The sequence below is a fragment of the Amblyomma mixtum genome, chromosome 1, assembly GCF_055824585.1.
Source record: "Amblyomma mixtum isolate Tamu chromosome 1, ASM5582458v1, whole genome shotgun sequence".
Lineage (NCBI taxonomy): Eukaryota > Metazoa > Arthropoda > Arachnida > Ixodida > Ixodidae > Amblyomma > Amblyomma mixtum.
The window spans coordinates 317,955,044-318,531,759 of NC_143012.1; the positions used below are offsets into that span (position 1 = coordinate 317,955,044).

The window sequence follows — 576,716 nt, forward strand, 5'->3', positions numbered from 1 at the left end:
AGGAGAAGTGAATGTGATGGTCAACTTTGAATGCCTTTTTGTCAATGTTGTTTTTCTCACTCGGTTAGTGTATCCGGTTTCTTTGCGAATGTTTTGTTTGTTTATTTTGTGGCACTTCTAAAAGTGTAATGCACGTATGCTTTCATTTCTTTGTTTTCAATTTTATGAATTTTACATTTTGTATCATTTTCTTTTCCATCTAAACTTCTATACGGGCACCATATTGCAAAAATTTAAAACTGAAGATGCGTGTTCTGCAAAAAAAAAAATTTTTAAGCATGTCTTGATCTATGTAGCATGCTTCCAGAAACTCAGTAAACATTAAACCAGCCTTCTGCCACATTTTGTTAACTCTCCAGACTTTTCAGATGATTCAGGGAAAAAATAAATAATAAAAAAGAGTGTTCTTGAGATACAACAATAAAATTTTGAGAGATTAGAGCAGTAGTCATAACATTATTTCTAATAAGGTGAAAAATTTTTGTGTAAATCCATAAAGATATAATTTCCTTTCCTATGATCCATGTCCCCCCTTTAGATCATTTCAAAGAATTTTTGCTTGCTAGTACAAAACTATAACCCCACTAAACTGATTTGCCTAACTTAATGTGTGCTCAGTACCAATGTTACAATGATGGTAACTTTATGATACATGCTTGTTTCTAATGAAAATTATTTAGTGCTTCTCATTACACAATTGAGCAAATATGCTTTCTATTACATAACAGTCCTTGTAGAGGTCTCTGAATTTTTTCTAAGTTACAATTAGTACATATATTTTAGCAATATTGACAGTACTAATAAGAAAGGCAAGTATGCTTTATTTTGTCTTTTCAGCATGTCCACTTTGGGTTCTGTATGGCTACAGAGTCGTGAAAAGAAGCTCTAGACCGTAATACATGCAAAAAAAAATTTCACTCTTTGTCTATACTAAGTAAATAAGCACTCCGAACAATCTACTAGAGCAAGCTGGCGTAACAAAACACGTCTTAAGTAAATGCTAGAAAACCTAAGTGATCCTATATGCACTCAGAAAAATAATAATGGCGTTGCTAGAAAAAAACTTCAAACACAGCAGTAAAGATCCAGATTACGAAGGAAGTTTTGTGCAGCTCACATGACACCATGAAACATTAATAATGTATTCATAACAAACAGTAGTTCTTCAATACAAAATAAGCATGAACAGGTGGTTCCTACTCTCAGACATGTTCACACAATGAATATACACAAATAAGGAAAAATTTTAAAAACGCACTAGTACAAGATTCGGATTCACTACCGCTTCATTACATTCAAACTGCAGCATTCAAGTTTAAAAAGTTAAAATAGCATTCCCAACTTGTGTCTTTCACTCACACTAATGAAACAAGAAAACAATGAACCAACACAATGATGATGATTTGTATGCCGCTTTATTTCAGGTAAAGGTCGTGAACTCTATTCTCTGCAAGAAAGTTGTGCACGACAATCTGCTCATCACAATGCAGCATAAAATACCGTAGTTAATCGATTCTAACACGCACCCGATTATCAGATTCACAAAAATAGGTTGGTTTATGGCTAATGGGGTTTAACGTCCTGAAGTGATTCAGGATATGAGGGGCGCCGTAGTGGAGGTCTCCAGATAATTTCGACCACCTGGGGTTCTTTTTTGAGCACTGACATCGCACAGTACACAGTCCGCTAGCATTTAGCCTCCACCAAAATTCTATCGCCACGGCCGGGATCGAATCCGCGTCTTTCAGGCCAGCAGCTGAGCGCACTACTGAGCCACCACAGATTGCGGCCGCTCAGAAAAAGCCCGGCTCAAAGCAACTGACGCATAAGGATGCAATTTCAAGGCTAACTGTAGATGGCAAATGGAGATCAACGGACCTTCCACACCTTCCACACTCGTATATGGCCGGAACTGCCAACGATACTGCATTTTCGGATTCCGGTGAGCCACTTCCATCGAAGGTTACAGGTTACAGCATCCCCAGAACAGGAAAAAGCCACTAACCGGAAGTACAGCCACTACCCAGTGGCTCTAATATGGTTTCCTCTTACGCTGCCTACTGCTCGTCTGGGCAGTCTAGGAAAGCGACCGCCACCGAAAGCGAGTCGGGTAAACAAGTTGGAATTGTAATGGTGATGTCATCCGGTTCCATCCGGTTTATGACTCAGGGCGGGCTCATGCCTATCCTCCTTTTTCGCGTTCACTGGACCCGCCTCCACTACTCTGCCACTTTAATCCCATTCACATGCCAAGCGCCGCCGAGATGATCCTTTCAAAGGAGGCAATAACAGCTCTGTGCATTCCTCTCATCAACGTTCAGTTAGTCCCATTCTCCATGATAATCGCAGCATACACACAGAACAGGGCAAAAAATATAAAAACAAAAAGTACCACGTTGTGGTGGCATTGCTGTTTTGTATCCGATTGTAACACGCATGCCGTTTTGAGGCTCCATTGTTGCGAAAAAAAAGTGCGCATTGGAATCGAGTAAATACGATACCTGTGGTCCCACACCTCAAAGCATTTAGATATCACAGGATAAACAGTGAACTGGATGTCTTGCCGTCATTTTCTCTAAGTATGACACAGGGATAGATTTATGGGTCACTCTTGGTGGGAGGCAGTTGGTGGGGGTGGTCCCATCTGAACCATGCATTTCTCAGAAATTTTTGTCAACATTTTGGCGCAAAGTGGTTGTCCCAATTTTTTTTTTTTTGGTCTGGGGGCATTACGATAACGTAAATCTAAGCCGACATTATAAACAGACATTTATGCATTTTAACCCCTCAAAATGCAGCTCCTGCCGACAGAACATGGACGGTGTGATAGAATGATTCCTTCCCGAATCAATGCCACATTTTAAGTTCCCACACTTCACCACTGTCTGAAGGGACACCACGCCCTAGGCTTCAGTCAGTGACCAAGAGCGAACGTGGAGCGTGGCGTCACTTTAGCCAATGAGGAAGGGCAGGAAATTCAAACCTGACATGGAATCGGTTCGGGAATTGTTATATTATACCACCCCATATTTCCTACTTCTAGATTTGAACCTCAACACCTTGGCCACCTTAATATTACAGCAAGCAGCACAGTAATAGTAACTCCACTACCAAATTCAATTACCTGCAAAATGGAGGGGGTGATTTCAAATGGCATCTCACCTATGCCCCTACTACATACAGTAGATCCTGACACAATGACGTAACTACTCTGACACACAAAAGCACACAAATCTTTCAGGTTTTCACCTGCTTGACAGCATAACAGGCACAAGATGAAAAATGCAACACGGCAGGCATAGCCCTGGCAATATATCTAAAGCATGCCGAAGTTACACTCCAGATTGCTTTGGAGACACATGCCAATAACAAGCACAGAAAGACCGTACTGAACCAAGCACACATCAGCAAATGCCGCCATTGTGCTCTGCATCAAGCTGTTTTTCAGTTCTGGACAAGTATACTAGGGGCTGAGGCCAACATTATTCATCAGATCTTACCTTCACACCCTCGATCTCAACCAAATAACTGAGGCCTGAGCAAAAACATTTGAACGAACATCCCTCCTCTCTTTGAGGTTTTCAGCAGTTTGGTCAGCAGAGCAGAGCAACCTAGAACATATTCATTTTCACACAACACAACAGCTCGCTGCTCAACGTATATTACAAAGAAAAAACTCTCAGACTCCTGGTCCTCCCTTTGGGAAGAAAAAGTGACAATAATGGTAAGTATGTGGACTTCAAAACCCAAAACTGCAGGTGGGCTGTGACGGATGCCACAGTGGAAAGCTCTGGACTATTTTTGACCACCTAGGGTCATTTAGCATACACTGACAGTGCACAGCACAAACATTTTGCTCCCAGTGAAATGTGGCCGCTGCAGCAGGGATTCAACTCCGCAACCTTGGGCAAAGCAGCTGAAAACAAAAGCCACTGAACAAGCATATCAGTGATCTCTTTGCTGCAAGATAATTTGGTCCACTCCCCAAGTGACATGGCTGGGACGTAGTTGAATTGCATTACAGTAAAACCTCATTCATTTGGGCTTTAGGCGACCAGCAGAAACGTCCAGATTACTCAGAGACAGAATTATCGAATGGCCTCTTCAAAACCTCCCAAGGAAACTGCCGCATCAGTGTTACGTAGCAGCATTTCTAGTGCAGCAGTTTATTCTCATAGCTACCAATAAAGACAAACCAGCTTCTGGAGAACTAGCTTCCACAACTGTGGCATCTTTCAGTGGTGTTCCTACTTAGCTTGTCAAAGGCATGGGTAGAAATCCCAGAGCCTCAGTTTAGTACTCCAGAAAACTGTTTGCTTACGTAATATGTCCAAGTGAACTTACAGTTACGCTCTGAAATTTTTCTGAGCACTTGGTCAATCAGTTTCGTCCATATACATTAAAACATCTGTTAATCACTGAAGCCTACTATACCAAGTGCACGAAGAACATTTAATTTCAGATGCACTTCTAATTACTGGTAGGCGTGATGCATATGTGACCTGTAGAGGAAAAGCCCCCTAAGCAACAAGCAAGATGATGGCAGCATTAATGCCATCTTCCTTGAACACAATTAAAAATATGGTAACAATCTGGCTTAGCCAGGTGGTCATGGTTAAAACATAGTGGCAACTTCCAAGAGAGTATCGCATGAGCTACCAGCAACCTGGCCTGCTGTCCTTCAAGTGCCCACATCAATCTTCAGCTATAAAGACATGACTCATTTCTTTTCAGTAATTCTTATGAGAGACTTGTCCCTCACTACCTTGTACCGTAGCAGTTTCGCATAGCTTTTAAGGAGTCTTTCCCAATAGCATTGGACATCTTCCATCCTGAGGTGTTTTGAGATGAAATCATAGCCTCGCTCTGCAATTTCACGGACCACCTCATCGTTTTCCCTGGCAAATTCCAGCAGGTCTTCAACCTCATCAAGGTCCACACTGACAGGGACATAGTGGACCCAAGGCTTGAGTTGCGGATAGAAGAACTCAAGCCACTCATCGCCCACATGAAGGACAAGCGACTTGCAGAGGAAGAGGTGTTTGAGCCGGAAACTAGCGGCAACACCACGGAAATTGAAGAGATACTTGTATTTGCAGTGGTCCTCGAAGCGAACCTCCTGGGCAGCAGGACGTCCTAATGTGTCCTGGTCTGACTTCCAGGCCTGGTTCTTGGTGTACTGTGCATCGACAACGTTTGGCTTGCTCCTGGACAGGAGGATCAATGGGTCTCGCTCCGCGCTCGTACGTGAGCCGCGGAAAAAGCCTACAGGCTCCTTTCTGCACAGAAAGAAAGAGTGTAATGCAGCAAATTTAAGAAATATGAGATGTATGGTCAAAAGACAATGACCCACATGGAAGTATGATCATCATCATCAGCCTGGCCCCACCCACTGCAGGACAAAGGACTCTCCCAGATTTCTCCAACTGACCCTGTCCTGTGCTGCCCGCGCTGCGCTAGCCTTCCCTTGGAATCTAGTCTGTTATCGTTAACAACTATTGGTTATCTTGCCTTTGCATTATATGCTCTGCCCAAGCCAATTTCTTGATTTTAACTAGGATATCATTAACCTGCGTTTGCTCCCTGACTCACTCTGCTCTCTTCAGGTCTCTTAACGCAACATCAATCATTTTACGTTGAAAGAACAATGACGCTTCGCAAAAAAAAAAAAAGAAAATTACAGAATGCTATAATAAACCTGCATCGAAGTAGCAACGCTCCCCCCCCCCCCCCCCCTCCAAAAATAAAGTCGACAAAAAAAGACAGTTCTCTGTCAGCTAGTCTTTTGCCTTGATATACAGCATGGTTTCATGAAAATGAAAACTGGTTCTTAAGGAAAGGAAATGGCGCAGTGATTGTCTCACATCTCGCTGGACACGCGAACTACCCCGCGCACGGGCGCCTTTTGCGTCTCGCCTCCATCGAACCGCGGCCGCCGCGGCCGGGTTCGAACCCGGAAACTACGGCTAAGTAGTCGAGCGCGGGTTCCATGCAGTGACAAGATTATGCACATATGCCAGCGTTCAACGATGAGAAAGACCCTACTTTTCCCATGTCCAGGTCCGTTCCGCTGTTTTGGTGATGATGTCACGTTGCAAATCCCATCGACCGATGCCCGTCGGGTAGAGACTAATAGCTGGACCACCAGCCCAAAATGTCCACGCCGGATACATGATGTCCGAGTAGTCACGCGTCTTGCTGAACGAGAAGACCGGCAGCGATTCGAGGCGCTTGTGAGCCTGTGGCCAGTCCCGTGTGTTGAGCACAAACTCGACATCGGGCAACTCGTCCACGATTTTGAGGATAAAGTGCTCGACGCCAAGGCAGCGAAATGGAAACATGCACTCTTTGCTTCTGTACAGCCTGTGATTCACCACTTGGTAGAGGACCCCTCTGGACTTGGAGCGATCGATGAGTTCCTCAGTGATGCCGGTCTGAGACCACGGCTTGAGGTCTTCGTCGATCACAGACATGTGACAAGAGCATGTCACGTCATCATCGTCCGCGCAAGGGACGTAGCTCTCGAGGCTTTTGTTGATAGCCTGCAGGTAAGCTGACCAGCGACCACTAAATGCTTCGTGGTACTTGTACTTTTCGTGGTAGCTGTCGGTGGCTGGACAGATCCCGTCACTGTCGGTACTCTGCCTTGGGCAGTCACATGCCACGAAGAAGTTACTCGCGTATGCCAGAAGAATAAACACAAACTGAAAGACGAAGGAAGACCTCATTGTTCCGAGGCGTGAAACATAAAAGACAACTGCCAGAATTCGTAGCAATGCACCACCTGCCATCTACCTGTCCTTTGTCGTCTGTATTTGTCGTCTGTATTTTAACCTAACGGCCATCATGTACCCGACATAGTTTCGCACATCGAAACGTCGAGTGTTTTTTTTTATTTCAGCGTTATATTTTGGTATTACTACTGAGGGCGGTAATTTCGCAGTTTTATAGTATTTGCGGTTAATTGAACGCAAATTAATAGCATAAAATGCGAGTAACGCTAGTGGCTCCGTTCTGTGTCGTAAACGGGAACAAATCTTGCCGACTCCTCTTTCGCAGCACGTTGCCTTCCTGCGTGTGTCGGCAGCCGGTGGGTGTTGAATTTTTGTCTTCTGTAATGTGACAATAAGCGCCGGATTCCGAGAAGGGTCTTCGTTACACACTGTGGGACAGCTGTCCATCCATTGTGAAACAGTCGTGGTGCTTGCATTTCCTTTCGGTGCCTGTGATGTTCCGGAACGAGCAACTGATTTGGCAGTCCGTGACAAAGATGTCGTCACTCGATACCGTCAGCGCTTATTTTTGGCGTTTTTGCTATTTATTACTCGGCCTACCACGTGTAGATCGCGGCGCCTGAACTGCACGTGCAATTTGCGGCGTCCTTCAAAACCGTAGCGGCCCCTGCGGACGTGTTTAACCTTGTGGGCCGCATCTCGTATTGCAGAGTTCAACGACATGGCACATCCACTCACCCTCGATTCGGTCTGGCTTGACAAGGCAAAGTATGACGATGCTGAGAAGCAGTACCTCTGCTACTTGAACCGGGATCAACTTGCCAAGGTAACGCTGCGGACCGCTTCTCACCCGCGGGAGTATTCGCTGCTCACCTTGTTCGCTGATTAATCAACGCACCGAGAGGAGGGGCATGCGGGCACTTTTGCTGCCTACTGAGCGTTCGCCTGTTTAACGTCCAAAGCAAGAAAGAACTTGGTTTCGAGGTGACCGCTTAATCACTGGCTTTTGCTGTCTTGTCCAATGTTTGCTGACAGCGCTAGAACAGATGTAAGCTTTCGCTTTGGAGCTGCTCATGTGCTACTGAAGAGTAAAAGGGAAAAACGTCAGGGTGCTGCTGGGAGACTAAGCTTTTCGCGTGACCGTGTTAATCGAGACGTGCCTTGTTCTTGTCTCTCTTTCTCTCTCCCTCCAGGCTAAGGCGTCATCCCAAAGCTCCCAAAGTTCCTCTCTAGTCGATAAGATAGCCCAGGCTCGGCAGCAAATTAAAAACTCTCTTCAGTCAGTGAGTAGCACCCTCCTTGCCTCCTAGCCCGCCCATGTGCCTCGTCTGGGCGGCGAGGTATTGACGTGTGGAGGTTGTACGTAGTTAGTCTGTTTTTCACAAGCCTGAGGCATGAGACCATCCCCAATTTTTATGCTTTGTTCCTTCTGCGCAACCTCTGCCCTTCCTGTAGGTCAGTGTGCTGTGCAAGCTTCAGCTCCAATAAGTTCCCCCATGTGCTCACATACTCGTTTTTTTTATTTCCTTAACATTGGTAGCAAACACTGAAAGTGTCGTGCGTCACTAGGGGTACTCAAAATCCTCAGAGTACCATGAGCTCTGATTGGTGATAAATGACAAAAGCATGTGTCCCAAAGTTAGCTTTATCTTTTTCACCGACAACTGAAAATCTAGTTAGTCAAGTGCCTGTCTGCTAATGGGTTTCTGTATCTAGGCAGTTATATAGTTACTCTCCTCTCTGCTATGTGCTTTCTGCTCCAGCACTACTTTATCACTGCCCTTGCATGTCACCTTTGCATTGCTTTTTACTGCTTCACTTTTTTTGTTTCGCTGCAGCAAATCTTTTCTGAAGTAATAATGGTACAGTCTTTGTCACAGAATTGAAGACAGCGGTGTAAGCAACAGGGGCAGCTACCAGGTATTGATGTAGCATTCACTTTAGTCTCATAGACTGTATAGACTGTTTCTCCCAAGATCAGAAGCTAGGTAAGGGTTGCATATTTGTTATATGAGGGTAGCATATATCAGTGGGCTGTTAATGACTAGCAATGGTATTTTGCTTGATGCAAAAAAAAAACATGAATTGTTGATGTGGTCCTATCAACTCCCTAGATGGTAATTGTTCAAGGCCAGACCATAGTTGCCTTCTCCTATAGTGATCACTAAGGGTGTGCGAATATTCGAAATTCTCGAATATAATTCGAATAGTATATTTTTAGTATTCGTATTCGATTCGAAATCTAAGTATTCGTGATGTTTCGAATATTTGATTCGACGCGAATATTCGTACCCAGCCGAATATTCTATTGCGAGCACCGGCGTTCATTTCGGTCCGCAAGTCCTATCAAAAGAGACATAACAATATAGCGGCGCCCAGAGCAATGCGTAACGTTGGGCCATGCAGTAGCTGACTACGCTGGTGAGCTTCTTTGTGGCTATGCGTGGGAAGCTGGTATAGTCAGAGCTCTGCACGAAATATCTCGCAATACGTGCCAGTTCAGTGCCAAGTGAGAGGGCATTTTTGTGGCTGGAGAAGTCGCTTCAGCTAGAAGGGAACTAACTACTTCTGCCTGACCGTGTGTAGCAGCCGGTTTTCCTTCACGACAACCTTATATGTTCATCCCAGCAACGCGCTTTTTGTACTTATGGCAAGCTAGCCTTAATCAATGCTGTGTACTAGCTATCTTCTCTGATATTTCCACACTTCTATGATTAATGTTCGAGACTTTGATACTTTTTGTGCAGCCACACATATCTTTTGTGTTCATTTCATCACTGATAGTTGAACTGTGATGTTCTTGGGTGCTCAAATGTTTTGTAGTGGTTAAATTCATCTGACCTTGATTATTCGATTCGATATTCGGAACCAAGTATTCATATTCGATTCGTGTTCGAAAAATTTGATATTCGCACACCCCTAGTGATCACTTTTGGTAGGTCGTAACGTTGTCACCCTGCAGTGCTGGCAGTTGCCGTGTACTTTTTCCTTTTTTGGTGCCTTTTGGAAACTTTCCCCTGCACCACTGTTTTTTTTTTTCATCCCCAAGTTTCTTCGTAGGTGATACAGTCACTTAGGGCGCAGCTTTGTTTACCAAGACTAATTGTTAACCCCCTAAAAATTGCTGTGGTTGGCTGTGCTGGTTTTTGTAGAGGGCACTTCATGCTAGTTACACAGATTGAGCCTGCAAGACCAACTTTACAGAAATTTTAAAGTTGAAGAAAGGCAGAGAGCTAAGCACAACTTCATAAGTCTAATATTTTGCAAATACTTGGTGCTGTCGTGCTGCAACACCAGACAACTAGTTGTTTCTTTGCAAAGGCTGTACCTCCCTGTTATATCAATCATGCTTCTAGGAAACAACTGGGAGTTGTTCCTTTCTATAGCTGCTTGCCAAAAGCTTACATTTCTTTGGCTGTCTGATATGCCATTCCTATTTCCACCCCTTCATCATTTGTTTTTCTCAGCCTGTTTGTTGTTTTTGTATTGTCCATGTCCTGAGCCCTCCACAGGTCAAAATGTGTCTGCAAGCTGTCTGTTACCTATGGTGTCAATGTAGAACCAAGGCATAATGCTCACAGGGGGCCTGTTTTTTGAAGAAGTTCATAAGCAGCAGATTGTTCCTGTTGCACAAGAAATTTGAAATGCTAATCTTCTGGCATCGAGTTAGATGCAGTCATGTTTATAGGTACTGTCGTGAGCAAATTAAAGGGCCCCTGCCATCGCGTGCCAATCCATGCCAAACTGCATGCGGGTGCCACCTGACGAAGCAATCCTGTTGTCGCCTATCTCGACACCAGGAATGCTTCATCGGGCGGCACTCACATGCAGTTTGGCATAGATTGGCATGCGCTGGCAGGGTTCTCTTCATTTTGCTTGCGATTATGCCTTCTTTTATTAAAGATTGAAGTCTGTGTTCTTAGATAGTCTATATAAAGGCATTGTGCTTCATTGAGCCAGTTTCGTACTGTTTTTATTGGCCACCTTTTGATTACGTTGCAGGTTGCTATTAGTACTATAGGCTCATCTCTACAGATGCTGTAAGTCACTGTTAGATGAGTCTGCTTACTGAAAAGTTGTGAAATGAACTTATTGGCTTAAAACCTAACTTCTTATGCTACAGTTTTCTGCTGCATGTTAGTTTATGGATGGCACAACCTAATTCACATACAATTTCTTGACGAAATGTCCACAGGTTGTCTTGCTTGTGGTTTCATTTCATTTGTTAATCCAGAGTGTGGTAATTCCACTGTTTTCTAGTTGCCTTGTTTCTGCATTTGATGGCCATCTGCTGTGACCTGTGTTCTGTGTGTTGTGTCCTGATAATTTAATGTCGCAAAGAAGTCCGAGAGAAAATTGAGCACGTCTCATGCACAGTTTTGGTCATCATGCTCATGCACATTGTACTGATGTGCCACCTCTTGGATTTATGTGCCTCAAAAGTGTCGAAAATGCTGTGCGCTTAAGGAAGGTAATCGCCATCATCTCTATGTCCAATGAAGAGATAGAGAGATAATAAAGGCCTTGGCTGCTACTGGCGAATATTGATGAACCAAAGATTTTTGTGGCCCCTGTGGCTTTCTTAACACAAATAAACGACAAAGTGAAGCGCATCTGCATGCTTTTTCTCATTGGAAGAAGGATGGCACAGCTAAAGAGAGCAGGTGCAAGGTGCATGAGACTCGGTGTGCACTGTCCACTGATCAGGATGACCAGTGAAATGACACGCTGGGGCCCTTTCGTAGCTTTTGGTCTTTTTTTGTCACTTTTGAAAGAGGGTGAGAATGAGGAGGTTGCCTGTGTTTAAAGCAAGTGCATGTAGGCTTCGGTCAGAGTTTTTGGTCTTTCATGGCATGCATGGTGCTAATATTTTGCAAAGGTAATCAAAACCACCTATTACACACTCTGTGTGTATGTCCGGAATGTGCAAACCTTTTCAGGAACTCTTTAACTGGAGACAGACATGAAGAGCATTTGTGACAGCAGCTAACATTTGTCAATGTCGAACGCTATAGCGTGGGCTCTCCAAAATGTGCTACTACATACAACTGACACTCGTGTAAAGCCCCACACACATGGACCGTTATTGATAGACCCTGGTGGTTAGGTTTTATTTTGTGTAGTTTGGTGGCGTCTGAGCTGGATGTCTTGTGATAGGGGAGCTGCAGTCCAAATGGACGGCAGGGTGGTTCGAACAGTTCCCTAGCTTTTGACCACCACTAGTACTGCTTACCAGTTCGATTGCAAGTGCTCATTACAAATGGGATTTCAGGTCACCTTGACATTGGAACCCTGTTCGTGCTGATGCAAACACTTCGGAAATTTCTGGCACAGGCTAGCAAGGTGATGGGTTGTAGTACTCACTAGCAGTTAAGCTCCAACATGTTAGTATGAGAATAATGTCGCTTTTTATTTCTTTTTTTTTTTAGCTTGATAGTGCATTAACCCAAATGAGTGAACTAACTAAAAGCACATTACCTTTTTCTGCTTGGTACTACATTAACGTAAATGAATAAACTAACTAGGAGCACATTACCTTTGCCGATTACTTTGCACCCTATCGATGCCACGAGGGCACCAAGCAAGCCTTCACAGTTTTACACCACCAACTTGCTTTCTGGGAGTCTTGTTAGCTCTGACATATTAGCTTGGTTGCATTGCACTACTTCTGCGGGTTTCAACTTCACGCATGTTTGGATATGTTTCCATGGCACTTGGTCTTGAGATTCGGGTAGTGATGGGTGACTTGTTTGTAGCCAGTTTTTCACTCACAAGAATTGCACTTGGTGCTGCACTTGTGGTGCTGTCTTGCTCATGTGTTCTTTGTATTTCCCCCTTTTGAGATTGCTGCTGGTGTAGGGGGTCTAGGCAGGTGGAGGTGACACTGTTTTGTGTGTGCATCATGCTCTCATGCAGGGTGATGCTGTTGTCAAGTCTGGCAGTACCTCTCATGATGATGCTTTCCAGAAAAAGATTCTGCAGGAGCACAATGAAATGAAGAACAGTGAGTAATCAGCATTTTTATGCACTGGCTTGTTACTGCCTTGTCGTGTGGCCAATAATATTGCAGTCATTGACCGGGCTGGTTTATGGTTATAGTTAGCATTTTTAATGCAGGTTAAGCGCTTGGAAATTTGTCACATATTTACACAGCCTTCAAAGCAGGGCTTTCAAAGAACGTGTGCACCGTCGAATTTTGAAGGAGTGTGTGAAACTGACTATTGAACATCTATCTCTAGTAGGCCAACTGGCGCCATTTTATTAGTAAAATTCCTTCAAATAAAACTTCTCCGCGGCGGTTGAATTTCTTGAAGGCAAAATTCTAGAGGCCCGTGTGCTGTGCGATGTCAGTGCACGTTAAAGAACCCCAGGTGGTCGAAATTTCCGGAGCCCTTCACTACGGCGTCTCTCATAGCCTGTCGCTTTGGGACGTTAAACCCCAATAAACCAAACCAATCAAATAAAATTTCTGAGGTAGTGCCATCCAAGACCCATTTGGTGGAAGAAATCCACTTAGAAAGTCTGCTGTGCTTTCGTTAACAATTTACAGCTAGCAAACAAAAGCGAATTTTGTTGTTAAGTGAGGAGGAGTTTCTTACGGGCTCTGAAACGCTTTTTGGAGGGAGTACATGAACTCACTTAATCACTACATTCTCTCATCATGAACACCTGAGCCAAATAATACTTCTACATGCAGCAGAGTACCCACAATCGCACATAAAAGTTGGTGAGTCCTTTCTAGTGGCTCTTTCGTATTCACGCTCTCCTCCGTCGTATGCTTCTGCGTAATTGTGTTCAGATATGGCTGTTTGTTAGATTCTTTCAAGCACCACGGAAGATTGCTCCGGTGGGTCAAGAAGACAAATGCTAAGCAGCTGACCTTTTTCTAATTTTGGCGTGTTGCTTGGTTCCATAAAGTCCAGTTGAAACAGAGATGGATGTGCGGTGAAATATGAACACAGACTGTGTTGGTGCATCATACCTCTGGATTACATCAATTACCCCGTGTCTGACATTGCATTACATGGCATCAGCTGAACTGACCCGACTTGGCATCAATGCACACTGTTTTATTGAGCATTGGGAGTTGTTGTTCATGTGGAAACAAGAGCTATGCCAGTTGCCACCCACACACTTATGCATATTGGTACAGTTGAGGCATGTTGTACAACTGCCTGGCTCTTCTATCTGCAAGGGAATGTGGCATCTTATAAAGCTACCTCTGCACTTAGTGGTGCTCGAGAATAGTAATGGCTTCCCTCCACGTGTGCAGCACTGCAGGAGGTCCTGTCTGCAGTGCGCAAGTTGGAGGCACGCCTTAGTGAACTGGAGAAACGGTGCACAGTTGCAGACAAGGCACCAGTCAAGGCAGCAGCACCACCACCACCTCAGGTGAGCGTGTTGTTCCGGCTGCTGTGTCAGCACACCCATGAGTCATTAGCGATGCAGTTTGTTTCGCAGTTTGTTTCACGGTTCCGAAATTCTCGCCACAGTAGAATATTTCAGTGTTCCTCCACTTAGTTGCGAGTTTCGGTGCTGCTCACACCTCTCAACAGTGAAGCATCTTCAGGTGGTGGTGGGATCTGCTTCTGTGAAAACTTCCAAAGTAGCCGGCAGGCTTCTGTAATTCGTGAGCCTAACCAGCTGAGCAATCAAAACCGAAAGCAGTATGCCATTGATGTATTTAGTATGGATTTTGTTCGACCCGTAAACGAAGCTTTTCACGAACATGCATGAAACCTTGTGCCGAAGCGTTGGCTGAATGAAGACCTCAATTTGTTCGACCTGGAATTTCTGACTAGTTATCGTTTTGTGAACACGACTGTGGCTAGCCTCCTCATGTGCGTGCTTGCCGCTGACATCGAGCACGGATAATTGTGGTCACTTGTTTGTTGCCTCCAACATCTAACAGCTCTAACGGCTGTTCATCACAAAAGGGTTATACAACACGGGCATATTACAAGTCATCAGCAGCAACCTGAGCAATGTTTCACAGCCCACCATGTGCAGAGCAGCAGAGCGTGCTGCTCACCACCCGCGTTGTGAAATTCTTGTTGACAGTGATTTGCTTGTAGGGAACAGTGTATTGCATAGCGGGAGCTGAAGGCTCTGGAGGCACTGTTGTGGAGTGCAAACATCTGTGCTGTACCCATCAATGGTTTGACCATTGCCAAGGAAGTGGGCGGTTTTGCTCATGCTGCCGAAGGGATAATCGCACGGAAGGGCACGGCTTTTCAAATGTGCTTACAACTACTGCTCCCGGCTGGCTTCCAACCAGCAAGCAGTGTTCACTTCTGGGGAGTCCATTTCGCTACCCCGGGGTCATGCATTGCAACATGATACTTAGGAGCAGGTGTCTTTTCATTGCTTGTCTTTGTGGGCGAGAGAAATTTCACACAAATTCCCTGTAGCAGTTTTTTCACACTATTTCCAAATGCCGTGCGCTTTACAAAAAAATGTGCCGGAGCTCACTTGCTTTTGCAAGGACTACTGGGAGTCTTTGGCCAATATGCAGCCAACAGTCTGCTACATTGTCTGCATGCTCAAGTGCGCTGACACAGCAGCCAACTAGCAAGGGGGAGCCGTCACATCTGGCTTCAAAAATGTGATGTGACGGCCTTTCCCAAGTTCTTTCCTTCTTCCATGCCATATGCAAACGCTTTGTCACTGGTAGCGAAGGGCGCCAGACACGCAAGCATTTGCAGCTATTTTTCACTGGTCCTTTGGTCATGCAGCTCGCGCAAGATGTTTTACTAGGCAGTAAATGCCAGAGTTCTTTGTGAAGGTTCTTCAGATGGCACAGTGTGACAAAATGGACATGCAGTTGGCAGTGACATGCCATTGTCCAGCCAACTTTTCGACTTAATCTTGTCCCTGTAGGCCGTTCAACGCTTCCGGAAAAGGGGTGGGGGGGTTTGAAGGGAGGTTTCTCGAACTCCTCGTCGTAGGAAACACTGAGTGGCATTCTTGAATCCCAACCGTCCCTCGAGTGGAAGCGCAGCTGTTACCTAGACTTCGCGTAGTCGTGGCGGAGAGGCAAGTTGAGACACGTTTGGGAATTCGGTCAGGCTAACCATAGTTTGGCAGCTTGGTGCTGCTTGAATATGCCCTCACTCGAGGGGAAAAATGCTTCAAATGCAGCTTGGCTTACTCGGGGTGCCCATCAACAATGAACAAGCCTAGGTTAATTAAAACTGATGTTTTTTTCCCCAACTACTCCTTTGGTTTGCCGTTTGTTCATCAAGAGTTATGGTGACGTGGATGAAACGTCTTGCTGGTAGGAACTGCATTTTGTGCTGTATGAAACAAAAAAACTTCATTCACAGAGAAATAAGCTTTGCTGCTGATGATAGCAACTAAACTGGCAGCACTATGTCATGATTAGAGACCGGATTTTAGGCAAATGCCTATTTTTTTCAACGCTTCGTAGGCGCACCATTTTTACATATGAGCACGAATTAGGTGTTGAAAATATGTTTAATACTCTTTTTATTGTGCCTATAAATGCCTATTTCCGATGTCAGTGCCAAAAAATGCCCTATTTTACAGAAAAGGGGCCTGAAATACGCTGTGGTTTTGCTTTCAGATACAGTTTGCTTTCGAATCCATTTCGGTTTTGAGTAGAACACACACGTGGCAACATTAGATGACCTCGTCAGTTGGCTGTGGTGAACACTGCACCTACGCCGGCTGTGTACACAATATCAACCACGTCAGCCGAAAATATCGAAGCAAGCTTTTTCCTAATTTCTGCCATTTTATCGTGGCAGCTTGTTCATGACTTTGGCTGTTAAAGTGGTAAGATGGCGCTACAAATGACAACATATTTATTACTGTTGAAGCATCGTGTATGCCTGCAATAAATAAGTTCAATTCCTGTGTGAGCGATGACTGAACTCATTTGTCAGGTGCTTTGAATTGACAATGTTTCTATCAATTTCTAAATACATGGCCTCCTGTTAAGGTGTTCATTGCTTCTGCTTTTGTACACGACAAGCGAATTGTTTGTTCCGAGGTATACCAAATGTTTTAAAAGGGTTGGTAACCGTCCCTTTTGCTCTGCTGAAGCATGTGTATTGTACGAAAGGTTGCGCGACAGCCTTAAAGGTGCACTGAAGAGGATTCTGAACTTGTCTTTTTGCCGCGGGAACTCGATCTACACGTTCCTAGCATTCTTAGAAACTGCAACTTGTTGCCCTGTATGGCCGATTTCCCTAATTAAATCGAATTAACGTCCGGCTCCCGCCCTTTTTTTTTTTTATTCTGCCTCGTACGATGGGCGGAGTCGACCAACGCGTGAAGTTCCTTTCAGCCAGCTCCGTGGAGGCTTTGCTTTCGCTTTATTTTGTTTTTTAGGTTTCCATGAATAAATAGTTTCATTCGCAGATAATATAACCGCAAAATAAGCCCGCAGAAATAACAATACGCGCGGACCATTTGCTGCTACGGACTACTACGTATTACTCCGCCGATGGCAGAGCGGCAAGCCGCCACGGGACTGGGTGAAAGGGACTCCACGCATTGGTCGACTCCGCCCACCGTACGAGGCAGAATTAAAAAAAAAGGGCGGGAGCCGGACGTTAATTCGATTTAATTTGGGAAATCGGCCATAGAGGGCAATAAGTCGCAGTTTCTAAGAATGCTAGGAAAGTGTAGATCGAGTTCCCGCGGCAAAAAGACAATTTCAGATTCCTCTTCAGTGCACCTTTAAAAAAAAACGGTTTCTAATGTTTGCATCTTGCTTAAGGTCCCAAATCATTCTTGCTGTGTTTTTGTTTTATTTTACGGCAGATATTGCGCGCTGAAGTTCGGAACTTTGTGCACTTTTGATAAAGCTTATAGTGCCTATTTTTCTCCGTTAGGTACCTAAAATGCAGTTTTAACCGCCTATTTATGGCGCCTAAAACGTGCTTTTTAGTGCCTAAAAATCCGGCCTCTAGTCATGATAATGAGGCAGGCATGCAGGTCACTTTTCATTCCGCCGCGTGAATGGAATGTGGCAGGGTCCACTGAACCCTCCCTGTCACGCAGTTTGGCATCTGCAGTTTGTCATTCACTGCCATAGTAGGCACCACCTATTAGATACTTGCCAAGAAATACTGTCGTATAGCATCATTGCGTATTATCTTATCCCAGTACCATTAAAATACTTGAAATTTTAAGTGTGCCGTATCCACTTTGTTCTCTGAGACAAAGGTGCAGATTTTCAGTTTGTTATTCAAAATCTTTTAATATTTGTGCATTCTTGCACACAATTTTCTGCACTAGTATGTTGATTTCTGCCCAGGAACACATATCTGCTGGCAGCAGTAAGAATGTTATTCTTGTGATTGACAGTTGTCTCATCGTCAAGATATTGATGCTAACTACTGTTCAGCAGTTTTCCTTTTCAAATAACGAGCTGACCATTCGTATTTGCTTTCAGGCTAAGGTTGCAAACCATGCACCTGCCAAAAAGGAGGCAAATGATGATGACGACGACATCGACCTCTTTGGTTCAGAGGAGGTGAGTTTCACTTCTTGCATAGAGTTGAAGGAAGTCATTTGGGTCAGTCAGGAAAATGATTTGCCGATGCTTTTATGTTCGTGCATTTTTGTTGCTCTTTGTAGGACGAGGAAGCAAACAAGGCGAGGGATGAACGTCTCAAAGCGTACCAGGAGAAGAAGTCCAAAAGTGAGTGCCCTTCATTTGGTTTGTGTTACTACTCTGGCTTGATTGGATGCACGAACTGGTTTTCTTGTAAGGAGTGGGCAAGTGCAGCTTGACCCTTCTGGGGGTAGTGATCCAGAGTGAACCCAAGTGAGCCCCCAAGTCTCACTCACATGCACATAGTGTGCTGCTGGGAAGAGTAGACTGCAAGCCAAGAAAAAGAATGTGAGGTTTTCTAGACCATCTTTCAAAGCTTGCAGTTCTTTCACTTTCTTTTTATACCCTGCTTCTGTATGAGGCTTTCTCTCATGTTTAGCCTAGGGGACACAGTGGGAACACGCTGCGCTCACTGGGCACCAAGACACGTATTTTGTATTTTTGTTTTTTAGCAACATGTTCACAAAATTCCTTTACCGAAAAGGAGTTGATCAGTGCTGCACTTCATTTTAACAGCATGCTGATGCCACAAAAGGTGGCGAATGTTGACAGAAAGGGGTGTCGGGAGTGGTTCAGGGCAGAATCGGGTTGCTGTGAGCGGTTTTATGGGCACTTGTAGCCACCCTTTTTCTATGCTTAGTTCATCATATTAATCACAATGTTGTCCTTTCACTGCAGTCGCTGACTGATTTTACAGATGCCAAATATTCGGGGATCTTTATTCAGGCTGGAGGTGGAATGTTCCCCCATGAATGACATTGTCATGTGTATGCGTACGTGCAGAGCCTCAGGTGGTGGCCAAATCGAACATCGTGCTGGACGTGAAGCCCTGGGATGATGAGACCGACATGAAGGCCATGGAGGAAAACGTGCGGCGCATCGAAATGGACGGCCTGCTCTGGGGAGCCTGTGAGTAATTAGTTGCCCCTTTCCCACTTTGCTCCTTTGCGCTCGCAGTTCACAGCCACAGCGTTTGCCTGTCTGTGAGTGGTAGCACTCACAGTGCAAAAGTATGCAGGCAATTTTAGGTTGAGTTGGCTACTGCAAGCAGGTTGAAAGCATGGGGCTGCCTGTACAGAAATTTTTGAGCATCACCGAGAAAGTGTGACCCACGGAGGTCTGGGTACTGAATACACAGACCTCCTTGGGTTGAGTTTTCTTGGCGACGGTTAATTTTGAATAGCAAAAACTAAAGAGGTATTGCGTGCTGCTCAGAGAAGCTTTGCGCACTTAACATGCACAGTTTGCAAATGTGCCAGATATGCTTGCATTTTGTCAATTAAACCAGAAGCTACAGGGGCCTCTAATATTCACATTTTTGACATTCTTATCTTTATTTTTTTAGGGTGCTCATGCGAATTAACTAAAATGTCAGCGCTTAAATAACTATCCACAGGAGCTAGAAACTGCACGTGAGGTCATGAGATTATAGCCGCTTTTTTTAAATGCTGCAGAAGCAGGTTGTTTTTTGATTGTCTTTTTTTTTTACATTAATCTGTTTTGTCAATGATTACTGTTGAAAAATCAATACATCGCTCTTTCACTGAGCTGCATTGCAAGCGGGAGGGATACAGCAATCGCACAAACATCGTGAAGGACGGCGAGTGGCCGCCGCTTGCACGGCACCCCATTCTTAATGGGAGAGGCTAACCAAGTGCCCAGAAAATGTTTTTTTATTCCCAAAAGTCTCTTATGAAGAGGTGGAATATGTAGGTGCTACAAGTGGTGCTTGTGCTCTAGCATCAGCATTTGAGCCTCCACACAGTGCATAATAACTGTCCACCGTGATTTCCTCATGCAGAAAGAGGACTGCTTGGAGAGCTGATAAAGCTGCCTAGTTGAGGCATGGAATGCATTTGTTTCAAGCAGCAGAATGAATTGACTACAGTAAAATACTGTTAATTCCGAAATCCACATGATTTGAACTGCCGGCGTGGTCCCAGCTAGCGACCATGTTTGTCTGCGGCGTCAGATGCGGTTCTAACACCAGTTAATTCGAGCAGGCTGGAGGTCGGGCCTAGGAGTGGTCGGCGTGGCAAATGGTCGTCAAATTAGCCCTACTCAAACCTGAATTGGGCCCCTGCCACGGTGGCTCAGTGGTTACGGCACTCGGCTCCTGGCCCGTAAGGCGCGGGTTCGATCCTGGCCGCGGCGGCTGAATTTCGATGGAGGCAAAATTCTAGAGGCCAGTGGCCTGTGTGATGTAGGTGCACAATAAGGAACCCCAGGTGGTCGAAATTTCCGGAGCCCTCCACTACGGCGTCCCTCATAGCCTGAGTCGCTTTGGGATGTTAAACCCCAGGAGACCAATAGACCAAACCTGAGTTGCATGCTGTAGAGTCACCCGCGCACCTATGACATGAACACAACGGCAGACTTCACAAAGAACAGAGGACTCCATCTCAGAGAATTGATTGGCTGCATAGATTTGGTCTTGTTTTCTAAGTTTCGCGCCAGCCCGCAGCGACAGTGGCTACCAGTCGCAGATCAGCCAGCCAACCGAGCCCAGCTGCGCACCATTTTGGACGTTGATTGGCTCCGCTGCACGTTTCCCCAGCTTCTGTATGTGTGGTTCTTCCATTGCGCTGAAAACTGCGTGCTTGTCATGTGCGGTTCACTTTTTGTACTGTGTGCATGCAATAAGGCGTTGATTTAAATGTGAAAAAATCATTGTTGCGCTGTTCACATCTAAGAAGCAGGTGACCGTTGCCCAGTCTTTCACTAAGTAAATTTGCCATGGTGGAAGCGGTTCTTGACAGTTTTTTTTTTTTCGACGTCATTCGGTGATGCGAGCATTGTTTCTAGTCCCGTGAAATTTGAATTGATGAGTTTTTACTAGATTTCCGCTCAGGTGGTCATTGGTCATGCCGGTCGAAAGTCATGTTGGAAGAACGGAAGTGGCATATCATGGAATCTAGCATAGCTTAACCTGCCTGCAGAAGGAGACAGCCGCGTGCACTTGTGCACGTGTTCGGCATATGCTGTGAGCGGCAGCTGTTCTGGCCAGTCATGATGCGTGCCTGACACTACCTAACTGGCCTGATCTTGGTCAGGGAGACCTTTTGGTACCTTTTTAGAAATGCTGTCATCCTTTGGGAGTCCTGCATATTATTCCTTTGCTCTTTCAAGATCAAGGGGCTGACGCATGAAATACTTAATAGGTTGGGGAGCTTTGGAATGATGTAGAGATGTCCACTTCCATGATGCGAAGCATGGAAAGCTGTGCCACAAACTTTGCAGCTCCCTCGTGGTTTTGAGCAGTCCTGGTCAGCCAAAAACATATTTTTTGAGGGCAGCTTAGCATGTTTCCAGCAAAGATAGCTTGATGCTGGCATAGAACAGCTGTGAATGTCAAAGCTTTTTTTTTTTTTTTTTGAAAAGGGAAAAGGTGTGACTTCCAGGCTTCTTTCTGCAAGGGCGAAGAAGCAACTACAGTTTCTCTCCCGTCCTCTTTGTTAGAGAGCACACTCCCAGGCTGATATGGGCCACATTCATTGAGCTGGTGAATACTGCAGTGCTCCATTCTCATTGGTTAAATGGTGCCTTAGATTAAAGCTGTTACCGTTAAGCATGATTTTTGCTTGTTCAGCCAGGAGTGTGCAAGTTTGAGGTTATCGCATTGGATTTTGCTCTTGGTGTTCATAGAAACCCCCTTCTCCTGTGCTTCATTGATTGTTCCAACAAAGCGCGCCCACTTCATTCCATTGCAGCCAAGCTTGTGCCCCTGGCTTACGGAATCAACAAGCTACAGATCGTTTGCGTTGTAGAGGATGACAAGGTCAGCATTGACGAGCTCCAGGAGAAAATTGAGAGCATCGAGGATCTGGTCAGTATGAATGCCTTGGCCTCACAGCACTGATGGTGGTCACCTGGTTTAAACTTTGCATTAGAGCCTGTTTGGTGTCCGAAATGTTCTGTGCATAGAACTTCATTTTAGTTGCAGCAGCACTAATACGACCTCCCAGGCCGTGAAAGAATGGCCAATTCACACCGATGGCTTAAAGCAGCTCAAACAAGCTTGCTGAACTGCTTCTTTCAGAATTTGCGGAGCCCTTGTACGTTTCAGAAAGCATGTATAAAATCAAGTTTTGCTGCTTGATGACCACAATTGTTTTGAGCAGATGTTAGCGTCAGTGTTAGCCGGTAATGCTGTGCTGGTATCGTTGATACCTTAGCACTTGGTACTGTCAAATTCCAAGGGTTTGTGGGAAAGGTGCGGATAGGTGAGAAGGTGCTTTACGATTGAGGGCTACTTTTGAGAGATGAAGTAGACTGGCATTCTGCATTAGTACTTGTCTGAATGACAGGTTAATTGGCTATGGGGCCATTCATAGAGAAAAATCAGAGAATAAGGTGCAGTAGCACTAGAGCGCAATCATGAGAGGGGAGGAGAAACACAGCAACTGTAATGCTTAGCATTGTGAGTAAGTTTGAAGAAAGGAAAGGCGTGGGCATGCAAAAGCACCTTTCAGGAGCATATGTCAGGGCACAGCTGCTGCTGGCGTTCACAACCTGCTTGGGCGCGAGTCTGAAAATTTTAATTTCTGTTTCTGAGTTCGGTTGTGGCACCATGTTGCTGACAGCAGACAAGTGTAAAAATAGTGGGAGGCAGAATCTACCATTTAGGATTACAAGGATGTCTAGCAAGCTAATTGCGCCCATTGGCAGCTTTCAGTCGTATAACAGTGCAATGAATGTCGGGTGCAACATACGTGCATCTTTTCGTGCAGCTCCTCAGTAGTGTGTGCCATGCCTTTGAGCCACGTTATGTGTTGTACGTATTCAAGTTTCACCCTCCTTTGCTCCACCCCCCCTCCCTCCCTCCCTTTTTTTTTGTTTTGTTTGTTAACAAGTGCTTGGTTGAACTCTTCTCTAGCTGCATTCTCAAATTACTATTTTTAGGTATGTCAGCTCGGCCGACCGTTGTTTGTTGTTTGTGCAAGTATAGCCGATTAAATAAGCCGCTGCGGTGGCTCAGTGGTTATGGTGCTAAGCTGCTGACCCGAAAGACGCGGGTTATCATCAATACGTATTTCATCACTGGTTGTTTTCCCAAGTTTAATTGATTAGTCAGAGAACTGTAAGTAGCAGAATAAATTGAAGTGTCTAGTTAATGCTTAATTCGCATAGCCAGTTTCTATTGCAATGTCTTCTATGGCTGTGATTCTAGTTCAGAGCAACCAATTTGATCTCTGGTGCTACCCTGAGCATGGCAGAGATTTGGGCTTTATCACTGCTATGGTCAGATGCAACTTGAAGTCTGCTGAGAAGCTCCACCCACATTAAGGACCTCCTCGAGAATCCCTTGACAACAAAAATGTAATCCGTTATGAAAGTTTTTTGTTGTTGTTGTTGCCTAAACAAGTAGCTAATCACACGATGGAATTATAAAAGAGAGAATTCAGTGCCTCTGGCCTGTTTGATATAGTCCAAGAATAAAAAGGTGATTTCATTTACTGTTGCAATCGGTCAGCACAGTAATACAGGGTGTTACAGACCAGGGCTCATTATTACTAACAGCAGATTTTTAAGTTTCATAATATAGAAAGAGGCCTACAATCTAAACTCTGCTTCTTTGTGGCCTCAGCGGCAGCTTCCTTAGGCAATAGCAATGCTCCGTGTTTACTATTCTCCCTTATGTTGCAGGTACAAAGTGTGGACATTGCTGCATTCAACAAGATCTAAAGCTGACATGGGATTCACTTAATAAATTTTTGTGCCAATTTTTGCACAAAACGCATGGTGCCTTCCTTTTAGAGCATGCAGTGGTGGGAATGCCTCACCACCAGTTGCATCAACCTACACCATTGCACTGAACCTTCTACATGCTGCTACGGGTAGGTGGCTTTTGGTGAAATTGCACCAGCGCTACGCCAAAGATACTGCAAAAGGACTACAATGAAACCTCGTTGTAGTGAACAAGTAAAAAGTCTCAAGATAGCTCGTTGTAGCCGTAAATCGTAATATAAAATTGCGCGGTGCGATTTAGTCATTGAAGAGACGGCAATTCTCGTGATTCTTACTAGAGAAAGGGAGAGACGTTTTCGCTGGTCATAGCGGCGTTTCGAAGGCGCTCACGGCTGTTCGCAAGACCGCAAAAAAAAAAAGAGCGCCAGTTAGGTCGCCTTCCCCATGCAGCACCGCAAACTCGTGTTGAGCACCGGCTGCGGTGGCTTACCAGCATCACAGCAGTGTCGTGTGGAAAGCAGTACGTCAGAGCGAAAGCTAGCACCATTTTCACCACCTCCACGACAGCTGACATGACTGCAGGATTGTTACTGCTAGCTTACACCACCTGCACTTCTACTTCCAGGGTGCTGTCGACGGATGCCAGAGGCGTGAATGCGTGCTGACTGCAACCCTTGCACGCCGCTGTTGGCGTGTGCGAGATAAAAGTGCTAACATTGGCACGAACGCTTGTCTTATCACCACCAGTCGCTTGTGAAGCCTGTCATCTGAACGGCACAGATTGGCTCTGGGTAGTTGGATATATCCGTCTCATAGCCAACCGCGTTTCATATATAAAGTAGGAATTGCTTGCCTTTGCCAAAAAATTTACGAAGAGTTTAATACTATAGCCAATAGTGTGTAATATCCATGTTCATTATATTAAGGTTTGACTGTAATCTGGTGGGTAAACCCTGATCAAAATCTTGGGATGTTTGTGGGTTTGTGCCAAGTGAAAGGAATAAATAAAAAATCAAATAAGTATCGGCGACTGATTTTCGAACCTGAGGCATCGGGAACAGATCAGCTTCACTGGCCACTGCACGAGAGCACTAGGCTATTGCTACAACTGGACATGCCTCGTGTTAAACTGCAGCACTCTCGCGCTATGCATTGCACATCTTAGTCTTCAAGTTATACTGCTATCAAACTAGTAGTACTCTTGTTTGAGCTATGTGACTGTAGTGACAGAGATGTGCACTGCATGCTGTGGCAGAAACATGGCAGTAGAGCAATGCGCGTTTGCGTTGACAACACTGCTATACAAACGCGGCACTGGAGCATAGGCCGCCGGTGTACTTTGGGTAAATTGGCATTGAAGATGAAAAAGTTGACTCTTAACTGGCTCCCTGGGTCAGTACCTCAATCGCGCTTTCAGGTACATGGTGGAGGTGTCCACCTACAAAAAACTATGCTTTCATACAATATTTCATGCTAAACTGCCACCAATTTTTTATTTTAGCAACCAACGACCAGGGCAAATGCAAGGTGGTAGAAGGTACAGACTTGTGTGCATAGGCGTGACTGATTTGAAAGATGACTAATGGGAACCAACCCTGCCTCGTTTAGTTTATGGCAGCAAGTCCACCATTAGTATATGGCGTGAACTAGTTTGAACGCTCTGTCAGCATTATCCAAAACGGACTCTGCAAGTATTAGTATATGGCATGAACTAGTTTGAACGCTCTGTCAGCATTATCCAAAACGGACTCTGCAAGTGCTAAATACCGAACCTACTAGGCTTTCACAGCACCGTCGCACATCCCACGGGGTCAGCGTATTATTGTAAGTGCCATTTCAAATACGCCATTTGACAGCCCCATTTCGCGGACCTTCCAGTTGTGGTAGCGGCATGTTCAGTATCGGGGCTTTCAGAATAGGAAATTCATTCAATTATATCTGAGTTCTCACTAATCTGAGCCACTTTCAATGATGGGGTGGCATTCTCCGCAGGTTGGCATACAGTGACCACGCTGCGCAAGTGATCCCAAGCTTGTACTGATGCCAGATGTCTTTTGACATACTAGCATGATTTATAGTTACAGAGCAATAAACTCGTAGAACCGAACCCCTTCATCAGAAAAGCTTGAGGAAGCAGTGATGCGAGTGGGACGCACACGGCTATGCCGAGGTCACGACTGGAAGAAAATGGAGATATACATTGAGGAGAGGACCACTCATGCGAGACGAGTCTTCGCGAGATGCACAGCTACCTTGCAGATGAAAAATTATCTGTGCTGTGCCGTGAAATGGCGACGGAGAGTTCACACTCCTGCTGCGGCATCACAGTTGTAACAGAACAAAGCGCCCGCACCCATCCCAGAACAGCGATCACCAGTGGCCAGTTTCTTGGTTGCAGCTTTGCATTACCGAGTTCCTTCAATCGGTAGGTGTTTGAGGGTGCCAGTTTTGCCAATACAATTGGGCTAATTGTGGTGATGTCACGGGTTTCAATTGAATGGCAGGAAAAATTGGTTTCTCTTTTAATCTTAACAAGCTTTGACACAGCCACTAAGAGCCAAGCAAACCTTTTTTACTGAACTTTGCATGTAGCTGTCATCAGAGTCTCTTTAAGGATGCAGCTAGGCGGTGGATTGAAGCATATCTGGAATAAGGATAGTACACCCCATGTAGTCGTGCCACACCTTCTTGTTTTGTTCTTTTGTTTTGTGTTTTGTTTTTTTAGGCTGATGTAGTTGTGATGTGAAGGTAGCTCAACATAGTGTGTAGTCAACTGGAATGTATTCTATCATGTGCTGCGGTATTTGGAGATGACTCAAACAACCACATGCGAAAGAAGTGAGTTCATTTGGTACAAATGATATGTACAAAAGCTTTGGCAGTCATATTATTTACATTCACTTAAGCTCTTAGCCCGTAGAAAGCACTTTCTGCAGCATATTCATGGAAACACAAATGTGCAGGCAGCTGTCAACGAAATTGGACTACTACTAACAACAGACCTGAAAAAAATAACATGTTTAGTCATACCATCAGATGCTGTGCAAGGTGTCATGTTTATATTGGTCCGCACTGTTGGATATACAAAACATCCAAAAAGATTCTGTTGCCAGTTGTTGAAGTGCAAAAATGCTATCTGTGCAGTCTGACTCTCATTTCATGTAGAGGCAGCCTGTGTGTGCTGAAAAAGAACATATGTACATAAGCACAGCTCCGACACCTGCAAACTATATTAACGTACAAAAAATGCACGCTGACTTATCACGCTGCTTGCTGTCCTAAATAAACTGGCCCAAGTGCTAACAGTGCACATATGTTCACCCTGCCAGCTTGGTTGTCAATGAGCCCCATGCGAGCCATAGTATTTTAAATTCAATCACAAAAAAAAATCTGTCCAGGCCTCAACGCAACAAAGAAGGGATAAGCAAACCTCAACTAAAGACTTAGGCATATCCAATTTTTAAAAAAACATGGAAAAACAATGCACTACTACCAACGCAACCCAGAGTGAACTTTCACAGATCTCAAAACTGGCTTCCTGACATCAGGCATTTCAACAACCTTCGGTGGTATACAAATATACAAATACTTGTTGCAAATATGCAAAAAACACATTTTAAAAAGTCATCTCTACACTAACAGCAAAAACTAGAGTGCAGGATCTCAATCCATGCTGTATGCTTAGTTTGTGAAGCTATAGACTGCACACGTAGTACTCCAACAAGTAAAAAACCAACAAGTAATATGATTGGAAAGCACTGACTTTCAGCCACATAAAAACGCTAGGCTGCTTGTTGGTATTACACCATCACATCAGTCTCTTTACAGGGACACTATACAGTAAAACCTCGTTGATATGTTGGCGGTTTGTACAACTTCCCGATTCATAAGCTGAAAATCGCAAGCGATAAAAATGTTCCATAGAGAGAGCTTCTGGTTAATACATTCTCGGTAAAGCAGATTTTCCGGCTGCTACGTTCAGAATTTAGACAAATTGCACGTGTGCCAACATACAATAGCCAAACCTGACCTGGGTGGACACAAAATGAAAGCTGAAATGCAGCAGCAGTGCCTGGGTCCAAAGGGGTGAAACAAAAAAAAACTTTTCATGCGAATTGTCCGTTCTTGAGAGGATGCGACATGAAGAGAGAAGCAGCCGCTCCTTCGCAGTGGCTATGGGGCAAAGCATCTGAGATGGACAAGGACAACAATGCGCTTACATAAAAGCGGGCCGGGTCGGGGGAACAACATGAAGTGCAAAACGCTGCAACAATCATCCATCGTGGAGGCTTCCCCGCGGTCCACTAGTGCAAGGGGGTAAAGCATCCGTAAACAACATGAAAGAGACCCCAGCTACTTTCGCCATTGCCATTAATGGACCAGATGTTTCGCGAAGTTTCCTCCACGCTAAGGACAACGCAAATGCGGACTGCATTCTGCGAGCACTAGAAAAGGAGCTGCTGATACCTTGTACCGGGAAATGCAAATCACCATTTTTATGAAACAAAATTACAAATAAGTGTCTTTGTACCTCATTCAAGTTATATTTTTCAAAATTTGGTGGTTTAGATCAAACGTTTTCCCAGGTAATACGCTTTCTTTCCAAATTTTCTTTAAAGCATATCAACGAGGTCCTACTGCACATTAATGTGACAGTAACTTATCGATAGTCAGCCATACATTCTCACTCTGCTCAAGCCAGCTGTTCCAACTTTTTGCAGCATATTCAGCAAGTCTGTATTGTTTAAACATTACAGGTGTGATGGAACTTATACTAAAACCTCCACAGTGGTAATGCAAGAGCAAAAAGCTTTTAACACCCGGCAAGAGATTTGTTTTTGTGCCAGAGTTAACACCTGCTTGGTACATATCTTAGGTAACAGTTGACGTAATCCAATACAATAGCACGAGCAAGAGAACATCTAGATGCTCATTGAGCATGTCTAACAATACTGGCCAGAAAATCAAGCTCCTGAACCTTTCCAAGTTTGGAAATGATAGATTCTGTAGACTTGCAATCCACCATTAGCTTTTATTCTTCCCTTTAAAACTTGCCTTTTCAAATTCACTTTTACTTTCTTCACGCTCAACCTTGTCAATGTTTCTCGTGCTTCACATCAAACTACCAAAAGGAAAGCCAGAGAAAGAACCTGGCAGAACTAATTATGGCAAACCTTTACGGAAACATCTGCACATACAGAAACTATAATAAAGTGCCCAGGGCAGCGAACAGTACTGTGTATACTCAAGGACAGCAGGCGCTGAGCAAGCGTATACTCAATATATACAATACAAAACTACAACAACACGAATACAGGTGATGTATTTGCAGCAGTTCTGTAAAAAGCAATAGACATTTCAAAACACAAGCTACTTCACTTTCTCATCGCAACAATCAACAGCCATGGGGAGCATTTTTTTCACAAAAGAGGGAGGGGGACATAGTGCGTCAGGTATTGCACAAAGCTGCTCCTCCAGGCACTAGGCAACATTTGTACCAATGGCAATGTTGTATATAGCTTGGGGACAAAATGCTTAGCTGCTGCTGACAGAACGGCAACCTGTGGCAGCTTGTGGAACAGCAAGCAGAAAAGAAAAAAAAAAGATTCCCAGCACTACACACTGTGTCCATGATCATGTCACACGAAATTGCCACCATTTTTTTTTTCAGGAACAAGTTTGCGTCGGCAGCCAGAGTCCATTGTTGTGGTGCGCCTGTTTTACTTATAGACTGTCCGTTGACCGCCATCAGCCATCTTGCGTGTCACTAGTTGTGAGAACATAGAGGAGGAGGTCAGTTGGAGCACCCTGCTGTTCCTCCTGCTGCAGTATGGTGCCGTCATCGAGGACAATGGTGCCTGGGAAAGAGTGCGGAAACACAGGCAGTCAGTTACATGCATCATTTAGCAATTCTTTATCTTTCTCTGGTGAGCGAAATCAAGATGGGAACCAATTTTAACTCCGAAATTGCAAAAGTAAACTTTAAAAGTGTTGAGATGCGCAATGAAAGCTTTCCATTATTGATGCCATAATTCCTTTTCCACTATGACGATGCATGCTCTTCTCTTTTTCCCTTTTCTCGAAACACAAAGGTGCTGTCCTCAAAGTGGGACAGAGAGAGAGACCAAACTTTACAGAACTGAAGTCTCAAGTCTTTCTCATAGAATTAAGGAGGCAGATTGAGGTTACATAGGCAGGTTGCTCAATGCCAATGCAATGTGCCCTTTGCCTGAAAGCGCTTGTGTTCAGTAATGCACCTCATCACCCCACAGGCCATCGCTGTACCCATGGCCCAGCCATCAAAAACAACCTTCCCCTTTAACACAATTGCCACAGGCCAAGAATGGTGGAATGAACTTCTTCCCGACTGCAAGAGACCCACCACTGCAGTCGAGCTTTCTGGGTTGTTTGTCGCCTTCTGACCTGGATGCTTTGGAGTAAAGAAGACTTTAGGGAAACACAATATGTGACAGCCACCTATCATGGGACGCAGTATGTGACTGCTGCTTCCCTAATCATTAGAATGAAGCCTGTTGCATACGCATGCAGAGCTTATGTTTTAGTAGCTAATTTCAGAAGAATTTAACATGCAAGCCTCCAAAATCTGCCAAGAATAATTAGATCCTAAATTTGCCAGGAGCAAATTTCACAACCTTATGTCTTTGCAGTTTAACATACCACCCTTCTTACATTACATGGAGGATGTAAACTTGTCTACTCTATGCCCACAAGTGCTCTGCACCCATGTGCAAAAGTAAACAAAAGTGCTGTTTTGAACTGCGCTCGTGACCCAACTGATAATACTCTGGATGTTTTTGTCCTCTGCTCGGTAATTCACAACATTTTAAAATGCATCTTTGAGGACAAATGGTAACAAGGGTTTCATGAAGCTGCACTACAGTCAGATACAACTTAAGTCTGCAGTGAAGATCCGCCCACTTTCAGGGCTGCTACACCGAATTTTTCCATGACAAAAAGTAGTTCGTTGTTGAAGCTTTTCTTGTTACCTAAACAAGAAGCTTGTCACCAGAAAAAAATTACGAACTCTAGAATTTTTATACTTGGCTTGTTTAATATAGTCAGACTTTAAAAGGCTGATTTCTTATACAGTTATGATTGGCCGTGGCAGGACGCCACAGACCATGGCCCAGAGTTAGCAAGTGCTGTTTTAGTACCCAAACAGTCAATTTGGGTGCCAATACAATTTTAGAAAATAAGGCTGTCTTTCAAGTTTGTTAACAGGCATACACGAAGCTATCTACCATACAGATGTCATATAGATGCAAGTTTACATGTTTCCTTGCTTTTATTTTAAGCCGCTGATGTGAGCCAATGGCTTCACCTACATACCGTGGGGAAACCTGTGAAAGGTACAGCCCCCGTCAAAAGTATACAGCCCAAGGGGTTTGCTTCTAAGCTGTTTAATGCAGCTCCCTAGCATATCTCGCAATCCAAAGCTTGGGAGAATTGAGGATGCGAAGCCATTCCTCTTTCTAGAGGTTACGGTCGCTGAGGATGCATTACGAGGCACACTGAAGGCCTCACAAGCAAACCCCTTGGGCCACATATTTTTGATGGGGGCTGCAATGTACCTTCTGCAATGCCTTGCTGCCTCTACTTACCCTGAGGCATGGCCGCCTGCTCCTGAAGCGTGCCAGCATTGTAGATGACGTGTGTGCCATCAGCTACTTCCTGCTCGGAGATCACGTACTGGGGCTCTTCATAGGGAAGGTCAGCGGTTAGGTCGGAAGATGCAGCCACTTCCACAGCTGTGACTGCCACACCATCGTTCACTGCCGCTTCAAGAGTCTGTTGCTGTTCCTCTGTCACTGCCGTCCCGTACGAGGGCAGAGTGATGTAATGCTGCTCTGCACTTGCACCAACCGCTTTCTGTACCACCTTGGACACCAGCAGATGAACACAAATGTGCCACTGTTATTTTCAATGCTCTTTGTTTGTGTTCAGTGGACTCATGAGCAACCAAGGTGAGCCGTACCAGAAGAGTATAAAAAGAGCACTAGTTTAGGCTACTGCTACTCTTGGAGATCAGGGTTGTGTGATGCAAACTGACTTTGAACGGCCAATGACGAGCTCTTCCCTTGTATAAATGTTATGCAACCATTATGCTCCACTCCTCTGTCATGTTTCGGGTGCTACGTTTTCGTGCGCCAGTCCCACGCAATACAAACTTGGTTATTAAATCGCAATTGTAGCAGTGTTCCCGTTTAGTACTCGCGAGTGTCCCCTCGCGCATCTAAGGTCAAAGGTCAAGGCTTCACACATAACCCAGGTTTTTCAGCTTTGCTAGTGAAGTAGTGCATTTTGCACTAAAAACCTTGAGGTCTGCCGCTGTACCAATTGAAGAACTGCTTACACGAGTAAAACAAAAGAAAACGCGCAGATAAGAAAGCCTGAAGTATACAGTGAATAATGAAGGCATTGCTGCAGAGTGAAGAGTGGTTAAGGGCTGCCGCACTGAGCTTTCACCCCAATTCTTTTCATTTCAGAGCACTGTGTGATCAAACTGGCAATTATGCAGATGAGTGTGCCATGATACTGACTTCTAAATTTCGAAGCTGAACGTCTTTCAAACTGCTTTTTTTTTATACCAAAGTAAAGACAGTCAACTCACTATTCTACCCAACTCATTTTCCGACTTAAAGGGTCATAAATATATATCTTGCACCACAGATTAGGTAAATAAATAGAAGTGCGTGTAATGTTCTGTCAATGAAAATGATGAAACTGCAGAGCTGCATAGAAGGCTACTCAAAGAAAGACTGATAGAAAGCTCCACAGAATTGCTCTGTAAAAGCCCAACAGCACAGAGGTGGACACTAATTATGATCTTAATGCAATCTATCCAGCTTGACAAACCGGCACTGTACTAACAAAACTGGAAATTAATGTGCAGGATGTAGGAACTTCGTGTCACAATTACTTCTGTGTCGCATATTTACAGCTTTCCAAATTCCATCAAGAATGTTACTTACACTTCCTTGAGCATTAAAGGCTTTCAGCCTCTTTCATGACCTTCAGAATAGAGTCAGCTCTTCAAAAGGATGCTGAACTGGGCGAGTTGGAGTAGCTTCATGGTTAAAATTCAGTACAGACAGACAACTAGTGTGTGCATTTCCTTTTATCCTCATCAGTCAGTTTGCCCTGAACTTCAACTATGGAGTCAGCGTTTGAATAGAGAGAGAGACAGTCTTATTTACTAAGGCAGAGAGGCCTGACACTCTGCATGGGAAAGCGGAGAGGGGAAGAATGAGTATTATGGTGGGTGACGATGAGAACAGATGAGAGGTGAAAATGTATGAGAGCACATCATCAATGTGGCTGATCACAGCCATGAGTCAAGGTTCAGGAAGCAAAGGAGTGCCCAATCTACCTGGAGAGCCTCCCAAGCCCAGTAGACTGGCTTACTTGGAAGGCAGTTCTTTAATACGTTTAGCAGTCATGGATGCAAAAAGCACTTTGAAAATGTTGCCCATTTACAAGGTTCAAAAATAATGGCACAGGAAGCAAGCATAATGGAAAAAGAAAGAATTACCATGCTCTGAATCTGTGAAGACGAGTCGTCTTGCAGCTTGTGGATTATGGCATGATCCTCTGCCATGGCACCAGCAGCCCCCACAGTTTCAGTCAATTCGGAGACATTGTCAGAGACAATGTACTGTCCGGACACCACTTGGTTCAGAGCCGGCTCTTCCTCAAGCACATCCTCGGTGATCACAGAAGTGTCGTCATTGACAACAACTTGGTCTGCAGGGTCCACCAAATTGGCCATGTATGTCACCTGTTGCACGGGTGACAAATATTGAGCTTCAAGCATTCGCATCGTTGTCACAGCAGTGCCATGTATACCGAAGCTATGGGTGGGCTCAACTCAACAGTTTATAGGGTGTTTTGATAACAGCAACCAGCAAGAAAATTCTACACAGTGATATTCCAAGTGTGCTATGGAAGCATTTAAATTGAATTAAAGGATGATTTCCCAGTTCATAAGTCACTGTGAAGACTTTCAGATGACATGTTGCACTAAATGATGCACTTTTCTTTTTAACTTCTTAGGTGACCCATAGATAATGTCAACCTCCTCTTACTACAGTTTTTTTTAATCATACATAGAGTAAAACCCCGATTATGCCTGCCCCATTCACGCAATGACCCGCATTTTACGGCAAATTGGCACAGGCCCGATGAATCCCCCATAGGGATAATGCATTAAAAGCCTCTATTATACGATGAAAAAATATGCACGCCTCGCTTCGTACAACGGCTGACGGGAACCGTCTGGAAAGGGAGATGTCGGCGGAGCACTTTGTTGTGGACATGACGTCAACCAAGTTGGTTCCAGATCAGAATCAAGATGGAGAAGTGCATGCAACGATGCAATCGAGCGCACGACGGCCTGTATAATGACGGTTCTGTTGACGGCTCGGACCCGGACTTCGCAGGTGCGACCCGACCCGTGGCCATTGGTAAGAGGTGGCTCACCTGGCCCGTTTCTTCGCTCGCTGACAAAGGCGTTAGGGAAGGGAACTGTACATTCATATCAGCATGAAGTTATTGTACAGGTATTAACAAGGTTAGGCATTTTTATGATCATCAGCGGCTAGTTCAAAAGGGCAGCCAAAGCCCAGCATCAGTCAACCACCAGGGTGGCTTCTCTACAGTGCAAGGTGCAATGGGACAAAGCATCTGAAAACTACGAAGGTGACAATGGAGACATCCCGGCTGCCTTCACCCTCAATGTCGCTGGACTGGATGTGATGCGAAATTTACTTTGTGCTAAGGATGATGTCAATGCAGACAGAAGTCTATAGGAATCTTAAAAGCTCTTCAGATCTTGCACCCACAAGCGCCAAACAGGCTTTAAAGGAAGTGAAAGTGTCAACAAATGTCTTCATACTTGTCAAGTCCCATTTTTGGAAATCTGGGTGATTTTGAAGTATAAGTTATCCCAGATATGGCTGTTACCTACAATTTGTCAGATATCACATCAATGAGGTTCTACTGTATTAAGGCCACTTTGTTAAATAGATACAAAGATGGAACAGAAGCTACCCGTCAAAGCTAGCAAAAAGCGTAGTACTAAAACCATACTGTAAGCTTGACTTTGTGGAAATCATAATCAGCCCTTCCTTGCAGTAATCTATCTCAGCTGCTTCTCCATTTTGTGTTCGTGAGCAGCAGTCGAAGTCAGTTGTTATAGATGCAGTAGCTTACCTGCCTGCCAGCCTCATCAGTCACATCAAAAGGCATGGAGATTTCAATGGTGTCTGGAGTGGGTCCCTGCTTTATCTGGGCCCGACCACTGGCAATGGCATTGTGAAGCTCCTCGCTGCTCAGGCCTTCAACTGCTAGGACAACCTCTGAGCTCCCTGAAATAGAAACCATGAGTGGAGGGGCCAGCTTTCACAAGGGAAAACACATAGGCGTATCAACAGACCACGGAGTAAGAATATATTTAGGTGCTGACACTGCGCCCAACGGTGCAACCAGATTCTGTTCACTCCTCCTTGCGCTTCTCTTGAATGCGGACAGATGGCGCCAGGCAATGGGGTCTTGTCTGGTCATCGAGCTGTGGCGGCCGTAATGCAGGTGTTGCGCGATCATTTGGTGCCGTGGCCTGTATGTGTGCTTTGTTAAGTTCGGCAAGGCACAGGAGGATTGAAATTGCTTCCGACAGTGAATAATTTTAGGCTACTTCATGTTTTACTTGATGGGACTGCATGAATGGGTGGAACAGCAGCGAGGACACGGCCCTGCGATCCTTCCAAGCTCATTATCGAAATGTGTTCATTGCAATTTTTTTTTCGTACATCCGAAAGAATGCTGACAGCATAGTTAATTATATTGACTCTTAAATATAAACGGTTGGCCACAATGCGCACGCTCCCACATTTGGGCCAAATAGCCTGGGTGTATATTGAGACATTGCTTGAGCAGTGTAATGAGCTGACACTGTGACATGATGCCCGCCATTTAGAGAACATGCTCAACTTCGCCCAACTGGGGTTTTTTAATGTGCAGAGAAACCTCAAGGGCGTTTCCGCATTCCAGCCTCCGATAGATTTCCTCCGCAGCCAGGAATAGAACCCGCGATCTTGTGGTGGGTTGTGGAAAGCCTCCAGTGTTAACGAATGAGCGCAGGGAACGAAAGGAAACCAAGTGCGCAATTACTCCGTTTTAATGGTAAGTGCTGTGCATGTTTAGCTATGCGACTCGAAAATTGTTAGTGGAAATTCCCCTGGCGTTACTCCTGCCAAGCTCATCTTTTACGCCGACACCGACGATGCTGAGCAGTGTTATCTCCCCCAAAGAAAGACCGGCACGCAGATGCAAAATATTTACACGAACCTAAACTGGAATGGGCGGGTGTCAGTTGAGATTAATTCCAGTGACTTGTTGACCTCAATAATATTGGGCCATGAAAATCTCCATCGAGCGTTCTAGGGTACTGCAAATTATGGAGCTGCATATTTGTTATAAATATTATCGGCATGTCTACATTACCAGCGTCTCTTCTGCCTTTCATACCACCATGTTTTGTGGCACCAAAATTTACAGCGGGTGAAAACTGGCCACGAGATTGCCGAAGGAAATTAAATACTCCGCTGCCACGGCATGTCGCATGTAGTGTGCCTCTGTAGATGCTTCTTCAAAAAATGGCTTCCTCCACATAGAAATAGAGAGCCCAGACCGCCATTAGTAGCTTCAATTATTTCATTCGCTTGCGTCGTGACCTCCAGAATTTTAAGTCCGAGGATACCTTAATGACCAGGAAGCTCGACTACTGAGCCGGAGAACTATAGGTTGAAACAACACGAATGGTGCCTGTGTGCTGTGTGATGTGAAGAATCCGATGTGGTCTAAATTTGGAGCCCTCCATTGCGGCATCCATTAATACACGTGTCGCTTCCGGAAGTTAAACGGCACATTTGACATTTTTTGTTCAATTGAAGCCTGAATAGCCATTCTGTGGAACAAATTTATTACTACAAGTATGCCCTTTCTGAGAGAGATGATTGTGTATTTGTACTAGATTATGCACAAAGCACAAATAATCACAACTCGCTGGGCTACTTTCGTGTAGTCTAGAGGCAAGACCGTGACAGCAATCTTGATCACTGAGACCGTCTATTTGGACGATGCATTCAGTAATGAAACCTTCACCATCTAGGTTGAACACAGCTTGGCCCGTTTCTTCTTTTCTTGAGACCGCTTCGTCATGACTGCGTTCGTGTGCTTGCAATGCTGCCTCATATGGATGCTGACATAATAGTGGAGATGTGCGATTACTTCTTCCTTGTCATCAGTACACGGCAAAGTCACCATGTATGTATCAATCACTGCGTCTATGGTGTCCCAGTACACCATGTGGCAGTCTGAATATTCAACAAAAAGCCGCTCCGTTTGCTTTAGAAGATAAAATATGTTAAAGTAGGAATGAGTAAGACTTCCTCTGGTCTTCACATTTGTGAGAGCTGCTTCAGCAGTTATTTTTTACGCTAAAGGCCGATAAGCAAGTAGAGCAACTGGTTACTTTTTGCATTTTTTGCACAAAAAAAACGGTGACATAGTAAAGAATGCAGTCCGTAACTTGCCCACCGTCTGATTTGGAACGGAAAAAAGTGAAAAACGCAGCCTAAAATGACACCGAAAGCGGGGCATGCCGCTCAGCCACGTCCGCCACTACGCAAGTGAATGGACCCTGCCCCACAGCGCCCCCGCGCCGCTGCGGTCGGTGCATGTACTAGAGGGCGAACAAGATCTGCGCGCGCTCTCCACCACGGCGGGCGGTCAGTATCAACACCTAGCAAGCAACATTGTCAGCAAGTACTACCACGAAATAAAAACAAGCAGAGGAACGCCATGGAAAGAGTTGGTGCCTGCTACCTAGCTCTGTATCGCTGGCTTACCCTCTATAGAGTCTATAAACTACTAGTACTATCAGGCAAGCTGCTTGCTTCAGAAGTGCCAATTTCAGTTCTAGTGGGCGTAGTCAAGCTGCTGATGGTGATGATGAAATTCTACTGGCTTAAATTCAACTCACTCAAATTCCAGTAAGAGCATGTAAGAATGGCGCAACTCGAATTAAGTCACCATCACCACCTCATTGCAGGGTATGTTACCACAAGTAATATCGCGGTAAACAAAGTAATGTCGACTAAGGAGACCTTGCTTGAGCACACATGTGTGATTGGCTCACCGTGTTCACCCATCACATTGGCCACAAGAGATTCTGTTGTGTCCCGCATGGTGTCACTGCCAACTCCAGACATGGCTGAAGCCATGTTTGCACTCTCAAGGGCCACCTCAAAGCTGGTTATTGTTGGATTAGTGGCCGTCTCTGCAGCATGTCGAAGGCTTTCAATGGCCGCATCTGGGTCCAAGCTCATGTCCGACTCAAGGCCTGTGTTATCAGCAGCCTGGAAATGTGTATAAATGACAGCTGTAAGCCATCTCATACGTTAGCCCTGTTATAAAATTCAGCTCAAGATAAGAGTCTCATATAACGAATGTTTGCAGTATGTACTCTTCCTTCATGATCCATCTCATATGCCATATTTTCTTATTGAAAATGCAAGTACGAAACAACACACCAATCGCACAATCATAATTTATGAACAGGTTTGCTGTTTTTTCTGTCCGTGTTCACACAATGAAATGGATGTTAAGAAACATTACATATAAAATTGAAAGCACTTGACAGGAAAGCTGCCAATGCAGGGAATACAAAGCTGAATACTTGAATATAAGGTTCCCAGAAACACTCATGGTATCAATGTGCTTGCTCTACTGGATAGTGCAACGGCACTAACACAATGAGTACCTGCTATGGCATGCACCAATGTGGCCACCACTGGCCACCAATGTTCTGGCGCAAGCCATTGAAGGTTTTCAATGTGCCGCGGTCGCTGGACCTGCAATCTTACAGCACAGTTGTAGTTGAGGTATTTCTGACTGGTCACCGAAGTAATGCTTTTGTTGGTGCAGCTAATGCAGCACTTCCTATACTCCTTCAGTGCGCATGGCAAAAGAAAAAAAATACACAGAGCACCACTGAAACGGTTCTCCATCACTCATCATACACTTGACCGTATTGGCTGCATTCAAAGCAGCATTTGTAACAGTAAAAGCTCACTAATTAGACCCCTGTTGATTCAGAAATCGGCATAAATCTAACTGCCAGTGCAGTCCCATCCAACAGCCATGTAAGTCTATGGCACCAGACACTTGCTAATTCAGAGCTACAGTCTCGCGCTAGTCAATTCAGGTGGAGGCCACACCAAGTACGACCAGCTTGGGAAGTGATCGTCAAAATAGCCCTACTCAAGCTCCTCTGATGTGCGCGGAGCAAGAGGCGTGAGGAAGAACGGACAGCCCTGTTACCGAGAATAGTCTGACCGCTTAATTTCAATATCGCACCGTAGTTTCGGTTGAGCTTTTCTGAGCCCGCAGTTACGGCAATGGCGGCTATCGGCCACGCATCAGCCAGCCAACCAAGCACAGCTGCGTGCCTTTTCGGGCACTGATTGGCATTGCTGCGTGTCTCTCTTGCTTCCATCCACATGATTCTTCCACTCCAGTGAGGGTGCCAAAACTGCACGTTCATCACGTGCTGTCTGCTGTTTGTGTGCCTTTTCACACACAAGCCTTTTCACACGCAGCACGATCGCTTGTGTAGGGGCTCCATCATTTCTGCGTTGCACCGCGGAGGATGCCGTGGGACCGTTATCATCTTGGAGCTGTTCTGCTTCGACGCTCCCAAAAGTGCACATGCAATAAAGTACTGATGAAAATGTGAAAAATAGTCACTGCCGTGCTATGCCCATCCCAAAAACAGACGACCATTATGCAGCCATTCACCAAAAAAATTTACCGCGATGAAAGCGATTCTTGTCTGTTTTTTCGGGCTCATTCAATAATTCAAACTTTGGATCATTCAAACATTTCTTCCGAACCCATGATGTTTGAGTTAACAAGCTTTTACTGCATACACCCTCTGCCTTAGACTGCACACTGCTTATCCCGGTACATCTTTTACCTTGGAGACAAGCATGGAGCTGAGTGCATCGGGATTGGACCAATGGAACTCCTTGTCTGGGTGCTTCTTGCGCAGGTGTCGCTTGAGAGAATGGCGCAGCTTGAGGCTGAGGCCGCAGTAGTGGCATGTGTACACCTGGTTGGAGTGAAACATGCGGTGGTGGTTGCGCAGCTGGTGCTCCTGAAAGGCAAGCAGAATGGCCGTGAAAAAAAAAAAAGAAACGCACAACTCTGCTGTTTGCTGTGACATTCGTAGTGCGTGCTCAGAGGGGGCCTCAGTGTGTATTGCCTCAATCACACCTGTTTAAGAGCAAAAGAAGTGATATCCAATGCCTGGTTTAATAATTTGTAATGAGTAAAGGAAAGGCGCAGCAACTGCCTCACTCTCAGTCGCACCATGGAGGAAGGGATGGAAGAGTGGAGGAAGGAACAGAGAAACAGACGCCATAATGATGGGCTCCAGGTTAATGTCAACCACCTGAGGATCTTCAACACGCATTGACATCTCAGAGCACGAGTGTCTTTTGCATTTCCCCTCCGACGAAACACGGCTACTGCAGCTGGGTATTGATCCCACATCCGCACGTTCAACAGCCCAACCACTGAGCCACCGGCAGGTCAATGTCTAATGCCAGTGCCTGCATGCCCTTTAACTAATCTAATGTCTAACAGTTGGCAATAATGTATGCTGTAAACACTGTGGGGGCAGTCGGAGGGGACGTGTAACAAAGGCCCCCAAGGGCAGCACACCTATATTCTGTTACCAGCCAAATGTCTTGGAATAGCCACAGCTGCCTGGACTGTTGTGTTAACCAAATGCAGCCTTGTAAATGTTTGCAAAAGAGAAAGACCCCACAGAGTAGCCACTGACCCATACCTTGACAAAAGCGCGTCCGCACACACCGCAGGTGAAGATCTTGCCTCGAGTGTGCTCTAGCATGTGGCGAGCCAGCGACTCGCGCGTGGTGAACACCTTCTGGCAGACAGTGCAACGATGCCGCCTCTCGCTCAGGTGCGTGTCTTCATGCTTCTGGAGGTTGCCTTTCTGGAAGAACTCCTGCTCTCCACCAGTGAGACCATGCAGAACGCACTGATTAGGCAAGATATGTGCAGCAAAGGCAGAAACAGTGATTGCAGCTATTTAATGTCTTTTTCAAACACCTAGCAATTCAGCACACTAAAACAAGATAAAACCTCTGTTACTAAGCCCATTTTACTACTACTACTACCACTACTTACAAGGACAGCACTAAACTCATTGAAAAGAAAAAAAATGACTGATCAATCATGATTATAATATGCTTAGGTTTTAGCACCAGTTTTTTCATAATTTTTTTTATTACTTCATTCATGCACGAAGTTCTTATTCACTGACGAATTGAACTTAGCTGAATTTAAAAGTTTCTAATCAAAGAATACAAGTACTAAGCATTATAAGAATGAAAAGCATCCATGCAGCAGTCAAAGAAAATGAAGTTGTGTGAGACAGCTCCACTGATAGCACAATGTGGAACCTCAGACGAACTGAACAGCAATAGCAAAGTGTACTTCCTTCACGAAGGGAAAACCATCTAAACAGGCTTATTATGCTTGAAGCTATGATGGCTTCAACAGTAATCTGCAAAAATGACAGCATAACTTCTGCCCATGAAAATTTTAGCATGCGAGGAGTCGTGCCATGCTCTTATTTTGGCCCATGCCAATAACTAAGGCACCCATGCCATAACACTGGCCTGCTCAATTCAAAGTAGCTCACTCTTGTTCTAGTAGATGGTGCAGAGGTGTGTGCCGCCAAGCCAAGCAGTTTTTGCAATCGCTTTCATTTTTATTTGGCTTCTCTGCCTTTGGAGCTCAGCCCTTCCTCACAGTTACTTGGACATAATAGACTGCTTAATTTTTCAATTTCTACTCCACCGCAGCTTCTCAAAGGAAACACTAACAGAGAAACAAATTAGCTGTCACGACAGAGACACCTAAGTGGTAAGAATATTTGTCCAGCCTGCACATCTAAGTCAATGTCACTACATGGCAGTGGCGCACAATCAACTTGTTTATCACTACGTATCCATTACACTCCACTAAGGCTACATGTCAGAGCTGCTGAGCACTGCAAAGAGCCCTAGAGCTAGCCTGCATTAACGCTGCCAGGAACTTCCTCACTGGGCAATTATTTGAACATCCTCTGCCACTGAGAGGAAACACTAAAATACACTTGCCTTGCCACAGACGCCACACTTGAACCGCTTGACACCGCTGTGGATCATCATGTGCACATCCAGGGACTTCTTAGTCTTGAACAGCTTGTGGCATGTTGGACATGGGAATGTGGGATCACCATGCACAGCATGATGCTCAATCAGAAGATCCTTGCGGTGGAAACGTTTTCCACAGATATCGCACTGGAACCGCTTTTCACCATGAAGATTCCTGAATGATAAGGAGGTTATGAGAAGCTTTCCAGGCAGTACTAGAATGCGATAATTTGTCTAAGGACGCAGCCATAACTTCAAATAAACCAACAAATAGTCTCTTTAACCAGACGCAATTTACAGATCTGTATTTCCAGTTATAACTGCCACCCAGCATCTGCTAAGAACTTCAGCTGCTGCATGGTGAAACCTGGGATGACTACAGTCAATTGTGCCATTTTTATTTGTTAAGTCTAATTGCAGGAGCAAACAGGGGCTGCAAATTCAATTTTTTCATTACAGTAAGGTGCATAGCTAAGTGGAGATGTGAAACAGGGACTTGTTGGTCTAAGCAGACAATTAGCCCATTCCCATGTAACACAAGCATCAGCAGCAGCAGCAGCAGCAGCAACAGCCTGACTATGCCCACTGCAGGGCAAAGGCCTCTCTCATATCTCTTCAATTAACCCTGCCCTGAACAAGCTGGAGCCACCCTATCTTTGCAAACTTCTTAATCTGATCCACTCACCTAACTTCTTGCGCTGCGTTTGCCTGCTCTTGGAACCCAGTCCGTTACCCTTACCGACCATCGGTTATCTTGCCTTCACATTATATGCCCTGTCCAAGCGGATTTCTTCCTATTAATTTCAACTACGATGTCATTAACTTGCATTTGTTCCTTGACCCATTCTACCCTCTTCCTGTCTCTTAACTCTTAGCTCGTTTCACTGTCTTTAACTTAAGTTGAGCCCTTTTTGTTAGCCTCCACATTTCTGCCTCCATAGGCGAGTACCAGTAAGATACAGCTGTTATGTACTTTTCTCTTGAGGGGTATTGGTAAACCATTCATGATCTGAGAAAACCAGCCAAATGCCCTCCGCAGCTTCTTATACTACTTAGTATTTTCCTCTTGTGATATGGATCTGCAGTTGCTGCCTGCCCTAAGTAGACATATTCCCTTACCATTTCAAGCACCTCGGTACCAACTGTAAACCGCTGCTCTCATCCGAGACATTACTTTGGTTTCCTGCATACTAATTTTTAGACCCACCATTTTGCTCTGCCTGTCTAAGTCATTGATCATGATTTGCAAATTCATCTACTTTGCGACTTTGAGAGGCAATGTCATCAGCGAATCGCAGATTACTAATGTATTCTTCATTAACTCTTATCCCCAACTGTTCCCAATCCACGCCTCCAAACACCTCCCATAGACAGGTGGTGAATAGCTTTGACAGCTCTGCCAGTTTTATTTTGTCTGTAGCATTAGATGCCTTAATGCTTTAGCACTTCTTTATCAGATCTTTCGTCTCCTGAGAAAGCATGATACTGCGCCCGGTATTGATTGCTGTGAGATTATCATTCACAGCTTGAATATTAAGGTCGTCGTCCTCAGTTACCTGTTCTGAATACCTGTTCTGCAGCGAGATCCTGAATTCATCTACTTTCCCTCCTCTCGCTAAACTGTTAATGGGCTTCTGTCTCACAAGTTTCTTCTGTTCCCTCTTCAAGTCTAAACTAATTCAAGAGCTTACCATCCTGTGGTAACTACAACGCACCTTTCTGAGGACCTCCACATCCTGCACGATGCCAAGGTGAGCGCATAGTATGAAGTCTATTTTATTTTTAATCTCACCATTGGGGCTCTTCCACGCACACTCCCTGTTCTTTCGTTTGTGGAAGCAAGTATTCATGATCCGTAAATGATTTCTCTCTACAAACTCTACTAATAACTCCACCTGCTATTCCCAGAGCCTGTGCCACACTCACCTACTACCTGGCCTCCTGCCTGCTTCTTCCCTACCTTGGCACTGAAGTCGCCCACCAATACAGTGTATGAGCTATTAAAAGCCAGCAGAAACTCACTGCTACTGGTGAGGAACAAGAGAATAAAGTGTAGCTCAATCAGCCACTTGCTTTCTCCAAATTGTGTACAACTGGCCTGGACCATATAGGCATTAAATCAGGTAATCCAACTTCCAATGCGACTAAGTACAGTACCAGTCAATGCTGCATGTGGCCTGAATATGAAGTATAACAGGATTAGACAATGGCTAGATAACGAAAACTACCGAGGGCACATTAATAATTCACTTTTTTTAGAGCTGTAGGATCCCGTAGAATATCAGCAAGAATGCACCAGCCACTTTTACCCAAACATCCCAAGGCTGCCGTCTTTGTCAGCATTGCTTTTCTGGCACTGGGGTCAACTCAATGTGTGTTTATTCTACAAAATTATATCTAAAAAATCTTAGCCAAGTGACTACTATTTATGTGCACGGAATACAGCACACATATATTAATCAACAGATTAATTTTAATGAAATTTTGCGTCTTTACCATATTCTTTTGAAGTAATGAAGAAAGCAATCGTTCTATCTCCAAATAGCAGTGTGAATTAATACATTGTGATTGTGCTTTGACCAGCGACTGGCGATGATTGGTTTAGATGACCAGTAACAGCAGTTTCAAAGCTCACTTGTGGACGTTGAGGCTGCTAGTCGATGAGAAGGTGGAGCCACATATCTCGCATACAAGGGGAGTCAGGCTCGTGTCCCGCTTGCGTGTACCTGACTCTGACCCAGTCGTGTCGAGCACATTAACGCATGGGTGCTTGCTCAATGTCTCCTCCTTAAAGAATGCCTTGCCGCATGCCTCACACTGCATTGAGATAAAGCAAACAGGCAAAACCACTCTCAAATCTTGCCACCATTACTTGACACACTGGAGATTTTTCACTGAAACAGTAAATTTAAAGTATAAATGGTCATGTTAACATGAAGGCATGAGAATGCACTCTGTTTCACAAATTACTGGCTGAAAAGTGGCAGCTACAGCTGGCATCAGCAAACAAGATGCTGGTGTGTGTTAGAATGGTCTGCAACTGGCCCGCACCTTAGATATCTTATTCTTGCCTGCAAACAGCTTGCAGAATTTCAAATCCTGATTTGGCGAAGCCAGTTGTAGCGTCTGATCCCTATCAAGTCCACAGTCTATGTAACAGTTATATGCCAAGTCTCTTTCCACGCAAGCTGCAAGAAAATGCCACTTCATCTCAAAATCAATGTTTGCAGCATAAAATTGCAAGATTCCTCTTTATTTTTTAATTTTTTTTTCAAAATAAATACGAGCCACCACTGGAATGTGAAATTTGCAGATGCTCCACCACACTCTTTTGAGCACGACCACTTTGCATATGCAGCGATGGCCACACTGTAGCTTTAAATCCTTTCAGAGGAACTCACTGTTCCAACAGCATGCGCACTTGACATATCCAGCAGCGACAGACGACAGTGAGTGCAAACATGTCACAATATTCTGCAGCAAATCAGCCACATCTCTGCTCTCTCAATCTCTCCCAATACATCCACACTAAAACCTGTTCAGCAAAGGTTGCTCCCAATCTGGATGCAGATAACAGGGAAATCCGAAGTGCTCAAAAAAGTGATGTTGTGTCTAGCGGGCGCAAAATCTCTGCTGCTGCGGAGCTGGTGAGCAATGTCGACAAGCAACTCTGACCAGCAAATGCAACCCTGTGATCATTAAAAAACAACTGAAGAGATTTTATAATTTGATGAAGGAACCGAATGTGTGAAACTTGCAAGGTAAAGCATGCATAGTATTCTTGTGCTAACGTTTGCAAAAGTGATGTAATCGCTGAATAAAGCCATGATGGTATTCAGGCTTCTCTGCAGCGTACAGTACCGGTTAGGGCCTGCAATGACATTGTGCATGATGGCACTCCAACGAAGAAATGTTTGTTTAAAGGAACAAAACTAACGACTGCGAAGGTAAAGGCCACAAAGCCTTGTTTGGCGGCGCCAATGGTGCACAATAGAATGTGGCCAAAAGCAGCAGAAATCTGAGGTATTGGCAACAATAACGTCATTACCAAGCTTCTCTGCACCCCTCAAATGCAGTGAGGAAAAGCTTGAACATCATAGTGGCTTAAATCGGTGATTGTGCCACCATTTTAAGTTTTAGCACAGAAATTCTTGGGCCGCCGCGGTGGCTCAGTGGCTATGGTGCTCGGCTGCTGGCCCGAAAGACGCGGGTTCGATCCCGGCCGCGGCGGCAGGAATTTCTTTGGAGGAGAAATTCGAGGCCCGTGTACTGTGCGATGTCAGTGCACGTTAAAGAACCCCAGGTGGTCGAAATTTCCGGAGCCCTCCACTACGGCGTCTCTCATAGCCTTAGTCGCTTTGGGACGTTAAACCCCATAAACCAACCAAACCAACCAGAAATTCTTGGCATGTTTTACATATAAGCTTCAGACATTTGAACATTGAATCTCATTGAATTCTAACCATTTCAGCTTCCCTCTAATTCATTTGAAGCAAACTACTTAGGTGAACTTAGGTGAACTTAGGTAATAAAACAGCATTCAACACATCTTGGGTCAGCTGCACAACAGAGCATCAGGAACTACTTTTATCAAGTTCAGCCACACTGCTGAAAATGCTGCACGTGCATAGAAAAGAGAGGAGTGTCTGACCTTGAACTGTGGGTCTCCGTGGGTGGCAGCCTGGTGCTGGTCGCGAGCAGCAACCGAGTCAAAAACCTGGGCACAGGCTTCGCACTCGACTGGCTTCCCCTGACATACATGCGCTGCCAGCAGCATGGGGTTGCGGAAACGGCCTCCACACACTGCACACTGGTGCACATGTGTGTGCTCATACTGGTGTCGGCGAAACTCGGCTGCATTGGTGAACACCTGCACAGACAGGAAGGCCGCGTTACAACACACCCGAGAAACACTTGGGTACTAAGACACAGAATAAAAGCCTTGGCAAATAGTGTCTTTTTGGGGAGGTTCAAAATGAATTCAAAGAGAACAGTAAATTTGTTTGTAAAGCTTCTAAGCGAATATTTCAACAATGCATTGAAGCTTTGTTGCATTCAATGAAGCTAGTCGACCTTTTGCAAAAATAGCCCATCGAAATTGGTGCATTCAACTTACGCACAGAGCCAACCTATTCACAGGGATCTGGGTTGGCGCAGCCCAACTGTGGGTGTTACGTGCCTCGTGCTCCTCCCCATTCGTGCCATATTTCATGGAGCTTCGTATGTAAACAAAATGTGCACCTTCTCCAAAACAGGCATTCGTAATTGGAGGATTCCACCTACACATGTATTTGCGAGGTCTAAGCAGGCTCGGCCAAGATGCGGACATTATGCACCTTGTGCCAGTGCCCATTCCCACCACAACCATGGTGTTCCATGAGTGAAAGGAAATCCTCAATTCATGTACAGATCAGTGCTGCTAACAAAAATTCAAAATGCGCATCACACACCCAGCCCGCTTGAGCTAGCGGTGTCCCAGACGAGAGGAAGGTAACATGAGAGCATTTTTGGTTCTTCTGGTAACCTCTGGAGCATGCATCATGCGGAAATCAGAAACAACAGGACCGTTGGCAGTTCAGCTTTCTGTGAAAGGCATGAAAGTTGTGCCATTTTTCGTCTTTGGACGCAACCTGCCTCCGACTGTTGGTCTTCATTGCAATTGCATCATTATGCGGCTGCTGCTTTTAGTTGTGCACCCACTGCAATGCCACCCCACAAGAAGTATACCAAAACACAAACTACATGAAGCAAGCGTCACGGAAACGTCATTCAAATGAGACAAATACTTATGAGATTTCGAATACCAAATGTTCGGACTGAATCGAATATCGAATAGTACTTCACTATTCGACAAATATTCAAAATTATCGAATATTTCCACAAGCCTACAAAATAGTACGAAATACAGTGGTAGCACGAAGGCAGCTAAGGCATGCGGGTGACAGAACACGTTTTGGAGGGTAGCATATGCTTACAAAACAAAGATGCGCAGTAGCAAAAGTGGCAAGTAGTCAACAGACATTGAATTTAATAGTGCAATTCATAGTAAGTCCCTGTTAGTTCTTGTCATTGCATATTTAAACTCATCTGGCGGATACCGTGACTATTAAAAAGAAAGACTGCAGCTGGTGTTGCGGCAAGTGAAAAACCTAATACTATAACCGCATCTGGCATCAAAATGGAAATGCTAATAGAAACTGCAGTGAGGCGGTAAAAAAACATTATGCATGTAGTTAGTGTGTGTACTTGAATCAGAACAATTATCAGAGTATAGTACCTTATATGATTCAAAGCCTGCGGCAGTGGGGGGAAAACAACTGGAACCAGTTAAAAACATGCCAGTTTGAAGTGGTTTAAACATGTTTTCAATATAATGCGTTTTTTAATCCCAATTGTTCTATTTTTCTACTAATTAGGCTGCTACTGGCTAGGAAAGTTTGAAAAAAGATAGTAGTAAAAAGCACATCCAGGAAAAACTTCTCCATGACTTCCGAGCAGCACATGCCAATCACAAAATGCTTGGAACAAGGCCTTAAATTCACAGTGGTTCTCAAAACCTAGGTGACTTCTGGATATCAGGCAAAAATTAAAAGGAAAAGGAAATGACATCCGATACAGTTCAAGTACATTGTCAAGGTTGCATGTGCTCTGGTCTTTACAACTGTTACTGTGCTATTGCCACTGTTCTAGATCAAGCATCATAAGGAACTGGTTCCACCAGCAAACCAAAGCAACATGAGTCAGAAATGTCAGTGGGACACAGTAGTAAGACAAAATCACAGGTCAGCACAGACATCTTTGCTCTGTTTTAATCAACACTATGTACATCTGACCAGCCGCAATGCTGCCGTGCTCCGCCAACACAGCACATCGAGGTTGTGCGGATGAAACAGTGCCAAATGCCCTCACATGACCGTCAGATGGTACCTGTATGAGATGTGACCAGGCAGTATTGGCCACTAGTCAGCACACTGTGTGGCACTGTCCGGCCCATGCATTTCACCAAGACCGAGTTTCTTCTGGCTCGCACCAGGACATCCCAAGACCGAAAAGCTACAGGCCGTAGACCCACCCAGATGGATAGTTCCTCTGGATGGAGAGATGGCTAGTTCCTCTGGTTGCAACCATGAGTTGCAACTGGAGGTCTATATCTAAGAAAGCCTTGCTTCCAGACCCTTCTTCCTTTTCCCTGTGCCCTTCCTTACACTTTTCCACTTCTCCACATAAGACATGTCAACTGACCAGAGTGGAGAAGGTTTCACAATAAACATCCCTATCTCGGCATACAGTGCGGGCAATGTGTAATACCTTGTGGCAGTGCGAGCACGCAGCCTGGCCATGCAGCTGGATCTCCTGCACCTGCGTGCACATGCGCATGTGGTTGGCCAGAGAGTCAACCGAGCGCAGCCACTTGCCGCACACGGGGCACGTGTGCTGCCCCGTGTGCACTGGCAGGTGTTTCAGCAGGTAGCCATGTCGCGTGAATGCCTTGCCGCACACGCCACAGCTGAATCGCTCCACTTTAGGTCGCTGTGGACACGCGTGGTTGGCCAGAATCTCCTGCGGAATGAGTATAGTGGGGCCCAGGTCACAGTGATGCCATATGAAATTCATTAGTGGTCACCGAACACTGCATGCGGCTGGCTTGTCAAGGTTCGCCTATATCTTTAAAGAGTCTGCTTAATGTGAGGAAAATTCAGAAATGACAATAAGCTGACTCAAGGCAGACGACACAACCCCTTCCATTGTTTATTCAAAGCTTAACATCAAGGCACATGCTCAACAACCACTGGAATAGACAATGTCACAAGAAGACAACACTTTCTCACATTCTGGCTGCTGCAAGCCCAGGCAACGTCCTCTTAGTAAAACCGATGGTACGATGTGGCTGGCCGTACCATGGTGCATTACAGGAAAATGTGTTCCACGCATAGCGACAGAAGGTACCACTGGTATGATTCAAAGGCTAGTTCAAAAATTAGCTTGTAATTTCTTAATGAAAATGTGCAATTAAACTATGTCAGCAACAAAAGTCTTGTGGCATCTGTAAAACATATCTGCTACTGCTATTCACTGCAAATGAAAAAGAACCTCATCTGCCAAAGAGCCACAACATCTGGCAAAGAGAGCAAACAAAAGCAATAATAGTAGAAAGAAGAAAAGAATAAAGTACGCTGTCCATCCGTCCACTGCCAGCAAGCTGCAAGTCTAACTGACTTATTACCAGCCAAGATGAGCATATGCACCCTGGTAGTGTAGCTCTTTCCACAGTCGGGGCACATGTGCTGCCCTGTGTGCTTGGCCATGTGGCGGCGAAGGAGTCGATCAGTGCTGAAGGTCTTGCCGCACACTGTGCATGGCAGCTCGGTTGCTTCTGAGCGGTCCGCTGACTGGCCGGAGCAGGCATGATTCAGCAGATTCTCCTTGCGGGCAAACACCTACAGCGAGAGTAGAAAATACCAATCTCACCTTCAGTCTAGCAAACACACCAATTGAGCGAGAGCAAAAAATACCAATCCCCCCTTCAGTTCAGATTTACATATTTTAGTGCAGCGCAGCCAAAATGAAGAAACTAGGACACATGTAGTATAATCCTTTCAGATGCCGCTTAGCGTTTCTATTAAACATTTTTGTTTTTGTTTCGTCTAAATAGTCTATGCAGTCTCAAAGGCAACTAGTTAGTTTGCCTGAAACAATTTTATTTATTCATTTATCAAATACTGCCGGCTACATTATGGTGGCCAAAGCAGGAGAGGATAAAAGCAAGAAACCAAACACAATTGGCATTCCAACGCAAATTACAAAATGAACACCCATTGAAAAGAAAAAGAGAAAAGAAAAATACCATCAAAGTGCCCCACATAGCAGTGTACAGGTGCAAGTTAGCATTTTGAAAAGAACTCTTTGAGCGATGCTTGAGTAAGCGAAATTATGAGTAATGTTAACCTGCATTAACTGCCACATAAAATACTCACGCTTACTTTTCTACAGGGACATATACAATTGGGTTAAAGCTGTCACAATAATTGTGGAATTATAATATTATTGTGATAGTTGAAGGAAATAGGCCCTCCAGGGACCAGGTCATTATTTGCTCTTTTTTTAGCAGCAGATAAAGTGAGACACCCAAAATTAAATTTTGTAGTTAAATTGCCAAGTTCCACTACACTGAAGCACTTCTTGCCCAGCTCACTCTTTCGAGGACAGTATTGGCTAGTTAGCACATAAATAGAAACCACTGAAGTTATGATATGAAGAGTGCTGCATTAGTCTAAAACAAAGAAATTGCTGCTAGTCATAGCACTCTCAGAAAAAGCAGCAAGCTCGCTGCATACACACTTGTCTACATAGCACCTAAAGGGTTGATGCATGGGCACACATGGTTTAACAGTTTCATGGTGATGAATTATGTTTGTTTAATGATAGCAAACATACCCGGTGGCACCGGTGGCAAGTGAACTCGCCCGTGTGTTTGCGGATGTGGCGGAAGAGGTACAGCGTCTGGTTGAAGCCCTTGCCACACAGGTCACATGAGTAGCGCCCTGGCCTCTTCGGTCGGTCAAGTCGAGCCTGCTCCACGCTTCGATAGAATTTCTCCACCACCTCGCCACCTTCCTGCATTCAATGCACCACTCCTTGATCTCATTGCACAATTTATTTGTCCAGAGATGGGAATTAGTGCTTTCGCACTATTCCTGCCCCTTGTTAAATAAACTGCAATGCACTCTCGCACTGTGCGTTGCACATCGTCGCCTTCATCAACTTCCATCTGTGGTGCGAAGACACAGACAGAGTATTTTGTCTTCAACTTCGTGGTTATCGTTCCATGCAATTCTGCTTTTGCATGTTTATAGAATTTAAGCGAAAATTCTCTGTCGTTTTTTATTCTGATTTTGATTGATGCATTCAGCCTAAAGAAATGCAATGTCTGTTACAGTAGAATCTTAATGATAAGGTCACGGTCGATACGAATTTCAGGAGGATATTAATTCACAAAATTTCCTGGCCAGAGTGCATAGTATACAGTGTGCAGAATTCTGGATATTCCAAATGCTCTTTCGTGCCACTAAAGGTGAGAATGCGCAAAATGAGACCGCACTCTTGAACACTAAGCATTGCCCGCACATTGCCAATGCGCGATCACCAGTCGACACACACTGTTCAAGAATAACGTTTGGGGCTATATGCAGAACAGATGACCGAAGGCCAACATGCTCTGAATTCACTGACCATGGCAAAGGATTGGATAAAACACACAAAATAGTCAACAGGGGTCCCTATGGGCTTGTTTGGTGAGTGCACAAACAAAAGTGATTGCATTTGTTTGTTCATTAACTACCGTAGGATATATAGGACACATTGAGTGAATGAAAAAGTGTACACTCACTTCATGGCCCTCTGTGTTTTCGCTTGCTGCAGATATGTCCATGGGCTCTGTTTCTAGTGCTTCTGACACAGTGCCAAGACTTTCAGCAACCACAGCTTGTAGGTCCTTGCCAATCGAGTTCTAATCAATAAAAAAAAAAGCAGAAATAACAGCAACCAACATTTAGCTATGGTCAGCAGATATTTGCATACCATTGCATACCAGCTTGCAATAGGAGGCAGCAGATTTCAACTGAAGGTTTCGCACAGTGTCATAAAACACTCAGTTAGGGCTCAGATACCCTATGGCCAAACGGGGTGATCACAGGACAACTAAGAAATTTCAGTAATAAATTCAGTAAGAAAGAATTCAGTAAGAAAGAAGAAATTTCAGTAAGAAATTTCAGTAATATTTACCTTCCTTTGGAATCCACTCCATTGCCTTAAGGGACCATCGGTTATCTTTCCCTGCACTACACTCCCTTCCCAGGTCCATTTAATCTCCTTGAATTCAACTTGCGTCCATTTCATAATGCCCCGAGCTCTCTTTCTGTCTTTTAATGTTGTCACTTTCATTTTCCTTCTCATAGCTCACTGCGTTGTCCTCAATTCGATTTCAAGCTTTTTCATTAGCCTTCAAGTAGTCTGTCCCACATGGGTAGGTACTGCCAAGATGCAAATGCGATATTACACTCAAGTAAGGGCCGAAGTTTTTGTTTTTTCATTCTGAAAGTGTGCAGTCCATTTGAAACACATGCTCTCACCATGGGCATGTCAGATTTCATATGTTTCGTGCAGAGAGCAGGAAACCCTCACAATGAAGATAACACTTTTAAAGTTATGCAATTTCTAGTTTCTTTTGACACTCCAGAACTTTCTACTGGAACCGTTTGCGTACCTCTAGTGGCCCAAAAGTTGATTATTTCATACAATTATATTTAAATCAGCATGGCTTAGAAACAGACCTACTGGCTTCAAAAAATTTCAGCACTACTGCACAAGTTTTGTTCATGCAAATGCAATAGTAAGTTTTAAACCCACAGCTTACATTATACCGGACACCCAGCAAGGAGGTCGCAAGTGTTAAAGGGACATTAAGGACAACTAACAAATTTTTGCTGAGTAAAAATCTATTTTGCGGCTCTCTCTAGCTATGCTCATGCTTGTCCAGCAACAGAAGGCGCAGCTATTGCCAACAAAACTAGCTTATAAAATTTCCTCGCCACTAGGTTCAAACTTGTGACGTCTACACTGAAAATGACTCTGTGATCACCGTTTCGAAGTGAATGTCTTAAAGGGACACTGAGGAGAAATTGAAGTTGGCTTGTATCGATAGTGTACCAGCTCCTGATTGCAAAAACGCCGCTCATATACTGACAACAAAGCTCTTGTAACATAGAAAAGAGCAAGAACCAAAATACAGGTATCACCACCACAGGCCAAACTCGCAAGTACAAGCGTGATGAGGTCATAGGACAAAACAGTGTTGCTAGAACCAATGGTTCTAGAAACACTAGAACATGAGAAGCCACAAATCACTGAGGTGCAGCCAATGCATGCGCAAATCTCCTTGACGGCAGCAGATGGCGCCACGTGCCGGCAGCTACGCGCGCGCCTGAAGCATCGGAGCCAATCAGCGCCTGCTCATACGCAGTAGGCTGGCTCCCGGTATTCCGCTAGCGGTAACAAGGTACACGGCCATGGTACACGGTATGCTAAAGCTGTCTATTTGCGAGAACTTCGTTGGTGACTTCGAGAACGATATCCATCGTAACGCTGGCAAAACGCCAGTGCAAACGTAAGCGAAGCGACTGTAGCGACGGCCGCAATAGATGCCTTCAACGTGCGGCCAGCGGTAGCTTTCTTTTCGGCTGCTGCTAGGCCGCACTGCTGGCCGCCAGAAATCGCGGAGTCTGCGTTACGTCATGCGCAGGCCATGTTTCACGTCACTTAGTCCTGTGTCGTCATAGGAGAATCCCAAGTTTGAATCAGAGCGGCGGGAAAAACTTTTTCAACTTCGAATCCAAGTTTCTTAGAAATAAATGCATCTTTCGCTGCCGGCCAAGTGGCAACAATGCCATGACATGCCGAACTATCGGATTTTGCTATTAAAAAAATATTGATAGTGCTCTCCTCACTGTCCCTTTAATGCACTACAGTTCGCTTTCGAAAACAGCTGGTGACAGCAATAGTACCAGTATTTAACTTTCTGGTTCCTTTTACATTGTAAAAGCCCCATTTTCAGCAAAAGTATCCCCGTTCGTCATTACAATAAGGTGGTCGACCAATACAGGCTAATTTTATCATCAGAATAAGGAAGTATAAAGGCCGATTTCAATGTATCCTCAATGTCCCCTTAAAGCAAGCATACTGGTACATTGTACTTTCTTTAACATAGCAAGGTTTTCCAGAAGGTACCCCTGATTAGGTTTCTCACATGGAAATCTGAGACAATGGATCAGAAAGTCATTGTGAAGAAGCTGTTTAAGAACGTGGGTGGCGCTGGTGAACACTCCCAAGGTTAGGTTATTTGTAAACATAAATACCCCCGAAAGCAGAAGGTTTGACAGCCATCGCCGTAGCTCAGCGGTAGAGCACCGGACGCGTAATTCGGAGGTCGTGGGTTCGGATCCCACCGGCGGCATGTGGTTGTTTTTTCTTCTGCTTTTCTAATCAATTAGCTTTAAGCGATAACATATTCAGTAATATAAATTGATCAACAGCACAAAATAAATAAATGAATTAAAAATCCCCTGTGCCCCTTGGTTTCTGTGGCTGTTGGCTCCTCTCATTCATACTTTGTCACTAAACTCACCATTTCGATTCTCACTATAGCCTTTTAACATGTGCAGGGACCTCAACCTTTTCACATACAGGCAAAAGGGGGCCATGACCTAAAAACAACTGCATAAGAACTATGATTCTGGAAACTGAATGCAACTATTGAAAGAGACTCTTACTTGAGTCGTAGCACATTAAAATCGCACCACATAATGTAAAATCGCACCACACAATGTAAACTGTTCCACAGCCAGTACATACACATGGTCCCTGTTCTGCTACTCACTCACTCACTCACACTCTCTCTCTCCACACGCACGCGCATGCACGCACACACACACACACACTAGAGAGAGAGAGAGAAAGAAATGTAAACGAACCTCTCAAGAATGAGCTGCAATAGAAGCTGCAAAGAAGCTACCCCTCGCCCCACTCAACCCAAGTGACCCCACACCCTGAATCATTGTCACTGCCCGGCTCACTCACTTCGCCTTCCCCCTGCCCTCTTCACCTGTTTCATCCATTTAAAGCTGAACACAGGACTGCCTGCTGTCACCCCAGGAGAAAAAACCAAGCTGGCTCCAAAACGCAGACTTTAAGTTAAAACGTTAGTTGGAGACAATGCCCCCTTTGTTCTGTAAACTGCGATCCCAACCGGAAAGTCAATTTTGCTGAGATGTTCAGTTTCCAGCTTTTCACTTGTGCTCTAACAATTCTGTCCAGTTATGAGAACCCACAAATCACAAGTTCCACAGGCTGCAAAGTGATGGCAAGGGCAGAATAAAATGCAAGCAGTCCGTGCCTGTGGCTGCTTCTCCTGGGCATCGTCAGAGGGCTGTGCTGGTTCCCCAGAGGTGTCTTCCACTGCTGTCAGTGGTTGCTCACTGGACTGACCAGGCAACAAAGTCAACATCTCGACAGCCACGTGGAGCTCCTTGGGGACGCCACCAGCCAACGCATCACCACCAGAAGCAGCGGGCTTCCCTTCAGCTTCCGCTGAAACAAAAGAGACTATGTTGGGAATAATGTAAACTCTTCAAAATTTCAGAAGTGCATTCCAGCTCACTCTTTTCGCTGTCACATTAATGCACCTCCAGCCAATAAACCGTTTATACCATGTTTATATTGCATTTCTACCTGTGTTTATCCCTGTGTTTATGCCTGTGTTTATGCCTGTAATATGTTCCATGTAAAGCAGCTTCCTGCTAAAACTGTCGCCTGCTGATGTATGCGAGGGCCCTCGGCACTCTCAAGCAGTGAGAAACTGCTTTTTTGCTGAGGTGCCCCCCAACCTAGAGTTGGAAAATAAACATTGAATTGAAAACTACCAGCTCAGAAAAACCAATGACTGAAATTCGATCATAGTTAGGTAACGTGAAACTCACTTACGCTAGGCTAAGCGTTGGTTAAGGGCATGTCAATTTAGAAGCAGTGAGCTTATTGGGCCAAGTTAGTCGATGTCTGACTAGTCTAGGCTTCGAACCAGCCTTCTTTTCATTTCTCAGTGTTACATTCCAGGAAAACTGTGAACGTACAGCTCTTACTGGTAATTTTTGCTTTATCCAGTGAGGGCAGCACAACGCATAAGCACAACATCTATGCTCATGCTTAAATTTCTGTCTGCAGTGTAACATAGTATAAATTTCATTCCACATGTTTAGTAACGAAAGGTCGTCATATATTGCTGCAGTACATGGCACATAGCATCTCAGTTATGAGTAACTAGACGTGGCAACAAGGATAGCAACAAAACATTAAAGGTGCACTGAAAAGGAATCTGAACTTGTCTTTTTGCCGCGGGAACTCGACCTACACGTTCCTAGCATTCTTAGAAACTGCGACTTATTGCCCTGTATGGCCGATTTCCCAAATTAAATTGAATTAACGGCCGGCTCCCGCCCTTTTTTTTTAATTCTGCCTCGTACGGTGGGCGGAGTCGACCAACGCGTGGAGTGCCTTTCACCCAGTCCCGTGGCGGCTTGCCGCTCTGCCATCGGCGGAGTAATACGTAGTAGTCCATAGTAGCAAATAGTCCGCGCGTATTTTTATTTCTGCAGGCTTATTTTGCGGCTATATTATCTGCGAATGAAACTATTTATTCATGGAAACCTAAAAAACAAAATAAAGCGAAAGCAAAGCCTCCACGGAGCTGGCTGAAAGGAACTTCACGCGTTGGTCGACTCCGCCCATCGTACGAGGCAGAATTTAAAAAAAAGGGCGGGAGCCGGACGTTAATTCGATTTAATTAGGGAAATCGGCCATACAGGGCAATAAGTTGCAGTTTCTAAGAATGCTAGGAACGTGTAGATCGAGTTCCCGCGGCAAAAAGACAAGTTCAGATTCCTCTTCAGTGCACCTTTAAAGATGGCAGGGAAAAAGAACATTTTCCTCTGAAACATGTTTAGTAGGGGTGCCCATCACTAGGGAGCAACACTATGCATCGCATACATCATTTCAATTAAACGACCTCTTAAATAGGCAGCGGAAATAATACAGATGACTTGTAAGAGAAAGCACCTTTGCTACCTTTATGCCTGAAAGCTGCTTTTGTCTGCTGCTTAGTGATATGTGCAAAGAAGCTTCTAAGTGAATTTTCTCATACACAGTATAACACTGATCGCAAGCCTTAAAGGAGTTTGACGACCTCACGGTTTTAAAAAGAACAAAAAACATCAAACCGAAACTATATTTTTTTGTGACCTGTTTAAGCATAAAAAAATGCAAAAACTATAAGACTCGAGTCAAACAAAGTACAGTGAAACCTCCTTAAAGTGCACATGTCATACTGGTTCATTTCTAATATGCGCTGTGTATTTTTCATCAGTTACCTCAAAAGATTTTCATGAAAATTTTGGATATATAGCTCAAAACCTAGGCTGCTAAAACCTGAAAGAAAGAGCATTTAGCCAGCTGTGTGTGCAGCTCACAGGTCATTGGTAGACCAATGAGCAAGTCTGTGCTGTCATGCTGCAATGTACTCCCCTCACCACCACTGTATACTAGCACTCTCGCATATTTTTCTTCATTCGACAAGGTCTTGCTACAATCTTAAATAAACCAAAAAACTTCTCCATAGCCATTAAAGGGACACTGAGGAGAAATTGAAGTTGGCTTGTATCGAGAGAATACCAGCTCCTGATTACAAAAACGCCACTCATATCGACAACAAAGCTCTTGTAATGCAGAAAAGAGCAAGAATCAATATAGAGGTATCGTCGCCACAGGCCAAACTCGCAAGTACAAGCGTGATGACGTCATAGGACAAAGCAGTGTTGCTAGAACCAATGGTTCTAGCAACTCTAGGACGCGAGAAGCCACAAATCACCGAGGCGCAGCCAATGCATGATCAAATCTCCTTGATGTCGCCAGATGGCGCCACGTGCCCGGCAGCTATGTGCGCGCCTGCAGCATCGCGACCAATCAGCGCCAGCTCACCGGCGTTAGGCGGGCTCCCGGTATTCTTACGAGAACTTCGTTGACGACTTCGAGAACGAGATTTATCGTAACGCTGGCAAAACGCCAGTGCAAACGTAAGCGAAGCGACCGTAGTGACGGCCGCAATAGCCGATAGGTGCCTTCAACGTGTGGCCGGCGGTAGCTTTCTTTTCGGCTGCTGCTGGGCCGCGCTGCTGGCCGCCAGAAATCACGGAGTCTGCGTTACGTCATGTTCACGTCATGTTTCACATCACTTAGTTCTGTGTCGTCATAGGAGAATCCCAAGTTTGAATCAGAGCGGCGGGAAAAACTTTTCAACTTCGAATCCAAATTTCTTAGAAATAAATGCATCTTTCGCTGCCGGCCAAGTGGCAACAAAGCCATGACATGCCGAACTATCGGACTTTGCTATAAAAAAAATATTAATAGTGCTCTCCTCACTGTCCCTTTAACTAAACTGTTATCAGCGATTAAACTCAGCAACTATTTAAACAAGCAATGCAAACAAAACGCTATGCTGATACTTGCCAGTGAGTTCACTTCCAGCAGTTTGGCCACTACTCAGCTGCGGGTCTGAATCGAAACTTGATGCATACTCGCCATCGTAGCCGCTCTCATAGTCCGAGTACTCTCCACCCTCATAATCAGAGTCTTCAAGGTTCCCCTGCATAGCACAATGCATGTGATAGACCGTAACACACTTTTCCCTTACAGTTTACCATTCTCATCGTCGGTTAACATTCTCACCTGCAACACAGAAAACGCAAGAAAGGCACCAGAGGACAAAAGCTGTAGGCACACACAGGCTAAAGTTGTTTGAACATTGAGTGAGATGACTCTCTCTGCACATGCAATTAAATTCACGATTTTATGAACCCATATGAATAAGTAGGCTGAAAGACTCCAGATAGTTGCACCTGTCAGTGGCACAACCCCGGCACTGTGCCACTGCCTAGTTTGATGTCAAACTAATAATTGCAGCTTCATCTCATTCCTTACTTTTGCAGTATATAAGACAGCTTCTGAATGCAGCAGATATGAATTCACCTCGCCATGCATGTGGCACGTGTAGTACTCAGCATACTTTTCATTGGTGACCTACTGACTTGTGCTTCTTCCTTAGCAGTACACTTCCAACCTGAACTAAACTCCGAACAGAAATCTATTTTGTTGCTTACATTTTCTAACTGCATCCTCGAATTACAACAAAACCTGGTGATACATTTCTATTGAACTCTAACATATGGATAATATAACAGCGTCCACAAATTTTGGTTATGATGTTAAGCTGACCTCTCTATAAGAAATGCAAATCCATTACTGTCCAATGAAAACTGCAAGAAGACTTGCACCACAGCACAAAAAGATGGCATCAGCCATAGCAACAGGCAGTCATCAATACGGAGAGCTGCAAATGCAGTACATTTGTTGACTTGGCTCCAGCTAACTTGGTACTGATGCATACAAAGATTGTGTCCAGCCTCAATGTGTTTTTACATCTAGGTTATGTTGAAGCATTTCATTTTTTAGTTCTATCTTTTCATATTTAGTTCAATGCAATTGAATGTTTAGTTTAATTTAATTCACTCTACCTGCTAAAAATTTAAATACAGACAGCTTAGAAGACAAACTGCCTTTGTTACCTTTATGCCTGAAAGCTGCTTTTTTCTGTTGTTTATCAATACATGAAAAAAAGCTTCTAAGTGAATTTTCTCGCCTACAATGCAGCATTGATCACAAGCCAGAGTCAAGTGGCATTAAGTGACGTGGCCAGTGATACACCGGTGCATCTGCCCAGAGTACAACGGGTCTCAATGGGCAGTGCAATGTCCTGTGCCGCTTGGACACAGGGGCACCACCATCAGTCTGATCTGAACTTCATTACATCGGCCAACCTGTACTCATTCATATAATCATTCCCTTTTATGCACTGAGACATTAAACACCGCTTAAAAAAAATACAGCTGCCCTCTGTTGAAGACATCAGTGATGTTCTTCCATGTTAGCCATAAACAGTAAATTTTGAATAAGTAACACCACCAGGCATGACGTCACACCCACTGGCTAGAAAATGTCAACCCTGAGCAAGATTTGAGCTAGCCATCATTCACTGGACAGCCTCAATGTAGGGAGCTATTTCTGCAGTCTTTTGTAGCCAGCCACTCCCAAGCCCATTTTTCACCTCACCTCATCGACGATGAGTGCCTTGCGCGTAGTCCTCAGGTTGTACTTGCCGGCCGACTGCCGCTCCACTTCCTCAAACCTTCGCGTTGGCGCCATGTCTGCGTCGCGGATCACCCCACTTGCCTTCGGCTTTCGGCCACGTCGTACGCCACCTCCCTGCTGCTGCTGGCGCTGCAGCTGCTGAAGGGCAGGCTCTCCAGCCACGGCTACCACAGCCTCCTGTGGGAACTGCTGAAGCGAAAGCTGGTCCAGCGATGTCACAGTCATGGTGGTGGCCTGTTCCACCGTGCAAGAGGAGCCATTTTCCACCAGACGAATGCCTCCACTTGGCTGCTGCTCCCCCAATACGGTTGTGGTACTCGGCAGGTCAATATCACCTTCATAGGACTGAAAAATGGCACCAGACAACAGAAGGGGAGGTAAGCAGAGGAGTTAGTGGGGATCCGTACTTGAGTTTCAAAGCAAAACGATGAGAGGGACAGAGGAAAATGACAACAAGAGCACTTACTCACAATAAAAATTTATTTCAAACAAACAGGCTTTCATGAGAAGAGAATATCAGCAACAAAACAAAACCATGCTTGCAGAAAGGATGACCAGAAGAACCTTTCCTTCTCAGAAATCCTTTTTTTCTCATAATCTCATAAAGTTCTCACCCTTAGCATAGAAAGCATTTTTAGCTTTCAACAATGCAACAAAAGCAATTGCAATGCAGCAGTGGCCATAAGGATGCAGAGGGCTTGGAAGACACACATAAAGGGATCGAAAAAGACTACTTCAGGTATACTTTAATGCTAAGTGCCAATGGTACCAAAGTTAAGCACATATTAAAAGATAAAGCATTTGTTAGGCAGATCAGCTGCAAGTTCGGTCCACCTGGCAAGTTGCAATGCAACAACTGCTGCATCAAGAAAGAAACAGAAAATGCTCCAAAGAATGCACAGTCTATGTGGCTTGGATGTGGGGCAGCTTGATACTAGATGCTATGTCATCTAAAAGCGCATTAAAACTTGCTTGATATGACAAAAACGTCTCCTTTAATTTTATGACTAAAATGGGACACTCACTTGCCATAAGATTAGTGTGATGTTAGCTGGCCGCCTCAGTCTAGATCATGAGAATAAGAGTGGAAGGATGATAAAGAACCAAAAAGACAAAATGATTATTGTCTCGTTCTCCCTTTTTGCACTGCTTTTCAATTACCGAGTGTTATCACCATCTGCTATTGACACACAGAATTGATCTGCACTATTAGACTTGGCAAAACATTTTTCATGTCATGAGCCTTGTAAATTCTACCTGCTAGTAAAAAATCTGCACAAAACACAAGGAGAAGATGACACAAGGTTAAAAGCGGCACTAAAGATTCTGCCCACATCCGTCTACATTTCATGCAATGCGCTTTCATTGCTTTTGGCTTCTCACCAATATTTCATGTATGGACCCATCCTGCAGCTGAATCAGCAGTTGTGTGTGGCCTCCATCTTCCATCATGGCCTTCATCTGAGGTTCCTTGCTGGCTGTGGCTTCAGCCTGGCTGTTATGCAGGCCTGCTGCATCATCCTGGCTTGGCTGCACACTGGTGGCTTCCTCAGAACTTGTTTCTGTATCACCAGCCATGAATTTTAAGAGACAAATGAAAGAAATAACAAAATTATGACCCTGATGCCAAAGTATGAAGCCACTGCCAGCATGCTTAAAATCCAAAACAAGCCAATTTAAAGCACGCCATAGAATCTCAGACTAACTTTTTCCTGATTGAAATGTTATGCAAATGCTGGTTAATATATGAGAGGCGTGTAGCCCACCATAAGTAATATTCATATCAGTTTTTAGAATTTCGCAAATACAGTTACCCTCGGCGCTGTGATCCAACAAACTTTGGCCATTTCGACGAGTTGCATGCACTGGAGATGTCGCTTTGCCTGTAAGCTTCTCGAAACGGCGTGTATCTTGGCGCGATGTAGCCAAAGTATTAACACCCTAACGAACATTTTCTAAATAAAATCTGCACCGAAATGGCCTTCTAGTAACCATACCGCCATCTGTCGGCCAAATAAAAACTCCCCGTTGGACAAGCCCTGCTCACTGTAAATTGGGCACACAGTGCCACAGAACACATGATAAGCTGGATGCTTCACTGCCTGTTAAGGGGGGACACAGCTTCCAAATCATAAAAATCTCTAAAAAAATAATCGAACATTATAAAACACCCGATTCCTTATCTGCAAGATCTTTCTAATTATATCTAAAAAAAATTTGCAATGTTTTTGTGACTATAGATAGCAATAAAATGATAGATGATTTGCGTAGTTCGGCCAAATGTGAATTAGGTGCACAAGCAGTTTGGTCATCCCTCCGGTTCTGGTGTACAGATCCAGTGTTCATGGATGGCAGTCGTTCGGATACCGATAATAGGTTAACGTCCATATATGCGGAAGTGGTCACTGCCTCCAGTCATAGATCCCTGGGAGTCGTCCTACCACTCCTGGTGCAGTGGTGCAGCAGTCAAGCGATGCACAACTCCACTTCTATGGCAGTTGCTGCCATTGGTGGTACTCGGGTTGCTTGGGTTGGGTTGCAACCCAGGTTGGCCTTCATGAGCAGCCTCTCATGATTGAATGAGCTGCTGCCTGACATGGTGGGCAGGTAGATAGCGCGCTCATTATGTGGGCGTTTCTCCGCATTTTGCTCTCCGATAAGGCCTTGCACACCCAGGCAAAGCGCTGCAGTTTCCTTATTGTGGGAACCTGAAACTGCGCGCAAAGCTGTCTTAGCTTGCGCGCCTTGCTAGTTTGGCCTGAAAGATGCCAATCTAACAAGATAGATGTTTTGAGCAGTGTAGTGCGCTTCCATGTTCACCCATACATGCCGAAATTTCAGGCAGCACATCACACTGCTCATAATATTTATTTTGTTAGATCGGCAGCCTTCGGGGCAAATTTACAAGGCATGTGAGCTGAGGCAGTTTAGCGCGCAATTTCAGGTTCCCACAATAAGAAAACTGCAATGTGTTGCCCGGGCATGCGAGGCCGGATCCGCAAACAAAAAGCCGAGAAATGCCCCTGTAACAAGTGCATTGTCTACGCAACGAACAGGCACAAGCACAAAATTTCATGATTTCTTATTATTTCACTATTTAATATATTACTACCGTAGTGTGCCAACTGTCACGGGTTCCACTACAGGCATGCACTGACACTACACTGCACTTGAAGACAAAGAAGTTGCCTCACTCTCTTGGTGCTGGCTACGCCTGAATATGCTGCAAGATTCGACACAGTGGCTCGGTTTCTCCGAGGACACTTAATAAACGCACCCCTAAACTACTTACATTTTACTACTATTTTTTACCATCTTTACTTTACTGTTCACTATTACTTATTACTATTACTTACTGCTCTAAAGCAAAACAACTACACATCTAAAATAGCCCAAGTATCGCACCACTATATAACCATTTCGTTAGCTACAGCAAAACAAAAGAGGTGAAAATGGCACTAGAAACTAGTGCCCCCTTTCTTCCCCCTCGACAGCAAAAAAGACAGGCCTGTAGCACTCTCTACCCACCCTGCTGCACTGTGTCTTGAACATTTTCAGAGCCTGCAGTTGTCGAAGCTTGGTGTGGTTGCAAGGCCAACGGTTGTGACCTTGGTCTGCCGCGACCACGCGCAGTGCTGGGCCGGCCGCCCCCACGCTGCCTTCCCATGAGTTCCCGTAGATATGCAGGCCGGTAATGGTCTTGTAGGTGCCGTGCAAATTGCACACTGTCCCTGTATGGGCGGCCACACTGAGAGCACGTCCACTGTTGACGGTCGTGCGAGGAGACCACACTCGAGGCCACCGCGCTGACTGCACAGTCTGTCGGGGAGTCGCCACTTGCGACCGTTTGCCCTGGGTCAGCCTGAAGGAGGTGGTTGGCCCATATAAAGAGACAGTGGGTAAAAAATACCAGTCAGAAACACTTGTAATAGGGCCATGTAGTCATGAATGGGCATGCTATCAATTATCACAAAAAGGTAGCATCAAAAACTGGAAAAGCACACCGAGAAAAGAAAAACCACTGTCAAGGAGCTTGTTTTATCTTATCTTTTATGGATTCTGTTACACCACCATAAGTTTTCTCCTATGAGAGGAATAGAAGAGTGTGCTCACAAGAATGTCGTCAGAAAAGTTAAGAAAGGAGCAGTACGTTAACTATGGTTAGCTATCCGGGGCACTGCATGTGTTGTACTGGGTAAGTCCTGCACCTTGCAGTGCACTATCAATGCCAAGAGAGAGAAATTGTTAGAGACTGCACAAGAAAATGATGCAATCAGCAAAAGGTGTTTCAGGGCCTCCTTGAAACTCCCTTTTCCTTATATGTGCCACCAAGGACACAGTAGTTCGCTGTGGCTACTGCGGCAATTTAAGAATTGCTCAATACACACCTGCGACATTTTAGATCTGCTTACCTGGGGAATGATGGTGACCTTTGTTGGAGGCCGGGTGAGTGACACATTTCTTGGCGGGCGCCCCCTTTTCCGTTTCACCGGTGGGCCACCCAGCTGAGCAGGCACCGATGGAGGAGGAGCCACAGGCGGTTCTTCTGTGGGGCCGGCTGTATTATTGGAGAAAAAAATTATCAGCTTTGTATGTAAGCAGCAGTGCGCATAACGATCTTTAAGCCAAACTCCCATGGAGTTAAAAAGCTAAAAGGTATGGAATAGATGAACTTGGCCTCATGGCCAACACAACAACATATGGCCCCAAGAAACAAGGACAACACCAGCACACTACTGTGGGTACTATAATTGAGTCACAAGCCCCATTCCAAATAAAAAACACAAACGAGCATGAACAAGCTTATACCATTTAGCAATGGGCTAATTAAAAAAATTACTAGCACTGATCAGTAATTTTTACCAGTTTTCTTTTCACCAAGGTCATAGAGAGAGGAATTAAAAAATCGCTAGCATTGGTCAGTAATTTTCACCTATTTCCTTTTCACCAAGGACATAGGGAGAAGAAAGCATGCAAAGCTTGATACATCAGAATTTCCAAAGTTTGAGAGTAGCAACAATAATGTAATTAAAGTCAGGAGGAAGCTCCAAGAAGGGAACGGGTATGCCTACATTGACCCAGTCCTAGTCCCAAGAGAAAAACATTTTTGGTTTGGTTTGGTTTATGGGGTTTAACGTCCCAAACCGACTCAGGCTATGAGAGACGCCGTAGTGGAGGGCTCCGGAAATTTCGACCACCTGGGGTTCTTTAACGTGCACTGACATCGCACAGTACATGGGCCTCTAGAATTTCTCCTCCAAAGAAATTCAACCGCCGCGGCCGGGATCGAACCCGCGTCTTTCGGGTCAGCAGCCGAGCACCATAGCCACTGAGCCACCGCAGCATTTTATAGTGAACCAAGGTTAATAGCTCGGTACTACCGCATTTTGTTCTACGAAAAAAAAAAAATGCAGCTGCAGACCTGGGAACCAGAACCACAAAATAAGCAGCAGTAAGAGGCAGCATCCCTGTTTACACATAAGCTTGCTGGAGAGCCAGCTGGAGAGCCAGCTGCAGCCTTGACAAAGTACTTTCACAAATATTTCAGAAAATTTGAGCCTTTGCGTACAAACTGTGTGTCGAATGCACTGGCAGCCACTCAGAGACACCCTCTTATAGTAGTTAAAATATTTTATTGAAATTCTTTAGGAGGTTGCAGCGGCGGTTGGAGTCCTCAGTATGGAACCCGCTGCTGCCCGGGCTCTCTCAACAAGTTCTTTTTTACTCGTTTCGTCCAAGCTGGTCAGACCTGCCTCCCACCCATCCTGCATTGGCTGGTAATTAATATCAATAGCCCGATTTCGTTGGCAGGCACATAAGTGGCCAATGAAAACTAAAGGTTCCACTCCCCGAAACCCCAAAAGGCTTAAAAAGTGCCATAACAAAAATACAGCAGACTTCCGTTGAGACGAATTCAGTTAAGAGGAATTCTCGGATAAGATGAACAATATGAGACTGTTTGGTTTGCTTCCCGTAGAACTCTGTGTAAAAAAATTCTGCTTGAGACGAATTGTTTTGATCGCCTTTTAGTTAAGATGAACTTTCACAGGCCGTGAACCATGGTGACCCCATCCCCTCCCCCCTAATGGCACTCATGGGGCATCACGCGGCACTGTCAAAAAAGGAAGAAATATATAAAACGCCCCTACATATGAAAGTGAACCCCCACAGGATGGCTTCCATGCACCTTCACGTGAAAGTGCAAGAAAGCTGCTTTTTGGGAGCAGACATTCTTAGGAGAGGGGGGGGGGGGGGGGGGGGGGCAGCTTTCTTGCCGGTGCGGAAAAGGGAAAAGACAGGGCACCATCGCACTTGTCCTCTGGTTAAGATGGACGCGATGCCACAAACCATGGTGCACCCCCCCCCCAACATACACAAACACAAGGCATCGACGCGGCACTGTCAAAGAAAGAAAAAAATATATAAAAGCTCTCTACGCAAGAAAGCGCACCCCCACAAGGTGGCTTCTGTGCACCTTAGTGCAAAACTGTAGGAAAGCTGCCTTTCAGGAGTGTGTGTTCTTAGGAGGGTGGGGAGGCAGGCTTTCTTGCTGGTGCAAAAAAAAATGGGGCACCATCGTGTCTGCACTGGCACAGAGACATGATCTCGACATCATGAGCACATCACCTGTACCGTGTTGCCTCCCACAGACTAAAAGGCGCATATGTATGTGGCACAGTGGTTATGGCGCTTATCATGTTAATATGATAAAGTTTAGTTTAAACTTAATCTGTAAGCAGCTTTAGCTGTCTGAGGGGGTACTATAGGGAAAGGGCTAGCTGTAAATTGTTGCAGCAGCTTGTGGCACCTTGCTGTTTCCTTTAGACTAAATGCATTAAAGTTTGTTTTTTTTTCCTTACCACATTTAAATGCACTGCTATTGGTTTGGTTGGTTTATGGGGTTTAACGTCTCAAAGCAACTCAGGCTATGAGAGATGCCATAGTGAAGGGCTCCGGAAATTTCGACCACCTGCGGTTCTTTAACATGCACTGATATCGCACAGTACACCGGCCTCTAGAATTTCGCCTCCATCGGAATTCGACCACCGCGGCCGGGATCGATCCCGCGTCTTTCAGTTCAGCAGCCGAGCACCACAACCACTGCGCCACCGCGGCGGCAAATGCACTGCTGTGTCAGAATCAACCTTTCCGATTAAGCACATCCAGCCTTAGCCACTGTGATGCCTCGGTATATTTTGTTAATGTCATACAATCAATACAATTGCAGCCATGACTTTGTTCTTTCAAGCTCTTCTATGATCTTTCCATAGGCATGCACAGAAGGGGAGCAAAGGGGGAGGTGGCCTCCCTTGCATGCGGGAGGGGCGCAGATTTTGTCTCGTATTGTTCCCTGCTGCCCAGAAGACATGAACGGGTGTCACAGTGAACTTTGACTGCGCTTATGGAGAGACCTTTGCATGCCTATGGGCCTGTCCCATTCAGAACTTGGGAACAAAACGCTGCTGGTAAACAGTAGTAAAACACTACAGACATATTCCCAACTTTTTCAGGCTACTAAGCCAGGCCCTTGACTGATGCATGTGGTAGGTAAGCATGGTCTAATTTTCACGTTTCCACAAGGAACACAGTGCACACATTAAACCAAACGTTAGCACCTCCCAGGCATGCTCTCAGTCTTGTGTGCAGATTAAGAACTCAGGGGCAAGCACGAGACAGCCAAAGCCATGTCAATAGCGACAGATTGCACTATCCAAACCTCTGGAAGAAAGTTACTCACCCATCTTACGTCCGTACGGTGGTGCATAGCCAACATAGAGCGTATCACCGCAGTTGACTGGCTTCTGCACACTGAAGTAGATATCCTGGCCAAGCTGGTAGGCAATGAGGTTCTGCATCGAAGGCTCTGGTGTTGGCTCCACAAAGCACATCCAGTTGCACTGGTACTCGTCAGAGGTGTCAAGGCAGGTGGCACGGCCCTTGGTTGGAAACACCTGTGCATGGAACCTCCATGGAAATTTTTTCCTTCCATCCCGCAGAAGAGTTGTAAAATTACTGCTTGTGCGTTCAACAGTGGCACAGCAGAGGAAGTAAGATCATACGGCAAAGTGCTAATAGATCTTTACAGCAACAAAAATTCTGTGCAATGCCTTTTGCCTCCTCACATGCACTAACTAAATATTTGACCTTTCTTATCAAGCACAGTGCAAGCCAATATAAAAAGTCATCTCATTCTAGTAGCAACACCTCAAAGATCAAAAGTGACTTAGGATTGGTTATGACAGCTTGCACATCTTTAAGCCTGAAAACAGTTAGCAGACAACATTAACATTATGGGAACTCTCCTATCTGGCATGATCAGAGGGATCTGTGTGGCTACTGCTATGAACGTAGAAAGAAGCCCATGAACACTATCAAATTTGCACTATACTCACTTGCATGACAGATGCACCTACACGATAAATATATCTTCTATTCTGGTTATCAAAATATTAAATTTTTCTAATATATTACCCTAAGTAAACACCACTAGATTTTCATAATTTTTTCAGAAAAAAAATGTGCTTTCACTAAGTGACCAAATGCTGTACTTTCTAAAACTTGTGATCGAAACATAAAGGTACAAGCAAAAGTAAAAAGAAAACCTTAGCCAGAAATCACCAGATTACTCAATAACTGTAAGTAAAAAGCATCATGTTCATTTTTTTCAGGCAGTTATCCTCGGAAAAAATTACAACTGTTGAGCTTTTTCAAGTTTAATGCAAAACTAAAAATTTGGTTTTAGGTAAAAACAAATATGGTTCTTGATTGATAGCTAAGCATTTCTTTTCATGCTGTTGTACCTCAAATTTTATAAAATTCATGACTGACAAGACAGTTCAAATGTATTCCAAAAACACACAATGCCATGTTCAGTCGAGCCCACTTACAACGGCCGCAGATACAGTAGAACCTCACTACAGTAAACTCAGTTGAGGTAAAACCTCGGATATAGTTAAGTGAAGCTGCAGTCCCATCTCGCCTTTCATAGACGACTGTACATTTTTTTTTCAGTTATAGTAAAAATTTTTTTCAAAGAAACGACATAGTAAAGAGCGTCTGGCCATGGCGATGTACTGCCCGCGGAATGATGACATAGGGGCACGCACTAAGTCTAGGATCGTGAAGCAAATAAATACTGAATGTGATCGTTAAGGTGGCTTCACCACCGAGCTGAAAGCTGCTAGAAGAAGCCCACTTTTGGAAGACATTGAGGCCGTGAGGCAAAGTGCGTGCCGCGCACATAAAAAGTAAAGCCGGCTGTGGACGTAGAAAGAAATAAGGGAGTAATTACTCATTGACGTCCACCCGAGCGCAGCCATACGGCCACAAAGGAAAGCTATACAGCTTTCCTTTATAATGAGTAATTACTCCCTTATTAGAAATCTACTCCACCTTGGGGGATTCCCCTAAATATTTGGTACAACACTGTTCCCACTTCGAGTTATAGATCAATTCGCTCTCGCCCTACCATAAGCTTGCCGTCCCGGTTAGCTCAATTGGTAGAGCGACTGCTCCGGTGTAGCGGTGGTCCCGGGTTCGAACCCCGGACCAGGACGAATTTTTCTTTAACTACGAAGTTTCTGTGAAAGCTGTATAGCTTTCCTTTGTGGCCGTATGGCTGCGCTCGGGTGGACGTCAATGAGTAATTACTCCCTTATTAGAAATCTACTCCACCTTGGGGGGATTCCCCTAAATATTTGGTCACCACGTAGAAAGAAACCGGCACGGGTCGCTGAAAATGGAAAGCCAGTAAAAGTGCAGGGATGTGTAGAGAAGGGAAGAAAAGGGTGAGTGTTCGTAACACGGCAGCGCGAAGCATGGGGAAGCAGCGGCAAGAAGCAGTCTTATCTGACGTCACCACAGTGTAGTGCTTGTGGAAACGGCAGCTGGTGACAACGCCTGCCTCTCAGTTTTTCCGCCTTTCAATCTTCTAAATGGTCCATTTTCAACTAAAGTAGTCCCCTTGTCAATAGAAAGCAGTAATTCATCGACATAGCCCAGATGAAAAAGTTCAATATTGGGTTTTCCAATTGGGTTTTCAGACTTTTCCAACTGATTCCAAATGATTCCTGTTAATACCAGTTGGATTTAAAGAAAAATTTTAGTTTAATCCACATGGAATTTTTCAACTGTAACCAGTTAGGTTTTTGGACTGTTCCAAATGGTCAATGTTAACACCGTTTGGTATTTCAGTTATTCCATGTTTTCGAGGTATTCCAGTTGTATTCCAGGTATTCCAGTTGGTATTACAGGTATGGGATTTTCAGCTGGATGTAATTTGTCCTCAGGGCTCCTTTAAATGCTCATGGATTGCATGACATGTGCAGCCTACTGTCACTCAACTAACTGCCACTGCAAAATGCTGCCCCGGGAGCTTCGGCTGAGAAGTTTGCACCTTGAGCTTGAAACGTGGTGTGCCCTTGAAAGCTCGATACCGGGGGGCCTCGACTGGTCCGAACTGGGTCCCCACAGGAATGTCCTCACGTGCTGTGACACGGGGGCCACACTCGTTCTCGACCAATGACAGCGTGGGCGGAAGGGAGAGGCGTGCCCGCGATGGCACCGACTTGTCGTCCACCTTCTGGGCGAGACCCAGGAGGGGGCAAGCTGCTGTCGCATGGCCCTCCCCACAGACATTGCACTCTGAAAGATTGCAAAGAGAACAAGCGGATGCCTGGTAATTAAGGCTGAAAAAATAACCTAGAAGTAGTTGTAGAATAGAAAAATGCTTCTCCAACTGCAGAAACTGAACACTGCATGATGAAACTGAAAAGCTTATCAGAACTGATTGCTCATTTGCTTTTGAATCTGCAAGAAGGCATTTTACCCTTTATTTGGCATAGCACAACATTTTAGTGCCAACTATTTGGAATAAGAAACACAGTTGGTAGTTCTATTCAGCTACAAGGGGCACAGCAAAGAGCTGTGTAAATATTGCATATATGCCTCATAGCACATCAGTTATGCCTCAGTAAATCTTACTGTTTCACAAAAAAAAATCTGTATTGATAGTATACAATTTACCAAAGAGATCTAAAAAACTTAAAATTTCAAATTTTGTGTCAGCTTTCCTTCGCACAATTGTCTTTCAGTTATGACAAGAAAAAAATTAATTTTTCTGTACAGTCTTAAGAAAGACAGCACATTTAGATATCAGTGAACCACACAGCCAACTGCCAAGAAAAGGGGTGGCTGGGGAAGGGGAGATGGATGCATGCACACCACAAAGGGAGATTGGGGGTGAGGATTCTGTTCATGTGCAAGAAAAAGAAAAGAGAGCACTGCCATAAAGTATGACTTGTTACCTCAGTCTTACCTCCTGTTTGTCAGCACAAAAGCTACATTTTTTAAGTGAACATTGATTAAGGGCAAGGAATAGGCCTTCATATGCATTGATTGGGCCAGTAAGTTTTGTGGGTTAACAAGCAGTTCATGTGTATTAATTTGAAAAAAAAGGAAAAGTACTTCACATGACTTGGTGTCCTCCCTTGCAGAACACGGAGTCATTGAGTCTGAAAATAAATGCTTTCTCTCTCTCCATTGAAAAGAAGTGAAAGCGTTAGATGCACTGCAACTCACTCCTCCCCCATAACTGTCCACTCCCTTGCCTAAGTGTGCAGGTCCACCTCAAATACATTACCACAAGTGGCACATACCTTTTAGCCAGTATTTTCAGTAGACAAACTGTGTATTTTGATCACAGTAGTTTTATCGGGGGTGACCAATGGAGAACCTGTTACCTATTGTTGCTCACAGCATGTTTTATGTACAAATAACGACCAGTCCCACAAAGACACAATGCTTATCTCGCAAAGCTGCAGGCCCTAAGAAGTCCTCCTCTTACAGACGTCATATATATTTAAGTTACTTGTGCCAGACCAATAGTTTGAACAAACGTGCTGCATAAAGCGAAGAGGCCAAATTTAACCCTGAAATTTTAATTTCGGTCAGAGAAAGAGAGAAACATAACTTTTATACACGTCCACCAAAAATGATGGGGGAGAAAACTTCAGCCTAAACCCCCATTCATTCTCCTAACCGTCAATGCAAAGAAAGATGGTGCAAAACAGTGCTCACAACAAAGCTTAGTATGAAAAAATGAGTATAATTGCAAATGAGAAAGATGACTTTGACAAGTGTTCCTGTACTCATACTTTTTCTCTCTCTCTTCCATCCAAACTCTATCTCTTTTCACTCCCTGCCCTCCTTGTGGTAGACTCCCCCGGTGTTGCTCTCTTGTGTGCTTTTCGTTTGCCTTTAGTATGTACAGGTGAATAGCAACCTCTGCCTCCCGATTCTTTGCCGATCCCCCAGTGTGGGTATGTGCCATCTTCTCAAATGCTAACAACAACTACTACTTGTCCTTGTGCCATCCTTCCTGCGCTGTTCATTGCTCGACGCCAGTGATATGTAGCATTTTTTATTTAATCAGGCAATGCATCTATAAGCTGCACTTGTTAATTATGTGCAGGTATCTCAGTAGAGAAATTCTCAGCAGAGAACTTGAAGGGTTTGGGCAGCATGTCGGGCCATAACCTGTTTACGTGCTGCACATAACGCTACATGCACTGCTCCAGAGATGTGGCAGTGCACTGAACGTGCGCTACTCGGAAATGTTGAGTGCTGCCACGAATGTACGACTTCTCTGCGCGAGCCGTCATCCAGTGGTCGTTGCTACTGTGAACATGTGAATTGAGAAACGGCTGAACCAAATACATGCGCAATCGACAAACAAAAGAGGTCTTTAGTTCTCGGAGCTCGAAGCGATTCTTGTGATCGACCGATCAACTCATCCGAGCGGTAACATTCGGCATTTGGTTCGTGCCGAATGTGATGCAACCTGCGGTTCATTTAGCAGTTGTTGCCCTTCGGGATAGCCAGACAGAAACGTTTTACTTGGATGGCGAAGAACTCTTTCATTATCTTTATTGGAAGACAAATTCGAAAGCGCGAGACGATTCACTCACAACCAAAACCTACTAAACGGTCGCGGTACAGCAGAAGGGTTCTTGCAATGAGGTCGAAGGCTGTCACAGTGTCACGCCCAGCGCGCCGTAACGAAATGCTCAGCTTAAGGTGCCGTCAACAGCCTAGAATTAACAGAGACTATGAACACACTCCATTCCACAAACCACGAAAGCGCGCACAGCCGGCCCCAAAACGCGCAGCTCAAGGCAGACCACAATAAAATGTGAAAAGTATCTCCGGTGAACGGCATGAAGTGTCCAAAAATATTTTGTACTCGCAAATTCTCCTTTACTTGCAGCCGCACATTTGCCGCGATTAGTGGGATAAAATTTTTATTTTAAACCTCTCTCAAACGGTCCAAAGACTACAGGGAAATTGAAATATCGAATAACCTGCGCTAACGCAACCACATTTTTACTCAAGGCAGGCACCAAAAAGCAATATGGCGACCCTTTGATGCGTGTGAGTGTATGCGGCGGGTTTTTCAGCGGGACTTACCTTCTTGCGACTGTTGTGCAGGCGCGGAAGTTTCAGCAGCATAGTCTGTGACGTTGGTATAAATGTTTACATACATTATATCATAAAATTACCGTATCAAACTTTGCCATCAATCCAATGTTATGCCGCGCATAGTATTTTTCAGAGCTGCTAGTACGGCACTAAGTAATGCCGTCAGCTTGTTATACTAGTAATTGCGTTTGGTTGTGCGACATATTTGTAATTGAAATCAAATTCATACGTAGCGTGCGACGTTAGTAGCTGATGCTCAAAAACCTGGTAATGGCAGCCATTGTGTTGTAAGCTTTGCGCATGCGCCTCTGGCGGCGCGCAACAGTTCCGATTTAAAAGTATCGCGGGAACTCGTGTGCGTGCATACCATGGTGCATACCTTGTAATGAGGTACAGCTTGGAGTACTACAAGTTTGCACCCTGCGTTTCTTATAATTAATCAGCATGATGCTCACGAGCTAGGTTATTGGGTAGTGGTAATGACCTCAGCTGTGCATCGAGAAAGGGGAGGTGAAAAGGAGAAAAGAAACATTCGGAAAACCTTTAAGGCCGGTTCACATGCAAGCGACTGAGCGATTGAGCGGCGCGTCGCTGCGAAAATTTCCAACTTGTTGAAACCTAGCCGCTCGTCGCAGCGACGACTCAAAACAGGTTTTTCCGTCGCGGCGACAGATTTCGCTAGCATATTCGCTTCCATGTGAAACAGGCTTTAAACAGCATATCGCATCGAGTAAGTAAAGCAGCCGTTGAGCGCCCTAACCAGAGGCGGCACCAAGGAATTCCTAGTGGGGCGAATGAAGGCATAAGAACTGCTGTAATCGCATATTACTTCGCAAGTGTGTGAGTGAGGAGCTTAAATGGAGGACTGGGGACTCTAGCTGCCGGTAGGGTACCGCATTCTAATAATAAAAGAAACCACTCTCGCCGAAAACGGAGCTTTAATAAGCTAGTAAAGAACAAAAACGAAATGTTCCGTGTCGCCATCAGCGGGTGATTTCGCAGGTAATGTATGCATATATCGACACCAATTTTTTGCGCTGATAACGCACGCTTTACCGCCATTCACAACAAAACGGTGGCAATCCGTCCTTTTCGGCAAGGTCGTCATGAGTTTGAATCGACTGACGTGCTGAGTTTTAAATCCAGCCTTCTCGGCGATAAATCAGGGCAAAGGTAAACATATATTCAGAAAGAACAAATTTTTACCGATAATAGGGACTTAAGAATAATAATAATAATAAATACTTTATTCACACCAAAGAAACAATACAAGACGCGGACGCGCCAAAGCCTCAATTGGGCTTGTAGGGCGCCGTCCGGCAGCAGCAACAACCTGTGTTACCAAATCAATTCATTGTTTTGTGTACTACATTAAAACATATGCACTAGAGCTGTTCAAGCTCGGCAATAGCATCACGTAACTGTCTGCGAGTGTTCAAGTTGAAAACATTATCAGGCATCTCATTGAATATACATGGGATATAATATGACCTCATAGACATACCAAAATGAGTTCGCACTGCAGGGACAATATATCGAGAAACTTTTCTTAATGGGATTGGTTTAACGTTGTGGAACCGAAATTCAGAGTTCCAGAAATATCTGAGTACAGTGACTTGTTTGAACACAATGTCAAAGGAAGGCAGACCTGAAGAAAGGAATACACTTTGCTGTTTATGGGGTATTGAATAGATGACACTCTTAGCCATATTCTTGAGAATACGGTTTATCCTATTTTTCCATGTTGCAGAACAGTTGAAGAAACAGCACATGCCATATCTCAGCAGAGAATACCCCAAAGACTGTGCAATTAAACGTCTTATGGCAAATGGCAGGTAGGCCCTTAGAGCATAGAGCAAGCATGCGACGCCTCTAAGCTTCTTACTGAGGTGTGCCATGTGCGTGTTCCAGGATAAATCACTGTCAAAGTAAATGCCAAGGTATTTCACGGACGGAACACATGTAATGGGGTAGCAAGAACATGCAGTGCAACTGGAGCTGTGCAAAAAAACCGCAGCGTTTTTCGGGATTGGCTTGTGTGCATTTTTAAAGCACACTAGATGAGTTTTTTGGGGGTTTATATCAATCAGGTTACATTGAAACCAATCATATAGATTAGTAGCGTCCTGTTGAAGTTGACGGAGTGCGCAAGAAAAATCTGTATTAGATGAGATGAGGAGGGTGTCATCTGCATATTGATAAATCTGTGATGAAGTTATAATGCTGGGGAGGTCATTAACATAGAGATTAAATAAGAGGGGTGATAAGATGGATCCCTGGGGAACACCACTATATAAGTCTATAGTTCTGCTTTGCACAGGTCCAAGTTCCACCATTTGAGATCGCTGAGACACATAATTTCTTAGTAACATTTGAAAAGGACCACGAAAACCATAGCAAAACAACTTTTCACAGAGAATATCATGGTGAACAGTATTAAATGCCTTCCTGACATCAAGAAAGAGACCAAATGCCACTTCATTTTGATCAAAACTAGAATGAACGGAATCCGACATCTTTTCTAATAACGTTTGGGTACCAGAACCAGCAACAAATCCGTATTGATGTGGGCTAAGCACGTTATGCCTCAGCAAAAATGCTGACATTGTACATAAGACGTGTTTTTCTAAAATTTGTGATATACACGACACGATAGATATTGGGCGATAATTCGTGATATCATTTCTTTTGCCACCCTTGTAAAGTGGTATAACACGCGCTTGTTTAAGAGAGCATGGTAAGAAGCCACTTTCAATCATATCATTTAGCATAAAAAGAAGGACACACTTCAAGCTTTGGAAGTTTCTGGAAAGGTCGCTGATAAATATTCCATCAATTCCAGCCGATTTGTTATGCCGTAGACTGGAGATTATGCTGAAAAGATCTGGCTCTGTTATGTGTGGAAGAAATGCTGAGTCAATCACAGAAGAAGGAAGTAACGGCGAACGTGATGTGGCACGGGCAATGCGCTGTTCTTTAGAAAAAAAGTTATTAAAATCATTTGCCAAAGAGGATGTCAAGTGACCAAAACTATGCTCTATTGCGTCCTTGACCGGTCTACGCTGACGCCCGCGCAGTTCGTTCACGATAGCCCAAGTTTTGGCCACGTCATGGTGGCAATTGCGAAACTGGCTAGCATAGTAACGCCTTTTAGAGGACCGAAGAAGAGCGGTTACTTTGTTCCTAGCAGCCCGAAATTCATTTCGTAAGTTTGCATTTTTTGGTGAAGCGCGACATTTTGACCACAGCGCTTCTTTGCATCTAATGGCTGCGAGAATGTCAGCTGTAAGCCAGAAACAATTATTATTTCGTTTTTTGGCAATGATACTTTTTTTGCAGGATTCTTTTAAATTTTTAAGAACCAAAACAAAGTTATCGTAGGCGGTATCTTTGTTATTTCGTGATATAAATGAGTTCCAGTCGAAGGATGACACCTTACTGTCAAATAGTTTTCGATCTAGTATAGTCATAACACACCTGCTATCATTAGGTTTCTGTGCAGAATCGACCTTAGCAAAGTGGCATAGCGTAAAGTAATGATCCGCTAATTTCTTTCGAATGACAGCTGCCATAACATAAGACAAGTCCGACGCGCGTACGTTAACGTGGTCTATGCAAGTTTTACACAAACTGTTGTTTACGATCTCTTCTCTAGTAGGATCTGAAAGTAGTGTTTCTATACCATGATCCGCAAGGGCATTTAGGTAGCTTTGTGCAGATGCTCTCTCAGGCTTTAACAGATCAATATTCAAGTCACCCATTATGCATAGGTTACCTTGGCTAAACCTTTGCTTACAAACGTCATGCAATGCTGTGATAAAATTAGCCACGTTTCCAGACGGTGGTCGGTATATGATAAGGAGATGACTCGAAATGTTGCTGTACGAAATTTCAAATCCCATTGCCTCTGCAGCGTTGATGGAGATGTTGATATTGGAAACCGATAATGAATCCTTGAAGAAAACAGCAATTCCTCCACCCTTACCCATTTGGCGGGTAAGGAAATGCTCCGTATAACCCGGAAGCTTGAACATGCAGGTAATATTGTCAGCAATATTTACCTCTGTGAAAGCAAATACGTCTACTACTTGGTAAAGGTCTTGTGCGATTACCAGAAATTGATTCCAATGTTTTCGAATGCTTCTAATGTTAATGTGAAGAATAGTAAGAGAACTCAAAGAAACTGGATGGAATGATTGGAAACAGACGTCAAAACTTGAAAAAGAAGCCATAGCAGTAATAGTGAATTTCCCTACGTCATTTTGTCAATGTCTGAAAGAGACGCGATTTTGATAACGGAAGCCCCCACTTCTTTTCTGGCGAAAACTTTGCCATTCTTGACCCAGACAAATTTGAAAGATTTTTCCTTTCCTCGGATTCGAGCTTTCCAGAACAGCTCACTGTTCATACGGGTCAAGTTTTCATTGAAGAAAACGGAGGAGAGCTTGTGGGACTCATTTAGCGTCCTAAGTTTGCTTTTTACCTGCAGCCATTTCTCCCGTAAGCTCGGGGACGAAAACCTGACCATTACGACCGGAATCTTCCCTTGTCTCGATGATAGACGGTGCAAGGAGGCTATCTCAGATTGGTTGAAGTCACGTACTTCAAGTGTTTCAGCCATCTGCGCAACTTCAGCCCGCAGGTCTTCCTGTGGCTGAACTGGCAGTCCGCTTATCTCTAGATTGGACAGACGGCTGTACTGTTCACTTTCATTGAGTTCCCACTGAATTCGGTGAATCATCGAAGCCTGTTCGTCAATAGTCCCTTCTAGAAATGCAACCTTTTGCTCAAGCGTCTTTGTTGCCTGCACGGCATCGTTGCAAGTCGCAAGGAGCGTGTCGTATTTGGATGCCAAGAATTCTACTGATGTTTGAACCTCAGTAACTGTCGTTTGCAGGCCTTGAATTGTCATGACAAGCTTCTCGAGTTGCGCCGGCAGAGCCAGGAGGCTATCTATGCTTATCTTCAGTTCAGAAACAACCATCAATTTTTCTTCCAACGCAGCCACTTTTTTAAAAACGTCCGATGGTTCTTCAGTTGGCTTATCATTGGATTTCACGGGAAGTGACTCCCCGCGACACACGCGACATCGCCATTTTTCACGTTTTCCTGGTCCCATGGATGAAAATGTATTCTCGGAAAGACCGGAGCAGTCACCGAGATGGTGCCCAATGCTACATTCGCAGCAAACAGTTCGTTTTCCATCTGTAGGTAGAGCCTCATTACAAACCCCACAACGTGCCATTGTGAACAGCCGAGAGTAATATTAGCAGGTGTAGCAAAGCACACGGTATGACAAGGTACAAATTGCACAGATTGCAGTCGGCGGTACAGGTACAGATTGCAGGTACAGATTGCACAGATAGGGAGACCTGTCCGATAGAGTCCCTCTATTAATAAATTCTAACAGCCTCATAATTGGACGCAGCTGTGCTCAGAGACCCTTTAATTCTCAGCAAAGCATCTCGATGTGCTCCGTGCTCTGAGCAGTCAGCGCGAAAGTTTGTTTACTTTTAAGCTCTTCGAACGTTCAGCTTCCCTTTTAGCTTTCTGGGTGTTCAAACGCAGTTCAGAGAAACGCTGACTTCTGTCAGTTGCAGCGGCAGTAAAAAAGACGCAAATCTGGATCACTGTTGCCACCGCGTCGGCCTTGACATGCCATTTATGGGCCTCATATCGCCGCTTTCGCTGCGTTTTTTCCATTACGCGGCGTGCGGAGTCATACATACGGCGCTGTACTCAAGAAGCTCATAGAGTTTCTGAACGTAGTAAGAAACTATGCCAAGGAGAAGCGATGGGCCCATCTCGAACTCGAACAGTCGGATTACACAGGGGCAGATTTCTCGTCAAGAAAATAGAGCCCAACAATAGCCCACGACACCAGGAAACGCATTCACAAACAGCGCGAATAACTACCCAACAGTCACGAGTAGAATTTCTGGCAGTTGTACCCCCTCTTTAATTCGTATTTTACTGCGATAGGAGTGCCGTTGGCACTTGAGGTAAATGCCGCCGTCGTCGGTGTGAAGTCTGAGTTAGGGAATACCTCCGGAAGCGCCACCTACCTCCACCCTCTACAAATGCCCATGCACGCAGCAGCGGAAGGAAAAAGCGACAGCGAAATCGAATTCTGGGAGCGCAGCGGGAAATTGATGAGCCAACTGCCCTCAAGAAGCACCCCACTCCCCACCCCACTTCCACCCTCTTGAAGAAGAATATAGAAGCAATAGCATTCTTCTTTCACTCACCCCCGCCACGGTGGCTCAGTCGTTAAGGCGCTCGGCTGCTGAACCGAAAGACGCAGGTTCAATCCCGGCCGCGGCGATCGAATTTCGATGGAGGCGAAGTTCTAGAGGCCCGTGTACTGTGCGATGTCAGTGCACGTTAAAGAACCCCAAGTGGTCGAAATCTCCGGAGCCCTTCACTACGGCGTCCCTCATAGCCTGAGTCGCTTTGGGACGTTAAACCTCAATAAACCAAGCAAACCTTTCACTCACCATTCAATTCATATCCCGAGTCCATTTCGCTCCCCAGTGTATTCATGCAGTTGTGATTATGTGTCACATTAAAAAATTTGGAGGCCGCTTCAGCTTGGTCTTTAAGAGTGGAACGCGACAGCATCTTGCAGGGTTTGCAGCCTTCGGGCTACAGCCGCTTATATCTGTTTTTTCAGCCAGCGTCCGTTCCGTTCCGGCGGACGCGGTTGTTGCGACGCGCGTCTTTGCTCTCTCTTTTTCTCTTTCCTCATATCCTTCAACTCTCTTCTATCTGCACGTGGCAGCGGTGGTGGCTCGGCTTGAGCCAGTCGGCAGGCCCGTGCACTTTTCCTTTTCATCCTTCTCTCAGTCGCAACCACCACTCATCTTACTGATCAATTCGCGCTAAAAGGAACATACACACGAAAACACAAACGGACGAAGCACGAAAACACAAACGGACGAAGCGCGCTTCGTCCGTTTGTGTTTTCGTGTGTATGTTCCTTTTAGCGCGAAATGATCAGTATGAAGCACCAACTAGCCCCCGCTCTTGCATTGACCACCCATCTTGCAGCGCTGCCGAGGAAGGAAGGTTAAAGATCCCCATGTGGTCGAAATTATTCCGGAGACTTCCACTACGGCACCTATTTCTCTCTTCTTTCACTCCCACCTTCCTCCCTTCCCTTATGGCGCGGTTCAGGTGTCCACAGAGATATGTGAGAGAGATACTGCGCCATTTCCTTCCTCAAAACCGATTTTCATTTGAAGGTGTGTGTTTTTTTTAGGCAGTTTAATCTGGCCATCCAAGCGCATGTGGTGGTGGTGGTGAAAACTTTATCTACAACTGGGGAGTTTGGGACACACAGGTCCGCGGGCCCCCGCACGGCCCCACTGCACTCAAACGTTCATGTCCCGGAGGCTCATGACGCTGGCAGCCCGGCCGGTGGCGATGGCTTGCTTGGCCGGGTCCTCAGAACGCAGTAGGGTCTCCCAAGCCTCCCAAGTGGTAAGGTGCTCCAGGCCCCGCGGGGGAGGATCCGCCGGGCAGAGGAAAAGGATATGGTCTAGAGTGGCTTTGGGGTGGTGGCAGAGGGTACAGGAGAGGTTTGTGTGGACTTGGTGATAGCGCGAGCGTATATAAGGGGAGGGTAAGGTGCATGTTTGAAGCCGCCTCCAAAGTGTCTGATGATAATGGTTGAGGGAGGGATGGAATGGAGGTTAGAGCCGACGCTCGGCTTTGCAGGCCTGCGTCATTTCACTGAATGAGTGCATGCGCTCCCGCGAGAACCCCAGGTCGGAGGCCGCCGGTGCCCCGTTGAGAGAACCTCGGGCTAAAGCGTTGGCGGCCTCGTTTCCGGGATTCCCGGAGTGGGCAGGCACCCATATCAACTCCATGTAGCGGGGTGGGTGTGCGGCGAGGGAGTTCAGTATGCTAAATGCAGGGACGTGAACTCTCCCGCGAGCAAAATTTAGTATGGCAGTATTAGAGTCGGATAGAATATATCGGGCCTCCGTGCGTGTGATGGCCAGGGCAATGGCGGCCTCTTCGGCCTCCTCTAGGGTGCCTCGATGCCAGCGCCGTACGGCGCAGCGCTGGCATCGAGGCACCCTAGCCTCCTCCGAAGTGGCAGTAGGGGTTATGTGAAGGGTGGCAATCGGTTGGAGGGAGGAGTTCGTGATGGCTACAACCGCGTTCTCGCCCGTGCATGCGGCATCCACCCAAACGGCATACGGTTCCGTGCCATAGTGTTTGTGGAGTGCCCGTGCGCGAGCTTTGCGGCGAGGTTCGTGGTAGGTGGATGCATGTTTTTGGGGAGAGGTTTAATAAATAATTCGCGGTGAATGTGGCGGGGGACCTGGAGCTGTGTGGGATCCATGGCTGGTAGGTGCACCGAGGGTGTGTAGGATGTGTTTGCCGGTGGTGGTTTTCGCGAGACGTATGTATTGTGCCTGTCGGTGGGCCTCGATAAGCTCCCCTACCGTATTGTGCAGGCCTAGTTGGAGGAGTTTTTCGGTTGAGGTATTTGGGGGTAGGTGTAGTGCTGTCTTAAATGCTGTTCGGATCATGGCATCCAGGGTGGAGATTTCCCCGGCCTGGAGTTTCAGGTCAATTTTTCTTTAACTCCCTTCTTCATTCCTTTCCTCGCTGCCCTGCTCGGGTGTCGGTAGAGAAATGAAAATGTTGTTGATGATGATGTCCTGCTTAATGGCACATACTCACGGCGGGGGATTGGCCAGAGTGCATAGCGGATACAAACGCACGAAAGTTACCGCGCCCTTCCTTTCCTCAAAACCATTTTTATTTATTTATTTTTATGACAGGAGGTAGAGAAAGAGGCCATATAGTGAACTGGAGGGCTCCAGAATAATTTCGGCCACGCGGAGTTCTTTGTGCAAATTGACATCGCACAGCACGTCTTATTCACTTCCATTGAACCATATATATCATGAATTTTGATGGAGGCGAAATTCGGGTAGTTCGGGTGCCACCGAGATGTGAGACAATTACTGCGCCATTTCCTTCCCTCAAAGACAATTTTCGTTTTACGCACGGCGCGGCCGCAAGGGGCAGCACCAGTGCTGGGGGCATTTTTTGTCAGTTTTGCTGGCGCTTTCATTTCATTTACCTTGAAGACCCCCGGCGGGGTATTACATAAGGGGTGGGATGAGCAGGAATAAGGTACAAGACAATGCAATTTGTGATCATGTACAAAAAAATGTTGTTTAGAGCAAATGATTAAGGACAGCTGATGTCGTCGATATGGGAAGGCCGTTCCAATCTTTAGCTGCACGTGGGAAGAAGGAAGCTGAAGAAGTCAGGCACGTGGGTGAAAAACTTGAAGCGTGTGGCTAGTGCTGTGAGAAATGTGCGATGCTGGCGTGATGTTCACAGGCGCGTAGGCGCTTAATTTCGGTGCATATATAGCGGTCACCTGCTATAAACTAATATTATTGGTTGGAAGAATTAATGTCTCTTTATATTTCTTCCTCACATTCCGGGGATTTGTATAATTCGACTCGCAACCGCATGAGTGGTGATGCTAGCAAACACGTTGCCGTTGGCGCCTGTCCGTTGTCTCCTCGTCTTTTTTTTTTTTTGTTCTTGTGAAATTATTTGCGCCTAGGTGGTTTTTTTTTTTTCCCCCAAGTTTCAAGATGCTTGCTACCGTTGCCAGGCTTGCCTATTCACATTTGCTGTGCGGTAGCACATACGGTGGGGCCAGAAGTACTACGTAGCGGGACTATCTATCCGTTCGAGACTAGGGCGCGCCTTTCCTTCAGCGCATTTCATGATTACATCTACTGCCGACGACGAGATTGTCTGAAACTTTTAATGCATTGTCTTGCAGTAGCCAAATGCACTAAAAAAAAATGAAAGGCAGTGGTTCAAAGCACGTCAGTCGCAGTCGAAGGGAACGCGTCCTGCTCGTCGTATACACAAGTAAGCTGAGCTGAACAATCTCTGCGCGCGCCTGCGATGCCCTCTTCGAGGTGTCGAGACAGCGAGCGCCGCGTTTCGTCTGCTCAGCAGACGACACGTCTCTTCGCGAACAGAAATGGAAGTATTTGGACAGTGGTCGAGTCCTATGAAAGCTTCTACCTGCTCATGATTAGGCGGTTAAATAAAGAAAATAGGCATATATAAGGGCTGGAGTTTTTGGATGCTGACTGAGGTCATAAATCTTCCGCGTGTATGCCGCTGCCCCGCAGCAACACCAGCAAAATCCCTCCCCTTCCCGCTCTTCCCCTCACAGTACACCCTTCAACAAATGGCCGCGCCGCGCCGTCGGAGCCACCGTTCTTAAATATACATTATATCCCTGCGCTTCTACCATTCAACACCAACTACTCATCCGACTGTAGCGCCACAAGGTAACTTTCTGATGCCTTCCTGACTCCTTTAAAAATCTTTAGAATCTTTTGAAAAAAAAAAAAAAACGGTTGGCAACACTGTACTTTTAACAAGCTTTTAGTAAGGTGGCGCCTGCTGTGCCTGTAGCAGGGTACTTTCGGTTTCCGTTAGTTGCTGTTCTTCAAGGTTACACGTCGCGTTGTTCGAAAGCACGCCGGCGTGCTGGCAGCCATTGTTTATCAGCTCTTTACAGACACGAACGCTTACGCAACGATAGACGAAAGAAGACGACAACCGAAAGCGCACAAGCGCGGCGTCGGAGGGTGCCGAACGTCTCGATTGTTTTCACGTTTGATATAAGCCTACAAGCGGCCCTAACGGTGCAGCATGCTCCACTTCTCGTACTCTGACACAAGGCGGGAATAGGACATATCGGTGAGTAGTGGTGCTCTTCGAAGATCTAATCCGGCGCTAGCGCCGCGCTGTCAAAGTGGCGTTGACCTCGCATCACGCGACGAACTATTGTCGTATGCTTCCGCGTTCCTTCAACATTTCTTAACTTGAGTGCTCCGCCCGAAAGCTCACTCTCTAACAAAGCCTTCGAACAGAGTTTATAATTTAGCGTTTCACGCTCATTCATTTCGTGTGGACGCACGGCACGCGTTTTGAAGCTGGCATTCCCATTGGTTGCGAGCACAACCAACAAGAATTCCTTAATTGCTTTCTTCTGGGCTTGAAGTGGGCCTCGGCGGCGGCGGTTGTAGCGGTTAAAGCAGACGGCACTTGTCCTTCCACCCTGCCGTCGAAGGTTGGAACGCGAATTCGTCACTTGCGCGCGGAAGTACTCCGGAAGTGATGCTAATGGAGCAACCGCATTCGATTGATACGGAATGCGGCTGTAGCGATTGTTTTGGAATGAATGGCGTTCGAACTGAGTTGTTTGACAGCTGTCCTGTTTTAGTCATGCGTTCATTTTGTCTGGTCTATTTTTAGGTCGAGATGGAGACTCAGCAAGAGGTCGAAACATTTCTCCACTCTGTTCTCAGCTGCGAGAAAGGTGGAATTCCACTGTCTAAGCTGGAAGGTAAAATGGAAGCAGTACGCGCGCACGCTGTGACTTCTTGCCGCTCTGTTCTTGCCGCTCTTGGCTTGTTTTCGATGGTCTGCATGTTATTTTATGCGAAAGTTCTCTGAGGTTCTGCTGTTAGCTGGTACCGCTTGTTTTTTTTTGCGGGGTTTTCATTAATCATTTGTCAAAGGACAAGAAATAGGGACTTCATATGTGAGCCTTGCATATCACTGCTTTAGAAGTGCATGTTCAGACTGTAATACTGCATTCTAGTAATTGGATGTCATGCTGCAGCCGATGTTTGCTTTGTTTGACAGAAAATTATATTAATATGCAAAGTCTTGCCACAACACTGTCGCTGTGGCAGGCAATGTTTTATTTTTGTTAATTTGAATATTGTAGTAAGAGCGCTCATGCATATGATCGCGAAAATTAGTGATTTTCTCGCTGGGTCTGCATTGTTTCACAAGAGAAACAGAAATGCCACTTGAGTTTGATTATGTTGTGTCTGGTACTGACAAAGGTCAACTGCTTTTGCAGAAGAGTATGCAGTGTTGATTGGCAGCCCTATACCCTACCAAAAGTTTGGCTTCAGCTCTCTAATCGACTACATAAAGAGCATTCCTAACACAGCTGCCATTCGAAAGTGAGTCATGCATTTTGTTTCTTTGCAAGCAGCATGCATTATTGGGTTTCTTATATGGTTTATTTTCTGCCCTTGGCTTTTGCATGTTTTTATGTTGAGTGCTTTCTGTGTGGCAAAAAGTTGTAGAAATTGTGTGATCGAGGTTTCTTTATTCACACAGTCAGTACACAGTTAATGCATCAGTTGTTAGTGCACGTTAAAGAACCCCAGGTGGTCGAAATTTCCGGAGCCCTCCACTATGGGGTCTCTCATAGCCTTAGTTGCTTTGGGACGTTAAACCCCATAAACCAAACCAAAGTTGTTTGAACTTGATAGGAACCGAAAATTTGTTTGAATTGTGAGATACAATTTAGAGGAATCGTTTTATTAAACACTTGATGATCTGGGTACCAATGCATCAGTTTGAATGAACTAGAAGCTTGGATTAAACAATTTTGAAGTAATGAGATTTTATTGCGTTTTTTTTTATTTCTTGAGAGGTGTCAGGGGGTTATATTAAAATGTTGAGTGGCAGTCAACAAAGGAAGAAAACCAACATATGGTTATGTCACGACCGGCTTTATTACTTCGAAGTAATAAAGCCGGTCGTGGTCGTCGGTTACGTATATGTTTGCACATTGTTGCCATGATAAAGAATTAAAATGAACATACGAATGAAATGCTTTATAATAAAAAGTATTAGTGTTGAATTTATTAAATTGCCCAAGTAGCTGCTTGTGATTCTTTAATTTTTACTTATTGACTTATGTCTGGCAGTTTCTTCTATTTTTCATTGATAGCAGATAAATGGGATTGAAAGAATTAGTTAAACTCTCGAGGGGGTACTGGACACTGAGTTAAGGGGATGTTAATTTGTTTGGTTGGTGGAATGCATGTTTCAATCTGGTTTTTAGAATAGAGTTGCAGTGTTGCTGAAAGCCGGCTGCAGTGTTTATTTATTTATTTTTTTTTTCAGTTTAATCCACCTTGCAGTTATTGCTTTCACATTACACAGGCAGTAAAGTTATTTAGCTTGTCTTTTTTGCGACATCAGAACAAAGAAGTTGATGAGCAATGTTGGTAGGCTATCACGTCGCTTTATTTCTAGTGCCCCTGACCACTCTTCATTGAGGATGTTATATTCGCTAGCTGCGATGCATCATCTAAGGAATGACCGCTTACAAATTTTTCTGTGAAGGCTCGTTGATAGCAAAGTTAGTTACAGCTTTTGCAATCAAGCAGCTTTGCCACTGTTCTCTTAGGTGCGCCCTTTCCTAAGCCGGTTTTCCTTGCATGCCGGGATCACTAGCCTCTACAAGTGATATTTCCCTTTTCCCCCACTTCTTGTGGGGAGGTGTAAAGCAACATCACAGGTCTGTCATGCAACACTTTTGCAATATGACACTTGTGTGTCGGCACCTGTCTCCTTGACTTGATGGATGACATTAGTGCCCAGTGCTGAACTAAGACATGGTTATCAAAGTAGAGCTGTAGGACATGGTATTGTGTGAGCATTGGATTAAAATGAATTCTTTAGAAGGAGGCCTTCTGCAGGCAAACAGAAGGAAGCTGCTAATGGAGTTGAAGAGTTGGTGTAGAGTTGATAAAGCTGCCATTGCAGAAAATGAGTGGCAGAGGGGAAGAATGCGGTTGTAAAATGCAAATGACTAGAGACCTGGGAAGTCTCTCAGCCATCAGTCAAGATGTTTGAGCCATGCATTTCATGGGGCTTAGACGAGTGTGCTTGGTTTTGGTCCTGATACTTTGTAAAGATGATATCTGAATCTCAGTGTTCAGGGGCTCTTTAAAAGACCTGAATGTTTTTTTTTTTTCCTTGCAAACTTTTTGTATGCTGCAAGGTCTTGACTTTTAGCCGTTATATGCTCTCGTTGGAAGGGGCCAGGGGTAGTGCTGTATCATATTTAGCTGCACTAGTAATGTAGGTTGTAGTGACATGGTGTTTTTTTTTGAAAATGTGCTGAAAATATTTTTTGTTGTGACAATTTTGATAGATGTAGCCATGTGTATACTTTATGTATGTTTTAATGACCATATGCCCCTTTTGATCACTAGGTCACGTGAGAATGGGTCAACAATTATTGAAGCTGTTCTCAAACCTACAACAGCTCATGTCTCCCAGCTTGTGGCTGGTCAAAGGGTGGCATCCAAAACAAAACCAATCATGGTGAGTCTGTGCAAATGCCTATTAACATTGTGGCTTTGTGTTCCCAACGGTAGTCATTGAAAGATCTTGTGTGCGCTAGCATCTCTGAGACTTGTTAAGATGATACACACACTTTTGTAACAAACAATATGTTGATTTATTTTTTTATCATACTGTTGTACTCCTGTTACTCAGGCAGTTTCAGCTACCTTTAAAGGGACACTGAGGAGAAATTGAAGTTGACTTGCATCGGCAGAATACCAGCTCCTGATTACAAAAACGCCATTCATACTGACAACAAAGCTCTTGTAACGTAGAAAAGAGCAAGAACCAAAATACAGGTATCGCCGCCACAGGCCAAACTCGCAAGTACAAGCGTGATGAGGTCATAGGACAAAACAGTGTTGCTAGAACCAATAGTTCTAGCAACACTAGGACACGAGGAGCCATGAATCACTGAGGCGCAGCAAATGCATGCCCAAATCTCCTTGACGTCGCCAGATGGCGCCACGTACCCGACAGCCACGCGCGCTCCTGCCGCGCCGGGACCAATCAGCGCCTGCATGCTCACAGCGGTATGCGGGCTCCCGGTATTCCGCTTACGGTAACAAGGTACATGGTATGCTAAAGGTGTCTATTTGCGAGAACTTCGTTGACGACTTCGAGAACGGGATCCATTGTAACGCTGGCAAAACGCCGGTGCAAACGCAAACGAAGCGACGGCCGCAATAGCCGATAGATGACTTCAACGTGCGGCCGGCGGTAGCTTTCTTTTCGGCCGCTGCTTGGCCGCACTGCTGGCCGCCAGAAATCACGGAGTCTGCGTTATGTCATGTGCACGTCATGTTTCACGTCACTTAGTCCTGTATTGTCATAGGAGAATCCCAAGTTTGAATCAGAGCGGCGGGAAAAACTTTTTCAACTTCGAATCCAGATTTCTTAGAAATAAATGCATCTTTCACTGCCGGCCAAGTGGCAACAAAGCCAAGAAATTCTGAACTATCGGATTTTGCTATAAAAAAAATATTAATAGAGCTCTCCTCAGTGTCCCTTTAAACTGAACAGCAGCTCGGGCTTACGACTGCTGTTGAACTGAATGGCTGCATTTGCTGCAGTTGGCTGAGGAGCCAAAGGAAAGAATGGAATCGGAGTGTGAACTTCTCGATGGCTCTCTGCTCAATAGCCTGAAAACTAAGCTATGATGCTTTAGACAGTAGTTAACCTCTGTAACACCCAGCATATCAGGTTTGATGCAGAGCTTAGAAATGCGCATAAGATTCATATCTGCTCACATCACTGTATAAATTGCTAGCATACGTGAAGTAAATGTCTTCTCTTATACATTTATCAGTGCAAGGCAAGCTGCCACAGATATGCAGGAGGCTTGTTAAAAGATAACTTTGTCCAAAACTAACCCTAGCAGCAGAACTGCCTAAAATTTTTCCACTCTCTCAGATGGTGGTGAAGTTTTGAATTTTTCACTTCATCTGCTGCATGCACCTCCATATTTTCACTTGGTGTTTTGGCCCTTAGATATTCCGAAATAAAATTTGTCTCTATTCAATTATTGTGCAATAATATTTTTCTTAATCTGCGAGCTTTATATACTTCTGCCTTCAACGGGTTATGAGTGATGAAGTCCTGGAAGTTCTCAACTTTCATCCGACACTTTCAATGTCTGGGCGTTACAGTGTTAAAGCAGCACTTTTATGGTCTTGTTTTTGTCACGTCTTCTATTATTCAGTGTGCTAAAACTCATACTGATGGCCCTTGTATCCTGCTAGTTATGCCTGAACATATTCAAATTTGTGCAGTCCTTGTGTATACCTTGAGGGCTGTGCCAGTTTGCTTTTGTTAAAACGGCATTGTATTTCAAATGATTGGCTCAAAACATAATTTGTCAAGTACTTTGCAGAACTGTGTACCATGAAGTGGTGATATGTTCATTGAGACCTTGGGTGACAGGATAGCCTCTAGCTGTAATGAGGTGCATTGGTTGTGTGCTTGCATGCGTACTCGCAGCTGCTGTCTTTTAATACTGGTGTAAATCTTGTTGCAGCGCCCAAGCCGCCACCCCGCACCCAGAACTGGTCCCAGTGTGAGGTTTGCAGGCTTCCAGGGCAAGCTGGACAGCCAAAAGGGCGTAGCACCAACCGTAGCAGCGTCCATCAGTCCGGCTTCTCTGCCACCCAGGAGGGCCTATCGTGGTCAGGGCAGGGGTCTGTCACAGCTGGTGAGCATGGATACTTCCTCTCCAGTGCTGGTCATTTCACTTTTCTAAGAGCAGTGTTCAAGTCTGCAGCAATTTCCTAGTGGCAGAACACTTGCCTCACTTTTGGAAGGAACTGGGTTAGAATCTAGGTACTGCGAGGAGCATGCTGGCATTTTAATGAATACAAGTGGCCTCCGGTTCTTGGCTGCCCGTGGGTGAATGGGAGATTTTCTCAATCAAGTTCGTGTCTCCACAATACGCTGTGCCCAAAAAATGGCAGGGCAAGCATTTTTCCAAGCATGAAATATAAACGCAGTTCCTGCATTTGTTTTGACTCAAAATATGCTGATGTGTTCTCACTGAGGATGTATGGACACTTTTCAAGCACTAGAAGCGCAATCAGCATTTCATCTTTGTCCGATTTTGTTAGTTGGGCGAAGTGTGCGCTGCAGAGAAACCAGCTTAACAGTTAGGCAAATCTCCTGTGGGCCATAGAAGGTGCCACCCAGTCTCTCATCAAAAACTTGACTATCAAATGCATTTCCTGGGGACTTTGCCTGTGTGGGCCGGTCAGTCTACCAACTAAACTGTGCATGTGTTTGCAGAAGCAGCCCAATGCGAGACCTGGTCCTAGGCACGAGGTCCCTCCCAGGTTGCAGCGACCGAGTAATGGGGTGCCCTCCACTGCTGCTGCCAACAGCTTGCCGGCCAGCAATGGCACGGCAGAGCCTCCGTTGAGAGCTCCCTTGAGCATGCCTCGCACGGCTGACAACCCATTGCGGCCTGTTGCCATGCCCGCACCTTCTATGCCACCGCGGTTGCCCACTCCGCCAGCCAGTCCGCCTGGTGAGTGCATGGGCTCTGAGTAATGCGCAAAGTTCAACCTCATCAACCCTTAAGAGTGCACAAGACTGAGCATCGAAGGAGACGAGACATGTCGCTGCACTGCTTGGCCTCTTTTAATATCCTTTGGCTTGCTCTTTTGTTTAAACTCACTGATGTCAAGCCCATATCCCCATTGGATAGTGGTTAAAGTGAACACGGCTTTCAAGCTTTGAGAAAAAGCTAAAAAAAAATTTGTTTTGAAAATCAATCATTTTATCTGCTCATACGCCTCGTTTTCTTTACTATCCCAAAATTTAATTTCTGAAATCCACCTGGAAGTACTGTATTTACTTGCATAATTTCTACACCCATAATTTATTGCCGGGTTTATATATAAAAAAAATGTTTGCTGCCGTAGTGAAGGACTCCGGAAATTTTGACCACCTGGGGTTCTTTGATGTGCACTGACATCGCACAGTACACGGGCTAGAATTTCGCCTCCGTCGAAATTCGGCTGCCGCGGCCAGGATCGAACCCTCGTCTTTCGAGTCAGCAGCCGAGTGCCATAACCACTATCCACCATGGTGGGTTAAATAGCCATGAATGAGATGATGACATAATGGAAAGAAGTGGAAAATAATAGAAAGTGCATCCTTCTGTTAGGAGTTCAAAGGTCATGATGCACAATACACTGTATATTGCTGCATACAAGGCAACCGTTATATTACAAAAACAACTATTTTAAATTGGAGGGGTCAATGCATATTTGGTGCCAACCTATATATGGGGCCTAACATAGTTTTGCCTGAGCTGAAGCCCCTTCTTGGCAGATAGAGCTCCATGTGTAAAAAAAAAAAGTTAATCTTTTGTAAACTGGTTACGGTAAACAATTTGAATTGCATGTTATTTACCTGGCTTGCTCATGCTGCTGTTCGCTTTCACGGATGAACAGTTGTGAGAGCAACTTCCTGTAACCTTCGGCACGTGCTTTAATGTGAAACTACTGAGCTGTTTGCTGATTGGTCAACCATGTCATATGCAAGGGTACCATTTTATTGCCATTTATCTTCATTTGCCTCTGACTGCTGTCTTCTGGTGGGAAACTACATAACGTATAGTGTGGTGGGAGATGGCAGGGGTATGCGTCAACTTATATTTGTAGTCAACTTTATATATGTTATATATTGCACGTTATGACCTTTGTTGAGTTTTAAGACGTGTTCGCGAAATCTCCACATAATTTGCAGTCCCCCTTTTTGCAACGCAATTTTAAGGGAAAAAAAAAAAAAATGCAGAAATTTACGAAAATAAATACGGTACTCTAAAATGATTGTTTCATGAACTATGGTGGTGCTGCATATCGGCGAAACTCGAAATGTCGACATTTTTCTTGGTTTCAGTTTCCTGACTAGATGCTCACCTTGTGGAGCAGATTTCTTCACCACTATTTTTGTCTATTTTGATCCTGATTGTTTTGCTGCACTATACTTTGTGACAATCTTGATTTTGAATTTTGTTCAATAAGAGACACAAGGCAGTAAATCGCCATCATGTGCGGCCCAGCTGACTGGCGGCAAACCTAACAGCCAGTGGTTCGGTAAGTTTCAGATTCTGGCGTGACACACGCTCTGGGCGTTACTGGAAGTTTGCTCTCGCAGCCGTTCATTCGGGAAAGCAACCACTGGCGTGAGTGAGCCGGGTAAATGGTGCGCAGTTGTGTTTCCTTTTGTGGCTAATTTACAAAAAAACTAATGACTTTTTTTGACACATGCAGCACCTGCTAGGAATGGGCACTGGGACAGGGCCCACTATCCACGGGTCGGGAAATACTATCTCCAATTTTGAACGGTTGTTTTTGTTAAAAGAGGCCCACTTACGTACGGTTTATTGCGCATTATAACCTGTGAACTCCTGAGATAGGGTATAGCTAGCAGCCGCTAGGTTTCATTTTTTTTTTTTTTTTCTATTATATCGTCATCTCCTTTATGTCTCATTAGCTGGTGTCGACTTGTTTCCACTTGTGTGCTGGTGTGTCTCGGGAAAGGGTGGTTCTTTTTCAAGCGATCGAGGCACACTGGTTCTCTCACCCAAATCTGGCACTCCCGCCCAAAAAAGCCAGTCGTGCTTGTTCCTTACGCTATGCATTGCAGGTATGACTTTGCTTTGGCTTGGCCTTCGCAGTCTCATCTTTGTTACAGCAGCCTCCCTTGGTCACTTGCACTCCTTTTGCAGCCGTACGCAGTGACGCGGCTGCGCTGATCTTCCCAAGTCTGCCCTGTGCTTGCGTGCACAGCAGGGAATTCAAAGTATGCTAGTAAAAGGCTATAAATCCAGCTAATAAGCATGGTGTGCATAATTTACTCGAGTAAATGTGGTAATATTCAAATCTCGTTATAACCCGCCGCGGTGGCTTAGTGGTTACGGCGCTCGGCTGCTGACCCGAAAGATGCGGGTTTGATCCTGGCCGCTGCGGTCGAATTTCAGTGGAAGCGAAATTCTGGAGGCCCATGTACTGTGCAATGTCAGTGCACGTTAAAGAACCCCAGGTGGTCGAAATTTCCGGAGCTCTTCACTACGGTGTCCCTCATAGCTTGAGTTGCTTTGGGACGTTAACCCCCAGAAACCAAACCAAACCAATAAGCCAATAAAACCTTGTTATAACAAAACTGTTTATAATCAAATAATGGATATAACAAAGAAATAGTTATTCCTCTTGGAAACTCCCATAGAAGCCCTTGTATTTGTCTCGTGTTCACCTTTAAGCTTCACCTTTAAGAGTGGAACGCGACAATGTGTTGCAGCGCTGCCAGGGAGTTCATGGGGTTGGAATGCCATCTTTGCCCCGTGGACAAATTGAAAATTGTTTTTTTGAGGAAACGAAATGACTCAGTAACAGTCTCACTTATCTAGATGGACATCCAAACCGTGCATATGTTTTTACGCTGCCCCCAATTATAAGTCGCCAGTTCCCCTGATTATAGGTTGCCCGTACGAATTCCTGCAGGGAGCGAGGCTCTAACTTAACTTGTGCTGCACAAAACGCTGAATCATATGGTGCTATCCGACATTCTGAGGCAATTTTTACGCAGCCCCTGATTATATCCGACACGTGGTGCCAACTACAACTACTGCACTGACAGCTTTCGACCGAACGAGCTGTATATGCTGTCACGTAAAATACAGAACGGCTGTGTGCTGTGTGATGTCAGTGCATTTAAAGAATCCCAGGTGGTTTAAATTAATTTGGACCCCTTCAGTACAGTGCCCCTCAAAGCCCATATGTCACTTCGGGGCATTAAGCCCCACAATTTACAGTTTAAATCAGTTTTAATGCCAGATCACCCAAATAAGTGGTGGTGGTGGTAGTGGTTTATTTAAAAAATAAAAAGTGAAGCAAAAGAGTGTTGCCGGCCGCGGCAATTGCTATCTAATATCTTAAGCACCCGAGCTGCAGCCGGCGGAAACGAAAGGGAAAGGGAGAGGATAGTGAGGAGAAGTATAGAGGGGAGCGACAGCGAGAAAGGACAGGGGAGAGCTTTGTACACTATTTACAAAATACAAAAGTAATCAAGTTCGCGCCGCTCGCGCGCTAATGTCCAAGCATTGTCCGAAAATAAGTGCGCGCGAGCGGCCACTGCGCACAATCACTTACACAAGAAGGAAACTGTATGTACATAGCCGCGCGCACGTAGCGTCCTGTCTCGGATTAATCGCGCGCGCGGCACACTGCACTAGCGGCCGGGGTGGGGCGCCCGGCCGCGTATACCGTCCGAGGTAGCACCCACGGAGCGTTCGTGTCACGCGTGCACTACCTGGCGTAGAGCAAGCGGGGAGTCAAGTCCGCCTGCTCGATGAACGCACAGAGGCTCACCATTGTCAAATAAGTTGCCCATATTTTGTTATTTTTCTTAAGGAAGCTCAGTGCTCCTTGATTTTGTGTGAGGCACTGCTTCACTAAGGCTTGCTTCTTCAAGGCTTGAGTAACAAGTCTTAATTCCTTGAGAGTTCCACACTTGGGGAATCTGTGTGTTGTTCTTTGCACTGCTCCAAAGCTTGCTTTTTTCTTTCCGGTGGAACCAGCGCCCAAGACGTGCCGTCAACTGGTGGAGGACTATGCCCGCGAGAAGGGCTGGTCGGTGTCGTTCAGTGCGATAACCAGCCGCAGCTCGAAGAAAGGCCCCCTGGTGTGGCTGGCCACCCTGAAAGTGGACAAGCAGTCCTTCTACTCGTACCCCGATGAGAAGGAGTCGCGAGAGGAGGCCGAGGAAGAGGCTGCACGCAAGGCCATCTCCTTCCTTGGCCTGCACCAGGGTGAGCCGGCCCCGTTTATCATTACTGTGTGGTGTGGAACGCAAGCTTCCACGGGGCATTAACAGATGGAGTCACCGGGCATGCATCGAAGTGTCCTAGCGGAATGTCTATGGCTATGTCTCGAAGATGGTGCAGCTGTTCTTTGTATTCTTCGCTTGTTTGCTGGCGGCGTGGGGCTTTTTTCATTTATTTGGCGACTCGCGAAGGTACCAACACGCGTGATTGTGCACATTTTTAGCAGCGTATATTATGCCTGCAGCGCAACATTGGCTGTTACAACCAAAATCTTCTAGTTCACCTTTAGACCGTAAGTGCAGAAACCGCAGTAAAGAAAATGGATTCGTTGATTCCAGAGGTGTCTTAGGTAAGATTGATAAGATATTTCGTGCATATTGAGAAGGCTCTCCTAACCAACTTGCAGGCCACGTTGGAAGATTTTTTCCCATCATTCATCTTTTTTCGTATGTTTCTCCTCTGGTGTAATTTGCATACATTTTTTTCTTTAAATTAAGGCTTTAAAAAGGAGGTGCGCAAGTTATGCCTAGATTTTGCGAGCACATCCTAAAAAACTCGTAATTACACACAATATGTTCTGTATATTGCTGTCTACATGTCGACCCTGCAACTCAATCCTCGCTGCCCCCCCCCCCCCCCCCCCCCCCCCCCTCTCAATAATAAAAAAAAAGACTCCGAATATGACTCTTACCCCCTCCCACCCTGCCCCACGTCATGTACAGTCGGGGACAAAAGTCTCCAGACCACGTGTTCCTGTTACGAAGCCGATAGCTCTGGTATTAGTTGGCAGCTGGGGACCACACTTGTGCAGGTAAAAGTTAAATTTTTGTTCTTTCATCTCCACAAGTGCGGTCTCCAGCCGCTGTCTGGTAGTAACGCTACAGGCTTCGTTTGAGGAACACGGGGTCCGGAGACTTTTGTCCCCGACTGTACCATATTTACTTGCATAATTTGTGCATTTTTCCTAAAATTAAGGGTTGAAAAAGGGGAAACACAAATTACGTGGTTATTTTGGGAACACATCCTAGAAAACTACAGAGGTCATAACATGAAATGTATAGATATATTACCGCATGTAAGTCAACCCCGCAAAACTCGAGCCCTTTGCTGCCCCCCCCCCTAAAAACAGACAAACAAACAAAAAAGCTTTGCTCTAAGTCAAGCCCGTGCCTGCCCTTCCCCAGTGCGACGTTATGTAATTTCCCACATGGCATGACTGTACACGCACAGCTCAAAACAATAAACGCAGAATGATGGAATCGCGAAGCCAGCAGTCAGAGGGGCAAATGGAGATGAAAAGGCGGAAAAACAGCGCCCTTGATTGCGGCCAGGCTGATTAGAGCTGCAAACAGAATAAAGAATGGTTTGGTGGCTTCTGATTCCGGAGTGTGTTGGAGGTTAACAGAAGTTTGCTCTCGCAACTGCTCATCTGGACAAGCGACGCGAGCGTGAGTGAGCCTAGTAAACGGCGCGCAGTTCGGCCACTTGCCACCCACAGCTTTTGCAGCCTCACACGGCGATGCGGCTGCGCTGATCTTTCCAAGCTTGCCTTGCATGCACTCACGCGCATGCTGGTGGTTTGGCACAGCATGGAGCAAAATATGTGAGTGAAAGTTTTTTTTTTTTATATAAACTCTGGTAATAAATTAGGGGTGCACAAATCACGCGAGTAAATACAATGTGTGGCGGCCATCTGCGTACACGCAACACTTACTGTATTTTTTTGCGCTTTTGTTTTTGTTGTTCGTTCTGCAGGTTCCCAAAGCCAGCTGCCTGAGACGGTTGTGTCAACCTCTAAGCAGATTGAAGACTTTGTGAACCGGATTAAAGAGGTTAGAATTGAATCGAGTTAATTTTATTTGTCAGAAAAAAAAGGTGCTAAAAAGTAAGCCCATGCTTCTGTATTGGATAGACTCTTTAAATTGACATGCCAAAATGCCCACATACAAGAATGATGTTTTGGCATGTGGCTGTTGCCATTGAGAGATGCTGGGCTCTCACGTTGATTACGGGTATGGTATGCACATGTGCTGTTTGTGCCTTGGAGCCAGAGTGGTATTTTTCGCTCTCGGCACTTGGCGTGGTGCGGAATGAAGAGAGAAAAAAAAGGAAAAAATCTGTTTCCTTCTCTTTTAAACAATGAAGGTTAGTCACTCTTAATCCAGAATTTAATTTGTGTCCGTGGCAAGCAAGACGTCCACCCTGTTCACTTGACAGTGTGCACTAGGAATGTGAAAATGAAATGCAAATAAACAAGGTCTACTCAGATGCTGCTCTCTGATGGGGCAACTTAAGATTTTGTGCGAGGTGAATTTTCCTCCCCTCAGAAATAACAGATGCCATTGTGTGCATTATGAATGTTAAGCTTTTTTGTGCAGTCCTCACTTAAAAGGGGATTTTTGGAATTCTTTGTCTCCTGCTTCCGTTCTTATTCCTTCTTGGTGCTGCTTAGGTGCCTCCAGCGTGTACCTAAGTGACACCTAATTGTCTTGTATGTATACTGCTTTGTCTTCAACGTCAGTACCGTGTGCTTTCTTTGTCTCGATTCTCAGCTGGTGGGACAGAAGGATAATGGCCTTTGGAGCACTGTTGTCCCGGAGATTTACCAAGAGCAGTACCGGGAGTCCGTGCCAAAGAGCTGGCTGGAGCTTGTGAAGATTAAGAAAGCTGTGTACATTACCGAGTAAGTAGTTACCAATTGTTTCCCATGCTTTAAAGGGACAGTGAGGAGAGCTCTATTAATATTTTTTTATAGCAAAATCCGATAGTTCGGCATTTCATGACTTTTGGCTGGCAGCGAAAGATGCATTTATTTCTAAGAAATTTGGATTCGAAGTTGAAAAGGCTTTTCCCGCTGCTGATTCAAACTTGGGACTCTCTTATGACGACACAGGACTAAGTGATGTAAAACATGACGTGCTGCAACGTGACGTGCACATGACGTAACGCAGACTCCATGATTTCTGGCGGCTAGCGGTGCGGCCTAGCAGCAGCCAAAATGAAAGTGACCGCCGGCCGCACGTTGAAGGCATCTATCGGCTATTGTGGCTGTCGCTATCGCCGCTTCGTTTACGTTTGCACCGGTGTTTTACCAGCGTTACGATGGATTCCGTTCTCGTAAATACATATAGCATACCGCATACCTTGTTACTGTTAGCGGAATACCGGGAGCCTGCCTACCGTTGGTGAGCAGGCGCTGATTGGTCCTGATGCTGCAGGCGCGCGCGTAGCTGCCGGGTATGTGGCGCCATCTGGCGACGTCAAGGAGATTTGCGCATGCATTGGCTGTGCACGGGCTCACGGAACTCAGTTACCGGTAACGGGAACACGGTATACGGTATGCTAAAAGTGTCTAATAACTTTGGCCTGCACTTCAGCGACCTCAGCCCCACAGAGCGTCAAGTAGTTGGAAGTTGACTGGCACAACCGGGAACGTTTCGCCGGGCGAGCGTACGAAGACTCAAGGTGCTCTTTACACTGCAAACTGCCTTGTACGATCACCAAAAATCGTGCCATCATAGTTTTTCATCGACCGTGGCGATCATCTGACCAGCCCTAACAGGCTCCTTCAAAAGTTAACTAGCATTTGGAGCGGCACTTAGAGTTCCTCTGCTGTTCCGCGCTTGTAAATCGAGGCGCTTAAAAAACGAAACCACGCGGGCATGCAGAGCGCATAGTCGCGAAGCGCCATGATATGCTGAAACTCATCTGGCCGCCTGTGGCGCCGCTAAGTATTGATTTTCTTCGCTCACAACATTCAGGTTGTCTTTTGTCGGTCTTCCTTGTGTGATAAAAGCGTACTATTGGTTTCAAAACAAAACTTACTTCAGTATTCAACCGCGCAACCTTCGTTTGTCAGCCTCAGTGATTCGTGGCTCTCGTGTCCCAGTGCTGCTAGAACCCACTGTCTTGTCCTATGATGCCATCACGCTTGTACTTGCGAGTTTGGCCTGTGGCAGCGATACCTGCATTTTTTTCTTGCTCTTTTCTATGTTACAAGAGCTTTGTTGTCAGTATGAGTGGCGTTTTTGTAATCAGAAGCAGGTAATTTATCGATACAAGCCAACTTCAATTTCTCCTCAGTGTCCCTGTAAGAAGTAGGCAGTTATTTCATGGCTGCCGGTGCTGAAAGTGCTCATGGTATTGAGCCACATTTTAGAGTAGTAGCTGCACAGCAGGGGACTTATTCCACAGTAAGTGGCGCCATCATCACAGCATTGTGTAATTGAAATCCCCCACCTTGTTCACTTGGTGGTCTAGTAAGAGCTCGTTAATTTGACTCCCATTAATTCGGCAATGCAGAGAATGAGAACTACTGGCATGGTCCTTGCCAATGCCCATGCAAGTCTGTGGTATCGGATGCTGGCTAATTCATGCTCTACAGGTCTTGCGTGGGTTAATTCCACCGAGCTCCCAAAAAGAGGCTGTATCCAGGTATGACTGCCATGGCAAGCAGTTGTCCAAATAGAGCTACTCAAACCTGAATTGCATGCCGCAGGGTTTTTCGTGCACCTCTGACACGCACACAACAGCAGACACGACGGCGGTCCCAGTTCTGAGATAGTCCAATCACTTAATTTCAGTTTCGCTTTTCTGAGCTTCTTCAGCCAGCATTGTGGATGCTAATCGGCACATCTGTGGCTTGTTCCCCCCCCCCTTTTTTTTTTGCCACTTCGGTGTCACTGCTTGTTTTCCTCAATTTCGTACGCGTGGTTCTTCTGTTCTTCCAGTGCTTCGAAACTGCGTGCCTGTCTTGGGCCATTAGATGTTTGTGCTTTGAAGCGTCACGATTCGCAAATGCAAACAAAGAAAGCATGGAGGACGACGACGTCCCATAGCGTTCATAGGCTACCAGGCTGCCTTCTTCTCCCGAAACCAGCGTGATAGGTCTGGAGCTGCTCACGTGTGATAGGCGGCTGCCGAATAGGAGTGTGGCAAAAGTGAGACTGGCCTACGGAATGGATTTTAAAGGGCTGCTCCCACTCCTCCTGCATTTCATTAGTTTCACTGAAGCACGGCTGGGCAGCGTGGTTGCCTTGAAGCTACCCGGAGCCGGCACTGCAGCGCCGCATTGGCGGGCGTTTGGTGACCGATCGAAGGAACTCGGGGTTTGACATATCCAGTGCGTGGTTCGTTCTAAAAAATACATTTTACATGCATAAATTTACTCTGAGTTTGTTATATTCGGGCTTGATTGTAACGAGAGATGAGCTACAGCTGCCTCCAGCACGAGGGAGGATGGGAAAGTCTGGATGCTGCCTTGTGTAGAAGGGCACGTGTGGTCATGTGTGTGTGTGAAAAATCATGTGTGTGAAGCTAACTTGTGTGGTCTCACTTTTTTTTTCCTCTCTGATCCAGTATGAAGGACAATCGGTGCATTCTGTACCCCCAGTCAAGTGCACCAAAACCTCTGCAGGTAAACGCTTTGAACTACCGTCCAAATTAGTGTCTTCAGGGGCCCACAGGAGTTTTCAGAACGCTGAAGCCATGATAAAGAAAAAAAAAGGATGGCTTAGTTTCTTCGTGGCATTGAGGCATGGCCTGACATTGGTGGTTAATTTCACGTGTCGATTTAGAGAGAAGTGATGAATCTGTGCCTGAGTGATTGAATCTGCCGCAAGGCGATGCAGTTCTGATCGACCTTGGCAGAGAGCTCCAGATCAGCCAGTGGAACACACATTCGCCGCCACTGAGCAAGAAAAGCTGCTCTGGATTGACCAGTGAAATTTGCCACGAGGATTGTACTGTTGTAGGGCACACAAGGCAGTGCAGAGCACATCCTTCAGTCCATGACTGCTTGCTTAAACAACCAAAAAATTAAGCTCTTTCATGGCTTCCGTGCTCTGAAATGTTTTGTGGGCACGTCTGCAGTGGACTTCTTTTAAGGTGAACACTAGCAAGCTGAATTCCTGAAGTTGAATAGCCTGGAGAGCTTTGTTTAGTTTCCAATACACATCACTCAAAAAAAACCGATTCACACAAAGGCACTACACTTGCACACATTTACTAACATTACCTTTTAGCATTATTCTACCAATTCAAAGTGCCAATTAATCAATTTGTATGTGCCACTCTATCGTATTGTGTAAACGCAGATACAGCAACCAAGAGAGGAACGATGTAAAAGAAGCTGAAAGCGTTACTCAATGAGGTTGTACAGATTGTACATTTTTATAGCTGGCAGGAGATTTTGCTAATTGTTGGTTGCCTTGCATGCATGTGATTAGAGCCTTGCTGCTGTTTAAAACTCATAAATAGTTCAAGAAGCATGTGGTTTGTAAGCAATTTTGGCAAGCATTTGGCAAATCTGCTTGAGACAGAAGGGCAGTAGTTGCAATGAAGGAAAAAAAACCGTTCAGCTGAATGGTTTATGGTTTATGGGGTTTAGCGTCCTGACGCAACTCGGGCTATGAGGGATAACTTGGCTAATCGAATGGATAACTGCATTGCGAAGTGTGATTTCTGAAAATAATTTTATTTCTGTGTGCCGGGCATTTACTTGCGAACTCCTCCTCATTGATGCTTGTCTTATTCCTGGTTTACTAACTGCGCCTGTGCACTCTTACATGGCGTGATAATTTGACGTCTGTTTAGCTGAAGTTGTGGTAACCTGAGAGATTCGTTGAGTTCCAGTGTATTCCCATTAAAGGGAGCCTACAGTACTACCCTCAGAATTTCATGCTGACGCAAATTGTTCAGGTAGCTTAGTTTTGGTCTCAAACATGCTTGGTACTTTTGCTTCTCTGAAGGTTTTTCTAAAGTCGAGGTGTTTAAATATTCAGTGAGCACATCATCATCCTACGTCCACTGCAGTTACTTCCTAAGGACCTCCAATTAATACCCGTGCCACACGGACAGATTTAATGACATTAAGTGCTTAGTGCCTTAAGTTTTAATGGCATTCGTGCGGTGCCACACGCACAAATTTAATGGCATTAGCCTTACTGCCATTCGCGACCTACTGAGTTCACCACAAGTCATTCGCCCGTGCAATGCCTACTCTCGTTCCCATTCCACACGCAGAAAAGCATGCAGCTTTGTTAGTAGCAACTTCCTAACCAGTAGGAAATAGTTAATTCTTAACTTTCAGTCAGATGAGGCAACTATACTGCATTTTCGATGCGAAGAGCGCCATTTTTATCAGCCTTATTGACAGGTACTCTCGACTTGGGTGCTGACATGCGAGTCTATGGCTACTTTTTCTACTTGTAAAGAAGGAACAGCCGTATTTTTTGAAAAATCGATTTTATATTACGTTTGAACAACATTTCCCATATATTGTGCTCATTAGCAATGTTTATATTCAGATGAAGCTTTTAACTACCTTGCAAGCGTTATCGTCATCGTCACTTTCGATAATGGCATTAAATGTGGACGTGTAGCACCAACTCCGAAAATAATGGCATTAACAAACTTAAGGCCTTAAGCATTTACTGCCATTTCTTGTGAGCGTGTGGCATGGGTATAACTCTATCTTGTGCCAGCTGCCAGCACGCTATTCCCACAAATTTTCTAATCTCATGTGCACACCTGACTTCTGCCATACCCTCTTACACTTGCCTTCTACCCCAGAGGACCATTTGTTATCTATTCTTCACACTGTACCCGCTGCAGTGGCTCAGTGGCCTTGGCATTCAATTGCGGATGCAAGGGTCACGGGTTCGATAGCAGCTGCGGTGGCCATGTGCGCTGGCAAAACACCCGTGTGCAGTGTGATTGCCAGTGCACGCTAAAGAACCCCAGGTGGTCTAAATTAATCTTGGAGCCCTGCACTACGACAACCCTCATAACCCATGTGTCGCTTGGGACGTTAAACCCCGCAGTTTATTCATTCATTATTTCAGTTTATTTTTTACAACATTACGGGGTGCTCGTGGAGAGAGGCTAAGGGAGACCCGGATGTTTCCTGATGATGCCTTATCCTGCATTACGCGTTGGAACAGATGGCATGAAGCAATTCGTCATCAGTGGCAACATAAACAAGGCCTGAATACCGTTCAGGCAGCAAAATTCAAAGGCAGAAAAAAAAAAAAAAGATATTCGCCAGCAACAGTGAACAACAGTAGGTGATACAGTAAGCAAGACCCAGCTTTCAATCAGTGGCAAAATATAGGGAAAAGACATATTCGTGCAGAAGAAAAGAAGGCACTATGGCACAGTTAGTGATGACATTGTGGCCGATGATGCTACTGTAAAATTCATGATACAGTAGACTCTCGATAATTTAAACTTGTATAATTCGCACTTGCGGTTTAATCAGACATTAAAATTTAATTTTTTTGGCTATGTTTTTAATGCCTCTCAAAGGCCCTTAATTCATGCCGTAATTTCTCTCAAATTTGGTCAATTCAATCTTTGTCTTCCTCCTATGCGCACGGCGTGTGGAAGAGTGGCAGCGGAGGTCGGATATGTCAGATTTCCAGCACCATACGAGTTGAAAATCTGGCCCCCTCAACCGGTTAACTCGTACGGGGTTCGAAGGGGGCCCACATCGCCATGTAGTTTCGTTTTCTGAGCGTCGCTACCTTCCCACGACGATTGCAGCTTTCGGCCGCACTTCAGTGAGGCAAGCTCAACTGCTTGCCTGTTCGGAAGCTAACCGACACAGCACAGCATCTTTTTTTTTTTTATTTCTCGAAAGCATCTCGCTATTTGGAGGCAAATGTTTTTTCCCTTTGCTTTCATCCGCATGATGCGTTGATAATGCGCACTCACCACGAGCTGCTTGTTGCGTGGTGAGACCTCCTTAAATGTACACTGCCACTTGAGGGTCCACCGCCATTGTGTAGTCGTTGTGAAGGAGTCCGCGGAAGGCCTTGCTATTTTTGAGCAGTTCCTCTTTGGTATCCCTGACAGTGGGCATGCGATACACCATGACGGAATTGCGAAAAATCATCATTGCCGCACAGTTTTCTCTTAAAAGCAGACAACAATAACCTATTTTTTTTATCAATTAAATTTCTTGCAGTGCAAAACTGTTTCTAAAAGTTTTTTTCTGTAGCCATATGACTATTCGACCTTCGGGCAACTCGGACCATTTTTCCGGTCTCGCGAGGTCATAACTACAGTGGTTTTACTCTATTGAGAAACAGCACATTATTGATCTTTTTTTTAATCACACTTGAGTAAACTTCGTTGTCTTTCACCCATATTTCATGTGGTGCTAAAGCTTTCAGCTACATTTGTATAGAGAAATAGATCCAAAATACTGCTTGCATGCATAGAAATCCGTAAAGCAAATCACATTCATTTTTTGGCACTTCTCATATTCCAACAAAACTCTGTGGTCCATTGAAGCTTGAATTAATGAGTCTTCGATGTATGCTGATGACTGTACTATTCTTATTACAGTTTAGGATGCAAATAACTTGGTGATTAGATGCTGATAATGTTGTTCATTGGTCATAATCGAATCGGCTTAGAAATAATCCCAAAAAGACGATGGTCATGCTTTTCCAGGTTCATAATAAAGTATTTACCATAGAGTACTCAATTACCGTATAAACTCGTGTAAGGGTCGCACTTTGTTTTTTTAACTTTGGGTGTAAATTTTGAGGGTGAGGCCCATGCATGAATTAAAAAAAAAAAAAGAATGTATAGCTATTTTTTTCTCAATTGTCTGGTCCAAAATGGGATGTGGCCCTTGCACGGGATTGTACGGTAGACGCAATGAAAAGGAAGTCGTAAATTGTTGAGCCTCACACCATTCTTGTCATTGAATTGTCCTGATATTTAACATAGGATTTGAATTGTCCTGATATTTAACATAGGATTTACCTTTCGAGAAAATATCTAAAAAAATTTAATCGGCAACTGGAGCAGTATCACAAACCTGCACGACTCTCCCGCTGAAAATAAAATCTGTTCACCTCACAGATTAATTACAGTCACCGTCTGATTGTTCAGACTCACAAAGAACTGCGAAAGTGTTTGAAAAATCGGGCAGTGTGAGCAGTCTAATTTCACGAACAAGAATAACTTCAGCTTCTGAAAGCCAGTGTAGTGGAGAAAGGGGTCGGTAGTTATGGGCGCATTCTGAAGCTTCACCTGTCGTTGAATCTCTTCAAGGATTGTGTGCACAGACGACTGGTGGAGTCCGCTTTCGTGAGCATGGCATTTTATGGCTGTATTGTCGCGGACGAACCCTTGCGTTGGAATGGAACCAAGTCTAGACGTGAAAGCAAAATCACAGCTGCGAGAATTGCGTTCTGCCTTCTATACGGATGCCCAGAAACAAAATGGCAGAGGTGGTGATAAAGATACGAAAGAACTGACAAACAGCTAAAGCAAGCACACCGTCGGCGCTGGCTTTCGTAATTAGGCCTAGTGCATGCAGCCCAAAACCAATTTCAGAACCGGCAGTATGTGTATTGTATGTGCTCTGCGGTGGCTTGCGTTTAATGTGAGGCGCTTTTGTCTGTCATCTAACTGCCAGATTTGACTGGTTTCAATAGAAAAATCAGGACTACGATAGATTTTAACATAGGATACAAGCTCTGTGCTTTGAAAGTCTCATTTTCTTGCACTCGCTGTCTCCATGGAGCAGCACGCTTACACTGTTGCTTTTGTGCATATTTGATGCAAAAAGACTGTAGAGATAAGTTCTGCCAAGTGTGACTACAGTTGAAGTTTGTGGAGTGGGCAACATCCGAGAATGGTATGAGCCTGCGACAATGCATGCACAGCGTGCCAGCCCACAGGGGATATCAGTTCTGCCATTTAAGAGGCTTCCTTTCAACTTGAATTCTGTTTTATTCGGTAAAGTTCTCGACCCCTCTTGAAGTCTGAAGTAACGAGGTTCCACAGAACACAATGCATGGCACATTGTTGGTGGCGGTGGTGGGGTGAGTGTGAATGATGTCCAAAAAAATTGGGCAGTCAGTTGGGATGCGTTCAAAATTTCAGGCAATCTTATACACTGGCTCTACAAGGCACGTTGTGGTGCTGTGAAAGAGTCGCGAAAAATCGGGCCATCTTTGGGTACTGTGGCTAGCCTCCACAGTGTATGCGGGAACCGGTTTGCGATGGGCGGGTTAACAAAACGCCGAGGCTTTCGCTGCGCTTTCGGTACCCAGAGATGGCGGCCGCTGTGACGTCGGTGAAAACTGTGTAATACAGAAAAAGGCTATTGTATCTTGACTACTTGACCACGAGTACCAACACATTAAATGCCCAACGTCTGTTCAACTGCTACAGCTTTTTTCGAATTTGTAATCAAATTTTTGCTCCCAGCTGTATTTTCTTGTTCTGGATTTTTTTTTTGTTTGCATTCGCTTATGAAGATTTCATTGTGTTATGCAATTTGCATTCCCAACTTTCCCAACATTTTGCTCATCTTCCATTGTGCTTTTATGATTTTTGTCGTTCTTGTAAAGCAACTCATTTCCACGTTTATTTTTTATTCAGAGATCTGTGCGCCGCTTTTTAAGCGTTGCTTGGGCCTCGTCAAGCTGTTTGACTGCAGCTTTTAGCCCATGTGACCCACCAGGATTTCTGGTAAATAAATGTTCAGTGTGTTCAGTGTTCAGTGGGACGTAGGACAAAGAGCTGAGCTCGGATCTGAGGTAAACTTAATATTCGTATTGAATGAAACCAGTCACGTAGATACTTGTAGCCGGTTGGGCAGACACTTTTGTCATTTTGGTTTTAAACTGGCAAAAAGTGACACTTGCCTGGGTTCAAGCAGTTAGTGCTGGATATATGTTGCATATTGCTGTTGTTTGATGGTCAGTAGTATGGTGCCGCAATCGGTGCGACTTCTAGAACTAAAAAAAACTGCATGCAAGTTATGTGAGATGTTGCTGTTTAGATGTAAGAATGAGCTAAGGAATCATTCATAGAACTGACTAAAGAAATTTCATGCAAGTTATATGAAATGTTGCTGTTTAGATATAAGAATGAGCTAAGGAATCAGTCATGTCTTATTTTTTGGTACTCCAGGAGAGCCAAGTAACGTTTATAGCATAGAAAAAAAAAAAAAAAGAAGGTAGGACATAACATGCAGACATGTTATTATCAGTGGCCAGATTGCTACCCAATGTATGCAAGGCTCTTTTTTTTTTTTTGTCGAGAGAACAAACTATCTGAGTCAAACCTTATTACATCTGCCTCGCACTAAGTGGCAGCTAGACAAACTGAGAATGAACAAAAGAACAATGTAACCGTCTGTTGATATGGAATGGAATGCGATGATGTAGCTATTGAATTAACCCCAGCGATCTCAATATATTCTTATCCACACACCATTGATGTGATCGGACCAGCCCAAGTCAGTGTGAAAACAAATTCCTCGAAATTTATGAGAACTTACTTTCACATTTTATTATTGTTAAAATAACATCATGATTCAGAAACTTATTTTTAGCACGAAAAAGCGTAAATTCTGTAATGGTTAATTCAAGCCCATTGGCATCAGGCCAAGCATTAGAACGCTGTAGAAGATTCACAGTTTAAAGCTTACTCGCCACATTACTCTGCTCTGGCGATTTCTATTTCCTCCTCTTGATTTCAGGTGGGATAAAGTTTTTTTCTCTCACTCAGCCGAGGTATCATTAAATTGTGCCTGTTTACTAACACTGTGGTCCTGTCTTCTAATCTAGTTCCTGTCATTTTCTCTGAGCTTCTATATCTGCACATTTCGAAAGCTTGGCTTTTTGAGTGAGAGGTGCGAATAGCAAAATTTTGTGTGTGAAGCGAACTCTGATATTAAAAATTGAATTCAATTCGAATTGAATATTGCTTGAGTGCTGCCTAGTTAAATCACAGATGAAATGGTCTTCGAAACATGGCCAGAAAAAAAAGCAAATTTATTAGAGGTGTATAAATGTGGGAATATCGAATTTCTGGGTGCGAAGCAAATAAGAATAATAAAAAATTGGTTGCAAATCGAATCGGATAATTTCTATTACCAGTACAGATAGCTCAAAATAAGAGAAACACTCTTCCATAAAACACAGCTTGGGAAAAAGAAGAGACATTGGAAACAAATTTTGTTTTTACCCATCATCGGCATAATTTGTTATACATATAAGGCCTTCCAGGCATCACATGAAGAAGCTGCAGTTATGTAGTAGTAATAGAAATAAACTTTATTTTCTAGACTGTAGCCTTGTTTACAGTCTAATATCACAGTTTACAGTCTAATATCAACAGTTTGGCTTATTGCCAACATGGCAGAGGATTTTACTGAACGCTGTCATGAAGCATTGTGAGGCGGCCAGATACCATCTTACTGGCAGAGTGACATTAGTGGTCAATTAAAGGCAAGGCACTTGTGGCAAAATGCAGCAAGACTGCTCGCAAAGTGGACAGAAGGGCAGCAACCTGAGCTGGAACGCGAGTGGGATGATCCCATGCTTCCTTGCGACGCCCAAAGACTAAGTGAATGCCTCCTGAAATGCAGCAGTCACGACAACACGTAACCTGCTTAGCCCTCGCTTGTTGGTTTTGCTGGTGTGCAAGCCTCGTGATGGGCTGCAACCACCACTTGTTGTCTCAAACAGGGAAGGTGGGAAAACAGTTAAGTGCCCTGCCGTGCGTGCTGTGCTGTACGGGGTGCTGTGCGTGCTGTGCTGTACGGTTGTGCGGACTGGCTTTGAGCCCGACGTTTCTGTCGCGCATTTTTTTAGAGCGCAGCTCTTTGGCGTCCGTTCCTGGGTTTCGCGTCGTCGTCGGCGTCGGCCTCGTAACCAGCTCCGCCCCCCTTTCATCCCCCCAGCGCTATCGGCGTCAGCGGCATCAGTCAGTCGCTGCTATCTCTTCCCTCCTCCCTTTATCGTGTTGTCCGCTTGCTGCGCGCGCTTCTGCCCCCATCGTTTGCCGCTGGGTGTACACGCCGCCCCCCTCTTCCTGCGAGTCTCCGGTTGTCAAAGCGCCGGCTCGAACTTAATTCCTTTCTTCGCTCCTCCTCCAATGCAACCCCTGTGCGGTGGCAATCAGAGAGCCAGATCGGTGGCGGCGGATCTGTATATGTGCACCGCCCGAGCCGAAATTGCGAATACGTGTGAAAAATAAAAAAAAAATTCTGTGATAGCGCATACATGTGTTGCTCGATTTCTTTGCCTCAATCTATCGAAAAGGTGAAACAGCTTATTTGCTGCGCTCAAATTTCGCATTAGGAAGTAACGTAATCGTCGGTAATTTTTTTTCTTGTCCTCTGTGGTCTAAGGTACTTGGTTTTCAGATTCTAACTAATGAAACTTTGGAACGATCAAAGCGGTCGCCGCGAGACAACTGCACACAACTTCGTCCCTTCCGCTATCCTCCACAAGCTGGGATGCTTCTGTATGTGCGTGCATCTTATCGTAGTGATCTAAAACGAGCGGACTGCTGCCAGTCAATCTCGCAGCCAGCTGTTGACTGCATCGTGGCTAGATCTACTGATGTTGACTGACGTTGCCACATGGCACTGCTCTTTGTTTTCTGACCCGTGAGTGCGTGGCGGTCCCTGTTGATGCGGTCAGCACATTGATTTTATGAGAAGCCTAACGTTACCACGCGTGGGCTTTTGCCACGTACTGACAGTTGATTCTATGAAGAAAGGGCAGGTTAACTCGTGTGATAGGTGCAAGATACTGCCGTTTGGGAATGTCAGTGTTTTGCCACAAGTTTAGATGACCAAGAAATTTTCAATTCCTGAACGTTTAGGAGGTTCGAATTGATCTTGTAGGAAGTACTACCAGTAAGTAGCTAATAGCAAATACTACTCGAAAACTATTCGAAGTTTGGATTATTCGCAAATTCCTGCTCTTTGAGTGACTGAGAGTGTGGTCTGGGTAGAATGTGAGCGAGTAGATGGCAGCGATTTGAATTCTCTTTTTCATGGGGAGGGCCTACTCTTACGCAGATGTCAAAAGAAATTAACCTCCCCTGTATCGTAGGCAGGCTAGAAGTTTTGTCCAAAAAAGCATTTGTGCTTGTCTTCATTTGAGGTTGTCTTTGTGATTGTCTTCATTTGTGACTGTCTTTGTCTGTGGTTTAACACCCCACGTGCCCACAAAAAGTAGGGGCAATAATTGAAAACCTGCACTGTCTGTGTCTCCAAGCGGGAGGCTCGCAGCCCGGATGCGGATGCAGGCTCACCGCCGTGCCCTGTTCCTGACAAGCTGCCTCTGCCCGAGGGCAACCACTGGGATGTGTACGTCACATATGTTGCGAGCACAACCGAAGTCTACTTCCGCTTGGTGGACTTCAATGTAAGTTTTTTTTGTGATGCATGCATGTCTTTACATTTGTGTGCTTGCCTTGTTCAGGAAACTGCTTTGCGTCCCCTATACCTGGCCCGCTCATATGTAAGCACACCGCTGTAGTTCATAGATGCTTCACCCCCTTGCCCATACATTGCGTTCTTGCAAAAACGGCCATTTTGAATGCTAGCACGCTGTTTTTATTTTTGTTGTTGTTGGGGGTGGTGGTAATAATGATGGTGGTGGTAGTGGTGGTGCTGCTTCACCTTTTTTCATCTAGACACTGCAGAGAAGCCACCACGGCGGGTGACTGCTGCTGCATTCCAGCTCCATGTTCAGCCCACTTCTGTGTTTACACACGTGCATTTGATCAATAAACATATTGTCACGTTTTAGTGACGGCAGTCCAGCGGTCAGGAAGACACCAGAAATACTTGCAAACGAAGCTCTCTATTTGGGCTGACTTGCGCCCGCAAAAGAACTGAATCACTCGGTGGCGGTGTAAGCAACAAGCGTGCGCGTCAATCTTCGATCTACGAATGTCCGCTGCACGCGGCATCGCTAAATTTAAAGCCGGCAAGGAAACTTCCAGATAGCAGGACAAGATCATCTACAGTAATCTGGAAAAACCTAGATGCAGCCTTTCATGGCTGCGATCAATCGAGATTAGACTGGTCGCTTCTCGCGTCACGAACAAAAATGATAACAGCCCTTTCCTGCAGCCTTGAGCGTGAACGAACAAACACTACAGTGATACGTGGCAATATCATACAACTACAGTGTGTCTAAATTCTAAACGTAATAGCCGGGAAATCGCGTCATCCAGGAACTTATTAACTGATCTAAACTTGGCGGAACTCTTTAGACAATTTTAATGTCCTAGGTTTTGAACATTTGAACCGGGAATTAGTGTGAACTGGGAACGTATCAGCAAGGTTTTACTGTAATGACTGCACCTCCAGCTCCTGGACTAAAACGCTCCTCAGTGTTTGGCATACTTGCATTATATTTGAGCTGGCAGTCTGGGACTAGATATGCTGACTCCAGGATTGAATGCTTGCCACCTCTGTTAAACAGTGTGGCATCCGGGTTTAAATGACCTGTGGATCAGAATTATTGGCTAGCAGTTGCAGGCCCATTCCAAGTATAAACTTGAAACTTGAGGCCCGATGTTGCTTATGCAGTCATGAATTTTACCTAGGCACTGTTGTTTTACTGCTAAATGCTCGTTTGTTTGCATTTGCAGAAAGTGTTACTTTGAATTTGCAATGCTTCCCTGTTTATTTGTACAAATGCGAATTTTTTTGTTGCACTGTTCCTTCATGCTATGGGCAACGTGAAAGCTGATCTTGTGAATGCCTTTGGAATTTTTGACATTTTTTTTTTTCTTCCAAAGGACCAGTACTGGGAACTCAGAGACAGCATGGACAATTTTTACTCGGCGAACTCTCTGCCCGTTTCTGAAATCGACGACACTGCAGTTTATGCAGTAAATGTAGATGGCAGTTGGTTGCGAATGCAAGTGCTCGACGTTCAAGATGGAAAGGTGTGTGCGCACTTTGCTATGTCCTTTCTTCCTGTTATTTTATTGCATACAGTTACAGTTGCAGTTACAGTGAAGATTTCTCACAGCTGTGCAGTCTCGTGCAGAAAGAGGGGAAAAACATCTGCTTGTGATGATTGCTAGCACTGTTTGAAAGGCACACATAGTTGCTACATACTTCTTGTCCATTTTATGGATGGAGAATGGCTGTGCCACATTGTTGACAAGCGCAGAAAAGGCGCACTTCATTTTTTTGGTCTAAGGCCAGAACAGAACACTGTGTTTGTTCTCTGATGCATTATACTTTCTTATTTCTTGCAGGCTGAGTGCGTTTCCATTGACCATGGAGATGCAATCATTGTGCCACTCAAAAATGTTCACAAGCTGGATCAAAAGTTCCTAAGTCTTCCATTTCAGGTTTGTGTTTTCTACTGGAGATGGAGCTGGATTTTTAAAAGTGGCTTCAGTTGGTTTGTGCACAGGTGCCTACAGAAGTTACCGAAACACAGAAAAAGGCAAAAAAAATTTGTTCTAAGCACATAGCCACTAACTGCACAGTGTATTCCTTATTATCATGCCACGCTTCGAGGCAGCAAGGAAATTTAACTTTCTCATGGTTTTCGTGTTCTTAAAACTTATGTGGGCACCTGTATACATTGAACAAGACAATAAATTAGCTTTGAACTTCTCTCTTTTCGTTTATTTAAGTGGGTACACTGTTCTTTGGGATCAGAAAATGACCCAAAATTTCTTTTATAAAAAGATGCTTTTGAATATTACTTTCAAACTGTGTGGATATTTTCCTTGCAGAAATCAGTATTTTGACCACAATAATAAATCTGCGCAGGAGCAGACAATTTAATGGCACGAAAATTTTGGACACCTGGCTGTCTTATTATGTTGATATCTTGGCATCTGGGACAAGTAGAGATGTCATTTTATTTGTTAATGGAAGCTGAAGACGCAATGTTTACAATAATCAAAGCATAATTCTTCAGTCTTGCTTCAAAAATTTTTTGCAAAGTTTATTGTTCATGATATTCGCACCTTGAATGTTGCCATTCCATGTTGGTGTAGAATTACTAATAATGGTTAAGTGGAGAAATGATAGGCATGTGTGAATAGTAAATAATTATATCGTTTAAATAGTTTCGAATCGAAGTGAACAATTTGCGACTCGAAATGCAGTAGTAAAAGAAAGGAGGCAGTTGATTAGAGCTCAGTAGCGTACGCCGAAAGACAGTTGGCACAGTTCACTAAGGCAACCGAAAAAAAAAAAAAAATGGAGCAAAATAAAAATACCTGCTTTAAAAGTTGCATAGGCAAAGTTCAAACAGCAGCAAGCCAGAGTGCACTAAGAACTGTAATCTTAAGAATGGTATCATGGGATTCTTTACGTGCTGCTGATTTTATAAAAATATTAAAGTTTCTGACAGATTTTTCAGACACTGAAATTTTTGATGCTTCGTGTTGATGCCACAATTTCTCTAACCTCATTCGGGCAGCATACAGTCAGGTGACTGTGCTGTGCACACGTGATTGTGCGTTTGTACCACTCTGGTTTGTACCACTACCAGAGGAGGCTGTGACCAAATGTGTGTTTGTACCGCTCTGGTTTGTACCACTACCAGAGGAGGCTGTGACCAAATGTGTGTTTGTACCACTCTGGTTTGTACCACTACCAGAGGAGGCTGTGGCCAAAATTGTCCGTGACAAAAGATGTCAGCGTAAGCACCACGCACGCGCTGGAAGTGGCACGCGACGCGCTGCTCCAGACGAAGGCACTTTGTCAGCACAGGCGATCATGAGGCACAAGGAGTTGTGAGCACACCCTCTTGCACCGGCAGATGCGCTGCTGCAGAAAGGTGCGGGGTGTACCTAGTCTTGGTGAACAGGTTTAAGTGGAACTGCGTCTGAGGTGAGTACTTTCATTTAAGCACTTGAAAAGGTTGCTGAGAAGCGTAGTGAAGCGGTACCCCTATGCCAGGATATTGAGTGCCTTCGTGGTGGCAGCTTTCTCATCGCGGTACCTACAATAACTGCGTTTCACCTCTCATCTAATTTCACCTGCCGAAGGGTGCAGGCAACAAGGTATCGCCTGCTTTGAAATTAGTTTCCAGCAACGCCTCAACTACGAACGCCAGTGCCGATGGAGTGCTTACCTCGGTCGTGTTGGTAGTCCCGCGTTATTTTTTTCTTTGTCTTTTGGGCCTTCCATGCTGCGAGCATGGCACAGTTCTTGTGTGTTTGCTTTCACATCTAGACTATGTGGGCTTTCTCCCATCTGGCGTGCTTGTTGGCAATGTGCCGAACCGTGCAGCCATCGAAGGGAGAGCTTGTAGATGCTGCCACCATGTTGTGTGCACAACACGTGCAGACATCCTGTGCAGTGCATTTGCTTGGAACTATTACAGCGTACGTAAGATCATCTACCGCATCATCCAGCAGCTTATTTTCCTGGATTCTCAAACTTAGAACTACTGTAAAGATATTTGAGGTTTCTGAATATTGCTGTCCGCTTCGAAGCTGGATTGAGTACCGCATTATTTGCTTCGATATTCGAAATGTTTGAATATTCACACAGCCCTAAAAATTGGCCTTGATTATTGCACTCTAATTGCTAGTCAATGTGGCTATGCATTAAAGGTTATTTTGATTGCTCCATTCTTTTTGCAGCAAGATACTAATCAATGGCAAATTAAAACTGGTTATCTTAAAAAGTAATCAGTATGTGGAAAATGCAATTTCAGTATTGAAATTGGCATAAAAACTGAGCAAGGCTTTCGCCTTAAAAAAGCTATGTGGGGTTTGTCTGTCCTCTGTGTAGGTTTTGTGTGGCCGGATGTGGATGTGCTTAATAACTTGTGTCTTTGTCAGCGATGTTAGCTGCACTTGTTCAAGTGAAAACTGCATCTGTTTCAGGCTGTGCATTGCCAGCTGGATGAACTGCTCGAATTCGCAGACGACGAGCAAGCGAACAAACTTCTGAATGACCTCTCTGTGGAGAAATGCCTTATTGCCGAGGTTACTGCAAGGTGATTGGCTACTTTTTCTGCAGCCATCTTGGCTTTCTTTTGCTTGCTTCGTGGTCAGCCTAGCACAAGTGCATGCAACTGTAACTTATGAGGCACATGCAGTCTTATTGTTATATCCAAGACATATTCTGATTGGCGAGTGAAAATGAAGCTTCTACCGTATTTACCCTCACAGTTCGCGTGCTTTTTTTCTTTAAATTAAGGCTTCAAAAAGGGGTGTGCAAATTGCGCAGAGATTTTGTGAACGTGTCCGAAAAACCTGTACAAAGGTCTTAACGCGCAATGTCTACCGCTTACTGCCGCATATATGTCAACCCCCCAAACTTGCACCTCTCGCTGACCAGAAATTAAAATATGTTGACTCCAAGTATGTGTCAACCCATACCCGCTTTTCCACCCCGCCTTATGTTAGTTTCCCATGGGATGGCATGACGATGCGTGCGCAGCTCTAAGCAATAAATGTGCTGTGATACGGTCGCAAAGCTGCCAGTGAGTGGAAAATGTAGATAAAATACAATAAAACTCCGCTGCCGTGTGCAACGTGGCTAGCTAGCAGCAAAACAAAGTGGATAAGGCTCAGCAGTTTCGGATTTCCATGCGCACTGGAGGTTACCAGAAGTTTGCTCTAGCAAATGTTCGTCTGGAAAAGCAACCCCCCGTGCAAGTTAGCTGGGTAAACGGTACTCCATTCAATTTTTTTTTTTTACACATGGATCTTCATGCATGTATCCTGCCAGGAGTGGGCATTAACACAGAGTGCGTACTACACAAGGCATGCCAGGAATTGTTAGACCCTGCATATAGGTTGGCGTCGTGTATACGTCAACCCCCAATTTTGAATGGTCGTTTTTGTCAAGAAAGGCCGACTTATATGCAGCAATATACAGTATATTGCTGCATATAAGTACACCTTTCTTTAGGTTTGTCACCAGTTGAGTCTTGTGGGAAAGTTTTAGAGCGCAGTTCTCATTTCACGTGTGCGCTTAGTATGATTTATTTTGTGCCATTGGAGTTACCTTTGTTAATGCCGAGACTGAATGAAAAGGGCCTGCATTTTTGTTCTTGTCGTTCGGATGGTTCCCTTTGCATTAATCCACACTTTGTGCTTTATTCCTGTGTGTGGCACGGGTTGCTTGATGAAGCCATACTGTTGCCGAGTGCCTAAGGAGTACTGTAGCTGCTTGGTGTCAACTACAGTAGGTGAAAAACGATTGGAGTGACAGTTCATTGCTGTTGGTGCATGTTTGTGTGCCTACCCCCCTGAAGTACTGCTGGCATTTTTCTTCAGTGAGTGGCCTTGTGTGTACTCGCAGGGAGCCAGTACTGACTGTGATCCTGTATGACACAAGCACCGACGAGGATGTGAATCTCAACGAGCTTCTGCTGAAGCGCCTTGAGACTCCCACACTGCCCGGCCCCGATCAAATCGCACGAGTCAAGCTCAGCCACATTGACGCACAGGGGAACCTTTCCGTCCAACTCAGTGGACCTGGGCTGCGCAGCATGACGCGCTTCATGGATGGCGTGAGCAACCACATCAAGGTGAGGAATGGGTGCACCAGCCCAGCTAAGGGGCTGACGTGCCGCAGGTGCCGGAAGGCAACGACACAAGACAGCCGGGAGGCATTGCAGCCTAATGCATTCTGTGTACTCCTAGCTGATTAGAATAAATAGTCGCTGTGGGGAATTCGTTGTGCGGGGAAAAAAAAGAAATGGAAAGGTGCAGTAATTGTTACCCGGGCCACGTCACGAGGGAAAAGGATGTAGAATGGGAGTGAAAGGAGGAGAGGAAGATAGTTGCTGATTTGGTGGGCTCCAGGATAAAATGGGCCACCCTGGGATGCACAAAACATTGTGCAGCATCTTGGCATTTTGCCTCCTTCAAAATGGAGCTGCTATGGCTGTTGTCTGATCCTGTGACCCTCATGCTCAGTTGCTCAATGCACTAGCCACTGAGAGCCCTCATGGAAGGTTTGTTGCGAATGCATTATGGGCCTCAAGAGCAAAGATATGTGATGATGCTGAAAACCTTTATCATTGATTGCTTAGTACCTTTGTATTGGGATGTGCTTTTAGGGCGGCAGTGCATGGAATGTTTGATTACATGCAAGCGCGTATGAAAAGGAAGAAAGAAAAGAATACATTGCGATAAACAGCGAGGCTTAAGGGAAGGCATTATGCCACCCATGTTTCCTGCTTCGGCCATGAATGGCGCAGTTTTTTGTTAGTGTATTTTTCTTGTACTTGCAGAATGCAACATTGGCGTAGTTGTGACACTTGCTATAATTGAAAGCACATTGCTGCTAGTGCTTGACTGCTGATGTAGAAATTGTTTGCTGTCTCTTCTTCTTCTTCTTTCCACCTTGTAGCAGAACAATCCTGCTCCTGCATTGTCGCTTTGCGAGTCAAAGCTGTACGCCTGCAGGATGCCGGGCTCGGGCACTTTTTGCCGAGCTCTTCTTCTGTCCATTGCACGGTTAAAAGAAGGAAAGGTGGGTAGCACGGCTCCCAGTCACTGCTTCTCAGGTCTTTTGTTAGACGCCAAAAATATCAGGAAGACTTGCATGTGTTGGAAGACTATATGACAAAATGTCAGATGGAAGTGGCACAGGTGGGCCTTCATCTGGCTAACACATTTTGCGGATGGCAAGTCACACCCACCCGCAAGCGGCCATTTTTCTGAAAAATTTTATGAGGAGATTCTCATCCAAATCTGAGTCTTCTCGCATGACCAGGTTATGGCAGTTTGTGATTCTACAAGGAGTGTTGCCCATGGTGCCATTGTGTTAATCTTTTCTCCGTGCAGCATATGTGCGTGTGTTTGCACTGCGATAAGCACAACTGCAGATTTTTTGTTCCTTAATTGATCTGCAGCTCTGCCTTTTCAAGACAACTAAGCATTGAAACCAGTACTCGAGGGAAATCTCAGGATCTTTATGTGCAATAAAATAAGGGCAAAAACTGGTTAGTGAACCATCTGCTTTAAGCCACAGGTCGAAACGTCATTCCATGACTTTTATTTGGGATATTGTGTGGGCATCTAATGCTTTTGAATTAATGAATGACAGTGAGAAAAGCTCTTGCTGAGACAGCTTCTACTATTTCTGCAAATGCATGCATAACTAGCTGTCCACGAGACGTGAGCAGCTCTAGGAGGAGACATCACTGCATGAGGCACCATCATATGGCCCACAAGGCACTTCAAATTGTTTTTTTTTTTTTTAAGATAGCAGCCAGGAGAATGCACTCCTAGTTTCCACATTTGTCTAATTTGGACTTCGCTGCATACTACAATGTGAAAAAGTGGAACTTTAATCACTGTTCTTTTTTTCTTTTGGCAGCTATTTTTGTGCTTCCTCCTGACTGGTTGTAATGGGCTGTTCTTCCTTGGGAACAAAAGTACCCCTATTGAAGGGTCATGGCAACACTGTGAATTGCTTGTTTAGTGGCTGTATGTGTATGTACTGGGACTTTTATGCTTCAGACAGCAGCATTAAACAAAGTTATTTCTCTTATTGTTCTGACTTGTTAGTGTTAAAGTGTACTGTGCATTTCAGATGAGTAGTTTTATGTTTAATCCATCAGAAGGGACTCATGGCTCCCAGTGAACATGGGCCTGGATGTGCCAGACAGGTGCTGATACAGTTTATGCATGGAATGGGCCTCAGAAAGCTAGACTTTGGCCCTGTTAAGCAAATGGTAAAAATGACAGCACTTTAATGTTGCTGTCGAGATAACTTCAGTCCCAGTAAAAGTGTCTCCCGAGTATAATTTAGAGTGTAAGTAATCTTACCACTCATGCGCAGGTACTCGTGAGGTTTGTGGACATGGGCGCGGTGACACTGGTGCCTACATCCGACCTCTATGACCTTGATGTCTTTGGGAAGGACATTGCAAGCTTTCCTCACCAGGTGTCGTTCGTTCCCCCTTAGCGCCCTAGTGCGCAGACTGCAAATACAACATGCAGTATATAATGCCAGTATATTTTGTTCTGGTCTCTCATGTTGTTTTGATAAAACACTACCTTGACATGGGCAGATTTTTGCAGGGCTTAGCGTACTGGCATATATATATTCTCATTCTTTCTTTTTGTGTGTGTGTATGCATGTGTGCTACTTTTTGTGCCTTGCAAAACTATGCCATGCTTTCTTGCATGCTGCTGTGTTAAAATCACAAACCTGAGATGCTTTTTCTTTTTTCTTTTGCTGTGCCTTGAGCCTTGCATAAGTTATATTTGGAAGGCTTATATATTTGCTTTCTTTTTGTGATGCTTGACATTCTAAATAGCTGTCTCTCGATAATTTTAGCTCAAAAGCAACTTAAAATTTGTTTAAATTATTCAGAATTTAAATTAACAGGATCCTTTTTTAAATACACTCGATGCTAACGGTACAGAAGCATCAGTTTGAAATAAACCAATATTTTTAATTATGTTTACTTAGGGGCAAAGTGGCTCATGATTTAAGATGGACTGCAGCATAGCGTAACACAAAGCACACATCGCATAATTGTAGACGAGACAAGCGCTAACTGCCAGCTCATGTTTGTGTGCTCTGTGTGAACGATGGGGCACACGCACGTGAGCTGCTGTTAGTGCTTGTCCCGTCTATCTTTATGTGATGTGTGCTGTATGTTGCGCTACGCAGCACTCCATCTTAAACAAGAAGATTGAGCTCGGTTTAACGAGAGTCCTCTGTTATTGATGAATGCTGAGCATGAAATTTTTTCCTCAGTTGTCCATGGATTTGTGGTCTGTAGCAGCTACTCGATTTGTAAGACGTTGTCCTTTCTGAGCTCTTCAGGGTCAGTTCATTGGAGTGTTGGTGACATGAAGTGATGTGGCGTGCAGGCCATCGTCTGTCGCCTGGCAGACGTTGCACTTGGCACGTGGACTGAGAAAGCGACCACTTTGCTGAGAGAGATGGTCCCTTCGGACCTTGTGCTGTTGCTCAAGGTATGTTCTGGTTGCATGTTTCTCACACATCCAGCTTTGACATGTGCCAGCAGTGTTGAACACCTCATCACTGGAAGTGAGCTTGAGACATGTCTGGCGTGTGGCCTAGTGCCCTCTGCTGCCATGCATGAACATACCGTATTCATTCGAATGTAACAGGAGCTTTTTTACTGAAAATAAAAGTATATCATATGCATTAATACAAAGGTGCACTAATGTGTTTACCCGCAGGCCTGAATATATGTACTATTTTTGTTTGTCGTAATAAGATTATTATTATTAGGTTGGTCAGCTTTTTTTAGAATTGTCTCCCATATCATATGCATTAATACAAAGGTGCACTAATGTGTTTACCCGCAGGCCTGAATATATGTACTACTTTTGTTTGTCGTAATAAGATTATTATTATTATTATTAGGTTGGTCAGCTTTTATTTAGAATTGTCTCCTATATCATATGCATTAATACAAAGGTGGACTAATGTGTTTACCCGCAGGCCTGAATATATGTACTATTTTTGTTTGTCGTAATAAGATTATTATTATTATTATTATTAGGTTGGTCAGCTTTTTTTAGAATTGTCTCACCACTTGGACTGATAAGAAGGTTGTTTTATATATGTTTTTGTCTGCTCCAGTGCTACCACTGTCAGTGTTGTGCAAAAATGTGAACCTGTACATTTTGCTGCGTGCGGACAGCAACATTCACCCTTCACACTCCTGATGTGCAAACCTCTAATATTGTTGTTCTGGACGTTCTTTTTGGATCTTGCAGCCCTTTTTCGAACGCACTCTAACTTATCTTGAAGAACATTTGTGAATGGGAACAGGCCTTGTCAGCTTTGTTATTAAAGTTCAGCTGCCCACGTGTCGTTTACACTTATGCACTTTGTTCGCATTAGTAAGGAGTATTGCTAAAGGTTTTTGCTGGTTAGTTTGGTTCACTTTTGGTCAAATGTTTAGGGGAATCCCCCAAGGTGGAGTAGATTTGTAATAAGGGAGTAATTACTCATTGGCATCCACCCGAGCGCAGCCATACGGCTACAAAGGAAAGCTATACAGCTTTCTCAGAAACTTCGTAGTTAAAGAAAAATTCGTCCTGGTCCGGGGTTCGAACCCAGGACCACCGCTACACCGGAGCAGTCGCTCTACCAATTGAGCTAACCAGGACGGCAAGCTTATGGTAGGGCGAGATCGAATTGATCAATAACTCGAAGTGGGAACAGTGTTGGTCAAATGTTTAGGGGAATCCCCCAAGGTGGAGTAGATTTGTAATAAGGGAGTAATTACTCATTGGCAGCCACCCGAGCGCAGCCATACGGCTACAAAGGTTCACTTTATTGAGTGTGATGACGGTCTGGGAATTGAGTGACTTCTCATGTGTGGTTTGTGCACGTCTTGCTGTTGTGTTCAGGTTGTCACGTTAGCGAAAGGCAGCTCCCCACCCCTTGTGGCGATGTTCAAACGGATTGAGCCGAACAACGAACTTGTCTCCGTCAACACTTCGCTGGCAGTGGCCCTGGAGTCAAGGTGGGCTTGTCGCAGTAAAACTCAGCAAAGAAAACCATGAAAGCCAAGCTGTAAAGGAAGGAGATCAGCTAAAATATCTTTCAATGCTTTACAGGCAAGAAGAGAGACGACCCAAGCGAGCGCCTCTATTGACTCGCCTCTCGTCACAGACTTTGATTTCAGAGAAAAAAGCTGAGGCTGCCACTAATGGGTGAGCGAACTCATGCCTTCGCTTCTTCATTCTGTAACAGGATAATGTCTAGGCCCTTCTTTTTTTGCTTGAATTCCTCCCATCTCTTCCTTCCCATGTGGTGCAGATGGTGAAATTGTTTGGATTTGAAAATTTAAGACAATAAAATTCTTGATTTCTTAACATGTGCAAGGAGTGCTTTTAAGGTATGAGGTTACTTTGTAGGGAAATATTTTTGGTAGCAGATGCAGACTGCAAATTAGTGGTCTTCCTTGAAAATCATGTTGTTTTATCCCAGCAAAAATGTCAAAGCAGGTGAACAAAAGAATCTTTATTTATTGCTATCTTTAAAAAAACTGTGTGTCTTGGAATGGTTTAAATTAGAAACAGTATCTTTTTTTACAGTTGATTCAGAAATTAGTGGGCATTTTGATGAAACAAAATTTTTAAAATTGTTTCTTTTCAAAAATAGAGTTTTCAAAGTGGCGCGTTATATGAACAGGTATCTGAACATAATACAAATGGGGGTGATTAACTGAAGATAAATTGCGTATTGGAAAGTCCCTAATTATCATGTTTATTTCGGCATGCCTGTTTTCTGTTCACCAATTGTTTTTTTTTGTAGGTTTAGAAGAGATTACAGAGTAAGTCTAGTTTGAGGTTTACTTGCTGTCATGCAATCGCGGAGCTCCATGTTCATTTTTGTGGTGTATTTAGAGTTGTGTATTCCACTCTCATTTCTTGCACAACCTTGCACATGGAAATGTTTTAGCAGAGAGAGGACATCTGTTTCCTTTGCGTGCATTTGCTTTTAATAGGTGCAATGTTAGCTACTGCTTTGCAGAAAAGTGCTGCATTTCTCAGTATTTGTTGAGTCTTCTTTTGCTTGTGAGTGGTAGGCTGCTTCGACAAACTTGGAGGCGTCGTCTTTGCCATGGGGTAGAGGTGTACTCGCTCTGAAGTTTAAGTTGTGAGCGATGGTGGAAAGTATCTTTATTGGCTAGGTTGAGGGGAAATTTGGTCTGGGGGTGCAGCCCTTAGTTCAGGGCCCCAGTGGCCCTCGTTGCCGCTGCAGCCCGGGCGACCAGCTGGCGTTGATCAGCTGATAAACCAGGCCAGGTGACTGGAGGGCACGCTCCCAGCCATCTACATTTGGGACAGGCAGCCGGTCATCGCATGAAAGTCAGGTTTGGGAGGGTCTGTACACTTGAGCTGTGGAGCACAACAAAGAACTGCCTGCCATTTCGAATTAGTGAGACATTAGCAGCGTTTTGTTGTCACTCAGCCGTCGCTTCATGCCATGAAGCCATGTGCATTGTTTCTTTTTAACTTCTTTTTTCCTTTGCATGACAGTTTTTTGGGGCAGCGTTATGTTTTTGACTGCGTTGCACTGTTCTCCTTTGGCACCTTTGCAGAGCTTCTGGTGGCTGCACATCAAAAGCAGCCAGCGTGCCTGTGCCGGGACCCCAAGGTGATGCTCCGCGTTGCAGTAGCAGCAGCGGTGACGTCGGGGTTACTGTGCCGGCGACCGCAGTGTCTGAGCTGGTCTCTGCGGCCCTCAGCCTGGGGATACCACCCGAGCTTGAGGAAGAGGGCCTGCTTCAGGGCAAGCCCCTGGCTGCGCCCAAGCTTCCCGAAGTGGGCTCCTTCATTGACATCAACATTACGGAGGCAGCCAACCCGCTCAACTTCACCTGCCAGCTGTACGGACAGGGTGCTGCGCTGAATGACCTGATGGCAGAGATGCTGAGTTTCTACGAGGCAGAAGGATCCAGTGCCTTTCCCGAGGGCCTGCCTGAGGCACTGCTCCGCAAGGGGCACTACTATGCGGGCCGCCATGTGGACAGGGGCTGGTACCGTGTGCTGGTTCAGCAGGTGAGCACCCTCCTTTGCTCAGTCATTGACCCGGTACGTACCTAAACCTGCGTGTAGGCCTAGCTTCATTGAGTTGAACAATACAGAGTGACTCTGCATGCATCTGGGAGTGGCAACCGGGTTTTAGTGTCCAACGTCCTGCTACGGAAGGAATGTTCTTAATGTATGGGTGAAAAGACTCAAATAAGATGCATTGCTCAGGGCAGTAGCAGAGCTGTGGCTCTGTGATTTGTTCTTGCATAGTGGTGGTAAATAAGCTGGAGTTAAACAAACACCAGCTGTGGCACCACTCTGAGAATAGCCAGGACTTCTTTGGGACTGAAAGTAGCCGGTACTTCTTTGTCACTTATGTCGTATTTGAATGTTTCACCTCTTTCAAGCCACTTTCTCGCCGCGGCCTTGCATCTGTGCATCGCACTTGGCCTTGAAGGGTCATTGCCGCGGCTCTTCCTAGACGTGACGCCATCTGTCCGAACATGTGCCAGTCTTCGTGCACAACAAACCACGCAGAGAACCATCTTGCAGAGAGAACTTTCATTAAACTCGTCCACACAAAACCTGACTCTTTCACATTCCCACTCCTAAGCAGTATTAAGTGTCTGTACTGAATTTTTTTTCTTACACATTTCCCCATGTTATGTCACCAGCGTCTGCCTATAATGAATTTTTAGTGTTAGCACATTAGCAGTAGCTGTGGTCATTAAGTGGCATAGTGACGGAACTTTTTCCTTATAGTCCAGACTTCGCTGATGAAGTGAAACTATAGCAGTTGTTACTCCTCTTGCTAATGTTCACAACAGCTGTATTGGAATGTGCTCTTTCAAAATTACGATAGAATGGCATCATGCATATCTTTCATGGAAGCAATCCAGGCCACAGCAGCTGCATATCGATGGAGGCGAAATGTACCCATGTGCTGTGCAATTTCAGCGCACATTAATGAGCCCCAGGCTGTCTAATTTAGTTCAGAATTCTCCACTAATGGCACCTCTCAGTCATTCTGCATCGGAATGTTAAACCTCACAAACCGCATGTCACAAATTTGCTCTCCATCTTCATCAAATTGTAACTTTTCTTGTTAGACTCTTGCTTATGTATATACCACCAACCGTCTTTGCATGAATTTTTTTCTTTGGCCGCAGTATGAATCTGATTGCATCAGTCGTCACCTTAAAGCCGTAACCAAGTCATGCGGTGCAGTACCCTTCCATTTGTCAGTCTTACACATTCAGAGACTGGAACCAACTTTCCGTAGGGGCTTTGTTAATCGTAACACCTGCCACGGTGGCTCACTTGTTAGGGAGGTCGGCTAGTAAGCTGGAGGACCCGGGTTCAGACCCGGTCACAGCAGTTGTGTTTCAAAAGAGGTGAAACGCAAAAGGTGCCTGTGTGCGTGGGGTGATGTCTGCGTGCGTTAAAGAACCCCAGGTGTTCTAAAAAATCCACTGTGGCTCCCCTCATGGTCCGTGTGTCACTTAGACATCAAACCTTACAATTTACAATTTATTTTTTAATTGTAACATCATGGCATTTCACAGAATTTTACGTATTGATACATATTCAAAAGCTGTATCATGCATTTGTAGTCATTTTATTTTGTTGTGTTTGCCTTTGTACCCCTCAGCCCACTAGTGCCTTTGATTCCAGGTGTGTTATACGAATGAATAAATGCGCCCTTGTGTAAGGGTGTAATGTGTGCATGATTTACACATGCACTCATAACCCTTTCGTCCTCTCTCTAAATAACAGGTGCAGGGACCACTGATGGCGAGTGTGTACTTCGTGGACTACGGTGACTACAGCATGATGCAACCGTCAGAGCTGCAGCCTCTGTGGCAACGCTTCAGGCACTTGCCAGTGCAGGCCATTCAGGCCTCCCTTGCTGGTATGTTTTGTGTGCGTGCATGCATATGCGGATCGTGCATTTGTGTGTTCGCAGATATTTGTGTCACCCCTCCCTTTCCATTTCCACCTCCACCTCAGTCCGATTCGAATTTGTGCTGGTTTTGTCCACTCTTTACTGTGCCGATGCAAAATGGAAGGGAAGGCGGGGGATGATTGAAAGGTGAAAATTAGTCTTTTTTTTTTCTCTCTAATTGAATTAGTTGAATATTGAGGCATTATTGAGTTCAGAAAATTGTACATGGGTTGCTCAGAAAGAAAACAGAACAGAGAAAGCAATTTACACGTTACACAATTTACAAGAAATGGTTCCCACTCACTTCTTTCTCAGCAGCATAATGCTGAAATCAGGCACTTTCAGTGCATGGTGCTGAGTCAAGAAAGTTGAGGGCACAGAAAACAGCTGAAATCTAAGACATGCTACGAGAATAGCTTTTTTTCTTGAACCTTTTACTTGAACATAGTCCCTGTGCATCTTTCGCTTAAGGTGCTCTGTTCCTAGGACTTACTTTTGCATACTGCAGTAATTGATACGCTGCTTGGTGTCTGGTGCAGCAAGATTGGGGACTTCAAGTCTCTGACTTCATGTAGTGTTGAGCCGCAGTGGCAGACTCATCAGCTTACACGGGCTGGTTCATGATCCTCTTGAAGGAATTAAAGAGAAAGTTCGGCAGAAGATGCCAGTAGGTTTTGAATGTAAGGGACCCTGCCTGCACCACCTGTGCCTTGCAGCAGTGTATGATGGGCATTTCACTGTTCAGGAAGTAGAATTCATGAGCCATTTGCTTTGCTAGCTGTAAACCTTGTTTGACAGGGAGTGTTTCACCTCCTGTCCAGGATTTTAGGCAGTATCCTTCATTGTATACAGTTGGCTAAAAGTGGAACTTTGTGTCTGTTGTATAAGATTCACTGACAAAAAAAAACTGAAAAAAAAAAATGTGGCTTATGTATCATAAAACACTATAATGGTTCAGGAGTGTGGATCAGGTTGCTAGGAATATTTATCAGTGCGACAGGTGACCAGTACCATTTTATCATGAATACCTACTTTATCACTGAAAAGTCTTATTCTTGTGTTTTGTGTGCTCTTATGCTTTTAGTTGTGTCAGTATTGACTTGCCAAATTGCATTTTTAATGACTGACCTCTGTATAATAATACTTTCTTTTGCATAGTACTGCTCTTTTATTGACTAACCAACACATAATTTTTAACTCATTAAACTTGAGGTAGCAGAACTCTATGGAAGGTAGAGACCTTCTCAGCCAATCAGAAGAGTGCATTAAACATGTTCTTCCATGTTTTATCGTCTGTGTGTTGCGTCGTCTGCTCATGACATACACATATATGGTTGGAAAAGGAGTATAAATAAACTTATGTACAGTCCCCATCAAAAGTATACACCCCAAGAGGTTTGCTTCTAAGCTGTTTAGGGGTGCTCCCTAGTGCATCTAGCAGCTTGGGAGGATTGAGGATGCGAAGGCATTCCTCTTTCGAGAGATTAGGTTGCTGAGGATGCATAAGGAGAGACATATAGCAGGCCTTGCAAGCAGACCCCTTGGGTCATATGAAAATTGGTATTTGAAAATTGGTTTTTGAGGAAAGGAAATGGCGCTATATCTGTCTCACATATTGATAGACAAGGAAAGGGATAAAGGAGGGAGTGAAAGAAGAAAGGAAGGAAGAGCTGCCATAGTGGAGGCACTGCAGCATAATTTCGACCACCTGGGGATCTTTAATGTGGATGCACTTTTGAACTTTTTTCATAGGGTATTTGTGCATCCTCATTCAGAATTTCTCACGTGGGAGCATGGTCGCCTCCCTGCCTGTGCTTGTAAATCCACCTAGGATTTCAGCTATCTTTTGGGACTTTTTAGCTGTACATACCCCCTTCACCATTAAATTCCATCCATCATTGTCATCAGGCTTGTGCTTTTTTGCTCACCTTAGTGTGTTTTTCCTTTCTGCCCTGTGTGCAGTGTGAGCATGTCTTGTTGCTCTCGTCAGCTTCCTGCATCATTGCTCTAACCCCGTGCTCTAACCCCGTGCAGGTGTGACGCCCGTGCAGGAAGACTGGAATCCTGTTGATTGCATCAACTTCCGCAACATGGTGAAGGACAAGGCATTTGTGGCCAAAATTGTCGGCAAGTCACCTGACACCAAGACTGGTGTGGAAGGGTCCGAATGCGTGGTGCTGCGGCTCTACGACACCTCCACCAGCATTGATGTTTTGATCAACCAGTTGCTTGCCGAGCGCAAAATTGTGCGCTATGCCCCCTCCTCTGACTGATGTATCACCATGCAGCGCATGGCCGACCCCAACTGTACACTGCTAGGAGGCCTCAACACTCGTTGCCTATTGTTTGGCCTTTTCTTTCACCTTTTTTCTCTTTTGATTTTCTTCCTCTATTGCTGCCTTCGGACAGTGGGGAGGTTATTCTCCTCTGCGACAGTTACTTTCGTCTTTTGTTTCCTCCTGGAAAGCTGACTGATAATGACATTGATGAGCACGTGTGCCTTCTATGCTCCTTTTTTGTATTATTGCCACTGGCTAACCCTTGACCTGCTGGTTGCAGAGATATTGGGGCAAGAAAGTGGGAGCTCTCTCTCTTCTTTTTTCACTTTCTTACTCATCCTTATGTGATGCAGGGGAGTGGGGGGGGGGGCTTCTGGAAAAAGAGTTTTCTACCTCAGTGTTCCCTCTCCTCTCCTGCCCTCGTTGTAGCAGCCCACCACCACATCCTTGGTGTGTACTTGTGAGCAGTTGAATAGCATTTGAATCCTACTCATTTTTCATGTCAGTAGCTCGAGCCTTTTGTGAGTGGCAAGCTAGCTTGTGGGGGACTAACATTCCTGAAGCATTGCACGCATAGGTAATGCCATTCGGTGCATTTTATGTTTGAAGTGTTTTGTCGTTGGTTGCTGTTTTGGGCTGAACAGATTTTCTCCCAGTCTTTTCAGCTTACAGGTTAGCTCTTTTGGCAGCAGTTTCAGGCTTGTCATATTTTTAGCTTACATCCTTTGGAGATTGAGAAGGCCACGATTAGTGTTGGCCATCCATGCATTGGCAGCTATGCAGTAGACTTGTGTGTCCTACAACATATATGCAAGAAAGTGATATTCATCTTCATAATGCTGTTGGCACAGACTAGCACAATTTATGCCCCGTAGTAATGCTCAAAATTTGTTGACGTCGGTCAAAGCATTGTAATGCTGTAATGTGGCGCACTTCGACATAGTTGCGCTAAACACAATGGTTGGTGCCCTCTATTTCTGAATAAATGTAAGCCAAGGCAGGTTGTCACCACTCCAGCTAAAGTTCAACTTGGCACGCTTTGCACATGAGCGGGCAAGGTCACTGTGTCGGATGATGTGCCACTTCTTGCACTGTTTTTTTTTGGAGAACTGCGCTCAACTTTTTCATCTCTTAATGCAATAGCAACATAGTATCCAACAGTTGATCCAAGAACTGGTTCTCTGTTGCGGCACAGCCAGTCAAATATATGGCATAGTCTCTCATATAATTTTCCCTTTTTGTGACACAACAGGCTCATAAGAGTGTTGGTTTATAATATGAGCATCCTCTTTGGGTATCCTCTAAAAGTGTGCACTTTCACAGTGCGTTGTGGTGGTCTGTGCTTACGTGCAGTGCTGTTTTAGTTTTTGGCATCGGACTTGCAAGATAGCATATGAACAGCTTTGCTGGGGAATCATGAGTGTGTATACCCTATCCTTCTTTTGTTTATTTTTTTTTTCGTGTGTGCAATATATATTGGGTTAAGGAGTTTGTATTGGTGGTGATATTTCCATGCTACCGTCTACCTACTCTAGCCCAAAAGAAACCCCATATGCTTGTGCTCGCTATTATCCCTGCTTGGGTGTTGTGATCTCTTGAGCATTTTTTTTTTTTGTTGTGTTGCTTGTATTTGAAAATTTGGTATAGTACATTAGTTATATACCTATGTTGTTTGTGTGAGTTGTTTGTAGTGTCTCTGAACAGTTTTTCCTTTTGAGTCTTGTTTTGTGTGTTGCATTTCACCTTAATCTCACCTTGTTTGTATGGTGGGGTGCTGTAGTCAGATTTTATGGGCACAAATATTATCTCTGGCGTTTCACTAACTTATAAATTGACCTGGTTATAAATTAAATTTGTTGCTTTAGGACGGAATTAAGACTGTCTTGTTGAACATGCAATATTCTTTATGCTGTTTACTGCTGTTGCAGCAGACTTATTACAGGTTTGTATTCAAGAGAAAAGTTTTATTTGAAACTGAAGCCTGCAGCAGTAGCGTGGTACAAATCTTAAGGTAAAGAGCTAGTGCAGGACTGAGGATAAGTTTGTATCCTTTATAATAGAAAAATAGTTAGCTTCTTGGTACTAATTCTTGTTAGTAAACAAATAGTCTGTTTATAATGTATACTTTGTTTATCTGTAACAAGTGTGTTCCTAAGTCACTTAACACAAACTTTGTCAAATGTGTGTAAACTCAACCTTTTGCTACTCTTAGGTGCTTGGCATCAACATTTTGCTTCTGTCATTAAATTGGTTACTGCAAAACAATAGCAGATCAGCTGAAATTGGGGCAGGTATTGCTGCTTTGATACTCTTCTTTGCAAGATGTTGGTGCCATGCATTTCTTGCCAAACCGGTTGTTCCTATGTAATCTCTCCATAGCACCTATTTATAAACTTTTGCACGTTGACTTGCGTTTTGGTGCAGAAGAATGCCAAACAATGGGAGCAGGAATGTTACGAAGATCTGTACGTCCAGTTTGCTTACGCATTTTTCTACAATAAACCTGCATTCCAAATTTTAAGCATGTGTTTTGTGTTTGTATGGTAGGTTTCGAAGCTGTGCCTTATGACCTATTTTTATGGCGCAAAGGCATCTGTTGCCAAAGAGCGCCATGGCACAAGGTATTTTCTTCTACTCAAGGAGGGGTCAAAGACCCATTTCACAAGCATTTCGCCCTAAATAAGCCTGCACGATTATGCAGCTGCACAAACAGATCTAATGGACTGAGTATTGAATGTGCCGTCTCTCAAGAAGACTGGTATAAGTGGCCCTCGTGGATCAACTCCGGATAACTGGCTAAAAATTTATTAGCAGAAGGAGCTTTGGCTTCAATTGCCACTACAAACAGAGCTGTATGCACAATTGCCTGATGGTGCCCACTTTGAAGCTCTGCTTTTTTGGCTTGACATCACTGCAGGTGACATGTGCATACGACTGTTGTTTCTTTCAGACAAAAAAAAAAGTTCCACAGGCAAATGTGGAATTTCGAGCTTTGCTAACCGTGAACTAAATATAGCATACATTGCAACGCTAAATGCGCACCTTAATATACTTCTCTCGGTTGTACCGCTCAATTATTGGCGCTGGAATTTTATTCGGAGATGGTAATGGTAAAGGACAGTATTGCTTTTTTTATACCAAGTTTGGATTATGTACTTTCCCGATTTGATCAGAATTATATATACGCCTCGTCTGCAGCGCATAGTGCTCGTTTAGCGTTACAACAGTATGCATTCGATTAATGTGTGTGAGGAGCTATTACAAATGTTTTCAGCCTTCGTACTCGAGTTCACCTCTATCGTATTTGCGTTTTTGGTTAAATAATCGCGAAAGTGTTTCACTTCCCAGCAAACCAAAAACCTCTCAGAGACGTCTCAGAGACGTCTAACTAGGCGTCTCTGAGAGGTTTTTGGTTTGCTGGGTTGTGTATTGGCGACCTACAATGAACCAGCGTAAAATCCACCCGAATGACTGATCTAAGGGAACGCTGCCCATGACAGCCACAGAACCTTGAGCTATGGATTTCTAGGGACCATACTTCACTTTGCTCCAGTTCTACGCTGAGCGCTAAGCCCATCTGGCTCCAACCAGCTGACGGGAGAGCCGGAGGAACACTGGCTGAGCGAGCGCCGCCTCGCCGTCCGCATATATTTCCTGCCGTATTAGTTCCATGTCTTATTCTCACTTGTACTAGTAACTTTCGTATTGATTGTTCTGCTCGCTTAAAACAAACGAGAACCAGGTCTGTTTGTTTCTTTTTTTTCTTCGTCCAGAGAACTATTTCAATTAAACCGCGTACGAACACAACTCCTGTGGCGGAAGACTGCTATACGGACTTGTTGTTCGGTCCAGGGGGAATGGCCAGCCGGAGCATATGTAGCGAAAACATTGCTATTGTCACTTCTTCTCCTGTGCCCCATGTGCTTTGGTGAAGTCCAACTGCTTGCGTAACGATGCATTTTTCGATACCGGATACGCAAGAACTTAAAGACGAAAGCGGCTCTACTTATGTCGTGAGTAGATGCTTACGATCTGAGCAGCGTCGTGGAGGAAACCCCGCTGCGCCTGAGGTTCACGCTTTTTGGATGGCGTGGGCCGTTATCCACATAAGCTTGCGATAAATGTGTTGTCGGGAGACCGTTACTTTGAGGACTTGAAGTCGCATTAAACGACTCGCTAGCGGAAATACCTTTTTCGGAGGGTATCGAAAGTTCAGTCAACCCGCATGTGTTGTAGCTTACACTTGTGTATTTTTACTTTATGGAGCGGCATCAGTCACAAGAATTGTTTCAACAGCTGCATTTTAGCATCGTAGTCTTACCGTAGTGCTGATTAGACCGATAAATTTGTGATCGCTGTGAAAAACGTTATCTTATGCCTGTGCGCTGCCTGCTGAATCTTGAACGGGCTTGTATGCCGAACGATAGTTTCTTAAGTAGGGCGCTGTTCCCGTTCCTCATTAATGACGTGATGAGTTATGTGTAAGAATGACAGCAGACGCAGTGCCCTGGTCAGGAATGGTGGACCAAAGTTTAAAGCGGCATATGCTTGCGCAGGAGCTTAGGATCATCTTGACAGTTGCAAAGCGTTAGCTGAAGTCGTTGTGAAGCACCGGGCGCCAAAGGACTCCCCCCACTCCACCACTTGATTTGTTTTGTGCGTTGATCACTATAGGCACGCCCTGTTGCTGATGTTACTTTGAAGGCTTGAGACTGAATGGAATGTTACGTTCATCACTTACGTACACGCGTCGAGATACGGGTGTGCGGTCTCGGCGAGACAAGACGATTGAACTGTAATCAAACGTCGCTTTCTTGATATATCTGAGCACGCGAAACTTAATGACATGAAATTCATGTTATCTGGTGTTTAGGTTGCAAAAGAAGCATTCACTGAAACGCCTTAGCGCTGCGCAATTTGTAGCACAGTAAGGGGTCTTTTTTCTAGTCGCGCTATGTCTTAACATTGATCTGTAGTGTTTTTAACTTTTAATTGACTCTAGCTGTGTGAAAGGTTCGACAAATTTCCGAGTTATTGTGCGATTCCCGTTTTATTTTAATAGATCGTGGTGACTTGTCACTTACGTCATGAAGGAATAGCTGTGGTGAACATGTAAATTCCCGATAAACCATGCTGGCCTACAGTTTTGCAGAACCTACGTTCAGTATAAATTCAGCGTCGCATTCCAGTGTCATAGGGCGTTGTTCTTGCCAGCTAACTGAAGAAGTTTATCCAGCTGATATGTATTGGCGAACAGCTACTTGGTCGTTGTCTGTACAGATTTCTGACTTAGTTTCATATGTCATTGCATTCAACAATGACAGCTTCCCAGGTGGAAATTACCATCTGGAAACCTGCTGGTTTTCTAGCAGTGTTGGTTCCTACAGTGCTAGGTTATTAAATAAGCCCATTCCCAACAGCTGATGGGACCAAAGCTGTTTGAACCAGCAGCTGCTGGAACCAGTAAGTGCCCTGGTAGCATGGAAACATTAAAATAACTTTTCTTTGTGTAAATGAACAATTTGTATGGCCTTTTGTGTGCTACCCTTCTGAAATGTTACAATTAAGTGCTAAAGTAAGTTTCTAGATGCCAAGCATGTACAAAAAAAAAAGTTATGGAGGGCACTTAAGACTGTTTACATGATTAAATGCGGAAGCACTGTCTCCTCAATGGCTCTGTTGTGAGGTTTATTAAAGGTGCCTTCCTTTCTAATGGGACACCTGCTAATTAGCATGCAGTCTTAAGGAAACGCATACACTAGGTTCACCATTATTCACCACAAAAATAACTTCATTTTGCAGCCTATGGGTTACGTGCTCGTCTCGCAGTCTGATGGTCCGTGGTTCAAATCCTCGTACCTTCGAAAGAAATTTTATTTTTTTCATCTTTGCTGTAGATGTCAGTGTCTTATGGTCTGCTGCTGACATCATGCAAGAGCATGGTGACGTAACTGAGGAATTTCATGTCATGGACAGTGACGGACGCCGGCTTTTGGGCTAATGGAACAAATAATGCATTCGCATTAAAAGAATACGCTCGCGACCTATGCTAATATGTCACTCTGTAGGACCATGCTGGTCTGTCTATAGTGAGAGCTAGCTTGCAGATACAGCTTCAAACCCTACTCAGCAAGCAGCAAAAAGAGCAGCAACAAACTACAATACACACAATTTACATGTAGAATTCATACAGTCATATTGACACTAATACCATGGGCACATACTTATGCCCTCCATTAAGAGTGTACCAGAGGTGTCAGTGAGGAGTAGTTTTCGCAAAGTTTTCTCATCAAATTTTGCCACTCTGTGCAACTTATAGCAGGCAGTCCAGGAGCTGAACATTGCTGGTTGCTGATTTAGCTGAACATTGCTGACAGTTAAAGAACATCATTATATCCAAACAATGGAAAAAGTTCTCCAAATTGAACGGCCAAACGTTCTCAGCTGGAACCAGCAGATCCCAGTTCAGAACCAGCAAGCTTCTAGTCGGGGCCAGCAGAATCCAACAAGGTTCCTTCTGGAACCAGTTGGTCATGTGGAAAGCCAGCAAGGTTCTTGCTGGGACCAGCTGAAACTAGCAGATACCAGCACGTTCCCAGTTGGGAATTCTCACTTGGTTTGACAGGTCTGGTTGCCATACAAAGCAAAAAAGTTGAACTTAAAAATGGGACATAGCCTTCAGATTTGTTATTTGATCCCATTTCCATTTTTTCTGTCTCATCGTTGCTCTTAAATCTGTTTTATTTCAAATCGTCTTTTCTTTTTTTTGTCCTGCGGGGAGAAGTCTGTACAAAATAAATAAGTGAAGCTTATCTTTTATGCATCATGTTAATTACTTTTTGTTCGGTGCTTGAGCTGCTTTCGAGAACTGAGAAATTAAGCTATCTATTTAAAACAGTCACAGGGGTTCCTCACGCAACTTATTTCTATTGCAAAATCGACTGAATATGCAGCATTGGTACTTTGGGCCGCACTTGTTTCATTCAGTGACAAGTTTGTTCTGTTTTTTTTTTTTCAGGCATACAACATACACGTAAATGGAGCCTTCCACTGTGCTGTTCGCTACAAGCAGTTACACAGCCTGCATGATCAGGTGAATAGCTTGCTGTGGAAGTGGCATACTTCTCTTGTCAACCAGTGTCCTTGACAGGCAGTGCATTAGTATAGCTACTGATGGTGATTGTAGGTAGTACAGTTTCTGAGAACCTGCTCAGGGATTCTGTGGCATGATTTGCTCTGGCAAATTATTTTGTGCAAAGAAAATATTTGTCTGGCCTTGTGCTTACTGACGCTAAAGAAGCTCCAAAGTATTTGTGTGACTGGGTGCTTCTGTGAAGCGAAATTTGGCTTTAGTGATGAGTCTTCTGAATAATATTGAACATGTTTGCGTAAAATTCAGTGTCTGGTTTTGCACAGTGAATGAAACTTTTTCATAGCTAGTCTGAAATCTGCTCAGCCCAGTTTCAAGATCAGAATCATTTGGAGCACTCATTTTAAGACTCGGGAGCTAATTCTTTACCACTTTCCAGATCTTAGCATTGCATAGGCTTATGAGCTTTTTTATTCTTTTATTCACAGGACATTGATTTGTAACTTGATTTCAACTCGTATTGCTAAAGAAGCATTTTTATTCTAACAATGTGCTATCGTGTGCATTAGTTTTTGGGAAACTACTTTTGCCATGTTTAGCTGCTGCTGTTGCTTCCAGGGACTAGCCTGCTAAGTAAACCACAATGCTGAGCTAGTTGTTTCATTTTGACTGAAGACATTTCGTAGTGCAAAAAAAAATCAGACAAGAATGAGAAATGATGGAACACATACTGTCACCCTTTGAAGCCACACACTTGAAATGGAATTTTTCGTTTGGCAATTAAGTAATGTTCTCATGGAGGAAGATGATAAGACTGTTGGTATTTGCAAAGTGTAATGTGCTCATCAAGTTTAGTGCTGATGGAGCTGGAAAACTGACATTGTCTTTCTAAGGCCTGACTATACTAGTTAGGTGAAGAAGTATATCACTTAGATGGAAATAAAAAATGGCATGTCAAAGGGTTGAGCTTTCATTTTATTGTTCACACTTTACTTGTGCCAGAGTATGAGGTATAGCTGTCACCATTATTTGTAAAGTTTTAACAGTGGCCGTATGACTTAGCTGGTTTCATCCGGCCCAACTTCAGTTCTCGTAGTGTCACTACAGGTGCAAACTTGTATGCATTTTCTTTGTTTCTCTTCAGCTGAAGAAGGTGTTTGGACAAGCAGCGCTGCCTCATTTCCCACCAAAAAAGCTGCTTCCATTAACACCAACGCAAACTGAGGAACGACGTAGCTGCCTTGAAAAGTACATCCAACTTGGTAGGTGTGCAGTGTATAGTGCGAGCCCAAAGATTGCCATATGCACCTTGTGAAGATTGACATATTATTCATATTACCGTATTTTCCGGTGTATAAGACGCACCCTTGTATAAGACGCACCCGCCATATATGAAGGCTCTCATTGAAAAAGTTGGTATATAAGACGCACCGGTGTATAAGACGCACCCCAATTTACCCACTTAGTCTAGTGAGGGTTAATTAAACACGCTTGCTCGACCATCGCGAAATGAACCATGGATGGACTCATCTGATCGCATAAAAGCTCCGTAGCTCCGTAGGCCCGCAGCCCGATATTTCCGTTTTCGGTAGCATACTCGACCGCAGATAATTTGAACTTTGCGGTGTAGCTCTTGCTCAACTTTGGTGGCATACTGTAGTAAGACCGAGCACGACAGGTGTAGGTAGTGGAAAACACGCCGAAGTCACCAACACAGACGTAATACGTAAACGGTTGCGAAGTTGCAAAGAATGTCTAAAAAAGAATGCCGGCTTGGCTTGTTTCGACAATGGCGAGAAGCGCGACTGTCGCCATCTTTTGGAATTTCACATTACTTTTGCTTGCGCCTCCGAAACGACCGCGTGTTTGCGATTCTGGAAGTCGTCATCCCCGCCGTTTCATGATAAAGTTCACCTAAAAAAAGTTGCGCACGGCGGTCCCCGTATTGAAGTCTTAACCGTGTTACTACCGCATCATTGGTAGTGATATTTTTTCGGTGAAGAAAGCTTGAGCATGAACCTGAGTAATTTCTGAACTTGCAAAAAAAAAACGAAAAATTCGCATATAAGACGCACCCTTGTATAGGAGGTATGCACATGACGTCATCCGCAAGGGGCGCTAGCGGCCGGCGCGGCATTCGCCATGTTGGTGGTCGCGCGCGCGGCCGCCGCAGCCAGCCGCAGCGTTTGAATAGCTGGTGATGGGTGAAATGTGAGTGTATTTCGCGTCTCGCCGCACGTAATTTCTGTCCGACCCGTGCCGCCGCGTGACTGAGTGAATATTCCGTGAACTGTGCGAAGCAGAAAAGAGCGGGCACGCTCAGAAGGTTCTACTTTGTGAAAAGGTCGACCCCCCGTAGGAATGCGGAGGCACCGGAATGGTGTGCGACGTATACAAGACTGCTGCCGCGCGTTGAATTCACCGGTATCGAGGCCCACCTTGTGCACGGCTTAAGTTTGCTGGCAGGCCAAGGAATTAAAGGATATAAACTTATGAGAGGGTGCAATTACTTGACAAGCGGGTGAGTCCAAGAGCCGTGCTGTGGGTGCCGACGTCCGCGGTGCCGACGGCCGAAGTGCCGTTTTTGAAGAGGTGAGTAATTCGAAGGGTCTGTTCACTTAGCTGTAGCTTAACTTGTCATCTCTACCTGCTGAAAGTGACGTGTTACAACTGAATCTAGCGGAATGGCTACACACTGCGTTGCTGCGAAAACGGTCTTGTGCATACGAAGCAGCGCTACGTAGCTACAATCAAAACTGCAAAACATTCTCGCTGTGTCTGCCGTTCGTGCTGCGAGCGCATGGCAGTATTTGTTTGGCCGTTCTGTTGGGTAAATAAGGCAGCTATGGCGCTTTGCCTTTCTGCTGAAAGACCGTACGTCTGAGAAGCGTCAGCAGTTCGCGGACTACAGCTAGGTGCTTGAATTATCAATTTCTGCGGTGGCAGTTCTGGAATTTCGGTAATTAATCGTGCTGTTTATCCACGATGTGCCCTGCATGACTAGCTGACAGTTATCAACTGATATTAAAAGCTGCAAGTCGTGTACGTTCTTGCGTGCAGCGCAGCCAGCCAGTTTTGCTGCCGAGTTGAGGCAGCTCGGTTATATCACGGGGCAGAATTCTGCTGCAAACTTCATGCACAATACGCGCTCCACAAAGATAAGTGGTCGCTGACGTATTCAACAACGTACAAATATGTTACGGATCACTAACAGTTCAGGCCGGGTACCTCACGGGGCACCGTGACACTGCGCGAGCTGGCCTGAAACGACCGCAAACATGGCGCGCCTGCCGCGACGACACTCGCGCCGTCTGGTAGCGCGGCCTCAGTGAATACCTCCTATAGGACGCACCAGCAAGATTTTTGACAAAAAACCGCGTCTTATACACCGGAAAATACGGTAGTCATTTTAAAGCAGACATTCTTAATGGGCTTGTTCGGTGGTACTTGAGATATTTTTGTTTATTTGTTTCCTGATTGAAGAATGTAATGCATGGGGAAAAGGTGAAGGGTATTGCACTCAGCGCTTTCTGGCTGCCTGCCTGTAGAGCACCGGACGCGTAATTCGGAGGTCGTGGGTTCGGATCCCACCGGCGGCAGTGGTTGTTTTTTCTTCTGCTTTTCTAATCAATTAGCTTTAAGCGATAACATATTCACTAATATTCTGAATTGATCAACACCACAAAATAAATAAAATCAATTAAATATCCCCTGTGCCCCTTGGTGTCTGTGGCTGTTGGCTTCTTTCATGTTTATAACGAGCCCCTCATTCCCCTTCCCTTGTTTGCTTAATTGCTTAGTGAGGGCCTCGGTTCTGGCAGCCTTGACGCCATAGGAAGCATAAGAGGGTTCTCACGCAGCTTCCACCCTCTCTGTTCGATGACGTTCTACGTCACACCTGCGGTAACTCAGGACGTTCTACGTCCGCCGCTTATGAACATGGGTGGCGCTGATGAACACTCTCAAGGTTAGGTTACTTGTAAACATAAATACCCCCGAAAGCAGAAGATTTGACAGCCGTCGCCGTAGCTCAGAGGCAGAGCACCGGACGCGTAATTCGGAGGTCTTGGGTTCGGATCCCACCGGCGGCAGTGGTTGTTTTTTCTTCTGCTTTTCTAATCAATTAGCTTTAAGCGATAACATATTCACTAATATTCTGAATTGATCAACACCACAAAATAAATAAAATCAATTAAATATCCCCTGTGCCCCTTGGTGTCTGTGGCTGTTGGCTTCTTTCATGTTTATAACGAGCCCCTCATTCCCCTTCCCTTGTTTGCTTAATTGCTTAGTGAGGGCCTCGGTTCTGGCAGCCTTGACGCCATAGGAAGCATAAGAGGGTTCTCACGCAGCTTCCACCCTCTCCGTTCGATGACGTTCTACGTCACACCTGCGGTAACTCAGGACGTTCTACGTCCGCCGCTTATGAACATGGGTGGCGCTGATGAACACTCTCAAGGTTAGGTTACTTGTAAACATAAATACCCCCGAAAGCAGAAGATTTGACAGCCGTCGCCGTAGCTCAGAGGTAGAGCACCGGACGCGTAATTCGGAGGTCGTGGGTTCGGATCCCACCGGCGGCAGTGGTTGTTTTTTCTGCTTTTCTAATCAATTAGCTTTAAGCGATAACATATTCACTAATATTCTGAATTGATCAACACCACAAAATAAATAAAATCAATTAAATATCCCCTGTGCCCCTTGGTGTCTGTGGCTGTTGGCTTCTTTCATGCCTGTATTACTTGTTTGTCAGTCACTCAGCCGAGGCAGCTGGTTGAAACAGTGATGGATGGCCACTTAGTCACTGCGGGGGAGGGGCTGCTCACAGTGTGTGCCTTGTTCCGCAGCCAGTCAAGATGCCCGTGTGTCTTCTGACGAGGCTTTCACGGGCTTCCTGCTGTCTGCCCAGCAGGAAACCATGGGTGCACCTCCCAAGGATGTTCACTTTGATGTGTTCCTCATGAACTGGCAAAAGGTCACCGTCTCTGTGCTCTCAACAGATCCCACCGATGTGGTTATGGATGTGAGTTGCTTTTATTACTAAAAGGGGGTGGTGATTTAAATTTATTCACATCTGGATGCGAATCTCTCTTCTCACATGCAGATGATGGCAGTTAGAAAATGATGGTCAGGCAAGCCTAAGCTTGCCAATCAAAACTGTTTATCTGGCTCAAACTTAGTTGGAGGAGGACGAAAACATAATAACCTGTCCCTGCAAAACTGAGCAGAAATTTAATAGGGCTTTTGAAACACACGCGCAGTCAACAGTTGTTGAAAACAGAATCTCTGTGGCTTACAGCCAGCTCTGGTTCATAAACATTTCTGAGCATTCTGGCTTGTTCATTGGTTACTGCCACTGTCTGAGAAACTGCAGTTGTCACTGTGGCCTGAGGACAGGCTGGTACTGCCAGCATGCCTTTCATTGAAACAGAAATATGACAACACCACATGCGATCTAGAAGCAAACGTGGCAGCACCAAGTGGCACTGTGGAACAGTGCAGATTGGTGTACTTCTATAAGTGCCTTCAGTCATCGTGACTGCAATGTTCTCTCTTCTGGGAAATTCCACCGCGGTGGCTATGAGGTCATGGTGCTTGGCTGCTGACCTGAAAGACGCGAGTTTGATCCCAGCTGCAGCGGTCACATTTCGATGAAGGCGGAATGCTAGAGGCCTGCGTTCTGTACGATGTCAGTGCATGTTGAAGAACCTAGCTGGTCGAAATTATCCAGAGCCCTTCACTACGGTGTCCCTCATAGCCTGAGTCTTTTTAGGGTGTTAAATCTCATAAAACCATCTTTTCTGATGAATCGGTTTTTGTCTCATTTCTGTTGCTGTCTTGGTTAGCTGCCTACCAGGATTGTGCGTTTAATTGAGTCATAAATAGCTGTTCTGGTTCAGACCATCTAACTGGGGTTCAGTTGCAGCCGAGTCCTGGGCCAGCAATGTTCACAAGACTTGCAAATTATTTGGGTCAGCTGAGAATTTTACTAAGCCAAAAGGTATCCTGGTCATATGTCTACTGAGTAATCCTATTTACTTTTTTGTTTGTTGAACTGGATAATTGACAAAATTGGGCTTTCTTAGAAAAAAGTTTGTCCTCAAAATGCTTAAAGTTAGTGAGCTGTCAGCACTTGATCATGTATATTACAAAGTACGATCTGCGCAGTGTTTGTAACAAGAATAAATTGTGTAGGTGTTTGGTCATTGCAGCTTTGTTAGTCTTGTTTGGATCCACTGCTACATTCGTTGATACTCACTGACACTTGAAATTCTTTCTTCCATGCAGGCTGTAGCAAGGGAGATTGGATTGCCCACGGACCTTACTTGCTATTTTGCTTTATTCTTAGTAAAGAGGTCAGATGTGGATATGATCAGTGAGTACCTTCTTTATTTATGTACATGTAATGAATTTCACAATTTTGCTGCTGCACCTGTCATTTTCTTTTCCAAGGCTTGCATGTACAGAGAGACAGGCCTGAGAAAATAAAACATCAGACATTCTGGATTCAGCACAAATGAAAACCCTGCTTGTGTCTCAGCTTCCGATATTTAAGTTTACAAAGTGTAATTATTTGTTTTTCTGAGTGAATGTTAAATTTTTTTAATGGGGTTTAGTGTGTAGACAACTTGCTAGTGCTTTTTTGGGGGCAAGGACATAATTTTTTTTCTATCTTGTTGAAAACTGCAGTGTCCTTAACTATGTCCTGGCACATTTCTTCTCTCTCTCACAGTCAAAAAACGGCTAGAAAACTTTGAGGCACCTTATCTCTCCCAAACATCAGCTGGGCCCGGACATTGTGTAGTCATTAGGAAAAGGTAAGGTGGCACATGTATGCAGGCTTTCCCTTTCAGTGTGGACTCTGCGTGATAGTATAAGTATAGCACACATTTCATTGACCAGGTTTATAACTTATTTTGACCAAGGCCAACTGGCCTTGTAGTTCAAAATATTAAGGCAACTAGGATGCCAGAACGCAGTGCATAGTGTCCTAATGTTTACTTGATATGTATGGTTCTTAGCCAAGATGTTTGAATTTCGTGCTTTTATAAAGTTGAAATGGCTAGTGCAGTAAAAAAACTGGAAGAGACACTTAAGCTCTGCCTTAAGGGTATTACACTGTGGCATCAGTGGGTTAATGGCCACATTTTCATAATTGATCATTTCTACTTTTCATCATGCATCGCTGGAAGTCCTCAAGCCACTCCTGGCGCAGTGGTGCAGCGGTTAAGTGTTGCTCCGCGGCCCTGTGATGGCAGGTGCTGCCACTGTCGATGCTTGTGAGACTCGGGTTGCTCCCCCCCCCCCCCACAAACTCTCGCGTCTTGCAACCAGTCATTAATTTAACTGCCTCCTGCCACTGTGGGCGGTTTGCTCACAATCCGGTGGGCAGGTTATAATGGCATCACAAGATCATGTGACCCGGGGGGCCCACCTCTCATCTAGGTGGGATACGTAGGTTGCTTCTCTGGGAATTTTTCGCTCACTCTGCCGCTGTTGAGTTTTCCGCTGAATGGGGCCCCTAGCACTATTGCATTAGAACCAGGCTGCTTTCGTAATTGAGATGACTGTTATAGCAGCCAGTTGTGAACAATCAAGAGGCAGCTCACATTGGCGCCCTGAAATTTTGGGTGTTGAACTGGACAGTGTTTCTGGCCTCCTGGCCTGTTTCAAGGCCATGGAGTTTTTGTTCTTGAGGATGGCATAATTGTAATGTGCTTCAGAATGCCCTTTAATGGATAGGCTCCCCTTTTTTAACTTGTGCTTAGTTGCGCACTCTTCAAACGTGACAGGTTGTAGACAATCCTTGTGTAGTCATGTCCTCTGTACCTAGATGAATACTTTTCGCCATTTCTCTGTCTGTCATGTTCAGGCAGGGGCTTATTATTTTTATTTCTTTTTTGGTTGCCCCAACCTATTCTTTGTCTGTCCTGTTAAATGATGCAGCACTTAACTGCCCAACTGATTAGTGCCCACATGGTGTTGTCAAAAAACTGCAGGGCTGTATGTTTACCTTAGCTCCATACGTGGTGGTAATTTCACCTTTGTCGTGCCTCTTGTGACAGCTATTGGGACAGCAGCTGGGATGATGCCTTGATGGACGACCGCATAGCCCTGAACCTGGCCTATGTGCAGACACTGAGTGATGTGGAACGTGGCTGGGTTGTTGTACCAAAGGACACTCAACGACAGCTGGCGACTCTTCAAGCCAAGGGCTCCAAAAAGGAGGTTTGCACCCTCTCATCCCTTCTGACTTTTTAACTTCCAACTTCCTGCCATACTGCCTGCATGTGTCTTGACTTGCAGATACAGTGTAATCTCGTTACGGCAGATCCGGTTACATTTGATGCTCGGACATAACGTACTTGTTTGGTTAATCTTCCTATCATTGCCACTGAATGAACTTCGTTTACTGCGGTTTTGGTTGCAACATACATTCGGATAGAGCAGACTCAATTAGGTGACCAGTAAGCTAGTTTGGGCTTCGTTGCAACAGAATTTTCGGCAGCGAATGCTTAACTTCAAGTACTCTTCTGTGTGACTTGGCGACGCATGTGTCAACAGCAGCAGCTACGATAGCAGCAGAACTTCTGCGCATGAATGGTCTCTGAATAAAAGGAGACCACTTGCCCAACAAAGTGGCATGCTGGCAGAGTAGTTAGTTGGATGCCAGCAATGCTAGCTTATTGTGCCTGTGCTTGTTTTCTGCTCTTACATGCACAATATGTGGTGCTGCATCATAACAAGTGAATATGTCTTGAAGCGTATTTTGCCCTTCAATTCTGCAGTATCTGCAACTGGCACGCACCCTCAAGTATTACGGCTATCTCCAGTTTTCGCCCTGCTTCTGCGACTATCCACAGCCTGACACTCGAGTTCTCATCAGCGCTGGTGGTAGAGAGCTCAACTTTAGGCTTGCCTTAGCACAGGTAAATTAGCATTGTTAGTTATAGTAGTTTGCTGTTCTCAATTAGCCTTTTTATGCATGTCACCACAACAGAGAGTCATGAGCGGTTAATTCCAAGTATTATGCCTGATTTCTTTACGAGGCCCTTAACCCGAATTGCACTGGAAATGTTTTTGGATCGCATCAGGCAAAGGGGATTGTGGGAAAATTGCTCCTGGTGAAGCAGGTGGAGTTAAGGGTACTGAGTTGTTGCCAGCATTTAAAGTAGTTAACTCTGTACTTGGTGTGGTGAAGCTTACCTTGGCCCCATCGTGCCTAGCTTGTGCTCGCCACACGGTGGTATGTAAGCATGTGCCACTGTCTTGTGTTACAGAGGAACTCCGTTCCTTATCCTTTTTGACTCCAAAAGTCTCCTTTCTCAACTGCACCAGTTTCTTGCTCTCTTGTTTTCTGCTATTACCTGCTAACTAGCTGCAGTAACTAATTTGCCTGTGGCTAATGCAGAGCACATAAAAGTATGACACCTCAGTGCTTACCAGTGGAGCCACCAACAGAGGGGGACCAGGGGGTTAGTACAGCTGCTGGAGTGTGCACATAGTCCTTGGTTTGACATTTATGGACTTCCTGTGGTGCTGTGGTTATAAACACTTGTCCAAGGTAATCAAGTTTAGGGGCCCTTTAAAATAAATTGTGAGCGCTAGAAGTTAGCCAAATGCATAAACTTCTTGTTTGTCACACGCATTTCTTACTGGTAATTCTTTAGCACTTCAGACATTTCACTCTAGCAATTTTTTAGAACGAGTGAAGAATTATGTTTGAGAAAGCTGAAAAAAGGCATATGTATCCACCTGCTCACGTGACGTGCTGGTTTTCTGCAGGACCAGTACAAAGAAATCAGCTTCCGAGTCACAAGGATACGATGCTGGCGGATCACAACTGCTGTGAGTTGCTATATGTCATCTGTGTAAATTATAACCAATATACTGCCCTTCAAGTAAATAAAGGCGCTTGAATTTGACTTCTTAGCCATCAACCATCTGTGGCTCAGTCTCATGCTTGTGGGAAGAAATTTAAGTTTCATTTATTGTGAGAAAAAAATAATGAGAAAGCAACCAGCACTCTGTGGAAGCAAGAAATTATTTCAGTTTGCTAGTCATAAAGAGGCAGCCTTTACAGTTTCGTAGTGTGAAGGTAGTTTTTGTCTTCCACACTTCATAGTTTTTATGGCGCTTCAAAACTTCTGTGAACAGTGTTGTCCATATCTTGACCATCTTTTCAAAGTCTTGGTGCCTCTGTTGTTGTGGCCTACTTACATTTTTCTCACTTCACTAGGTGATGGACAGCGCAAATGGAGAGTGTTCCGGAGACTCGCAAAACTCGGATGGGAAGCGCCACAGGCTGGAGTTATCGTTTGAGTACCTGATGAGCAAGAACAAGCTCCAGTGGATCACAGTAGTTAGCAGCCAGGTATGTGGTGATTCACGTAATGGTGATGACTCACCTGTTTAATAGACCTTATGCAAAATTGCTGCCATCTATCGGAGAAAAGAAGAACCAGTGGAAAGCCGCCATGTTGGAGGATGACTGAAGCTCGATCCGCCTCTGCTCTCTGGATTTAGGCGTGCTCCTGCGTTAGCTTCCTTAGTGTTGTGCTGGCTCGAAAATCTTATTTCCTGTCACTTGAGCCTGTAAACATGACTGAATGGTCACTCGACCTTTTTCTGCTGCCCAAGTTTCCAAATGACTTCGCAGACACTTACTACGCGTCCAAAACACACTTTCCGAACGCCACCGGGTAGGAGCTACAAGTTTTTCACGGAGTCCTACGTCAGTTTGCCGACGCTGAACACCAAGAAATGTACGAAGCAAGTGTAATTTTTGTTTACGGCTAAAAATGTGCGCATTTCGGTCTCGTTGGAGTCAGTTTTTATTTGGTTCGATACTTTTTACAAACGGGCGTCCCGCTTGATTTGTTGTTGTTGGGGTAGCGTTTTCTGTGTGTTGCGTCGGCGCCGAAAGCAAGCGATAGTAAATCTCACGCTCATGTTGGTAGTGTCGAAAAAAGTGGCCTGTCAACTTGCAACGCTTTTCATATTCCTTGAAAAGTTCATACAGGATTTGTTTGTTTGCCCTAGTGCCCTAAAGCCCCTAGTTTGCCCTAGTGCCCTAGACAGAGAGAGAAAACACTTTATTATTATTACCGGGCACAGAGACACCTAGGTCCCCACACGACCCCACTACACAAGTGTTTAGCATTCTTGGACTATCGCCATTAAAAACAGGTAGCCCGTGAATGCAGCAGTGTCTATGGTTTTACCACGACGAGCAAGCAGTTGTGCACCGAGATTTTTGGAGGATTCTACACGCGTTTTGCATTCCCGCTACTAGTTAGAACTATGGTACCGCTTGAGCGGCTTCTCTTACGGTCCTTTTTTTTTTATTTGTTTACACTACACACGGCTTCGTGGAAACCGGCCGGTTAAGTGAAATTGCTACATTCATACAAGCCGTCACTCCACAAAATAGGCACCTTTCCCTGGTCTAACAGAAATGATTGACTGACTTGCAGAGCGCAAACGTTCTTTGCCACGGGCACTTGACCCTTGCTAGTGTTTCCGTAGAAACAAATATTCACACTAAAAACTAACGCGTATAACCGCTCCAGCGGATAACGCCGGGAGCGACGGTTCTCACAAAGCGCGACCCGTACCACTGAACAGCTGATCACGATTACTCTCTTGCGAGGCCGATAATCGCAGCACTTCACGGCCAATCGCAGGAGAAAACAGCTTTTGTGTGATATTTTCGTCGTACCTTCAAGGCTTATTTCTGATTTCATTGCTACATGGCGAAACCGAAATGTGTTGGGTGATGTCTCGACATGTAGCGACGGTTCTGCAACATTTGTGCCGCGGATGTCGGGGATCGCAGTCCAAAAATAAATATGCGCTCAAATCAAGCGCTCTTGCCTTTTTTCCCTGGGCGTCTTTGTGACCCTGCTGCATACAGCAAGGCACTAACCAATATGTGGGCATATTGAGGACGGTGAAACCCGAGCGCCCGCGACGAGCGTGCACCAGTACGTGCTGTGAATCCGGCGGCTATCCTCAAACATGGCGGATCGCGCGCGGCGGCCGCTAGATGGCAGTGCATTTCGCATAAGGTCTATAGGCATGGCAGCACAGTGAGTTAGGTTGGGAAGGATTTCTTGAATGTGCACGGCAGTGGACGTGTGAGGAAGTGTGGCATTCTTTTGTCTGAGAAATATGGTTGTTGTGAGTTGATTATCTTTAACCAAACCACTGGCTTCTGTTTATTATAATAATTTTTAAATTTATCTTTCTATACCTCAGATGTCGCTGTAGGGATATTAAATGAGGGATAGGTCGTTACAGCATGTCTGACTTTTAAATGTGACCTTTAAAATGACCTTTAAATGTGCTTTATAGGTGTGGTGCTCTATTGTGCTCTATTAGAGGCACCCCCTTGTTGTTTTGTGCATACTTCACCTTTTTTTTTTTCCATGGTGTGTACTTATTCAGAGTTTATAAAATAAACTCTCAGTTGTGAATCAGTGCTTGTGGTGTCTGTCCTTTCTATGTGTGTCATCTTTTTGTGCTGTTTTTCCCAAGATTCTATACCGTCTAGTTCATATGTCAATTCTACTGCTTTTAACACAGCTCGCCATGGCCAAAACTTTCACTTCCCTCACTGGCCAGAGGGAAGAATGATATATACGAGTACCGTGTGGCTGCCTTTGATTTTCACTGTGCCTTGGTTCAAGCGAAGTAGCCTTTGAGAGGGGTGAGCGCTGCAGCGGTTTGTGTTGCGCAGGCGATCCTGCTGAGCGTATGCCTTCAGGGCATGGTGGGTGAGCTGCTGCTCAAGAAGCAGGGAGCTGACCGGCCTCAGTGCACCAACCCTCGCCAGAGGCCAGGCAGTGGTCGCCGGGGCTCGTGGAGCTTCCTCAAGCGCGATGGCTCCAGCTACCAGATCTCCGTCAGCCGGTCTGCATCCAGCGACGGCATTGTCCACGAGACTGTGAGTGCCACCTTTCGCAGCTTCGGTTGTCGCACTGCTCAGGCAACGGGGAGGGAAGGGAAGACACTTGTGCCCCGTATATCCTGTAATGACCGTTACCTCAGTGCCACTAGGTTAGACGGTGCACCATTTATTTATTTATTTATTTATTATACCCTCAGGGCCATTACGGCATTACAGAGGGGAGTGGTTACAAAAAATGAAATTTAACAAACAGGAGTTAATTAAACAGGCAAAGTACAAACATGACTACTACACATACATTGTTAGCTAAGGCGTTCAGGGAAAGAAAAAAAAAACAATAACACAGTATAAATACATCCTAGTTAAACAATGTTAGCTATGACATTCTTGAATAAATGATGATTGGTGATGGTGGCCGTCGAAGAAGGAAGGTGAAGGAAGGTGATTCCACTCATTCGATTTGCGTGGTATGAATGACTGAAAAAAAGTTTTTGTTCTGCAGAAAGGGATGCCAACCTTATGAATGTGATCTAGTCTTGATGATACGTACTGAGGGGGTGAGATAAGTTCGGTATGAAACTGCGGGTGATAGAATAACTTGTGAAAAAGGGAAAGGCGAAAAATTTTGCGACGTGATGATAAGGATGGTAAGTTAAGGCTAGATTTCATGGCACTGATCTTTGCTGTTCTGGTATAGTTAGAAAGAATGAAGCGAGTAGAGTTATTCTGAACCGTTTCCAAAGCTTGTGTTAGGTTTGTTAGGCCGGGATCCCAAATTGACGCGGCGTATTCGAGTTTGGGCCGTATTAGAGTTTTGTAAAGGAGTAATTTTAAAGAGGATGGTGCTTTAGAAAAATTGCGTCGTAAGTAGCCAAGCATTCGATTAGCATTGGATATTATATGCGCGATGTGAACGGCCCACGTTAGATCAGAGGTGATGTGAAGGCCAAGATACTTGTAAGTAGTTACCGGATCTAAAGGTGCATTATTAACCATAAGAGACTGGGCAGGAGCATGGGAATGGCTGTCTCCCCTGCTGCCGGATGCTACCAGTGTTTGAATGGTTACAAGCCAATTGAAGCATCTTTGATGCTCCATTGCACGGCGTCTCACTGAGGAGCATATCCTTCCACCTGTAGTACAGGCTTTCTGTAATCATGTAAGATAGAGCACTTATGCACTTGACAAACTTGGGGGAACATACTACAGTATGCTCACGATAATTCGAACTCGAGTAATTTGTAGTTTTGGTTAATTCAAACAAATTTCAATATCTTGGTTGGCTGGCTCTATTTCAATGCATTTTAAAGCCACTTAACGTCTATTAAGGACACTTATTGCGATCTGTTAAATTCAGTTAATTCAAATCTTTTGTCTTGCGCCAATGCTCCCGATGCGTGAAAGAGTGGCAACAGAGGTTGGATGCGTCATGTTTGAGGCACCGCGCGAGTTGACGATACTGTCCGAATATTGCATATGGGATGTTGGAATAGATCCAAAATACTATTTGTATGTGTAGATATCCATAAAGCAAATCCATAAAGCAAATGGCATTTAGTTCTGGTTCATTTTAAGGTGCACTTCTGATAATTCAAACAAAAAAACTCTGGTCCTTTGAAGTTTGAATTATTGAGAGAGTACAGTGTCTGGATTTATTGTATCCTAGACAAAATCTTCCTTCTCATTCCCCAATATGTCTTGGGAGTTCAGGTACCCATTCTAGGTTAACTTTAATTTGGAAGGTGCTTGTTCATGTAACCGTTGAAAGCTGTGCAAACATGGTCTGCTAGCATGCTTGCTTAGTAGCTTCAGATTATCCCTTGGCTATCCGAGCACGTGGTGATCTCTGTTGTGTGCCGATGAAATGGGATGGCTTCTAGGATAGCTTGAGTCTCTGCTGCAAGGATAGATAGCATTCCTGAGAGTGCCATCGTTGTCATAGGATGTGGGCTCACAGCCATGGTTAAGCTGATGTCCTCCTAGTAGTGGGTATCATTGTACTAGGTGTCGTGGCCTGGAATTCCGAGGTAGAGATCTCTTTGTTAGAGGTCCTATCTTCTGCTTTTATCACTCTTGTGTGCGTCATATCTCTGGCACTTGACCACAACTTGCGGTGCAGAAGAAGTCTGAATATTGTGTTCCTGATTGGTGTGCTACGAGTAATTTTGCAATCGTGTGCCATTTTGGTGTAGTAACAGATGGACATGTGGGCATTTTTTCGTTTTCTCCAGTAGTACAGAAAGACAGGTGCAGATCAGTACAATGGCGCATTGTTCGCACATAGATAAAATTGCTTATCTTTGATTGTCGTCCTTATTTGTGGGTCAGCTCTCTTGAGTGGAAAGTGGGTGTCAGTGTTCTCATGCTCTCATCTTGATTGCACAGAAATTATAGCCGTTCGTACGGTTGTATATGGCCGCCTTGTCCATATTCTGTTGTGCAAGTGATGGTGACAGTCTTGCGTTACAGTTTAGAAAAATCTTTTCAGTTCCTAGCTTTGCTGTTGCGGTTGCAAGTGTTCATTGAGCATAAAGGAAGCCTTTTGCTGCTCCTCCGGTAGAGGAGGAGGTTAGGTTGGAGCATGTGTAAGAAGCTTTGTATGCTGATTGATCTATGTCCCTAGGGGGCGGTATTCACCACAGTAGTGGCTTACTGGAAGTGAGCTACTTTTAAGCAAGTTTCACTTTTGCAAAAATCCTCCTAAACATTAGTTTGGCAGTGTTGTTGCTCTAGCTGAGAAATTATATTTGGTCCTAAGCATCAATGTACATTGACGTATCTCTTGTGAATAAATTTCGAAAAGGTAGAAATGGCAGGTGCACTTTAACACTTTACTTCACCTGATTTAATGGTTGAAAAATGAAGCCTAACACTCTAGACTCATGATGTCCAAAAGTGCACAGGGGAGGCATGGGGAGCCTGGCCATTTAGCTGTTATTAAAGGAGTATGTACACCAAATTTTTTTATTGTCTTCTTTGTAATGATGCGCAAGACATTGTATACATAGGTCACCACGTGGTGTTCACCTACGACTGCTAAATAATTTATAATTGAATTTCTTCGCTCCCCTGTTTCGGTTTCGGTTTTAACAGCAGAGCAATGGCTATGGCAACAAAGGTCAGTACATGTGAGGCATGAAAAAAACTGTAGTATAATTATTGCTTTGTCACTTAAATGCACTGCAACACCAAAGCCAGCCTGCCTCAGGAGCTGGAATCATGAGTGAAGAAGCAGTGACTGTATTGCAGGTTTCCTAGTGCCTTAGGTGACCTATACTGACCACAGTGGAAGAAAGGTGAGAGAGTGGCCGTTTCCCCTAGCAGCCGTTTCCCCTACCGACCGTTCCCCCTAGCGACCGTGTTCTCCTGACTATGAGTGCAAAAAGAGACAGTGGTTACATCAGCCGATGCAGTTTTCCTAAAACATGCTGCAAAGCCTGCCGCATACCTCAGCAACAGTGCATAGCTTTGCATTTCCATTCACAGAAAAAAAAAGCGGATCGAACGGTGCATCTTCTTAATTACGTTACAGTGCAGATGCAACAGTTCAGCAAAAAAAAAAAAAAAAATCTGTCAGTAGCAAGTTGTGCAACTTTAGGTAGCATTCAGAGCTACCTTATAGGCGGTAAGCTACCTTATGGCTACCTTATAAGGTCAAACATGAAAGACGGTGGCTCAGTGGTTACGGCGCTCAGCTGCTGACCCGAAAGACGCGGTTTCGATCCCGGCCGCGGCGGTCGAATTTCAATGAAGACGAAATTCTAGAGGCCCGTGTGCTGTGCGCTGTCAGTGCACGTTAAAGAACCCCAGCTGGTCGAAATTTCCGGAGCCCTTCACTACGGCGTCCCTCATAGCCTGAGTTGCTTTGGGACGTTAAACCCCAATAAACCAAACCAATTTTGGTTCAAACAACTGGCCTTTGTGTGATAAAATGAAGGCCTATCTTCTGCTGTTTCTATGAGACATCAGCTTTCCAGCAGCGCACGGTTACGCAAAACCAAACAGTTGTGGGGGAGCTTTGGGAAAACTGGTTTGGTTTGGTTTATGGGGTTTAACGTCCCAAAGCGACTGAGGCTATGAGAGACGCCGTAGTGAAGGGCTCCGGAAATTTCGACCACCTGGGGTTCTTTAACGTGCACTGACATCGCACAGTACACGGGCCTCGAATTTCTCCTCCAAAGAAATTCAACCGCCGCGGCCGGGATCGAACCCGCGTCTTTCGGGCCAGCAGCCGAGCACCATAGCCACTGAGCCACCGCGGCGGCCTTTGGGAAAACTGAGGGCACATGCACATTGATAGTTGATACTGCCGAAGCTTGCCACAGTGCATACGTGCATTGGCCTGATACCAAACATGTGCAGTACTGGTTGTGTTTCTGTGTTGCGAATGTAGCTTTTCGGTATCTGAACTTTTTTTTTTTTAAGCATTCAAGTAGACTGATGCCGGGTTTTTAAAGAGATCATTGGCATACCTGCGTATAATGTCTGACATTATTTTTCATAAGATGAAAAGTAAGAAACTGGGACCGAATTTTTTTTTTGTTATTGCATTATGTGCACAATTCAGAAATAAATTATTTCACCCTTCAGTTGGTACTGTAGCACGAGACACGTCACAGCTGGAGCAAAGTAAAGCTTGTACATGTTGGCAGGTGTATAGGCTTTTATCTGCTGCTCTCACACCCCTCTGAATGCATGTTACACAGTGCTCACTCAAGTGCTTTCAGGAAATGCTATTATATTAACAGTGCTCCTCGTAAACTTGAAGCTACAGTCAAGTGCAGCTATGCAATGAGAACGCAGCTGCTAGCACCTTCAACTGAGTGGTCACTCATGTGCTGTGATTCGGAATTATTGCCCGGCTTATGGGCAGAGATATAAAGGAACAACAGCCCTCCGACCAAGAGTAGCCGTTTCAAGCTGTTGAACATCGTATATGCATCAAATTCAAGTGCCTGTGCAAGGCACACCCACAGACACGCTAACAAAAGGAGCAACAAAAAGAGGCCCCCAGTACTGGTGCTGCCTCTTGTGGCTGAGCCATGTGTAAAAGTCGTACCAATTGGTCGTGCCTCGCGCCGCCGTCGGATCACTTCTCTTTCTTCCGCCATGATAGCAACCTTTAATGTCATAGCCATCACTCGGCTGCTGAAACTGGAACTGAAACAGCAGGTGAGAGAAGAAATTCAATTACAAATTATTTAACGGTCGTAGGTGAATAAAACAGGCTGATCTACGTACAGTAACGTCTTATGCATCATTAAAACGAAAAAAACATGCAACCAGAATTTGGTGTCTACAGTGCTTTGAGCTTGGTTTTTGTCCAAAAGGCAGGCAGCTGTTTAGGCATGGTTGCATTGTAGCAATGAGAGTTGTCTCTGTACCTGCCAGCTTCACTGCACACAAGGATGATGGTGTGAGAGCATTTCTTTAGCGACTGTTTAACAGGAAAAGTAAAAAGACCTTGGAAGCAGATTTGAAGTTTTGTTGTTAGGAACCTCGTGCTGCAGCAAATGTTTGCACTTTCTACACATGCCAAGCACACTTGCCGTGCTTGTGATTTTCTGGCTGCAGTATTGAGGTATCCTGCAGAAAAACCTAAAAGTTATTTGCTTCGTCCATTAACTCTTGCTGCCAGTAATACAGCTGCACTACAAGATTTTATTCTGTGTGTGATCATAGTGACAGTACTTAGAATTTGAAAAGAAAATGTCACATTGCAAAAAAAAAAAAATAGAAAGGCTGTGCAAACATGTTCGTTCTTTGGACCTGATGCTAATATGTTGTGTAGCGACTTCAGTAACATTTTGTAGCAACTTCAAAATGCTAAGCATGATATTTATGCCCCCCTTTTCTTTTTGACTTACTTTTATGACAATATGACTAGTTGTACCTAGCACGGTTTTAGCACATGTTGAGGGGGGGTTATTGAACTTGAAAAGAAAGTAAAGTCTGGAATATCTCTTTGAAGGAGGAACGGGGCATGGCACCCTGTTTGAGTGCTCTACACAGGATAAACAAGCTCTGTACCAGCAGGTTCACTGGCGTAGTTCACTAACTTCTGTCGCTGGACGGGGGGCCTGCAGTGTAGCTGCACAAGACTTGTCTTCCTATTGCTCAAATCAAGCTTTTTTTTAGTGCTGTGCTTTCATCTGCTGTCTTCATGTTTGTAGCGGGATGATGGCAAGTCTAGGACAAGAGAGCACACACGAAAGCTCAGCGTGAGTTTGCCTTGATCTGTGGCATGCTATGCAGCAGCCTTCTGTGGAGTGGAATGTTTGCATTTTCATGGTTTAATGGAAGGGAGGAAAATCTTTACTTATGAGAACCCAGGAGCAGTGACTTAAATTGCTTTGCACAAATTATCAGTGTAAGCACAAATGGGCATGCACTGTTTGTTCAGAAATGCTTGCTCTTGCAGCTGTTGATCTATGCTTCCTTTGTGTGTCTGTGGTTTGAGTGCTCTTTTGAAGAACTGCCAGTGATCCTTTTGTCCTGTGCTACCAAGAATGTTTTCCATTGAGCGAGCTTTTGCAACAAGCACTGTAGATTGGGTCAAAGAATTTTCCATACCTGGTAACAGGGGCTAAAAAATATAGAAAGGGTACTCTAAGGCACAGAAAAGCCATTCCTGTTTCTGGAGACAAATGTCATCTGCATAAACATCATCCATATTGTAAAGGTGTTTAAGCACTATTGCTTGAGAGTCCAGCCAGCATGAAGGAATGTAACTTAGTTTTCTGACATTGTGCTCAAGTTAGCATTGTTGTTCACTCCCAGTCATTCAGAATTGGTAGAAAATGGAATTGTGTCATGTTTTCAAGTTTGTACTAGGAGCATTCTCAGCAGCATGCTACAGCAGGTAATCCGTGGTGGCAGATTGTGTGCTCAGTGGTGGTAACATGTGAAACTTCTGTGTGAAAAGTTTAATGGTTCCAGCAAGTAGAATTGAATTTTCTCAGAATGCCATTCTTCAGAAGATGAATTAGTATGTTGTGGTAATTCAAGATTTATTCATGCTAAAACTTTAGCCACTTTCTGCTTCAGTGAAAAGTTCCACACTGCAGTATGTTTACAGAAAAAACATGGGCGGTACTAGTGATATGTGTAGCATCTGGTTATGGTGTTGCAGTTTTGAACCTTATGAAGACAGTGCTTTTACAAGGTATGATCCGTAGCATCCGTCCATTGGATGTATAGCAGCTACTCGAAGAAAATGCTCGATTCACTGCTCCTGTGTTCCATTTGCTGGTAGTCATGCCTGCACTTTTGAAAATGCATCTTTTCGTGGTAACTTCTTTATATTTGTAGTTTTTTCAAATTAAAGGCTGCCGTACAGTTAAGGAAAGTACTATGTTGCACGGTGTGCTTGCATATCAAGAAAGGGAAGGAAGATGAATTCCTTTGGACACAGGCATGCTGACAGCATGTGCTTTAACACTTTGCCTGGTGCCTGCTTAATCACTGTTATGGGTACTGCTTCCTTGGATCGTTCGGGTGTGCCTTGGTGTGGGATACTAACTCGGTTAACAGTTATGTATGGAATGTGCTGTTGCGCATGTTAACTTGTTCTTGCTCTGCACCCTTTCCAGGACTCCAAGCGGAACAGCGGTGTCACATCCCCAAAGGCAACCATGGAAAACGATGCATTTGAAGGCATTGGGGATGATGACCTCTGAGCATCGCTTTGTGCAATTCTCCAGAAGGAAGCGCCCGGTGTGAATTGTGAGCTGCTCTTACATGGATGGGGAGGGTGGAGAGCCCAAAACACAGTATAGTTGGGACTCAACCGTGCCCTTAGCCCCATGCTGCAATACTTTCGGAATTTGGGCAGACATGAAGCGCCGAAATGGCTTCAAAACCTTATATATAGCATAGTTGTTTATATCTTGCTGCTTGCCAGCATCTGCCGGCCACAAGAGAAATGCATTTTGGGCAAGTGAAGTCCTGTTAGTCTTGAAATGAGCAAAGAGGAAAATTAAGGGCGGCTTCTCCGGTCCTTTTCCATGCCCGTGATTTTGTGTTACTGTACACTACAAGCGAGGTTCTTCTAATGCTCATCCATGTGTCTTTATGGCCGCAGTGCTTAGTAATCCCTTTATTATGATTATATTCCTTTTTACATGTAACCACATTGTACACACATGACAAGGGCTTGTGCTCTGCACCTTTAACTATGAAGGCAAGATGACATTGGAGCAATGCAGCAGAAGGACATGTTACACAAGAAGCTTGCACAGTTTGAGGCATTCCTCCACAGCTACAGGATCTGCACACTTGTCTTGCTAAGGACTGCTTCTTTTAATCATAATTATCAAGGATAGGTGAGATATTTTTTCATCACCAGTATGCAATACAAAGATTTCTGACCTATGAGAGCAAACATCATTCACCGTGACATCGTTCTTGGGTGAAAGTAATGTTTGTGTTTATATGTGCTGCTGAGAAGTCTTGTTGGCAGTCTGCTGTTGTGCCGGGCTAGTTGTCGCACTTGCCTGCATTGCATGCACACATATTAGTGTGGTGTCGTGTGCGCCTCTTTGATCCAGGATGTGGAAACCAAAACTTCACAGAGTAGAAATTCTATTGCTTATGAGGAATCACCTGTTTGGCGCACACTCCCATTTGTGGCAGCCAGTACTATAGCTTTGGAGTGTGTGCATAAAACATAAAAAACAAAAACTGCCTGAAAACTTACTGCGTTGCAATGCAAGCAATTCTGTGCACAGATTCCAACAGTTTGCTGCATGGGGCTTTTGGTGTTTGCATTTTGCGACCAATGTGGCTGGAATGTGATGCTTTTGGTACAGAACATTCATGTGGGCCAGTACTATATGCAGATTCAAGGTAAAACGTATACTGCAAATACATGGGACACAGGAAGATGCTCGGGGTGTGTGAGCTGAATTGAGTTTAGAAATGAAGTTACCTAGGAAAAGAATGGATCTGAGAGTAACGGAAAATAGACAAAAAGCCTACCAAAGAGCATACAAGGGCACAGAACAAAAAGCAACCATGTAGACACTGACATGTTAAGCTTCCCATTGAAACGATGTCGAGTTCAGCACAGTTAAAAATGCTCGACTTGAGGTGGTATGCATAGTGATAGAAGTTAGCTTCATTCATAAAGTCAGTGAGGCGTGTTCAGCTATTTCTAAAAGTGATATAGTAGTGAAAGCTCATTAATTCGAACCTCGATAATTCAAATTTTTGGATAATTCGAACTATACTACTTGGTACAGCCAAGCTCCATAGAGAGCTGAGTACAAAAAAGCCCGTTAATTCGAAATCGAGTCGGTTCCGCTACAGATAATTCGAACTGCGCTCCGCCGCATCTGGGCAACTTGGCACACAGCACGTGCCCCCCCCCCCCCCTAAAAAAAAAAGCACATCCGCATAGTTAGAGGCTGCGCTAGTCCTAAACGAGGGCAGAAGATGGAACTAGATAAAACCGGGGAAGATAAAACCGCGGGCGGCTGCCTACCCTCTTTTCCGCGCAACCTCCGGAAATCGCAACTAAATACTCGTTAATTCGAGTCCTGTTAATTCGGAAATTCGGATAAGTACTGTCAGCGTCCCAGCCAACGCCCATGAAGGCTATGACTTCGAACGGGCGCTACAAAGTACATGCCAAAAACTTTTTTTTTTTCTTTAGGAGTGTTGTCCATCCTTCCACCCATCAGTCCCCAACGGAAGCACGCGGTCAGCCGCGATCATGACGCCGGCTTTTCGCATCGTTCACTGCAAAAGGCGTTTGCTGCTATCGCGCGTTCCAATGATTGAGTGGCACTAGATGGCGTCCGCCCCAATAACCCATGGCACGATAAGGCGAACCCACTGAAAACGAGCTTGCAGGCTTGCACAACCGGACAAGCGCTGGCACTCTGCCAAAGTTCGCTTCCCCCCTTGCACTAGAGTAAACACACCGTGATGTTATCGCTGCGCAGCATCTTGGCGTGCCGCCAAGAAATGCGTTGTGGACCGTGACGTGCCAAATGGAGGGAAGCGTTAATGGCTGACGCTTTTTTTTTTTTTCCGATTCTTAGGCAAAAATCGGGGGTGGGTTGGTTTATTATGCGAGTGGGTTAGGTTCGTTACGCGAGTAAATACGGTACATATACCGTAATTCAAATGTTCTTGTCAGTTTTTTCACGGTCATTCGAACATCGGATAATTCGAACATTTTTCCCGGTCCCGTGAAGTTCGAATTAATGGGCTTTTACTGTATTAGATTTTCAAAGGGAACTTGATATTGCTAGGTCTCACATAGCAGCTGTTTGCTCTGTACACTTGGGCTATTCTTTGGTGGCGCTGTTTTTTTTTTTTGTACTTATATTCACATTTGTCCATTTTATTGAAGGGCTTCAGCTGCGAGTGTAGCATGTGTCTTGGGTGTGTTCCTGTGTCGCGTGTTTCTCGTGGTACCGGTTTATCCACCGCTTCTCGTGTTTTGTTCTTACCGTCATCTTTGCTTAGCTTTGACCAGTGGCTGGCGTGAGGTGGGACTGGTGTGTGTCTTCCTTTGCGGCATGAACTGCCCTTCGGCAGCTTGCAACTTGGCTCATGGTTTATGCCTGCTACTATTGCTCCGACATTCCTCATGGAAACATTGTGTTGGGTCTCCTTTACAAAGCCTGGGATGTGGGTTTGTGGCCTGTTTGTGACATTGTGTACATATCTGATGCTGGAAGAGTGATGTGAGTTAATGATTTCTGGATGCAGAGTTTAGGCGCAACTATGGACACGACCGGTGGGATGCCCGAAATGTGACCTGACCTTGTTTTGTACTCTGGCTGTTGGTAGCATCTCTCAAGCACGTGCACTTGAGGTGTACATATGACAACGAATTTAAGAGGTGTAAAGTGTCAACATTTTGTTTTTATGGGGAGGGGCAAGCACTTTTCCGCTTCTGTTTTGATGCTCTGAACAGTTAAGTTAGGCTATAACTATGCTGTGACTCATCATCATGATGATGATGATGATGATGATGCTTGAAATAGTCTGGACTTCCATTTCGCATGCTGCAATCTGGGTTAAACTTGTTATTGTTGCCAGTGGATGTTTTTGTTTTGCATCATAGTTTTCTCTGTTGCACCTATTCTGTATCCTGTTGTGCAACATCAGTGCAGCTTTGATGAAATGAGGTGTGTAATATGTCCAGATGTCCTGCCGTGTTGAGATTTATTTACCTGCTTTTGATGTTTTGTGTAGCTTGAAAAAATTGTGGTGGTTTTGTTTCCTCTAGAAAATGCTTAAGGCAAGGCCACATGGTTTTTAAGTGCTGAGATTAGTCTACATGGTGTGTACTTTGTGTAATGTTGTGTCTGGGTGTTTTGTGTACAGCATACCTGTTTCTCTTACTGGGTTTAGACGCTGCTTTAGTTTGTTTTTTTTTTTGTGTAGGAGCCAAGCCAAATGTGCTGTGAAGTCTATATTGTTGTATCGTCATATTGTCATCTGCTTCACGTGGTGAGCTTGCCAGTATTGGTCTTTAGCTGTTCCTTTGTCTTCTTGCAAGCAAAAGCTGCTTTTTATTCACGCCATTATACCCGTGTCTGCTTTTAACATTTAAAGTGCATACCTTTTCAAGCATAGAGTGGCTGCAATGCTCGAAGTTGCCATATTGATTTCGATGTTAAAAATGTGACGAATTGACTCTTCTTGTTATAATAATGTTCTGTCATGTGTAGTAAGAAAGGTTCCTTATTGTTTTGGAAAAAAAAGAAAAGCATCTAGCTTTTAATGTGTGACATTGTACATGAGAAAACAATGTGCAGTTGCAGCTACTGTAATGATGTGTATGACTGTTCTAATACACCTGAAGGTGGTGCCAAAGCATTGATAAAGCATGCAGCACTCCTACCTGAGCGCACACATTTGTGCAGCGGTCTGAAAATTCAGCTCGTTACAGTTGTCATGACAGTTGATGCCTATGAGCATTATTGCTTTCCAGTGGTAGTATGCCATTCTTCGTGTTGTAATACAAGTTCTGACTTCAAAAACTCACTGCCAGCTAGCTGTTAGGAACACTTAACTATGATGAAACATGGTGTAGATGCAGTTTCTGGGGCAATATCGCTTGTTGATGCACTACGAGCATATTGTGATGGTCTCAACGGTCATGGATTTTTGTCTGTTTGATTGTGGGATACTGATTAAGTGGCTTTCCGAATCAGAGGGAAAACTTCGTCCTATAAAGATTGCTTTTAAATACCAAGCCGGCACCTTTGAGTCAGTTGTGTTGGAGAAGCTGTCATTGGCAGTAAGATCTGATTAAGAGCAGTATGTTGCATGGTAAGAAGGAACTTGTAGTTTAGGCTATTTCTTTTTCTCAGAAGAAAAAAGAAAGAAAGGTTGAATGGGTACCAATTAATACCTACGTAAAAATGTTTCACGTGTAGGTAATTATGAACGCTCGTTCTATCAGCAAGTAATCAGAACTATTTTCTTCCGTATAACAGTTGCACTTGCACTTTTGACTGTGTTGCTTGCTGCAGTGAACTGCAGGTTTTTCAATTAAGGGGGGAGTGAGAAACCATTGTCCTAATTTTTTTTGCCCCATTAATATGATGTGGAAATTTCTCTCATGTACGAGGAATTGGGAAATGTCTTGATGGTCAAGCTCATATTTTTATATTTTTTAGCAAGCTTGGTAGGCATGCAATCGCAAGAGTAGAGTCTATATGTTGCAGATGCAAGAGCTGGTCATTTCTTAGGTGTAGTTTGCATCACATGGCAGAAATACTAATGTGCGCTTTGTATACTGCTTGTACATAGGCTTGTATAAGGGAAGGAAATGATGAAGAAAGTTACATCTATACAAATATATAAATATATATATAAATAAATATGATGCATATTTTTTGTATGTGAGAGGGGACTTAAAAATTCCACTCAAATTGAATGGTGTGAATGATGATGTGGTAGTGTTTGTTATCAGCATGTTCCATTTTAGTGGAACTTGATGCTTGTGGGTGTTGCCATAGGTCACTGCTGACTTTTGTTTCTAGTTTTCTCTCCACAACCTTTGGTGCCAATTTCTGAAGAGTGTCTTTTTGACATGCTTTTTGTTTGCAAATGCTTCCTTATGCCAGTGTTCACTGTGGCATGCTCACTTACATTGTTGTTGTTGATGAGGCGAAGCAGATTTCCATACCGTGACTAAGTTAGCGCAAACCAAGCCGTCTTCTTTTTCATCACCTTGATGGTCGACGCTTGTTAACTGGCTATGGAATTGCACCTTGCAGTTTACGATAACGTTTTGGAGTTGCTTAATGCTCTTTTATCAACCACCAGGAGCCATATTCTGGAACGACTGGTTTCGGTGATTTCCTACGACTGTATACGTTTACTTCACCATATTTCTGTAGGTGTGTTTTGTTAGATGCGTCAAGGCATATTAGTTTTGTGTGCTAAGTCTATATTCAGCCAGAAAAGTGTTGCCAAAATGCATTTCTGGGTGTATCAAATATGTGGTATAAAAGACAACCTTGTTTTTTGAACAGGGCCAACTTGGGAATATTTATAATTCACAGTTAGGCAGCTGGCTGTTTGTCCGTTTTAATGGTGGAATGCAGGAGTCAGTTGTTTTTTATCCAGTCCATGCGAGTGTCCTAAAGAAAACAGTGATTTGAAATGTCAGTGAGACAAGCTTGTGGCTACCGATTTCATCTGACATGCCTTGTCTCAGTGCTCTGTCAAGTGGGCATAATCTGGAAGTAGCACCTCCAAAAAGGATCGTTCCAAATATGGCTGCTACCTTATGTCAGTATCTGTAAGTAGACATTGTAATCTCGAGGAAGGTATTAAATGGGGCTTCACAGCTTCGGCTATCAGTATCATTTCAAAGCAAGACGAGCTCAGTCTCACATTTGTCTTGTTTTCTGGTCTCATATTGAGCGGTGACAAACTGTGCAGTCCAGTCCAGTCCTGTTAGCTTACTGCTGCTTCTTCTTTTCTCACAATTTAGAGTGACATTTGTGTGCGTGGCGCATGTTTTTAATACTTTTCTATTGTGGATGTATCCATTTTTTCGTTGAGCTGTAGTCTTCTTTAATATACATGTTTATAACTGCAATGGTATGTGATAACAACTTTGACCTTGTATTTTCTCCACAGCTTTGCCGAGCATTTTGCTGGCAGTTTATATTCTCATTACATGGGTAATAAATTAACCCAGGCAGTGGACGTCTCCTGGTGTTGTTGTTGACAGCCTGCACTTGGTGTGGCTTGTCATGCCCTACCAATGCGTGACATGGATGCATATGGGATTAACTGCACCATTATATACCACAGATGAAAGCAGTGGCATTGGTAAGTACCTGTGCTTCTGAAAGAGTACAGGAGAGAAGTGCAGGACAACACACTAATGAATTACAGAAGAGAGGACAAGCGCAGTCACAAAAAATTTGGGACCTTCTTAACGATTGCTTAATGGAGGAAATGCTATGGCATTCAGGCGTTCAGTTTTGCCATCTATGTTGCAATTTCAGAGGCGTTCCTGCAATTAAATTGTGTACCCTTCGACATCACTAGTTTATGTAAACAAACACAAAGAACCACTTCAGAGAGACACCGACTGTGGCCTATATAAGCTCCTGGCAGATGGACGCTTGGCGCCCCACAGTCGCACATATAGTACCATCGTTTGCCGCCAAGATCCGTATGAAACCAGATTTTCCTGCCAAAACTAGTTGAAACCAGATTTTTTTAAAGTTCTAAAGTGCTCTCTGCCGAGTGCGAAATTTAGGGAGTCCTTCGGAATTTCAAATTTGATGGTGCTCTTTGATTGGTTCCTGCGCGTTCATGTGACCCTAATGATGTCATCTTCCAATTGACCAATCAGTTGTTGAACAGGTGTGCATGTGCAGGAAGGAACAAATCAATGTTGTTGCTATGAGATTACAAATTAGATCTGATGGGTTTCTTGGCTCACAAGCAGCTAAGGCTATCAAGCACCAAACACGGTCAAAAATGTACTGTTCTTTTTTAAATCATTTTCAACGTTTATGTTACGCTGTTAGACAACAAAGGTGATTAAAAAAATTAGCTGAGGTTTAGGTCTGGTTAAACCGGGCAAATTGCGTAAGCAAGCAGCAGCTTTTTTGCCTGAGGCAAACGCGCGTATTCCCCGTTTCCCTCCCGCTTCCTCTCTCCACATTCCGACACATGCGTCGAGAGTGCGCGACTAGGCACGCGGCAGTGGCGGCGGCGCAGCGACGGTCCTGCCGCCTGGTGGAGTGCGGCTGAAACGGTTGCTATGGCAACGGCACTCCATCTGTTTGACCTCGCTGCAGCTGAAGGTCAACCGTGGGCACCGCCGGCAGCTATGCGACGGCTCAAAACCTGGTGCAGTATTGCTTACGCAATAAAAAAAAAAAACATGCCTCGCTACATGATTACTTAACTAGTTTACTGCAGATGATGCTACTGGTTTGTTTATTGCACAAAGCGTATACCGCTTAAGGTATCGATGTACTAGTCACTGCAAGTTCAGTGTTGGAGAAATCCCCCAAGGTGTTGTAAATTTATAATAACAGTAATTGCTCATCAGCAACCACTCAAACACAGCCATATTGGATAAATCCCCCAAGGTGTAGTAAATTTATAATAACAGTAATTGCTCATCAGCAACCACTCAAACACAGCCATATTGGAGAAATCCCCTAAGGTGTAGTAAATTTATAATAACAGTAATTGCTCATCAGCATCCACTCAAACAGCCATATAGCTACAAAGAAAAGCTTACAGCTTCCACAGGAATTTCGTAGTTGGAGAAAATTCGTCCTGGTCTGGGAATTGAAATGGACACCGTTAATCGGACTGGGAATCAAAATGGACTGTTAATCTACCAACTAAACCAAGATGGCTAGCAGATGGCAGGTTGATGGCGAATTGATCAACTCGAAGCGCAAACAGTGGAAGTTCAGTATTTAGAGAGATCCCCCAAGGTGGCATAAATTAATTACTGTATATTGCCGCATATAGATTGGCCCCCCAACTTTTTGCCCTCACAGGCCAAAAAAAAAAAAAAGGTCGACTCCAAGTGCGAGTCATTTTAAATCACTGCAGCCTTGAAGAGTTTTCTCTTAAGCTGCCCATTTCCTTGGTGAACACCCTGTATGCATAGCTGTGACTTGGAGTGAATGGAGCTGGTGGTGCCACCTGCTGTGATATGTCTCAGTCAAGGGTATGCCATACTCTCTATTTTGCTATTAGCTATCCTATATTTCCCTTATGCAATGACAGTTCTCTTGACATGTGGCTCAAAATATGCACTATTTTTACCAGGTTCTGTCATGAAAAGTTTTTTATGATAGTGCTTTGCCCTCTTGACATGCGATTCCAACGACCCTACCACAATCTGTTATACTCAACCTATATACTCCTCCTGTCGTGTAACGAATTTCACTGCAGTCACATTTATTTTGATATAGTTCGCTCTTGTATAGTACTCATGTTACCAGAGCAAATACAAACAAACATTTAACAATTATAATAAAGGTTATTAGATAGTACACAAAGAAAGCTCTGGGAATAGCTTTTTAGAGGATAACAAAGGAGGAAAAATATTGCTGTGCTGCTCCTGTACATGCAGGCCAATAGTTATGCGTAGCTTTGCATTGCATAATTAGCGTAGCATTTGTGGCTCTTCATTCCCCAAAACTTGTTAAAAGGATGGAAGTATTTTGTACAACTATATTAGCAGTATAATGGTATAGTGTTAATTACACACAGTGTATGTACAGGAGTAAACATGAAAATAAGCATGGAAAGAAATTACTGGGGAATTTCGGTCTTTTGTGTGATGTGATTGGTTGTTGGCATACTAAGCAGTGTTTGCACTAGGATGTTGTGCTGTGTTTATGATTGTCATTTTTTTTTTGCATTGGCATAGATGCAAACCTCTTCCCTCTACTTTTTTGTTTGTTTTCCATTTTTTTGCAAGTGATTATAGATAAAGTTGGGCTCGACTATAAGTCATTTTGTAAAACTCTATCTAGTTTTTGAGTGCATTAAATATTAAACTTGGTGGCTTTTTGCCTGGGAATCAAAACTTGTTTATGTACAGAGATCGGGCTTGAAGTGCATCCAGGTTTGCAAGCTGGGCTTTTCTATAAGTGGCTGCACCTTTAGTTTTTTTTACCTTTTGTTTGCTTCCAGCTATTGTAGAAATATATACTGCACATACAGCCAACTTGGCAAGTTTGAAACACAGGTCAAGAGCATTGTAACCACTCTGAAACGTTATGAAGTTAAAACAACACATTAACCTTTTGTACAAACTTTTTAAACTTTAATTGAACTAGACCAAAAAAGGAGGCTGTGCACAACAGTGGTGTATTTCACTCTTCTTCGCATTGTGTCTCTAAACACAGCTAGCATTCTGCTGCCGCTGAGCAATGTGCTTAGAGGGTGACAGCATTAATTTGTCCTGCATGAAGTTTTTTTTTTGCAAGCTCAGGAGCAAGTGCATGTTGCATTTAGAGAAACAATCAACCCTTGGATAGCAGAAACTTATGGTTCACCATATAACGTGCTACAAAAAGAACGATGTGAAGAAGACTTTTTAGTCTGGCTTGGAAAATCGTGTCGTTGAAGGATAAAGAAAGTAGCATAAACTCATTGGAGTAAAACTTAACCACTGACCAATACGGTGTTAGGTTGGCATGCTGTCATGCTGCTCTTAAAAATACAAGACAACTAGGGAAACATCCTGCAACTTTCATCCGTGGAAAAGTTAAACCTGGATGTAACGAACCTCCATATAGCGAATTCCTCGATATAACGAAGTTTTTCTATTCCCCAACGCCGCCCCCATTGAAGCGCGTGTATTTGAGACCTCGATGTAACGAACGCCTAGCGGCGGTTGACCTTGATGTAAGAACTCGCTAGGCCGACTGTCTGTTAGCTTGTGCTAGTTAAGAAATTTGGCCGAAAAGTAAAACACGAACTGCCATGAGAGGAGCTTCAACGATCGCAACGAGCGACCGCACTTGAGACAACGCGTCCGTCAGCGCATCTCGGTTGCTTTCGCCGCCCCGCGGTTGCTCGTGTAGCCCGGGGTACATGCGACGTTTTTTCCGACAATATTCGCGCGCCAGAAAACGTTGTGGCGGCGCGACGCCCGGCTGGAGATGCACGGAGCTAAGCGGCGGTGCTCCGCGTATCCTTCGACGCGAAAGCAATTGCGATCAACAATGAAGTGTCCAATACCACTGTGCAATTACGTCTGTGAAATCAGCGGCGCTGACTCTTTTGTTAAAATCACGAAAGTGTTCACTTCCTTCAGCACGCGTGCATGAGTATCTATAAGAATTTGCGTGCTCGAATGCATGGCGTCGCGTATGTAGTACTCTTGGCCGCCCGCTCAGCCGCGGACACCACCGGCCGCGGTTTTCTGCGACACGTTCGCTTCAGGAAGGAAATGCAGGAATTTAGATCCAAGATTCGGCCGTGTTCTCTAGAAAAAAAAAAGTGTCATATCTGATGTAGCGTTTATTTTCACGATGATAACATTTCCATGCCAAAATCACTGCGTAGCTCGCCGCCCATGGCGGCCCTCCTGGTGACTGCAGGCAGATCTATAAACTATAGGCACTATATATAAACAATGGGCAGAGGCAGTCAAACCGGAAGAACGGGCTTTCTGCGCTGCTAATGGCTCGCTCAAGGAGGATATATCCTTCTTGGGTTCGCTCGCTTCAGCTGCTGCTTCCGGTCTCACCGGACGCCGCGCGTCAGTATCTGGCGGAACCAGATTGGCGGCGGCGGGCGTGTTTCTCGACGGAAGAGGAATAAACTTTATTAGGCTTTTCTGTCGTCGTTAGCCGACTTTCACCCCAGGTGGCCTCCATGAAGGGGCGACCTCGAGGATCCAATCTGCGATGTTGGCTTGTACTTGTTTGTTTTCACTGTACGATCTTTTCCCAGGGGGGTGTATTTTTCTCGACGCCGGGCGTCGAGCGCGCGCCGTCGTGCGAATAGCGCCGACTTGCAGCCGTAAAAAACGATCCATGTATTCCGGCCTTAAGGCGCGTTCACACTTGTCCCCCCGAAATTGGCAGTGGTTTAGCCCTGGTTAAAGCTGGAGGATTGCGAAAGCAACGAGGAAAGAGGCGATGGAGAGCGCGCGGCAGCGGCGGCGGCCCCGGCCAACCCCCGGCACGCTAGCTATGCGCCGCTACTCCGCACGCGCAACTGGCGAGCGCGGCGGCGGCACCTCTGAGTTACTACTACTGGTGGCTACGGTGGAGGGGGGGGGGGGGGGGGGGTGGTACGCTCGCATTCTGCCACCCTTTTGAACTTTGAGTTAAAGCCCCTCTCTGAGTCACCCGCACAGCGACGGGGGCGGCGCGCCAGCTCTGCGCCGTGTGACGTTTCTGCTCCTCGCGCATGCGCAGTATGGCCTTTCCTCAGCTCCGCGAAATGGCTCGGCGACTCGCGTAGTTGCTTTCGCAACAAAATCCGGCGAGCGAAGTGGATTCGGCCGCTTTTGGCGCCGAGCGAGGCGGAAAGCGGCGCGGCGAGGCCTAACAGTCCAGACAGATTTCCGCCGCGCGGCTACAAACATGGCGGCGCCCTTCGAAGCCGGACCCCTTGATTCGGACTGAATTCTCGTTGTTGCTGCCTTTTTCAGTGTGTTCACTGGCCATAAATGGGGCATCGGTCTTTCGCTTCGTCTCACCTCGCCTCTAGGAAAACGTATGTGATAAATTTGCTTTATTTTTTTTTATTATTACGATTCTGCCGCTTCTAGGCTTAAGAGGAGAGTCGGTTTGTTGACAGTAATGGTTCCCGTCCTGACAACCAGATGGCGCCACTATAGGCTGAGTTTATTTTTGCGTCTGTGCTAGCATACGCTGAACTAAAAGTGGGAATGCGCCTGTGTTTAACGTACATAAGCATGCATACGCTAATGGTACGTAGACAGCGTAAATTTATGCTCTTTTCTCACTATATCTGTGAATGCCGCCAGCAGCGACGTGGTGTGGAAAAGCGAGAAACAACAGCGGCGCGGCGGTTCCGCCTTGCCCTGGCGTCAAAAGATGAGAACAGGTCCTCGTTTTTGCGCTGAGCGAATCCGCTTTGCTCGCCGGATTTTTGGACAAGTGTGAATGCGCCCTTACGCAAGCTGCGGCGGAGGCGGCAACGGCTGCCGCAGCAGTCTCGCTATCAGACATCGAATAATGGGGTTTCCTGTAAACATTGTCAAGGCGATTTGACCTACATTTATTTCTTGTTTTGGTTTCCGTTCTGCATTGCCCTTTCAAGGCTTCTCGCAAAAACTGCATGTAATGAAAACCTGGATGTAACGAAAAATCCCGGACTTTTTTCAACTTCATTATACCCAGGTTTAATAATTGTCAAGGTTCTAGAATTTGCAAGCCATATTTATTGCACAGATAAAAAGTGTAGTTGCTATAAAATAGTTGCCTTATATTCACAAAAGACCAAAATTAATGACATGCTGTCGGCTTCGGGCTAAAGTGGAGATGGTGCATCTTATAATTCAAACAGCATTGTGTAACACCTTGTTTGTAATGAAGCAATGAAAGCCCGTAACTAATACTACTACTGTAGCAAAAGCTGCGAATTCATTGGTCTCTGCGATCACTGAAGTTCTGGAGTGTAGGCGATAAGATTTCCTATATTATGCAGATTTAAAAACTAATAAAGTTAGGTTAATTTCGTTCCCAGCATTCACACATGGTGCATTAATGCGGCCAGTGAAACATTAACTTTTGCTTGGTTTCGAAGAGGCTAAAAATAGACACTGGAACCCTCCGTTTAAAAGCTCATGGTTTAACAATGCAATCATATATTGGAAGATCATCTGCTGGAAAAAGGATGCTGAAATTTATATTGCCGAGCTAGTTCGTATAACTTATTTTTTACAGCCTCATTTGTGTAAGCATAATAACTGTCTTCTCATGTTGAAAAAGGGAGGGTTATCTGGTATGTGCTAAGCATACATATTTGGCTAAAGACCTTTGAGAAAAATGGTGAACTGGATTTTAAAGCACTTATACACAGTGAATTTTCAGGAGTAATATAATGATAAAAAATGAAACCCAGAAGATAAAATGTGCTTAACATCCACTGTACAGGGGATGCAACACTACCTGAGCAGGTACATGGAAGACTAAAGACTTCCTATGCTCATCTATTGACTTTGCATAAGCATTCATCCTGGTGTAAAAATACCTGGAAACACTGGCACAGCACTCTTGGTGCCAGTGGATGACAAAGAAACACTGGCTTTCTCTCAAAACTACCCATAGTGAGGTAACAAACAAGTACCAAGTGGTGCAGTGATTGCATGAAGCTTCATGTCATGGTATCTTTAGAAGTGACACATTGGCACAAACACAGCATCTGATGATGAGTATAGTGATGGTAATGTTCACAGTTAAGATAAGGCACACACTGCTAGCTCCAATACGAAAGGGAACACATTGTCTGCATTCAACCGGTGATTGCTCGTTTAAGTGCGATGAGCAAAAAGCATACTTTTTGTTTTCTTCTAAATAGTTTTCCGTTGGATAATATCCGTGATACGTTTTCAGCTCCACTGTAAAAGTAACTACGAAATTCATTCTTGTTTGAATACTGGCTATCCTTTCGTTTTGGAGCGCATGTACAAAACCATGCCAATGTTGCAGCCTGCAATGCATCCATGTAGAGTTGAAGGCATTAGACTGCTTACCATAGGAGCCGTGAAAAACATACTTGCAGCCTGTATATACTGGCTTGAAACTGTAAGATGCAGTCTGCACTTGTGTGTAGTACTGCTGCAGTGCACCTCTCAACTGCAAGTCGGCCACACATGTTTAAGGGGGGATGTGTCTCTGAGACCGTGAAAAATTGCCCGTACAAGTTTTTTTTTTTTTAGATATCACTGTATCTGCTCATGTGCCTTGCTTTCTGTGCTGTCCCAAAGTTTCATTGATAAGTCCATGGAGAAGTAGTCTAAAATAATTGTTTCATGAACCGCGATGGCACTTCATAGTGGGGAAACACTACAATGGATGTTTTCCTCCATTCCGGTTTTCTGACTGGATGCTCACCTTATGGAGATTTCTTCGCAACTTTTTTGCATATTTTGACCCTGTTTGTTTTGTTGCACTCACAGAACTACACTTTATGCGATGAGAATCTTTGTTTTTCATTTTGATGAATTGTAGATTTTTGGTGTGATATCTTGTACATTTTATACATGCCTAGGCTAACTGTTTTGTAAAAAATGGAAACAAAAGATTTGTGTTGGGGAAAAAAATATATGATTGTCATCATTTGTAGCACGCATTCAGAAATGCAGTGAATGCAGTGTCTTATTCCACATTTTGTCGAGTCTGCAGGCTTTCCACAAGGTGCAGAGGAGAAAAAAAATTGCATAAGAAAAATTCTCCAGATGTAGTTCTTAAATTTTGTACACTTAAGTTTGAAAGCATTACTAATGTGCAAAAAAATTTTCACCAAAAGCCATAAAAAATGAGGTTGGTGTGTAAATCCACGATCCCCCTTAAGGAGGGATGCGACTTTCAGCAAAAATTTTTAATTTCTTGTATTTGCATGACATTTTTTGACCATATTATAAACAATTTTATGGCTATTCCCATAAAATTTCATTGTTATATCTGCAGAAAACTGGTTTATAATATATTGTTTGCTCTGAATCTTGTAAAAAGGCTGCAGAGTGAAGAAAACGTGGCAGAACGCTGATGCTACATTTATTGCATTCATACTGGCGTGCTACAGGTCAAGACATTCTTAGAAATGTTTTTTTCGCAAAGCAGTAATCTTTTTTTTTGAATTTTCATGATGCAGTGTCTATTGACATGCTTGGAGTGAGAAGGAAATATCACACAAGAAATTTAAAATTCACAAATTTGTAAAACAAAGAATGTCTTGACCTGCAGTATGGCCCTAGGGAGGCAACAAAATAAAAGAGGTCAAAATAGATGAAGCATTCATGAAGAAATTAGCTTCACAAGGTGAGCATCTAGTCAGAAAAACAAAACGAAGAAAAACACCGATTGCTCAGGAGTTTCCTAGCAATGCAAAGCCGCCATGGTTCACGAAACAATTTTTTTAGAGTACTTACTTCCCAGTCGATTTTAGCAATGAAACTTCAAGGCGGCAAAAAATGAAGCATGCAAGTGAATAAAATTATAAAAAAATTAATTTTTTTCCCCATTATTTGGGGGATTTCAAACCCGTATGCCCCACTTTAAGAGTTTTCATGGCTTCCATGGTATTCAATTTGCCGTTGACTTAATATGTCAACTTAAAACATTGCTACTTAAAAAAATGTCTAACAATGTCTACGTGAAACATTGCTTGCTATAATTTCCTTCTTTTTTAACCGCCCCCATTCAAAGCTAGGCCTCTCTGCTTGCCACAGCAAGAACCACAAAGTGGCTGCTTTCAAATGATATTCTTCTTTTCTGAAGACTCTCCTCAGGTTCCCCAAGCAGGTTCAGTGTAGCACTATACATGTGTGCAAAGACAGGCTAAAGAGAATTGTATTGCACATCCTTCTTCTTTTTCCCCAGTAGCGCTGTTGTCTCTCCGAGTGGTTCAGAGACGGCACTGTCACTGTCCTCAATACTGCTGCTCGAAGAAGAGGGTTGACCTTCATGCCAGAAGGATTCCGGTTCAGTTCGGGATGCACAGCACCAGTAGAGAGTTGCTATGAAGGCCTGCAGATAGGAAGATGATGTAGTACGTCGGCCAATCCTGAATGCAGTTCTTGCCATAGCTTTATTGTGTCCATCATTCAAAGCAACTCCCCAAGTGCAGTACGGCAAGGAAGATTGCCTTGCATTGATGAAATTGAAAGTAGTGATGGTGCCAAGGGGAGGAGAGCGCTGGCATCTGCCACCCCCAAAATTTGCCGCACCAAAATTAATTTTTCGGGGCGTTCCCTTCAGACCCTTGTGAGGAAGACGCTACCTTATAATGCAGCTCATATTAGGCCCTCTCACTGGCAAGCCGCTGCAATCTCTTAATTTATTTTGTCCATATGAGCAGCAATGTGATGCAAACAGCTTGCCTTCCCCAAATTTGAACGGCCATTCATGATGTTGGCTTGACTAGAATCCTGTAGCAATGCGATGGGGACAGACTGCAGCTTTAGCAGAGGTACTCTTTCAGGGACATTGTGCTTGCCTTTGTCACTTATACGTATATAGCTCACATAAGTGCAAGCGTGGTCGACAAAACGTCAGTAAATGGCATAACATTTTGCTTTCTTCGCAGAGCACAGCTTCAGTGCTCTAGACAAGCCTGGCCACACTTGAATAAAGCCGCAGCCAAAACAATTTCTGAAGGAGTGAAAATGAGCTCCTTTACTCCTTACTTTTGTCAGATATACCAAAGCAACTTGTGCTCCAGAAACAGTATAGTCTCATTAAAGATTCTTTACCTTCAAAATTGTTGTATATGCTTTAAAGCTTTTCATTAATAAGTAAGCTGAGGTGCAAACTACAGCAGTTTAAGTGAAAAATGCCATAATGTGAATGCAAATTATAAATTGTTTATAACCGTACCGTTAGCAGAGATCCTCCTGCTACAACTGTGCTGGCCCAAGGAAAGCCAATCAAGTCCAACAGGACGCCCCCTGTTGATGGACCAACGACTTCTCTGCAACGAAGCATGCCACAGGAATGTGAACAGGTAGTACTTCCCTGTATTTAGAAATACCGTAAACCTAGCAGAAGCTCTTCTCAGTAGCAACAATGAACAACAGATGGCTGTGTTCCCATGACGGCAAAATGCAAGGTGTCGGATGTCGGTGCACTTAAAAGAACCCCAGGTAATTAAAATTATTCTGGAGCCCTCCGCTATGACTTCCCTTGTAGCAGGTCGCTTTGGGACGTTAAATCCCATATACTATACCATAACTACAAACAAAAGTATTCACAATCGGTGGGTAGTTAAGCATTTGAATGCTAATTTTACAACACCAGCTCGCTCATTCTAGTGCCTGCATAAAATGTAAATTCTCATCATTGTGTGCACTTGTATGCGATGGAAAACTTCTTGGAAAGTGTTGCTGATTTGACAGGTAACTCCAGAAACTTTCAGAGTCGGGGTGCTCCACAGGCAGAATCATTAAACACAAGCTTGTTGTAAGAAGTTCTGGCCTACAGTCATAAACTGGTGCCTTACTGCATAGAAATGGTGGGCTTAATGTGCAAGGTGCATCAACCAGAATGCACTGCTGATTTCTGTTCCATATTTCCTACATATTTCTGTCGCAGTTCCAATCAAATTTGAACCAGTTGAGACAGTGATGTTCCATTTAAGGAATTTTCTCTTTTTAAGGTAATTTGAGGAGGAAAGTTTGGCGAAAAGAGAATTTTTACTGAGTTTAAGGAAATTTTAGGAACTGAAACTGTCTGTCTCGCTTTTTCAAAATTGCCGGAGTTTTCAAACTGCTGCAGGGAAAAAGGGCTTGAAGTAGGGATTTTTGGGTCTAACTGATGGAATTACTCATTACAGCATGGAACATCACTGGACCCAGGTGAGGCCCATACTACACTTCCTACCAAGCCAGCAATCAACCTTCATCCTGTCCTCCGAAAATACATTCAGTCCCATTAGCTTCTTTTCCTTTTCATTGATTTCATTTATCTGTCCCTTAAAGGCCCGAAGGCCAAAGGCTTGGCAGCTATTAGTTTTGGTCATTGCTTTTAATAATGCCCTCAAAGGTCACAATAACATTTTCAGACATTGTATGCCCACACGACGGCGCATCTGGACAGGGCACACAACTTGGCTCATGAGAAGGTAGCTTGCTCCTGAATTGACACAGCCCAACACATGCTAGTAACATTTTACACCTGGTGTATCAAGCGTTTGCTCTGAATTGTGCCAGTTAATTTTTGCTAATCGAAACAAGTTTTCAGTTTACTAGTATCAGGGGCTACAGTAACTAGCAGCAGTCTCCTGGCACCATTTACTTATCACTCCTTACCAAATGAAAGGTGATATAGTTTGCTTTTTGCTGTTTTTAATTGGTTGTCCGGACCAAGTGATACAAAATCAAGGAGATTCTAATTTTCTGTGTGTGCAGCAGTTAAATTACGTGTCTGCTTGGCGGTTCTGCACTGCAACTTAATGATGTTGACCGTCATTTTATGAGATCCGCAAATATATAAAAACCTAGTTTCGTTTACGGGTTTGGAAAACTAGAAGATCCTTTTGTTCCTAGCGCTTACAGAACGCTTTCTTGTGTGAGCGCAAGTATGCAAGGATGGCTAAACACACAGAACATACCCCAAGGAGTACATGGCATTCCACCAGCCAGAGACAAGCGCATATGTTCCAATGTCCTCCTTCATGCCACCAGAACTGCGAGAAAAAGTAGGTGAACAGCTACGTTGGACACCAAAAACAACACACGTGAAGGGGGAGACTACTATAAAGAGTGATTTTTCTTGAACCGCTTGCTTGATTTCATTGAAACTTTCCGAGCTACTTTATATCACTGCTGGTACCATCTTTGCCAAATTTCATTATTCTGCTGGGTGATTTTCTTAGGCAGTCTTCAGTCGAGTCCATTTTTATCATTTCCTGTTTCTTTCAGCAAAATTTCAGCTTAGGAAACCTATTCTTCCAGTATTACTTGTTTTGTGAGGAACACAACTGAGCGCTTAGTTTGTCTTTTTCTGCATACTGAAAAAACGAGTTAGTAACAAAAATCGTGCGAATGAAAAACCAGTGTCATTCTTGTAAAAAATTTTAAAAATAAGGCGAAATAATTCCACAGTTGCGTGCTGTGGACATTCCTAAGGTCACATAACAAAGAAATTGGGAACCGAATTGATGTGTTTTACTTTGGTCTGCTTATGATGTGTAATCATATGTACACTTGTGCTGCTTGTGCTGTCAGGGGGGCATAGCCTAGTCAGGCCCCATCAGGGCCTTTTGCTATTGCCTCCTGAGCCAATTTGTACCAGATTGTCTCAAATAAAAAAAGAAAGAAAGAAAGAATGATAGTTTTCTTAAGCAAGCATAGTCATAGTTGTCATGTAGGTTGCATAACGTTCTTCGCACCCACCTATTCCGGAAAAATTTAAATTTAGCAGAGATGGTCCCAGTAGTGATATAAACTAGCCCCGCAAGTTGAAATGAAATTCAGCAAGCAGTTAAAAAGTTCATCCTTTAGGGTCGTGTTCCCCCTGTGCTCCAGGCAGGCAATCGTTTACTACAGAAAGACATTGCAGGATGTATTTTTTTTTTTTAACTTCGGGGCACATGGTCAATGTTGACTTCAATAGGCAAACAAAGCTACCAGTCATATTCACTCAGCATGTGATCCAGACTACAGTTTAAGGCTCCTAAGTCATCACGCCAACGATGCACAGAAGGTGCACACAATGCTCTTGAATTTTTTTTTGTTGTTGCTTATTATCGTAGGGCATAAAGAATGCTCACATATTTTGACTGGTTCATTTTTGACCACACACGGAGTACAGCTCCTTCAGCAGAAAAAAAAAAAAAGAAAAAAGCTGTGGCCCTGAAGAGGGTCGCCTATCAACTTAGATGCAACACTTGTTCGTGGACTCACGTTGCGGCACGAATCATGCTTTCCATTGTGGGCACATAGGCGAAAGCAAAGGAGGCCCCCAGAACAGCCACCGTGGCCAGTGTAGCCCAGAGGTTGCTGCAACACAAGTGCATGCAGATTAACAATGCTGAAGCTGCTTCTGAAATGCATATCCGGAGCAGCAAGTTTTCATTTATGGAAAGTTTCCTATGCATCCTTTGTGGGAACATGTACAAGGGATCGGGGAATAAGCAAGCTGAACTTTACATTTGTTTCCCCAACTTTCTCATTTCTTCAGTGGAAAATATAGGCATTATTATTGTTATTTTTCTCAAAGTAACGATAAAGCAAGGGGTATGGACTGGAGTTTATTTAATGGCTGGCTCATAATACTACCAAACAGTTATTAGAAATGGCTTGTAATGGCAGTATAGAAACAATTGCTGCTCTGATTCATGTTCTTGCAGTGTTCTGGATGCTGCAGTGCCAGATGCTACCAATATTCTCTTTATACAGAGCTCAACTAATGTCTGCTCATTTGTTTTGACCAGCCAGAATTGTGATGCTTAGGATACCCAGAGATGGGAGAAATTGTAATTGATTTAAAGCACTCTAAATGCTGTAATTTTGGACATTATTACTCTGAAGACAGAAGGCCAGCTTTAATTTAATGTTCATTTTAGTGAACTATGAACACAAATTATGCAGATTTAATCACCCCAAATTTTACTTTGGTCTGCACATTTTTTTAGCACACTATAAATAATGTTTTTTTCTTTTATCTAAAGCAGCGGGGACCATGGGGACATAGAAAGTGTCTGAAAGTTAACCTGGGTCTGCACATTTTTTTAACACACTATAAATAACGTTTTTCTTTTTCATCTGAAGCAGCAGGAACCACAGGGACATGGAAAGTATCTGGAAGTTAACCTTGGTGACTTGACAACTGCTGTTGTTTGAGACTTAACTAGAAGGCTGCCTCATTTTAACGGTCCTTTTCGTAGCTAACTCGGCACAGCACAACATGGCATGCTATGAGCATGATTAAAACAGCAGAGCCTGCGGTTGATGAAGGCGAACAACATGTTCAATTTCTTGGACTGATTGCAGTGTGGCTCACCTTGGAATGCCCAAGAATGGTGCTGGCCCCATTAACAACTGGGCTGCAGACATTATGATTAGGCCGATGATCATTATTGGGATGCGCTGCTCCTGCACCCATGAAGTAAAAGAAAAAAAAGAATTGTAGCTCACACCTTTTTCTTCTGGAGGCAAAAACTGCTTGCAGACAGAGTCAAATAAGTTCCAAATGTAGCTCATGCATGGCCTTACTGTTTTCATATAATCTCGCTAAGTGTGGCAAATCTTGCAGTCTCGCACTGTCTAAACACTAGCTCACACTCTCACCGATCACCAGATGGAATTTCCATAGCCTTGCACAAAAGGGGTAGACAGAATACAAAATAAGTAACCTGACTTACATTCAATCATGTTCTCTTGTAGTGCACGCGTGATACCTAGTCAATATTCAGATTAATTTGTATGTGTAGTAACTAGTGGGCAAAAAAGTAGACATAAATTACATAAGTGGCAAATACTGTTTGAAGTTTCGTGCTATGTTTTGTGCTTACATGAGTCTGGACATGAATACAAGTGAATGTAAATTTTTGTGCTACTACTCTGTTATCTGAAAAGAAGTATCTGGCCTGCAGGAACCTTGTAGAAATATGATTCACAATGTTGTAAGCAAAAGTGGAAAAGGAAACATACATATTTTAAAGAAGAAAAATTTACCGTTTTCATGCAGATGAGGCCAACAAGTGGAGAACATAATGAAAATATTGCAGACATTACTAGGAAGAAGCTGCCAACTATGCTTGTGTCCACATCAAACTCCTGAAAAATAAAGAAAAATACTGTCCGGAAAAATAATTTATCCACATACCTTGTGTCTTCTCTAATAAATAGGCTTCACTTGTTTGACAGGGAACAGCCAGTCACAGGCCATAGACTCAAACCTGAGAAATGACTTATGCAAACTTGCTCATTACTGAGGCAAGCATGCACCATTGCCCTGAACGGATTATCTCAGAGTGCTGGTAGTTCTCTGAGGCTGCTTTACCTGTCGCATATGGGGCTCCAAAGTTGGCTCAACGAAGCCCTGTGATTGAGACCCGACAACCAGAATTATTGAGACGATGATCACTTGTGGTATCCTGAGAAGAGTGAAATATGACTCTGTTCTTGTTTCTTTTGCTTGTACTGCAGACAAAAGTAAAAAAAAAAGCAAATATGTACAATATGGTTAATGCTCATAGTACATAAGTGCTGTGGTGACCAATTTTTTTTTTTCTCGTGCTTTTAGCTCTTTTTAAGCCATGAGGACAGCTCAATGCGTAGCAATTGGAACTGAAGAAAAACGACAAGTACAACAACAAAAAAGAAAGCTATGCAGATTGTGCATGGGTAGTCCTAGCGGGGACTCTAGTGTTGAGCTGTTACTCTTAGTGTTAACACGTTTTGGCGGGCTAGTTGGTTAAGCATCTTGAATAAACAGCGCGAACGAAGACGAGCACAAAAGACAAGAAAATGGACGACGCAGCGCTGACTAACAACTGAGGGTTTATTGCTGATCACACAAGTATAAATACATAGATGTCGGAAGAGAGGGAAAGGTATACAAAGTGCAAAAAAAAAAACAAAAAAGAAAAACAAAAAACAAAAAAAAAACCATAAATGTGACAACAGCAACAGAAGCGCGCTAGAAATCAGCGGAGATTATCAGCCCCCAGGAGTGACAGCTCTTTTTCCAGTAGTGTTAGCGAAGGAGTGCTTACACATGCATTTCCCTGCTTGAATATGTTATAGGCCTCGATAATTTCCCTCGCAGTTTTTTCCCGATTTTTCCCGAAGTGTCAAAAGTAGTTTCCGGTCACCTCGGCATTCATTGCCGGGATTGTGAATGGGCAAAGACAGATAAAAAACAGTGCGTTCCGCTATATCATGAAACCAAGGTCATTGCCAAAAATCGGGAAAAAACTGCGAGGGAAATTATCGAGGTCTACAACATATTCAAGCAGGGAAATGCATGTGTAAGCACTCCTTCGCTAACACTACTGGAAAAAGAGCTGTCACTCCTGGGGGCTGATAATCTCCGCTGATTTCTAGCGCGCTTCTGTTGCTGTTGTCACATTTATGGTTTTTTTTTTGTTTTTTTTGTTTTTTTTTGCACTTTGTATACCTTTCCCTCTCTTCCGACATCTATGTATTTATACTTGTGTGATCAGCAATAAACCCTCAGTTGTTAGTCAGCGCTGTGTCGTCCATTTTCTTGTCTTTTGTGCTCGTCTTCGTTCGCGCTGTTTATTCAAGATACTCTTAGTGGCCACCATTCTGCATTATTTTACACCATATGCTCTGTCCGCAGTTACAATATTTCAGCAGGCTTCACTTAAAAGATAGCGATATGCTTTGCTGAGTTTGTGACTCGTCATTGTTCAGTCGTAAACAGAACACAACAATAATGTGATAAAAATACTTTTGTTCTAGGGAATAAGCCACTAAATTACTGTTAAAAAAAAAAAAAGGAAACTATCAAATTCCTGCAGTTGCAAACATGATGCTGAGCAGCTCAATACCTTGGATATCTTTCATGATGAACCAGCATACTGGAAAAGTTAGCAAGACGCAGGTGCCAAGTATGTAAAATGGAAGTCCAAATCCACCAGCCTAGAGAGGAACAAAAAAAAAAATTAAGGTAATATAATATGCTACTTCTAAATTTCTGCACAGAACTGCAGCGAAGTTTGAGCTCAGGTAGTCATAGCTAAAGTTATAAGCTTACCTGATAAAATTTTAACATTTCCTAGCAAACTTTGGTACACATAACTGGAGTATACATTTTCATGTCATATATATAGCACTGGCTTGACATGGAAACTTGAAGGTCACTTACACTGTAGAGGGCACCACCTATTGCTGGGCCAATGCTCATTCCAACGCCAACACATGTCTCAATGATGCCCTGAAATGGTGGATATGTTATAATTAACAATGATGTCCAAAATATATATGGGATCACCACACAATTTCTGAAGGAATTTTTGTCTGATATCTAGTGACTGCCATTAGCTGTATCTGATAATAGTAACTGGTAGGAAAATCACAAAATCTATACAATTATTTCAGGAAAACCAATTATGTTCAAGACAAAGTCCCCGAAACTATGCTATATACAGCATCACATTGAGTGAAGCTGCTTAGGACATTAAACTGCTAAGCACACTTACGAAGACTGTACTGATGTGGTCTGGGTAGATATGGAGGACTATAGAGTATGATGCCGTGCAGAAGCCTGCAGCTCCTACTGCTTCTAGAATCCGCACAAGAAATGACATCACAGTGAAGACGAGCGTGTCTTCGGCCATGTCGAGCAGGCTGCACAAGAACAATGCAATGCGAACTAAAATGTGAACTAAATTGTGAACTAAACCAGTGAGCTCAAGGCAAAGTGGTCAGAGACACGGGAGACCAGCTTCAACAAACTGCAGGAGTGCAAAATTAAATACACAACTAAAAAAGAACTTTTATTTACAAATATGTTCTGTCGTAATGTTTGATGAAATGATTATTTCGTACTTTCTATACTCCTATAATTTTAGTGCTTAGCCCTGTGACACCAAGTATGGTGCCTACTTTTTCTTCCAAAATTGAAGTATGTTATGCTTAGGCTATTCAAGAAAAAAAAATTGAATGTTGAAAACATATCTAGAATCAGATGCTATTTGTTTTGTTCCAGTTGTTGTTGGCATGACGGGTGGTTTTTGTTGACAGGGGATCTTTTTCCCTAGCAGAGCAAAATTTGCTGCACGTTCAGTCGTGTGTGACAAAAGAAAAAAACGCTCACCCAAACAAGATATTTGCTCCTCCAGCACATATAATGCCAGTGAAGAATATGAGCTTTGTTCCAAGAATGGGAACCTGGAAATACAGTGCTCAGTCTTATTGAACAGGGTGGTAACAGAACAGTACCTTCTGCTCGCATGGTTGCATAAATTATTTTCAGACTAACTCACTCTGAAAAACCAGGATGTAACTTCACATATTTATTGTTATTAAAATGAGGACTTCTCGAAGAAAGAAAGCATGTACAGCAGGAAGTGATCTGTGTTAAAACTAAACAATGAAATGTAAATTATTTGAAATTCCTAGCACAAAATTTCAACACAAATCTGGAAAAGCCAGTTAGGTCTAACCACTGACAATAATAAAAAGCATTTAGGTGGCAACTCACCAGCTTTCCAAAGATTGGTGCAAACACCATCATCGTCAAAGCATAAACACTGAAAACAAATCCAGACACAGCTTCACGCATTCCCTTGAAAGCTGCCTGCAAGTGTGTCACATAGAAAAATGGTCAGCATACCTGATACACTGCGAAAATTCATGTAGCACAATTTTTAGGTACATGAGTGCATTTTTAAAGAAGACTTAATACAACAACCTTCTGAATAAATGACGCCATTCAAGGCGCACTACATCTGAAAGACTTCAGCCCTCTAACCACCTGAACAGTGGGCAGCAGTTCACCAAGATCTCCAGCTCTTCTCACACAATTATATTTTTGTCTAAGCTAAGCTTTTTAGTGTTTAAATTCAAGCATGAAATCCTAGGCATTGATATGGAAAAAGTTTTGCTAGCCAAAGAATACAGCAGTATACAAGAACTTGTTTAAATTAATTCAGTGTCATGGTAACTGACTTAATTTGCCTTGATGATACTATTCCCATCAGGTGTTTTTATGGCAGCCATTGCTAATATTTTATACATTCCTGCTTTTATTATTTTTCCTACCGCATTTAATCTTCCATAGTCCTTCTACACTAGAGTCGGCCAGGTTAATGGCGACTGCTTCCTGTAATGACAGAGCTGATGATAGCAAATTAGCATTGTGATTAGGGCTATGTGGGTCACACACCAATGCTAATCTTGGATCTGTTAGTAGGCGGAGAAATGAAAGTTTGATTGAAGGGTATGTTGCTGGCCTAATTGGTTTTTTTGGACATCATGGAATCACAGTGCTTGCAGACAAGGACACAGAAAGGACACATCAGCCAATTGCATGTGTGTCCTCTCTGTGTCCTCGTCCGCAAGTTCTGTGATTCCATGATTAAAGGGACAGGGGTACCAAGTATTCAGGTTCTGTTTTTTGCTGGCAACGGTGTACAGGGCCTTAGTAACAAGAGAACTAGGAAATATATGCTGAAGTCCTCTTGTTGAAACATTTGTCAGCACACTGAGGCTTCCCTCCCGCCATTTGTTCAAGACCTGCTTATTATAGGTATATCAAATCGTATTGTTTCCCTTTTTCTCTTACATGCTTGCGAAGCGTTCAGCTTGATTCTTGTGGTTATGCTCTTAAGTTCTGCGGCACTTTTTAGCCTGCCTTTTTGATCATCAGTAAGCACTTTATATGACATCATCCTCAGTTAGAATTTCATGCACTTTTCTCAGAGCATAAGAAAAGCCTAGCTTCATTCAGCTTTATGAAATCTGAGGATGAGTAGGCTGTTGATGAAGCAGTATTTTTTTTTTTTCATCTCCAAAGACATGAGAAGGTTGTCCAGCTCCCCTCTGCAGCTGTGTTGTTGCCTTCAAGTGAATATTAACTGCAGCTTTCAGTGTTCACTTCAAATAAAAATACCATGCGAATAGGATAAGAGGCAGCAGCCATATGTTTGCTTCAGGACAGCACTTGAAAGCTTTGCCGACATCACTCGACCTGCCATGCACAGCTGGTCCAAATTAGATTATCGGTGCCTTTTTAAGAAAGTTCATGTCGAATGAAGCAGGATGCTTGAGCCCTTTCAGTGAAGCAAGACTGGTTTAATATACTTGGACTTGAATATTCTTGTTCACTGGGAAAGGAAGCAACTGCCAATGCAGAACAAAGGTGTATTACAATTGCAGAGTAGCAGCAGGTGTCACTATAGCAGGTAACTACATCACTCAACTTAGTACTGACAGGAAATGACAGCATTTAGAAAGAGCTTCCAACGATTAAGTGCCAAATTAAATGCAACAAAGAGCTATAATTGCAGTGCACCGTCCTGCTTCTCAAAAACAAAGTACAAATACACAAGACAGAAGAAAAAAATGTGACTTGCCTCTTGCGGATAGAAAGGTGCAATTACAGAATAGCTGATGTAGCTTGTAAAGTTGACTAAACAAAGACAGAACAGAGTCAGCTTCTGGCTTTTCGATAGACGAAACTTTGCTGCGCCGTGCGTGGACAACAGAGACACAACTGACAGCGTCCGTGACCGCATCATGGGTCCACGATGATGATGAGGCCGTTTTGAAAGGTCGTTATCACCGTAACTTTGTTTGGCAGGCTCTGAAACACACTCCAATGACTTCGAGAAAACAGCATCAAGATCAATGCCCTTCACTACAGTCGAAGAATTGCAGAGTTCAGTATCTGATGCACTGCGCTCTATCACCGCTGGCTTGTTCTCGGGGGCTGGATTGCCTTCTACTTCAACCACCACTTCTATTTCATCTGCAGGATGCCGGGCTCTTGAAGGAGATGTGGCATTTTCGTCAGCCTCAGAGGTTCCTCCAGTGAGGCTTTTCTCCTCTGTTTGTGCAGGCTCTTGAACTGGTGAAGCATCCTGCAGTTTTTGCGGGTCTGCTGTCTGTGGTGAGCTTTGCTGGTTCATGTCTGGTTGACTCGTTGGTCTGTTGCCTTCAGATGCAGCATGAACATTTCCCTGGCCGCTTTCATTAACTTCAATCCGCACTTGACGTTGGACATTAACTTCAATCTGCACTTGATGTTGGAAAGAGGTCGACTCTGTCTTTAACCTGCTATCATTATGCGACTCTGGAGGAACAAACCCAGCTGTTGCAGTGTCTGTGACATCTGGTTGTTGTGTGGTGTTCTCTTGGGGCGCACTCTGGTGCTCACCCAAGTTGCTGGACGTACCAGTCAGTTGTTTTCCATCGTCCCCTTCAGCAATGCCTGATGGCACAGAAGCACCCTCAACATTCTTGGGCTCTTGAATTTGCTGAACAGTGTGTCCTGTCGCTCCGTCCATGTCCAAGAGAGAACCATCGGCAGTTCTTCAAGAAGTTACTGAAAAATGAATAACAAAAAGAACTTTATGCACACACTAGCATAGTGCTACTGAAAGTATCTTGTGCTGTTGCGAAGATTATAGTTAAGGCACCGTTTCATAACAAAGGGCACTAAATACTGAAAGAAATTGCTAGTCATTGTATAAAACAAGTGGTAGCATTACTTATGGCTCTGAGGTTAAGTAACAGTCGCACAGCACAATGAAATGTTCATGTTACTCACAGTGAAGAAGTAGGTACCACAGGAAAAATTTCGCATTGTCTATGACTATGGTAGGCGTTTCAGAGAAGCACACCTCTAATTTTTTAAATTAGGCATAGTACTACCAGTGTCGGCGGACATCAAAAAACGGGTAAACCATGTTAACTAATAAGCTATGTAACTAAATTCTAATAGTTAACTTTTTAGCTATTATAGATAGGTGCTCGGTTGCAATTAGATATTTGTAGCAGGCCATCAGTAACAGCCATATCAGATATTACAATTTCAAAAACCTGATTATTCTTGGTGCTGTTGCTTAGACTTGTACCTGATTATTAGTAATAGTCGTACCAGCTTTTAGAATTTCGAAAACCCATTTATTCTCGGCGCTGTTGAAAATTGGTTTTTGAGGAGAGGAAATGGCCCAGTAATTGCCTCGCATCCTGGTGCACACCCGAACTACGCCATAAGGAAAGGAAGGAAGGTGGGAGTGAAAGAAAAAGAGAGAAAGAGGTGCTGTAGTGGAGGGCTCTGGAATAATTTTGACCTCCATTGAAACACTGCTGTCACTTGCCACTCAACAAATTTGGGACATTTTTCGCAGAATTGTCGAGAGTGATCACGTTTTCAAAATTCTAATGACTGATATGGCTGTTACTAATGGTTGGTTGGTTTATGGGGTTTAACGTCCCAAAGCGACTAAGGCTATGAGAGACGCCGTAGTGGAGGGCTCCGGAAATTTCGACCACCTGGGGTTCTTTAACGTGCACTGACATCGCACAGTACACGGGCCTCTAGAATTTCTCCCCCAAAGAAATCTGTTACTAATGGCCTGCTACAAATCTCTAATTGCAACCAAGCACCTATCTATAATAGCAAAAATTAACGATTAGAATTTAGGTAGCCAGCTTACTATTCAATATGGCTCACCTGTTCTCTGATGTCCACCAACACTGGTAGTACTATTTCACAAAAACGATATCTTTACTCGAAAAAGTCTACTTTAAAAGACTAGTAGCTGGCTTACCTGAAACACCTGTCATATATTCTTTAGCTGATACTAAAACCAGTTGTACTTTTAACAAAAAAAGGACAAATTAAAGATAATGAGTTTACACTCCAGAGCCAAGAGAGCAGCCATGAGGTATAGGCCATACTGGAGGGCTTTAAATTAATTTAAGCCACATCGGTGTTCTTTTACACAGAACAGAAACTCAGCGGATTGAGAATTTTTGCGTCTCACCTACACCAAAATGCAGCTGTTGCAGCTGCCAACTGAACCTGAACAAAACACGATGGCCATTCAGCCACCATGACAGGATAGTAACATGCCTATGTGGATTCTCTCATAGGAAAGCCAAAAGCAACAGCTTTTATCTTTTCTTTTTTTTTTTTTTGCATTTCAAATCTCAATTTTTTTTTCTGGAGTACGAAAGATACAGGCCGCTTTTTTTTGTGCACTTTCGTGACTGCAGCTGGCAGGAAGCACATTCAAACCCAGTAACAGTCACCAAAATATATGCATGCTAAGATCTTGCCAAATATTCCACTTAAACTTCAGACATGGCAGTTCCGCAAAACACACACACACAAGACAGGGTACAGGACGAGCGCAAACTTACAACTGATTTTATTCAAAGGACACAGCACATATTTAAAAAAAAAAAAGAATGCACTTCGGTTGTCAATAGTGAGGTAGCCTTTCTCGATAAGACGATGTAAGTTCAGGCCTTGGTGTGCTACTGATTGCCACATGAATTTCGCTCGTCTCGTACCCTGTCTTGTGTGTGTGTGTGTTTTGCGCAACTGCTATGTCTGAAGTATTGAACCAACTAGCCCGACAACACGTTCTTCTAAAAATGTTTCTTTTTTTTTTGGTTTCACAAGCCCAGACTGTCGGCAGATCCAGACCCTTACTTAGGGAAGGTTAACCCATATATATGGCTAAACTGCAGAATTAATCGCCCTTTTATAGATGGAAACATTTTTCTCAAAGCCGACTTTTCAGCCATCCTACAAAGTAGGACACCGTGCAAATGCACTATCTGTTGCATGTGGTAAAGCTTGAAACATTTGACATGACTAATGTCACATTTTTCATCATGCACGGTGGTTTTCTCATGACAATGAGCAAATCTTGTTTGTTTTTCTTGCTAAATAACAATGTGCTGGGTGCGTCGGATCTGCTCACTGCTTCTCGAGAAGACTGACTCGTGGCTCTCTCTAAATGAACACAACACACAAAAATGAATGCACTCAATGCAACGCTTGCACAGAAAAAGTTTAGAACCTCTGGAATTTATATTAGCAGACACAAGCTTTTATACAATAAACTTAGAGTTACTGCACAAAAAAGAGCGTTCGACATGTAGGACACTGGGCATCTGTGATATGGGTTAAGGGGGCATGGATGGCTAACATAGGACTCAGTTTCTTTAGCCAATATTTCTGCTTGCAGTCAAGCAGGGCAACTGCAATTTTGCATGCCGCTTACAATATGCATATAGATGATACCTACAAAGGTTCAGAAAAATATATCAAAGCCTAGAGATGTTACTCAAAAATAAATTTCTTAGCTTTGTGCTTTAATTAGCAAACATTTTTGGGATAACTATTTAAGCTACAGTAAAGAAACTTGTCCAAATTGTTCCCCAGATAGTGAGTTTTTACTTTAATGTTAACTATAATAATTGCTTCTATCGCTACTTTGAAATAAATTTTTAAATACTGATGATTCAGTTTTTGCACCATCTGCAGAGACAAAATTGTTCACAAATATCGTTTTTGCCCAAATCTATTTGGTTCAGTACATGCGCCAGGCATGTACTAAGATCTGAGAAACAACGCTGACTTGAATGGTCGATTCATCACTTAAGTACACACAAATTGTGTTTTGAGAAATATTTGTTTAAAGGGCTGTGCATCACAACCCTAAAATGCACTTTGTGCACAGCGTCACTTAAACTGCCTTGTGAAGCCTTTTCTGAAGCATTCCTCCACTCTCCTTCTGTTCTTACTTTTGGCAAGGCCCTGAAAGTCTGCCCTTGTTATTAGGGTGTTGGCCATTATGTGCCTCAACGTCACATTACAAAATACATATGGTGCGACACATATTACTCAAAATGTGCGCTTTTTTATGGACTGCCAGAACAACGAGGCATTGCTGTCTCACAATGTACACAGTAAACTCCAAAAATGTGGGTGCTCAGCAAGCAAAACAGCTAATGGCACTTCAACATTAACAGACGTTAACAAATTGGGCATGTTGCGATACATCATTTCTGAAAGTTAGAAAGAAATTGAGGGTTGCCTACTTTTTTGTATATCATTTTCAAAATTTGGCAACGCATGAGTTCTGCTTGCTATCATGTGCATTCTCAAACACAAAGGAATCCTACTGGGCACTCCAGAATAAATATGGATGTCACCAGTAGAACACACAATCATGTCTCAAAGTTTAAGGTTTCCAGGCCTCCAATTTGTGAGATATACCCGTCCACAGTTGGAAAATTTTTCAAAATATGTTGTGTTTGCTTTTTTTTTTTACTCGACACCCATTCTGGGAGACAAAATTTTACCCATTGCCTCATTATGATGTACGTGGAGTGTCAACAGAAAAATATCTGGAAAGCTGGGTGCAAACAATTTCTTTTTATAGTGTTCCAAACTTTGTTTCGTGAAGTGCGAGAAACTGGCCTGTTCACGAAGTTTGTTTTGTGATTTTTTTTTGGAAAGGGAAATTTTTCTCTTAAAATTAAGCTCAGGTATGTTCTTCTGGGTGAACTTTCCCTGTTGTTCGGACATGCTTGTTCTATCGTGGACAGACCCAACAGATGAACAACGAACTGTTTACGACAAAGGCTACATGTCTGCGAGAGGAGCAGTACATTGCTCAAGCTGTCTGTCACAGATGTCACATTGCCCTCTGCTCTTGAGCTAAAATGTAATAAGCCCTGTCACATGCCAGCAGCTGCAAATGTAGTGGGACTAGTCAGTGACGCACTTCCCACTCCACAGCTCATGTCACACTTACATACTGCGCATGCACAAAATTCGCTTTAACACTCTTTTAACCACAACGCTAATTCAAAAATGACCAGTTTAGCAGTAAACAAAAAGGTCTACATTGCACAATGTTTATTCACTGCCCTGTTAGCATAAGGGTCCTGAAGAACTCTTTTTCAGACTTCCTTTAGTTCCTTCTACTCCCTTGTCATTCATCATGTCAACATTGGCTCGTGCCCTTGTACTATTGAAAACTAGGTTCATGAGTGCTTTGTTGAATAAGGTCATACAAAGAATGTAGCATGATGCATTATTGGCCAAGCTGTCAGACTCTAGCATGCTGTTTGCTGTACCCACGTTTGTATCTGTTTGACCTGTACGCTAGCAATATAGAGAGAAGAAAGAGGGAAAGCCTTAGCAGCAATTATTAGCCTGAACAAAAAATGCTTCAGGGCGCCTTCAATGTCGTGTGGGTTGGTCAAGCCACGCTTTTTGACTGTTTAGCTATCCCTTTCCGTTCTCAGCTAAAATTTCTGTCCCTGGTCAAAGTTATTGTTTAACCCTACATTCAGCAGAATGCAAGAACTGTGCAAAAACTTATGGGTTTCTGCTTATATTTATTGCATCTTTCTTGACCATGGATAAAGGGCATCTGTTAACGTCAACATATTTACCTGCGGTTATGCTCCCATCACAAAACTGTCTGTGCCCTTACCTGGTTCGAGAGCAACTTTTAAAAATGACAAAGTGAGGAATTCATGTCTAAAAAAACATGACAAGGAAAAAAAGAAATAACAAAATCGTAACTTTGAAACAAATCTTCAGAAAGAGTATTTGTATAATGCTTTAGGCTTCATGTTGCGATATAAAACAATCCAGGAGAATGACAGCAATTAGTAACAAAAGTGTGTGTTGTTGAATGTAATATGGACACATAAATTAATATTTTGTTATGACTAATTAAATAGACTTGCACACAGGACTGGGACGAAGAAATAGAAAAAGACAGAATGAGCATTTATCCTCTATTTTCTCATTCCAGGCCTATGCACTAGTCTTTTTAATTATTCATGAACTACCAACTAGGCCAGCTTTCTGCCTTGACAGCATTGGTCTGTAATGATGTAAAACATTATGCATACATGCATGCCAATGTAAAAACACATTAAAAAAATCTCTTTAGTTGAAGCTCAGAGCAGAATTACTGAAATTTAAGTCAGGTTACAGTAAAGGTCTAATTGTTTGCAGCACTGGCATGCTGGCATCAACACTTAAAAGTGATGGCGGGGGGGAGGGGGCGTGACAGAAATTACTCACTTCAACCAATGGTCGCTGCATGATGAAAAAGTTCTCTACACAAGTTACAAAATAAACATGCATAAAGAGGGGCAGGTAAGGCAGGCCACCCAAGTATTTTTCCTTTCTATTCATTCTTTCCTCACTGCCTTGGCACTACGTTCACAGCCCAAGCACCTTTCGCTTTCATCTGAGGCAAACAAAGGCTGCTCTTATAATGCAATGGCCTAGCAACTCACTCCGCTTCAATCCATGCGACATTCGAAGGCAGCCGGCAGATGTGATTCTGTGCGGTTTCCTATCAGTCCGGCTGCACTCACCACTTATGCGTTATCACTCCCACTAGAAATATCAGCAGCCAAACAGCTGCGGCAAGCTGGGGAGAGCAAGCTGTACGTGTGTACATAGCATGGCTGAGAGGAGTTCCAAGTGTGAGCCTTGAGCTAACGTAGGAGCCAAGACTGTAAAGGTTGTTTCAGTAGAGGTCGCAGTGCAAGCAATGTACAGTATGCCTACTTTGTTTACCACAGAGCCCCCCATCGCTATTAGTTACTCTGTAGTAGTTTTAGCTTTTAAACAATTCTTCATCTTTTACCTGTTTCACTGTTTGCTGTCACTCTTGAACAAGTGCTGTGTTGCATGAGCTGGCAATTTTTTTTAGGGCTCTATGTGCAGACATGCATTAACCTAGAAGACTACTTAAAATAATGGTGCTGTAACACATACCTGCATGAATGAATGGATAAAATGACTGAAATAGCTGATAATGCGCGACTTGAATGCAGCATAAAGTAGTAAACACTGAGGCAGACTTAGAAAGGAGGGTGTGGTGTGTTATGTGCACTCATGTGCAGAGCAATCCAGGAGGTTTGGACCGAACTAAGTAGGTCTGGCCTAAGACAGAAACAAATTTTTTTATGATTATTTTGCAAATGCAGTATTCTTAAATTCGTAGTCACTGAACTGACTGCTCTAAAATGAAATAACCACCATCAACATACATAGCTAGGGTAGTTGGAAATTGAACATACTGAACGAAAACAATGCAGAGATGAGATGGGGGAAAAAAAACTGGCATAGATGAGCCACTGACTATTTATTGTCAGTGCTCGTGTGTTCGACAGTTCTTTGCCAACCGTCTCATGTTGTGCGCTGCTTTCATTAATATGTGCTTGAAGTGACAGGAGTGTGCTATGTTTACAATAAATAAACAAACTAGAAATGCGCATGGCTCATCTAAAGGCCTTTTTGCATTCTTGCACAAAGTGAAAGTTGCAAAAGGAGTGTTATGGTGGCTAGTATCATGCACCACAGATTCAAGCCAGCTGCTCACGCTAGCATATGCTCGAGTTCTGCTAGGTTTGCACAGTCTTAAAGGCTATGTCAGAATAATGTTAGTGTCTTAGTGGAAGCTGGAGAGGCAGGTGTTTCATTTGACTCTTTATAGCTTTGTGTCAACTTTTTCTAGCGCACGCTTAATTGGAAACCTGTTGCCAGCTCTTTCCTGTCTTTTCGGCAAGCCCTGCCATCCTTTAGTTAATTAGCGTGCGTTATCTGTAGAATCACCAACGAGGAAATGCCATCACTGGCCATATTACTCCTAGCTTCAGCAGAGAGGAAAGTGCATACACAGCTTCATTATCAAAGACACTCCCATACTTTCACAATTCCCTGGAATGAAGAAACTGCAATGACAGCTCTGCCACAGCAACCTTTCCTCCTTCCTCCCAACGTATAGAGTTTATCCACTCCCAGGCGCACATCAATCACATGTGATCACAATCATTAAATAATAGGCCGTAAACTCTTAGCAACTGCCTTTGGATAACATTGTCTTTAGCCAGTAGGATATGGGAGGTTCTGGTAAAAGCATACTAGTGTCGCTGATAGCGAATGCCGCAATCCTTGCAGTCTCTGCTGCAGCTATCATTGGTTGCGCACTGCGACTGCTGTGCGTGTTCTAATGAGTATGGCTCAGCAAATTCCAGCATGATAGAAAGACCTACAGGAGCCTCAGCAGCAAAGAGATAGCATGATAAAAGGTAGCTTTGGGTCCTTTATGCTGTCCGTTTAGTTTTTCAGGCTGCTAAAGTTTTGTAATGACCACATGCATTGCACTTTAAGTCATCAAAGGAAACAACTCGATAATCTGGCGTGGTCTTGTTCGCCACACCTATATTGCAAAATTTAAGTCACAGTCGTGGAAATGTCATGAAAAACCACTGCTGTCACAGAAATGAAACTGCCTATTCATAGTATCCGTGAACTAAATTATAGTGATCACACATGGGAAATGTCATATAATAAAGAAATGGAGTGTAGCCCGCCTTTGTAAATGGCTTTGTTAATGAGCAGCTCTGCTTGTGCTTCAAACAAGAGCAGCAATCCGTACCTGTAGTCCAGAATTTCCAGAAACTTGCTTTTCATTATTGCCAACTCTGTATAACAAAGCCAAGCAGTCCTCTATGTAAAAGAAGTTCTGCCGGACAAATCTTTTGGACAAATCAAGCATCAAATGTGGACAGTCTGCTGATCTCTGTGCCTGCGTCTTTTAGTTGTAGTGGGCTGCCTATTTTGTCCCTGAGAACAGGCTACATATGTCCATAGAAATGTTCATGGCGTAACCTTTTCTCTCTTCCTAATTTCTTTCTTTTTCCTTCTGTTTCTTTTTTTTTTCCAGCACCTCTGTGTGAATGTGCCATCCCTCAAGTTTTTCTTTATATAAAGTTAACTTCACTCTGCCTGCATTTGTCTTACTGAGCAGAGCAGATGTGCAGAGCAGTTTTCTACACTGTAAGCCACAGGTAGGAATGGTTGTTAGACAACAGGCAGAATTATTCCATTAAACGGGGAGTGGGGGACAAGGGGAATAGAAAATTGGATTTTCATAATTGGCAAGTATGCCCTGCCTGTATCCTGGGCATACTGGCATACTTGACAAAGAAGAAATTAATCATTCTTTGTCACAGGTATATATTTCCATGTAGGCTTGCACTTCATCCAGCCAGGACACTCATACACTAAGTTTCAAGCTGCAAGTGCTAGTCTACGTTTAGTTCATATGTGTACTAATTTTGTAACTGAGGCAATTTTGGTCAGGAAGACACTATTTGTACAAATATGTCCACAAGTTTTGGAGCTTCCACACCAGAAATAAAGGCAGGACTCGAAAAAAAAAAATCGAAGGAAAAATTAGTATAATATATAAAACCATAGCTGAACACAGATAAACCTTAAAAAAAAACTAGACATCTTAGTTTGAGCAGCCCCATTCAGTCTCGTGCTGCATATCTTGCATACCAACACAAGCTAAAAGTGGTAGGAGCCTAATGACAGCCTCCTGGCGTGTGAAAAGCAAATTATAGTGAAAGTGTATTTCACAGTTTCACATGGTCTGCTGCAAAATGCCACATTGGAGAATGATGTTTCTGTAACAGATTAATCAACTGCTTCTGCTTCATCATATGAGAAATGAAAGAGAAGGCCAAGCTTAGGACTTGCAGTGGGATTCCCACTACCCCAGGCTTTGGGAGATATAAATATGTGCACATATACACGCTTCTACGATTACTAACAACTTGCTATTAAACACTTGGGTCAAGCAAACGTGAACGCATGAAAGAAATTTGGGGCCAGCTCCACCCTCAAATCCAGAATCTGTTTAGAAATGGCAGACACATTGTGGAGCACGAGAGTGAACATAGCTGCAGTGAAAGCAAATATGAGCAAATGATAAACAAGAGGTATAATGAAGCTGTCACTGGCCTGCTTTCTAAAGAGTGAATGTCATTCCTTGGATGAACCTCCTCATACACAAGAGCAAAGTCAGGTACGACCGACCAGTCTGGTGTGTAGGCTGACCACTCAATGTACAAAACTGTGGTTGGCGCAAACGTCTTATCTAGCGACTAATCTCAAGATAGCGCTGTTCAAACTTCCTATGAGTAACGGCTAGATGGCATGCACCCAAGTGCCATTGATAGGCAATCGGTTTCCCACAATGCCAAGTGTGACTGTTGCATCATGAAAGCACCAAAGCCTAAGTTACCACCTGTTAATGCAAGTTTGAAAAATGTCTGTGAAAGCTCTAGTAGAGAAAAACAAAATTGCAACTGTCAATGCAAACTTGACAAATGCCTTTACAAACATGCCTAGAAAGCCTGCATATATGTAAATATGTGGCAGTGGAGCCTTCATTATTGCCCCAGATGTAATACATCCAAAATAAAAGATAATAAAATGTAAAATTAAAATTGATCACCAGCATCGCTACTTTTAAGCTGAACATGTGATGATATTATACATGTATCCTTATGAAAGACCAGCAAAATGAAAACCATTGGCAGAAAAAAACAACCACCAAAAACAAAGAACCATGCAAAGAGAACCAGAAGTGCATGACAATATCTTTTTTTTGCCCCAGAGAGGTATACCTTATATTTCGACAATATATACACACATCGAATTTGTGCTTGATCCATGTGCAGATTCTGTTCACCAAAACTTCCTACAGTGAATCGTATCTAGGCTCTTGACCAAAAAAGCACTTTCAAGAAAACTGCAGGGACGCGCCTGAAAAACCACCCCTGTTTTCACCAGCTCGACACTTCGATCATAATTCCTGAGTATAAATGCGTCAGCGAAAAAAAAAAAAAAAAAGAAAACGTCAACGGGCGCCAAGCTGGTTTCTGTCTCCGCACCGAAATTAAACCAATTCATGCAGTTGAAACCACAGCGCATTGAAGTTCCAGGACGAGAACCACCCACGGACTTCTTGTTGTGTGTTAACATGCACTAGAGAGACTTACCGGAACAGCCTCGTCTTATGTAGCGCTTTTCACGGGAGCGATCACAACTGCCTTAGAAAGCTACGCGCGCAGGTTATCGAAAGATAAAGACCGAGTGACTCATGCACTCCACTCGTCTCAAGTTTCGAGTTTGAGCCGCTGGCTCCGTAGCGTAATACGTTACCCAAGTTCGCAACGGCGTTGGGGTTCTTTGGCCTTTCGATGAGCAGTTAGGAAGTCCTACAGCGCCTGTGCTGAAGTGCTGCGGCGCTGACTGGCATGAGATAAACTGCAGCTCGTATCCGCGCATGTTTTCGAGCTTTTCGTACGCGCGCACGCATTGCACTGATCATGCTGTCTGCATCATCCGCGCGCTACACCAGCGCCATCCATGTGAAAACGAAACTGCGCGTCTCATTGGACCTTTGGACTTTTCCGTTGTTTTTTTTGAAACTACAATTACAACCGCAAGATGTCGCTTAACAAATTTTTACTTCAGTACATTGTTAGCTCTTGTAACTCTACAAAGAAGACTGTCTTCATTTATCCACGAAATTCTGCTTTCTCGTTTTGCGGCGTTCCAGCAGGCTGCGCTAGCGTCCTAGCATGCAGTCGGACACTGCTGAGGAGGTCGTGTTGCGTCTTAGGGCTTACTTTACGTGGGGTTTGTTTCCTCAGGAAGTCGTGTAATTGTCGCAGCATATTGTTTACCTGGAGCTGAAACGCTTAGATTTTGATGCCGGCTTGTTCGCTGTACTCGCTACTTTTCCCGTAAGTACCGATCAGTTTTGCTGGAGGTGATGAACGTGCTGTGTAGTCAAAAGTCTCCCCAGCAGCTTTACGATTGTGTCCGGCGATTAATCTGGACCCTATTTATTATTTCTATATCATTCAGAATTTACAAAGATGGTGAAGCGCAAGGACAGGACGGCACGGAGGCAGATATTGCAGCTGAAAGAGGAAAAAAGCCGGCCGTACTCGCGTGAGTCCATCACTACGCATGCGAAAGATGACACCTCGTTGTTGCACGGTGTCTGCATGCCTTGTATATTATTGTAACGTCGTTACTTGGCGATCGTCTTGTTCAGATGATTTCAGAAACTTAATTTCATCGTTCCTGATTGTTGGCTTGTTGTCTTGCAGAGCAAGGTAACAATGTCCTCGGCTTTCCAGCTGAGCCATCGCCAAGCCAAGGAGGTAATGACGACGGTGCTGGGGTCAATGGTATGTAGCACAGCACTTCTCCCGACGCATTTATTCATCTTATTTTTCTTTTATTTGAGTCTGATTTTTCTTCCATGCGAGTCTGCTCTCGTCTTCATGTTGCTTGTTTATTGCAGAAGGGAGCAAAAGCGAGCCGGCTTCTAAAAATGGTGCTCAGAGAGATGCCATAGACGACCAGCTTGAAGACTTCATGAAGGTAGGATCGCTGCGGTAACTCAAAGCTTAAAGTTTTAAATTCTTTAACTTCGTGTATTCTCCTGTCACTCGCAGAGCAAAAGACGTTTCGTCATTTGATTTCTACAAATATATAATATACGGCAATCAAACATCCATAAGGGTAGTACACATAACCTGTGGGATTTTATTTAGACTGCATTAGTGTTTCACGGACTGTAATTGTACAGAGCCATTTTTAAACTTTGTAGCTGCAAATTCTTGTGCCAGGAGTAGCTGCTGTGTCTACCAAGTAGATTTCAAACATAACACAAGAAAATACTTCAGATGTGTTTAGTGGCAGTGGCTTAAATTGTGCATTCCTTTATTCATTGCTAATTGATGTTTTGCTCACTTGTCTGCCAACCCTTTCACAGGAAATCGATGCCATATCAACTGTGCCTGAGACAGATGTACAGAGTGGTGAAGAAAAAAATGAGCTGCGAAATGAGCAGACAGCAACGACCACTTCCGAGTCAGTGCCAGCTTCTGAGACATCTGTTCAGGAAGTCGACTCCAAAGAAGCATGTCCACCAGGTAAAAAAAAAAAATCTCATTGGCCTGCAAGAGCAGTCCATAAGCGAGTGTGTTGTCAAAAGAAAAGGTTACAAAGATGCACTGCACGAGGCCTGCATATGTACCTTCATTCAGTGAAGGTGCAATGCCTTACAGAGGAAAAAAAAAAAGTAAAGCGAAAGAACATTGATCAGCTTCCATTTTTCTGATCCCTTCATTGTGTTAAGGCATCCAGGTGAACACTGCAGTGACCAAACCTGCAGGGACAGGAGAATTTTTGTTATTGTGAAAACTTCATTACTTTTGAAGTGATGGCGGCTTCAGATGTACGCATGTATATTGGTATTGAAAAATTATTGCAGGTGCATTATTGCACCTGTAAGCTGATCATGCTCTTGTGACAGCTGCCGCGGTGGCTCAGTGGTTATGGTGCTCGACTGCTGACCCGAAAGACGCGGGTTCGATCCCGGCCGTGGCGGTTGAATTTCTGTGGAGGCGAAATTGTAGAGGCCTGTGTGCTGTGTGATGTCAGTGCACATTAAAGAACCCCAGGTGGTCGAAATTTCTGGAGCCCTTCACTGCGGCGTCTCTCATAGCCTGAGTCGCTTTGGGACGTTAAACCCCATAAACCAACCAACCATGCTCCTGTGAAACTTGCCTCGTGCAGATGTTGAAAACTTAACGGTATTAATTAAAACAGTGATCTCATATGTGTGCCATTTCCTGTTAGCATGTGTGGGCATACCTCTTTGTTTCCCTCGCACCTGCATTTGCTTAGCGTTTACGACATGTATGTTTGTGCAATTAAGGGAATTTGTGTAACAGCATACTGTTTCTGGTATCATTTCTTTTTTTAGGCAGCGCGAATGTACCTGCAGCAACTGAAGCAGAAGTGCCTGCGTGCCCCTGGGTCGAGTGCATGGATGAAGCGACTGGCTACACATACTTCTGGCACCAGTCGACCAATGAGGTGACGTGGGACTGTCCCCCAGAGTACGAGGCCTACTGGGCTCAGTATGGAGAACCAGTTGGTGCCGAGGGACACGATGCTGCTTCAGTCACCGACACGACGGCTCCAGACACAACCAGTGCCATGCTGGAGGCTGCGGCTGCTCCAAGTAGTGCCGCTCCTTCAAGCACTGCGGCCATGCCTAGTGGTGAGACGTCTGTGTCGAGCATGAAACCTGTTGCTGTGACCACAGCTGAAGACGTGAAAGGCAGGCCTGGCGCACTTGAACAGAACAGCGGCACAACAGTGACAGCCGGGAAGAAGCGCAAGCAGGCATCTGTCATTGGGTATGTTAGAACACGTGTCAGTGTTCCTTTTGGGAATTGCAGTTTGTGTTGTTAGTGGGATACGAGGGAAGGAATTTTGGACCCAAGGAAATTTTTTTTTACAAAGATGTAGCTGTTGATATTTCATGAGGCACTGCTCCTCATGCTTGCTGGAGAAAAAGGAGAGATTTGTTTTCTGTGGTCTTTGCATAACATAGCAGCTATTTTTAAGCTGTCTCATAATGAATGCTAGCTGTCTTTTTGATTGCATAATGTTATTGCACTACTGCACTAGCTTCACTGTGGGTTCTGCATCTACTTGCGGCTTCTGCATCAGCAAAAACCATTCCTTTTGCTCTGCTTGATGCTGATACTTTTAAGGGTGCATGCTTGGTTCCTGCTTTTACCATTAGCTATTCCTAGGTCTCGTTTTCTCCGTTATTACTAGGTATTTAAACTTTTTAGGCCCTTTACACCACTGATCACTTTCCACATTTTTATTAAATCCCGCCGAAAACATTTTCCATACCTTGTGCTTGGCGCATGATGGCCTCAGCTGCCTATGTGCCATTAAACCCAACACAACACAAACACAAACGCATGCTTGGTTCCCCCATTGTGATTGAGCTTAAGTTTTCTTACTGTCTAACCTATTGTGAGGGTTCAATGGCTGTGGTGCTCTACTGCTGAGCATGAAGGGGCAGTGTGTGACCGTGGCAACTGCATATTGGTTCCATTCAGTTTAGTTTTATTAAGGTGAAAGCCTTACTAGCTCCATGTTATGGTGTTTTAAGTAAACGTGCCTGAAAGTGAATGCCGAAATGGGTCACCGACGTGCCCTAAGGGGGGCGCGGGAAGAGGCGCCCCGTAAACCGACAGTACACTTTGTTGGCGGGATTCAGACTGGCTCCTCTCCCTGAAAAGCGGGGGAGCTTTTATTATCTTTTACGTTTCCTGTTTCCCCATGCAGCCGGGTACTACCGAGAAGGAGCTGGTATTGTCTGTCACATCCATTGCTTTGGGGAGTCATCACACCCCATTAGACGAAGTTCTGTTAGTGACTGTCGTTGAGGCTGAGAGATGGTTCCAATAAGGTGGCATCGCAACAGCCACAGTCTAGCCACAGAAGCGGCGAGGGTGACAGCGACAAGCATAACAGATACCAGGAGCAGAAACCTCCCCCACCCCCCCAACATTGCCTCTGATGTGCCACTTGCTCATACGGCATAACTGGCGACCCTCCATGTGGTGACATACATACTAAAGGCCCGTGTGCTGTGGGATGTCAGTGCACGTTAAGGAACCCCAGGTGGTCGAAATTTCCGGAGCCCTCCACTACGGCGTCCCTCATAGCCTGAGTTGCTTTGGGACATTAAACTCCAATAAACCAAACATACGAAAACTGCGACGCAACCATTTCTCGTACAACATTCCAGGTGGTGTCATATGATTTCTTGTTGCGAATAGCATACGTCTCTTAGTCAGGTTGAAGGCTAGCTCACGACAGAGATTCCAGCCATCGGCATGGGTACCTTTAAAGGGGCTCTCAATGCTGTTACGGTATGCTTAGCGTGTTAAAAGACACCACTGCACAAATATTCTCCAACAATAATTTTTTTAATGCATTTTATGGAAGCTGAGTTATCTAGTTAAAATTTGAATTTCCACATTTTCGCGCCTTTCTCTGTCCCCTTGTCACTTTTGCACTCTGAAATGTTGGTGCTCCCCCACCGGCCCCACCCACTCGCCCCCTCTGCCAGCTGCCTATGTGCACTAGAGTTCTCAGGGGGGCGGAGCTTCCGGCTGTGGTCATGATAGCTATGTGATGTCAGAAAGAGTTGGCATGGCTCCACTTCTGACGTAACGAGCGCTGCATGATGCGTTATGCGCGGATCTGGGCGAAAGCTCGTCACCGCTGATCTCCCAGAGACATAGAAGCGCGAATTTTTAAAAATATATTTAAATGATCGGCTCGCTCTTAAGGTCTTGTACACAGCATGACTGGTCGGTGGCCTATACTGTACATAATGCAGCAACCGTATTATAGCCAACCTCAGACACCCTTTTCAGTGTGATGCCTTTCCCTGACTTTTGTTTCACAATTGTGATGCAACCGTTCACTGTACATAGTTCCAGGTGGTGTCATACGATTGCATGTAGCACATAGCGTACAGCTGCTAGCCAAGTTGCAGGCTAGCTTGCGACAGGGATTCCAATTGATGGCATGTGTGCCTTTAACGGCATGCCTTTCCCTGACTCTCGTTTCACAGTTGTGAGGCAACCGTTTGCTGTACATTGTTTCAGGTGGTGCCATATGATTGCGCATTGCACATAATGTACAGCTGCTAGTGAAGTTGCAGGTTAGCTTGTGACAGGGATTCCAACTGGCGGCATGTGTGCCTTTAACGGCATGCCTTTCCCTTACTCTCGTTTCACATTTGTGACGCAGCCATTTCCTGTACATTGTTCCGGGTGGTGTCATACGATTGCGTGTTGCACACGGTATACAGCTGCTAGTCAAATTGGTGGCTAGCTCGCAACAGGGATTCCAACCGACAACATATATAAACTCATATGTGCGACTCTGAAATGGGTACCTAGGTGAAAAGCTGTTTAACTAAAGCTTGACAAGGCCCACGCACCTGAATATACAGCACCAGTTTTTACACCCAGTTTAAGAAGCAGAAGAGTAATGCTCTTTCACATGGCATTCCTCGAAAGCATTTCCAGCAAAAGCACCTCTTCACCAAAGGAGTGACAGCTCAAAGGAGCAGCGATGCAGCTACACGGTGCAGCCCAGAGGTGGAACAGCCGTTGAGGCTTAGCACTCACTGCTGTGCATGAGGTAGCTGAAGTGAGTGTCCTAAAATTTAAGTGGGGTATTCTATTCATTTGTTGTTCTCATACATTTTTTTAATTCTTATTGCTTCCTTAAAAGAACTGCATAAGCTACTTCACCAGGTGCCTTGGTCACCAGGGGCACTTGATGTGCTACAGAAATTTTACTGCCTTTAGGTTCCAAAGGTCTCGGATAGGCACCTTCACCTCCAGGGCCCTTAGCGGCAAAGGCCCAACATTTGTGCCATGTAGCTGCACTCCTTACACCTTTGAACATAAGGACCTGATTCTCAAAGGCCTTTGCAGTGCCCATGTGACAGGGGAATAAAACAACCTAACATAAAAAGTTACCACTGCTAAGAAATGGTAAGCATTGTATGCGGTACACAATGAAAACAAACAAAAATGTACTCACACACACTTAATACATATACCAAGCAGTGCGGGCTATGACCATTGCAGTGTTTCTTGACGTGCAGGGAGCTTTTGACAACGTCACACATGAGGCAATTCACTCATCTTTACAATCAATTGGCATTACCGGACGAATGTATAACTGGCTGCGTGACTATCTTCATGAGAGATCGATTTTTATGTCAACATGTGAAGGTGACACAGCTCCGCATCAAATATCTCGCGGAGTACCTCAGGGGGGTATACTAAGTCCCACCCTTTTCAATCTCTCACTTGTTGGCTTGGAAAAATGCTTGCCACCGACAGTTGAAATCTCCCTTTATGCAGATGACATCTGTATATGGTGTTCCGGACGCAATAGGCGCATTGTGCATGCCCGTCTACAGAGGGCAATAGGCTCCATTGAATCATTCTTAAGCAAGCGCGGTCTCGCCATCTCGTCCGATAAAAGCTCAGCAATTGCATTTTCAAGGCGTGATCTTTCGCACTACGGGCTGAAAGTTGCTGGTACTCCAATACCGTACGTCACAACCCATAAATTTCTGGGGGTAACGTTTGACAGGTCACTGTCATGGTCCCCACATGTGCAACAGATGAAAGTCAAGCTCTGCTCTTACGCCTCTATTTTTCGTATGCTCTCCACCAGCAGAACAGGCTGTTCTACACCATCATTACTTCGATTGTATGGAGCCCTCTGTGAAGGCCTTCTGCGCTACAGTCTCCCAGCTTTGGACGGTATTTCGCAAACTAATATTAAAATCCTTGAAGCCATGCAAGCTAAAGCCTTGCGAATCTGTCTTGGCCTTCCCAAAAACACCTCCACAATGGGTACTCTAGCTGAGAGCAGACGTCTATCGGCATCAGTGCTTTTAACCCAGGAGCTCCTTCGTGCCCAGGTGCGGTTTGTGGCTCGTGTACCAAACCACCCACTCGCTGAGTACTGCATGGAGGAAATTTCTAACATTCTCCCATCACAGTACCAGCGTCCTGTCACAACCTCCACCGCACCTTGGAGGTATGCAGCATGGCAAATTAAGATCACAATCCCTGGCATTAAAAGAAAAACAAACACCCCCAATCCTGCACTTAAATACTTTGCGCTTGAGCACATTCATAGTTGCTACAATGCGTACCGTCACATCTACACTGATGGCTCTGTCACGTCCTTGTCATCTGCGATTGGCGTCTGGATTCCGTCAACATGCACCACAATTTCAGCGATACTCAGTCACCGCACCTCGACTACTGCTACTGAGCTGGCTGCTCTGCGTGTTGCATTTACTTACATCCTACAACAACCGCCAACAGCGTGGGTGGTCTTCAGTGACTCTCGCGCTGCACTACAGGCGATAAATTCACCAGGAAGCCTTCAAGAACAGATCGTCGACGACTTGAATAGGTTACACACCGAGGCCTGTGAGTTACGTCATCGTGTTGTGCTTCAGTGGTTACCCGCTCATTGTGGCCTCGCAGGCAATGATCGTGCTGACGGTGCAGCAAGATCGGCGCATGGCGACACCTCCTTGGTTCTACCGATACCCTTTTCTCGTAGTGATGGCGCGAGACTTCTCGCTACTAAAGCCTGGCAGACGCAACGCTCTTTGTGGTGTGATCCACGGCGTCAATACAGACCCCTCTTTCGCATTGACCCCGTTTGTGAATTCCGCATGCCCCGGAATTTAAATAGACGTGACCGTAATTGCCTGCACCGAATTCGTCTGGACGTTGCCTTTTCTAAATTTTATCTTCATAAAATTGGTGTATCAAGTAGCCCTCTGTGCCCGACATGTGGTGCGCGCGAAGATATTGAACACTTGATTTGCCACTGCCAAATCTTTAATACTCATCGCAAGGCACTGTTAGGTGCTTTAGGACTTCGTCAGGACGACCTCGTGCGCCTGGAGCATGTCCTTGGACCCTGGACTGATGTAACTTCGGCTGAGCGAGGGACAAAAGCTTTCTTAGTTTTTCTAAGGGACACGGGTTTAGTGGACATACTTTGATAGTCATCTAAGGGACATGGTTTTAGTGAACATACTTTGATAATCATTGAGTGCGTGAGTGTTGAGTATGTTTGATGTAACTTTTTTTTTTTTTTCTTTTTTCACCCTCTTCTCTTCTTTCATCCTCACCTGGAGTAGCATGCCAGGCCTATAACCAGGCAGACCTCTCCATTATCCATTAAAGTCTCTTTCCTTCCTTCCTTCCAACAGGCTTTTCATTTCGTTTCATTTCGTTTATTGAAGCATTTATTGAAGGCTTCTTTATTCGCCTATGGCCAATGAAGGTGTTATCTGACTAAGCCTAGGGTGTCTGTGATCTTGAAAATATGCCATCCTTGGTCTTGTGATACAAGCAGGCTGGGGAAGTGAGTTGTTCCCAGGAGTGCAGAACAGCTGTCCATAACTTTTACTCCTTTGCCTCACAGAGGAGGGTTTGGACATTTCTGTTTATAGTTTGTCTCATTCTTTTCTTGTTTCTTCATTTTGTTTCTCTTCTCTGTGCTGTTGAGGTCCAAAATTGGGGCGTCACCTTCATCGGCAGAATGGTTCCTTGAGAACTGAACTGTCAGTACTAACTAGCCAGACCTTAGTCATTTGTCTAGTTAGCTCTCTGACATGAGTCTTTGTGTTAGAGTTGAGAGGTCACTTTCTTTCCTCTTTCTCCATGCAGGGCAATCATTCCAATCACTTCTTTCGGTGCATCGGACAGCAGCTCCTCTGAAGACAGCGACCAAGAGCGATATGCTGTTCAAAAGGCACGGCTAAGAAAGCATCCTGCAAAGCGCCCAAAAGTCGTAGCTAAGCAGTCGCAGAGAGAGTCTTCGTCACCAGTTGTCTATGGACCACAGCTACCAGACTCATTACTTTGTCAAGAAGAGAAGCCTGTGTTTGGGCCATATCTTCCAGATGCACCAGACTCCACTCAGGTGACTGTTTATGGCCCCCATTTGCCGGAAGAGAAGGTGGACGTGTACGGACCGCATTTGCCAGATTCCGGAGAGGTTGCTATTGAACCTGTGGCTATTGGGCCTCAGCTGCCACAGTTCTGCGAGGCTCCAGAAAAGGTCAGCGCAGGTGTCTTTATTGGCCCACAGCTTCCTGATGACTTCTATGAGAAGCAAGCGAAGCTGTGTGAAGAAGAAAGACCTGCAGTTCACGGGACTTGTGCCGGCTCCGAAACTCCTGATACTTCTCAGACGTGCATGGAGGTAGATAAACCTGCAGCTTCGTTAGAGGGTTCAAATGCGCAAGGGTCCAAGGTTGGCGAAGAAGTAACGCATGAAAGTGAGGCTTCATCTCTGGCTGCTAAGGAGACTTGCGTTGCTTTAGAGGCTGCTGTGTCGGCTTTGGCTGGCCTTGTGGATTATCCTGGCTCTCCTGTTGCCGACAGTGAAACTGAGGAAATGGATGTTGAAGACAAACCAGTGTCAGTAGCACCTCCGTGCGCTGATCCAGTGAGAAAGCCCGTCGACTACCCCGTAATGACTGGTGGAAAGCTTCAGTTTGGTGATGTCGGTGAAGCTCTGCAGAGTGATGAAGCACTGTTAAAGGGTGACATTCAGAGCAGTTCTGGTGTATGTGTCGTGCCACAGTCACCACTTGGCTCTCCAGTTATGCCTCAACTAGCGAAGTCGAAGCGGAACACAGAAGCAAAGGTGATAAATGCAGTGCTCTTCCTTTCTTCACTTTTTTTCCTGGAGTGCGTTACTTGTTTTGCTCATGCTGTTTGTGTGGCTGCTGGAGAGTTATTGGTTCTACAATCCTCTGCAAGCGTGGGGTTTAATTGCATAATATTACATGTGTGTGTGTTTTTTTTTAGCCATTACTTTAGCCAAAAGAGCAATGTGTATAACACCTGGAAAGCATGTAGTGTTTCATTTACTGCGGCCTTTTGCCATTTGCTAGTGTTGCCATTTTAAACTGGAGCTCATGGCATTTAAAAAATTGACAGGCGGTCATGCAGTGTGATGCGAAAAATCTGCTTTAGCAGTATTGTTTTAACATTTCACTCTACTCTTACATTTTTGCTTTTACAGTGGCTGCTTTCCCACTGCGCTTTTGAATTTCATTTTGCCATTGCTTTTTCATTCCACTGCTGTGTGAGCTTCTGGGGGGCGAAAATGGGCAGTGGACGGAGGCCTTCTGGAGGTAGGATGTGGATGGAGAGGCTTTGGACATGCTGACCATGCCATTTTCGCTGAATTAGGACTATACTGCTAACACGGAAAAAAAGTGAAACAGTACATAACCCTTTTCGTATTGTTCTCTATCTGGGGAACTCTCTTACAGTTGTCTGCTGTCATGTCCTGTGGCAAAGGGTAGGGTTAGCCCTTATGTAACCTGCACCTCATTTTTCGAATTATGGCTCCTGTTTTTCGTTTAAAGTGCAGTACAAAAAAATACATATTGCCATTTCTCTGCAGTCACCAGTGCAGGGTCCCTCTGACACCTTTGAATCACAAGCCTGAGAGGTTGAGGTTGAGAACAAGCCTTAGTTTGCAGGGTTGCATGGGACGTATAGTGTTCGTTTTGCTTCAACTTGGATAATATTATTTTAGGTCCTTTCCCGTGCTCTTTTCAGTAACATACATATAACTTTTTCTTTAACTTTCTGCCTTTGACAAAAACTTTAAGCTGTTTTTGTGTCGCCACTCATAATGTCTATACCGAGATCCTTTTCTTTGACTATTGTAAGGTTGTAAGGGCGGAAACTTTATATGCCTCATTAGTGCGAGAACCGTTGTCCGTCGGCATCCATGGCATGAAATTCCTCAGTGACGTCACCATGCTCTCACATGACATCAGCAGTAAACCATAAGATAGTGACGTCTCTACAGCGAAGAAAAAAAAAATTCTTCTGAAGGTGCGGGAAAGGGGGGGAGGACCTTCAGATTGCGAAGTAGGCATGCAACCCATAGGCCACAAAGCTGCATTACTTCTTGGTGAAGGAAGGTGAACTTAGTGTATGCGTTTCCTTATGACTGTATGCTAATGAGTAAGTGTGTCATTAGAAAGGCAGAAATCTTTTTATGTACCTCGCAACAGAGCTTACGATGAGGTAGTGGTTTCACAATCAAAGCTTGTACTAAGCAGTCTTAAATGCCTTCTGTAATTTTTCTCCACACACATCCTTCTGCCTTCGCTCTCCCCATTTCCCGTCCCCTGTGCAGAGTAACACATCTCAGCGTTTTCATTGAAGAGCTCCTTTTTATAAGCATCTTTCATTGATAGTAAAGGTGAACGTATTTGGCATCGTAAATCCTGTCAAGATTTTTTTTTCCATGTTCATGTAAGGGATCACATGTTTGGAATTTTTACCCAGACCTTTCTTTTCCTTTCATTACGAGCGAATTAGAGCATGCACTCTTGCACATTGCCATTCATTGTGATTGTCATGCGGCATGCAGTCACACGAGATGCCGTAATGAATTGATTATTTTTTGCTTGATCTCACCTAACTGCGTTTGTGTCACTCATTTACAGAAAAAGTCGCAGCACCTTGTTTCATACGGTGATTCTGGGAGCAGCGATGACGATAGCGGAGATGTGGATGTGACCGATATGGGTCTGCCACCGGCCCCCACTGCTCTGCTGGATCCCGTTTCAATCAGGACTGAGGAAACTGAGGATGAGGAGAGGCATGTAGGCCTAGGGTGCCCCAGGAGAAGTGCTGGTGAAGTGCTCGACAGTGAGGGGAAGAAGCCGCCCTCTGTGCCTAAACAGTTTGTGAAAGTGAGCTTTGTGCGGTCGGACGAGGTGCTTGTGCTGGGCAAATGTGCGGACGTGGGTCAGGAAGCTGCGCCAGAAACGATGGAAGCGGAAGAGGCTGAGAAAGGCCTTTCTCCAACTTCAGACAGGACTGCTGGCAGTGAGAAGGCTGTGTCTCCGGTCAGGCCATCACCGGACTCTGATGTGGATGATTTCGACGACGTGGTTCGGGCCCTCGACATTGCCCTGTTGGAGTCGGTAAGCTCAGGAGCTGGCTCCAGTGTACTTTGTCATCAGAACTTTGTGTACGTTGTCATCAGAACACCCATTATTCCAAAAAGGGTCCGGAATTGGCGTATGAAGCCCAGAGGGGGGGGTGGAGGCAAAGGGGAGAGAGAGTAGTCTCCCTGTCCACTTTCGGGTGTGAGGAGGTAGATGGAAGAGAGTGGGAGGCAACCAGTGGCGAGAGAACTGCATGTGAGGCCTGCGAAGCCTCTGAGAAGGTGAGGCAAAATAGAAAGATTGCAAGTCTATGGCAGGCGACGGGTGGCGCGAAGGAAACTATGGTTACCACAGTCGAGAGTGGGGAGAATAGCGAGGGGGTGCAACAGGCTGTGCTGTGATTGCTGGATTGGATCAGGTGAGTGGGAGAGAGTATGGCGTGTCACACGATGATTGATGGACTGGATCACGCCACCGTCAGGAAGGGAACACTAATGCTAACGCATGCTGTGCTGCACGAATAGCGTTGATCATCTCTGACTTTTTATTTAGCTTCACGCACTGAATAATGTATCCTAGTAAGGAGTGTGTAGCTTTAGCTGCTTTGTAACTTTTTCGCTAACTTGGGTACCATAAAGATTGAACGTACAGTAGATTCACAATTGTTTACCGCTGAGAGAAGCAAATATTTAGAGCTTCAGTTGGCGTGCCGTTTTTTCACTCTAATGAAAGACATACCACTGATCAAGTTGATTAACATGTTCATTGCATTGTGGGTGAGAGGTATGGTGAGGGAGGAGGGATGTAGTATGGTCTATCTGCGGCAGCTGCTGCGAAATGTGCCGCCTGAAGAGAGGATCATCGGCGGCGCTGTGCTTCTAGAGTGGCGGACTGGAGAGGAGACCTAGACGGAAAGTGACTGTGTAGAAAACTAAAAAAAAGTGCCCTAGAACTGCATAGATTTGTGGTCGCTCTGATATTCTCTACCACAACATATCGTAAAGTATAGATACCTTTACAGCTGTCGCTGAATCTTGCGTTAACTGGTGGTAGCCATCCTGTCAGTCTTTTTTAGTTATCAAAAACTTCCTAATTTCTCAACCTTTCTAAAACCGATCTCATTATATTGGCCTGTGAATTTAATTTGGCATCACCTTATATGCTCATCCTTAAAGGGACACTGAGCAGAAATTGAAGTTCGCTTGTATCGACAGAATACCAGCTCCTGATTGCAACAACACCACTCATACTGACAACAAAGCTCTTGTAACATAGAAAAGAGCAAGAACCAAAATACAGGTATCGCCGCCACAGGCCAAACTCGCAAGTACAAGCGTATGACATCATAGGACAAAACAGTGTTGCTAGAACCAATGTTTCTAGCAACCACTGGTTCTAGCAAAACTAGGACATGAGAAGCCACGAATCACTGAGGCGCAGCCAATGCATGCGCAAATTTCCTTGACGTCGCCAGATGGCGCCACATACCCGGCAGCTATGCGCGCGCCTGCAGCATCAGGACCAATCAGCGCCTGCTCGCCGGCAGTAGGTGGGCTCCCGGTATTCCGCTAACGGTAACAAGGTACACGGTATGCTAAAGGTGTCTATTTGCGAGAACTTCGTTGACGACTTCGAGAACGGGATCCATCGTAACGCTGGCAAAACGACGGTGTAAGCGTAAACGAAGCGACGGTAGCAACGGCCGCAATAGCCGATAGATGCCTTCAATGTGCGGCCGGCGGTAGCTTTCTTTTCGGCTGCTGCTAGGCCGCACTGCTGGCGGCCAGAAATCACGGAGTCTGCGTTACGTCATGTGCACGTCATGTTTCACGTCACTTAGTCCTGTGTCGTCATAAGAGAATCCCAAGTTTGAATCAGAGCGGCGGGAAATACTTTTTCAACTTCGAATCTAAATTTCTTAGAAATAAATGCATCTTTCGCTGCCGGCCAAGTGGCAACAAATCCATAAAATGCCGAACTATCGGATTTTGCTTTAAAAAAAAAATATTAATAGAGCTCTCCTCATTGTCCCTTTAATCATTTGTGCCATGTTCTCACTTTCTGCAGCAAAAGAAGAAGGCTCAGGAAGGAGGCACAAAGCAGGAAGCCCTGTTGCAGGGTGGAAAGAGAGAGTCGCCCCAGGACACCAGCGAGGAGGAAGGGAAAATTAAGTCATCAGAAGAATCCAGTGAAGTTGGAATGACACCCGTGAACTTGAGAGAATCATCAGGTGGGCATGTGCTATTATATGCGTAAGAAGTGTCCACGATATGTGAGTGTGTAAGTGCCTGGTTTTTTTCACTGCGTGCACTGGGCCTGTTTTACTGCATTGTTTTTTAGATAAAACTTTAAATTTTCAGGTACAAATTCAAGAAACTGCACATAAAACTGTGTACTTTGTGTGTTTAACCTCCCTCCACTGCAAATTCAATGGTCCTACATTGCAGGGCGCTGCTGCAGTGGGTCAGTGGTTATGGTGCTCGGCTGCTGACCCGAAGGACGCCGGTTCGATCTCGGCTGTGGCGGTCGAATTTCTGTGGAGGCGAAATTCTAGAGGCCCGTGTACTGTGCGATGTCAGTGCACGTTAAAGAACCTCAGTTGGTGCAAATTTCCGGAGCCGTTTACTGCGGCGTCCCTCATAGCCTAAGTCACTTTGGAACATTAAACTCCCATAAACCCACATTGCAATGGTTTTGCAACTTTGCAAACACCCTTACTTTGTTTTCTGAAAAAGCGGGAAAGAACCAAAGTTCAGCTCACAGACCTCTTTTGAAGTAATTATATGGCTGGAGTATTGCTTCAAGAGGTGACAGGCATGGCATTTCAGAATGTTTTATGCAAAAAATAGTTTTTCTTTTTGCAGACTTCAGTCTCCAAAAAACCAGAAGCCTCTGTTAATTGCAGGTATCAGGAGTTTTTCCAACCTGCTTAGTGGTGCTACCTAATATATCAGTGCAGCTCTTCTACTGTACCTTGTGGGACTGAACCAAGGATACAGAGTGATAAGATAGGTGTTTTTGTTATGGATGGTGCCATGTTTGCTGGCATGTGGCACTAGTATAATGTGGTATTGAGCGCCATTTGGTTATTACTAACTGCTTAACTGTTAGTTAACTTGGATTGACTATCATGTTGTTGTGCACAGAGGACGAAGTTAAGGGATGCGCGAATGACGTGAGTGCCCTTGAAGCTCAAGCAAAAGTGTGGGAGTCATGAACTTGAAATAAGTGGCTGACTTATCTTTGATCAGATGAGCTAAATTTTTTCTAGCATGAAGCAGTGACGATGTCTGTGCAGAACTAGTGCGGTGATTTGGAAGCCTTTAGTGTTAGTAGGAAACGATGAGTATTTTGTTGTGCTACCTCATGAAATTTGAGTCAGTCATTGTTTAGGACCGGCTTAGTTGTGTACATCTTAATTTGAATCCACCGTACCACTTGTGTACTTCTAGAACGGCTGGTTAAAAATATCAAATGTTTGCAAGTTATTGTATCTGTAGACATCTAAGTATTAAAATAATTGTAGGGTATCACAGGTAGATCATTACATCTTGAAACAAAGTTTTGTAACTGGTGTCGTCAGGACAGCCTGGTTTAATCAGCGCATTGATTTTTCAATGCAAGGGATGTGTAACATGAAAAGTAGACTATATTATTGTTGTGCTTTTCGTAAGCATACTTAAGGGGGATGCGTAAAGTAAAACTATTTTCGTTATTTATGGATCAAGTGCAACCAAATTTGACAGAGAAATGTAACATTTTATGGAAAATTTCAGAACTGCATCTTGTATAGTTGCTGAGTATGAAGTCGCATTTAACACCCTCTTAGTCATTCACAGTGTGTTAAATAATTAAGAAAGAAGTTCACAAGCTTTTTATGTCAGCACATTCACAAAGCCCTGTTCTGTGCTGTAAAGCTATCAGTTTTTTTTTTAGATGCCCAGTAGTCGCGAAAATAAAAGTTCGAACTCCTGCATGCATATTTACGTGAAAATGTTTTTAGAAAAATAACTAAAAAAACTATTGGACATATTCATAGACCAATCTAGAGCTTTATTGCACTTCTCAACATCTCATGATTCATTCGCAAAAAGTGGAAACATTCTGCTATTATTTCTTACTAAATGCCAAAAGGATGAGGCATAGCAATCGCAGAAAAAGTGAAAACGAAGAAAATCAACTTAAAATTTACTTTCTTGCTTGCTTCATTTATCGCCTCCTTTTTAAAAAAAATTTTGGTCTGAGAAATGCGTCTTTGTGACCATTGGAAGCTCTGATCCCTCCTCCACTGTGATACATAATGTTATTAAGATGGTGGTGCTACGTCATTTTAAAGCTGCGGAATCCGCGATGCTCCGGGACCATCAGAAGCACAGTTTGCTTGCAGTTTTCGCGAACCACTAATAAAGAAAAATGTCTTTTCCAAAATTTATACTGTATAATATTCCGCTACTAGTTTTCTCACCAAACAGGTGAAGGCCTGGAGATCCCGAAAAGAAATGTAGGAATTGAATATTCTGACCAAATTGGTCACTTTATTTGCTACATCCCCTCCCCTAATTAGGACCATTTGGCTATCGAAAGGTGGCTGGTGGTATTGAATAAATAAAATAAATTTTGTGCCTGCTAGCTGTGAAGTCATGGCAATGTGCTAGTTGAAACTTGGTGTAACTTTTCCAGATTCTGAAGAAGAACCGGAAGAAGTAAAGGCCTGTTCAGGATTCAAGAAAAGTGCAACATCAAGTAGACAGGCCACGTCACCAAAGCCTGTCAACAAATCTGCGTTAATGGTAAGAAGTGTCTCTAATTGAGAAAGCGAGCTAAGTAGGTTTACAGACTTGTTACTTGCACATGTGTTTTTCGCTAACTGCGAGGAATGTACACCTCTTTCCTTGGTACTCAGTCATTGTGTTGTTAAGTCTGGCATCAGGATATCCTTAGGTTTTAAAGGCATTCCTGGGTACTTTTTGATATTGGAGTTAGGCTCCAGGGCTTGGCAGCAAAATGTCAGTTTGTGTTGCTTCATGAGCTCTCCTACTGTAGTGAATGGTATCACTTTGTATGAATGCCACGTTTAGGTGGTGTGATGATGCACACCACAATATCAGAGGTAACACATTAAAACTTAGCTGCAGCAGTGTGCATTCTCTGAAACATTCAGCTGTCAGCTAATTTTCGTGAAGTAAATTGTGCATTCTTTTTGGTTGTGCTGTGTGTCTTGGAAAAAAGTGTGTCCTCCCACTAGAACATTGCTCTTTCTCCTCAACAGTCTGAAATTGGTGAGGCTTACAAGCTGCTCATGGACCAGTTGAACCCCCTGCGAGATGTCATAGCCTGCAGAAACAGCTACTTCGAGCTTGTGGTGAAGACCATGGTGAGTGAATTGACATCATGGAGCCATCTTCCATTGCATGCAGCTGTAATTTAGGAAAGAGACTGCTGATTTTTTGGAAAATGTGTTTGTAGTGCTGTGTGACATATATAACAGAACTTCGTTGATACGTTTACATTAAGATTTCCCACTCTGCATCCTAAAAATCGTGAGTACAGTCCAACCTCGTTATAACGAAGTCGCATTTTGCGCGGAAATTCGTTCGTTATATCCAATATTCGTTATAAAAGTATGCACTCAAATTCCCGCAGAAAAGGTCTGTTAATAAACCCAAGTAAAGGGCTCTTTAGAATATAAAGCACAGGGTTGAAAAAATGCACTATTTTATAATTTAACGCGTGGTATATAAGCATGTCAAACCTCGCCTTGCATTTCGTACTGGAAAGCAAGAGCGAACTCACAAATCGGGATGCTGGCCAGGTGCAAAAACAAATTTATTTAAAAAACAACGTAATATTCGTTTGGCGGCACTTCACACTATTTGACAGGTTAAATTTCTCGACGAAATCAACACAGAGCAGCGCTTTCCCGATGTCAGCTGATTTCTCCACAGGTAGGTTCCCGAGGTACCCCCTCAACTTCCTGGCCATGTCAGCGGCCTCGGCGCAGCTGAGAGATCGCACTTCGCCATCTTCGCATGCATCGCTGTTTGTAGCATCATCTGTAGAAACCACCTGATACCACCTGATCAACAATTTCTTGGTCGGTCAGTTCGGGCGCCACAGCCAAGTTGTCATCTGCACAGATGAATTCCTCGAACGTAACGTTCGGAACCGCCAGTTGACGCCATGTCGTCTCGCCGAAATTGTCCGCTTGCCTTCCAGTTGCATGCGGAAGCTTTCTGCTCACTCCTCGCAGTTCTCGGCGCCAACGGCTGCTTCTTCGCCAGACAAGACGTGGCAAACAATCCGATGGCGGTCATTAAATCGCTGCAGCCAGCCACTGCTTGCATGAAAGTCATTGTGGCCTCAGACGCAAGTCAGACTTCTCGCCTTCATTTGAAGGACGGCACCAGACACAGGCAGGTTACGCGCTATAACTTCCTTGAACCATGCAAACAAAGCATCTTCAATATCCTGGTGGTGACAAAGCCTTACACTCTTGCTGTCATTCTTCACAACGCCTGCAGAGTGAACGTTTGCAACCTTCTGCCTTGCGCTCAAGATGGTTAGTGCTAGGTGCAACACCGAAGTCCGCGGCAATGACTTTTCCTTGCGCCCACTGTCAACTGCCCTGAATATCTTTATCTTCGTTTCAAGCGAAACTGCTGTACATTACGACGCGTTCTGCGATGGCGTCTACAGAATGGACTGCAGAGATCATAGAGATAGCGCGTGAGTCGGCAATCGTGGCGGCAGGGCGGCCGCGGAGCACGGGCATTGGTTCGATCACATGTCAGTCACATGCTAGGCAGCCGTTGATGCTAGGTTCCATTCGCTCTCCCTAGATGGCGGGGCGTGCGGAAGCGCGGGTGATTCAAAGTGTGGGCGATTCAAAAGATCAAAATTTAGCGTGTTTTGAAATTTTTTCCTACTTGTTTGCGCATTTTGGGCCCCGTGAATACAGAAACTGCTTCGTTATAACCGATGCAGTGTCAAATTTTGAATTTTTCGTTTCGTTATACAGATAGAACTCCCATAGAAATAAAGCATGTCCAACCAAACTTTTCTTTCACTTCGTTATATCCGATAATTCGTTGTATCCGTGTTCGTTATAACGAGGTTCGATTGTAGTAAAAATGTTCATTGAGCTACACCGTTTGCTTTCTGGTTCAAAAGTTTTTGGATAAAATGATTTCCCAGTGAGTATGTGCATAATTTTTCTAATTTCTAAAAAGATTAGCACAAGTGGTGTCCCAGCGGAGCGCACGGCAGATGACAATACTTGGTGCTGCAGTTACGAACACACTGACAAGAAGACTGCCAGGCGTGTTTGCAAACCGCGGCGCTTGCCAGCAGAGTGGTACGATTCCACCACTGCGGTGGTGTCACTTGTGCTAATCACTTTTGCTCGCTCCTGTATGTTTAGCAAGCAAAAGAAGGTGGGCAGACATGAGCAAGCCGAACCAGAGGGCTCGCGGCACAAGCAGAGGTGCAATGACTTTCAGCCGGCAGGGTGGCTTCTCTGCAATGCATGAGTGCAATGGGACAAAGCATTCCAAAGACAGCGATGGTCGCAAACATGCGAGCGGGGCTAGCCTGGTGATGCGTGCTGTAGTCGGCTGCTTGAGTGGCTTTACCGCAATGCATGAACGCGATGAGGCGAATCAATAAAAAAATGATGATTCACGAACGAACAGGCCATGCTTGAGGTTACTCAAGCAGAAGCGCCAGCTCGGGGGTGGGCATGATACCGTATTTACTCGCATAATGATCGCACTTTTTTTTTTTCAAAAAATTGACACAAATTTAGGGGTGCGATCATTACGCGGGGTAAATTTTTAACAAAAAATTTTCGAGCCCCGAAAACGCAAACAAGTTGCAGGTCAGACTACCCTTGTCACTTGGGCGGGCTACCTGCAGTTACGCCGCTAAACGCAGTTATCGCGAACCGATCTCAGCTTACGTCGCTAACCGAGAAGATAGGGTGCGAAAAGCACACGAGCTGGCCCGCTTCAAGAACATACTTTCTTCGCACTAAATCACGTTTCAAGAACAACGCATCAAAATAGGCAGTGTGTATAGTGCTGTGCGACGGCGCTTTTATGCGGCCTTCGATCTCATCCGATAGCAATGTCCCGCGTCGCTCAAGCTACGCATTTTACCGCTGTTACGCCGAAAAATGTCTGGTCCCTGCTGCATCGTTAAAGTAAGCGACAAATTCGGAACGCTCTCAGCACCAGATTCCGCGAGCTTACCGCAATGGTGCCGCCCGCGAGTGCGGCGGACGGCGGCGCTCTGTACTCTCTAGTCGTCGCTAGGCCTAACTTGTTTCGTATCGAAGCCACAGTGGACGGCGCTTTTGAACTGACCAATGCTATAATGAATGTTCTACTTATAATGCTGACGTACTGACAACCTAATTGTTTCGTATTAAAAGAAATATATATGATTGATTTCAGCGACACCTTAGCAGCGGAGCTGGCGTGCAAACAGATCGGGTCACTCGCGCTGCAACGCCGGCTGCGAACGTAAAACTAGCTTGTATTGCAGTTATTACCCCCTACCAGCAACTAGGTACAGGCCAGCGATCCTCGAGAAGGATTCATTTTTGACGTTCCCGTATCCCAGGGCTTATTATTTACGAGAACAATAAATTTTAGCCGCGTCACCGCGTCACTCCGTTACACCACGACCCAGAACGGTGGCGAGCCTTGCGACAACTGCGAACCGTGTTTCAAGATTACCACAGATAAGTTTGGTATCGGCGATTACGCATAACCGCATTTAGACTGTCCGTGTGACTGCAGGTCAGCCAACAGGCGGCTGCCGCTGCAATGCTGACAGAGCAAGATGGTCATCTGCACGTGCCATCTTTCAGACAGATAGCTAGTACGATCATCGTCGGCTAGACCCGACATCGTCGACAAATTGCAGTGGCAATTTCCGGGTGCGATCATTACGCGGGGAATAAAAAATTTTGAATTTTGCCAACAAAATTCGAGGGTGCGATCATTACGCGAGTGCGATCATTATGCGAGTAAATACGGTACTTGAAAAAAGTATCTTTGATACCGATACCCGATACCGTCAAAAATTCTATTTTCGATATGGATACAAACTACTGTTGCAAAATAGATTTCTGTTACAGATACTCGATACATATCGTACATACTTTGATACATACTCGATACAAACTTTGATACAGTACTGAAATCACCATTATAATATGTTTGCTTAGTTAGGAAATTTATCCGTGGTTTCTGGAATTTTTAGTGCATTTGCTATAGCGCACTGCATTTCAAAGTGTTTAAACCAATTCAGCTGCACGGATTTCTTTAAGTTGCAGTTCCTTTAAGCAGTGGAGCTGGTTTCGTTAAAACTTAAGCCTTGGTGATATTTAAACGATCACTTCCATAAGCAGCCTAGCGAAATATTTTTTCTAAAGCTAATGTTCTTCATGCGAACTGGTCTTTTAGAACTTCACAGCACTTGAATAAACTTAACTTCTTTTATGCTCTTTGTTTGTTACTGTAGTATTTACTGGTTACTTCCGCTCCTGTTCATCCACCGGAATGTGCTATAAAGTGCACGCACAGAAGGGCTTGCGATAGGAGCAGCTGTAGTCGGAAAGGAGCGACAAGAAAAGAGCGTGCAAGTGATGAAGGGAAAGCATGCAAAAGGCCACTTTGGTGAGCTCAGGGGAGTGGAGGGAAAGAGCAGAGTTCAGTGCTGGGTGCGGGACGTTGGCATAGCAGTATCGTGCCTGAGGCCCCCAACTTTCTTCAATGGGTATGGCTGTAGGCCAGTTGGTAATATTTATTAGGAATGAATAACCACAGAAGACACAGGACGTTGTCAGTCGACAACACAAGGTGGTTATACCACCTTTTGTCCACTGCCGCCGCCTCAAGTCTTTTGTGGTTACTTATCCTTAGTATCTGCTGTGGTGACCACGCCTGCAAGCGAGACGCAGCCCTGCAATAGTTTAGCGCCCTCTTGATGCTCACTTTCGTTACTGGATAGAGGAAACCCCCCCCCCCAGGACAGATCTTGGGCATATCAGTCTAAACTAAAAAGCATTTTTTGCTACTGTACAAGTGATAGTGGTTTCGAAAGGTGCCATTATCTCAAAGGAGTATGCTAGCATGTGTTTGCTAGAGTTGCCACACTTGAAATGCCAGCTTGCTTGAGCAGATTGGAAAGCAAGGATGTCAGAACATCAGCAGAACTTTGATTGTTACCGGATTATCACTTTCAAGAGAATTCAGATGATTACCTTATTTGCTTGATTATAACATGACTTTTTTTCTCAAATGATCTACTTCAAAACGCTCCCCGAGTTAAACTCTGAAGTGAGGTGCCAATATAGTGTGGGTTCTTTCTTTTTTTTTTTGTGCTTTTCGTGTTAATCGAAAGTGACCTTCATCATTAGGCTCACTAGCCACCAGGAGAAACCAGCTTCTCAACAACAAAACATTTTCAAATTTGTGAATTTGCCTAATGGTGGGAGACAAGGTGCTTTAATCATGCCTGCCAAATCCATTGCATCGCTTTCCAAGTCGGCGCTCCTGTTTAGCTTACTTTGTGGTTGTGCCTCTACCTTGTGCAGACTCGCATGGAAGACTGGCGTGCGGGTGCGCTGGACGCCAGCTACTTTCTGGAAAGGTTGCACGATGCCCGTGCTGCCGCGTCTGAGCTCCATGTGATGGTGGCCAAGGCCAGGGACACCGAGCCCGATGAACCTCTCCAAGAACCCTTGCCGCCTGGCTGGCAGAGGCACTGGGACAGGTACGGTGCCCTCCGCCCCACTCCACTTTGCGGCTTGCTGCGGTTGGCAGTCGGTATTGCATCACTTGTGCCACCAGGAACAAGCTGGTGTGCGTGGAATGAAAAGAAAGAAAAAAAGACATTTGAGAAATGTGAAGGTGGAAAAAGGACTGTCTCCTACCTCTCAAAAAAGGGAGGAATTTCTCGCGACTGTATCACACTTGCTCTTTTTTTTTCTTCTTTCTGGTGCTGCTGCTCGCACCCTGAGCAGGAGCCGAAGAAGCGTGGTGTTCTTGGCTTGGGCTGGAAGATGGGCTGGGGAAGTACTTCACTGCTGCGGCTGCTGTTTCGCCCTCCCTCTCTTTATCCCCTGGAGAAGCCCTTCTTTGTTTTTCCTTTTGAGCCCTTCCTCCTGCGGCCCTCCCTTGGCCTCCCTCATTTCGTGGTTCACACTTCGAACTCCCTCCTGGTCCTCTGTGCCCCCTGCTATCTCCTCCCTTTGATCTGATGACGTTCGTCGGTCTGTGTTGTTCTGGTAAATGGTGACCAGTGAGCAAGGTTGCTGGACTCTCTGGACCTGTGGGGCCTGCCTTCGCACTACTGGGACCCATCCTAGGTAAGACAAGTCCCTTTGCTTCTTTCTTGATTTTTTTTTTTATAATGGTGCCGTACCTTCTGTTCCTGCTTGGTATAGTTGGTCACTTCTTTTAGTAGCACTAATGTGTGAGTGTCAGCCAGCTAGTCTGTGAGCGCCTTTGGGAGTGTGCACATCTGTGTAGAGCTTGCGCCACCATGATCGTTGTGTGCTTGGGTCTTTGCACGTGCACGCACAGCCCTTGCCATTGTTGGTGCCTTTACTATTGCCTTATTACTATTGTACTATTACTATTTTATTTTTAATATTGCCAAGTACTATCAGTGATGGCATATGATGAAAACACGTTACGAGAAAAGCACCACATGCTATATAAGAGAGTGAATTGGGCATACATGGTTTTGTTGTCACTAGTTTAGTTGATAGAGAAAGGGGAGAAGGCTATGAAGATAAGGAAGGTGTGGGGACACATGAACTGTGTTATGAAAGAAGTGTGAGCGCAGTGTGAGAGAGAGAGAGAGAAGAACCTTGCCAGCAACAACGGGTGATGTGTGTGCATGTGTGAAGAGCTTAGTACATAGTAATCCTGCAATGCAAGAGACGGCAAGAAAAGACACATGCATATTCCTGCTGCTTTCGCCCCCTGTGTTATTTTAAAGTGCTCACATACTGGCCAGTCGATGATTGTTTGATATTGGTTAAAAATTGACTGCTTGTACATTGACTGAGCTATTCTTAATATGCTGCCTTCATAGATTGAGAGGCAGCGTTTGACTATGTCGAATCCTCCGCAGTCATGTGGACATTGTGTAACCGGGGTGTAGAAGAGGTGTATGTTAGAGTTCTGCAAAATGTAGCGATTCCACAGCGACCATAGTCCGTCAAAGGGAATGTGATAAAATACTGATCTGGAAGGCTGTCAGGCAAGGGGACACAATCTCTCCAGTACTATTCACCACATATTTACGAGAGGTATTCAGAGAACTTGAGGATAAATATCAATGGAGAAAACCTTAGTATTCTACGGTTTATTGATGATGTCACCTTGCTAAGTAACTCAGGGGACGAACTGCAATGCATGATCAAGGACCTAGACTGGCTAAGCAGAGCAGTGTATCCAAGAATTAATATGCAGAGAACTAAAGTAAGGTTCTACATTCTCTGTAGGAAACAGCAGGTTATGATAGGCAGCTAAGCATTGGAAGTTGTAAGGGATTACATCTAATATGGGTGGGTGAAGCTTAAAGCCATGGCAGATTCACACAAGGTGCATTATTGTTGATTTGGCAGCATAAACAGCAATGGCCTTGAGTTTGTTGATGGGGAGCTCAGCAGTGCAGCATGTTTTGAACAGGCTTGCTTGGCACGGCTGACCCCTGCTGTGCGCCACCCCCCTGTCCAGCCCTGAAGTGAGTAAGTGGCAGATGTGCTCTTTCTTCATGTTCCATCGAGCAGCATTGTTTCTTTTTGTTTTCGCTGCTTTCCTTTGTTTGCGGGGTATTTTACTAATTGACATATGAGTACTAGTACTATGGAAAAGTTTTCTTTACTTTTGTCTCGTTCTTTGCCTGAGCATTAGAAATGATCTGGCATGTTAGGTGTAAGGTTATGTTGTAATTTATTAATCGTATTGCAAACTGCATGCTGCTTGTTTGAACATAGCAAGCTGAGTATTAGCTGTCAGTGCAATATTGCGCTCGCTTTATTTTAGCCCGTAGTGACAATCATAGTTCCACTGTGCTTTTGATGACTGATTGTGTAGGTTGCCTCTCTTTTGGTGGTGTAATGCAGTCTCTGCACAGGGTTATTGAAGGGAAATGCCGCTGGAGATGATGAGGGCTATAACCTTGGGCAGAAGCACACCTTTCCCTGTGCACAAAGTTCCCGCTACAAATGCGACGGTACACTTGGATTTTCGTTGCCAATGGTTGTGCTCTCATTTTTGCATTTAGTGCCAGTCTTGCGCATGCATCTGAAAACTGAAGATAGTCTACAAGTTGTGTGTAGATACTTGGGCTTTCTCAACAAAGTGCTTCTGTAATGTTCAGCAAGAGCATTTTTGTTTATTTCAATTGCTCATCTTTAAATTGCAGTGAGGGTTGTCCAGACTATGTGTCCTGGGAGTGAGACCTAAAGTGCTCTTAAAAATTTTAAAAGATGCTTCCGCTCATTGGGACACACAGATCTTAGGCAGGAGTGTTCTGCTTTAATTCTTGGCTTTTAGGGGAGGGTTTCCCTGCATTTTTAGTGTCAGACTGGAGTTACTATGACTTCAATGCGAGGGAGGGGGCAGGGCCCTTTACTGCCCAGTGTCGCGAATTCGCGACGTACCTTTCTACTCCGTGTACTCATTACTAAAGGTAGCTTGGATACAAAGTTTGATGTCAACTTGTTATCAGCAGCAATCGCTTTCAGGCCGAAATGTTTGAAGTCACTGTGAGAAAGTTGTCTGAAGAAAAAGGGGGCACAGATCAGCGATTTCAAGCAAGTGTTGAGAAATTTCCTGTCTCTCATTTGCTGACTAATGTTGCGGGCATAGTAGGTAGACATCAGTTAAGTGAAAAACTGTTTACTTTCTCTGGTAATTCGAGTTGGTTTGAGGTCTTCGATGTGGTCTTTCACTCAGCCCAGTCTAGCTGCACAAATTGGAACAAATGCTAACTGCTGCTAATTGGCGATATGCCAATCCCTGAAATTTTACCTCTGCTAATGATATTTTCTCATTGGCTTTTAAATGTAGTTATGCAGTTGAACCCGGATATATTGAGCTGGAAGGCGATCGTGAAACAGTTTGATATATCCATAATTCGATATATATTTGACGTGCTTCTTGCAGCAACATGTGGCCCACCGGTGTGCTGGCAATGCACCCCTCGCAAGATGTTGCGAGGTAATAACTCGGTTTGCATCGAAGCTGCTCTGGACACTGGCTTGGAACTGTTCACTGCTTATCATGTGATGTCTATTCCTATTTATAGCACATTATAAATAGAATAATTGCCCATTAAAATTAAGGTATAGCTGGTTTCCACAACGGCTTCGGCAGCGAAGGATGCCACATGAGGGCCGCCTCTAGGCTTTAGTTAGTTAGGTTGGCTTCACCTCATGAGAGCGATGTGGTGTGGAAAATGAGCGCAGGGGACCAAAGGCCACCCTTATGCACACCCCACATTCACCTTGTCATGCGGTTTCACGGTGTTAGCTCTGCCAGCTGGTACCAAAGGCTACGCAGCCGACCAGCCTTTGCACGTAGAAAGCTATGCCACCCTTATGCACACCCCACGTTCACCTTGTCATGCGGTTTCACGGTATTAGCTCTGCCAGCTGGTACCAAAGGCTACGCAGCCGACCAGCCTTTGCACGTTGAAAGCTATTGGAACAGCCGTCAGGAGAAGCACGCAGTTCGATACATCGAACGGTGTGTGAAACTGTTGTTCTATATAAAGCCTGACTTTCCTGTACTTTTATGCGCGATTTTCAAGGGAATAATTATGTGTTCGATATAGCCAATACTTCGAAATATCCGGGTTCAGTATATCTTGGCTAAACTATATTAGCTACCATAAAGTGAAGGTAATAGTAGTTCTCATTCATTCCTTCAAAATTTGGGTATTAAAGGTTTAAACTTGCTGTCATGTTATATTTTTTGCATTAGTAAAGTTTTATCCTGTCAAGTGTTGTTAAATTTCGGTTAAACAAAAGTGCAGCTCACATTTACAGAAGCACTGTCAAAATTATTGTATAATGATGGCACTACTTATGTGATGTAGCGCCCCGCCGCGGTGGCTCAGTGTTTATGGTGCTTGGCTGCTGACCCGAAAGACACGGGGTCGATCCCAGCCGCGGCGGCTGAATTTCGATGAAGGCGAAATTCTAGAGGCCCGTGTACTGTGTGATGTGAGTGCACTTTAAAGAACCCCAGGTGGTCGAAATTTCCAGAGACCTTCACTACGGCGTCCCCCATAGCCTTAGTTGCTTCGGGACGTTAAACCCTAATAAACCAAACCTTATGTGGTGTAGCTGATAAAAATTACTGAACAGAAGTCTGTTTTTAAAGTGTACTTATTCAACCTTCCGCGGTGGACAGTATAGTTTGAGCCTCACTGATAAGACAAATGTCGTGCACAAAATGAAACCTCATACCGACTGTTTTTCAAAGGCCACTGTAACGTTTCTCTGGCAAGCTCGGCTTATCGCTGCAGCTGCACATCACTGAATGCTTTTGGTGACGGCAGAGCTCCGTGAGTGTAGCATGTGTATGTGTGTTCAACTTGTGACTCACTGCAGCCAGTCCTATTTCAGCCTTCCCCAGGACGCAGCAACACAGCCAAGCTTATAACTGCTTCCATGAACAGCAGCTCCTGCTGCTTTCCGTTGGACTCCTGCACATAAGGCAGCCACATCCATTGAGTTTGTGGCCTGGTGCGTGCCTCTCGAGGAATAGCATTAAACCTGCCACCTGTGTTTCTTGTCGCTGTAAGCGTTCTAGGGGATTCCATCACGCACTCGAGTCTTGCACGGTTTTCTGCTGCATCAGTTGCAAATGGTGCATCCATTTCATAGATTAGCCGGCTGAGTATGGCAAAATATGTGCCTGTTAAGTTTCTTTCAGGAAACCCTTGAATTGTCATTTGGAAAACAGGGGCTATGTATGATTATTTTGGAGTGTCATGTAAGATTGTTACCTCAAATGACGTGTTAAACTTGGTACCTTGGTCTACTGTAACATGTTTGTTACTTGCATGCGTTATTATTATGGTTTTTATTTTTTTTTTCTTGTACCTTGCCATTTTATTTTCTGTCTTAGTGCCAAGGTTAGGGAGATAAAAACTTTTACGCAAAAGCTTTTGTGCAGCCATTATTATATATCTCTCACCTTTTCTCAAGAGGCTGGTTCCTTGTATGTAAAAAACAGTTAGGGGCTGGTTTTTTTTTTTACTTGCAGCTTTTCTTCTAAAGTTCTGCTCGACACAGTTTTGTTTTCAGCTGTGAGTTGCAGCTTGTAGCCATCATGTTTTAGCTAATGAATGCGGGAATGTAGCATTCTTTTTTTTCAACAGCTGACGTGCTTTGTGGTCTCTGATGTAGGCGTAATGAAGCAGCACTGCGGTTTCTTTTATGTGGGTTTTTAATTTTGGAGTGCTGTGGTGAAAGTTTTAAGATGTGGGATTTATTCATTTGTGACCTAATGCAGAATGCTTATTTTGTACATTTTGGTATATTAAAAACCTCATGCTTGAAGGAATGCATTTAGCTTGCCCAAGTAGGCTTTACAATTTGCAGACACTGGTGTGACCATGTGGGGCCAGCGACGTGCGTAAGATGTGAGGAGCATTATCTGTGCGGTCCGGTTGTACAACTTTTGCATGTAGCTGTAGGAATATTTCTGGATGAAGATTTGGACCATAAAATAATGCTTAGGTCAAGAGCTGTGCTAAAAAACATTGAAGTACCTTGGTACTTAGGTACTGCCCATAGTCTTTCTTGTGCCATATTTATGAAGTGATATCATTAGTTAGCTCTTATTGGTAGCTTTATTACTGCTCAAGTAATAGTACGTGTGACGTCATGAATTTAGACCTTTTGCCGGTGTATGTCTAATTTGTGCCACTGAACTGCACTATATTTTTCAACGTTCGCATAGCACATTAGTTAGGTGCAGTAGCTGCTCATTAGGACACTTGGTAGGTTATCATTTGCAAGGCGCACAGTTTAGTAAAAATTAATTTCGAGTGAAGAACTAAGCTTGATGGCATCCTACTCCATCCTTTGCTTTTCCAGCTTAGTATGGTGCAACTGTTAATGCTAATACCCGAAATCAGTGTTGAATTCTGAAACACATGGTGAACGCATTTATTCTCAAGCCTTTTCTCCTCAGTGATGACATTTACAATCTTTCGAAAGCAGCACACATTGTGACAGTACAAGCCATAACTCATTAAGGCAGGCATAAGTTGCATTTTACTGTCATTAAGGTTTTATTTGCAGGGATTTGCATGTCTTGGTGAATAGAAGAAGTACTTATGTATTTATTTTATTCCCTTGTTTGCATTCTGTTGTGTGATGGTCAACAGGGACTGCTTCTTTTGTCAAGGTTGTAAACTATTCCAGGACGGCAAGGCTTTGCGCACAGGTGTCTTTGTGTAAGTCTGTATGTAAGCTGTCATTAGTACTGTTATAACAAAAACTGGCATTGTGTGCTCTGAACTGAATGTTGTACCATGTACATAAATAATTGGTTGTTGCAGGTCGAGTCATAGATAGTTGGTAGGTCATGCCCATTGGTCAATTTTAAGCATCAAGTGAGGTGTCATTGTTGAAAGGACCTGCTCATGTCAATTTTTTTTTTTACAAACTGACTCACAAAATCATATACTACATGGATTATCAAAAATGGGGAATCCTTTCAAAACCTGACATTCCTGGGAGTACCATCAAAATAAGTTACGGGCAACAAAGCATCACTCAGAATGCGGATAGTTACCTTTCCTCTTTTGTTTTCTTTTTCTCACTGTTTCTAGTGGGCAAGCAAGATATTTTTATGTGGAAGAGAAAACTGGCCACTCCCAGTGGACGCCTCCCTCCACAGCGAGCGCCAGTGGCTCACCCGATTCCACATCTGAGACAACTGCGGTAGAGCAGTCTCATAAGGAGTTAGCTGCCATCGCATCACAACTAGCTGCGCCACCTCCTCCTCCACCTCCACAGACAGGTGAGAAATAGCAGAGTTGGGGTCATACTATTCTGCAATAGTAAAGCCCCCTCAGCTGTTTGCACAGTACCTGCTTTGCTGTGTAGTGTACCATGTAGTGCAATGATTAACACGTTCACTGTGTCGTGTCTCACCGGTGGGTCACTTAATACATTCCTGTATTCATGAGCATGAATACTGAGTTGCACGATGAAGCCACCGGTCAGCTCAGATTTTTCAAGGACCCTGCAAAAAGCAGCACACATGCCAGGTTGCTATCTCCATCTTTTTGTGGTTCTAAGTAGTTTGGCTCACTGATGGGCTGTGCCGCACCAAAGAAAATTTAGGGGTGGCCCACCGGTGTGCCATGACGCACAGGAATTATGGCACCAAAAACCACTGCTGCAGTGGACGTGTTAAAGGCATCATGACAAGGCCTACCAACAAATTGTGGTTGTATGTTGCAGGTGCTAGCCACGACGTTGTTATGCATACTTAAGAAAGAAATACAGCTCAACGCGGGCATTTGAGCTAGAAATTGCAATTAGAAGCTATTGGCTGTAAGCCCATCTTTCTGGCAGCGACGGCCGTATTGAAGCAGCCTCAGTGACGTCATTAACCGACAGCGCCGTTGTCTGCTGCAGAACTGCCGCGTGCACGGTTAGTGTGTAGCAGAGCAGTCCGGCTGTGACACATTGTGATGAAGCTGCCAAGATCGGGTAGAGAAGGAAGGACGTAGGCCTTAATTGCCTTTATCCCTCCTGTCACGACTTTCCCCTTTCACCCCTCCACACCCCTAGCCCGTACAATGAACAACCCACTCCCCTACGCTCATCACGCATAGTGCACAGTTCAGTTGTGAACAATCACGTGACACTCGGTTTATGTCATCATGAATCGCGAGCATGCCAGGGTTGTCTGACTGTCACATGGTTCAGGCAAACTTTTAAAAATTCAGTAACAAATTACTCGCTGCACCAAATGAGCTCATATTGTTCCCAGTTGTTCCGAGATGCATAGCGAACAATATGCGATAAACAGCTTGAGTCTGAAAAATGGTGTCATGACCCCTTTTCATCTAACTGCTTGGTGCAGGAACATTTGAATTGAAATGTTGCTGGTGTCTTTATTATGTTCATTATTAATGGGATTGTGCCCTTGTTTACATTAGTGCTGAAAGAAAGCAAAAAATAAGCATGATGAATGGCATACCGAGAGAGAGACTTTAGAGAATTTAGTACCTGGAAATCTAGTTCTCTTTCTGAGAGATGAATATTTTAGGACATGTTCACACATGTTATGCTTCTTCTGAGTAGTGTTCCTGCAGCTGTGGTCTCTGTAGCAAGTTTTGCTGCCACATTGTGGAAACCGGACAAAGACTTAAAAAGTTAAATGTTCGAGCTGCCTGCAGTGCATTTGAGACGGCACTGGGAACACTTGACCCATTGTGAAATGGCATTTGAAGAGATTAATCATCAGTGACTGACTCAGGTGGTCACAGTAAATAAAAGGATTGTTGGTGGGAATGTTTTGCTGAAGGCACCGGCCTCTAATGTTTTCACAGGCAGCGGAAGCGACGCGGCCGAGGAGACCACTGCTCCTGAAGGAGACGAAGCAGGGCGAGGTGCAGAGGAGGCTGAAAACCTAGATGGCATGAGCCTGGATGCTGCGGAAGCTGCTTTCTACTCCAGCGTTGCACTCTCCGCAGAGCCTGCTCCAAGTGCACCTCAAGAGGACAGTGTTGAGGAAAAACCTTCAACCGGGGACCCAGTGCCCGAGGACCCAGTGCCCGAGGACCCAGTGCCCGAGGACGAAGTCAGCGTGCCAGCTGTGCCTGCTCCGAAGAAGAAAAAGGTGTGTCATTTTTATGTCTAAAATGCATAGAAGCATTCACAGAGTTGCGTACCTAGAGGAAAGGCTGCCGTTAAGACGGTTCATCCGCCATGAGAATACTGGGAATGCAGACTTTGTATTGTGCTTGGATTGTATTTGACCACAAACGTGGATTCGCTGTAGAATTACGGCTTTTTTTCCCCGAACAAACCTCCCAAAAACTATTTTCTCAATTTTAAGACATGCCCAATACCAGGCGTTTACTTGGACGAAGTTTGATAAAGAAAGTGAAAAGTAGTAATACTAATTTAACCTGCACACAGTGGGGAGCACAGCTGCTCATTGGCCGGCGCCACCAACTGTCACAAAATTGTCGGATCACGCTACGTTCCCACAAACACTTTTTAAATCAACAATGCTAAACACTGGCCACACATGAATGGGAGTGACGCGGGGACGCAACTTGTTGGCTGTGCCCTTTTGTTGATGGTAAATAGATGGACGAGCGAGCGAGCTGGCACACAGTTGGGCAAGCGGGCGGAAGGGCAGGCTGGAAGGGTTGGTGGGCAGGTTGGTGAGGGCAGGTTGGTCCAAATAATTGAACAGTCCGAAAAATCCATGAACTTAAAAAAATAACTTCTGCGAAAAACCGGCTTTCAAAAATCGCAAAAATTGCCGCTCCCCATGTTCCTGATGAAAATTTCTGGGCGCGAACAAACAAAGGACAGCGAAGAAACCACAGGACAAGCGCCTTTTTCACAACTAGTTTAATGGGAAAGCAACAAACACTTAAATACGAAACTGGTGAAGAATGGAATAGCTATTTCATGTCTCAGATCCAGCCTGGCAAAATCGTGTCTACATGTTCTCAAGGATAGTTTAAAAGCCCAATTTTCCAGATTAGTAAGCGCCGGCTACCCTGATAATGTCATTGTCCAGTCATGCATAAAGTTAATAAAACGGGTCAAAGGCAGTTCACCCCCCGCTGAAGGGAACTTGAAGAAGCATGCAGTCATTCCCTACATCCACCGCTTATCACATGGCCTAAGACACGTGGCAGAAAGATATGATGTCAAAGTAGCCTTATCCGCCCCTTTGAAATTAGGCAGACTATGCCCCCTTGTACAAAAAAAGGCGGAAAAGGTTGACCGTATTTCCCGTGCATGCACAGTCAAACACCGGGCTCCGTATGTGCGCTGTGAAACAGGAGTCGTGTACAAGATCCCTTTTCTCTGTGGTCTGGTGTACATAGGGCAGACTGGGCGTTGCTTAAACATTCGCCTTAAAGAGCACAACAATGGCAGTGCCTCAGGGGTGAGGGAACACCTACAAGAATGCAATAATTGCCGGCCTATCTTCGTGGCAACAGAGGTCCTATTCCGTCACCCTGAACAAAGAATCAGGGAGGTGATGGAAGCTTTCCATATTGCCTCGCACGGTAACTGCGTGAGTAAGCCGTCAGTATCGCTCACGAAAAAGGAAATAGGCTATCTGCGAAAATTTTGAGTTTGTTCAGTCATGACATGGAATCTTAACTGTTTTTCATCTGTACCTACCTTTGATATCTTTTCGTATTTAAGTGTTTGTTGCTTTCCCATTAAACTAGTTGTGAAAAAGGCGCTTGTCCTGTGGTTTCTTCGCTGTCCTTTGTTTGTTCGCGCCCAGAAATTTTCATCATGAACAACCTACAACTAGCCCAGCTTTCCATTCTGTTGATCCCCATGTTCCGCCTACATGCAATAATATTAGCCTCTATCTGGGTCATAGCCATGCTTTCGTCAGGTCAGCACCCTATCACATCATGGTACCAAATAGTGCGACGCGGCTGCAGTCATGCCGCGAATTAATGCACTCGCTGTGTGAAGCAAGAACAGTCAGTTTGCATGGGGCAATGACACATGCGAAGACCGAGAGCTAACCCATGGGCAACCTACGGGAAGGCGCGAGCGGAACTGAGTGCCTCCGAATGCAGTCCCTCCCCACCTCTATCGCGTTTGCTGCCCCGCACCGGCCGGCAAAATTGTCATAACTCATTGCTGCTGGCAAAAAACTCCTTGTGGCCGTCAACAGCCCAAAGCATTTCATCATCAGTGCGTTCCATGGCATTCGAAATGCCCAACTTCTTGAAGGCCTCGTTTACAATGCTCGTTTACAATGCTCGTTTACAAGGCCTCGTTTACAATGGTGCACCATGCATACCTAACCCATCCCACAAAGTCCTGCAGCGAGGCACTGGGAACTGGCCCTTCTGGAAACCTATTTCTGGAAACCGGCACTTGTTCAGCTCTTTGAAACTCTTTTGAGTAGACTTGCTGATGAAAGTCCCGTCTCTTTGCTTCTGCCACTCGTGCACAAAAGCTTCAGAAATGCCAAACGCGCTTGAGGTGGCCCTATTGCCTCTTGCTCCCGCACGAAGATCAGCTTTTTTTTTTCAAGCCTGCGTTGTAATGAACCTGGCATGTCTTCACAATCGACGCTTGCATATTTGCTGAAGCCCAGGTTGGAGCCTTACTGGCGGGACATTGCAGAGCCCCATCAGTCCTGTCGGTATATAGAACTTGCTGGTCACTGTATTGCACTGATCGACTGTCGTGCTTCTCTGGATGGCACTGCTATGTGCAGCTCACATTTGATCATATATTTTGTGTGCAGACAAAGGTGTCCGCTGGGCTGGCTCTGCGCAAGAAGAACATCCCTTCGCTTCTCCAGAAGTGGGAGAAGATTAAAGAAGAACAGAAGCGGGGAATGCCCAGCTGACCAGAGGAGCCCAGATGTGAGCCTCAGTCTGTCGTTCATTATTATATAAAGAGAAACTGGCACCATGTGAAGAGGAACATTTAGAATTTACTTTTGCGTTTTTTTTTGTAGAACTTGCAGTTACTGCGAGGCCCATTCGTTTGTGACAGAACTGCTTATAAAACAACAAATTGGCTGTTCGTGCTTGTATCTCGGCAGCAAGCATTGGCTGCAAAATAACGAAGCGTTTCCTTTCGTGGTTCACTGTACTAGTGAACAGCTTGAGTGCCGGTATTATGTCCCAACACGCTGTCAAGCTATAAAATGATGGAGTGCACTTAAGGCCACTTATGTGCTTTGAAGGCGAAAGCATTATTTTTTAATTTATATATGTATATTCCCTTCCTTTTTTGATGATGCATCTACCATTAGCATACAGTTGTAAGGAAACGCACACACTAAGTTCACCTTTTATTTGCCAAGAAGCAATGCTGTTTTGTGGCCTATGGGTTACATGCTCACTTTGCCATCTTGAGATCCTTGCTTCAATTCCCTGCACATTTGGGAGAAATTGCTACATTGCTGATGACGTCACAAGGTCATGTAGTTTTGGTGCCATTTTTCCTGGACAAATGCTGGGCTTCATTACTGATGAGCCGTACAAGGCTTTCGCCTTAAAATGAGTTGTGGTGAAGATGTTCGTAAATTGTACTACTTGTCATTGGGGCTTTGCACAGACTACACATTCAGCGAAGGCTGTTTAAGTGAATTATATTGATCAGCATATTAGGGGACTTCTTTTTTTTCATTAAGTATTTGGTTGCAAGGGCCGGTCTCTGATTATTATTTCTCAACTGATCAAGTGGTAGACTCCAGTTTAATGAGTTGAGTCAGTGCAGCAAACATAGTTGTAAAGCTGCCAAACCATTGCAAGATTTCACATGTTGTGTGCACATCCTTAATTGTAAAGAAGCAATGCCTTTTAATTGATGTCATTTCATTTAGATTTTTTTTGTTGTCTTGTTACATTGCCAAGTGTTGACAGAAAAAGCAGCGAGGGGGCAGAAACAAGTGCATACTCCTTACTGGCTTGGCAGGGAACCAGCTTATCAGGTGCTGTTCATGTGAGCTGTGATGTCAGCTACAGGAATGGCTTGCAACTTTTTGACTTGAATGAAAAATAAGCATCATGCTGCACATGCCTTACAGATGCTTTACGCACCTTACTGTTGATAATGGGGCAAAGTGAAACTCAGTGCTAATAAAAAGGTTCATACTTTATTTATTCCCCATCCATCTTACTGCTACTAGTAGTAACATAAAACTTGCTGTCAATAAAAATAATCTTGATGCGAAAAGCCAACAAGAAGCTTTTTATGTTTTTTTATCCCGATATTGTTGGTACCATGTTAACTTGTAACATGCTGGCCATGAGAGTAACTCTGTGTGTTCTCGCAGTATCTTCATCCATTTGTCTTGAGTATTAGCAAAGCTTTCGTCGTATTGATTAATGGGTAACTGGACCGATTATTAGTTCCAAGTTCAACCGCCAAGCCATGTGCGAAGACTGCTCTCGTGCATGCTCTGGGCAGTAGCTCAGGAAAAAAATGGTGATAGTGAATTCCGAGCGTATACCAGCCCTTGTCAGGCTCACCTGGCCTTGTAAATAAAGTGTTCCATTATGTTTGCACATAAAGGAGCAGTCATGTGTGATTTACTAATTTCATTGTTTTTTCTTTTGTATTCCTTGCTAGTGGTGTGAAAGCTGGCAGCTGTCACAGAAGACATCGAACGGCCGTTTGCATGAATTTTTATTTAATTGATTACTCATTGTACAAAAACATAATAAAATATATGAAACATTACTTCTGCTGAGTGTAGCATTGAGTTGTGGCTTGTGCTGTCTAGAAACAAGAAGTACCATTCTTTTTTTATCAGTTCGGAGTGGGAACCCTGCTTATGAATAGCGCCTCCGCTTTCATACCGCATGAAAATAATATTCCTTGTAATAGTTACTGTGTAGTAGTAAGTACTCTGAGCGAACTAGTTTTTTGCTGTATGTCCTGTTGTGAGTTACGGCTGACTTAGCAAACCTTTCAATGCATCTTCGACTTGTTCGACAAAGTTTGGGAATGATGGGTCTCGCAAGCAAGTTTTGACAAGGTCTTGGAGCATTTCGGGTGATTCAAACTGCTGGTTGAAGAAGCCTGTCAAGTCTATGCCAGTGTTCTTTGCAGGTGCCTGTTTAAGAGAGAGGAAAATGATATTTAACACCTTGGCTCTTTAACTTGAAAGATGCTGTTGTAAAGTTGGTATGGTTCTTTCAGTACAAAAATGATTTCACAGACCCATGCAAGCGTAACACTAGCATTAAAATTTTTCTTGTGAAGGCGAGAAGAGAGAATTCTCACTATAAGGAGGTGCCCTTCAGCTTTAACCTTCGAACCACCAACCCCGAGCTGTACTTGTCATGGGATATTGTATCATTATCGCCAATGACGAGTCGCGCCATTCCAACCCGATGTTGCTTTGCTTTTGGCAGTCGTGTTGGTTGCAATTTTCAACACTAGAGGGTGGTAGTTGTTAAGAAAAGAAGAAACCAGTGAGGTAATATATGTTCAGTATCAGAATTACATGCAGAAAACTATGATACAACTACTTTAAAAATAAAAACAATTACAAAATTGTCAATTTCTGTATGCTTTTGCGAGGATTGCTTTGGTGGTTAAAGGGTTCAATCTGTAGCATGCTCTGATAAATGTTTCAGCAGAACTTAAAGGGACAGTGAGGAGAGCTCTATTAATATATTTTTAAAGCAAAATCCGATAGTTCGGCATTTCATGGCTTTGTTGCCACTTGGCCGGCAGCGAAAGATGCATTTGTTTCTAAGAAATTTAGATTCGAAGTTGAAAAAGTTTTTCCTGCCGCTCTGATTCAAACTTGGGATTCTCTTATGACGACACAGGACTAAGTGACGTGAAACATGACGCACACATGACGTAACGCAGACCCCGTGATTTTTGGCGGCCAGCAGTGCGGCCTAGCAGCAGCCGAAAAGAAAGCTACCGCTGGCCGCACGTTCAAGCTTCGGCTATTGCGGACGTCGCTACCGTCGCTTCGTTTACGTTTGCACCGGCGTTTTGCCAGCGTTACGATGGATCCCGCTCTCAAAGTCGTCAACGAAGTTCTCGCAAATAGACACCTTTAGCATACCGTGTACCTTGTTACCGTTAGCGGAATACCGGGAGCCCGCCTACCGCCGGTGAGCAGGCGCTGATTGGTCCCAATGCTGCAGGCGCGCGCGTAGCTGCTGGGTACGTGGCGCCATCTGGCGACGTCGAGGAGATTTGCGCATGCATTGGCTGCGCCTCAGCGATTCGTAGCTTCTCGTGTCCTAGTGTTGTTAGAACCATTGGTTCTAGCAACACTGTTTTGTCCTATGACGACATCACGCTTGTACTTGCGAGTTTGGCCTGTGGCGGCGATACCTGTATTTTGGTTCTTGCTCTTTTCTACGTTACAAGAGCTTTGTTGTCAGTATGAGAGGCATTTTTGTAATCGGGAGCTGGTATTCTGTCGATACAGGCCAACTTCAATTTCTCCTCAGTGTCCCTTTAAGCTAGAAGAAAATGCTTAGCTGATTTAACTGCGTTGACACATGGTTTCAAAGCAACTGGAAAGACCTAGGTTCTGTACTTCCACATCATGCATACTACTCTTGTTCATGAGTGTAGTGACCCTCCCAAAATGCTGCATATGAATGTACAGAAGTTCTGTAACTCTGAACTGTCTAATTTGATTACAGGTGTGTACACTGCACAGCGAAACTTGCTCACAGCATATTCAAAACCACAACATTGTATGCATAGATGCTTTAATCCTTGGAACATTTTTTGATGACTGAAACAGCCGCAGTTTAAAAAAGCGCGGCACGAAGTATACTTATGCCAAGCCAAACTGCAGTATTCCTCAGTAATGTAACCTTCATGATGTCACAACTTCATTGATCTCTGCTCTTATCTATAGACACTTGCATTATTTTTCTGTCCAGATTTTTAAAAATTCCCATGCGCAAACTAGTGGACTAATCAAGAGCAAACTTTGCTCGCAAGGTAGCTTATGATTGTCTAAGTTCTTTGAGATGCAATTAAACATCGGTATTTGCCTGAATTTTCTGAAATTGAGGAGAAACTGCCATCAGCTGCGTATTCAGTTTTAGCAAAACCGAGCCGAGCAGAGGATCTAACAGGCTGCGCCATCTGCTAGACAGCAGGACAAACAACGTCCCGGCTCGGTGGATGGGCGGGTAGTGCACTTGCTTCGAAGATGTTGTCGTCTGCTCGGTGAAATTAATGTCACAAGGAAGAGTCATTGCTGCTGTTACTAGGAAAACAGTGAAAATGCGACATCACTAACCCTGCACATATTAAGAAATTTATAATTTGTTGCTTATGTTTCCACATTGTTTCCAGCGTCATCTGCTTTCAACGGTTGGTCTATTCCGATAACTTCGAGTTGTCTCAGTTCTATCCCGTGGGAAAGGCTAACTTTTTGTGTTGAGTGTGTTGCATATCGTTTTTCTGACGAATGCGGTAATATGCTGGTGTACTCCGCGAACGCGGCAGCTATGTCTTGGTTCCTTGAATCTGGCTCAGTTCACTGCGTGCACACAAAATTGATTATGAAGTTCTACTGTCACCCTTTCTTTGAAATGTCCATGCTGAGGTGGAAGAAAGCCTTTGAAGAAAGAGGCAGTGTCGAGAGCAAGAAGGGAACTGATCAAGGCAGAACGCAATGCAGCACTGCAGGTGCCCTTGAAAAGGCATTTTCATATGACCCGTAGCTGTCGTGCGAGTGCGCTCTGTTATCTGGAATGTCTCCGGCAATGGTTAGTTGTGCGCTGAAAAGCAAAGGCTACCATCCTTACAGGATGCGAACCGTTCCAAGACCAGTCTGAAGATGACAAAGACCACCACCTTTTCTTCAACCATGCAGAACAACAGAGGATCCACTGGTGGACAACTTTAGTTTTTGTTATTCACCGATGAAGCAGTCTTTCACCTCGAGGGCAGAGCGAACAAACAGAACACGTGGTTTTGAGTGCAGAACAACCCGAGATTTTTTTACACATGATGTGTTCAGTCTCATCAGTCTCCACACACTGTGGTTTGACGTGGACTGTTATGAAAGGGACTCGTTGATCCTTTTTACTTTGAAGGCACCGTGATCATAGAGTCATACTGTAAAATCTTGTGTAAAAGTTACGCACGTGTATGGGTTGCATCCTCTGTTTTGGAACAAATAACTGAGAAAAAATACTGTTATGTAATTTTTTTTATTTATTCATTGTTTTTATTTGTTTTTTTTTTAAATTCACACCCGAATTTATAAGAAAACAAGTGCGGTCCTTACACGAGTTTATACGGTATTTGGAAATGCTCCAGGATAACGTCCATTCTGAACTGGAGGAGAGACATATGCAGAAGGAGGTCTACATATTTCAGTAGGACTGGGCTCCGGCTCACTACACTATATTCCGTTTCATACATAGCAGGTAACGCTGCCAAAGCTAGCACGCCTGTTCGCACAGGCTAAGTCCGCACCCAAGAAGTAGTTCGCCATGCAACCAAAGTGAACACAAGCATATGTCATTGTGACAAACCTTAAATGCCATGACTGCCGCCTCCCGGACTTCCGTTTTACCTTTTGCCAAATTTTTCTCCTGTGTCTCATCAAGACTTTGAGAAGCAAGAATCACATGGCAGTATGATACGCGGTTGGTAGAGTTGCGAATCACTCCTACTCAATCCGTGACCAAATAGTAGTTCACACTCAGTGAAAATTATAGCCAGAGAACCCGAACACCTAGCACCTCACAACTTTGACTGTGATATTCAGTGCTACCATATTGTTTTATACCGCTTTTTGTATTCGTCCAAACACTCGCTGGAGTTTTTAGAAAAATGAATTATATGCGGCGGAGTAATATGATCCTGCCGATGCACAACTTCCGAAGCCTCCGCAGCATTGCCTGCTATGTATGAAACTGAGTATACAAGTGTCCGCAACTGGCTGGACCTAACTTTCCCGAACATATGGATGGGACAAGGCTCGACCGATATGTCATGTCGTCTCCGTTCACCAGATCTGACTCCGTGTGACTACTTTTTGTGGGGCTATTTGTAAAACTAAGAGTCTGCAGCCATTGCCAAACGCCAAGCTGTACAGAACTGAAGCAGTGCATTGAGGATGCGTGTTCAGAAGTTGCGGACCATGCAAGCATCGGTGTTCAGAGCGCATGAGGAAAGGTTGCAGAGATATTTTGAGGCCAGCGAATGACACTTCGAGGTGTAGGCGCTTTCCTGTGACCTAAGACATACTGGGCACCCCTCTACCCACTGACGTTTTGTCCTTTTCAGACTGTGGAAGCGTCTTCCAGGCAACATATCAGAGCACCTCGACAGAGGTGAAATGCATGAATACCCTTGTGCTGTGCAATGTCAGTGCATGTTACAGAACCTCGGGCACTTTAAATTATTCCGGAGCCTTCCACTACGGTGTCTTTCATAGTCCATGTGCAGCTTGTGGATGTTAAACCCCAGAAACAGAAACAATGTGGAAACACAAGCAACGAATTATCATTTATTAGTGTGTGCAGTGCTAGTGATGTCACTCATTGGCTTTTAGTAACAGAAGCGATGACTTCCTTGTGGCATTAATTTCACTGAGCAGACAATAGCATCTTTGAAGCAAGCACGCTATCTGCCCATCCACTGAGACAGGTCGTTTGCCTCGCTGTCCGGCAGAAGGAGAAGCCTTTCAGATCCTCTGCTCAGCTCGCTTTTGCGAAAACTGAATACGCAGGCGACGGCAGTTTCTCATCAACTCCAGAAAAAACAGGCAAGTACCAATGTTTAATTACATCTCAAAGAAAGCAGACAATAGTGTGCTACCTTGCGAGCGATATTTGATCTCGATTAGGTCAGTAGTTTGCACACATAAAGGTTTTTAAATTCGGACAGGTAAATACAGAAGTCTCTGTACTTGTGACTACAGTTTCACTTCATTCTCCAACTCTTAATCAGCAAGATTATTTCTGTACAAATGAAGATTACAGATGCATAAACTGAAACTGCCCACATCTCTGGAGTCTGATTTGAACATATTTTTGCCATATGTAAAAGTAGTTGGCAGTTTTGAGAGTGACTATTTAGTCTAACTTGCTCATGATATTTTCTTGTCAGTGCATAGTAAATTATTCAAAATATACTGCAGGGGATGGCTATTGGTTGTGACCAAAACTTCTTTTCGATTGGCTTTTATATCTAGGAGCGTGCACTCTTAATGGATGTGTGAAAAATTGTGATTTCAAAGCAGTAATAAATGCTTACAAGTTCTTTCTTGTCCTGGAATGGAAAGTATTGTGACAGCAGGTCTGTACACTGCTGGCACTGTTCAACGGCAGTCTTGTCAGCAAACCTGTCAAATTCTACCCTGAATCTTCGTTCAGTGTTGCCCTGCACAAAGACAGTGTGTGCTTAGTGAAGTGGCTACGAGTCTCCCCAGTGTTTCAAGGGCTCACATTAAATCGACACAGGAGAAGGATGCTGTTGCCCTTCATAAATCCTCGTACCCAGTCCTTTGAATTCAGCAGAAATACGCACTCCTGAAAAGAAATGAAATAGCTGTGAAGAATGCCAGGTTGATGCAGCGAAAGCAGTAAGGTTCCTCTACATTGCAACAGTGGACGTTCGTTGGGGTGACTAGTATATTTGAGCAACTAAGTGACTTAATTAGTGTTCTTGCAGGTTAGTGACTGCACAGGAGCCATGACCAGCCTTTGACCCTTGCGCACTTTGTATTTATGGCAAGTCTGGTTAATATCTCTCATTTTTTTTTCTCCACTACAAGCAGGGAGCCTTCCTTTAATAGGTGCAGTACATCGTTCGTTTCCACCTTTTCACTAAGAGGAATATTACTAAGCTAAAATAATTTTACTGCCCTTGGTGTTGGGAAAGGTAATTTTGTTGAGTACACGCAATATATTCATTTGCAACGTTACCGCGCCTCTAGTTCCAATGCTAAAACTGGAATGTTATATACAAAAATAATTTTTAACGTGAAAGCTATAAGTTGCGGCTTTGGGGCGCTGAGTTTGTGGTTGATAATTTCTCGAGTAACCCGGGAAAGCCTGGCCTGTTTTATAAAAGCGCATGCGCATTGCAAAATGTGCGCGCAGCAGACGACGCGCGAACGCTTTGCTAATTTGACAAATTATCGCAAAAGGTTAGTATTCGACGTCACACGACGCCTGCAATCTAACGAATATTTTTGGCACCGTATAAGTATACTCATGCAATACAACGAGCATCCGCGGCAGCGTTTTTTTGTCTGAATGAATGCAATTTCTCACGCAGAAGTGCGGCGCCTTTGTCAGGAAGCGAACGTACTAGTTTTGCGACTGCAGCTACTTACGTGACTGATCGGTCCTTGGTTGACAACCATCATGTCTGTATCCGTAATGTATATGAACAGCGGCTCGTCAGAAGTACTGACCAGCACCTGCGGAGAGATCGGCGTGCAGGCCTCGGGAACACATAACTGTACGACACTTGCCTTCCAAGCTCCCTTGTCATTCGTGGCGTCATCCCCCTCTTCTGGGATGAAGACACCATACCTTTTCAACGGGAATTTGCGGAATATTGGCAATGAGCACTGGAACGACTGCGAACATGACTGCGAAGATCCCGCCATCACTCCAAAGCCCCTAGTGCTCCGTACACGCACGCTTGAAATGCGGTAAATTGATTTCCCTAAAACATTGCCTGCCGATTTTCGCGCCACCTGTGGGCGGGAGTTTAAACCGCAGGGTGGGCAATGCAACATCCGCTTGAGTCAAATTAAGCGAACTTCAAAGATATGGTTTTGGAAACAATGCAGTTTTGAAGAGAGTTTCGAAGCTGGTGGATTTTGGTACAGTAGCTACAGTCAAAATGGCACAGACCATGTACAGACTTTAATTGCTGCAGAAACTTTTATGCCGACCAGCAAGGTACAAAGCGTAGTTCCGCGCGCCTCCGCCTCATGACAACAAAACTGGCGCTCCTGTTTTCCGCCTGGCGCTCGGGTGCGGGTCGTCTGCGTCTCGTCGGGTTGCATTTGATTTTTCCCTCAGCTCAGTTTTGGCTCACAACGTTTCTTTTTGAGGCTGAAGCAGATATTGACTTTTGGCAATAATCACGAAAGGTACGAGACAGCAGCTATTTTTTTTTTTTCGTCTCTTTCCGTCAGCTCTGCGCAGCGCAGTTCGCAACAGGCCCAGTCATTAGGCGATGACCCAGTGCTCTGTGGTAAAAATGCCGGCTTAAAACAGGCGAGGAAGAGTCTTAAATTTCCATTGCTTTTGTGTCGAGGTGTCATGAATCGCTTAGGCAATGCGAGTTGCCCACCATCGGGCTAAAAAGAAGGTACAGCACTCCGCCTTGTGTGACGTGAATATGCCACTTCGAGGAGCAGTTCATCGAACGGGACTACATAATTTGCTCTGAAGCTAATACTTTTAGACTATAAAAGTAATTTTCTTAGTCGCATGCTATGCAGCGCAAACGCTATTGGGAGTGCTAGCATTTTTTGCGCCGGCGCGCTCCTGTTCCCCTAGATGTGGTCATGGCCACATGCCAACCTGCGTGAAAATGGGTAGCCTTCTATTCCTATCTGCTGCTTTGTACAGCTTCGCGATTGCCTGCACCTTCGCTCGCTCGGTCATTGTGAGAAAGAATAGGCGAGTTTGCCTAACTTCACCTTTCACCGAGATCTTCCCCGCGGTTAAGGTGCCATCGGGCGGCCGCTTTAATCACGCACAGTTTTTACTTTTTCTTTCAGGGAGTGGGGGCTTGACCACGAATGAAATGAAGCTTGCTGATGTGATTTGTGAGCTGGTCTCTACGCTGCTCACATCTCAGGGGAAAATTGATAGTGCAACTGTCACAGCCGAGGTGAACGAGTCAAATATTCCAAAAATTGCACCCCTACCACCTCAGTATATATTATATAGGCCTCTCTCTTTTTTCAAAGTGCAATTTACTCTCAGTAAAGTTACGCGCACTTTGCAGATGATATTGGCGTGACCTCCCCCCCGGGTCAATCATTGAATTGTTCATGGCCGTCCTGCAGCTTAGTATGCGATCGAAATGAAGTGGTTCCTTCTTCTTACACAATTAAGAGACAGTTGGCGGTGGATTTTATTACATTTGATGTATTTCGGTCGGAATTAATCTCCTCGGGTTGCGTGCGCTTTCGATTAATTCGCGGGAGCATATTAGATTTGTGTAGAACCCGTGGTGAAAGTGAAGTCTACGCCGCTCACAATCTCGAAAGCGTAATTTTAGAGCGGTAGCTCTACCCTGCGCAACAGTCGCTTACCATTCCGTGCCTGATTTGACCTTGGTTTAACCTTAAGAAGCGCAGCATAGCAACGGATCGACTTTGACAGACTGGCCTGGGCCGATTTGGACCAAAATCGATGTCCAACCATAATTGACCGTACTCGACACGATGACGACCTCCAAATTTGGCCTGGACCATGAGCTGAATTCTGTCAAATGCACTTTAAATGAAATAAAACACATTGCTTCGCTAACCCGGTTTCGGTTCCACTCTTCCAATCCACCAGAGCGGTTTGACAGATTCAGAGGAACAATCCATCGGGTTCAAGGGCGCACACTGGTTACTAGGTGCCCCCCCCCCCCCCCCCCCCCCCCAAAGACGTCTTGTATATATTCCAAGTGTTGTGGCGACTTTGAAAGAGGGTGGCCAAGCGCAGAGAGAATGGTGCACTATATCTGAGCTAACGTCGTGCGATCACGGTACTGCGAAGAATGCTAACACTAATACACAAAATTAACGGTTCACTGCATCACCAGGGTTTAAATCTGTTTGAAGATAATATCTTGGTACTCTTAAGCATCCTTATTTTGAAAACTTTACAAGAATTCTGTCCCTAAATATTAGTTTCATGGTAATAACTGCCGTCATTATATTGGTAACGATTAAAATCACGTGATCAGAAAAGATCTTTGTTGTCATGCTGTACGCCCTGTATTTGATCCACCGAGTAACGGTTGACTGTCAAGAGGCGTCACCATAGCTGCTGCCATCGCGGTTATCAAGAATGTGGAGAGGGTGTGCATGAGAGTTCGGCCGGCGCCTTCGCTCTCAAGTCAGTGTTTTAACTATATATGTCTGAATGCTACCCACAAAAAGCGAATATGACGGCATTCAAACACTTCTTTTTCACTCGTGTACGCCTACCGCATTTCGGAACGCAAGCATGCTCTCTCCCCCATAGACGGCCTGCTTTCCCAGAGACAGCGTCAGCAGGGCAGCGCAAATTCAGCTCCGAGTCAAGAAAAGACCATGGGGAAAATAGACACTTTATTGTTTACATGGTAAACTAGTATGTATATGTATGTGGTGGGCACGCATAGACGAAGGACGAATCGGACGCTTGTGCAGAGCCACCCTGGAGGAGTTTGCGCGGCCGGTGGTCTCTGGAAGCGTTGCAGGCTCCGGGGCCTTGCGGGAACCGACGCCGTGACGACCGGCGCCAGCGGTCGCGGAGCACATTGAACTGGAACGAGACAATGCGCCATCGCTGTCACGTCTCTCTCCGTCTCTGCTCCCTCAAGGTTTCAACGACCAAGAAAGGCTGCCGTCTTTGGCGAACTATCGATGGCCAAAGAAAGTGCAGGCATGCATTAAGCAGCGTTGTTCAGCTGTCGCCGCGCGAAACAGCACCGGTGGTGTCATCTGTAACACCCATATAACAACCAACCTTTTGTTGTTGTAGTGCGTAGTTTAGAACAGAGAGGATGCCGCAGACTTCCATCAAACATCAGTTGCGGGCATGGAGGAAAGAACTTACACCTTTCCGAACCCGGCCCTCTGGAGTCTTATGTACCCAAGGCAATTTTCAGACAAATGCGCAAACTGCGAACTTAGGGTCACCTTGGACCACATACTATGGGAATGTCCTCATGCCCCCCGGGAGGGACGAGGTATAAACACGAAAGATCAATGGGAGACCTTACTACTGAGCTCCGACCCGGCGACTCAGCTACAACTCGTCCGACTGGCCGAAGCCGCCGCCGAGAGTCAAGACCTTTCGGCCGTCGTCTAGGCGGGTAGCCCTCTGGCTACCCTCTGTCTGTTGTACATTAAAAGTTTTGCTATCCTATCCCATCGATAAAAGATCAGTTACAGGCATGGAGGAAAGATCCATGATAGCAAGGGAGTTCCAGCAGGCCTTGGCCCCAAATTTTTTGAAGTGAACCCACTAAACTTATGCCAGATGAGACCTTAGAAGGCTGGCTATATGCCCATTTCTCCTAACATGATGGATGTGGCAAATGTGGTCGGGATGCTTTATTTTTTTGCGAGCACGAATGTGCGGGATACGAACCGTAAAGTGAGTCGTACATTAGAAGTTTTAGCAGAGCCGCACAGCCGTATATATGACATAGCCGTACGGCAAATACGGTACACGCGTTGCCGCTGCTAGGCTTGCCAAGCCACATTTGCCTCATGATCGCAATCGCTGTATTTACAGTACGGCGCTGCTAAAAGTTTATCAGAAACAAAAACTGGTTGCCGCTGTCTGCAAATGACGTGGAGAGGCGACAGCCTGGCAAAGACGTTTGCTTTGGCGCTTTGTTTCGCGTCTGCTCAGGTGTCTTTAGTAAGCTTTTACTGTCATTCTTTTCTCCACCTGCTGCGCGGTGCTGCTTTGATATGCGAAGCTCCCGCAACTAGCTCACACCGCACTGTACCCAATACACTTGCGCCATGGATGACACCATGACTTGCGCACACAGACGCCATTTTGGGTCGAGTTCATGCGCGAGGCAGCACATTTTGCCTCCAAAAACTCATGCAAGGCACGTGGCTACCAGACAGCTTTTGTCGTGTGTAGCATCGCTCTGCTTGGCTTGTATCAAATTTTACTCCGGCTTGCCCCAGCGACACGACAGCTAACCCAGCTACGAACTGTTCTTACGTTCGAAGCGTTCGAATGATTTCGTGAAGCCGGGCTTTGATTGGGTGACGTTAGATGCCTTACTTTGTAACAGTTCATGTCACGATTAGCTACGTCGGAGAACGGCAACGCTTGTTCGTAATAATTTCTGACGTCACAGGGGGCGGTTAACTTTTTCCCCTTGGTGCCCATTATAAGACTGACGTCAACTACAGCTTTTCCAGTTCAAAATCTTTGCATGCGCACTAACTTTCCCCTTGGATGAATGGAAATTCATTATTTGGTCTTGACGTAGTTTATAAGTCCATATTATCACATTGGACCACACTAAGTAACGCGACACGACCATGACGAGGCAAAACCGCTTCGAGACGCCAGTTCGCGAGATAACACTCGCTTCGCACTTACCATGCGGCTACGTGGAGCGGAGCTGCAGGTGGAGAGTACTTTGTACAAAAAACCAGCTGCTGGCGATGACAAGGGAGACAGTGTTGGAAGGTGACTGCGGTCGGGATGAGAGTACGTGAGCGGCGCTCCCTGGAGGTCGGGGCTGTAGGGAGGGGGCCGTAATATTATAGCAATGGGGATGGCAGGCTGGCGAGCGAGAAAACGTGCGGAGAGACACGGGGAGGCAAAAAAGCGGCGGGGTCGTCGACGTCTAGTTCGCTGCTTGTTGGACGCTCCTGACGACAGCGTCCTGCGTTCCGTGAATGGCGGCCGCGGGCTTGACGGTCTTCTCTTCAATGGATCTGGATATACGGGGCCAAGAGAGGGGACAAAGAAAGAAAAGTGGAAGGGGATGATGGAAAATGGGTGAGTTTCACTGTTCCATATGCTGGCGACTCTTCGCGTTATTTGACAACGTAAGTTGTTGGGTGAGTTGGTTCCGATATTCCATGACTACAGCGCAACGAACGGGACAAGAAGGACACAGACATGACACAGCACAGCGCTGTGTTGTGTCCCTGCCTGTGTCCTTCTTCTTGTCCCGTTCGTTGCGCTGTAGTCATGGAATCTTCGTATTAGTCCGAGGTTACGCGACCGTCACTGTTTCATCGCTTCGTGGGGGCAATTCGTGGAGGCGAAAGCCATTTCCGCCTCTGTTGCTGCCCCTGTTACTGTGGTGATGACGTCATAGGTGACGTCACACGCATGCGCAGTACATTTCTGGCTACGACATACTACGCCATTGATGTCGCCATCAGTTTTTGGTAAGTATTCTTGCTAATTTAAAACCAATTAATTAATCTTAATTAATTTCGTGTTACGACATACTCGCAATGTTGATGACGTCATCATTATGGTTGACGGTAGGGTGGTGCAATTTCTGCGGACGCACACGCCGGCGAGTCATGAGCCTTTAAACGTTTTCGCGTGAAAAAAATCAGGAAACAGACTGGGAACGTCAGCGTACCGCCGCCTTCGGCCGGGCGAGTCCCTGGACTTCCAGAACTTGTTCTCTTCCACGGCGTCCATGATGTCCTTGTAGTCGCAGCCGCGGTTCAGGCCGGCATCGATGTGGCACGACCGCTTGCTGCGTGCGGGAACGATGCTTGAGAAGGGTTCATGTAACAACGTGCTTTGCGGCTGGTGCGACTTACTCGTGTAAGTCAGTTCGTTAACAAAATTCGAGACTAAACAGGAAGCTGATCATTTGGCGTAGTTACGCTCCTTGAGGACTTTCCTCAGTTATTTGTGTCAAAATTAATGGCGTCTAAGTAAAGAACGCTACTTTTCCTCTCGCTTGTGATTCGCTCTGTCCGGTTTACACTGCTGGCAAGCATAACTGTTACTGTCCGCTGCCAAGTTTTGTCCTCTCAGGGGTATCGTTGGAGAGCTAGTTATAGCGCATTTAATCTTAGAGCAATTTTTATTTGGCACGACTGCCATCAATCCGCTTGCCTAACTTAGAGACCTGAGACGTTTGCTAAAGCTTTCGAGATGTCACCAGCAGCATGTCGATTAGTATGTTTTAATTTAATTCTCATATACAAGGTGACAGGTTTGAGACTAAGAAGAGAGATGGAGTCTCTACCCGTACCAAACAAGTATCACGGGATAGTACAAGGTGGCGTTAGTTAGGGTGGGCGATGGAACTAAATCAGAAAACTAATTCCCTGCACGCAGTACAAGGTGTCTTTCGAAGTACGATTGAGATCGAGCAGCGGACAGCCTTTGTGAGAACGCGAGTTAAAAGCAGATATAGCGCCTACAGAATCTTCAACTTCCAATTACAGATGTAGTTTGCTTTCTACAACTTCGAGGCGCCCTTTGACATACGTTTAGTGTCTTACGGGGCTGATGCCTCCACGCTAAGAAATCTTGTAGGCTGCCGATCTATTCGTATTTATTTTCGCCTACCCTGCATGTTCCACGTTCTCTCTCTTGGTCCTGCAGAAATGACCCGTCTTAGAATTTACCCACCTTCGTTTTTAGATTTCACTCCGATCATCTTTGCACGTATGTGCGCGTATAGGTGCAAGAAGTATAAAAGAGAACACTTGTCACTCGACACAGTGCACGTACAGTGCAGTTCCAACCCACCACCAAAGCAGCCTCGAACCACCACCAGTGCAGCCAGACGAGCGTTTCAAACAGAGTGCACACTGGACCAGCTCCCCACAGTTAGTGACGTCACAGAAAGCACGAGACTGTTGGTTGCAGCACAGTGCGTGGCGAAACATACCTTCTGTGGACTTGTGAGCGGAGCTGTTCTGGCTCGTCGGGCGATTCAGTGAGGAAAGGTTACTTGAGTGCAACGCTTCATAGTGAGCTGGGTGTATTATTTGTCCGGTAACTTCAGAGGTGACGTGCGGAATTATCGTAACTGCCCGTAATTTGAGCGTAGGATGTCTCAAAATCGACAACTGAGTGACTACAAGGAATGCGCGACTTCTGGAGATAAATAAAAAATTTAACTACGCTTAGCGGTCTCACCCCAGTCACATGATTTCTGAAACTTTCTACAGATGTCTCTGATGTTCTTCTTCGAGATGTTGTTTGAAAGGGTGCGTTTAACTCCACGTTGTCAGATATGTGAGGCAGATATGTAAGTACATAATGCTACTCATAAACATACTTAGATGTGCTAATTACGAAACTGCAAGCTTCTTGCTTGCTAAAATCTGCGTCGCTGAGAGTATGGATCAATTCGACTTGACAGCGCTTAATTTATCTTAGCGACGAAAGATTAACGAAAAAATTATTCTCACTCTAAGAAAAATAGTCACCTAGCTGATTGTAAGCTTTAAAAGAGTCTTCTCTTTCCTACTCTAGGCATAAATATGACTCCTGACTATGTAGCGCTAACTTTCACGCCACACATTTCATGCGTGCGCGACCGTTCGAATCTGTTTTGTTAGTTGTACGTCTAAAACGATCCCTTGTGTACAATGTCCACTGGTATTACGTTGTGGGTTCAGAAGGGAGATACCTAGTATTCACGAGAGGTTGAGCGCGGCATTTTGTTTCATCTGCGCAACAAGACAAAAGCTCTGCGAAATACGCCATACCAATATCTCCTGATTAAAGGAGCCACCAGGAGCAGCGGTGCCTGAGATAACGACACCCATCACAAGCGCTTCTGTCATGGTTGCGTCGCTTTCAGAGGCACTCTCGTGGCCGCCGCATTGTTTACCATACTGCTCTATGCTGCCGAAAACGTGTCTGTCGGTATTTAGCTCTTTGCTCGTTTTGCCGAGGGAACGATCAAGCTGGGCAACTGGTTAGATGCGTGTCGTCGGCCAAGAGTACGATTGCGTTCTGTCTGTGGTGATTGTGGAAGGGCCTAAAACGGTGATGTTGCCCTCTTTATGACTGTACCTAATGTTTTTGTTTTTTTTTTTACTGTGTTGAAAGCGCACGCTTTCCACATCCCTGAGTTTCGAAAGTGTTTTGACGGATAGGACAGCGATGAAAGCAGTCTGGTGTACTTAGGAAAGAGAAGCGTGCCAACTAAACGGCCCGCGGTGGTCCCACTGTTATAGAGTCTGATCGCGCTCTTTTCTGGTGGAGTTGCCGTTACAACGCTCTCAAATGTGGGTGCCGTTGAGAAAGCACGTCCCGGCATTGAGCTATATTGGCGGAAAGTTACCCCAGAGGTGCTGATTGCGCACATTCGTTTGGAGAAAAATGGCACGCGATCTGCATTGTTACACAAGCAGGACTTAATTAGTTCCTCAGCTATAGGGAATCATACAAAATAACGGCGTTGCCTGGGATGTTGGCCTGCGCACGTACTTTGCATTGAGTGATTGTGCAATGGCGAAGAAACTGTGGGAAAAAAAGGTGCTCAAAGGAGTAACTCCATCTCCGCTTAGTCGCCACGGTCGTTGCTAGCTGTGACCTCAACACAGCGTGGTTCAAGAGAAGTCAGTTTATATAATTATTCTTCTTCGCCCATGAGTTGGTCATTAGAGCAATAATAAAAGAAAGAAAAGGTATCGATAGAAAGCCGTTGTAAAAATGGACATAACTTTAGAAAGAGCGACTAAATCGTTGAAAAACTCGACAAAGCCATCTTGGCTCACTCGCAAGCTTTTCGTCTAGACGAGGAAGCGTGGAAAGATCATTAAAATTTACGACTCGCCGTTTTATTTATAATTTAAGCTGATCACTTGCGGTGAATTGTTTTTAATGCAATTACCCCGTCGCTTCGTGTACATTACCCTCGCTGAGAACAAGCGTTGAAATCGGACGCACTATGTCGCACATTTTGCTGCATTAAATTTTAAAACACCTCCAATCGAAGCATGTAATATCCTCTGTAGCGCACAGTATAAAGTTACTGTTTTTATTCTCACCGTATTTTATCCGACTAGCTCAAATAAATGAACGAAAAAAAAAAAAACTTAATCCTGCGCATTTCCACGTCCATTTAAAGCCGATAAGAAGCGTTTTTCTTCTTTCTTTGGTTTCTAGTTTTCACAGCTGACGATGATTTTCACCGACGGACAAACGCGGAAGTTTCGAAAGACTGATCGGGCATGCGCAGGATTTTATCATAAACGTATACAACGAACGTTTTAACACTTTGGAAGTGAACTCTCGGCCAAAGGAATTCTGATGCTGCTGAACGTAGGTTTATTTGCAGGCATTGGTATCGTGAGACAGAAGCGAGCGCGAGCCATCTAAGAGGGGTCGGTGTGCCGTTGTTCGAGAGTCTGGATATCATCTTAGGCCTCGTTGGTCGAACCTGCAAAACAAACGTCCCCAAATCAGACTTGCTTTCCAGTGCGCGTAAGGACAACACTTGCCGCAGAGGACGAAGCCACAGGGAACTGAAGACGAATACTTGACGAACAGGAGACCGGGACAGAAATACAAGAAACAAGCACGACTGAACGTATACTGGTTAAGGTGGCTTTTCAGTTTAGTTGCTTCGTGTCGCCATTGATTTCTGTAAGATGTTTACTACACTTAGCCTGTTTTGCAACGCGTCAGCGACTGCTCCTTCATTCCCATAAAGCGCTAGAATTTACGCGTTCTTAAATTCTGCTTGATGTGAACATAATTCTTGCGCGTCTGTCTATAGTCTTCGGTACGTAAGCAGTTTTTGCTGGTCACAAAGGGCCGCAGGTTTTCTTGTTTAGCTTCTTGGATGACTTGGAACCGCTCCCAGGTACTCAAACTGTATAGACAATTTTACCATTAGATCTTCGTTAACGACCGAGCATCTGATGGAACACGGGGTTCCGTTGTGGTCCTGGGCCACCGACATTACTCGGCTTTCGCCCTGATCCTGTAATGGAACCTGTCTGGTTGCCCCCTCTGGCTATTTGGGGCGTAGCGAGGCAAGTCATTCCAGCTGCGCGATATCGTCCGAGCCCTCCCATAGCTCTATCGAGGACGCTATTCTATTATACAGGGCGTATCACATGCTTCATTGCGGGTCTGCGCGCGGATAGCCCTCGGCCCTTCTTTACGTAACGCTATGTGCTCCGGGCCTGTTTACCTGCGGAAGATAGAAAGAACAATAGAACGCAGTGGTCTCGGGGTGTTTGGTCTGCAGCGTCGATTAGTTTCCGCGTATTAGCGGAATCGGTGACGGCTGGAACGAGTACTAGCAGGGAATACTGCTGTGCGAGGTTTTCGACCTCCCCATAACTGTTTGATTGGCTCCGCTCCCAAGTGACGAAAGGACGGTTGACAGACGATCAGAACAGGACGAGAGACAGACGGTCGCACATCGCAGAAGACGCATGACGAACGATGAACACTGAAAGAGAGGCTGGCGTGTTCGAAACAGGAGCGCCGTGTTTTTGCTTATTTATGTATACGCACTGGCTTTGAGTGTTTCTCTCTGTAGCTGGAGGGGCTCTATGATATCTTGATTTTCAGACAGGTTAATAAACCTGTACAGTTCGCGGCGTGTTCTCAAGTAATGCCAAGCATTGTGTCTCAGCAGAACAGTCCTGTTGCCCGTTTTTAAAAGTGTATGTGATAGATGCGAAGCTAATACAGCTATAATTATTAAAAAAAGACCTCTAGCTTAAGTGTATGAGAATTTAGTGCACACATTGCTAAAATTTTTCGTGATCCGAGGTCCTAATTGGCACTTTCGCAAACGATGCCAACAGCCATGCGGTTGTTCGCTACACCTATGTTCTTAAATTTTTGTTCGGGTTTGTAAAATGCAGACCCCATACTACAGCTAACCATGGCCGATTATACTTCTTCTCGTGTTTGTGAATCCCCGAGAAATACCAATCGAGTTTTTTACCCTGGTAACGATCTCTTCAGTCGGCCGTGACCGACGACACAGGCGCCTGTTTCGAAATGCATTCGCTGGAAAAGCCTTTTAGAGCACCGAAACTGAGCCCGAGGGACGCCATTGAACACCCGAGATGATATACTTGCTTCACTAAGAATTCAGTTAGGCATCACATGCCATTGACACTGCACGCTGTTGAAACTGGTTGCACGGTGCTTTCTAAAGCTTCTCAGAAAGTGTAGCCATAACAGTACTCTAGTCGTGCGGTACTCTAATCGCTTCTTGAGCCACGAGCGCTGTCATCAGCAAGGACTGCAACCAACTCGGTAAGTGTCGGTGAGCACCGTGCATCATTTGGCTCGTAAGGTCTCCGAAACTGGGGCGTCCTCGAGTACGGTGCTCTAGAAGGCTTTCCAGGGAGTGCAGTTGAACACGACCTCCGTTGCGGCGCACATACGTCTTCTCCTGCGGCCGGGCAGGATATCGCCGTTGATGAAGTCGTGGTCTTTACTGCCTCCCGCCATGTTGCCTGGCAAGCAGTCTTGTCCAGGCAGAAGGCCCGCTCCGCAACCGTTGCGTTTGCTGCGTAAGGGTAACCGCCTTTAGGCTCCTCCGTTTTTTTCCCCCTACATAGTTCGCCCATGCGCCGTTTTGGCTGATCGCGGCTCCTATGGTATAAATGCTGGGTACGCGGGACTAAGCGGTAGCAGTAGAACTAGCGTTTAGGAAAATAACACGGGTCCAGCTACATAGCGCACACTCAGGTGGTTTGTCGGCGTCGGTTCAGACTTGATTCGCAGTCGGGCTCATTATCTGTATAGGTGGCGTTATCTCGCGGCCCCAAGTTTTGCGGTGTCAAAGCGCTGTGCCTGCCGCACTATTGTTGCTAAGGCGAGTTACGCGATTTTAAACATTATCCTCAGCTTGCATCGCGCAGTAGGCTATGAGGGTTGATGTACGCGCCTTCCAACCCCTCACATTATATCGGTGATCACAGAAGATCGAAACTTTCGCCTTTGGCGTGTGCTTAAAGGCACATCACAACTCAATAAAATTCCCGTTTTTAGTAAAATACGATTGTTTGGCTTTTTTGGGGCTCTGTTCGAGTTTGCTTTCCAGCAAAATGCGTATTTATCTTTGAAAAAATTTGAGTGACGCCGATGATGATGTCAATGCATTGAACAATCCATGATCACCGTCTGGAAGTGAATGATGGTGTGCTCTACACTCAGAATATCCACGCACACACACGCAAAAAAAAAACAAAACAGATTGCACTCGAGGTCATAGCAGTTGGTTTGTGAAAACGGCGCGTGGCTGTGATGCACTTTTCTTTTTTTTGCCTTTTCTATCTTATAGATGGCTACCACCAACTTCGCACTGGCCGCCATGTTGGTAGGCCAGGAGCACTGTGAAAGCCTCTTCGTTCGTCTGATCCGTCTATCGCCACCTGCCGCATGGAAGCTTAGTGCAAGCTATGCGTGATAACCAATTGATATAGGCTCACTTTAGACTGTCGTCAGAGTTGCTTCAAGTTTTCCTGCCACGAATAAACACCTAGTTTGCTCTTTATTTCTTCAACCCAAGGCGAACAGTTTTCCTCCTTTGGGTCTTTGGGCTTACATATAAGCGTGGGGCTTAAGAGAGCGCGACAGCTTTGATGAGTTCGCAAAGGATCTTTTTGCTTACCGTGGGCAACACTTCACTGATGAATCTCTCGTCTACGATAGAGTGATAAACTTCAGCCCTAAAAATTAGTCACCTGTTGATGCGAAACAGCACGAAACTAAGAAAAAAAAAACGATATATGAGTATGTTATCAGATTATTCGAGACCCGGGATAAAAATAAAATAAAGCAAGACGGTCGAAAGCAGTGGTTTATTTCAGTTACAGAGGCCAGCTTTGCTTTCTTGTCAACTGCCATCTAACAGCTGTAGCGCCAACAAAATAAAACGCCTGATTTTAAAGACAGACGGGGCTTGTATGTGTGTTGAATAAACTGGCTGAATAAACTGCACCTCTAAGAAAATGTAGAGCTAGTTTTGCAGCATTCTGTATCCACCCTGAATATATTAGCGTTTTGCGTAAGCGAATGGAAGAATTTGAGAAACACACCGCACGAAATACGTGCACGAAATGCGCAGCTTGCCATCGTAACGTACCAGTTGGGCTGGTCTAGAATTTTTCTCTGCTTTATGCTTTCGATGTAGGAGAGTGTCGAATGCCTGAACAGTTTCGGAAACAGCGGGGAAGAAAATCAGCCACTTGGCACCTTCTTTACAGGCGTTGCGCCAAACATAATGGAGTTAACGAACTGTGCAGGGCCTCTAGCTTACGGCGAAGAAATACGTTACTGCTTGGATGATCGAGTATTCAAAAGAAGCGAGGCTAAGAGACGTGGAATAACTGAGGAGAGATCTTTCTAAAGGTTTAGTTCGCGCTTCGTTAACGCACTATGTGTTGCGCCCTTAGCGAAAAGACAAACAAAACAAACTGTAGCAATCCCAGCGACCAGCAAGCAAGCTATAGTGTAGTAGAAAAAAAAAAGAAAACAAAATAGAAGAAAGAAGACAGTGGCTCGCTTGCCATTCGTCGTTTTTCAAATCCACTTAGAAGTTTCCATTGCTTCGTTCACGTCCTGTCGTACGCTGACCGTCGTGTTAAGGAGAACCAAGAGGCAAGGCTCATCAACCTTCGCCCGCGCTTGGTCGCGCGCAGCAGATGCAGCTGCTTTACACTTGCAGCGATGCCGCTCAAAGAAGCGTGAATGGACACACGCGGTCGCTCGCCACGCTTGTGTCATTGTCTGGCTAAGGCTCCATCGAAGATGAACATCACGTTTCTGGAAGCAACTGTATTCGCCGTGTTACGCGGAAAGACATCGACCGACCGACCGAAACGGCGGCTCGCTTGATTCGGCTCCGATTTAAAATTCAGGCGAGCAACGCTCGAGACGACCGAGCGGGGTGAACGGAGCGCAATAATAACACGACGTATGGCTGATTTCGGTCTTGCTTAAGCGCGCGAACGATAAGGGTAAAGAAAGAAGGTAAAAACAAGAGTGAGAAAAGACACAGTCGCATACGTGGGACAAAGCGGCAACAGGCTTTTTTCGCGCTAGTTTCCCAACATCAGTTGGCACGCGAACGCGGACGTGTGTGATCGTAGGCGAGGAGGTTTCATTGGTTCGTGATGAAACATACGTGTGTCTACTTTGAAGCGATGACTGCGAGAGAGGGGGAAAAAATGCGGAGCCAACATCGCGTCGTTTGAAATTTGCGCACGTACGAGGATGCTGGCCATGGTGAGGGTTATGGGAGGGCGATGTTATACCACGTAACAAACAGTGACGATATGCACTGTCTGTACGCTGGGCTGCCGAAGATTTAGCCATTGCGTTTTTCTTTTTCTCTTTTTTTTTTTGCGTTTCCGAACAGAATTTGCGCGCCCTCGTTAGTTGGGCGTACTCGTTTGTGCCTCTTTCACGGAGAACGACTCCCGGCGCGCACTTCATGCAGCATTGCTTCAAGCTCTGGCTGATACTAAAGATGAACAAAGCGTTCGTCTTTACTTTTTGATGTGTTTTACAAAATATTACGATGAGGCACAATATATCTTTGTTGTTCGTTTTTCCAAAGCCAAGAAGGTTACGCACAAGACTCTTCAACACGTCAGCATGCTAGTGTAGCCTTCATTTTAGTTGAGATTTCAACTAAGATGCTGAGTTTTCCTTTGATTATCGACATTTGGAAATCTAAGATGACGAATACATTTCTGAAAACGTAATAATATCTTCTTTTTTTTTCTCCTTTCACTTTACGCCATTGTGCTTTGCTCTCTTCACAGTTCAGCATAAACAAGACTCGATCGTTGAACGAAGAAATGCATTCTTGAAAATTAGCCCAGCAGATGTCGTCTTATGCTGAAAAAAACCTCACAGCTGCTGGCTCAAAGCGGAATGCCATTTCAGTTCTGAGAATTCAGCATTTAAACGTCTCGTTTTCCAAGACGTCCTTAATACGCTGTCTCGTGTGTCTTCCAGTACTCACTGAAGCGTGGTGAGCTGGCGATGAAGGTCGTCGACGATTTCCCGAATGATCTCCAGGCCCTTGCGGCGGTTCACAATCTGCCGGATGCTGCGTGGTAGAATAAAGTACGTAAAGTTATTTTCGGGTGAAAAGGTGTTTCCTCAATTATTTACGTTATATTCGACACAGTTTGTCCATATGCGTCACTCGCGCGGTTACTGATATCATTTAAAATCGTGCTTAACTTAATTAATTGTATTAAAGTTATCATTTTTGTTGAATCTGTCTCATTCGCCGTTGTGTGAGTGCTGTCGAGGCAATGATAAGGGTCTGAAATTTTGAAATGAATGAAATAATAAATTAATTTCTAAAGTTTTAGAGCTTGCTTGTAACTTCGGCGACGTTGGCGGTGTTCAGTAATGGCGATTCTGGCCTATAAAGTCTATACAAAAGCAGCCGGTTTATCAAGAGCAAAGTTTTAGGGAATAAAGATTGATTAGATGCAGCAGCATGAACGAAAGTATTTCGTGAGGTAAGCGAGTTTTGAGAGCTGTGATGCATTAGCAGAGTCATTCCTTCAAGTAACTTGCAGAAAAAGAGAAAATACTCATTGAATTTGGTAAAAACGGGCCTCTCCGATTCAGCCATCTCTCAGCAGTGTATTAGCGTCTTCAGCGAGAATAAACTCCATTTATAACGCTTTTAGTTGCCTGTAAAGCGTGCTCTCTTGCACTGCTATGCATTTACAGAAGAAGCCGAACCAAAAGTGCGAGATAGAATAGAGATTCAAGATGCGGCGTTTCCAAAAACTAGCCATCACTGTAATCTTGACGAGAATGTAAATAAAAAAGGCAAACTGAAAGAGGTACGTTGTAAACGCAGGTGCGAGGCGTAGTCAAGATTCGAGCGAGTGAGCGTGAGGGAGTTGTCTACGCGCAACCTTTGGCAAGCGAGTTTTGGGAAATCTTGGCTAGAGTAAGAGCACTGGCGCAATATGTCTACTGCTTTTGACCCGTAAACACGAGATACGAAAGATGTGCCCGAGCATACGCGAAACACTCGAAATTAGTCAAATGTTTAGGCGAATCCCCCAAGGTGGAGTAGATTTGTAATAAGGGAGTAATTACTCATTGACATCCACCCGAGCGCAGCCATACGGCTACAAAGGAAAGCTATACAGCTTTCTCAGAAACTTCGTAGTTAAAGAAAAGCTCGCCGTCCCGGTTAGCACAATTGGTAGACCGACTGCTCCGGTGAAGCGGTGGTCCCGGGTTCGAACCCCGGACCAGGACGAATTTTTCTTTAACTACGAAGTTTCTGAGAAAGCTGTATAGCTTTCCTTTGTAGCCGTATGGCTGCGCTCGGGTGGATGCAAATGAGTAATTACTCCCTTATTACTCGAAATTATTTTCAGACTGATTGCATCAACTACGAGGCTCCTACCACCGTAATTGTAGACCATGCCGAGTTCCTTTGCTCCGGGTGCAGGGGAAAGTAAATAAATAAATAAATAAATAAAACGCTCGCCGTACGTGACGATCTGTTGGTAGTGAAATGTGCGAACATGAGCAGCGCGCACTCGTGTCGTGATGTGATTCTAGCGTGCATTGCGTCTCCCTAACGGCGGCAACAGGAAAGAAAAAAACAAAACAAAACAAAAAAGGCGCAGCCGAGATTGACGCTCATTATCATCCAATAGACGCCGTCAGCTTCGCAGGGTGAGCTGCCACCAAAGCCGTTGTTTTGGAGGAAAAGCCTGGCACGGTGCAAATTAGAAACCGCTAATTACGTTACCCGGAGCCACCGTGGTACGCGGCTCGGAACATGATGTTGTGATTAGACAAACAAAATGCAAAATGCAAAGCGTGTTGTCGAAAGCTGTTTCATTAGTAATGAGTGTAGGCGTCGTTTTTCTTCCAGGCTGTGCAGCCGAACTGGTGTTTGGCAGGAACTCGCTGAAATGCCTCGGTGAAAGGTTCTTCCTTTAGTGCATACTTCATGAATCTCGTTTAAGGTCGCAGCGATGACATTTGGTGGGTTACGTAGTGCAGAGTTCGTCATAGCTCGATAGTCTGTTGCATGTTCTTGGCACGCGGTAGTGAAAAATGTTCTTGTATTGCGAGAGTCAGTGTTTATTTCAAACTGCAGTTGATTTAAAACGTCAGCTTAGTACTGCAGAGTGCGGTAGTGTTATCGCTTTTAGTTTATTGCTGGTGGGCAGGCGGAAAGTCGAAGTATTTTTTTTTTGTCCCATGGGCAGAGGTGCTGCTGTGAGGTGTGGAAATTGTGCGCATCCGCCGCGCATCTTTTGATGAACAGTATGCCTAATTACGATAAATATTATACGGGAGTTGTATGCGAAGTGGTCGATACACAGCCTTGCCACGTGCCTATTTTACGCGGGAACCATTTGAAATCTCGCGCGCACAGCAACAAACACAGAGCTACTGAGATGCGAGTTCAGGTCTTCACGACGTGTGGGATCACAATGGACATTCTGGAAGCTGATTTCTTCCTGTCAATTCCCTTTCGTTGTCTTTGTTTCAGAGTAGCATTGATTTAGGATCAGCAAGCTAGCCTTTTAATTTGGACGTCGCCCTTCTTAAATGTCGTTCTGGCTCTAAATGTCCAAGATTTCTGTTCTTGCCTAGCATGACTCTTGTGCTCGCTCCATTACACGGCGTCCTCAGCGATTCTAGGTCTCCCTCCACTACCGTCATCTGGTATCGTTTATTGGCGGCCGCTGCGTGACAGCGTAGGAGCTTGCCTTTGACGATGAATTACAAGAAATCGCTTGAATTTAGGGCGGTCAAAAAAAAAAAAAGAAAATGCTATCCTATGGCGATTCCGGCTATTTCTGTGCAGCGTGTGGATACAAGTCATTGGTTCTCCTAAGTTTTGAATATCTATTCTATACATGTGCACTGAGTTTCGGCACAGAGTATTTCTCTCATAATCTCAGCTGCTCGTTGCTCAAAGGCATGAAAAATTTCAAGCGAATCAGCGCAGTGGCCTTCACAGCCGGCCTTTCGCGAGAAAGTCGATTCTGCGAATTCACACACAGCACATGGTAGAAGGGACATGAACTTAATGCTTGCCCAGAATTACCCCGCATGGTCTTGTCGAAGCTATCAAAACATCTTAATGCAGTGAGCACCCCCCCCCCCCCCCCTTTGACACTTTGCGCCGAGAACTGTGAAAACATTTTAAAGCTGCGTACCATTTAGTTTCTCAGAAAAGCCATGCGCTTATGCTTAATATTACGAAACCTTAACATGACCTGTGTTTCAAGGTAGGCATCCATTTTATGAAGACGTAAGTCGCGTTCGAATTACTTATTCCCTGAATGTATTGGAAAGTGAATAATTCGCAGCAAGCACTCGGGTCAATCACAAACCTGCAAACTGTGCCGATGTGTCAAATGTCTTGAAGCTCTGAAACGCAGCGCGACATGCTGTGTGTAGATGAGGCAATAGCTATTCACGCAAAAGATTAAGAGTCGGGACGACACGAGACACGTTCGTAGTGTTTCACATTCAGTCCGTTCATTTGCCACCACAGATAGCAACGTACGTATACGACTGTAAAGAGAGAGCGGCTGAATTCCTATAGTGGGAGTTATTCACCTCTGTCTTGCGACGTTTTAAATGGGGCTCTGCATTTTGTAACACTTTCCTCGGTTTGCTGATAATGTTTTTGGCAATCTGCGCAGTTCAAGAAAGCGCTTTCTTTCTGCTGTCGCTATTTGCTATGATCTACGTGTAAAAGACGCTTTGAAATGGGGCGGTTCGAACTGCCTAGCGTGAATATCAACATTGAGCCAGTATTCCTAGTATCGCGCTACGGCATTGGAGTGGCCGTTAGCTAGCCGGGCACATTATGAGAAGCCATGAGTGACCTAGCTTGAACCCACCTACTAGAGGTCCGTGCTCTCTTAAGATCGCTACGAACGTTACATGACTTATACCCAGAACTCTCCTCGGTATTCAGTTGCATTGCAAAGTGAGTTTATGCCTCGCAGGACGCGTTACAGAAGACGTTCGGCTTAACTCTGTACTATCTTCCGTGGCTACTGCTCTTTGAGTCGTAGGCTGGGAAGAAAAAGAAGTATCCTCTCGTCGGCCGGTAAGCTTTTTTTCGCTGCGCCAAATTTGTGACACACAGTTGTGCCAGAATTGGTGGTGGTTAACAGGCTGGATTCACCGGACTGCCTTGTGATATGCGCAGTACAAGGAGTCATACTCACGCTATGACATTGTCGCAAAAAGTTCTCGACATAGTTTTTATGCGCGTTGAAACGGAACGCAAGTAGATTAAAATCAAAGCCCATTCTGTGATTAGCTTAACGTTCTGCCTTGAAATGCGAATATTTTGAACATTTTTAATAAGGGAGTAATTACTCATTGGCATCCACCCGAGCGCAGCCATACGGCTACAAAGGAAAGCTATACAGCTTTCTCAGAAACTTCGTAGTTAAAGAAAAATTCGTCCTGGTCCGGGGTTCGAAGCCGGTACCACCGCTTCACCGGAGCAGTCGCTTTACCAAATGAGCTATCCGGGACGGGAAGCTTAAAGGGTCCCTGAAAGGGGTGTCTGAGGTTGGCAAACAAATACTTGCATTATGTAGAGCGTAGGCCACTGAACGTTCATGCCGCGTACAATACATCAAAGGCGAGTAGATAATTTATAATACATTTTCAAAAACTACCTCTCCCGAGCCTCGCGGCGACCAGCGGCGGTGAACTTCCGCCCGAATCCGTACTCATTACGTCATGTTTGTACTCTTTACGTCACAAGTGCTGCGCTATGATTGGTTCGCGGTGCCAACGTGAAATCACGCATTTAACAAACTAGAAGCTCTAGATACTTCACACTCTTACTCTTTTCGGAAACATTTCGCATTTCAGCAAGCAGAGTTGTCGTTTATATGCATGTTTACGCAGTTATTGTGTGTTCGGTGTCAGAAATTAGTACTGCACTTCCGGTTTACATTGTTGTCGTCTGCTCGTACCGCTTGTGTCACTCCGCCGGCGTCGCCGTCGAATCGAATATCGAGGTGCGGTTCAGTCACCGCGCTACTGATTTCTTTCGTGACCTCCGTCGCATGCTCAATCGAAATGAATCGGCCGTGCTGTGTCATTGATTGCAAAGCCAGGGACCGGCAAGATATTGCCCTTCGGCACTGTCTGCCGAAAGATGGAAGTGAGCGAGCTGTCGTCGTCGTCAGGTTTCAGCGCCCGATTTCTGAACGGCGTGTCCCTAAAAACTTGGCCAACGCGCCGCACCGATCGTCGCTTGCGAACTGCCGCCCCACTACAAGCAGGGACACGGAGCGGTGAGCATCGCTGCGCCACTCTACCCAAGCTTCGCTCACAACCGGTGTCGCAGTCGCACTTCGCCGCCGTGCAGCAATGCCTGAGCGCTGCTTGGGATGGTGTACAAATATCGCAAGTCAAGATCGCCTTGTTATCAGAAATACTTCTCGAGCAGCGACAAAGCATGCCTGCTTATGTTGCGAGCTTTCTGCGACGGCACCGCTCGCGGGCGCTCCGGGCGACGAGCTCTGCTGCTGCCTGGCTGCCGTGGTCGTCGCTAGGCCTATTGCCTCTTTGGCATCGAAGCTGCAGCGGCCGGCGCTTCGGAAGTCGCCTGAGCTATAATAAAAGGCTTACTCTACACATCGCTTTGCAGTCAACAGCATCATCTCACAATAAAATAATAGTATGGTCACTTTCCGCGACTCCTTCAGCAGCGAAGCGAGCAGGCGCCAGGCGAGCCGGACCCCACGTCGGGCCAGCGGCAGCTGCGAGACGGTTGTGGCAAGAAATTTGCTCGTATCACAGTTGTTACCTTTACCAGCAGCTCAGTATTGGTCAGCGATCCTCAAAAATGACACATTTTTCACATTTCTTATCCCAGGGTTTGTTATTTACGTCAAAAACACACTTTAGCTCGTTTTTATGACGCCGGCAGACGAGATCCAGGCTGGCCGGCCGGCCGGCATGCTCGGCGTACTGTACATCACGTTCGCACAAGAAAATGCAAAACAGCCATGATACCAGAGAGGATGCTTCCTAGATTCGAGCAACTAAAATATGTCTGTGCAAAAGTGGATCTTCCGGCAACGACACCGCCTGCGGCAACGCCGCGCGACGAACTGCGCGCTGGTCCCAGGCTGCCCTAGTCGTCGCTAGGCCTATCTGGTTTCGCATTGAAACCGCAGCTGACGGCGCTTCGGAAGTCGCCTGCGCTATAATAAAAGGCCTACTATTCACATCGCTTTACTGCGAACTCGTCCCATAATAAAAGATATGTTCGGTTTCCACAATGCCTTCAGCAACGGAGCTAGCAGACGGTAGGCGAACCGCACCAAGTAGCAGCAGCACCAAAGCGGCTGTGGGATGAAATTTGCTTGTATCGCAGTCATCACTTTTACCAGCAACTCGGTATTGGCCAACGATCGTCAGAAATTATGCATTTTTGACATGCATCTATCCAAGGGCTTGCTATGGACGAGAACAAACAATACTAGCGCGTTTTTCAGTCGCCGGCGGCCGGCATCAAGGCTGGCAGGCCGGTCCGGCGTGGCTCGGCCCCGAGCGCTCTGAGCAGCGCGCTGTACGGCACCATTACGCTGCCGCTCTCCGAGCTCGTATTGGCTCCCGCTTCCCGTCGTTGCGTTTTCAGCGCGCGGCTCGTCGTTGACATCCAACAGGTTGGACGCAGGAGACGAGCTGCGATCGGTTGTTATGACGTCGTTCACAACGGCGCGCCGCAGCGAATCGCACACACTTTTCGCACATATGTCCCCGCCTTAAGGCTGAAATCTCATTTCGGCACTCATCCGCAATAGTCGTTCCTTCAGCTCGGGGTCCATAGTACGAGAGAAGCCGCAGCGACGGTTGCGAGACAGGTGAACACAGCAGACAGCGGGAAAGCGAGCGAGCGAGCGGACGAGCGCGTCGACCGGAAGTAAACAAACCGATCTCGTCGATGACGTATTTGTGGGCGGAGCATGGTCCCGGCCTGTAATATTCTTTTTTTTTATGGTCCGCTCCGGTGTACGAGTTGAGAGGGAAAAGGCTGGTGGTCATTTTTAATAGCCATTATCTCTGGTTCCACACAAGGTAGATCAAAAATTTTTGCGGTAGGATGATGGATCGTTCAATATCTATCAATACTTCGACTTCTCTTTGCCTGCATGGACACCGTTTCAGGGACCCTTTAAGGTAGGGCGAGTGCGAATTGATCAATAACTCGAAGTGGGAACAGTGTTAGTCAAACAGTGTTGGTCATTTTTCTTTTATGAGCGCAGGAATGTTTGATTTAGCCTCATTAGAAAACTTGCTCACTCAAGGTTGTCAGAGCATAGGAAACATCTGAAAGTTCTGGTACTGGGTTGTTGATGTGAATAAGATAAATACAGTTAATCATCCGTGTACCAGCACATTACCACGCAACTTCTTTGCTGCGGTTTGGTTACTCGTTCACATTGGCACGATGCATTTATCCAACGTATAGATTCGCCACGGTCAAAAAAATATTAAGCAGCAAGAGCTTAGAAGCCAGAATAATTGTCGAAAACTGTTCAACAAAATAACAAAAACCCTCTATGCACCCCTCTTCTTGGCCGATCCCCCTGTGTGGGTATGCGCCATTCTAGACGGTGAACAACAACAACGACAACAACGAGGGAACCATAGGCTCGCGACGGTGGTTCCATTCGTTTTACGTCCGGCACAGCGCAGAGCATCTACTTCTTCACTAACATCAGTAAAGTGCTGCTCTCGAGTGAGCAGCGTGACTGCAAGACGAAAAGGCGTCCGTCAACTTTCGCTCGCATTGACGGCGGCTATGACGATCTTTCCGCTGAGTAGCGTTGGCAACCGTTAATGGTTCCATCCACTGCCACTGCGTGCCTGGCACCTAAGCACTTGTGCCGTAAAGAGCTCCTCAAGCGCCCTTCCAGCGCTCTTCCACTGCCGTCAATCCGGTCTCTTCAGTGTCTAGTCGCCACACTCCTTCGTATGCTTCGCGCTCTGCATGGGCGGACAGAGAGCTTCGCACGAATGTTGGGAATGACATGCGAAGCGAATTCGCCTAGACACCTGCGCTCCGCTTTCCACGACGGCAAACAAAGGGAGGTAGTGCCCAATACGAAAATAAATACAATACTTTGTATATACAAGCGTCGCAGGTGCGAGAGTCCTTACCGGAAAAAAAAAAAAAAAGTTTCAACTATGTGGACGGAAAACGCCCGTCGAAGAAGCGGCGCATTGATTCGAGGAAACGGGAATGGGAATGGGCCTCAGAAGAGCTACGAGAGGTCGAAGAAAATGATGAACGCACTTGCTCGCGAAGAAACGGAATAAATGATTTCAGATGGTGCCACGCACGTTTTTATTGCCTGAGTAGCCGGCTGTGTACTTCCGCACATTACTGCCATCCCTGCTTTTAACGCCAAGCTTTGTGATTTAATAAAAGCATTGTCTCCATCTCCACCATCTTGAGCAAATCGTGAGTGAAACTTTGCCTAGCACTTCCAAAGTCCTGTCTTCGCCGAGAACAGCGCATTGTTTACTGCGCTGTTGTTCAATACATGTCAGCGCCTGGTGGCGATACTTGTCCACAGACGGTTCGTATGTGGGGGCTTGTTCTAAGCTGGCTTTTGTTTCACTGGCTGTTTCACTTGGGCAGCGGGCATACAAAGTGGCCAGTCAAGAATGGATCTCAGCCACAAATGGCCGTATCAGTCCATTCTTAGAAAAAGTTTATTTTACATTGCCAACAGGAACGACCAGCAACGAGACGCAAGAACGACGAAAGTACAGAACGTTTAACAGTGTCCAGGTCAGATCTGAGAACACGAGAACATCACACAAGTGCAACCCAGAATGGGTCGCTTCGCCGAATTCATTGCCTGCTGACCTGGCTAGTATTCCGAAATTTGGTTTTGCATTCACATTCTAGCGCCGCACGACGACACGCTTAGATACGATGACATTTGGAAAGAAGGGAATGAATTCTGCAGGAACCCAAATAATACAGCAGCAAAGCTTATAGCTACAAGGCGGAATTTGCAGCCTATTTTTCTTTGCTAGCAAAACCACCAACTGCTGATCGCCGAAGGCTGCCGGTTCTCCTAACTAGCCAGTTTTCTCGCAAAGTATGCGACGGAGCCTCGCGTCTTGAGGTTAGAAAACACTACGAACCCTGCAGTTGGCATTTCTCACCATTTTATCGTTTTTCTTGTACTTTTGTTGCGATCCCTTGCTTTGGCTGAGCCTCGCTTGTTTTGAAACAGACACTTCAGCGCTACCGATATCTTTACTGTAATCTAGAGTAGTTCCAAGCGATCTAAAAAAAAAGATGACTCAAGGGTTACAGGCGTCTAGTGCATGAACTTTAAATATAACTTTCCGGCTACTCCAGGAAAAACTGAGTCGTTCCTGAGATTAGCACCATTTGCAGTCTAATATGCTCGCAGCAGCTAACTTCGCTTTGGAATGCCTGCTTCCGTTCTTGATACTTTCACAGAGCAACCCGATTAGTGAATCACTGCACCCCCTGGAAAGAATGAACAGAGAGAGAAACGAATATAGGAACTATTGCTCCTTAGTGAATAGAGAAAACGCCTTCTTAACTTTAAGTTGTACAAAGTATGTCTACGAAAAGGAGCGAACAGACGTAAAATGCATTCCGCATGTGCTTTCATTGCTTTGTTCCTCTGTTTACATAAGGCAAAAAGATTGTTGTACGAGTAGCTTGACTAGCGTATTTTTCATTGCACACAGTTTATTGGTTACTCAAAAGAATTAACAAGTTTAATTTCCAGACACCGTATGAAGGTGGCAGCTAAGTCTAATGATTTCTTACTCGTCATAATCAGAATGCTATTCGTGCCTAGAGTGATGCGTTAAGGTAACGCCATCGTAACAGGTTTCCGTGTCCATTGGTGTCAACACGCTGTAGAGGATTGAAAATGTTTCCTTTTTTTTTTTTCTGATCGCGCCCTGACATTAGGGGAATAAAATAAATTCAGTGAGTAAAAAAGGATAGGAGGCGTAATACCTTCGTTGTTGGCTCTGCTCACGACAGCCTGTTTACCCAGATGGACAGAAATACTCGAAACTTTTTCTTCCCGCGAGCTACTCCCGTCGTGCGCCTCTGCTGGGCGCAGCGTGTCGCCCAGGACCCATCTCGTCGGCACGCCATACGCTGCTCATCATGAGTTTGCGTGGTCGCTTCTCGCAGGTAGCGTTTCGGTCTGAGCGAATTATACAACTCCGCATGTGGCGCTGACATTTTCTCGGAGCAAAAACTTTTCACGGACCCCACGTCTGCGATAAGCACGCACACGCGGGTAGCGCTCTTTTAATTTTTGTTTTCGTACAAAATTTGGGGTTGAGACAGCGAAACTTCTTCGTTATCCTCCCCCTTCCCAGTTCCTTTTCTAACCCTCTTTCCCGTCCCCGAGTCTTTTTCAGTTTCTTTTTGCGCATTTTTAACCAGAGTGTGCAATGCCAATAGGGTGCTGCCATTTGTCAACGAAGTGAAAAGAATCCAGATATCGAAAAATGACTTTGAAAAGTATCTCTTTTACAAAGCCTGCAATCAAACCGATGATACGCGTTTTTTGTAACCTGAAAATGATGGCAGCGACGAAGTGATGTCAATGTCCTCGTGATAGGGTCGTAGCTAGGAATGGGATTCGAACGGGCTGATGATTCAGAAGAGAGGCGAGAACCTGTGAAATTGCGTTCAGTACCGAGAGCAAGCAGCACAATGTGCGGCTACAAAGAGCGGTACAGCGTCGATCACTCCATCAAAGAGAAGATGGTTTGGTTTGGTTTGATTTATGGGATTTAACGTCCCAAAGCAACTAAGGCTATGAGAGACGCCGTAGTGGAGGGCTCCGGAAATTTCGACCACCTGGGGTTCTTTAAGGTGCAGTGACATCGCACAGTACACGGGCCTCTGGAATTTCTCCTCCGAAGAAATTCAACCGCCGCGGCCGGGATCGAACCCGCGTCTTTCGGGTCTGCAGCCGAGCACCATAACCGCTGAGCCACCGCGGCGTCAACGTTCGGAAACGCGGGTTCTCTGAATTTTGACGTTGTATTTATTTTTTGTTCAGTTAAGCTACAAGCAGAACTTTATTTTTTGAGCAAGAAAATAGCCTCGTATGCCACAAATTTTTAATATTTGCACTGCACGCTAACTGACCTGTCATCACGTAATTTGCGTTCGTATAGTGTTTTTTTTTTTCTTTTACAATTCTAGATGGAAAAGTGCGTCGTACGAGTACAAATTTCATATAAGACGTTTGAAAAACGCGTATTTCTAGCAATCGAACCTTCGTCATCCTCAAGCGCAAGTGATTCTTTTTTTATGTTATGTACAGGTTTACGTGTGATTAACGCAATTTGGCAGCAGTACTACACGTAGCTATAGTGGGCCACAAATGCTTAGGTATTTCAGCGCGCCTCAAGTTACGGTAATTTATAGTATTTTTTTTTTTGTGATAACGATGGCCGAAACATGTTTATCCTGGCATTCATCTTGGTGGACCCACTGCTCGCATAGAGGTCGACGTACTGAGTAAGAAAAAAAAAAACAACCTAATATGCTGTAAGTTGAACGTTGCAACAGTTAAGCCTAAATAGAATCACCCATGCAAAGCGCAGCGCACTTCGGAATTTCTCTTCGGTTCTTCGTTTTCCTTCGCACTGAGACGTACTGGCAGTTTCGCACGCACAGTAATGATCGCCGTTTCCTTTTATCATTCCGCAGTCATCGGCTCTCGCATTTCCTGAGAAGCGCATGCAGGGTCTTCCGAGGCGACGTCGGCGACAGTGCCGTGACGCAAGAAAGCTATTTCGGCCGGGTTCGTTCACCGTAAGGGCCCGCAAAAACGTCCCCTCGCGCCATCTCGCGATTCTTGGCGCACATAGAAAGCAAGAGAGAACGAAAGAAAGAAAGGAAGAAAGAAAGAACAAAAGAAAGAAAGAAGGAAAGAAAGAAAGAGCTCCCCTCCTCCAAATAAAAAAAGAAGAAAAATAAAGGGTCGAGGAATCCAGTTTTTTTTTACATAACTATGTATATATTTCTCTTTTCTCGTGCCCGTCTTCATAATGCTCCGTTGGTGGCGCGTGGCACTTTATACTGTTTGTTAATTGTGCTCTCGGGGAACAGGGGGCGGCTGAGCCCGTTCGCTCGCTGCTCACCGAAGAGCGTCGCGCCCTTCTCGCCGTGTCACTGGGAACCAGCGTGGAAATTGGGAGCGCAAACTCGACGACATGCGAGCGCACTCTCTCCTCCCTCGCCCTCGTCGGCCTCACGTGTGTTTGCCGAGTCGCTCGAAGCTGCCGACACCGCCGTCCCGACCTCCTCCCTCATCCACCTCTCCTCTCCATTCTGCGCCGCTTGCCACGATGTTCTCTGACGTCGCTCGGAGTAGACTCTAGGCGTTGATTTTTAACCCGTTCGCCAAATCGGAAAGGCTGTGGGAAAGGAACGAGTCATGGTTTTGACTTTCTCATCACCCCCCCCCCCCCAACTCTTTCCGCCGTCCAATATTTCCGATGACTCGTCGTGTTCACCCTCGTCCGTCCGTCCGTCCGAATGTGCTCAGGAATCATGGTTCGGCATTTACAGGCAGCGTTGTCGCCTCTTTCTGATTTTGCTCATCGAGTGCGCTGTTTCGTGAACGTCCTGCGTCCGTTCTAGCGTTAGCCTTGTCTCTATCTCGTAATTAGTTCATCTAAATGCAATGGAGTGCCGACGAGAAGGGTCTAGTGTTACCGACTGTGAAGCTTTACGCTCATGTTGGTCGTTGGGAATAATATCGACATCTCGTTGTTTTCCTTTATTTTATGCGTACTGGAGTCTCGAAGCGAGTGGCGAGGTGTCAGCGCTCAGTGTTGTGGACAGAAGTAATGAACGCACTCGAGTTGGCGCGCAGGGCTAAGAGAGAACCCTAAAGGTTGTGACGTATATTCTTTGACAGAATAATGATAGCTATCGGCAACTTCTCTTGGACCTCGCCCGAATTAGAGTTCGTCTGCTCGGAAAAAAAAATCGAGACGCTCGCCACATAAAGTTCGCGCAGAGTTGTGCGCCGAGAATGGTGAACACTAAGTCCGTTTTCTTGGCCATTAGCAAAACGGGTAGCCATCTTATTAGTCTTAGCTTTGTTTGTTGATGATTCTCTCTATTTCGTCTGTATGCTTTCACTTTGGAGGAAGGAGCATTTCGGTACAAAGAAGCATTCCATCAGGCGGCCGGGGAAGGGTTACCGGGTTATTGTGACACGCGTCTCGTACTCGTCGCCACGTTTCTAATTTTCGCTGCGTCAATCTCCGTAACTATCTAACGTATTCCCAGTGCAATGTCTTTTAAAGTGGTAACTCATTGCTTGGTTTTCTTTGAGGTAAAATGTGTATTTGCTATATGTCGAAATCGAGAACTGATGCATTCACCAGGGCTCTTGTATCATACACGTAGCGAAATTCTGCTTCGAAATCCGGCTATTCCCCGCGGCCACTACGCGATGGTTAACAGACGGTGGCGCCGCCTATGAGCTAGCAACCAAATGCTGGTGGCGCCCTGCAACTTTTATTTGTCTACTATGTTCGTATTTTGGGCAGCGTTAAATAGTTCACTTGAACACCACGGGTGACGTGACAGTCTGCTAACTTCCTCCGGAAGCTGCTCTGTCCAACCCTTGCCTGAGCGATCAGCAGCTGGTTGGAACCTTTTGGGCGGTTATATGCACCTATCTTCGTTGCTTGTTGCAGTTTTTTGTGTTCTTTGTTTCTGAGTGGGTGAAGGAGTTGCTAGGAATGGAGACTTCACATGCCTAGCTTGCAGCCAGATCTCAGCTAACGGGAGTTTCCTTTAAAAAAAAAAATGCATGCTGCTCTAGAATAGTCGTGTGCAAGTTTAACCTTAAGGGTGGGGCTCTGGTCGTGTGTAACTACAGTGAATATACTGACCGGAGTTAGAATTGACCACCTTTTGTGTTTTTGGTGCCTTTAGTGTCGCAACAGGCGCGCCAAACAGGCATCTGCTGCAATTTGAAGCTCTGAATTCGATCTGTTCTTGCCTTTTGCCTCTGCTATGGCGACCGGGTCCGAAATTTAACTTAAAAAGCAGCATTGACCAAATTTCATTTTAGCAGGCGGCCAAATATAGATTACGCCGGAGCGTTTCTCAGTGAACTCGCTGCCAACAGAAAAATGCTTGTCCCATCGACTTACAGCAGATCAGCGTTCAGAGAGAGAGAGAGATTGAGGGAGAAACGAGCGTCAGCACAGAAAAAATGAGCAAAACAAAGAAGAATATAGTACATATCACGAAAAGCAGCCAATGTTATTAGTAGCCTATTTGAATGTGAAAAATAAGCTAAGGCGATGAAGGAACAGTCTTATTAAATGCACTTGTCGAACGGATGAGTTCATCGGAGCCGAATCGTGTCAGGTTGCCTCGTCGTCGATCATTTCGTGTTTAGAGAAGAAGGGTGCGGAGTGGGAAGGACTCTTTCACACAGGAGGCAATTCCTTGCGAGCGGGGAGACTCTCATATTTCAAGATTACCTTCTAGGAGTCAACATGAATATAGATGAATGCGCGAAACTAGGTTTCTGATGCTTGAGCACCAAATCCGCGCTTAAGTTTGATGTTTTTTTTAAGGACCAAATAAAGAGCAAAAGAAAAGGTCGCGAAGCGTCTTGTTCTTGCGTTTCTAACTATTGATTCCTTTCAGCATTGACTAAGAAGTATCCGGTGAATTTCAATGCAAGATTAAGCAATAGGCGGAACTGCCAGACTTGATCAGCGTTTACTCTTATTTCTCGCACAATGAGCGAAGCGCATTGATCTCTCAGCTGGCATAAGTTTTAAGCTTCTAGTGCGTTAAATGATGGCAGCCTAAATAGCTGGGATATTATTGACTCTAATGTGACTATCATTGTTTCGTAATGTACTAATATCTGCGTCTAATAAAACAGATATCAACATCACCGTCTACAGTAACATAAGATAGCCTTCGTTTTGCTATTTCCGACGCAGACACGTTGAGATTTTTTCTGTATCCGGAACTTAAGTCGTGCCAATATAAAGCGGAGCATTTCACAAGAGCACACAATTCGTTGAAAAAAAATATAAATCTTCGAACCATGTTCTCAAATGACTTAATTTGTTTATATGCGATATTGGGGTGCCACATTTAGACCCGTTTGCAGCGCACAACTACAGTGGTGCCACGTGTATAGATTGTGGTCTGTACGCAGAGAACTTCTCTCACTCACATTTCTTTTCAGCTGTCGTAATATGGCTGATGTCTGGCCGAGTGTGACGACTGGACAGTTTGTGCGCTTTTCACTATACCGCGACACTGCGACGCGGGAGGATTTCTTTCCACGGTCCTCAACAAGACGGCAGGGACGACAGAGAATTTAGGGTTGCGCGCCTTGGTATAAAAGAGAATAGTATGTAGCACGCCCACGAAAAACACCAAACACGCTCCTAGGATTAATTGGGGCGCTGGTTTTTTGGTCGTAATAGTTAAAACTATTAGCGTAAAGGTTAAAAAGACACCACGTGCAATCTTGTTTTAAGCGTTTCCGCTGGGATCAGTGCTGGTCCATGAAAATTCAAATATTTGCAGGAGTGAGAAGGAAAGTAATCTTCAACTTCCAGAGATCTGGAATGATGCCCCCTGATCTGACGTCCTTGGTCAACGTTGTACTTACTCGTTACACTCACCCTTCCCTTTCTTTCAGTGCAGGATAGACAACCTGAACGCTTTTTTGATTAACCTTCACTTATTTCCTTTTATTTTCTTCCTTTTATCATTTGACACATAAACTGCTTACTAGAAATCGGAAACAGAGATAATTTCCATGAACAGTGTTCTTCAAACTCCGGCGTTATTCTTTTAGCAAAGTGAAACAGCCTGTTCCATACATGTGCATAATTCTGTATTTCTCTTTTCGTGAAGTTAAACAGCTTAAATTAGAGGCCCCGTTGTGCGTTATAATGTATTCATATTTGTGTGAAGCAAAGCAGCCAGTTCCATAGAATCTGTTGTGCAAAGTATTATATTTCTCTTTTCGTGCAGTACAATGGCGTGTTCTATAGGAACTTGTATGCATAATGCTGCGCGTCTATTTTAGTAAGAAGTTAAGCACCGCGTTCTCGAAGACCTGTTGTGTATATCGCCTACGCTAACCGGAAAGAAGTGGAACAGGAAAACGCGTAAATTGCTCCTTATTTATACCAGAAAATTGAGCCTAGCGGGCTAGAGAGAGTAGACAAGCGTGCACGCACCATTGCCATGGTACTGCACGCTATATAGGCATGCCGAATTCGGGGGATATTTACAGCGCTCCGCTTCTGGTCTTGGTTATTTGTGCCCCCACGGGAAGCCCAAGGATTACGCACTTGGCGTGATTGCGTGAGGCAAGCCGGTGAGCGCAGTAAATAACTCGACCGAGTGAAGGATTTGCTGCGCCCAGGACTCCCCGCCCGTTTTCCGTACTACGAAGTTTGGAGGAGTGTCTTAGCACTAACGAGGACCGACTTGTACACGGACTGACTCTATGGTCGCTGAAAAAGACTCGCCGCTAATCTCCCATGCTTGCAGTATGCAAAATGATGCTTGCGCGAGCGTCTTTCGGAGACGGTGAGTTGTTTGTTATGCGACGCTGATGTCACGGATTTCGCGCGAATCGAACGCTCTGGAGTTGGGAAACGATGGCAGCCAATTAGCCAAATGGCCTCCTTTGAACCTTCCAGGCACCACGTGCGTTAACGCCGTTGGTGCCTTTTCGGCTTCGTTCTGGTTCCTTTCATTTCTGGGCCGCGTTCTTGGCACCAACGCCGTGTTCTTGGGAAACTACTCATTTCGAACCAGCCAGTGAGCAGGTGCCTCTTGTGTGTTGCCTGCGGCCAACTTCGGCATTGCTTATGAGGTATTTGGAAACAAACTGCGATCATTAGCAGGCGGTCTTCTTAACGAGTTCGGCAAGTTTGATTTTGTTTTTATCGTTACCTTTTTGGTCTACTGAAGTGCAACGTCATCATGGGTGACTTGTTCTCGCTTTGACCGCACTACTTATAGCACTAACCACTCCTACAAATGCGTAATAATGTGTATGTATTTTATCACATGATGTTCAGCCTGTTGATGAGGTAGCCATACTTTTTACTTTCAGCTAACACCGCATCGAATCCGGCTGCACGAGTGCTTAATTGTCAGGAACCCGCGTCGACTTTGGGCATCTATTTGCTGAAGTAGTTAAACTTGGAAATACGCTTAAAAAGAGGAGCGAAAACTAATAAGAGCCTTGTAAGCTGCCACTCAGGGAACCATTTAGCAAAAATTTGGGAAGGTCTTGTTGCGTACGAATTAGTGGATGTCATCATTTAGTATAGAATGCCAACTGAGTATCGTAGAGAACTCGTACTATAGAACCGTTGCTGAACAGTACAGCAGTGCTCTCCGGTTGTCTGACCCAAAACAAATTGAGCTGGTAAAGAAAAACAAAACGATAAAAAGTTCACCGGTTATTTGCCCTCGTTGTATTGCGAATTTCAGCCACAGTCGGGATGGTGTAATTACTGATGCCAGTCAGAGTGTTTAGTAGTGTATAAAGGAAGGGGGAGGGTGGGATTGCAGGGTAAACTTGGGTCACACAGTGCCACGCACAACCACTCATCCATCCATTTAAAGATGGCCGTCCGCCGTGACAGGAGAAAAAAAGATCGAGGAATAGAATCGATCAGCGTGGTGCGGTTCCCCTGCTGTCTCTTTTCCTCGCGTTCCTCAGTTTTACGCCGAGTTCGACGAAGCCGCGCAACCGGAAAACGTGGTCTTACCAGCTCTCGCTGTAACAAAGGGGAATGGGTGGTGGTGGACGACACGATCTAAACTGGCCAGCTCCCGAAAGCCAGAGATCCACGTTGTATGGGCGCGTAGAATTTGCGCTCCCAGAAGGCGTGTTAGCCAACCGAGACTGCAGTTCTACGAACAGAGACCAGGGGCCGTATTTATAAGCTCTCCATTTTCCATTGCCCATTTCGTGTCCAATTGGCTTTGGGAATTGGTCATTAAGATATACCCGTGGCTTTCAAGCGTCTGCGGGAAGCAATCCGGCCATTGGGTGGTTGGCGGCCGGTCCTCACTATTGGCTGTATATCGCAGTCAAAGGCAGTCAACGGTGAGGTTCGTTCGCCAACCACCCAATGGTCTGGCTGCTTCCCACAGACTCTTGAAAGCCGCGGGTGTGTCGGAGGGACCAATGGCAGAGAACAAAATGGACGCGAACTGGACAACATAAAATTTACAGCTCACAGAATACGGCCCCAGGTTATAAGGGATCCGCGCCGGTCTTGGCGAACACGCTTTTTCAAGCGCTCCTAAGTAGGTGACAATATTAACTTGAAATAGATGCATAGCTCCGAGGCGCCCTCGTTCTTCTGTGTGCTACCCGGACGGTGAACATGCGCCCTTACTCGCTTTCGGAGAGGAGCGCTGCGTTTGTGCCCACCAGAACACATTTTTTTGGACGCACTTGGAGAGGGGGATTGAAAGAGAGTTTGGGGGGAGACTCTTTTGCCTGTCTTTGTTCGTGTCGCACGCATGGTGCGGAGTTAGGGTTCGCGTTATTGTCTTCCTTACTACTCCATGTTAGCGCCTTTGAAGATGCACGTGCTGGCATTTGTGTTGGCATTTAGCTTAGTGCGACGACCGACGGGCCGAACCTCTTGTGTCCGACTGATTGGCGCGCCGCAGTGAAGCGGTCGCTTTGTGGGGACGGGAACCCAGGAGACCGGCTGGAAGAAGGAGCCCTTCAGTGAGGAACGGCGTCGGGGCCGAACCGGCGCCGTTGTATTGAATTATGCGGATCCTACAGCGGGCGATACGGAGGGGAGTACGATGATCTTGTTTGGCAACTTGCACGCGAAATAAAATAACGACGTGGGTTTCTCGGAAGCTGATGGCGCTAGCGTCAAATGCTCGTCTCGCTGCCGTCATTCAGAGTGGGAGCAGAGAGGAGGAGAGCTTTAAGCCTCGCAAGCAGGCTTCCAGGGAGTCGATGATGTGCAGTCTTGGTCACAAGTTCACAGGCCACTGTAATCAACAATGCCGGAATAAAGGATAGTAACAATACTCCATGCTTTCGTTGGTTTCAAATACTGTTGTATTCTTTCGTAAATGTATCCTGACCACCGAGGCCCTCAACTCCCCCGTTTCTTTCCGCTCACAGGTCACCAAGGGTACTGCTAGGACCGTGCGGTGCCATGATGTCGAACCCCGTGTGCTCTCGGTATGCGGCAGGTGGGATCTCTCGTTCTCAACCGATCTTTGCCTACGCGTGCATAGGGTTACGTAAGAGCCCTGTTAAACGACTAGAGAGCAATTCCGGTGGCTCGGAAACATACTGCCCGGAAGACTACACACGTGTTTTGCTCATAACCGAATTTCTCGCTTTGTGTAATAAAAACAAACTCTCAGTCTATCTGAGGCGACAGGGTGCCGGTTTGGGCGCAGTCATAGAACGCTGAAATAACCGCAAGGCCGTAAAGCAGCGTAGTTTCGCGTGATCGTAAATTTAAACTCAGCTGGAAGTCAGCGCTCGCGTGTCTGTCGCTCCCTGTCACCGTAGTGTCGTCTGTTCGTACTTCTGAGTATCTAAGCCGAGCGAGGTGTTGAAGCTCTGCAATTCCAATGCGACCTTAAGAGCGTTGTCGGAGCCACGGTGCAGAACCTGGAAATCACGTAGTTCATGTATTATGAGTGCGTTTCTCGTTTTTATTTTATTTTCCTTTTCTAACAAAACAAGGCTGAACGAATACATTCAAGAAGCCCTTTTCGAACGATCAGTCGGCGTACACGGTCTGCCCATAGCTCGGCCGCTCATTAATGTTTAGGCCATCCTTCGCGCGCGAGCGCCTCGTAAATGGTGAAAGTCCCACGAACGCAGCCGCGATTTCTTCCCAATAGCATAAAATCTAATCAAAGATTAAGAAGCTCTAAGCACGAAGCTGTCCGCTCTGCGCACAAGGCGTCCTGCCCTAAGTCCTGACACGTCCCTCGATGCCGGTCGCGCTATTCGCCCGATCGGGCCAGCTCTTTGCAAATGCTGACCCAGTTACACGTTCTATTAGCGCCCCAAATATAAGAACATTTGTCAGCTGTTATTTACGCGCTGCAACGCTTTGCGGCGAGCACAATCACAATGCTTTACAACTTTTCTTCCGTTGCTAAAGAGCTTAAATACTGACTACAGCACCATCGACTAATCAGCAAGCTTCAGGTCGTCGATTTTCTTACGTATGCATTAACAAGATTTTTAACGAATGCTATTTTTAACTCCGCGCCGATGAAACGAGAGACTAATATTCTCGCGCCTACAAGGACTTCTACTGATTTTAATGACTCAGTGACGTCAATGGTGAGCACGAATTATGTCGTCTCTCCCATGCCGCCCTATATATAGCATTGAAATACGTAGTATGGTTAAGTAGAGTCTCAGGCTCTTGAACGAAACTCGACAGAATCCTCCAATAGCCTCTAAGGAAGGGACAGTTACTTTCCACCGCACTACCTTTTCGTTCTTCAAAGTATTTAGAATCAAAGATAAAGATTTCAAAGCTGGCTTTCGCGCCCCTATATACACTGCTTCAAACGAAGCCAGAGGAACGCATTAAAGCGCCGAGAAAGACGCAAAGGCGCGGCCCAACGTTTCACCGAGATTGTGCGCGGCGGCCCTAATGGCTCAAGGTGCGGGGGGTCGGGAGCCCTCGACAAACAGGGAGGGTGGGGTGTTGGGGAGTAGGAGGAGGGGAGAGAGAGTAGAGGGCGCCTCGGTTGTGTTAGTTTCTTCGAGGTAGACAGAGTGCGCACGCTCGAATCCCATTGGGACGACTCCGGGCGTCGCTTAGTGGGTTCACGGCTTGAACGAGAGAGGGCCACTTTGTGGCTCTTTAATTCGCCCGCTGACCGGTATACGGCGCGCGGTCGAGCGCGGCCCTAAATGGGATTAGACCGAAACGCCGTAGGGATACTTAACGTCTAGGAGGTGGAATAAAAGAGCAGCGAAGGAAACGCGGGCCGCCGTAAAGTTAAACCGCTGGCGCGCGTGTGAGGGGAAATAAAAAGAGTTGCCCTCGCAACGGCTGGACCGCGGCTAGTGATAACATCGTGACACATTTCTTCTCTTCGGTTTTCTGTCTTTGTGCGGAGTCTTTAAGAAGATTAGCAGATTGTGAGGCGAAGCCTGCGTAGCGCCTTGGATTGGTCCACGCTTGAAGTGCTTGCGCATGATGCCTCAGGACTTATCCCGAAATAGCAGAAAAAGGAAAAAAGTGTGCTGTAAAAGAAGGGATTGAAGGGACGGGGGCTGAGAAGGAAGGTGAGTGGCAGGCATGCACTATAGCTTTGTCATGGGTGTTTTACGTTTAGTTTTGCTGATGGTTGGCGTGGCGCGTGTCTGGCGAGCAGTCTTCTGTAATCCTTCGCGTACAAAATCTTCTGGTAATCGGCAAGTTGTAAGTTACGTTGTTGTTAATCCGCGTCACGGCTTTGAGCCCTGGACGAGGATTAGGAAGTGATGATTGGTCCCTTCTAACATGCGCGGCCAACTTTTTCTCCGCTAAGCCTAAATATAATTAGAGCGCGGGCTCCGGTAGCGTCGATTTTTGGCCTTTGATTAAGTTTATGCGCAGATACGGTTTAGTTGAGTGGTGGAAGTTGCCTCTTTAGTTCTTATGTAAGTGATTAAATTGGTACTAAAAATAAGTGCCGCTTTTTATTAGGTACGTGGAAAGAAAAGTTAGAATATGTTCGACGCATCCACATGCTAAATTTATGCATGCAGAAATTTGAAAAGGAAGTAGGAGAAACTATAGCCTAATTATGTTCAAAGTTTCGATAAACACAATCTCGGCAAGCACGCGCATTACTAGTAGCATTATCTAGCTCAAGTTTTTAAGAAATAAAAATACGCCATAAACTCTTCGACAGAGATATAACACACGAAAAAAGTAACGTTTGATGCATTTACCAACATTTAGTACTTATTAGCAATTAGCGGCCGATGATGTTTTAGTGTTTCTCTGTGCCTTTTTTGTGTTGCCTGTGCAGTAGTATTTTAAAAAACCATCGATAGTTTTATTCTAGCCTGACCTTCGTCACTCTTCAAATTTCTCGGCGCCTTGTTAATTTCACAATTCGTTAATATCTATTTCGCTTCGTAATTCATATATAATTGCTGTAAACTTCCGACGCGTTGAAAAATCGGCACTTGTGGATGGGACGCTACACGTGCCATAGTGTTTGGCTGGATAGCAGGTGACGTAGGCTTTGTGTCGTATTAATTTCCCCCGTGGGCAATCTTCTCGAGACGTCTATAAGATATATGTGGAGCTCCACGCCCTTGTGATGGAGGTTTGTCAGACCTTTTCATAATTATCCGGTGCACCAGCTGGGACCGACACTGGCGTCACTCCCCGGTGTTCTAGAGGATATTAGCGCTTACAGCGGGCAGTGGTGTTACCCAGCCAAAAAGAACAAAAAAAACAACTTTCTTTCCTCACAACAGACATTCGGTATTATTTTTGGTCAGAAACTTGTAGTAACAGAATTTTTTGTACCATTGCTGTCTGGCCTAGTCTTAACGACAGAACAGGAAATTTCTTCAGAAAAGACAACAGTACTATAGAAGAATACTGCAATACAAGAGAAAAATCGACTGTTGAGACCAAACGACAAGACATTTTGTCGTAATGCGAACACGATTCTGTCTTTTTTTTTTTTTTTTGAGTGGGCAGGCTTCATGCCACGCGTTTCAGGCTATTCTACAAGCAATGCTATTCATAGCCTCCGCCGGCAACAGCCATTCCAGCGTCGGACGCAAACTGTCATTGCCAGTAGCTTTTCTCACGGCAGCGACATTTGATGGAACATTCTCTTTCTCATACATTACTTCCTTGCGTCGATTTGAAACTTCAGCAAGATTGCTTTTAAGGCACATCGTCTTCCTTAAGCTTTTGGGACGACTATTCAAGGTTTCTAGGAAAGGCCATAGGAACATCTGAGCCGTTTAAAAAGCCTGACTGTGGCTTCTCAAAGCCCGACACCTTGGCTGGCGTGGCTGAGAATGCCATTATGGCCTCCATCCCAGTTCTGTCTACACAAACGCGAGCCCCAAGGCTCCCTTTATGCAATATGAGCAGGAACCAGAAACGCGGTATTTGCGTTCCCAGCCGCTGCTTTATATCTTCGAGACGTTCGCTCGGTACTTGCATTTGCTTTGCGAAGCACTCGTGGCCAGAACTGTGGGATGCTTTATTGCCATGTGTGGGAGACACAGCAAGCAATGGAAACATCAGTTAAAAATGAATTATCTTCCATTTTTTCATTACCAGTGATTCCTACATGAAATAAATGTAGAAACACTGGTAGATTTATTCGAAAAGCATGTGCCTGCCGAATTAGAATGATCAAATTGCGTTAATTTCTGAGCGCGGAAAAAGAATTAAAACTACACACACAGCATCAGACGCTCTTAATAAATAAATAGTCAAATTCACATTCCTTCCTTCACCCGCCAATGCGGCTGTATGCCCATTGAAAATAGAGGTTATTTGGCCGTTAGGGTTGGCTTTTAGTGAGTGGTTTCACAGTAGCCCTTTTACATCTCTGGTAGCCGACTATTTGCTTCAATAAACTCGTTGGGAAATCCGGTTTATGGAATGCTGTGAGGAATTCATGTACTTCATGTACTTGTACGGGCATATAGGAAAATTCTTCACAATTCTTTAGCCTTTATCGTACGTGATACGTCGGGTATCACAGGGTTGATTAGCTTTTTGACTACACCCTCCAGCACCTATGACACTAAAAATAAATGCATAAAGCTTGATGTTCTATGGTGATGTTCTATGGACTGTGCAGAGAGGTCCCTTCAGTGTTTTCTTAAGTCATCAATCAAATACTGAAAGTGCTCTGAGTCGTGGTCGTTTTTCCATGTGTATTTGCATGCTCGCACTTTTTCTGCCAAGCGCAAATATCTTTCACAAGCATCGTCACCTCGACCAGTTATGCGGAGGAGTAGCGGCAGTAATAATAATAGAACTTCGGTCGAGCAAGTCTACTTGCATTTTGCTAAACTGGATTTTTAAATTTCTGAACCACTTTTTATTGCTTTTATTGCCTTTTTTTCGCCTTCATTATGCTAATGTATTGAATCTTGTACCTGCCTTTAGAGAAGCAGACGCACGCACGTAGCCTTGCGTGTGAGGGCTGTAAGTTCCTCTTTTTCCTAGCGGACTGCTAGACGCACGTTGGTTTAAAAGTAAGACTTTGCAGTTTATAGTAGCCTACTTCAAACTTTGCAAAATGCGACTCGCCGAAGTTGTGCGAGTCGATACAGCGTGGCCAGCTTGCGGGAAACCCTCCCCACCGCTTCCCCCTCCGTCCCCCCCAGAAAGAATGCGAAGTAAAGCGATCTAAAAGCCAGTATCGAGCCCATTCATCAGCGAAGAGAAGGGACACTCCACAGTTGCGTCGGATATATTCCACTGCAGCGGGTTCTTAAATTCACACTTGTGAAACCACTTTCGGACAATAGCCCCACCTGCGGGTTACAAGAAGGACTGCAACAAGGTTTAGCTCAATGAAAAACTGAAAGCTAGTACCTGAAGGTACTTCAATCTCACCTGCAGGTGCTGTCCTGTTGCCTCGGCGGCTTCTGAACAAAGGAGCGTCTGAGCGCGAGTGAATACTTTATATAACACGGCATAAAACTGCACAGTTCGTCGGCCGGGGAACTCGTGTGTTGAACGCAAGCACCGCGTTTAACGCGTGCAGAGTTGTACAATAATGCCGACCTTTTGTCAAGTTTTCAGAAAAAAAGGACGCTATTCAGTATTTAATGCAAAAAGAGAAATAACCTCCCTACTGCTGGCTACATATTTTTGAACGTTGCACCGAAAGGCCTAACTGTTCGACATGTTGTTATGCTCGACATATTACCGTTCTTTGCGAGACTCTCTGATGAAAGAGCTCTGTAAATTTTCGACCACCACGCGTAAAAAGAAATAATCCAGCCATGAAACGTAAGCTCTAACCTCTGCAAAAGCAATGACGCTAAATGCTTACGATTAGCGCGCATCGAGTTAAAAAAAAAAGAAAAAAAGGCCACGGTAAATAAACTGTCAACCTTTACGACGGGCTGAAAGCGGGAATTATAGTTGGACATAGTTGTTATAGTTGTTATAGTTGTTATAGTTGTTAGCTGTTGTGCGTTTTCCTTTCAGGAGTTAGCAAAGCGGATTCATTACGAAAATTAGCTACGGACCCGACGTCACCAGGGACGATGACCGGTGGGGCGAAAATGCCGCTTCGTCCTAACCCCCCCCCCCCCCCCCCCGCGCCCACTGCTGTCCAAGCTGAGCGGAAGCTTATTGCAGCCGTATTGTTGTGAAAGATCACCGTCGTCGCCGCGAATTTCGACGGGATTAACGATAATCACATGCAAATGAGTTCCAGTTAGCGAGGAAAACGCTCGTATTTGCCGCTAAGCGCGGGCGCGTGCGTGCGGGATGCCTCACCCCTTTTAAAGCGCCGAGCACGCGGCAGGAACCCCTGTTTTGTTCGTGGCTTTCAAGAAGAGCCTGATTATAACGGCCACGGACCGAGCGAAAGAAAAGAAAAAGCGATGTAAACTCCGCGCGCAAAGCGACGTCGTTCATCATCGAAAATTATTATTGCTGTCATATAACTTTGAGCGCTAGTCAACTACTTTTTGGGACTAAAGTTTTTCTTTTTTTTTGTTTAGGCCTAGCCTTTCGTCTTTGCTGAGGGATGGGAATTATTGGGACAGACATTCTACAGAAGCTCGACCACAGCTCTTTGAAAAGGACGCGGAGAAGTAAAAAAAAGAGAAAAATGATGGGGTTAGGATGGTTGCGAAATGTGGTGCCCTTATTCTCGTTGTATAAAAGCTTCAGGATATAACGGCAAAAACAACAAAAACTACATGCACAGTGCGGCATTCCTGAGCAGTATTGTTGGTCGTGATAGCTAGTGTGTGATATTCATAACGAAAAACTTGAATAGGAAGGCAGGAATGCTTTCGGCTTGAGCCAGTAGGCCAGACAAAATAAATAATAGCTACGCCGGGTATAAAGTGGTTAGTGTTAAGAGCGCTGTGAGTGAAGAAAAAAAATTGCCGCTCATATATCGACAGTATCAGCGGAAACTTGTGCCCTTGAAACTAAGTTTACATTGGGGCAGGAAAGGAAACCCGTGGTCATGATTACGTCTGCCTGCTATTAAACGACTAGGTCGCAATATGCCGCCGCTTAAGCTGTGAGTAATGAAGGACAACGCTGTGTGTGTGGCCGGAGATTAAATTTGCTTGCAGCGTTCCACTGATGTGGTAACGAGAGCAATTTTCTCAAAGAAATTTTCGCCGGCATTATATAGTAACTTAGGAGCGCCGTAGTATCCGTATAGCTGAAATGCTTAAATAAGAAAAAAAAAAAACAGTCTCCTTAAAAGGACGGGGTTAACGTAGCCTTCGAAAGGTCGCTTTATGTAGTTCTCATGGAATTAGTCCTCACGCTACTGAAGCATCAAAGCTGTGGCGTAGCCGCAAGCTTCTCAGCTTCAAAGGCGAAAAAGCCTAGCTAATCGTGCGATACCCGTCCACCTGAGAGTTTCTTAGATTTTGTGTCACCAGTGTTCTTTTCCCCTTCTTCGGTTTCTATCAACCATCCATTAGTTCCATTGCACGAGCTGTCTATGCAGAAAACGCGAAGTTCCGTCGCTTGTGCTGACGGGGCGAGGCTTGGCTCGAATGAGAGCTTCTTTCTCTGCTCAAACTGGTGGATCTTCTGCCTGTATCTCCGCAGACCTCTGACGTGAGGCCTGCACAATGCACCAATCAGCTTCCGACACTGCATATTTCTCCTGCCTTCGCGTCAATCGCTTCTAACGCTGGCTCCTTTATCAACTAGGCAACTACTGTGCCATACTGATCTCCGTCCTGATCACCTAGCCACTTTAATTTTTCATCACGAACTTGATTTGTTCAACAATTTTTTCCTTTTCTCATCTCGTAACTGATGACCTGCGGGCGTACTGTATCGATGATGACGACGTAATCACGCCGGGCCAGAACTAGGAGCGAGGTCGACATAAGCGAAACCATCACTGGACCTATGGGAGAGCAGCGATGACTCATAGCTGCCCAAGGCTACGCACTCCGGCAGGGGAGGTCACTTCGTAATGCGGAGCAAGAGTTACCTGCCGGGTGCTACCCTTCTGCCCTTCGCAATCACGAATTTCTAGCAACCCTCCAACCTACAAATTGTATCCTAGAGTGCCATCCCAGAAATTGACTTCCTTGCAGCGGACGCTACTGTAATGAATCTCTGCTCGGCAGTGGGCACGTCTGCCCCTGATCGTGCCTCATAACCAGTCTTATCATCTGCGCCTTCCTGTAATGACGCGATGAGCGCTCTCAGAGGCCATGCCTGCCAGCGGTCTGTTGAGAAGAAGCGCGTGAATGACCGTCAGAAGGATACCGTGACTTTTGTGTAGACAGCCGGTTGGCGGTAATCTAGGGGCGCTGTTCAACTTTGCAAAGCTCCTCGCGCTCTTGCTTCTACACGCGTTCTGCCTGAAAACGCTGGTAGAGAAGGAATGGACATGACTACCTCGTCTTCCTCTGATAACGAGATTCGGTTCGAAGTGACTGCGGTCCAGATCAATCTTGGCATGACGGCTTCTGCAAATGGTTTCTCAGTGCTGACACGTTTTAGGAAAGGGCGTCTCTGAAACGTGCCATGGTCGTCCGTCAAGTACTTGTGAATCCGGGACAGCCCGCGATCCCGTGACCCCGTTTTATCGTTTTGCTTTTAAGCAAGCGCACAGAAAACCATTCATCAAAATATACACAAGTGGGCCTCATGCGGTACTGGCTCTGCCCTTACCGATAGTCCACTCCGTCTGGTTTGGATGCCAAGTTATCAGCTCAGTACCGCCGTTAAAACTGCACTTTTCGACAAAAATTCGAGAGAATGTCTCCTGATGTCATGTCTTCAGTGCTTGTCTTATAAAGTGAACATAAGGCGTAAGCCACAAAGCGAAGAGCAGAACCGCGCTTTATGGGAGGAGGGGGAGTTTGTGTATCTTCTATAGCCTTGAAAATGAATGCCGGCAATCGCTCCACCCAAGCACTGCAAATTACGCAAAACTGGACGCCTATCGCATGCAAAGAAGGTCAAGTTCACGCGCACTGTAACTTAAGCGGGCAAAACGAAGTGGGCGACCAACAGCTACAGAAACCAAGATTTAGTGCCTGTGAGGTACCAACAGGGTTAGGCATGAACCCAGTGGGCACGTTGGAAATTTCTAGTCTGGTGTTATGAGCGGCGCTATGATGGTGTTATGAATTTCAAGGTGTCACAGTAAAGCGCACTGGTTTGTTGGGCTGCGCGAATTTAAAGCACATTTTAATTACGCAGTATAGCTAAGATATTTTTTTTTATTATTGAGAGGTGCTCACAGACGCCGCTTACAGGGCTGTGCAGTGAAAGAGTTTCCACTATAACAGCACAGCATAGCAGGAAAAAATAGTACGCTGCCTTCTCACTCATTATTCGAAATAGTGGCGTTTTATTATGCCAAATGGTCTGGACACGGGTGTATTGGCTTAGCATCACCAGCAATAAGTGCTCAGCAGACGAAAGGAAAGGACAAAGTGCAACGTCCCAACTTATTTTATCTGAAGTTGGAATTAGTAAAAAAATGCCATTTCTGACTTTTAGGGCGGTCCTTTTGTTTTTCTTTCGCCGCATATTCATTTCGTGCAATACCCGTACTACACTTTGAATTTTGTTTGATGAAGCGAAAATTGGGCATGCCCTAAAATTGAGCCACATTCCATTATCTTTTGGCCTCCCGGGAAAGCACTCAGAGCAGCGTACGAGAAAGCTCTCCAACCAACTAGTGCTAGCTAAGTGAACATCCAACAGACTAGTAAGGCAGCGTCATCTCTAGCTTTTGAAATCAGTTTGATGAGTGGCTGTATATGCAAATCGCTACCGACGACCACGCGCACGATTCGTACCTTTTCTTCCCAACGTCCTTCCTTCAGTAATTAAGTGCGGACGTATGGGAAGGAAAAGTTTTTAGTCCCTGGTCTAATTTTAATAAGATTTAAAACCTCCAAGAGGTCCTTTGTTCAATTTATCTTCAGAAGTTTTGTAAAATAGAGGCAACTTTTTTTTTCTTTGGTCTATGGTTTTGCAGCTTCTCGGTTGGAAGCCTCTGGGGTTAGGTAGTAACATAAGCAGTAAGCACTAGGAATACGTTATAGAACAGCGAAATATTAGTAGAAATGCTGAACAGCACAACATATCCTCTGACTTAGAGCAGCTATGCACTGGGGGAAACCTCATTGTTGGAGTTTTATGGTAATATACGGGTGTAATTACCATATCAGCGAAGGTACGTCCACCCCATTCAATCACCAATGGATAAAACGAAGTGCTGTTTATCTCGCGATGCATAGGTTTGGTTTGGTTTATGGGGTTTAACTTCCCAAAGCGACTCGGGCTATGAGAGACGCTGTAGTGAAGGGCTCAGGAAATTTCGACCAACTTGGGTTCTTTGACGTGCACTGACATCGCACAGTACACGGGCCTCTAGAATTTCGCCTCCATCGAAATTCGACCACCGCGGCCGGGATCGAATCCGCGTATTTCGGGTCAGCAGCCGAGCACCATAACTACTGAGTCACGATGTATAGTCATTGGGTTTGACTAAAGCTAAAAGATACGCGTATCAGCCGCGTCGGTTTTTTAGGATATTCGATTCACGACGAATTTTTTTGCTGCGCAAAATGTAACCTCCTCCTCACAAGGGCAGGCTACACCGATGCATATTAGTTTCGGCAACATTACAGACCAGCACAGTTGGGTTACGGCTGGCCCATGGCAAATGTGTCGCCTGTGGCTTTCCTTTGTAAATATGGTTTAGCGTTTTTTAGCATGCCTTTAAGCGAGTACTAATTAAACGGACAGTAAGCCGCCATCTAGGTTAAGAGGCAGTGTAGCAACTAAATTATTAGACGTCCCGTCAGGAGTCTTGTCTTATACTTCTCTGCCAGCAAATTTATTCTTGTCCCCATGGGGGCACGTATCCTAAAAAGCAGAATATAGTGACGCACTTGACTACAGATAAATTGGGGGAACACTTGAGCTCCACCTTTAAGGGCCTTTAAGCCGCGACAGCGGTTCCTCCTGCCCACGCAGACACACACTGTTTCTTCTCTCGTAATCGAAATCATTATGTGAAAGAATACTCGACGTAGCATATAAAGTTCCGCTTTATCCAAGCTGCACGAACCTGCCTGCGTGGCTTAGAGGTAGCTTGTGTGACTCGCAACCCAAGGGTCAGAGGACACAGCGGTGGGTCTGCTGCGCAGAAGCTTGAGAGGCGACTCTAGTAACGGGTTTCTCGGTCTGCTTCGTTTTTAAATGATAATGAAGAGGAAGACGGTGACCGACGACCCACGCGCTTAGCGCGTTGCGCGCGGTTGCTCCGATCGCTGAAGATCCAATGCGTCGCTGGTGTGGCTGGCGCCATCTATGGGCGCCTCTTGTAACAGCCACCTTTTCGACCAATCCAGATTTTTTGGTAACGCCGACGGTAACGCCGACGCCAGCTTTTTTGCAGAGCGGGACCCTTACGCTGTCGGGTAAAAACTACAAAAAACTTTGGCGTATGTTCCCGCTTTTAATTACGGATGGTGTGGTGTACGGTAGGGTCACGTTTCGGCTACCCCAGATAGGTGCCTAGCCCTGGGGCAAGGCTCCTAGTAACATTGAAGTTCTGTCGTGATTCATTCTTCGCGAGTAGATTTTGCAGAAAAGAAACCTGTGATGTACCAACCCAAAAAGTAGTCATTTCGTTGGCGTCACCAATGTATCTACCGAAGGAACGCGAAGTCCTGCAGTTGGAGCTATAAGATCAAAGTTATTGAACGAAGTACGAACGTTTTTCAATCAATCCATGCAATGCAGGAGATTCTGAACCCTAAGCTGGCTTCGGCAGGGATGTAATCTTGTTGGCCGCTCCAAGTGAAATGCTTTACAGTGCTACCAAAAATCTCACCTTACTGTTCACGTTTTATAGTGTTGTGTTTTCAATCATTTTTTTTTTCTTGTCATGGCTATCTCAAGTTTTATTACCGTAAACCTTAGATGACGGAGCGTTAAATATACGTCTCCCAAAAAGCGTTTGCAATCCGAGAATTTCCCCCCCAAAAAAGCAGCTACATAGCTTAGGTTCAGGAAGGCTTCCAACGACCACATTAAATGTCATATATATAAAAAATAATAACCGGAGGTCAACGTGGATGACCTCTAGCAGGCAGCGTCAGATTTCACAATTTTCGTGCTTGTGAAAACTGCGCATCTCGAGGAGAGAAGGCTAGCACTAGATGGCCATCTGATGCATATTGATATTTCTTGTGAGTTTTTAAGTAGGCCAGAGAGAAGCCTCAAGCGTAATCTTGCTGCCGACAGCCGTCGCTAGTGGAGACGCTGGTGCAAGAATGAATAGAGGAGCTTACTTCCAATGGCTTCACTCCAACAGATGCAAAATAGCGTGACGCCATCACGTTTCTCGAAGTCTCTTTGAAACGAGATATCTTTGCAGGGATTTTGCCGAAATACAAATTTCTGCGTCGCAATATTTCTAGCCACCGTAAGGGGGAAGAATGTGAGACTTGTTGTCTTTGTTGTATATTCTACTGCTGCATTAATCGTATTTCGGAGAGCCGAGTGACAACTGCGTCACCTTAGCAGGCGCCGCATATCTTGTCTAAAATCTACAGGTTTTAAAGGTATTAAAGTGGGCTATGAATTTTATGAAGCAAAGAGACAAAATAGTGCACTTTCGCAAAAATACCTTTAGGGCCAGAGAACACCGTAGAGGCTATTGCTGCTCGGCACAGATTTGTTGAATAGGCCTTAACCTGACACCGAAACTTTTAAGGCGGCTTGTCTGGCGTATTCTCCGCAATTTGATCTGGGACACAGCACACAGCTTTATATCGTTCATAATTTCCGTAATGAGAGCGTGCATGCCACTACACTCAGTTGCTGTCTGGAGTCTTGCAGCACTCGGCGGGAACGGCCTTTTAAGCAGCCGCCTTCATTAGCCACCAGTCACGAAATAATAGTCATCAAAAGAAGAAACTCTCCAGCCCCATTTATTGCTCTCTTTTCGCCTCCCCTGACACGACTGAGATGGCCTTGTGAACTGTGGTATTCTCTCCTGACGTCAACTTTCTGCCCAGAATAAGAGGCTGCACTTGTTTTCGTTGCTTTACGAATGACAAGATCTAGTATGTTTTTCGACCACTCTTTAATTTTTGGTTATTGGTGAGGAGTTTTTTTTTACTCAATTCACGATGCCGATATTCGTAATAAATTTTGATAGTGTTTGAGATGACTTGTATTGAACATCATTACTGTTAATGTCTATGCTAAAAAGGCTGTACTACGAAATAAATAACCAACTAGGAGAGCTCGTCGAGAATGTTTGGAAGCTACTATGAAAAGGCGAAACAGGAAGCTAATCACCGCGAATGTGAAAACAAAATACATTTTAAAAAATTTACCAACCCGAACGAGGTTCATATCAGTCAGGCTAATTTTCGAGTTTACATAACGTAAAACAGTTGCAGTGGGAAGAGTTATACTCCGCAACAACTTTTTTTTTCAATGGAGTGGAAGCTATGAAGCCTAAGCACACCCTATCTCCCTAGGCAAGAGGATATAGTCCCCGCCTAGAGTTATTATTTTTCGCTTAGAACATATTATATTGTCAATATTCATTACTTCTTTCTAACTCCAACTAACCCGAACTTTTTCTTTTTTTTTCTTTCTAATCCCAACTTTCAACGTTAAAAAGTGAATAAAAGTATTTTTATTGATTACGACGAATTTGCTAGGAACGTCTTGCTACAAGGAGCTCCCGTAGATGGCGTCAGCTACACCAGTGACGGAATGAAGGTACGGTGCAGAAAGCAACGCGTCAAGCGACCAGGCGGCCAAGCGCACTGTCATGCGGCCCAACTACTTGGCGGAAAGATACAGTAAGGGTCGCTTCGCCCCTGTATCCTCCCCTTCATTGCCAAGAAGAGCTGCCGCCGAGTATAGGGTAACTGACTGCATATTTGAGCCGACAAAATCTCATCTGTTGTACGGAAAATAATGTGTCATCTCAGTATCAAGTTAATTATACTGCTAACGATGGCACTGTGAAAAATTGAAGCGGCACGATATAAAACTGGGACTCTCCAGCAAACTAAGTATCCGGCATCATGAGAGACTAAACTCTGGGCTCCCAATTCATGGTAACTGATGTCACTGTTTCGTATGGGCTTGGAGAAAACGTTAGTAGTTTTATTCTAGAAACCTTATGTGATCGCCGAAGAAAAATAAAATACGTACAAAGAGGAAGACAGTTGGAAAAGCAGAATCTGAATGCTTCAGGCGAAATTTCAATCTGACCTTTACTTCGCTCCCGAAGTCTGTTTTGCTTCGTAGTTTTGGCACGAGGGCGGTAAAGCAGCCAATTAAATGTTCTCGCCGGAAGTATTCGTGTCGCTGCCTGCACGATTAGTATCTGATTTTGTTCGTGACAAATCATTGCCTGCACATGTACAGACGTATTATTCTTTTAAAAAGATGTGAGCGATGACGTTCAGGGAAGAAGTTTTCCCCCTATAGTTGCGCAATGTGTAAAAAGTGCGGGCTTGAATACACCGCCCACACGTAGTTGACGCACTTCTGCCACGGTTTCGTTGTTTTGCTTTCGATGAACTGTAGCCTTGGCTGACAACCATCAAGGTCTCGGGAAAAAGTGTAAACACACATGGAGATTAACGCCGTCATTCGTGTGAGTGTTTCAGGCGCACTTCCTGACGAAAGGGATAAGAGAAAGAAGAGTGCGGAGGCTGCGCGCGCAGTCATCAAGGGTAGAACACTGAAAAGGCTTCTTCTCATGGCGCTGTGATTGGCAGCGAAGCGCACTTGCTGGGATGCCCTAAGCGAGACTATTGTTTATACAGTCTGTTGATATACTTCCCTGCAAAGCTCTGAAATCTTTCTTATTCATTTAAGGGCACCAGTAATTACTGAGCGCGGGCAATATGTGTTAGAGGGCAGGACAGCTAAGGTCAAGAAAAGGTTGAAAACGACATTTGCGGAAGTGCCCAGACGGGTTTCTGTAGAAAGGCAATGGTCACTGCGAGCGGGCTTTCCCTACTTTCACGCGCAGTTGTTAGCCACGCTTTTACTGGTCAGTGTATAATCACAATGAGAAAATAAAAAAAAACACACAAGGGTGCATTGTAGCTGATATTACTAGTAGTTTTTGGCCAGGAAGCTCGCCTTTACGGACATTATCTCTTTTTGCTTCTTTATGATAAAATAGTTTATTGTGTTGTTTTTAAAGTGTACACCATTTTCAAAGAAACATCAGGCTCAAAGACGCAGTTTGTTGCCACTGAAGTGGGTTAGGGTGCAAAAACAACATTTTGGCTCATAATAGTTCGTATATTTTTGTAATTTTTCTTTCCTAACGGGGCATCTGCAGTACGACGACCTTTTTGTGCTATGAATAAAGTGTTTAGAAGCGACAGGTGGCTATTGACGTGTCTTGGTTCCAATAGGCGTACTCTTCTATACGCTACATTTTCCTTTTATTGAGGTGACATTCAGTGTAAGAAGCAATGCATTTAAAGAACTGCACTGCCCAAGAAGAAGCGGACGTTGAGAATAAGGATCAACAAAAAGGACTTCAGAACGATTAACATATATAAATGTTTCGGCATTTGCGTTGTTTACTTAATATTTAAGCCGCTGTTGAACTAAAAACAATAGTAAAAATGAATGTGACAATTTATTCCATGCTCGGCAAAAGTTCGCTTTTGTTTTTTTTGCAGTAGTCTAGACTCCGTCACTGTGGTCTGCACGCACACCGTCAGGTTGATCACCAGCTTCATTAGCGGAGAAATACCAGTCGAGTCCAGGTTTGTACAACAAACCCTTTGCATAAATCTTTAAGCTTTCTTCTAAGCACAACCATGTTCATTTAACATGATGGCATGGCCAATTTTTGATGTACGTCGCAGACGTAGGGGCTTGTTTGTATAGGCCCGTAAAAGCTAGAGCAGTGCCTTCCGTGATGCTCTGCTTCTATGTCTCGAGCATTAGCACTTAAATTCCATGCTTCAGTAACAAACAGATCACCATGTTAGCAGAATAATGACTTTGCAACCAATTTACTTCAAGAAAAAACCGTAAAAGTTTATTAACTCATCCGCTTACTTACGTACTTCACCCCATACTCATTAATGCATCATTAGAGGATTTGGTTTTTAGAGGCATCAACGGAGTGCCTCTGTAAGGCATGGTGCACGTTTGTTACCCAGAGGAGTAGCTGCTGTGCTGAAGCAACTGGCTAGCGCTTTTCCAGTCAAGCAGGCTAAGGTGTGAGAGGAGGTTTGGTTTGGTTTATGGGGTTTAACGTCCCAAAGCGACTCATGCTATGAGAGACGCTGTGAGAGGAGGTGTTGAGGCCTATAGGCAAGTTGAGTTTGAGCCTTTCAATTTCGCCTTCATTTTTCATTTTCTAAACTAGAACAGGGCTACATTTTGTTACCTGAACTCAATGTTTTGCTCTTCTGCTATAGGTAGAGGTGCCATCTGTGACGTGTAAGTTATTGTTGGCAAGCAGTGCCGGTCGGGGTCAAGAGCGAGGAGGCCCTGTGGCAGAGATGTGAATCTTGAAATAGGAAAAATATTGGGCGTAAACTGCAAGCTTGAAAAGTTGTTAATCAGATGTAAGTGATGTTGATTTTTCTGCACAGGCTTTCGGCAACTTCTCCTGAACGTAGAATTATAGGTGCTGCTGAACTCCTGAGGATGCAGCGGGAAGTACATTCACGCCATTTTGCGTTAGAACATTGTTTTTTGGAGGGTTATATCAGAAACGGAAGCGACAGGAATATAAGATAGGCGCAAACGTACTTCTGAAGCCTGAGATAGGAAAGAAAGGCAGAAACGTTTCTTAGGTAAAAATGCGGCCATACAAATTGCGTTGTACCATTAAAAAATCTTTGGACGTGCTTTAAGAATAATCTCAACATAGCAACAGACTTGACTTCTTCAGCCGTACAAACTTATCGAGTTTGGCTGCATGAATGTCACCCAGGCACAACACATCAAGCGTCGGACAAATCATTCATAATTTAGTCTAACATAAATTGCGCCAATCTTTCTGAGTAGACTCAGTCCATCTTAAATCTACTCCATCCCAATATAAAAATAATCAGCAATGAGTCTTATTTTTGTCCCATCCCCCAACTTCAGTACCTCCACATTGGGATCGTTGTTATCACTTCTTGAAGTGACGTGATTGAAAAGAGCAACAAACCCATTGGCCATGCGTTGCCATCTTATAAAGTTTGTTTTACAGGGAACAACACAACAAACAAGCTCCTCCTTGAACAGGCATAACCGACAGATATCTATGAGCGAAAATGACGCGCGCACTAAATTAACTCTTCGGAGTTGTTTGTTTAGGCGAGCATTGTCGGTCAGCCACTACTCACTCGTCCACCGTGTAGTCAGCGCTGGTGGTTGCCAGGGCGCAGCAGACCAGGACCAGAGCCATGGCGGCCACGAGCTTGCACTGGACAGTGACCATCTCTGCGGCGTCGTCGGTACAGCTGATGCCGGTGGTGGGAGATGGCAGAGCCTGCGCGTACGGATAGAGAGAGGCCGCAGGGGGGTTTGGCCTTCCCGAAAAAACCCAGTGTGTGTACCGCGTGTGTGCCCAAAGCCGGCGATCGGCGTCCTTTATAAACGAGCGAGCCCCTCTTCGCAGCCCTCCCTTTCCCTCGCGCCGACGACAGCGCGCGGGCGCGAGCCGCGTCTTCCACCCCTCCCTCGCTCTCCGCGCGCGCGCTCTTCACGCTTGACCAATCTGACGAAGCGGAGACGCCGTGACGTAGCGAGATCCTCTACCCTTCGCGCACAGCCCGCCCTTCAGCTCGGGCTTTCCTCGCACCAGGAGCTTGGCTCGGCTGGGAGGCGAAGGGGAGCGGGATGCTGTTCCCGGGACCCTCCTCCACATCCTCCTCTCCGACTTCCCTCGTCGCTCTCTCTCAGTCTTCCTCATCCTCTACCGTTGCTTAGCGGTGTTCCACTGCTGGTTCTGGCCGGCGCGTGTTGGTGTTTTCGCGGATACGTTTGTTTGTTTTTATTATTACTTTTTTTGGTTCTCGGTTATCACGTCCGGCGTGATTCGGGGACAACGCTGATTTGGAGGCTCGAAACGTGCGCCGAGAGTTGTAAACGCTTCGCCGCCGTAGTTGCGTCTTCTTCATGAACGCGCCCGTTGGGAAGTCGCGAAGAAGAATGAGAAACGAATGCATCGTTTTGAAGAACTGCGAAGTGAAAAGAGAAAAGTGGAGTGCAAAACAAAGAGTTTTAAACCATACGGTTATACTTTATGTTACTTCGCTTTAAAGCAGAAAAAATGCGGAGTGAAATATATTTGCAGGAAGTATTCTCGTGCCAAATCTACTTGAAAGAGTCTGAGATCAGATAAGAAAGAGCAGGGAAAGGAACTTACAAGGGTAGACGTGCAGGCTAGTTGGTGAACCATGATTATTTAAAACAGCGCAAAAGACAGGGACACAGATAGAAAAGAGACAGATAGAGACACATACAGCGCTGTGTGTGTCTTTTCTATCTGTGTCCCTATCTTTTGCGCTGTTTTAAAGAATCAGGGAAAGGAACATTCTCTTCAGATTTTAGGCCGTTAGGGCAGTGTTTTCTAGTCTGAAGGTGACACAGTTGATGAAATATACATGAGGAAGTCAGCCCGAAATACTGATTTCTTTTTTCATTTTCAGTCGGTTTAGAGTTTCTCTGTCGACACTAGACATGCTGGTAATGAGAAAAAAAAATGTCCCGAATAAGCTTGGAGGTTCCGGTTGAAATGACTTAAAGAAAACTGAAACAATACTGATTTTGGACTTTGCAATGTTTCAAATTAAAAAATACGAACTGCCGTTGTCCGGGACCAGAAGACATCGAAAACCGTTCCATTCTCGCTACTTCTTTCCTATCTTCATATCATGCCGGCTGTGCACTTTCCTTTGAAATGCAATTAAAATTCAGGTGTTCTGGAATCAATAAAGTTGTCATGAAGAGCTTGTCCCAAACGCGAACTCAAGGATGAACTAAAACAAAGCATAAATGCGAATTTTAAACCCGACTCCCTTCTTGTATCTTCTATTCCTATACACCCTGTATTGAGGCTTCCCAGTGTGAATGGCATAACTGTGAATGCAAGAAAAAATTTTTCAATACAATTTACGCATTCATTAACGCCCTGTGCCGAGTATATCAACATCTATATTTGCTTTGCTTTGCGTGCCACGTGATGAAAAGCTTCTAGTGTTTTTCGGAGAATATTTAACAAGCGGTTTTTCACTTTACCTATTCGCCATTTGCTTTAACACTGCTCTAACTTGATGCATTTTTTTTTCATGAAACGTGAAAACGTTCTCATTATTTTTGTTAAATACGCCGCAGCGATGTGATTAACGATGGAGAAACGAGTTCACGCTGGCAGTTTAGCGTGGCATTAGGTTCATTACATCTGAGGTCACGCCCAAGTCTGCACTTAAAGGAAAGCGCAGGTGAGAACTTAACGCGTGGTATTAGCTTCGAACAGTGTGGATACTAACGTGTTCAATCCTCGACGGGCGTATCCACCTCAAGGCTGCCGCACATAGCGACGCGTTCGCGCACGTCGTCTGTGAACGCTCGTGAGCTCTTAATCACCAGGATTGGCAGTACAGGGCATCACAGGCGAGTTGAGGCTTAACGGCGCGTCGCACACGTGTTTACGGGCCAACGTGGATCCCTGTAATGGCACGCTCGATCGTTTCGAGCTCGTTCGATTACACCGCCCGGTAAGAAGGAGAGCGTTAGCAAGAAACAGAAAGCATTCTAGTTCTCTCTGCTTCTCAAAGCGTTTTTCTGAATGTGTTGCGTTTTCTTTTAAAATTCTGGCCTCAAATGTTAGTTTTGCTGTGGGCAGATCGTGTCATTCGCATGAAATGAAGTCATCATCTCGGGACTGTGATAACTGGCGTCATCGCCAGTCAGATGATTAGTTGGACACATTAGGGGGTTTTGTAAGTCAATAATTTTCACATGACCCCTTAAACCCCCGGCGTATGACCATGGCTCCTTCACAAAGGGTGGCCTCCTTCACATCCGACGCTGAACTCCGCTGATGGTGAAACTTTTGCCTTTAGTCTGACTTAAACTTGGGTGGTTGGAGACATTTTATAAATATAATAATATTGTACGCAAGGTGTCGTTTACTGTACTGTGAGCAGAGCCAGCAGGGGGTTGTTTTGTAAGGAGCCTCGGAACGATTTCGTCGCGGAAAAGGAGATGAGCGATCTAGTTTCCTCCCTTAAGTCACCCGCAAGGCGGCGCCCACAGTAGCGCGTGACAATCAAGCGACAGTTACTACACGTGGAAGCCCTCACGTGCAAGTACGGCAACGCTTCTTTGCACACTGTTACAAAAACGTGAGCACATGTTCTGGCACGAAATGAGGGCGCAAGCGTGTTTTATGACATGGCGGCAGATTTCACGACTGGCGAAGATTTGAACGTTGACGCGCTACTGAGGCTTGGTTGGTTCCGTTTCATCCGCTCTTTGTATAGTGATTCCATGGCCGGATCAAAGAGGATTCGATGCAGAAGGTCGAGTTTTTCTCAAAGAGAATTAGCCTTCGTCGAATGAATTGTGCAACTTTACACAAATCACCACTCCTTGATTCTCATTACTTAATATTGTAGACCAAAATTTCGTCTGGGCCCTCTTTGCTGACTTTAGCCGACCATTACATTCTATTAACCACGATTTTCTTTCAGCCTTAATCTGAAAGTATGGAGTTCGAGGTACCGCCTTAGGTGTCATACGTCCTTATCTGTATTTGCTTGATCAGTATGTAGAGGTAGATGAGTTTTCATGAACGATGCTACAAGTCGCATGCGGCCAACACAGGAGAATGTTTTGTGACTTTTTTGTTCAATTTATAAATTAATAATGTTGTTAATATAGCAAAGGATGCCGTTTTCATCATGCCTACTGATGATTCAACGCTGTTGCTTAGTGGATATGAGTTCGATAAAACGAAACACTCTCACTGCTTGCCCGTTGGAGTCACTGTAATCCAATGCAAGTAAATGTTAATAAAACGAAACTTATGTTCTTTCATCGTAACGATATGATAATAAATATGACTCGATCAATTTGTTTTAACTCAGACTACAATGAAGTTCTCAGTGAAGCGTTTTACGTTTTGTGTGTGCTTTAAAAGCAAATTGCTCTGGGATGCACACGTAAAATATATTACTTTAAAAGTTGCCCTCGTTATTGGCCTGTTTTAACGATACAATCGTGTCCTGCCGACTCCATTTAAACTACTTCTATTTAAATCTCTCTTGGTGCCGCATTTACAATACTTTTATAAGGGATACGGCGGCAGCTACTGATCTTCAGAAAATTTGCTATCTACAAGAAAAGGCTTATCGAGTAGTATTTACACAAAATACAATCACCAGCATTTGTTACGTTGGCTATCGACATAGCCAATACAACAAATGTTTTTCTCCTCCCCAGAAGACGCTTAGCTGAATGCTAAAAACAAAAATCAAACAAAATATTACCTTTCTATATGTCTTCGTTGAACTTTTATTCAGTGTACCAATGTAAGCTCTGCTTCAACTGAAGCCGCTTTCTATGCCTTCCCCGCTATGGTGTCCAGATAGGCTTGAGTAGACCTGCTTAGAACGGCCTTGATATTGCCTACAGTTGTAAAGGTGATTTACCGCGTTTCTGCAGTGTTTAACAGTTTTCATCGTCTGCCACATAACGTAAGGAGTATCTTGCACACACAATGTAACCCTTTTTGCGCCAGAAGTTCATGTCAATAGGTTTTTTCTTGCGATTAATTTGAAAGAGTATTATTGCGGTACTTCTATTTCATGAATACTGCCAACGTCTTGTGGTTATGCGCGTCTTTTTTCTTTCTTCTTCTGCTTATCATTTCATTTATTTTGTTCTTTGTATTATTCTTGCCGCTCCTATTGTGCCTTTTCTTCACATGGTGCTGAGACGCCGGTCAAGACCTTTGGCGCCTTTTGTTCTGGCGTCCTCTGCCATTTTTCGATTAAATAAAAGTTGATCAATGAGGATTGATTGATTGCGACGAGCTGAGCATGTTCGGGCATAGTCTAGTGATTTTGATGGGCACGAGGCTTGTGCCAATCCGGCGCTATGTATCGCTAACCAATTTGCACGAAACCCCAACCCCACGAAAAGAATGTAACACTAGAATGGAAGCGTAGCCAAAGCCGACATCGCTAGGCCATTGCGGTTTTCCGCTGTGAGTGATTCTTTATCATATATGCAATTTTCGGATAGAAGGGGAGAAAAAAGAGTCTTTTCCCCTACAAGTGATCTCCTTCAAGCTAAAGGCGTCAGCCGATTCTCATGAACCTGCTAGCGCATGTAGAACGACTATGCGGGGAGTCGCGTGATAATGCAGAGAGGGTACTGTCCCCGACAATGCTGGCAGGAAACTACTCGCTCTCATCCGCCGCCCCCTGCATTGTCACGCTAGCAGGTTGATGAGAATCGGCCGACGCCATTGGCTCGAAGGGGGTCCTTTGACAGAAAAAAAGCCGCTTTTTTCTTGACCTGTATTCGACTATAAAACGTGCGTCTATTTATATGTAGAGACATCCTTTATATATGTACGAACTTTCCATATATTTCTTGTGAGGGAGATGGGAAAGATTCTTAATTATTAGAAAAATGGAATTCAACTCACGCTGTACGGTATCCACCTGGTTTGTGAGTTGGGTTTAAGTAAGGGGCACCTGAGACAAGGGTGCTTGTACAAAAGCTCATTCAAAGATATAGGCGCTAAACGAGAGCTGTTCACAGACCGTGGCTAAGACCGGTGCCTCGACAGCGCAGTAACGGTCTGTTCGTTGCATGCGAAGCTTTGTTTCGTGCCGCCCACGGGCCGTGCAGTACACGGACACGGTCCAAGCAAGGCGTTGAGAGGTTTGACAGGCAGTTTGGAATGACTGCGTACACAATAAACACATCTCTTGATTTGACGAATACTGCACGTTGATCAGGAGCGTGCGTAGGTGGGTGTTCTGAATAAGGGGTAGTTTTCACGGAGAGACGTGTAAGCCTATATTCAGTCGAGTGGTTGTTCCTCTCAAGCCGTAGTATGAATAGACATTTGTGCTCGTGTGATTCAGAAGGAAGCTCGGAACTTCTAACTAGCATTCATGCAGCGTCGCGAGCATGGGCGCCGCTGCATCAGTTCTAATGAACAACGATGAGATGGCAGTGGGAGAGACAGTATTTGGGCTGAGATGTGAAAGTTCTCAATCCTGCTGGATGAGCAGAAGGCTCGTAGTTGCTCTAGCATTTTGCCTTGTGATGTCGGAGTAGTACTAGCAGGCAAATGCATCGACATAACACTACCTAACCTATACAACCCCAAGGGGATGGTTTCTTGGAATGCGTATCAGTGCCTTAATCTATCTGTGTTTGCATACCATGTAATGCAATTCTGTGGATTCATAAAAAATAAATAACCTGCTAGTCCTTGAAGGTGTTCGCCTATTTGTGCTCGGACTTTCATTACTGTTCGTGCTCACCGAAGCTCTGGCTATGCTATAATATCCTCTCAACTCAGCCGGATTTGTAACGCCAGCATTCCTGCCATGTCGTTATATTTGCGGTTTTTTGTTCTGAAAGAGAAGTGCCATCTTAACTGATGCAATGTAAATCATCGTCCAAGCGGTCATATTTTAGGACACCGAGATTCGATAATACAGTGCTCACACTTAAGCCGTCTGCCCCCAACCTTCAATTCGTTTTGAAGTTGGCTTTGTTCTTTAACACTTCTGTCGTACAGGCAAAGCACGCTTTACAGGCGTGAAACCGTTGCCAAAGCATAGGCTTCACTGATATCACAACTATGATTGTGTGAGGGACTTTCTAGAGGGTGGATGGCACTAGCTTCGTCGTATGTCGTAACCAAAAACTTCCAATTTCGCCTCATTTTCAATGTTAATTTTAGTCAGTCTGGCCCACGTAGGTCCGCGAGAGGTCGGCACCGGTTAAGGGGAGAGTGGGGCGGTAGGCGGGAGCAGCTGTCGCTGTCGCAAAAGCAGGGAGAAAGGTAATTAACGCAGCGCAGAGCTGTGTTAGTATAAGATAGTGCAGATATGGATTTCGGTTTGAGCAGAAAAGTGTTTTTTAGAGAAAATTAAAATTTCGGTGAAGGAACCTAGAGGTCTTCTTTGTTGATGAGATGTCAGTACGTCAGACTTTATCCAGAGTAAGCGGCGTTGATCTTGTAGTCTATCTCAGCCGAAAACGCCCATTCATTCGCTGAGCGCTGAGAATGTTACCTAACTGGGCCGCGAAGAATGTGCTCTGTGGGACCACGCGACGCTGGTGCGCCTTGTTCATGTAAGTTTTAACGTTAGCGCTTTTATGGGAGGAAAACCGGGGAAAGGGTGTGCGTGTAAAATAACTGCGAACACATTTCCACCCAGAACGTAGGCAGAAAAATTACAAGTTATTTTTGAGCACGAAGAATATACGTGCAAGGCTGGTTGGCTTTTGTCGTCTGCTGTTTTCGGTAATGTGCTGACGTAACGATGAAAATGGTAAAGTTAAAATACATAACGCCAAACTGCGTGCTTAGTCTATATTTCACATAGCGCGCAAATGAAAACACTTATAGGTGTACAGACACGAAGTTCTGGGTGTCCGTTTTTTTTTTCTCTGTGAATAGGCTTACCGACCCAGTAATAATAAAAATGAGCTCAAATCACCAGGGCGCAGCGTTAGTAATCAATTAGAAACGATTTTGTACCGACATTCTCGGTCTCAGTCGGTGCCCGCCATGAAGTGCACTTTGACGTCACAGTCGAGCGGCGTACCTGGACTACTACAATAGCGATAACGTCGGTGTCGCCGGCAAGAATTGGTTGTTCCTGTGAACAACCATTGGGTTGCGGTGCCGTCATAATAATTGGCGCAAGTGTACCTTGACGTCACTTGATGCGGGCGAAAATGCCGAGGGACTCACCGGACAGCGCTCAAAACCATATTAAATTGTGTTCCACTCAATTCCTGTGGCTGGAAGTTGCTGAAAGAAATCTCGAAGCCCAAGAAAAAAATCATATCATTTGCTAGAGTTCGAGATTTTAGGTCTGTATTCATTTAAAGAAAGATGATTTAAAAGGCTTAACCAAGCTGTCTTGTTTCACATAAATAGCCTGCTAGCCCCGAATAAGGGGCTATAGAATTATACGACTACATTTAAGCCCATCTGCATTTAAAGAATGCCTGAGATGCCGCAGAAAACGTCGATTACGTGCATTTGGTTCTTTTTTTCTGGCCCGTTGCCAGAACGTTTTAATTCGCTGAAGGAAACATTTATAAATGTGGCTTGCAGGTTTGTAAAAGCACTCCAAGATGCTGATTTCCTAAAAAGTTCGAGGTAAGTGAGACTTGACATGCTTGACACACGATCGGAACCCGTACCAGGAGCACACAGGCCGACGTGCGCATTCAGATTTGCAGACATTTGAGTTGATATAAGGTTTGTTCCTTTCTTAGAGTTAGTTGAAACTCCTGCTCGTTCTGCAAAACACTCGTCTAACGTTGTGGCAACTCCTAAAGAGGGTCGCCGATTCTTGTATTATCAAACTTAGATTTAGTCTGATGGTTTTTAGGGCTACGAAAACAAAATGACGTTTTTCCGCCTTGCATTTAAGTGGAGAAATCAGAAGGGCTACTGCAATTTTCTGTTCTCCTTTCACTGCATTGACCTTATAATCATGTTTTGCGCTTTATTGCTGTAATATCTAACACCTTACTTTTTGACTCTGTCCTCACTTTGATCAGGAGGCTTGTCGCCATTCAGCTTGTGTACCGGCGTTAGTGTCGGAGCCAAGCAGTGTTCGAGTTTGGCCTTCCGACTGGCATAGTATGTTTTGATTTGACCATAACACAATAACGTGTAGTTCTATTGCATGAAAAATTGCTTTCTCGGGGCTATCATTATTTGTGCAGCACAGATGTGCGCTAAGTTGGAGGCGGCTTGTTTTCTGTCGTTTAAGTCGCGCTCAGACGCGCACGCCGGAAATAGGGACGTAGAGAGAGCGGCGAGCAATTTGAAGACACGTTTTCTACGTTTCCGAGAAGTCTGGAGGCTGTCTGCCTCCCGCTGTTCCTCGAGCTTGCCTCTACGTAACGCAATCAGCTTAGAGGCGCACTGCTGCGCCTCACTTGCGAGGGGTGCCTTAAAGCGGGCATCTCGTATGTCCGGTCCTTGTGCCTTACACAACAAGCGCTGGAGCACCGCGGTGGCCAAAGAAAATAAAATTATACATAAAAGTAAGCTAAGGTTTTGCAACACATCTGGGATAGCTGCTGGTAAGTTTAAGTTTCTTGCATTAGGAAAAAGGAATCTGGGAGTGTAGTCTATGCCTGTGCATTTGTACAAATTGCGAGCGTAAGGTGATGCCCCAGACGAGAAGGATGTTAAACAGCAAGAAAATAGAATGCAGTATGCATCTTCTTGGGTAAATGAATGATGGCACCCTGTCATTCACGGCGGTGTCTTCAAAATTGTTTTCGATTGTGCGTTCATCGAAAAGTCAGCATTGCAGGGCAAACCATTCAACGTGGCATGCTGATATAGAGAAATTGAGGAATGGCCCTGCTTTGCACAATTTTGTTATTGTGGTCTAGCCGCCTTTGTTCATTTTTTCAAAAATATTACAACCAATGACTGCTAGCTTTTTGATTGAGCTTGGATCCAATTAATGATGTTGTTTAAATCAATGCCCGGAGAATACCACAAACGAGCCACTGTTTTGTTGTTAAAATTCACAAATGAGCAATAAAGCTGAAAACAAAAGATCGAAGTGAATTATCCACAAACAAGTTAAAAAAAAACTTTAGTGGCGAGCTTGCATGATGTGTTCTCATAAAATAGGGTAGTAAACAATCACTGTCCCTCTATTGAAGACAGTATAGGGCAAATGTTTGCAAAAGAGGTAAGAAAAAATGGAAAATATTCTCCTCACTTGAAAACTGAAATATGAGCCAGCTGGATAAGAGCATAAGGAATTATAGTAAATCGGCTAAATCTGATCTCTGGATGTTTCTGTTTTTCACTGAAGAAAATAGATTATACAGCCGCAGCTTTACGCGAAGCAAGCTAAAAACAAAGCAGATGAGCTAAACGTCTCATGCTGCTGCTGCTGCTGCTAACTGTGGTCGGTGCGATCGATAGAAACGGGACTCCTACTCTTCTGCGAAGGCATTTAGACGATTGCGACGAAGAAATTCGAATCTGCTTCCTTTTTACTTCTTTCTTCTCAAACCTCAAGAAAGGAAGCAATGTAGCTGTGCGCATGGGAAGCGTTGCAAGGTAGGCTATTCTGCCGGCCATTGTGATCAGCGTCGAAGGACAACGGTTTCCGCAGGGAGAGTGGGTTTTTCGGATTTTACGGGTTTCTAGGCCTTGGCAGCTTTTAAACAAAGACGCAGTGCGTGGGCGCAGTGGGTAAAGTTTTATAGTGCTATATGGGGACAGCTGCTTTTATCATGCCACAAAAGGTGTTTCTGGCCTTGTTGTTGCCTTTCGACTAAATTAACAAAAAACAACTGTTAAAACATTCAGAACTGCACAAGAATGAGACAGAAAAGAAAACGCCGCAGTGTTTCCGTCGTTTTTTTTCGGTTGCGTTATGCGAAGTATACTTTTCAGTTTTTCAATACGCCATTTTTGGACGACGGGAACTCGAAGCAGCAGGAACGCTTTTGAAAACACGACAGAAGGGATCTGCATGCCATCTTTTGTTCAGTTACTGCTGTTGCTGCAGAATGATTGTGATTTTTTGCACGCTCCTGCTGATGGCTACTAAGTGTATTTGATCGTTATTGATGGCGACGAAATATTTAACGCAGTGAACGACTCAGTGGATTGTGTTCAGTATCTAACGCCGCTTGTTTCCTCTCCTGCTCGTAATTTTCAGTGATGATGACTCGATGATGAAACCTATAGATGAGGAATGTGGAGGCATCCTTAAAGCTTCTGGGAAGTTTTCTTGTTTACTCTGCTCATATACGAAGCACAAATTACTGACCACTCCCCCCCCCCCCCCCCCCCCCTCGCCTCTCCGCCACGGACCCTTCCACCTCTATGCCCCATACCTCTATATTTAAAATCGTAATATTCATTTTCTGAAGCCAAATTCTCCTTAGGCACGCAGGACGGGTACGTGCGGTGGTGCCGATGTCGACCTTATTCCTTTACGTAATTCATAACAAAACAACCACTCATGTCGAGTACGTTTAAGCCAGAAAATACTCTGCATCTTCTGAACAATTTCTGGTGGGGATTTTTTGAATATTTTGCATTTTTGTAAAATAAAAACTTTATGATGACTAAAAACCGAGACACCCGTTCCTCTGAGACTTACATAATTACACTGAGAAAGGTGCATTTTAAAAAATGAAAAATATAAGTCACCCTGACTTTGCCTATCACTTTATAAGCGGACGTGGTGGAACGTTGGCTGTTGCGTCCGGTTGCTCAGCCAAAGGTCTCCAGTTCGACCTCGTCCATGGCGGCTGCATTTGCAGTGAGTCAAAATGCGAGAATGCATTTGTGAAGAATGTTTTTTGTTCACATTAAAAAAAAAACCCCAAATAAGAGAAATTGACCTTGAGCCTTGCAATACGACATGCCTGCTCACAGGCCGCAATATCGCTTTGACACGTAGAGCTCCGTTAATTAATATTACTAGAGTGCGGACATGTATCAGAAAGAACACGAAATCCCTATCTCTCTAAGTTGCGAGCTCGGCCCCATGGAGCTGTCATTTTCTCTGCGTCCTGTAAACGTGTCTCCTATCAACGAGTAAAATGTTCCCACAATCAGTTTCCTCCTGTAATCATCAGCACAATTAAAATATACATTTGGCTTCACTGACTTGATTTCTGTTGCATGTATGTCCTGACGAGCATCCCATCTGCCCTATTCTCTACGCATAGCCCGGCGAGGTGTTATTTTGTGCGCACGCGATGTAAGACGGCGCGGAAACCCACTCGCCAGCTACGTCACCGGCTGTGCCCAATGGGCATTGGAAGTCCCATGGATGTCCTGCGGATGTTTAGGATGTCTGCAGGACGTCCATGGGAGGTTCAGTGCCCATCGGGTGGAGACAAGCCACTGCGAGGGAGTCGCTGTACTCGCATAAAACGCCCTCGCGGGTCTCCGTCTCGTTCGTCATTAGGCGTATTGACGCACGTCGTAGACTGGAGGAAAACATTGTTACTGGAACAATTCACTTGTTACTCTTTCTTCTGCTCTCATTTTAGCTTTCTCACCTTCCCCTATCGCCCTCTCCTCTCTTTGTGCGAAAGCTCTATTCCAGTGGGTAAACCTCGAACAAGATTTTGAAATGCTTGTGGGTTTTTGCCGAGTCAGATAAATAAATAAAAATAAATCTAATAAATACCCGGGACTAGAATCGGAACCCGCGGCACCGCGAACAAATCAGCTTCTCTGGCCACTGTGGGAGAGCACTAGGCTATCGCCGCAGCCGAACACATCTTGAGTTCAAGTGCAACACACTGTCGCGCTGTGCATTGCACATCTTCTTATTCATCAACTAACACTACTATCACACTAATATTCGCGCTTTGAGCTCTGTGGCAGCAGTGACAGAGAGATGTAAGCTGCATGCATTGGCGTGGATAATGCCGTGGCAGAAACACGGCACCAGAGCAATAAGCGTTGACAAGAGTGCTGCAGAAACGCGGCAATGATAACCACCAGCAATTTTTTTTTGTTACCCTCGTAGTCTTTGTTTGCTTTGACAGAGGCGCAAGAAGGAACCTAGAACTTTATTAGATAATAAAGCTGTTATCAGGAATTCTACGTCTAGTGTATTTGTTCTTCAGTTTTAGTCTAGCTGCGTTTCCATGCTTATTTTACATTTTTCTAAAGATAGCTGATCTGGTAAAGTAGCGGCTTGAGGCAGCCGCGCAGGTCCGATGGCTAGGAGAAAGTTACTTTTCCACATTTTGTCAGTTAATTTATTAGATTTCGGGCAGTCCCGTTCAATATATCCTCGCCAGACTCCGCGTCTGTTACAGTGCACACTTGGCTTTTAAGGTGTTTAAAAAAACACACCACTTGTGCAGCCTAAATTACATTGAAAGTCAGAGAGTATTCACCGTGCTTTTACGTAGTCTGTTTTTAAAGAACTGAGTAACAATAGGGGCGCTCTGAGGAACATTGTAAGTTGATTGATTTGTCTAAGTCGTATTCTGCAGCCTAATAGTTCTACAGGTTGGCGTGCTTTATGATGAGGCTATCCGTAGCTTTAAATACACATTTTGTCGTGCCTGTGTTTAACTAACCCTACGCCATAAGACGTTTTTGCATTTGTCTGTAGGCGCAAAGACCTATAGCTTAGAGAATAAAGAAAACTGAGAGGGGAAAAACCGTTGGACCTGTGGCTGCAGCATTTTTTTTTTGCTTTCTTAGGAAAACCGAGACTTGAGAAAGGCAGTCTGATCAACGCTGACAATTAAGCAGGATTGTTGTTCTTGTCTGATTAAGATATCTGAAGAAGAGGGTAACTCATCGAAGAATTTACGCGTTGAAGTCTGACTGTGCGCAGAGTCATACCTTGTGTGCTGTCTGAGAAGTGATTATAAGGTTAAATTTTGTGCTTTTTATAGTAATAATCCTTCTTTGTTCTCCAGTGAAAGCGATTTTTTTAGGCGGTGGGGGGAGTTAAGATGCGCAGTTAAGATATTGCAGTGTTCGAGTGTACCGGACCTTTTACATTGTGCAGGGCCCCGCCGCGGTGGCTCAGTGGTTACAGCGCTCGGCTGCTGACCCAAAAGACGCAGGTTCTATCCCGGCCGCGGCGGCTGAATTTCGATGAAGGCGAAATTCTAGAGGCCCGTGTGCTGTGCGCGATGTCAGTGCACGTTAAAGAACCCCAGGTGGTCGAAATTTCCGGAGCCCTTCACTACGACGTCCCTCATAGCCTGAGTTGCTTTGGGACGTTAAACCCCAATAAAACTAAAACCAAAAAAAAACGTTGTGCAGGGACTTCGTTCACTGAGAAGGCTTTGCCGAAGGCACGGTCATGTTAGTCGGCCACTGTAAGGACGCGCGCGCGCGCGCTCTCCTTCGGTACGGGCGCTGTGTGCCTCTGCCTTCTCCGCCTCCGCCTGTCGCACGCTTTGGTTCGTCATCGGGAGGATTTGCGTCTGGTGTCGGGCCGGTTAAATGGAATTGTGAGCGGGACGCGGGCCGCATGTTAACTGCGTTGGCCTCCATCGGCTGCGGGGCGTCGAGGCGCCACGGAGGCGGGGCGGCCGACCCGCTCCCCTTACACAGGCCGTGCGCGACGCTCTCCGCGACGATGCCTCAGTTTTTTGTCTTCTTTTCTTTTACTTGGTTCGTATTCGTCTGAGCCGCTGTTGCCGCTCTGGGCCCTGCTTCGGGGTTAGTGACGTGACGCAGTGACGCTTGTTTGCACTCGGAAAGAAGTGGCGCAGATTTTTTTTTTCCCCCAGCGTCTGGAAACGCTGCTCAGCTTTCTCGCCCGTTGGCTGTATCTCGGACAGCGGGTCTTGAACTGGGATTAATTGACGCCGTTCTCAGTTCAAGGTCGTATGAGGCTCACGGAGCGTTTTACGCTTCCGAGAAGCGCGGGAGTTTGTAAAACGTTCGCTCCAGACTCGTTAAAAACAGTCTTTTTCTAGGCGAGAAGTCCGTTTTCTTCCTTTTGCTATTAGCGAAAGTTGGATCTAGGGCTCTGCCCTTGATTGCGCCTTAAGCCCGAGTATTACAATTTTTGAAGTTAAATGTCAGAGATTTTAATCTGCTTCACTCTAGTGCTGCCACCTGATGAAACTCGAGATAAATAGTGATTTAATAATGAATGGCATACCCTTGTTCCCGGCCTGAACCGAAAATTCCTCGTGTTCAGAAAGGGCAGGCCACCTGCCTGGTTAGCCCAGTTTAAAAAGTCGAGGCCTGATTTTAAATTTAAAGCTCACTAGGCTGAAAGGACTGGCTTTTGTGTGCTTGAACTTGCATGCTTGGAGCAGACCCTGAAGCACAGCCGAGTTAAGCTGACACCTTACTGAATTTAGCGCGCCTTTGACGCTCTAAAACGTCACGAAATTTCGTGAGCTTACTTAAGGTAAATAATGCGCAGTTTTGTTTTCCTATTTTCTTGTTAGCATGGGCCTCTCATAATTTACCCGCTTTTGACAGGATGCGCTATCAGCAGCCGTTGGCGTACGTGCAGTAGAAAATCCTATATCGTCACCTTTCATGTCAGAATAATTAATAATTTCTCGACGATTAGGACTCAAAGAATAAATTAAAATATTGCATAAATTATTCAGTCCTTAAAGAATTTTGTTGTTACTTAACACGAAGGATTCACTTTTTGCGTACAATTGTCTGATGGTGCTTGGTTTTCTCGTTGCGTTGTATAACCCGTTGCGTTGCGTCACATAAGGAGAGCTGGCTTTTAGCGTTTTCTTGAGTAGGATTGTAGCCGTTTAAAGCTTTTAGGGTTATAGCCATTTAGGGTTAAGGCCGCCGCGGTTTCTCAGTGGTTATGGCGCTCGGCTGCTGGCCCGAAAGACGCGGGTTCGATTCCGGTCGCGGCGGTAGAATTTCGATGGAGGCGAAATTCCAGAGGCTCGTGTACTGTGAGATATTCGTGCTCGTTAAAGAACCCCAGGTGGTCGAAATTTCCTGAGCCCATCACTACGGTGCCCCTCGTAGCCTGAGTCACTTTGGGACGTGAAACCCCATAAACCAAACCGTTTACGAAAGAATTTACAAGAAAAATGCATGCATTAAGAAATTCGCCGAAGATTTCAAAAAGAAGTGAGAGGCTGTGGGAAGCAAAATGAAGCAGAAAAGTTTTATTTGAGCTATTTAAATAATTAATTTCATAATTCATTAATTTGATCAGCCCAATTTAAAATTATTTTTAATTCGGGTCATAAAAGCTAACTTGTTAAAAGTACCAATAAGATTTTTAAATAACCTTAAATGTCTTAAGAATTTTACGATACTTGTGGGTTTTTGAATAAAGTAGCTTAGACAAGATGTCGCAATTGTGGAGGTGGCACCTTTAGAGTGAAACAGTTCAGAGGAGCGCTTGACAGCGCTTTGCTGCTGGCGATTGACACGGCACATTGTCATCTTCGCAGCAAATGTGCTAAGGGGCCATAAATTTTGTTTCATCAGGCTTTTGATCTCTTTCTTGCGAGCAAAAAATAATAAGGAAAGTTCGTATTGAAACTGCTTTCATGGCTTTATTAAGGACTTCAGTACAATTAGGTTGCTTCAGTAACTAATGCGGTTAATTTGCCGCAATAAAACCGCCAGAAGCTTCTAGCTCTGTGATGAGTCCGATCTGTGCTAAAAAAAGGAAGAAAAATTGTTTCAGCGCAGAGACTAAATTATAGTCGACGATGTGCTACTCTAGAAGTGGTAATGTGAGACCATCTGCTATCTTACATCGAGTTTGAATTTAAATTTTCTCAAAATATTAGGAGAAGTACGTTGGCCTGAACGGTGAATTTTTGCTCCACGAGTCTATTTGAGCACGCCCTTACATTATATCAGTCAAAGTTCAACACTGAGTAACACTGAGTTTAACAATGAGTAACAACGGGTAAATGAGCGAAATATTCGAAAGTATAGAATCAACATAAATTTGTCGAAAGTAGGAGTCGGTAGCACGCAAGCTATAATGAACTTCAGAGAGTGTTACCTCCGACAAATGGCTCATATCCTTAAAAACCTCCTGCAGAAATTCTGTAATAATACAAAAGGATGCGTTCGAGACGGGAATTCACCTACTTTCTCGGTGAGCAAACGACATCAAAGCCAACAGGACATCGTAACTTCGGCGTGCAACGTACGAGCCTTTGAAGTTCACGAATGCGTTTGAATAACGATGCGTTGCTCTCGCACGAAGGAAGCATAATGCGGCTTCACTTTTCCGTAGCAACCACCGCCATTGCTTGGCAAAGGTTTCTGAAATCACCCGTCGCTACCGACCTCCTGCTCCTCCACATCCCCTTTCTCGCTTTCCTGGAAAATTTTCGCGACGATGAGACGTTGAACTAGATTAAGAATAGAATGGCCGTTCTTAATTTTGTTTGTAACATTTTCAGCCTTCAAGCATCGTCCGTCCGTGCGAGCTTACGAAAGCTTCACGTTTACGTCATTTTCCATGTGCGCCTTGCCTTTGACAGCGTCGGTGCATGGATACTGCGTTATGCAGTCGTTGCGTTTACATTTTTTTTCATGTTTTTGACGCTTAGTAGCGCCGTGTTTTTTTTTTACTGTACGCAAATAACGCATTACATGAGTGGCATTTCGGTGTCCTTCCAATGCTCACGTTCAGGTCTCCCGCGAAGTTTGCCGCAGTAGCTACGCTTATGCGCGATGACAGGAAGAGAAGCACAGGCCTCTAATTAGAGCTGAGCGCGCTGTCACTGAAATATGATGGTCTGTGCTACCAGGGTACCGGAAAACGTTTTTCAAGCTACTGAGGTGATCATTCACCTAAAACTAAGCAAAAAAAAAAAGATTAACCTTTTCTTCACTTCCTCTGCTGCGGGCCGGTAGAGACAGTGCCTGGAAGTTACACTGTACCAAGCTGCTCTTACAGCTTGGGAAATGAGGTCGAGGGCTCGACTGTCGTTCATACCGGGTGTTTCAGCGAACACTTCCAAAAATTTTCAAAAATAGGTTTTTAGGGTAAAAATGTGGCTTTTTTGGCATAGAATTACCAGTGGTGGCGGACACCAGGAAATCGATGTTTCGTCTTAAGTATTGTACTGTATTATATTGTATTGCACACTGTAATAAAATTTTGTGCAATATTGCATTGCACACAGCTCAATGCATGGCATTAAGTTAGGTGAATGCATAGATAAAAAATGCCTATGAAAATACCGCTTAGAGGTGGCAGGCAACGAATAACACAGAACCGAGTCTATTTCCTTCAATGTGCTGACATACTGTCCACACACGGATAATTGTTACACATAGGTGCAACTGTAGAAAACTGTATGATGTATACGATGCAGGGTTTTGCAGGGTTAAATAGAACAGGCATCCGAATATGTCAGTCTCCAGATAATATTCTGGCTTCCACAGCAGATTATTTTCAGCAGTCCTCAGTAGACAGGAGAGAGAGAAAAAAAAAACACCAAATGAACGCGTTGTTTATCGCCCTAGAGTGCGCGCACGTTGCTTCGGTGGTCAGCGAAGAAATGATCGTTCGTAGGCGCCTCTTTCGAGACTTTCCGACTCGATTTTGCGGACAGACGACGCCATCCAATTTCAAGCTCAGCCGACATGTAGGTAAAACACACACAAATCGGTACAAGAGCTAAATACGCTGCGTCAACACAACGTCTGTTTCTATCTTTTTTTCGCCGCTAAGGAAGGCTCGGCGACGATGCTCTCTCATCGACATCTCGCTTGCCCTGCCCCCTGAAGGGAAGTCTCTTGGAGAGGCGAGCAATTTCTAAGCGACCTTCGCGACGCCGCTGCAGTGGCAGGAAGTGCCGTTTCTTCCGCACGAATTTTCGTCCTACGTGCCCCGGTCACTGATGCGACACCGTGATGCGCGCTGACTGGCGTCTGATAGTGTGGCGGGATGTAAACATTAAGCGGAAGCCGACGACGGCAAGCGACCTCTGTGAGCAGTGGCGACGGCAACTGTACGGCTTGCGATTCCGGCAAAAAAAAAAACAAATGAAAGATATCGTTGGTTGCACGACACAAAGTTTATGTTACAGTAGTCTCAAGGAATAATTCGCACGCTCGACTTCTTTTTTCTACATACGTTGGGCTACACAAAGCGAATATTGATATGTTGGATGCTGACCTGAACCCAATGTTCTAAAGGTGATGCTGCGTTTCCTCTTAGAGAGGATAAAAAATAGCTTTGAAGGAAACCTAAAAGGTTGCCTTGATTTCTTTCGAAAATTGAGCCATTTACAGAACTCGGCTTTCCCTTTTGGGGTTTCTGTTAAAGCAACGCCAAATAGCAGGGCACAAGTTCGACTACTGTACCTGACGCACGCGGAGTAATACAAGGTGGAGCGCCAGACCGTGTGGCTGGTTGTAAAAAAGGTAGTCATAAAAAGCGGCATTTAATTCATTTTTTATAGACTATGCTGAAGTGAGTCCATTGAATGAGGTAGAAAGCTCGGGTGCTTAGCTTTCGTGTTGTCAAATAACGTGGAGCTCCCGAATGTGAAGTTGGTTGAAAACAGACAGACTGCAAGCAGTGGCATTAATTTTTTTCTTCATACTTGAGCAGGGCTGGCATCCGGAACGAATGCCCTGAGCAGATCGTATTACATTCCCGTGCATGCGCGTTTTTCCTTCTTTCGAATGTTCCTGCTTTCAACAAGCAACGGGCTAAGTTCTCAAACAACAGAACACGCCGCAATGATCTCGGGAAGCGGTCCCAGTTTCGCTTTTTTCTCCGTCGCGCGCTCGGAAAGAGCGGTTGTGAACTTGGGCGTTCCTCGAAGGCGCAGCGGTGCGTTCGAAGCATACTCTGCGCGTGCCTTGGTCGACAGGAAACGGGCCAGCATTATGCAGATGAAGCGCGCGCTATGATAATGGCGCACGTCTCGACTGTGCGATGAAGAGAACGGCGCCGTGCTCTTGGAACGCTCGCGCCGCCAGAAGCCAGTTTCGGGGAACAGCCCAAGTTCTTGTCCTTTGTAAACGCTTCCTGAATAGCGATTATTGTGACCTATGCTGCGAATGCGCGATGGAAGCGACTCCCCGAGGCGGCGGGTGCGGCGAATGTTTTAGGCTTACGACCGCAGTCGCTTTCGTTTTGTTCGCTCACCGGTTTCCTTTTTAAACGGCTAAGAGCAGCTACAAATGTTTTCTCTTAAAACAGTGAGGTTCGTCTGGTCGAATACGTGGGGACCCTGAAGGCACTTGTGTGTATCGAAACCTTTTGCTATCCTGCTTAATGTTTTGTTGGTTTTCGACCATCTGTTGAATTCCAGCGATATATACTCGCCCAACGGGGTACAGAGTGAGACCCACGTTTCCTGCCGTGGTGGGTTGAACTAAAATGGCCAGCAAATAATAAAAAAAAACGACTGCCACGCTGAGTGCTATTGCGGGCTGGTGAGCAAAATTTAGCAAAATAATGAAACGCGTCGGCTCCTCGCCTCTTCCCAGGCTTCTCTAGTTATTCCCTCGGGATACTGTGTACAAATAGTATAGAGGCCCTGTTGGAGGAGTGTAAACAAAAATAGGGCTGCTGTTTTTATCGTGCAAATCTTCTGGCTTGGTCTTTCGGGAGCAACACGAAAGACCATGGAAATAAATTTGGAAACAAACGTCTAGTGCCCACGTCCTTCTCTTGAGAGCGCTGTTCAAAATTACAACAGCGTCGTCCTTCGAGTTCAGAGGTCTCGGTTTACGGTAGACGTCTAAAGTCCGTTCCTTGAGGGATCTCAGATTGATTTATGTGCGAGGGTCATTAATCTTGAGAAACGTTATACCTACGTCGATCAGACCTGCCACAAGCTTTCGAGGTGAACGGATTTTTGGTGTATCCTAGTTGCACAGTTGAATTTGTCTTTAAGAGAAAAGGATGCGTGTTTTCCTACCACTATTTTATTTTTTTTTGGCGCTGATGCAAGTTAAGGCTCTCTGGTGTTTGAAATGGTTAAACAGCTTAAACAAAGCTACCGCTTCTGTTCTTCGCGAGCTTCGCTCTGCAATGGTTTTGGGCTATAATATGGAGGCGGCAAGGTCAAAAAACTTCTATTTGGGACGTAACATGCTACTGCGTTGCTACCACCGGCATGCAGTACTATCAAAGGGTTGACCGGGATGCAGAGTTCAGAAGATCCATTTTTTGTAAACGCCAACGCGCACCAAAGGTTTCAAAGAGATAATAAATTCGTTAATAAAACAACGTTTAAACACGAAGAAAATTCGCTTGCCGTATCGCTCGTTCTGTACCCAGAGGTTGCTGCCACAGGCATTTTATAAAGCCACCGCTCTCCCCCGAAACCTTTAGCAATAGGGTCATCAGTTTGACGGAGCATTCGCACAAAAAAATATTAGAATGTAGTTCTTCACATGTTACAACTCACTGCACTGAAATCACGTTTATGTTAGTCAGTACGCAGGCATCGCATTAATTCCGCGAACTGGACGTGTTGGTGCATACCTACGGAAAATGACAGCAGGGACATAGGGGCTAAGACGGGACAAGGACGAACGCTGCCCTATCGCATTCTAAATTTTTGAAGACTGAAAAGACAGCCTAGGTGGAAGCAAGCGAAACCAGGCGAATACAATATACATGGACGCAGCGAGTTAAGTATTTGTAACAGTTGTATGCTAGTTTATAAAGAAATGAGTCCGCTAATTTAGCACCATTTTTGGAGAGACCTATGTAACGAGTGGAGAAGTTCACTGTAAGATTGTAAGATTGGTTTCGTTCAGAAACACACTCGAGCCCCGTTCTTACGCAAGGAGCCACTCTTACTTCATACTTTGTTAGAGCAACAAGTCTAAGATCAGTGCAGACACGTGAAAGAATTACCTGCAGTTGCAGCAGTGGATAGCAGTTGGGTGAGATGGAGGGAACCTAAGCCGGAGTTGGAGTCCTGAAAGTCAGTGGAAAAGACCGACGAACGCTGTCCTTTATATAAGCCATAAGCGACGGCTCACTTAATACCTTATCCGCGGAGAGATACCAAGCAGCCAATCGGATGGAAGCGACAGTTGTGACGTCTTTATCACCACACCTCAACCGCGAGGTACCCTCGGTTCTTCTTGTGCATTACGCAGCTGAAGGCGTCATGTGACATCGTTGTAGAGTGGTTCGAATAAACGCACCGGCGTCAGTGGACGGCAACAGCCGCAGCCTGTTTCTCTGCACTTCGCGCAGCTGGTGAGTGGGTGGACGTCATCGTGGCTCGAGTGCCCTCATCAAAATTAAAGGGCGGCTGAAGTGGATCACCCCGGAAAGCCACGGCGGCAGTGCAGTGATCGCTGCCGATGGAGAGGGTGCCGGCAAACCTGGCGATTGACCCCGTTCTGCAACTGCGGCCTATAGGCTTTCTGTTGGCCCTCGAGTCGTTACAAAACTGTCCATTCAACTCGTCAGTGGTCGGCGTCGCATTGTGGCTGACCTGTCAGCTGGCGGCATTACGCAACCACCGCGTTCTGGGGTGACCCAAGAAGTCTTGGGGTTATGCCATTTTGTGTCCAAACGTAACGAAATAATGTACTCCTTTGCTGCGGTATAGAGCACCTCTAGAGTTTCATTCGGGCGCAAAAGCTGGGGCATTACAGGTGGCCTTTGCCTAGTGCGCCTTGTGAACAGTACTTTTTGTGGCATGCGGTAAAATGAAGAAAAATGAGTACTGATGCTACTGATAAAGAGCCCCGCAGCCATAGCATGCGACAATCAGGAGTGTAAGGAGCACGCCAAATGGAGAGTTAGCCTTTTCACGACAAATTATGAAGGAACAAAAACAAACAAAAAAATCGCAAGTTATACATGATGTGAGTTTGGCACTCAAACTGAAAAACTAAATTCATAAATCGGTTAGTGCCACTACACTTTGCGAAATCGGTACGTAGCGAACCTACGACAATGAGTATTCAGTCCATTTTGCTAACGAAGACTATGTGGACGAATTTTCATTTCGATGAAAATTGTGCAAGGGGTTGTTCTTGCTTACTTGGAGACACGATTGTAGCAATGGAAATTAGTTGCGCTACATCAGTGCAATTCCTTGCTCTTTGTCAATTTCATTGTGACGTTTCTGCAACAGGCCATCCTCGTCAAATTCACATGTCCTTTCCTGCTATCATTAACAACTCATACTATCGTCTCTCCATCCTCACTGCCTGCCCGTCACAGTGGCTGTCAGTCGGATATCAGTTGCCGCCCTTTTTTCTAGTGAAGTGCGCTTGCTTAAACAGTTGGACGTGAAGCAACTTGTACTGGACGCTGAACTCGAAAGTGGTAAAATGGGAGTAAGCTGTCTTTTTAATCCTCTCTGTTTAGAGTGCAAGATATGTGGCATATTTCCATCACTAAAATACGGAATATTAACAGTTGGCACAGGAAGCCAATGCTCTCTTCATAAGATGCGAAGTTCTGTCAGTTATGAAGATTTTAACAGGGCTTTCCACCCCGATTTGGTAACCTCAGGATGTCTGGTTTAAAACCCACCTCCCATTGGTGACTGCAGCAAGTTACTATAATTTGCAGTGGGAATATACCACCGTTGCGAAGAGTAAGCACTCCGTATATTTAGTGACCGAAATCTACTCCTGAACTTGGGCAGCATAGCATGCCCCTAAAAGGGAATGCGGTAGAGGACAGCTTACTTTATTCTAACTACCTTATAAGCTTATTCGTGTTTAGAGTGTAGGCGTTACACGTGAAAGGAAACGAAAAAATTCTCCAGAACAATGTGTTACATTATATTTCCTCGAACAGAGACTGAGCATCCCAACTCCTCATTGTCGTGATAATGTGACAAACCAGTAATAATGGGTTATTTACCAAGGAGAAGAGTTTCAAGCGCGTGGTGGTAACGATGCAGGCAATTCTCTAGGGCCTAGCGAGTGCATGCATTTTGTTGTTCCATAAGTTATTTTCCTGTTCCTCCGGCAATTCAAGGGTCGTACACGAGCGCACACTTTTGCCTCCTACAGCCCCTTCACAATGGTTCCACGCATTTTTCACCGTAAAGCACCGCGTGCTGGGAACATAGAAAGAGCAACATTTGCGCCTACACTACATGTCTAAATTAGTGCACGTGGTAATGGCATCTTGTTTGTCTCGAATACCCTAGGGTTAGTGTTAAAGTGCTAAGAATAATGCTGTGCACACGAAATTAACATGCTGCTAGTGCTGACAGAATCGGAATGCGTCAAAACATTAAATGCAGGCAAAATATGGCGATTATTGTAAACTATGGCGATGCGGCTACGCCATGGTGAAAAGAATGAACCAACAAGACACGGTGCCTTTGCGCTGCCTTGAAATACTTTTGAGCCAAACTAGTTTTTACTATTACGACAAAGAAAAATCAAACAAAGTGCCTGGGAAGCATTGTTCAGTTGTGGAGCAGCGCCGTTATCTAGTACGTGCCGGTGCGTCTGGCGCACTTTTCTTCCATTAAAACGCGCCACACTTATTATCTTTAAAACCCCTTTCAGACGGGCCGCGCTTGTTTAGGTTGCCGGTCGTTATAGAAATTTGAGTTAATTATCCAGGTCACGGTTATACAGCTCAGCTTTGAGCCATCAGCGCTTTTAGTCCTGAAAAAAAAAAAAAAAAAGCAAAGTATGCACCGTTAAGCGCTTTGGGGTTTTGCATTTTTCTTCAATTTGAGTCGCCCAGTATCCACGCGCAGGATTCCGTAAACATTCCGCAGATATCCTCTTCGTGCTGGGTTAACGAATTAATAGAAATAACTGCGGCACGCTAGCTGCGCCGTATCACACATCCCGGCCCACTGCGTACGCACGGAGGAGCCAGAATGGAGCTCTGACGTCACGGCAGCCGCGCCGCTGTCAAGGGATGCCCTCGAGACTCATATCGCAGTCGGGCGGTCGTGAATGGCCCGGCGAATATATTCGAGTGGTGGGCAAACAGTGGCCGATGAGTGCCCTCATCGTGAGCACCTCCGGATGTGGCCAGCTCCCCTGTCGACCTCGCGAGGTGCAGTGACGGAGAGAGAAGGAGGGAGAGGGCACACAGTCTTCTCCTTCCCTCACCCTCTTTCTCATCTTTTTCGTGCGTGAGTGCTAATTCAGACAGCGAGGCGGAATCGATTTGAGCTCATATAACGCTCTTACGGGCTCGGTCGAGCTACTGAAAACTGGAGAAATAAAAGAATTATAGAAACAAAGGAAGGCGATAAATTAAACAAACAATAAATGAAAGACATAAGGAAAGAAAGAAAGAGAGAGGGAAGGAAAGATGAGACTCGAAAATCGATCCTTACGCGGAAGTAAAATTTCAGCGCGGAAAAGCCTTGCGAAGCATTTAAAGCATAAGCCTCGTTTACTGCTCTAACGTGGCCATTCTTCACCGCGGAGTCATGTAAGAGCGAAAAACGGCGTGTGCACTTTCAATTCTATATTCTGTGGTCTATGCTTTATCCTGCCGAACTTTGCCTGAGCGGCTTTGTCTGGAATGATTTTACGACCTGATGGCTGCGCAAACTCTGAAGCGCGCAGTGATGGCAGCTTCGTGACCACGTACGCATAGAGCTTGTGGCACCAACTCCGTCTTAATTGCCGTTTGCACCCTGTTGCCAACCAACGTGACCAAGGCCTCCTGTGGTGGAGCCATAGCGGCGCTTACTTTTCCTTTTGTTTCTTTATTTTTGCCAAATGCGGTTTCATCACACCCTCTAAATCACGTGCCCTGGAATCTCGTTGGTCTTCAGTTACCACTTGTAAAGAGATATTTTTGTTGAAAAAGGAAGTTTTTGAGCAAAGATACGCACGACGCGCTAATAATTATGCTTAAACGTATAGAAACTAAAGATTCGTGCTCGAATTTTTGAAGTTCTTGAGGTGACACCAACCTCTAGCAAACGCGTTTCAAGCTTGAGTTCATTTCGTGAATGGACTTTTGGTCTGTCTTTCTTGTGCGTTAATCGTCGGTGTGAATATCCCTGAAAACGCTGAGTTCCGGAAGTGTAATAAAAGTCTATTTTGGTATGAGCACGGTTAACGACAAACAACCACTGGTGATCAAAACATAAGCAATTTTCTTTATTGCGACGAGTGCCGTTATCCTCGCCTGCTTGACTTCCCTCCTGAAATTTGGCTTGCTGTTAATGAAAATGTGAGAGTAGTAAGCAGTAAAGTGAAGCGTAGGATTAATGAAGCTTAGGAGCGCATTAACTCTTCACGGAGCTTGACATCGCAGGGGAATTAGAAAACCACAACTCGGAAGTGCGTAGTCATACGCTGAGAGGGCAGGAGCCGTTAAGACTGAACCACAGCCAACAACAATCTGCATACGGGCGCAGACTCGTTGTTCGAGCCATAAGCTGCTAACGAGCGCATCGCTCGGAAATGGAGCTCGTGGAAACTGCCTCTCGTCTTTTCCACGAGCTCCGCACGCTGGGCTAGGAATTCGCTTACTCTCCAAAAGACAGGACTGGGTTCTGTGCTCACACGCTCACTTACCGAGAGTGGCTTCTAAAGGAGGCGCGAACGCCGTAAGAAAAAGAGAGGCGCAATGCAAGTGCTGCGTATGCGAGAATCTGCGAGACAAACTCTTTTTTTTTTTTTTATTCCCTTCGTAAACATGCAGTTAGCAGCTTTGCTCAGCAGTTATCAAAACGCCACGTGTTGATGGAAAATACATTTAATGAGCAAGATTTCATTGTGCACACATATATTTATCTTGCGGCCTGTACCCTCACTTTTTTAGTTTTTAGCCGTGTATGATTTCGAATTACATAGAAGGTAAGTGGTGTTCGGTGTGAGTAATTGGTTTCACACACGCGAATTATTTAACTTTGATTAGACAAACAGCTGAATTAAAGAGCGCATGAGGCATTTTAAAGCGATAGCCTTAAGGAGCTAGTGTCGCAGAAAATCCGGCCTTCGTTGACCGGGAAGCAACCTAGAGAGAAGCAACCTAGGAGGCAGGTGGTCACGTGACCTTGCGGCATCATCACAACCTGCCCACCGGATAGTGAGCAAACTGCCCACCGTGGCAGGACAAGTGGCAGTTAAATTAATGATTGGTCGCGAGAGGTTGCTTGGGAAGAGCAACCCGGGTATCACAAGCCGCACCGGCGACAGCACCTGTCATAGCACGGCAGTGGCGCATGGCTTAGCCGCTTCACGACTGCGCCGAGAGTTGTATAAGGACACTGAGCGACGTATAAATGTAAAGTAGAGAATGACCATTCCCGCATATATAGACATTAACCCATTAGGCTATCGCGTCGCACCTTTAAGGTGGAGCTGAAGTGTCCCCTGCCATTTTTTTTTTAGTTGCCTGAGTTACTGGCAGCCGTGATCCGAAACGATTTCTCCCAACTTGTCAATGATGCCCCGTGAGCTCATTTAGATATCATACAGGTATGCGGTATCCTCTTTTCGCCGTGCAGGCTTCCGTTCTGGTGCTGCATAAGGTAACAACTCAAAGTTGCCTCCGCAATTATAAAGAAATGTTAAGCAGCCAGTAACCGTTAGCCAGTGACCTCCCACCTGATTCATAATTTCTAAAGCGGCCTTCCACGGATTCCGTCTTATTCAACATAAGCAAGTGGTTGTTTACAGGTTTACCAATTTGTTGGTTTCTACAAGTTCTGTCATGGTGTGTTTGAGTGACTTTCTGTCGTTACGTGTGCGGTGTGACAGGCGTCTTGAAAAGTTTCATCTTCAGCGGTAAATGTTCCAACTGCGCATTCGCGACTGACGTACTTAATATACATGGTCTGTTCTGAAAGTAGTAGGACTGGTTTTTTCCTGGGCGAACGGGCGGACGAGAGGTGGTCTGCGCGTGCAGGATCGTTGAAGGGGGATATTGGGAATGCTGGGGAAAATCGGCAGTCGGCTCTCGGCCGTTAAAAAGAGGAGGTCGCTTTACTGTGAACCCTTGTCGAAACGTCTCGTCACGCAGAATCGTCGAGCGTTTACTGCATCAGCGATACGTGATCAAATTTTGAGTAAATCTTGGTAAAACGGGCAAAGAGACTCACAACATGATTAAGGAGGCCTACGGTGACGCTTCCATGGGTAGATCAGGTGTTTTTGATAGGCACAAGCTTTTCCGAGAAGGTAAGGAAAGAGTGGAGAAAGACGACCGCTTCAGACGCCCTTCGACCAGCAAGACCAACGAAAGTGTGTAGCGAGGGAGACATTTACTTAACAGTGATCTATCAGAATGATTGCTGATGACTTGAGCATTCCTCAAACCCAAGTTTTTGGGATCGTGACAGAAAACTTACCCATGAGGAAAGCGTGCGCGAAGTTGGTGCTGGGAGTGTTGTCAGAGGAGGAAAAGGCCCACCGATAGAATCTTTTTCGTCATATGAATGAGGACCCCGATTTTTTGTCCCGCACAAGGCGGCAAAGCTGTCTCAGCCCCCCTACAGTCTCGACTTGGCCCTGCCAGACTTTTTTCTATTCCCGAGAATAAAATCGACGCTCGAGGGGAAACATCACGGATCGGTAGAGGTGGTTCAACAGGCCGTGACGAGGGAGCTAAATAGCATTCCGGTCCAGGCGTTCCTGGAGGCGTACGAAAATTGTAAAACTCATTAGCAGCAGTGAGTAGGTGCGGAAGGGTGCTACCTTGAAAAATTGTAATCGTTTGTACTATTCTCTTGAATAAAATTTGTTTAAAAAAATGAGTCATACTCCTTTCAGAACAGACCATGTATGTACTTGCACTAGTGTGTATAGAGAGAGGCATGGGAGCTGAGGTAAACTGTCGATGTGCAACCACATTCCTGATGTTCAATGAAACAAAAAAATAAAATTGTTAATATATTTTGCTACTATAATTTTACGGACAGTGCGTCGCAGGTAAATCGGTCTTATATAGCTTAATGAAACCACGGCGGCTGCTTTCTTCACATTAATGACGGCACCAACAAGGCAGAGTGAGTTCGCAAACAGTTTGAAAGCGAAACTAGAAGTAGGCAGAAACAGGTTGAGCTGCACAGGTCAGCACAATGGGAATAAAGGAAATTGTATGCTGAGGTCGTTTTCGAATAATTAATTCTCACCAATTGCACGGAAAACACAGAATCCAACTTCGACGGTTGAGGGCACTAAAGAAGAACAGCAGAATAAACTAGCAAGTATTTAATAAAAAAATCTACCCTCGAGTACTTGTGTCAAGTGGGAATATAAGAGAACCAAAAGATACACTCATTAAAGAGTGCATTCTCATGTACACATTGATCCTCCAAGTTCTCACTATCCAACAGCTTTAGCTCTATCAAGTCAGGCCTATGCAGGCCTGACTTGATATCCCCTTCCCCCCCTGTCCTTTCTTTCCCTCTCCCTATTCTGTTTTGCACGTGTGTATGCTGCATATATATTCTGTTGCGAAAGCAATAAATCTAGTTGATAGTTTGCGCCCTTTCTGTCTTCTGCCTCTTCCTGTGTACGTTTGTTCGTGTGCGCAACGCCATCCCAAGAAAGTTAGCTCTTCAGCATGCGTGTCAAGGTAAAGATGCCGGAAATAAGACATCAAAGGAGCCCGAAGCGCAGATGAAAATTTTCGCGTAAGCAAATGAAACAGTGCAAAACTGCTTACTAGGAGTGCATAACTTTACTTAGCTTCGGGTAGCTGGGCGTGCAACTTTAAAAACGTCGACGAAGTGCTACCTGGCGAATTTTAGTTTTGCTAGAACTCCGCTTTGTGCAGGCTAATTTCATTTGAGTTTGCTTTATTCTACCACAGTCACCGAACTGTTTCCAGAGTTCATGGCACCATTCTTTGAAATGATATCTAAGTTTTGTGATTTAACTTCAGCTGTTGCTCATTCGAGATCTTCTTTGAGTTTAGCTAAAGAGCGACATGCCATTTATGTTATTTTTGTTATAATCAGTATAGTTTCTCGGGGCCGGAAAAAGACATCTTTTGAGACGATGACTGCGAAAGGTAATACGTGATTACAAACGGAATAATGCACAAACAGAGGGTACAAGAGAAAAAGGAACTGCATAAAATGTCAGGAAATGACGAATAATTCCTGAAGGAGGTCGTTGTGGGAAGAACAAAAAGTTGGAAAACCTAAAAAAGAATTATCAGAAGCACACGAGGTACTATCTGACTGCTTAAAGTCAAGTTTGAAAGAACACGTGCTCGATGTGTCCTGAGAGGAGGAACCTTAACGGGCTGTTTCTGAACGGAACTCTTTTACATTTCGCGTCTGTGCCGCTTATGGCTGCATCATGAAGGCTGCGCATCGCGATTGACTTGTGAATAGAGACGAGTGACGTACTGGATGCGACAGACTAGCCCTTTTTGGGAGCTTAGTATTCTTGAGGGTGGCTCAAACAGCTCTTTCTTTCTTCTTTCTTCTCTTTATTCTATTTCTCTCTCCAGCTCCCGCCTTCTAGGATAGCCAAGGCCAACTGAGACCTTCTGCTCAACGTCTCTGTCTTTTCTTATTGTGTTCTTTCTATCTGGTATTCAGTAAAATTTGCGATAGAAGTGACCCAATGACCACTGAATTTAATGAACAGACGAGAAACGAGGTGCATTAGAAATTTTCAAATTTCTAATTGAACTACGTGATAACACCCTGCTTTACAGTGAATTGATGAGCAAAGCGAAGACTGATGTCTCTGCGGCGTCATCAACTGCCGTCGACTTGCAGGACTTGGCGGTGCTTGCTGCCCTGTGTTGCAGTGGCGCGTATGCACTTGGGAGGGGACTGTCACAGTGGGACAGTATTTTGGCAGTTCGTGCAATGTGGTCAGAGCGTGCGAATGGCCATGAAAAGATCAGAGCATTTTCAGAAGCTCAGCCTGTTACACGTCTCGCTACTGGTTGTAGAACTTTCGAAATTAAAATGTTTCTGGTCGATCTATAGATAATGCATCATATAGGACATGACAAATGTGAATATTCGTTTATACGTTTTTTGATTGTCCGCTCAACACAGCAGCTCCTAACTCGAGTCACGCTGCTGCGGACGACATGAAATTTTGCATTTTTTGAGCCCACCGGTATTGAGTCGCAAAGCTTTCTTTTGTTTTGCGTGTTTTGATAGGTTGGTTGGTTGGTCAATCATGGCTGCCGGCCATAATTGACTAACTTTCGTGAACCAGTAACCACCAAAGAAAAACTCCGCGTTTGCGTAACGACAAAAAAAAAAATCTTCAAAAGGGGGAAATTCCGCGTCATTCGCGCTTTCATGATTTTACTAAGCGGGAGTCGCGACTAGTGGCTGTGAACAGACGCGCTGCTTACATGGCAGTTACAAACCATGGTTTTCTGCTGTGTCAAGTACGTTAGCTATCATAAAATGTTTCCCCCTTTTGTAGTGAGAGCAGCAAGTAAAAATAATATGCTTAAAGGTCCTTGGCTTGTGAGTAACTTTTTTTTTGTTCTCTTCGTAGGCTTGGCTAGCACACCCTAAATATCCCTTTCTAATGTTCCAGTTAAGAAGTCTAAGGTTAGAAAAACTGCGCGTCGTGCTGGGATCAAGTTATGATCAGTGAGAATTTTTCTAATGTCTCTCCGCGGCACGGAATCTACCAATACTTTATTCCTGATAGTATTATTGTTCACTAAGCCCAACAAAGCGGCGCGAAACATTGCGTGCAGTGGGCAGCCGCGCTTTACAGTGAATTTAAACTGTTCTCAATTGATGGGCGCTCAAACTCAATCACCTTCATGATAAAATGCAAACCCACAGGCGAATAGAACAAGGTACTAGAAATGCAAAAGCCAGCTCTTTTTTTACCGCCGCTTGAAAGCTTCAATTCGCTCAAAACTGACGGGAAAAAAGATAGACTGGTTTCGTGGCAAAAACAGCGATATATTTGTCGCAAAGAGAGTGTGAGAGGTAGAATGTAAAATCCAGTAAACGAACAACCAAAACAATCAAAATAAATGGTCAGTAAAATGAAATGCCAGGAACCCTGCAAACTTAACAGCTTGCGAACAGAATTCGCTTGTCATGAAACTCGAGTCACAAAAAGGTTTCATGTAAAGAATTTTCTTTGCTACAGAGAGCTATACAAGCGTTACTACCACACGTGTCGCCTCTCGGTTTAAGCTGAAAAAGAGAAAAAAGATAGGATGATTGAAAAGAGAGGTGGCACGTGTATTAGTTATGGTTCTATAGCTCTCCATAGGAATGAAATTTATTTTTGAAACCTTCTGGTGATGCGATTTCCATGGCAAGAGACTTTTTTTTTCGCAATCTGTAAAGTTTGTGGTGCTCCTAGAAACCTTTTGTTTTGTTGGCCATTGATTTTTTCTTTGTTATTTTTGGTTCTTTTACGGTTTTACATTATTTTTGCTACAAATGTATGACACGGCTTTTTAGAGCTCTAGCACTAGATGTCTCGCTAGCGAAACAGCCGTCCTGTCTTCAGATGAAGCCTCCATCTTCCAGCTGCCACCTGTCACGGTTGGCAGGTGGTGAAGTGCATAAAGGAAAATCCCCTCTACACTTTCAGAGGAGAGAGAAATGCAAGCGGAAGAGGGAAGGTGAAGAGAGGGTGACAGGCGACGTCTTGCGTTTGGCAAAGTGGAGAGAGGAATGTTCCCCTTTCTTTTTCGTGCGCTGCATAATGGCTAGAAAAAGCCATTATGTAGCCTGGTGAAGTCTGGTGGTGTCCTGGTGAAGGAGGAAAATCGGTTTCGCGGCAGCTGTAGCCATGTGCGAATGATTACACCCCTTGCACGCCAGCTGCAGCCGAGTAGAACGGAGGGTAGCCACGTGGAAAGGCAGAAACCGCGTCGCTTCAGCTGCCGCTTACATTGCCCGTAAAGCTGTCATAAGTAACCTACGCAAAGGGCCCTTAGATACTTTCCTAGTGCACCTACGTCGCATTTTGGTGAACGAAGTAAATCGGTGCTTAATTTTTTTTTCTACGATGACTTTTTTTTTTCATTCTTTCTAGCGAAGCAGAGATTTCACGCGTCGCTTAGAAGAGAGCTGGCTTCTGTGCATGCTTTCTACCGCTGCCTTGTTTTGTTGACTTATAGATTTGCATGTTATAGTTTGCCTGGTTCAATTCTTGGCTTTGTGGCGATGAGTCATGAAACGCGGTTTCTGATGTGTATAATACGTGTCTTGCTCTCAAGCTAGGTTCTCTAGAGAGAACCTTGCTGTCTCTGTGGTACTGCGCTGCTTTTAATGGCGGAAAGGTTGTGATTGAGCACATCCACGTAGAATTTTGAGAGCGCTTGTGGAAAGGCCATAGTTTGCCATGAAATGATGTCAGGCATAACAACCATTCGATTATCGAAAATGTGCCTCGTTATTTTCATATTTATAACCTTTTTAAAGCATGCAATGTAATGCCGGTTACCACAACTCATGATTACCGTCTCTGCTAGTCGCTTAAGCAAGATTTTGCAAATAATTCTATATTTCTGCAGCCACTAGATCAAGAAACAGGTGAACGTCATAACATATGCAACACGTAAAAATTAACGGTGGGAGGTGCACACATACATAAAATTTGGCCGTCAAACTATGCGAACATTAAATGATTTGCATACTAAAATATACCGTTGGAATTAATCAGTTATAAAAAAACTTGGAAAGCATTTTTTGTGACTTCAAAGGCATGCGCCATTTTTTCTAGTCTTGATCCGCGCAATATACATGTTCGGACTAGTGTTGTAATAAGTTTTTGGTTCTTTCTTTCGCTACCCTTGTAAAGAACGCCATGTTGTTTGCTGAAAATCGCGTTAATTTTGCTGCTTTTTTATGATGGAATTTATTTTGCTGTGAAGCTGCCATTGGTATTGTTTCGGTGCCCGCGGCTTTGTCATTATGACCGCGTTTTCTGCTGTGCTTCCTCATCCTATGTGAGCATTGAGCGCAGATAAATATTAACCTTATTATTAAAAACAAACAAAAAATCTAGATGAGGCCAAATCGAGACTTAATTTTTGTTTCAACTGAACCCCCTGGTCACTTCCAAATTCTTGAAAAGGCCCTGTATTGACAAAGTACAGAACGAGATGGTTAGCCGACGAATTGCTGACATAGCAGTAAATGTCATCACTTCTTCGCATTCTTGGTTAATTTTTTCATGTTTCGCCTTGTTAAAGCATATTCACGCCTTCTGCTTTCCTATCTACAATATGATTTCATTCTGACGTCACAAAATGACTCTTTCCTTGGACTTAGCCACTGCCAGGTAGTAAGCGCCAGTTAGTAGAGGTCACACAGAGGGCAGCGCTTCCGCAGATTCGTTCGACGGCTGCTCCAGGAATGCATAGGCTTGGTTAGTGGAAATGCAGCTGCTCACCGCTCGCAGGAAGTTTATTTTGGAAAAGTGGAGCTTCACAGCGCATTGCTTCCCGGAGCACTGCCGCATTTACTTATTGCCTAGCAACATGCGTTGCGCCAGACAAGTTATTCCTCTTCCTCTCTCTCTATCCACCTCTCCCCCACCCACGCAGAATTTTCTGAAGGCAAAAAAAAAAAAATACTTGAAGAGAACGCATCCAAACTTAGACTCCAACCTCTGTCGATCTGCCAGTTTCTGTCTAACTTAAGGGAAAAAAGAGAAAAAAAGAAGTATGACGCACTCAAGTACGACGCACATCTGGAGAAGGTTGTGGGTAAGCTGATTACTCGGCAAACAGAGGTAAGCCAAGTGGATCAGCGGCTTTCGTAATGCGGAGAAATGGTTGCCTGAATGTGGCGCGCCCCTTTGAATGTGTGGACCGACAAGGTGGAGCTGCAGAGGAAACGTACACGCAGGTGGCGGGTTTGAACCATCATGTTGGGCTGTTCTGAGTGTCTTGTCTCCACTTGCTGCGATATTTGTGGGAGGAATTTTCACTTCTTGAAGAAAATAATAGTCGCGTTCTCGAGTATACTGGCCGGTGTTCTCGAGTATACCGGCCAGCGCAACCATTTAGACTCAGTGTCAGTCTTAGTTCAAGTGCGCTCACAGTCGCCATTCGCGGTACCACCACCACCACCATCTTCAACAAAAATACTCCCCCTTTTATTTTTTTTCTGGTGCTAACTGCTGCCGCCACTACTACTACTTATATCTGCTACTATATTACTAATGACACTGCTACCGCTAATGCTACTAATATCTGCTACTGCAGATATTACTGCTACTACTGCTACTGCTACCACTGCTGCCACTATTGCTACTAATAGTGCTACTGCTTCTACTGCCGATGCTGCCGCTACTACTACTAATGCTACTGCTACCACTGCTGCCACTATTGCTACTAATAGTGCTACTGCTTCTACTGCCGATGCTGCCGCTACTGCTACTAATGCTACTGCTACCACTGCTGCCACTATTGCTACTAATAGTGCTACTGCTTCTACTGCCGATGCTGCCGCTACTACTACTAATGCTACTGCTACCACTGCTGCCACTATTGCTACTAATAGTGCTACTGCTTCTACTGCCGATGCTGCCGCTACTACTACTAATGCTACTGCTACCACTGCTGCCACTACTGCTACTAATAGTGCTACCGCTACTACTGCCAATGCTGCAGCTACTACTATTAATGCTACTGCTACCACTGCTGCCACTACTGCTACTAATAGTGCTACCGCTACTACCGCTACTACTGCCAATAATGCAGCTACTACTAGTAATGCTACTATTACCACTGCTGCCACTATTGCTTCTACTAGTGCTACCGCTACTACTGCCAATGCTGCAGCTACTACTACTAATGCTACTAATAATGCTACCGCTACTACTGCCAATGCTGCAGCTACTACTACTAATGCTACTAATAATGCTACCGCTACTACTGCCAATGCTGCAGCTACTACTACTAATGCTACTGCTACCACTGCTGCTACTATTGCTACTACTAGTGCTACCGCTACTACTGCCAATGCTGCTGCCACTTCTACTAATGCTACTGCTACCACTGCTGCCACTATTTCTACTACTAGTGCTACCGCTACTACTGCCAATGCTTCAGCTACTACTACTAATGCTACCACTGCTGCCACTATTGCTACTACTAGGACTACTGCTACTACTGCCAATGCTGCAGCTACTACCACTGCTGCCACTATTGCTACTGCTACTACTGCCAATGCCAATGCTGGCACTACTGCCGAATAAATAAATAAATTAATAGGTAAGTAAATAAATAAATAAATAAATAAATAAATAAACAAACAAACAAACAAATAAATAAATAAACAAATAAACAAACAAATAAACAAACAAATAAATAAATAAATAAATAAATAAATAAATAAATAAATAAATAAATAAATAAATAAATAAATAAATAAATAAATAAATAAATAAATAAATAAATAAATAAATAAATAAATAAATAAATAAATAAATAAATAAATAAATAAATAAATAAATAAATAAATAAATAAATAAATAAATAAATGACGTGCGTGATATCATTCGTGATGTCCAGGCTTGCGTGTGTTTCAGCGCGAGAGCAGGTGAAACTCGCTTTTTCCGCTAAGAACACAGGAGGGACACAAGCTCTCCTAACTGCTGCGGCTTGACGCGACAGCAACGCGAAGAATGTCGTCTAGATCTGTCATCTGTTCTGCTGCCACTGCCGCAGCTACTACTATTATTACCACTGCCATTGCAACTGCTACTACTACTACTGCTGCTGCTGCTGCTACTACTCCTACTACTTCTAATACTATTACTACTACTAATAATAGGCAGACAACGGCTTGAAATGCACTAAGTTCAAGAAAGAAGCAACCAACGAAGCTGACACCTTGGAGTGCACCTAGTAAAAACTGTTTTTGTCATTATGCCTTGCTGAAAAGCTTTTTTTAAACACTACATCATTCTTTTAACAGTTCTTGATTAGATCCACTGCTCCCATTGTACAACATCATTTTGCCACCACTTACATAAAATACAGTTCAGGGAATGTTTCAGATCGACGAGTGCACCCTAGATCTACCATACGAACATCTCGTATGATACCCATAGCTGCACGAAGACGTTCGTCTTGTTCTCGGGAAAGGCGTGAAGCTAATTGGCTGGTTCAGCGTTTCCGGGTGACTAAGGGGGTTTCGTATGAACATAGCGACTCTACTCATCGCGCTAATGGCTGTTGCGCTTCGCACCCGCTCGTGCTTTGCAATGTGATTTTGGCGAATGTCAAGGGGCGTGCACAAACCTACAATATCCGGTGTCAGGAGTCAAAGCCTCTTGAGCTTCTCGATAGCGGTTTCCCCCTTCGACTTGCGTAACGTCTCGTTGTTGCGTTCGCCGCTTCTTCTTACAAGTTCCCAGCGACCTGATTGCGATTTACCCATCTTCTGTTCGAGTCTCTTTTCTTTCTTTCCAATGTTCTCTCGAAACTGCTCGGTGGCTTGATATTCCCTTCTTTACATCCAAGCCCCACGAAATTGTCGTCCCTCTCACCCCTCTGTTGTTTTTCGTGCGCTAGCACTTATAGTCTCCATTTCTCGCATTTGGGCGTTGTGTGTTTGCCTTTCTGAACCCGGCTTTGTGGCAGGCTGTCCACCTGCCCACTGGGTGTTTGGCAACCTGCCAACCGTGTCAGGTGGCAGCCCATTTAAGCGTAACAGGTTGCTCGGGAAGAGAAATCTGGGTCGCAACGCCACCCAAGCAATCCAGGTCCCACCGATTGTAACACCTGCCGTAGCACCTATTTTGTGCCACTGCGCCACTGCTCACCTGCCCACCGAATGGCTTACTTGGCAAGTTGTAGCCAGTGGGCAGGTGAACAATGGCCTAGTGGCGCAAGGCAGGTGCTACGTACGGCAGGTGTTACCATGTCCTCCTTTCACTTTTGCATGAAAGAACACACACACACCAACAACCACCTTAACCTAGCAGAGCAGAGCAGCACTGAAACAAATCATGCTAGCGCACATATCCGCATTCGACGTAATTACTGATTACTGACATTTTTTTCAATCAGTGCCTAAACCATGTCTGGTAAATTACCTTTAAGTTTTCCTTGTACGTCCAGGATTTAATTAAGACCTTTATGTGTAATTTTTCTCCTCTTTTTAAAGGTCGTCGCAATGATCGTCACTATTTGCTTAATTTCCGTGCTGTGCGCATGGGTCCTGGATTCATCTTTTGGCCTTGCGATTAGACGTTACTCTTAAGCTTCTGTGATCACTGCCAAGGCTGTTCATCCTTTTGTCGTCTTTTTCACTAGGTTGAGCTTTTCTTGTAAAGTTTCCAACATTCGGGAGTGGTCCATGGCGGAGATGTAAGTGTCCCTCTCGGAAGCGAATAATCCCTCAGATTTAACTTTTCTGATTAATGCGGTCAAGCTATGCTGCTCATACATATACGGCGTTGTCCTTCCTGCGTTGTACACATGGTCATCTAATTCCTCAGCGTGAGTATGCGTTCCGCTTATTATTAGGTCCTGTTTGCATTGCTTTGAAATTTTTTTGCTAAACTGCAATCAGAGCGTCATTTTTGCTTTGTCGCTGCTGCCTACTGTAGTTGTTCGACTGAAGTATTGCAATGTATCCACGAGTGTTCTTTACATTGTTGCTTAAATTGGTGCAGTGTGTCATCACCCTCAACCTTTACGGCATTGAGTTCGCCTATTATATCGTTCCCAACTGTACAGCTGAATAAAAGGCGCTTTTTAGAGGTCCCTAAGGTTAGCTTTTGTGAAAGCACATGTCACTATTCACTCTGTTCCTAAATGGTACTTCCATGTCAAGACACATTACTGATGTTCTACCTCCCCGCATATTTATGCCGGCTATATTGGTGATTTTGTTCTTTTTTTTGCGTTCTGTTTTTTTTTCATGATTCCGGTTATTTTCTTTTTTTTTTTGCATCGCCCTATCCCAGCACTTTTGCATGGGCGCTCCAGTGATTTTGCTTGCGTAACACAGAAGCCATCAATGGGCGTCGTGGATGCCTCCAACAGCTCGCCGCTAGCTCGTCGCCTTTTCTGGGTGCTTTGTGCATCCCCCAACGATTAACGAGAAGTGAAACCACTGCCCGACATGTCATTCTGTATTGTATCGTTCTTCTCATCTTGGATTTGAAATGAATGCAGTCCCGCTAGAAACCATTGTTACGCGCTGCTGCTTACAGTTCCTCGTTCACCGCCAGCGCGTATAAATGCATTTCGTGCGCTAGCTTCCTCAACTCGGGACGGATGGATGCTAAGAGCGTTCTTTTTGAAACGGGGTGGCCGCACAGTATGTTTCTGTACCCCTCTTTTTCTTAAAAGCCATTTCACACAATCTTAAAAAGTGCCCTCTTGATAGAAACCATTTTGAGTAGAGCTTATGTGCGCCATTTCAAGATTTTTTTGTTACAAAGATTTATCTGTGGAACGCGCAACATCATCTCTCATCTCGATAAATAACTCATTTCTTGAAATAACTTTATTTAATGCTTTATTCAGCCTCAACGAGATTCCAGCCTGATGAAGCCTATGCACGATGGTACTACTTCCAAGAAAAGCGCAACGTAGCCTGGAAATGCAAAGGCGTAATTGTAGCAGAGGAACATTAGGCGCCAGGACAAAAGCAATTAGAGCAGACGCTGCCGTGATTATTTGTGAACGCTTTCCTCCAGTGCAGCAAGGCTGAAATAGATTAGCGCTGCCCCGTCATCGGATGTCCCCGTGAGCTGGTCTCATGGCCTCGGTTTGGGAAACTGCACTTATCTGCAGCGTCGTTGGCTCCGTGTTTCCAAGACTGCCTGGTAACAAGGTTGGCATGCATATTAATTTTCAGATCCATTCTGCCTTTCATCGACTCTTCCCTCATGGATACGACTTACGATGGGACAGAGTGGCGTCGCTGCGCGTCCCACGTATGCGCCCACTCCCAGTGGCCAGCGTGGTTGGGAAAGACTGCTGAGCGGTGCACATTGTTGGAGAGAACGCCTCGCAACGCACTCTCTTAGTTTACAAAAGACGCCATGCATAGATTCTTCTTTTTGAGCTAGCCTTGAGTGTTATAGTGCCTTTGTTACAGTGGTTATTAATGTGGAACGCTGGCTTAGCGTGATATTGCAGATCCGCTATCATTTCAAAGAGTGCCGCAAGTTTATTCTCTGTTATGTATTTTTTTTATGATTATGTGTCCACAAAGCCATATATATATATATATATATATATATATATATATAAAACTTAAAACTTGGACGTCTTTTAATATACCCTTAAGAGTACAATGCGATAGCATTAACGATCCCTCCCACGCAATACTCCTCTTTCGCAGGGAGCCCTCATGCAGTGGTGTAGCGGCCTAAGCGATGCGTCGCTGCCTAGACTGTTTCAAATTCAGCTATTGGTGGTGCTTGTGAGACCCATGTTGTTCTTCCCCAGCTCTCGTATGACTAATTTTTGCAGATTTGTTCGAGGGGCCTGTTTATCTCTCGACCAGTGAGTTTATGCGTAGTGCCTTGCTGGGCAGGTGGCGATTACATTTACTTTATTTGGATTATTTTCATTGCTACCTGCCATGATGAGCAGGTTGGCATCAAATCAGTGGGCAGTGCCCCGTTTCATTTTGGCGAGAGCCGCCCGCGGATCATGGAGCTGGAAAGGTTGATCCAGCTCCGTGTTCTCTATGCCCGCATAAGAATACACAGATCCACGGGGGACTTGAGCTGTACAAAGATACTGGTCCCGAAGTTTCTGTGCCAGTTAAGTCGTGTTGCCAGGGAAAGCGTGCATGGCTCGCTGCAAATGTGTATGTGCTTCGGTTCGTGTTTGGGTTGGGTCGATTAGGGTTCGAAAGAGACGCCATGTGTTGCGGCTGGACACTCTTCCGTTTTCTGGGTAAGGTCGGCAATTTGTGCTTTCAGCTTTCTCTTGTGTTTCTGGCATCGTCAACGGTGGACGAGGCTGCGACGGTCTTCAAAGAGGTGTAGGAGGTGGTTATCCATGTCCGCGACCGCCTCTGAGAGCTGGATCTTGGTTTTATGCCAGCGAAGGTGCGTCAGCAGCTGTTGGGACCATGCTCAGTAGCCTTGCTCGGAAATGGGTGTGTAGTGTTAAGGATGCAGTGGTCGCTGCCGAAAGGAGACCCCCCCAGAAAAAAAAAAAAATCTCCGGAGAAGCAATCTAGGTGGGTCACTTAGTTCACGTGTCCAGGTGACGTAATCACAACCTGCCCACCTCATTGAGCTAAAACTGACCACCGTGGCCGTTGGCAGTTAACTCAATGACCAGCCGCGAGAGGTTGCTGGAGAAGAGCAAACTGTATCTCACAAGCCCCACCGCTGGCAGCACCTACTACCACAGGGCAGTGGCGCATCGCTTAACCGCTTCACCACTGCGCCAGGTGTGGTATGAGGACTTTCAGGGATCTGTGAATGTACAGAATGACGCTACCGCGTCATACCCTTAAGGCGGAGCTCAAGTCTCCCGTTCATTTTTTTTTTTTGCCTCCGCTGTCCTGAGACTGAAACATCGCGGGGTATTGTTTTCGTCCCTTCTTTCCTTTTCGACCCTTCCCGCTCTACCTCCGCAACCTCGACGTTTTGTCCGTCAGCATCGCTCTCGGCTGTTCCCTGCTGTCCGTGTGAATTGCCAATCCGGGAGCAGGGGCGGAATTTGGCTGGCCGATGACGTCACGCACCTTCTCTGAAGGGTAGCTTAGTGTCGTCCAAGTCTGTTCGTAATTATCAACGACGTTATCGACGATGTACTACCAGCGCCTGTCTCTTACGGAACCATGGTTGACCCGCAGCCACAGCAGACGTATTGTGCACAACACGTGCAAAGAAAAGTGATAACTGCTACTGAAGCAACATAGAGGTTGGGAGCTTCGTCAAGCCGCAATTGCGACTTTTTTTCCCTTCTCCTCAGCCATGTACCTGACTGAAAAATAAACCTTGAACCTTGACTCCAGAATCATTGTTTTCTAGCGCTCGAGCTCAGGTCGCTTGTTGGGGTTGTTTTGAACTTAGGTTTACTTCGGTTCATTTACATCACATAAGCAAGCCGTGTAGGGCAGGCAAAAGGTGTTATTATACACCCGACAATGACCTGTCTTCCCAAATAGCACTAATAACACTAATATCAACAAAAGCTGCAGTGCACATTCGCGTCATTCCGGTCTGAGATACTGGAGACGGATTTGGAGTTCGCTTCACTACACTGTGTGAGATCAGCGCTACTAAAACGTTATCAGCTTCCAGTTGAAAGATTAGGGCTGTCGACAGTGTCCTTACGTCTTTGGCACAGCGACGCTGCTGATACGGTCGCGATGCATGCCCCGAAGGTCTCACTGAGCACGCCTCTACTCGTCATTCGTGATAAAATCTTCTGTTTTCTTGATGTTCACAACTATCGACACGTTCTCTCACCCGCGTGACTTCTGCTCCTGCCGCAAAAGTAGCTTTACTGTATGCGGCTTTCACTGATTTTGTGGTCGCCGGCTTCACATTGCTTGACGCTGGACCAATTCAAGATAAATCCAGAGAAACGGGTCTTGCTCTCATGCCTGAAAAAGAGGCGGCGCCACGTGGCTACTTAAAAATATTGTCAACCCCGAGGAAGAATTGTGTGCTCCGAAGGACAGCTGCCTTAGTTCCCAAGAAATCTCCACGGCACGCAATTGGACCGGAAATAATGATGGTCTGCACAAAGTACTTCCTGTTGGCCAAAAAATTTAAAGGGCAAATTAGTATACTGCATATAGAAGCGGCGCGATAGCATCTTCAAGGCACGAACTGCGGTGCGAATGATGAAGGTACCTGTTTTGCATTCATCTAAAGAGCTGACAATGTACCCTCCGCGATATTCAGTGGCTTTGGCGTTCGGCAGCTGATCCCTAGGCCACGGTAAAGAATCCCGGCCTATAGCCGTGTTTCGATGAAGGTGAAATACAGAAACGTTTGCGTGTGGTGTGATGCGAGCGCACGAGAATGAACCTCGTGTGGTCTTAATTAATCCCGAGCCCTCCACTACGGCGTTTAAGGCCGATTCACACGACGGTCCGTTCGCCCGCGGCCCGCGCACTATGTGTTCATGCGTCAGCACATTGAGAGGCGCACTGGATGGATGGAGGGATGGCGGCCGACAGCGCGCCCCTCAATGTGCTGACGCATGAACACGTAGTACGCGGGCCGCGGTCGAACGGACCGTCGTGTGAATCGGCCTTTATCGTAGCGTATGTGTCCAGTCGGGACAATAAATCGCATAGTTAACGAGGTAATGCAAGGCTAATCTGACCAGCAAGCAGCAGCAGCCTTATCTCAACCTCAGCCTTACCCTCAATCGGCCATGATCTCAGAAGGGCGAGTTGACAGGAGCGGGATCTGTGTATTTTATGGTGGTGAAACGCTATCTGGCACCCTGAATATACTACGGCATAAATTGCTACGTTCAAGCTTACTCAAGTCAGTTCGGTAACGCTTGCTGTGCTCAACCTACCTGGTGACGCCACCGTACGGGTTCCTTTTTGCGTTGTCCTAGGTCGGTCTTAGAAGTTACTGCTTACGACTAGCGTCGATACGAGCTCAGCTGTGTACAGCTCTTGACGAAGCTGCACGGATTCTTCAAATAATGCTTTTAGTTCTCGGTACCCTCTATCGAACTGGCCTAGAACACGGACGTCGCTTTTTCACTGTCGCTACATGTTGATTTCGCACGCCGTTTGGCAATGAAACTTGTCTCCAGTGGATTATATTCCGCGTAGTCATTGCAAGAATAAGGCTTGGTATTTTCAATACCTTCCGTGAGATGATAATCACGAAGTTTCATTGCGTCTGTTGCGTCCAAATGTGGCGTCCACAGCTGCAAGCGTGGCGTCACAATGGCCTTGACGCACTGCGACGGCGAGTAACCCAGGCGCCTGTAGCTGCAGGCCGGTCGCCTTTTAATACGCGGCAGGCACCTGCGCGAATCGATGCGTTCAGTGCACCGGCTGGCTAAGCCGCAGTCTAACACCTTACTAATCGTGCGAAGAGGAGGAGGAGGAAACGGATTTGATCTGGGGAAGGGTGGAGAGGTGGGACAGAGGGAACGTGTCTGAATACACGCACACACGCGTTCTTGCACATAATCCCGTCATGCAAGAGTTCAGTCATTGCTTGTGGCTATAAGGGTAGAGTCAGGCTGGTTGCTACCACACGATTCTGCCATCACATTTTTTTTTTCTCCCTCCGTCCCTACCCGTCTCTCTGTCTCCATTTTAGAGGCGGTGCGGTTTCGCCCACTTCCTTTGGCGGAGAGAAGTGTTCGAAGACCACTGCCTTTTCTCCCATAGGAGCGGCCAGTGCTTAGCCAACGCCCACAGCCAGGGTTCTGACGCAGAGACGTGGTAGATAGCTGCGGGCCAACTTCGAACCGCGTTCGGCCTCGCGTCGGGCGTTAGCGCGCCCACGGGGCACGATTATCGCGGCTCGCTCGCGCGCTCTCCGAGACGTTGCGGAATTCCGTCCCCTTCTCTTCACCCTCTGTTCCTTCACGTTTCCCCTTCCATCTCCGCACCCTCTTTCCACTTGTACTTTCACTTAGCTCGAGCTGTTTTGTCAGGGAGCCGAGAAAGCCGGCTCGCCTGCTGCGGCGGTCAGTCTAGATGCGAAGCATGGCTGCTTGCTTGCAACATTGCGTCAACGGTCTCAAGCGCGAAGCGTATATGTTGCGTTTTTCGAATGCCTATAGGCCGAAAAGGAAAAGAAAAGAAGAAACAAGGGCGAAATAAGTACTTCAACTACTCCAACGAAAAAAAAAGACCTCTAAGACTGAAGAAACGTGTCAAGTTTCCTCCGAAACATCATTCTTTACTTTTTATTTTTGATCACAAGGAAGATCGTCTGTGTAAAAGGAAGCGAAATTGCAACGCAGTCAGAAATAAAGAGAAACAAACAGTGGAAGGTAACGATAAGTACGAGGAAGTGCCCTTTATTCCGGAAGGCAATGCCAATAATAGAAATTGAGGCAGCTGCTGGCACAAAAGCTATATCACAGAAAAAAACAAAGCCCTTTCGACAGACCTGAATCTGGAAAGCAAGCGAAACTTTCTTATGTGCTCGACAACACCATGAAATTAAAGATGAGATCAATGAACAAAAGGTAATGACGAGATACCGGTACTCTTGTCCCCTCTGATGGTTTTCTGTCGAAATTCAGCCATTTCTCACTGTACGGTGCAAGCCATCTCAGTACCCCAAGACGCTATTTACAAAAGCCATGCTTATCAAGCTTATCAAGAGCTAAATTATCACCGGGGGGACCCGTTAGTTATGACTGATTTCGAAAAAGAGAATTCTTGAGGAATTTTAAAAGACCTTATCTTGGCTTCAGTGACGACACCCGTTTTTTCTGCTGCCTAGACGAGATGTATCAATTCGAGACATGACCAAAATTTCATGTTTCCTTCAGCCCTATGCAAGGTTCTTCATTTAGCTGAAATGGACAGGTGAACTTGGGCAACTGAGTTCAATAAGACCAGCTAGGCGTGAATAGGGGCATAGGTCATATCGCACATCGAATGTTGCCCCAAAAGAGGCATATCGAAAGTGCATTCTTGTAGACGAAGAACCCAGCGACCAAGGTGTGCAGTCAAATTTTTAAGGCTAGACAACCAGCATACAGTGACCTGTGATGATTGGGATGTTGTGGCCGTAAAGGTAGGGGCGGAATTTATGAACTGTCCAAACGACGGCAAGCCATTCCTGCTTTGTGATGGTGTAGTTACGTTTTGCAGGTGTCAGAGTGCGGCTGGCGAACGCAATTAATTTCTCGTCAGAACTACTATCACGCTGCAGAAATACAGCACCAAGACCGTGCCCGCTAGTGTCAGGGTGCAGAATGGTGGGAGCAGCACCGTCGAAGAGGCCCAAGGGCTCAGGTGAGAGCTCGCCTGGGGGTTTGAAAAACACTTTCGCATCGCTTAGACCAAACGAAAGCTCTGCGAGCGGTGAGAAACCGACGCAATGGTGCTGCAATGGTAGCGAAATATCTGATAAAGCGGTGAAAATAGGAGGACGGCTACGCTGCGCAGTTCTTTAGTCCGCTGGGGACGAGCAAAGTTGAGAACAGCGGCAAGCTTGTCAGGGTCGGGACAAACGCCGTCTCGGATGACGAGGTGGCCGAGGATCTTGATTTCCGCTCACCGCTAAGAGTCTGACAACTATCGCGACGGTCTACGAACTCTGCCAGAGCTTTGACAAGCTACGCAAGCAGTGTGTTTTGGTTCGCCACCCGGCTGACGCGTCGCTCGCAGCACTGGTCGCGAACCCCGAGCCCTTTTCCCTGTCTGTCGAAATCAAGAAGTTTGAGCGCGAAGAAGTCGTCCGTCAGGTTTCTCTGCTGCCCTGTGCACCGGAACCAACATCTTTCCTTGCGCCGCATCTCAGGCAAAAAATGCAGCGACAGGTCTCGGAAGCCCTCCCTTCCGGCCATCCTCCAGCTCTTGTCGCTACCCCGTTGCAGTATGCAGAGGCTTCCTCACTCCACTTGCCTCAGCCGCTGAGTCACTGAGTCACGCCGACGCCTTCGCGCCGCACCCCGTTCTGGCAGAACTTCGCAGCTATGCCGAAGTCGGCCAGCCCCCTCGCCGGCATATGCGTATGCTTCGCCCCTGGTGCGCTCGCCACGTACTTTTGCTCGACCTGTCCCCCGCCAGCAGCTACATGGCGCATTTCGGACAATCGCCCGATTTACTTTGTTTGCGGCACCCTCGAACACATCACCCGCCATTGCCGACGCCGCATGCCGCAGTCCGTCCCTGCACCACCTGCGACGTTTCATTCGTCACCTCAGTTCCGATTTCCGCCGGCGCCGGCAGAGTCTCCCGATCATCAGGCCTTCCTGTCCCTCGCTCACCTGTACCTATTCTCCACTCCATTAAGCCTATGCACCGCCGACACCACTCTGCCGAGCCGGGAAACTAACCGCCGCAGTTCAAGAGACACGAACTGCGTACTCGTTCGGACATCAAAGTGCTTGCCTTTGCCCCGTGGACTTTATTGCCCCTGTCGTTGAAGGTGTTGCCTTATCTCTCATGTTCTTTGCGCAAGGTGACGGCGACCATTTCCGGCCTGTCGCTGCGTACCGCCAGCGCTCAGCATCTCCAGTCGACAGCTCTGTACACCACCCGAGTTGTTATTGTCCACATTATGTTTTATTGTATTCATCATGCTCCCCATTTATTCTCATGAAATTACTGTCGGCTGGGATTTCCTGTCCCAGCGTCATGCCCTGTTTGACTGCACTCGTCCTCAGTTAGAACTCTCTGTGCTGTGTGCTCTGCCACGCGACGCCGTGCTTGACGAGACGGGTCCTCGAGCCGCTACCAAACTCCTCGTCGCTAAAAACACGGTTATCACAGCCGTCAGCGCTGTTCTTGCTCCTCTCTCTGCTGCTTTTGCCGCCGACACTACCGTTCTGTTTATGCCTTCCGTAGTTGTTTCCGGCCGCCACCACGTATCGTGCCGTTATCCATTCTTGACCTGCGCCATAGTACCAGAACAGTTCTGGTGACCAATATTTTCTCGTACACCGCCATAGTGCTTCGTGATGAGTGCGCGGGCTGTATAGAGCCCGAGGACCTACTCTGACATTGACGCTGTAGCGCATTCGCCTGCTTGCCAAATTGATGCCTTGACCCCTACTCGTATGGCTTCCGACCCGCTTCAGCGCGATATTTTCGACTGTTGCGTTATCATTGCCCTCAAGCCTCGCCGCCGCGAACAGCTTCTTGACCTGCTGCACCGTTTCCGCTCCTCGTTTGACACGCCGCAAGCGTCCTTGGGCCAGACGACGACCGTTTCCCACCACATAGACAACGGCACCCACCCTGTTCTCCAGGAGCGTCTGTACCGTTGGTCACGTACAGAGCGCCGGGTCATCGCCGAACAAATCGACGACATTTTGCATCGCGGTGTTGTTCAGGAATCCTGCAGTTCTTAGCCGTCTCCTGTTGACCTTGTGAGGAAGGATGGGCACCTTAAGTTCTGCGTGGACTACCGGCGCCTCAACAAAAATACGCGTAGGGATGTGTATCCGCTCTCTCGCATCGACGATGCATTAGCCTCTTTGCAAGGCGCTGAATTCTTTTCGTGCCTTGATTTGCGCTCCGGGTATTGGAAGGTAGCCATGGCTGCGGCTGATGGCCCGAAGACCGCCTTTGTCACCGCAGACGAACTTCACAAATTCAACGTTATGCCATTCGGCCTCTGCAATGCCCCAGCGAAGTTCGAAAGAATTACGCTCCTATCATGGACGACGTCGTCGTCTTCTCTTCTGGTTTTGCAATTTACCTGAGTCGTCTCCACCAGGTCTTGACCTGCTTTAAACGCATCGGCATCAACTCAACCTCCAAAAATTGTCGTTTCGGAGCCCGCAAGCTCATACTCCTCGGCCACGTCGTGTGTAGAGATGGAGTTCTACCTTATCCCGACAAGCTGCGATCTATTGCTGACTTCCCGAAACCGACCTAGATCAAAGAACTGCGCAGCTTCATGGGCCTCTGCTCCTACTGTTATCGTCATTACGATCCCGCTTCCTCAACGGAACTGCACACCATTGCCAGCTGTGTCGGCCTCGGTGCTGATCTCGCTCAGCGCAAGCCTGGTTTTTCCGAATTTGTGGTCGCTTATGCCAGCCGTGCTCTTATGAAAGCGGAGTACAACTGCTCCGTTACCGAAAAAGAGTGTTCGGCAATAGTGTGGGCGATAAAAAATTTCCGTCCTTACTTGTACGGCCACTCTTTCGACGTCGCTACAGACCATCATGCCCTCTGCCTGCTCGTTTCTTTCAAGGATCCGTCAGGACGGCTAGGCTGTTGGGCCCTGAGGCTTCAAGAATATGTTATCCGTGTCGCGTACCACTCGGGCCGTAGGCATTCTGACGCCTAAGGTCTCTTCCGGTCACCGGTGCCCTTTTCTTATGCCCGACCCTCCACTGACTGAACTCGCCATCTCGGATATGCCTTCCGAGGAGCGACGGGATCCTTGGATTTCTTCCCTACTCAATATCCTCTGTGTCCATACCAAGACTGCACATCGTCTGGTGCTCCGCCGCCAAGCTTCCCATTTATTCGGCCAGGGAGGTCTTGTTTATCGCCGCAACTACAACTCTGACGGCAGAAATATGGCTGCTTGTCATCGCACGTCATCTCCGCTCTGAAGTTTATGCCCGTCATTACGCTGACCCGTAAAACACTCATGCTGGCGTCCTGGAAACTCATCACCGCCTTCGTCAGCGCTACTACTGGCATGAAATGTATGATTTTCTCCTGCGCTACCTTCGCTTCTGCACCGCCTGTCAGCAACGGAAAACATCACCCTGCCGCTCGGCCGGCCCGCTGCAGCCTTAACCATGCCCTGCTCGCCCTTTCAATTGCACCGGCATCGTTCTTTATTGCCCGCTTCGCTGCACTATCCCGGTAATCGATGGGTAATTGTCGCCGTCGACCACCTACTCGTTATGCGGAGACAGCCTGTGTCACCGCTTACTTCATCCTGCATCACTTTTTCTTCCGTCTTCCGTCACAGCGCACCTCAGGAGCTCCTGAGCGACAGAGGCCGTGTCTTTCTGTCCAAGGTACTTCAAGAGCTCTGCTTTCAGCATGCACATTCGTTCATCGTGCAATTACAGCGTACATGTATTACCCGCAAAAAAGCGGCCCCACGGAGTGGTTCAACCACACTATGGGTGACATGCTCGCAACGCACGTACCTTTGACCATTCCAACTGGGACCAGGTTGTACCATTTTTCACTTTTGAGTACAATACTGCTGATCAAGCGACGACAGGTTCCTCCCCCTTGTTCTCGTGAACCATCTTGTACGATTTTGCCCTCCCGTCCTGATCCTTCTGAGTACACTGCTCATCAGAAATCGCCCAGAAGGTTGAGGAGTGCTGCTGCTATTGCGACCCACAGCCTGGGGTGCGATCCCTAGAGAGTGAAACCAGAATAGCTACGCCCACTTATCACAGTAAATTGCTTAACAATTTCCCCACAATGCAAAAGGTAAATAGCGATAGCTGAATTTACTTTTATATCTAACACCGCGTGATCAATTCTAATGAGCTTATCTGTTGGTGGCACTCAGCAACAATGCTTAGGTTGTACAAATTCTTTCAATGGTTTTTCTTGAAGTGCTAGAAATTTTGCAATTTAAGGTTGTTTTCATTATTTGGTCAACAGATTCAAGGGTCGCTATGCTTATAGCGAACTGACAAAAACGGAGTATTTCGTATTTGTAAATATTTAAGAAGCACTACCTTGTGCTAGTTTAACATCTAGAGCCGGCCAGTAAAGTATGTGTTGCCAATATTAGTACCAGGCCTCACATGTGTCTATAACGCCGCATTGAAGACAGGATAAATTTCTGCTGGTATGCAGGTACCGGCTGAGACTTCAGAATTCATATTTATTTATTTATTTATTTATTTATTTATTTACAGATACCTTACAGGCCTCCAGGGAGGCATTGTGTAAGGGGGGAGCAATAAATATGTGCAACAGTAGCTAGAAAAAAACAAAAATGCGTAGAAACAAACACTGTTACGTTCTAAAAGCTGATTACAAATTATCACGACAGTAAAAAATACATGCAGAAAAACATTGGATCAAAATAAATAGTAACGATAAAAAAAATTATTTGTGGCTTAGCTTGATAAGCCCGGTAAGTGCGAAAGCAATATCCGTACCTACGCCATGGTACAGCTGGTAGTATAGCTGGTGGTGGTGCTTGTGGTTAGACTTGTGGCGATGCATCGGTTACACAATCCAATCCAATCCATTCCATTCCATTCCATTCCATTCCAATCCAATCCACTCCACTCCACTCCAATATAATGTAATGTAATGTAATCTAATCCAATCTAAACTAATCCAATCCAGTCGAGTACAATCCAGTCCAATCCAGTCCAATCCAGTCCAATCCAATCCAATCCAATCTAATCCAATCTAATCCAATCTAATGCAATCAAGGTCAAATGAAGGTTAATGGTGGTCACCGCCGCGGCACGGCAAAGGCGTGAAAGTGCAAGTAGTATTGCTTTCGCAAATTAAGGTCAATGGTGGTCACCGCCGCGGCACGGCAAAGGCGTGAAAGTGCAAGTAGTATTGCTTTCGCAATAAAAAGAACATGAGCAAATACACAGGAAGGCAAGTTACATCACAGGAAGTTACATCAATATGTTACCAACCTCTTCAGGCTTTCCGAGTGTTTGAAATGACGTGCCCCTCGGCAGTATTCGCGGACCACTTCTGTTCAACATATCCGAGAAACCAATGACATTTTCAGTAATAGCACCCAGGCAAATTTTATTGCGCATGCATAAAGATACCAGAGGCCGTACTCTATAAGCTTTCGATTTTCCGTTGTCCACTTCGCGTCCATTCGGTCCTGTGTCAGTGGTCACTCAGGTATACCTGCGGCTTTCAAGCGTCTAGGGCAAGCGACCCGGCCACTGGGCGTTTGGTGACAGGACCTTACCATTGGCTGAAATTGGATGCAATATGCGGCCAATGGTGAGGTGCATCGCAACGCTCAGTCAACAGCAGGCGATCGGACCTGATTACTGTCTAGCCAATGGTGAGACCCGGTCGCCAAACACTAGGCAGGCAGGTAAGCGAGGCAAGGCAGGCAGGCAATTTTATTGTTTTGTTTGGAGTGATAACAATTTTCGCGTAGCTGATGAGTGGAAATCAAACCTGCTTTAAACAAACACTTTATGTGAAACCGTTATTTTTGCTATGCGAACGCCATCTGGATACTGAAGAGTAAACTGGTGTGAGTGCAGGCCACCGATATTTCGGCGCGCGTTCCCACGACAGCATTCAAATGTCTTTACACTCAGTCCTGTGTCGATGAGCTGCTGCGATTAAACCTGAAATAGCACTTGCTCATCCATCGATGGCCAAGATGAAGCCGAATTTAGAACGTTTTGTTTATCTTCACATATTTGTGTAACGCGATGCGAAATTAGCGAAGTTTATTGTAACATATGTTCCCTCTCAAAAGAACGGAGGCTTTTCTTCCCACCCGCAAGCCGTGCTTCAGCGATGAAAGTTAGTACTGCCGAGCGGCAGGGAGCGTTGTATTGGATTAAGCTCCTGGCACGTCCGCTCCTTCGGTATCTGATATTTACGTAGTTTTTATTTTGTTTTAAACTTCTTGTAAAAAATTTATTGCCGGTTTAGACGAAAAAATATAACCAAGTCGATCAAAAACGTAAACCGCTGAACTGTATATTGTTATCGGTGAGCTAGGAGCGCTCTCGTGCGAAAACGCCCGAATATGCGATCAAGAAACGAACACATGTTAGCGCATGCGTGTTAATGCGATATTTGAGAAGCGTTGATTGGAGATAATTCGTATAGTTCAGTGGAGCTTTTTTAGGCTTTGTTTGATGTTTAACTGACAGGCTGCAGCACTCGTGGAGATAGTTGAAAGCCGTATTTTGACGCGAAACATGCAAAAAGTAGGTGCAGAAACCACGAAAATGAAACCGGCTACACCATGTTCAGTTGCACATTTAGGTAGCGCTGGTAGCATTCTTTCTGATATAAGGACCCTTTATTTTTCTTGTACCTCAGAAAATAGAATAAGCTATAGCAGTGTGCCTACCTGGCGAACCTGCTTTATGTACGGTGTACTGTTCTTCCTTCTCTTATCCATATGAATGTTCCCTAGCTCCAGAAATGACCTTCAACTCTTTCTTAATTTGCGCACAGATATCGTGTGTTTTCAGCGAAAGAGGTTTATCGAATTATGGCTTCGGGGAGGAATGTGGGTCAGAGATGAAGAAAATTTGTTTGTTTAATTTGACCTCAATATTTCAGTAAATGCAGACACGAAGAAACCACGAAGTTTTTAGTGAGTAAATTATCAGTGCGGCCTTCATAAATGGCGTGCATTTTTTAAAAGTGTTATTGGATTAAAATGTTTTCAAAACTGTGCCAGTGTAGCATGAAGGTACCTTTTTTTTTTTTTAGCAAGCCTATTAAGCACGCAAAAGTAGAGCGAAATTCGCTGCGTTAAAAGACGAGTACGACAAGGATTGGAAACTTAATATCCAAGCGTTTATCTATCTTCCTGCACCTTCGAAAAAGCAAGAGAATTCTGAAGACGTTAGCGTGGAAATTAGGGCTATAACTGGAGCGTAGTCGCCAGTAATGAAAGGCATATTTGAGAAGGTTAACAAAACAAGGGGATAGCTACATTTTTAGGATGTAAAATGTTTGTCGCCATTGATTTGTTGTTCTTTCGATACAGCTATTTGGCGAGTGTGTGAGAACAAGCAGCCTCATGCTGTGTCCTCTGCTCGGAGCTTAAGAAGGATAAATCTGAGATTGATAATCTGAATGCACTGAAGCTAGGGTTCGCGAATTGACCGAGGCGTAGAAGTGATGCGAAAAAATGAATGAATGAATTACACCTAAGCGAAATTCTAGAGGCCCGTGTATTGTGCGATGTCAGTGCACGTTAAAGAACCTCAATGGTCTAAATTATCCGGAGCCCTCCACTACGGCGTGCCTCATAGCCTGGGTTGCATTGGAATGTTAAACCCCACAAACCACAATAAAGCTTTTATTCATTCATTCATCACCTTGATATCACTTCTACGCCTCGGTTAAGTCGCGGCCCCTAGTTTCAGTAAAGTCAAACAGACTATCGATCGCTCAGATCGAGCCTTCTTAAGCTCCAAGCAGAGGGCAGCATAAGGCTGGCTGTCCTCTCGCACACGCCAAATAGTTATTAGCCTAGTGAATTAAATGATTTCGTGTTGCATCCGCCCAAGTAAAAAACAATGGACTATTCACCGCAGTGGTACTTCGACTCGTTGTCAATTTCTACACTTGAATCTTGAAGGTCGGGCTCAGCAGTCAAACACAGAGCACGCGGACGCGGGAACGACGAGACACAGTGGCAACTGGAACCACTGAAAGGTGATGATTAGGCAAAAGGTATAGGTGAAATAGTACTGTAACGTCCATCGAAGCCCACATATCCAAAACATGGCGGTATATGGAGAGAATGGAGCCCTTTCTTATGCTCTCCGGAGATGTTAGCATGGTAATTTATCAGGCAGGCTACTGCAGGTGAGGTTAAAAAAAGATGAAGTGAAGAACATGCACACAAAACTCTGCACAACGCAGACCATGTAGGTGCTGGGGAGCCAGATAGTTTGCCGTAAGTGACGTTAAGGTGACGTAAGTTTCTAGAGAGAAATTAAAACGGTTTTACGCTTTTGCGATGTTCTCAATACGCATATGTGAATTCACCTTAAGAAGAACACTGGTGACAAATCAAAGTTGCCTGTACCGATATATTATTAGCTTTTGAACTACATAGACATGACTTTCACTGAAAACATAGCTTTTATGGCTAAAGAAAGTGACAAATAAAGCAAAATGCGGGGACGCTTAAGTCACTTTAAGAGTTGAATGTTAAAAGTTAAGAGGGATCTGTCAGGCTGGTGTGTAGATTTATAATAAGGGAGTAATTACTCATTTGCGTCCACCCATGCGCGACCATACGTCTATAAAGGAAAGCTGCGCAGCGACCACAGAAACTCCGTAGTTAAAGAGAATTTCATCCTGGTCCTGGGTTCGAACACGGGGCCACCGCTTCAGCGGAAAAGTCGCTCTAACAAGAAGGCTAACCGGGGCTGCTACCGTATGGTCGGGCCAATGTGTGATTACTGCCTTATTGAAAATCTACTCCACTTTGGAGGATTCCCCTAAACATTTGACCAACACTGCTCCCACTTGGAGTTATTGATCAGTTCACTCTCGCTACGCCATATGCTAGCCGTTCCGGTTTGCGCAACCGGTCGAGAAACTGCCCCGTTGAAACAGCGGCGTATGGGTGGATGACAAAGAGTAATTACTCCTTTTTTGAGAGTGGGATGCGATAGTGTAGATTACATACTTGTTCCAGATTCTGTTGAAACTTCTGTGAGTGTTCGCGTCAGTTTTTTTGCAATTTTAGGTTCATCACGCGCCATATTCGGGCTGCTAGCTGCAGTAGCTGGTATCCGCTATGCTCTGACGGTGCCGACTTCTTTATATGTATCACATATCTTTTCAGATTTTTTATTTCGATTCTCTGTCTAGGTTACTGTCTAGAAACTAGGTTGCTCACAACCCGGTGGGCAGGTTGTGAAGACGTCACAAAGTCGAATGATTTCTATCGACCAATCAGGGTGGCCGATGAGGGTGTTTAATGACGTCACGAAGTCACGTGACATTCCTGGAATAATCATAGTGGCCGATCAGACGACGTCACAAGGTCACATGGCCTATCTCAACTAATCAGCCAGTCCCGGGGCACAGGATATCAGCGGGGTTCTAGTTTGACGACAGCTTTAGTGCTATCGCATCAAAAATGACATGCAGGAAGCGCCCCACCGGGACCGTTTCCGCAAACTAACCGTGGTGCGTCAGGACAGTTTTGTCTACTCGTATCGCTGAGCTAGGCAACACCGCCATTCACTTCAGTTGGTGATCCCGGAGTCCGCTTCGGTATGGACGTCACAGGTGTGGCGAGAAAAATTTTCCAATCCCATTTTCTAGGCAATAAATGCGCCTTTTGCAGCTAGAAAACATCATCATCCCTAGAAAAAGCCAAAAAGTATATTTTTGCGAAGAATAAAGGTTGGATAGAAATTTCCTCAGTGTCCCTTTAAAGTATTGGGAGTGCCTACATATCTCGTGTGTTCCCCGTAAACATTTATCAAGTACAGAGGGCAAAACGCTTGTCTAGAACATGTTCTGAGAGAGTTTCCAGCTGAACGCGCGATATCTAGCGATAAAATTTCGTTAAAAGGATCTGGATGTAAGCACGCGGGCAGTCCAACTCATTTAATTTCACCGTCATTTTTTGCCTCCCTGGTCGCAGCAGCTTTGGGAGCTGCAGAACACACAGTTCAGTCGTTCTAGATATGTGTTTGCCCTCTATACAGTGGAACGGCGCCTGACCAATTCAAAAGTTAAACAAAATCCTAGAAGTGTTCTGGTAAGGTTCTCACAATGTCGACGCCAAGAAGAATACTAAAAATTTACGACAAAAGCCAATGCCGATCAGTGCCTGTTAACATCGAATAGGTTTTAGAAATTTTGTAGAAACTTAATTTGAACACACTGAAGGGCCGTTAAGACAGCTGCTTAGAAATACCTTGAAGAGCAGTGAAGCGGAAGCGTCCGTCTCTTCACAGACGGGAGATGGGCTAGCTGCATGCTGCCGATCCTTTCCAAATAAGCATCGCTTACCGAATAAGTGATAGAGCAGCAAAATTTGTTACGACGTCCGCTGTAGAGAAAGTGGCGTCCGCCACTTTCTCTACCTGAACTTGCGCTACGCACGGGGTTTTGCGAGCCCACTTCGGATAGCACACGGTCGGAGATATTCGCGCCAGGAATTGCCTTCATTAATGTGCCCCTGAGCACGGCGGCCGCTTGCGGCTATGCTTTCCTGCTTTAGCTGTCCCTGTCGCTTGCCTTCACCGCGAAGCGTGCTGGCTTGGAAGTAAATAAAGCGGTACTCTAGAGAGAAACGCACGGCTTGATTATTATTCATCCTACTCGGAACGGCAGTGTTTTTTGACCCTAATAGTTAAAAAGAAAGCAAATTTAAGTAAGCGACACAGTGTACTTCTCATATCCAAAGCTTTCGGGTAAACGGGAAACAGGTACAAAACTGGGTGGTTTCCTGAAGTTACCATGCTACCGAGTTTTTCGAATAATTGAGAAACGTTTTCTTTTTGCAGGGCGGACTTTATTTGGACAGTGAGAACCCCTTGGGCCCGCTGAAAAAAACAACAAAAACAACAAAAACAATGAAGTAGCCTGTTAACGATGATCTCCCATGCGTAAAGAAAAATGCAAAAACAGCTAAAAGGAGCTGCAGCTACCTAATATTCTCAACTGGCATGTGTGTGCTACCCTCATGAGTTTACGCATGCTTCTTGCGCTAGCTCATTTGAACTCACTGTAAACAAACAAAAATAATTTTAATCCCATCCACCGAACACTGGGCGTTGCTGCTGAAGTTAATTTGCTCTGTTTGGCATTGCGACAAGTGATGAATTCCCGCGTCCGTTGTCTGTTCTAGTCGCTCTTCTTACGTGAGCTGCCATGAAGATTTGTGTGTTGGTAAAATATTTTGAGGGGAATCCCCCTAGGGGAGTACATTTGTATGAGGGCAGTAATTGCTCATCAGAATTTAACCAAGCGCACCACTCTCACAGAAACTCCGATGATGAAAAATTCATGGTGGTCAGAGGTGTAAGCCCGGGAACACCGCCTGCCTGGAACAGTCGCTGAACGAACTGAGCTTTCCAGCACGGCGAGCAGATCGGAGGGTAGGGGAACGGCGTTAGTCCAATGTCTTAGAGGAATCCCTTAAGATAGACCAGACTTTTGTAATAATCTACTTGACCCTTTGTAATAGTCACTCTCTCCCTCCCATCCGATCTGCTAGCCGCTCTAGCTGCTGCGCCGGTGTGATGGTGGCTCCGGGTTTGAACCCCGGACCAGGACGAATTTTTCTTCGACTACGGAATTTTTGTGAAATGTGTGGTTTTCTTTTGTGTTAAACTTTAAACGTTTAACGTGATTTACTAACAATCTGATTATGCGCTGTGACGGGATTGAAGGCCGAAGAGCAGAGATTTCGGCGACTTGGTTATTATTTATGTCGGAAACTGCGCAAAACAAAGCGGCATGAAGACGACGAAAGAACGATGCATTCTGAATTAAAACGAAAGGCGACAAGTGAAATGAGCGAAGGCCTCGAAGTAGCGAATACTGTAATAAATTCAGTGCTAAGCTGAGAAGATTTTTTTAGTGCATGCTTAGATGAAATGAGAAAATCATTAAGGAGACTTTTGTGCATGTTTTTGTGATTAAGCTGCACTCATAGAAAAAAGGAAAGAAACATTCAAATGCTATAGCGTGCGTTTTCATTTTGGATATTTCAGAAACCTACTAGACATTCGAAAATTCCCGTACAATATATGTATCGGTACAGAAATCGGCTCCAGAAATTGCAGTGGTATTCTAAAACTGGCATTTTTTGATCATTAGGTGCATTTTGCCTTAAGAAAGAGAACTAAAGAAACAAAATGGTGTCGCAACTTGTTAGCGAAGTTTATGAGCGCTCAGTACGTGCTCATGCCGCAACGAACATTTACAGACTTTGGTATGGGCATTACAAGACTGCAGAAGCTTCGCCGCGAGCTCATGCTTAATCATTTAATGACACCCATCTGGATGACCGCCTTCAAACCATCACACTCGCGTAAGTGATAGAAATAACTTCGCTCATCGTTATATTACAGCATTATTTGAATCCTGATTTGACGAAGTATTTAAAGGTCCAAAAGCCAAGATTTATTTGCGAACTTAGGAGTTTTAAAAAAGCAGGAGGTGCATGCCATTGAACGGGTTAGATTAAAGATATGCGATGTATTTAAACAGCTATTCAAAGAATTCCATCGTATGTCCCTGAAATATGGTATATGATCTTCAATGAATGGTTGTTTCCGCGTTATATGAAGGGGGGCGCGCTTTCGTATATGATGACCGGAGGAGGTCTATTGATATGCTAAATAACAATGCGCACGTTATATGAATCACGTACTGGCCGTCCGGATTGTCTTGCAGGATTGTCTTGCCGCTCCATTCGCCGTAGACTTTTCAGTGAAGCGCCATGAGTATGTGTACTCTCTTTTACGTCTAAATATTCGCTGCTCCTAAGCTCTCATTGTTTACTTTAAAATCCTCGAATCCCTCCTCTGCATCACCAAGGACCCATTGAAATTCAGGTAGACTGCTCTTATTTATCATTTTAGAACATTTACGGATGCTTTGAGGGAATTGAGATTTTTTTTCGTCGGTGGCACGAAGCACCAAGAACTAGATTGTCACGGCTCCTAATTAAACTACTTTGCTAAGCAATCTTTTTCATCCCCCCCTCCCCCCCCCCCCCCCACATATCCCCCTGCTTGCTTCCAGCAGTAGAGGGCGCACGTTAATTTTGTTGACTCGATAAATATTAAATCTTAGCTTGGTAGTTCCGCTGACGCTGTTATTAATGCATACATGACATAACGGCGACTCATCAGGTTGCCTCGTAGCTTGGTTGTTCTCCTCAACAAGTTGTTAGTAAAAAAACTCGGAAAGAAGACGTCATAGCGTAACAGCGGTCGTGGCTTCGGCCACGTTGAAGTCAGTTTTTTTTTTCTTCTTGACGGTCGCCGTCTGGGGAATGAATGGCAAAGACCTCACAGCGTAAACATTCCCTTCCACTCGCGTTTAATTTTAAGCACCGCGATAAAAGCTTCATCCGGCCTCGAGAGCCATAACTTCGCAACAGCTTGCGCCAGCATCGCACATTGCCGAGGCCCTCACTCGCATACAAACTATCGTCGTTCACACGGACTTTTGTCCGACCCTTTTTTTTTTTTTTTCATTCTTCCAGCACCCTCCACTGCTCTCGTGTGCTAACTAATTTAATGTAGCGGAAACCGGAGAAGTGGTCGGTTGCACGCTTTGCGGTCTGGGCGCCGCCAGTCGCTGTGTACCGTCGACCGCGGACGTGTGTTTTCGATGGCGCACGCGGGACGCGTTTGCCCTCCCGCCTCCACCGCCGATGGCGCCCCTGTGCTGTGCGGAGCACCGACCAGAGGCAACGGATCGGGTGACGCAGTTCTCGCTTAGATGGCGCCACTGAAACGAAGCAGGCAGGCTGCCGCCCCGTTTTTGTATTTCCTTTTCCCGCTCTTGGTATTTACAGTATATATCGCTGAAAATAAAAAGAAGTTTTGTACGAGATCCATGAAAGCCTGTGCTGGCATCGTATAACGGTATCGACTGATGCTGCTGCTTGGGTGGTGCTCAGCTGCTCCTTTTCCGTAATTTTTTTATAGTAATATTTGGTTTCTATCCTTGCGCATGCCGTCCGGTCAGATCTGCGTGACTAGCGTGGGCTGTTAGGGGGTGGACTTGCATGGGAGGCTGTGGCAGCATGTGGGTCGACTTAGGGGGGGGGGGGGGGGGCAGTGTGAGCGCGAATGTGTGAGGGAGGTTCGACCACGCTGCTTTGAGAGCACGACCATGCGTTGTGGTTTATTCCACGACATGGAAGCATGGTCGTGGAATAAAGCCTTGGTGAAAATGTGTCTTTGTTTCATGAAATGAGTCGAAACATTAAATATCAGGCGAGAAAAATGCGGTCCACCGCCCTTCGCTTTTTATTATACTTGATACTGCGCTATTCTTCAACGCACATGTTGTCGCTTGCGAATACAACAAGATGTAAGTTGCAACGGGCTTTCTGTTAAAGGGGTAGTTCAAGTCATTTACCTCACACACATGTTTACTTCGTTAAAAAGGAAAAAGAGCCAAAGGAAGATTGCGCTGCCTTCTTTCGCACATTGAGGATAACAATGGTGAAAAAGATGGAAGGTTGGGACAACCTATAATGACAAGGTCGATCTGAACCACTTCCAGCTAGACACAAGGAAAAAAGGCCAGGTTGTAGATGCATAAGTTCGCTCGCTCGCTCACTCCCTCGCTCGCTCACTCACTCACTCACTCACTCGCTCGCTCACTCACTCACTCACTCACTCACTCACTCACTCACTCACTCACTCACTCACTCACTCACTCACTCACTCACTCACTCACTCACTCACTCACTCACTCACTCACTCACTCACTCACTCACTCACTCACTCACTCACTCACTCACTCACTCACTCACTCACTCACTCACTCACTCACTCACTCACTCACTCACTCACTCACTCGCTCACTCGCTCACTCACTCACTCGCTCACTCGCTCACTCGCTCACTCGCACACTCGCACACTCGCACACTCGCACACTCGCACACTCGCACACTCGCACACTCACTCGCACACTCACTCGCACACTCACTCGCACACTCACTCGCACACTCACTCACTCACTCACTCACTCACTCACTCACTCACTCACTCACTCACTCGCACACTCGCACACTCGCACACTCGCACACTCGCACACTCGCACACTCACTCACTCGCACACTCGCACACTCACTCACTCGCACACTCACTCACTCACTCTCTGACTCACTCTCTCTCTCTCACTCTCTGACTCACTCTCTCTCACTCTCACTCTCTCTCACTGGCCGTACCATTAAGGTACATACACAGCTCTCGTTCTGGGGTCACGTTTTGTTCCCAGCAGAACGAACGCCGCAGGACAACCTGAGGAAAGTTATGAATACATTTCTACATTCTTGACTGCTCTGTTCTTATGAGCTCTTGAAGCTTGCATCGCAGGAAAGCAAACTCGAGCCGCTGCCTTGTCACATTCTCACTTGGCGGATGTATGTCTGCGTGAAGGGTTTCACAATCAAAGTAATAAGAGAAGAAACAATACACGCAACGCTAAGAAACGGCGTGTAGAGCTTTTAGTGGGCAAAATACGTGGGTAGCGTGTCGGAAACGCCAAGACGTAAGGCATGGGCTGGCGCAACGCAGATACTAAGACTAGGCCTTTTAGTGTCTCTCCAGATGATGTCATTAACTTTTGTCGCCCCTGCTGCGCCGTGCCAACTCCAGCGCAGCGCAGTTGACACCAGAAAGTGTGTAACGTGATACCACCTTAAGGGTGTGCTATACGTCTAGCTGTGTATAAAGCATTGTGCGCTCGACCCTCTTCTCGAGTCGTCCGCAGTGGAACAGGCAAAAGATGTAAGAGAATGAGCGCTCCTTGCCGCAGGTTTTCACTGTAAACAAAAAATAGAAACTTGAAACAACAGTAAGGACGTGGGTGAATCTCTTTCGTGACGTATGCGTCCCTCCCCTTTCACATTAACAAAGAGGAACACTTCAAGAATCCTCTCGATTACTGTGTTTGAGAGGAAATATGTTATGTGGGCATATGTTTTGAAACGCTTCTGAGATAAGTGTGCAGCTGTAGAAGAACTGTAAGGCTAATCTATATTCAAGAGGGGACGAGGAAATTGAGACTATTTAGCCTATCTATACATGAAATATAGCCAAATTTAGCAGACGTATGCAACGTTTTATGGTGATGACAGAATAGCATTTTGTTTTAAGACAGTATAAGTGTTAGCTGATTGAAGTTAACAAGCTCGTAAAACTATCCTCTGGGCGTAAAATAATTAAAGAGAAAGTGCACAAATTTATTATGCGTGCATGTATGCAGAGTCCTGTTCTGTGCAATAAAGCTATTAATTCTTTATTTGGATGCCCAGTTCTAGCAAAAATTCAAGTTAAACTCTAGCATGCGCATTTATACGGAAACTTTTCTTGCAAAAACACCCTTCCAAGTTTGCAAGAGAGAGAGAGAGAGGGAAAGGCAGGGATGTTAACCAGAAGTTTGCAAGCTTACCTAAGAAAATGCAGAGCTTTATTGCACTCCTCAACGTCTCAGGATTCATGTGTATAGCCCAAAATCACTGTACTCTCATTCGTTACAAAATGCCGAAGTGATGAACGACAGGAATAGCAGATGAAGTGAAAGCTTAGAAAATAAACCTTTAAATGTATTGTCACGTTTGCATCATTTATGTCCTCGTATGCGTTTGCGTTGGCTGAGAGAAATGTTGAACTGCAAGCAGCGGATGCCCCGATCATCTGATTTCTCCTTTTTACGGTGGTAGTAAGATGGTGATGCTCAGTCGTAGAAAACCCGCGAAATTCGCGATACGCCGGGATCATCACTAGCGCGGTCCGCTCACAATTTCCGACGACCACACATAAAAAAAACGTCATTTTATTTATTACTGCATATTCTACTATAATTTTTGATCTCGATACAGATGATGACCCGAGGGTTGCGGAAAAAAAATTAAGAAGTCGAAAATTTGGACCTGGTACCCTCCTGTAGGAAAAGAACTGTCCGGCGTCGGCGTCGACCGTTCGAAGCCTCAAAACTGGAGCGGCCGGTCGCCCCGGCCACTCCGGGCAGCATAGGAGGAGGTGGGGTGCCTGCATCACGTGACCTAATGGCGTCATCAAAACCTGCCCGCCGAACTGTGAGCAAACTTACCACCGTGGCAGGTGGCAGTTAAAATGATGGTTGCTCGCAAGAGGTTGCTCGGGAAGAGCAACATCGTACTCACAAGTCCCACCGGTGGCAGCACCTGCCATCGCAGGGCAGTGGTGCATCGATTAATCGCTGCTCCACTGCGCCAGGAGTGGTATGAGGACTCCCATGGACGAATGAATGTAAAGTATTAAATGATGCATTCCGCATATATGGGCATGAACCCATTATCTTTATCGCGTCATACCGTTAAGGCGGAGCTTCAGTGTCACCTCCAAGTTTTTTATTGCACGTCATTCCTTAAAAAGGTAAAACTACGCAAGGACGAGGACGAGAAAAAGAAAAAGGACGAGCCACTGTGAAAACTGACTCACGCTCTGTACTACATTTTCTTTTTTGACTCAGCATGAAGTGACACAGCATTTGGTTTGAAAATACAGTGAAAAACTATCTGTGTCAGGCACGGGGTTGAAGAATATTCTTGTCGTCGAACCTTAGATGACTGCACGGTTACTGCGATAACATTAGACGACTCGTTGGGAAAAATGTGTGTCGTAGGTCACATAATTCCCAAGATGGGAAGTGACGTCCGCAGGCCGGAAGTGACAGCTATACGTTCCGATACATCTCCGTTGTGCGTGTGTGACCGCCACTAGACACCTTCGGAGAGACATCAACCACCAGCTACAGGAAACAGACGTGCAGGGGTTCGCAAACACAAGCATGAAAGAATGCAACAAAAGGCGATATGAACGCGTAAACAGCTTCTATTCATATCGCGTTGCACACGCGTAATGTAATTAGTTGTCCTGGTGTTTTTTTTTCCACAAAAATATTTCCTTTTTCTGGCGGACACTATGAGCCAAATGAAACCAGCAATGAGTATTATCACGAGATATATAACACTCGTTTTGTCGAGGCTATTACAAAACGGCATGGAGAAAACAGCTGACTTTGTGAATTTCAACTAACTGGTGGAAAAAAGACTTTTCATGCGTTTCTGCTTTCATTGAAGCAGTTCCTATTTGTTTGAGAAAATAGGCATGTACTCGAGGCACAGTTTATAGAAGGAACAAGATGATCGAAACCGGTTGTAACCGAATTCAAGCTGAAAGAAAAAAATTGAACTGTGAAATACATAAAAAAAGCAATTCGTGTCAAAAGCTGACATGAAGGCTAATTGCAAATTTATGTGAAGACAGTGGCACCACTCAAGTGGTCGCAGAAGAAGCATGCTGCCAGATTTGTTGATTGAGTGCTTTCGTGAACTGATTAGGATCATGAAAGCTAAAGATCACAAACAACGTTCGAAGGGGATTCACACCTACATATTTGGTTTCACTTGATTGACTTGACACCTACGTAACCGTAGTGCTGCCCTGTCTAGAAACACAATCATAAAATAGCGGTTTTATTGAGAGAGACTTCCGTTTCGCCGTTTGCGATCACCGAGTGTCAAGCTACATTTCCGTTTGTTAAAACTTGACGTCACCGAGGCTTAAGTGAAGTAAGAAAACAACGCCATGAATGCAGCCCACCATTCTAACACGCAACAAAAGCAGCGTAACACGCTGAGTCTTTCCAATGTATTGGACCGTTTCACGACAGAGAAAAGAGAAGCGTACACTTTACGACTGGGCGTTTCTTACTATTGTGCACTTAACAAATTGCGTCTTCGAGGTGAAGCTCAACTCGGGAGGCTTCACCTAAACGCAGCGGTATCATAAAAAGAACGCTTGCTTTTCACAGTGGTTAACGCAATTCAGGCCGGACAGGCGCTGACAGTAGGGTGCAGAGTAGAAAGAACGCGGTGCTATGGAGTACCAAAGGAAATATAACCTAAAAAGTAAAAAAAAAGAGAAGACATGTGACAAACAATGCGTCTGTCGTGTTAAGTTGCGTAGCGGGTGCGTCTATAGCTTAGGTAGCTCAGCAAGGGAGGTGGAGATGTGGTAGCTTACGAAGGCTTGAATCTGACGAGAATGAACCGCATTGACTTCTCGCTGGTCCCAAAAGATCGAAGCACGTGCTGAAAGGACGCCACCGCCACGGGATGCAGTTGCCCTGTTTTTTTATTCCAGTCGATTTTCTCAATCTCTGTTTATTTGCTCAGCCTTTCTCTCTGTTATCAGAAATGCATTGCCTGTAGTTTTCAGCTGTTCCCAAGTGCGGAGAGCGGGCTGGCGAATAATAGACTCCGCAGTGCCATCTTCCCAGCAGTATATACGAGCTATTCAGAAACGACAAAGACACCGCGTCCTCTTTCTTAAGCAGCAAAAAGAGTCGCTGGCAACCAAACCGGCAAAAATTTTCGGCGCAAAAGGCCGGCATCTTCTAGACTCTCGATTCCTGCCGCGGGTCTCCTCTCCGGCGAAGGAACGTGAACGCAATGCCAAAGATTCCGGCCGCAGAATTCAGGTCGTCAGAACATAACGCTCCTCTAAAGATAGCGCTATACCTACGCTCAGTCTTTGCTTACACACAATGAATGGAATCCGTGAAACGGCGCCAAGGAACTCTATGGCATCGTACTACCCGTACTACAGCATTTTCATGTTTTTTAAGTCTGCAGTGTAGAGTTCTAGCCGCACGGCGTAGATCAATGTGTTTGGAGTCGTTTGCAGGCGCTTGAAACGCCTGATCTTTCTTAGAGTCCTCTGCTTCTTTAGTCTTGTACTTTATCTGAACCGGCTCTGTGCGACTCTTTTCTTGACGGGTACCACCCCGAAGTGCTTCTTTACGTTATCAAAAAGATGATTTAGGGAGAAGGGCTGTCTAAGACATCGCCACTGTCAGTGAATGGGATAGAGTTTGTTGAACTTAAACCTAAAAAGGAGGACCAAACCGAAGCTAGATGGCGCGCACCAGTGCCTAACCGAGAACGCCAAAGCTCTAATTTTTTTTAAAAGTGAGACTCATTTTGCAACTTATTGCTCAAGAGGCTAGTCGGCGAAGCCCTTTACGCACCGGACGTAATGAGCATGTGCTTTATCTTAGCAAATAAAACGTCCGGTTTTATGTACGCAGCTCTTGTTGCGACTTTCTTAAGAGGTTACACTTTATTCCCCTCACACAGTAGCAGGCCCATTAGACTGGAACTGAGTGAGTCTGAGTGGAACGCATGCTTTTCCAATGAGATGAAGGTGGCAAAAACATGACAAGAGGCCGCTGAGTGTAGAACTGACGTGCACGCTGTACACAATTTTGTGTTCTTGTATAGCACGATTTTTTTTATCCTAATGGCCGTGCAAAGGTCAGCAGATCGTTACCTCTTCTTGAGTATTGAACAACGCGTCTAAGACCTCCCTTCGTAAACTCCGCGACTTGCTAGAAAAGCTGTAACCTTATGGATCAATTATACATCGTGTGCCGGTCAAGGGCTTAACCCTTTCGGACTGTTGTCCTCATGTGAGGACACGGAAGCTATTTCAAAGGTTTTCTGTTCATTAGTGTCACTGAGTTCACAAGTGAAATTGATGCACAAAAGCCCGTATACATACATGGGCTGCACTTTTCTTAGTTTCGCGCTTTTATTTAGGACTAAAAACGACGAGGATGATAGCGCACGGCACAAATCAAGGACGCTATGGAATGTGCACGTTATGACACTTTTTGTCCCACTACATGCGTGCTAATAATTTTGTACATTTTTTCTGCTTCGATGGAGACAATAATCCAACTAAAATCTGTTTGCTTGACGATAGTAATAAATGCGGTACATCGCCTCTGTTTTAGGACGAGGTTCGCTAGGGTTTACCAAAAAATGGCAGGCACAAGCGCTTCATGCTTAAAAAGGAAATACACCGGAGCAAGGAAAGGGAGGTTTTGATGCGTGGGAAAAACAGGACCGGACGTTGAAATCGAAGGTCTGAGGTCGCGCGGACGTTCACGCTTAGATACTTTTTTCACTCTCGCGTAGGCTGTCATTCGGACAGCAAGAAATTGATCTTGAAGCGCTCTGAATACTTGAAGAATCCCTGATACTTGAAGCGCTCGGAATGGTGCGTCCTTCTAGGGTCAGCACCCAGGAACGAACTCGTCACCGTCACATTGTTTGCTGGGGCACTGAACTTTGTCGGTTTGTTTAAGAAAAAACGTGACAGGATGATGCCTTCTGTTTCTATAATTCGAAGGTGGCAAAAGCGCAAAAAAAAAAGAAACGTAGTGTGGGCCTGAATTGTAGTTACTTTTGTAATATTATTAAATAGATACAAGAATACAATAGCATCAGGTTGTGTCCAGATAAAAGAATCTCTTTTTCTGCATTCAAGAAGCGAGAAACAGCAGGTTAATTGAATTGCCTATGCCTAATATGTATGAATATTGAGTGAACGTTATGGAAGCTGACAGTATCATTTTCAGAGCGAGACGCAATAAAGTTGATGAGCGCTTACGGCAATTTTGGGAGTACTGTGTTATTCACGGACGCTCAAAGAGATTTTTTAAGCCTGAGATGTCTTTCTTCCTGTAATAACCACCCCCTCGCCTTCTGCGCAATCTGAATACTTTGCCATACATTTTATCATGCGGAGCCACTAGGGCGCCTAAATATTAGGATATTTTTCAAGATTTTACGCTTCGTGACTTGTTGGAGGTATTGACATCGAATAGTGTGTGTCGACATCAATCGATGGCAACATCAGACTTGCATTACAAGCAAGGCGGCAATTTTCACTAGTTAGTTATACATACCGAAGGTTCTAACGCGCTACCAGTGACAAACTGCACACAGGACAAAGTCGAAGAACATAAGAGAAGCACACACATTCTTGAACTGCAGCTAAGGCTGCCACAGCTGCAATGCTAAAGTTTATCCTTTATATTCACGGACACATGAGTTCGTGTTTTTGAAGGACGGAGACTGCAAGATGTTGCTAATCGCTCTGAAAAAAAAAAATATTGTATAGGCATATTTAAGAGAAACACACCTGAGTCGAGTAAGCAAACAGGCAGAAAATCTTTGTGCAAGTCGCGACATGGTATAAGTTGGGAAACAGGCCAAGGAATGTAAACAGCTGAGTTCTCTGGGAATACCCCGAAGGAAAGGAATGTGCTACGCACGATAATCAGTGATAGGGAGATGTGGCAGAGAGGCATCGGACGTTATCTACAGAGGAATTATAACCCGTTTATTGTGGAAGGCTCCGAGAAGGTTACTGCATTCATGAAAGAAGGCACTCCGGTGGCTTATGTGTCCATGGATCTAAGGGACAAACTTTAGCATTATAGCTGCGGCAGTGTTAACTGCGGTTGAAGAATGTGCGCTAATGTCTTGTGTTTTTTGTCTGTACACTGTCTGCAGTTTCCTAGTGGTAGCGCATTGAAACCCTCAGTACGTATAATATGCGGGTCCAGACTTTCAGTGATAGTTAAATTATTTCGCGCGAAGACGACGCGGTAAAGCTTTCTTCTTCTGACTTAGTAGTGTAATTAGCTCTGCGACTGAATAACTTTTACTCATTTCAATAAACATAAAGTAGAACAGCACTATAGGAATAAACAGCAACATTTTTTTTACGAATGTCCACAAAAGCTGATTATAAGAGAACCGCATTCTCAGACTTTACTACTTAATCCAACTCAAAGCTAGTTACGTACGATTTATAGGCACATAAAAAAAACTCCAGTTATCATGCGTCAAACATAGAGTTAAGATGCGCTGATAATTTGGTCAAAATATCTGCAACGTTTAACAATTGTTTCAGTTTATTCGAAATGATTGCGCTTGTTTAAAATCTAAAAACTGGCGAATACCTCACGAGGGCTTCATCACTGGGAAGTAAAACGATAAATAAGCTACCATTATTGTCGCACCAAAGACCGTCTCCACCTTATGGAATATTGCAGGGCCTACATATTGGTCAGGCCAAACATGACCACGTGACCCCACGAGGCACATTCTGGAGAACGTGTTCTCATTCGCGAGCATGTTAGCGCGGGTGTTTACGATTACCCTAGAAAATCTTTTAGCAGCAACTGTAAAAAAAAAAAAATGGCGCATAATTTTGTGACCAAAGCGGAACTCGTCTTACACCATAACAAAGTGTCCGAAAAACTGTGTTTTGATTCTGTCTCCTCACGTTACCTATCTTTCCTATTCAACAGACCAAGCCGTAGCACACAGACACAGGGGGAGGAATGAACATCAGTGGCGCTCAATGCTTTGCCAGTGAACACGTGGATGACATGCCAGATATCAGTAGCGACCTCCAGGCGATAAAAGAAAGGTTAGTTTAAAAACCACGTGCAGTGAAAGGACGCCCTGTAGGCACCATTATAAAGCTTGCCTTTTTCCCTCAGTTTTAATACGAGTTCAGACTGTGACAGGCATTCTGAAAAAAAAAAAAAAAATAAGCGGGCAACGTCTTCAATGCCGCCTCCCTTTCTCAGACACGCAGAAAAGCAAGAATACCGAGATTATGATCTTTTAATCCCATCACTTCCTGTCCCCGCAGCCGTGGCAATTTCCGTCGCGCCTTCAATGTCACATCCTCTGTCAAACCAAGGGGAGACACACGCGGAGCAGGAGCCGTCATCTATGCACACGTTTACGTTCGGATTTTTGTTCAATTTTTCTTGCGTGAAAATTTCCTCGCCTTTCTCACGTGCTGCTTCGACAGGAAGACGAAAATGGAAAGGCAACATGCTTATATCAGGCGTGTAGGACGCGTGGAGGTAGCGTATACATATATCTCAGCTGGTGGGAGAAAAAAAAAAGAGAATGAAAATTCACCTTGCAATAAAGAAAACGCACTAAAAAAGCACCAGGCATTCCACGTTTTGCTCCCGACGCTCCTTTCCCTCTGAAACGGTAGGAAGAGTAGGCGAGAGAGATGTGACCGTGTCTCGTGCGCATTGTCGGACAATGCGCCATTGCCCGCTGTTCTCAGCACCTTTCATTTCCAGGGATTGCCCCTTTGTGGGAGGGCGTCGGCGGAGCGCATTGTGTCTGAGAGAAATGATGGGGAGACGAACAAAAAGAAAATAGAAAGAGAAAGAGAGAACGAAGAAAGGCCTGAGCAGAAAGCAATATGACCAGGTATAGTAGAGCCGCTGCGGCGAGCGCGCTCTCCGTTTCACCAGTTCCCGCTCACAACTCCTCAACTTTACTTTTTGTGAAAGCGCCGCTTTGTGCGGTTGTTGCTGTTATTTCTGCCTTGTTTATTTTGTCGACCGATGGTGTTGAGCATTCGTGAAGGGACGAGATGTCTATCTGCTTTCTTGTCGTTTCTCTCGCGTCTAGTCGGCGTGACATCTTCCGCCGCGGCAGCTGTAGCGCAACTCGTCGCGGCGCGGGTTCTTCATAAGACTGGCTTTGAATATGTCTCCTCTCGCTCCACGTACTCCCGCGCACGGGGTCATGCATAAGCACATGTCGTTCCTTCTTCTCGTCCTGCATGCCTTTATTTTTCAACGTCCCTGCTTTCCCCCGGCAACGCATTGCGTCACGGGTCAGGCCGAGCAGTATGAGCATTCGCTGCGGGAGCAGCAGCAAAAAGAGGAGCGACGCAGGCGCCGAGCACCGTTTTTGGTCGCGGAACGACATTTCGCGGACCAGAAAATATTACTGGAGGGCGCGGGAACTTTTACGCTCTCGGTGTGTTGGCACTCGCGGATCGTCGCGCATCAAATATGCAGGGAAGGTACCTCATCCTTCGTGGTCTCTCCTGCGAGATATAGACGGAATTTTTAATTTCTTTGCGTTTGCTTCCTCACGAGACGGGCGCCGACGGGAAGGATTTACATGTTAAAATTCGCCCTCATTATTTGGCAGTGCTCTACGACGCAAGCAGTAGTCCATTTGCTCGGCACTCGTTATGTCACTTTTATCAGCCTCGACATGAAAGTAAAAGGTCTTTGCTTCACTTTTGTTTCGCTTTGCTGCAGATCGCATCGGTAGCTCGAATTTGCGATTAAATTATGGAGTTTATTATTGATGCGGATGCGCTTTACGTTGCGCAAACTTGACAGAGGCCGAGATCTTCGTCGCAATAGAGCACTTGGATGTACTTCGCGTATGGCTCGCCTTTACTTAACATACACTGACTTCTCATCGTTGTTTTTCAAATCACTAACGTCGAATCATGACTGTTGAGGTTTGAAATTAAGCTGAAGATGACTAGGAAAAAAAAAAATGAATCCAAGAACAAGCAGCCCTTAACCGTTGCGCGGTAAGAGCTGAGCGGGGATTTGGACTTCGCAAGTGGAGAAAGCACACTTTTTTTGTGTGTGTGAAGGTGTTGAATGGTGGGAATGCGGTAGATCAGGAGACAGAAGAAGAAGAAAAAAAGAAAAACTTTGCCTCTCGCAAGAAAATTAGGCCTAACGTGCCGGGAATTCGTCATCAGTCGCAGGAGACAAGAGGGGACCTAAATGCTATTAGCAGCCTCAGGCGACTTTCTTACGCGATCGTCGGGATTCGCGTGGGGTATGAAGAGAACGGCAGCGAGGTAATAGACTGAGAAGAGAAAAAAATAAAAGAAAGAAAAAGTAAGGAAGGAAGAAAGAGAAGAAAGGAAGATAGAAAGAAATAAAGAAAGAAAGAAGGAAGGAAGGAAGGAAAGAAAGGAACAAGGGAAGAAGGAAGTAAACATAGAATCAGTATAAGCAACTGCTATCAGAATGTAGAATAGGCAGCGAGGAACACAGAAGAAACTCCAAATTAACCGTGAGGCGTGAAGCTTCTTGATTTTAAAAGTGGCGCTTTTCAGTTTGGACGAAACCAATTCTTAGCCCGGGGGGAAGCATTGCGACGAACGAACACAAGTCAAGAACTATTGTCCGTTTCTTGCTTACGGCTATTCCACTCAGTTCTCTCTCCAAACGCATTGCTGCTTTCATCAGCTATCTTTTCAGCGGTCTTATCGAGTCTGTAGCATAGGGAGGCGCCAAGTGTTGGAGTGTGAAGCACGGGAGCTCTGACACGGACGAAAATATCTACAGCCTAAAAAGGAGAAAAAAAAAGTTAAAATCTGTATAATACTGATCCGCGAAGAACCGTGATGAATGCGTCCCTGTAGGTAAAAAAAGAAAGAAGAGAGTGCGTCGCTGTGACTGAAAAATTAGGTTAAACAAAGTCAAGCACTCGCTCGAACTTTTGAGCTGCGTAGCCACGGCTGAAAGGATGCCTAGATGTTTGTGGACTGGGAGAGATCTTTCCTTCGCGTTCATATAGCCAAAATATTTCGTGGTACAGGTGTGAATATGTTGAACATCCATTCGTGGACATCCGTTCGATGCCCAGAAACGAATATTGAGGAGCCGTATAAGTTGTGTGGACGTGCGATATGGACATGCTCTGGAGGGTGTTTGATTTTGTGTTGTGCTTGCATAGAATATCGGCAGTTGTTTGGAAACAAGACTCATGTATTTTTGTTTTTATTATAACGCGCTTATTGCGTCCTAATACGGTTGAAGGCTTAAAAGGTGTCAAACGCACAAAGTTCACGTAATGACCTTCTTTTCTATCTTTTTCGGTGCTTTCAATTTTCGCGTGATGCATTGCGACGAACTTGGGCCGTCTAGTTAGAGGTTAGCAAAGAAGGAAACAAAATGTAAAAAAAAGTAGGAGTGGCACGTGTTGGGAATTGCGCAACGCTAGCGGCATGTTTTAATTAAACAGAGCCGGATGAAGACGCATCCTGACGGAATTTTAGCGTGTGTGCGAGCATCTCTCCCGCAGGTCTTTCTTTCCATCTGCGAAAGCCACGCCCCGTGGCATCGGTAATGAAGCGAGAGAACAGTCAAAACAAAGGAACCGGAGCGGACGAGTGCGTGTGAGAGAAAGCAGTGCCCGCCGCGGTCGCCGAGATAGCGCACGCCTCTTTATTGGGGCCGCGACTCGCGCACCGGCAGCGGTGGCATTAAACTTGTATGGGAACGACTACGCTTTGGCGGAACTGAGAGAGCGGGCCCTGGAAAAACTGGCCTGCAGAGCGTGCCGGCGGTTGAAGCCGTGCCTCATGCCTGTTCCGACGTGAAGAGAGAAGTAAATAAGAATGATACTACCCGTTTTTTGTGGCGCAATAATTGTGAGTCAATAATTGTGCAATTGGCAGAACCGGATGACGAACACCAGTTTGGGATTACATTGCCGGAAACTTGTCGAAATGGAAGGAAAGTCTTTCAGTGTTTGCATATTATTTTACGAGTTTGATGACAGCTGTGTGTGCCGATATCAGAAGCTGGAGTGTAAGCATTTTTCATGAGTATAGCCTGACCTTTGGTGGTGATTTAAACATCGACCTACTTGACGACAGTTTTAATACTCGTGAACTGAAAAATAGTATTCAAGCCTCCGGCTTTTCTAACGCTATCACCACAACTACTCGTATATCACTAACTAGTCAGTTGTTACTAGAACTTTTTAATTCAAATACGGATACTAATGTTCATTTGGACGGGACAATAAGTTGTGGGATCAGCGACCACTGTCCACTATTTATCGCTTATTTTAGTCCTGTTCCCCGTGAAAGAAAGGGTCAGTCAGGTCAGGCATATAGCTCAGTGTCTACTAAAACACGGATGATTTTGGTGAACGTATTATAAATTGTGTTAACACGTTTTGGCGGGCTAGTTGGTTAAGCATCTTGAATAAACAGCGCGACCGACGGCAAGCACAAGAAACTGCGCTGTGTCGTCCGTTTTCGTGTCTTTTGTGCTTGTCGTCGTTAGCACTGTTTATTCAAGAAGTATTATAAATGGTTCCGTTTACACACAGACATACACCTCTAATGCATACACTGAATTTTGGTCCTTATTAAACGTCATCTATAATACGTCCTTTTCTTTCAAATGCGTGAGACTGGAAAAAAATATAAGAAAGCCCTGGTTGAGGCTGGAACATTTGCGAATGCGGTCGAAAAAAACGCTTATTCCAAGCGTTCATACCATCAAGGAAGCCGGCAGAGATACGGCATTTAAGGGGTTTCTAAACAAAAAAATTTTGAGTTACGGAGGGCGAAGAAATCCTATTACAACAACCTGATTTCCTATACATCCAGGAAGCGCCCAGGTCAAGTATGGACAGTTCTTAACCAAGCACTAGAAAGGCGGGACGTAAAAAGTAACCCAATGCAGCTGACAGTAGATAACAACAGTAGATAAAAACAGTCGATAACAAAATCTCTCAGGTATTTCTTTGGCCGAACACTTGAATGCACACTTCGTGACTGTGGTACGGGTAATAAATATTCAGATTGACATAGCACTGAATTACCAACACCAGAAAATAATATAATTAGAGGCAACTGATCAAATGCTAATATTCCGGACATTTAAACATTTAAATAACAGCAACTCTATTAATATTGACGGTCTTCAAACAAGGCCCGTGAAAGACGTAATCGACATTATCGAACTGCACCTTGAGGATATATTTAATTAATTTTTAGAATCCGGTTTCCTACCCAAGTAAGATGAAGATGGCAAATGTCGCCCGCATTTTTGAAGGTGGCGATGAGAACGACAAATATTTATAGGCCAATTTTTGTGTTCCCTGTATTTTCGAAAGGTCTATAAAAATAATATTTACGCGCATTAATGATTTCGTTTCAGATTGACGTACTCACAGGATGCCAGCATGATTTCGTCAAGGAAAGTCAACGGAAACTCTATTACTTACTCAAAAGGAATTGATAACGAAAAATTTTGATGTTAATAAACTTACCCTTGGCATAATAATTGATTACAGTAAGGCACTTGATTAAATCGTGATTTATTACTTCATAAACTTCACCTGTATGATATTCGCGGCGTCGCTATGAGTAGTACCTTCATAATCGGGCGCAGTTTATTTAATAGCGAATCGCTTATCTTCCAGAAAAATTCCTTCCGGTGTGCTGCCAACTGTGCACCAAATGCTGCATGTCACATCATACCATCGCGTATGGTAGGAGAATAAATTGCGTCGTTACACTTAACCAGGCGAGCCGTCGCGGTTTCTCAGCGGGTATGGCGCTCGGCTGCTGACGCGAAAGACGCTGGTTCTATCCCGGCCGCGGCGGTCGAATTTCGATGGAGGTGAAATTCTCAAGGCCCGTGTGCGGTGCAATGTCAGTGCACGTTAAAGAACCCCAGGTGGTCGAAATTACCGGAGCCCTTCAGTACGGCGTTCCTCATAGTCTGAGTCGCTTTGGGACGTTAAACCCCAATAGACCAAGCCAAACCTTCTGGCGTGCCTCAAGGTAGTGCATTGGGACCCTTTCTATTCGACATACACGTGAATGACACCGTTCATTAAAACATCGATGCTTCATTAATTCTTTGCGCAGAGGACGCTAGCCAGTTTGTCTCTGGCAGTGATGCGAGTGAAGTGGTCACGCAAGAGGAGAGGGTACTATCTGAACTTTTGAATTGGTTCCTACGCAATGGCCTAAAAATGAATACCGATAAATCTAAGCCGATATTGTTTATGGGCAGAAACAAACATGTCCATGCACCCCAAAGCATATCATTTGGTGTGGTGACACACTCATCGAAACAGTTAATAAACACAAAATTTTTCACAATTCATGTGACGTGGACGCATCACATTCAATTCATTTCTAAATCACTTTCATCACTTACTGGAGCACTACCATAATGTCGCCATTTTCTTCCCGAAAAAGCAAAATTACAAGTCTACCGCGCTTTGTTCTCACCGCATATTGACTATTAGGCGTTGGTGAGGGGCATCACCACGCTAGGAAACGTAACAGTATTTTGGTTCTACAAAAATAAAGCGTTATCGCCAATTTACCTTACCTCTTTCTTTCTGAAGAATTGTTTTCCCAATAATAAGCATTAAAAGTATTTATGTATTCTGCCTGATTTATTCACTTCTGTTCTCCAATAATATTTTTAAACAATTTCTTATATCCATACCGAATCTAGCAGTGTATATTGGTTGCTTCCGTACCCGTAGCGGTGTTAAGTGGCTAAGATGCTCTAAAATGCAATACCTATGTGTTGCAGTCTTTAAAAAACAAACTATCTTTTTTACTAACTAAACTTACACAGCCACAGCAAGGTATTGGTTGGTTGGTTTATGGGGTTTAACGTCCCAAAGCGACTAAGGCTATGAGAGACGCCGTTGTGGAGGGCTCCGGAAATTTCGACCACCAGGGGTTCTTTAACGTGCACTGTATTGACTTGACCACTGCGACCCAAATACAAATACGCGGACTATTTTTGCGTATCTGTTGATGGCCTTTATAATATTCTACGTCGAATTTCTTCAAGAAAAATGATGTTCATTAATGATTATTTTCTGTTAATATTTTTTCGCAGCGCTATATGCAATCTTCTGTTCATTCTGCTTTCGACCCTATCAGCTGTGCTAAAGAAAAAAAAAATTCTGACTATTTTCACATGTGACGTGTAAATTGCCTGACACGTGTGCTAAACTGTGACTATTTTTTTGTGTGAACTCTTATTTAACTGTGGTACTTTGTACGCTGCTGCCTTGCACGTGCGGGCCCAGGCACTTCCAAGCGGTTTCTCAAAAGATTTTTCGCCTGTGGACCCCCAACAATACGAATGAATGAATGAATGAATGAATGAATGAATGAATGAATGAATGAATGAATGAATGAATGAATGAATGAATGAATGAATGAATGAATGAATGAATGAATGAATGATAGCTGACACCATTGGGCTGTTCTCAGCGGGTAAAAAACGCGCTTTCAATTTACAATAGTTGGTTGAATAAACATTCTCAACTGAAATTACCTTTCCTAATCACCGACAAATTTTGACGGAGAAACTTAGGGGAAAACTTTGCGAGAACAATAACTTTATGTGAGAACTTGTCCGAAACTAAAGGTAGGGGCAGCCTGCAAACACGTCATGTTTTAATATGCCGCGAAGAACGAAAGAATGGGAACAGAGGAGGCTCTAGGAACACCGGCTTACTCCCAAGTGACAGTTTATTCACGAAAATTCTGAATTCCAAATTCATGCTCAAAATTCATTCATTCCAAATTCATGCTCGTGATATACTCAATTTCCGCATATTAATACGGCGAGTTACTGCACCACGTGCCACGCATGAGTAATGGCAAGGAAGTGGTGTTTGAAAGGACGTTATTGCGTTCCTCAAATGGTGATTATTTTGCACCGAAATGGAAGGAGGCAAGCTATATTGGATCATTTTCTTTTTTCGTAATATGGTTGAATATTGTTGCATGAATTGCCACATGACCTTGTCCTTGGGAAGAAGGAACAGTGCTTACACTTTGAATAAAGAACTGCAACTCCGCTCTCCGTAATGCGCTTCGTTATATGAATGCATGCTGTTTTGAATAGAAGACGCGTGACCTTTCGGAATGACGCTAAACAGGGAAACGAGACAAGGAAATGGTGTATGATAAATTTAGGAGCGTATATGGCACTGGAAGGGCTTGCAGGAGAAATGTTATGTTTGGATTTTGAGAATACGAATGAAATTGGGAGAATTTGAGGAAGTTCGCTTTAATAGAATACTAGTGCGTTATTCCTCGGATTTATTAATGGAATTAATAAGTAGCCAAATGCGGAGTACCGTTAAGTGTGAAGACCTAAACACTATCCTTAGTCATGAGTGAATTTAAACGACCTGGTGAGGATTCTTATGTATTATTGTCAATAAAAATGGAAGTCTTGAGACTATCTGCGGAAGGTCTTGTGTACTTGGTTCTCAGAATGAGCTTATAGAATAAGTGTGGAAGCACTCATTATGAATAAGAATTGCTTGTTGGCAAATTATGTTCTATGAAATTGAAGAATATTTTTAAAAGTGCTGTGTCTGTCTGTATGTAACCTTGTTCGAGTTATGTCTGTTCTAGTTGGGAAAAAAATTCCTGCGTGCACGAAAAAATCCATGGAAAAAAAGATTGCAGGGGAGTTCCCGACAGCTGTTAGGTTTATTAGTGATTTTTTTGACAGCTGTGCATTATAGAGGAATAGAGATCGCTTATAATATCATCGCTTGTCGGTAGCTGATTGAAACGACGGTCATGTAAACTTTACTGAAGCTAATGTAAATACAGCGAAATGTTAAACGTCAAGAAAACCATCGGCAGCAGCGAAGCACGACTCTAACAGGTGGTCGAAATACTAGCCTGCCGTGGTGATTAATCTTGTCAGTATTTTTCAATTCCCACGTCATCTTTACTGAAGCGTTACTCTTGACACTGTGCTGTACTTGACACAAGAGCTAGCAAAGCTGCTTTTGGGACTAGTCGACTGTGTTTTCTATTCAATCCTAGCGAGAACTGTCTTTATATTGTTCCGTTTTTTTTTTGCCTCTCTGTAATTACATTGTTGCGTCGCCGTTTTGGCGTGCTAACTCTACAGGCAAGAGATAGATTTAGTAAATTTTCAAGAAATAATTCAGGCGCGATCTGGAATCACCGTTTCACAGCTACGTCATAGGGCAAATAATACTTATTTCTGTTTTATGAGGAATTAGAAGAAAAATTAACTACCTGGAAAATCGTGCGGAAGTGTACATCGCTCAAGTAATCGAAATCCGACTGTGAATAAAGCCTAACTGCATGGGGCGATGATTCGTGGCGACGCGTCGTGCGATGGCTGTGCGAGATGGGCTGGAAGCTGCCGAACCACTGTCGCACAACGCTTCATCACATCACATCACATCACATCACATCACATCACGTCACATCCCATCACATCACGTAACGTCACATCGCATCGCATCGCGTCGCGTCGCGTCCCGTCGCGTCCCGTCGCGTCCCGTCGCGTCCCGTCGCGTCCCGTCGCGTCCCGCCGCGTCCCGTCGCGTCCCGTCACGTCACGTCACGTCGCTTCACTTCACTTCACTTCACTTCACTTCACTTCACTTCACTTCACTTCACTTCTCCTCTCATCTCATCTCCTCAAGTCTTGTCAAATCTCGTCAAATCTCGTCACATCACATCACATCGCATCACGTCAAATCACATCACATCATGTCAAATCACATCACATCATGTCAAATCACATCACATCATATCATATCATGTCAAATCACATTACAAGGGATGGGTACAGGTATAATTCCAACTTATGTACAAAAATATCGGTTAAATGTGGCAGTTAGAGTGTTTGAAGTTGTGGGTGGAAAGGTGGCTGCAGCGACGTCGTGTGGAAAGCTTTTCTAGTCTATGACTGAGCGAGGCGGTTATGATGCAGCAACGTTGTAGTATGAATATGTGGGCGGGCAAATTGCAAGGAACGACTGATTCGTAATGAAATGCGTGCCGGAGGCTGATGTTGGGCGCAATACCAAGGAATCTTTAAAAAAAAAAACGTGAAACAAGCACATACTGGCGATTCGACGGCGGCAGTCAAGATTTGTTAGACAGGACTTTGCCTTTAACGATGATACGCCGACGTTGTATGAATAACATGAATGAACGAACCTAGCGGCTCGATTCTAAGTGACTCTAGTGAAGTTATCAGATAGATTTGGTTAGTGTTTCATATGGGGGATGCATATTCTAGTTTTGCTCAAACCAGGCACTTGCATCCGAGAAGTTTTACGTCTGGCGGTCCTGGGTTTTGCAGAAAATTTCGGTAATCACTCGCAAGCAGCTCGCGAGACTATACAGTAGCAGAAGCCTTTGCAGGTTTGTAACTCCCGATGTAGCTATTTTGCTAGTAAAGTTTGTTTTTCTATCGCGGTTTCAAGGAAGAAGCTGCCGACGTTCTCTTCGTCAAGAGACATGCATGGAAACAGTTCAGCGAGAGCCTGGTAGGGGTAATGGAATAAAAAAGGGTGTTGTGGCGTATGCCTCATTTTTTAGATGTTTCAGCACTCAATATGTAGTTTGACGGCACTGTGCCGTTTCCCATGGAGGGATTTTCATCATCATTTTTATCGTACTTTATGCTGCTCAGTCTTAAAAACGGGCTACTAGCCTATTTATATTTCCCTAATAACGCTAAGTGACGGAATGAAAATGCATGGCTCTATCACCAAGTCTCGTCGTTTCGCACGCTGGCGCACCAGCGACATTGCCCCAGGCGGTTACCACTTAAAGCTATCACTTTCTCATGATTGAACTTTTTCTTTTGCCCGTCAAATGCGAAACAACGATTTGCTTCTTCGGACGGGCACTGAAAGGATGTTATTTTTAAGCTACAAAATCTACTGTACAAACTGAGCGGACTTGATGAAATCCACTTATGTATCCTTCGATTTATGATGATACATCTTATCGGTCTTTAAGGTCACTCATGTGCCTAACTGTGGACGCAAAACGGTTAATTGGTCTATAAGAGGGGGCAAAAAAGAAACTTCGCGTGAAACAGATGTCAAGGCAATGCTGGCCTAATCTGCAATAGTGTATTAGAAAAAAAAAACGGAGGAGTAAAGGCGGAGGAGGGGCAGCAAATGAAGTTTGTGGGTTTATCTCCTCGGAGTGTACCCAGTAGAGCTGCGTTCGCAAATCCTCTGGCTCCTAATCCGGCCATCCAATAGACGGAACGTCAAAACAACGCGACCACAGTGTGCCCGTCAGGGGATCTGCGCGGACGGAGCGTGGAGATGCTCGGCGATTAATTTTCGGGGCACGGCGCGCCCACCACTTTTTTGATCCCGGGGGGCTCAAGGCAGAGGGTTTCAATGTAACCACCATCGGCCGCATTAGTCCCAGAGACCCGCTGGCCTTGCCTCGCCGCGATAACAAGCGGCCGGTCAAGTCCGAATGCTGCCTTGTAAAAACGAACCGGTATACAGACCCTGCGCCCACGGAGTGGCAGGCGACCCACTACCACAGGCAGAGCTGGTTGGAAAGTGCATACGTCTATGACGAATAAGACGCGGGCATGAATATCCGCCATTCTGCATATAAAAACGAACTGACTCGAGTCACCGAAGACATACGTTGGCCTGATTATTAGCCATAATCTCCAAAGATACTTTCATAACAAAAGCGTTTAAAAACACACTACGTGGAAGCTGTTTTAGCTGAAGCGACATCGTCGTAACTAAAAACGGCGTAACTGAGCATATAGTTGAATATATAGAAACATTAACACTGGCAATGATAAAATACAAGAACATCATGTAAAATAAAGCCGCAAAGTTCACTCATGAACGCCATGATGGAAAACTTCGTTATACAACTAGTTTCTGTAGCTGGGCTACACCAGCATTTTGAGAGGATTAAAATTTCTACTCATGCACGCTTACATTGTTGGTCAGTTTAGCCAGCCTTACTTGATACATAGCGCATAATTCAGTTGCTTCCTTAGGTAGCGCACTTTGTTGCATTTCAGACCACATCTAATGCCTTTAAGTATGCTTTTTTATTCTGCGAACACAAGAATTGAACGCAGTGCCGAAGTGGCAGTGCTACGAAAGAAAATATGAAGAATTTGCGGCTTGGATCGCGAGAAGAATTTTATCTGGTGCAATTTCATTGTTGCTCTTATATACGTTTTGGTTCTTTTTTATTTTTTATTTTTGTTTTGTTACATGTATTAGAGAGAGAGAGGGGGCAGGAGAACGAAGGCGGAGAAGCCAGCCGGGGGAAGGAACCGGTTAGCAACCCTGCGCTGGGGGTCAGAGAACAGGTGATTAAAAGTGAAGCAGAAAAGAGAGGTAAGAGGAAAATTTCGCCCAAGCAATTAGGGTGCGGCAATGTCAAAGTCTATCTGTAGGCCCGAAGCCCTCAAGAGATGGAGCAGTGCTCGGCATGCCTTCAACGCCAACGATCGTCGCGCCCACTGTCCGAGAATCTCCGACAGCGGGCGTGGATCAATACGGTACAGCGTACGGAATAGATTCTGTCTTTCAGCACTGTATACAGGGCATGCATAGAGAATGTGTGCTATGGTCTCGCTGCACCTGCAGATAGCGAATGCAGGGCTGTCAGCCATACCGATAACAGAGGAGTATTGGTTTGGGAATGCGACACCGAGCCAGAAGTGACACAACAAAGCTGTTTCACGTCGTCGTATGCACGGGCGGAGTCGGAGCTGCAAGTCAGGATACGTTGGTTCGAAAACCAATTGCGTACAATCCATTCTGCTACCGCCTTGATATCGGGCTAGCAGGACAGTGGGAAAATTATAAAATAGACAAACCAAAGAAAAGGAGATATGCAGATAACCATTGAAATGGAAGGCCTTTCTCTTATGATAATATGACTATAATTCTCGGTTTAATTTTGTCGGACAACAGAAAATCTATTTTCAATCGAACCGACTGTAACGTGCGCCAGTAGCCCGCGTGCATTGTTTCTAGTGCGCCTTCTTGTGTGTGTGTGTTCATTCGATTCGTTATTGAAGCTTCGAAAAAGACATGTCTGCGCCATAAAGTTGCTTTGGCATTAAATATCAAGCCAAATTCATTCATGCAGCTTGCACACAGCAAAAGGCAAGGAGCACCGGCTAGAAGAGATAAGAACCTTTGGAAGACGAAATAACATAGCAAGGCTACTTGAGCGGCGATGTTGACAACGGCTCAGTCACAACCGAAAACTACTGAACGCTAATTATCTAAATTGTCTCTCAGGCAGTGACGAAAAAAGGAACTGCAATGAAGCGTCAGTTGTGCTAATGTTCAATAATTTAAAAGAAATGAAATTATATATTACTTTCTAGGGATGCACATGACATATGTGGACGGTTCTCAGTGCTTGGTGCTAGCGGTAGATTTAGTTTTCCCCTGCCTGGTGCTCGGCTTCTTTGGGATGAAATGCTTGGTAAATGGGTCTCTGGCCCCACCTTGAGTGAAAAAAACCTTGTGCCTTGGCGCTCTTTGGCCACAGTTGCCTTTGCGCAATAAAAATTCGTCATCATCATAATCATCATCATCATCACCATCAAGATAATAAATATGCGCTAGAGTGAGCTGAAAGTAGGTCATGCAGTTATACGGTGACATCACTAACTACTAAAAGCTCAGACTGCGGTACGCCAATGCGGTGTTAATGAAAAATTAAAATCAAGGAGACTCGGAATCTTGCATGGCCGCACTAAAATTGCTTTCCGGTCCTGAGGGACCCTTACCGCTATCAAAGAGCGAGTGCTGTTGGCGCTTCAAACACTTGTAGCTGCGATCCTCTATTTTCTTCCCGGGTTCTTTGCGGGTGCAACATATATCGACGCACTGCAGCGCCTTTAGTGTCAGCACTCTCGCTCGCCTTGAACCACCCAATTGCGATCGGCGGACAGACGGAAAGAACTTGGAACGGCGGAAAGAACTTGGGCCAACGCTGTTTCAGTTGCAGCGCTGCGCCGCGAGTCGGAGGCTGGGCGTCCCTTGTCTCATTAGAGGCATCTAACGAGTGAAACTCCGGCTGCGAGTAGTCTACAAATACGCTTAGACCAGCATTCCAACGTCGGCTTATACATTGACTGCGTGCGCTACCTCCGCGTAGAAGCGAGCAAAGAGGGAACTCCGAAACAGTTATTTCCTCTGCTTTCTTCGCTGGAAAGCGTCATTTTTGGGAGATTGTTGGGAGTTATAAGTTCTACACAGACAATAATCTCGACCTCATTTGCGCCTCATTTTTTTAAATAATGGGAAATGTGCCTACAGTTTGTACTGAATGTTCTCAGAGTGTTTGCGAGCTGCGAAATGACTGGCGCCTGCTTTAACAGCGTCGGCATTTTGCTCTGCCGCGAGTATCCTTACTCAGTTCGCTCGTTTTTTAAAATGTAGCTATAACAACAATTACTTGGATGCGTTTGGGCTCTCTACTTGTGTTTCCATTTTCTTTTCTTTGTTCGTTTGTATGCAATGCTCCCTAAACTTTAGTCGGACTCACCACGTTGGCTCAGTGCTCATGACTTTCGCCTGCTGGGAGGGACACAGTTCTTTTGTTCAATTCCGGCCTCTGCGGCCACATTTCGACGGAGGAAAAATTAAAGGGCGCCTGTGTATTGGCATTCAAAGCGTTTAGGGGAAACCTCCAAGGTGGAGTAAACTGGAAATAAGCCAGTAATTACTCCCCGATGTCAACGACAACTGCGCTTGGGTGGATGCTAATTGTTAATTACGCCCTTACTTGTGTAATGACATAAGCGTTGAAGAGAAGCCAAGTTGGTCGAAACCAACTGGGAACCCTTAACTACGGCGGGCCCTATATATAACCCACTGTGTTGCTTTAGCACATATGAACCCATTAATCTAACCTAAATTTCAGACGCTTATTCCTGAAACCCTCTTTAGTGATGGGGAAGGCAACACACACACAAAAAAAGAAAACAGAGGAGGAGGAGGTCATGAGCATGCGCACGACATTCACTCTTTTTCTAACGCGGAAATGCATTTTGGAATTTACATGGTGCAATTTCACCGTCCGTCAGTAAAGCGCTGCTGCAATTCAAGACAACACTTTTTCATCCACACTGCCCGAGCTGACCTGAACGTTTTTCTGAGTGTGCACCTAACCGCGCATACCGCACACTACACATTTATTTTATTTACACATACTGCAGTCATACAGACCAAGCAGGGGGGCAACATTCAAAAAGCAAAAATAATATCAAACACTACGCAAATCCAGCGTTCCGGCAACAATAAAAGAAGAAAACCAAACAGAGGGCAATGATATTGTTAAGATTACACATACAATAAGACACTCTTTTCAAAAGCAGCGGCATCCTGAGCCGAAAAGACATTTGCTGGCAGTGAGTTCCATGTTGTGATTGTTCGGGGAAAAAATGAGTTTTTGAACGTATTTGTGCGTGCAAAGTACGGTGTAAGGTTATGGTTGTGGCTATTGCGTGTCTGTCGTGTAGAACGGGGGGATATATAGGGAGCAGCATTAATATTAAATTGACTAGAGTAAAATGAGTACAGAAATTTAAGCCTTGCGAGTGCTCTCCTTCTTTCTAGAGTGGATATGTTCTTCGTAGACATCAGAACGGATGGCGAGATAGAGCTATGGTAAGCGTTAAAAATGAAACGGACGGCTTTTCTTTGGATCATTTCAAGTTTCTTTATATCCTTTTTTAAGTGCGGATCCCATACGACGGAAGCATACTCAAGTTTCGGACGAATTAGTGTGTTGAAGGCAAGTTGTTTAAGTTCAGAGGGAGCGTGTTTTAATTTGTGTCTTAGAAGGCCGAGGTTCCTTGAAGCAGACGAGCAAATGCTATTAATGTGGCTGGACCATGAAAGGCGATTTGTAATGGTGACTCCAAGATATTTGTATTCGCTCACCTGTAGCAGTGGAAGATTGTTTATTGCGTAATTAAAACTGTATGGCGCTTTCTTGTTAGTAACCTGAAGAAGAACCGATTTGTCGCTATTTATTTTCATGGACCAAAGGGTGCACCACTCTAGGACATTATTAAGATTTGACTGCAAGCATTCTTGGTCGGTAGTGCTGCTAATTTTCTTAAACAGAATGCAGTCATCTGCGAATAGTCTAATACTGACTTCGGACGTATTTACGGAGTTAACCAAATCATTGATATAAATAAGGAATAAAAGAGGCCCAAGTACGCTGCCTTGAGGCACACCAGAGGTAACGGGTAAAATACCTGAATGAGATTTTTTAACATCGACGAACTGTTTTCTGTTGGAAAGATAGGTTTTAATCCATTTGACAAGTGCTGTTGGAAGACCAAGATGCTGAAGTTTAAAGATGAGCTTATTGTGCATGACGCGATCAAACGCCTTGCTGAAATCTAAAAAAATGACGTCAACCTGTCCAGCATTGTCAATCGATGAAGCGAATTCATGAACTGTAGTGACGAGCTGAGTAACCGTAGATAAGCCTCTTCTAAAACCATGTTGAAAGGGAGACAGGATGTTATTTTTTTCCAGAAATGACATAAGATATTTAGATATAACATGCTCCATAAGCTTGCAGGTACCTGAAGTTAGCGATATGGGACGGTAATTGTTAACGTTCAAACGATCACCTTTCTTAAAAATTGGAACAACGCGAGCTAAGCGCCAGTCATCAGGGACAACAGAATCTTTTAATGAAAGTTCGAAGAGGCGAGTTAAAATGTGGGCTAATGGTTCGGAATAACGGCGCAGAAACTCATTAGGGATATCATCAGGCCCCACTGCCGATTTCGTTTTTAAGTTTAGCAGCATGTTTAGTACGCCTTCATAGCTTATAAAGTCACCTGATATATCAGATCCAGATACCTGCAGTTCCAAATCTGGATCACTCGAGGCAAAGACAGAATGAAAGAAACTATTGAAGTGATTTGCAATATCCACAGGAATCTCCGAGACCATGCCGTCAATAGATAGCTGATTTACCTCATCTTTAGAATCACGTAGGTAACTCCAAAACTTCCCAGGGCTCTCTCTTAAGAAGTTGGGCAGTGCCTGCGAAAAGTAGTTTTTTTTTGCTTCGGAAAGCTTAGAAGCTAGCTGAGTTTTCAGCGTGCGAAAACAGGTAGTTTTATGAACGCTTCGTTTAGCGCGTTTAATTTTGCGATGCAAGTGAATGATTTCTCTAGTAATCCACGGATTAGGCTTATTTGTACGTACACGCTGGTTGGGAACAAAATTTTCAATGCAAAAGTGAATAGTGTCCTTAAGTGTAGTCCATATTGCTGTGACGTCGCTAGGCAGGTTATCACATAAATCCCAGAGTTTGTCTAGGATCGCAAGATCATCGGCACGTGAAAAATTTTTTACAGTGTTATTGTTCGCAATTTTATGGTTTTTCTGGGCATCAAGCAGCAAAGACAAATGAACGCTTTTGTGATCAGAGATAGCCGTGTCAACATGCACACTGTATTCAGATAAACTAGCGCTGACAAATACCAAATCAAGAATTGAACGAGCGTTACCCACTTCTCTAGTGAAATCAGAGACAGTCTGCACCAAATCACACATCAGCATAATATTCAAAAGAGGGTTGGTTGAATCATTAAAAACACAATCAGGGTTAGCCCAATCAAGTAAAGGAAGGTTGAAATCACCAGCGAGAATAAGGCGGTCATCTTTGAACAAAGACATATGATCATACAGTTCAACCAAGAAATCGGGGGAGGCAGATGGTGGTCTGTACACTGCGCAGACTGTGAACAAACTACCCCAGCAGTTTACCCTAACAAATAAACTCTCATGGTCATCTATCTGGTTAAGAACAGTGCCATTCAAACAGTTTTTTATTATGACGGCTACGCCCCCACCACGGGTAGGTCGGTCTCTTCGGAACATTTTATGTGACGCGGGGACAATAACACTGTCAGTAATGCCGTCATGCAACCAAGTTTCGGTAATTATCATTATGTGGGGATCATGGGCCAAAATGAGAAACTCAAGCTGGTCAACTTTATTGGCAATACTCTGTGCATTCAAGTTCACTACCCGTAACTCTTTGGGCGCAGTGGATGCATTCCGTCATGTCTCTACGGCGTTCCGAGAAGGAAGCGCGACGCGTGTGTTATTAACTTCGTCCCAAACGAACAGGTTACCGTCAATTTTCAACTTATCATAAACAAGATACACCTTTTGTTTATTATCTCTTTCTGCCTTCGAGCTTTCCCAAAGCAGTTTGCGTTTGCGCAGCGTGTGCTGGCTGTAATCGTTTTGCAGGTAGATATTGCTACCTTTGAGCTTGCTTACGTTCCGCCAGACGGCTTGTTTTTCATTAAAATCTTGGAAGTACGCAATGACTGGTCTGCGAGTTCCGCTGAGCCCAAGACGGTGAATGCGAGCGACGGACGTGCACTGGACGCCCAGTTTTACACCAAATACATCCGAAATCACCTTAGTTCTCAGTGTTTCTTCACTTTCATCCGGGGATTCATCAATGCCATACACAACAACGTTAGAGCGACGACTGCGGTCCTCAAGATCCGTTAATTTGTCCTTTTGCCAAGTAATAATGCTCTGAAGGGAAGCGGTAGAATTTTCTAAAGTAGCAATCTCAGGGGACTTTACATGCATTTGTTTCAGCTGTCCATCTAAAGAACGCAACCGAGAATCGACATCACGCAACAGTTGCTCGTTTTCTGACACACATGTAGCCGTATAGGCAAGAAGATAAAGATTATCCGTGTTATCGAGGTGATCCTGGAAGAAAAGGAAGAGAAGAAAGAAGGCGATAGCGTTGCTAGATTACATGGATTCTATTGGAGCTTCTGTAAGAAGAAGAATAGTATAGGAGAGACGCGTTAATAAACCAAAATCCCCAGCGCAACCTATGGAAATTAATTTATGCAGCAATCGTAGCCACCTTTCGAGTATGTGTCTGCTTTTTTTTCTATAACGTAATCAGTTTGACTTAACGAAACTGTGAGTGAGAGTTTCAGTCCGCTCTGTGCTGCCGGAAAGCGACAGGAGGCTCCCTCCACTCTCGCAAACAGTGGCGCGTCGACTTCGTCACCTGTGTCTCGCTCTGGTGAAAGCCCTCGCCGTGCTTCTTGTGCAAATGGCGACACATCAACTCCGGAAGCGGGGCCAGTGAGTTATCAGGCTCGGGCCTCAGCTTTGATCCCGTCTCGAGTGTGCAGATAAACCAGTTGCTCGCGCGCCGTCCTCGGTAAGTGTCCCATTTTGGGTCCCCGTTGGGGCCACCAACGCTTCCTCCTGAAACGCACCTCCTTTCGCAGAAAGAGCTGGCCATAGCTCGCCGCGACATCACCACTTCTCTTGCTCTTGGCTTACCCTTCATTCGGTCAGGAACCGAGCGGAAGAAATAGATGCAAGCCATAAGCTGCTTGAGGTTTACTCTCGCGCCAGCCGCAGGGTGTCTGTGGACCGATCTTGAGTGATCATTAGGGCTTGGAAAGAGAGCTGGCAGCAAGTGAACGAAGAAGGACGCTAATTGCAGGCGGATGATGACGGAAGTTACGAGTCCTTTGGCGTCATGCTGGATGGAGAGAGCTTGACGGAAAGATCAAGCGAGCAACTGTCCACCCGGGGCGAAGATGCTGGAGCCGCACTTATCGCTTCGTAAGTTTCGCACATAATTAACAAAGCTAATCGCATACTAGGTTACTTACGTCGAAAAATTGTTTTATGTGTCTATTTAGTTGATACCATTGCTACAACAACCTAATTCACTCGAAATGTAGTATGCTACACGGGTATGAGGCCCTACTCATGACAACCTAATTACTGTTCTTGACACGGTCCGAAACAATTCCGTACGTTTGATTCTTAGTACAGAAATATGTAAATATTGCATTAAAATTATAGCATTAACTGGTCTCACAAACTGTACCATCAGACTGCACTACGTGATAATCTCATTCCTCAGTAATGTTATGTATCTAATCACACTCACCATCGTCACAAAGTCGGCATCGATTCACAATACTAAATATTTCTACCAATAATTTTTGCCATGTACTTCAGGCAATTGAAATAACCTTTTCGCAGATATTGTCGGCATTAATATTTGTAAGTAATTCCGCAGAGCAATAGCTAACATTGTAAGTTAAAATTGTATATCGTGGTGATATTTAATTATTTATGAAACTACTGTACTTTCTTCATTTTTATTTGTTTTTACCATTGCCCCTCTGTAATGCCTCTGGCCCTGAGGGATATAATGAATGAATGGTTACGGATTGCGTTACTTCTGCATATTCGCATATTCGCAGCTCCTACGTACCTTTTAAAGCGAATGTGAGTGTCCCTTTCGTGCGCCATAGTGCTTGAGATTTCTGAATTTTGGAATTAAGGCTGACAGGGGATAAGTTGTGCCAGTAGAGGTGATTGAGCTTCAAACCACGATCTTCAGGCGTGAACTAACAAATAGATAACATTCTTGTGGCACCGAACCTATTATTAGAAAGGCATAACTCAGGGAAAAAAAAACTATTGCGGCATTCGAGGTCTTAAGTCATTATAGCGCCGTTTCTCAGCTCTGGAGAAAAACGGATTTCCTTTAAGAATAACGCTGTGTTCGGGCGATACGTCTATATAGATAAGCTGCGTCGCTTAGAAAGAATGGTGCCGTTTTTATCGCCACACACGCATCTAACCATCTTTTTCCCCCCATTTCTGTCGATGTGCTTAATACTAGAAACTAGAAACGAAGCAGACACTCACCACCACGCTGCTTGCTAGGTGAACAGCGTCATTCTGCTATCACTCAATGGCTTGACAACTCGGCACGCCTCATTTAGAGCAGCAAAACAGCAACATCCATTGTTGTCCTAGCGCTGTCTTATCTGTACAAGATACCACTACGTTCCTAACACGAGTGGCGGGCAGACAGACATCCATCGCTGTACAGATAACACGCGCAGTGTCAAGAAAACAGCAATCTAGTCCGCACAGGGGCTACGCACAAAACTCGCCGCCGTGCATAGGCGCTGGCAGGGCGTTGTAAGGAATGCGACGAAAGGATATTCCATTTTTATTGCTTCGTGCGTTATTTCCGTGTTTTTCCGCTGACACTAGCTGTCTTGCTCTGTTCTTTTCCAAGACACTTCCCACTAACACATGCACAGTCTCGTCTTCCAGCATCTCTCTTATCCCTGCCCATACAGTCTAGCTCCTCTAAGGAGTTAGGTGAGACAAATAGTCGAAGTTGGGCTCGCGGGTACGAGGCCACGTTTAGAAATCTGCATGGAAACGGGATACAAAGAATGCACAGAAACATTAGCTAAACCTGACTTTAATTACTACATCGAATTAGTATACCTCAGCCTCAAGAGGGTTTAAAATTCGGAATCTATAGTCTTCAATTATGAGCTATCGTCTCGTGTGGCCTGCACATGACACCATCGCTATCATGAATAACACATATTGAAACCATTTGCTCCGAAGCCTCACGCGTCCTTGGCTACATGCGGCGTAGTCTCTCCGACTCATCCTCAGACATTAAAAAACTAGCATATCTCACATTCGTCAGACCAAAGCTTGAATACGCATCAGCCATCTGGAACCCGTCACAATCATACCTCGCCACTAACCTCGAAGCCATTCAAAACCGTGCAGCACGATTTATCACCTCGAACTACTCAAGAAATTCCAGCGTCACCTCAATGAAAAGAGACCTCGACTTGCCGTCCCTCGCATCACGCCGCATCATATCTCGTTTGTGCCTTCTTCACGCATTCTATTATCACACACGGTCCAGACATGAGCTACTAACAACACCACTACGAAGATCTTCCCGTTTAAGCCACAGCCAGTCTCTAGCACGAATTTCCACCCGCACCCTTGCAATGAGTAGCTCATTTTTCCCTCATGCAATAGTCTTATGGAATTCCTTACCCGAAAACATAGCCGAATGCACAAACAGAAAACAATTCCGTAATAAGCTAAAACTTCAGCCATCCTGAATAGACTGTCCCCTTTGTACTCTTTTGTTACTTAGTTTAGTTGTATTTCTGCGCCTTAGCGTAATTTTGTTTCTCTTCCGCTTGCTTGGTTGCTGTTATTTGACTTAGATGTATGTCTGCATTTTTTACTGTATTTTTTTCTTGCTTTTGTTTTTGCTTGCCTTCATTGTATTTTGTATTTTGCTCTTCACATTTTTCCACGTTCAAGATTTTTTTACATCATGTTAATTCGCCTCCCCCTTATGTAATGCCCTCGGGCCCTTAAGGAGAAAATAAATGAAATGAAATGAAATAGACTATCGTTCATGTGGAAGATCTTTTGGATGAATCAAAGAGGTTACTTCGTTGACCTGTACAGTATTCATGAGAGGCTAACGTTCAGAACGTCCGTTTGATGAGAGATTCCCAGTGCCTTGCTTTATTTGCATACTGTTCGAGTAAAGAAGACTTCTTTTGCACGTAATTTCCCCCTGATAAGGCTAGCGAAAGCTCCTGGTTTATTTTCATCATCCAACGGAACCTGTCCGTGCCACACACATTGCTATCTGCGCCAAGATCTCGGTAAGCTTCCGTGTCTGGAGGCCCGCAAACAGCACTGCCTTTGTCACTAATGAGCTTTCCTGTTTCTTTGTTCTCCGAGCTGCAGGGGCCGCGGTCTTCGCGACACTGTGGCAACGGCCCCAGTTGTCATAAACAGAGATATTCGCGAGATGCGCATTCTAAGTGGGCACTAATTATACGCGGCACCCGAACTGCAGTACAAGCCAGCGTGCACGCGTCATTACATGCGAGTGCCACAAATGTTCGGTTCTTTTTAGTAGAAAACCATTACGTAATTGCAGCGTCCCTAAATGTGGTCTCGAATGTGCTTGATTTCTCCATGCTCTGCTCTGCTTTCCAAGAAAACTGCAGTTCAGGGTTCATTTCTGCCGATTCAAGCAGCGAAGATTCCTGTTGCGACCACGTTCAGCGATATTCAAACAAACTCTTCAGCAAATAGAGCTACAAATGAATTTCAAATGACGGGAGCTGGGAACCCTGATATAAGTAGGCGGTGGCAGAGGACGCTGCAAAAAATTACGGAGGGTGTTTAAGACTACTTACGGGCTGTAAATGCGAAGGTATGCACGCTGGGAGGTCGGCTGCGGCAGTGGTGTACTACGCTAATGCACTGGCCAGCGAAGCTGATCTGTTCGCTCCGTACTGGGTACAGCTCGCTCTTATCAAGTTTCTCCATACAGACGTAATTCTCCAATGGTCCCAAAAATCTTGCACGCCTCTCTCTTTTCCCGAAAATAAAGAAGGCACAGTGGAAGCTCTAGTATCAAACCTTTATTTTACAATTTATATAAAAAAATAACGATGTGCATTCGGCAGCGAAAGTAAAAGGGCCATGAAAACGACTTTACACTTTCGTTGCACGATAACTACATCCAGTTGTTGTTCTCGAAAAAAAAAAACTGATTCTGTGACTCTTTCTGGCTATTCTGTCGTTTTTCCGGCTGGAATATACTCATTCATCGCCGAGAAAGTTGGATTTATAAATCTTCCCGCGTATTTGATTGAAGCTCGCGATGTCTATATCAAAACGAACTGGTTGCCATAGTTTCGGAGTCAAAAGCGGTGTAGCCTGCTCTCTGGTATCCGCGCTCAAAAATCGGTGCCGACATGTGCTTACGAAATGAGTAGCGAGTACTGTATTTTGTGGTACGCTCTTTTTTATCATATAAGGGCTTCGTTCACGGCAAGAGTGGTCTCTTTGTGATCGCAACAGGCTGCCCTGTCGATACCGGCCAACCTCAATTTTTTTCTACGTGCCCCTTCAACGTGGGAGTGAGGAAATAAGCGCTATAAACGTGGTGCAGCATCCTCCTCTTCTAGCGAGAGAGTAAACCACTGCTTTAATTTAATTCTGCTAGGTTTCAAGAAATTAAATTTTTAATCTATTTTCTTGGTCCATTTACCTTTCCTGCCGAGAGTACATTGCGTAGTCAGCGTCAGTAAGAAGGTGATGGCTTTCATGCTTGCCGAACAAAGCTTAAAATACTCTCTGGCGCCAGGATCACTGATTCTCCTAAACCAAGGGCAGTGAGCTATTCAGGAACGAACGAAATAGGCACCTATTGTTATGTATTTTGTCCGGTCTCCTGGTGAACAGAAGCTACGGTAGAGCACTTTCTCGGAGTAGGTGTACCCTAAAGTGATCACCTTCGCGTTCATTCCTAAAATACACTGAAGTGGACACGCTTTTTTCTTTCGCCACATTCAATAAATACAGCAGGACAATTCTCAACTGTGCATGATGAAAAAAACGACAAAAAAAACAACAAAAAACTAGCACATCTGAAATCGAGCGCGCCGAAAGAAAGGGAAGAAAAGGCAGTCGCACGTTTTCAAGGTCGCATTGTTGCTGTGACCGCGACAAGATCGGGTTCCGGTGGCGAAGCCCCCTGCCTCTTAGTAGACCGTTCAGTTTAGGTTTCTAGGAAATGAAAGTGGAGACGCAGGTGCATCTGAGAGTTCCCGAAGGCTGTCATCCAGTATTCATGCATGCACACTGAAATTCAAGTGACTCACATAGAAGCGGGCGAGCAGAAGAGGAATAATGGAAACCACGCAAGACCGCAACGGATGCGAAGATGCGGCACGAACACTTGCTGCGTAAAAAAAAAAAGAAAGCATGGCGAGAAGAACGGAAGTGTCGCTTACGGCTGGCTTTCACGGTATTGTCTTGTCTAGCGAGAAAAAGAAAAATAGGTTAAATAAAGAAAGCGTGCCTCCTACCAACAGCTCAGCAACTAAATTTCTTATATAGCTTAGAATTTAGCATAGACAACGCAAAATCCATCACGTCGACCTTGCGAGCCTTAAGTCTTTTCTTACGTGAAGCACTCGCTCCTTTGAACAGAAATCTCGCAGAGTGGGCCCCATCGGAGGGGAGGTTTCGCTTAGCATTACGCTTTCAAACTAAAAATCGCAAAAGCAAAACAATAAATAAAAACATGTTAAGAAGACATTGCGCAGGCTGTAGTCGATTTGGTTACTACACAGTCGTTTTGAGGTGTTTAACTGAGATGAATGAAGAAGAAGTGTTCTAGGGTTAACGTTTTTACGGCGAGAACTATGACTGATACGTCTTTTGCTACAGCTTGGCTTCGGTCACGGCGCGATCAAGTGACCACATCCCTCACTACATTTGTTGCCTTCGGGTGGTGCGCGCACTTACCCGTGCTGCCCGTGCCCTTTGTCGTTATCGGGTCGGACAGGGGCAGTCGTAAGATGGCGCCGCCAAAAACTTCCAGACGCCTCTACCTGACCTCACCTACCCACCCTCAGTACAAGCTTTCCTTGCCCTATCCATCAATGGCGTCTTCTACAGCGTCAGCTGGAAAATCTCGCCAGGACCGTGGTACGAAGACTTACTCATAATTCGTCAATTTTCCTCGAAGCCGCACCGCTGCTATTGGCATCAACTCACTACGATCTATTCCCACATCAACCCCAAACAAGGGCACACCGCAGGGTTTGGTACTCTCACCAACACTCTTCAACATATCATGGTATGTATGCAGACGACCTAACAATAAAGATAACGAGAGGCTCCTGCGGAAAGAAGTAAGGTACACTGCATGAAGTGGTGGATATCAATCAGCGCTATCCGCAGAAAGCATTCTCGCTTGCTCCGTGGACAAGTGTGCGCTACTCTCCCAACGTCGCAAGACCGGAAATAAATCATCAGTGATAAAAATCAACCTTCCGCTGAATAGCATTCTTATCACCTCATTACAAAAGCTAAGCATTCCAGGCCTACATTTACAAGCAGACAGGAAGGCCTTCGACACCGTTCAACTCCAGTCTAGCACTACGCAGGTGATGCGAATGATTAGTCCCATATTCATCTGCAAACAAGGCATCAAGCCAGCAGTCATTATATGCCTGGTCCAAGCCTCTATCACCGGTCGTATCACGTATTCCCCCCAATACCTGAACTTAACACAACATGGCACCGACAAAATTAACATAATAATAAGAAAATCAGGGTCACCCTGAGACTACCCCCTTAAGCCCCAACGACCAGCTTCTTGCCTTGGTGGTTCACAAAGCACTCAAAGAACTCACACAAGCTCATCTAAGAAGTCAATATGAAAGACTGTTTCTCACTCCGACTGGTAAAGCTGTCCTGATATACCTGCGAGCCCCCACTCCAGCCTCAAGACAACACACAACGTTCATCCCCATCCACACCCAGGAACTCTTGGCCCTCACTTGGGGAACGTGCACCCAGGGCGCCACATCTTCATGTCACGACTCTCACATAAAAGATACGGCTCACGCTAAGAAACTCGCCACACGGACGCTGTCTTCTCATACCCCACAAACCTGCAACGACCGTAAGCGTAGTAAATCACAACATTGATGTCATCACCGCGGCTACTCAGTCTACAGCAATACCACGGAAGCTGGAGAAACAGCCATTGTCATAGCTGTCGCTACAGGCAAAGAACACGTCATAATACGTCATATTCCTGTCAGACTCCCAAGACGCCGTTCGCTGCTATGCTACAGGACACCTCACACCCCGCACTATCCATATCTTCACGAACTTGGGAGCTTCCATGCCCCAATTCAAGCTGGTCTGGACCCGTGGACATGAGTATATGGAAGGCAACAGGCGTGCCTGCACCCCCGCCGGAGCCCGTGCACACCGGGCGCCACACACCAGACGCTTCCACTGATCCGGACCCCAAACCATTTCCAAACCAATACTCCAGCATTCTGCCACACTGCCGTAGACAGCGATATAGATAGCCCCCTCCCTGTAATACAGAGCGGACGCCATGATCTAGCGTCAATCGCAGGCCAGCTCATACAGACACTTTGCCCTTTTGTACACATTCTTCCCCCCAAAAGAAACAGATACGTGCCCACACTGTTCTGAATGCCCATTTCACTATCACGTCACGTGGTCCAGTCAACCCCATCTCAGTCTCCCATCCATCTCATCCCCAACACCGCAGACTTAAGATGCTTCGATGCTCAGTTCCCGACAGGACGACGAACGTCACCTGATAGACGGAGCGAAGGCAGCGGCTTCCATCAGTGGGGTAAAGTGTACTAGAAGAGTTCCCCTTGCACGACGCAGCCGCCGCAAGCTCGCGGGTTCAGACCGTGTGAGCAGGTAGTGCGATCAAGTCCGTCAATCTCCATCAACCCCACTGCACTGTACTGATCCAATCCAGCAGTCACTACGTGACATTTCTTGGTAACAATGCTTAATACCATTAACATTCGTGATTTTCGCGCTATTACCGCGAAGGAATTGCATGTGCAATAATCCGATATCCGTCTCCACGAGTGCTGTCACCACAGTTTAATCAGCTTGTTCGTGCCTTGCGCTTTTTACAAACCGGTTGCGTAGTTGTCCGGGGGTGTGTCGCCTAAGGGCCGTACTTAATGCATTTAACAGTCAGTAGTGGAGCTTAATAGTTGAGAGACCCTGAATATGCACTTATTGGCTCTAGCAAAGGCAATTTATTTAGATCTATGTCATAAACAACTAGCCGGAAAAAGCCGGACTTTTGGTTTCACGTACATAAAGCCATAGACAAAGCAAAACAGAACACCTTACTGTACAGTCTTGCGTCCACCAAACACCCGATTGAGCAGTTGTACGGCTGCATGCTATTTTAATCTCATCTTTAACTCCGTGCAAGGTCACCGAAGTGTGGCACGTGCTTAACTTGTCGGAGCCGCGGTCCAGAACGCCGAACAATGGAGCACGGTGCCTGGTCTTGCAAAGAGGCATGCCTGCGCTTTCCTTATGGAGACAAGCCATTCTGGAAATCGCCAATGTCAGAGCTACCTGTTCGCGAGCGCTTGTAGTGAGCGTTCTTCAAAGGCCAATGGCATACCCCACAGTTCAGGACAAAAGCTTGTTTATCAGGGAAGAGTTTATGATCACAGATTTTTCCGTATATTGCAAGATTTCACTATAACAATCAATATATCGACAGATCTCCCGTCGACAGGCTCGCATTTTTTTGCTATTAATGTTTTTGCGATCGTCAGAGGTGTTTCCCATTGGTTGTCTATTGCAGTCTTAACTGCTGAACGCGAGCGATGCAAAAAATTTAAAAGAAGATTTTGCTGCACATGAACCATTGACTTTCCTATTTTCGAAGCAGTAGAATATTCCTACATTCAAATTTTTTTTTCCAAGAATGTTGAACATATTTCGCACGGGCTTCACGACCGACCTGAGCGCTGAGGTTTGAACAATAGTAGGTTTGAGCATTCACGCACAAGAATGTACAGCAATATATTAGTAGTGGCTTATTAAAATAATAGTTAAAAGGAAAGGAAAGATTTTTGCTAGTCCCTGTATCTACCATCGCTACTAGAAGCCCCTGAGCTCGGGCAGCAGTAATGGACAGATAGAAGGCAGACTGGAGAAATGAAGTGAAAGAGAATAGGGGAACACCAGAAGGGATAGCGCAGAGAGCGGTACTATATACTAGTGTTCTATTTACGCAATATACAGGCCAAGCGCGTCTGATGCTCATGAATGAATTTGTAGGCATCGCGTTCGAAGTATCCTAGCTTTCGGACAATTTGCGTGCATTCAGTGTGAGCTTACGGGGAGGGCAGAAAAGGCCAGGTCGAAGGAAGGCTCAAGAAGACCGTTTATTAGAGGTAGCAATCACTCTTTCTTTCTCTCTGTTTTGAGGTTCAGGCCCATGGTAGAGCTGAGGCTGGGGCCACAAAAGCTCAGGAGAAAAAAAAAAAAGCCCAGGCGCTCCTTTTGCTTGTCGCAAGCGACACAAGTTGCAGTTTAGTCACGCCAACGAGTCACGCCGCCGAGTCACACCATTCAGTCACGCCATTGCGCCACGGTCGCTTGCTTTCCCTCTATTACGGAAGCTCGTGTATTCCGGTTGCACGTGTTGCTCCAGCGTAGTAGTGTATAATGAATACCGTTCGCGTTCTTAGTCGCAGCCGAAAACTATTGTGCTCGCCAGCTGTCCAATGCGAGGAGAATGTGTCCAGTATAGTCATGGGAACCTAATGGCCCTAAACAACACCACCAAGGAAAAGCGGCCCGTGTTTCGCGTGGCGTGACATCAGCTGCATCGATGCATTCGGCAAACGGTGAAAATGCTGTGATGAATTCACGCGCTCAGCGCTTCCCTCTGCTCTCCCTCCTTCCTCTCTCCCCTCACAGCGCAGTGGTTACGGTGTGCACCCGAGGAGAAGTAGAGTAAAACGAACTTTCTTCCTTCAAAACCATTTTGTTTTGTTTGACACCACGAAATGCAGTAGCGATTGGCGCCTCGGGATAAGAGGGCGGAGACTGCGATGCACTTCACCACTGCCTCTGATTTGGTCGAGGCGCCATATTCTGCTTGTGCTACGATGAAGCTTCACCGCAACGAAACACCAAGACTGATCGTATCCAAAAGAACGAGAGCAAAACAAAACTACACTTCGCCACCGAAACCGGGATCCTCGAATAGTCAAGGCACTTTCTATGGCCTTTGTAGCTTATGTGCAATGAAACCCAATATAACTTACACTTTCTTACACTGTTTAAAACCAATGGCAGGTCACGAGTCACCCTTTTGAAACAAAATGCTTTCTGATTGACTAGTCGCTTACTACTATCACTAGGATCGACTTTCTTGCCAATGTTGCGACATGTGCTGCACATATACGTATGAATGCACATGTTGCAATGCATACGCATAAAATGCTGACCACTATAGCGCTGGAAGTTTGTTTTAAGTGCTATTAAATTTCGAAAGTGGTGACACTGATTTCTGCATTGGATTGAGAAGGTCACGAAGCAAAACTTCCATTCTGAATGCAATTATAAAACCATGCAATGAAAAGCACGCGCTTGTGAACTTGAAAATACCTAGACCGGAGGCTGTGCATTAGTGTTACAAGATAATAAATAAATAAATAAATAAATAAATAAATAAATAAATAAATAAATAAATAAATAAATAAATAAATAAATAAATAAATAAATAAATAAATAAATAAATAAATAAATAAATAAATAAATAAATAAATAAATAAATAAATAAATTACTCATACGCTGCTGAACAGGTGGCAGTCGAGCCCACTTATAACGAACCTGACAGTCGCCTGGATTGCGTTCATTGTATCGGTGATTCGTAGTAGGTGGTATTCTCATCTTAGAGACAATAATACGAAGTCCAGCGAAGCTGGCGTTTATTTCTTACAAAACTTCGTTATTAGCGTCGATTTCTTCCATACGGCGCTTTCCAGAACATATTAAGGATACGACCACTTTCCAGAAGTGGTCGTATACTTAATATGTTCTTCGCCGCGACCCTAATTTCCAACAAGTAACTGCTTTGAGAATACGATATAACTAATCGTTGTTAAAGCTTTCATGGAAACTAATGGCATGTCGGCCTCCTCGTCATCGTCATCAGATTCTCGGCGGTCGGGTATCGCTCATCCTTTGTGTAAAATGGCTTCGTCAGCATATGACTTAGCAATACCTGGCTCATGATCCGCACCAACGAAATCATCTCAGGCGAACTGATGTTCGGCCATCTCTGCATCAACAACAGGTTGCTAGAAATCCACTTGAGTCTGATCGCGCGAATGTTCCAGTGTTCTCAGTCGTTCCTTGGCTGATAACACATGCTTTATACGGAAGAAATTCCTCACGCACTCAGGTGTTAATCTCATCCACATTGCCTTAATCTCTTCCAAAGCTGCGAACAAAGATACCCGACTGCCATCTGGAGTGTGCATTTATATCAGTATGAGCTGGATGATTCGACATCTTTAATGCGTGAATGACGCTGTTTCCGGTGGTTGGGTTTTGCATCCGACATTTGGTGGCGAGAACAACGTTGTCACCACAGCCAGACAAGGCAACAAGAGGTGCCTTGCAAAGTTATCAAGCAGTAGTTGGGGTTCGTATTTTTTTTCAGAAGCAGAGATGCTTGGATTTGTTGGTTCATGATTTATGAAAAAAAAAAAAAATAAAAACAACTGTCTCTCCCAGCCCTTGTAATTTTTTGCGGCGTATTTTTTTCTGTGTATTTTTTTCGCTATGTCATGCTCGAACTTAACAAGCCACTTGGCGAGTAAATGGTGCGCAGTACTCATTGAGCCATTGGAACTTATGTGTATACGCACGCTCGTCGCAGGAAAACAAAAAAAAATCACACGCTATTCGACCCTTTTTGTTGGGCTGTAGTATACGAAAACGTAGCTTCCGAAGCACTGCAGTGCGCGAGACTTTCCACTGACATAGGGCCGCCACGATCGCTGCCGTTCCTCCTCATGGACATTAGGATGTTAACGCAAAACTTTGCCGTTCCTTTCAAGTGCAGGTAGCGCCTTCCAAGGCATGCGGTTTGGACCGCACTATATGGTAAAACAGTGCTGTTTTGCAGGCAATGTCTCGCTTTTTGTTTATTGCTTATTTGGGTGGCCACATTCTCTTCGGGGAAGGGCGCCACGAGGCGGTCCGCGTTGACCGCAAGCGCGAGTTTTTCTACCGTGAGCCGAGTTTACGGCGCTTCCTCATTCGTTATAACCGAGTTACGCCGCCAGAGCTGTTCGTAGTATCCAAGGCGCAGTTTCATTGCCCTTATGCATACCTTGTCCGTAAGACCGCCTTCGTTCGTAATGAGCGGGCGTTCGTTTTAAGGCTAAAGCCTTTAACGACTCATCGTTGTCGAAAGAAGGTTGTCGACAGAAGGTTGTCAGTAGAGGTGTCGCGCTTTCTTTAGTCAGACCAGAAAAAAAAAGTCTTCGTGCGCGATGGGATTCGAACCACCATCCTTCCGTTCCACAGCCGAGCGTGCTATTGGCTATGCTACTCCCTGCCAATGCACATGTAGTTCTCCTTGTCTAGGACGCCGGAGAGTGTTTGCAGAAAGGCGTCGAATCAGACTGATGCATCCCAAACGCCCTCGAGTGTCTCCGAATTTAAGATTCACAAACAATTGTGTACTGAATTAACATCTTAACCACACATCAGTGACACAAGCAGCAACACCGTGCTAAAGGCCTCACTGCACTTTAGGTCAACAAAGAGCCCCCCTGAAATCTTCACTGTGGCTGTTATTGATGGGTTCGACTGTTTTGAAATTCCAAAATCTGCTTAGTTCCATACTTGCTCCCTGTTACAATGGAAACATCTGTTTTGACTACCATGTCACGAAATTATGCTGGTAGTATGTAATGACATGTCTTGGTGCTCTTTCTTGGCTTGAAACGCTTCTGCACGGTTGTACTAAGCTACTCCTTTTACGATGCATTATATTTGAGACGAAGAAAATGGCTACCCATTTTCTCGGACTTTGTCGTTATTGTCAAGACGTCCTGCACAACGCTTGTTTGGTATGCAAGTGCAGCGGCACAGTGACGTGCGCCCAAAATACTAGTAATAGTTGCTAGTTCGCTCAAGTAAGGGCAACAACAAAATACAGTGAACTTGCCATCGTCTTGAAACAGCAGAGAGCCGCATAGAATCACAGATGAAAACGGCGAGACCGAGGTGAGGCCTCACGAAAACGGCTGCGAAGATGAACGGTGAGCACCAACAATTTCAAGCGACGACGCGCTGCTTAAAACGGCAGAGACCGTAAATCTTACCTGCCCTATATTTTAATGTCAACGGTACCCGCGTAAAACAGCGCTGTGCTCTTGACAGACAAACCAGAGAAATGCTGGGCAGACGCGCAAAGACACAGCAGTAGGTGCTGCGAACAAGGCTATAGGGCTGCGCATTAGACTACACAAACATCGGTTGAGCCAGCACATTAATGAAAATTCATACTTGGGAACGAATGTACGCCGACAGCCGTGATAACGTTCTTTGCCACCGCATTTATCAAAGTGTGTTTACTCTGCGTGTATGCGTCTGATATAAAACTCGGTGCAGGCACATTTTGGCCTCTGCATTCTTGCGCCTAACTGGAGTTCCTCTTGCTGTAGGTGAACACGCTTTGCCGGAGGCCTCCAGTGCGCTGCTTTCCTGCGACATGAGCGCCAGGCTGTATTAACGCTACAGCGTTAAGGCTTCCGTCCAGCGGAGAACCTGGCAGCGTTGGCAGTGTGCGAGAGAATGCGCGATTAATAGAAAAAGTACCTTTACGCGTTGAGCGTCCGATTTAAGAAGTGATTAAAACATCACAGATATTGCGGCTAAATTTGGTTAAAGGGATGTCTTTCTTTTGTGTCTTGTCCGACTGTCTGTGTCTTCGAAGTGATATGCAAAGAAGTCCCCAGGCCGCTGAAGGTAGCGTCATAGCGTCATACCCTAAAGGCGTAGCTGAAGTGTGTTCCGAAATGTTTAACTATGTTACCTCGCTCATGCGCACGTCTGTGCGCTCGTCATTTGATTAATGTTTCCAGTTGCACTATTGCTCTATCAGTGTTATCACGGAGCTTTTGAAGTGTCCCTCCTCGCGCCTGTCATTCAACTTAGGTAGATTTTGATCGCGTTTTCGAAAACTTACGTCATCCTAATAGGCGGTAGTATTGCTACGTACGTACTATCGGGAGCACGTTTATTGTAGCTGTATCTCGCTACCCAATCTCCTGGTATTATTCTCCTGGGAGCATGTACAGGCGCGGCCATAAGTAAACGGAGCACGCTATTGGGTTCGAAGTGCAATCACGCTTTCTCCATTGGTAATGAAGACACGTTGTTTGTCTACAAGAAAGCCCACCAACCTCCCCTACCAGTATGCGCGCACCACTACTGGAAATTTCAATTAGGTGACGCGTGAAAAATATTTGAAGACAGTTGCGTGCTCCGTTTACTTTTGTCCGCGCCTGTACGTTTCTTCGTACCTTCATACAATTCAGGCGATTGGCTTGTGTTAGTGCGCCAGAGTAATTTTTGTTCTGCATGCCTGCCTCGAGTAAACTTTTGCTACCGATAGTACACGTGTTTCAAGGACGAGCTTTTTTTTAAACAAAGAGGATCCGTCGCCCAGCTTTCGACTGAATGTACGGCCGAAAGCCGGGTTATAAAATTAGTGGTTTTCGAGGAAATGAAATGGAGCAGTCACTGTCTGACTTCTAGTTGGACACCTCAACCTCGCCATAAGGGAAGGGAGAAAGATAGGAGTGTAAGAAGAATGAGAGAAATGGGTGCCGTAGTGGACACCTTTGAGCGTGTTTGACTCGGCTACTGAGCCGGAGTAGTCGGGTTTGAACCCAGCTGCGGCGGCCGCGTTTAGATTTAGGCGAAACGCAAAAGGTACCCGTGTGCTGTGCGATGTCAGTGAGCGTTAAATATCCCCAGGTGGTCGAAATTATTCCGGAGCCCTCCACTACCGCACCTCTCCTTCTCTTTCCTCTTTCACTCCCTACTTCCTCCCTTCCCTTACGGCGCGTTTAAGGTGTCCACGGCGAGGTGAGGCAGTTACTGCGCTGTCGCTAACGAGCCAAAGCCACCTTTGACGTATTGGGGGAGGCGAAACACATGAAGGAGCCAGAGAGCTGTGCATGCGTTGTCAGTGCAGTTAAAGATCCCCAGGTGGTCTAAATTTTTCCGGGACCCTCCACTACGGCACCCTTTCTTTCTTTCTTTCTTTCTTTCTTTCTTTCTTTCTTTCTTTCTTTCTTTCTTTCTTTCTTTCTTTCTTTCTTTCTTTCTTTCTTTCTTTCTTTCTTTCTTTCTTTCTTTCTTTCTTTCTTTCTTTCTTTCTTTCTTTCTTTCTTTCTTCCTTTCTTTCTTTCTTTCTTTCTTTCTTTCTTTCTTTCTTTCTTTCTTTCTCTCTTTCCTTCTTTCTTTCTTTCTTTCCTTCTTTCTTTCTTTCTTTATTTCTTTCTTTCTTTCTTTCTTTCCTTCTTTCTTTCTTTCTCTCCTCCTTCCTTTCTTCCTTTCTTTCTTTCTTTCACTCCCTTCTCATCTATTCAATCACAGCGTGGTTGAGGCGTTCACCGGATGTGAGACAGTTGCTGTGCCATTTAATTTTTTTCAAAAACAGACTTTCTGGGCTCTCAGCGTCTCCTTGTCACACTGCGTGCACTCCTGCGGAGACAGCGTTTTCTGCTGTTCCTTTAGTGCCAGCCATGAATTGACTGTTCGGGGCTTTCATATCACGAATGTGAACCAGCGAAAAGGAGTGGTGGAAGAAAAGTGCCACTGAATGGGCACATTTAATCGGTGATTACGTGTGACAAAGCGATAGCATAGCCTCTTCCCATGAACTCCTATGCCTTAGACACCCACAGTGCGACCTGTTCCCATAGACAGCCTTGCATGTGTTGCGTACGGTTCAACTCAACGTTGGTTCAACTCTCATCCAATGGCTGGTTCATGTCCTGGCTAGCATTTCTGTGCTAGACGTCACGCACATTCGAACGCGATCAGTTAAGCACTTCTTCGAAAATTTAGGGGCACACGTGCATGCTTTGATTTACTGTTTGCCTCCGGACTGCTGGCTGGCGCAAGTAGCGACCTGCAGTTCTGTGCTATATCTCACGAAGATTAGAACTGACTTAGTCGTGCACTTGTACTAAAATCTGGGGGTCCACAATCTTCGCCCCGGAAACCACCACCTCACCTAATGTGACAGCGACACAACGCCGGCAGAACGCCTCAACGGGCTCCTTGTGGCATCGCGTAAACGTCAATTACTGGCCGCATCAGCTCCGTTTCGAAGGGCGTACAGTTCGCGGGCTGTCAGTGCTTCACGAGCTTCACATTCTTTTACAGCGGCAGCCATTGTCACCGAGCAAAGCTAAGCTGATCGGGCGTATTATCGCATGACTGAAACCCGGGACATTTTTTTCTTGATTTCGGACCTCCACAAAAATTATATTCGAAAACACTACACACAAAAAAAAGTAAAACTGACAACTCTGATGAAACCGGCATTGTAGTTTGAAGATTATTTAAGGTCTGTCAAGGTTTCAATTCTAGATAGCCACTGTGGCACGCACACTAGTGCTTTTTGCTCTTGAACACATCTGGGGATACTTTGTAGGATACACAGCTGCGCGGGCCTCAAGTTGCGATCACAATAAAAACCGGCCATGCGAGGCGGCCATGTGAGGCGGTCATAAGCAGTGGAGGCTGGTCGGCACAAGAAGCAAAATAAAGCCCGTCTTCTTTTTTAATCGCTTAGTCTCGAATACCGCATGAGTCGTACGAAAACTACTTTTTGATGGTTCTCTGGAAAAAATCCCAGACTACAATCCCTCCCAGCAGTGCAACAAAACGTGATCTATAACTTTAGGTTGCTTGCACATAAAGAAATGGGTTCCCCATCACATGTAAAAACCGCATTTATCTGGAAATGTTTCAAGTGACAATATTCTAGCGTGTAGCTTAAATGAAAAGGACTTCTTGTCCGGCAGAATCCTCATTTTCTTGGCTCGGTTCAGGGCATCCTGGCCTCGACCTCCACTATGCATAAAAAGGAACCGATAAAATGCTGTTGCGCACATCTCATTATAGTGTTTTTCTTGCCAGCAAAAAAGGTAATTTTCTGAGAAACGAATTGACAGAAAACGCAAACTAGAAACCACCACTTCCAAAAAACCGAACATAGGCCCCGGCACAACATCTGTGCGAACTATTTAGTCAAATAACGCACGACTAAATGGTGGAAGCTGGCCTTAAAACTATTTTGTTTATTTCTGGCACAGCCGTTATCATAATTACCACGGAAGTGCGCTTCTTTACCTAGAGTCCAAATATGCAATCAGGTATTGAGTAGCTTAATTGTAGATTATGAGTTGTAAAGAGTTTTTTGGTTTTTAATTGAGCTCTTCTTTACAAGCAGTAAGGCAAAACATTTTATAAAGTCTTAGAAATATCTATAGAAGTGCGTCGCCCAAGACGCACGTAGTGCACTGGTGCAGTTTTACTCTTCCCTCAGTGAAAATACATTGGCAAAAATTTCCATGAATAGAACGCACATAATAGTTTGGCTGAAACTTTAGGAAAGCAACTAAATAAATTTAATGCACAACTTAAAAACCAGTTAAAATAGCATCATCGCAGAGCTCTACTCCTCCCCAATAAATTGATGCCAAACTCAACTGGACTGCCGAAGGCAAACCAGAGAAAAAACCCGTAAAGTAGAGACTATACTTGTAAAGTCACGAACGGAGATAAAGAAACTCGAAGTCTGTGGGCGCCTATTGAGTCGCAGGAAATTGAGTAGTGGAAAAACGGCTGCAGCGATAGGTGCGCTGCTCTGATGCCATCTTAAAGAAGTGAAACGAAAGGGCACGAACGGAGATTTCAAACGATACCAAAACAGTGATGTTTGGAAAGTGCTTTCGGAGATGTGATCGCGTGGAATGGAACTTCATTTCGAAGCTCGCGCTTCGTTTTTCTACCGCGCGACTATCAAAATAATAATTTATTTTGTTCTTTGTACTCGTTAGAGCTTGCATATTTTGCGGATATATAGTCTGAAGTATATTTAACGCACAAAAAAAATTGCTTTTCAAAAAATCGACTTTTTTCGCGATTTTTCGCAGTCTCGACACCCGTATCACTCCTTAATGTCTGTTCGATTTGGCTGCACTCTTTGCTTCATTCCTGTAAAGTTCGGCGGCAATGTCTCAAGTGTGCAGTGCCAGCTCAGGCAGTTCAAGTGTGGTTTGTCACTGCCTGCTTCCAAAAAGAATGGTCGACTGCAGGCCCCGCCATCTGATGACCTTGGCGTTGCCAAAAAAAGTGCTCTGTCTGTGTGCCGCAAACATCAACGGCCGCTAACATCCCGGACCGCATAAATTTGAAACATTGAATCGCGAGGAAGTGTTGTCATCAACCAGGGTAATTGTGCTTTCCTGAAATAGGTCGCAGCATGTGTTACGCACACATTATTTACGAATACGCGACGAAATGTTGCCCGCGGGACTAGACTTCACTGCTCAGGTTGACAATACTCTTTCTTGCTCTTTCCACCTACTCTTTCGTCCCCGTTTCGGTGCATGCGAAACGCCAAGGCGCCCCTGTGCTGTGCGATTTCAGTGCACGTTAAAGTTCCCCAAATCATGGTCGAAATTATTCCGGAGCCCTCCATTGCTGCATCTCTTCCTTACTTTCCTCTATCACTCCCACCATCCTCCCTTCCCTTATAGCGTGGTTGAAGTATCCACCGAGAAGTGGCACAGTTACTGCGCCTTTTCGTTTTCACAAGTCACTACTTTTTCATTGACGTGAGCAACAAAAGAAGGAAGGAGATGTCGTGAAAAGCACGATAAGAAAGGCGCGTGGTGATTGATTGATTGATTGATTGATTGATTCAGAAAAGAGTATGCAGCCGCAGCCGGGCGAATGACTGCCGTTAAACCAGTGTTTGATGTGGAGCAAGAAGTCACTCGCAAACGCAAACCAATTTAGGCTGCCTTCGGTGGGTGAGGCTCAGTGTGCAGGTTTTCATGAATTGAAGCTGTTAGAACTGGGGGAGAAAATTCTAAATTTTCACGCCGCGGGAAGATGGTATGCCATGTTAAATGGTGTTTAAGGTCCCTCCCGAAACTGCACAATCCTGTGGGATAGGCCGCAGTGGTGGGCTCCGAATTAATTTCGACAATATGGGTTTCATTAACGTGCACTGACATCGCACGAGCGTGGTTTTCATTTGGCCTTCATCTAAATGCGGCCACCACAGCAGAACTCGATACTGCAACGTCGTGCTAAGCACTGTTACGTTTCGACTTCGTCGTGTGGAAAAAATGGCGCGGCTGCAGCGGAACGCCGACTGGCTCCGAAAGGCACGCTGGGTCAACGCTTGGATTACCCACGGAAGCAACGTCCGTCTGCCAGGAAGAAGTTTTCAGCGAGCGTCTCTCCTACACCGCGTGCGAACGCGCGTTCGCACGCATGAAATGCGCGGGAACGCCGCTCGTGGACATTCCAGCGTCTGCGCGACGTGGATGGCATCTTTCTCCCTCTCCCAACACGTGACGGGGGGCGTGTTCCCTAAGGAGAGAGTGTGTGATGGGTACCGCAGTGAACTTCCTTCCTCGGCAGGCCTGGCCCCCCATCTAGGGAACCTAGGGAAAGAAAATGCTTTAAAAACTCGGCAGCGAGTACGGCCGAGTGGTCTCACCATCAGGGTCTCATCATCCAGCGTTTCATCATCGAGCGTCTCGTCATCGAGCTCCTTACTTTGTACATAATGTAAATTAATTGTATAAAGTTTTTTCCTCCTTGTCTTTCCCGCATCCTCGTCTCCGACCTCCCTCATTCTCTCTCCGGCCCGACCATGCTACATGATCTTTAACAGCACCCGTAAACCATAACCATTGAGCCACCGCAGCGGATAGCGTCTTCAAACCACAGAAGCTGAACGTCTAGACCATCAGTGCGGAATCATCGGCAGCGCGCTCAGAGCGCGTCAAGTGGTGAAGCTGAGATCGTTAGGAACAACCTGCACTTTCCAAGAACTTGTCGGCTGAGCACTGAAAAAAAATAGCCTCTTAATTTTTCTTTCTTTTTTTCGGGTAAGTTGAGGCTGAGAAGAAAGTATAGGGGACTTAATTTCTTTAACCTGCTTGCTTCTATTCTTGCAAAGCAGGCAGCTATAGAGCCCTGCATGATTCCGTGCTTTTTTCGGCATCATCCAGGAGAATAGCCGAAGCAGCAGAAGAAGCAGACGACATGGTAGCATACTTTAAGAATCCAATTTTACATTTTCTTTACGACGTTGTTTCGTCCATGTACTGTGATGCGGAAGTTCTGTAGCTTAACTATTGCGCGACGGAAAATGCTAAATGTAAAACCAATGTGAGGTAATTTTAGGTTTTATAGTTTTCTTTTAAAGTAAAATTTTCATCGGTTTTATAGGGACACTGCATTTACTCTCTGCGTGGCCGTCATTACAGTTTTTCCGTTTTTCAATACTTTATCCTCTTGAGCTGTTCTTCCAACTCGCTGTAGTTCGTGTAAGTGGTCCCTGTTCACTGTTTTTCTAGCGCCTCGAGGGGCGGCGTCTGGCCAGATTCTTTCCTTTCTTTTCCGGATTTAGGCGCCATAAAAATGAAATTCTGTTTTCACTGGCAGCCCCCATAGCTTCTAATGATTAGAACTTTGTCCTAACGCAAATAATGACAAGTTTAACCTAACGCTATCTGCCCTTAGGGTGCAGCAAACCAGCGATTTCCGACTGGGCAAGATGAAAGAATAACGGATGTTTTATTTTCCCGGAACACGTTCATATAGAGGGATAGAAAAAGAGGATAAAAGGATGTGAGGTTAACTAATGAGAAGGAGCCTGCACTGGAGGAGAGGGAATGGAAAGATATAAACGGGGATGAAGAAAATAAAGTTTGGTCTCATTAATGCTACAGGATTACAAAAAAGAGGGAACGATGAAGCAGGCGCGTTTAAGATTTTCTGGACGTGTGGTTATAGACACTACGATAAACCTCGCGCTATTGAGGAAAACCAGTTTGTTCTGGTGGGCCGTCTACGTCTGTGATTAGAACATACAAGCAAAGAGTGGCGCTCCTATACTTGGGCTCCTAATTCAAGTTTCTGTTGGCACAGAAACTTGTAGGATTAATTTCTTGATCCTCTGCGCAGTTCTCACTTTCCGTGTCCTCCGTCATTAATGAAATGCGTTACGTTTACTACTCTCGTCACGTTGTTTTCCGTTTCGCTTTCAACTCCGTTTCTTCTGTGTCTTGCTGAGATAAGTGCGCTACTAGCCATAAACAAAAAAAAATTCTTCTGTTGGCTCGCTTTATTTAATGGATCTATAAATTTACTTTGAAACAGTATACGCCTTTCAAAATGAATTTGTGTTGCTGTTTTATACCGGAACAGATCCTCATAGCTCGTGGCATAGAAAAGATTGTCTAACTGAACAAAGAGCTGAAGGCGGGGGGGGGGGGGGGGGGGGGGGGCGCAGCTTTTCAGTGGCCGTGCATTTGATCCATGTTTACTCCGCTTTTAGCACTCAACGTGAATTCAGTGCACTTCGAGGAAGATCAAAATGAATAATTTTAAAACACTGAATTCATGGCGACCTTGAGAACCGTTTTAGTAACTTCTGCCGCATAAAATCATCGCTTAAGCAAATTTCAGCCTATCCGACAGCCGGAAGTAGACCTAAATATTAAATGATGGCAAGGTTTTCCGCGTAATAAGTCGCGCCTTTATAATGTGAGGCGCCCAATCAACCTAGTGGATAGGCACTGCGTGCTTATCTCTACCACCGTCGTTTTGCGCAATGGCGGAAGCCCGATAATTTTATTTCACCTCGGATGCACAGCCGACACACTCTTAGCGCGAATACGCCTGTATGCGATTAAAAAAGGAGTAAATTTTCCTCTAGCACACTTAATGAACATTGTAATTAACATAATTAACATTAATTAACGTTTTTGTCATGTATCTATAGTGCTTCATCCATGTCATTCAAACACACGCAACACACATAAGTAATATTATAGCAATATAGCAATATTATGAATGAATAAAGCACAACCACGATGAACTGTGCAAAACCAAGGAAAACAATGCGAAACAATGGGCACACAATACTATAGCGCAGCTAATTCGCAATTCAACTAACTACGCAAATCGACGGTCGTTTTTCATTTGAAACGGTTTGCCTTGCCTTCACGATAGTTGACCATGACCGCATGAAGTTTCAAGGAAACTTCAGAACTCTGTGAGAGTTTTTGAAATTGTACTTGCGTTAGTGGCGATGAATTATTTAATTACTGGTGAATCAATTGAGCTTGTTGAGACGAGTTGTTTTGAGATTGGTCTACATTCGGCGAAGGCAGAGCTAGTGTTCGCCAGCGTAGTTGGAAACCTAGTTGACTTTTCTGGCAAACATTATATGTGCCTAAAAAAATTACACCATTAAAGTTAGTCTAAACGAATCGAAATAATGAAATAGCGGTTGTTGAGAGCAGTGAAAATCACGTAAATCAGAGGGAATACTTTTCTGGAAAAAAAGAGGGGGGAGGGGTGTTGCATACACATTGTGTGGCGCGTTAGTCGAAAACACACACTGTTCGCTCCAGTCGCGAAAAATGAAGGAGATTGTCTGCCAAACGAAACTGAAGTTTCCAAAGGAAGCGTAAGTATTGCGCACTTGGATATGATTGGGCTGCCCTGGATTAAGTATTACCATCGGACGTTGTTGGAGTTTCTTCGAGAGTTCAGTGTGTGTCGCTATTGGTAATGTAATACTTCATGCCAGCAGGCACACTGTCACAAGAAAAAAAAAAGCGCCTAGCGCTGATCTGAAAGTTTTTGAGTACCTTTGGTAAGTTAAAGCGCGTGCATTTTTTTTTCCTCTGCCGAAAACACTTCAATGTTTTGTGGTTCGCTGCACTGAGTTTTTCTTAAAAGAAATCTCGTTACGGTAAAAGGAAATTATGCACCTTTTAAGAGACATGCTTTCCCCAATAATCTGAAGGGAACGAATGCACGTGGTGCAATATGCAAGTAATTTAGGGAGTTCAATGATCATCCCGTTGCGCTGACAGCCCTGAAAATATATCAGGCAGTGATTTCCAGTATTATGCTAGCAGGCTTTTTATTTGTCCAGGTCACCTGCAAACAAGAGCTCTGACATTGTTTAATTTCGCAGCTTGGTATGGGCGACAGTGAGACGCTTTGCCTTGGGCTAATGCTCGTTGCTTTTGATGGCACTCGTAACAAGCTCTGGGACATCGTCTTATGTAGATAGCAACTCACTTCCGGTTTCTTTTTTTTTTATAATTGGCTGGTGCCCTCTGTGACGTCACGAGTGAAAGCCGGGTGGCATTGTCGTTTCGCTGGCTTCAGGTCTCAAAGGCGCTGACCGATGGCAAAGATACAAAAGAACGAAACAAACAAGAATCGTAAAAAAAAAAAAACATGCGCTGTCGCAAAAATTTATTCTGGCAGCTCATAAATAATGTATCCAAAATTTGCCAGTAGTCCGCTTTCCGCGATTTGTAAACTCGTGTCATGAAAGACATGACTGGAGTCGTATAAGAAGCACACTACGTGGTTTTGCTAACACCATCAAAGACCACCAACCTCCGTCTTGCGTTTGCAGCCAAGTAAGGTGACAATATCTTTCCGGGATGTCTGTATATTGCGGAACGCAGTGCAGTGCAGAACTCGCATTAAAATTTATTTATTTATTTATTATTAGTACCTCAAATGCCCCTTGGTGTGGGGTATTACATGAGGGATGGGCATAATGTTCAATTGAAGAGTGGCTGATCAAAGTGGCTGAGACCGAGAGCGTCATTCCACCACCCAATATGAAGCTGTTTACTACGCCCGAGCTGCGCTCATGTCAGACAAAAAGGACACAATTGTTGGGTCCGAACGACAGGGCTTTCAATATGAGACATAGCCTGTAGTTCAATGAAACTACCTTTTTGGGAGCCCTTCGCACATACTCAACGCGCGCGTTGCTTTGAGGAATAGTGTTCAGTGAGCATATTTAAATTCCTAGTTATCGTCTTCAGCCCTTCCAAGGATCACTACCGCCGACTGTTTCAAGCTTGTATAAAAACGCCGATGACCTCAAGCGTTTTATTTGTAGCTTACTTTAGCTGGAATAGGAGCGAGCAACCACTGAATGCAGAACTCATCGTCGTCATGAGCGTAATTTCAGGTTACTGAGCGAGATTTACAACGAAAACCTTATTTCAGCTTTCGGGTATTGTGTCAGTGCACTGCAGGTGTGCCTTCTAGGTAGTTCAAGTAGATGTTGTATCTGACCTTAAGGTGCTACAGTAAGCAAAACACTAGTTTGACCCCATCGTCTTAACCACCACAGCAATTCACTGTGGTATCGTCTCTGCGCAGCTTATTTTATCTGAACACCTGTATGTGGAAGAAACAATTCTTGGGATTTCGGAGACCTGAAATAAGAGAAGACACGACCGCAGTAAAGCGAGATACTGACAGCACTTTATAATTTTATTCGGCGCTGCATGACTGCACGCGACAGCGCCTGCCGTGTTCAGAGTAAACGGCAATCCAGCACATAACGGTCGCATTAGCGGGTTTCGGTGTAGCCAGTGTTTTTACAATGACGAAATGTTTCGATAAATGCAGAAACTCGCTCTAAAAAGAGGGTCTTAGGACTGCCATGGGTTATTAAACTTTTTCGATCATCAAGTGTACGAGCAAGCACTTTAACAGGAAGGCAGGCCTTATGCATTGTGGAGTTAATATGAGAGGTGTTAATGCTGTGCCGTTCTTCGAAGGAGCGAATAAAGGCAAGAAAGGAAAAAAGAGAGGAGGATACGGAGGGTTCGACATGTGCGGCTCCAAGAAATAGAGAGTAGGCTTGGTTTGGTTTGGTTTATTTGGGTTTAACGTCCCAAAGCGACTCAGGCTATGAGGGACGCCGTAGTGAAGGGCTCCGGAAATTTCGACCACCTGGGGTTCTTTAACGTGCACTGACACCGCACAATACACGGGCCTCTAGAATTTCGCCTCCATCGAAATTCAGCCGCCGCGGCCGGGATCGAACCCGCGTCATTCGGGCCAGCAGCCGAGTGCTATAACCACTAAGCCACCGCGGCGGGGCGAAAATAGAGAGTAGGAGGCCCGTATGACCGCTAGAAGGGGGAGCTGTAAAACAAATAGTAAAATATGTAAAAAAAAATTGAGCGTGCAATTTGATAAATCCTTAGAGGCGATCGAGGCGCATACTTTCAACGGACTCTTTTACGCACTATGAGGTATCCTTGCTTTTCGTTTCCAGCTCTGTGTGATGACTTCTCGAGGCTCTAATGCTGTTTGTTTTGTGTATTGTTTCTTCCGCGTCATGCGTCCGCTTTTTCTTGTCGTCGTAAACACGGCGACTTGTACATTGTCCGTCGCACTCGCCGCCTCCGCAACCGGCAAATCAAGCCGCACCGACCCGCGCCGAGACATCAACGCCCGGCCGAGCGTCCTTTCCCTCCTTCCCTACCGTCCCCTCTCGGGCGGCATCGGCGTTCCGCCGGGGCTCACGTGGTGCCGCCGTGACGTCCCGCGTGACGTCAGAAGTTTTCCGAGGCCTCCCATTGGCTCCGGCTCGAGCCGGCGGGGAAGGTGGGTTCAAAAGCGCCGGCCCGGCTGCCGCACTTCGGGAAAAAGTTGGGAGCGCACTCGCGGCGCACAACCCGAAACCGACTCGCCTCCTCCGGCCCGCCGTCGAAACTCTCGCCGTGTCCTCGCCGTCGTCGCGGTCGCTTCCGCTTGCTTTCCCCGGGAGACCCGTGGTTTCCCGTCGCCCCACTTCGCCACTCCGACCCTCGGCACAGGGCACACAGTTCGTCAAGGTGAGTCTTCGGCGAACAGTTTCTTATCACGAGATCCCAGTGACAAGAAGACGTAACTTACTAGCTGGTTTACGTCCAGCATGCGTAGAGAGAAAGTGCCAAAGAAAGTGACAGGTAAAGTCTTTAGCTGTAAAAGCAAGGAAAGTCCGTATTGCTTCCAGGATGCCAGAAACAGCGAAGTTTTCTGCCTCGGTTTCTTGTCGGCTGATACTCAAGCTTCAAGTGACTATAAGTGTTTGTTATCTGCAGAATCATTTTTTTTGTGTAAATTTAGCTTCATTTAAGGCGAATGTGCAGCGAGTTTCTTATTAAAACATGCTTTTCACAGTTCAAAGTTTTCGCTTTTTGATCCGGAAAATGCAAGAAAAAACTAGCAAACTTTCTTCGGTGGAATGAGGAAATACTGCAGATCAGCACCCATGAGCGTATCTAGTTTGCTCTTACGTAGCAGGAACTTTAACCGGGTGCGCGATAAGTTCTCCCAGCCGTTCTGCATCCCCATTTTAAAGTTTCTGCATTCCAGATATGTTTTTTATTAGGGTACCCGCATCTCTTTACGGACTTTTCCTTGCCAGCTGCAGCTAAATGGCCTTCATTGCGAGTACCTGGAGACTTGTTTCAGACGCGTCATTAGCACAACATTTTATCTCGGTGTTACAAAGCGCCTTCGTAAGTCAGTTATCTGGCTACACTCAAGCGAGAGCAGCCCATTAGATGTGTAAAGGCACTAACAGACCCTATTGCACAAGTGTTTTTCATGAAATTACGGGTGTATTTCTGGAAGACGTTACTCGATGACGCTAGCACTGATATTTTAATTGGTGTCTTGATGACATCAATAACATACATCGCCTAGCGGGGATTGGGCAAACTCCCGTATTAAAATTGTGATGTGCGTTGCTCTTGGCCATGAAGAATGCAAAGGCGTCGTTTTCAACGGGCACATGGCAGCTGTCGCAGCTGCTTTTGCTTAATAAAAGGCGAAAGAAAACTATTTACAAGGTCGAGACACAGTTACTAGTTTCCGCTTCATAAACATTACGAAATTAAACAGAAAGTCTGTGGATGGTTGAAAACGTGCGCGGATTTGTGATATTAGCGCTTAAAAAGTTAAGTCGAGCCGCTGAATAAAGGAAAGCACGAGTGCGGTTTGTAGAACAATGGCCTAAGTGAAGCGGCCGCTTTGCACCGAGAACCACCTCACTGGAGCATTGATATGCCAAGCGCCCTTCCTTGAAAATATGGCCGCAACGTCTCCGCTTCATATCCCCAGAACATGTAAAGGCGTTGCCCTAATCCGCTGGGTAATTGACGACAAGGAGAGAAACACGCATGGTATAAAATGGCAACCCCGCCAATTTTCGCACAACCAGTATATTTCTTCGCGGTCTGTCCCGACGTGCGCGAAGCGCTAACTCGATTTGCGTCATTGTAGCCAACCAGCTGCCTTGTACCTTTGCGTGGGAAAAGGAAAGAAACGAAGAAAAGGTAACCGGATTTTGCCCGCAAATTCGAGCTTTTTGCTTTAATGCGCATTAAGAAGAAATCACCGCCTGCCTTTAGATCAGTGGTGTTTTCAACGATACGAGCGGCATGGGTGGGCGAAGGGTAGTTGGTGGTTTAATAGTTTTATTCTTTTTTATAGTGAACTTGGTGTGCTGTGTGGCATGTAGGAATTGATGAACTGAGGTGCTTCGCTGTGGAAAGGCAGGTCTTAGTTGGCGAATTTTCTTGACTTATTGGCGTGCCACTCAGTAAAGTATTTCCAAGTTTGAATGCGTGAACAACTAGATATGTTGTCTTCGAAGATGCCTAATGAATTTTATTGATGTGAAAACTGTTGATAAAAATTATTGCCGCTTTCTCAGCTAACGAATGCGCGGGTGCAGAGAATGCGATGCCTTCAAGAGCGTTGCTCCAGCTTCGCCTAAGAGGACTCCGACTGAAATACATTTGTCTCCAAAAGTTACTCAGCCACTTAGCGTGTGACTGAAAACAGCCGTCGAACGGTGCTGTAGGCTTCTGTTTAAGTGAAGCTCTAGAGTGTTTAAAATTAAAACAACTAAGCTACTGCTTAACATCAACACGTCATAAAAAAAGCTGCGTGCGCGGCGGTGTTCCCGATGCTGTTCGAATTTTCGAGCACGCTGTTCATCTACTAGCACACTTTTAGCAGGAGGCGGCTTCGTCGACTACCCGGACAAGGCATAGAATTTAGCCCCTGAACATTGGCTGCGCTCATCTAGCGGCAATGTTTGGTTTCACAACGAAGCCTTCCGCCTCATGTAGAGCTGGATTTTGCCATTACCGACGCTTTTTCTCACAGTCTCGGCTACTGATTGCGGCGGAACCGACAGTCCCGCGTCTCTCACGCCATAGGAGCTGCCCTACCTCCGCTCTGAGGTGCAGAGAAGACAAAGTGGTCGTGGGCACGTGAGGCGCGCTCGTCTTAGTCAGCCGCTTGATCTTGCTGCAGCATCACCGGCGCTCAACCGGTAAACGAACCATTAACAGCCTAGGCCCGTGCGAACTCCGCTCTGAGCTGTGGAGAAGACGAAGCGGTCACTGGCGCACGAGGTACGCTTGTTGCAGTTGAACGGCTTTTCACTGGTTAACAAGCCCATCGCGGCTGAGCTCCCTGTAACAACTTTTCACTCTTAAACAAAACTCTTTTATGGTGTTACGCCTCCGCAACGCTCGGAGCTGGACAGGAATCTCGTACTATATGCGACTCATTCACCAATCTAGTCGTACGGCATAGGACCCTCAACTTTCGAAAACCGTTGAAAAAACGTGAACGTATTTCGGAAACAATAAGAGCTAGTAGAAACACCCCACTTTCTCGCGTGAGCGTAAGTCCCAAGCGCACACGTCATGCTCTAATTTGCGGAAAAGTTTTATTGAAGAATAAGCGCCACCACACGCATGACCTTGTCCTTAGACCAACTTGTTTTGGTTCACTGAGCCTGGGCACGCTTTTGAAATGTCTGAGAAAACGTTCTAGTCGACCTGATTATCTCTGAAAATGATGGCGAGAGTAAACCGAGCGCGCGAAGTCTGGTTTGCTCGCAAATGGTCTTCAAGAAAGCCTTTTACTGCTGAGGAGCGGTTCAGGATCTCTGTACAGCATCTCGCTTGAGCGGTCTTTATGCGTGCCAGGGCAGACCCTTGCTTATGCATGTGCTGTGGTTACATTCGTACTGCCCTGATTACGGCTCTGCAGGTTCCTTGTTATTGAGAGCGGGCCGAGCCCTTTCGGACACCACGGCGCGCTACAAGAATGCCGGCGGGCTTTCTTGATACGTTGTGCATTTCTCGAGACCGGCATGCCCGCTTTTTCCATCGCAATGCACTCGAGTCCAAACCGTCTCTCGTTTCTAGCTCCCTTTCAAATCCCTGCAAAAAAGAAACAAATAAATAAAATGTGCAGCGATCGATCCATCTTTGTCGTTAGCTAGGGGCGCCTCTTCTGTTCTGCCCTTTCACAATGCTACAGCTACCTCCTTTTCTGTATTTTAAACCAACCGGAAATGCAGAGATGGTGTGCTCTGTAAGGAGAAAGCGGGCTGGCTGCTTCCGGTTACAACGAAAGCAGGATGGCCAATTACACGAAGCGCATGCGTCTGGTAACAAATGTGTTCTTGCATAGCTATAGCTGCGGTTGGTCCATTACGCAGGGCTAACCACGAAATGTTTAGTTAACGTTTTAATTTGTTCTTGTTCCTCGAATGCACTATCATTCTAGAAAGAACCTCATTTAACTATGCTTCTATTTTTTACTCTACTTATTATGCTGCTAAGTATGCGCAATGCAAGCTTGTCTTGTTTTCAAGCAGATAAAACAAGAGAGGTGTTTGACGCGATTGCATTCGGGCAACTCGAAGGGACTGGAAAAATTTCTCCCCTCCGCCATGCTCTCAGTCATGGCTACGCAGTTCATGAATTCAAGCGGACGCTTGGATTTCTGCACATAATCTTTCTAGCGCAGCCACCCACTTTCCTTCTTTCTTTTTCATTGATAGGCGACCATTAAGTACGATTCTTCACGCATCAGCATTAAACGAATTTACACTTATCATTCTCTTTCTTCATGTTATGCTGTTGATGTTTCCGCCCGTGCCGAAGCAGCCGCGCTTGCTCTCTTAACACTTAGCGCCTCCCTAAGCCTTTGGAGAGGGAACTGAATGGAATGGCTGCAAGAAAGAAATGGACAAAAGTTCTTGCCTTGTGTTCGTTCGCCCTTGAAAGAAGCGCCCGAAAAGCTTTCCCCCGGACTAAGAATTGCTGTCGTTTATTTATCTGCGCTAAACGAACTGAAGAACTTTGAAAATCAAGAAGCTTCATGCCTCAGGGTGAATTTGGCGTCGCTTCTGTGTTCCTCGCTGCCTGTCACATACTCTGATACCAGACACTTTCACTGATTTTCACTTTCTTTCTTTCTTTCTTTCTTTCTTTCTTTCTTTCTTTCTTTCTTTCTTTCTTTCTTTCTTTCTTTCTTTCTTTCTTTCTTTCTTTCTTTCTTTCTTTCTTTCTTTCTTTCTTTCTTTCTTTCTTTCTTTCTTTCTTTCTTTCTTTCTTTCTTTCTTTTTCTTTCTTTCTTTCTTTCTTTCTTCCTTTCTTTCTTTCTTTCTTTCTTTCTTCCTTTCTTTCTTTCTTTCTTTCTTTCTTTCTTTCTTTCTTTCTTTCTTTCTTTCTTTCTTTCTTTCTTTCTTTCTATCTTTCTTTCTTTCCTTCTTTCTTTCTTTCTTTCTTCCTTTCTTTCCTTTCTTTCCTTTCTTCCTTTCTTTCCTTTCTTTCTTTCTTTCTTTCTTTCTTTCTTTCTCTCTTTCTTTCTTTCTTTCTTTCTTTCTTTCTCTCTTTCTTACACCTCAGTTAGAGGCTTGAAGTTGGGTGGACACACACTCATTAAAGGCTGTACCTCACAGCGCGAATAAGCATCTCATTCTTCTTTACTGAGATTCAAAGTGAGGGCTACCTTTGCAGAGGCTATTTGAGGGCTTATTTGTGAACACGAATCTCCCCAATTTCTTCTTCTTGGCTGCATTGCTCATATTATGGCCATATTGCTTGCAATTAAACTTTTCCCCCGTTTTCTTTGGTAAAAAAAAAAGAAAAAACTAGAGCGTTGTACGAGGAGATGCTGATAAGTGTTGAGCTTTACGCAGAAAATTTAACCGTAGAAGAATAGAACTTGCTAGTTACGCAACATATTCTTCTTGAACTTAAATGCGATTTTCACATCTGTCCGGCAATGTCTGTAGCCCCTTCAGAATGCAATGTAATATTTTATTTTATAGCAGTTGTATTTAGCACTTTAAGGCTGAAAATTGAACGCTAACTCAAATGCTTGAAATTAAGTTTAGAATATCGAAGTGAGCTGCGGAAAGGAGACTTAAAACAGTGACATTAAGAATGTATAATCGAGCAATATGCGTTAGAGAAGAAACACGAGTTTTGCTATCCTAGTTGAAATCGAGAAGACCATGTCCTGCGGAGAAAGGTAACTGATAACAGATCAGCGTGGCTGTGTTCATTCCAAGACAAGGAAAACGTAGAATGGAGCTGCAGAGAGTCAGATGAGCCGATAAGATTGGGTGATCTTCAGGATAAGTTGACAGCAGCTGGCGAGGGACAAGATTAATTGGAGGCCAGTGGGATGAGGTCTTTGTCCTGCAGTTTAAGCTACTGGGTTGGCAATGGTGAGGGAACAAACGCGGGTTAATGACATCCTAGCAGAAATCATGACGAAGAAATTAGCTTGGGCAGGGCATGTGATGCAAAGGCAAGATAACCGCTTGTCCTTAAGGGTAGCGGAGTGGATTCCAAGAGAAGGCAATCGTAGCAGGGGATGGCAGAAAGTTAGGTGGGCGTATGAGATTAAGAAGTTCACGGGCATACGGTGGCCGCAACTGGCAAAGGACAGGGCTAATTGGAGAGACATGGGAGAGGCCTTTGCCCTGAAGTGGGCGTAGTCAGGCTGATGATGATGTAGATAATTGATCTGGTGGCACTGGGGATCTAATCCTGCACCTCCCGCACACGTGGTGGACGCTCAAAACTCTAACCACCAGTGATTATCGGAACGGTGGCGGGCTTCTACATACCAGCTGACGGATGTCGAAGCTCTGGAGATTTGCCTCTTTATTTGTTCCCCGGCATAATCGGGGACGGGTTGTTTTCGAGCAGGCTTGTGCAGGAACTGGGAGACTTTGAGAGTATTAGGATAAAACAAGTATAAGGCAGGAGGAAAGAGAATTAGCGTGCATTTCTTAAAGAGGGTAGTACTTCTGTCTTCTGTTTAGAATCCTCAGTCCAGGATCCCGTTGTCGGCGCATGGCCCTTGCACTGTAATGAGCGGGTCAGCGCCGCCTGCCAGGAAGGTTGGCTTGGGTTGGGCATGGGGTTCGCCCTTTTGGTTCTGGTCACTCCAGAGATGGTGGCAAAGGGTGGGGATGCCATTAGAAGATGAGCAGTAGCGTGAGGTCAAATGGGGCGTTGAGGGTAAGCGAATACAATGTGTCAACACGAGCAGAAGCGAACCAGAGCGAGAAGATCGAGGCATTTTCTTGTTCTTCAGAGACGAAAAACAAAGTCTGTACGAACAGAGTCTGCACACTACAGCTGCATTTTTAAATCTTTCGAGAGCACGTCAACAGAAGAAAGAGAGAGATAACTTCCATGGAAAGCCGCAGAGTATAAGAAATACCAGGGGTCATGGCGCGTCAGTTCTTCTCGGTTAAGCAACCGTTGTTCTGGTAAAACCGAAGTAGTACAACAGGAAAGAAATTAACAGTGACAGGGAGGCCGTTAATAAAGATTAGCTCGCGCAAGCACTCGATCCGCACCGTGAGCAGAGTCATTTGCCGCGTCCTCATTGTCCTGTCCGCGCATCTATTGTTCGACCGAGGCGCCTTGGAATGACCTAAATGACCTTCCGGAACAGTAGCTTTCCCTCGTGTTACCGTCACGCAGAAGAGCACTGTCGTCCGCCGCCACACTGGCGTGTTCACATGGTTGACAGCAGGAACGAGCTGCTCACGTTTGAGCACCTCGCAGAAAAGCCCCGGCGCACTGGTCACGTTCCCCCCGCCAGCCGAGCCAAGCCACTTAGCGAGCAGTTCCTATTCTATCAAGTGCGCATACTCGCATCTGCTGCTCCTTTCGTAAGCCAGTCAGCACGCGCGCCTTTTTTACGGCACAAATAAATAAGTGACGTCACGTGGAGGAGTGCTGCTGCCGTTCACGAGGCGGCGCCGGTGCTGCTGGTTTGTCGCAGTGCCGTGTGACAGAAAATCGGCCGCCGCGGGTGGCCCGAAGGAGATGGACATCCGGCCCTTCGGATGCGCCTCTCTGGCGATGAACAATGCCTGCTGACGGACGACGAGAGCGTGGGTGTTCGGTAACGCAGCCTCACGCGCTCCGGTCGCCGGGCAGGTCACGCGTCTGCGCGTCCTTTCCTGTCCTCGTGACCAGTACAGAACGAGGTCATCTTGTCGCGCACACTGTCATGTTCGTCACGTTCGGCTTCTCGTTTTCGTATTTGTCTTCGCCCTGACAAAGGAAAAAAAAGAATAATACAATCGATGAAAGACGACAGAGAGAAAGCAAGAGAAAGAGAAGAGTATGCATCGAAAGCAACACGTGACTTGTTCCCTCCTGGGCGGCGCGCGAGCGTTTGGTAATAAACGCGCATCCCCCCTTCCTTCTTACTCCACCGTCCTCTGGAACCTTCGTCCTCTGTTCCTTCCAGCCCTGTTGCAACCAAAGCTTCGGCACAATCTGATTTGCACTTCGTCTTTCGAGCCCTGACGTCGACAGTGCTCCACGGATGCCCTGGCGCGGTTGGAAGATTAAATAAACGCAGAATAAACCGCAGCGACGAAAGCAGGCAGCAGTTAAAAGCATGGAAGGTTACAACGGCGAAAGGAAGAGAATTTTTTCCCAACTAATCACGTCTTTCCGAAGAGGAATATTATTGTTATTACTTTTTCGTGCCCGGACACTCGAGTAATTCTGCGGTCGCTGGAGGCGCGCTGCGAAGACAAGGAGCTCATTATTTTCTTTTCAAGAAAAAAAGATGCTTGAGCGCTGTTTTCACCTACGCGTCGGTGTTACCACATTTATGCACACTTTTACTGGTCTTTGTGGCGTACCCCGCGGGCATTCCTTGCCCTATTATGCTTCATAAACCTCCCTGCCTCTCCAACTCCTACCTAGAGAAAAGAAGAAGCAAGATGAACAAAAAGATGTCACTCCTCTAAAGATAGCGGTTAACGATGAGGCGATATTTCATGTTTCTTGTACAAGAACCTTACGAACGGAACGAATACTGTGGAGGCAGACTTACCGAAAGCCAATGCTTCCCTTTATTTCTGTCAGTTTAGTTTTTTGGTTCTGCGGGAGAAATACTGGGGCAAATATGGTCAGAACAATCGAGGTGGTAGTCTTACCTGTCTATGAAGAAAACGTTAATTGCGCTTGTTTCGACAAGGGGGAAAGAAGATTTCTGCCACCGTTACACAAGCGACGTAAAATGATTCCCACTCGTAGTCATCTTGCCTGACTACCCCCGCCCGCTTTCCACAAGATAAGTTATTATTTTTTTTTCTTGAAAGGGAAGAAGGAGAAGAACATTTAGCAAAGAAAGAAGAATATAAAGGAGAAAAGAAAGTTGAAAGTTAAAAAAAAATGGTGAAGGCGGTATAACCTTTCCGGACGGTCCTGCCCTACAGTGCAACTTGACGTATGCTTTTGGAAAAGGAAAGGAAAAAACGGCTACAACTTGAAATACACGGATGCGTGATGACCTTAGAACTTTCCTGATTATAGCGATGGCGACGACATCGAAGAAATCGCTAGGTGGAAGAGGCCGAACCTTTTCATATTCTTTCTTCTTTTCTTTATTTAAAGTGAATTTGGTGTACGCAGGCGCTTTCGCGGAAAGTTCATTAATGAAAAATATTCAAAAGCAGGTCACACCGAAAAGAAAAGGGTAGACCGTTAGTGCTAAACAACAAAAAAACCCGCGTATTTAGCTTAGAACGAGTCATTATGGCATTGATGTAAGTTTAGATTGTTCACAAGTAAAAAAAAATGGAGGAGACAGTTAAGCTCCTCCTTAAGAGTATGATGGGATAGCGCCAATGGGTTAATACCCAGATATGCGGAATTGGTCATTCTCTACTGTACATTAATATGTCCATGGGAGTCCTCATACCATTCCCAGCGCACTGGTGCAGCGATTAAGCGATGCGCCACTGCCCTGCGATGGCAGATGCTGCCACCGGTGGGGCTTGTGAGACCCGGGTTGCTCTTACCAAGCGGCCAATGAGGATCAGTGCCACCTGTCACGATGGGCAGGTTGTGATGACGTCACGAGGTCACGTAGCCTAAGATCACGGGACCAGGTCACGTGGCCGGCCCATTTTTCCACCATGGAAGGTTCTGCGAGGCCTAGCAGCATCTTCCCAGATTGGCCATAGGGTGGCCTTACTGTGTGAATGGGGTGGCCATATGGGTCACCCTACCCTGGCCGATTTCTCGCTCACAACGCCGACGACGACACCGGGCTTACTGCACAATGAAGGCCTTAAACCTACCGCGTTAAACATTTCACAAGCGGGCCACTCCCAAGAGAATGCTAAATATATCTCTGATTAATTAAACTTTGCCGCCACTAAGCCAAAATTTTATTTTTATCTCAATGTCACGATTAATGGCAGCTGAAAGGTGAAAGAAGACTGTTGTGTACCAGTCGGACGCCAGGCTGGAACTGAACAACGTTTATTGATACAGTGCCTTTTTATAGGCCGATGGACATGTGATCTGCCGACGACTGCTTGCGTGGCTGATAAGCGATACATGAAAATGCAGTGTTTAAAACATGCGCATGCGCTATCAGTACACCACAAAGACTATGCAATACCTACCTGATGTCGCTGCAACGGCTGGAAATTCTTCTGTTCGCTATATATAGCTTAAGGCTACTGCACATAAAATCAGCGCCGGCATCAACCCCACTGATACTGCATGCATCACTCCACCACCTTACTTTCTTCCGGCAACATCTTTCATAAAGGCCCGACAGAGCAGGTCAGCATGCGCACGATCAATACGCAGAGAGACGTCGAGCCAGGGAGGCGTGATCATGAGCTGTTTTCTCCTCATCAAGAGGCGCTGACGCAATACCACCATTTTCTGGCACGATCGAGCGTTAACAGTCTTTGATCTACGGCTCACGGCGCTTAATTTTGGAAGCAGGAAACCTGTGCCGCCCTGCACCGCTTCATGCTCTCGCTCACCGCTTCCTTGCATCTACTTTTCGCTCAAGCCTGGCGAAGTGGTGAGGCGAGCGCTAAGACGCTCACTCAAGAAGCCGTTATTAACACGGTTGGTTGGCTGGTCGGCGGTCTGCCGGTCAGTCGAGTGTAACGGCGAAGGCGGTTACCCTCCATTAAATCCCTTTCCCGGCACTACGTTAACAGCTTCGTCATAAACTCCAGGGGTCGGAAATTACCAGGGTCAGTTTTCCAGCCTTTGTTTTTCTTGGTGAGTGTGTTTACTCAGTGCAGCCTGTCGCACTCGAGTGCCCCGGTGTAATGACAGTGTTTGCAAGTATCCTTCCTTGTTTTCTCTAGTGTAAGAAATCCGGAATGTCAGTATGCGGCTTTCACACACGCTTATGATACTCTTAGCTCTAATATCTTGACTGCAAGGAGCAGACGTCTTTGGGTGCGTAGTGTTGAAAGAATATATTTGGTAGTGTTGAAAGAATTATTCTTCATAAATAAAAATTAGAATTTGACGAGGAGAAAGGAATGCTGGCAATACATTGCTTATGACACTCGATATCTTCATTGAGAACAGTAGTTTTAGGCACAAGCATTTGGGGTGAAGGAATTAGTGAGTGAGAATTGAGGCAAGTATTTTCGTATATTTCTTAAAATGGCGAAAACTTAAATGGGCACTGTAATTTTATATAGCTGCTCCAGGGTCCCAACGTGTTTAAGTCGGAATATTTTTGTCTAGCGCTCTGGTTTCAGCGGCGTCTGCCCGGAAATTGGAATAAAAGTTTATTTTTCTTTCGGAAGAACTCTTCAGCAAAATATAGTTCAAGTGATTTAGAGAGAGTGACCGTGAGAAATCTCTTTTTTTTTTGGGGGGGGGGGGGGGGGGGGGGGTTCATATATTTTTATTCGGGATGCTCTCAAGGGCCCTCAGTTTGAGGGTATTACATCTGAAGTAAAATACAAACTCGCAATAGGAGAATGCATAAGTGTCTACTGCTGTCGCTCCCACCACATCAAAACACGTTGCTCAAGTGCAAAGCCTTTATTGCATTTGGTATCGCTGTACTCTTTGTCGTGCTACGAAAATCTTATCGAGAGCACGAAGTTCAAAAAAAAAAATTCAAAAGAGAAAAGAGGGAGTGAAAGAGGTGGGGTTGCTTATAGTGGTGAATTTCCTGCTTGACGTGGTGTTATTCTAGTCGGTCAGTCGCAACGTCACTTCGCAAGGTGTCCTTATTCGCCGGAAAACATGGCGGCGAGACAAGAGGCTGAAGAGGGTGGCAATCCTTGAATTGATCTGAGACGCAGTGGCTTCAGTTTAGGCGACAAGCCTGTACTTGGCGTAGCAATCTGCCTCTTGCTTTTCACGCGTAAAAATGTATTGCACAAGCCACCGTAAACGCGGATTAAATCCGCTGGAGCCCTTTTCTGATCTGGCTATCAAAAAGTACTTGACAGGTGACATGATCCTCTTTTTGGCCATCCCCACCAATCCTCGCTTCCGAGGAGAACACGGTTTAAGCGAGTGAAGGGAAAAAATAAAGAGAAAAAGGCTCGCCCTTCCGGATTCGAGGACCCGGCGCCGCGACTAGCAATAAGTGTCGAGGTCGTCTGTTTAGCTGGTATTGCTTCGCACGGTCTGAGTGTGGTTTGTGGACCACGAGAACAAAGATAGAGAGCGTTAACAAACATTGCAAGACGAGGAAACAAAAAAAAGAAAGAAAAGGACGTGGCGCCTCGCGTTTCCCCAGTGCAGCTCAGCAGCAACACAACTGCGTAGTCGTCGCGGTTCGACGCATGCAATCAATCTTGCACTAGCCGGGAAGACTGAGGCGAGGAACCGGAATTAAAAAGAAAAGAAAAGAAAAAAGGCGAGGAAGAGACGCGAACTCATGCTGTAAAAAAGATAGGTTGTTTGTAGAAGAGAAAGGAGGTTCCGAAGTGGGCAGGAAAGCCTTGTAGAAAACAAAACGTGCCCGAAGGAAATCCACCAACCGCAGCGATAAACATCGCGTTACAGGGCGCAGCACCCTTTCCTTCCACGTCCTCGACTTGCTTAGCAATCGACTCTCTAATCGGGATGCGTATCGCGCGAGGCTTAGCACTCCAGTCATTGCCAAAAGTAATTTCGTTCCTAGGGAGTAGTAGAGCAGATCTCTTGCAGGTCCCGAAGCCACGTGGAACATTCCCCCCTCGCCCCTCTTAAAGGTCGCTATCATACACCTTCTCTAGGAGCTGGCTTGTTTCAAACATTTATTGCTTTCCCCTCGTCCATTTCTCAATGCCGCGGTGAGGGTTTGTTTCTTGCGCCGCTCAGGAGCAATCGCGGGAGGAGCAGATGGACGGAATGAAGCCCGCTTGAAAGCAGACAGAAACTAGAAGACTAAGTTCAAGCCCGAAAGGTTAAGCCGCGGGAAGACAAGCTGGGAAGGGGGGGGGGGGGGGGGGGGGTACCGCAACAAGCTTACCTCGTGTGCTGTGCGTCCGTTAGCGAAAGCGGCGGCATATTGCTGCTCCTCAGGATGCCAGCAACGCGCTCTGCGTTAATGCGATGCAGCGAGCGAGCCTCATTAAAGCGCGAGACTGTGGCCCCGTATACGTGAGGGCTCCTCGGCTTCTCTGTAAAAGGAACCCGTTAAATCTGTGCGCCTCTTTTGAGACGGCCGAGCAGTGCCCGCCCCAATATGTCGCGGGTTTTTCGCCGGCGCTTCGAAGAGGTTCGCTCTGCGCGCACCGTTCATGAGCTGCGCGCCTCCGTGCTCGACCGGCTGCTGCGGCTTTCCGCCGTTCAACCACCGGTTACCGGAGACGCATTAGCTTGGGCAAAGAAGGATGCGCCATACAATAGCCCCAGTGTTTATCGCCGCCCAGCGGGGAGTATATTAGCTGCTACGGCGTCACAATACCGAAACTAGCTAGTGCGAAAAAACAACATAAATAAGCAAGTAAAAGCAAGGGTAAGACAATTTTGCCCTCCTTTTGTTCGACTGCAGCACGTCAAACTTCTTCACGCTCTTCTCAACGCTTTAGTAATCAACGACCCCCCCCCCCCCCCCCCCCCCCCTTCCACCGTCACCCCCGCCAAAAAGAAATATATAAACGGAGAAGGAGCACCGCTTGATAGAAGCAGGTGAGCGACAGCTGTTCGACTTCCTGTCTGAACTCGAGCTTTCTATGATCATGAGCTGCACCTCTGAGAGTTAGGAAAAACCTACGCAGTTACAGTAGGCAACAGCTTGTGCTTAACATTAAATTCATGGTGTTGTGGAACCAACAATCTGCGCTACGGGGGTTTTCAAGAACTGACTAGTCTTTATGGTGTGCTCAAAATTGAAGTCGGAGCTCATTGTTTGAAGCTCGACGCTACGTTTTAACGCCGCGCATGGTAATCTACTCATGACAGTTTTCTTTTGTTAAGAGAGGAACACGTTGGTGAAGCCGACGGCCTCCAAATCTATTCACTTAGTTTCTTATGCAAGCCGCACGGGGGCTTTGTAAAGATTGTTAGGTTCGAAGATCTTAAGACGACATTGTGAAGAACATATACAGAAGCACAGGTACAATATAAGGGCGAAAAATATGTTGAGAGACAGATATAAAGCAGCGTCCATTAGAGAAACAACATGAGTTAATAATGTTTTCGATAAAGTTATGAAAGAAAAGCGGTTGGGGAGATGGGGTGACTGATGAAGAAAAGTAGTTGGAAGCGGCGCAAAAAGATGTGAGGTGACAAACTTGTATAATTAGAGGTCATTCGGTTTTGTCGCGCTGATGATTATAAGTGGGATGATAATGATTTTCGGGAATGACCGTACGTGACCTGAGTGGCCGACAATTTTTGGGTGCGTCATTCATCACATCGCACGTTTTAAGAGACGTTGCACAAGACGAAAGATATCCAGGCTGAAGTTCATTTTCCTCTCTCTCTGTAAAATGTATTCGGATCCAATCAATGAGGCACTGCGCACGTCACGTAAAACACCTGCTTTTTCTAAAACCTTGACAGATACTAGCCCGCCCCCCTCTGCCAAGTAAGAAATTTATCTTAAACGCACTGCTTGGCATGAACATAATAAAACAGGAGGAATGGTTTTGCACTCCTTTATTTTAGGATTGCGATGGAATAATATTCTCATATTCTAATCATTTTGATTATTCTTGAGCACCATTTTTTAACCTCTCAATCCCCCTGCGAAGGCCATGAAATAAATAAATAAATAAATAAATAAATAAATAAATAAATAAATAAATAAATAAATAAATAAATAAATAAATAAATAAATAAATAAACAAACAAACAAACAAACAAACAAACAAACAAACAAACAAACAAACAAACAAACAAACAAACAAACAAACAAACAAACAAATAAACAAATAAACAAATAAACAAATAAACAAATAAATAAATAAATAAATAAATAAATAAATAAATATCAGAACTAACGTACCTTTGCGGCACCCGAACTCTGTCTTTGAGGTCCTGGTATACGTTCACTCCGTGTCGGCAATGCGATAAAAGTACGGAAACGTTACCTTCGTGAAACGAGGCGAAATTTAACCAAGTAATTGAGTCAGGCTGGTGCCAGCTTTGCTTAGCAAAGTCGCCGTGTTGAAATGCTGAAATATTAGAAAGCGTTCGTGCGACCAGATTCACTGGCCCTAAGCGTAGAGCAGGCAACCTCTACTCAAGTTAGGGAAGTCAAAACAGCGCAGTAAATTCAGCTGCAGTATCGATAACGATTTAACAAGCGATTAATAGCGCCATTTACGTCTAAACGCAGACATCGGGGTCTCTTGACGGTTGCTATCGGAGAGCTCATCAGCAGCCCGTCCCTGTGTGCTGCATCCTTTCGGCAACTCAAGGAATACCTTCTGCCGCTTAAATGTCTTCGCGAAGTGCCCATCGTCATCCTTTTGTAGCGATAGCTACATTAGGCTAGTCAGCGGCGCATTTCGGGCGGCCGTCGCAGGCCAGTACATGCCGTAACCATGGCAACCATGGCAACCATGGTTGTTAGGCGCCGAGCATAACATGTTCGGCGCCTAACGTATATTTCGCTATGTATATCCTGGCCCAGCTGAGCCAAGCCGCAGCAAATTTTTTGAGCTTCTTTCCAAGTGCAGAAAAGCAACTAGCTGAACGCTGTATCACGAGGTGTTTATACTAACCCCTCAGAGCCTGTTTAAAATCAGTTAGCTATGGGGATACATTAGCACCTACTCGTTATCACAAGTCACACCGCGTGGGAGCGCAAAGGAAAAGGAAAGCATACAACATTGATCCATCCTTAAAAAAAAAATACAACATTAAACCAAACTGAATAAAAAGAAGATAAGAAGGACGCACTGCATAAGTCGCTGCTTTAGTCTGAAAAAGCTGGAATGACATGATCCAAATGCACCAAATTGCGGGAAGATTGGCCCATCATTAGACCTTCCGACCTAACGTGGTACCGTGCGATGTATGCTTCATATTAACATGTGACTGTAATGAGACAAAAGATGCGGCCTGTGTCAGCCTGTCAGAGGACTGAATCTATTAACTACCGAAATGCGCGATTTGCGGACTTCGAACAGGGCTTCGATCCGTTTGAACTGCTTGGTGCACGTTAAGCTTTACGTTTGCCAGAACTGTACAGGTTCTCGGAATGGCAAAGCAGCCGCCTCCTCTGCATGTGCATGATAAGACCGTGAAACCGCTTGCCTTTAAGACGTCTGCTAGACAGTGCTGCCTGCTGATTGATGCGCTGAAAAATGTCAGATGTTAGCGAAGCACATCATCTCACTACTCAAACATGCGTAAAGCGGTTATTCGTTGAATCATGGCGACAATTCTCAGTTTGGTTAGGCAACACTGATAACATACGATGGTCGAACTATGGTGGCGTATTTCCGGTTCGCGGTAACCCCGAAATCCCGTAGCTGCCTCGCAGTGTCTTGAACAGAGTCTTCGAAAGAGGTTTTCCAAGCACTCAAGGTGGGTTTTGTAAGGAAGAGGTGACAAGCCATCTAAAAAGTTTCATCATTCAGGACTATGAAATGAGCGGCGCTTTGCCGCAACGTCATAAACATCACGTCACAAAGTTATGAAGTCGCCGTGTCATAACTTGACACATCATAAAACTGCTGGACACTGTGCGTGTCAGCCCGCTTCTGGCAAATGGAGGCTAGCGCTGGGACAAGTCAAGCCGTTTGCTCCGAAACAGTTTCTTACTACTGCCGACAGCTCCCAACCAACATCAAACCTCAACGCTAGGTTAGCCCAGCTAAACGTCATCGTCTTAACGCTTTCTTTAGACGAAACCGCGGGTCTCTTGTCGCCTGTTTAACATGCGCTGATAAAGCCTGCATTATTGAAGCACCCTGAGCGTAGTTCTTTACTTTGAAAAAAAAAAAATAAAAATAAAATGAGCCCGTTTTCATTGAGTTTAAAACGACGCCTTTATTGATCGCTTAGTGGGCCAAGCCTGTGGAAAAGGAGCGGCTCAATCTTTTGTTGGTATTAAATGGATTAACTGGCTACCCTCCTGCCCTTCTCCCTCCCTTGGAAGCAGTATGGGTGCAAGTGAAGCTCCTTGGATATCGGTTAATTTTCCCATCTACTGAAGAAGACTAAAGGGAGGCTTCTAGAGAAGGACTTGTAGGCTGAGCGATAAATTTGATTAGCTGCTAGAATAATAACTAGGGGACAATGAATACGGTGTCTATAGCTAGAGATATAAAATTGGTTCAAAGAAGAACATGTCCGATACTTTGGGGCCTTCTGTTCGACACAAAGCGAGGTTATCAAGCGATGGACTTAGGCCGAAAAATAAGGGAGCTCGAAACCGAGGCCGTTCTTATGTAAATATCTTGCCGGGTAAATTTTTTCCTCGTTTCGGTCCCGTACGCACCCTTTTGTTTCATACTCAGCCGCTCACGAAATGAAAGATTGTCCTTTCGCGCCGTTCACAGAGAATGAAATCGAGCCTTTGTCGCGCTTTGGTTTGATGATCCGGAACTTTTTTCTCATTTGGCCACTCTTCGGTTCTGCGTCGTGTCTTATTTGAAATTAAAATGAATAGGGTCAGTATTGCGGCCTAGTTTTTCATCTTTGGATATTTCTACGGTTCAGCAGCCTCGTATGACAGTCTCATGAATCCGAGCGTACTGGCATTAATATTTCAATGCGTCTGGATATTACTAGTCTTTATGAGGGAAGCGATTTATATTTCTGGTGAACATACCCGAACAAGTTAAAATATTCGAATGCTTCAGTTTTCCCGCATTACAGCAACTTGCCGGTGCGCTACGCCTGGCTAGTTCGTCAACCAGTGCGGCTGGCTCTTACCGGTGGTGAGAGATGCCGTAAAATGTAGCCGCATTCGGCCACGTTTTAAGAGCGTCTGAATTTCTAGCAGATCACGATTGTATTGAATGTCTTCATTGCGTTCGCAACGAGTATTCTGGCTACTGTAACTGTGAAATGAAGCTCCGCGTTAAAGATATGATACGATAGTGTTAATGGGTCCGTTCAGTGGCCTGGGATTCTCTTTGCATATCAGTTCGCAGACACGGACATTGTACTTTATTTTATTATATTTTTCTTTTATTTTATCTTTTCAATGGAGCACATGACACACAGTGCCTCCCATTGACCAAGTCGAACGAACGGGTCCTCAGTGATCGGGGGCCAGCGCTGCGGGCTCACGACCGAAGGGGCAGCGTTTTGAGTCCTGGCTTGACCATTTCTCTTTTGAGAGCAGTTGCTTTTCTTTCTTTAGACTCGCTAGAAAATGATAGTAGAATGACGTTACTACCCTATAGACCATTGAGTAATTGTGTAAGACGTCAGTTTTGCTGTACTGAGTGATCGTTGTGGGGTGTTTGAATGACCCTGTCAGGTCATGTGGTTGTGACGTCGCGACCCTGTCGACCAATCCCGATTTCATCAACACGCCAACAACTACGGCCGTTTCTCCGCTGAACAGGACGCGCTAATTCAGTGGAGACACTGCCGTTATTACGTCACCAGCACATGACCAGCGCTTTCGTTGTGACCGTGCCGTCTCGAACCGAGACACTTTTGCGCAGGCTGTCATCAGCCACGTATAGTCTATCGCCAGTAAGGTACACGTAAGATATGGATACATCTTAAGATATCCAACAAACTTGTGCAGATGGCCATGTGAAGTGTTACCCAGAAGCAACTGAACACTCGGTGCGATAAATTTCGCTGTGTAGATTGGAATACGAGGGTATGTTTCAGAGGACAGCGGAAGTGAAAAACAGGTCAGATCGCGTTGCAGTGCTAATACGTGCTGCTGCGTAACATTGCTTCCCTATTTCTGGGAACGGTGCCGCCTCTTCAGAAATCAAAGGAGTCTGTGACGACGGGTACGCCTGTAGGGTCCTTGCATGCACTTCGAGTAGGTGCGGCATCAACCTACACAGTGAAATCGGAAATTTTTGCATGCTAGTCAGCCTGTGTCGTGATAGAGTTGGTGCAAAAATATTTATTCCATACAGTTTCTCTTATGTCTAAAGCACGAGGGTACAATACTGCTGACATACCTGAACGCCTTCTCGCGTTTATTCGCGTCAGTTTAGGGGAGAAGAACGAACAGAAGTATTGCATTTTGCATCAGGTTAAAATTTCCCGGTAAATATCTCGATAGAAGAAACACCTGATTACGAAAAATAGTAGGAAAATGTAAGCTCCTAATTCTTCACCTGCTTGGCTTCACCTGGCGCAGCATTCGTGTGGTGAGTTGGATGAAGTACAAAACTAACCTCAGCGTCTAATGGAAGTAACGGCTGGCTTGTCCATTGAGTCCTAAGTTTTTCCTGCATTTTTGCAACATATGGTAAGAAAGAAAAAGCGAGAAGTGCGCGCCTGCACGTCACAGTGTTTGCGGAAGTATGACGTGCAGTCCCCGTAAACTCCCGTAACGACGGACGTCCGAGTCTCGCAAGGAGTATAAAATCACTTTCCCGGGCCGAGAAGCAACAACGCAACATCCGGCGCGCGAAATGTCAGCGTGAGCGTCTTTTCTTTGGAAAAGGAAGTCGTAAAACACGTTGTGGGCACACGTCAGTTCATGCATAGGTCAAATTGAATAATCGCATGAGCCACGTCAAAGATAGCTGATGAGGACTAGCGTGGTAGAAGAGGCGGGATATGATACGCATTTATTTTCTTTCAACATGTACACTCTAGCGCACCGCCGTCTTAACACCGACTGCAACAGCAGAGACAAAAAAAAAAGCAAACGGGCTGCGCGCGTAGACAGCGATATAAAAACGACGCAGCAAAGGAGGAAGAAGATTCCAGCAGCGTCACTAGTCCCGGTTTAAGCCAAGAGCTTCGTTCCGTTTGTTGAGTTTATCTCTTAGCTGTTCGCCTGCCCTGGCCTCCCTCGCTTGCCTCCGGCTTGCATCAGTGTGCTAGCTCTATTGAAAACAGTGTGTGGGAACGGCTTCCTTTCTGGCTGAGCATTGTTAGGCAGCACAAACAAGCTCCCTAATTGTCGACACCCGTTTTTCCTCTTTTCTCTTTCTATGTACGGCTTGCTTTGTTCACATTTCTCGTCTATAGCAGCGATGAGGTGCGACACAGGAAGGAAGGTAAACACATTGACGTCATGGTCTAAACACACGGCTCCCATAATCTAGCTCTCGAAGCTTACAGCAAAGTATCTCCGGTGTCTGTATAACTTGGCGCTGGAAAACGTCGGTTTGTTTTGTTTGCTTCCGCCCAAGGCACGCCTGTCCACCGCGGCATCGTCACTCGAAAGACAACAAACTTTCGCATGGCGGAGGACGTTATTGGCTCCTTTCTTGTCACACGACAGGTTTCCGCACAGGCGTTCATCTTCCACGGTGCTGTTGCCTCGGGCGTTGAGTGCAAAATTACCTTTATCAATTCACTTTAGAGCGCTTGTCGCAAGCGTGGCTCGGTTTATGACGCTCTTATTGAATTAATCTCCACCCCCCCTCTTCCTCCATTTTTTTTTCTTCCGGGGCTTTAAATGTAAAGGTGGACATCACGACACCCCCTTGATGTTGGTAATAACCTTTCCCGACTTGCGTCAATGCCTCGCTGTTATTAATTTTCCGGCGCTTTGAATTGCGATGCTTTTATATATACCCAGAAGAGTTCAGCGTGTGTCAAGCGTTTATTAGGCGGCGTCGTTGTGACGTACCTCTCTACGTTTAACGCCTGGCCTGCGACGTCACGGTGCCACGTGCTTCCGCAGTCTTTTGTCGCATTAAAGAAGAAAAAAAATTATTTCTGCTTTCTTGGTGGTTTGAAAGTTTTGAAGGCACATTTCTGCCCTACTTTTCCCTGTCCATCGTTTTGACACTTGTTGCTTCTTATCAACGCGCTACACATATATCACCAGCGTTTCTGTGATGAACCGTCCTAGAGTGACAAATTTGGCGGCCTGTGGGAGGTTCAGTGAACTTTGGGGTCGTGTTTGAGTTTCTTTCTGCCTTTCAATGACCCCGCGCATAATTTTGTCTTCTGGATGATGATGGAAAATATTTTCCAGGGTGTGGCGGCTTTTCTGCGTGGTGACAGCGTCATCACGTACGTGTTTATTTCGATGCAAGGTGAAGATTAGATGGCGCTTGTGAATCCCCCAGTGCTCTGCTGTACTTTCTTCGCTTAATAAAGAGAACACCTCTCCTTTCCAACTCGGGATGGAAACATTTCACTTGCTGCATCTTCCATCTCGTAGCAAAAGTGTGGAAACAGAAGTGTGGGTTGGAAAAGGAAATTGGCAATTTTAGATCGGAGAAGATCTAAGACGGCGCGATTTTCTCCGTACAGCGAGGTGGATGGCTTTTGAGTCTTGTTTCTTATTCCGCTGGCGTCGAGACTTTGCATTAGTTGCGGCGTGGCGTCACCGGCAATGCTCTCTAGATTACTATTCTACTCCTTGGTGTAGGTATTTTGATCGAATTGTATTTCTAAGGCGTATGTGGTTTATGAATTATGGTTTATGGGGTTTAACGTCCCAAAGCGACTAAGGCTATGAGAGACGCCGTGGTGGAGGGCTCCGGAAATTTCGACCACCTGGGGTTCTTTAACGTGCACTGACATCGCACAGTACACGGGCCTCTAGAATTTCTTCTCCAAAGAAATTCAACTGCCGCGGCCGGGATCGAACCCGCGTCTTTCGGGTCAGCAGCCGAGCACCAAATCACTGAGCCACCCCGGCGGCTCTCTAAGGCGTATGTATTTGAAAACTGAAAAATGCTTTTAATCCGCCAAGACGCAAGGTGAATTCACTCAGAAAGCTTTTCGAAGTTGTGCGTGGAATATAATCAAGTGCGGCCAAATTACTTCGCGCATTCTGAAACTCCTTTTAAAAGTTGTCTATTGAGTGGGAATACAAAGAAAATTAAGTAGATTTTCCCACGTTTTATGTGTGCATAATAATTACTTAAAGATTCTTTAACACTTTATGAACGTTGCTTGAAAAATCATTACTCTTGGGCCAACTATACTTGCCAAGCAAGTCGCCAATAAAAACTTATCGCTCCTCAAGTGCAGGATTCTTATGAATCATCCTTGATTCTGAGGCAACTGTAGATTATTGTAAAGTACTGTTATGGAAAAATAAAAGGCAATGGTCGATTCTACCAATGCGTAGTTTGTTCATCGCTCACATCGAGTAGCTAAGACTGCCATAGAAAGCCAATGGGGAAGGTTTCTAACGATAGCAAAGGAAGTACCAAACTGGACAATCCTGCGGAGGAGATATCTACGGATATATTTATTGTTATAGTGAAATCGTACCATACAGGGTCTGTTCTGAAAGTAGTAGGACTGGTTTTTTTCCTGGACGAACGGGCGGACGAGAGGTGGTCTGCGCGTGCAGGATCATTGAAGGGGGATATTGGGAATGCTGAGGAAAATCGGCAGTCGGCTCTTGGCCGTTGAAGAGAGGAGGTCGCTTGTACTGTGAACCCTTGTCGAAACGTCTCGTCACGCAGAATCATCGAGCGTTTACTGCATCAGCGATACGCGATCAAATTTTGAGTTAATCTTGGTAAAACGGACAAACAGACTCACAACATGATTAAGGAGGCCTACGGTGACGCTTCCACGGGTAGACGAGGTGTTTTTCGAGTGACGCAAGCTGTTCCGAGAAGGTCAGGAAAGAGTGGAGGAAGACGACCGCTCCAGACGCCCTTCGACCAGCAAGACCAACGAAAATGTGTAGCGAGTGAAACATTTACTTAACAGTGATCGTAGAATGAGTATCAGTATGATTGCTGATGACTTGAGCATTCCTCAAACCCAAGTTTTTGAGATCGTGACAGAAAACTTATCCATGAGGAAGGCGTGCGCGAAGTTGGTGCCGGGAGTGTTGTCAGAGGAGGAAAAGGCCAACCGGTAGGATCTTCTTCATCATGTGAATGAGGACCCCGATTTTTTGCCCAGCACAAGGCGGCAACGCTGCCTTAGCCCCCCTACAACCTCGACTTGGCCCCGCCAGACTTTTTTCTATTCCCGAGAATAAAATCAACGCTCAAAGGGGAACATCACGGATCGGCAGAGGTGGTTCAACAGGCCGTGACGAGGGAGCTAAACAGCATTCCGGTCCAGGCGTTCCTGGAGGCGTACGAACACTATAAAACTCATAGGCAGCAGCGTGTAGGTGCGGAAGGGTGCTACCTTGAAAAATTTTAATCGTTTGTACTATTCTCTTGAATAAATTTTGTTTAAAAAATGAGTCCTACTACTTTCAGAACAGACCATGTATGTGAAAAACTGCGTGCATAAAGAACTTCCTGTTGAAAGGTGCACCTTCCAGAATTTATGGGTATGCACTAGAGTTGAATTTTCCGTATATATGCTTCGTCATGAGAAGGCTGCTGAATTTCCGCGTACGGCTAATGCATTAAGTAACCACATTCAAATAGCGCGCCTGTGCGGCTTCAAGCCAGATCAACGCGTCTCGTGTTTAAGCGACGTCAGTTAGTTTCAGCATCTGATATAAGTGATACGGACAGGCGCGTGTTCATAAAAGCACCAGATACTACTTCAGCCCCACTAATCTGGCCTGCATGAGCACTAGAACGCTATAGGCGCGGCTATGTAACGCTGCTAATCCAATTTTTCCGTCGATGTCCAAAATGTTGTCTTGTTTCTGGCGCGGCCTAAGCGGCTACGGCTGGTAGCTTTCAGTAGTACATCAGTCGAAGTTTCTGAGCGCTGTTAGGTCAACGGGAACTCACAGTGAACACGGCGCGCATGGCTGTAAGCAGTGTCTGTCGCTTCCCATCAGTCGCGCCATGATCAAACTTGCTCAGTAATTTTAAATGACTACACGTAGGCGCTCACGTCACCACCAACGTCACGGGGTGATTAGCTGGCCACGCAAAACGCGAGTCGTTCGACAGGTGTGTGCGTTTCTGCTCTCCTTGCCGCGCGCAGTTCCGCCCTTGAACGGATACTGACGACAAGCAGAAGTTCGCCTGTGCAGAGAAGGTGCTGCGTTCTAATCCCGAAGAGACCACTGGCACCGAAAACGAACCTCTTATCAGAAAAAAAAGACTATAGAAGAAAAAGCCGGTGTCGCTACCGGTGGCCGATTTCGACACAAACTTTTGGGCGCTGGTATCAGGGGCAGTGGCGTACAACCATTCGCTTCCAACTATGGCCACCAGTCGCTTTCGGTGCACACGTTTCGAATTTCAATCAAGTGAAGGGGAAATTTTTAAATTACATTTTCTCTGCCAGTAATGCGTCTTTTTCATTGAAAAAACGTCAACGTGCCGGGAAATAGCCGAGAATAATTTTTTTTCAGAACAAGAATTGGGTGGTGCGCTCCGCAGTGTCCTTTCAAAAGAAGCCTGAAATGCTCATGTTGACATTACTGTTTGTATGCGAAGCTTTCCATTACCTCTCTGTCAGTTTACGAGCGTACGAGAAGTCGCAGGGGTGTATTCGGCTCACGGTACGGACAGCGTTCGGACTTCCTGACCATGCGACGGCGCCTGGCGTCTTAAAGGGAAACTGCATAGGTTTTAGAAATCAACGAGCTTAAGAGGGTCGAATGTGTGAAACTTGCAGGTAAAGCATGCGAAGTCTTTTTGGGCTAGCACTTTAAATAGTGAAGTAATCGCTGATTAAAATCCGGACGCCCTTCAAGCTTCTCCGCAGCGCACAACGCCAAGTGGGGGGCGCATGATGACGTCATCGAAGGTATCGGTACATTTCCAACGCACAAACGCCTGCTCTGAAGGAAAAAAACCAACGCCACCGAAGGCGAACCCTGCCGAGAGTTGTTTGGCAGCGTCTAACGCGTCAGGGTAGGGTGTGGCTGACGACAGCGGTAATTTGAAATCATACCTTCTTTGACGTCACGCTGAGTTTTCCTGCACTCCTCCGGTGCATTGAGAAAAAGCGCAAAATTCAATCGTCGATTACGTCACTATTTTAAATGCTAGTGCAAAAACACTTGGCATGCTTTACCTACAGCCTACATAGATTTGAATCCTTGAATATCGCGAAACTTTCAAAAAAGTGCTGCAGTTGCCCTTTAAATGTAGCAGATTTTCTAGGGGGCGCTGCGCATTCCGCGCACGGTATGGCCTACTGGTCCTGAGCGCAAGTAGGTTTGACTCACCCATTCCCGACCTAGACTGAGTGGTACGTACTAAATGAATTTCTTCCTCTCTCCCTATTTTTCAACATTTTTCGTCGCTTGCCTCACGGTGCAGTTAAGGTGCACACCAAGAGCGAAGTAGCCACTGCGCTTCAATAACAACCCCTCCCTTTCCAGTCTGGCTTAGTTGACTACCAGGGAACAGTCGAAACGCACAGTTGTTAATCATAGTGAAATATACGTTTATAACAAACACAACAAAACACACGGCAGTTCATTTTTAGTGGCCTACAGCGTGCACCTCGCCGCAAAGCTTTTTTTCGAAAAACGCACACCTCAACTAAGCGTCCTCATCGACCTCTTTTATACAGCGTTTGTTGTCTACAAAAGGAAAAAAAGATGAGAAAACAAAACCCCCTACGTTCTGATATTTAGGTTTTCTCTGCTTGACAACAAGTTTGCAGTCGCGGAGCTCATTAGGAACTGCAAACGTCCGTAGTACCCGGAGTGTCTTCAAACCAGAAGCATAAGTGCCTCAAGTGAAGTGCCTTGCATGAACGCTGTTGTAACTGCTACTATATAGCGCGGCTGCCAACTTGTTTCCCGTCGTTATACGAGCACAGAAGCCACTGTACGCGTCGTTTCGCAAGCATCAAGACGTCGCCCGCACCCTGCGCATACATGGCAAATATATCAAGGTGAAAGAGACGACAGCGGACAGAGCAGACATGGTCGCGAGTATAATACCCGCTTGCAACACGACGTCCAGACAGCTTGTAACGCCGACAGTCCCGCCTCGCGAAAGCCGTGCTATAGCGCGATGAAGACTGGCCCGTACCCAAGAGGCCGACGTCGGCACGCGTGTGGAAAGATTTCAGCCTTTTCACTACACGATGCGCGGATGACTGCTACAATCTTAACGGCTCCCTTCAATTATTTATGCACTAAAACACTGTACCCTGAGCGTTTTCAAACTTTAGTCGTGCGTCGCGCATTGGTGATTACGAGGGCGTATAACGCAATTATAACTTTCCGTCTTTAAAGGTACACGAAACGGCTCCTTGTTGGAATATTCAGCCGCGTTTTGAGCCGGAGCTGCTTTGGCGCGTACCTACCCTACGACCCTGAATGACGTTAGCACCGACGTCCCTAAAACCAACGCTGTTTGATAGGGTTAGCTGAGACGCAATTTATAATTGGACGGCTCTGTGCCAGTTGTTAGACTCGAGGGAGTACTGCAGGCAGCGTCGGGGCAAATAAGTTTTTCGCAAATAAGTAAACAGCCCGGTCGCGAGAAGGCGATGCTCCTCGCTGAAAATCTACGTGCCAGCCGCTGATAGGTGAATTGGGGTCACGCCGTTGATCCGTTTATCAAAGCGCGGCCAATTAGCGCCTATTGCCGTTTGGCCGCTGACTTTTGTCTGAGTAACCGTAGCGCGATGAACGCTGACGTTCCGGCGGCGATAAGTTGAGTGCGGGAGATGCCGAGCCTATTAGCTTTCATGCTGGTGAACGTGTTTCTTTTTTGTCCTCAATATGTCGTAACAATGGGTCACAGATGCGAAAGCTACATGGCAATTGTTACCTAGGTGTATCTAGGACAACATTCAGGCGTATACGTCTGCACAAGCTCTTTAGCGAAGATAATTTTTTTATGTCGTATTTAGGTTGGGAAGCAGCCTGCTGAGAGTGCCACGCGTAATGTATTCAGAAATTCTTCTTATTATTTTATAACAAATACGATATTGGACCTGTGACTGTTATATTTAAATGAGCAGTTATGTGAGACATGTTATTAAATAATATGGCTTAATGAGATGCTCGATAAAAGCGTACACTGTACGCAATATAAAGAAGCAGCATGTCTTGCAATAAATGAATTGCAGCTCTTTGGGCTTAAAAGTGAAAATGCAGTACATTGCATTCAATAATGGAATTGAGTGGGTGAGTTGGTTTTCCATTTTTACAATGAAAGCGCTCATAAGGACAAGGACGACAAAAAAGGAGAGACGCTTTGTATGTCTCTCCTTTTCTGTCGTTTAGCGCTTTCACTGTCAAAATTTCATTCAAGTTTTTCCTTCCGATATCACCCGGTGTGCAAACAGCATGGAAGATATTAAGCTGCACTATATTGCACTCCTTGACTATGCCTTATTTTGCAGTACCATGTTTCCCCAGTGCCGTAAGTGATGGTGTCTAAATACTGTATTTTATCGGGTTACGCCCTACGTCACACTGAGGCAACTTTTTTTCTTCGCTCTCTTATTAACAGTCGTGAAATACGTTGCATAGAACGCAGTTTTAGCGCGAGCAGTGTAGCCGTTGCGACGCTGAACTGAGTTCTTTTCGGTGACAAAAACAAAAGAAAGACATAAGGCTGTTGGCAGAGAGCCCTCATACACACCATATTTTCTGTGAGACCTCAGAGTCCACTCACAGAAAGTCTTCAGAACTTATTCACGAGCTTCGAACGATCTTATGACACACGTGGCAAGCGAAAATTTTCAGAGGGCGAAACAAATTGTTGGAGAGGCCATAAGGGCAACGACGTTCTCGCACTAAAGCGAGAAAGCCCAGACTTTGTTTCGAGCTTGAGAAGGCCATTCATTCCTTGTCGAGACTGCGTGGGTGGAGTGACATTCCTTAGTTCCGCGGAGAAGCAGCTTTTCAGGAAACGTCAACGCTTACTCTGGCGCTATATCAACGTGGAAGCACAGGCTGGAGTGGATGTAATAACGTTTCTCCTGGAATCCTCCTTGGAAGTCGGGTCCTCTAGCGTAGAGTGTCCTGACATTGCGTCCTGCAGGAAAGCAAGCAGCGTGTGGGCGCGTAACGTAGGCTGGGTGAAGTGGGTGCTGTGGCCACTTACCTTGGGGTCAGTCAAGCGGCGAAGCTTCGCAGAGAGGCAATGTCTATAGGTCCACGTGCGTGGCTTGGAGAGAGGAGATAGCGGGGCAGTGGGGCTCGACCGATTTCACGGACCAACGAACGCGCCCGAAGACCGTCCTGGACAGTGAGTTGAGTGACGCGGGCGCCCTCTGCGCTAACATACCGGCGACGCCAACAACTGAGAAAGGTGCAACGGAAGGTGTTCCATTTGGTGCGACGCGGCGATCCCGCTCGTCTCCCGAGAAAGAAAGTATTGCGGCGGAGTTTGAGCTTTCTGCGCGGGGATGGTTAGGCGGCGATGCTCTCTGGGTGCCCGCCGGTTGTTTGTGGAGCCGCGAGTTAATGATATTGTGTTCTGCCTCTTTGTGGAGAACGCGGTAATTTCGCAACGGCAGCACGGGGCATCTTACGTTAGCAGTACTTTTCAAAAGTGGAGGTACCATTGGTGACGAGTGGGCGACTGTAATGGAAATATAATTGTAAGGTAGGGCTATTTCGGTGAACCGCAATTGGTGATGTGGCAAGCAGATGATTTATTGAAGGCAGAACGGGAGACTGGTGCCAGCCCGGTCCGCTTACGAGTTGTTACCTTAGTGGCATGGCGCACACCCACGACGGGGCATAGGCCAGGGTTCAGTGGGATGAGCCAAAAGAAGGTAGACTGGAGCCAAGCTAATGGTTTAACTTTGATTACCAAGCTAATGATTTGTTGTTGTTGTTGTTTTTAGCCTTTGAAAAGATGGCACATACCCACACTGGGGGATCGGCCAAGAATCGGGAGGTAAAGGTTGCTATTCACCTGTACATACTAAAGGCAAAAGAAAAGATTAACTTTCCAGCACGAACCGCCTCTACGTCATTGTGTTTGTCTTCTGCGCATTCGGCATAGCCTCTTCATGGGCGTTGCAATTTTATTGCAGGTGCTTCGTGCTACCGAAGTGCACATAACTACCTCTTGTTATTTTTCAAGACAGCTGAGTGAGTAGTCCAAAACGCCGAATTTCACGGCTATTGTAAAAGTTTGCGGTGCGCTTGTTTTAGTGAATGAGATAGGGAGTGACTTGTGAACAATTGGAGATTTTTTCTTTTATTGTGCAGCTCAATAAGTTCATACTGGTAAGTTGCAGTGATTATGTAATTTTCAGCATTTCTCTGATTAGATCTTGGTGTGTTCGGTGAGATCGTTACTTGATTGCCTCTGTCAGCTATCGTGCAATCAAGCAAATGCGTGATTTGGGGCCGATGTTGACATCAACACCAAAATAACCTTATGGCTCTTTATTCATAATTTTCACGTCGCTACACAACTACCTTTTTTAGCTGGAGTCAGCGCCCGTCTTGTCATGTCCTCTGTGTATTCGTCCTAAAGGTTAGCGCTGCTTAAATTTGAACGAAAGAAAATGCATAACCAACTAGCCTCGCAACGTGTTTTACTAAGATCTTAACACCTTAACACACGTTCTTCACACTTCAATGAGGCACACGAAAATCTTTGAAAGAAAATGGGTTTATTTGGTCCATTTGCTATTACCTTTTCTTATCATGACTACTTTTGCTCTAATATTTCTGTTATTTTATTATTTTTGAGAATGCCCATTATCACTGTTACATCGCCTTTGCCATTGTTGTTGTACCTTTTAGCTCGATTACGGCCAGAGGCAACGATATAGTACATTTACTATCAGACAGCTTTCTGAATCATTTATATCGATACAGTGCGATAACATGTCATTAATATACTAAATTACGAGACGTTTTAATATTTCCTGCTTTTTAAAACAATACCGTGCTCATGGCGGCGAAGCTAAGCGTCTGGCCAAGTTGCTGCGAATTTTTTTGATCATGATTTGCTCTTCCGAATACGCAGTACTGTCGGTATCATTTGTTCTGCGGCCTTACTTTCTTCAGTTACTTCCTAGTTTCACTACTCAGTTTCGGCATAGTGCTATCCGAACAGCGGCCCCAAACAACACTAGCCGTCAACTTCGCATGAGACAGATCTTCCACTCACAATTCATTTCTTTTTTTTTTTTTATCTCAGCACACTCAAAAAATGAAGAAAAGTGAGTGGATAAAAGACACTTCTGCCGCCGCAGAAACTCCGCCATCTCATCGTTGTTCCCACACACGCTTTTGTTATTCTTCCCGTTGGCGAACAGACTCCTTATGCCGCTCATTTGGCTTGTTTGCTCGTGTCCCGGCCATTAGGAAAGTGAGCGGAGCGCGCGCACGAGAGAGCGTTTATCATACTTTTAACTCGCCACTCGGGCAGCCGGCAGACGAACGCCTGATTTACATCACAAGAGTCTTCTTTGATGCAAATCCGAGACGTAACGGAAAGCTAGCAGAGACCTCGTCGTCGGAGTTCTCGCACCGTTATTAAGGCCAGCCAGACGCGACGACGGGGAGAACGAGTGCTGGGGAACTACCAGACCGTTATACGAAGCTGCGACCAACGGCGGTTCCGTATTCCACTGGGCGGAAAAGAACGGACGCCCCCTCTCGCGGTGAAATTCGAAACCCCGTTTTTCAACGTCGCCTCTGCAGTAGTCGTAATGGAAGGGGGCACGAACGTCCTTTGTGTGACCAGTGTTGTACTTAAAACCGCGAGCCGCGGACTTTTCTTTTCTCTTCTTTTTCTCTCTATCTCTGTTTTCCTACTTTTCTGACCAGCTTAATACGGCGATTACATAAAGTTCACTCCACCGTGTTCCTTCCTAAGTCTTTGTTAGCCTCAAAATCCTGCTTCTTATTGTTTGTCATCTTTCTGGGTTGGGTACTTCGGAGGGCGCGGGCCTGCCGAAATGCAGGCAAAATACGACGCGCCTTAGTAAAGTTCTGGTTTAGTAAAGTTCGTGGCCAGGTGGCGAGAATTTCTTTTTAAGTTGTTAGAACTTCATTGCTGTGAGAGAAGTCGGTCTCCCTCGGCATAATGCTCCGCAGTTAAGCCTTTTTTGTTTTTTCTTTAGCGCGGGTAACGAAACGCGTGATTAGCATGATGGTGCATGAAGTCTGAGTGCGTGAAGTGAGTTTTCTAAGTTATGCTCTTTATCTTGGTTGAGCTTCCTTGTCGGCACATGTAGAGGGGTGAGACTCACAGGCTGGACCGGGAAGCACGGGCGAGCTTGCTTTCGTTCTGAGTCTTGTTGTAATACACGGCTGCGCACCGAGGTGTTCTCTCGAGGTGGTTTTCCCTCACGAGATCGTCAGTCGGGGATGCAGCTGTTTTGTCCAACGTCAAACACGCTATCTCATTTTTCTTCTCTTGCTGGTCTTAATTCCTTCTTCGTATTTAATGTGTCGTCTTGTGCCCAGACTTTATGACGATATCTAATTGAAAAAATAACGGCTTCAAATTTTCTGCAAGCGAGACAGGGCGGGTTGGGCGTGGCTTTTCCACAACATTGGATTTCCAATTTAATCCGCCGCCGCGGTGGCTCAGTGGTTAGGGTGCTTGTGTAGGTCGTGCGCAGACGCAGTGCTGCTCCGACTGAGCTGCTATTAATCGCTCTGAAAGAGGTGAGTTCTGAATGAAACTTCTGAGAGGTTCTCATTTATTGAAATTAACTCGTATAAGTTGGTTAAGACACAGCGTACCTGTCTTTGTCAGCGAAGTATGAATGAAGAATGGCTTTAGTTGAATACTAGAACCAGTCGCTAATAATGTACGAAATATCAAACCGTAACCGCAGTACCTGCTCCTGATAGAAGCCAGAAGCTAGATTTCAAGGTCGTTTAAGAGCATCTGAAGCTACTGTTAACGGCGAGAGAGGCAGTCACAGCGAGAGACCACGATGCGGTGTAATTCAGACTTCAGAGAGGAAAGCCAACAAAGCTGATCGATGAGCTCCGAAAGTGAATAAAAATTAAGGATTTGCTATCCTCCCTTCGTGAAGAGGGCGGTCACACGTGCCGAATGACGCAACGACGATTCGCTTGAACGATAGTGCTTGAAAAGAAATTCACATCTGAAAATGAGCTCCACTTTAGAGAGATACGAGATATTGAGCCCTTGGTCAGCGGCAAGCGGAATCGTTATCGAATGTACGTTAAACTAAGGGCCATGTTTTCTACTATTACTACAAGTGTAGGCGCGAATGGGTTAATGGAGCGCATGGGTTTGCCTTTGTCGAAGAGGAAATTCAAAACTGAATCGCCGATGGCTTCGGAACCAAAGACATCGTATAATCGCCCTCTTTCCTTTTAATAGAGTCCACGCGCTCGAAATCCTCTCTTTTCACTGAGAGACTTAGCGTTCAAGGCGACATGAAAGATAATGACTCGAGCGTATCTTGCGAGAGTAAGGCTCTTTTGAGTGCGAGAGGTTTCGACGCCTGACGCAGAACCGTAATGAGCTTTTGATGAGCAAACGGAAAGCGGAGATGGGTCGACGCCCGAAACTGCCTCCGCGTATAGCGAGGAATCAAGTTCATCTATCTGCGATTCCCATTCAGCGGTCTAAAAAACGCCACTGCCATGTCTGAGCCGATTCATATTCAACAAGAAGCGAGCGAAAATTTCTGGTTTGCTCTCAATGAATAGATCGCTTGGAAGCGTTGCTTCCATTGCGCCTGTTTTATAGGGAAAGGAGGATGCGAAGAGGTCGTTCAGCGTAAACACAGCTCATCGGTGCACTCTAAAGAGAACGGATCAGAAAGGGAGAAATCTGTTCTCTAGTACACAGCCTTTTATAAAAGAGTGTGCATTAGTGGACAGCTTATTCCCTTTTCACTCTCGTATAGGCATATTTGGGTTCAGTGTGTAGAGAGAAACACAGCGCGAAAAAACAACGAGGAAGTGCAAGCGAATTCTCTTCTTGCGCGCACTTTCTTGCCGCTGCGGTGGCTCAGTGGTTATGGCGTTCAGCTGCTGATCCGAAAGACGCGGGTTCGATCGCGGCCACGGTGGTCGAATTTCGATAAAGGCGAAATAATAGGGGCCGGTGTATACTGTGCGATGTCAGTGCACGTTAAAGAACCCCAGGTGGTCGAAATTTCCGGAGGCCTCCACTACGGCGCCCCTCATAGCCAGAGTCGCTTTGGGACGTTAAACTCACCATAAACCTGAAAAATTTTCGTGCACACATTTAGAGCACCGAGTTTTCAAGTACTCCGTGCCTTTTTGGTGCGAAAGCACTATTCCGATGTGTAAACTGCGGGCAAGATCTTACTATATTTTATTTTAATTTATTTTATTTATATATACTGTGGGTTTGTGGGTTTGTGCCAAGTGAAATACAAGAATACTAACACATCAAATAAATATCCGCGACTGGGTTTTCAACCCGTGACGGCGCGAACAGATCAGCTTATCTGGCCACTGCGCGAGAGCACTAGGTTGTCGCCGCAGCCGAACACACCTCGAGTTGAACTGATGATGGTGATGTCCTCGGGCTGAATGGCACATACCCACGGCGGGGGATTGGCCAGGGTGCACAGCGGATACAAACGCACTCATGTACAGGGATTGGAGTATATTTAAAATTTTGGAACGCAGAGCTAGAATTTGTACAAAACAAAAAATACGGAGAAAGAAAAGTTGTGAATTCACATTCTAGCAGAGGAATCTACCAGATGAAATTATATAATCGTGAATAGAATCGAACACTGGTTTCAGGGCATATCCCTTGGCGCTTGCCCCGAAGGATAAGAGAATCGGAATAGATAGAGGAAGCCCAAGCCGAGCGAGGGGGATCTCCAAGTAAATTCTACGGAGAGCAGCGAGCCGCCGGCAGGAGAGGAAAAAAGTTGAACTGCAACACACTCTCGCGCTGTGCATTGCATATCGTCTTCTTCGTCAACTGTTACTGCTATCAAGCTAATATTCGCACTTTGAACCATGTGGCGATGGTGACAGAGTGATGTGCGTTGTATGCGTTGGCGTGGGCAGCGTTGTGGCAAAATACGGCACTAAATCAATACGCGTTTGCGTTGACAACGTTGCTGCAGAAACGTGGCACTGGAGCATAGGCCGCAGGCGTACATTGGGTAAAATGGCACTGACGATGAAAAAGTTGAAGACACGCATAAGTACCTCTCTGGATCAATGGATGTCTCAATCAAAGTGTGCTTTCACAAAATATTTCAGGCTTAGCAATGATAAACCGCCAGCCATTTTCTATTTTTTAATATAGCGCAATGTTTTGCGGGGAGTTTGGGAGGTATAAAACCAACTAAAATAACGTTCTTGCAGAGTGCGGATAGGAGAAGAAGTTTGCTTGTCGCTAATAAATTTGCTGTCTGGTGACTGGATAACAAGAATTGATTAACCAATTTTATAATTATTATTTCCAAGTCACACATTTATATTGGAAACTTGAAGCAAACCATGGGTCTTAACCACCATGACTTTTCGTTTCTTTTTATTATGAACAAACTGACGGAGCATCGAGGCAATTATCTTCGAATATTTGAGTTCAGTGCAGGCACAGATAGAACCAAGTGCTGGACGAGAACATAAATATAAATAAAAAAGAACACTTCCCCTCCCTCACGTCAGACGTCAGAGCCCTGCGGCGAAACACGCGTCGTGATTTGTAGCGACGCCGCGTTTATGCTATTCAGCTGAACCTAATCGCAGGGACGCAGACGTACCATCTTGGTTTAGCCTGTCCTGTCGTGAAAACGCACTATGGTCAGAGTACTCGAGTGAGGTTTGCTCTCAAGGGAATTTACGACAGCAATGACAGAGAGAGAGTGGCGGCTCCTGGCGCCATCGTCCACTAACCAGCTGCTCTGCACTATATCATAACCAAGGGAGCCGGGTTTCTCCCTCCCTCCTCCTCTCCCGAAAAAAAAAAAAAAGAAACGATGAAGTGCCATATGCCAAAAAAGGCGCCATTTCCCACGTATGAATCCACAGTAAATACGCAAGGGCCAGACTGACACCTTCATGGCGCTTGTAGGGCTTGTGCAAGGTTCGAAATAACGCGCGCTGCGGTAGTAGACAGTCGTCCATTTGTTCTGCGCAGGACATCAGCGTCCCCAACGCTCACGCGTATACATGCCAGGCAGGCGATCCAGCGTCTCATTCAGCTAGCTGTAGTAAGCTCACTGGGCAGCTCACCTCGTTGATAAGGTATTCGCGTCACTGCGTACCTGCTACATTTCAGAGCGGTCCTTCGCAGGTGAAAGTTCATTTCAGGCTCAATCACGTGCTTGCGTCTTCGTCGCTCGTTTGGTGGAGCCGAGTGGTTTGCCCGTAGTGTTTTGCATATATCTGCGAAGCACATACTGCGTTTCCAGCTTGGTAAAGATAAAAAAAAGCGTGTCCAGTAGAAGAGCGGAAGGTAGTTCTCACCTCTGTGTCAGCAATGCATTCTGCTGTAGTATAAAACAGGTGCAATTGACAATTCCGGTGGCGCTAGGTGTTGCTGGCTGAGCACTTCAGTAGCTGATGAGGTGGTATGCGGATGTTGGAGTGGCAGCCTATGGATTGCACAAATCTTTTCAACTTGCCGCCTCGGTAAGGAATGCCCGAGGAAAGGTTTGAACTAAAAGGTAAACACATATTAAAAACGGTGGGAAGGGGCAAGAAACACTTCCTCAGAGACGAATTAGCATATGAGAAACAAATTGTGAAGATACACAGTTTGCTCAGTTCCGTCTTTTTTAACAGTATTTTGCTTCGTTTACACTGCGAGAAAGATGTGTTTCCGGGTCGTGGCTAACGGCAGTGACTGACGTAGACCGCAGATCCAAAACGACCTTCAACGTACAGCATGTAGCCAATTGTTGCAAGCTGTGCTTAAAATGTTTCAGTACTCGAAAAGAAGTTGCCAAAACCAGTACGCCTTGTTGCGAAAGGTAATGAGGGGGCACTTCAAGATAGAACACAAAAGAGCTCTGCTCTGCCGTTTCTGGAAAGAATTGCCTTGTTCGCAAAGTTGCGTAAAGCCGGTTGACGCAGACCGGATGATTACCTCGCGTGCTGCGGCGAGTCAGGCTGGCCAGTTCTCAGCGGAACTGCACTTCCAAGTGTTCCCTTGGTGCACTCACAAAATGAATAGGGTGGCGCTGCTTCGGTCCCCCATCTGCGCTGTTTTTTTTTTTTTTTTTGAGCGAGAACAATTGTAAATGCCCCTGTGCGCCGCCTCGTTACCTCGCGTGTCGCCGCTAACACTGGCCGGAATAACCACACCGCAGGACGCCCCGGGAATAACGACTACTCACTCAGGAGTGTCGGAAAACTACCCCGTTTAGCTTTTTTTTTTCTTTCTCTCTTACATTCGCAGCGTGTGCAACTCATCTGAAACCGCGAGAGCATACGCATATGCGAAAAAGAGTGTTAGGCTACAGGCTGACCCGTCGCTGCGGGGCGTACCGCACGGTGTTCACTTCTTAGGCTCCCGGCCCAGACGAAAGTCTCTCCCCATGCATGCGTAAACGCACTTTTTTTTCTTCCCCATTCGAAAGCGGGTGGCACCGGCAGCAGTAGGTTTGCCGCGAAAGAAGTAGAAATAAAGAAAGAAAAACAAAGGGCGGGAGGCGTACTGAGAGGCAATCTCTGGGAATCCTGTTTGCGGATGTGGACCCCTTTTGCCGGCTTGTTCTCTCTCTGGACAGTCGTTTAACTCAGGCGCGTGCGGCTGTTCAATATTATTATTTTTTTTTGTATTTAAAGTTATTGCTTTTCGTTTGCGCTAGCTGGCCGTGCTTGCGGCGGTAGACCGGTTTCATATTTAGGGTCGGGTGGCGATGGAGTGTAGCTCTCTGTGTGCCCCGGTCGCTGTTGTTCTTCCGTTTTTCTTGCGCACTCGAGAATAAACAGGAACAAAAAGTGAAAAAAAAAAAAAAACAAGCCTGGGCAAACTCGAGAGAAAACGAGACACCTCGGCGCTGAGACAGTGGATCGAAGCTGCCGGCAACAGAGTACAATTTATTGAGAATCCGTTTCCTTGCCCGAACAATTTATTTCTCTCCCGTGTGTTCGGCTGAAAGGATTTTACCTCCATCTTTATACACAAGCACGACCTCCGCTCGCTTAATAAAAATGGTGCGCTTGCCAGCGGTACTTGCAAATTGTGCGCCTACAGCGACAGTTCAAGCAAGGCTCCCAAACACTCTTCCCAACTTCAAATTTTCAAATTTATGGCCTGAATCTCGAACAGCAACTGTGCCCAGCGAGAGCAGTGTTGGGTTCAGCGGTGGCCGCGTGTTCGCATGTTTCTGTCCAGCGAGGAAAAGTTTGTTTTCAGCGAAGGAATTTTAATCAGTTCTTAATATGCTGGCACACGAAGCTCCTTGGCAGTCTACGCATGTGTTTGCAGCCGTAAATGAAACCTGTGACCCGGTGTCCGCCGCTCTCCAGAGAGTTTAAAAGGCATAAACTCGGTTTAAATAGCTTCAGCACTGCTGGTGCTTTAAGCTACATTTTTAGCTCGTTGTACTTTTTGAATACGTTCTCAGCGAAAGTGTCACCGGTGGCAGCGCTGCTATGCTCAGGTGGGCGCAGGGATCGAGAAACTCATTTGCATTGCAGCTAATACACTCTTCTGAGTAAACAGGAAAGGTTTACTCTGCAGCAAGACACACCCTCTGTTCAAAAAAGTTTTAAAGTACGCTAATACACACTAGAGTGGACAACTGGGCAACGTGGTAGATTGTTTTGTAAGATTGTAATAAGGAAGAATGCAAGACGTCCAGAATTGTTCTGTGTTCTTTTCGCTTTTGTGAAAGGGTTTTTGTTGGTATTGAAAAACGAGGGTAAATACTCAAAAAAAAAAAAAAAGAGACACACTATAACGCAGTCGCAAGGCACGCTTATGCCATGGTTTTCGAGTATTGTTTCCGATTGGTTTCACACGCGTTATTGAACAAACATGTAAGCTTGCTGTGGAATTACGTTTTCCGAGGACAGACGCGAAGAAAGGTTTGTACCGAGTATAGGATAAAATGGAGATATCCGGGGGCAAGGACTGAGTAAGAAGCTGGCAGGGAACGGGAACAGCTGGACAGAAAACTCCTTACGCAAAAGACGAGTGGAATAAATTATGAAGGCATAGTTTCACGGTGTTTGATAACTTAGACTTTCAAAAGTTCCCATTGTCTTTCGATGCAGCGCTCAGGTCGCTCGGAAAAAGGCATTTAGTCGCTGGCAGCCTGGCATAGTTGACTGGTTTGCACTGAGTGCGCGTTAGGACGAAGATAGCGAACGGCTAAAACGCGACTTGAGATGTCCCCTTATTCAAAGCGTGAGGCGCCTGGCCATTAACGACAGTATAACTCTATACTTGTGTTTGGCTAAGCTGTGAGCATTCTTTCGGTGCGAGGTTAACTTCTTCCCAGGCTATTCTGAGTGTCTCCAGGTGACGAGTTAGGTAAGGAGGGCAGATTTTTTTTTTCTAACAACGGGGATATTTGAAGTTGCTGTTCAAGGTTGGGAGTTAAAGAGATTAAGTGCAGGAGAAATGATCCGCTTCGAGTCTACTGTATACCGCCATGCCTGCATGGCATGGAACCCCTTAGCCCCCCTCTGTTCAGCGCGCTGCCGCTCTCCCCTATGAAACACAAATCTCGCGGACCACGCTGCTCGCAAACTAAAGCGCGAGCACGTGCTGAGAGCGCGAAGAATGCGGTGGAGTGCCTCCTCGCGTATCGCCTCGGTAAAGGGGAAACGGGGGGACGGGGGGGGTCTCACTGGGACCGCAATTAGTGGGCCGCTTCCATCTCGCTGCTCGTCATACCACCTCCTCGAAAGTGTCGAGAGCTGCCTCGAAGGCGCGGACGGCGAGGTGGAATCCGGTTACTCGCGGCTTCGTGGCCTCGCCTGCCGAGGCGACGAAGACTTGGCGAGAGTTTTGAAATGCAGCCGCCTGTGCGAGTCGGCGCTTGTCACGCAAGACGGCTGTCATCATCGTCCGTCGTGGTGCTCACTGGGGCGCTCAACGGGGCAGGTGGGCCATGAGTCTGAGCCCGCCCCGCACCTGCCCTGGGATTTGCATGTCTGCGGGGGTGTAATTAATGTCGGGGACCGATGCGGGGGTGAGCGCGCATTCATCAGGTGACACGATGGATTCGAGTCGCTGCTCGGGCGTGCCTTCGTTTAACAACGGAGCGCGTTCCGGGCCGAGTGAGGAGCCAGTGTTTTTCGCTTCGCCTTACCCGCCTACTTCTAAGCGTCGGCGGTGTTGTTTACTCCGCGTGGAGTTAATGAAGGGAGAGATGTAACAGAACAGCGAGCTGAGAGCAGCATTCTTACGGTACGTATTACGGTACGTATTTACGGTACGTATTTAGACAAAAAAAAAATATATATATGACTGCGTGGATTCAGGGAGCTATAAAATAGGAATCGAAAACCCACAGTTTCCCTCATGTCTTGCCCTTGTGTCAGTGCATTACTCGTCATCACATGCTGAGCGTGATTCTCGTCTGTCATAGTTGAGCGGTGACTGTAATCACACCCGCAGCGGTTGGTGCGTCTTCACTTTATGGTTAGCGGAGAGGGAGGGGGGGGGGGGGGGGGTGACTGACTTGCTGTTTGCTATTTCGTAGCGAAGCTAACCGAAGCCGCATGCTAACGGCTTTAGACTGCGGTTATATCAACAAAGAACGGTTCAGTTGTCTTCATCGGTGCTCTATGTTATATCTACCTCGCCACGTAAGGCTGCCCATTATAATGAGCAATTCGGGCCGTATGCATAAATGCCATTACACACGAATTTTGCTATAGATGTCGTTCGTCTGGAGAAACTAACCGACATTTCAGCCTCCTTCTTTCATCATGCTCCATTTTTTTTTACCTCTTCAGGGCTACGTTAACCAACAGAATCAGTTTTACGCGTTGATTGTTTAAAATAAATATTTGGCGCAAAAATGCATCGTTCGACGACTGGAAAACCAGAGTTATCATGGACTTAAGCAAAAAAAAAAAAGGAATAAAATGTGTTACTAAGAGGCGTATTTTTTTTTTTTCGGGAATTCTGCACAGACTAAAATAAGGAAACGCGGGGACGTTGAATGATTTATTTTAACAAGGTTTATTGTTTTATCTCAGGTTTCTAACTGCACGGAATTATTTTTACTGCACTGATCACTTGAAATTTTTGGACATAATAATGAGATCAAATTTTGCTGAATTGGATGCACGTCAATTGCGGCTGGTATTTTTGTCGAAAGTCATTTATGTATCTATTAGGAGGAGGAGAGGCAGTGTGCTGAGAAATGTACATGAAAAGGTTAGTTGGAGTATGCCTTTTTTTCACTTAGCTAAAGCATTCACATGCGTGCCGTAACTTAAAACGTCCATAATAGCTTGTGACACGCGTGTGCTGCGAAATAAAGAGGAATGTTTGAGAAGAGATGGAGCTGAGCAGTAAGATGTAGGGCGTAAGCCTCTCTGTTTTCGCACTCGTATGTGGAGATATTGCTGTAAAATTTAGATCTTGCCTATGAACTCGGTAGGAGTATGCAGTGTTGCAGCGAAACTGCCAAGCAAAAAATTAAAACTTCATTGTTCTCGCAAGTGCTTGGTGGGATGCTGAATGCGCCCGTTGCTAGGTAGAAGATTATATCAATTCTTCTTATACTGAGCAGCTGTCACTTTCATTTACCTGACTGCTAGTCCCAACAAGGCTGCCTCAGTTCCGCTGCCTGTATTGACCGCGTCACTAACTCCAGCGAAGGCGCAACCAAATAAGCGGAGATAATCAGACGCCCAAAGATGCTTGGTCGTAATTCTTGACAAGTTGAATTCTACTCACTCTAACAAAGAAAAGCTACCTTTGTGGTAAGAGATCAGACAGCACTACGCATAATCAGCAGCATGGTTGGAATACCAAATGCGTTTTAGCTTGTTCAGAAATGCTTCTGTGCAAAATAGGTTTTTAGAGCTCTTTGCCATCCTGAAGGTTGTTTCTGGTTTTTCTTTCTCGTTGGACAACCGTTTGCGTGACGTGACATGAGGAGAGTATTGCGTCGTCTTGTCGAAGAAGAAAGTAAAAAGGGAACGACGAATGACGAATGACTTGCCTCAAAAGGCCTGGCATATGGCTGCACACATGCAGGCCTATTTGCAAATGGTACAGTTACTTCCTATAAACATGATAAATCCATGTGTCATTGGTATATGATGGTGCGTCAATATACAGGGTGTTTCACCTAAGACTTTCTGCAATTTTTAAAAATAAGCTATTTGAATTAGATGCGCGCTTTTTCTGGCATAGCATTGTCAGTGGTGTAGTACATAATAATTCAACTAAGACATGCTAACTAGCAGGCTTGTTAACCAATATTTAATAGTTAACTTTTAAACTATTACCGTTGGGCTCCTTAATTATTGAGAGGCATGCAGCCCACCGTAAGTAATGTCCATATCCGTTTTTAGAATTTCGAGAACGCGATTATCCTCGGCGCTGTGGCCCAACAAATTTCGCCTACATCGCGCCAAAATACATGCGGTTTGAGAAGCTTGCAGGCAAAGCAACCTCTCCAGTGAACCTAACTCGTCGAAATAGCCAAAATTTGTTGGGCCACAGCGCCGAGGATAATCGCGTTCTCGAAATTCTAAAAACGGATATGGACATTACTTACGGTGGGCTACATGCCTCTCAATAATTAAGGAGCCCAACGGTAATAGTTTAAAAGTTAACTATTAAATATTGGTTAACAAGCCTGCTAGTTAGCACGTCTTAGTTGAATTATGATGTACTACACCACTGACAATGCTATGCCAGAAAAAACACGCATCTAATTCAAATAGCTTATTTTTAAAAATTGCAGAAAGTCTTAGGTGAAACACCCTGTATAATGGTATAATGGCGTAATGAGCACGTACATTTTAACATATATGCAACATGTTGGGGGTTGATGCCGCCACGTGCCGATTCTCTGTGCTTGGTGGTGGTGGTAAAAACGCTTATTCTATAGTATAGAAATTTACGATGCATTGCTGGGTGGTGTCCGTAGCCTAGGTACCCATAAGCGGCTAAGCTGTTTCCGCTCTCTGGAACAGATATCACTGGCCCGTGGCGGTGGCGTCGATAAGTCGCTCTGCCCAGTAGACTTTGTTCGGGTTAGAGATAGGCAGGAGGTTAGTAGTGACGTGACATGCCGTGCCATGTCTTAAAGGGTGGGTAGCTATTCGCAGTGGGGGCGCTGTAGGGATGTAAGTGGCGGGTAGACTTATGAGGAAGAGAGTAGGGTGGGGTATGAACTGGTATGAAGCGTGTGCCGTACGGCATTCTCCCGTCAGTTGAGTGCGCGATGAGGTGATGGGTAGAACTGGCGAGCTGCTCAGAAAAGAAACTCAAGGTTTCTTTCCGTGACAGGTCTGCAGTGTTTATGACATCCCGGTATGATTCGTCTCGGGTGCGTTCGTGAGTATGCCCAATTGAGTTTGAAGCAGTGGTGCTTGGAGAAGAGATAGTTGCCTAAAAGTGTTGGCATGGAAGTTGGTAGCTCGTTGTGGCTATTAGGCCGGCTCGCCACTTACGAGTCCGTGAGGACGTGTGCCTCTTTGGATATCGGCAAAGTGGCGGGGGAGAGAGGACTGCTTTTGCCTCTGCCTCCGTTGGGGTGTCGCCTCGGAGCTCTGAGGTCATCAGCAGTGTTTCAAAGATCGCGCTCACCACTGTCGATGTTCCAGTGTGTCCGTCCCTATTGCTGGTGTCTGCGTAAAATGAAATACTTGGTTGCACTTGCTGGTAAGCTTGGTTACAGTGAGGTTAGCTTGCCAACTACTTTGTATGATGAGTTCAAGGATGCTGATTGCTCGTCGCGGTAGCAACTAGTGCCCCTTGTCAGAGATGCCGAATATAAAAAGCTAATGGAACCACTCCTGCAGTAAGAGAATTAACTTGATGCCTGTTGCCGACACTAGCTCTTCATCCCGAACATGTGCCTTGAAATAGCGATTGGCGAAAGGAAAGCTGAGTTGTAATTTGTTGGATCAGGTCAGCCGGTACTTGCAGAAACATCAGACAAAGGAAAGAGGACCGGAAGAAAGAACGGAAGAAGGAACTGATGTTTTCCCGAGTGGCCTCACTAGAAGCTTCTCGCGCTAGGCTCTCCAGTCGGAAGTACTGATTGAAAATTCCTGCCTGGAAATCATCAGCCCCTTTGCTAGTGTCATAGTAATATGATGTCGTCAATAATCATATCTCTCAAAGCTGCTGGTAAGATCTCAAGGATAATGGTCATCTTGCAAACAAAAAGCGGAAATGATTAATATATAGTTGTAACATGTTTCCAACTTTTTAATAATTGAGGGCAACATTGACACATAATAGAAGGGTAATTTTGTTCACCAATGCAATACTCAGTGAACTTTGTTAATTTCTCACGAAATCCAAATTAGGTTTTCACCTTTTTCACTTCTTCCAGGGTCAGCCACGTAGGTGTTGAAGAACCATTGAACGTGCCACATTTCCTCAGTTGGTGGCCACATTTTGTGTGCTTGTAGCAAAGCTCCGGATTCGCCGTTACCGGCTGTGTAGTTAAAACGGGGCTCCTCGTCGTCGCAGCCAAGTACTCTTCTTCTTCCCAAGAGGGGGCGGTGGAGTCTAAAGTGCCGGATCAAACGGCAATTTCCGGATGGAGACATCCCGTCTTGTGACAGCACGTCGCTCGCGGTTCCCTAAAGGCGAGCTTTCATCACGAGACCGGGAGACCCAATTTCTTCGGGCGCAGTACCTAGAAGGCTGTCTCTGGCGCAGATTGCGCTCTTCGTAGTAGACGTGAGGCTCACTTTAAGCCAGCGTTTTTTTACCCAAGAAAAGACCTCACCACTTTTTCACTCTTTTCCACTTCTACATCACAGCCAAAGGTTGTTTCTTGTCAACTTTCTTTTTTTGTTTTCCCGAAAGGTCGTAAAGAGAAAAAAAAATTAAGAAGGGAGCCAGTTCTATCCACATTTTGACGTTCTCCAGCCGTCTGCTTTTTTTTTTTTCACGTGAACTTTTACTAAGCAGTAAATAGCAGCCTTTTTTCTTTTTTTTTATTTATTACCAAAGAGTTTGTCACTGTGGGCGCGATGCGTTGCGGTGCGAAAGGGGCTTCTTATACACCCACGCTTGGGTGCGTGATACTATTAAAACGTTCATTTTGTCACTTCACAACGAGAGCTATGTGGGTGACAGTCCCCAGGGTAAGCGGTGTTGTGGCATCGTTCTCACACTTCGCATACTGTGACTTAAAACTTCTGCGTTCACCAACTGGTCTAGATATAATCAACACCATATGGCCGTTGTCCAGAACAGACATGTGGGCGGCGGTGCGAGTGCCTCTAGTGTGTTCGATTTGCAGTAACGCGATCAATGGGCGCCTAAAAAGGGGCGGCACTCGTGGGAGATAGGAGCGAGCGCTGTAAGTTATCATTGCTTAATAGAAGTCCAGTATATCATCCTTTTGGTTCTTGCTTTACCGATAGAGGGGGCGAGAGAAAGAGGAGAGGCGGGGAGCTTAGCATGATGAACGTTCAGGTTGCCTACCCTGCTGTGAGGGAAGGGAAAAAGGCTTATAAAGAGGAAAGAAGGGGATGAATGAAGGACGAAGGACGTCAGTGAAAGACGGTATTGAGGCTCAGTCACAACTTGCCAAGCAAGCACATCGCCCTCAGAAAGTTAGGCAGTGCCTAGAACACCTTCGGTTGTGACGATCGACTTAGCCAGTGTCTGAGGAATGGGTGCTCAGTCAGCGTGTGAGTCTACCACGGCACACCGGATTTGTTTTATAGCACTAAGGAAATGATGTTCACAGTGCACATGTTCTGCAGTGTTGTTACAGCCTCAGGTGCGAAAGGTAGGACCCTGGGAAAAATCAGTGAGGAGTGAGTTGTGAAAGCAACACCGACACACAGGCGCCTCAGAAAGTGGCTACATGTGAAGGTAGACAAAGAACGAGACGGAGTTATAACTCATCATCCAGTGGATGGAAGCATAAGCTTAAAAACTGGTCTGAGTTTGATGAGGCAAATGTGAGCTCCCACGCAAGCTTGCGAAGCCTACCCGCTGCGTCCACTCTACGAATATGTATGGTTACATAAAGATCGTAGCACAACGAGAAAGACTGTGTGCTTGCGGAGCACCGAAATACAATATGCAGGGCCTGTGAAGAATGTTAACAACGCATCAGAAAAACTCCCATGAACATCCCTGAAGAGGTGATCAGTTAACGTTCGCGCAATAGATGCCGCCGATAGCACCGGACCAAGAAATACAGTCGACTTCGTCTCTACATGGGCGGAACGCAGCCAAATGGGCAGGAGAGAGTAGCTGGTGGCAGATCCAGCGTGGACATACAACATGCTTAGCCTGCGCCAAGAGTCAGAGGATGAAACCTGAGCTATTCCGAAATTCTAACGGGAAACAAACCACGAGCATGCTACCTATATCTTCACAGACGCCTTATACCGGGTGTTTCACCTAAGACTTTCTGCAATTTTTAAAAATAAGCTATTTGAATTAGATGCGCGCTTTTTCTGGCATAGCATTGTCAGTGGTGTAGTACATCATACTGCAGCTAAGGCGTGCTAACTAGCAGGCTTGTTAACCAATATTTAATAGTTAACTTTTAAACTATTACCGTTTGGCTCCTTAATTATTGAGAGGCATGTAGCCCATCGAAAGTAATGTCCGTATCCGTTATTAGAATTTCGAGAACGCGATTATCCTCGGCGCTGTGGCCCAACAAATTTCGCCTACATCGCGCCAAAATACATGCGGTTTGAGAAGCTTGCAGGCAAAGCAACCTCTCCAGTGAACCTAACTCGTCGAAATAGCCAAAATTTGTTGGGCCACAGCGCCGAGGATAATCGCGTTCTCGATATTCTAAAAACGGATATGGACATTACTTACGGCGGGCTACATGCCTCTCAATAGTTAAGGAGCCCAACGGTAATAGTTTAAAAGTTAACTATTAAATATTGGTTAACAAGCCTGCTAGTTAGCACGTCTTAGCTGCATTATGATGCACTACACCACTGGCATTGCTATGCCAGAAAAAGCGCGCATCTAATTCAAATAGCTTACTTTTAAAAATTGCATAAAGTCTTAGGTGAAACACCCGGTATATACTATCAGGTCGCCATCAAAAACACCACTGCAGGGAGGGCGTGATTTAAGGCCTGGTTGCATGCAGATATAGCAAGCAACTAGTAAGGTTAATGTTTCTACTTGAAAGATTCCAATGCAGTGTACATTAACCAACCGGATTCACAATTGTGCTACATCCCTGAAAAATCTAATTTGTGTGAGTTCACGTTTGAATCTGGTCTGGCAGTTGGTGCCGACATTGCAGCTGGCTGTTACTCAACCGGTGAAAGAAATGGCTCGTGCAGGCGCACCTAGGAGCTAAACGAAACTAAGCCTATTGCAGAAACTCGCAGAATGTTTGACGCACTGGAAACGTTAAGTAAAACGCAGCCTGGCGGCCACCTACGCCGATGTGTATACATACGGACCCTACGAGGCTGCGGTTTATCTCTAATAGTTGCAAGAACACTAAATATAACGAGGCGGGCAGACAGTGTCGCTCGAAAACTTGCAAGCAGGAAGACTTGCGTTCGGACCGAATGCGTACTAGCCTACATCGGAGCTCAAGGCAGTATACAAGAGGACAGCATTGCAAACCGCTCAAAAGACACGACAGCTGCACGGCACGATGCAGCATCAAGTTGGCGGCGGCAAACAGATCGATTTTACTCGAGGAGCCGCGGGAGCGAGAACGACCGTATGCACGCGCCCTGATACCACACTGCTGTGTTCCAGTTACGCCTTTCCCGAAGGAAAACGAGGCAGTCAGTCTTCAGCGCCGTCGCTGGGGTAAGTGGTGTCGCACTCGCACTACAGACATTCCGCGACAGCAATGCCAGCGAGTACACTGCGACCATGTGCAACCCGAAGACAAGCTTCCACGCCTAATGCGGAAGAGTGCGACATGAATGGGTAGATGCGCCGTAACTCACGTTAAGATACCGAACTGCAGAGAGTATTTGAGGCCGCTACATTCCCCAACAGCATATTTCACTCATTGACCCGGACTGCTACCAACTGCGGGTGCGCTGCTGCCTTCGCGGTTCCTGCCTTTCTTGCGTAAAGGGATTGTGGCCTGAATTTTAGCAGGTTAGGTACAAAAACAGAGATCATCGACCGAAACCCTCAGGTCTCTAGCTTGTAGACGTTAAATCACGCATACTACTGCGGATGTGGCCGAATAAACCTCAAATTCATGCTATAGATGGAAGGTTCCGCTTATGAGACGTTCGATAGACTTTCATCTCCATAAGCTTGGTAATTCGTCAAAGCTACGGGCCTGTGGCCTTTTTCGGACAATTCTCTTCAGTGCGGCTGCTTCAAGGTATCTGTGGCTTATTAAAACAGAAACACCAGGCTCACTGATTTGCTATTCACTATTGTCCTTAACCTTTTCCTTGCCGATTGTAATGATCAATTCCCCTGCCAAGCAGAGCTATTCTTATTAATACTGACACGCGAGCAAGACATGCGTTTTGCGGCATACCAGTTTTCGCGGACGTCAGAAAACAGGTCAGTCATGCTAGTTAGTAAGGGATTAACTAAATTCAAATAGTGAATTCTTTACAACTGCCGATATGCACCTGATTCCAATTAGAGGATCGTAACCGGCCGTTTGTAATAGCCATATCAGTTTTTATAACATCAAAACGCTATTTCCCTCGCCGCTGTGGCTCAGCAAATTTGGGCAATTCTTCGCGCAATTCGAAAACCGCGCGCCTGCGGAGAGCGCACGGTGACGCCCATCAGATCGCATAGCTCAGTGGCGCACATATCACGTGACAATCGCTGCCTCGTCCGTGCTGCGGTGCTTTCTGCTCCTTGCCACTTCGCTGCTCCAGCGCACCAGCTCTAAAGAGGGACGCGCTTTGATGGACAATGCTGTACGCTCTATGTGCGCGGGTGGTTTTCGAACAGCGTGAGAAATGGCTGAAATTTGTTGAGTCACAGCGGCACGAGTAATCGCGTTTTCGTGATTCTAAAAATTGATGCGGCTACTGTAAACGGCCGGCTACAAATCTCCAATTGCAATCGCGCGCAATAACTAACAAGTTAACTATTAGAATTTATATAGTCACCTTACTAGATAATATGAATTGCCTGTTTTCTGACGTCCGCCAACAGAGTATTGCTATGCCGCAGAAAAACGCCTGAAAAACCCCATTTTCGAAATTAGTGGCGGGCTTGCCTGAAAATCCTGGTAGAGCGAAAAGCCTGTCGCCGTTTAGATGTCAAGTGAAGCGCAATGCGCGATTTTATTCAGGGGCGCTTGATAAACGATGGCTTCAATAGGCTGACAAGATGAGCTTGCGCGTGTCCGCAAGCCCCGTCGGTGAATAATGACCGACGCTTAAAGCGTTAAAACAAAAAAAAAAAAACGCAAAAAACGACGGTGTTCGACGACCGTTTTTCTCCTCACCCCTTAGCCCACAGAATATTCTGATATGGCACGTGTGCTTGAACTTGAAAGCATGATTACACTATGCCTCCGTTAAATAAGAGAAAGCTTTTAGCACATTTAGAATCCTCTGAGCTCTTTAAAGTATGGTATTGGGAACTTAGGTTGAGTGAGGTAAAATAATAGAAAGGAGACCAAGACGCACGGAAATCTGTACGTGATATCAGAGAGCATCTCTGCGAAATTAGTGTCACCTACACGACGTATTTCACGCTGTCGCAGATGAATGTAACGCTAGACTACGATTTAAGCTACGATTTCGAACTTGGCAGCGTGCAGGCTCTCTGGAAGCTGTCGTAGAAAGCGACGAGTCTTTTTGGACGCCGGCACGAAGGGTTAGAAGTTTTACGTCATTTGCGTAGCACTTATTGTTTTTTCTTTCCGACTCTGATCTCTTTTATTTACGCTAGGGAGGAGGCGTATGCGTTGCTATACAGGAGGTTCGCATCTGCCTATGAATTCGTTCCCCACCACTACCATCCTCATTGTTGCGTGCGTCGTACCACTGCATCCAGCTGCTACAATCACCGAGTCAAAATATTTCAGGCCGGAGAAACTGGGATTGCGAATAACTGCCAGTGTATACGCTGAGTTTCTGTCGGAAGGTCTTGCGCCACAAAAGACTGGAAGCATCATTACGGGCTTGCATATACTATTTGACGACACACTGCTGCCGCTTGCTGTATAGTCGAGAAGCGATGGCAGAGTTATAAAAAAATTTTAAGTTAAGCGTTCGCCTTCAATGGGTTTGTCCTTTGTGATATACTATAAAAAACAGTACTAAGCACTTTACTGTAAGAAAAGAAACGCAGCTAAAATTGTTTTGTTACTTCTTCGCGCTTTACTGACCCAGCCGTCAAGACAAACTTGTGAGATTTCCGAGCCATGAAACTTGCTACGATTGGAGATAACTTTTTTTTTCTGACGTGCGAAGTGCTCAAGTAAGTATGTGCCCCTTGACTGAAGAAAACACAGCGACGTAAAAAAAGATACAAAGTAACCACACGCGCACGCACACACGGGCGCAAACCCTCTCTCCAGATCCAAGGAAAGCCTATTTTAAATTTGAAAATAAAAATAAACGCCTCCCTAAACTGGATCCTTACTCCGCTTTCTCGCGGAGGTTTCCAAGAAGGCACGAGATTAGAAACTAATTTCTTAGCCGTCACTTTCCATTACACCGGTATATTAAAGGCAGCTTAAGCGCTATATCTACGATCTCGGAAACATTGACAGCCGAAATGAATTTACGTATTACCGCTGGCTCGTGGCTCATATGTTTTCGAACGATTGCGAAGAAACTATTGCGGTGGTGGCGGGCAGCGCAGCCATCTGAACAAACTCAGCTTCTCAGAGCATCTGAGCGGAACGTCAGAGAGCGAGCAGCGTCTGCTCTGTGCGCGGGGCAGCAAAATGTTTTCATTACGTCACCACCAATCGCGGTCACTGTTGCGTAAGGTCCGGCGACTGAAAGCTAATGGCACTTGCTAGCCGGTTCGGGACGTTCTTCGAGTCAATAGAAAAGTTCACAATCACCCTCCATTCTTTCTGCTGTCGACTCCCTCTTCCTTTTCTTTCCATTTTTCTCCTTTTCTTTTTGCCGTTTTTCCTCTTCCAATGGTTCGGGGTTCCTCTTAGGTACCGTTAAACCGAGGATCGAGCGACAACGAAGCGGAGAAACGTCAAGTTATACGGTTTTGGTAATGGTTGGGGCAAAAAGCGAGACCAATTCACTTCAGCGGCGTTGGATTTTTCTTTTCATGCCGTAAGAAAAGTAGAGGGAAAGGGCGAGCAGCCTGGAGGCAGTGGAAACGGGGAAAGTGACGAAGGTGCGCGGTTTAATAGGTGTGTTCCGGTGAAGCCAAGCGGAAAATTAAGGCGAAACTGGCCTCGGGTATCGGCGCCGGTTTTCCTCGGGACTGGATGTCGGCAGCGCTGGTGGCCAGTCGATATTCGCGCAGGCCACGACAGGTGCGCGGTACGCCTTCACCGCCGCCTCCGCTGTCGTGTGTGTCTCCCCCCCCTCCCCCTCGGTTAGCTGACTATACGCGAGAGAAAGGGGGGCGGGGAACCATCGTGCCTGGCGCGCGCCATGACGCGCGTCGAAGCTTCAGTTGCTTGGCCGGAACGAAGCGGATTACCGCCGGAAGCGGAAAGAGGGTGGGAAGGCTTAGGAAAAGGCCTGCCTGCCCGCTGTGCCGCGCGTGCGCTTCGCTGGGCAGAAGACGTCGTGTAGGGTTATGAAAGCCGACTTAAGGCGTTTTCCGTTTCCGCTAGGCTCCTGCCAGGGCCGACGCGAAGACTGGACGGCCTCTCCTCTCGTGCGGGCTCGGCGTTCTAATTGGCCCGTCGTCGCCTCACCCGCCGATCAGCGCGCGAGTTTGGAGGCTTTGGGCTTTGAAGACGGGGGCCGCCGGCTTTCTTCGTGAAACTCGACGGGGAAGCTTCGGAAAATTCAGGAGCCGTACAGACGTTGCACCAGTTTTATGCGAGCATTGAATTGTGACCGCTGGCGTTGGGGGCAGTAGCGAGTGGGGAAGATTAAGGGAAAGGTCAGTTATGAAACGGTAACTGAGTGGCTATCTAAACAGTCCATAACATGCAGTTTCGACAGAGTATCAGGTGGAAGTATCGACGGGTGTCAGGATCCTGTCTGCTATGACAGCACCGAACCTTTTTGACCTGCATTATTTGTACGTTGCATGATACTTTGAGATCGCTGAACCAGTTTCTCCTTTACTGTGCGTAACGTGCAGATGCAGCTGGTGCATTAATTCACTCACTCAAAGTCCACTGAACTAATGGACTTCGTTGCATTACTTCATTCTGCGACATTTATGAACTCTCCACATGTAGTGAGCAATTGTCTTAAAGGCTAAGCAAACGCTTATCGCAGAAACGAAAGTCAACGAGCATATTACGAACAATCAAATGGCCTGAAATCACGCATACTAAACTTTCAAGATGATGGTTAACGACGTAATAGCTCCTTTTGAAGAACCTCATTCTTGCGGCCTCAGGACAAAATGAGCGACATTGTATTTTCAGGCGCAGTAGTTCTTGAACGTTTCCTGAAATATTCCTCCTGCCCGCTGCGAGTGGTATTTTTTCTTATTACTATCATTTCAAAGCAGAGCAGCACCGTGTTACATTTCTTAACCAGTTGTAATCACTGCGAATAAACGACGCGAAGGCCCTGTGTGAGGGAAAACAGCAGACATGATGCCACCAGTTTCTCGGCCTTACATAACAAATGTGTGTGTCGTGTTTACAAAGGAAACAATGCAAACGGAGTACAGCGTTCCACGCAGTGTGGGAAAGGCTTTTCCGCAGCACGAAACAGGATGGCGAGGGGTGGCCCAGAGCATGCGAGTGCTGGTTTTCCCACCTGACTCACATCCTCGCAGCCTTGAAGGCAGCTCAGTGTTTTTTTAAAGGCATTGGGTTGGGGTCTCAAGCTGCGCGCTGCGTCCTCTGAGCTCTATCAGTTGGAGTCAGTGAAGCAACGCCATCTCCTACTCTTCCACCCAGAGGCCTCTGCTGCGGCGTGCCATGGTGCGACCCGTGAGTGCCTGCATCCTTGTCGTGGTGGGCGTGGTGCTGCTCGCCGAGGCGTCCGCATCTGCTCCGACCGGCACCTTCGAGACCGAGTCCTGGTACGTAGAGCACCCCGGAATTTTTTGTTTGTATTGATATGAAAACTCGCTTATTATCTCAGGCAGTAAAACCTTCGTGCAAAACAGGCTCCCTTTTCCGTTCGCGCAACCCTGGCGGCTGTTGCTGTTATGCCTTTCTCATTGAAGAGCACTGAGCATGGCGGGCTATGATAAATGTAGCATATCTGGAGACAGCCGTAAAGTAGTAAAGAAGTATGGTTTGGTTTGGTTTATGGGGTTTAACGTCCCAAAGCAACTATGAGAGACGCCGTAGTGGAGGGCTCCGGAAATTTTGACCATCTGGGGTTCTTTAACGTGCACTGACATCGCACGGTACACGGGCCTCTAGAATTTCTCCTCCAAAGAAATTCAACCGCCGCGGCCGGGATCGAACCCGCGTCTTTCGGGTCAGCAGCCGAGCACCATAACCACTGAGCCACCGCGGCGGCAGTAAAGAAACATGACTTTCAAAAGAATAATAATGCAAACACCGCTTCATAAGCCAAAAACACAAGCATTCAAAAAGTAACACTTCCATGCATGAGTAGCTATAGCACATTTATTAAGAGCTCGCGCGCTGGCTTGCATATTCGGGCATATTCGGTGGCATGTATGTCATGGTGTGTAGCGTGAGCTTGTTAAGCTTGTATCTGAGCTGAAAGGCGTGAGGCAGGAATGTTGTGTGCGATCACAGATGTTTTGCGTTCGTGCTGGCCGAGTAACGTAGTTTAAAGCTACATTGACTCTGTTACTTTACGATACTGCGGTGCCAAGTTGATACTGCTCTGAAAGTACAGTTTTGAGTGCTTAAAGTATAGATAGGTCCCTTCGTTCCTTTGTTAGCCCGGTTTTACCCATTCTTGCACCCCGAAGAGATCTCTTAAAAATCAAGTTAAACCCCACTTATACCAGAAAATGCGACGTAGTCCTTCAGTGGACGAAGTTTAAGACATCGCACGAAAACTAGCAGATATTTTGTACTTATTCTCAAGGGGTATTTCACGTAACTTATCATTTTAAAGGTCTTTTGAAGCTGGTTATTTATGGCACTGTTTAAGATGACGCCCACTTGGAAGGGTGAATTTTAGAAGCGAGATTTCTAATCAGATAATGATCAGATATCTGACTGGCATCACTGTGCGAGGCGTTACTGACTTTCACTGCGTCCAGCTCCAGGCTTCTTTTGCACTTAAGATTTTCGCTGCAATCTTGAATGAATGCTTCCACATTGCATACAAATGCAGACAGGTCTTGCTCGGTCGCGGATGTGCTGCGCTAGAGACGATAACGTACGCGACGAAATAATTGTTACAAATGAGAAATAAGTTATAAATAGAAGAACTACCTGACTTAGTAGCCTTTCATGCAACTTGCCATTAACGTATTGCTTATAAAATAATGAAACAAAAAGAAAACACAGCATGTCCCGCAAAAAAAAAAAAAAAATTGGGCGATTATAGTAAATTGCCTTTTTCTGAAAAAAAAAAATGGCCCGAGAAGACCCAAACTATGAAGCTTTTTGCTGACTAACCCGATTTAACCCTAATTCGTGCTCAAAATATATCGCCCGCTTTTTAACCACTGTATTTCGAAAAAATAAAACCGGAAACGAAGGGTCCTGTGCATACTTCGCATGATGGGTCAAGTTCTGCACAATACTCGCGCTATACTTACTTGCATAAATCTCATCTTTCGGGCAGAGTGTTGAACTGCATGCAATTTCTCATGTCCACAAGACTATTATCCCTTGTTTGCTTTCACGACGAACGCATTCTCCAAGCTACGCCATTAGTATCTGCGGTGTACTGACTTTCAAGCAAAAATCTTCTTGCCGAAAGCAAACTGATGTTACCTAAATTGCTGTTGCGCGCACTTGAAAGGATACACAGCATGTCACTCCAAACATGGGGTTCTCAAATTACGAACTCATTCTTGCGTTTCAATTTTATTTTTTGGCTAAGCCAGTAGAAAATTTACTTTATCCAGTGCTTTAGGAAGTGCTATTATATCCGCTATTGCTTTAAGTGAACAAAGCTATATTTCCTCTGATTTCACACTTATGCTTACATAAATGATAATGATTATGCATAATACAGTGAAGGTTGCACATATGATCATTGTTCAAGCTATAACAAAGAAGCGGCCATATATAATCTTAGATTAAAAATGAATGACCAGAGAGAAAACAGAGGGCACAGTGTTAGCTGAAGACCATTGCGTAATGTAAATGTTAGCTCGGTAGCCCGGTTGGGAGAGGAATAATTATTTCCGAATGGCGTTTCAAGCTTACACGGTAACGTGCACCCTACGTAGCGCGTTATGTCTTAGTGCAGTCTCGCCCATCTTATATTAAATCTAGAAACACGAGAGGGCACTCTGTGCCATAGACAAATGAGCTTTAAGCGTCCGCGACCTGTTCGTCGCCATTCATAACGAGTGTCTAATGTTCCGCGCGCACCTACCTTCGCATGTCCTATGCAGGGACCGAGATCGGGACCGCCAGAACTCGGTTTACGACTCATCACTGACCCCCGACGAAGATTACCTTCTCAGCTTGCTAAGGAGCCGGTCCAGGTAAGAACTGCCCCGTAATCGTGGAAAAGGGGAGATGACTCCTGCGCAGTTATAAGGAAGATCTCGAAAGTAGGGTGGCGTATTGAAAGCGCACATAGTCTACAAAGCCAACAGAAACCCAAAGCACTTCCCGTGCCAGCCCTATCAAAACGCTTTGCACATTTCAGCATGTCTCACAGGCAGCTCTTCGGAACCTCTTGGATACGTTTATTTCTCAAATGACACGCTTTTGTCGTCGAAAATCCCACCATGATTTTTAGTGGACCCTTACGCTGGAGTTAATCAAGATTCGTATGCTGTGAGAATAGCAGTTAACCAACACCCGGCATTGCCCCTTTATGATGGGTAATGGGCGGCGTCACTCAGCGGAAGTTAGCTTGATGACTACTAAACAGCGCAATAACAAAACACCAAAGAAGAGAGCGGAGGGAAGAGAACAAAGGGCACAACACAAGAAAGGGGCGGAACACAGCGCTGTTTTACGTCCCATTCTTCAATTTAGTCTGCTCTCTTATTTGGCCTTGCGCCATTGAGCTGTTTCGTAACCATCATTGAAAACAAACTCGCACATTAGCTTGAACTTTCAAGAAGTTAGCTCTCTCAAGCAGTTTTCTAGTGGTCCCTACCAAGCTAGTCCTCCACTAGAAAAACGAAACTGACTAGCCAAGAGCGTGTCAGCTTCGTACCGGGGAAGCTGAGAGTGCTAGTTAACGGTACCTAGAAAGGAGGGCTAAATGTGAGTATGCCGAGAAAAAGTCAACAAAATCACTTTTAGTAATACGTTTTTTCTGTTACTATGAGGAGAAAATTAACAAGGGCAGTATGTTTTCCTGTAGGCGCTTACTGTACGATTTCATGACTTAGAGCGCAGACGATTATTTGTCATGTTGTTTTTGTGCTATCCAGAGCTTTGGTGGAATTATTTTTTTCATTCTCTCTGGACTAAGGCCGCCCTCTATGGCTTTCTTTTGTAAGTGAAATTCTCTTCCCTTCTCTTTCTCTGGTCGCAGCAACTTCGAGGCGATGCCGAAGAGGTCCCGGGGCATGCTGGACTTTGGCATGACGCGGGGAGCGTCTGGCGCCAAGGCCGCCAAGGCTCGGTTAGGACTCAAGCTGGCCAACGATCCCTTCGGGCCCGGGCGCTGAGGCGCTCGCGCCGTTCTCCCCCAAGACCACCGCCGACCGTCTTCTCCTCTTTTGTCTCTTCTCGCCTCCCGAGAACAGTTGAAGTAGCGCGAGTTTGCAAGCTGTGCGTTTAGGAAGTGTACGTTTCGTTCCTAGAGTTATAGCTTACAGAGATTTTTGTTTGCTCCTCGCTGCAGCCGCAAAGCAGAGAGGCTCGTCACTGTTGTAGCCGTCTCTTCTATACGAGTATCCCGCCTTTGTGGAGAAACACCGTTTATATCCGAATGTGTCCAACTGGCTCCAGTGAGCGTAGCTTCGGTCAGGACCCACCGAAGCAGCTCTCTTTTCCACTGTCGAATTGTGATAAAACACCATTGTCACGCTGTTTTCAAGCTTACATTGGGCGAAAGGGAAAACGTTCGAGTGCAGAGGAAGGCAGAACGTGAACTGTGGGTCGGTACTTCTAGATGAGTGCAAAAGATCGTGGTTGTTGGTGGTGCACTTGCATGTCTTGCTTTCGCTCGATGTACGCTCCGAGCACGTTTAGTAGAGTAAAAATAAGCCGTAATTCAACTCGAAGTAGAAAAGTGTAAGAAAAAAAAAACGAAAAGGAAAAAGAACTTGTTCTCGTTCTTCGCAGTCGGTGTTGACACAAGACAAGACAGTGTAGAGATCTTCGATGTGTGTACAAGACGCCGTTGCCATTTGTGGCTTTCTGGAAGCGCAAGGAACACATCAGGGTTTTTTCATGCCATTTGGGATGGCTAGTAATATTCTAATGACAAGCGGGCTATATTTGAGCGACGGCGAGTTTTTTTGAACTGTGGGCGCTTCTAAACGAAAACACGAGCTCTGATGCCGACCGGCTTGTCTAGAGATTGCGTGCTGAGTCAGTTCACCGAAGAAAAAAATACGTATAAAACGGTCGCAAGTAATTACTGACTGTCAATGCGACGAGATGCAAATATTGTGCTTGTGTTGAGAGCCCGTTGTTGTTATGCGCAGTTAAGTGGAACGCGCTAACATATATACATGTTGTTAATGCGAGAACTGTTCTTTGACATTACCACGTTGACTACAAATGCATGGAGCGAATAACTCTATGTCCTCGTTGCTATATGAACTGTTGTGATGTGCCAAATGGCTTAAGAATGCTAACTGAGGCGCCAGTTGTTCAAGCGTCTCGAACATTGAATCTTTCTGGGAAATCTGGAGGACATATTGGTCCGTGCTGATTTTGGCTTTACATTTGCGGGTGTAAATCTTTTGTCACAAGATCGTTACCTGTGTCACTCATTTCACATGTCCTTTTATGTTTTATCCGGTTGTTGTGATCTCAGTTCAGTGGTTTTAGCTTTCTCTTACGCTGATACCAAATATGTAATGTGCTGTTCGTTTGTTTTAGGCAATGATCCCGTAGTAGTTAGCAATAAATGAGCTCTGAAATGATTTTTCTTCACCACTAAAACCTCATCCTCAAAAAAACGTTTCTCGACCCACATTGGTGTTCTTGCGTCCATCATATTCACGACCATATTTCAGTAATTTAAAGAAAGTTATCAAGTTGTCAAATCGCCTTTCATTTTCGGGCAGCTATTGTAATCGTCTCATCTTTCACCTTGTCGTGTTGTCTTTGTTGAACATTATACACGCTTTCATTGCCCAAAATAAAACCAGCGCTTAGACACGAACTTGAAGAAAGACGAACCAGGGGCTCAACACCCGTGTTTGTCTTTTTCTACGCTTGCGTTCTTGCTCTCGTTCTCATATTTAAACAAGATTTAAAGAGTCGGCCGTAGTGTTCATCTCTTTTATTTTCCCACTTAGGGTATAATATAGGTATAATTTTTATCTATACGTTGTTTGTACATCAATTATTTATTTGTTGACTACAATTCAATCTTCAGTTATCAATCCAGACGACGTTTTAAGGCCGAGTAATTGCTTGCCGCATTCAAGTCAGCATAACGCAAGCTTAGTGTCACCACTATCTGGAGATCAAATCAACCACAGTGGTTTGCGGATGTGCTATTGTGTTTTTCATCCCAGAAAAGCAAACGGGTGTTGTTGATCTACTCATACGTTACTATGCGTGTGTTTTACCCCCGTCCCCTTCTTACTCTCAAGAAACGTCGAGCTGTTTTTTGCGTTGCATGCAAGAAAATGAATTCACATATGCAGGAAATCGACCAAATTCTCTCGTGCCGATGTATATTCATGGGACGACCCGACGCCGAACGCGCCCGTTTCCCTATGTGTGTGTTGGTGTCGCGTCGCTTCTTGAGTGGCGTCTGTTTCGAATGGTCTCTGCGCCGTCGTTCGACGAGCGCTGTGCGCCGGCTGCGACAGGCACCGTCTCCTCGGAGTTCTCTTTACGTAGGCGTAATTGCTGCATGCTTTCTTTCTATAGACTTGCTCTGTACAGTCGTTTGTGTACGTAGAGCCACTGCGCATCCCGGAATGTGTATCGTGCAGGGGGTGTTGCATATGTAGTGCAGTCGTCTCTGCTGTTTCAATAAAGACCTGCATTTTATTTCTGTTTAAGCGACGAGCACGAACGGCTCTCTCTCATTCGTCGTGGCGGCAATGGGCCGACCAATACGGCCTTGCGAATGCTGCCCCACGATGGCGCCCGCATGGCTGCCTCACCTTGGAACCTTGACTGGATGCCAGAAACGTAAACATGGAGGATTTAGTTTCATTTTCAAAACTCCCCTAAAGGTGACACACCGCTACCTGCGAGAATGCAATGCGCGCCTTAAGTAGTAACGGCTTTAAGGGTTGTCATTTAAGATAGGAAGTTAGGATAGTTCTTAACGCAGCTTTGTTAACACAGTATAACGCGTATCGTGGCAGCTCAGTGGCTGTAATGTTCAGCTGCTGAGCTGAAGGTCCCGGGATTGAATCCCAGTTGCGGCAGCTGGATTTCGATGGAGGCGAAACGTGAAAATGCCCGCGTTCTACGAGACGTCATTGGTCATTAAAAAGAAAAAAAAATCCATATGGTCGAAATTTTTCCACAGCCCTCCACTACGGCGTCCCTCATAACTTACAGGCAGTTTATAAAGGTTATATACCACATATACGAACTAACTTGGTTGGCTGATTTATGGGGTTTAACGTCCCAATGCGACTCAGGCTATAAGAGACGCCGTAGTGAAGGGCTCCGGAAATTTCGACCACCTGGGGTTCTTCAACGTGCACTGACATCGCACAGTACACGGGCCTCTAGAATTTATGCTCCAAAGAAATTCAACCGCCGCGGCCGGGATCGAACTTGCGTCTTTCGGGTCAGCCGCCGAGCACCATAACCACTGCGCCACCGCGGCGGCACGAACTAACTTCACACTAACTTTATATATGCTAAATTTATGGCATTTTTAAATATGCCTTGTTATCTGCCTTTTCCTGCTTGGACCACATGAAGTCGGCAGTATTATGCAAATAAAAAAAAATACCGCATCGTACAATACCAGTCATTCCAGAAAGCTACGCTGAATCGGGCAAATATGAATTCAGAAACATTTCGGATTTTCAAGCCCTAAGTTCTCACGTTTTTTTTTTTTTTTTGAGGCCCTCCACGTAAATTCTTGAAATCACTGATCTGCATTATTTCCTCTATGCTCTATTCTCAAACTAGGTGCGTGCCTATTTATTCAAGCATTACAGGTTCAGAAGTTACCGCGCCACTTTTGGGTACAAACATAATCTAATTCGGACCACGGTGGTTGACAGCTTACATATGCAGTGCATCTCTTTACCTATTGTGTAAACTCGTTCATCAGCGTAACGCTTGCAAAATAATCACTGATGACGGCTCCATATTTAACATTTCCTTCCTACTGTCCACTTTGTATCGAGCGGTCGTCCTTTGTTTTGATGAATGCTGTTCACACACTCTTTTCTGATTTTGGCAGACGTTAGATGTGAGGCTAACCGAAATTATAACCGGCGGTGATCCGCTCAACATGACTCAGAACATGACAACAACTTGTCAACATTGTCGATCAACTGGTCTGTCAAGCCTAGGAAGCTCAATAATAACAAAAAAAAAACCTTCCTCGATGATCTCCAGAAAATAACACCTGTCACAGAACTGCAGTAGTTATTAGCGTTCTTCATTGTCAGTGACAGCGTTTTAGAATCTGCACTAGAATCGTGCCACCTCTAAACTCGTAAATGGAGCGCAAAAGCATATTCCTATCGTACACTCTAAAGTCAAATTTGACTATATAGAAGTAAAAAAGGAAGTAAGATGTCCTGTAGCGCACTATTTATAGGGGCACTAAACATACGAAAAACTAGAGGTTGGCATCGTAAATCAATAATTCCCTTTTTAAAACGTGCGAAGATATAAACCGAGGTTTTAATTTCCTGTATTTGCTAATTTCAAGACCTCCGGTGCCGCGTTTAAAAGTCTCCACCCATTATTAACTGCGTCAAGCTACCGGGTTTTGCAGTGGGAATGTGCCTCCGTTGCAAAAAATAAACATTCTGTATACTTAGTACTCCGTAACTTGGGTACAATACACTGCCCCTAAAAGGGAGTGTACTTGAGAACAGTTACTCCCTTTTTACTCTCATATAGGCCAATTCTTGTTCAGTGTAGCGCACGTACATGTTGGCCAGAATGACGTCGTACACTCGTACATGTTGGGCAGAATGACGTCGTACACTCGTACATGTTGGCCAGAATGACGTCGTACACTCGTACATGTTGGCCAGAATGACGTCGTACACTCGTACATGTTGGCCAGAATGACGTCGTACACTCGTACATGTTGGCCAGAATGACGTCGTACACTCGTACATGTTGGCCAGAATGACGTCACGTGGAGCTGGAATCTGATTGCCTAAGGCGGTAAAAAAAAGTAAACATCACGTTTGTCTCTCCCGAAGCAGAGAGACAAAAAGAGCTCTGTCTGCGCCCGGAAATTCAGTTTACAAACCTGGCAACTCAGGGTGCTACGTCGCAGTACAGCGCCTACAGGCTGTCCAAAACAGCCCGAGGCCTGGTTGCTTCCTATAAACTGCCCCTACAGAAGCTGCGGACAGAGTGGCTCTGAAAAGTTTTTCTTTGACTGTTTTCATCACGCTGGAAAAGTAACTTGAATGATTTTATACTGGACTATATAGGCTCGAGTTATTGTTTGAGCCCGCACCGGATTGCGTCTGACCAATTCTGTGTGGGGATAAAGATGGCCGCCTTTGTGCGGACTTGGACACAGAACAGCATTTTGCAAAAAACGTCCACGAAATCGCCTGGCTATGCAAGATAACGGATAATGATGCCTTACGTATTAATACGAGCCAATTTGCATAAAACTGTAGCGCGTATTGTGTACTCTGAGTGAGAATTGGGACATCGTCGGAGAGTTAGAAGTTTTCTTCAGACCTGCTAATCCGCTATTCGTTTCTTTGCCCCTTTCAGCTTGCTAATTACAGGGTCGCTCACTCTCTTCGAAACTGCCAGCAGACAACCGGCGCAGCTGAGAAACTTTAACGAGCCAATCCAAACTTATCACACGCCGTTGTACGGCCGATTTCATTAAGGAATAATTGAAAGGCGTTCAGATGCATGACGTGTAAAGAAAGCATGAGTTATTGATCTCATGGGTCCGTAATTACAAAGCACCTGTATCTGGCGCGGGGGCAAGGATAACTGTACAACAAAAGTAATGTTTTGTTGTTCTTTTTTGCGTGTCCTATCGACATGATGAGCCGTTCGATCGGGACTTAAAATAATTGAAGTAACTGACTGCACTGCCACTTTAATGCTGCTGCGTGAACGAATGTTTTTAGTAGCTTGTCGTCCGCCAAAAAAAAAAAAAAAATGAGAGCACCTTTTTCGTTCGTATGCTCCGCATTACGTTTGCCCATATTCATAACGCATCGCTGAAGCACCCTGCCGGACACCTGAAAGGGTTTTTGTCCTTCTTTGGGCATATGCGTAACAGTACTAATAGTGCGCAGGTGGTGGCTGTTTCAGATAGAAAAATTTGAAACGTATAGGTCAGTCGTCTACGAACCAACCTAAAAAAAAGAAACCCATCGCACACACGCACTTAAAAAAATGTAATTGCGAAAAACAAAATAAGCCGTCTTTAATCAAATAAAAAAGTAACTTTGAAGAGACCCTGTAATTTACCTGAGGCTTAAAAGGGACCCAGTCACCAGTTGTGCTGCGACGACCTCGCCGAATCCGAATGATCTAGACTCCTGTGTGTTAGGAAGAGCCCCAAGAAGCCGTGATGAGAGCGGAACGACCGCCTCTGATCGCCAGGCTCATTCTCGTCCTCGGTGGAAGCAGATCGAGGACTTACGTCCACTCGAATCAAGCATTCAGGGGGCGTCGGTGCACACCTTCGCAAATGAACAGGTAACCGAGAATGAATTGGATAGCAGGATACAGCCCCAGAATGGAGATGAACGGGAGGAAGGAAATCAGCTGACATGTATTAGCGGATAAGGAATGCGCCTGGATAGTGGCTGAACCTTTTATCCCTGAGCGTTTATCTGTGCTGCACCAAAGTTGATGACGTGTAAGGGCGTCATTTAAGTGGCTGTTAGGGTGCTTAAGTTTGAAAAGCCTATAGCCCACTACACTACTAACCCACGGTATTGCTGTCGTAGGCGTTTGTTACAAGACGGGATTGAGAATAACATTGTAAAAGGTGATGGTAATGTAACATATTTTGAATCTGATTTCAGAAGCAAAACATAGAGGCGGTTCAGTGAACAAGGGGTGGAAATGGCAAAATGAAAAAGGGAGCATAAATAAAACAAAAACACGAAATTATATGAGTTATCTTTGTCTCAAATGGCTCGGGAATAGAGTGTTACATGAAGGATGGGACGATTGATTATTAGAAGAAGGATTCAATGGCGGCCTTCAATTGAGATAGGCTGGAGTGGTTACACGGAGTCGATTGGCAGATTGTTCTAATTCCCAGCAGTCTGGCGAAGAACGAGCTAAGATGAGCTGTAGTCTGTGCTAGAGGAGGGTAGACGGCTTTGTGATGGCTGACGCGGATTGATAAGTGATGAGCTAGCAAGATGACTGGAACCATCGAGTGATGAATGTGAAATAAAATTTGTGACAAAGGCAAAGCCTAAAGATGCAACCTCTCAATTCGGGATCAGTAATGTATGCTCTAGATTTAAGAGCAGAGACGCTGGAGTGATGACAGCAGTCTAAAAAAATAAATCCGGCTGCGCGATTTTGAACTGATTCGATGATGTTGCGAAGGTTAGATGTATGAAGGTCCCAGACTGAGCATGCGTATTCTAGCTTATGTCGAACAAATGTGCGATAAATTTACGTTTTAAAAGAGGAAGAGGCGAGGCGCAAGGTTCTACGGAAGTAGCCGAGAGTGCGATTGGCATCATTATTAATGTTCGGTACGTGTGCAGACCAGATAAGTTTGTTGGGAAAAGTGATGCCAAGGTAATTATATGACTGAACAGAAACAATTTCGGAGACGACGGTTGATAGTTCTGACGTCGATGAAAACAGAGTACTGACGTTTTATTAGTGTTGAATGTCATTAACCATTTGTCGCACCAGGCTTCAACACGTTTAAGGTCGTCTTGAAGTATGCGAGAGTCAGAACTGTTACCGGTGGGATGGTAGATGACGCAAACATCTGCAAGGATGACAAGGTCAGGTTCTGTTGTGAATTGCATTACGAAGGGCATCAAGTTTACGCAAAAGACTTCAAATTTTAGTATATAATGCCATGAATCATTGTAGTGTTCTTTTGATGATTTTTCAGAGCTGCCGGAACTCCGTTTTATCGCTTTGTTTGTGATGCAAGATGCGACCCGATTTATATCGATTGATCGCATCCAGGCGGAGTGGATTATAGGTTGTCCCAAAATGTTGTAACTTTGCATGCATATCTCGAAAGTTAGTTCGCCACCGGCTTTAAATTGAGTGCGGCTGAGAGCGGCAGGCGTTCTGTTTCCCGACCGTCTAGAATGCTTGTTGCTACATCGCTGCCGAGTCTCAGTTCTTTGAGGATGAAATCAGCCCAATAAACAGTTTTCTTTTAGAACAACATTTCGTTGCCTTCCTCATTGCCTGGACTGCCGTCACCACTACGTGACATCTTTTCGTGACGCGAGGGATATCCACCTGAAAGCCGTCAAAGCAGCTTGTGCCGTCCCGAAGAAGCAAATCACGAGAATGCCACAGAAGCAGTCCTAACCGAAGGCGAAGTGCGAAGCAGTCATCGGCTCCAGAGGCGTTCATCTGAATACGGACTACTACCGTACCGCACGCGAGCAAAAAGACTTTCAGCGTCGACCTCAACCATGCCTACGACACCAGCCCGCATTATTCTGCAGCAGCCCCGACTGCCGCCCCGTTCAAAGATTCACCGAGCGGGGATCCCGAAGAATGGCTGGACCAATTCGAGCGTGTCGCCGTATTCAACAATTGGGGTGACAAGACCAAAATGAGTCACGTTTTTTTTTCACCCTGGAAGGCCCAGCCAGAATTTGGTTCGAAAAGCACGAAGATTCTCTGGTGACGTAGGAATCATTCAAGCGAGAGTTGATCACCGCAATCACAAGCATCGTCAAGAAAGAAATAGCGCAGCTGCTTCTACAGTCACGCATCCAGCACCCGAATGAGAAAGTGACCGCATACGTAGAAGACATGAAGCGCCTTTTTCGACGTGCCGATCCTGCCATGACGGGAGTGAAGAAGGTGGAGCTTTTGACGCGCGGTGCTAAAGAAGCACTTTTGGTGGTTTGAGCCGCAATTCACCGAAGACCATCGCTGAATTCACCAGGGAAACGGCCACTGAGAAAACTTTGGAAGCATGAGCCAGCAATTTCCCTCGACAGCTCCAAGTGACCTCGACAACTCTTTCGGATGCTACAGCATTCGGAAGCAACCTTCGGGATGTAATCCGCGAAATTTTACGGGAAGAGCTGCGCCGCCTGCTACCATCTTCCTACCAGCTACATGGCGACCATCGGGGAAATCGGCCATGAAGTATTACAGTACGCGCTTGGTTCTCCGTCATCGATGCCTCCAGCTGAAGCTCCAGCCTTGACCTACGGCGCTGCAATACGCAGTCCTCAGCCGCAACGACACACCTTAAGTCGTCCTCTTCAAAGTGAACCAGGTGTTCCCGAACGCCGCCCCACTACCCCCGCCCTCCCAGCGTACTAACGACGCTCAAGCCATAGGAAATGCGACGCCTTGAGGACTTCCAACAGCAGCTCGCTGTGCTTCCATTGCGGTGAAGCCGGCCATAATCTCTGTCACTGCCTGTACCGAAGTATCGGTATTCGAGGTATTGCTATTGATGCACCGCGGCCACGTTTCGCCCAACGTCAGCAAGAAATCGACGACTACCTGCGTCGAAAGGAGCCTGTGCCTAACCATCATTCCCGCTCACCCTTGCAGTCAGCCTCACGCTTCGCGTCGCCACGTCGCAGCTACGCAGGAGCTTTCAGCGTAAGGTCACCAGCCCCTGCAGGGGAAACTAAAGACAGCAACCCTTGGAGGTGAGGTTGCTCACCAGCGAAACGACGAAGACCGTCCAGTGGCCACACCGCATACTCGTGCAAACAGCAGATCGACATCAACACGATCCCACTTCGGAATGACGCTGCCACCCAGAGAAGCTCTGACGACACGCCCGACTCCCAAATTTCACATGCTCGACGAAACGTGACCCCGACGCTGAAGACGGCGTGCAGCGCAGTAGCCAGGTCATCTGACTTTGAAGCGCCTATCGACGGCAGGAAAGTTACCGCTCTAGCTGACACAGCAGCCGGTTATCTGATGATGAACGGAACATTCGCCGCGCAGCTGAGGAAACTCACGACCGCTGGGGGACGGCCCACAACATCGCACCGCAGTAGGCCACAACAACACTAGAGGCCATGCTGCCCAACGTACCGAAGAAGACAAAGTCGACGTCGCCGCCTACCTTCAACGCGCAATAGAACCCAGAAGACTTGCTCGATAACGGATCAAAGACTAGCAGCCGACCGACGCCAGACGCTACAACCTAAGACGCAACACGGAATACAAGCCAGGAGACACAGTCTGGGTTTGGACACCCATTCACCTCCGTGGGTTGAGTGAAAAACTTTTGCGCCGCTATTTCGGCCCGTACAGGATTCTTCGTCGGCTAGATAAACTGGACTATGAAGTCGTCCCTGAGGAAATGACTGCATCCCAAAGACGCCGCGTACGACCAGAAGTTGTCCATGTCTTCCGTCTAAAGCCCTATTATGCGCGCTAAAGGACGCTATGTTTCCACTCTGTGTTTATTGTGCACAGTCCGTTTTATTTGTTCCTAATCACCTTATTTGTTTTAAAGCAACGAGTCGATACTCCTTCGACAGGGGAGTAATTCCGCGAATCTTTGCAGTGTTTGCTTGTTCATTCTTCAAAGCTGCCTGCACACCGCTTCAACCCTATGTTTGTGATGCAAGACGCGACCAGATTTCTCATTTGATCGCATCCAGGCGGAGCAGATTATACGCTGTTTCATAATGTTGTGGTAACTTTGCAGGCGTATCTTGAAAGTTCGCTATCAACTTTAAATTGTGTGCAGCTGAGAGCGGCTGGCATTCTGTTCGACGATCGCCGAGCACGCTTGTTGCTACGCCGCCGCCAAGTCATTCAGTTCTTTGTGGGCGAAAGTCAGCGCTGAAAGTCACCGCTGAAAGGAAACAAACAGTTTCCTTTTAGAATTTTTCGCTCTCTTCCGCACTGCCTGGACTGCCGTTACCACTATCTGACAACAAAGAAAAGAGATGTAGGAATGGCTAGGGAGCCAATTTTCTTTCCTTGATATTAAACAGCGCTACATGTTTAGACGAATACATAGGAAGACATGACTGTACGGGCCTTTCATGCTCTTAGCTCATGAGAGAACCTCTTTATTTTCTGGCCTTAAAATGAGCAAATCTAACGTTAATTGGTCTGTTATGGTCCGCCCTGAACTTTAGTAGTCTGAGCTTTTTCAGTATCCATAGGGCAATGCTGGTGTATAAGTGCGTACTGCAGTGGTTTCTTATAAGGTCTTCTGACGGCACCCATGTTTCACGTTCAACGTTTTTGAGGCCAGAAAAGAAAGGCCGCCGCGGTGGCTCAGCGGTTATGGTGCTCGGCTGCTGACCCAAAAGACGCGGGTTCGATCCCGGCCGCGGCGGCTAGAATTTCTTTGGAGGAGAAATTCTAGAGGCCCGTGTACTGTGCGATGTCAGTGCACGTTAAAGAACCCCAGGTGGTCGAAATTTCCGGAGCCCTCCACTACGGCGTCTCTCATAGCCTTAGTTGCTTTGGGACGTTAAACCCCATAAACCAAACCAAACCAGAAAAGAAAGAGGTTCGATTTGTGTTATCTGTCGTCCGAATCATCGAGTCTGATTTCGATACTGGCAATGTGCCCAGCATTTCGTTCGGAAAGCTCTTGTAAGCTGTTTACCTGTACCTTAACTGCAAACATGACTGAACAGTCTGCTTCAGTTTTGGTTTTTCGGTTTTTAACTTCCTGGAATGTTTCATTATTCTGGGAAAGTTTAAGATGAATGAATTTCATTTTTACATGAAGAGAGGCTTGCCGGGATCGAATTTCGTTCTGTGTTGCTAGTATGTCCACGGAAGACTGGGTATCGCTGGCAGGAGTGTTGGTACCGAGGTTTCGTTCGACGTCGCCTGCTAGCATTAGTAACTGCTTGATAACACAGTAGCAGCCAGAGGCAATCTGGATGCAGCACAGTGGACTCGGCAGCACCAGTAAGCCCGCAAAGAATGTTTGGCATTTACCCGCATGACGAATAAACGTCGGAGGTGAGTTACGGTATAGCCATATCTGTGGTGCTGTCGAGCCCATTGAAGTCGGCGGCGGGTGGCATCTCGTTTATAAGGCGCTTGTGTGGAAAGGAGGTTGACTGGTGGCGATTAACCGTCATCGGTGACAACGGATGTGACAATAAACAGGGGGCGTATTCGTGCGGTGATGCTGGCAGGCAGCAGTGCTCCGATAGCGTTGACGTGTACGTAGTTGACGTGATGTGTGGCAGCTCGAGCCGGGAGGTGCAATGTACTGGCGGCCAGGCTGGTAACCGTGTGGATTCTCGAGCATCACTCGTGTACCAGTCGCCACATCGCACGGGACGGACGGATACCTGCAAGCCGAACAAACGTCGCAGGTGAGTTGCGGTACACATAGCCGGGGTGCTGTCAAGCCCATTCAGAGAGAGAATTAATTGAAAACTGCTGTAGGATCTTGCCTGGTAAATGAATGTTTGATGAGCAAGGTTCCTGGCCGCAGCAGGTCTTCGGCCGGGATGTTGATCTTATGTAATGCTTGGTGGCACGGACCGCATCATCGGTCACTCCTAAGCTTCATTCAATCAGCCAACCTCTTCATATTTATATAACCATCGGTATTACTTCATTCTCATAGCGGTTTCCCTTGTATACCCAGAAGCAATAAAGAAAGCCAAAAAAAAAAAAAGATTGAAAGAAAGAACGAAATAAAGGAAGCCCTGCCGCGGTGGCTCAGTGGTTACGGCGCTCGGCTGCTGACCCTAAAGACGCAGGTTCGGTTCCGGCCGCGGCGACCGAATTTCGATGGATGCGAAATTCTAGAGGCCCGTGTACTGCGCGATGTCAGTGCCAGTTAAAGAACCCCAGGTGGTCGAAATATCCGGAGCCCTTCACTACGGCGTCCCTAATTGCCTGAGTCGCTTTGGGACGTTAAACCCCTAATAAACCAAGCCAAATAAAAGAAAGTTAGAGAGTGGAAGAGCTTGTTTTGCTCTCGAGGATACGATGTCTTCCACTGTTTCAGTATGTTCGCAGATTCTTGAAGTTTTAAAAGAATCTTAAAGGCCTGCGGTATTTTCCCCCTGACGATTACATAGATCGAAAGAAGCATCACGCGTTCCCTACCTCAGCTAAAAAAAAAAAAGAGAGATTAAAATCGGATCGCACAATGAAAAGTTATTCAGAAAAAAACACAGTAAAAAGGTCGCCAAAGTCGTGAATTTCAGTTCCTCATTTAACTCGCCCAGGGTCGAGATAAGCCGCTACTAATCAGATCCGCGCCTTGCACACACGCAGCTGAAGGGCAGACCAGCGCTGTGCATTTCCACGGCGTTGTCATCCTGCGTGAACGTAGCAGACAGGGCAGTGGCCAGGGGCGGATTACACAACAAAGGGACCTAATGCTTCCTTATTTCTCTGACGTTGGTAGGACTGGGAAGCTACAACCAATCTTTCTGCCCCCTCGCCCAATCTGCCTCCTTTTCAATTCGTTCTAGTTTTCTGTTCACATTTTTGGCCAGGGGTACCACAGTGTGCAGACCACTTCTCTCTCCCCCCCCTTTTTTTTTTTTGCTGCTGTCGCGGTTTTGGCAGTTTGAACAGCAGGGCCACTCGCTTCCACAGTAGTTTAGAAGTGAAATGGAAAGTGTCACCCCTACCGTTAACATTAGGAGTTTTTGTTCCTTTTTACTGCTTCTTTTCAGTCTTCTTTCCCGTTCAAGACAGCTTACAACACTCAGAACCATCTTATATCGGATTCATTTCGCGAATGTAATGGAATTAAATCCAAACTGAATGCCCAATCAAAAAGAAAGGCAGCGCCTATTCTGGCTGGCAGCTTATTTCCGCTGCCGAAAATCGCCGCTATGATTCGACGCCGCCCATCTGAAACGAACATTTCTGGACAAGATTAAAATAAAAAACATTGTGATTTTCTCGATCTCCTTTAGTTTTCAGACATCACAATGCTACATAACATGCATACAAAAAAATAAAACCGAAATGCTCGATGTGCGCCGCACGGCCCTTTTAAGAAAGGGGTAATATCTGTTGGTCAAATCTTTATGAGAATCCCCCAAGGTGGAGTAGATTTGCAATAAGGGAGTAATTACTCATTGACTTCCACCCGAGCGCAGCCATACGGTTACAAAGGAAAGCTATAAAGCTTTCTCAGAAACTTCGTAGTTAAAGAAAAATTCGTCCCGGTCCGGGGTTCGAACCCGGGACCCCCGCTTCACCGGAGAAGTCGCTCTACCAACTGAGCCAACCGGGACTTTTTTTTTTCTTCAACATGGTATTTATTACAGTGACGTTATGCTCTATGTACATGAACTATATACAAGCCATTATGAAAACAGTGGTAATCAATACATATTCAAAAGACATACACTAGAAAAGGGGCAATGCAGAGCACACCACTAATAGTGAGTGTCACTCCGGTTCGTACTCAGTCTGGGCATACACGTCTCTTAAATTAACAACCATTCGACTGAAGTGATCCTTTGTAGACACAACAGGTTGACAGTGTCTGTCCATCATGCGGGTTTTCCAGAGGCTGTGCAGTCCAATCAGGAAGAACATGTCCAGGAGTTCATCAACAAATGGCAGCGCAGTGTGATAGCGAACAGAATGTGGAGTCAGATGAATTCTTTTTTTTAAATGTGCGTTGCAGGATATCCCAGAAGAGTACTGCATCTTTGCAACTGATGAAACAATGCTCAATTGTTTCTGGTTCATCACAAAGGCGGCAATTAACGGTAGACACAAAAATGCCCTTTTTATCTAACCAAAAAGACATACACTAACACAAAAACATAAAAAGCCATAAAAAGACATAAAAAAGACATAAAAAAGACATAAAGACATAAAAAGCCAACCGGGACGGCAGCTTATGGTAGGGCAAGAGAGGATTGATCAATAACTCGAAGTGGGAACTGTGTTGGTCAAATGTTTAGGGGAATCCCCCAAGGTGGAGTAGATTACTGTTATCTATATACTGTTAACCGCTTGTTTCCTAAATTCACCTATATGTTAGTAAGCAACAGGTTAGCATAAAATAGAAATGATTGCCCTGTTTACAAAAAGTGAATTATATTTATTTCGTCTTATAATAATACTTTACTAATACACATCTTGAGGTGCGGTTTTATGTCAAAGAACTACAATGTTTTCCTCAACCGTTACGAAACTTTTCGCTAGTTTCCCGGTTCATGTTTTGCCATAACATGTTTGAGAAAATTCGGTCATTTTTCATAACCTTGCTTTCTTTTCATTTTAGATATTCAGTGATTTGCTCCTAAACCACAAAGAGCACATAAACTGTCCGCGTCCTCTTTATTTTCTTTTTATCCGAAGGACAATGACGTAGAGGCTTGCATTGTGATATAGTATATGTGCCGGGAGAGCGAGGCACAGGAGAAATGAGAGACGTGAATCAGACACTGCTCAGTTCGCCACCTTGCTCGTAGAGAGAAAGATAAAGAGCGCGAGATGTTTTATTCCTGGTATTTCTAATTTGTTTAATTTATTTAAAATTTTCAACAATTAATATGTTTTTGAAGTTTCAATCATTCGTCTCTCATAGCCTGAGTCGCTTTGGGACGTTAAACCCATTAAACCAAACCATTCTACTATTCTACTTAGTTTTTTTTTATCCCACATATACTTCCTTGGCAACCAGTCTACTATTCTAATTAGTTTTTTTTATCTCACATATACTTCCTTGGCAACCAGTCTATTATTCTACTTAGTTTTTTTTATCCCACATATACTTCCCTGGCAACCAGTCTACTATTCTACTTAGTTTTTTTTATCTCACATATACTTCCTTGGCAACCAGTCTATTATTCTACTTAGTTTTTTTTTATCCCACATATACTTCCTTGGCAACCAGTCTACTATTCTACTTAGTCTTTTTTATCCCAGATATACTTCCTTGGCAACCAGTCTATTATTCTACTTAGTTTTTTTTTATCCCACATATACTTCCTTGGCAACCAGTCTACTATTCTAATTAGTTTTTTTTTTATCTCACATATACTTCCTTGGCAACCAGTCTATTATTCTACTTAGTTTTTTTTTATCCCACATATACTTCCTTGGCAATCACCACCGTACCTTGGCCGATCCCTCCACGTGCGTATGTGCCATGTTTACGGAGGTTGAGAAGAAGAAGAGGAAGAAGGAGAAAAAGAAATGGTCACTCCGCAGCAGGCGGCTCCGTAAAGAGGAGAAACGGCGGCAGGTCAACAAGAAATGATCTATGGTTTCGGGTTCTCCGCAGAACGGGCACAATGGGGAGACCGCCAGACCAGATCTATAAAGTTAGAAGTTTAAAAGAGGCACGCGACAACGTAGACGAGTGAAGGAAACCTCAAGCTTGCGTGATCGCCATCCTTTACTGCACCACGGGTAAAGGAGATGCCGGAATTCGGGAGAGGAGGTCAGAGCTGATGCTGCGAATTCTTTCAGGAGCAGATACCTGCGAAACCTGGCCGCGGTAATATATGCGCTGGGTGGAAGCACAGATACGACTGGGCCTTGAAGAGATGCCTTCGCCAGGGTATCAGCAACCTCATTCAAATGGATTCCTCTGTGCCCAGGCACCCAGACCAACCGTAATGAACACACGTGGGGTGGAACCAAGCATTTGAATAACCGAAGTGCCTGAGATGTTGTAGGCGCGGTGAGAGAGGAACACAACGATAATGAATCTGTCATAATTATGACAGAAGACAAGGAGCTGTTTAATTTGCGCAACGCTAAGACTACTGCTAGAAATTCGGCCAAATAAATAGGTGTGTAATCGGGAAGGCGGAGTGAGAATGACCAGTCAAGGGAGATGGAGAAAATGCCAACTCCGGCCTTTTCTTCACACTGTGAGGCGTCTGTCGCTATGAGCACATGAGATTTAAAGCACAGCAGGTAATCCTGCAATAAACCGCTGAGCAAATGAAAAGGCATTAACTTTGCATGTTTTGGAAAGATGTCATCGAAGAAAATCTGAATAGATGAGTTGGCGCATACCGGACGGATGTCCGAAATGCGGACGTTTAAGGGGTCCAGGAGGGATTGCACCAAACATATCTGAGGGGTACGGAAACGAGACCAGGTTTCGTTGAAAAATAGCCTAGGCTGACGAAGGAAGATCAAATTGGAGGCATGGAGCGAAGAATCGCACATTCTTACGAACGTTTTCACCGTTAAGAGCCTAAATCTAGAAGTCAATGATGGAGTACGCGCTTCCAGGTACAAAACGGAATTCGCCACAAATTTTGGAAGGCCCAAACAAAGGCGCAACGCCTCCCGCTCCAAGAGAATCAAGGGGCGAAGTTTATACGCTGGTGCACCAGAGAATAAAACACAGCCGAACTCTAAGACAGGACGGACGTACATTCTATAAATCATAAGAAGTGAGTGCCTTCTCATGCCAGAACGAACACTGCTCAGCCTGCGCAGCATACCGACTGCCCGGACTCCTTTCACAGTGATCTGCTCGATATGGGCCGCCCAGGAAAGAGAAGGATCATAAATTACTCCAAGGTATTTGACACTTTGCACTTGAGGAATTACATGGTTCCGGTAAACAATAGAGATATTAACTGGACGAGAGAGCGGAAAAACCAATAAAGCACATTTATTGACATTAAGGGACAGATTAATGTCTCCTAACCATTGGTCTAGGACATTGAGGTAGGACTGTAAGGACTGGTACAAAGAGGAAATGTCGTTCTCTGAAGCAAAAAAGGCGATGTCATCAGCATACACATAGGTGGCCACCTGAGGACTGCAGGGAATACTGCTGAGTAAGATGTTAAAAAGTACAGGGGAGAGGACCGCCCCTTGGGGCACTCCTCTCGATTGTCGAAATTTGCTTGATGAAACACCGTTCTGAAAGCAGTAAAATTCCCTGTCAGCAAGGAATTCAGCAACCCAAGCCACAAAGTATCTCGGAAGTCCTACTGCCTGCAGTCTTTGCAAGAGCGTCCTGTGCTCAACGCTGTCATAGGCTTTAGATACATCTAAAGTAACAAGCGCTGCGTATTGATTTCGGCGCCGAGCTAACTGTATGCGGCTCTCCAGATCGGTATGGGCACACCATATAGAGCACCCTGGTCTGAAACCAATCTGGAAAGGGTTCAACAACCCAGCCTCTGAAATAACAGACATTATTCTAACATGCAACACCCTCTCAATTAGCTTAACGAGATTCGAAGTTAAAGAAATTGGCCTTATATTGTCTAACACATAACCATCTCCCTGCTTTTTAAGCAACGGGATAATCTTTGCTAAACGCCACTCATTTGGAATCCATGGCCCCTTAAGAGAGTAATTTATAAGCGCCAGTAAGTCGGTGGGAGATTCCTCGAACAATATTTTAATCATAGAAGAAGTCACACCATCAGGGCCAGGGGCCGCGGGTGGAAGGCGGGATACAGTGTTCGAGAGCTCAGTGAGGGTGACCTCCTCGAAATCGTCCAAAGTGGCAAGAAATCTCTGAGGAGAAGGAAGAAGAGCCGTAAACCGGCGCTCAAGACCTCTGCCTATCTCTTCCAGGGACTGTGCAAGTTCAGCCGGTGACTGAACTAGGGAGACAGCGTTCATGGTGGACGAGATTAGTTTCCTGGATTTTAGGTAATTGAATAGAGCACGCCTATTACCAGATTTTGAAAGGAATTCGTAGCGTTCAGTATCGTGCAACTCCTTTGCACGAGATACGGTGCGCTTAAACGTAGCTGCAACGAACTTATAATCGATCCAGTTTTTGGGACACTGATTATGGAGAAGTTTCTTCCAAGCAGCCTTTCGGCGCCTATAATCGCGAGCGCACTCTGCGTTCCACCAAAGGCACGGCGATGTTCCCTTATGTGCCTGAACCAAGAACTCCGATTTTTTACGAGCTCCATCCAAAATTGAACAAATGCGGATGGCCTTATCTCCACTGTTGGAATGAGATAATTCCTGAAGGTCTGCTTTGAGGGCATTTTTAAAACTGTCGTAATTTATGAATGTGCGCCGTGTGCTGTTAGGAGAGGTCAACTGGCACATAACTTGGAAGCTGATCGGAAGGTGATCACTATTGGAGGCACAGTCAACTGGCGCCCAAGAGGACACAGTTATTCCGGGGGAAGAAAATGACAAGTCTAACGCTGAGCGAGCCTGACCACGGACAAATGTGGGGAGACCCGAATTTAAACATATTAGGTTATTCACACAAGCCCAGTCCCATAAGAGCGTACCGCAGCGATCTGTACGAAACCCCCACGAAACATGATGCGAGTTGAAGTCTCCAACAATTAAAACCTGTTTCCTGCAACTAGACAAAAACGAGTCAAGAGGCCGAACGTCATGCACACCTGTTGGAAAATATACATTAGCCAGAGTGAGTGGCTGATATCCAGGAATATTGAGATCAAGAGCCTGAATTTCGCACTGCCTGTCCATATATTGAAATGACACAGTTGCCCTGTGGCAAAATTTTGTGGATACGAACAATAGCAACCCACCACCTCTTGAGGGCCGGTCAAGCCTGAAAGAACGATAATTTTGTAAATTGTACCTAGAATCTTTAGAGAGCCACGTTTCCTGAAGAGCAATTAAATCTGGACTTAATTTACTGATTAAACAAACTAAATCTGTTGAAGCAGAAAGAATAGACCGGCAGTTCCACTGCAACACCTTCAACGACCCTATGTCGCCGAAAGGGCCGCAGCGGAGACCGCCTGATCCAAAATGCTGCCTTTGGGTGTAGATCTAGGGTGATTCTTTTTATTCTTCGACTGAGAGCAAGACGGACCAGCACCACTGCGCACTGCGCAGTGGAGACGCACTGCGCTTTTGAGCACGCATCTCAGTCTCCATATCAACGCACTCTTCAGATGAGAGTTCTGTCTCACTGTGATGTGAATAACTGGTTGTAGGGATAGACGAAGGCTGTGATTGAGTCTGACTCAGTGGATTGGAAGTCACGGGCACAGAAGGTTGGGGAGGTGCGACCAATGGAGAAGTGATTGTGCCACAAAGGGGGGCAATAGAAGCTTGCAATAAAGTGGACATTTGGGATGCCATGACCTGCGAAATGCACGCGGACAGATTTTCAACTATGCGATCCATGGCACTTGCCATTGCTTTCTCCACCGCCGCCGCAATCGCTTGCGACAAGGAGGAATCCACAACGGTTGCATGCCGCGCTGCCACACTTGCATAGCCAGATGTCCTATCTTTGATGACTGCAACTGCCTCACGTCTTGAGCACCTGCGCTTGTCAATCAACTCTAATACTTGCACTTCCTCAGCCCGCGCTGGGCATTCGGAATGGCTTGCTGAGTGTCCACCGCCACACAAACAGCATTTCTCTTGTTGAGCAGAACACCCAGCGGGGTCGTGGCTCTCTCCGCACCCACAGCAGCGAAAACTCGATTTACAGGCCTTGGCGCTATGGCCAAACCTCCAGCAATTACGGCACTGAAGGGGCCGAGATGTAAATTGATCCACACGGAAAATCAAAGGCCACACCTTAACTTCAGATGGACAGGACAGCCCCGCAAATGTAGCAATAACAGTCTCCGTCGGTACCTTTGTTCCATCCACCACACGACTGCATCGGTGAATGGCGATCACGCCAGCCGAAGTGAGCTTTTCTAATGTCTCGGACGCGCTTAGACGTGGGTCTACGCCACGGACTAGCCCTTTCGAACACGCCAGATGAGGAGGTATGAACGCGCTCACCGGGTGATTGGCAAACGACGAACACTTCAGCAGGTCGGCTACGCATGCCTGGTCTGGCGATCTGCATACGATCCCTCCACGGCCGAACTGCCGGACGTCTGTAATCTTCATGTAATGGGGGGTGGTAGATTTAAGCGCAGCCTGAACAGCCTCGGGGTTATTCAGCTTGATGGAGCCGTCATCCGCGGGGACGAGAGCAACCGGTATGCTGCTAACTCCGCCACGGAGGAAACAATCAAGAGGCAGCTCATCTGGGGCGAGACAAGCTGACCAGGGGGTGTTCCCCTGGCCGGGAGAGTTTGTGGACATCAGTCCACGTTCCCGCGTTCAGTCACCCTGGAAAATGGGAAGAAAACACAAGAAATCAAGCAGAAATTCGAGGAATAACTCAGCACCGCCTGGTACTTAGCCTCAACCCAACAGCAGCGATGGGGCTAAGTCTGTCAGCTGGGGTTGCTCTGTCTCTTGGGGCTTCCTCCCTTGGGCACAGCAACTGGAATGTGCTCTCCGCCATGCAAAACTTCCTTACAGACACTAAACGGCTGCCGTCTTAAGCTCTGGTCTTTCTCATGACCAATATTTCTCTGGAATGAAAGCTTTCTGAAACGTGGAATATTTAGCCCCGTTCTCTATTTCAGTCACCGATCTCACAGCATTTGTTTAACCTATTTCAATTACACATTTGAGATCCTTTCATTTATTTCCTAATTGCTATTATTATCATGATTATTTTATTTTTCCCCACAATTATTTTCTTGTTTAACATTTTGTACACCTATCAGTTGCCGCCTGTGTCTTGGCCAATCCCCCGCAGTGGGTATGCGCCATTTTCTAGAGGACAACAGCAACAACAACAACTCCGCAGCACGGAGCGTGTCCATGTCGTTGTTCACTACGTAACAACTTACGACACCCACAGAGAGTATACCGTCTGACGCACATGCTTGTCTGTTTTAAACACTTCGAGACTGTATAGATGGCTTTCGTAGCAAACTAAGCCTGGGGTCAAAGCCTCAGGGTGCGTCTGGCAAGGTAACAGGACCTTGGCCACCGCTAGTGTGTGGAACCAAGCGGCGCGGTGCTGCTGCCTTATTGGCCTTTGTTTTACCTTATTGGTGCAGTGTTTTTAACATCATGACTATTAAGCACGAAATGAATAAAACTAATTGACGTATCCTGCTGCGGTGAGGGAGTGCGCTGTCGATTCTGGTCACCCAGATGAGGCCGCATCCAAAGCCTGTTTATGCAATTCCATCGACATGTCAATTTTTTTTTTGTCCGGTGGAGAATTGCGCGGCACCGGGATTCAAATCTCGCTCCTCTTCACGCGAGGCGAATGCTCTACCTCTGCGCCATCGCTGCAGGCCTCCTGGCACAGGACAGGGTGAATTGAAGAGACATGGGAGAGGCCTTTGCCCTGCAGGGGGCATAGTCAGGCTGATGATGAGGATCATGACATCGCACAGCACACGGACGCCTTTTGCGTTTCGCCTTCATTGAAACGCGGCCTCCGCGGTCGGGTTCGAACACAGGCACTTCAGCACAGCAGACGGGCGCCTTAACCACTGAGCCACCGCGGCGGGTCGTGATGGGACTAGTAAGGCTTTTGCATTAAGAGTGAGGGCGGCGAAAAAAGGGTGATCCGGGGAGCGCGTCCTCGCTCCTGCGCGGTGTCGCGAATGTTGTGGTTGTGTTTGGCCTTAAAAATGGGTTAATTTTGACTCAAGAGGTAGCAAGCACACAATTCAGATTACAAAATCAATTAATCTTCTCTGCGCAAAGTACCCACGTTCTGTGCGCATACACTGGATGCGGCTATGCTAATGATTTACATAACATTCAAGCGCTATGACATATCTTGACACATCAGACAACCCGCCACCTTCCCTTCTTCCCCAAGATCCGTTCTTGTCCCATGTTTTCGAGAAACAGGCTTTGCGTCAACGAACACGCGCTCTTATTCCTCCGTGTTCGCACCCTCTCCCCCGTAGTCTTACTAGGCAGGAGGAGATATCTGTGCGCCGGATTCGGGCAGGGGCGGCTCTGACTCCATCTGTCTGTCATCGGTGGCGTGATAAAGATCTGCCAGCAACTGACAGGTGCCCTCACTGCGGCGCTGCACCGGACATTTGGGATGTGCGGCTCTTGTCCTGGACGTGCCAAGGAACGTCTCATATTAGAAAACGGCCCCTCAGGGAGGTGGGCCTGTGGTGGAACAGCGAATGTGATTATAAAAAGTGGACTATCGACAATCACTTCACCAACAACCTCTGCGACTACCTCCGCGAAACTGCTCTTCCCTCCTTCTTTTAACTTTTTATTTCCTGGATCCCATCCTCCCTTTCTCAACTTATGCCTTATGACACACTTCTCGAGTAATAATAGTAATAAAAAAAGCTTACATACCTTTACCGTTCAATTTTGAGCTTGTTCTAGTGAACGCTTGCGTATCCGGCTCGTTCTGCACTTCAAGGTGGACGGTGGCAGAAGTTCTTTCTGGTGTCGTGTGGCGCGTGGCATTGACGATAGTCTATGAAAGTATGCGGATAGCGCCATTTATAACCTATTCTTAACACTGCTCCGCCTGTACTGCAAAAAATTTCATGATTACATCTAATATCGACGACGAGACAGACCAATTTTTATCCAATTCCCTATATTTTTCCTACTTCTTCTGCGCCCTTCTGCTAGAATAACGATATTCAGAGCTTTGTTTCTTAAAAAAAATCCGTTTTCCCTTTTGAGGGTGCGATATAATAGGTAGTTTAATGTAGTGGGGCTACGTCACTTGTAGCTAATATGCTACACTTTGTAAGTACACATTATACAAGCGGTACATTATGTTGTTTTTGCTAGATGAAACTTCAGACACCTTATTTTTTTAACGTTCATCAAGTCACCGTTTATTTCACGGGTTAAGCCTGCCAGTATGCTGCCAATCTCGCTTACCATGTCCAGGGTAGCTGCTCGAAAATGCGGTTGCTGGCATCTTTGATAGATATCACCGGCCTTATTTTTCAGATAGCATTTTAAAACCAGACTAGAGGCGTAAAGAATTGCTTCAATAAAAGCCATACTTATGGAGTAATTTCACGCAAGTTATGAAAAAAAAATTGTTTCAAATTGTTCTGCCGTGTTTCTCAACGCCACATCTGGGAATTCGTTTAGTTGGGCAAGAAGTTTTCGATTTCCACACACACACAAAAAATATAGCCGATAAGTCAGCACACTGTTCCTTTAAGTCAGATATGAAGTAAGAAGACCGCGCTTCTAACAGCGTATCTTGCGAGCTTTTATGGGGCCAGAACAATACATGTACCGCGCCTGGAACCTGTCGTTCAGGTGTTTCGCAAGCGGCAAAGAAGCTACAGCCCCAGCTTGGACCAAACTGCACACAAACAAGCGACTGAAAGTTGAATGAAAAATGTTTCAAAATAACTTGAGTGGTTTTCTACAATGAAAAGTTATGTTTATGATCTGCTGTCCTTGAGGGAGCTCGGTAAAGACGCGACTTGAACTAATAAATTTAAAACTGATCCAACCCCCTTCCCTCCTGCAGAGATGCGCATAAAAAGCAAAACAATGTTAAAGGTAAAAAAAAAAAGGCACTACCGGACGTGTTCGGCCAACCGACGGCAGGCACTGCACTTTTTATTCCACGGTTCTCTATAATCTTGAGCACATGATTGTTGGACGTCTTATTTCTTCGGGAGGTAGGAGGGATCAAAAATTAATTGAATCCGTAGTTGTACGGGCTGAAACAATACTTTTCAGCTAGATTCTACCGTGGCATTTTTGTCCGCTTTTTAAAGTAATTACAGCTTGGTCGCACAGTCCCATCAGACACGTTAACAATGTATCCCTCGACATCGTGGTGAGCGTCGGTGTTTCTTCTTCGCACTTCACAATAGTCAGGTGTTGCTGAAACGCTCAGCGTTTTGTGGACAGCACCAACTCGAGCCAGCTCTCGGCCGCCAGCAACTAAGACTGCGTAACTCCCAGGCCTAGGCTCGCAGCAACTAGTTCTGATGGCCATAGGAAATCAATGGGGTCGACTAAATGTACAAAATTCCGGCGGTAACTATTTTTTGATCTTCAGCGCTATGCAGGCCGTGGTAGCAGCAGCCCAAACTAGAAAAGCTTCTCCAGATTTTTTGGGCTGGCGTATGTCACATTGATCTTCAGAATAACTTATCCAGAACACGATTATGGTATCAAATTTTCAACTGCGACGTGCACAATTATTGATTTGCAATTCGGGACTACTGTCGTTTCTAAGGTAATGAAATTGCTTGCGAGAATTCCTGCGTCGTTTTGTGGCGACCTCTGGAAGCAGCGCAATCATCCGAATCATGTCGCGACACTCGGGATAAACACTGCATTAAGCCGGTACAGTGTTGCCGCTCTTGTGAGTGAGACATATACCCTGCGCGACATGTTGCGACAGCGTCAGCAACATGTGAAGCCCATTAGGGTCATTGAGGCGCACATATAACGGTAGGGAAAGAGTTACTGAGAATGCCGACAGGTGGCCGTATAGTGACGTTGAACTGTTGATGCCTGGAACTAGCTGGAAGACGAGAGGGAATGTTATCACGAGGAAGAATTTAGAGGCTGCGCGTAAGCTGCTTTCTGTATGAAATGAATGCGCGCTTTGGCTTGTCGTGCTGCCACAGATACACGACGTGCTCTTCTCACGCTAACAGCTCCCATACGAACGTATGAATTGTATAGAGACAATCCTCCTGGACAGTGAACAAGACCGTGGTCAACTAAAATTCTCCGTTTATTTTTCCTGCATTCTGTTTGATTTTCTACTACAAATCTTGATTTTGTTTTGATGCGAAAACCCTATTTCACGGGGTCAAACCCAACCAAGAATACTGTGTCATCCCTGACCTTGAGGGTGCAGAAATAAAGTAAGTATTGCCGCGACTGGGTTTCGAACCCGCGGCAAAGCGAACAGATCAGCTTCGCAGGCCACTGCACGAGAGCACTATTGATCACTACCGATCACGCCTCGCGTTAAACTGTAGCACACTCTCGCTCTGTGCATAGCACATCGTCGTCTGCATCAATTTCCAACGGTCGCGCGAACAGATCAGATCAGCGTAAACTCGATCAGAGGCTCAGAGCTTAACCTGAGTCTAGCAACAGACGTGCCGAAAATCCAGCAAAGCGAAACCTTGAGCCAACCAGGCTAAACACATACTTTCGCACGTCTACTTGTGGTTTAAGAACGTTAAAATCCTACTACTTTTTTATCTCTATGGACGTCTTTTTCTGTTTCCAGTAAAACAAAGTTTCCGATTTAGCAAACATATGTTAGTATGTGCTTTACGTGTGGACGTCCCTCCTCGCCTTTTTTTGTTGTTGTAAAGTTTGCAGGGTGTTAAAGCAAGTCTCGTCATGCCAGTCTTTCTCAACTTGCCCCTTCGTGTTCTCGGCGGTGGTGGTGGAGGATAAAAGACAGCAGAGTCAGTGTAGAGTCACTCTTACTGCATATGGCACTGAAGACAAAGCCAACGCAATCGCCCCAATTTTGTAATCGGCAAACCCTTTTAATTTGCACAGCCTACCGCTAATTCGCTGCCGCCGGCAAGTCAAATAAAGGCCTCAGGACATGCTACCTGTGCTCGATGGACAGTATCATAGTAGGACGTCTGGATTCCGTTATTCTGGGATTTTATGCTTATCAAATGAAACAGAATCTTAACCTGCAAAAAAAAAAAAGTGTCATTAACAAGTTAATGCGTTTCGTTCGAAGGAAGTAAGACGGGAAAAACAAAACAAAAAATATGCGACAGACCTAAGGATTTCGCGAAGGCGAGGACATAACAGTTAAATGCCACTCCATTTCTTCTAAGCTTAAAAAGAAATATGTGGAAGAAAAAAAAAATAAGGTGAAGGAAAGAGTTTTAGCGCCCGCTCGGTCGGTTTACCGTAGCCCATCCTTCTGGGGAATTCTCGCTCCGCGCGCGTATCCCGACACCTTCGAGAGCGGGAATCGAGACACCGGAGCCCAAGGCATGCGTGACGTCAGAGGACAGCGCGACCCGTGTGAAGTGGACAGCTGCAGGGGCTGCGCCTCATGGCTTTGCCGTGTGACAGACTCTATCTCGCTAACGCGTCGCCGCTCAGCCGTTACCCGGGAATGAATGGGCGCCCATATAAAACCGCCGCCCGTCTCCCGAGGAAGGCGGCGCGTTGAGCAGCGGCATAATGCTCTCAGGTGCCAGCAGCCGAGGATTGCTGCGCCCGGCCGCCGAGACCTTTGCGAGCCCGACGCGTAAACGCTTTCTCTGGCCGATATCATCTCGGCGCTCACAAGACGTCCTTTCCACCGGACCAAGAACAAACCGAGTTTTTCCCGAGTTTATAGTGGTAGTGAATGCTTCCTTTCCAAACAACTGAGGGGAAGATAGGTAGCCGAGAGAGACGTTTAATGTACGTTTTCCGGACTTTGGTGCTGTTAGGAGCCCGTCACAGCGCTAACCGCAAGCAAAACGCACATAATATTATGGTACGAACAAAGGCACCGATGGTTAAGAGAATCGCGAATGCGACGGAAGGAGTATCGCTAACTGTCGGGCTTTTTAAGTGCAAGATAAAGCTTGACAAGGGTGGACGGAGCTTTCTCCTTATCTCTTATTGCTTTTTGGTTTGGGGTGTGTATTTCCACGGCCATGACTCGCTTGATTTGACTCACAGAGCTCGCTGGCTACCATTGTTCGTAAACAGCGTGGAAGATATTGCTGCGCTATATGCACAGAAAAAAAAAATCAAGGTGGCGAGAAGAAAAAAAAACGTACATTTTATATAAAAGTGAAGCTGAAATATTATTTGCTTGGTTTGCTGAATGAAGAGAGAACGCGCCATCAGTCTGATGTGTTTGGAAGTTTTTCTATATTTTCACTCCCTATTTTTGTTGTAGAAAAATGTGACCCCAGCTATGCTGATTAATCTCGGGAAAGAAAAAAACTTGATAAAGGTTCTGGTTATTTGCATTCTGAGGGCAGTGGTGGGCACTGTACACTCCTAGAAGACTTTCAAGAACAGCTTCAGTGCTTCATACATGCTTTGTACAAATATTTATTGAATTAGTCGCATCCAGGACAAAAAAAATACAAGCACAATGCAAACATCATCAAAACATGATTTAAATTTCAGGTGTCTATTGTTTTAATCCACAGCCGCGTTTATGGGATTCGCAGCTTTTTTATTCGCGTATATTGTTATCCCTGATTCATAAGCTCTTCGTAGTTGTAAACGAACGTGAAGGGAGATGTTTCTCTTTAGCTCGCTTGATACGGGGCAAGAACGAACAGGCAAGAAACTATTGACTCTACAGCCGATCAGAAATGCTGTATCAACAAATAGTGAGAAGGCTGTGAGGAAAGAAAGCCGTAGTAAGGGAAAAAGGTCATCATATACTGTAATTTCAGTGACCTATGTCCAAAAGGTTGTGCTTTTGGAAAAAAATAATACAGGTTTGCTCACCTCAGGTTGAGTTCTTGTTTACGTTGTCCATATTGATTCCACTTCCGAAAGTGATCGAATTGGCAAGAACCATCTGGCCAGGTAAGGTTACAATAGTTCACTTAGCCACGTCAGCTTGTTTTTTTATGTGACATTGACCAGTGGCCTACTGTAGTTTTAACTCTCCTATATTTTTTTTAAACGTGAACTAAACAGTGTTGGTCTAATGGTTTTATGGCATCGATTGATCAACAAGAATTTAAGCGTAGTCAGTGAGGCGCACAGTGTTTGTGAAAGCCGCCATTTGCGACTAAAGGAGCACAAAAGGCCATTAAAAAGTCATAAAATTATCGTTTATATTCACATATGAATATTTATGCGTGTAGAATCATTTTACGATACGGTTGCAGAATGACAAACACGCAGTTCAGCGGAAAAAAATTGGATACCTGCCTGTTTTGGTGTACACATGTCCAACATTCTCGGACAAAAATTTTGAAAATTTGAAAATTGTAAGATACTGCTATGGAAATACTGAAGATCGTAGTTCATTCTTCCGATGTGTAGCAAAGTCTTTCTTTTACAGTGTTTCCATCGTTCGCGTTGATAAGTTTGGACTGCAATGGAAAACCAATGGGGAACGCTTTTTATGATAGCCAACGCGTTAATAGAAAAAAAAGCAAAACTGCCATCGTGTGATCTGAGGAATTGTTATAGTGAAATCTTAAAATTCATGAAGAAATTGCGTTCATAAATGGTTTTGCTTTTGCCCAGGATTGTTGGGTCTGTATTAGAAAGAGGATAGGCAGATGTTTCTTGACAATCACAAAGTGAACAAGGGAGGGAAATTCCTCAGGGTGCTTCCCAACGTTTCGGCAAGAGGGCCGTTCTTCGTCTGGACGTTCCTCCTCGGAGTGAAGAGCCTACTTACGCCCCGCCAATGACGAACGCTTTGACCAGACGAAGACAAGTTGCCTTGTCGAAAAGATAGCAAGCACCCCGAAGCTTTCCCCTCGCTTGTTCACTTTTTGATTGTGTTTCAAGTAATTCATACGTATTTCTAATAATAGCCTGCTTTACTTTGAACGTATTTACATATCCAGTTGTGTGTCAGTACTTCGATTCGCGAGGCACTGTTCGCATTGCCTCCGTAGCTATACGTGCCGCAGGGAACTACTCTCTAGCCCTAAATTAAAATGTTTGGCGTCAGCAGAAAACGCTGCCGGGGAATACCTGGCGTCCAAAATCGAGCAAGCAAGCTGCTTTGTGCGCTGCATCAGAGCCAATGCCATCGCATGATTCCCGTGAATACGAGCCTACGATGTGAACAAAGAAGCGAAAAATGCCTTCGTGCGAAATGCAGTGCCCGCTAGAGGGAAAAACATAGACAATACCTGCCCTCATTTTCTCAGTTGGAAGGTTTTCACCAAAAACCTCCTTTTCAACCTGGTCGATTTCACCACACCGTTCTCCAATGACCCGGGTCACTGAGGGCTTTCTGGTCATTTTCATGTCGCCTTGGAAACTTTCCCTACTGTGTCCGTTATTTTCCTTCAACTACAGAGTTTTCTCTAGAAATGTCTCTCTCTCTCTTTTTTTTTTTTTTGCGCGCGGTGTTATGGCCCTTGTTTGATCTTCGAGCGGTTTAAGCCGATGACAACTCCGTTGGATGCGGACTTCTTCCACTACCTTTTTAATTCCTAGAGGACTCTAAACATAGGGAATGTTTTGTGGCATTCACGCCGTCGCAGCCGGCTATGGCAGGCTCAGTCTGGTGTAATCGGTAATTATAGGGACACATCTCCTGACGATACCGCGAATTAGATTCGCCTATGAACTGTATATTGACATGCTGGGCAATGAAGATATGCCATCAGCAGTCACGTGACCTGGAACGGCCGGTACTATGTGAAGCATTGAGCGTGGTAAGAGGGGGAGAGGGGTGAAGAGGCGCAGTACAGGAGGTGCTATTCCTACCCCGCCTGCCGGAAGGCGCTACCTGAGTGTGATTTTCGTTTTGTATCTGAACATACCGGCGATGTATTTTTTTCTTTCAAGTGAACGGCCACTGAAATGAATCTGTACGTAGGCGATGCGCGAAGGCTTTTTGACATTTTTTAGCATCGATAGGTTAGCGTGAAAATATTTGAAGAGCGCGCAACATTTTCACGAGGTTTATGGCCCGTGAAGGAAAGTTGAAAACGCCTAGGCATCACTTGGGTAACCGTTTCCTTTCACCGGTTCTTTAAGACCCTTGCTAAGTATGAGAGGAGGGATGCATAGCTAAGTCGGAATACGAGCAAGGAAACTGCCTTCCTCCTAAAGCAAAGATACACTGTACGATTCATCAGCCATTCTGCAAGCTCTTCTTTTTTCGGCATATGTAAATCCCCTAAGCATTCCTTACACCGACTCTGCCATTCGAAACACCTGTGGCAACGAAAAAAGGTCATTTTTAGCCAATCGATAGGAAGGCACACCACGGCAATGCCTTAGTGCTATCATGTGTTCTCGAAAAAATTACCGACGATTACGTTACTTCCTAATGCGAAATTTGAGCGCAGCAAAAAGCTGTTTCACCTTTTCGATAGATTGAGCCAAAGAAATCGAGCAACACATGTATGCGCTATCACAGATTTTTTTTTTTATTTTTCACACGTATTCCTTTAACAAAGATTCCACTAACAGTTCTTGACAGTCATGAATGAAGCTTTGTGGTCGGAGAAATAGACTGATATATGTTCGACTTGGTACAGCAATGCTTGATTCTCAAAGACGAGATCTATACAAGTGCCTCGCGAGGTTGTCACAGCCGTGGGACGCGTTACGAGCGAGGTGGTGGTGAAAACTTTTAATTTCTGAAATAGAGTTTGGGAGCCACAGACTGGCCACGCTACATGGTCGGCGTCCCTAGTCCGGGACACCGCATGACAATGCCCCGTCTCTAGCCCGTTTCACCAGAGCCCTTTGGGACTCAAGCGAGGAGCAGTTGAGAAGGGCAGTCTCCCATGCCTCTCTGGAAGGGGTAGGGGAAGGGGGGAGGTGGGGATTTTGAGTACATGCCCACACCATGTGGAAGATATCACAGGTCTCCCCACAGTGTGGGCATCGCCCATCCGTGTTAGGATCGTAATGCTTTAAGATTGCAGGACAGAGTAGAGTACCTGTCTGCAGGCGCCTTAAAGTTCGCTCCTCCGTCTTACTCAGCCCCTTTGCAGGGGCCGGGAAAAGGCGGTGGATGTCGCTATAATGCGTTATAATTTCCTTGAATCGCAGCAGCGGCTGGTTAGTCTCCGAGCCAGAAGAGCTGGGATGAGGAGCCCGGTGAGTAAGCGCTCGGGCAGCCGCGTCAGCGGCCTCATTACCTCGTAAGCCCTGGTGGCCAGGAGCCCAAATGATTCTTTTGGGTGTTGGATCAGTGGCAGTCCGTCTTAGAATGCAAGCAGCTAAGGGGGAGATCTCCCCTGCCAAGTAATGATCACATGCTTTTCGGGAGTCCGTAATGATGATTCTCGAATTGGCGTGGGCGGCAGCAAGCGCTATCGCTACTTCCTCGGCTCGCATTGAATTCGGGGCTCGAAAAGAGAGTCCATCAACGTGCATTTCCTGGTGAACGACAGCGGCCGTGTAAAATCCCGTGGGCGATGGGCCTGCTACGTCTACATAATATACACTGGGTCGGGAGCCGTGTTGTCTCTCAAGAGCCCGAGCCCGCGCTTGTCGCCTGTTTACGTGCATGTCGGTGTCCATGTTACGGGGGAGCGGGGAGACCCAGAGCATATGGCGCCACAGTACTGGGATACGCTCCGCCTCCTCTGGAGTGCAGTCGTGTTGGATGTGTAAGCGGTTTAGCAGGCGGCGCCCAGGGGCCGTCTGCATGAGCCGCGTGTATTGGTTCACGAGGTGGGCCTCCCGCAGCTCCTGGTAGGAGTTTAGCACCCCCAATGCCTTGAGTTTGGCATTAGAGGTAGTCACCGGGAGATCCAGGGCTCGCTTAGTTGCCTTGCGGATGACAGCGTCTATTCGCGCCTCGTCTTGCTTAGTAGTGCGGAGATATGGCACGGCGTAGAGGATCCGGCTAGTCACGAAGGCATAGACGAGCCGAAGCGCGTCCCTGCCCCGCAGACCGCCCCGCTTGTTGGAAACGCGGCGGATCATGCGCCCTACCTGTTCGCCTACTCTCTTGAGTTTCAGAATGGTGGAGTCCGGTCTGAGTCTGTGGTGAATGAAAAGGCCCAGAATACGGAGCTCCTCCACCTCTCTAATAGGACCTCCTGACAGAGAGATGTGAATTGCTGTCCTATCCTTTGGGTTCGCTCTGATATGCAAAAGCTCTGATTTCGCTGGAGCACATTGGAGCCCACAGTCAATGGCATACGCATCGACTATGGAAGCGGCCTGCTGAAGGCGGGCCTCCATGTCCCCAAGGCTCCCCTCAGTGGTCCAAATTGTAATGTCATCTGCATACAACGCGTGTTGAATGCCTTCCACCCGGGCCAGTTGGCTTGGGAGGTGCATCATAGCTATGTTGAACAGGAGCGGTGATAACACCGCTCCCTGAGGTGTACCCCGTGTTCCCATCATGTAAGGGCCGTATTCCTCGCCCTCAATCCGAAGAAAGGCCTGGCGATTAGTCAAGAAATTTCTTACATACGCGTAGGCCCTAGCCCCACAATCGGTAGAACTCAAGTTGGCCAGGATGCTTCCGTGTTTAACATTGTCGAAAGCTCCTTTCAGATCAAGGGCGAGGATGGCTTTGTCATTGTGTTGCATAGTTGTGGGTCGTATTACATCCCTGTGCAGCTGGAGAAGGACATCCTGTGCAGACATGTGGGGGCGAAACCCGAACATGGTAACTGCAAAGAAGCCCTTACTCTCCAGGTATGGAGAGAGGCGATCCCGAACCATCGTCTCCATAAGCTTGCCCGCACATGAGGTCAGTGATATGGGCCTCAGGTTGTCCGTATTCACGGCCTTACCTGTTTTAGGGATAAACGTCACAAGTGACGTTTTCCACTCGGGAGGGAGTGGACGACCGTCCCAGATCTGGTTGATGTATTCTAATAAATGGAGGTAGGCTGAGTCCGGTAGGTTCGCCAACAGGTTCACTGTTATGTGATCCCGTCCCGGAGCCGTACCCCGGCGCATTTTTGCTAAGGCCGCCTTAAGGTCGTGCAACTCAAAAGGGGCATCAAGTGTTTCATTAGGCCTGCCAGAGTACATGTACTCAGGCCCAGGCGGGTCCTCCGTACGACAAAGATATCTGTCGCACAGAGTGTCCGCAAGTTGCGCCGTCGTACCTTGATACCCTTGCAGAGCCCGCCGGAGCTGCTTTTGCGTCTCCCGCATAAGTGTTAGGAAATTGCTGTTTGTCTTTATGTCAACATTAAAGTCCCCCACTACTAACATCGGTGTGGATCGATGGACGGTTAATGCGAGTTGCAGGAAGTGCACGACGTCTTTCGTGAGTGCGGTAGGGGCGAAGTAGGCAGCTACTACCAGCAAGCCGTTGGGCAACTTTGCGGTGCACAGTTCGCCAAGTTCATGTGACGTGCCAAACATTTCGACTGGTATTGCAGAGAGACCTGTGCGCAAGTAGATAGCGACTCCCGCCGCTCTGTTGTGGTCTCTGCGAGCACCACAGCAGTATAGGAAATCTATGATTTCGAGAGGCTCTTCGGGATCCATCCAGGTTTCAGCAAAGCAAAGTACAGAGGAATGGCGCAGAATGTGATCGTGGTGTACGTCCTTGGCATGTGCGGCAAGGGAGCGTACGTTAAGAATGTGGTTGTGAATGATGAATCAAGTGCTGCCAGCGAATGACGCGTCCATTGGCTGTCTGCGTGTGTTACTGATGTGTGGTTAACATGTTAAGCTTCGCCTGTAAGAGTGGAACGCGACAGCGTCTTGCAACGCTGCCAGGGAGTCCTCAGAACGGCATCGCCAATTCGGCTGTACGCCTTGCTGGACGGTAAATTTATTTTTTGAGGAAAGGAAATGTATCTCTCTCGCATATCTGGGTGGACACCTGCACCTCGCCGTAAGGGGAAGGGGGAAGATGGGAGTGAACGAAGACGCCGTATTAGCTAGACGCGCCTTTGTTCATTCCAAACCATTCAGCTGGCATTACGGAGTGGCTAGCGTGCTCGTATCGCACTCCGGAGACCCTGGTTCGATTCCCCAACTCGACCAATTTCGTTCTCGGTTTTATAGATTTATGCGGTCTAACTAGAAAGGTTAATTAGGCTATTTCATATTTACATTATTGCATTTCTATCCATCGTGTTCTGTCATTAACCTGTCAATTGTTGGAACTGTCTAGGATGTTCGACACAACGTATATGAAACGAGCAACGTCTTACTGAGTGGGGAAGTGCGTGGTGGTGGTGGGAACGCGGCTTCGTCTCCTTCCGCGGACGCTGTTGTCGCTGCGGCGCGCGTCTTTCTTTTCTTTTCTTCTGACCTCTTCATTCTCCTCTATATTAATTAGGCTAATTGATTAATTAAGCAATTAACTATACTCAGTCCAACTTAGTTGCAGCATCACTATACGATCCCTTTGATTGGTTGCATGGTTGCTAGCCAAAGTACAATTGGCCGCATTTGAAATTCGCGCACTGTGACGTCACGAGCATTTCGACCAATCGAAAAGCATGATATTGGGGGCGGAGCTGGTTACGAGGCCGACGCCGACGCCGACGCCGACGCCGACGACGACGCGAAACCCAGGAACGGACGCCAAAGAGCTGCGCTCTAAAACTACCGGCTTCAAGTGCTGCGAGTTCGTTAATCTGCGGACTTATTCAAGAGATTAGTCGGTAGCGGGCGCGGCTCACCAAGCCTCATGGGAAATCTGCTCAGCATAGAGTATCATCCAGCAGCGAAGAATCTGAACAAAAGGCGGTGGCGGTGGGTCGAGTTTGGTGTACGTCTTTCGAGTCCCGCGTGCTCGCAATTAAAAAGTAAACACAAACTACGCCGCGCTGAGTACGAGACCCCGCGTTCTAGCCGGTTCTCGGTGTTGCTAAGCGTCCTCGTGATTCCTCTTTAACGGCTATTACATTATTCTCTCATGAGAGTAAGCTTTGCCCAAAAGACTGATTACCCAAGTTTACGTTATTAAAATCTCATGATTACCAAGGAACATACGTGCCTCCACTCCGTTCGATAACATTCCTCTCCATTTATTAGCATTTGTCCACTAAAACGAACAGACGCACATCTTTTCTCGTACTCACTAAAGTTGTGATTTCTTTTTTTTTTTTTTATCGAGGAGTAATATTTCTCGAACGTACTTAGGAAAACTTCCTTTGAGGAAAAACAAACAATGAGGGGAACGACATAAAAGTTCTTTATTTACTGAAATAGTAACAGCGCTCTCCTTACTTGGTCTTCAAGTGCTGTAAGACAAAGGTTTACGATAGGCTGGGCGAGAAATTATTCCCCGATGTCTTGTACAAATACTCTTCTTTCGCATAGCAGGAGTAGTTAAGCCCTTTCGAAAGCAGGGTTATTATAGAGCTATAACGCTCAAGTATTAAGATGGGTGTCTAAAATAGTGCAAATGCCGGTATTCGTATGTTTTTACAGATTTTGTTCAGTATTTTCATTCCTCATTTACGACCTGAGAACAAAAATATTTTCCATTCATTTTTTTGTTTTTTTCACTGCAGCATTAAGTTAAGAAGACATGGCTGGCAATGACTGGTCATCAAAAATTTCTTGGCCTATCTTTCACGATGTAGGCTGTATCGACGACGTGGGGTTCCTGGAAAAGAACAGGGTTTACTGTTGAGGCGTGGTATTGGGAGTAAGAACAAAGAAATAAAGTAAAAAGAAACGCTTGCCAACCTCACCTTTCTTGTGGATATCTGCTGTAAGAAGATGTGCGTGTTGTTGATCAGGTGCAGCTTTGTGAAACCGTAGTCGGAAATCCTCACGGCGCTCCAAGGCTTCGGGTAAGGCACGAATTTTGAGAGCCTCTCCCAGTTTCCCTGAATAAACAAAGTCAGATTATTTATTTCATAACTGAAGTGTCTACGCTAGCTTCATTATTATTTTATGCGGTGCCGTTGCAGAAACGCTAGCCCTGCTTTGATAGGCTTTAAACAGAATCCTCCTGGTATTTATAAAATGCTGACGAAAAAATAAAATGGAGGGGAAACTGAAACCCCGCCATAAGGGTGTATGACGTGTTAGCGTAATGGGTTAATTCCCATATATGCAGAGAGTAATTCTCTACTTTACATTCATAAATCCCTGGGAGTCCTCATCCCCCTCCTGGCACAGTGTTGCAGTGGTTAAGCTATGAGCATGCCACTGCCCTTCGATGGCAGGTATTCTCAGCGGGGGCCTTGCGCGGCCCCAGTTGCTCTTCCCGAACGACCAATCACTAATTTAACTGACAACAGCTGCCATGGTGGGTAGGTTGTGATGACGCCGCAAGGTCACGTGACATATAGGTGGCCCACCTGCCTCCTAGGTTGCTCTTTGAGGACCACATGCCAGAGCCATGCCAGTGATTTCTCGCTCACAACGCGTACGCCGGATTTGCACGAGAATGGGGCATGTAACACTATGGCGTTAATATTCCGGTAGCGTATATCATGCATTAACCATTTCTTTAGTGCCCGCCGCGGTGGCTTTCGGCTGTCGGCCCCAAGGTTGTGGGGTCGAATACTGGCCGCGGCGGTCACATTTCGTCGATGGAGGCAAAATGCAAAAACTTCCCTATACCGTGCGATGTCAGAGCACCACGCGTTTGAAATTTGAGAACGTGGTTGAGAACGCTGTATGCAACTTCTGTCCTAGCGAAAATATACGTAAAATAGGTACATCGAATATAACACATATTAACGCTTTCTGTCTAGGTTATAAAACAGGCCGACAGTTCTTACTAGCTGACAAATGCTCTAAAACGAAGAGTTCTGCGTTCATCATTCTTGTCCAGTTTTCTCTGCCACAGATAAGACATTTCAGCAGAGATCTGATTCATTGAAACGGATTGTAATTTGCAGCGTGCTACTGGACAACAGCACAACAGTATTTATTATTTCTGGGCTTTATTCCTTACTGCGACAGTACTAAGGAAACATGACCTCACCCGGGAAAATGGAACATCAAAAAAGAAAGAGGCCTCACTGCCGGCCTTTGACTTTTTGTTAATCGCCTGCAGGAGTACTCACAGTAAATATAATTTACAAGGTTATTAGTGTCAAATTAGGTTGACTGCGTTTTATCTTTTTCTAGGTTCCAAATGACATTAGGCATAGTTGCTATTTTGCTGCTCATGAGTCAGTATTCTATGCAAAATACTAGTGGTACAACGCTTGCTTAGTGTAGTGATTTTCTCACAGTTAACAGATACCATGCCTTGAACCTGGAAAGGTCACGCATGGTCGCAACACCTACAGCGTAAGGAAGTTACCTAAGGCAGTGGTTTGGTTAGGTTTTCTTTTGCTACTGGGCGTTCCCGCCAAGTTCTGGAAGCGTGGCTTTCTTTTTCTGTAACGCATATCTTGTCCTTTTTTTTCTTCCACATTTCGTGTTTTGCTTCGTTCTTAATGCTTTATGTTTGCCTTCTATAAGATGGCGACATGTGTACTAACTGCTGCTTTTTGTTGTTTTTTGTCTGAACGGTAGTAGCTATTCCGCTAAAATTATGGTTCTTGCGCAGCACTGACTTTAAGGATACAACGGTAGCGTTACAACGGATGGGTGCTCATCGTCTCTAAGCTCTGCGTTCTCACACTTCTGCCCAGATTAGGGCTTTTGTTCTAGCATCAATACGAATTTATGAGCTTGCGGGGGGGGGGGGGGGGGGGAGTAGGAGGAGGGAGGGCTTATGATACAAGTCTTGCGTAGTTATCGCCGCTATAGAATGGGAAACGCTAATGAACAAAAGAGACTGGAGTAGAGCTACGTGCTAAGAGTACGACTTGCGGCGACACTGCGTGTCGCGAAAGAACTATAGATCATAATTTGCTCACTATGGAGAACTTGGGATTCGTTGCGGTCGCTGATGGTGGCTGGTGCTTGCTCGTGGTTTTACAGACTACGGTAAACGATATATTAGCTACCAGAAAAACAGCCGACAAGTAAACACCACACAGTAAGAAAGGACGCACATGAGGCTGACTAACAATTGAGCTTTATTGATGCGAAACGAGCGCATATGTAGCACAAGGGGGGGGGGGGGGGGAATTAGACGGAAAGGTATGCTGCGTAACGTTAGCGAGCAGAAGTAGTCACGTCACAGGGAAATTCCAAAGATATAAACCAATTAAAAAACCAGCGGTGTAAAGGGCCGCTCTATGAAAATGTACGAGCTAAAAGCGTGTGTAAAAAGGCGCGAGCCACAACCGGAGAAGAACGTAAAAAAGTTTAAAACGCTCAACTGCCGGCACATATCTGCGGTACAATGCAGTGAATTAAAAACGGTAAAATTGGCCAAGTTACCTGAACTCTTTATCGGCGAGCGCGACAGACGGGGTGCTACCGCAAGCCTCCTTATGATCGGCAATGGCCACAGCTTCCAATACTTCGCGCGTTAGCTGGTCATATTTTTGCAAGGAATACCGTGTCCTGCAAGAGGGGCCTGCACCCGCTCGGCTTGCATTGTTTACAAGGCTGAGGTGGGTGGTTTGCTGAAACGTTCCTAATCGACCTTGCATATTCCAATGCATGTTCGTTGAAACACCTCCCGGTCTGTCCAGTGCCGTGCTATATATGCACCAGTTTCGCATCAATAAAGCTCAGTTGTTAGTCAGCCTCGTGTACGACCTTTCTTCCTGCGTGGTGTTGATTTGTCGGCTGTTTTTCTGGTCATGTTGCGCCAACCAGCTGAGAAACGAATTCTTCTTATATTAACGACAAGCAGCAAGTCTTCACCTAATTTCGTGGGCATTTGGAATGAAAGAATTCTAAACAGGAAATGTCTGCTCTCGACAAATCGCGCAAGTTGCCCAAATATGCTGTTTTGTATTGGACCGGATACTAGCTTGTAGGCTATTGGTCCAAATAGTTTGTATAAAGTTTCCTTGGATGATCAAATAAAGAAACTTTGATTGATTGATTGATTAGTTGGTTGGTTGGTTGGTTGATTGATTGATTGATTGATTGATTGATTGATTGATTGATTGATTGATTGATTGATTGATTGATTGATTGATTGTGTCAGCATTCACATTTCTTACGAGCCACCACGCGGTCCCAACACGCCAGCACAGGACATTTAACGCTCCTGCTCAGCGACCACGAGGCGCCCCGCATCCTAACTTTCTCCTACGAGCGTCCCCCTTGACAAGCCACGATGCTGCGCCTTACGGCAGCGGAGTCCTAAGGAGAAGCATCTTCAAGCAACACGCCTGGACTTGTCGCAAGAGGCCAGACAGCGAGGCGCCGTTTCCTCCTCCCCCGGACGCCAGCGCGCGCGGCAAGATTTGAAGCGGTTGGCCGCGCGGTCGCTGGTTGGTCCTTTCGGAGTGCCGCCTTTGGATTGGCCAGTTCGGAGGGGCCACCGTTCCTCAGGCTATAAAAGCCCCACCGCTGCAGCTTGGGAAAGAGAGATGACCGAGAGGCGCCGACGATACGAGACGCGTCGGCGAGGCCCTCCCAACTCTGCAGATCCGCCGAACCTCCTACGTATCAATAATCCAGTTATCTCATTCTTGTATCCTTAAGTCTTAAATTAAACCTGTTTCCTTTATTCGAGAAGAATCCGGCCACTTCTTGCTAACAATTGATTGATTGATTGATCACTTCATCATAAACTTGTTAGTGACAAGAACATCGCCGTCGATTCAGCGCAGTGAGGCAGTACATTTCCCTGCTCTGTTGAACTTTGCAACGAGCAGGTCAGGCCTGGTGCATTACTACGTTCACAGGATTTTAGTACAGCGTGCTAGTTTTGCGCTGCATCTCGACCTAAAGGAAGTTCCATGAACCGAAACTATGATGTTACGCTCTGAAGCACAGCTCTCTAGTCTCCAGATTTGCGAGTAGTAGTCCGAAAACTTTTACTTTTCCGTAGTTCTCTGCTGCACTGTATATGAGTGTGCCTTTGACGCGCATGCGTGGAACACTCGGGGACACTCTCGCGCGCGCTTAGTGCAAGCCACTACACTTCCAGAATCGCTGCTGTGGAGGTGCATGAGGACACCGCGGCGTATAATTTGGGTCAGCTCTGCAAGTTTTAAGACCGAAGAACGCTCCGTTTCCTGCTGACCATGCCTGCAGAGGCGAGCCATCAGCATGTGTTGAAAACCGGGGTACTTACAGCGGCTCCCGTGATGACGTGTATGGGCGCCTTTGGGTTCACGTACGCATCCCGTCCGTCTGTCTTGTACACCTGTCAGCAGAGACATCACTGTGAAAACTGGTTCAGGAGAAAAATTTTAGCAACGCACACATTCTCAATTGTATTAGGTGTGGCATGAAAACACACTTCTCTCATTCTGGCAGCTTGTGAATGTGCGATATTTCACGCGTAGAGACGATATAGAAAGAAATCCACAGATCGAAACCCTTCACAGCTGAACATCCTATAATGTTTTTTCCATGCTCCAATGAACCGCAGCTATGATAGCAATGATTTGTTCTAAACAAAAAAAAAAAAAAATTAGACACATGCAGAAGCACTCCTGGGGATAATCTCGCTCACCTGTGATCAAAATTGTCATATTACGATTGAATTTATCAATGCTGCGAGCTGAGGTTTAGAAAGAGCGCTGTTGTAAATTTATGAAAACTCCTCAATACGCTCACAATACAGCACAGACCAGGGCACTGACCTGAGCCCTTTTGCGAACAGAGTGAAAACAAGCAGCTTTGAAGAGTGGTACGTTCTAGGCTATGGCGGATCGTTTCAAGATGGAAAGAGCCGGCAAAAGTAGCACGGCCACCGCAGACGGACGTAAATTCGTTAGATACGTGGAATCAATACGGAGCATCTCATCTCGGTAACGCTGGCGTTATCACCTTTCTATTATTGCGCGATTTCAACATCGCTATGTTTTGTGAAACCCTCTCGAAGTGGGGACCGCTCCAGCGGCTTTTCTGTGATTTCTCGCTGCGCGTAGAGGCAGTGACGCAAGCTTCTACCTGGCAGTCGTAGAGGGGCAGCGTGCGCTCGTACGAATGCTGGTGGCCGGTGAAATGCATGTCCACACCGTATTTGAAGAACAGCTTCTCCAGGCCGTACTTCTTTGTCAGCGGGAATCCTTTGCGAGCCTGCGAAGAACGCAATTCCAGGAAAGGTCGGTTCGCTGCTCGCTTTATGTCTCAGCAGCGCAGACTCGTGTTGAGCACATGTTTGCGTCACAGAAATGTCTATTTGAGAAGCGTGGATCGTCAACGTCAGCGACACCCGAGGCACGGTAGTTACGTCGCCCTACGACGTTTTGTTTCACAATTATAATGTAAATCCAAGTTTTTTTCTGACATCTAAAGGAATGCTGCAGTTTATATTTCTCTCAGGTGTTGTTATTCTGTTCATAAGGAGCCTATTTTTCAACGTTTCGCTCATGTAACTAACAACAAAAAAAGGAGGAAGGAGAACAGAAATAAACAGGAGCCCATTAGCACAGTTTTGTGTTCCAGCAACGTCGATTCCTTACATACGCAATACTGATATAGCTGATCACGTGTTGGGGTCTATAGACACTCCAGACACTCATCGGCGCTGCTTTGACAAATGGATGCTACGGGAGTGAGCAGCCGCTTACAACTCATCAACTCATTACACCAATTACTGCAAGAGCACTACTCCAGCTGTACAAACGTCGAGCAAGAATCTTGTCTGTGTGAAGCATCGGAGTAAATCAGGTAAGCGCTGGTTAGTTCGGAGGAGCCTCGCTCAAGCTGCAACCAAATGGAAGATGGTTATTGGTTTCTAGGGTATAACGTCCCAAAGCAACTCAGGCTATGAGGGACGCCGTAGTGAAGGGCTCCGGAAATTTCGACCTCCTGGGGTTCTTTAATGGGCACTGACATGGCACAGTACACGGGCCTCTAGAATTTCGCCTCCATCGAAATTCGGCCGCCGCGGCCGGGATCGAACCCGCGTCTTTCGGGTCAGCAGCCGAGCGCCGTAACCCCTGAGCAAGAGGGCGTCGCGTCAGCTGCCGCCGACTGGAGAGTGGGTGTGAAGATTAAGAACGAGAAACGCGATTCCATGATCATGCAGATGCCAGAAAGAGGAGGCGAATACATGCTTTCTCACGTCTACACAGTTTAACTACTTTAAAACCATACCACTTTTTCATTTCTATTTCATTGTCCAGAACGAGATGTGCTGTATTTATCTCTTCACTTACTCTTGCTTCGTGCCCTTTCTCAAGCGCAAGTCTTACGTGTGCGCGAATAGTACTTTTTCGAAACCGAATCGTATACCAATAGTTTAGTTCTGCTGCATAAGCGAATACGATTACTGTAGTTCAAAACCGAATAGAAAGCAAATCTACTGGTGAAAGCGCCGTACTGAATCGAACACGAATCTCATATTATTTTTATGAATATTCGCCCCTTGGGCGAATATTTGCACAAAACGATTATTCCTTGCCGAATATTTGCACAAAACGATTATTCCTGTGAAACTGCGAAGCACTAGTGGCGGCAGTATAACTGATGGAGCTAAAGCTGCAGTCTGTTAAAAGACGCAATACTGACCTCACTAGGGGGCATGCGACATGGAGTCAATATATTCAATTTGTGATTGTTGTGCCATGCGCCTATAAAATAACATTTTTCAATTGATGACGACGGCGAACAAACTAGCGCCATGTCTCAATTCATGAGAGGAATTAACGTTATGAGTCAAGGCCCCCGATATCGGGCATGAAGACAAAATTTGTTGAACATGACTGAACCCTGCCACATCGTACAGTCTTGGAGTCCATACAGTACTGAACAAGAAGATATGATTATGATATTGTCGTATCATTTCGAATTGAAACAAAAATATTCTTAATTTTTTTACATAAATTCAGAATAAAAAATCTATTTGCTATTTCTGATGATATTATAATGAAATAATGCTCTCTTCTTCCGTCTGGAGTTTTTTGGGCTGAAATGTTTGCCTTCAGTTGGTTTTCTTTTTTTGTGCTTTCGTGGGCGCTTCTCACGGCGTTAATTTTCTGTCTGTTCTAAATTGTTACTAATTGGCTGTCACTATCAGGCGACATATTCGGCGGTTACATGTATTGCTGTTTATTTTTGCGCAGTGACGCATTTATCACGTATGCAGCAGTAATTTTTATGCAATAATGCTGTGCGGCGTCGGAGTGAGCCCATAAAACAGCCGCAGAAAACAAAAAATCTACGGTGGGCCCGATTCGAGCTTGAAGCCAATTACTAAAAACTATTCCTAACTTTAGGTTGAATTCGATCCGTTTCGAAAAATTTTAGACTATTTTATTTGTTCCGTGAACCGAACAGAACGATAATGATTCGCTATTCGAAATATACGAATATTCGCACATACTTATAAAGTAGCCTTTCAGATAGCATGCTCACTTAGCGTTCTTTTTGACTCCTGCCGTCTCTTCCACCTTCTGCCTCTCTTTTTTCCTTCCTCCTCTCATCACCTGCTTTTCCGGATCCATGCTACCAAGAGAAGCGGAGACTAGTTTCAATCTCTTTCTGCGATAGTATAATAAAGTCAAGCCTTATTTCGTCTGTTTGCGAACGGTGTTAATGCGGCCGATCTTCCAAGTAGATCTGGAAGTGACTGGTTTATTAATTTTCTGTCCGAGCGTTAAGTACACGTGCAAATATGTAACTGAACTCTTAACCTTTATAGTCAATGCCGGTTTATAGCACCGGGTGCAATCCACTATGCCCACTAGCTGAACCACGAAGCGAGAAGCTCTTAAAGTCCGGAACGCTGCACAGCACGAGGTGGTTAGCTTGAAATCAGCCGCGTACTTAGGCAGTGTTAGCTGAACCACGTGTCATGCACAACCTGCTTCCTTCGTTTACCGACGGATGTTTACTTTCTTTTTTTTTTATCCTGCACGCTTTGACTCTTCCGCAACCCAAGAAAGGAAAGAAAAAGAATAAAAAATTGAAGCCTGTCAGAACCAGGTCCTTTTTTTTTCTCCTAGCGCTGGCATCATGTTGCGAGGAAGAGCCCAACCAGGGTCGTGAAAGCGACAGATAAGAGGGTGAGGGGGTAAGTGTAGAGCTCAGGGGAGAAAGAGAGAGAATGTGGAAGAGAGAGAGAGAGAGATAGGAAGCATGGCGGACATAAGATGACCGAAGTGAAACACCATGGGGAAACAGGCTTATTCCTTCTTTGCTAAGGAGGAAGTATCATATTTATTTTTTCCGGGGCTCGGGCGACGTGTATACAAAAGACAACGAAGGAAGAAGAAGCGGCTAATGGACATGGCTGAAAGCTGTTGGATCCTCGGATGGGAAAAAACAGCTTATATTACTATTCAATTCAGCCGTACTATGGAAGGCAATAGCCACTATGTGTATGCTGCGACGCCGATATCTATTGCTACTCCTGGGCGAACTGATGGCGGCTGGGTTCTCTAGCTATGCATTGCCTGTGCGAGTCGGGCAGCCTATACAAGGCAGGATCGGGGACCATTGGCGCGGCCAAGCTGCGCTAGGTATTTCAGTTTCTCTTTACGCGCTCCCACAGCGGAACACAGTCAGCTATATAACCCTTCCTAGACACCTCCACGGGTTGAACAAGCATTCTGAACATTGGGCATGGTTTACTCTAGAGTGCACATTGCAGCCGCTGCTATCGGCGCCATCCGCAACTAACAGGCTAAATATAAAAAGGCGAAACAAAAATGCAACAAGCTGTTTGTTCTAGACGCTAAGATATCAGCTTTGCATCGTCTTCCTATGCCGACCACGTCCTTGAGTTTGAGGAAGAAAATGCGTTCTTCGGTGCATATTTTCTGCCTTCCTAGAAAAAAACTAAGCGGGATGGAACGTCTAGGGGTGTTTTCAACGCTCAAGGCATTTCTGAACAGCAGCTGTTGAAATTTTCGCCCGACAGGCAGCTTTTAACCTAGGAGAGACGTGACGCAAACACTAATGCGTGTTGAACTCCTGGTGATATTTTTACTTGTGGACGCTGTCGTGGAGCGAATTCCTGGAAATAATAATTTCGTGAAGACATTTTTTCAACAAGAGCGCGGTGAACACCTAAACTTGTGGGAGTGATACACAGGTCTTTTTATATAGATATAAGAACAATGTGAAACTTTTTTTTTTTTGCAACAGTATACTTTTTTTTTTGCTATTTGGTATAGTTTCGTTGTTCAACGACAGTCATTTGCAAAAACATGTATAAATGACAGAAAACTTTGAGCCTGCAATAAAAGAAGTCTGCCCAGCTCTGAAGATTTCTGTAATCTTCATAAAATGACTAAAAAAATACGCGTTGCTGTTCGCCTTGTAGCAAACATCCGAAAGATACAATCTGCCAAACTGGGTGCTGCGGGCCAGTCAAGCTGTCAATGGGCAGCTTTTTCTTGCAGCTCCCCTCCATCTGGAAATTTCTAGGCAGCAAAATAAACTGATTTGATTTGATTTGATTTGACAACGAGACTTACAATACTTGAATTTGAATTGCAGTCTCTTCTTCCAAGGTTACTGCAGTACATAGGGCGGTGCGACATTGTGAAGATCCATGGTCTCTTAGCTCTATTTTCAGGCAGGTTGGCTTCCTAAATATGAAGAAAAAAATGATTGTTTGTAATCAGTGTGACAGAGTTAACTGGCATGTAGCCGAATAAAACCCAATGTTGAATATTCCAGGCTGAATATGAACAAGATTTCACTGAAATTGCAATAGCCTAGCAGTGAAGTCTTGAAACAAGTTTATTCACCAGTGGCGGTTATTTATTCATTAAGAAATTCGAGCATTTTTTTTTTGAAACCTTCGTTATAAGTTATCCCTTTGTTACCTGAGGTTCCGTTTACACTTTGATCAGGCTTCATTGAACGGCAGGTTGATTCATGGTTTAAATATTACATGTGCCACTAGCCAACGTGTGTGAAAAAGAAAAAAGAAGAAAATAAATGCTTAAAAAACTCAGAAAAATTGAATTTGCATTTAATTAATACAAGTTTGAAAATTGCGGGATACTAATAGAAACAAAAGTCACTGATAGAAGTTTCTAGTCATCTATTATGGATTAGAAATATTTTTTTTAAACCTTATCCTTGAAACCTGAAGAAGCGTCATTCCGGTAGAATATTCGCGTGGAGATAAAATCCGCTTCTTGATCGTTATTTTCCACGTGCCGATAACTGTTTAGGCCCCTGACGGGGAACATACCTGCAAATCTTTCACCAACCAGTCGTACTGCCGTGAAACTTGATGCCAGCCATACTTGAGGAAAAAGTAGAATTCCGTGGAGTAGCTTATGATGTGTGCCGGCCCAATGTCAAAGCTGCGAAGACAGACTGTCGTCAGAGCTTCCGATAACGCACGCATAACGTGCAGTACTTCACACAGACGCATGCTCAAAGACATGGGTGAATAGCGCGAACCAAGTGCGCAATGTATTTGAAAAAAAAAATGGAAATTTGCTTTGAGGAAAGAAAATGACACAGTAACTGTCTCACATATCTCGGTGGACATCTATACCGCGCCGTGAGGGAAGGAATAAAGAAAGGAAGAATGGTGGCATAGCGGAAGGTTCCGAAATAATTTCCACCACCTCATTTCCTCTTTCACTCCCACCTTCCTCCCTTTCATTACGGCATGATTAAGGTGTCCACCGAAATGTGAGACAGATACTGCTCCATTTCCTTTCCTCAATAACCAAATATTATTATCTTCAACGTGCACACACATTGCCCAGCACACGGGAACCTTTTTGCGTTTCGCCCCCATCGAAACGCGCCCGCCGCAGTCTGCAAAGCTTTCTTTTGGTGCCGCCGCGGTGGGCCAGTGGTTATGGTGCTCGGCTGCTGACCCAAAAGACGCGGGTTCGATCCCGGCCGCGGCGGCTGGAATTTCTTTGGAGGAGAAATTCTAGAGGCCCGTGTACTGTGCGATGTCAGTGCACGTTAAAGAACCCCAGGTGGTCGAAATTTCCGGAGCCCTCCACTACGGCGTCTCTCATAGCCTTAGTTGCTTTGGGACGTTAAACCCCATAAACCAAACCAAACCAAACCAAACCTTTCTTTTGGTTTTGAGGCCTTTCCTGTTCTACCTTGATCGTAATTGTTGTTATCATTGAGATTTTTTGCATTTTGTATTTTTGAACGTTTATGCTTAACATAACAACAAGCAAACAGAGACGACTTGTACACGAATCAATGTAACAATCCAAACAAAGTTGCATTGATAACGACGACTTCTAAAGGCATTGTACCGGCGACGTCGACAATTATTTGTTTCCTTTTTCTTTTGCAATTTCTCCAACTTTGTTCCAGAGTAGCACAAGTTTTCCTCCCTTCATTCAAAACCGGTGCTTGTTCATTCCACTTCCAAGCATTTCTGCAAAATATTCATTGCACTTGCACTAAAGCTTCTAGCAGTTCGTAGAACAAGTTTTCGCAAAGCGCAAAGTGTTTTAACAGAACTTTTTTTTTGTTACCAGAACCATCTTAAAAGCGAAGGATTTAAAAGCGTTTTAAAAGCGTTGAAAGCGAAACTAGAAAACATTGCTTCTGAGGGGTTTAACAACAAGAACACAAGAAAGAGCGAGAGAGGTAAATTACCATTGTTTGAGCTATTCTCCGGCATCAATTTTCTTTTGAATACGGTGTAAAGTTCTCCCCAGCTAAAAATCTTCCTTTTTTACCACCCTTAAAACTATGTGCTGATGGTCTTCAGTACTTGATGCCGCTGTGGTTTCTTCTATTTCGCAGTACACCAAGCCTCTTTGATCCCAAATCGTGTTCAGGAAAATCCCTTGGGCCCCAGAGCTCTTTTTCCACAGTTGCCCTGGCGCAATTAAAATTCTTCATCATAAACAAAAGTAAATTTTTTCCTGCTTCTTCTTTCTCGTAATCAATGACCGATATGTTAGAGCCCCACAAAATTCATGAAATCGAAATGATAATGTGTCGGTTGTTTCCTTACCTATAAAAGAAGTTGTTGACGGTGCCACTCTTGTCCATCATCGAGAATCGGTTTGCGTAGTTTGAGAAGTTGCTGGAGAGAAGACGAGGCGGTGCGATGAGATGAAGAAAGTTAACATAAGCAATTAAAATTGAAAAAAAAAAGTGTATTACACACAAAGCAGAGCAGCATAAAGAGGTTAATGGCTAAAAAGGTCTGCGGCACTGACGCTTGGCATAAAATAAGACATAATACGTCTCAGTTGCGGCAACAGTTATAAAAAAAGATTTCTCAAAGAGGCCCCTAGTTTGCGAATAAATTTTACGAAGCTTCTGTATTTTTGGTAGCGCCAAGGACTTTGTTTTAAATAGGCGGCTAGATACTTACTAAGCATTCTCATGGTTTCCGACGGAAGTCATATAGGGAACATAAGCAGCAATCGGCTCAATCTGACGCATGAATTCATCTCCAATCCTTGCGTCTTCCTACAAGGATATAATTTCTGTCAATATTCGTGTCACACTTCATTTCTGAAACACAAAAAAACTCTTTCAAATACCTGGTAAAATCAATACAGAAATTTCTAAGACCTTTGCGCGATACGAAAGATAAGCATACTGAATGACTGGGACTAACAATTTTCCTCGCCATGCAATAAAAATGATTTTGTCAATGCATTACGTGCCTTTGGGAGGGGAGTTTCGTCTTAGCTGATTTTAATCGATGAGCCCCACCATTCAAGAACATTTTCTCATCTTTTTTTGTCACACGGTCGATTTGTAAAATATTTACTTTATTTTGGTGCGCCTTTTTTTTTCAGCACTACCTGCGAATCTCTAGTGTTCTGCGGTAGAAACATTGTGAGAAAGGTACTCTATACATGACATTTGTATCTTTGGGGGACACAGTTAAAGGCTGTTGCTTTCACTATTGCGTACTCGGTTCGACTAAGGAATAGCGGCGATTATAATTCAAGAGAAAACGTATTCTGTTGAACATCAAAAAAAAAAAAAATCAACTCTTCAGTTTTGGTACACTGATCGCCAGTGCCCTCCCTCGCTTTGCGTTACTGGCTGGCTGTCAAAATGGCCAACTCTGCTGCACGGTCATTCCTATATATGACACGGACAGATCACCCGGCCCGGGCCCAGTATTTATTTAGTCGATGTGTCGGTGAGCTTATACATGTCGTAGGTTCGTCAGGAGCAGGCGTTATGCCCGACATCAACGTATCACTCTACTCGCATCGGCGCCTTCTCTTGCACTGCGCCTGACGTTGCAATGATGCGTTACGACAGCCGGCTTAGACAATTCGTACTTTTGAACATGTGCTCGATGCGGCAGTGTACGAACTTGTCCTATCGCTGGCTGTCGTGAACACACGCATTCTTGACAAAGTAAGTCAATAAAAGTTCATTAGTGCATGCTGGTTAATAACCCTATAAGAAATACATTGTCTTCCAGATCTCTGTCGCGTCCAACAGCGTTTACGAAGATAGTTATCTGGTTTATTGCTTTCAGATATTCGCATAGAGAAGATACTTTATAGTATGGTGATATGTGCATCTATTTAAAAAAAAAAAACTGAAACCTGCTAGTGAAAACTGTTTTATTAATTGACATTACAACAAAACGTTAAAGATGACGGCAATTATATTGACTGGTTTAAACGTTTGTCAGTCCGCAAGTTTCGCTAAGAAAGCATTGTCAGCTAGTTCATAGGTGACGCCGGAGACCAGAATGATTGTAAACATGCCGTTTTCGGCGTACAGCTCACCTATTGTTTAGGTACAAGTGGGAAAATCTTCCGTCGTGTCATTTGCGCTGATATTTGAGCCTGCTGCATTGGTTAGAGCTTGTGAAGGAGAACTGACCCGAATATTCGTAATCAAAGGCGTAAACTAAATCCCATAATTTAGTCCAGAACGACGACAAACCTTTTTCGCCCAAGCTGTTGCATAAGACGAAAAATGTTTGTTTATGAAGAATAGCAGTGATATGTGAAGAGGCCATGCACTATGCCTTGCGACACACGAGTGTATCATGGCTTGTTTCGGAGATCAGCAATTAAATATGTTCAAGCAGCCACATTCTAAACGAGCTACCGATATCTCAATATTCCTGTGCATAACCGCGTGCAAGCCCACACAGCTTTTCATTTCTTTCCCGCGCGGAAAAGACAACTGCAGCCCAGTTGGGACGAAAAGAATGCGGCGAAGGATTAATGATGGGGCTGCATTCATTTGCCTAGACGGCTGCCACGGCGAACCATTTGTCTCGGCTAAGAGATGCGCATTCAAGGAAATTGATGACAAGGGTGGGTTCTCCACTTTTCTACCCAATTTTCTCCTACTTACTGCCGGGAACACGTCCGCCGCTGTAACTTCCAAGTATCTCCCTTAGCCGATGAAAGACCTTTACTGGGAGCGTGGCAGAAACCAACGCTTTTACGGAAACTACACGAAGCAAAATCGCAGCTGAGAATTCCGCCTTTCATGCTGGCCCCTGACCCTAATAACGTATCGGTTCATGCATTTAGCCCTTTTTTTTTCTTCATGATTAAATCTAGCCCGCCATTAAGCTGCGTGTAAGAGACAAGCAAAATCGTATTGCATCATGCAATGAGAATTAATATCATACGTACCGATCTCATGTCGTAAGCAAAGTCGCCTAAGAGTAAGGAAAAAAAAGAAATGTTAATAGGCTGCATAGTCAACGTTTCGCAATGGTCTTGGGATACTTTAACAGAGCTTTTTTGATGGTGATTAGGTCAACCGCCATTACGAAAATGGTTCACGTTTACTCAGTTTTGAGCCTTCTAGCTTGCATGAAATTTCCCTGTACACCGAAGGCTGCAGCACTCGTACTTGGTGGCCGCTGAACTCTACAGGGCAATTAATATGTCTGCACCGAGTTTAGATCAGTCGGTGTTTCGTAATACTGATTAATATCAACGCAGAGTGGGCATAGAAACAGAGATATGCAGCCATTTCAAAAGCAAGTTATCACTAAATAGTTACAGAGCAGTCAGCGGAACAGCTAGCCTTTCTTCGTGTGAACAGTGTTGCAAAACTGTGTTACACCAAACGCTCACAAACGCCCCGCAGCGGTGGCTCAGTAGTTACGGTGCTCGGCTGCTGACCCGAAAGACGCGGGTTCGATCCCGGCTGCGGCGACCGAATTTCGATGAAGGCGAAATTCTAGAGGCCCGTGTGCTGTGCGATGTCAGTGAACGTTAAAGAACCCCAGGTGGTCAAAATTTCCGGAGCCCTTCACTACGGCGTCCCTCATAGCCTTGGTTGCTTCGGGACGTTAAACCCCCCTAAACCAAACCAAACCAAACCAAACCAAACCAAACCAAACCAAACACTCACAATGTGAACAAGGAGGGGAAAGCCTCAGGGTGCTTGCCAAAGTTCCGACAGAAGGACTTGTGAAAGTCCTATTTAACCCCCCCCCCCCCCCCCCCCCCCCCCCCCAATGATTAACGCTTTGCCTAGACGAAGACAAGTGCTCTTGTCGAAGCGCTGGCTTTACCCTCCCTTATTCACTTTGTGAGTGTCAAGGAACCATATACCCACCCTTTCTCTACCATGTGTTACCCATAGACGTTTTCAGTCAGGATGGAACACACATTTCGGCTCAACACATTTCTAGGTGCGGAGCCTTTCGAAGAGCAGATTGTATACGAAGTGTTAACTGATTCTTCACAGGCAACACTTGAAGTATATGTATTGCACACATCAGTATAAAGGGCAGTTTTACTATCACCGCTCCTTCCGTGCACGAAACAGGTCGGGGGGACATGAGAACTTCTCTTACATTGGCGCTTGCCTCAAAACACGGCGCCTGGCAACACTCAGTCATTGGCCGCTATCAAAGCACTCCCTCGTGGGCGCAGCTGCAGTCGCAGTTTCGGCTAGTGCGCGCCACCGTAGTTTCCCGCGCTTCCTTCAAAGCGTCGGCTTCGTGGCAATATGCGCCTTCAGTTCTAATGAATGTGTTGCTTGTTTTTTTGTTATCAGCTTAGTAACTGACAGTTGTCAGTTGTTTGAAGTGCGTGAAAATTCAGGGAGTGATGTTAAGTGTTTGTCAGCAAAAATACTCATATATGAGTACGAGTGTTGTAAAAATGTTTTGTTTTTCTACCCACCCTGTTAAAATCCCGACACCAAAAGGGTTGCAGTCATCACCATCATCATTATCATCAGCCTGACTACACCCACTGCAGGGCAAAGGCCTCTCCCATGTCTTTCCAATTAACCCTGTCCTTTGCCAGTTGCGGCCACTGTATCTCCGCAAACTTCTTACTCTCATCCGCCCACCTAACTTTCTGCCGTCCCCTGCTACATTTGCCTTCTCTTGGAATCCACTCCGTTACCCTTAAGACCCAGCGGTTGTCTTGCCTTCGCATTACATGCCCTACCCAACCCCATTTCTTTCTCTTGATTTCAACTGGGATGTCATTAACCCGCGTTTGTTCCCTCACCCACTCCGCCCTCTTCCGATCTCTTAACGTTACACCTATCATTTTTCTTTCGATAGCTCGCTGCGTTGTCCTTAACTTAAGCTGAGCCCTCTTTGTTAGCCTCCACGTTTCTGCCCCATAGGTGAGTACCGGTAAGATACAGCTGTTGTATACTTTTCTCTTGAGGGATATTGGTAAACTGCCAATCAATAAATAAAAAAAATACATATCACAGACACTGAACTACTGCGGAAGCGGAATTTGATTCGTAAAACTGTTTCATTTTAGTTTCGGGAAATGTATATTATTTTCGCTCAGCATGTAGCGTTGCCTCGCTATTACTGGGTGAGCCACTCGACGAGGAATTCAAAACTAGAATGGCAATGAAAAATGGTAAGGTTTTAACGAGGTTAAACCGAGTAGATGTGCGAAAGCATGTGTTTAGCCTGGTTGGCTCATGGTTTTGCTTTGCTGGGCAGTCGACGCGTCTGGCGATGATATTAGACTCAGGTTAAGCTCTGATCGAGGTTAAGCTGATCTGATTCATTCGTGCCGCATATGGAAGTTGGTGAAGAAGACATTATGCAATGCGCAGTGCAAGTGTCTACTGCAGTTTAACACGAGGCGTGATCGGCTGCGGCTCTCGTGCAGCGGCCAGGGAAGCTGATCTGCTCGCACAGCGACGGCTTCGAATCCCAGTCGCGGCTATTTATTTATTTATTCATTCAAGGTCAAGGCTTCATCGATGGTCTGGCTTTTGCAGCTTTGGCCGCGAAGTAGAGCTTTAGCTCTAATAAGTTATATTATATGGGGCCTTGTCAGCTCTGATCCGCAACTCGCAAGCATTTCCCGTTTCCTACGGCTTAGGGCCGTTATCTCTAAGTTTCTAGCAATTCCGCGAGTATAGCGCGGGGACTACGTGCTCACTACTGAAGTCCGTTTGCGCGCCAAAGAAAAGTTATCGCGAGCAGCCTAAGAAAGACAGAAAGGGGGAAAAGAGGAGAGGCTCTTTCTATGACCTCCCAGTAATAAAAAAAGGTGAAGCTTCACCAGGGGTAAGGCTGGACATTTAACGTGAGAGTGATAAATATTTTTCACCAGTACTCACCGACATGCAAGACAGCGTCGATGCCCTTGGTCTGAGCCTCGCGCTGCAAGGTGGATAAGGAGCGAGAGTTCGCGTTCCCCAAATCACCGAAGACAGCGAGTGTGGCACTTCTGCCGTGTGAGGGCGCCACACGGATTTTGTACGCGGCGCTCCAGCCGTCGGCGCTGCCACAGTGGTACACTGCGTTTGAACAGAACGGCTATCTGTACAATCTACGCATAAGAGAGCATTTTTATGCCCTTTTCGACATATGCATGGAACAATTTCAAGTACAAGCCAGAGATTGAAAAAAATCTGCCTTTTCTTTTGCAGTCTCAGTAGATGTGGACCGAAAACATTATTCTTAAACAGTGGTTTGCTACAAATGCAGCAAACGCATGCATGAGACATATTTTATATGTTCTTATTCTCTTTGTACGGTAATCATCGGTAAAATAATATATTAATACTTATCTGCACAAAGTAACCATATAAAAAAAAGGAATGCAATTTTGTAACTTCGAACATCGTCGTAAGAAAAGGACCAAGGGTATTCGGTAATTTTGTGCTGCCGATGCACTAATCTGGTCTGTACGAAGCAAGGACACAATTTGTACTCTGGCAATGCCAAAGACAAAAGGCCTGTTGCCTTGCAAAAGCGCAATTATTATTATTTTGGAGGTGCGGACTAGAATAGAATTCCCCTTGAGTGAATAGCTGCACTTTTTCGAAAAAATCCTGCCGTATTGTCAGATCCTACAGCTTGTGCCAGTTCTTTCAGCTAGCTTTGATTAGATAAAAATAGTGCAGGGGCGCCAAGAGCACGACTGACTAATGCGTGAGAATCCTGTACTAGCCAAAAATTGAGTTCCTTAAGCGACTTGAATCCAAATACCAAGAATGTTACGGAAAAATTAATGGCTGTAAAAACTTCCAAAAAAGGATTTCAGAGCACATGCTTTTGGTGTTCCGCGTTTTATAGAAAGGCCAGCCGAAACCTGTAACTCTAAAAACAGCAAAAAATAAAAATAAACACAAACTTACTGTACTCAGTATTAGGTTCCAGGTTGTTAAGCAGTACACGATGGATGTACAAAACCCTCTTCTTTTTTCCGCCGTCTTGAAACTTGGTTGTGTTGCCTTCGGCCTTGTATTCGAACCCATTCACACCGTACTCGACGGTAGGAGTCATTGTAGGGTCAAACGTGACCCATGTGACTACTCTCTGGTTTTCATTGGCTGAAAAAAAAAGAACAAAAAAGCACGATAAACAGTAGTTGAGAAACGTCCTGCTGAAAACGAAGAAAATTTTTACTCCTTTTCGTTTTTGTTGATCTTCTATCGAATAACAGATTTCGTGTTTTCTCCACACGCCTCACATATTTGGGAAATACGCTTCGGTCGCGAACTTCAACAACGTGCGGGAAAAGTACACGCCATTTATTCTGGCTGCAACTGAAGCAGCATGACTATGTGGAGAGAAGCTGCCATTGAACGGCATCCCTGTGGGGCCTTTGCGCTATCAGTGCAGCCCTCAAGATGACATCTATTTACCGAAACGTGTAAAGGGAAGCTTTGCGTAGGCAAACTAACCAAGAAATCGAATGATTTTCGTATCATGACGGCCCACTCATTGCGCGCACTTCTGTAGACCGCCGCACACTGACAGGGACGCATATAAAAAGAAGGGGGAAGGCAGCGAGAGGTTTTAAAGTGAAGTGAAATAAATTATTCATTTTTCATTCTCTCTAACTAAGACGGAAAACAGCGGGAAATTAAATGCTGTTCAGGGTATATATTGACCACTATTTTCATTTCTTCGGATTAAGTTAACAAGGAATGGGCAGTGCATATCAACCATCTTGTTCCGAAAGCTTTGTATATATATATGTATACAGAATACGCTTGTAATCAAAATTAAGAAATTAAACAAGTAAAGAAGACGCACAGAGAAAAAACTGAGACGTTTTCTCAGCTTCTCAGTTCTTCCTGTGTATGTGTCTTTTCTGGTTTGATTTCTTAATGCAATGCACCAACTGGCCCAACAACGTGTTTTACTTATTGTAATCGAAAACTTAAGCCCATAGGCACACTGTCTTGGAGCCTCTTGCGCTGGAAGCAGTCATCAATGGGTGAAGCATTTTTTTGTGAGGCTACTTCAAATATGTCTGTGAGCCAGTAAGAGTTTTAGTGGCGCTGATACTGCGCGAAGTAAAACGATGGCGTAATTAAGCGACGGGCCGACAACTGGCGAGAACGTGTGAGGAATTGATGGTGAAAATGAAAGAACCTTGCCATATAGTGTACGAATTGAGACTGTAATACTGAAGAGACGAAGGTTTAGAATTATAATCTGGCACTTAAATCGTACGAAACAAGCTGATCGGACAATTTGAAGTGAAATCTTGCTAGTATTGGCGTATCCCACTACTTGACTACATCTCGGTAAAATATATCTTACATCTTACACAGTGCATCATGTTTCCTTCTTTCAGAAGTGGTCGTCATATTTTACTGCAGTTTACACTTTCTGCTGTGCAACCCTCGATGAAAAGGAACGCCCTCTAAGAATACACATGATGTGCGTTGAGCTTTTGCTGACAGATTGCGCAACAGGGTTTTAGATTTCTCAGTTGAAGTGGTAACCCGAGTCCACTAAAACTGTCGTCAACGAGGTGCACGTCACTGAGTCGTCACAGGTTTGGATGTGGAGACTCAGAGGGAAGCTACTCTAATCCTTAAACTGCATAATTATTGTCTGGCAGCTGATAGTATAGCAGCTTTTTGTTCATCATTTTCGCCGGTGTGTAATTACCATCGTCTTCGCTGATCCTGGTTTCCAGCATTGCGATACAAATAAACGCGAGCATGCACAGATAGAAAAATTTTACAGTGTTTAGAGTTAATACCAAATCAGTTATAGAATCGAGGACATTGGATATTAATATTTTCGTTGCTCGAAAAAAAAAAGCCTTGTCCTCAAATCTTTTTTTTTCTTTTCCCTGGATCGACGATTTAATTTAGTCTCAATTGCTCAATTGGAGCTAACAATATACTTCACGTGTACATTACATTTTCTCTTGCGTTTTCAGTTGTTAGGCCAATGGTTACTTTGGCGAAGAAAGAGTGCAGTTCAAATAGCTCCAATCTCAAACAGAATACAGGAAACCATGGTTGCGCAAAATATAATTCGAACATTTCTGTAATTACATTGCCACCCATTAAACCGGCTGCCCGGGAAGAATTACGCAACTCAAATTTACTTCCTACATCGTTATAGATATCAAAGCTCATGGGCACCGAGGATTAAGCGGATTAAGTGCCCATCGCAGCTCAAATACCGTAAGTTCAATCCCGACGGCGCCCGAAGGGAGCAGCGCGATCGGAAGACGCCCGCTTCTTGTGTGAGTGGATTATATCTGAAACCATGGGTGTCTCCATAATTGGCTCTTAATGTAGTCTAAGTTTCCAACTTTCTCAGGAAATGCGGCGGCTCCGAGCAGTAATCTAGTCCAGGAGACGACACGCGCCGGGAGAAGCCCTCTTGCGGGGGCCACCCGCCGACCCGATGACAACCTGCCCAGCGGGCTGGCGGCAAATCCACTATGCCAGCTTAATAAGCGGTGTCCGGAGCTTTCCTAGCGCCTCGACAGGCACGGCCAGTGCTGGCGATGGGGAAGGTACGTTTCGGTGACATTCCGGTTTTAATTAAGAATTCGATGTGCGGGTTTCGTTTCAGTTGTGTTTGCCTGCGCGTTTTCTCTTTTTATTTCTGCAAAATCATTACGCCCACCATACGCGAAGTACCACACAAAAGATAATAAGGCAGCCATACGGATAGGAAGCACGTAAGCAACACAAGATTTGTCAAAAGCAGCGTTCGCTTGGAGCACTGAGAACAACAGTGGATATGTAGGGCACCCGTTTCAGATGCACAAGATGCATAAAAAAGCTTGACGCTATGATAGACGGTGTTCGTTTATGATTCGTGAAGATCTGGACGAGGCCAGTCGAGGCACACATACGAAAACAACTTGCGCTAAGCTGATTATGAAAGCCAGACCGCATTTATTCTTCATCTTGTGTTTTATCCATAGGTGCTTTTGTTATGAAGTCACTCCTTCAACTCGGACAGCTGAATGAATTCATATCATCAGTATGAATTTCAAAGATTAAGTAATCACCACAGACAAACGAGAAAGCAAAAAAATTACAAACGAAGAAAAAAGATGTGTCGCTTTGGGTAGTTAGGCCAAATGCGGATATGTACGCTAGCATGACGTAAATTGGTTCGAGATACGACCCACTAGGTGGTAAGTACCACCTAATTACAACCCAAACTTCTTCTTCCGTTTAGATACTGTGCAATTATCATTCCGCTAGAACAGCTGCTTGGGCTAGTTGGTATAGATTCATTGCTGCGAGGCAGTGCGCAGAGACGACGGACAAGAAAACACATACAGCAAGGCGCTATCAACTGAATTTTATTCGGAAAAAACATCTCTTAAATATCTTTGTTCTGTACGTCAAGCGGTTGCACATCACGTGGAAATGCTCAATCAGTAAACGTGTCCATAAACGTCAATCCTTATCATGCAGAGTCAAGGCGGTACTACTAACGCATAACTCTCCTTTCCTTATGTCATACGCTTCTGCGAGCTCTCGGGTCACTTTATCTCGGTGCCTGAACAGCACCACCGCCCTGTCAAGGAGGGGCGAACATCCTTGGCATGAACTGCAATGCTCGGCAAAGTTCCTGAAAGGCCCACATGTATGTTATTCCGCACGTCAGCGGAATGCTGTATACTACGTCAATGGCACATGGTACAGTCTTTGTCAAAAGTTTAGAGCCCAGGGGGTTCACTTCAAGGCTTTATATTGGGACTCCAGGAGCATTCATGGAAGTCCTACCTATTGCAGGAGGCAGTACCAGAAATCTTCTCATGTACAGGATACCTGGAGCGCTACAGATCCATTAAGAACTACACAGTGTGGCTCAAAAGAAAACCCCGTGGGCTCCAAACTTTTGACAAAGGCTGTACATATCGAAACCGGTGACGGACGCTACAGCCTGTATTGGCTTGTGACTCAGCCCTTCTATGGGTCCATGCGCAGATCTGGCCTGCTTCCTCCGTATCGTGACCCTACTTATTTCAGACGATGCGTCATTCCATGGACGTAGGGCACCACTGCGTACTTTCGTTTTTTCTTTGGGTTCTTGTTCAGGGGTAACTGCCTGACCTCTTTTGGAGCGTTTCAGCAAACTCTGGCTCACCGACACCAAAACGGAGAAAGACAAACGCTAGAAAATTTTTCTAGGCTCTGAACCTCCGGCTTAGTGATTTCTCACTAATATTGAACGTTCCCGAAAAGGACAAGATATGAAAGGAGAAAAAAAAAAGGTAGCATCACGTCCTTTTTTCTCAGTATGGCAGCCACCTTTAAGCGAAGTAAATGGATTTACCTCTTCATGAACCTGTTCAAACGAAATTGCGACACTTTTTTGTACGATGATGAAGCGATATCCGGGTGTTCCGTCAGGGGTGCAGAAATGATTCGTTCCTAGTAATTCTTATCAATAAGTACCAAAAAGGCTTGCACTGATATTCAACATGCACTGTTTGGATTTCACATATCCTTCACAAGAAATAGTGTTTATTTTGTTCTTTCTCGCATATTCAGAAAGCCATGCCGTAGTCGCGAAATGTCTGTGCTACCAAAGCAGCGCTTCGTGTCTTTGACCCTGACTGCGCAGTCTTTCCTTCCGCCGCACGTTAGACAAGGTGACATCTAAGAAAAGAGTGGTAGGAGAATTGCTGCCAGCGGGCAACATTTTTCTTCTCTTCCTTCCTGTCGATTTTCAACAGAGAACAGAACGCTGGAGGCTTGCTGCACAACTCTCTATCTTTGCTTCGAAGGACGTTCTCTGCTGTGTATACTTGTAAAACTTTTACAAATAGCCAGGCATAAAATGTGAAGTGTGCTTCGAAGGTAAACATACCTCCAATGTTTGTACGGGCGGCTCCGGAACTGAGGCGCTGCCAGTGCCAGGTATACATGTTTGCTCGAGGCCTCCGTGATTTTACGAGAGAGGCATGTGTTATCCTATAGCTTCGGGGCAGCTAAGAAAAGTGCGTACGTCACCGTAAACTGAAACTAAAAAATGTTCTGTGTTACTAGCGGAAAGAATGACGGAAAGAAAAAGAGAAGCGGTAGTAAAATGACAGTGATGGCCTAAGAGCTACTTGTGCAGGTTTGCTGCAGACGCTTCGCTCTTAGCTGTAAACTCGCTCAAGAGGAACACTGGATATTCTTTTCTTTTGCATGCGTTTATAGCAAAGTGATTGGTGTTGTTGGAGAGTTACAAAAGAAAAAAAAAAACAGATGAGGAGAGCGAGCCGTTTCTGCTGTGTTTCTGGTGCGCAGTAATTGAAAACTACGTACTTGCACTGCTGCGAAGCCCTGTGTTCAAATTTGTCGTACCCAATTGTGAACGGAGAGTGTTTATGCAGCATAAGATGTTCGCTCTAGAAAAAGTATTGAGACAGGTCCTGTATGCTCTACTGAGGTTGCCCGTTACCGGGACCGAGATGAGGACTCGCATCATGACGCGACTAAAAATTTGTCAAGTTTAAACAAGAGCATTCTGAGTGTTACAAATTTTAAATTGGAAGGTTCGACGTCTCGAAGCGACACATATTGGCCACGAGAGAGGCTGTAGTAAACAACTGTAGAATAAATTCCACCACCTGGGTTTCTTCATTCTTAAGATGAGGGCACGCCAGTGCGTGTCCTTGTCTTTCTCCGTGTTTTTGTGAGTGTGCATTTTTGCGCTATTACTTCTTTCAAAAAAAGTTTAGTTCACTCTTATCATTATCGAAGCCTGAACATCATCAACGAAACACGTGATATGCAAGTGATAACTACATTTAAATGGCTTCGACTGACTAATTGAGATGGTGTGGTTATAGCGATCACTTAAAGTAGCAACTAGTGTTTTTACATTTAACCTTAAAAATAAATAAATAAAACACACTTAGTAGCCAGACTACTATCTTCGTAAAGTTCAATTCAATCACTACCTAAATACATAAGTCGCTAATCGCTTTCACGGACAAAGCAGTGCGAAGCAATGACGACGAAAATGCGCAGTGACAGCCGTTTCATAGAGCGACTCATTCATCACTACCCCTTCACCGATCGATATCAATGCAAACATTCTAATCATGCTCATTATCACCATAGCTGATAATCCCCTCCATTTCTGGCGACTCGTTGATAACGCTGGTCTCTGCAGCGAGAAACATGAACGAAAGGGGCTCTTGCTTTCGCCTCGTCTTCTGCTGTCCTCCGGCTGCTATCCTGCTATCTGTTCATCGCTCGATTGTTCCTACCAGCCACGGTGGCTGAGTGGTTAGAGCGCTCGGCTGCTGAGCCGCAGGACCCGGGTTGAAAGCCGGCCGTGGCAGCCGATGGAGTTGAAACTCAAAAAGCGGCCGTGTACTATGGGATTTCAGTGCACGTTATAGATTCCCAGGTGGTCCAAGTTATTCCGGAGCCCTCCACTACCTCGCCTCTTTCTCATTTCACTCTCTTTCCATCGTTTTCCACAAAGCACAGGTGAGGAGTCCACACAGAAGTGAGACAGTTACTGTGCTGCTTGCTTTCCACAAAACTTTATTTCATTTTTTTTTTGTTCGCGGAGCAACTACAGAAGGGACACTACGGGCAGGCTTCATGAAATATAGTATCTGTCATCTTGTGGAGGGAAATGCATTACTCTGTGGGAGTCAATAGGACTTTTAAGCCTTACGATTACCTTATTGTATCTGTTGCCTTATTTGCAGAGGCATAAAAGGAAACTAATAATAGGAAATTTATTGGTTTAGACACCAAAATATATATTGCGGAAAACGGGTGGGAAGAACAGTTACACCCAGTTTCACAGCTAAAACCAAAGAATAATAAAACCATAACTAATATTAAGGAAACAGGTTTTGTGTACTCGCTGGCTCTGCTGATGTCTCGCTTGCAGACGACAGTGACGTCCATCTGGCCGTCGTTTTCTTTCTATGCTCGAAAATTTTAAAGAGTGCGTAATACTCTATGTGCCAAGTACTCGAATCGTTTTATAAATTTTGAATGTAAATGACTATGCTGTTTTGATTTTAAGTTAATTTCACTTATTTAATGGGAGGTACGCACCGAATAACTTTGATCACTTTCGCTTGAAAATTGAGCCAACTAAAATTGCTTCCAGGGGAACATTATTTATTTACAGGATAGTGCAGACCTTTTTGGTCCAAGCAGGAAGGGCAAATGTACAAAGAAGGAATGTTTAAGTTATGAAGAGCAGTTTACATAAATACATACATGTTTTAAAACTCATGCATCTAGATGAAAAGCACTTTGAATACATCTTCGTCAGCTCTAAAATGATCCCAAATGTAAGTGGCAGGAAGTCGCACTCAGTGGTTAGAAAATACTGTCAATGGCCTTCAGTTTTCGGCCTCGACGAGTACCATTTATTTCCTGCCAAAATTGGTACTAGAATCTCGGAGCTTTTCAATGGATAAGTTTGCCTTTCATGGCAATCTAATCACTTCTTGAAAGCAACTGCAAGTGAACCTTCGGGCCAGCGGGCTTGGTTTTTAGAGAAGCATTTAAGATATCCTTCTTCGCCAGCGCTAAACTCATAACGGCCGAGTGTGGAAGTGACACTAGTTTTTGGCGACTTCTAAGCACACTTGCCGCTACCACCGCCGCCACCGACTTCAGTTCATTGCGGCCACAAGATCGCACAATAAATTTTTTTTGAAGCCTTTCGCTGTTTCCCTGCTTGCCAAAACTGCCTTCACAACGTGTACATATATTCATTGCGCACTGAGCTTGCCTACGCTCGTCTTGTAGGGTGTTTCGAGACTGTCAACAGAGTAAAACATGAAATGCGGTGAGCGAACGCTACTGTTCGTTTTTTAGCCTACAGCCGGAACTAAACACGACCATTCAGCTAATTCTGCCTAGCGTTGCCATATACTACGCAGACTATTACACTTCTTCTGAAATGTCTGATGTCTGATGTAAACACTAGTGGTGGATGAGTAGCTTTGATGTTCGTGGCGGCCCATGTGCTATGCGAAGCCAGTGGACGTATTAACAACCGCAGGTGATGGAAATAAATTCGAAGCCTTCTATAAAGGCTAGGCGCCGTCTCAATGCGTTGAACTTCTCATATCATGCAAAACAGCCAGAAGCTTGTATACTATTCTAGCTTTTCTTTCAGTAACAGATATACTTGTCAGCCAATTGCGGTTTCTTTGACCGAAGAGTTAAAACATGCGTACTCTCACGCCTGTTCGGTCTGGGGTTCGCCTTCCTTGAACTCAGTGCGCTATTTTGGGCCAGCTTTGCAGATTAGCTGCATTCCGAGGGGGGTGATTAATTCGGAGTCTTTAGTTACGTAGATATAAAACCGCATTTCTTATGCAGCCTCCTTACCTCCATATGACAGGTGGATCTGTTGCGGCTGCGTGCGGACCACATCATTCGACGTTGTAACCTGAACAGCGTAGAGGATTGCGGTGACAACAACTGAACTTCGGAGGCCTGCCATCGCGGTTGCCCGCTACCAAACGCACAACGCCGTGGCCAGAAAACTGCGCGCTCTTATAACCCGCCTTCGGCATGACTTTGCATTTGCCTTGTGGCAAGGAGGAATATCACTGAGCTAGACTCTCGGAGAGGCAAACAGATGGCCAGACTCCTGACTGCAGAAACGTCCGTGAGAAAAGCCGGCTGATGGGATTTTGTGTCAACAGAGCGAGTGATATACTGTACCCGGGGCACCGATAAAGCGAGTGATTTCGAAACGGGCGTGCAATTGCAGATTATACCCTTGGAAATTTTGCACAGCGTATACTGATAGCGCTACTGCCTAGAGACCACCGGCAACTAATGGGCATGCGTGTCAGCGACTGGTTCTTGCGGTATACGATAGGACTGGCGCATTTCATGCTGTCCCTTTTATCGCACTCTTATACTCTTAATTGAGGAAAAGGTTTTTACAACAGCGAAAGCCGAAGATACTGGAGGCGTGCCATTATCGGTGCTCAAAATGCAAACATTGATGGCTCGGCCACACGTCAAAGTAAACACAGCTTAAAATCCGTTATATCGGGCACCTGCGTCTGCATACTCCCAAAATCTTTCACACATGCAGAGTTATTCTCTCCTACCAGGTAACTGAGTCTAACAAGTTTCAGTTGATCTTTATTCTTTGTAAAACTGCGCTGTTAAATGAACACAAACTGCCATACCAACGCTGTAGAGGGAGTTGTCGGCCAAGAGTCTAAGGTTTCAATCACACTGGTGCACAGTCTCCAGTCTGTTCAGTAGATTTAACAAAAAAAAAAATTCACCTAGGAAACACTGCAAAAAAAAAAAAACCACGGAAGAGAGGCTCCCCCGACGTTGCAGAACAAAGGTAGGGGCACGAAAGTCCACCGGTCACCAGTCCTCCAGCTTTCGCCATCTTGTCTTTTCCCACCTTGTGCTGCTGGTCGGATCTGCAGCTTGTCAGTACGGCGAGTACTTTTCCATGAACTCCTGGGAAATAGACTGCGCCCGGCGCAGGTTTTGTTTTAGCTGCCTTTGCTCTCTATCGCTTCCACGTTACTCGAGCGCTTAAACTGAAGCCCACTAAGATAGTGCGAGCAGCTCACTCGAGAGGGACAGCAGAATAGAATGTCGGAAAGCACACCCCGGAGCAAAGCGCTGTACGCACGTTGGAAACAGGCTAAATAGGACAGAAAGCGAGCAGAAAAAAAAGGCACGACATCGTACGGCGCAAGGTTCATGGTGAAAGTTTCTTTACGACCGACAGATTTTTACAGCGTTCACTTATATCGACAGAGCCTCCAGATATCTCGTAGTCGTCGTCCACACTAATCACGTAATATGGCACATAGGCTATATTTTGACGTCATGGGCCATACAACGTGTGCATGGGTCGCATAGAGGGGTCAACAATGTATGAGTCACTTGCATGGATCACATGACGTGCGAGTCATGTGACGTATGGTTCACACGAACCATAGTCTGTGACCAGTCGTCATGTCACTCTACAAGTCTCATAGGCCAAGAACCATTGTGATACATTCCCCTTATCAGCGGGCGCTCCAACTCGTGTCACATTAAGTAAACATTCCTGAATCTTTTTTCTTGACTTCTTAAATTTAAACGCAAATATTTATCTTGGTCTTGTTGATTTTCGGAAACTATCCGCGCTCCTGCATACACTTGTGGAGAAGGCAGAATCTAGTAATCTGTCCGCTGGTCTGGATAAACAGCGACCTCGTTTTTAAAGAAAGTCTCAGCCAACTAAAGCTGCCGAAAAAAATGTTCAAGGTGGACCGAGGAGGATCAAGTTTGTGTGTAAAAAAACGCACGGAAGAAGAGTGACGTCCCTAAAGGTAGCGACAAGATACGTAAACGGGTGCATCAAAACTACCGAGATGCGTAAGCTTTTTACCATCCCATCTAATAATCAATTGCGCTGTGCTTTAGATACTACGGGGATTTGACTACGGTCTTGGATAAGGCAATGCGAAATAACACTGAATTCTCTTTTTGCCTTCTCCACTTGATCGATGTTATTCACCAAATGTCTTTCCCTCCAGGCACCGTCCGTGATCTCTACAGTCCTGTTCACAACGAAATATGCGTCATCAACTACTGCAAGCTGCTCATGTAATGACATATTCACACAATTTATTTCAAAAGCGGTCCTGGGACTCATATAGCATCGACTGAACGTCCTGTTTGCTGGAGAGTAGCGCCTCGAGTTAAGAAGTGCGCAGTCCTCGTGACAATCTGGCTCTCACGAATGTTTACGACGAGGCAGCTCAACGATGCCAAAATCTGGCGCAGATGCACACGTTACGTTGGCCGTGGAGTCTGCAGTGCGCAGGAGCATGGTGAACGGCTGCAGCAAACTCCAGAAGCCCTCGCATCCTTGGGCCTAGGCCTTGCATGGCGTGTACAGCCCTCCAATGCCTTAGTAATATCGCGGCAGCGTCGACCAGACGGTCGTTAAGGGCACTGCCCAAAGCAGACACTGTTCAGAGTCTGGTGCAGGACCGCAGTGGAGGAATGAACGAATAAGCGCATGCGCACAAAGAGCTTGCCGGCAGCGGCGTCTGCTCGACTGTTCTGATGACGTGACAAACACCGCTGCTTCTCTCCTTTCGAAGAGAGCAGACAAGCAGCAGTAGTCGTGTCACGTGAGCAGCAGCTCTCTTCGATGGTACCAGTTGCGAAACTCGTTTCAGAAAGCGACCAGTTCCAGTAGCCACAATTAGGGTGATTACGGATGGGGCGCTACCTGGAAGCGGCAAATAAAAGCTCTTCTGAAAAGCTTTTTCGCATTTGAGGCTATCTATCGGACTCTCGTAGATATAAATGCATCTGTTTCATTGGCATTTTTTTCTCAGGTGGTTGAGAGTTTGAACATTCAAGCTTGCAACCTGAACAGAGTTTACATTATTCACCTCGAGCGGCGCGGCATTCCTAAACACTTGAATTTAGGCCATCTCAAACCGCCGTTATTTTGACACATGGACCCTATGGGAAGTTTCGCTAATAGTAAGATCAGAGAGCTTTTCAGAACAGTCAAGGAGACGTCGCTGCAAAATGAAATCGAAGCCGCTGCGGTGGCTCAGTGGTTATAGCATTCGGCTGCTGACCCGAAAGGCGCGGGTTAGATCCCGGCCGCAGCGGCCCAGTCTCGATGGAGGCGAAATTCTAGAGGCCCGTGTACTGTGCGATGTCGGTGCACGTTAAAAAAAAAAAAAAAACCCAGGTGGTTATTGAAATCAAAAGGTATAGAAAATGAAGTATGTCCAAGCAAGACGTACATCCAGGTGCCTACGTCAGTACTGCGGCACCGCAGTGTCGAATTGCGAGCATCCAACCTGTTCTTACCTATTCGCCTTCTCCGTTTTTTTGTTCTCTCCCATCACCTATTTCTTACCTACCTGGGAAAGAACTGATGGCGAACCCGTTGATTCCAGTCGATTAGCAAGTCGTGTTCTGCCTTGTGCCCACTATTACTTACCATGGCTGGTTCGGCACGTTACGAAAAAAAGAAAAGGGTAGCGTTCCGAACAAACAGTGAGCGCCGCGAACATCGCAGGGCTTCTACAGGCTACATTCGACGAAGTTTACCATGCCGACAGCAGCGCTACGGGGAGGAAGCGGTGTTGAAGAGCACTGCACTCTGCCATCGCATTGCTGCAGACACGACCACGCGTGTTCTGTCGATGCCACACGATGAGGCCTGAGTGGTTTCACCACGCTCAGTGCACCATGGTACGGAGCGCTATGAATCAGTCAATCACTTATCGGCATGCAAAATGCCGTCTCGTTTTACCGGGTTAACTGGAACATGACCCGTTACCAGCTAGAAGCCAACGCCGTTTGAACGTAACCGCAGAAAAATTTCGCTAGAAGCTGCTAATAACTACGGAGTAATGGTTAGCAGGACAAAGTCTTGAGTAATCGGGTTCGAACTCAACAGCGGCGGCCGCGTTTCTATGGAGGAAAAACGCGAAAGGCGCCAGTGTCCTATGCGATGTAAGTGCACTTTAAAGCTCTCCAGGTGGTCGAAATTATTCCGGAGACCTCGACTACGGCACTTCCTTCTCTTTTCCTTCACTCCCACCTTCCTCTCTTCCGTTATGGCGCGGTTCAGGTGTCCACCGAGGTATGTCAGACAGTTACTGCACTATTTTCTTTCCTAAAAACCAGTTTTCAGTTTCTAGGCAACTGTCCCGTTAGGCGTATCTACGATGCATAGTAGGCCTTCCGCTTGCGGCCTCGGGTCGACCCCGTTACCTGCACACTAGCTGGAAACAAGCTTTTATAGCGTTTGTGATTCTCCCACCAGGTGCAGTTGAGGCGCCCACCGGAAAGTGAGATAGATATGCGTCTTTCCTTTCCTCAAATTCATCCAGCGAAAAAAAAATTGAAATTTGGTTTTGATGAAAGGCAATGATGCTGTAACTATATCCTATATCTCGGTGGACACTCGAAGCACGCCGTAAGGGAAGGGATAAAGGAGGGCATGAAAGAAGAAATTTTGAAGGACTCTGGCCCCAGGTGGTCGAAATTATTCCGGTGCCCTTCACTACGCCGCTTCTTTACTCCTTTGTTCTTTCACTCCCTCCCTTATCCCACCTTACCGCGCGGTTCGGGTGTCCACCGAGATATGAGTGTTACTGCATCATTTCTTTCCTCAGAACCAATTTCAAATTTTTTTCGCTCGATAGATTTGAGGAAAGGAAAGACGCATATCTGGTTCACTTTGCCAGTTAGACTGTGAATATGCCTACACTTGGAATCTCATGCTCTCTTGTTTTTGAGGACAGGAGAGATGCACTCTTGGCTCGCTGCGAAAGCAAAAGCATCGCGCATAACGTTACGTGTTGCGGTTGGCGTTGTACTCCCTAAATGGCTTATAGGAAAGGTATTATAGCTTTCGATGTTAAAAAAAATGCCGACGATTACGCTACTTCCTAACGCGAAATTTGAGCGCAGCTAATCAGCTGTTTCACCTTTTCGAAACACTAAAGCAAAGAATTCGAGCAAGACATGTATGTACAACTACAGACAACTTGTTATTTTCACACATTTTCCTTCTTCAAGAAACAACCCAGTAACAATTCTTGATTGTCGTGAAGAAAGTTTTGTGGTTCTTAAAGACGAGTTCTATGTAAGTATTTCGTGAGGTTGTCACAGCCGTGGGAGGCGTTACGAGCGAGAGGAACGGGATGTTCTCCCGCATAAGTGGTAAGAAATTACTGTTTGTCTTTATATGTATGTACATTAAAGCTCCCGCCCACCCTGCCACCCTGGCAGGTGGTCGTTAATGTTCGATCGCGAGAGTGCGCTCTCCGTTGTCAGCGCTAACGCATGCAGCCCACAACTCTCTCATCCCCCCACGTACCTATAAGCGCGATTCAGGCGTCCACTCACTAAGGGAGCCAGTTATGCGCACTTCCTTTCCTTTAAATGATCGGAGTGTAAAACGTTGTTAACGTCAACACCAATGAACACAATGAACGCCGACGGCCCATGGCTCCAGCGCCGCGTTTCTGGCACAACGTTGTTAATGCCTGCAGTCCACATCTCTCTCTCGTCCACTGACCCAGGGAGCCAGTTATGCGCACTTCCATTCCTTAAAATGGCACAGCGTTGTCAATGACAACGCATGCAGCACACATCTGTCACTGTAGATGTATACTGTTCCAAGAGTGGTTTCCTTTGCTCTCCTAGCTTACCGTTCTATTGGTTTCGCAGCTTAAAGCGCGACTAAGGTGTCCACTGCTGGTTACAACGGACAACAGCGACGGCGACGCCGCGAAACGCAGAAACGGGCGTCTAAGAGCCGCGCTCTAAAAATTGGCCGTGGCTTAGCTAAGGTTAAGCCTGGATATCTTGAAGCGAAAAGCTGCGGCAAGGCGGAGGAGGAGACGCGCCTGTAGTGAATACGGTGCTGGCTTAGAAGGTTGCTTTAGGGACATGTACTGTGGTGTGCATTCCTCTCGGGTGTACACAAGATATGAGAGACAGGCATTCGCTTTCCTTCAAAGCAATTTTCATTTCATTTCATTTTCCTTAAGGCCCTAACGGCGCGGTTCGGGTATCCACCGAGATATGAGAGAGGCAAGAGTCGTTTCCTTTCCTTAAAACCAATTCTCTTTTCATTTACCTTTCCTTACGGCGCGGTTCGGGTGTCCACCGTGACGTTACGCAGTTCGCGCATGCGCACTTGCATGCGCAAGGGCTTTTTCTGACGACGCGGCCCACGCTAGCCTCGGTGTTGACTAGCCTAGTGAAGCGAAAAGCTTCACTAGGCTAGTCAACTACTACTGAGCCTGGTTAGAAAGCGAAAGCTATGGCGTATCTGACAACTATACGCGGCTTGACGTCTTTAATGTTGAGTGCGTTCCGGACTCTGGATAGGCAGCGCGCCCACCCTGCCACCATGGCAGGTGGCAAATAATGGTTGATCGCGAGAGTCTGCTCACCCAATGAGCACTGCAGCATGCAGCCCACTCTCTCTCCCCACCCCACGTATCTCAAAGCGCGAATCAGGCGTCCACTGACCCAGGGAGCCAGTTACGCAGACTTACTTTCCTTCAAATCTTCGGAGCGCAATGCCAACGCCAAGGGCAATTAACGCCAACGTGAATTCACTGCCACGTTTCTGCAGCAACGTTGTCAATGCCAACGCGTGCTGCAGCGCGCATCTGTCACGACCGCTACGTAACCCTGTCTCAGGGGGCCAGTTATTTTCCTTTCCTCTGCTTTCCAAGCTCCATGTGTCCATCGGTTTCGTAGCTTAAAGCGCGACTAAGGTGTCCACTGAAATTATCAACCTATAAAGAGAACCACGCCAAATATACCCCCCCCCCCCCCCCCCCCCCCGCCCCCATCCCATCCCGACCTCGACGGAGCAATAGGCCCCCTGCGCTGTCGATTACAAACTCATTTCATTCTCTCTCACTCACTCCTGTTTGGCGCTTATCACGAACGGTGAAATCGGCCCTTCTTGCCCAAACTGTAAAAACAGTACAAACAGGTGTATACTACGTGGACGCCTCCGGCCCTCACCACGGGGGATGGTACACGGCCGCGGTAGTTCACAACAGCAACACAGTTAACGGCCTAACTTTCAGAGCCCGCAGTGCAACACAAGCAGAAGAGGTCGCGATTGCTCTCGCGGCCTCACATTCCAATTCAAAATACATAATCACCGACTCGCGAGGGGCCTGTCGGAACGTCGAACAAGGCTGCACTCCCTTCCTAGCCTATCGAATATACCAAAATTGCATACGGGATACGGACCCCGCACACCGTTACCTCATATGGGCCCCTGCTCATCAGGGGTTGGCAGGAAACGAGGCAGCAGACGCAGCCGCCCGCGCGCTCTCTCACCGGGCTGTTTTCTCCTCCCCGTCCGATCAGGAGCCCGATTTTAATCCGGTCTATACATTCAAAGATATTACAACATATTATCAAAATTGTCATCGCCTTTACCCTAGCCCATGTAAAGGCCTGAAGAAGGCGGATGAGCGGCTCCTTCTCCGCCTTCTCACCAATACATTGCTGTGCCCGGCAGCGCTAAAACATTTTGACCCCTCCTTTAGCGGCAGCTGCCCCCACTGTAGTGCAGTGTCTTCTGACACTTATCACATGGTGTGGGCCTGCCCCTCCAACCCCGCTATTCCCCCCATCCCCAACCCAACCCGGGAGGACTGGGAGGCGACCCTGCTCGGCTGCCACGACTTACAGGCCCAACAAGCCTTAGTCGGGCGCGCCCGGGCGGCGGCAACCGCCACTGGGGTCCCATACTAGGGACCTCCACCTAGTGTTTGTAAGGATCGGTCCCTTACGGGCTGATCCAAACATACCTCTCATTCGTAATAAATGTTTTCACCACCCACCACCACCGCCCCACTATGCTTTACTTATTCTCATTATGGCAATAAATGGCGTAAAGTTTATTTCCTCACTCATGATTTCCTCTTTAGCAAAAACCTGGATTCATTTGGTCAAGCGACATACAACTTGAGCATTGTTACCACATTCCTATACTGAAGCGCTTTAATTAACGCAATGGAAAAATCTCAAAAAGTGTAAATGCGCTCTGACAGCCTTATTTAAAGCTATAGGTCGTACAATGCTACTACAGCTTTCGCTCTAAAGATATTTGCGGGTGCGTTTTTTGGGTTGCGGTACTCCGACAACAGTAACAAGGGTACCTGTTATGCTAAAACCCTCTAGATCTTGGTGTACAAGTGTCGACAACGGCGTTCGAAGATGAACGAGAGGTTTAAGGAGTGTGTCGAAGAGCGACAGGCATCAAACTACGACATTTTGTTTTACTGCCCCCGCAACTTTTAAATACGCAATAATATTAAATGGATGCTTACCTAGCGTGAGCACCTGCGTGACAAGACTAGCCATTTCTGAGTAGAAATACAAAAATGGCGAAGCGAGCCTTTGTGAACGAGAAAGTAGCTGAAAAGGCGCGGAATCTTCCACTGCACGTTTCAAAACTGTGCAGCTCCACTCTCAAGTGTACTCGATGGCCCTAGAAATCTATTTAATATAACTCGCCATTGTTCTTACCTCATTAGAAGTTCAAGAACGTTTGTCCCTCACGTTCTTACGAGAGAATAATTTTAGCGTCAAGCTACCGGTGAGGCAAAACGCGCAATTGTGGTGCTCTTTAGGGCTTAAAGCAGAGGAAATGGTTTTGTAGCTGGATCCAAAGCTGTGCCCTTTATTTAACCTCAGTGGTGATCGTAACGTAAGAAAAGACAGCACTGATTACCGAGGGGCGCGATGAAGACGCCCACCACATAGCTATGAACAATGTAAGCGAATAGTGAAGAAAATTCACAAATGTTCCTTGGAACCTACGCGCCGCACTTCATCTGGCGATCAAGGTTACTGCAGTTCACTGATGATGAAATGAGCTTGTGACGTTATTGATCACTGGAGGTCGCCACCGCGTCGGTAAATAAAAAGGAACGCATGACTGGGCTAGTCAGTGCGTTGCATGCCCTCGACTGGCGTGTTGTTCTTCACTCTTGGCTGGGAAATGTTCCCGGCCCGGCTTACCACAACTGGCGACGAGCGATAAACCACGGTCACGTCTGCGTTATCCGCCCACCTGTATCGGCCATGTCTGTAGTCGGGAAGGTGGAACCATTCGACGCGGGTACGTCGGATTGGACCGAGTATCGTGAACAGGTGGAATTGTACTTGAGAGCGAACGACATCGCTGAGACGAAGAAGACTGCTGTGTTTCTGGCGTGCTGTGGATCAGAAACGTACTCGCTGCTGCGGAGCCTGCTAGCCCCTACGAAGCCTGCTGACACCACCTTGACTGCAATTTTCGACGCCCTGAACAAGCACTACTCGCCAAAGGTATCGGAGGTTGTGGCCAGTTTCAAGTTTTTTTCTCGACACCGTTGGGTCGGAGAGTCAGCGACTTCATTGCATCACTGAAGAAGCTTGCCGATGACTGCAAGTTCGCATCGCTTCGCGAGCGGATGCTGTGGGACCAAATCGTGAGCGGAATCAACGACGTTACAATGCAGACTCGTCTGCTGGAAACGGCAGTTCTGGAGTTGGAGACCGTAAAGAATACCGTCATTGCCATGGAGGCTGCACGAAAAGATTCACGTGCATTATGTACTCAGCTACCCCAAGCGACGCCAGTGCAATCCGAGGAGTCTGCGAATGTTGTGAAAACTAAGCAGCAGGCAAGTGGGTCTTGTTTCCGTTGTGAGGGGTATCATCGGCCACCCCATTGCCGTCCCGTGAGCAGCGTTTGCTTCAAGTGCGAGCAGAGAGGACATCTGGCCAGAGTATGCCGGTCAAGCACGTCACAGACTGCAAAAACGAGATTCCGGAATGGACCGAAACCTGTCCACAACATGGACGACGAGTTGGCAGCGACGAAATACAGGCCGGAGAAGGAGGGAGCGTACGACCTATGGACGCTTCAAGCGACCCGGAGAGAGCTAATGCGTGTGGAAGTTTCAATCAATGGAGTGACGTTGGACATGGAGCTTGATACCGACGCCAGCGTGTCAACAATCAGCGAGAGGAAGTTTACGCAGCTGTTTCCCTCGGCGATACTGGAGACATCGGAGGTTCAGCTTCGAGGATTTTTCGGTGACACGAAGCCGGTGGTAGGCAAGTTTGTGGCAACCGTGAAGCTCGGAGAGAGCGAACGTGTGCTGCCTTTGTTCGTCGTGAACGGCCCGTGCCCAACGTTGTTCGGAAGAAGTTGGATGAAAGAATTTCAGCTCGGAATTGGCAAGCCCGAAACAGTCAATGCGGTGACGTCCGTGGAAGAAGTGGTGAGTAAATTCCATGAAGTATTCTCGGAGGGACCGGGCACCCTTGACGGCGTGACCACCCAGATTACCGTGGAAGAGGGTGCCAAGCCAAGATTTTTTAAGCCGCGGGTCGTCCCGTTCGCGCTACGAGACAGAGTTGCCGAGGAGTTGCAGAGGATGGAGCGTGAGGGAGTCATCCGCCCTGTAAAGACGTCCGAATGGGCCGCGCCCATCGTTCCCGTGGTAAAGCGGGATGGCCGCGTTCGCCTGTGCGGCGACTTCAAGATGACAGTCAACCCCGTGACAGTGCTGGAGTCGTACCCAATCCCTCGCATCGGGGAGCTGTTTGCAAGGCTAACGGGGGGCGCTAAGTTTACGAAGCTCGACCTGAGAGATGCGTACCAGCAGGTTAAGCTGCATGAAGACTCTCAAAAATATGCCACCATCAACATCCCGAAGGGCCTGTACCAGTTCACCCAACTTCCGTTTGGGGTGTCGTCAGCCCCGGCTTTATTTCAACGCGAGATGAACCTTCTGCACAACCTTGACCATGTCACGGTATACTTTGACGATATACTGGCGACCGGCGCCAACGACAGCGACCATTGGGCTAATGTGCGCCGAGTCATGGAACGACTGAGGAGAGCTGGGTTGCGGCTGAAGCTTTCTAAATGCTGGTTCCTGGTACCTAAGGTGGAGTATCTGGGGTACGTCATCAGTGCAGCCGGTCTCCAACCGAACCCAACCAAGACTGAAGCCGTGCTGGCAGCACCAGTGCCTAGGAGTGTGAAGGAGCTACCGAGCTACTTGGGCCTGGCCAACTTTTATAGAGGGTTCATGCCAAACCTCTCTAGTGTGTTGCCCTGAACCGCTTGTTGGGGGCAGGGGCCCGGTGGTGCTGGACGTCTGAGGAGGAGCAAGCTTTCCGGAAAAGCAAAGAGCTGCTTACGTCCGCTAGAGTTTTAGCACATTTTGACCCTGCAAGGTCGACTGTGCTGATCACAGATGCCTCACCTTACAGGCTGGAGGTAGTCTTGGCACAGCGCGAGACGTCGGGGGAGGAGCGCCCCAATGCCTTTGCGTCTAGAAGTCTGGCGGCTGCAGAAAGGAACTACAGCCAGTTGGACAAGGAAGCGTTAGCGCTCGTGTTTGGGGTCACAAAGTTCAGACAGTACTTGTGGGGTCGACCGTTCGAAGCCATCACTGACCACAAGCCACTACTAGGTTTGCTCGCAGCAGACAGACCTGTCCCAGAATGCTGCTCTCCCAGGGTGCTACGATGGGCCGTGCTGTTGTCTGGGTACCGCTATACACTAAGTTACAGGTCTGGTAGCCACATAGCACATGCGGACGGACTGGGTCGCCAGAGTTTCCCGTGAACTGCCCTGCTGACGTCTTCATGCTGGCGGGAGTATACCCGCGAACGCTGTCATCAGCTGCTGTTGCTGACGCCGCTGCCCGGGATCGAGTGGTTTCGCGAGTGAGGGAAGCCTTGTGGACTGGCCGCCAGCTGGACATGAGGCCTGAGGGGAAACCCTATGAAACACTCTGAGATGAGTGTGCAAGGGAACTGCGTGCTCTGGTGCAACCGTGTGTTGGTACCTGCGTCACTCTAGTGCGACGTCTTGAGGTTGCTTCAAGAGGGCCATCCAGGGATATCCAAGATGAAAGCTGTAGCGCGGAGGCACGTATGGTGGCCCGCAATGGATGGCGATATCGTTGCTGCCGTCCAGGGGTGCCCCACGTGCCAGGAGCAGCAACGAGCGTCACGGCCAATACCCGTCTTGCTCTGGCCGTTTCCGGACAGACCCTGGTCAAGGCTCCATGTGGACTATGCTGGGCCATACCGAAATACTTTTTTTTGTTGCAGTGGACGCATTTTCTAAATGAATTGAGGTGTTTCCGGTTTCTTCGCCATCTGCAGAAGCCACCATTATGTGTTTGAGAGTCATGTTCGCGAACCAGGGGTTGCCCGACATGGTGGTGTCGGACAATGGTCCAGCGTTTATTAGTGATGCGTATGCAATATTCTTGAAGAATGGGGTGAGACAGATGCTGGTACCGCCGTACCATCCAGCGTGTAATGGCGCTGCAGAACGTGCTGTTCAGACCGTAAAGCGGAAGTTGCAGAAGGCTGGTCCTGGGGACCTTCGGACACAAATTGCACGCTTCTTGCTGACTTATCGATCGACACCACAATAAGTCACAGGGTGCAGCCCCGCAGAGCTACTGCTGGGACGAAAAATGAAGACTGCAATGGACCTGCTCCGACCGGATCTAATGACCACCGTACAGCAAAAACAGCTCAAGCAGATCAGATGCGACCAGTGAACGAAATCTCGGATTCAGGGGCTGCCTGGGGATCAGGTATTCGCCAGAAACTTTCGGCCACGGCCTGCATGGGTGCCGGCTGTAGTCACAGCTCAGGGAGCGTTTTCATCAGACCAACTGACAGACGGACGACGTTGTACGCGGCATCGTGATCATCTCAGGTAGGCAAACCCGCTACCCCAGGTTGAGCATAACCAACCGTCCAGCACAGCCACGGACCCTGACGTTCCTGGGCCCAGTCCTGACGTATCCAAGCCGACAGGGCAGGTTATGGCACCTGACTTGCCAGATCAGAGTTCTGAAATCTCCTCTCCAGGGGTTTCAACTGAGGAACCAAGGCAACCAAGGGCTTCAGAAGGTACAGCGTCCCCTCGTCAAACACCTGTCACCACGCCTCCCCGACGGGGCACGAGGGTTCGTCGTCCTGTACAGCGCTATTGCCCATAACTCAAGTGCTGCCATTGTTACACTTAACCACGTTATAATTGTTTGGTTGTTTTTTAACTTAGTGTGGGAGGGATGTGACGTTATTGATCACTGGAGGGCGCCACCGCGTCGGTAAATAAAAAGGCACGCATGACTGGGCTAGTCAGTGCGTTGCATGCCCTCGACTGGCGTGTTGTTCTTCTCTCCTGGCCGGAAAATGTTCCCGGCCCGGCTTATCACAGAGCTCTGTTCGGTAAATTACATACAGTCACGTCCATGAGCTCGTGTTCAGTTACTTCGGATCAAACTAAATCGCATGTCCATTCCCCAGAGACGAGACTAAAGAACAAGAACTGTGACACAGAGGCGTCGAAATGTTGCGAATACTGCAGAAAAATATGAATCGCGCACAGGGTCTACAAACAAGGAGAGGATCCAGTGTGTTAGCCATGGTTATTGGCGAAAAACGGTTGCGTGTGTGATGTTTCGAACTTCTTAACACCATAGAATTTTTCTCTGTTACGCTCCAGCTAGTCGTTAGAAGTCTAATGAGCAGGACGGCGCCAGATAGTGTTGCTTTTGGTTTGTGGAACTTAAAAAACAAAAAGAAGTCTATTCGAAAATTTTGCGTTTCGTCGCGGTCACCCCTAACTCCGACTACCTGAGGTTCTTGAACATTTTGCATTCTGTGAGCACTTCTAACTTAAACACGCTCTCGCATCGCACAGCACATGGGTGACTTTCGTATTTCGCCTCCATAGAATCGCGGCTGCAGCGACCGCGGGGAGAGTGAAGTAAAGCAGCTGGATGTAGTACGAGAAGGAAGTGAGAGGAACTTGCTCATTACGAGGTTAATGAGTAGCGGAAGAGAGATCGAAGGTTAGCGAGAGAACGAAGAGAGAACTAAAGTTAGCGAGGAGCAGAAGTATTTAATCATAGGGAGAGGTGTTGGGGATCGTGACCTTAAGGAGCGGAAGAGCGAGCGAAGAGAGAACGAAGGTTAGTGATGAGCATAAGAGAAGACGCCGATGGAAGAACAAGTAGCCCAGCGTGGGATAGGAGGGAAAGGCTAGAAGAGGGGGAAATAGACAATTCCTTGCCCCATCTGCCGTGCTGACAGCATTTCCTCTCTTTTGCGTTCCTGCTTGGTGGACGAGGTGAATGACGCCAAAGCTGGTATCGAGTGAACAGTAAATACGGTTGCGGGAACACGGCCAGCTAAGCGAACACGTCGAGACCGAACGCGAAGGTCACATGAGCGTCGACCATCGATCAGCAACCCACTGCATAGATCGAAACCTAATGCATTCACGAGGACCCCGCGGCCGTGGGTTGCTGCACTGCCTCATTTAGCAGAATCCCTCTTCCAGCGGCTAGTTCCTGTGGTGCATGGTGTTCTTAGCGCTCACACTTAAAGGAGTACAGACACCTAATTTTTGTGGCATGCTTTCTTCGCTACAGTGATGGGGAAGACGCTGATATGCATGAATCACCATGTGGTATTCGCCTCTAACCGCTATATAATTTAAATTCAAATTTTTCGGTCATGCTGTTTCGGTTTCAACAGCCGAATGATGGCTGTGACGCCAAAATGAGGTTATACGTCACGCGAGGCATCGAAAAACTGCGACATAACCACCTCTTCGTCGTTTACTTTAACTAAAGTGGCAGTATTACTACAAGCCAGTCTTACTTAACAGCCCGAATGGCAACGAATGTAGAAGCAGCGTTTACATTGCCGTTTTTTCATGCCTCACCAGACCTATGACCACATTTTGACGTCACAGTCATCGCTCGTCTGTTGATGCCGAAACCGAAACAGCATGATAAAGAAATTCGATTATAAGTTATTTAGCGCTGGTATGAGAATACCTATACCACGTAGAAATCCAGGTATAATAATGTTTTTCAAAGCACTACGAGGAAGAAAACAGGCACTGAAAAGTTAGTGTCTATACAAATACATGTATAAGAAGAAACATATTGCATATAAATGTATTTTTACTCGTTGTGATGGGTCGGCAGGTTGTGGAAAAGGAACGGCGCAGTAATTGTCTCAGGCTGCGTGGACACCTGAACCGCGCCGTAGGGGAAAGGAGGAAGGAGTAAAAAGTGGTAAGGGGAAAAGGCGTGGAGGTCCGTGCGCCGATGAACGACAGTAGAGAATCCGTCTCACAATCCTCGTGCGCGAGAAGTGCTGGAGTTGAATCCCGGTGATGCCATAAATATAAGCTCCATGAAACAAAAGCGTCCACGGAATTGAATGCCTCATAACGGCTACCTTGAGGGCCAGTTAGGCTGCCTATCTGTGACTCTTCAATAGCTCATAAACATAACTGAGTTGTCACAAGGCTTGACGAAGACCAAAAGAAAAATTTACGGTGCTTAAGGGCAGGCACGTACGCCATTAAGACGGCCTACCAATCCGGAAAATGCACACCTGACAACACCGACGAAGTCTCCAGCCTTAACGACAGGATGACATTCTTGTAATAAAGCTTAATGAAATGTGCAATTTGAAGCTGGTATAAGCGTGTACACCGGCATGAGGTCGCGGTCACGAAATACCAAAAGATATTCTCAGAAGGTCGAAAATCCGTGATTAATCATGTTAAGACGCATAGAAATTATAGGAGGAAGTGTGTATCGAAGAGACCCAATAAGAGAAATAAGTATGGGATATGCTTCTATACTTGGTGACAATACTGACATCACTCAGGTAGTAAAGGTGTCAGACAATGTGAGGTCTTGTGACCATACCATGATGAGGTTTAAACTAACCCAAGCTTGGTAAAGTGTGGCAGATAAACGAGTCAGCATCAAGGAAATAAAAATGCACATTTTGGATTTTAGAACAGACATTATGCTTAACCAACATAGAACGCCTCAAAGTACCCGTAATGAACGACCTTAATATATAATCATGCAGTGCCCTATTGATGCCGGAAGTTGGAGGAGGAGAAAGCTGGACATTGGAAAGCTTTCCAACCAAACAAAGAATCCTTATGCCAGAGCACAGAAGTCTCAACGCTCGTACTGTAAAGTCTTTTCTGGAGTGCTAAAATTCGATTCGGGCACAGGTAGACAAACAATCCAACTGGTACAAATAAAACCCACATGCTCTTTATGCGCATTTCCAAGCTATTATTATGAAATGTTCCTATTTCTCTGCTTAAATGATTTCTCGTGTCAGTTGATGAACACTTTTCAATCGAATTTCCGCGCTCTTGAAATGCCGTTTGAGAACGACAAGCCCTATCATCGATCTAAACCTGGGAGAAACGCAAAGGTCAATGAGTGGAACGTAAACGACTTAGGGAAATTAATATTAAGGCGAAAGCCTTTAATGCCTCATCGCTGTAGACAGAAGGTTGTCAGCAGAAGCTTGTCAGCAGAGGTGTCACGCTTTTGAAGAATGTCCACGGAGATATGAGGACGCGCCTGAGCAGTCGGGCATGGTATGGGCATGGTATGGGCATGGTATGGTATGGGCAGTCAGGGTATGGGCTTGCTAACGAAATCAGGCGATCACTCTTAATAACCAGCCAACGCAGAAGGGGTGGGAGGCAGCTCTTGACAAGCTCGGATGAAGAGAGTCAAAAGCAACTCATTGAAAGAGCCCCGACAGCAGCCTACGCCAATGGGGTACCGGACTGAGAGCTGCAACCGCCGCTACAACCTCCTAAACTATTTCATTAAAATATTTTTACCACCACCACCGAGATATGCGAGACAGTTACTGCGTAATTTGCTTTCCTCAAATAGAATTTTCATTTTCTTCATTACGGTCCCTCTTTCTTCTTTGATTCCCACTTCCTCCCTTCCTCTCCAAACGGATGACGGGTATCCACCGAGATATGTGAGACAGTTACTGCGTATTTTCCTTTCCTCAAATACAATTTTCATTTTCTTCATTACGGCCCCTCTTTCTCTCTTCTTTCATTCCCACTTCTTCCCTTCCTCTACAATTGGATGACGGGTGTCCACCGAGATATGTGAGACAGTTACTGATAATTTCCTTTCCTCAAATACAATTTTCATTTTCTTCATTACGGTCCCTCTTTCTTCTTTGATTCCCACTTCCTCCCTTCCTCTCCAAACGGATGACGGGTATCCACCGAGATATGTGAGACAGTTACTGCGTATTTTCCTTTCCTCAAATACAATTTTCATTTTCTTCATTACGGCCCCTCTTTCTCTCTTCTTTCATTCCCACTTCTTCCCTTCCTCTACAATTGGATGACGGGTGTCCACCGAGATATGTGAGACAGTTACTGATAATTTCCTTTCCTCAAATACAATTTTCATTTTCTTCATTACGGCCCCTCTTTCTCTCTTCTTTCATTCCCACTTCTTCCCTTCCTCTACAATTGGATGACGGGTGTCCACCGAGATATGCGAGACAGTTACTGCGTAATTTCCTTTCCTCAAATACAATTTTCATTTTCTTCATTACGGTCCCTCTTTCTTCTTTGATTCCCACTTCCTCCCTTCCTCTCCAAACGGATGACGGGTATCCACCGAGATATGTGAGACAGTTACTGCGTATTTTCCTTTCCTCAAATACAATTTTCATTTTCTTCATTACGGCCCCTCTTTCTCTCTTCTTTCATTCCCACTTCTTCCCTTCCTCTACAATTGGATGACGGGTGTCCACCGAGATATGTGAGACAGTTACTGATAATTTCCTTTCCTCAAATACAATTTTCATTTTCTTCATTACGGCCCCTCTTTCTCTCTTCTTTCATTCCCACTTCTTCCCTTCCTCTACAATTGGATGACGGGTGTCCACTGAGATTTGTGAGACAGTTACTGATAATTTCCTTTCCTCAAATACAATTTTCATTTTCGCTGCCGCGGTGGCTCAGTGGTTATGGTGCTCGGCTGCTGACCCGAAAGACGCGGGTTCGATCCCGGCCGCGGCGGCTGGAATTTCTTTGGAGGAGAAATTCTAGAGGCCCGTGTACTGTGCGATGTCGGTGCACGGTAAAGAACCCCAGGTGGTCGAAATTTCCGGAGCCCTCCACTACGGCGTCTCTCATAGCCTCAGTCGCTTTGGGACGTTAAACCCCATAAACCAAACCAGACCAAACCAATTTTCATTTTCTTCATTACGGCCCCTCTTCTTTCCCTCCCACTTCCTCCCTTCCTCTATGAACTGTTACTCTATGAACTGTTACGTAGCAAGACACTGCTGGCCTGTGGGCCAGAGATCCGAAAACTGTTTGTGCCGCGAGCGTTCGGACCTTTACTCGGCATCGCAGGGTGCCGGCCTCTTCACGGACGCGGGCTCATGTTCGGCGTTCGAAAACGCGAACGTAAATGCCCAGGGACGCGAAAGCGTGGACACGGCGTTCGAGAGCGCGACCGTCAGCGAAGAGGGACGCTTCCTCCCGAGAACGCCCAGGTATGTCACGTGGGCACGGCGTTTGAGGGAGCAGCAGTGAACGCACGGGAGTCAACGAGGAGAGTCGTCCTCCAGCAGCGGAAGTGAGCAGCTGCTCGGGGAGCCAGTCTGTACCTTCCAAGGGCCTGGGGCCCTCTTTTCTTTTGGGTCAAATTCTTTTAATAAAGACCCATTTCCCTGCCTTCACCGAGTCCACAGCCCGAACCCCGCAACAAAACGGATAACGGGTGGCCACCGAGATATGTGAGACATTTACTGCATAATTTCCTTTGCTCAAATACAATTTTCATTTTCTTCATTACGGGCCTCTCTTTCTCTTTCTTCTTTCACTCCCACTTCCTCCCTTCCTCTACAAACGGATGACTGGTGTCCACCAATATATTCGAACACAGTTAGTGTGTAATTTGCTTTCCTCAAATAGTTTTCATTTTCTTTATTACGGGGTACCCGGGTTGGAACCCGATCGCGGCGGCCGCGTTTCGATGGAGACGAAACGCAAGAGGCGCCCGTGTGCTGTGCGATGTCGGTGCACGTTAAAGATCCCCAGGTGGTCGAAATTATTCCGGAGACCTCCACTACGGCACCTCTTTCTCTCTTTCTTCTTTCACTCCTACCTTCCTACCTTCCCCTAAGGCGCGGTTCAGGTGTCCGCCGATATATGTGAGACAGATACTGCGCCATTTCCTTTCCTAAAAAACCAATTTACCAATCATTACGGCCCCTCTTTCTCTTCTTTCACTCCCCCCTTCCTCCCTTCCTCTACAAACGCATGACGGGTGTCCACCGAGATATGTGAGGCAGTTACTGCATAATTTCTTTTCCTCAAATACAATTTTCATTATGTCCCTCTCTCTCTCACGTCATCCAGTGTTGACGTCACCAGTGCTACAGAGGCAGTCAAAGTGGTGCGGAAAACGCTTTCGCCTTTGCGCACTTTAGACAGTCAAAGTGCCCCCTGAATTTTTCTACAGTGGGAGGACTCAGCATTCAGTACAGCATGAAGGAAAGCCGCAGAAGAGGACTGGAAACTTTGAAATAGCCAGAATGCAGAATTTTACGTAGCAAGAGAGAAAGGTGGCACTACCATTATAGCACACTGTAGAGGATATTCAAATGACACAGAAATTTTTACTGAATTGTAGAGTGACCATTATAAAGAATCAAGGCACCACTATGAGAAGTAGTGGTGCACAAAATGCGTATATGGCGGCATTAACAAAAATGAAGTTAAAAAAGCCTCATAGACAACGGAGATTCCATTCGTTGCTGATACTGCTCTGCTATTTCACTCAGTGGAGCAATTGCAACGCATGAGTCATGATCTGGATACGCTCAATACAAACGGCAGTTTTTAAGTTATAGAGAAAAATAAACTAATTTTATAATAAGGGAGTAATTACTCATTGACATCCACCCGAGCGCAGCCATACGGCTACAAAGGAAAGCTATACAGCTTTCTCAGAAACTTCGTAGTTAAAGAAAAATTCGTCCTGGTCCGGGGTTCGAACCCGGTACCACCGCTTCACCGGAGCAGTCGCTCTACCAAATGAGCTAACCGGGACGGCAAGCTTATGGTAGGGCGAGAGCGAATTGATCAATAACTCGAAGTGGGAACAGTGTTGGTCAAATGTTTAGGGGAATCCCCCAAGGTGGAGTAGATTTGTAGGGGGGATGTAAATGAGTAATTACTCCCTTATTACAAATCTACTCCACCTTGGGGGATTCCCCTAAACATTTGACCAACGTAAACTAATTTTAAAAGTCATAAAAGGAAACAGTTGTTCGCAATGGAAAATGAATGCCGCAAGACTGTCAACTTTGGCCAAGTAGTTATCGTTATTCTATGCCAAGAGGTTGGAGTAATATCGGCGAATCAATGAAGGAGTTGGATAGTAACCTAAAGCAGCTTACCCGAATCCAACCTCCAGAAGAACTGCATGCAGCATGCATCATGCAGGCCCTCTGTCAGACCCGCGTAACTGAGATGGGTCTGTCCCCTTGTCGTGCGCTCACCTTGTCATGCTTACTGCCGAGATGCCTCCTCAGATGCAAGAGATACTGGACGGTGAACTCAAACACTGTGGCCTTGTCCGTTTTTTCGCTCAGGCCTGGAACTAGCGAGCGCAGAGTCTGACAGGCGTTCTTAATGCGGGTCCTGCATAGAACGCCACACAGCGATGTTGGAAGCATTTAGGAGAGATAAGGTTGTTGGGAACAGATGACAGATTCCTAAAAAGGAGTATCATCTTGACTGTTCTTAGAATTGTCGATATAAACGAGGACTTTCTTGTACGTAATTAGCACAGACATCAGCGCCGGTGTCATTAAAAGCCGGTGTGAAGACATCATAACTAGAACATGAAAAAGCAGAAAAGACGGGAAAAATGACGTCGCAATACAAAAACGACGTCGCAATACAAAAGTTACTCTTGGAGGAGAAATTCTAGAGGCCCGTGTACTGTACGATGTCAGTGCACGTTAAAGAACCCCAGGTGGTTGAAATTTCAGGAGCCGTCCACTACGGCGTCTCTCATAGCCTTGGTCGCTTTGGGACGTTAAACCCCATAAACCAAACCAACCAAACAAAAGTTACTCATCACTCAAATGTGCCTTTAGCTACACACAAAAAACGCAGCTCTTCCTTTTGTCCCAGAGCTTATGAAAGTATGCCCAGGAACTTCGGGGCATGCTTTATGGGACGGTGTTGACACACTTATTCCGGCGTGCCAGATTCCCCTCCAAAAATAATTTAGCTTTCGAAAGAAAAAAGCTGCATGCGCGGAGCAAACAAAAAAGCCTACCGGACAATGACAGACAACGGAGTAGAATCGTCAGTGTTCGCCGTGTTCTACGTTCCTGCTATGGGCTACTTCGGCCGCTTTTGCATAAAAACCAGACCTACGCGGACCACCGTAATCCGCCTCGTAGATTTTTGCATGCCTGGGCGAGGAAGCGCTTTTGTTGTTGGGGGCAATAGATGAAAAAAAAAAATGGTTTCTCAGTTTACCATTGATGGCTAGGTAAGTAGAAATGAAAATCCGGCTAATTTTTTACCCACTGCTACGTTTAATTGTCAGATAAGGTTGTAAATTTCTTTCGAACAGTGCGGTTTCCGCACAGCGCGAAGCCATTGCAAGCACTGCCACTCATGAGTTTGGGAGCCGAAAAGGTAAAACAAAGCATTTCCCTGTGGATAAATCAATGTGCTTTGTCCGAACCACCGAAAAGCAAACATCAGAGGTACAGCACTGGTCATCTTATTATGCCACTCATTCCTGCGGTGTCTGCATGTGCATTCGCTGCAACAGTTCAGCGTGGTGCATGTTTTTCTCGGATCGCACGCTCCGATTTACTAACGTGGGGCCCGCAAATTTGATTTTTGATTCAATAGCGCACAAAATTCCTCGATGACGAAGCTGAATCATAGCAAATGCAATGACACATGCTTGCTTTAGTTTCTGCTAGCGATAAAATAAAACCATAGGCAAAATACCTGTTTCCGACTCTGAGCTTCTGCTGTGGAATTACCAACCCAAAGCTCAGTACAATGATGAACTGCCGCTGCACCATCGATTGATCGATGTCGAGATATCGCAAAATTAAGCGAAATGCACTGCCCCTTCTGCAAGCGTTATATCGATGGTAGAGTCCGCTCAAACCACCAACGTTTTGACAAACCAGTGCAAGCCAACCTTGACTTTCCTTGACACAGCATACACGCTTCTTGCTTTTTTAGCTAGCACTTGCTTAAAGATGCATTAAGGTTTTGGTAAGATTAGATAAGTAAGGAAAAGTCGAAACAAGCAGTTTTTACATATCAAAGCTTCGCTATTAATTTTTGCAGCAAATAATTATAAGTTATTCGTTTTACATCTGACGGTTATTTCGCAGCCAAAGATTGATAAATTTTGTCATGATCTTCTTTTGCTGGTTATTGCCTTCATGTTTCTGTAACACTGTATTGATGCTTCGTAATTGTGGATATAATAAAGAGTTTTTCCAAGCTCTTGGTCTGCTCTTACCTTTGCTTCATGAGAATTTGTTCGAACATATCTTGTGCGTGTCGTCCTTTGTGCAAACTGAAGCCCAAATTGAACCCGACACTGATCTGATTCAGTGATACTCTTTTTATAATCTCTGGAAGCGAGGGACGTTATTTGGAAATATGGGTTGTAGGACTTTCACAGCGCGAAGCGCCGCTAGGGCTCCGAGGTAGTCCAGATTGATTTCTACCGCCTGTAATTATTACCCGTACACTGACAAACAGCACACGTCTGGTTTCGCTTCCCGCCTCTCTCCAAGTGCTGCCTCAGTTCAACCCGGTACCTCGTATTCAGCAGTCGAACAGCCATGGCTGCGCGGTATGTGTTGTGTTGTAACTTCACACTAAATACTTCTGTGATGTGTTCAATTTTCTAATTTTGTGCCACTTTTCTCAAAACCATTTGAAGACGAGGGGTTCCGTGAATAGATAATGCTAACGTAAAAATCCCTCAAAATCTTCCGAAGGCAGTAATAATAACTCAAGAAAAAGAACTGCAAACACTTACGCTTATTGTGAAAATCGATCAGTGATGGCTCGCGTTAAGTTTGCGAATTAAATAATCGTCGCTCTCACTTCTTCGCGAATCCAATTCCTTCACGGCACGGTTCAGGTCCACCGAGAGAGAGGCAGTTACTGTGCGTTTCCTTTTCTGATGAAAATAAAATTGGTAAATTAGTTTTTAAGGAAAGGAAATGGCGCAGTATCTGTCTCACATATCTCGGCGGCCACCGGAACCGCGCCGTAAGGGAAGGGAGGAAGGTGGGAGTGAAAGAAGAAAGAGAAAGAGGTGCCGTAGTAGAGGTCTCGGAATAATTTGGACCACCTGGGGATCTTTAACGTGCACTGACATCGCACAGCACACGGGCGCCTCTTGCGTTTCGCCTCCATCGAAACGCGGCGGCCGCGGTCGGGTTCGAACCCGGGTACTCCGGCTCGGTAGGCTCAGCCTTACCACTGAGCCACCACGGCGGGTATTTTTTTCTGATGAATAAAAACCATTTTCAGGTGGGGCGAGCATTGATGTTCGCGTGCCTCAAGCTAAGCAATGAATCAAGTGCGACGCCCAGCCATGCACTTCCGGTGAGCTTGACGAAAACAGGTATCGGTGTCAAATTAACTCAAGCTCGCCGTTAAGGACGCACCTCCGACGCCCAGTTAAGCACTTCAGGTGAGGTTGACAAAACAGGTATCGAATTAACTCAAGCCCGCCGTTAAGGACGCACCTCCTCTTCCTCTCTTTCTCGTTGTGGTTCTCCCGTCCGTTGAAGGGCATGTAGTAAGGCACGTTGTCCAGAGGCCCGACCATGTGCTGAATCTGTCCCATGTTGGCCACGCGGGCCACCCCCATGATGTCGTTGTTGGCGCCGTCCGCTGCGGCCGCCGCCGCGGCGGCGCGGCCGAAGTCTCCCGCCGCGTCGTCTCCGCCCAGCGCGGCGTGCAGGGTGCCGTCGGTGGCCGCTGCGGCCGCGGCTACGCTGGTGCTGGGACCGGCGCCGAGGCTGGCGGCCGCGCTGCCCGCCGCGTGAGTGGACGCAGGCAGGGGCAGGTAGGCCGCCTGCACAGCAGGGGCATTGTGAGGGCGCCCCGCCGGCAAGCCGCCGTTATGTGGGGGGACCTGGCGAACCGAGGAGATGGGGGGCGCTTTGCTCGGGCTGCTGCCTCCGGGGTGTCCACTACAGCGAAACTGAAGGGGGGAGGGGGTGGGTGGGGGCGCGCTCGCCGTTAGAAACGCGGGCGCCCTAGCACCACGAATTCGTACAGCCACGTCCTTTTCCCGTCCGGTAGCGCCTTTACCAACCACATACCAAGCGCTTCCACCAGCCTTGAATGACGCAACTTCGCATGCGTTTATATGCCTAATACCACGAACTTAACCGGAGGAAAACAACATCCTAAAAGGAGGGCGGATTAACACAACGCGGTAAGTTTCTTGAAGCAGCGCATAGCAGAAAAGACATTTCGTGTCAGGGAAACGGAATCGCCAAATATGAAGGAGGCTGGGAATCGTTTAGCAGAATTACACGCCAAAAGTCGGCTGTGATTCCGTTCTGTCAAGAATCAGCTTGCCATTGGAAAATAGAAAAAAAAAATCTTGCTGTATACCGCTGGTAGCGCTGCAGTCGTTGGCAGCGCTCGTTATGGTTGGTAAAATCGCAGCCCGGCTAGGCTTTTGGTTACCGCCGATTCCTGCGGCGAAATAATAGAAGAAATCTTTCGGGAATCCTGAGCCGAGAGGACAAACAGATTAGCTAAGTGGCGGAGATTTTGCCTGCTTAATCAGCCAGAAACAATTGCATAACTGGTGTGACGCAAAATCCAAAGCAGTACAAGATGGCTGTCCCTCAAACGAAGAGAAATCATTGCGCGATGAAAGACTCTGGAGTGCCGAGGTGGTTTACATCATTCCGTACCAGCAGTAAATTGCTGCGCGTAGCCGCTTTCAGGTCGTCTCACAATTACGAAAGGCTCGCTGCTCTTGAAAGATGAAAGAGTTGCTTATAAAGAATCCCTGTCACCGATAAATCTCCCGCGTCGCATGCATTTAGTTTTTCTTGGGAAAGACAGGCTGCAAAAATGAAAAAAAAAAAAACTGATGCTGTAGTCGGGAGTTCGGAAAGAAGCTGACATCTGTGGTGCTCTGGAAATCTCTCGGGGAAAAACAATGGGGATAGAATTCGCCCTTAACAAGGAGCGCAGGGAGACTAACTCGGTGGAAGCTGCTGCCGTGGATTTCGCAGTTCGCTTTGAGACTCAAACAGCTGGGATCAAAGACAAAGCTTGTTGCGCGAGCAAAACGTGTGAATGGGCAAACTCCGAGGCGCTGCCGAGGGTTTGTCAGGTGCAAACAGGGTGCGTGTCACTGGAGTCGCATTGGCTTAAAAATAAAGCTTGAAGGCTGCTATTAGAAGTAAAAAAAATCCTGTCCTTGCCTCAAAGGCTTTTTGTTCTACTTATATATTTTGCGCCTGAAAAGGTAGAATAAGTGCACGCAGCTCGCGTAGCAGTTCCTAACTGGAGTAACGGTTGTCCCGACGCCTATTAGGGTAACTGTAGTATGGCATCACGATATCGCACACTTTACCGCTAATTTATCCACTGACTGTCTAGCGAATAATGCAAGAATATCGCAGCCTAGTACGACAACGTATAGGAACGTGTGGTGTGGTAAAGTATATAAGAGCGTAAATATTCCCAACCTTCAGCCTTTCAGTGCAGGCTTTGATATTGTTTTTCGATGGCCAACCTCACAGCGTACGCAGATCTAAAATGTCAGCATAAAACTGTACTCTGTAGCTTATAGCGCCACTGAATTACAAGCTCTCTCTGACACAATGTCCCGAGACCAGAATATTGAATTTTTTTAAAGCTAGAAAACCGCATGGCACGTACTCAAGAAAGCACTTTGGAGTCAATTTTAATGCTGTATTGTTTTGTAGAAATTGAAAGCTGCTTACTGATGCTTGGTGACCCCCGGGAAGACCTGCAGAATGGTGTATTCCGTGGTGCACGTAGCTTTGCGTTAGGTATGTCCGATCAGAAACCTGGCAAGCACCGCTTCGTGAAATCACTTGTTTGGTTCAGAGATGGGCAGAGGGGGATCGGGGTCAAATGGGGAAGAAATCACAGCATGGTAACAAAAGGAGACCGAAGGTGAGAGGAGGAGGGTGAACGCCCAGGCGCAAGCAGGAGGACAAGCAGGAGAAGGGGAGGGGAAAGAGAGGACTGGAGGAGAGGACTGCCGGCAAGCCAAAGATATAGGACCAGACCAGCCTTGTTCACAGGACCTTTAAAAATGCATTGGAAGTGAGGCACAGCATCTGATCGCACGTCACCGGAGCTTTGAGGAGATGGCGAACGAATGCGAACAATAACAAGCGCCGAGGCGAACACTGAACCGTCTATTTGCCCTCATCTAATTTTATAGCTTTTCGAATTCGCGGGAAGCTAGCATCACTACAGCGATTTGCCTTTTACCTGCCGTTTGAGAGGTATGGGTGAGTGCTAGGGACCGGAATAGCTTGAGCATAATTCTAAGAAACTTAGGGCGACATCCAAGACCAGCCCATTAGTGCTGAGAGCAATATGGAACGCGCTTTTAGTTTTTTTACACTCTACTGGAGGTCATGAAAGGAAACAGAGCGGTGAGGTTAAGAGTTGTGCAGGATTATTGGTGTTGGGCTGGACTTCAATAGAATATTATTTAGATATACATGTATCAAGGCAAATGAAGAGTTACTGACGTCAGGCACAGCAAGAAAATACTCAAAGAAATCGAATAGTTCTTTCCCGCGTTATAAGTAACCTTTCTAGCTTTGATGCTTGGCCTACAAATAGCCTTAAAGCACCAGACTCAAGATCAGTTTTTACAAAAAGTCTGGTATTAACCAGAGTTACTTTTTAAAACATAATGCGTAAATTGACCTTTAAATCTAACAAGAGTGGTACATGCGGATATGAGAGAAATGATGAAGGCAATATTAAAAATTGGGGATACGGGCATATATATATATAAGGGGGCGTAGACTGAGCAAAATATACGGTAAAATTATAGACGCTATTGATGTTGGCGCGCTCAGATAGGGCGGGTCATCAAGAAATCTTTGCTTTAGCAACAATTTTGAGGGCCTAGTCGCATGTTGGGTTCAGTCACGCACCTCAACACTTATGGACAGGCAGAGGTTCGGCTTGTTAAAATAATACCAGGCCACTAAAGATGACACGATAATACGTAGCAGGTTTGTTGGTATTTTGCATGCACAGATTTATGGGAAATGACGCTTTGGTTTTGTCGATGCCCTTTCAGCCACAATGAGGTGTTTAGCTATACAACTCCTAGATTGCAGTGGAGGTAGAATGAGGCCGTCTCTGCATGTGGTGCGTAGTGGTCGTTGCAAACCATTTAAAATGTACGACGAGTGGGTAGATTCTCGTGCAAAGACTACATCTTCCTGGTCTGCCGGAATCAGGCTAGAAACTCCTTTCACTGCAGAGGCCATGTAAGGAAGGCTTGGCCTCACCATGGGGCACCACTTGCCTGGGTGTTGGAGGTTCCCGGGTAGGGGGCCCACGTTGCCCGTGGGTGCACCAGGTAGGGCGTCTGGTGCTGGGGCGTCGCCACGTACATCGGCGGCGACTGGTGCCGGTAGCGCAGGCTGTCGTAGCCGCCCGTGTGTTGCTGCGCGTACGCGCGCACACACGAAGGGGGAGTTCCCACGCCCTTAATAACGCATCTCCTCATCGAGCACTGGAATGAATAGTGGCGGCCGTTATTCACTACGCCACTCTAGAAACGAGCATGAAACGCCCTTTGGGAGCAACGTGCGCAGAGTGGCTTTCGGATGCTGCATGTGACTGTACAAAAAAAAGAGTGTCGTAGAATGAAATGTTTCAGGTAGTATATCGTTTTGTCGCAACGCATGCTTTCTTTTTCACCCGTCGCACTGTTGAAATGATTTAAAGGTGGTACATCGCGGAGAAGGGATAAGGTCTCATTTCATACTGACCCGTTATTTCACCGAGATAATTAAAGAAGAGGTTCGTGGAAGCTACCATACCACTTTGACTCCTAATGGCTTAAGTCCCACCGCGTTAGCAGTTTGTTAGTACACCATAGGAAGCACACTACGAAGCAGGGAAGCAAAAAAAAAAAGAGCCCTGTTGACAGCCAAAGAAGCTAACACTAACGGCCCCCTAATTGCGTTACTACAGATGTCTTCTGTCAATAATGCTTCGGTCTGATTGGAACTAACACATGTTCTTCCTGTGCGGAACCTAACCTCCTTGAGCTTACTGGATACTGATGACAAAAGAGCAACATTGCTACCTGTTGGAGGCGTTTTCTGTTGTGACGCACGAAATGACCGTCGAATTTCAATGCTGTAGCCATCATGACTGTCCACTTGGGCTCTGCGTAATTTTCAGCGTGCGTTTACAAGGCAATGAAAAGTGGTGCTCGAACGGCGATTAAAACAAGATTAATATCAATACATTTGTTGGCATGAAACAAACAAAAGCCACTCTGCGAGTAATTTTTCGTACTTGAGCACATGACAGAAGCCCGAAAAAGCGGTAAGACCGGATGCACAACCTACATCTTAGAGAAAATTTTTACTTTAAAAACGACATAGAGTGTGGGCCTGATGGCCAGCCGCTTTTTTGGGCTTACGTGCCAAACAAGAAAAGAGAACATGTTTCAATCAGCAATACTTTACTTACGTCAGCTGGACTGAAAATTCAAAAATAATTCAGGAAGATGTTTTGCAAAGTTATATCAAGTACTCAACAACTATTGACATGATAGCCAATTTGTCTTTTTCTGAAATATATACTACCACCGACACCTGGAAATCGAAGCATGTTGAATACCTCAGCGACCTGCATGCGTGGATGTTCAGACCAGTAAGGCAGCCTCCCCCTTTCTGCCTCCACAGCCCTTATGCAGGAACGGCCTGAAGTGCAGTTTCTGCTTACTAGTGCCATTTGCAACAACGTCACGAATGTGGCGAGAAGAGTGAAATAATCCAAATCTTGAAGTGTTACTACGGTGCACGTGACTATTGTAATGCGTTCTTCCTTCAGATTCACATTTTCGATATAAGTACAATTTTTCGCGGTCCGTATTACAGATAAAAATGCTCGTCTCATAACGCCATGGAAAACGGGAGACGTGAGCTCACTTAGAGGAGGGCTATCACTCTGGGCTTGAATCTACGAGGCGCAAAGGCCACAAAAAGATGGCGGCGCATATCTGGAAACGTCCAACCTTGACTCGTTACAAGAAAGCATGCTTTACTTCTAGCTAACTGGTAGGGTACGAAAAAATGAGGCGAAGGGAAGACAATGCGCACAGTGGTCCACTTAGGCTCATTTGCGCAATAAATAGGTCATGCTCTGCAGTTAAAGCGATCATACATTCCGAATGAGTCCCTTACTACTGCCATGTAGCAAAGTACAAGGTTCTTTTCGTTTTATTGGATTTGTATTTGTTTGCTTTTGCTTTATCTTTTGCCACTTTTTTTCGCTCTATGAGCTACATAAGCCGGAGCCATAGCGTGAAATAAAATTTGTTGGAAGTAACACTTGAATGTTCATCCTTTAGGCATTTTCGTGCCGGTGTGCTTTCTGGTGCTCTGTGAATGAATGAAGAATGGGCTGTTTATTTAGAAAGGGAGGCTCAGGGCTGTTTGTTGGGATACTGGGTTGTTAAGGAAGGGAAAAGTAGGGGTCTATTGATACATGAAAGGACGGCATGGGTGGTCTATTTACGCTTTACACTGCTTTGTAGAGGCCACTTATCTCAGCATATGTGCTCTATAAAAACACAACATTGACAAGCGGTCGCTCCCAGCTAGAGAGGCTTGGCTAAGCCCGAATTTTTTAGGCCTGCCCTAGGCAGCAGTATCCTCCAGGAGCTGCAATTGATTGTTATTAGAGAATTCCTTTGCCCGTGGAAGGCTGTGTTCCGGCCTTCGCAAATCACACAGCAGCAGCTCCTCGCCTCCAGCCTGATCAGCTAAGCAAAGCGCCTCAGCAAGAGACTGCGACTCTCTTCTCTCCTTACCATGTGACCGGCTGCTGCAGCCCCTGCAGCGTCGTGCGTCTGTGGCTGTTGTTGCTGCTGCTGCGGCTGCTGGGCAACCGACATGAGAGGGGTGTACGTCATCTCCTTCTCTCCGCCGGAGCAGTCGGCGCTCTCGAAGTCAGTCTCCAGCGTCGTGTCCGGTTCTTCTGCCTTTGACACAGCCACCGTCGTCGCGTCGAACGTGCCCATCATGCTCTGCTCCAGGCTGAATGCGTCACTAGGGATCTCCTCCTGAGACCAAAGTAGCAGGAAAAATTCAGGGGGCACTTTGACTGTCTAAAGTGGGTAGAGGCGGAAGCGTTTTCCGCACAACCTTCGCTGTTTCTGTGGCACTGGTGGCGTCACATGTAATTGAGTACTAATTACTAAGTGATGACAAATCACTAATTAATGGGTAATCACTGATTAATGCCTGAATACTAATTAACTGCTAATTAATGACGCTTAAGCTTCGCCTTTAGGAGTGGAACGCGACAGCGCGTTGTAGCGCTGCCAGGGAGTCCACGGACCGCCACCACCCGTTCGGCGCGATGCCTTGCCCTTTGAAAACAACGCTTTTTGAGGAAAGGAAATGGCGCAGTAATTCTCTGTCATCTTGGTGGACACCTGAACCGCACCGTGGAGGAAGGGATGAAGTGTGAGTGCAAGAAGATAGATAAAGAAGAGCCGTAATGAAGAAAATGAAAATTGTATTTGAGGAAAGGAAATTACGCAGTAACTGTGCCACAAAATTCAGGGGGGGGGGCACTTTTTTGACCTAAAGTGTGGTCACTGATGTGTGGTTAAGATGTTAAGCTTCGCCCCTAAGAGTGGAACGCGACAGCGTCTTGCAACGCTGCCAAGGAGTCCATAGAACGCCATTGCACATTCGGTTCTACGCCTCGCTCGTCGGTAAATTGGTTTTTGAGGAAAGAAAATGTATCTGTCTCTCATTTGTCGGTGGACACCTAAACCTCGCCGGAAGGGAATGGAAGAGGATGAGAGTGAGTGAAGACACCGTATTCACTAGACGCGCCTTTGTTCATTCCAAACCATCGAGCTGGCATGGCGGAGTGGATAGATGCTCGTCTCTCACGCCGAAGACCGGGGTTCGATTCCTGAGCTCGACCAATTTCTTAATCGGTCTTATTTATTTATATGGCCTGACTAGTAAAGCTAATTAGGCTAATTGGGTAATTAAGCAAATAACTAAGCTCAGTCCCACTTACTTGGAGCATCACTGTACGATCCCTTCAATTGGTTGCATGGTTACTAGCCAAAGTACAATTGGCCCCGTTTGAAATTCGCGCACTGTGACGTCACGACCGTTTCCACCAATTGAAAAGCGTGACATTTTCTGTCGACAACTGCTGCTTACAACGATGAGACATTAAAGGCTTCCGCCTTAAAACACCGCGTACATCATTACGCTGCGGCACTTGGGACGGTACAGAACTGTTTAAAAGCGCCGTCCTTCGGAGCCGTCTGTAGAGCTGTAGCTGAGGTAGAGTGTACACTCTAGCTGAGGTAAACTAAAAAATTCTGAGGGCACTTGCCTGCTTACGTGGAATGCGACAGCCTTTATTTAAGAGGAAAGTAAAGGGCACAGTAGCTCCCAAATCTCCTCTCGGTGGACACCTCAACTGCGCCTTAAGGCACGCGACTGAAGGCGTATATGTCATCAGTAGGAACCCCTGTGGCAAGCTAGCCTTCTTCATATCTCGTCATCTCTGTGGACACCTCAACCGCACCTAATGGAAAATATAGTCTCAGAAAGCGTACAGTTGAAGTTCTAATGACATTGGCCCGAACCCCTGTCGCGAGGTAGCCTCGAACTTGACTAAAACATGTCAGCTATATGCAAAGAGAAATGCTGTGACACCACCCGGAATGCTGTGCAACGAAAGAATACTCAAAATTTTGGTGAACATAACCGGGAATACTGCCCCCACATTGAGGTCAAGCATTGATGACCTCTGGGATATCCTCCTGCGGAACAGGTTAGGAGGGTGGCGGGGTAGTCGTCGCATCGGCGGACGCGGAGACAGTGCGTGTGTGCGTCAGTGACCTGAAGCCGCTTGCGGGTCGATGATTATGTGTTTAGACGAGGAGTCTGAGGCTGCCAGAGCAATGGTAACGTCTTCTGCGTGAGTTGCTGACTGGGCCTTGAAAGTGAGGCCGTTTGCTGTTTTGGCTTCGTGGACCACCGCGGCCGTGTAACACCCCCTGGGGCCCAAGCTGGAGGCGCCCACGTAGAAGAACCAGCTTCTATGTCCAAGGCTGCCGCCCGCGCCAGGGGCCGGCCATTATGGCCCTCGTCGGACATGTTGGCACGTGGAGCTCCAGTGTGCGGGAATGCGGCATCTCTTCCCTGTGAGTTGGATATGTTGGATGTGAAGTCGAGCTAGAAGGCGGCGACCGGACCCTGTCTTTGTGAGGTGAGTGTGTTGGTTGTTGAGGTGGGCCTCTCAAACTTCCCTGAAAGTGTCAACCACCAGGTAGAGATCGGGAGGTGCAGCGCTCGTTTCATGATTTTTGCGGAGGATGACATCGAGAGCGCCCGCCTCCTGTTTCCTTAGGTGAAGGTAGGCAGCCGAATACAGGTTTAGACTGGTCACGAATGCGTTCGCAGCCGCAAACCGTCCTTGCATCGTAACCAACCGCGCTTGTTGGAAACCCGGCGGACCATGCGGCCCACCTGAGCCGTGTTCCACAGCCTCCGACTGAGGTTTCCATTGGCCCACTCACCCAGTGACTCAGTTACACTTGCTATTCAGAGGCTATGCACAAACGGACACCGCTGAAACCTGGTGAGTGCAGCTGCGAGTTCTTTCGCACTAAAAGTAGCCTTGAAGAAGAGATTTGATGCGTGTTATTAAAGAACAGCCGAAGTACTGTCGAGCAGAGCCGGAGGGTTACTAGGCTTTAGGCGGACAAGGCAAGACAGCAAATCGTTCGCAGTTTGACAAGCTTGGTCCCCGTACCTTTTGTGTCTGCACAGCGGTGGGGCAGTGCGCGGGCTTACATGCTGACGTGAGGCTAACAGGGCACTTTAGTGTGCTGGAGTGAGTGATACACGTGTCTTAGCGATTTGAATAGTCAATCAGAATGGTCTAGTAAGTGTTTTTTGTTCACTGTGGTATTCTGTCGGCAAACCTTATGGCCTATCTTAACGCAGCTAATTTATTTGGTCCGGCGAAAATTATTCCTTCACGGCAAACGTCACTTCACTGGCCGCATGCGCTCTGTGGCGCAAGCAAAGTTGCTGTTTAGCCATGAAGCTTTGTTCTTTGGGATATTCATCTTAGCACCATCCAGTATATATTTGAGAAAATTGCACTCGATCCACCCAAGAAGTTTTCCTGGAACGTTAGTGCGCGTTCCACTGGAACAGTGCTTATACTCTTTTATACTTAGCTCGTCGATGGCGTTTCACTGCTATTCAGCAGTAGCGCCCATGTTAGTTCACCTTTGAGCGGAAGCTATCAAAGAGACGGAGGTTCTGGAAACAATATTTTAAAACATTGTTTTGACGATGTTTTACCTTGGAAACCACAGCTTCTCTGGGGTGCATATTTGATTCTTCTCCTGGTAGTCTTCCATCCATAGTTCGGGGCCAAGGTCTGAAAAGAAAAATGAGAACATACAGCAGTTCGGCACGGGAGGGGTGCAGTAATCACGGCACGTAAAATTAGGAGCCTTAAGCGCGTGTTGGAGCTATCAGTTTCGTGAATATTTTTGAGTAGTTTAGCTTTAGCCTTACACGAAAAAACGGTTTCGAGGTCGCAATGCATAGTAACAAAGGAAAATAAGGCCTTTTGTTAACTCTGGCGTCTTTGTGCCTGAATATTTCTTTTCCCTTTCATCAGCGCCAGCGCACTGGAAGACACATTCAGGCAGACGGTTTGATGCCACGCTAATCATTCCCGATGCTAAAGCTGACGATACTGCTTTTTTATTCATTGCTATTTTCAGTGACGTGTTGTTTCCGGCCACGGCGGTCGCATTTCGATGGAGGCGAAAATTCCGGAGACGGGACGAAAGGATGTAAACGACGCGAAATGAAATGATGAATTTGCTTTGCTTGTTTTATGCTCAAAAATTGGCCAATTAAGACCTCTATTGACTCAAAAAAAAAAAAAAAAACCAGAAAGACTGACTCATCAAAAAGTAACCTCATTGAAAATGTCCAAAGAACACCTGGAAACGCAGGTTTGAAAGCGAAAGAGCTTATGGATGCAGAGTTCGAGTTCGAACACAAAGCTGAGCCCACATAAGTCCATTTTGAAGCACTGAGGATCGTCCTTGTTAAGTACAGGATGAGGTTTCAGACTGCTTCATTAATCGGCGTTTTTTTTTTTTTTGCTAGTGTATGGCCCTCCACGTTTCTTTGCCTAAGTGGCCGTGCTATAAAACAGCTTGCATACTTTGCGCCCAATGTTATTTTGGGAAGATGAAATCCTAAACGTGCTGCTATTACACGGAGTGAATCAAGGTCAGTATAATGAAACACTTGTTTTCGTTTGATTCTATTCCTCTCTTTTAATCAGAGATGCCGATCGGTCAGTCCAAGCGATAATGGGGTCTTGACAGATTTCATCCCTGGGCGAAAGGAGAAAATGGATAATTTAAATACAATAATTTTCTTATCGCGACCTGGTATTCCTTTTCTGAGAAGGTTCTTGAAATATTCCGTGCAATGGAAATGATGACTTCGCAAAGGTTTTGATTAAAGTAACCGCTTTTCAAGCGATTAAGCCCGCTAAACAGAATACCGTCCAAAAATCGTTCACGCATACAAAAAGGTCGCAAAATGATAGGAACGTCAGGCAGCCTTTTTTTAATATGCCGAAGGCTCGTGAACAGGTGTTATTGATCGCTCGCGCTTCCCCCAGCCGAAAGAGCGGCTTTGCATAATACATAGATGAAACCGTTCTTACGCCGTTCGTGAGAGGTACGTTGGTAATCGCATCCTGTCTGCAATTTGTCATGATAAGTTGAAGCGAGGTTTGGCTGTCTTGAATGTAACGTATTAGAGCACAGAAACCCGTCTTTAAATTATTTTGCTCTTTGTTTACTTGAGAAACTAACGAGGGAGGTGATGCGGATTTGATAAATTATGTTGCGCCGGGCGGTTTCCCAGAGCAGGCCCTTTTAAAATCCGTGAAGGCGGCTTTCTGCACGAATCGTATTTGCCAGGGCTTGACTGCAGGAACAAGTGTCGAAATAACGATTACTTGGTTTTGTGCAATGCATCATGGAAACTGTACAAGGGAGAAACATACGACTTCATAAGCATAAAAAAAAAAGAGTCCTTCTTGATCAGAATTCTCAAGCTCGGGCACTGTACACGAGCTGAATCCTATCTCACACAGATTTAACACGAAATCATTACACGGCTCGTCGGTAACGAAACCCTACGTTGTTGACCACAAAAGTGGTCATGAGAAATCTCCGGTGACATTAACGGGCTACATATATAAAAAAAAAACCTCCCGAATTGCGACGACGCAATCTATAGGCCACACAAAAGAGCGTTGCTTTTTTGGGCGAACAAAGATGAACCTCTATATGTACTGCCATACGACTAGCTGTGTGATCAGGAAGAGGAAATAAAAAATAAAATACAAAAATGAATGCTTCCGCGTTTAAAGCACATAAGTGGTCTTAAATGTACTCCGTAATTTCTCCTCCTAATATTGTCGGACGCGTACGCACTGAACTATCCTCGAAGCGAACGTCGACGCATGGCATAGCTTTCCCGCCGCGGTGGCTCAGTGGTAAGGCGCTCATCTACCGAGCCGGAGTGCCCGGGTTCGAACCCGACCGCGGCGGCCGCGTTTCGATGGAGGTGAAACGCAAGAGGCGCCCGTGTGCTGTGCGATGTCAGTGCACGTTAAAGATGTGCAGTTGGCCGAAATTATTCCGGAAACCTGCACTACGGCACCTCTTTCCCTTCTTTCACTCCCACCTTCCTCCCTTCCGTTACGGCGCGGTTCAGGTGTCCGCCGAGATATGTGAGACAGATACTGCGCCATTTCCTTTCCTCAAAACCCAATTTACTTTTTTTTTTATAGTTCTCGCTTCTTGCAAACAGAAGGTAAAGCTGTGGGAATGAACTCCTCCCTTGTATCACGTGTTACGCAGCCGCTCTCCAGTCACAAGAGCAGCCGCTTGCGCGTGTCGAACGTGATGATTACCAGAGGGTATATTTTGTTTTGCTTTGCTTTCGAGGCCAACACAATGTGCGCCAAAGACGTAAGTCGGGTCGTTTTCCTTATACACAGCGTCACAACCCGTCGAAAATTTACAGGATTGCACTTGCCTGCTTAAGAGCAGAAATGTGAAACCCTCTGCCTGTCCTCTCTTTGTCCCTTCACCACGTTTTTTTCTTTTGTGGTCATTTTTCGTCTTTATTGTTTCTGTATTGTTTTCTGTTCACAATTTGGGTTGTTCTGTTCTCTTTTCTATTTATTCTTTTTGTTTTGTATGTTTTGTTTTTGTCATATATTTAGGTGAGACAATTACCGTCCCTTTCCTCAAAAAGCGATTTTTCAATTTTCAAAAAAAGCAGTGAATAAAACAAAATTGGTTTTGAGGAAAGCAAACGAAGCAGTAACTGTCTCGAATATGTCGGTGTACACCCAAACGACGCCGTAAGGGAAGGAATAAAGGAGGGAGTGAGAAAAGAAAGGAAGAAAGAGCTGCCGTAGTGGGAGGCCTCTGGAATAATTTCGACCACCTGGGGATCTTTAACGTGCACTGATATCGCACAGCACACAGGCGCCTTTTGCGTTTTGCCTCCATCGATCCCCAAGTGGTCGAAATTATTTCGGATACCTCCAGAAAGGAGATTTCTGAGGCTTCCTTCACAGCTTTAGTAACGGTATGAAACCAATCAGTAGCAAGAGACGCTTCTACTAAGAGGGCTGCAAGCTACTGTTCTATCATAAAAGAACCGTTGCACACCTGATTGCTGGGCTAAGAATGGAACAAGGAGAGTTATGCTATCAATGTTGAGAGTGGAATGCAGTTATGCAATGCAGTTAATTTTCTATAGCATGCAATTTGTCTACGGCATCTCTGCTCCATTAGTGCTTTTACGCGTGTTCTAGCGGCAAAACTTTAGGGATTTTTTTTTGTCTCAGCCCACATATAATACCGCATGGCGCAGATCTGCTGGAAAAGAGTGCTGTGCTTCTAAACTACTCGTGGTCGCTTCTAAAGCATCACGCAGTAGTGGTTTTGGTAGTTAAATTACTGGTAGGAAAATATCTAAAGCGAAGTCATTTAACACATCCATAAATCAATTTTCCCAGGCACTCATTTCGAGTTACTTGCCTTCGATAATTAAAAAAAAATTGGCAGTGGCTTAGCTGTGGTTGAGTATGGATATACAAGCGAAAAGATTCAGTTACGCTTGGTTTGACGTCATGGCTGTCGCACATCGCGCAAAATGCACTACACATCCATAAATCAATTTTCCCAGGCACTCAGTTCGAGTTACTTGCCTTCGATTATTAAAAAAAAAAATTGGCAGTGGCTTAGCTGTGGTTGAGTATGGATATACAAGCGAAACGATTCAGTTACGCTTGGTTTGACGTCATGACTGTCGCACATCGCGCAAAATGCACTGGGAGCACCACTATAACGGTGTAGGCGTTCGGCCGTCCACACACTGCCTGTACGGAGGTGGAGGAGGAGACGCGCTTGTAGTGAATACGGTGCTGTCTTAGAAGGTTGCTTTAGACACATGTACTGTGGTTTCCATTCCTTTCGGGTGTACACCAAGATATGAGAGAAAGGCATTTCTTTTTCTTAAAACCAATTTTCATTTCATTTCATTTTCCTTAACGCACTTACGGTGCGGTTCGGGTATCCACCGAGATATGAGAGGGACAGGCGCCGTTTCCTTTCCTTTCCTTTCCTTTCCTTTCCTTAAAACCAATATTATTTTCGTTTTCCTTCCTTGCGACGAGGTACGGGTGTCCACCGAGATATGTGTTTTTCCTGGCGCACTGTTTGTCGTTTATTTATTTTTTATTTGTGATATTTTATTTCTTTTATTTCTTTTTTGTTTTCGTTTCTGTGCTTACTTTTATTCTTTTTTTTATTACGGACTCGGCGGCCACCTGCGCTGCGCGTGACTACACTCGGCTTCGCGCGTGCGCAGATAATGGCTTTTGCAGCATACCCGGCATACGCGAAACTCGGCTCCGACTCTCGTAGTAAAGCTTATAAATTGGTAAATTGTTTTTTGAGGAAAGGAAATGGCGCAGTCTCTGCCTCACATACATCAGCGGACACTTGAACCGCGCCGTAAGGGAAGGGAGGAAAGTAAGAGTGACGCTTCAAAATAAATTGGTTTTCGAGGAAAGGAACTGGCGCGGTGTCTGTGTCACATATCTCGGTGGACACCTGATCCGCGCCGTAATGGTAGGGTGGAAGGTGCCAGTGAGAGATGGCGCTACGCACGCAGGCGATTTATATAGTGCATTGCTCGGAGTAAGCGTTCATGAAGAAAAATATTTTAATAGCGAAGCGTTTTAGTTTATACACTACACTACATACTCGAAGAAACATAAGCGCGTAGTGCGTTTTGTTTTCTTACTAAGTGAAAGAAGGAAGAGAGAAAGAGGTGCTTAGAGGAGGTCTCCGGGATTGGTAAATTGGTTTTTGAGGAAAGGAAATGGCGCAGTATCTCTCTCACGTATCTCGGCGGACACCAGATCCACGCCGTAACGGAGGGGAGGAAGGTGCGAGTGAAAGAAGGAAGAGAGAAAGAGATGTCGTAGTGGAGGTCGGAATAATCTCGAGCACCTGGGGATCTTTAACTTGCACTGACACCGCACAGCACACGGGCGCCTTTTGCGTTCCGCCTTCATCGAAACGCGGCCGATTCAGTCGGGTTCGAACCCGGGTACTCCGACTCGGCAGCCGAGCGCCTTAACAGCTGAGCCACCAAGCGGGTACTCGATTAATAGTCATTATCACAAGTGCAATACTTGCAGACGCAGCACTGCGGTACGGAGGGGTCACCCTTAGTCTCTACACAGATGTTTGTGCAACTGTACTAACAGTGCTTGCGACGTCTGGATGTCTGTGGTGGGGATGGAGTTCACGGCGGCGGCCGTGGCTTGGTCCGAGTCTAGGGGCACCAATGTGTACTGCGTGCCGGCCTTCAGGTTCACCATGGCACTAGCGTCCACCTCGATGTAGAACTGCGGCTTGCTGCCACGACCGTCTCCGCTGGTGCTGCTGTCACCGCTGCCACCTCCTGTGTGCTGACTTACGGTCCTGCGCCACGAAAGAACCCACAGCTCAGTTCTCCGGGGTGTATGCTATCAAACATTTAATCAGATAGAAAGGATTAGGTTTATGGAGGTCTAACGTCCGAAAGCGATTCATGCTATGTGGGACGCCGAAGTGAAGGGCTCCAGAAATTTCGACCATTTGGGGTTCTTTAACGTGCTCTGACGTCGCACAGTACATGGACCTCTAGAATTCCGCCTCCATCGACATTCGACCGCTGCGGCTGGCATCGAACCCGCGTCTTTCGGGCCAGCAGCCGAGCGCCATAGCCACTGAGCCACCGCGGAAAGAGAAGCGCAGACAATAAAATTGGTTTTGAGAGAGGGAAGGGTATAGTAACTATCTCACATATCGGTGGACACCTCAACGGCGCCGTGCGGTGGGTTAGGGTAAAGATTTAAAGACGATGCATTGTAGTGCACGGAAAATTGGTTTTGAGGAAAGGAAATGACACAGTAACCCATATCTCGGCGGACACCCACACCATGCCCTAAGGGAAGGGAGGAATGTTGGAGTGAAAGAAGAAAGGAAGAGGTGCCATAGTGGAGCTCTGGGGAATAATTTCGACCACCTGGGGGTCTTCAACCTGCACTGATATTGCACTGCACACGGGCGTCTTCCGAGTTTCGCCTAAATTGAAAGGCAGCCGTGATTTTATCACGTGTCCGTATTTTCAGCAGCTGAAAACCGCAACCGCTATGCAGCGGGGCTCAGTGTTTAAGGCGCCCGTCTACCGAGCCTGAGTACCCGGGTTCGAAACCAACCGCGGCGGCTGCGTTTCGTTGGAGGCGAAGCCCAAAAGGTACCCGAGTGCTGTGCGATGTCAGTGCATGTTCAAGATCCTCAGGTGGTCGAAATTATTTTGGTGCCCTCCACTACGGCCCCTCTTTCTTCTTTCACTCCCGCAATCCTCCCTTTTCTTACGGGGCGGTTCAGGTGTCCACCCAGATATGTGAGCCAGCTACTCCACCATTTCCTTTCCTCAAAAACCAATTTACTTGCCTCCGCGGTGGGTGTTTGCGAGCGCATCATGAACGCGCTCTGTGAAAAAGAGTTTGGGCGAGGGGAAAGGAAAGTTGCAGTAACGCAGTCGGTGCGTCAACCTCGCCGAGGGGGGAATGGACGCGGCGTGTCATTGACCCAGCGTCACGAGAGCGTCGCACGTGCGACAGCGTTAGCGGTGCACGTGCTGCACGTGTTGCACGCATTTGTTTACTTTCGAGGTCGTGCCACCTCTCAGGTGGCACGATCTCGAAAGTAAACAAATGCGTTGCGGGTCGGCGACCTTTCCGGGAAAGTCGCGATGACAGACTGTTGCAGTGAGAGAAGCTAGGTGCGAAGCTAGGTGATTTGATTTAGATTTTTTGAAAGGCGTACGCTCCGAAGGCTATGCAAGATGAAGGGTCGACAGCTGGGATTGCGGAACGGGGATCAGAGCTTAGACCGTCAGTGAGCGACGTGCCGTGGATTATGAACGTCACTGCAGGTGAGCGTGGCAAGAATGAGCGGTAAAAAGACCGGCCGAGGGGTGACCACAATAGATAGGTTCTTCCATCATAAGAATTATACGGAAGGTATTATGTAATCAACGAGAAGTAGAGAGAAGAACCAAGAAAAAAAAATTGTCACGATGCTTATGAAAACGATTCGATTCTACTCGCTAACAATCAAAGAAACTGTAAATACGTGCAAACCTTGCGGTATCGGCGACACGAGAGTCACACAAACTGATGTCACTTGCCCTTGGGCTAAAGCGCGTAGGCGTTATTTTTTGACATCGAGCAGAGATAGGGAGTCAGAGATTACCTCTCTGACGGGGAAGGTGGCGTGCCTAGGTTGTCCACAGACTCCGCGAAGGAGTCCTGGCGGTCGTCGATCTCGGATGCGGGGTTGCTGGTCAGACCTGCTCCTTCCGGGTTTGGCTCGGTCTTGTCGCACATGGCAATCGGCACACCCCCTCCTGCGGGTCGCCGGTGAGGCCAGCGACGTGGGTAAGTGTGAGCGCGACCTCAACTAACTTCATAATTACGTAGTGTCACACGTGAAATTTATGAGTGGATGAAGTATTTTGAACGGCGAGACATTCTCTTCACTAGCGTTATAGAATAGTTTGACTGCTATGTCATAAAAGATTGATGAACGAGCGCACATCGGTTATGCTCACGTCAAATGACAGCCACCATGCTGACGCTTGAGATAAATAAGGAAGGACTCTAGGAGGTTTTCGTTCACGACATCCGTGGTGGTTATCAGTGGAAAGTAAGAAACAGCGCAGACCAGCAAGCAAAATCAAGAACAGGTCGTCGGATTCTCCCGACATGAACAATGTTTCGGCCATACAGTAAAAATCAAACCGCTGGTTATTGTGGTTACAGTTGAAGACAGCTCGAATTCTTGCGAAATTGAAAGGGCGTTTTGTCGCAGCCAGACTGATGACACGAAGTCGTATCTATGAAAAAGCTTCGGGGCGTGAAAACCCCACAATGCGGAACCCAAAGAAATAAATTAATAAGGAAATAAATTTCAATTGCCCAAAAAGTGCAAGCCGCAGGCAAACACCGCTGCTCCCAGACCGGTTGCTCAGTTGCAAGCACTAAAAGCAAGCACCGAAATTGTGATCATAAATACGCGTAAACGGTAGGCGTGTTCTGGCAGGACTGAAGCAGGTGATCGTAAAGTGCCGTTCAGCATTAAATACTCCAATTAATGACGTCGTAATTCGGGACTGTGTTCGTTTTGCGACAGTTTGTAGACGCCTATGTCAAGCAACGCGCCTCGTGTCGACAAACCAAACGTAAGAAATTAACAAAATAGCTAAGGAGCTAGAAAATCACCAAATGATTTATCAATATTAGTCGTAATTGAACGTATACTAGAGTGCAAACACTGAGGAAAAAATGACCAGGAATAATTTGTCCGTCTTATAGGTTACGAAAAGCTGATTACCAACGCTAACTGTAAAGTGCAGCACAAAAGTCCACAAAAAAAAGGCCCTATAATACTTCCTTCAAACCCCTTTGAAAACTTCCGTGCGCCAGTACACCTTTGCCTTAAATTGCAGATAAAAATTCAGTAACTGCGTCGGTAGCCCAGATGCGAGTATTAATTTTTCACTTCAACTGACAAAGAAAGCATCAGCTATTTACACGACCAATCAGTGACAGCCACGCCAGGCTGCGTCCATGAGTGTCAGTTCAGTGCTCCAGATGGGTTTTTAAAAATCCCCACTGAAATCATCACTGAAACCATCGCTGAAATTTTCTATGCGTTTGCAATGCGTAAGTGCATGCCAGCTGGCATGGACTTTCTATCGAGAACAGATTACATCTCCTCGGATTGGCTTCGAGCCAGCGATATCTTGTTCCTAAGTGTAAGCAGTCTTATTCACACGTCGGAAAAGTGTCGCTTTTAAAAACTCAACCGTGTACGAGTTTTGTCTTTGAAACATAATATGTAGCAGATCCAACCGTTAAAAGTGCACCGTCCAGAACTGTCCGCATTATAACATCATCAAGAGGAGCGTCGTAAGAAAGCATAGCAGCCTGCCGGAAAGCAAAATTATCTGCGCTCATAACGTAGCTGGACGTTCACAAATTAGCATATAAATCATGCTCGATTAGCTGCAGTGGATTTACGAATCCGGTAGATGAATGTCTCAAACCTGGACGCACTGGTGAAAACCTTTTCTTCACATGGCGACGCGGAAAGGTAATAGGCTGGCTTAGAAAAAAAAAAAAATGATGCGGAATAGGGACAAAATATTTTTTCTGTAAACGCCCCTAATCTCAATTTATTGCCGCAATAAATACATGCAACCTAAAGAGGAGCATTCACACTTGACCGATGCGAGAGGGACTGAGTGATCACTGCGTCTAAGACTAGCCGTTGAGCAGTCAGAGGAAACAGAAAATTGCCTCCGCAAACGCGAGGAGCAACACAGGGAAAAAATGCAGAGCGGCGCTACTTGCCACACTGACTCCGGTGCTGAGAACAGCTGGAAACGGAGGGGAATCAGATAGAACGCCGATGACTCCGAGCAGTCACCCAACACTCCGATGTGAAGACCCGACGAGCGAGGGAAAAAAAAAGCGCTCGGGTAGCCGAAACACAAAACTTGTTGCACTAGTGCAGTAGCTCAAGGAAGCATCGAGGGAGGGAGGCGAATACAGAACATCATAAAATCCAGCCTGCACCAAGGTGAGAAAAAAAATAAATCGGGACCCCCCAGCCTCTTCCCTGAATATGGCTACCTATGGCGCTAGGCCTGCGATGCGAAACGTGGCATGCTGCCAAAGTGCAGCGGGAGACATTAATCGCGTTCAGAGCACGCCGGGCGCATGTCGCGTGGTATTCGCAGGCGGACGCCTCGGGCGAGCGCTTCTATCACGCATAGCGGGCGGGCACGTTGTCTTACCTTTCTCAGCTCGTTCCGGCAGCTTGCTCCAGCACAGCGGTCGCGAAGTCCGTGCTCGCCCCGTGCAGACGCCGCGTGGATGGGTCGCACTCTTCCTCCTCGTCTTCGCTGCCTCTTTTTATGTCTCTTTTTTCTTTGTTAATTTTTTGTATTTACTTGCCCCAATCCCAATGAAGATAGCGCATGGCTGGTAGCGCCCCCAGTAATGCTCATTAGCCGGGATATTTGATTTCCTTCCCCAGGTCGGCTCGGATCTTTCGCTGCAAATACACCTCTCTCTCTCGCTCTCTGAACGCGAGCGTGAAAGCGCTGCGTTTAAATAAGCTTTAGTTCTTTGAATGCCGTGCAGTTTACATTTGGGGATAAAGCGGTAGCTGAGGATCGACCACCGATGGCGTTCTTTGCCAGACGCTACGTGGGCATCGATAGATACCGCTTTTTGACGTTGCCATCGAACCGATATCGCGTGCATGGTTCTGTGGTGTGGGCATCATGCAGCCACTCCTGCGCTTCCTTCATCATGACTAATGAGGCTTTTAAGTCCGTCGGTATGGCTTATACGCCGCGGCTAATGAGGTGCTGTCTTTACTTCCGAAATCTGTCACTGCGGCTTACAGGGAAGACCCTTCGGATACGATCCAGGAGTTGGGAATTCAGCAGCCTGTTGTGCTGTCGGTTTGAGAACAACCCAGTTGAAGACACACGGGAATCCTTAGCAAGCAGCGACGGTGTCACACTTCTGTCCCTCGCTCTCGCCTTTGCGTTCCCAATTGCACCGGTAGCTGCTTGTGTTGCTGCAACATCCGGCTAGCAGTTTAAAAGCACCGGACAAGGATTGCATATGGGGATAACGGAGGGAACATTGTGTAATGTCGTGTCTTTCACGTTGTTCGTGTCATGTCGTGTGTACAGTGCAACACGGCGCCCGCGTTCCTTGGCTTTGCGTTTTGTTCTACATTGCTGGCGCAATATGTGCGTTTCAGCTTACAATGGGGTACGCTTGTACCTGGCAATAAATAGCCTTTGCGTTCCATGTCGGCTCCAGCCTTGCCCCATCTGCGAAGCCTGGCTGCACGTCGAGACGGGCACCTGCGTCACAGTGGGCACCGTGTTTCAGTGACCTCCCTTAACATAATAGTTTTCTATTTCACAAGCTGTAGGTTGCTCCTCATTTTTTCTCGAAGATACTTCTAGCGGGCCAGATAAGTGCAGTTATTAGTAATTGGAAAGCATTATATAGCTCATCAGCAGACCTTTCTCTCATTTATTTCACTCCCACCTTCCTCCCTTCCCTTACGGCGCGGTTCAGGTGTCCACCGCGATATGTGAGACAGATACTGCTCCATTTCCTTTCCTCAAAAACCAATTATTATTATTATTATCAGCAGCCAAACCCGGCGGTGTCGTAGGTGTCCAGAAAAGTGGCCCACAGAACCCCAATGACGTCACCGTGGTTTCCTATGACGCAGTAGTCCATATTATATTTAACAGCATACGTGGCCAATGAAGCATAGTCATAAGTGGATTAGGGTGCAGGCCTTCATGTTAAGGGCCTTTATATTAAAGGCCTTCAAGGTAAAGGTCTTTAGGTCAGAGGCCTTTATGGTAGGGTCATTAGGTCAAATGCCTTTATGGTAAAGGCATTTAGGTCAAACGCCTTTAGGTTTAAGGGCTTCAGTATGCAAGCCTTTATGATAAGTTCCTTCAGGTTAAATGCCTTTAAGTTGAAGACCTCTAGGATTTGATTTAACGTACGGTTGTTTAACGTCCCAAAGCGACCCAGCCTAAGAGGGACGCCGTAGGGAAGGGCTCCAGAAGTTTCGACCACCTGGCTAAAGATATGCACGATAAAGGCCTTTACACTGAATACCTTTAGCGTTACGGCCTTTAGGTTATGCTCGCCGCTGCGGCCTCCAATGCTCCACCCAAAAGTCTGAATTTGTGCACATACGCCCCTCACCAAAGTGCACAGCCAAAATTTCATTGTCTCTTGAGACAAGTCCAATTCCTGAAAATATCGAAGTCCGGGTACTGGGGCTCTTCATACATCAAAACAGACGGTCAGAAACAACATTGGCCAAACTCCGTCAGGTGGGGGACCAGGTGGGCCGCATGGTCCGCCGGGTTTCTAACAAGCGCGGGGGGTTACGATGTAAGGACGCCTTGCGGCTGGCGCATGCATTTGTAACCAGTCGAATTCTATATTCGACTCCATACCTCCACCTGCGGAAGCAAGACGAGGATTCACTCGAAGTTATCCTCCGCAAAATTATTAAGCGGGCTCTGGGCCTCCCCGTGAACACCTCCAACAAGCGCCTCCTGGGGCTGGGCATGGTGAACACATTTCGGGAGCTCCGGGAAGCCCACTTGACCAACCAATACACACGTCTCTCAAAGACATCGTCGGGTCGCCGCCTGCTTGCCCGACTGCACATCCAACACACCACTCTTATGGAAGAGCGCGTACGTATTCCATCCCAGTGGAGATGCGCCCTCCACGTGCGCCCTCTTCCCGCGAACATGAATCGTGAAGACCATAATGGTCTTCACGATTCATGGTGAAGACCATAATGGCGCGGGCGGAAGCCCTGGCCCGCCACTATGGATCGAAACCCGGCGTATTATACGTGGATGCCTCCTGCCCCCACCACGGGGGATGGTACACGGCCGCAGTCGTCCACCAATCCAAAGCAGTGAACGGCCTTACTTTCCGAGCCCGTGACATAACACACGCGGAGGAGGTCGCCATTGCGTTGGCTGCATCTGATTCCAATTCAAAAACAATTATTTCCGACTCGCGAGGGGCATGTCGGAACGTCGAGCAGGGCTGGGTACCATATCTAGCCTACCGCATTCTCCAAAACAGCGTCTACACCGGGGACCCCGCGCACCGGCGTATCGTTTGGGCTCCTGCTCACATGGGCCTTGAGGGAAATTAGGCAGCTGACGCCGCCGCCCGCGCGCCCTCTCACCGGACATTCCCCTCCGACCCCGACGATCAGGAACTCGAATTTACTCCCGCTTACTCCTTTAAAGACATTGTTTTACATTATCAATCTGGCCATGGTCTTTATCTCCGCCCGTGTAAAGGTCTCTCAAAGGCGGAGGAGCGGCTTTTGCTTCGCCTGTATACCAATACCTTGCTGTGCCCGGCAGCTCTCAAACACTTCGACCCTTCTTTCTCTGGCAGCTGTCCGCACTGTGCGGAGAAGTCTTCGGACATCTACCACATGGTGTGGGCTTGCCCCTCTAACTCTGCTATCCCCCCTCACCCCAACCCAACCCGGGAGGACTGGGAGGCGACCCTGCTCGGCTGCTCTGACCTGCAGGCCCAACGGGCCTTGGTCGCGCGAGCCCGGGCGGCGGCCGACGCAACTGGGGTCCCGAACTAGGGACCTCCACCTAGTACTTGTAAGGGCTGGCCCCCTCTGGGCCAGCTCATGCAATACCTCCAGTAGTGCATGTGTAAATAAATGTTTTCCACCACCACCTTTAGGTCAAAGGATGCTTTCTCATTCACAGCACGTAAGATTATTAAGTGCCCACCGTAATTCTGTAGCGATAGCTACCCTACGCCACCGGCTTCGTGAGGTCAGCGTGGCTACGCTGAGCCGTGAAACCACCACTCCGCCAGCTGTGCGCATGCGCGGAGTGACGTCTATCCCGCAGCTGGTGTGCGTGCTGCGCACCTACATTACGCTAGCATTTCGAGCCTTCAGCACCTATGCCTTCAGCGTGGCGGCGCCGTGGCTGGTCACGTGGTTGGTCACGTGGTGCGGAGAAGCTGCCAGCGGCACGGCGCGCCGGCGAAACCGAGGGGGGGAGGAGATGGGGTAGAGAGTGAATCAACGTCCAAGGACTAAGATGAAGAAGGTAGGCTCAGCGAAACGGAGCGGCGAAAGACAGACTTTGCAATTCGACTGAGCGAGTTTCACTCGGCCAGCCGTAGCTATCGCGTCGCTCTAGGTTTAACCAGACCTAAACCACAGGCATTTTTTATTGCGAAAGCAATATTAGTTGCACTTTCAGCCCGTCGCGTAGCGAGGCCGGTAGCTACCATATTAGCATATTGGATTGGATTGGATTGAATTGGATTGGATTGTATAACCGATGCATCACCACAAGTCTAACCACAAGCACCACCACCACCTACACTACCAGCTGAACCATGGCGTAGCTACGGAAATTGCTTTCGCAATTACCGGGCTTAACCAAGCTTAGCTACAGCCATTTTTTTCTTTGGCGGTCGCTAGAGTTGCTACGCGGGCAGCTTGCACATCCTAGTACCGACATCTACCATTTCTGCTGCGTACCAGCTGGCACGCAGCAGAAATGGTACTCACCAACACAAAGTCAAGAATATCCTCCACATCGTTTCACGATCATTTCTTTAAGGTTTTCGCAGCAAATCCACCCCTACAGGAAGAGAGATATAATTTTTAAGCTAAAGTCTTAGCCTTCAGCTGTCAAGTGATGGCTTAAGCGAAGTGCATTGAAGCCTTTTGTTCTTTAATAAACGAATGGATTCAAGGACTTCGAGGCCAGTCTTTTCGCGTTCTCCTCTTGCACCTGCACTGCTATGCTTGCCTTGTTAACACTGATGACCTCCCATGCCTTTATAAGATAGGGTTACAGGTTATAATGCTATCCAGGTAAGAACAAGAAGATGAAGTAGACGAAGGGCAGTATGCAAAGAAGAAGATAGCCATGACAGAATTCAAGGGCCTATATGTGCATGGATATTGCATTTCTGCAGCAGCTGGACCCAACATTTCCCTCGTGGATCTATATATATTTTTTTCGTTCAGAGCACCGGCTACTATGCAGCGGCAGAATCTTTGAGTGGGATCAGGGCCCGGCGGTTTCCTGCAACATTGCATCATGGCCTTCGAGCTCCTACTTGCACTCTCGCGATCCCCGGTAGATTGTCGCCTTTGCACTGTATGGCCAGATCACAAAACTATTCGGCGTAACTCTTGGCAGTCCGTGTTTGAGACAGAACAGATTATTTAACATGAGCGAAGGAGGCAACGAAATGGCTTGAACATCCGGCTCATGTGCGCCAGGTAGGGTTTTGATCCCCAGTGCAGTCCAGTACACAATGGTTTCCCAATGGCTATAATCCTTCCCCTTTTTGTGCCCGGCTTGTCTGGGGAGAAATGCTTGGGGAAATGGTATTTGACCGTCCCTCATGCGGACATAGCACGGTAGTCATGGCGCTTTTTGGCTCATGTTACGCTTGTGGCTTTCAAATTCAGTCGTAATCATCAGCGACGAGAGACACAGGAACATGCACACGCGGTGGCAAACAAGCGCAGTTCTATAGGAAAGTAATATACAGCGCAAAAAACAGGGACAGCAGAAAAGACAAACAACAGGACTGGCGTTGATTGTAGTTCTATAGCGTTGTTCTATAGCGTCTTAAGAAGAGCTCCGCAGTGCTTCAGTGGTTATAGCGTCCGGCTGCTGACCCGAAAGACGTGGACTCGAGCCCGGCCGCGGCGCTCGAATTTCGGTATAGGCGAAAGACTAGAGGCCCGTGTTCTGTGCGATGTCAATCCACGTTAAAGGACCCCATGTGGTCTAAATTTCTGCAGCCCTTCGCTACGGCGTCCCTCATACCCTGAGCCGCTTTAGAACGCTAAACCCTCGTAAAACCAAACCATTGAGGAGAGAAAAGGCGCAGCAATTCCCTCACAATAGGTGTGCATCTCAAAGTGGCCGTGAGACAGAAATGAAGGAGGCAGTATTCTGTTGTGGCCAGTATGTAAGCGCCAACAGGACCTTGATGACTTTGTCGACATTCCGAACGCGTTTAGTGCAGCCATCTGTAGCGGCTACGAAATTTATGCGCTGGCTTCAGGCGTTTTGGCACAGCATGCACCTACCGCCTGAAGCTGAAATCATCTGTAAACCTGTCAGAGTACGCTGTTTCAGTCATAAAGTTGCAGACGGTCACAGATTGTCACAAAATGTCGCAGGCTGGCGAATGAGTGCCCTCTTTGTTCCATGGCTGCGTTCTGTATCGAGAGATGTATGCAATTAGTGCCCGCCTTTGACATATTAGAATCATCTCAAAATTAAAACTTTGCAGCGATGTCCGCAGCTGTTGTTGTGGGACGTAATAGTTCCACTGCTCTATTTGCACCTTTTTCTTTCTAAGCATCACGTACACTAACTGTGATTGCATGAGGTTATATGGGGGCAACAATTATTTATATTGAAGAAAAAATAACAGAACGCTTATGAGCATGTAACGCGAATGTTTGAGCGTTAGCTGTGGTGTTATAACAAGAAAAGAAGCCGGGCGCCAGGCCGGGGGCGCTTGCGCCCATCCTTGTTCGGCGGTGGGGCTCGAACCAGCCACACCCATAGCCGAGGCGGACGCCTAAGCCACTAGGCCACCCTTCGCTTCCAACCCTCTTCCACCTACCACTTCCTCTCTTCTCCTTCTTCTCTAAAAGTAGAGAGGGGATTACTTTCTCTCCAATTTTGCCATTTGCCATCCGAAGCAGGAGGCATATAGCGCTGCGGACGACGACGATGACGGCACAAAATTGAGGATTGAGCTAATAAGAACTAACATGCTAAAGGTCCACGGGCACCTCCCATCTGCCATTGCAATCTTAGTAGTCTATTTACCATAAACTGCAAAATTTTAATTTATTCAGCTATTATGGCAAACACAATTCTGAAATAACGTTTGTCTACAGTATGCAAAAGTTAACGCTGCAGGGTGAATGACAAGAACGAGACAAACGCACTTCTCATTAATCTTTCCCCCAATATTTGAACGAACCCCTATGTGATCTGCTGGCTTTCTTTGTGATACAGCCGTCACAATAGCTTGGACGAAGCAGCCCCCATCGACTGTCATTTCGGTACACAACTCGAAAGTGTATGCAGGGTTAGGTTCCTGTGGATGTAAACCATTTCACGCATACAGAAATCCGTCTTTAATTACAATTTTGAAGCTTTCTTCCAAGTGGTGAAATTTGGCTTACAACGGAGCAACTGCCCAACTACCAACATTCAGCGTTTTGTAGCCTCTTTGACCTCGGAAACGTCTTAACCGTTTTTTTTTTGTGTTATGGCAGCAGTGTGAACTGACGACGTTTCGTCATTCTCTGTTGTTTTCTTTTCTTTTTTTGCTTCCGGTACTCTACGTTCTGACAGCTTGCGAAACACGCTGGGGCGTCCGCGTTACGCATGTGTTACGTGTGCTATTACAACATTAGGGACTCAAGCACACGATTGATAGTTGATTGGAAGGCAGTTGTTCCCCAAGAAATGAGCACCTGTAAATCAGGAACATCATCGTTTCGGTGTCTAGTACAAGCTGAATATGGGTCACAATGGCAAGTCTGTTTCCCATGTGACCACATGAGCCAAGCCGTACGCGCTACTGGATCGAGGGAGTGGGATCAGGTACTGTGGGTTCGAGGGACGGTTCCAGAGGCGATGAATCTAATTTAGGGCGTGGTCAACTAACTAGCCTTAGATCGTGCGTGCGCCCTATTTTAGTCTTCTACACGTTCGAATCCCATGGACGCTGGTCCCCGCTGTCGTGCTGAAGCCAGCGGCACGCTAAGAAAATACGTTTGACTTGGTAGGCTTCTAGAGAAATCTTGCGATGCTCATTGCTGTTAATGCAAAAACATTATATGATATGTCCGATCAGCACTAGAGCCGGCGTCCGCCGTCCGTCGTCTATGGCACGAAATTCGGAGGATGTCAGAACGCCGGTGTTCGATGTCACAACACATGGAAGCGAACATGTGTAGTCATGAATGATGAAACATAACGTATTTATGACCAGTGAAATTCATGACTCAGAGTCATAGGCACGACTCAGTCATTCTACAACGTGTCATGACTCAGCACTTTGAAAATAACGTAATGGGGGTGTATAGAGTTTGTGCAAAGTATGCGAAGTCATGACGCGCAGTCATAATCATGACTCGCGACTCATAATCATTCAGCAACGTAGCATGACTCAGTACTTTACAATTAGCATAAGTTAGGTAGAGTCTGTAAAATGTGTGATTAATGATGCCTCGTAGTCATAGTCATGGCTCACAGTCATTCTGCAACGAAGCACAACTGAGCACTAAAGCTTTCGCATTCTCACGATAGTAATCAAGTGCCTGTGCCGAATTTTTTCATCATCTTTCGTAGCCAAGATTGAAACGCGGGCTACGTAGGCCTATCGCTTCGTCTGCTTTTCTTACACAGCAGCCGAGGCGCCCGCTCCGAGCGGGGTAGGTATAGACCACCCCCTCCACGCAGTGTTGAAAGGTTCGGCTGCTGCCCATTAAGACCTGCGTCAGCTTCCTGCCTCGGCTGCTGCGTTTCGATCAAGGCTGAACTCAGAAGACGCCCGTGTGGTATGCGACGTCACTGCCCATTAATGAGCCCAGGGCGGTCAAAATCAAATCTTGAGCCCTCCACTGAGGCGTCTCTTTCTTTGTACCTTCTTTCATTCTCTTCCTCACCCTGTTCCTAAAGGCGCGGTTGAGGTGACCACCTCGAAGCGAAATAGTAACAGCCCTTCCCTTTGTCAAAAAAAAAAAATCTTCTCACAGCACCAGTAAAGTTCAGGTTCTCTTCTCCTTCCTTGCACCAGAGGTGCTCCGCCCGAGACGGTTTCTTTAACTGGAAGACTGAAGCTTTTCTTCGCACAAGGGGTGCCCCGTCAGAGACGGTCTCAAGATGAGTTACGATGCAGGGATAAAGGGAATGCTTGAAGTTTATGTACAGATATTTACAATCACATACAAGTTAAGGCACTGGAGACATATTAAGCAGCAAAAAGACAAACAACAAAAAGGCGGAACTGGCTAACACTAGGGGAGGCCCCTACTCGGCGTAGCCGAAGATGCATAGCACCTAACCTTAGCCCAGAACCCTTTTTCCGGCTCCGGGGCCCGGTTTTAAAGACCTAAAGGCCCGGCCCACATTTGGTAGCACCCAATCATGTGACACTGCTCCCATGATTGGTTTCTCGAGAGCATGGCCAGCCCTCTAGCCTCCGTAGGGCAAAACACCCTCTCCATTGCAAAAAAAACAAAAAAAAAAACAAACAAACGCACAGTCGTGCCAGCCAGTGCCAGCATGTCCGGGGTAGAACATTCTCCCTCCAAAATAAAAGTAAACACAAACACAAAACACACTCGTGCGAGCACGTGACGGCGGTTTCCCCTATGACCCTCGACTTTGGCGTCGTCTCGGAATTCGGGATTAACGGGCTTAAGCGGGCAGCTACCACTGTAGCTGACGCTGCGAGCTCAGACCTGCATTCCAAGGCGACTTAGCCTTCCCAAGGCTGCTAGTCGGCGCCTCACCGATACCCGTAGCGTCACCCAACTCGGGCCTACGCTGCTCGCGGCTAGACGCGCTGTCGCCGGCTATTCCTCATCTCTTTTGCCCCCTCGTCAACGGCGCCCTGACGCCGTTCCGTCCGGCAGTGCTTAATCCTCTCAGGAATCCTGCAGACTTTTCGAACGAGACGTTCGTCGCGAGCTTGTGTCGCATATCTGGTGTCCGCCAAGACGAGGGGATTAAGACAAGGGGGGGTCGACGTGTGGCGGCCCCTCAGCCACATAGCTTTCACCGCTCTTTAGCCTAGCCGGCGCGAATCAGCCCCAAGGGGCGATGGACGCCCGAGCGGCCCGGCGCCTGCGCGCGCGCATCGTTCCAAGAAATGTCATTCTTCCCTTCGAGCGCGCCCCACCGTCCCGTCCCGTCCCGTCGAGGAAGGGGGGGGGGGGGGGGGGGGGGGTCCATTGAAGAAGGCAGCTGCGGGGCACTGAGAAAGAATTAGCGGTAGTAATGACCCCGCACGCACTACCGATACCTTACACGCCCTTTCCAAGATTCTAAAAAGGGCTCAAATGGCACTTTTAGAATTACAAACAATAGGGATCGGTATCTGTCACGACACCACCCTGCGGGTGACATACTGTAGTGCTGCACTTAATTAGTAATTACGTGAGCACTTGCACCAACAAAACCCTCGCCGGACGAGGAACATAAAGAACATGTACACATTCAAATGCGCGTTTCAGACATTTAAATCCAGCGCATTGACCGAAGTCCAAGCCGTCGCGCTGCGACCAGTTGCCCCAACAAAACTAAAAGCAAAATGCACACGGGCACCAATACAACATAAGCAAATTGCACAATTA

At 45.6% G+C, this 576,716-nt stretch overlaps 12 protein-coding genes and 1 pseudogene across 46 annotated transcripts in view; 6 read left to right on the forward strand and 7 right to left on the reverse strand.

The window, feature by feature from the left end:
- Positions 1-2,160: 2,160 nt before the first annotated feature.
- LOC149372611 (O-glucosyltransferase rumi homolog) lies at positions 2,161-6,796 on the reverse strand. Its single transcript, XM_089567121.1, has 2 exons — positions 6,046-6,796; positions 2,161-5,279 (listed from the first exon to the last, which is right to left on the reverse strand). The coding sequence occupies exons 1-2, from the start codon at positions 6,789-6,791 to the stop codon at positions 4,721-4,723; spliced, it is 1,305 nt and encodes a 434-aa protein (XP_089423247.1). The 5' UTR covers positions 6,792-6,796; the 3' UTR covers positions 2,161-4,720.
- A 225-nt stretch (positions 6,797-7,021) lies between these two features.
- On the forward strand, positions 7,022-24,057 carry LOC149372612 (elongation factor 1-delta-like). 2 transcript variants are annotated; one of them, XM_089567123.1, is made up of 10 exons: positions 7,049-7,090; positions 7,445-7,560; positions 7,928-8,017; positions 12,651-12,738; positions 14,008-14,126; positions 18,160-18,240; positions 18,345-18,408; positions 19,105-19,230; positions 22,032-22,147; positions 23,968-24,057. In XM_089567123.1, exons 2-10 carry the CDS (start codon positions 7,456-7,458, stop codon positions 24,004-24,006), a joined length of 828 nt encoding a protein of 275 aa, XP_089423249.1. In that variant the 5' UTR covers positions 7,049-7,090; positions 7,445-7,455; the 3' UTR covers positions 24,007-24,057. The 2 variants fall into 2 exon arrangements, with proteins under 2 accessions (XP_089423248.1, XP_089423249.1); XM_089567122.1 differs by lacking the exon at positions 7,928-8,017 and having other exon boundaries at positions 7,022-7,090.
- A 2,780-nt stretch (positions 24,058-26,837) lies between these two features.
- On the reverse strand, positions 26,838-81,213 carry LOC149372613 (uncharacterized). 2 transcript variants are annotated; one of them, XM_089567125.1, is made up of 23 exons: positions 81,101-81,213; positions 71,521-71,768; positions 68,863-69,076; positions 65,537-65,682; positions 64,653-64,986; positions 62,508-62,686; positions 61,086-61,469; positions 59,427-59,562; positions 56,266-56,459; positions 52,705-52,824; positions 51,753-51,932; positions 50,564-50,755; positions 49,626-49,877; positions 46,969-47,187; positions 44,953-45,134; positions 42,282-42,492; positions 40,943-41,122; positions 40,067-40,246; positions 38,228-38,447; positions 35,242-35,396; positions 33,563-33,808; positions 31,632-31,908; positions 26,838-29,867 (listed from the first exon to the last, which is right to left on the reverse strand). In XM_089567125.1, the coding sequence occupies exons 1-23, from the start codon at positions 81,144-81,146 to the stop codon at positions 29,758-29,760; spliced, it is 4,605 nt and encodes a 1,534-aa protein (XP_089423251.1). In that variant the 5' UTR covers positions 81,147-81,213; the 3' UTR covers positions 26,838-29,757. The 2 variants fall into 2 exon arrangements, with proteins under 2 accessions (XP_089423251.1, XP_089423250.1); XM_089567124.1 differs by lacking the exon at positions 81,101-81,213 and adding an exon at positions 74,592-74,905.
- LOC149372614 (tudor domain-containing protein 7-like) lies at positions 74,541-131,161 on the forward strand. Of its 6 annotated transcripts, none has more exons than XM_089567130.1 (23): positions 74,541-74,647; positions 85,926-86,016; positions 86,542-86,647; positions 88,700-88,811; positions 90,850-91,023; positions 91,608-91,848; positions 95,908-96,138; positions 97,909-97,985; positions 98,706-98,836; positions 101,512-101,569; positions 111,198-111,347; positions 112,735-112,884; positions 113,203-113,298; positions 115,804-115,916; positions 117,230-117,458; positions 118,286-118,408; positions 119,723-119,827; positions 120,766-120,870; positions 122,284-122,399; positions 122,494-122,589; positions 123,984-124,443; positions 126,193-126,328; positions 128,396-131,161. In XM_089567130.1, the coding sequence occupies exons 2-23, from the start codon at positions 85,932-85,934 to the stop codon at positions 128,632-128,634; spliced, it is 3,333 nt and encodes a 1,110-aa protein (XP_089423256.1). In that variant the 5' UTR covers positions 74,541-74,647; positions 85,926-85,931; the 3' UTR covers positions 128,635-131,161. The 6 variants fall into 6 exon arrangements, with proteins under 6 accessions (XP_089423256.1, XP_089423252.1, XP_089423257.1 ...); XM_089567126.1 differs by lacking the exon at positions 74,541-74,647 and adding an exon at positions 81,912-82,085; XM_089567131.1 differs by lacking the exon at positions 74,541-74,647 and adding an exon at positions 84,929-84,952.
- A 1,320-nt stretch (positions 131,162-132,481) lies between these two features.
- LOC149372615 (sorting nexin-17-like) lies at positions 132,482-162,825 on the forward strand. Of its 2 annotated transcripts, XM_089567140.1 has the most exons (13): positions 132,482-132,653; positions 135,659-135,733; positions 136,875-136,992; positions 140,578-140,753; positions 142,019-142,106; positions 142,464-142,548; positions 143,797-143,959; positions 144,520-144,660; positions 145,517-145,579; positions 145,971-146,105; positions 148,473-148,679; positions 154,817-154,864; positions 156,236-162,825. In XM_089567140.1, exons 1-13 carry the CDS (start codon positions 132,594-132,596, stop codon positions 156,320-156,322), a joined length of 1,446 nt encoding a protein of 481 aa, XP_089423266.1. In that variant the 5' UTR covers positions 132,482-132,593; the 3' UTR covers positions 156,323-162,825. The 2 variants fall into 2 exon arrangements, with proteins under 2 accessions (XP_089423266.1, XP_089423267.1); XM_089567141.1 differs by lacking the exon at positions 154,817-154,864.
- Positions 162,826-169,015: 6,190 nt separating this feature from the next.
- On the reverse strand, positions 169,016-195,018 carry LOC149372616 (MFS-type transporter SLC18B1-like). Of its 6 annotated transcripts, XM_089567138.1 has the most exons (15): positions 193,610-194,200; positions 192,237-192,282; positions 183,365-184,339; positions 181,496-181,587; positions 181,109-181,182; positions 180,492-180,639; positions 180,158-180,226; positions 179,841-179,931; positions 178,325-178,464; positions 177,997-178,098; positions 177,323-177,414; positions 176,224-176,319; positions 174,930-175,004; positions 173,198-173,291; positions 169,016-172,348 (listed from the first exon to the last, which is right to left on the reverse strand). In XM_089567138.1, the coding sequence occupies exons 3-15, from the start codon at positions 184,299-184,301 to the stop codon at positions 172,160-172,162; spliced, it is 2,199 nt and encodes a 732-aa protein (XP_089423264.1). In that variant the 5' UTR covers positions 184,302-184,339; positions 192,237-192,282; positions 193,610-194,200; the 3' UTR covers positions 169,016-172,159. The 6 variants fall into 6 exon arrangements, with proteins under 6 accessions (XP_089423264.1, XP_089423260.1, XP_089423262.1 ...); XM_089567134.1 differs by lacking the exons at positions 192,237-192,282; positions 193,610-194,200 and adding an exon at positions 194,816-195,018; XM_089567136.1 differs by lacking the exons at positions 192,237-192,282; positions 193,610-194,200 and adding an exon at positions 194,653-194,750.
- Positions 195,019-195,183: 165 nt separating this feature from the next.
- On the forward strand, positions 195,184-231,525 carry LOC149372617 (uncharacterized). 9 transcript variants are annotated; one of them, XM_089567133.1, is made up of 16 exons: positions 195,184-195,402; positions 195,527-195,613; positions 195,775-195,855; positions 195,972-196,051; positions 196,446-196,605; positions 197,442-197,880; positions 203,785-204,769; positions 206,598-207,080; positions 209,112-209,274; positions 211,725-211,834; positions 212,314-212,418; positions 217,648-217,826; positions 224,922-225,112; positions 226,656-226,945; positions 229,577-229,697; positions 231,415-231,525. In XM_089567133.1, the coding sequence occupies exons 2-15, from the start codon at positions 195,538-195,540 to the stop codon at positions 229,679-229,681; spliced, it is 3,447 nt and encodes a 1,148-aa protein (XP_089423259.1). In that variant the 5' UTR covers positions 195,184-195,402; positions 195,527-195,537; the 3' UTR covers positions 229,682-229,697; positions 231,415-231,525. The 9 variants fall into 9 exon arrangements, 1 of the variants encoding a protein (XP_089423259.1); XR_016287022.1 differs by lacking the exons at positions 226,656-226,945; positions 229,577-229,697; positions 231,415-231,525 and adding exons at positions 219,755-219,813; positions 224,475-224,543 and having other exon boundaries at positions 217,648-218,421; positions 224,922-225,062; XR_016287023.1 differs by lacking the exons at positions 226,656-226,945; positions 229,577-229,697; positions 231,415-231,525 and adding exons at positions 219,755-219,809; positions 224,475-224,543 and having other exon boundaries at positions 217,648-218,421; positions 224,922-225,062.
- A 52-nt stretch (positions 231,526-231,577) lies between these two features.
- On the reverse strand, positions 231,578-238,454 carry LOC149372618 (meiotic recombination protein REC114-like). 2 transcript variants are annotated; one of them, XM_089567143.1, is made up of 5 exons: positions 238,338-238,421; positions 238,136-238,222; positions 237,243-237,326; positions 237,052-237,177; positions 231,578-231,901 (listed from the first exon to the last, which is right to left on the reverse strand). In XM_089567143.1, exons 1-5 carry the CDS (start codon positions 238,392-238,394, stop codon positions 231,734-231,736), a joined length of 522 nt encoding a protein of 173 aa, XP_089423269.1. In that variant the 5' UTR covers positions 238,395-238,421; the 3' UTR covers positions 231,578-231,733. The 2 variants fall into 2 exon arrangements, with proteins under 2 accessions (XP_089423269.1, XP_089423268.1); XM_089567142.1 differs by having other exon boundaries at positions 238,136-238,454.
- Positions 238,455-241,071: 2,617 nt separating this feature from the next.
- On the reverse strand, positions 241,072-379,524 carry LOC149372619 (uncharacterized). Of its 3 annotated transcripts, none has more exons than XM_089567148.1 (6): positions 379,417-379,524; positions 290,147-290,292; positions 253,456-253,542; positions 244,108-244,227; positions 243,102-243,442; positions 241,072-241,289 (listed from the first exon to the last, which is right to left on the reverse strand). In XM_089567148.1, the coding sequence occupies exons 2-5, from the start codon at positions 290,239-290,241 to the stop codon at positions 243,352-243,354; spliced, it is 393 nt and encodes a 130-aa protein (XP_089423274.1). In that variant the 5' UTR covers positions 290,242-290,292; positions 379,417-379,524; the 3' UTR covers positions 241,072-241,289; positions 243,102-243,351. The 3 variants fall into 3 exon arrangements, with proteins under 3 accessions (XP_089423274.1, XP_089423273.1, XP_089423275.1); XM_089567147.1 differs by lacking the exon at positions 379,417-379,524 and adding an exon at positions 311,357-311,449; XM_089567149.1 differs by lacking the exons at positions 241,072-241,289; positions 243,102-243,442; positions 244,108-244,227; positions 379,417-379,524 and adding exons at positions 247,753-247,887; positions 249,863-249,987; positions 311,357-311,449.
- Positions 377,879-462,047, forward strand: LOC149372620 (uncharacterized). 3 transcript variants are annotated; one of them, XM_089567146.1, is made up of 4 exons: positions 377,879-377,899; positions 455,680-455,804; positions 458,286-458,378; positions 459,389-462,047. In XM_089567146.1, exons 2-4 carry the CDS (start codon positions 455,701-455,703, stop codon positions 459,522-459,524), a joined length of 333 nt encoding a protein of 110 aa, XP_089423272.1. In that variant the 5' UTR covers positions 377,879-377,899; positions 455,680-455,700; the 3' UTR covers positions 459,525-462,047. The 3 variants fall into 3 exon arrangements, with proteins under 3 accessions (XP_089423272.1, XP_089423270.1, XP_089423271.1); XM_089567144.1 differs by lacking the exon at positions 377,879-377,899 and adding an exon at positions 377,979-378,312 and having other exon boundaries at positions 455,682-455,804; XM_089567145.1 differs by lacking the exon at positions 377,879-377,899 and adding an exon at positions 403,798-403,932.
- Positions 462,048-494,850: 32,803 nt separating this feature from the next.
- LOC149372621 (acid phosphatase type 7-like) lies at positions 494,851-522,757 on the reverse strand. The gene is made up of 12 exons (XM_089586759.1): positions 522,613-522,757; positions 514,159-514,353; positions 513,136-513,315; positions 510,204-510,229; positions 507,947-508,044; positions 507,581-507,652; positions 505,823-505,937; positions 505,095-505,208; positions 500,617-500,745; positions 499,793-499,864; positions 495,372-495,509; positions 494,851-495,283 (listed from the first exon to the last, which is right to left on the reverse strand). Exons 1-12 carry the CDS (start codon positions 522,725-522,727, stop codon positions 495,227-495,229), a joined length of 1,311 nt encoding a protein of 436 aa, XP_089442885.1. The 5' UTR covers positions 522,728-522,757; the 3' UTR covers positions 494,851-495,226.
- A 15,089-nt stretch (positions 522,758-537,846) lies between these two features.
- LOC149372622 (uncharacterized) lies at positions 537,847-564,071 on the reverse strand (annotated as a pseudogene).
- LOC149372623 (uncharacterized) overlaps positions 554,819-576,716 on the forward strand; it is a 517,038-nt gene continuing 495,140 nt past the window's right edge. For 8 of the 9 annotated variants that reach the window (XM_089567161.1, XM_089567168.1, XM_089567166.1 and 5 more), the window contains exons 1-2: positions 554,819-555,241; positions 563,951-564,106. The gene's annotated coding sequence lies outside the window, so the exon portion shown is untranslated. The remainder of the gene's footprint in view (positions 555,242-563,950; positions 564,107-576,716) is intronic. The other variant, XM_089567165.1, reaches the window with a different exon arrangement.

Bases quoted from the DNA above. Each gene is read 5' to 3' on its own strand.
- LOC149372615 (XM_089567140.1), top strand. From the start codon at position 132,594: ATGCATTTTTCGATACCGGATACGCAAGAACTTAAAGACGAAAGCGGC. The intron at 136,993-140,577 runs GTAGGTGTGCAG...CTTGTTCCGCAG, and splicing joins TGAAAAGTACATCCAACTTG to CCAGTCAAGATGCCCGTGTG. The intron at 145,580-145,970 runs GTGAGTTGCTAT...TCACTTCACTAG, and splicing joins GCTGGCGGATCACAACTGCT to GTGATGGACAGCGCAAATGG.
- LOC149372616 (XM_089567134.1), bottom strand. From the start codon at position 184,301: ATGGACGGAGCGACAGGACACACTGTTCAGCAAATTCAAGAGCCCAAG. The intron at 181,183-181,495 runs GTGAGTTGCCAC...CTGTATTTCCAG, and splicing joins CACCAATCTTTGGAAAGCTG to GTTCCCATTCTTGGAACAAA. The intron at 173,292-174,929 runs GTATGTTCTGTG...GCTTCGTTGCAG, and splicing joins AATGCCATGTACTCCTTGGG to AGAAGTCGTTGGTCCATCAA.
- LOC149372611 (XM_089567121.1), bottom strand. From the start codon at position 6,791: ATGGCAGGTGGTGCATTGCTACGAATTCTGGCAGTTGTCTTTTATGTT. The intron at 5,280-6,045 runs GTAGGGTCTTTC...CTTTCTGTGCAG, and splicing joins CGGACCTGGACATGGGAAAA to AAAGGAGCCTGTAGGCTTTT.
- LOC149372617 (XM_089567133.1), top strand. From the start codon at position 195,538: ATGGTGAAGCGCAAGGACAGGACGGCACGGAGGCAGATATTGCAGCTG. The intron at 195,856-195,971 runs GTATGTAGCACA...TGTTTATTGCAG, and splicing joins CGACGGTGCTGGGGTCAATG to AAGGGAGCAAAAGCGAGCCG. The intron at 204,770-206,597 runs GTGATAAATGCA...ACTCATTTACAG, and splicing joins AGCGGAACACAGAAGCAAAG to AAAAAGTCGCAGCACCTTGT.
- LOC149372620 (XM_089567144.1), top strand. From the start codon at position 378,227: ATGCTGGATGGAGAGAGCTTGACGGAAAGATCAAGCGAGCAACTGTCC. The intron at 378,313-455,681 runs GTAAGTTTCGCA...TTCCACCCAGAG, and splicing joins GGAGCCGCACTTATCGCTTC to GCCTCTGCTGCGGCGTGCCA. The intron at 458,379-459,388 runs GTAAGAACTGCC...CTCTGGTCGCAG, and splicing joins TTGCTAAGGAGCCGGTCCAG to CAACTTCGAGGCGATGCCGA.
- LOC149372621 (XM_089586759.1), bottom strand. From the start codon at position 522,727: ATGGCAGGCCTCCGAAGTTCAGTTGTTGTCACCGCAATCCTCTACGCT. The intron at 505,938-507,580 runs GTAAGGAAACAA...CTGTCTTCGCAG, and splicing joins GTCAACAACTTCTTTTATAG to CTTTGACATTGGGCCGGCAC. The intron at 495,284-495,371 runs GTGAGGTTGGCA...GTTCTTTTCCAG, and splicing joins AGCAGATATCCACAAGAAAG to GAACCCCACGTCGTCGATAC.
- LOC149372618 (XM_089567142.1), bottom strand. From the start codon at position 238,414: ATGGCGGGATCTTCGCAGTCATGTTCGCAGTCGTTCCAGTGCTCATTG. The intron at 237,327-238,135 runs GTAAGTAGCTGC...ATTTCTTTTCAG, and splicing joins ACCAAGGACCGATCAGTCAC to GAGTGCGTATTTCTGCTGAA. The intron at 237,178-237,242 runs GTGAGCCCTTGA...GTCTTTGTGCAG, and splicing joins TTCTCCTGTGTCGATTTAAT to GGCAACACTGAACGAAGATT.
- LOC149372612 (XM_089567123.1), top strand. From the start codon at position 7,456: ATGGCACATCCACTCACCCTCGATTCGGTCTGGCTTGACAAGGCAAAG. The intron at 7,561-7,927 runs GTAACGCTGCGG...CTCTCCCTCCAG, and splicing joins ACCGGGATCAACTTGCCAAG to GCTAAGGCGTCATCCCAAAG. The intron at 19,231-22,031 runs GTGAGTAATTAG...ATTCCATTGCAG, and splicing joins CGGCCTGCTCTGGGGAGCCT to CCAAGCTTGTGCCCCTGGCT.
- LOC149372619 (XM_089567148.1), bottom strand. From the start codon at position 290,241: ATGGTCACTGTCCAGTGCAAGCTCGTGGCCGCCATGGCTCTGGTCCTG. The intron at 253,543-290,146 runs GTGAGTAGTGGC...TCTACCACGCAG, and splicing joins GCTGACTACACGGTGGACGA to CATCCGGCAGATTGTGAACC. The intron at 244,228-253,455 runs GTGAGTACTGGA...TCCCGCACGCAG, and splicing joins CGCCAGCTCACCACGCTTCA to CAAGCGGTCGTGCCACATCG.
- LOC149372614 (XM_089567126.1), top strand. From the start codon at position 81,987: ATGTCCCGGAGGCTCATGACGCTGGCAGCCCGGCCGGTGGCGATGGCT. The intron at 82,086-85,925 runs GTAAGGTGCTCC...GTCTATTTTTAG, and splicing joins TCTCCCAAGCCTCCCAAGTG to GTCGAGATGGAGACTCAGCA. The intron at 86,017-86,541 runs GTAAAATGGAAG...CTGCTTTTGCAG, and splicing joins TCCACTGTCTAAGCTGGAAG to AAGAGTATGCAGTGTTGATT.
- LOC149372613 (XM_089567124.1), bottom strand. From the start codon at position 74,667: ATGTATGTAAACATTTATACCAACGTCACAGACTATGCTGCTGAAACT. The intron at 59,563-61,085 runs GTGAGGTGAAAA...TGTGCTATGCAG, and splicing joins AGGCACTCATCGTCGATGAG to GGGAACCTTGAAGACTCTGA. The intron at 41,123-42,281 runs GCAAGTGTATTT...GGTGGAGAGCAG, and splicing joins AGTGTGGCGTCTGTGGCAAG to GAGTTCTTCCAGAAAGGCAA.